General features: G+C 43.6%; 6 protein-coding genes across 12 annotated transcripts; 2 read left to right on the top strand and 4 right to left on the bottom strand.

The window, feature by feature from the left end:
- Positions 1–55586: 55586 nt before the first annotated feature.
- Positions 55587–170504, top strand: LOC141049426 (neurabin-2-like). Of its 4 annotated transcripts, none has more exons than XM_073545893.1 (19): positions 55587–56027; positions 58401–60123; positions 105134–105266; positions 105421–105541; positions 117229–117333; positions 119810–119939; positions 121259–121408; positions 123436–123489; positions 124849–125078; positions 125825–125921; positions 135320–135479; positions 136539–136690; positions 137342–137477; positions 139151–139229; positions 140068–140139; positions 140845–141025; positions 159230–159346; positions 164979–165167; positions 167356–170504. In XM_073545893.1, exons 2-19 carry the CDS (start codon positions 58582–58584, stop codon positions 167536–167538), a joined length of 3831 nt encoding a protein of 1276 aa, XP_073401994.1. In that variant the 5' UTR covers positions 55587–56027; positions 58401–58581; the 3' UTR covers positions 167539–170504. The 4 variants fall into 4 exon arrangements, with proteins under 4 accessions (XP_073401994.1, XP_073401990.1, XP_073401991.1 ...); XM_073545889.1 differs by having other exon boundaries at positions 55589–56027; positions 137342–137642; XM_073545890.1 differs by having other exon boundaries at positions 55589–56027; positions 58398–60123; positions 137342–137642.
- PDK1 (pyruvate dehydrogenase kinase 1) lies at positions 170314–246627 on the bottom strand. Of its 2 annotated transcripts, XM_073545895.1 has the most exons (12): positions 246293–246627; positions 240296–240437; positions 232494–232565; positions 225083–225267; positions 222485–222580; positions 212756–212833; positions 211924–212000; positions 202330–202428; positions 201512–201622; positions 199414–199527; positions 197366–197552; positions 170314–172956 (listed from the first exon to the last, which is right to left on the bottom strand). In XM_073545895.1, exons 1-11 carry the CDS (start codon positions 246414–246416, stop codon positions 197412–197414), a joined length of 1239 nt encoding a protein of 412 aa, XP_073401996.1. In that variant the 5' UTR covers positions 246417–246627; the 3' UTR covers positions 170314–172956; positions 197366–197411. The 2 variants fall into 2 exon arrangements, with proteins under 2 accessions (XP_073401996.1, XP_073401995.1); XM_073545894.1 differs by lacking the exon at positions 170314–172956 and having other exon boundaries at positions 197094–197552.
- Positions 183138–196343, bottom strand: LOC141049428 (uncharacterized). 2 transcript variants are annotated; one of them, XM_073545896.1, is made up of 2 exons: positions 192314–196343; positions 183138–191820 (listed from the first exon to the last, which is right to left on the bottom strand). In XM_073545896.1, exon 2 carries the CDS (start codon positions 191806–191808, stop codon positions 190735–190737), a length of 1074 nt encoding a protein of 357 aa, XP_073401997.1. In that variant the 5' UTR covers positions 191809–191820; positions 192314–196343; the 3' UTR covers positions 183138–190734. The 2 variants fall into 2 exon arrangements, with proteins under 2 accessions (XP_073401997.1, XP_073401998.1); XM_073545897.1 differs by having other exon boundaries at positions 192549–196343.
- Positions 246628–255345: 8718 nt separating the features above from the next.
- Positions 255346–330170, bottom strand: ITGA6 (integrin subunit alpha 6). Of its 2 annotated transcripts, XM_073545887.1 has the most exons (26): positions 329866–330170; positions 294453–294577; positions 293245–293324; positions 292707–292962; positions 289938–290069; positions 286432–286645; positions 281988–282184; positions 280988–281079; positions 279598–279725; positions 279416–279511; positions 279269–279330; positions 279032–279180; positions 277728–277874; positions 276352–276464; positions 274541–274730; positions 274372–274455; positions 273818–273897; positions 273412–273489; positions 272115–272217; positions 269906–270079; positions 269174–269275; positions 267710–267820; positions 267517–267615; positions 266514–266639; positions 265095–265225; positions 263550–263685 (listed from the first exon to the last, which is right to left on the bottom strand). In XM_073545887.1, the coding sequence occupies exons 1-25, from the start codon at positions 330051–330053 to the stop codon at positions 265118–265120; spliced, it is 3234 nt and encodes a 1077-aa protein (XP_073401988.1). In that variant the 5' UTR covers positions 330054–330170; the 3' UTR covers positions 263550–263685; positions 265095–265117. The 2 variants fall into 2 exon arrangements, with proteins under 2 accessions (XP_073401989.1, XP_073401988.1); XM_073545888.1 differs by lacking the exon at positions 265095–265225 and having other exon boundaries at positions 255346–263685; positions 329866–330152.
- A 67724-nt stretch (positions 330171–397894) lies between these two features.
- Positions 397895–400086, bottom strand: LOC141049082 (uncharacterized). The gene is made up of 3 exons (XM_073545230.1): positions 399387–400086; positions 399060–399219; positions 397895–398954 (listed from the first exon to the last, which is right to left on the bottom strand). Exons 1-3 carry the CDS (start codon positions 399430–399432, stop codon positions 397895–397897), a joined length of 1266 nt encoding a protein of 421 aa, XP_073401331.1. The 5' UTR covers positions 399433–400086.
- Positions 400087–415472: 15386 nt separating this feature from the next.
- LOC141049115 (uncharacterized) lies at positions 415473–418518 on the top strand. The gene is made up of 3 exons (XM_073545248.1): positions 415473–417253; positions 417364–417653; positions 418042–418518. The coding sequence occupies exon 1, from the start codon at positions 415768–415770 to the stop codon at positions 416989–416991; it is 1224 nt and encodes a 407-aa protein (XP_073401349.1). The 5' UTR covers positions 415473–415767; the 3' UTR covers positions 416992–417253; positions 417364–417653; positions 418042–418518.
- The last annotated feature ends 75619 nt before the right edge of the window (positions 418519–494137 follow it).

The raw sequence follows: 494137 nt of genomic DNA, 5'->3' as shown, positions 1-494137 counted from the left end.
CGATGGTGACATGTACATCATTTATGTGACTTCTGCAGACAAGTACAGAACAAAGAGAGGAGGTTTTGTGAGGATCGGGGATCACTTGTAGGGAGATAGCTGTAGATATAGAGATGTATGGTGGAAGTAGGTTGTGGATAACCTTTAAATCATTTTAAATACTGCTAAATGTAGCTGTTGGTATAATGGTCAAAACTTGGATGCCATTTGTTTGTCATCCAAGTGCTGTTGATTTTTTACTCTCTAATGGGTAGGAGAAGCTTGGAAGTTTTTTCACACAAAGGATAAAAAAAAAAAAGAATGAATATTGGATCTTGCAAACAGAGCAAAATCAATCCGTTTCTCTTCTACACAAAAAAGTAGTGCAAAGTCAAAGAAACTAGTTTCAAAATAAGTTTCTAGACATGCAATGTGTAGGAACACGTTCACACTGTAGCCATTTGAGACAAAACCCAAGCCAAAAAAAATGAGCATATACCCTGCAGTAAGTAAACAAATAGTAATAGTACACGTGAATAACATGGGATATTTGTATAACACTGCAGTCATGGCCGAAAGTGTTGGCACCTTTGAAATTGTTCCAGAAAATGAAGTGCTTCGCCCTAAAATTTATTGCAGTTACACATGTTTTGTTATTTACATGTTTATTTCCTTTGGGTGTATTGGAACAACACAAAAAAAAACAGAGGAAGAAAAACAAATTGGACATAATTTCACGCAAAAATGGGCCGGACAAAATTGTTAGCACCTTTCCAAAATTATGAGTAAAAAACTTTGTTTCAAGCATGTGATGCTCGTTCAAACTCACCTCTGGCAAATAACAGGTGTGGGCTATATGAAAATCACACCTGAATCCAGAGAAAAAGGGGAGAAGTTTATTCAATCTTTGCATTGTGTGTGTGTGCGCAACATTACTCTTGGAGAAGAGAAAGAGAACATAACTGTCTGAGGACTTGAGATCCAAAACTGTTGAGCAATATCAACAATCTTAAGGTTACAAGCGCATCTCCAGAGATCTTGATGTTCCTATGTCCACGGTGCTTAACATAATCAATAAGTTTACAACCCATGGTACTGTAGCTAGTCGGCAGAGGCAGAGGAATATTGATGAAAAGTTGCAACGCAGCATGGTCTGGATGGTGGATAAGCAGCCCCAATCATGTTCCAAAGAAATACAAGCTGTCCTGCTGGCTCATAGTGCATCAGTGTCAGCGCGAACTATCCGTCAATAGGAAAAATTAATTCTCTTTTCCATTAGGTCTATGACATCATGTAATTAAAAACAGTCTAGCTGAATCCTTCTAAGCTCTATGTAGAAACAAGAGGTCAATTTTCCCTGTATGAGTCATCAGTCACTGCAAAAGTCCCTGGCAGGAGGAGGAGGGAGCAGCTGGGTCAGGAGTTGAAAAGGGGAATGATAAATGCAGGGACAATAGACTTCCTATTTCTACAGAGCAGAGAAACGAGAAGAATTATCTTGGTAGAAAGGCAAAATGAGCAATTGTAAGTACATAGTGCTATATAATATCCTGATTACAATATAGTAAGAAGATAAAAACCTTGATGGGCGGAGGAGTGCTTTAATTACATCAACTGTATAGGATTTTCCCTGCTACAGAGGACCCCGGGCAGCTCTAAATCTGTAAATCGGAGGATTGGGTTATATATAAGCATACATATTCAGCGTTCTGGGGAGGTGCCATACCCGATATTGAAGTATTTTTCTGATTATACCCGGAATATGACAGTGGTATTTGCAAATAAAAAAAATCAATAGTTACAGAAGAATATGCATTGCCTGCATTCCCACAAGCCATTAGCCAAAATTTGTTGTAAATACATGGCATTAAGGAAACCACACCTAGGTAAAAGAACAGAGAACCTGGGAAATGTAAAGGGTGTGATCTGCTGTGTTGTGACACACAACCAAAAAAGTAAAACAAAATACATAGATTTTCTGGTGGGTGACAGGTATTTCGCTGCACTCAAGAGCTGAAACATTTCCGAAATAAGACAAATAGAGAATCTGAAACAACAATTGTGATAATAAAATAGCGATTGGACTTAAGCGGAGTTTAGCAAACTAGGAACTTAACTTTACAGTCATATTCTAAAGTCCACAGAGTGAAGTCTGTTAATGGATGTGGTTGTAACAAAGCGCTAAAATGCCCAACAGTTTTACACAACTAAATGCTCCACAAAAATTATTGACTCTGTTTAAAGGGAATCTGTCACCTATTTTTTGGCATATAAGCTGCCGGCACCGCCATCAGGGGCTTATCTACAGCATTCTGTAATTCTGTAGATAAGCCCCCGATGTAACCTGAAAGAGAAGAAAAACGAGTTATATTATACTCACCGGGGGGCAGTCCGGGTCCGATGGGTGTCGCAGTCCGGTCCAGCGCTTCCCATCTTCTAGCGATGACGTCCTCTTCTTTGCTTCCCTTTGCGGCTCCAGCGCAGGCGTACTGCTCTGCCCTGTTGAGGGCAGAACAGAGTAATGCAGTGCGCAGGTGCCGGACCAGGTCAGAGAGGTCCGGTGCCTACGCACTGCATTACCCTGCTCTGCCCTCAACAGGGCAGAGCAGTACGCCTGCGCCGGAGCAGCGACGGGAAGCAAAGATGAGGATGTCATCGCTAGGAGATGGGAGGTGCCGGATCCAGACCGCGACACCCATTGGACCAAAACTGGACCCGGACCGCCCCGGGTGAGTATAATATAACTTGTTTTTCTTCTCTTTCAGGTTACATCGGGGGCTTATCTACAGCATTACAGAATGCTGTAGAAAAAAAATAGGTGACAGATTCCCTTTAATGGCAAAACTGAATGATGAATTTGCCCTATGGATGTACAGACCCTAAATGATGGCACAGACTGTCTATATATTATAGGCTGCCAAGTCGGGCCTCAGCTAGCGCTTGCATTTTTCTAGAAAAATTTTCTCTGATAATCTGATTTCCTAGCAACTTTAAAGTTTGGTTAAAATTGATAAATCACAATCTTCGGCCTCGTGCACACGGACATATTATGTTTCCATACGGGCCATTAACAGAAAAATAAAAATATATCATCCTATCATCCCCTATCTCAGTAACGGGAAAGTCTGTATGCAATGAAGACAAATTTTACCCGTGAATTGAGAAATTGGAGAATGCATGATCAGTCCAGGAGGAGAAAGAAGCTGATACATTACAACTAGTGATGAGCGAGTATACTCATTGCTTGGGTTTTCCTGAGTATGCTCCGAGTATTTTGGCGTGCTCAGAGATTTCGTTTCTGTTGATGCAGCTGCTAGACAGCCTGAATATATGTGAGAATTCCCTAACAAACAGGCAATCCCCACATGTATTCAAGCTGTCCATCAGCCACAAATCATGCAGCTGCGTCAACAGAAACTAAATCTCCGAGCACGCCAAAATACTCGGAGGACACCCGAGCATGCTCAGGAAAACCCAAGCAATGAGCATACTCGCTCATCACTAATTACAACATCTCTTACTTTCATGTGAACTCTTGATTTATGGACAAACAAAGTGACAGTAACGGTTACTATTAAAAGAAGTGTGGCGTAATAAAAACTATTAAAAAGAAAACAAATATTATTAGTTGTTTATTTTTTCTTGTGTTCTGGAAATGAAGCCAGTCATCACCAGTCACCCGTTGCGAATATTGTGATTTAATTTTTGCACAGGACGACCAAAAGGAGGCATAATAAATAAACAATGGTAATGACTCGTCCGTCATAGTCCTGTAATCAGCCTCACAGCTGTCTGGGATTTCAGAAGAATATGCATGAAATTATTTAAACAGTCTCCGGGAAAAGAAAACGCTTTCACTGGTTGGAAGTGTCAATTCTAGTAAATATTTCCATTATGGGGGGAAATTTTCCACCAGGCAATTTGCATGAATAAACTGCACTGCTGAAGGACAGATAATAGTAATAATAAATTTTATTTCTATAGCGCCGACATATTCCGCAGCACTTTACATTTCAGAGGGGATTTGTACAGACAATCTACATTACAGCATAACAATAATCACATAGATTATAACAAATACCAAGAGGAATGAGGGCCCTGCTCGCAAGATTAGTCTATGAGGAAAAAAGGGGAGACACGAAAGGTGGGTGGTAACAGTTGCCCTGATTGTATGGACCAGCCATAATGTTAAGTGTGTAACAGTACAGACACAGAGGGCTAATGGATGCATAAAGCATGTGGGAACACGATGCGGGGAACCTGGTTATGGTAAAAAACTTTTGGCTGTGCCACATAGGGATAGATTAGGTTAATGTGTTGAGGCGTTAGGCCAGTCTGAATAAATGCGTTTTCAGGGCACGCTTAAAATTGTGGGGATTGGGGACTAATCGTATTGACCTGGGAAGTGCATTCCAAAGAATTGGCGCAGCACGTGTATAGTCTTGAAGACGGGAGTGGGAGGTTCTAATTATTGAGGATGCTAACCTCAGGTCATCAGCAGAACGGAGGGCACGGGTAGGATAGTATACTGAAACAAAGGAGGAGATGTAGGGTGGTGCTGAGCAATGAAGAGCTTTGTGGGTGAGGGTAATAAGTTTGTACTGGATTCTGGAGTGGATGGGTAGCCAGTGTAATGACTGGCACAAGGTAGAGGCATCGGTGTAACGATTGGTGAGGAATATGATCCTGGCAGCTGCATTCAAGACAGATTGGAGGGGGGAGAGTTTGGTAAGAGGGAGACCAATTAGAAGGGAGTTACAATAGTCGAGACGAGAATGAATAAGAGAAACAGTCAGAGTTTTTGCAGAGTCAAAAGTAAGAAAAGGCCGAATTCTAGAAATGTTTTTGAGGTGCAGATAACAAGAGCGAGCCAGTGATCGTATATGGGGGGCAAAGGAAAGCTCAGAGTCAAGTATGACCCCAAGACAGCGGGCATGTTGCTGGGGAGTAATAGTAGAACCACACACAGAAATGGCAATGTCGGGTATAGGTACATTAGTAGCGGGAGGAAACACCAGGAGTTCAGTCTTTGACAGGTTCAGTTTCAGATATAGTGAGGACATGATGTTAGACACAGCGTTTAGACAATTGCCGGTGTTCTAGAAAGGCTGGAGTGATGTCAGGAGAAGAAGCGTATAATTGGGTGTCGTCAGCATAGAGATGGTACTGGAAACCAAATCTCCTGATTGTTTGACCAATAGGGGCAGTATACAAAGAGAAGAGGAGGGGGCCTAGGACTGATCCTTGAGGGACCCCGACAGTAAGGGGAAGATGAGAGGAGGAGGATCCAGCAAAAGATACAGTAAAGGAGCGGTCAGAGAGATAGGAGGAGAACCAGGAGAGAACGGTGTCCTTGAGGCCAATGAAACGGAGCATAGTAAGGAGGAGCTGATGATCCACAGTGTCGAATGCTGCAGAGAGATCCAAGAGAATTAGCATGGAGTAATGACCATTTGATTTAGCTGTTAGTAGATCATTAGAGACTTTAGTGAGGGCAGTTTCAGTAGAATGTAAAGAGCGGAAACTGGATTGGAGAGGGTCGAGAAGAGAGTTTTCTGAGAGATAGCGGATAAGACGGGAGTGGACCAGGCGTTCCAGGAGTTTAGAGATGAAGGGAAGATTAGAGACAGGTCTATAGTTAGCGGCACAGTTTTGGTCGAGGGTTGTTTTTTTAAGTTGTGGATGTATGATGGCATGCTTAAATGAGGAGGGAAAGATACCAGAAGAGAGAGAGAGGTTAAATATTTTAGTTAGGTGAGGGGTGACAGCAGGGGAAAGGGTCTGGAGTAGATGTGACGGAAATGGGTCACTGGTGCAAGTGGTTGGGCGGGAAGATGCAAGGAGCCTGCTTACTTCTTCTTCTGTGACTGGTTCAAAGTCAGAGAGTGAGCTAGATGCAGTGGGGGAGGGAGGACAGTGCATGGTATGAGGTGATTGGGAGATAATTTCCTGTCGAATCTGGTCAATTTTTTCTTTGAAGTAATTGGCCAGATCGTCAGCTCGAAGCTCCGTGGTAGGGGCCTGCACTCTTGGGTTGAGTAGAGAATGAAAAGTGTCAAAGAGACGTTTAGGGTTATTGGACAGTGAAGTGATGAGGGTGTTGAAATAGGTTTGTTTTGAGAGGTGAAGGGCAGTGTTGTATGTTCGAAGCATAAACTTATAATGGATGAAATCTTCGGGTAGGTTGGATTTTCTCCACAGACGTTCGGCGCACCTGGAGCACCGCTGCAGGAAACGTGTTTGCAGGGTGTGCCAGGGTTGTCACCGTCTGTGTTGTGGTGTTCTATGTATAGGAGGAGCAAATTCATCCAGGGCACTTTGAAGTGTTTCAGTGTAATGCTTCAATGCAGAATCAGGACATGAAAGGGAGGAGATAGGGGCCAATGAAGACTGCAAGTTCTTCATAAGTTTCTGGGTGTTAATGGCCTGTATGTTTCTATAAATATGGACAGTGGGGGTGACCTGAGCAGCCTGGCAGTTCTTGATAGAGAATGAAAGAAGGTTGTGGTCAGAGAGCGGGAGAGGGGAGTTTGCAAAATCATCCACTGCACAAAGCCGAGAGAAGACCAAGTCGAGGGAGTTCCCGTCTTCATGCGTTGGAGAATTAGTAAGCTGCAAAAGGCCAAACGAGGAGGTTAGAGATAAAAAGTGAGTAGCAGATGGGGAGAGGGGAAGAGCAATGGGGATGTTGAAATCACCCATGATGAGGGTGGGGATGTCACAGGAGAGAAAATGTGGAAGCCAAGTGGCAAAATGATCCAGGAACTGATGGGAGGGCCCGGGAGGACGATACACCACTGCCACTCGCATGGAGAAGGGGGTGTAGAGTCTGATGGCATGGACCTCAAAAGAAGGAAAGACAAGTGAGGGTACTTGAGGGATAACCTGAAAGGTACATTTTGATGATAGGAGCAGACCAACACCTCCACCTGCTCTATTGTCTGATCTTGGGGTATGAGAGAATTGTAGTCCCCTGTATGAAAGAGCAGCAGCAGCGGTAGTGTCTGACTGCTGGATCCAGGTTTCAGTAAGTGCCAGGAGGTTAAGAGAATTAGAAAGGAAAAAGTCATGAGTGAAAGAGAGTTTGTTACACACTGAGCGAGAATTCCAAAGTGCACAATTAAGAGAGACAGATGGCATGCAGGGAATATTAATAAGATTAGAGGGGTTTCTGAGTGTAGCAGTCGGGGGGTTTGACTTTCTGTAACATGGGGGACCAGGGTTGGGAGCAATGTCTCCTGCAACTAGGAGAAGGAGGATAGAAAGAGTGAGCAGATGGTTAAGTGATTTGTGAGACAGATCCTCCCGTGTCCGTATTAACTGCTACAATAATAATGCTCAAAAAAACAACTTGATTTTCAGACTTTTATAGGATAGGAAATGGCTTATAGGAAGGGTTAACCATTGCAACTTACATTTTTGTTGACCCAAAGTATGAAAAATGAAAAATATACTTTCTAAACAATCCCTTAAAGTTTTGTGTCTACAGCTCCTATGCAGAGCGATATTTTTCCATAGTACCAGACTACAAAAAAAGCCTGTGTAGTCTAATCCTGCAACCAAACTCCTTTCTTATTGGTCTTACGGCTCATTCAGACATTAGTTTTCCACATACAAGTTTTATCTGTGCTCTTCATAGATAGCGTTCATACTTAGTGTAGTCTATGGGACTGCTCACATGTCCAATTTCTTTTCTTTTTGGCGGACCGGGTAGTCCGTGCAAAGTTGCGCAGACATGTTTGATATCATTCTAAGTGTCGAACCAAAATCGGCAATGCAAGTCTATGGGTCTGGGAGAAAATTGTGCTGCACTTAGATGCCAACCGAGTGATGACCGTTTTTCTCAGACTTTTAGATAGGAGAAAATAGATAAACCTTTTTTTTTGTTACTTATGAAACTGATGAAATTTGGACTAAACTTGGATGAAAATCTGATGAAACTCTGAACAAAATCACAGATAAAACTAGGAAAATGTTTCTCATAGAAAAAAAAATCCCAGACATCTGAATGAGCCCTTACATTCATTTGGTAAGGTAGAAAGAGGCCGGGGGCTACATATGCTCATCTTGATCCAGTTAATGCAAACATATCAATATTAAAACTATAAGGTAAAACCAGCTGTAGTAGTATCAGTAGTTAATGCTCACGCATTCACTAATTGTTGTTATGATTGTCATCATACTTATTATAGCTTTGTGCGGCACTGTTAGTTTAAGGAATACAATTAATTAGTATAATGCAAAGTTATTTGTTTGCCAAATTACAATTATGTGCATGAACACTTTTATTTTATATTCATGTAGGTTTTGTTAGTGCTGCCAAACTGTTCTTGCCATTGTTGAAAAGCTTCTGTGTGTGGGTGGTTATGCAAGAACACAGTATTTTTAGCATTTGATAGCAAATTCCTTTCATTTAGATGGATTAGATAAAGTTATAGCAATTAGTTTTATATGATTCTAGGATAACATTCTTACTTAATTTACTCCAAGTTTTTCCAATTTAGTACACTTATGAGCTACCTATTGGACATGCGAGGTGTGATTGCTGGGTATTTACCTGGAGGGTCTGCCACTAATCCAATGAAACCAGGTGTCTAGCCTCTATACTTGACACTGAAGAGCAGGCGCACATACATAATCTCTCTCCCTTGAAGGCGAGGAGTTCATATGAGAAGGAGAGTCGGAGGAGTCATCAGTGACTGTTGCTTGGTTTGCATGTGTGGTCGTTCTTTATCCTTCTCTGTTTTTGTTTATTCCCCTACCTTCACACCCCGGTGCATTCCTCTGTTACATGTGAGTGAATATTTTGTATGCATGAAGTTTTCTGTTAACTTTTGTTTGTGTTGCCTTGTTTGTCGGGTTGGTGTACTACGGTGCACAGTATCACCCCCTCTTCCCTAGGTGGGGGAAGAGAACAGACTGAGGGCTAACTTAGGAGATAAGGAAAGGGTGGAGGATCTACACAGTGCCGGTTAATGCACTGGGTGCAGAACTGTCCCGTTCAACGCTCTCAGTCAAAAAGCCACACCAGCTCTTATTAACGGTGCTCTTTTTTTGCACAGGTGAACAGGGAGTAACAGTTTAACATTTTTTGTCACTTCCCTCACAGTGCAGCGGCTCCAGTCTCGGAGTTACAGTTTGCAATTTGTTTCTGGCAACAGGTACGCCACAGTAATGAGGAGAGATCTTAAATGTCTGCTTTTTCCTTAGGGTTAGGGTCTTATGGGTTCAAGTGTGTGGCTATGCCCTGATATCCTTGCTTATATCAGTCCCAGGGGTCCCTCATAGAAGCGTGCTCCTTGTTTCAGTACCCACAGCAGGGCGATACCTCATCCTAAGTTCCTCTTCTCTCTGGACAGTACGCTTCCTGAACTTCTAGGCCTCGATTGCAGGGTTCCCCACTTGCCTGTGTCTTCCTGCTGCCTCTGTAACTAAATCCTTTTCCTCATGAGCCTTGTAGCTCCACATTAACGCTGTGTACCCACGTTGCGGATTTTATGCGTTTTTGCCACGTTTTTCGCCGCAAAAACGCTGCAAAAACACATACAAAATGCACCCTATGCATTCCTATGGCATTCTGCACATGCTGTGCTAATGCTGCGTTTTTTTCCGCGGCGGAATCGCATCACGAAAAAAAAAATGCAGCATGCTCATTGTTTTTGCAGAATCGTGGGGATTTTGCACCCAAAGGAATGCATTGGTCCACTTACTTTCCGCATGTGGCTATGCCCACCATGCGCAAAGTGAGCAGATCATGTGCGGATGGTACCCAGGATCTGGAGGAGAGGAGACTGTCCTCCAGGCCCTGGGTACCATATCCCTGTAAAAAAAAGGAATTAAAATAAAAAATCGGCTTATATTCACCTTCCGGCGTCCCGTGCAGCCTTCCCGCCCTCAGCGATGCTCCTGGCGAGTCCCGTTCCCAGTAATGCCCTGCAGCAAGGACCAGTGATGACATAGCGCTACAGTATCGCAAGACCGCTACAGTATCGCAAGACCGCTACGTCATCAAAGGTCTCACAAGGCATTGCTGGGAACGGGAGCATCGCGAGGATCGGGAACGCTGTGCGGGACGTCGGAAGGTGAGAATATCACGATTTTTTATTTTTTAAATTATTTTTAACATTCTAGCTTTTACGATTGAGGCAGCATAGGCGGCCTCAATAGTAAAAAGTTGGTCACACTCGTCAAACACTATGTTTGACATGTGTGACCAACCTGTCAATCACATTCCAAGCGATGCTTCAATATGCTTGAATGTGCTTGAATTCCGCACTTGAAAAACGCTTGTTTTTCGCGTGAAAACGCATGCAAATTCGCATGCATTTTCCCGCGGCGGGAGTTGCGGAAATGCTGCGGGAATCTCCGCAGCATCTCTGCAACATGGGTACATATCCTTAGAAAAACCTGATTTGTCTTTTTTTCATCCTCTTCTTGACTGACTAAAATGGAGTCCCCTCTCCCCTGAATTCACAGAACTCCCTCCCACTATGGGCCGTTCTTAACCATCACACTGTCCTTATGCCTGCTGTCTGTGTTACTGGGCAGATTTCACCTTTGACCTACATTCTATACAAGAGTGAAAAATAAGACTGTGACATCTTGAGCCCGTTGATTAGTACTGCAGCCCACGGATACATTATCATTACCTCAAGAAAATCTATCAGGAACAAAACATTATTCACATTCTACATAGTCCATACCACAGTAGCACTGATGTCTTCAGGGGGAACATATATTTTTATCATAACTGTGTGCTGCTTGTAACTTTCCTTTTCCAGGCTTTTACCTTCTATTTTGCATTTTACGTGCCTGAAGCAATGAACAGACATGTATAGGAATGTGTCGCTTCCTCTTTCCAGATTGTGAAGCGATGTAATATGTCCAACATACGCATCACGGCATTGCTTATTCAAACATGTTACATGCAGCAGCTTGCTTAGAAAAAAAAATAAATGAATAAAAGAGTCTTCATTTATTATGAATATTGCAAAGCAAACACCAGGAACAGACCTTTAAAGGCACAGTCATATAATTCCAGTGTTCTAAAAGTTATATACAGTAAATAGGATGTCAAAGATGATTGGTGTTCAACCAGTCTGGACATGTGGGGAAAAGCCCAAGAATAAAGGACTGATAGTCTGTGATGAGAAAATTATGGTATGCAGCAGTCTTGTCAGTTTACTGGAAAATATAGTGCAATCTTTATGCCCTCGGTGACATTTACAGTGGATATCTACACTTATTCTCAGGACACAGTGCAGGTGTCGGCTGCACTACACAGCCGGCGCCCAGAGAATAAGGCTGTGTGCACACGTAGCGTTTTTTTTGCGTTTTCGCTGCGTTTTTATACGTGCGATTTTGCCGCTAAAACTAAAAAAAAAAGCATCCCATGCAATCCTATGGCATTCCGCACATGCTGTGCTAATGCTGCATATTTTTCCGAGGCGGGATCGCATCGCGGAAAAATATGCAGCATGTTCATTCTTTGTGTGGAATCGCAGGAATTCCGCACACATAGGAATGCATTGTTCTCTTACTTTCCGCATGTGGCTATGCCCACCATGCGAAAAGTAAGCGGAAAATTTGCGGATGGTACGCAGGGTCTTGAGGAGAGGAGATTCTCCTCTAGGCTCTGGGTACCATATCCCTGTAAAAAAAGAATTTAAAATGAAAAATCGTGATATTCTCACCTTCCGGCATCCCAAGCAGTGTTCCCGATCGTCGCGATGCTCCCGCCAAGTCCCATTCCCAGCGATGCCTTGCGACAATTATCTTTGATGACGTCACGGTCTCTCGAGAACGCTATGGTATCGCAAGACCGTGCGGTATCGCAAGACCGTGACGTCATCAAAGGTCATTGTCGCAAGGCATCCCTGGGAACGGGACTTGCCGGGAGCATCGCGAGGATCGGGAACGCTGCGTGGTACGCCGGAAGGTGAGAGTATCACAAATTTTTTTTATTTTAAACTTTATATCTTTTTACTACTGATGCTGCATAGGCAACCTCAATGGTAAAAAGTTGGTCACACTCATCAAACACTATGTTTGACAAGTGTGACCAACCTGTCAATCAGTTTTCCAAGCGATGCTGCAGATCGCTTGGAAAACGCTAGCATTCTGCAAGCTAATTACGCTTGCAAAACGCTAGTTAAAACGCGGGAAGTACGCGGGAATTACAAATGCGGATTTCTCGCGCATTTCCCGCGGAATGGAATTGCGGAATTCCCGCTGAAATTTCCGGGGGAATTCCAGACGTGTGCACATAGCCTAACTCCTGCAATTGGAACTAACTCTGATTGCAACAATATAACCTCTGAGATACCACTATTGTCACTGCATCATTCAGGAGGTTAGTAAAGGAGATGTCCCTGATGATCCCCATCTGTCCCGCCCCACTTCATGACATTTTTTTAGGGTGTTGTTGGGCGATAACAGCAGCCAGCGATCTACTAATGGGCTTCATAACAGACTGGTAATTATGAAATAGACAGTGCATTGTGTAGGTGATTAAGTGGCCACAGGTTCCCTATGGGGACCAATAAAAAGTTTAAAAAAAAAACCTTGAAATAACATTTACTAAAAATATAAAAATGATTTTCCCCCTTTTCCCGTAATGTAGTGAAATTGAAGAAAAAAAATTTGGTATCGCCATTTGTGTAATTGTTTGCACTAATAAAATATAAAAATATTTATCTTATTTAACTGTAAATGGCAAACAATTGGAATAAAAAGAGATCAGAAAGTTGTTAAGATCCCAATATGGTACCAATAAAAGTGTCTTTCACTCTGGCAGATGTAGCCCATCACAGTATTACATGGTTAACAATTTATTTCAATGTAAGACTGCATTTCCAGTCAGCAGAAACAGTGTGAGCAGTTACAGAGGCCAGAGCCATGGCAATGCATTGATCACTTGCCCAATCTTGATGAGAGAGCCTCACAAACATCCAAGCAAAATGTAAAAAAGCACCATAAATCATACATTACATAAATAGCAAAAGATTGTTGAATATGATATGTCTTCATTACTTTATATTTCACTATATATTTACTCAGCTGTGGTGGCCACATACAGTCATGGCTGAAGGTGTTGGCACAATTGTTCCAGAAAATGAAGTATTTCTCCCAGAAAATTATTGCAATTACACATGTTTCGTTATATACATATATATCTCATTTGTGTGTATTGGAACAGCACAGAAAAACAGAGTAAAAAAAGGCAAATTGGCCATCATTTTACACAAAAACCCACAAATGGGCCAGGCAAAATTGTTGGTACCTTTCCAAAATTGTGGATAAACAACTTTGTTTCAAGCATGTGATGCTAGTTCTAACTCATCTTTTCAAGTAACAGGTGTTGGCAATTTGAAAATCACTCCTGAAACCAGAGAAACATTGGAGATGTTGACTCAATCTTTGCATTGTGTGTCTGTGTGTGCCACACTAATCATGGAGAACAGAAAGAGGAGAAGAGAACTGTCTGAGGACTTAAGAACCAAAGTTGTTGAAAAATATCAACAATTTCAAGGTTACAAATCCATTTCCAGAGATTATGATGTTTCTTTGTTCACAGTGCACAACATAATCAAGAAGTTTACAACCCATGACACTGCTGCTAATTAGCATGGACATGGACGGCAGAGAAAAATTGATGAAAGGTTTCAACACAGGATAGTCCGGATGATGGCAAAGCAGCTTCAATTGAGTTCCAAAGAAATTCAAGCTGTCTTGCAGGCTCAGGGTGCCTCGGTGTCAGCGCGAACTATCCGTCGACATATAAATGAAATTAAACGCTATGTGAGGAGACGCAGGAGGGCCCCACTGCTGACACAGAGACATAAAAAAGTTAGACTGCAGTTTGCCACAAGGCATGTGAGCAAGTTAAAATCTTTCTGGGAAAGCATCTTGTGGACAGATGAGACTAAGAAAGAGGTTTTAGGTAAAGCACTTCATTCTGTGCACCGAAAACAGAATGAGGCCTACAAGAAAAGAACACAGATCCTACTGTTAAATATGGTGGAGGTTAAAAGATGTTTTGGGGTTGTTTTCTGCCTCTGGCACTGGTTGCCTTGACTATGTGTAAGGCATAATAAAATCTAACGATTTCCAATGGATTTTTGGTTGCTATGTCAGAAAGCTGGGTTTGCTTCCTAGTTCATGGTTATTCCAGCAGTACAATGATCTCACACCTACTTCAATAAGCACCCAAAAGTGGATGGAAACAAAGTGCACAAGAGTTCTGAAGTGGCCAGCAATGAGCCCGGATCTAAATCCCATTGGACACCTGTGGAGAGATCTTAAAATTGCTTTTGGGAGAAGGTACCTTTAAATATGAGAGAACTGGAGCAGTTTACAAAAGAAGAGTGGTCCAAAATTCCAGAAAAATATTTAGAATTTAGAGTCCCCAGTGGTTGATACCTTTTAATGGTTAACTGAAAAGATGGTAACAAATTGCAAGCTTTCGAGACTACGCAGGTCTCTTTATCAGGCAAAGACTAATACAACATCTGAAGAATTACGTATTTATACACAAACAGCACAAAAATAATCAAATAGATAAGACAAGTGGCGTGACGCAGAACTATCATTATGTGAGAGGGAGAAACAGTTGTGGCCATAAATATTGGAACAGATCATAGATAAGGAGCCTGAAAGTTTTATTGTCCTCTGTTTGGGGTCTGGTTCTGTGTTGTGATGCCCCCAGAAGGTCTGAGGAGCAAATTCCTTAATTTATGTAAAAAGACATAAATCCATGTGACACATTCATTCCTACACTGAATGTCAATAATTGTCATGAGTTTGTACTCCCAGACTGTCCTCTCTCTCTCTCTGAGATTATTTCATGTCCATGGTGCTGTGATCCGGGACACAAAAATGTTTGGCCACAGGGAGATCCATTCTTTTTTCTCTTATTGTGTGGCGATGAGAATTCATCCTTGTTCTAAACTTTTGCCCGGTCTCCCCCACATACAGACCCCCAGATGGACATTTAGTACAAATAATTAAGTACACCACATTAGATGTGATGCAGCTGAAAGTACCTGGGATCTTGTAGTCCTGATGTGAGTTGGGGATCTTTATCTTGTCCGTGGTCATTATAAATGGACAGGTTTTACATTTTTTCTGGTTGCAGGGAAAGGTTCCTGTAGTTGTTGGAGATTTGGGGGCTGCCTAAAACACAATAGTGGGGGGTCTAAAAGTATGGATTGTAATCGGGCATCTTTTTGCAGTAAAGGTTGTAATTTCCGTGCAGCTCCCCTTAGCACCTCCAGAATTGGATTGTAGGTGACCACTAGAGGCACCCGGTTATTTTCTTCTTTAGCTTTGTAATGTAGCAGGTGATTCCTTGACATTCTGGTGGCTCTTGTAATCTGGTTTTCAATTGTTCTTGGATAGTAGCCCTGATTCAAAAATGCCAGTCGACCAAGGTGTTTGTCTCTATCCATGGGGTTGGAACATACACAACTGTATCTGATGGCTTGGCTGTAGGCGATAGAGTTTTTTTTTATGTATTTTGGGTGGAAACGGTCCCATTCAAGGTATGTTGGACGGTTGATTGGCTTCTTTTTTTTTTGAATCAGATCTTTTTTATTAAACATTCAGGAATCAATACAGAAAGAATATGACATCTTATATAGCTAGTAAAATTTACATTGAGAGCAAATATTATTTAAAGGGTAAAACTCTTCCTGTGTAAGAATAAATAAAAAGAAGAAATCTCAAAACACAGATATTTGCATAAAATTGAGCCTATAAACAACATGGCTCCACAAATAAACAAAAATCAAAATTATACATCAGTGCCTCATTTCAGCGGGAAAACCATCCCCGCCAGCCGCGCCACTCCGCATCATATTTCGCCCCCCCCCGCCCCCCACGGATATCAGGTCCAATCCACCCCAGCTCCCTCCCACCGCGCCACTCAAAATCTACTTCGCCACAAAGGGCACTAGACTTTATTTTCACCCCCCAAGCATCCCCTCATCGCAAGCACAACAGCAACTGGTCCAACATCGCATCCCGTACCAGTGCGCCCGAGGGGAGACCCGGTGACTCCATCCATGGCTGCCAAATTTTGTAAAACTTTCTTAATGCATTTCTTTTTAAATAAGCCCCCCTTTCCAATCTGATGACATTATTTAGTTTATTTTTAAGCTCTGACAATGTTGGTGGCATAGGATCCAACCAATGATATGCAAGTATCTTTCTTGCCTGATACAGGATGCGTGCTATTCCCAGGGCCACTGCAGAGTCCGGGTCAACCCCCTCCTCCCACAAATTCAACAAACATAGACGAGGTGACGGTCGTATTGTGATATGGTATACTTGGGCTATGAGTCCCAGGGTCTGCCTCCAGAAATCCCCAATGTGCCCGCACTCCCACATAACATGCATCAAGTGGGCATCATCCTGCCCACACCTAACACATTGTGTATTGGGCCTAAGTCCCATTTTAAATAATAAGCTGGGTGTTTTATATACCCTGTGAATGAGATATATTTGCGAAAGCCGCTGGCACTCAGAAACCGCCATTTTAGGGACCGTTGATTGGCTTCTGATACAGGAATATTCTCTGTTCTGTAGCTTAATGATGGTGCACGTCACTTGTCTTATGTATTGCATTATTTCTGTGCTGTGTTGTGTATAAATATGTGATTCTTCAGATGTTGTATTAGTCGAGCCTGATGAAGAGACCTGAGTAGTCTGGAAAGCTTGCAATGTGTTACCATCTTTTCAGTTGGCCATTAAAAGGTATCAACCACCGAGGACTCTCAATTCTAAATATTTTTCTATCTACTGGCTAACACGTAAGATGACAAGCAACAGAAAACAATTCAAACATATTTTCAGTAACTTTCACTACTGATCCATCAGATTTATTACACACCAGTCATGGCTAGTGAGTTGTCGTGCAATTACAACCATCATCACCATTCAAGCATTGGTCTCAAGCACAGTGTTAAAATAAAGTGAATATTCTTCTTTTGAACTTAACATCCACTGCAGTAAAAAGTGCGAGTCAATTATGGGTAATCATAAAAAAAAACACTTTGAAATTACGTACCGCACCCTGTACGTCAGAAAAAGACAGATCTGACTGAACACGCTCGACCTTTGTTGTCGATCCTTAACGATTACAGTGAAAAAAAAATCTCAACAGTAAATCTAGAAAATAAATGAAAATATAGCGTAGAGTGAATCCTACAATGAGAGGAAGTCAGCTTAAATAACCATACGTTACCTTAATATTATTCTTTTTACCTTCAGGGCAGATGCAGACTGGCCATAAGTTCTACATATGAGAAAAATGGTCTGATTATGCTAATCACACTCTTATCAGAGTTTGATCAGGGTGGGATCCGATTTTCTCGGATTTGGAGAATTTAAAAAAAAAAAAAAAGTTTCTCCATCCAGTCTGTCTGATGTTTTCCATGGATCCCTAGATATGAATGTGCCATCGGAGGCAAATCGTGCATGCTGCAATTCTTTTCCTTGGACCACTCATTGAATAACATTGGTCCTAGTGCGATCCGATGTTTTGACAGGTCACGCTCGAACCGCAACTATGGTCGTCTGCACGAGACATGACAATAGATCACAAAGTCCAACAATTCCAAACAATTACCGTAGAGTGCTTATCAAGACAAAGTCTTAAAACATATATAAAGTAATTGTCTCATATTAACCCTTTAAGGACCAGGACATTTTTATTTTTGCGCTTTCCTTTTTTTCTTGCCAGAACTTTTTTATTATTCTATTGACGTAGCAGTATGATAAATTGTCATTTGTGTGACGAGTTATAGTTTTGAATGACGACATTCTTTAAACCATACAATGTACTGAAAAACAGCAAAAAAATTTCCAATTGTGATGAAATGGTGAAAAAAGTGCAATTCCACCAATTTTGGGGGGATTTTGTTTTTACAGTGGAAAGATGATTGTCCATGTCAGTCCGATTATGGCGATACCAAATGTGCATCAATTTTTTTGTATTTACGGTAAGTGATAAAAAAATTCAGAATATTCTAAAAAAAAAATTGTTTTGCTTTGTGTCCCCATTTTCTAAGACATGTGACATTTTTTTTACATTTTTACGTTTCTGTTGATGGGGCTAAGTAAGGCTAGTTTCACACTAGCGTTTATGAGCACGGCCGCCGCTAAGCCCCGCCCCCTGCCGCACCCCGCCGGTAGCTCCGCCCACCGGCGCATGACGCTGCATGCGCCCTGCGTCCCCTATCTTTATCACAGGGGGCGCAGGCCGTGCGCAGTATGCGTTTGGCGGCGCATGCGTAATTTTGACGGTGCGCCGACCTGCGCCAAACGCAACCTGCTGCAGTTTGGTTGCGTCGGCGCACCGTCAAAAAGGCGCATGCGCCGCCAAACGCATACTGTGCACGGCCTGCGCCCCCTGTGATAAAGATAGGGGACGCAGGGCGCATGCAGCGTCATGCACCGGTAGGCGGAGCTACCGGCGGAGGCGCGGCAGGGGGCGGGGCTTAGCGGCGGCCGTGCGCAGGCCGTCGCTGCGCTTATAAACGCTAGTGTGAAACTAGCCTGAGAGCTTGTTTCTTGCATGGTGAGCTGACATTTTAATTGATACCAATTCTGTGTTCATATGATGCTTTGATTGCTTCTTCTTTATCATTTTTTTTAGAGAGGTGAGATGAGCAAAAAGCAATTCTGGCTTTCTGATTTTTGTTTTCTCTTTACAGTGTTTACCAATCGGGTTAATTAAATTTTTTTTTAACAATTTGGACTTTTATGAACATGGTGATACCTATTATGTTTAATAATTTTTCTTTATTTTTAATAATAGACGTCACTTTCAGGGCAGGACTTTTCTCTGCTTGCAGGGTTATATATTTACAATGTGTGCGCTCTGTTGCTGGCTAGTCACTTCTAATTAGAGCCGGCAAGGGAGCGCACTGTCACTGTGCACTGAGAAGAATTCTGCACAGTGAGAAGGGCGCTCATACTCAGCATACATTGGACTGACAGCCGGCGCATAATCAGTTGAGCACGGACTACACCAGCCTTTGAAAAGGAGTTCAATGATGACGCTTAGTTTCAGGGTAGGGACAGAGGCTGCAGCAGTGTCCCCTGCTGACATTTCATTTGAGTATCCCAGGATGCACTCGTAATCAAAATAGAAATAGGTAAAAAAACAAATATAGCAGTTCAATTAAAAAGAGGAGGGTAGGGACTTCTTAATTAAACTATATTAGAAAAACGATTATATTATTCAAATAAATAGAGAGACATTTAGGATGAACATCAATATTTATTTTGAACCACCCCTTTAAATTTCTATGGAGGAGAAAGAGAAGCTAGAGGCATACACATACATTCCGCTGCAAGTTCCGAAATGACAGTTACAGTCCTACATAGAACTTTATGAGCACCAACTGTCATCTCCTATCTCAGTGATGGAAATATATGTCTTCACTGAAGACAGATTTTATTAGTGAATTTAGACTTTTGAGAATAAAAGATCAGTCCAGGAAGAGAAAGAAGCAGATTTCTCCAAAAAAGATATATTACAAAGTTTCATACTTACAAGTGGACTTTTAATTTATGAAAAAATATTACAACAGAGGTTACTCTTTATCAGAGATTGGTGGGAGACTCTTGGACTAGCAGTGCTTGAGTGGTAAGGGATTTAAAAGGGTGATACATACAATAAATATTTGTAAAAAATATTTATATTTTAAGGAATATGAGAAATATTTTTGAAATATTATTTTGAAACAATATTCCAACAATATGCAGCTAAGAATAAAAGATCACTTGGTAGTACGCGCACAATGTAATTACAATAAAGTGAAATCTACAATGCCGTGCTGCATCAGAAGAGCCACTCAGATTGGCGTTACTCTGGAAAAAAAGATCTACAGCATTTGACAATGCATTTACCTAAAAATAGCTTCATGAATTGAAGGCATATTGCAAAGTGCTTAACTACAGCATCCCGTGTCCTTAGAGAGTGCATGAATTTTTAAAGAAACTCGGAGCTTTTGAAGGTGATGATGCAATTAACTACTGGGTGGTTTGTTATTCGGGTCTGGCCAAGAATTGCTTCTACTGTACCAATTTTAATAGTCAAAGAGCAATATAAAGCTGGCAGAAAATTCTGAAGTGGTAACAAAGCCTAAACGGGTCAGAAGCCCATACATTTGTCCTGTGAAAGACTTTCATATACAGCGTATGGAGGTCTTCAGGCTTCCGTCCTGTTGGGTATTTGCTTGCAGAAATTTCTGCAAGATTTCTGCATCTCTTGGTTTTGCAGTTTTATTTTTGTTGTTGTTGTGTTTTTGCACGCTTTTTTTTTGCATGCGTTTATGTACAGCGATGAATAATTTTTGGAGCTAAATAAAGATATTTGAAAAAAGGAAAAAAAAAGTTTTGCAGTGTATTTTCCTTGTTCAACATCTTCATTTTCATGCTCTTTTGCCCCCCCCCAGGCTAAAAATACTAGCCCTCAGCTGCCCCTATTTGAAATTCCAATTCTAGCACCTAGCCTAGGCTCTTCCCAATGCCCTGGTGCAGTCACAACGGGGTAATTGGATTAGGGTTGGTGTCAGCAGCTGTCACTGACACCAAGCCCTAGGTTTAGTAATGAGTGAATATATACAATAATCCACTGATATTAATCAAAGGATTAAATGAAGTAGACCCAAAAAATTTTTTTAAACCAAAGTATTTTTATTAGTGATACATTAAAAAATACAAACAACAATTAAAAGGCTAGAATGTCTCGAAAAAGGAAGCCGCCACCAAATAACATGGAAAATTCATAATAAATAGGTAAATCTCTACATTAAAAGAGGGATTGTAAAACTCATATAACAGATCCCTCTATGTATCTCCCAATAAAGAGTAGAAAAAATATTAAAGAAATATATATTTCAAAATTATATATAATGAATAAAATATATAATGAAAAAATACCCTAGATGCAGTCACAAAAATAATATATCCAAAGCACTGTATATGAATAAATGAAGCAAAAATAATAAAACTGAAATTAATACAGAGACATAGTGCACTTGAGATGTAAGATCTCCATAGCTATGGAAGACTGCAAGTTGATAGATGTGAACTACCAATAACACAGAGATCTTGTGCAAAGATATTGGAAAATCCTATTACATGGGGTTAATAACAGAGCCCAAAATTTCTATCAAGTGATAATTAATAGATCATAGTTAGACATCAGAAAATAAAACCCAAAAGAACATAAGGATAACTACCTGCAAAATGTACAAGTGATGGCTCCTCACCCGACGCGCGTTTCACCAGAAGAAGCCAGCGGTGAAACGCGTGTCGGGGGTGGAGCCGTCACTTGAACATTTTACAGGTAGTTATCCTTGTGTTCTTTTGGGTTTTATTTTCTGGCATTTAACTTTGACCTATTAAATATCACTTGATAGTAATTTTGGGCTCTGTTATTAACGCCATGTAATAGGATTTTCCCCGCATTGCTCTGACCGACGATTTCTGGATTCTCTAGTTCACCATCGAAGCACCATCGACTTTATGTAGTAACAGTTATGCTATATAGTATCTTGTTACATGTGTGCGAATTTAAAATCATTTTCGTAAATGGTAATATTTTGTTTATTTTATTTTTGTATATATGTTCTAGCTATCATCCATGAGAAAAACTTTCTGATGAAGGTCCATACTAAGGACCGAAAACGTTCAAGTTAATTGTTGTCTGGATGCACACAATAAAGGAACTGTCAAATTGCTCTATTTTGAGTGCCAAGTTTATTTAAGTTATTTATCAGTCGGTTGGATACCATACTTGGGCACCTAACTCTCGCTATCTGAGTGCCGTTTACTCTTTATTCTTAAAGGCGGTATTGTTACCACCGAATCGAACCACCCCGCCGGTGTTTCTCGCACTTTCACATTGATGACAGCATGGGAAACACCATAGTAAGTCTGGAATAAAGCAAGCAGAAATGATTTTTGCTGCGTATTTTACTGACTCGATTGAAGTCAGTGAGTGAAAAACGCACTATGTGCACACAGCCTTAGTATTTGCAGCAGATTTTTCTGCTGCAAAACCAAGAGTGTTGGCAGGAAAAATGCTCTGTAAAATACTTGTGTTCTTTTAGTGCATTTTTTCTACACTTGAATGGGTGAAAGATGCTGCAAAATGGATGAAAAAATATATGTTGCAGATTTGAAAAAACAGTTTGAAGATTTAAAAGTAAGCAAGATGTGCAGGAGATTTCAGAAAATTAACTTTACTGGTTCTGTAAAAACTGTGTTTTTTATGTGGCAAAAAAGCACAGAAAAAATGTGGCAAAAAAGCAACATGCGAACAAGCCCTCAGAGTACTTTGTCAAAACTGGAAGCTCAGAATGTTGGCTGTTGGATAGCTGGTCGGTAGGAAAGCACTGAGTGGTGCTTACAGCACAGAGGCATAAATTCTGCTGCCTTTCCTCATTATCACCCTGGGCATCTACCTATTTCACCTTTCCCTTTTTCCGATCCTATCAGAATGTGTTTTCCTGGTGCAAAGTACCTATGTTATTGGCATCACATTGCCCCCAAATTCTCCATAGCAAGTTACAATGTTGCATCCCATCTAGCCTGACACTATTAATTTATATAATAGGATTCCTTTAAAGGAAATGTATTGCGATCTTTATTAAAAAAAAAAAAAAATTAGTAATCTTGCAGTTTTCACAATGGCCACTGTGACAATTTTAGGCTCGTAATTCCTGATGTTTCAGTAAGCGTTTTCAGCAGGCTTCTTATCATCGGAGGCAGGATTCCTATTTCAAGTAACACCTTTACACACAGCTGATTAATAGGATCCAGCAGTCACAATCGGTGATGTCACAGCTGATCCCGCTCCTCCACCCATTACAAAGACATTTGCACATTAGATGATTCAATAAAATAGATTCACAGTCTGTAAATTGTGGCTAATGTACATGTGTTGTTTCCTGAAACTGGAAGTTAAAGTCTAAAAAAAAAGTCAGATAAAAGTTCAAACCACCTCCTTTACCCCCCATTAATATTAAAGATATTTAAAAAAATACACTCGTATGCGGTACCGCCACATTCGGACAAGTCCAATCTATCAAAATATATAAATATCTCAAACAGTGAACACCGTAAATGAAAAAAAAAATCAATTCTGCAAAAAATGTTGCACTAGCAATCAAATGTCACATATATCCGAAAATGGTCTCAATAAAAATGTTGTCTCATCGCGTAAAAAATAAGCCGTCACACAGCATCATCGGCTGAAAAATAAAAACGTTACGGGTCTCGGAAAATGGTGACATAAGCCCAATATAGTTTTTTTTGCAAACTTCTGATTTTTTTCACTACTAAAATAATAAAAATAAACTGGCCATGTTTGGTATCACTGTAATTTTTACCGAAAAAATCATAATCATATTGTGAGGTCATTTTTACAAAATGTATACTGTGACAACAATTCCCCAAAACAATGTTAGAATTGCATTTTTATTTTTATTTTTTTTACAATTTTCCAGACTTTGATTTTTTTTTTTTCCATTTTCCAGTACACTATATGATAAAATGAAAGGTGTTTTTCAAAAGTACAAAAAAAGTCCCTCAAAAAACAAGCCCTCATATGTCTATGTGGATGAAAAATAAAAGAGTTATGGTTCTGGGAAGAAGGGGAGAAAAAAACAAAAACACAAAAATGAAAATTGGCCCCGTCGTGAATGGGTTAATGGGTACATAAAAGTAAGCAAGGAGACATTGATATTACATGAAAATTCACATAATTATAATAATGCACAGTGGCATGGAATACACTTTATCAAAGAAAATGCACCCATCGGCGATGTCACAGCTCCCCCACCCATTATAATAACCTTTTCACATGCTCATCAGAGGTTTCAATGCAAAAGATAGCGTCACAGTCTGTTCATTGTGGCTAATGTACATGTGTTATTTCCTGAAACAGGAAGTTAGGGTCTAAAAAAGCCAAAACAACTATCTGCTCTACGAACGTAAGGCTATACACAGTGTCTATGTGTGCGGAGGATCCTGCCTGTCCATGCATTACAAAGGCAACCTATTAATTTTAATGAGAACTGCTCCGAGGGATGTGGGTGCAAGTAATTGTCACATGTTCCCGTTTCACAACTCATGTTAAATATTGTGTGTGGAGCGCTGGACATGTTATGAGTTTTATTTGACATTATGCCCGGATAGGTGCATCGCTTTATGGCGCCATATTCACAAACATCAAAGAGAACGCCTTTCTATACAGTGCCGTGCACGGATGACGAAGATGATGCAGAGATACAAGAATACATCATGAACTTTGCAACATAGTAGTATAAATGTGTATAGAGTAAGATGTATGCAACACTGGCAGCTCCACTATTCATGAACACTTGCAGCTAAATCACCATAGGTTTATAAAAGGGAAATATTTGTGGAATACGACTTGTGCCATAAATCTCTAGTAGAGCTCATTCTACAATACAAAGCTGTAAAAATGAAATGTATCATCATCACAGACATTCTGCACATATTCCAACTTCTAGTTTCCTTGCACTTCTGGTTGAAATAATGATAGAAGAAATGAACATGAGAATCAGAACCCAATGGAAAATTGTAATTATCATTTATTTTAACCCCTTACTGACATCGGGCGTAATAGTACGCTGATGTCAGTATCCCCCGCTTTGACGTGGGCTCCGGCGGTGAGCCCACATCAAAGCCAGGACATGTCAGCTGTTTTGAACAGCCGACATGTGCCCGCCATAGCCTCGGGTGGAATCGCGATCCACCCACAGCTATTAACTAGTTAAATGCCGCTGTCAAACTCTGACAGCGGCATTTAACAAACGCATCTGGCCGGAAATACACACACCGGTGACCTGCATCACGTGATCGCGGGTCACCGGTGTGTCGGCATGACAACCAGAGGTCTCCTTGAGACCTCCATGGTTGTTGGTGCCGGATTGCTATGACTGCCACCCCGTGGTCGGAGCTCATAGCAAGTCTGTAATTCTGCTACATACAGGTGATCTGAGCATCACCTATTTTTTCTCTCTACAGGGTTAATCTCTTATTTTACTATCTGTGTTTTTAAAGGTTAACTATATTGCATTTAAATCTTGAGGTGTAACTATATTCACAAGGGGTTAATTAAGGGTGGGAGTTCATAATTAAGGGTTTATAAGGGGCAGCTGGCTGGGGCTCAACTCCTTTTGGATGTGCATTGAGCAGCAGGGTGGTGTGCTGGTAAAAGGGGAAAAAAACTCTTTTAAATCTTCTGCCTGAGCGAGTGTGAACGAGCTGAGTGTGACCTGAGCATAAGTGCGAACTGTGGTAAGTGTGTGACTTGTGATTCAGTGACTTTGGATTCAGGGAGTATCCAAGGGAGGTGTTACTGAATTGCTGTTATATTTTATTAATACTTTTTATTTATTTTTGCTTATCTTTTCTGTCTGGTGCAATCTCCTTTAGGATGTGCTCCACTATTGCCAATGCCATCCAGTGCACGTCTTGCCGCATGTATGAAATCCTTGAACAGCCGTTCGAGGGTGCATACTGCTGTGCGAGATGTGAGCACATTGTGCATTTGGAAGCCCAGATTCTGGATCTAAATGTGCAGCTGGCAACACTGAGATCCATAGACAACATGGAAAGGAGTCTTCTGCTCACTGAGCAGACGCTCAATGGGATAGATGAGGGGGGGGATGCTAGGTTGGAGCTGCAGGACAATGAAGCAGCTAGCTGGGTGACAGTTAGAAGGCGGGGTAGAGGGAAGAGCACCAGGGAGGCTAGTCCTGATCTGGCACACCCCAATAAGTTTGCTAAGTTGGCAGATGAGGGGAGTGTTAGTGCAGGAGTAGCACTGCTGCAGCAAGGCATGTCCTCTGAAAGCCGGAGGAGTGTCTGCTCCAGTAAGGGGGGAAATAGGAGAGCAGAGCAGGCCAGACAGGTGCTGGTAGTGGGAGACTCAATTATTAGGGGAACAGATAGGGCAATCTGTCACAAAGACAGGGATCATCGAACGGTGTGCTGCCTACCTGGCGCTCGAGTCCGACACATCGCTGATCGGGTTGACAGATTACTGGGAGGGGCTGGTGAGGATCCAGCAGTCATGGTGCACATTGGCACAAATGACAAAGTTAGAGGTAGGTGGAAGGTCCTTAAAGATGATTTCAGGGAATTAGGCTGCAAGCTTAAAGCAAGGACCTCCAAGGTGGTATTTTCGGAAATCCTTCCTGTACCACGTGCCACGCCAGAGAGGCAACGGGAGATTAGGGAGGTTAATAAGTGGCTCAGGAATTGGTGTAGGAAGGAGGGGTTTGGGTTCCTGCAGAACTGGGCCGACTTCTCAGTTGGCTACAGGTTCTACGCTAGGGACGGGCTGCACCTCAATGGGGAGGGTGCAGCTGTGCTGGGGGAGAAATGGCTAGAAGGCTGGAGGAGTGTTTAAACTAGGGACGGGGGGAGGGTATTCCTTTTATAGGAGGGGAAGACAGTGCAGATAGAGACCTGGGCACAAATAATGACATTGGGGGTGGAGGTGGCATGGGGGGTCGGGTTAGAACAGTTAATAATTTAAGAAAGAATAGAGGTACAGAGAGATACATAAAGTGCATGTATACTAATGCCAGAAGTCTCGCCAACAAAATGGAGGAATTGAAGTTAATGTTGTTGGAACATAATTATGACATGGTAGGGATATCTGAGACAAGGCTGGACGAGAGCCATGACTGAGCAGTTAATTTACAGGGCTATAGTCTGTTCAGAAATGACCGTACAAATAAGCGAGGGGGAGGCGTGTGTTTATATGTAAAATCATCCTTAAAACCCATCCTTCGTGATAATATATATGAATCTAATGAAAATGTAGAGTCCCTGTGGGTAGAGATAAGGGGAGGGGGGAAAAATAATAAATTACTGATAGGGGTTTGTTATAAGTCTCCAAAAATAATGGAAGCAACAGAGAATATCCTCATAAAGCAAATAGATGAAGCAGCGACTCAAGGAGAAGTCATTATTATGGGGGACTTCACCTACCCTGAAATACATTGGGGAACCGAAACCTGCAGTTCCAGCAAAGGTAATAGGTTTCTGACAACTATGAGAGACAATTACCTTTCACAACTGGTTCAGGACCCAACAAGAGGTGGGGCACTGCTAGACCTAATATTAACCAACAGGCCAGACCGCATATCGAATGTAAGGGTTGGGGGTCACTTGGGTAATAGTGATCACAAATTAATAAGTTTTCATGTATCCTTTAATAAGATGTGTAGTAGAGGGGTTACAAGGACACTAAACTTCAGGAAAGCAAATTTCCAACGGATGAGAGATGATCTTGGTGCAATTAACTGGGACGATATCCTGAGACATAAAAATACACAAAGAAAATGGGAGACGTTTATTAGCATCCTGAATAGGACCCGTGCACAATATATACCGTATGGGAATAAACATGCTAGAAATAGGAGGAAACCACTATGGCTAAATAGAGCTGTAAGGGGCGCAATAAGAGATAAAAATAAAGCATTTAGAGAATTAAAGCAAGTAGGTAGTGATGAGGCATTAAATAAATACAGAAGATTAAATAAATTCTGTAAACAGCAAATCAAGACAGCAAAGATTGAGACAGAGAGACTCATTGCCAGAGAAAGTAAAAATAATCCCAAAATATTCTTTAACTACATAAATATCAAGAAGCTAAAAATCTATAGTGTTGGTCCCCTTAAAAATAGTCTGGGTAAAATGGTGGATGAGGGTGAGGAAAAAGCCAATATGCTAAATAACTTTTTTTCATCAGTATTTACACACGAAAATCCCATGACGGATAACAAGATCAGGGATAAAAATTCTCCATTAAATGTCACCTGCTTAACCCAGCAGGAAGTACGGTGGCGTCTAAAAATCTCTAAAATTGACAAATCCCCGGGCCCGGATGGGATACACCCCCGAGTACTGCAGGAATTAAGCACAGTCATGGATAGACCATTGTCATGCTCGCCATGTCTGTTATGTCCGCCATGTTTGTTTTGCCTCATGACCCCTGGAGCGGTGTGCACGCGCATCTCATGTCTGCTATCCTGCATGTTCCCTAGAGCAGTGTGCACACTCACCTCATGACTGTTGGGTTGCAAGATGCCTGCATTTTTTCTCTGCCTTCTGTGATCATCTCTGCATGTCTGAAACCCCTGATCATGTGACCTTTCCTGGGTTCCAGCATTGTCTGGTTCTGCAATCATCTCTGTATGTCTGAAATCCCAGATCATGTGACCCTTCCTAGGTTCCAGCATTGTCTGGTTCTGCAATCATCTCTGCATTTCTGAAACCCCTGATCATGTGACCGCTCTCTGTGAGCCTGGAGGATCTGAACTGGAAGTACTCCCCTGGTCCTGACCTGAAAGTGGAGGTGCTAATGCCCTATATCAGACCGCCCCTCCCTATGCTCAGGGCCTGAGTATTGTGTTGCTTCCCTGCATTGCTGCTTGGTCTGCTCGGGTGCTCTCTGTATTCTGTGCCCCTGCACTTTGCTCTGTCGTGCGTCTCTGCACACGCTCTGTGCTTGTACTCTGACTCTTGTCTCATGCCATGTCTTATGTTGTCTCTCGTGCCATGTTTCTCCTTGCCTTGCTTTGCCTTGTAGTACTTCTGCTGTTCTCTGTCTTAGCCTGTTTCGCCATGTCTGGTCTTTGCTATTCTGAGCCTTGTAGTACTTCTCATGTTTCTTGTCTCTGCCTAGTTTTACGCACTCTGCCTTTTAGTGCTCTCTTGCACATTTCTATGTCTAGTCCCAAGGCTCTGCCTTGGCCCGGCTCTGGGCTTCGGCCTATGCTCCGCTGCTAGACTCTGTCCTATCGTGCTCTCTTGCACATTTCCACGCTAGTCCCAAGGCTCTGCCTTGGCCCGGCTCTGGGCTTCGGCCTACGCTCCGCTGCTAGCTCTGTTCTAGCTCTGACCTGGCTCTGTTTCTGCCTATGTTCCGCTCCGTGTTCCGTACCCTGTCTTGCCTTGTTTCTCGCCTAGCCTTGCCTTGTTTCTCGCCTAGTCTTACCTTGTTTCTTGTTCTGCCTTGCCTTGTTTCTTCGTGTGCCCTTTGCATACGCCTGGCCTTCCTAGCCTCCTGCTTGTGCCTCAGCCGTGCCCGCCCTAGCCCTGCCCGCCTGCTTGTGCCTCAGCCGTGCTCGTCGGTCAGTGTCAGCTGTGTCACCTGCTATGCCCCAGTCGGGTTCGCTGGAGTCTTACCCGCCTGTTTGTGCTGCAGCCCATCCAGCTAGCCAGTGCCCCAGCCGTGCTCTCTGTGATCCCTTGCACCTCACGCTGTCTCTGCACTGCGCTCTATGTACTCTCTATAGCACGCGCAGGCCCTCGCCTGCTCTTTGGCATACCTCCCTGTGCTTCTGTAAAAGTACGCGCAGGTCTTGCCATGTACCATGTCGTGCCCTCTTGCACGCACAGGTCCTAACCCTGTCCTCGCCTGACCCTGGCGGGCCTCTCTGCACGCGCAGGTCTCTGCCTCGCCTGACCCTGGCGTGCCTCTCTGCACGCGAAGGACTCTGCCTCGCCTGACCCTGGCGTGCCTCTCTGCACGCGCAGGACTCTGCCTCGCCTGATCCTGGTGTGCCTCTCTGAACGTGCAGGACTCTGTCTCGCCTGACCCTGGCGTGTTGCTCAACACGCACAGTGTATCTAACTTGTCTCCATGCATGGAACCCTGGCTTGCCTGCTGGATGCCCGGAACCTGCCGATCGCTGCCAGAGATCGAAAGCCTGATGACTGCGGCCTGATGTCCGGAGCTGATGTCTGCAGCCTGATGCCCTGATCATGTCGATCGTTGCCAGATGTCCGGAGTCTGATGCCAGCGTGCCTTTGCCTACCATCTCGCACGTACCATGTCTTGGACCTTGGAGTGTCTCCTTGCACGCACTCTGCCTTGGACTCTGGCGTGTCTCCTAGCACGCACCTCGTCTTGGACTCTAGCGTGTCCTAGCACGCATCCTACCTAGGAACTCTGCTGTGAACCCTAACACGTACCCTGCCCTGGACCCTGGTATGATTTCTGCACGTGTTATGTCTGGAACATTTGGCGTGCTCTTGCACGCACCTTGCCGTGTTTCACCGTTTGTGCCCTGCACCTGATTCCCTGTTTATGCCTAGCACCTGAATAAAGTGTGTAACCACGTTTGCTGAAGAGACCCTGTGACTTCGCTTTATGTTTCGTATCCTGTCCATCCTGTTGCCAGACACTCAATAGTGTCTCCTGAGCCGGCCGTCTGGTCCAGCTGCTGTGGTGGCTCACCCCCTTGGTCTTGCCCCTGACACTCCCTGTATAAGGGGTGGGTTCTCACTAGGTCAGCTTGCCCTAGGTGGGTGGGTGCCACGGCCCAGAGGGTCCACTCTATAAAGGAAAACGACTCAGCGTAAGCTGACGCTCATCACAACCATTATTTTTAATCTTTAAAGATTCCATAGTAACAGGGTCTGTACCACAGGACTGGCGTATAGCAAACGTGGTGCCAATATTCAAAAAAGGGGACAAAAACGGAACTTGGAAATTATAAGCCAGTGAGTTTAACCTCAACTGTGGGTAAATTCCTGGAGGGTTTCCTAAGAGATACTATACTGGAGTATCTGAAGAATAACCTCATGACCCAATATCAACATGGGTTTACAAGGGACCATTCCTGACAGACTAATCTGATAAGCTTTTATGAAGAGGTAAGTTCCAGACTGGACCAAGGGAATGCAGTGGACGTGGTGTACATGGACTTTTCAAAAGCTTTTGATATGTTGCCAAACAAAAGGTTGATACATAAAATGAGAACAATGGGGATAGGGAAAAATATGTGTAGGTGGGTTAAGAGCTGGCTCAGGGATAGGAAACAAAGGGTGGTTATTAATGGAGCACACTCGGACTGGGTCACGGTTAGCAGTGGGGTACCACAGGGGTCAGTTTTGGGCCCGCTTCTTTTTAACATATTTATTAATGACCTTGTAGGGGGCATAGAGAGTAGAATTTCAATATTTGCAGATGACACGAAACTCTGCAGGGTAATCAATACAGAGGAGGACAATTTTATATTACAGGAGGATTTATGTAAACTAGAAGCTTGGGCTGATAAATGACAAATAAGCTTTAATGGGGATAAATGTAAGGTCATGCACTTGGGTAGAACGAACAAGATGTATAATTATGTGCTTAATTGTAAAACACTGGGAAAAACTGTCACTGAAAAAGACCTGGGTGTATGGGTGGAGGACAAACTCACATTTAGTGGCCAGTGTCAGGCAGCTGCTGCAAAGGCAAATAAAATAATAGGATGCATTAAAAGAGGCATAGATGCTCATGAGGAGAACATAATGTTACATCTATACAAGTCACCAGTGTGACCACACTTAGAATACTGCGTACAGTTCTGGTCTCCGGTGTATAAGAAAGACATAGCTGAACTGGAGCGGGTGCAGAGAAGAGCGACCAAGGTGATTAGGGAACTGGGGGGGTCTGCAATACCAAGACAGGTTATTACACTTGGGGTTATTTAGTTTGGAGAATCGAAGGCTTAGGGGTGATCTTATTACAATGTATAAATATATGCGGGGACAGTACAAAGACCTTTCTAATGATCTTTTTACTCTTAGACCTGTGACGGGGACAAGGGGGCATCCTCTACGTCTGGAGGAAAGAAGGTTTAATCGTTATCACAGACACAGATTCTTTACTGTAAGAGCAGTGAGACTATGGAACTCTCTGCCACATGATGTTGTATTTAGTGATTCCCTACTAAAATTTAAGAAGGGACTGGATGCCTTCATGAAAAGTATAATATTACAGGGGATATACACTAGTTACCTTAATATTGCGTTGATCCAGGGAGCTAATCTGATTAACGTATGTGGAATTAGTAACAAAATAGACACAACAGAAGGAAAATGATAACAAAATAAAAAGAAATATATAAAAAATTGCACCAATCTTCATATAATGAATCAATTAAATTAAATCAAATAGTGCATATATTCAAATTCTTGAAACCAACCAATCCTCCTTATATGTCACAAATTTGAATGGAGACCATTCGATTCTATCGTGAAAACAAACCACTATGTATGGACAATCCAATTATATAAAAACAATAGGACTAAAATTGTATATAAAAAATATATAATCTTTAATAAATCAGATTTAGGCAATCATAGAATTGTGCAAAAACAAGTGCCAAGGACATACCAAACATTAATATAGAAGCATATATATATACAATAATTTATGAGATCTGTCAGATAAATAATATATAACAATATGGTACATTAATAATCTATCTCAGCATCACACACATATATACCTAAAAAAATGTGCATAAGCTATAAACGGTAGTGTATATAAACATAAAAATCAATCCATTATCATATATCACAAAAAGTGATTCTACCCACAATTGGGTTGTAAAAAATAAAATAAATCCATGTCAATAACGTGCCATAGTGATAAGATCACATAACAAAGTGTGTAACTGTTTTAGTGATACTCACTGATGTGTGAGCCGATGAAAATATATATTACGTACCCGTGGTATAATGACAGCCTCAAAGTAATGCCCGGCACTCCCCGACGCGCGTTTCGGAACTGGCGTCCTTCGTCAGGGGGGTGACGTACTGCTTAATGCCCCAGTTTAAATAGGGAAATGCCAGGTGAACAATTGATGACCGGACGCTGCTGGCGCATGCGCGGCAGGAGCAACCCAGAAGACCATGCACAGACCGGCGTCATGTGACCTGACGCGTCAGGGAACCCCGCGCGTCATACACATAGAGACGCCCACTGTCATGGCACCGGGAGCACATACCGCGCATGCGCACACGTCCGATCATGAAAGCACCCGCAGTGATCACTCCGTAACCAGATATCTATACGGAGATACGCTCAATAATTTGAATACTAGTGTGAGTGGAATGAAAATGGAAAATAAGTGCGATGACAATAATATAAAAAGTGACACCAAAAGAAAATATGTAATATGTGAGAGTGAATGAAAAAGAAAATATATATTAAATTTATACAAAGTAAATACACAAAAAAATAATAATAATAATAACAAGAAAAGGGGGGGGGAAGGAGAAAAAGGGGGGAGAGGGGGGGGAAAGGAAGGGGTTTGAATATAGTTACAGTACATAATTATATACCACCTTAATGATCTAAGCATCACAATATATCAAAAATCATATATCAGACACAACAAACAAACTCACCACAATTATAAAAATCACAGACTTCAAATCAGTACATGATATATCTACATGGTATTCACAAAAAAATCATCATAATATAGATAACACTTCTGTTGGTCTTGGAAGTTCATCTTGATCCTTCTCAAACTCATTTTACGAATTTTCAAACAATACACCGACAGAATCTCGATCACATTATTCCTCTAAAACAAAGATAAAATATATTAAAACAATACGTAAAAAGCACAAAATAACACGTACACGGGCACCATTTAAGAAAATTCACTCCAATAGAGAGAGAATTCACACAAAAAGAGAGAAACCAGTTATAAGAATGGGACAAAAGACATATACTCATTAAGACCAAATGGGGACACAGAGTTTAATGTCCAAATCCACTTGGTCTCAAGTTTAGCTAGGGACACACTAACATTCCCTCCTCTCATTGTGGGTCTAATCATTTTCTGTGATATATGATAATGGATTGATTTTTATGTTTATATACACTACCGTTTATAGCTTATGCACATTTTTTTAGGTATATACTGTATGTGTGTGATGCTGAGATAGATTATTAATGTACCATATTGTTATATATTATTTATCTGACAGATCTCATAAATTATTGTATATATATATGCTTCTATATTAATGTTTGGTATGTCCTTGGCACTTGTTTTTGCACAATTCTATGATTGCCTAAATCTGATTTATTAAAGATTATATATTTTTTATATACAATTTTAGTCCTATTGTTTTTATATAATTGGATTGTCCATACATAGTGGCTTGTTTTCACGATAGAATCGAATGGTCTCCATTCAAATTTGTGACATATAAGGAGGATTGGTTGGTTTCAAGAATTTGAATATATGCACTATTTGATTTAATTTAATTGATTCATTATATGAAGATTGGTGCAATTTTTTATATATTTCTTTTTATTTTGTTATCATTTTCCTTCTGTTGTGTCTATTTTGTTACTAATTTCAACGTTACTGTGTTTTGCACAGGTCTTTTTCTTGCCATTGTGAATATGGACTTCAAATCCAGGGAATTGTCCTGGCAGGGACAGATTAATGAGGTTTTTGGCAATTTAGATACGATAACACCAGTTGCGGGTAGCTCTAATATAGAGAGTTATTCTAAGATTATTAAAACAAATATAATTAAAAGAACCAGACTTTGGTGGACGAAAGCGTTTCTGGAGAATTATGTCCAGAAACAATTAATACCAAGAGGATTGAGAGTACGAGTTACACCTACGTTTGTGATTGAAGATGAGGATTTCATTAGTGAATGGGAAAAGATATGCAATGAGACATCCAATAAATTAATGACCCTGCTGATTGGTTTCAATATAAAATCCATAGCATCCATTGACAAAGACTTAGAGGATATATATGCCAAAGCTAAAAGTGATCTATCTATTGAACAAGTCAATCTCATAAATATAAACTTGGATAAATAGGTTGAAACACTGGTGAAGGTTATTCAACAGAAACAATTCAATAAATTGAAGCGTGATCAGAATGACTTTGCTTTGGGTAGGATTTACAACTGGAGAAGGCATCATATGGGAGTATCGGGGAGGGACCGTTATTCATCACATACCTCCGAGGGATTAGCCAGCGATATTTCTGTGGCCTCCTCTTCCGTTTCTGCTATTTCAACGACTACACCTAAACGTAAAAGAGATCTTCGTTTTGTACCGAATAAACGGAATTTCAGAGATTCACCGGAGTCAACTAAAAACCAATTGAAGGTAATTAATCTAAGTAATCATATTTTTTCAGCAGATGAAATTAATGTGTTAAATAGAGGACTTATGTTTTGTCCTACTTCAAACTTTGATAGATTCATCGCAACAAAGGATTTACACTTGTTTGCGAGGAAACTATTATTTAAAAAATTTTTTCATGACAGAGATCTCTTGAAATATTTTCCAACAGAAACGGAACAGGAGGCGTTAGCGGATTTAGAACAGCTGGCAATTGAACATAATACACCAATTGGAGGTAGGATTCCACCAAATATTAAAAAGCGATCTAACAAATTTCCTCCATTATCCACGTGTCCTATAATTGATACTTTTGTGAAAATTGTCAGTGAAGAAATCGGTAAAATTCCTCAATTTCCTAGTGAGTATAATTTGAATAAGAAGGAAAAAGAAGGTTTGAAAAGGATTCAGGGGCTGGAGGATGTGATCTTTAAGCCTGCTGATAAGGGTGGGAATCTAGTAGTGTGGCCAAAGACAATGTATGAAATGGAAGCATTCCGTCAATTGGATGATTCAAGGTGTTATAAAAAATTAACATTTAATCCTCTGGTGAAATATCAAACTGAATTGAATGTAATCCTATTGAATGCGAGGGATAATGACATTATCTCAAATGAATTGTTTCTGGCATTACAAGTGAAAGAACCAACGATTCCCACCCTGTACTTATTACCGAAAGTGCACAAGAATATGGCAGTTCCACCTGGAAGACCAATAATATCAGGTCGCAATAACTATTTGGAAAATATTAATAAATATGTGGATTCGATCTTGCAACCTTTAGTTGTATCATTACCATCTTATACTAAGGACATGAATGATTTCTTGAGGAAAATAGATGGTATGTGTATTGATTCAAATTTGTTTCTTGTCACATGTGACATTGAATCATTATACACTAGTATACGTCATGTAGATGGCATGTCAGCAATGAAGTATTTCTTACGGCATTCTTCTCTAACACAAGATTATATTAAATTTATTATTGATTTGTTGGATTTTACTTTGACTCACAATTTTTTTATTTTTAAGGGGTCCTTCTACCTACAGCTCCAGGGAACAGCCATGGGGGCCTCTTTTGCACCCGCCTCTGCCAACCTGTTCCTGGGGCTGTGGGAGAGGGACCTCTTCCTGTCAGACCAGCTGCCGTCAATGGAGCGCGTTCCTTTTTGGGCGCGCTACATTGACGATATCTTTTTTGTCTGGCAGGATAATTCTGGAGCACTGTATAAGTTTATTAATGAGTTAAATTTGAATGATTTGAATATCAAGCTGACATTCCACCATAATCAGGATTCGGTGGAGTTCTTAGATGTTAAAGTAAAAAGAGACGAATATAATTGTCTCCAAACGGATCTATTTAGGAAATCCACAGCGGTTAATTCTGTACTGCAGGCTTCCTCATCACATCCACCAGCGTTGATTAATTCAATTCCAATAGGTCAGTTTTTACGCCTACGAAGGATATGTTCAGATGACCAAGATTTTGAAAGGCAGTCGGATGAATTAAAAATTCGATTTGTAGAGAGAGGATACAGTAGACGCTCTATTAAAAGAGCGTATAATAGGGCAAAACATACTACAAGACATAATGCCCTTTACAACAATCAGAGTCCAAAATCAAATAAAACTGTCCGTTTTATTACTCAGTATACTGGACAGGCAGATGCATTGCGAAACTGTCTTAAGAAATATTGGTCAATCTTACAAGCTGATCCTATTCTTTCTGAATATATTGGAACGACTCCAGGTATGACTTTTAGAAGGTCACAGAATCTAAGAGATGGTATTGTGAAGAGTCATTATGTTGGGGAGCAGAGTACAACATTTCTCTCTAGATTTAAATCTCCGTTGGGCTGTAGATCATGTGGACATTGCGTAGCATGTCCCAATATCATCAATACACAAAGCTTCAGTAATGCGAATGGATCTCAATGTTTTGAGATCAAACATTCTATTAATTGCTTGTCCAAAGCAGTAATATATTATGCAACATGTCCCTGTTCACTCATCTATGTGGGTATGACGACCCGGCAGCTTAAAGTTAGAGTACGTGAACATGTTCTTGGGATTCTGGCCGCAAGAGATATTCAGGATGTTTCATTGCTTAAGACTTTGCCCAAACACTTTAAGTTGCATCACAAGTGTGATGCTTCATTGTTGAAAGTAAGAGGGATTGATATGATTAGACCCACAATGAGAGGAGGGAATGTTAGTGTGTCCCTAGCTAAACTTGAGACCAAGTGGATTTGGACATTAAACTCTGTGTCCCCATTTGGTCTTAATGAGTATATGTCTTTTGTCCCATTCTTATAACTGGTTTCTCTCTTTTTGTGTGAATTCTCTCTCTATTGGAGTGAATTTTCTTAAATGGTGCCCGTGTACGTGTTATTTTGTGCTTTTTACGTATTGTTTTAATATATTTTATCTTTGTTTTAGAGGAATAATGTGATTGAGATTCTGTCGGTGTATTGTTTGAAAATTCGTAAAATGAGTTTGAGAAGGATCAAGATGAACTTCCAAGACCAACAGAAGTGTTATCTATATTATGATGATTTTTTTGTGAATACCATGTAGATATATCATGTACTGATTTGAAGTCTGTGATTTTTATAATTGTGGTGAGTTTGTTTGTTGTGTCTGATATATGATTTTTGATATATTGTGATGCTTAGATCATTAAGGTGGTATATAATTATGTACTGTAACTATATTCAAACCCCTTCCTTTCCCCCCCTCTCCCCCCTTTTTCTCCTTTCCCCCCCCCCCTTTTCTTGTTATTATTATTATTTTTTGGTGTATTTACTTTGTATAAATTTAATATATATTTTCTTTTTCATTCACTCTCACATATTACATATTTTCTTTTGGTGTCACTTTTTATATTATTGTCATCGCACTTATTTTCCATTTTCATTCCACTCACACTAGTATTCAAATTAGTGAGCGTACCTCCGTATAGATATCTGGTTACGGAGTGATCACTGCGGGTGCTTTCATGATCGGACGTGTGCGCATGCGCGGTATGTGCTCCCGGTGCCATGACAGTGGGCGTCTCTATGTGTATGACGCGCGGGGACGCCGGTCTGTGCATGGTCTTCCGGGTTGCTCCTGCCGCGCATGCGCCAGCAGTGTCCGGTCACCAATTGTTCACCTGGCATTGCCCTATTTAAACTGGGGCATTAAGCAGTACGTCACCCCCCTGACAGTTCCGAAACGCGCGCCGGGGAGTGCCGGGCATTACTTTGAGGCTGTCATTATACCACGGGTACGTAATATATATTTTCATCGGCTCACACATCAGTGAGTATCACTAAAACGGTTACAGACTTTGTTATGTGATCTTATCACTATGGCACGTTATTGACATGGATTTATTTTATTTTTTACAACCCAATTGTGGGTAGAATCACTTTTTGTGATATATGATAATGGATTGATTTTTATGTTTATATACACTACCGTTTATAGCTTATGCACATTTTTTAGGTATATATGTGTGTGATGCTGAGATAGATTATTAATGTACCATATTGTTATATATTATTTATCTGACAGATCTCATAAATTATTGTATATATATATGCTTCTATATTAATGTTTGGTATGTCCTTGGCACTTGTTTTTGCACAATTCTATGATTGCCTAAATCTGATTTATTAAAGATTATATATTTTTTATATACAATGTTAGTCCTATTGTTTTTATATAATTGGATTGTCCATACATAGTGGCTTGTTTTCACGATTGCCGTATGTGGAGTCAGGAAGGAATTTTTTTTCCCCAATGTGAAGCTTACTGTTTGCCACATGGGTTTTTTTTGCTTTCCTCTGGATGAACATGTTAGGGCAGGTTAGGATAGGATATGGGTTGAACTAGATGGACTTAAAGTCTCCCTTCAACCTTAATAACTATGATACTATGTTACCTCTATGCAGCAGTGCCGATGGGGCTATGACAGCTTCTAGTCTCCCTTGGAGGCTATTGAAGCATGCCAAAAGGTAAAGAAAAATAGTTTTAAAACTATAAAAAAAAAATAAAAGTTCAAATCACCTCCCTTTCACCCCATTCAAAATAAACCAATAATAAAAATCAACCACGCACATATCTGGTATTGCCGCGTTCAGAATTAAAAAAAAGGATTAGCCTGATTGCTAAACGACGTAGTGAGGGAAAAAAAAACAAAACACCAGAATTACAATTTTTTGGTCGCCGCAACATTGCATTAAAATGCAATAACGTGCGATCAAAAGAGCACATCTACACCAAATTGGTATAATTAAAAACATCAGCTCGGCACGCAAAAAATAAGCCCTCACCCAACCTAAGATCACAAAAAATGGAGACGCTACAGATCTTGGAAAATGTCTCTTTTTTTTTTTTTAGGAAAGTTTGGAACTTTTTTTCACCACTTAGATAAAAAAGAACCTAGATATATTTGGTGTCTATGAACTCGCAATGACCTGGAGAATCATAATGGCAGGTCAGTTTTAGCATTTAGTGAACCTGGCAAAAAAGCCAAACGAAAAACAAGTGTGGGATTGCATTTTTTTGCGATTTCACTGCACTTTGAATTTTTTTCCTGTTTTCTAGTACATGACATGGTAAAACCAATGGTGTTTTTCAAAAGTACAACTCGTCCCGCAAATAACAAGTCCTCACATGGCCATATTGACGGAAAAATAAAAAAGCTATGACTCTGGGAAGAAGTGGAGCGAAAAAAGAAAACGCAAAACCGAAAAAAGCTCCGGTCATGAAGGGGTTAACAGATTGTGAAAGAATTACAAAAATATGTATAATATTTGTGATTTGCACCATACAGATAGACCATGGGGCCCAAAAAGGGGTTGTCCAGATATATAGTAATGCAGATTATCGCCTGCTGCTCTGCAGTTCTACGCAGCAGCTGCTACATTTTGCATGCAGCTGTGCTGTTCAGCGCCATCTAATGTTTACATCCAGCCACTGCTGGAGCCAATAGTGACTGATCAATGGGGGTGCCAGGCGTCAGACCCCACTGTTTTGATTTTGATGACTTGTCATTAATATTATTTGCCCGGACAGTCACTTTAACATGAAGGGGTTTAACAGTGGTTGCTCGAATTCCCAATAATATTGAGCACTGAGAACCAGTGCAGGACTCTCTTGTACCAAGGGAGAGCACTGTTTGGCCCTTGGAACGAATGTGGATACATCCTTGAAGGGGTTGTCAGGGCTTGGGGATTAAGTCTGCAGTCACTCTATGTGATCGCAGACTTGTGAATCCTCACTGCACGCAGGGTGAGAGCTGTAAGGATTCTCTAGTGCCGGGGCCAGGAGCGTGACTGCAAGCTTGTGATTTGCATACATGCAGTCATGTCCTGACTAGACGTGCGCTGTCTCGTTCGATACAAGTGAACAGAAAGAAGCTGAACACGTCTAGTCAGAATGTGGCGTAAAGTATGCAAATCACATACAGTTGTGGCCAAAAGTATTGACACCCCTGCAATTTTGTCAGATAATACTCAGTTTCTTCCTGAAAATGATTGCAAACACAAATTCTTTGTTATTATTATCTTCATTTAATTTGCCTTAAATGAAAAAACACAAAAAGAATTGTCCTAAAGCCAAATTGGATATAATTCCACACCAAACATAAAAAAGAGGGTGGAAAAAAGTATTGGCACTGTTCGAAAAATCATGTGATGCTTCTCTAATTTGTGTAATTAACAGCACCTGTAAATTACCTGTGGCACCTAACAGGTGTTGGCAATAACTAAATCACACTTGCAGCCAGTTGACATGGATTAAAGTTGACTCAACCTCTGTCCTGTGTCCTTGTGTGTACCACATTGAGCATGGAGAAAAGAAAGAAGACCAAAGAACTGTCTGAGGACTTGAGAAACCAAATTGTGAGGAAGCATGAGCAATCTCAAGGCTACAAGTCCATCTCCAAAGACCTGAATGTTCCTGTGTCTACCGTGCGCAGTGTCATCAAGAAGTTTAAAGCACATGGCACTGTGGCTAACCTCCCTAGATGTGGACGGAAAAGAAAAATTGACAAGAGATTTCAATGCAAGATTGTGCGGATGTTGGATAAAGAATCTCGACTAACATCCAAACAAGTTCAAGCTGCCCTGCAGTCCAAGGGCACAACAGTGTCAACCCGTACTATCTGACGGCGTCTGAATGAAAAGGGACTGTATGGTAGGAGACCCAGGAAGACCCCACTTCTTACCCCGAGACATAAAAAAGCCAGGCTGAAGTTTGCCAAAACTTACCTGAAAAAGCCTAAAACGTTTTGGAAGAATGTTCTCTGGTCAGATGAGACAAAAGTAGAGCTTTTTGGGCAAAGGCATAAACATAGAGTTTACAGGAGAAAAAAAGAGGCATTACAAGAAAAAACACGGTCCCTACAGTCAAACATGGCGGAGGTTCCCTGATGTTTTGGGGTTGCTTTGCTGCCTCTGGCACTGGACTGCTTGACCGTGTGCATGGCATTATGAAGTCTGAAGACTACCAACAAATTTTGAAGCATAATGTAGGGCCCAGTGTGAGAAAGCTGGGTCTCCCTCAGAGGTCATGGGTCTTCCAGCAGGACAATGACCCAAAACACACTTCAAAAAGCACTAGAAAATGGTTTGAGAGAAAGCACTGGAGACTTCTAAGGTGGCCAGCAATGAGTCCAGACCTGAATCCCATAGAACACCTGTGGAGAGATCTAAAAATGGCAGTTTGGAGAAGGCACCCTTCTAATATCAGGGACCTAGAGCAGTTTGCCAAAGAAGAACGGTCTAAAATTCCAGCAGAGCATTGTAAGAAACTCATTGATGGTTGCCGGAAGCGTTTGGTTGCAGTTATTTTGGCTAAAGGTTGTGCAACCAAGTATTAGGCTGAGGGTGTCAATACTTTTGTCTGGCCCATTTTTGGAGTTTTGTGTGAAATGATCAATGTTTTGCTTTTTGCTTCATTCTCTTTTATGTTTTTTCATTTAAGACAAATTAAATGAAGATAATAGTACCAAAGAATTTGTGATTGCAATCATTTTCAGGAAGAAACTGAGTATTATCTGACAGAATTGCAGGGGTGTCAATACTTTTGGCCACAACTGTAGTTGTGGTCACATGCCTGTTGGCTGCTGGACAAATGTGCCAAAACAGATATAACTGACTGTGAAATCTCAAAAATTGTGAAAAGTCTTACAGAGGGATACAGGACTTTTGAAATTGCTCAGATATTGGGGAGTGATCAAAAAACCATCAAAATGCTGCAAATAACAGGGCTGTGAAGTCAGTGTTCATTTTGGTGGAGTTGGGATAAAATGGACTGACTCCGACTGCTAAAATATGTAATAAGTTGGGTTCAGCAGTTCAGTGCAGGATGTAAATGTTTTCATTATAATTTGGGAAAGTTATGAAATGTCCTATAAATATCAGTTCTGTTCCTGATCTAAGGATCTCGGCTTTTAGTGTAGATGAATCTGTACCGCACTTTATGCACATGCTGAGTAGTGACCAGTGCTGGGGAGTCGGAGTTGGGGAAATTGAGGAGTTGGAGGTTTGGCTTACCGCCTCCACAGCTGTGCCAAATAGTCAACAGGGACATAAAAAAGGAGGGGAAAAAAATATGCATTTTAACTGCCAAGGATTAGATGAAACATGAAGTGACCGGGAAGTTATTACCCTCCAGTGTTGTCATATTCCAGAACTGCAGCCTCCCTGAAGGCCCAGAAGCAGGGCTGCCACCAGGAATTTCAGGGCCCCATACTGTCAAAATTTTCGGTTCCAGTTGAGGGGCTTCACCCAGCTTCGCCTCCAAACCTCGAACCTTCCACAGTTCCAACGCCCTCTCTTGGAAAAACTCCACTTTGGCACCATGTCCTCACCAATCACACATTAAGAGTTCCCATCTAAGGCCATATCACATACATAGCCAGCAGCTTTTGTTTTGGCCAAAATATTTTTTAATCCGCCACCACAACAAGGTAGAGTCTTTTGGCTGGGCTTTACTCTACTCTATTAAAAATATCTTAAAATTTCCAATACCCTTTTTAGGTATATTTTTATACATTTTTCTTTAAGGCAATGTGTCACGTACCCTCTTATCAGCACGTGACTTAGGGTTGCCCCTGCAAGGGTTAATCTGTCTCCTCTCACTCAGTCCATCATTCAACCTCTGTTTTATGCTGCAATGGCAGCATAAATCACACCCCGACACAGACCACACACCCCGCTCATATACGCTGCCACCACTCACCGAACACACGGGCGATGAGTCCCGGAAGAACTACTATTACTATGTGCCAATCACAAGGAGCACACACTCTAAGACTATGGATTCTTTAGAGCAACAAGGTACAGACTTATTAAAGTTTTAAGCTTTAATATAAAAGGTACAGTGCTTACAATAAAAAGGATATAAAAATGGAAATAAAAAGTGACTTACAAATATGCAAAATAGCGATAAAATAAAAGGGAGAAAACTCACAGAATTATCGAACTTTACATCCTGATACTCTGTCCCCGAGGGAGGGGTGAATGTGAAATGGAGCACATCAGCTAGGCTGCCCCTCACTGTTAACCCTTTTTCTTTGTGTGTAGGCCTAATTTATAGAAATGACATGGAGATCCAATTTCTAGACCAGCCTCTCATGTTAATATTCTAATTGCTGGTTTATGACTGGACCATGGCTATTTTACCAATGAATACATTATTTATTTTCTGAAACTCTTTCTGTAACCTTTCTCATAGATAGATAGTGTCATTCTTCAATTGGCATCTCGTCTTCAAAAGAGCTGGAAGATGTGAAATGTTTCACTTTGTGGTTCTCAGTTAAGCCCCCTGGTGACACTGGAGACAGGAGACTGCCTTCTCAGGATAACATGAGGTCATGACCTGTGTGGAGAGCTGCAGTCTAAGGACAGATGTTAATTACTGCTGGTCATATATACATATATTTACATATTTCACTACAGAATGTGTCACACACATTTTTTTAAATGATCAATAATACCACATACAAGGGACAAATTCAACCCCACCTTGACCACACCACATATTACCACCACATAGTGACTGAGTAATACCACATATAAGTAACAAATACTGCCACACCATGACCAGAATACATATTACCACCACAATGACCGGATAATACTACATACAAGGGATCGGCGGTATTAATCTTACCGCCAATCAGAGGCAGTGTTTTCCGCGCTGTCATGCACATGACAGAATCAAACACACTAGATGTTCAAGCTCTGCATTCATGTGAATAGGGTCCGGGTTTAGATAAGGGTACTGTTCTGGTACCCAAACCAAACTTTTTTTTAACTGTTCGGCCGAACATCCAGGGGTTTGCCCATCACTAATCATTAATAAAAAAAAACACAACACTAGTATTACCATAAGTGTCATTATACACAGGAGCTCTGCACATAGTATACGGTGTATAGTGTCATTGTACAGATAATACAGTGATCACCAGTCACGTTATACACAGGAGCGCTGTATATAGTGTCAGTGTACAGATAATACAGTGATCACCAGTGACACTTTACACAGGAGCTCTGTATATAGTGTCAGTGTACAGGTAATACAGGAATCACCAGTGACATTCTACACAGGAGTTCTGAATATAGTGTCATTGTACAGGTAATACAGTGATCACCAGTGACATTATATACAGGAGCTCTGTACTTAGTATACAGTGTATAGTGTCATTGTACAGATAATACAGTGATCACCAGTGACATTACACACAGAAGCTCTGTATATAGTGTCAGTGCACAGGTAATACAGTGATCATCGGTGACATTATAAATAGGAGCTCTGTATCAGTGTACAGATAATACAGTCGAAGTGCTTCACCTTCACTTTTCTTCTTCATCCAGCACAAACTGTCATCGCTTCTTCCAGCCAGGACTCATCTCTGCAGAACATAACACACAGTTATCTAGAGCACCGCTTCCAGAGCACATTCCCCACTTTTTCCCCAACTTCTACACTATGCAGCTGAATACAGACATGTACCCACCATTAATAATTAATTTTTATGCAATCCACTATTCCAAATATAAAATGTAATCCACCACTGCGCCCCCCACTAACTATAAATAATCACTTTCAATGCCCAATAAATAAATTAATTAGCCCCTGTACTCTATCCCCCAATTCAACACCAGTCACTGTTATGATTGAGTCACCGTAGGAGGCAAAAACAGAAATGCTAGCTAAGTCCAGAAAACCAGAGAGGTTGGCAGCTATCGGATTGCAGACCCCTGAACCTATCAACACAACTAGCAGTAGCCGTGGGGGGTTCCTACGATGCCCTAGACCCCTCGATCACAGCCGGAGAATTAAATAGCCTAAAGACAGAAAGGGAAATCTAAACTGCCCCAGAGCAGACCCCAAAGCAAAAGGCAGCCCCCACATATAATGACGGTGAAGCAAGAAGAAAGAACACAACACAGACAGAAAGATAGACTGAGCAAAGACGGGGCCCAAGCTAACTAGATAGGAAAGGACAGGAAGGCTGCTGTCTGCAATCCGTGAAAAACCCTATGAAAATAAGAGCCAACAGACTGACAGTGAAAAAGGCCCTGAAGACGCTAGGCTTCAAAAAGACTATGTCAGTACTCAGGAATATTCTGAAGACAGAGCAACCGGCAAAAGGAGAATCAGCTCACCCCAGCAGGGAATGGCAGAATCCAGAAAAGCAAGGCAAACAAAAACAAAACACAAATGCTAAAAGGCAAAGCAGAAAACTTAGCTTTAGAGGAGCAGGAATCAGACTGGTTTCCTAGAAGTCCACAGAGAAATCACCCGCAGGGCAGAAGGGCGTCGGCAGCCTTATATCCAGTCCGTGACTCCACTCAGCCAGTCATCATCATTAGGCTCAGGTGCCTGATAATCAGGCTCATTACCTTCCTTTACCAGAATAGGGAGTTCACCAGACCTCAGTGACGAAGGGGAAAATGAACTCACAACAGTACCTCCCCCTTGAGGAGGGGTCACCGAACCCTCAACCACGCCACCAGGGCGATCAGGGTGAGCCCGATGAAAGGCACGCACCAATCTTTCGGCATGAATATCAGAGGCAGAGACCCAGGAATTATCCTCCTGACCATAACCCTTCCACTTAACCAAATACTGGAGTCTCTGTCTAGCCAGACGGGAATCCAGTATTTTCTCTACCTCATATTCCATGTTACCTTCAACCAATACAGGGTCCGGAGGTGCCACCCCAGGAACAACTGGTTCAACAAACCTCTTCAACAAGGACTTATGGAACACATTATGGATTTTAAATGTGACAGGGAGAGCCAAACGAAAAGAGACCGGATTAATAATCTCCAAAATCTTGTAAGGTCCAATAAATCTAGGCTTAAACGTAGGAGAAGCCACCTTCATAGCAATATTTTTTGATGATAACCACACCATATCACCAATCTTAAACTGGGGACCAATGGTCCTATGTCGATTGGAAAACCGCTGGGCCTTTTCCTGTGAGAGAGATAACTTATCCACCACTTGGTCCCAGATTTGGTGCATTCTCTCCACCACAGTGTCAACACCTGGGCAGGCAGAAGGCTCCACCTGCCCTGAAAAAAATCGAGGATGAAACCTAAAGTTACAAAAAAAAGGTGACATCAAAGTGGCAGAACTATCTCTATTATTTAAAGCAAATTCGGCCAAGGGCAAAAATGAAACCCAATCATCCTGATCAGCGGAAATAAAACATCTCAAATACGACTCCAAGGTCTGGTTTGTTCTCTCTGTCTGCCCATTGGTCTAAGGGTGAAAAGCAGAGGAGAAGGGCAACTGAATTCCCAGCTTGGAACAGAAAGTCCTCCAAAATCTAGACACAAACTGAACTCCTCTGTCAGATACAATGTTCTCAGGAATCCCGTGCAAGCGAACCACCTGTTGCAAAAACAGGGGCACCAACTCAGAGGAAGACGGCAACTTAGGGAGTGGTACAAGATGAACCATCTTAGAGAACCTATCACAAATCACCCAAATAACAGTCATTCTTTGAGAGACCGGCATATCAGAGATGAAATCCATTGAAATATGGGTCCATGGCCTCCTGGGGACCGGCAAAGGCATCAACAACCCACTAGAGCGAGAACAAGATTTAGACCGGGAGCAAGTCCCACAGGACTGCACAAAATTCCTGACATCATGAGACAAGGTGGGCCACCAAAAAGAGCGACTCACCAGATCTCTAGTACCAAAAATACCTGGATGACCAGCCAATGCAGAGCAATGAACTTCAGACATCACTCTCTTCTTCCACTGGTCAGGAACATACAACTTTCCACTGGGACAACGCTCAGGTTTGTCCTCCTGGAACCCTTGCAGAGCGAGTCTCAAATCAGGCGAGATGGCAGAAAGAACTACCCCTTCGCCTAAGATGGTAGCAGGCTTGGTCACCACAGGAGAATCAGCAAAGAAGCTCCTAGAGAGGGCGTCTGCCTTGACATTCTTAGTTCCAGGAAGAAAAGAGACCACAAAATCAAAACGTGTAAAAAACAAGGGCCACCTAGCCTGTCTAGGGTTCAAGCGTTTAGCCGACTCTAGGTAAATCAAATTCTTGTGGTCAGTGAAGACCACAACTTGATGTTTAGCTCCCTCCAACCAATGTCTCCACTCCTCAAATGCTCATTTCATGGCCAACAGTTCCCGATTCCCCACATCATAGTTACGTTCAGATGGAGAGACCTTTCGGGAATAGAAAGCACAGGGATTCATTTTAGATGTTACAGGATCCTTTTGGGACAAAACAGCTCCTGCACCAATCTCAGAAGCATCCACCTCTACCTGGAACGGGAGTGAGACATCAGGTTGCGCAAAACCGGGGCGGAGGTAAATCTTCGCTTCAGCTCCTGAAAGGAAGCAACAGCCTCCGGAGACCAATTCAACACATCAGCACCCTTCTTAGTCAGATCAGTCAATGGCTTGGCAATACTAGAAAATTTTGCTATAAATTTCCGATAAAAATTAGCAAAACCCAAATACTTCTGGAGGGCCTTCAAAGAAGTGGGCTGATCCCAATCATAAATGGCCTGTACCTTGGCTGGGTCCATTTCAATAGTTAATGGAGACAAAATAAATCCCAAAAATGAAATCCTCTGTACTCCAAAAAGGCATTTCGATCCTTTGACATACAGGGAATTCTCCCTCAAGATCTGGAACACAGTCCGAATATGTTCCACATGAGAATCCCAATCCTTGGAGAAGATCAAAATATCATCCAGATAGATAATCAAAAATTTATCGACAAAGTCTCGGAAAATATCGTTCATGAAGCACTGGAAGACAGAAGGGGCATTAGTGAGCCCAAAAGGCAACACCAGGTACTCAAAATGTCCCTCCGGAGTATTAAACGCCGTCTTCCATTCATCCCCCTGCTTAATGCGGATAAAATTATACACCCCAATGAGGTCAAGCTTGGTAAACCAGCAAGCACCTCTAACTCTAGAGAATAGATCCGAAATCAGGGGTAACGGATACTGTTATTTAGTAGTAATTTTGTTGAGGGCACGATAATCAATACAAGGCCTTAAAGAACCATCCTTTTTGGCCACAAAAAAAAACGGCACCTAAGGGTGAAGAGGATGGTCTAATATGACCCTTCTCCAATGCCTCCTTAATATAGGACCGCATAGCCTCGTGCTCGGGTACAGATAAATTGAAGAGCCGACCCTTGGGAAATTTACACCCCAGGCTCAGTTCAATTGCACAGTCATAACTCCTATGAGGAGGCAAGGACGCAGACTCATTCTCACTAAATACATCATAAAAGTCCGCCAAATAGTCAGGAACATCATGCGACTGAAGAGAGGTGGAAAAAAACGGAGCCTCACTACAGGCACACCGACAACCTCAATTCACCACAGACACAGATTTCCAATCCAAGACTGGATTATGAATTTGCAACCAGGGAAATCCCAGAACAACGGCATCATGCAGACCATGTAACACCAAAAATCTGCAATTTTCTTGATGGTCTGGGGCGACCCGCATGACCACCTGGGTCCAAAACTGAAGTTTATTTTTCGCCAAAGGAGTAGCATCAATCCCCCTCAAAGGGATAGGCGTCTGCAGAGGTGTCATCGGAAATCCACAACATTTAGCAAAATCCAAGTCCATTAGGTTTAGCGCTGCTCCCGAATCCACAAAAGCCTTGGCGGAAAATGTGGACAGGGAGCAGATCAGAGTAATTGCCAGAAGAAACTTAGGTTGAACACCACCAACAGAAAACGTGTGTGCAAAGCGTTTCTCTCGTTTAGGACAAACAGAAATAATATGCGAGGCATCTCCACAGAAAAAACACAGCTTATTACGCCTTCTGAACTCCTGATGTTGCGCCTTAGACAAAACTCTATCACATTGCATAGGTTCAGACGTCTGTTCTACCGGTGGCAACACCTCTCGTGCAATCCTGCGTTCACGTAAACGCCGATCAACCTGAATGGCTAATGACATAGAATCGTCCAGACCAGAGGGAACAGGAAATCCCACCATAGTATCTTTTACGGCTTCTGACAAACCCTTCCGAAAGAGAGCAGCCAAGGCATTATCATTCCAGGTAGTAAGGACCGCCCACTTTCGGAACTTTTGACAGTACAACTCTGCAGAATCTCGACCCTGGTTCAATGCCAACAGGGTCTTTTCAGCCTGATCAATAGCATTGGGTTCGTCGTACAACAACCCCAAGGCTTGAAAGAATGCGTTCACATTAGTCAGAATAGGATCATCTGGTTTCAAAGAAAACGCCCAATCCTGGGGATCGCCACGCAGCAAAGAGATGACAATTTTAACCTGCTGCGCGGAGCTCCCTGACGAGTTAGGCTTCAAGGCAAAAAATAATTTACAATTATTTTTGAAACTCAAAAATTTAAATCGATCCCGAAAAAATACATCAGGTGTAGGGGTCTTTGGTTCAACAGCATGCGAACGAGCAAGGTAGGCGGAAATTCCCCGCACTTCCGCAGCGAGCTGCTCCACACGATCAGACAATTGCTTTATCTCCATTGAGAGAAAAAAAAATTCCCCCTACGGCCTCAGAGATATAGAGGAAAGAATATACACACTTTTTTTTTTTTTTTAAACACAATTCTTTCCTGCTATTGAGTACCCTAGGATCTGCGGTATGGCGGGTGATTCTGTTATGACTGAGTCACCGTAGGAGACAAAAACAGAAATGCTAGCTAAGTCCAGAAAACCAGAGAGGTTGGCAGCTATCGGATTGCAGACCCCTGAACCTATCAACACAACTAGCAGTAGCCGTGGGGGGTTCCTACGATGCCCTAGACCCCTCGATCACAGCCGGAGAATTAAATAGCCTAAAGACAGAAAGGGAAATCTAAACTGCCCCAGAGCAGACCCCAAAGCAAAAGGCAGCCCCCCACATATAATGACGGTGAAGCAAGAAGAAAGAACACAACACAGACAGAAAGATAGACTGAGCAAAGACGGGGCCCAAGCTAACTAGATAGGAAAGGACAGGAAGGCTGCTGTCTGCAATCCGTGAAAAACCCTATGAAAATAAGAGCCAACAGACTGACAGTGAAAAAGGCCCTGAAGACGCTAGGCTTCAAAAAGACTATGTCAGTACTCAGGAATATTCTGAAGACAGAGCAACCGGCAAAAGGAGAATCAGCTCACCCCAGCAGGGAATGGCAGAATCCAGAAAAGCAAGACAAACAAAAACAAAACACAAATGCTAAAAGGCAAAGCAGAAAACTTAGCTTTAGAGGAGCAGGAATCAGACTGGTTTCCTAGAAGTCCACAGAGAAATCACCCGCAGGGCAGAAGGGCGTCGGCAGCCTTATATCCAGTCCGTGACTCCACTCAGCCAGTCATCATCATTAGGCTCAGGTGCCTGATAATCAGGCTCATTACCTTCCTTTACCAGAATAGGGAGTTCACCAGACCTCAGTGACGAAGGGGAAAATGAACTCACAACAAGTCACACTCCGTCATCCTCAACGCCCCCTACTATATACCTTCCACTCCCCCAATTCATTATTTTGTGACCTCTTGATGAGTTGTCGCTGCGCTCTTGGGGTAATCTTGGACGGCCAGCCTCTCCTGGGAAGGTTCACCACTGTAACATGCTTTCACCATTTGTGGATAACGGCTCCAGATGTGGTTTACTGGAATCCCACAACTTGTACCAGAATTTCTTTGGACCGCGGCATGTTGTCTAGCTTTTGAGGATCTTTTGGTTTATTTCACTTTGTCAGGCAGGTCCTATTTAAGTGATTTCTTGATTGAGAACAGGTGTGGCAGTAATCAGCCCGGCTCGTGGCTAGGGAATTTGAACTACGCTTCCCAAAAATGTGATACACTACAGTTAATTTATGTTTTAAGGAAGGGGGCAATAACTTTTTCACACAGGGCCCTGTATGTTTGGATTTCTTTTTCCCATAATAATAATAATAATGACCTTCATTTAAAAACTGCATTTTGTGATTACTTGTGTTATCTTTGTCTAATATTTTAATTTGTTCGGTGATCTTAAACATTTAAGTGTGACAAACATGCAAAAGAATAGGAATAAGGAAGGGGCAAACACTTTTTCACACAACTGTAACTGCTATATGGCGGTATTATATAAGTGCAATATAGCAGTATTATATAAGTGCTGCAAGGCAGTATTATATATCTCTGTATGGCTGCATTATATAAGTGCTGTATGGCAGTATTATATATCTATGTATGGCTGCATTATATAAGTGCTGTATGGCAGTATTATATATCTCTGTATGGCTACATTATATAAGTGCTGTATGGCAGTATTATATATCTCTGTATGGCTGCGTTATATAAGTGCTGTATGGCGGTATTATAGAAGTGCTGTATGGCGATATAACTGCTGTAAAAACCAGTCCTCAGAGTTGGGAACATTGCCTGAGCAGAAGGACTCAACTGTTTTTCTAGGATAACCTTGCATGCTTGATTCATACAGTACTGACCAAAAGTTTGGACACACCTTCTCATTCAAAGAGTTTTCTTTATTTTCATGACTATGAAAATTGTAGATTCACTCTGAAGGCATCAAAACTATGAATTAACACATGTGGAATTATATAATTAACAAAAAAGTGTGAAACAACTGAAAATATGTCTTATATTCTAGGTTCTTCAAAATAGCCACCTTTTGCTTTGATTACTGCTTCGCACACTCTTGGCATTCTCTTGATGAGCTTCAAGAGGTAGTCACCGGAAATGGTTTTCACTTCACAGGTGTGCCCTGTCAGGTTTAATAAGTGGGATTTCTTGCCTTATAAATGGGGTTGGGACCATCAGTTGTGTTGTGCAGAAGTCTGGTGGATACACAACTGATAGTCCTACTGAATAGACTGTTAGAATTTGTATTATGGCAAGAAAAAAGCAGCTAAGTAAAGAAAAACGAGAGGCCATCTTTACTGTTAGGGACGGCGGAACGCACTAAATAATAATAGTAAGTGCGTTCATCGCCCGGGGTCCACCGTGCAGAGGTGTTACGCTGCTGCTACGTAACGGCAGATGCCCAATATGGCGGTATAACGCAAGCGGGTTGAATGTCACCCGGTGTCCACTGGGCGCACTCTGTTCCTTCACAGAGGCGCCGTAGCGTTAAACACAAATGCCGAGCCTGTTGAACTCACAGGTCTCAGTGGATTGCAGCATGGCGACAGACACTGCCGCTGTACGACAATGCCCGGTAGCAGGCACACTGTCGGACGCTAGTCCGGTGGATGATATGCACTGTGGCCTGTAGCTTGCCACTGACTGGCATTGACTATCACTAGTTCCCTATTCACACACGTAATATCAGAGGGAGGGGAATCTTAATGAGTAATTTGCAAGTCCATGCATCCATCATCATTCACACAGGTAGCAACTACAGTCTATACTAGCGCATGGCCGAGCGGCCATGCGAACCTTTTATAGCCAGGACCTTCCGGAAGCTTCCAGATCCCTGAGATGGACCAATCAGATCTGGAGAAGGACCTGTGCATGTAACTCCCGATCTCCAATGGGAGATTGTCTCGTGAGCATGCTCAGTGGAGCGACGGAAGGACTTAGCCTCTGGAGTTGTTTGCTGCTGATCAGCCTGCGTTGCTATTGCTGGCCCAGAGGTGGCAGCAACAGCCAGACCCACAGAGCTGGTCAGAGCAGAGCGTAGGGAACGACGGGACTGCTGAGCAGGCTCCCCTGCGGTCAACGAAGAATGGGAGACCGCTGAATGCAAGGCTCTGGATTCCCAGCTGCAGGAACCCAACGCCTAACAATTACTTTAAGAAATGAAGGTCAGTCAGTCCGAAAAATTGGGAAAACTTTGAAAGTGTCCCCAAGTGCAGTGGCAAAAACCATCAAGTGCTACGAAGAAACTGGCTCACATGAGGACCGCACCAGGAAAGGAAGACCAAGAGTCACCTCTGCTGCGGAGGATAAGTTCATCCGAGTCACCAGCCTCAGAAATAGCAGGTTAACAGCAGCTCAGATTAGACACCAGGTCAATGCCACACAGAGTTCTAGCAGCAGACACATCTCTACAACAACTGTTAAGAGGAGACTTTGTGCAGCAGGCCTTCATGGTAAAATAGCTGCTAGGAAACCACTGCTAAGGACAGGCAACAAGCAGAAGAGACTTGTTTGGGCTAAAGAACACAAGGAATGGACATTAGACCAGTGGAAATCTGTGCTTTGGTCTGATGAGTCCAAATTTGAGATCTTTGGTTCAAACCACCGTGTCTTTGTGCGTAGCAGAAAAGGTGAACGGATGGACTCTACATGCCTGGTTTCCACTGTGAAGCATGGAGGAGGAGGTGTTGATGGTGTGGGGGTGCTTTGCTGGTGACACTGTTGGGTATTTATTCAAAATTGAAGGCATACTGAACCAGCATGGCTACCACAGCATCTTGCAGCGGCATGCTATTCCACCCGGTTTGTGTTTAGTTGGACCATTATTTATTCTTCAACAGGACAATGACCCCAAACACACCTCCAGGCTGTGTAAGGGCTATTTGACCAAGAAGGAGAGTGATGGGGCGCTACGCCAGATGACCTGGCCTCCACAGTCACCAGACCTGAACCCAATCAAGATGGTTTGGTGTGAGCTGGACCGCAGAGTGAAGGCAAAAGGACCAACAAGTGCTAAGCATCTCTGGGAACTCCTTCAAGACTGTTGGAAGACCATTTCCGGTGACTACCTCTTGAAGCTCATCAAGAGAATGCCAAGAGTGTGCAAAGCAGAAATCAAAGCAAAAGGTGGCTACTTTGAAGAACCTAGAATATAAGACATATTTCAGTTGTTTCACACTTTTTTGTTAATTATATAATTCCACGTGTTAATTCATAGTTTTGATGCCTTCAGAGTGAATCTACAATTTTCATAGTCATGAAAATAAAGAAAACTCTTTGAATGAAAAGGTGTGTCCAAACTTTTGGTCTGTACTGTATGTCCTTCGCAAAGATTAACTTGCCCAATTCTAGCCTTGCTGAAGCATCCCGAGATCATCACCGATCCTCCACCAAATTTCACAGTGGGTGCAAGACACTGTGGCTTGTATGCCTCTCCAGGTCTCCGTCTAACCATTAGACGACCAGGTGTTGGGCAAAGCTGAAAATTAGACTCATCAGAGAAGATTACCTTACTCCAGTCCTCTATGGTCCAATCCTTATGGTCCAATCCTTCAGCCTGGCTCTCCTTTGATTCTCATAGATGAAATGCTTTTTTCTAGCTTTACATGACTTGAGCCCTGCCTCTGGGAGCCTGTTACAAGCTGTTCTTGCCATGCACTTCACCCCAGCTACCATTTGCCATTCCTTTTTTAGGTCACTTGATGTCATCCTGCGGTTGCTGAGTGATATTCGAATATGACGGTCATCCCAGTCAGTGGAAAGTCATTTTCGCCCTCTGCCGGTCTGTAGCTTTGTTGTCCCCAATGTCTGCTGCTTGACCTTGTTGTAATGTACTGTCGTCTTAGAAATTTTAAGGAAGGAGGCAACATGATGCTCACTGTATCCCTCTGCTACTAAAGCTAGAATTGAGCCCTTCTTTTCAACTCCTTTGGCATGGGTAAAAGTTATTTTTTCATTCCTATTACTTTTGGGACATTACTTGCACTTGTTTTTCCATCCAGCTTGTCCTATTGCAAGAGGATTGTGAACACCACAGCAGGGTTTTTTTGTACTTTCCTTCATTAAATAAGATTTGGTTCAGGTGATCACCTAATCAGAAGCACATTAAGTAGAATGAGGTGTACTCTGGTTGGAATTCAACTGACACTGGAATGGAATGGCTGTCAGACATGTAGAGAAGATGATTTTTATACAACTGTGCAGTAGTCTCTTAATTTCTGCCAGAGCTGTATAAGCGCTTTATAGCGGTATCATACAAGCGCTGTATGGCAGAATTACGGTATATAACCGCTATATAGCGGTATTATAGAAGCACGTTATGGCGGTATTATCCATAGGGGTATATTAATTCCTGCAAATTGCCATAAACAAGTTGTAAATGGGTAATGATAACAATCAGTACTAATTGATCAGCAGTTAATTGCTCCCGATACGTGCTGTGCAGAAACTGTGATCGAGGCAAAGTCTTGAGACTTGTAGTTCCGGACGCCAGATGCACAGGTGGTCCGCTCTCAGCTGGGCATGCGCACTCGTCCCCGCGCCCTGTAGGTGGCGCAGCGGGCAGCACTCGGGGGCGCGCCTTGGGAAGTTTCTCAGTCGCCTCCTCCTCTCAGCCCTGAGTCACAGGACGGCGGGAGCGCGCGCAGCCTGGAGCCCTGGATTGGCTGAGTGTCGTGGACGCGCTCGGCTGGCATTTGGCAGTTAGTTATTTGGGAAGAACGAGGAGGAAGAAGGAGCCCGAGCCCGGGGGAAGAGGGAAAAGTGATGGCGGCGCAGCGGAGAGCGCCATAACAAGTCCACGGAACTGCTAAGTATTCCCCCCCCCTAATTCCCGGTTGGATTATTCCTTGGCTTCATATTACTACTTGGGACTGATCCATAGCACGCTTTCTGGCGGGGGATAACAGGAGTTCAGGTAACTTTGTAAAGTTTACCGCGAGGTCGCCTGGAGGCTGCAGATTGGGGGTCGGGAGCTGGGGTCGGCCCCGGAGGGTCGGGGGGCGCTGCCGGGGTCCAGTGTTTGCCGCAGTGTTGTGCTTCTTCTACTTCCCCATTTGCTCCTGTGCATCCACATCCATTGTGTGCTCCTCATTGTCTGCAGGCGCTCATCCTGAGATCCCCCAGCCGGGCTGCCGGCCAAAAAGACTTGGAAGCCCTTTGTATAACGCTTGAATGGAAGTCTGAGTCCTCCTCTAGTATCACAGCAAGTTCAAGAACACAGTGTCTTCAGTGGAGAATCTCTGGTGGCCTTCATGGCGATGATGTTTGTGCCATCACTGGAGTAGGACCTGTCCCCGGCCATTGTGCCCGACAGGGGTGGTAGTACCATGCCGCTGCTGCCAGTCTCCTCCGGGCCGCTGCCGCTCTCTGTAGACGTCCGTGGAAAGTCGCCGCTGTCACCTCAGTCTGTGACCAGAAAAACATTGTAGGTCCCAAATTGTAGAAGTAGCGTAATTTATAACAAATCCCAAACCTCACTCGATACGGCCGCAGCAGCTCCAGATCCTGCGACTGTACCTTTCTTTGTTTACTTTCCCAGATGTGACCGCTGCAGCCAATCGCTGGCCGCATAAGTCATCTGCCGTCCATGCCAGCATCACCAGTAAGGCCAGCGATTGTCTGCAGAGGTCACTCGTCCCGGGAATAGTAAGTAAATGTCATTAGAGCGTGAATAAACTCGCATTACTCTGTCACCACTCGTCTTCTGAGGTTTCCTCCGGTCAGGCCCGTCTTCTAGGGAGGCCGTCCACCTTCTGTAATGTGGCCAGCACCTCTGGCGGCAGGCTGTATCCCTTTTGAAGGAAGGATTGGGCATCTTGACGTTTAACACACCCTATCCTTTTGCCCCTTGAGGCCCCGTACCCATAAGATAACAGGCCAGTCCTGCTGGAATGGATGGGTATGTGAGTGGGGTCATCTAGGTAAGAGTGTCGCAGCAAGTCACTTTGCATATAGGCTGTTATAGATGTGCATATATCTAGGTCGGTATCTCGAATGTGCCGAGAAAATCTTCAGGAGAGGATCCTCGTTTTCCACCTTTTTCTGCACCTCTGATGCGTATGATGGGGGGTTTAAACTCGCGTTCAGTGGCTCTTTACAAAATGGCACCTAGCCTGCATTGTGCAGCACTGTGGAATATGTTGAAGCCTTTTAGATACTGCAATCCTGATATGATGCGTTGTCGCATTCTTAAAGGGATTTTGCCATAAGTAACATTTTATCGCTTATTCACTGTATAGAAGGAAAATATTTGACTTCTGGGGTTCACTGGTCATGAATGCAAAAGTCCCCTGTGTGAATGGGGCCGTAGTGCAGGCGTGACCATTGCTCCATCCACTGACAATCTAGGACTTTAGAAGAAGATCTACATCAGTCACATGAGCGGTGGTAGCTATATGCTTATCATGTGCATGGTTGCTAAATGATCTTACGGTAACCCCTCTAATGGAGAAAGATGCATCAGATAAAAATGTAATTTTACTTATGGATCTCTTAGGAGGGTCCCAAATTGTTGCGGTTCCTCAGAGCTTTCGTCTGAAGCAATGTGATGTATAAGTGAGTCTTAACGGGGTGGTCCAGGTCTTTAACACAGGATAAGTCATCAATACCTGACCTCACAAATCAATTAGCTGCTCAGTTATGGAGCAGCACCGTATGGCTGTCAATGGAATAGTGGCCGGGTACTGTACAACTCCCACCTATTCAAATCAATAAGGGGCGGATGTGCAGTACCCAACCTTGTTCACTATTCCATCGGCGGAGCTGTGCTGAGCAGTTTCGGCAGCTTCTGACACTGGGAACAGCTGATCCGGGGGTGGTGCCGGGTGTCATTCCCTTACCGATTGGACATTGATGACCTGTCCTGTTAAACTCCCCCCTGTACAACCCCTTTAAATGGCTAAAGCCATAAAAATGTTAATTGTAGGAAGAATGATTTAGGAAATGACACTTTATCAAGTTTTTGTTTGCAGAGGAGATAGTTTGTGCCTTTTACATTCTTGACCGTTTTGGAGTTACTCTTATTATTTGACTACTGGAGCCTGATGTAGTTGTTGACATTTGGAATGTGTTTATTTTCTTATTGTCATTGTTTTTCCCCAGATCTTGTATTAATGACCTTGGTTCCTCCTATTGTAAATATTATACAAGTACTTAGCGGCTCTTCCTTATAAGTTTTATGCTAATGTCTCTGTTATTTAATGCACTCCTGCTGCAAAGCTGATGACAAAACATCATGGATAAATGTCTCGTTCCTCCCGTATGATTCTGTTCTTCTTTCGTTCAGCAGATGGTTGTCTTGTGGCAATGAAATTAGACAGACAGCTGAGTGCGGAGGAAGTGATTCACTGCTTGGGATTTCCCATGAACCCAGCGCTGCATTAATTCCTGTGATCCTCGTTTGTCCATGTGGAGAGGGGAGTGACGCTGAACATTTTCTCAAGCAGGCCAATTTGTGACCAAAAAAAAAAATGATGAAAACAGAAGGCAAAGGGGAGAGGAACCTCCGGAGTGCTTCTCCACACAGGAACGCATATAAATCTGATTTTCAGGCAATCAAGTGCTCATTTGATGGTGTCAAACCTGAGATCTCTCCGAAGCCCACCACTTTGAAGCTAAATGCTAATGGAGCACAGGGGGACCTTACCCGAGGCCGTGCCTCCTATGGCAATCGGGTACACAAGATCAAAAATATGTTCATGCAGATGAGCTCATCTCCTCCTGATCCGGTGGAAAGCAAACTTATAAGGCCTGAGATTTCTTCTTCTTCTCCTTCTCCTCCTCCGACAAACACTTTTGTAAGTGTGCAAAAGAACAACGCCTTAAATATCAGCCCCGATGTGCCATGTCCTGATAAAGTTGTCAAGACAGTGGAAGAAGTCGATTTGGACAAAGTAGCCTTAGCGGAAAAATTTTCAGAAACCAGGAAACTCTTTGAAAGAAATCTCAACCGCCAGACTACTTTTGACAGGTCTTCTCCAACCAAGGAGGACAAGTTGACCAAGCTTGACCGCAGACATGGATCTATTGAAATGGAGAGTGACTCTTGCGATCGTAGCCCTAGTAGTGTTTCGGCAAAGTCCACCACATCTACATCGTCTGAAAGCAATCAGTTCAACAGCCACCGGTCAACATCTTCATCATCTTCCTCCTTAAATGCGGGACTTATAAGCAGGAGATTGGAAAGTTTTCTTGCTGATAGTGACGGAGAGGAACCTAAAGATTTGTCAAAGACTAATGAAATTGTAATAGAGTCTGGTTGTAGTTCTGTTGTAAACGTTAATCACTCCAATGCCTTGACGGATTCGGGGCTGAATAATAATGAAGGGACCAAAAACATTTCTGCTCAGGATCAAAAGGTAGAAGAAGACCAGAACCTAAAGGATGATCAGGCTTCAAAAAATGCTTTAGTCCTAGAGGGATCTACTTATCTTCAGAATAACAATACACTTCCAGGTACAAAAGAGAACGCTTCTCAGACTCCGGGATTGGCCAAAACACAGACTCAGATGGTGCGAGCGGAGCTAGTGGTGTTACAAAACGAGTCCTCCGAGAGTGAAGAGGATGCAAACTTAAAAGATGATGTCTTTGAGGACATAAAGCCTCTTGGTCCAAAGCCATGTCTAAATGACAGCTTCCAGATCGCCGAGCGAAAGGTCAAGGATGAACGAAAAAGTCAATTAGAAGATGTAACAAACACAAGCACGGAGGTCGTCACAAAACCAACAGGTGATGCCACCGAAGAGGCGGACACCGACGAGGAGGATGGAAGTGAATTTGAAGAACAGATTGATAACAACAAAAACGTAGTACGGTATTCTACTGAAGCTTTTGGGATTGAAAATGCAGCCTTCGATGATGATAAAGACCTTGAAGGGGAACACCCTGGAGATGTAGTAAAAGAAGATGTGGATTATGACTTCACCAGTGATTATGAGGAAGTACCTGGCCTGTCGGAGGAAGAAGACCTAATGCCTGCCAGGAAAGTGAAGTTCTCAACAGCTCCGATTAAGGTATATAATAGTATTTTTTTTCCTATTACAGGAACTAGTGTGTTTAATTTTATTTTTTTTACTGTTTAAGTTTGTTGGTTTTGTAGACACAACTGATACATGATGATTTTCTGAATCAATCACTGAAGATAAATACTTTTTGAGAAGTTCCAAGCATCAATCAATGGCTGTGTTCACACTCTCGTAGGCCTCTATTCACTTGCCGGCCAAAAAGTGTGCTTTTTGGCTGTTGGAATTGTAAACGTCTGTATAATTTATTTTTTTTTTGTGCCCAAAGAATAAAAGACCAACTTGTGGTTATCGGTGTGGGGGGAATGTCAAAAAACGGAATAATAAAAGTATAAAACCTGTATTAGCAAATAATGGTTAAATGCTGGCACTATAAAGACAGGCACCCACATAGTAATACAAACAGCGGTATAAAATATACATATGTAAATACAAGGATGCACAATAAGATGTTACACCGCAAACCACCCAGGACAGGAGTATATGCCACAAATCAGAAGCATCAAGGAGACAGTTTCAAATGCTAAATGGTGAATAAGATACATTAAATGAACACTGGACACAGATGATGGACTTAGACAGATGGTACTAGATAGATATTTGTCCAAAGAGCATAGATGGAAGAACTGTGTTGAGGAGACCGTGTTACCAGGACAGAAGAAGGGAAAATGTCTATCTAGTACCATCTGTCTATGTCCAAGGTCATCCTCTGTGTCCAGTGTTGATTTAATGTATCTTATTCACCATTTAGCATTTGCAATGGTCTTCTTTTTCTAATATTTGGGGTGTAATATCTTCTTGTGATCTCTTGTATGTACATACAGTGGGGAAAATAAGTATTTGGTACACTACCGATTTTGCAAGTTTTCTCACAAAGACCAGAGAGGTCTGTAATTTTTATCATAGGTACACTTCAACGGTGAGACAGAATCTTAAAAAAAAAAAAAAAAAAAACTTGATATTTGGTACCGGAACCTTAGTTTTCAATTACAGAGGTCAGACGTTTCCTGTAGTTCTTGACCAAGTTTGCACACACTGCAGCAGGGATTTTGGCCCCCTCCTCCATACAGATCTTCTCCAGATCTTTCAGGTTTCGGGGCTGTCACTGGGCAACATTGAGTTTCAGCTCCCTCCAAAGATTTTCTATTGGGTTCAGGTCTGGAGACTGGCTCGGTCAGTCTAAGACCTTGAAATGCTTCTACGGAGCCGCTCCTTAGTTGCTCTGGCGGTGTGTTTCGGGTCTTTCTTGATACAGGAAAGATGTATATCTTTGTACCGTGTTAGCCAGTAGATAGAAAACTATTCAGAATTGAGAGTCATCTGTGGTTGATACCTTTTAATGGCTAACTGAAAAGATGGTAACACATTGCAAGCTTTCCAGACTACTCAGGTCTCTTCATCAGGCTAGACTAATGCAAAATCTGAAGACTCACATTTATGCACACTACAGCACAGAAAAAATGCAATAGATGAGACAAGTGACGTGAAGCAGAATTATGATTATGGGAAAGGGAGGGCTGTGGAGTCGGTAAGCCAAACCTGCGACTCCGACTCCTTAATTTCCCTTACACCGACTCCACGACTCCGACTCCCACATATATTGCTTATATTTAAGTGAAAAATTTATTGTAGTACAATGTGAACATCAGACATTTAATCATTTCTATGATGCAATAATCAAGATATTTAGATAGAACATAATATCTATTTATTGGAATACAACTTTAGAACACAAACTGTAATAAATTGTAAATATGTAATACACTATGTAATATCGATTACATACATTCGGTACAGACCTAAGTTTGGACACACCTTTTCATTCAAAGAGTTTTCTTTATTTTCATGACTATGAAAATTGTAGATTCATTCTGAAGGCATCAAAACTATGAATTACCACATGTGAAATTATATAATTAACAAAAAAGTGTGAAACAACTGAAAATATGTCTTATATTCTAGGTTCTAGCCACCTTTTGCTTTGATTACTGCTTTGCACACTCTTGGCAGTCTCTTGATGAGTTTCAAGAGGTAGTCACTGGAAATGGTCTTCCAACAGTCTTGAAGGAGTTCCCAGAGATGCTTAGCACTTGTTGGCCCTTTTGCCTTCACTCTGCGGTCCAGCTCACACCAAACCATCTTGATTGGGTTCATCAATAAATGATGGTCCAACTAAACACAAACCGGATGGAATAGCATGCCGCTGCAAGATGCTGTGGTAGCCATGCTGGTTCAGTATGCCTTCAATCTTGAATAAATCCCCAACAGTGTCACCAGCAAAGCATCCTCACACCATCACACCACCTCCTCCATGCTTCACAGTGGGAACCAGGCATGTAGAGTCCATCCGTTCACCTTTTCTGCGTCGCACAAAGACACGGTGGTTGGAACCAAAGATCTCAAATTTGGACTCATCAGACCAAAGCACAGATTTCCACTGGTCTAATGTCCATTCCTTGTGTTCTTTAGCCCAAACAAGTCTCTTCTGCTTGTTACCTGTCCTTAGCAGTGGATTCCTAGCAGCTATTTTACCATGAAGGCCTGCTGCACAAAGTCTCCTCTTAACAGTTGTTGTAGAGATGTGTCTGCTGCTAGAACTCTGTGTGGCATTGACCTGGTCTCTAATCTGAGCTGCTGTTCACCTGCGATTTCTGAGGCTGGTGACTCGGATGAACTTATCCTCCGCAGCAGAGGTGACTCTTGGTCTTCCTTTCCTGGGGCGGTCCTCATGTGAGCCAGTTTCTTTGTAGCGCTTGATGGTTTTTGCCAATGCACTTGGGGACACTTTCAAAGTTTTCCCAATTTTTCGGACTGACTGACCTTCATTTCTTAAAGTAATGATGGCCACTCGTTTTTCTTTACTTAGCTGCTTTTTTCTTGCCATAATGCAAATTCTAACAGTCTATTCAGTAGGACTATCAGCTGTGTATCCACCAGACTTCTGCACAACACAACTGATGGTCCCAACCTCATTTATATGGCAAGAAATCCCACTTATTAAACCTGACAGGGCACACCTGTGAAGTGAAAGCCATTTCCGGTGACTCCTCTTGAAGCTCATCAAGAGAATGCTAAGAGTGTCCAAAGCAGAAATCAAAGCAAAAGGTGGCAACTTTGAAGAACCTAGAATATAAGACATACAGTATTTTCAGTTGTCTCACACTTTTTTGTTAATTATATAAGTCCACATGTGTTAATTCCTAGTTCTGATGCCTTCAGAGTGAATCTACAATTTTCATAGTCATGAAAATAAAGAAAACTCTTTGAGAAGGTGTGTCCAAACTTTTGGTCTGTACTGTGTGTATGTATGTGTGTGTATGTATATGTGTGTGTGTGTATATATATGTATATGTATATGTGTGTGTGTGTGTGTGTGTATATATATATATATATATATATATATATATATATACACACTATGACTTATCTCGGCTAAGACAAAGCCTAGATCCTCAGGCTACATTCACACCATGGGCGTAGCCAGGATCAAACCTGGGGGGGGGGGGGGGGCAGAACCTCATACTGTACACCCCTTCACTTGAAAAAAAAGCCTGCACCTTGAGAAGATGTGGTGGTGAATTTATTCCAACTATCAGTTGATGCTGATGTTACTGAAGACGAGCAATGCCTGTCCTGGGCGTCCTTTTGGGCAGCTATGAGGTGTACCTGACTGGTGCTAAAAAAAAGGAGTGTTAGTCTGTGTGCTATCCGGCTTTCATTCTTTTTGGGACAGATATGATATGGATAGACAGAAATGGATATATAGATAGAGCAGATTTCTAATCTGCTTTTGCTATTAAAAACATTATCTATGAGCTCAAAAACCTTTCAGGTGATGCAGTTTTTTAAAAAGCTGATCTGCTTTTGCAACTGAAAAACGTATCCTCAAACGCAGGAAAAACGCTGTGTGTGAATGTAGCCTTAGATCAGGAATAGAACAGCCATTTATAGGACATTTCATAACTTTCCCAAATTCCTATAAAAAAATATTCAGCACATTCTGCATTGAACTACTGTATCCAATTTATTATATATTTTAGGAGTCGGAGTCGGTCCATTTTATACCAACTCCGACTCCACCAAAATGAGCTCCGACTCCACGACTCCGACTTCACAGCCCTGAGAGGGAGAAACATAAATATTGAACCGGTTCATAGATAAGGAGTCCAGATGTGTTATTGTCCTCTGATTGTGGTCTCCTAATGTGTTGTGATGCCCCCACAAGGTCTTAGGAGCAAATTCCTTAATTGATGTAAAAAGACATAAATCCATGCGACACATTCATTCCAGCATTGAGAGTGTCAAAGGTCGTCATAAATTTATACTCAGACTCTTCTCTCTCTCTGAGATGTGAAGTTACCTTTCAATACCAGAAATTTCATATCCCTGGTGTTGTGGTCCTTCATACAAAAATATTTGGCCATAGGTAGATCCATTCTTTGTTCTCTTATTGTGTGACGATGAGCATTCTTCCTTGTTCTAAGCTTTTGACTTGTCTCCCCCACATACAGACCCCCAGTTGGACATTTAGTACAAATAATTAAGTACACCACATTAGATGTAATGCAGCTGAAAGTACCTGGTAAGTTCCTTATCTATGAACTGGTCCAATATTTGTTTCTCCCTCTCCCATAATCATAATTTTGCTTCACGTCACTTGTCTCATCTATTGCATTTTTTCTGTGCTGTATTGTGCATAAATGTGACTCTTCAGATGTTGTATTAGTCTAGCCTGATGAAGAGACCTGAGTAGTCTCGAAAGCTTGCAATGTGTTGCCATCTTTTCAGTTAGCCATTAAAAGGTATCAACCACTGAGGACTCTCAATTCTGGGTCTTTCTTGAGGATGTTTACAAAAGTGGATTTGCCTGCAGCGATGTTCCCCTCTATAGAGATCCGCTACACCTTGCTCCTTTTACCCGGGGATGATGTGGTGGAGGAGGGCGATGGCGGGAGCTCGGAGCAGCTTCTCTTCGGTGGGGTGGCCATGGCGGGATCATCATTACGCTGACAGGAGATGCGACGTCTGAATCTCCCGCTCGTTCTGAGTTTTGGCGCAAGCAGGCCACCACATCATCCCTGGGTAAAAGGAGCAAGGTGAAGTAGATCTCTATAGAGGGGAACATCGCTGCAGGCAAATCCACTTTTGTCAACATCCTCAAGAAATGAAGACTGGGAAGTTGTTCCTGAACCTATAGCAAGATGGTGCAATGTTCAGAGCAATCAGGATGAATTTCAGGAGCTCACAACCTCCCAGTAGAGTGGTGGCAATCTTCTTCAGATGATGTATGAAAAGCCTGAACGCTGGTCCTTCACCTTTCAGTCCTATGCTTGTTTCAGTCGTATTCGGGCCCAGGTGAAAGCTTTTACTAATGGTAATGTTTAAGATTGTGGTCCCAACTCTCTTCAGGTCATTGACCAGGTCCTCCCGTGTAGTTCTGGGCTGATTCCCTTACCTATCTGAGAATCATCCTTACTCCACCAGGCGAGATCTTGCATGGAGCCCCAGGACGAGGAAGATTGACAATCATCTTGTTTCTTCCATTTTCTAATAATAGTGGCAATAGTTATTGCCTTGTCACCAAGCTGTTTGCCTACTGTTCTGTAGCACATCCCAACCTTGTGCATGTCTATAATGTTGTCCCTGGTGTCCTTAGCTTTTTGGCCTTGTCCATGGTGGAGAGGATGGAGTGTTACTGAGTGTCTGGCAGGTGTCTTTTATACAGGTAATGAGTTTAAACAGGTGCAATTAATACAGGTAATGAGTGCAGAGTAGGAGACTTCTTACAAAAAGACTAACAGGTCTGTGAGAGCCAGAATTCTTGCTGGTTGGTCGGTGATCAAATACTTATTTAACGCAATAAAATTCAATTTCATTATTTACAAATCATACAATGTGATTTTCTCACTTTTATTTTTAGATTCTGTCTCTCACAGGTGAAGTGTACCTACGATAAAAATTCTAGACCTCTCCATTCTTTATAGGTGGGAAAACGTGCAAAATCGTCAGTGTATCAAATACTTATTTTCCTCACTGTATGTATATTTAATATTGCTGTTTTTATTAGTGTGGGCACCTGTCTTTTATAGTGCCACTATTTAACCATTGTCTGCTGCTAATAAAGGTTTTCTTTTTTTCTTACACTTTTTAATGTTCTAGTTCGGACTTTATCGATGACCACAAGTTCGGCTTTTAGTCTTTGGGCACATACTTCTTCCGGATGGTCTGCCATTCTATTTTCCTGCCTATGTATGTCAGTACATCTATCTGTTATGCAATCCACATATGTTTTATACATTATTGTTGCTTCTGTACTTTTCTGGAGTAATTTTCTCCTTTTTAGTGACATTAATATTTGCGCCTTATTCTTTGTATGTTACGTAGGTTGAAAAAAAGACCTCGGTCCATCATGTTCAACCGTTCTCTACTGATTGTTAATTTTGTCACTAAATTAACTATAACCCACAATGTCGTGTACTGAGGAAATCATCCAGCCATATTTTTTTTTTTTTTTTTTATAAGCTGCTATAGTGTCCACCATTACTACCTCTCGTGGTCGGACATTCCACATTCTGACTGCTCTACCTGTAAAGAACCCTTTCCCATTTAGATCCCGGAATCACCGTTCTTCCACCTGTAATGAGTTCCCCCTGACCTTGGTATAGTCATTGGAAGGAATAAGTCATGCGTCAGTCCTTTGTACTGACCACACATGTTATTGCGCCACTTTTTAAGTTGTTTTTTCTTTTGACAACTTTGTTGCTATTCTAGACAGAGTAATGGAATGTGATCTTTGCCAAATGTCACATTTTATTTGTAAGGTCAGTCCCTGTCTGAAGTTTTCAGTTTGGCAAATATTTTTGACTTTTGGTGCCCTGTATGCCATTTTGAAGAGTTTGGCGCCCCCCCCCCCCCCCCCAAAAAAAAAAAACAGCAAATTGAACAAGACTAATAAAAAGAAACTTAAAAAAAATTGCAAATTATGAATAAGAGCAGATTTGCAATACTTGGCATCGGCCAGAAACCAAGTTATGGGAGCTATGCTGGTCGTCTGCAACGGTTTACATCTGTCCGCCATAGCTGAGATCAGCTGATCGGCGAGGGGGCGGCGTTATAACCGATCGGTGGGGTGGGGGGCATTATGACCGGCGGGGGCAGGCGTCATTACCGATCGTGTGGATAGATCATCATCATGATTGCGGTGGATAGCCACTATCCGTAGCAGATGTGCAGGGTATTACAGCTATGTACTATTGACGTTAATGAGGGGGCTGTAGCACTTGCATGCGCACATTGGGCTCTTCAAACAGGTGCTCCGCAGTGGTCCCAAGTGACGCACCCCCCCCATGATCAGATATTGATGGCCTATTGACGTCCTGAATAAAATACTGATTGGGCACTTCTGGTTGCAGAAGTCCAGGTCCAGATGGAATACAAAGTGGATCCGACATGTTGTAGCCTAAATGAGTATTTTATTGATTAAAAAAAAAAAAAAAAAAGTACTCCAATATAAAAAAAGAAAAAAAAAACAGAAGACAAGCAAAGTGGGAGGTAAAAAGTTCATGCAACTCGTTTCAATGCCGGAAACTGCGTCTTCATCAGGCATGATGGAACCAAGTCCCTGGTTGCAATATAAACTCTAGGATGAAGGGAAATTTAAGTTTCTTGACCCCTGAGCTCATAAAAAATTGCAAAAACAAAAATACTATAAAAAGTCTAAAATACCAGCGTGTTCTGTAAAAGTGGACATAAATCAGTTATGCCACGCGACTGCTGCAGCCAGTCAGTGGCTGCTAATGGGCTACTTCGCCCACACTTCAGAGCGGCGCCATTGCTGGCAGCGAGTATTTTACACGGTGACTACAGCGTTTAACAAAGGGTTGTCTCTATAGTGGACAAGAATGGTAACACAAAAACATTGAAATACAGAACAAGATACCCGTACTATCCAAAATGCCAACCTTTGTGATAAAAGGAATTCTTGTAATAGCAAAGAACATTGCATTCTCTTAGCGCTCACGTTATTCTGACAGTTTCTATGGTGATCTAATTTTATTTGTTTTTTTTTTTTCTTTCTTTGTTTTCTTCAAGAAATGATTTTTATACATGTTTCTTTATACCTTTTTCGGTCCTCTACTACATCGGGTCCTTACCCAACATGCAGGGAGCACTGCAGCATTGCACACCTATGGCCATGAGAAATGTCAGTGTAGATACATCACATTCCCAGAGACTGACTGGTAATTCACGGTCTTAATCACTGGGAATGTCTGCTTGATCCAAGTCATAATTGGATTTGTTGTCATAGATGTGTTTTTGTAGTTCGGTAATGTCGTGATTTAATGAAGTGTTCTGAGCAAAGCTGGATGAAGATACAGTATGGAAAAGCAAATTTAGTGTTTTATTCATTTTCACATTATTCATTTTAAGAATTTAGCAAGAGTTACTAATATGTTTCGTGACGAATTTGTGATTGGCGCCACTGCCTCAGGTCCGATTAGGAAGGGACTTGCGGCTATGAGATGTACTCCACCATAGACCATCACGGGCATGTAAAGGTACACCACTGTATGTGGTCCCAGGGGGTATAGGCAGATGCGTAACCAGTTACGAACGACATATGCTATGTTATGGACATCTTGGACTTGATGGGGCTGCTGTACTTAAGCTGGTAATTCCTTTTTTTTTTTTTTTAAAGTTTTTTTTCTATGTACTTTAAAAGGAACAAGTTATGTCACATTCCGTTCCCCAGCCTCTGACTTCCTGCTTGGCGGGAGTGATTGGGGGGGGGGATGCTCTCATGATTGACAGTCCAGACCAGTGGTGTGACCAAGCCCAAATGTGTGCTCTCCAATGATGAAAGCAGATCCATCATTGAAGGAGCTCAGGGGCACTGAAGCTGGTCAGGTCCAGAGCATCGCATGCAGGATCTATAGCAAAGAGCTTGTAAGTGCTGCACAGCTCGCCCTAGGTAACTAGCCAACTCTGATAGACTTTACCGGAGGCTGGTAACCTAGACAACAAATAGACAACTATAGAATTATAAATCCCTCTGTTCTTAAGAATAGATCCTTTTTTTTGTAAGAAGTGAGTAGCAAAGTTGGTTGATTTTACAAAAGCCATTTAGGAAGAAGATGAGGCGAGAGAGGCTCCATATCATGCCAGGATTACACAGACATTACAGGGGTCGGGCATTAAATGACCCCTGGGTTTTGCAGGATTGGTTACCCTAGGAGAGGTATGAGTGATGGGAAAGTAAACAGGTGCAAAACTGTGTTGTTGTTTTTTTTTTTTTGTTTTTTTTTTGCTCGGAATACGTTTAGCGCCATCACTGCAAGGGAATAGAATTTTTTTTTTTTCTCTTTTTATGTATTTCTAAGCGTCCTCCCTCAGCCCTCACTCCCATACATACTTATGAATGGCCCTTTCATCCTTGTATTGCCATGTTTGTTTTGTGACTTTGTCCTCTACCAACAGTATTCCTTGTCTTTATCGTGGCTCTTGTATCAGTAGCTGATTTGCTGACTTGCAGCTGCGCTTGGCATACTGTACTTTTATTTCCCTGAGAAACATTACTCTAAAATTCCCATGATTGAAGAACACATCAGTCTCTGATAAAAACATATGAGAAATGTTTTTTCCAGGACGTCCACCTGACAGCACCATGGAAGACGTCCCCCTCCTCCTTACAGGGACAGGAAAAGCACATGAGAGGTTAAAAGGTCATGTCCCACCCCTTCTCCTTCAGTGTTTTTCCTGTCCCTGCACGGAGAGACACACGAGAGACTGCTATGAACTTACCGGATGGGCTCAGGGGATCGTGCGGCCAGTCCAATCCTTCCCCTGTTAAGAGGTCCTGGGGCCGAAACTCCCCGAGGGGGAGTCCCTGTGCTCCAAAGGCCAGGAGCAGGATGACGCTCTTGGAGGGAGCCGTTCCTCCCTGTGGGAGGCTCTCGGATCCAGGATTCACCGCCATAGCAGGCGATGGTCGGCTCCCTGTAGGCAGCTGGCCGAGTGGGCACCGACAGGAAATCAGCGCGGTCGGCGCAGGAAAGCGGAAGGCTGCCTTTTGGCTCCAGCAGTCCGCCATAGCAGGCGGTAGTCGGCTCCCCACAGGCAGCTGGCCGGGCGGGCACCGGCGGCAAGAGAACAGCGTGGTCGGGCGCGGGCGCAGCCCGCGCAGGAAGTGGAAGGAGGCGACCTATCGCGAGAATTCGCGCGTCATGTCTGGTGACGTCGCACGCCGGGGTTGAATTCCAGTGCGCGCTCCAGAGGCCCACATCGCTCTGGAAGCACAGATCGCGTAGGATGGAAGAAAACGCTCTGGCAGGTGGAGGGGTAAGTGCGCCTGGCGCAGATCACCCTCCCCACACCCATGTCCGTAGCCCGGGACTGAGACGGTTACCCCATCTTGTATTATTAGGATAAGGGAACCCCAGCAGAATCCCCCTCTGGGGTCATGGACCCGGCTAAAGCCACCTCCAAATCGGTCCGATGCCCCGTATGCAGGGTAAAGCTGCCAGACACCTATAACAAGACCCTATGCGGGAAATGTACCTCAAGGGTCATAGGCGAGGAGCAACCATCCCTCCTTTCCAAGATGAGATCATTGATAAGGAAGGAAGTCCAGGCCTCTAGAGCCAGCCTCGCACAGCGTCAGTCCCCCAGCCCAGGGCCGAGCCGCAAGCGCCCGAGGTGGGAGGCAGATCCAGTTTCGGAAGAAAGCCCTAGTGAGGAGTTCGATTTCCGTGATTCAGATCAGCAGGAAGAAGGTGAGATCCCGGGGGATAGACAGGATCAGGGCAGGAAGTACCTGTTCAGACTGGAGGACACGGACGAGTTGGTCCAGGCAGTCAGAAATACTATGCAAATGGAGGAAATCCCTAAACCGCAGTCCAGGCAGGACTTAATGTTCGTAGGACTGGTGGCTCGGAGACAGGTCATGTTCCCCGTAAGTGAGCACATCAAGACGATGGTCCAGGAGGAGTGGAAAGAGGCAGAACGTCGGTTGATACTCTCCCGAGACTTTAAGAATAGACTGCCTTTTGATCCCGAGGAAACACGGGCATGGGACGAAGTCCCTAAAATAAACGTTCCAGTAGCCAAGGTTACCAAGAAGACTGCCATCCCATTTGAGGACTCGTCAAGTCTCCGAGACCCGATGGATAGGAAGGCGGACGTCTTGTTAAAAAGAACATGGGAGACGTCGGCGGCTCTTATTAGGGCCAACATAGCAGCCACCTCGGTGGCCAGACCTATGTTTTTGTGGATGGCGCAGTTGGAAGAGCACCTAACCAACAAGACTCCTAGATCAGAGATCCTAGCATCACTTCCTCTTATGAAATCGGCCACGGCGTTCCTGTCGGATACGTCGGCGGAGTCAGTGAGGTTTGCAGCCAGAAACAGCTCCCCCTCTATTGCAGCCCGAAGAGCAGTCTGGCTTAAATCCTGGTCTGGAGATAACGCCTCTAAAACAAAGCTATGCGCCATCCCCTTCTCGGGACTGAGGGTATTTGGTCCAGCCCTAGATAACATTCTAGAGCTAGTGTTCGATAAAAATAAAGGGTTCCCAGAGGAAAAACCCAAGCGGCCCCAGTCCTTTCGGAGAGGCTCCTTCTCTAGGAGACAGACTGACTTCAGGGTTCAGGCTAGGTCCAATAGAGGCTCCTACAGCCAAGGGGGGAGGAACAAGGGTTCCCTATTCGCGTCAACGTCTAGTTCTAGGAGGCAATGACGCCATAGGTATTGGGGGGGAGACTGCGCCACTTCGCAGCAAACTGGTCCCGATTCACCCACAATCAGTGGGTTCTCAGAACCATCGCGGAGGGCTACAGTATAGAGCTCTACTCTCCTCCCCCCAACAGATATATTACCCTCACCGTTGTCCCGGCGGACTCTGCAATGTGGACGGATCTTCAGGATATGGTCAACTCAAAAGTTATAGTACCAGTTCCCCCGACTGAAAGAGGAAGAGGGCATTACTCTTCCCTGTTCTCGATCGCAAAACCATCCGGCGAGGCCCGCACCATCATAAACCTGAAGCCGCTAAATGCCTGGGTCAGGTACAAGAGATTCCGGATGGAATCAATCCGATCCACAATACTCATAATAGACAGGGACGCAGTCATGTGCACCCTAGACTTAAAGAAGGCATACTATCAGGTCCCTATCCATCCCTCATCCCAGAGGCTACTAAGGTTTGCGGTCAGTTTACCAGCCTGGACCTGCCACTTCCAGTTCCAGTGCCTTCCATTTGAGTTAGCTTCAGCTCCCAGAATCTTTGCAAAACTGGTGGTGGAGATGGTAGCCTACCTGAGGGATCAAGGTATCGTGATCATTCCATATCTAGACGACTTCCTACTGGTGGCAAGATCAGAAGAAGCGCTCGTTCGAGACAGAAACATAGCAACGACTGTAATGGAGTCCCTCGGCTGGGTGATCAGTTGGATGAAATCGGACCTCAGGCCAGAGACAAAGTATTCCTCGGAGTCCTTCTAGACTCGGCCAGCAGAATATCCCGGCTACCCGAGAAGAAGCAGAGAACTATTCAGGCCAGGGTTGGAGACCTGTTGGAGCGGCAAGGCTCCATAAGAGAGGCAATGGAAGTTTTGGGCCTCATGACGGCCTGCATCCCATGTGTCCGGTGGGTGCAGTTCCACTCGATCATTACAGAGGGAGATCCTTGCAAAATGGGACAGAAGGCAGACGTCGCTTGACAAACCCCTATGGCTACCAGAACGGGTGAAGGAGTCCTTACGGTGGTGGACACAGCCCAGAAACCTTCAGGTGGGCGTACTATGGACAACCTCTCCATACGTGGTAGTCACCACAGACGCCAGTACGTGGGGATGGGGAGCCCACATAGAAGGGAAGATCTTCTAGGGAAGATGGCCAGTAGACATCAGGACCAGATCCTCCAATTTCAGAGAGCTCTACGCGGCCTGGGAAGCGCTGCGGCAAAACCAGGCGGTACTAAGGAATCGTCACGTTCGCATATTATCCAACAACGAAACGGCAGTGGCATTCCTGAAGCACCAGGGAGGGCCCAGACATCAACCACTAAAGGCCTTGGCGGGAAGAATATTCGCTTTGGCAGAACGAACAGTCCGATCAGTGACCGCAGTACACTTAGAAGGTTCCCAGAACGAAGTAGCAGACTTCTTGAGCAGACAACAGATCCACCCGACGGAGTGGGAACTGAATGGGGAAATCTTCAACCATCTCTGTCAGCGTTGGGGGTTCCCCAGTATAAATCTATTCGCAAGCCGAAAGAACTCAAAGGTCCCCAGATTCTACTCCTTGAATCTGGCAGACAGTCCGGAGGCTGTAGACGCCCTGAGCCAAACTTGGGGAGAACCCCTCTCTTATGCGTTCCCACCACTGGCTGTCATACCGGCAGTGCTCAGGAAGATACGCGAGGACCACGCAAGAGTGATGTTGATCGTTCCATACTGGCCGAGGAGAAGCTGGTTTTCCCTGCTAGGAGCCATGGCAGTAGGAAATCCAGTCGAACTACCCCTGTGGAAGGACATTCACCAGGGCCCGATCCACCACCCGAACCCAGCAAGACTCCACCTATCGGCTTGGATCCTGAGAGGGACATCCTGAAGGCAAAGGGGTTGTCAGATCAGGTCATATCCACCCTACAGGCCAGTAGGAAGCCGGTGACATCCGCAATCTATCGAAAGATATGGAAAAGATTCTGTCTGGAGGGTGGCAGGTCCGATCTCGTGACAGGCACCCCTGACCTCCCTAGCATACTAAACTTTTTGCAGTCAGGGTTTAATAAAGGCCTTAAGCCCAGCACTCTAAAAGTCCAGATTTCGGCCTTAAGTGCCTTCTTCGATTACCAGTTAGCTTCCCATCCCTGGGTAATAAGATTCATACGAGCCACGCAGCGCCTGTGCCCCACGATTAGGCAGCTCACCCCGCCTTGGGACCTGGGCCTGGTACTCGGGTTTCTCTGTACAGACTCCTACGCCCCCAGCGAGAAAATAACCATTTCTTCTCTTACTCGTAAGACGGCCTTCCTGGTAGCCATTACTACGGCCAAAAGAATAGGGGAGATCCAGGCCCTGTCCACTAAGGACCCATATCTCCAGAGAAGAGATGACCGGATAATCTTAAGGTTGGACCCGGCATTTATCCCAAAGGTAGCCTCTTCTAAAAATATAAACCAGGAGATAGTGTTACCATCGTTCTGCGATAATTCCCAAAATAAAAAGGAACAGCGTCTTCACTCACTGGATGTGAGGCACGCAGTCCTAGACTATCTTAAGACCACCAATAGTTGGCGCATTGACCCAAATCTGTTCATCCTTTTTGGGGGTAAAAATAAGGGGAAAAAAGCCTCTAAGGCGTCCATCGCACGATGGATTACCTCAGTAATCTCTGACTCCTACCAAGCCAAAGGCGCCAGTCCACCAAATTCTGTAAAGGCCCACTCTACGTGGGCAGTATCGGCCTCATGGGCCGAACGGGCGGAGGCCTTGGTCGATCAGATCTGTAGAGCAGCAACCTGGGCCAATCTTAATACATTCTGTAAGCACTATAAGCTTGATGTGTTATCTGGTCAACAGACCGCATTTGGGAGAAAAGTTCTCCAGGCGGTAATCCCACCCTGAGGAGGTGCTTTGGTACTCTCCATGGTGCTGTCAGGTGGACGTCCTGGAAAAGAGGTATTAGACCTACCGGTAATGATGTTTCCAGGAGTCCATCCTGACAGCACGGGTAGTTCCCTCCCTATTTGTTATCTTATGTTTATTTCTTGTCATATGCTGTAATATGATTGTTTCATTAAAGTGTAACTTGCATTATCCACGTTGTGGTACTTGTTAAATCACTGAGGGAGAAGGGGTGGGACATGACCTTTTAACCTCTTGTGTGCTTTTCCTGTCCCTGTATGGAGGAGGGGGGCGTCCTCCATGGTGCTGTCAGGATTGACTCCTGGAAACAACATTATCGGTAGGTCTAATACCTATTTTTCCTCTTCGCCACGACAGCACCCACTGAGAGAGGGGATCCGCCCCTAGGAACAGGAAACCTACAGAGAGATAAATGGGGCGGTCCCCCTCGCTCCCTCAGTTTGGTTTCCTGTTCCTAGAAGGAACCCGCAGAAGAGGATGCCTGGTCTGGTAGCCGCCCGCATGCATGATATGACCAGCAGGGGCCCCAGGACTGGAAGCAGCGTCAGGCGGAGAGAAGGTTCCCCCCGTGGCTGGTAAGGAGTGGCGAGGCTCACTATTTTATTGGGCAGGTCGCCCCCCCCCTGGAGCGGGACAGACGCATTACAGGAGCGCGGCACCGGGGATGGTACCCCCCCCCGACGGAAAACCGGAGATCCTGAGCTCGCGCAGATGTGGTGGTGCCAGCAGCGCTAAGAGGGAGAACAACATACACTTCAGCAGGTATGTCCCGGCGAGGAACGGGCAGCGATCGAGCGGGCAGGAAGCCGGCACTCCCAGGCTGAGGCGACCCAGAAGTTCAGGAACAGCTTCCGGGGTCAGGTGAGGCAGAAAACAGCGGTATTGAGGGAGCAGGCGGCCACGCATGCGCTATGGGGGGGGGGGGAGGAAAAAAAACAAGGGGCGAAACCAGGAAGCTGCATAAAAAAACACCGGTAATACTACAGCGGTGCGCAGCTATGTCGTCCACAAACGACCCGGTTTCGCTCCAGTTGAGCCAGCCAGGGGAATCCCCACAGGGCAGCAGAAAGAGCAGTAGTACGAGAAGGAGCGGCAGCACCAGGAGAAGTGGCAGCTCCAGAAGAGAATCCAGCGGGCACTCTAGGCAGAATGAGCCCACGGAAAAGAAGCGGAAAGAGAAAAAGCCGTCCAACTCCTCACCTAAGCCTGAGTCGCGAACCCCGCAGCTGGTATTTTGCTGACGAGATTCACGGGTGAGTGTTTTTAGTCAGACTTACAGCTGATGGCGTTTCTCTGGTTCATACCCTTTAGGCCAAAGGAACAGAGAAGGCGAAAAATAGTGTGCCTTATGTTCTCAGCCCCTCCCAGACGGCCACTCTAAGAGACTGTGTGTATCGAGAAGACCTTACAGGAGGAATCCTCAGGGAAGAAAGAGGATATCCGAGCAATAATTAGAGAGGAGCTACAGGCCTTAGGCAGCTCCAGTAGTCTGGGGGGGTCACTCCTCTGTCAGAGGAATAGCTTCACCGGCGTCTGGATTGCCGTCAGAGACTGGGGAGCTAGACTCGGATAGATCCCAGGAATACTTGTCCTGAGATGAGGAGGAACAGGCATGTTTCCCTACGGACAGTGTTAATAACTTGGTGAAGTCCGTCCGAAATACCATGGGGCTACCTGAGACTAAGGACCCCAAAACTCCGCAGGAGATGATGTTCGCAGGTATTTCCCGGAAAAAGATCCGGGCCTTCCCAGTAGTTCCAGCTATAAAGGAGCCTGTGAGGAGGGAGTGGGAGAAACAGGGTCAGAGAACCTTCCTCCCCTTAACTCCAAAACTTAAATATCCATTTGATGGCGAGGAATTGACGTCTTGGTCGAGAGCCCCCAAAGTAGACGCGGCAGTGGCCTCCACTTCTCGCAGATCTTCCCTGCCGGTGGAAGATTCGGGGACGCTAGCTGATTCATTAGATTTTAAGACAGATACCTTCCTTAAACGATCTTGGGAGGCGTGCACGGCCGCTTTTAAGCCAGCAATAGCAGCCACATGCACAGCGAGGTCAATGTTGATATGGTTGGATGACTTAGAAGGAAAAATTAAAAGTGGAGCACCTAGAGACAAGCTCCTTTCCTCTCTTCCCCTGATTTAAGGGGGCAGCGGCCTTCCTGTCTGACTCCTCAGCTGACTCTCTCCGATTATCTGCTAGAGCAGCAGGGCTAACCAATTCATGCTGGCGGGCCTTATGGTTAAAAGGGTGGAGAGGAGATACGCAGACAAAGACCAAACTTTGCGCTATACCCTGCCAGGGTAAGTACCTATTTGGCACGGAGGTGGACGAGATCCTAACCAAGGCGGGTGAGGAAGAAAGGTTTCCCTAACCCGTATATTCCCTTCAACAGGAGAGCCTTCAGGAAGCCTCCGTTTGGGAAAAAGGATTTCAAACCTCAGGACCGCTGGGGCAGTAAGGATCCCAAACAGAGGGGCAGCCTATTTGGGAAACGTCTCTTCAGACCAGGGGACAGGTTCCGATAGCACCAGTTCACCGGTAGGTGGCAGGATACTGAAATTCAGCCGCCAATGGGAAAAAATTACATCCAACCCCTGGGCCTTTAATATCGTTTCATCAGGCCTAGAACTAGAATTTGTTCGGCACCCACCGAACGCCTTCCTATTGACTGCAATGAAGTCCCAAACACAGCAGGAAGCACTGGAGATGGAGATTACAGCGCTGTTAACCAAGCGCGTTCTGATAGAGGTCCCAGGTGACGAAAGGGGAAGGGGCTTCTATTCTCCCCTGTTTTTAGTCCCTAAGCCAGATGGTTTCTTTAGGACAATAATACATTTGAAAAAGCTTAATACATTCTTGAGGCTGTTTAAAATGGAGTCAATACATTCAGCAATAAAACTCTTGTTCCCCAGGTGCTATATGGCAGTCTTGAACCTAAAAGATGCCTATTACCATCTCCCCATACACCAAGGGCACCAGAAATTCCTGCGAGTAGCAGTCTTGTTCAGAGGTCGGATTCAACATTTCCAATTTACGGCGATGCCGTTCGGACTATCTGTGGCTCCTCGCGTATTTACCAAATTGATGCTGGAGGTGATGTCATATATGAGGCTGAATGACACCCTAGTGGTCCCCTACTTTGACGACCTGCTCATAGTAGGAAATTCTGTTTCCCAATGGGGAAAAAAGAATAGTTGATATTGTCTCATCCCTACAGACACTAGGCTGGCTGATCAACTGGGGAAAGTTCAGGCTGCAACCGGTAACCTGTCAGACGTTCCTGGGCCTTAAAGTAGACTCCGTAAGTCAGAAATGCTTTCTACCAGAAACTAAGGCGCAGGCCATAGTTAGCACAAAAAAAATGGGCTGAAAATCTCGTCTTATACACGAGTATATACGGTATGTGTGATATATATTGCTCAAAAAAAAATAAAGGTAACACTCAAATAACATATCCTAGATCTGAATGAATGACTTTCTCATTGAATACTTTGTTCTGTACAAAGTTGAATGTGCTGACAACAAAATCACACACGCAAAAATCATCAAAGGAAATCAGATTTATTAACCAATGGAGGCCTGGATTTGGAGTCCCACACAAAATTAGAGTGGAATGTAAAGTAGTTAAAACAAGTCAAAATGATGCTCAGTACTGTGTGTGACCTCCACCTGCCTGTATGACCTCCTTAAAACGCCTGGGCATGCTCTTGATGAGTATACACAAAGAGAAATGCTCCTGATGAGGCGGAGGATGATCTCCTGAAGGATCTCCTCCCAGATCTGGACTAAAGCATCCGCCAACTCCTGGACAGTATGTGGTGCAACGTGACGTTGGTGGATGGAGCGAGACATGATGTCCCAGATGTGCTCAATGGGATTCAGGTCTGGGGAATGGTCAGGCCAGTTCATAGCTTCAATGCCTTCATCTTGCAGGAACTGCTGACACATTCCAGCCACATGAGGTCTGGCACTGTCCTACATTAGGAGGAACCCAGGGCCAACCGCACCAGCATATGGTCTCACAAGGGGTCTGATGAACTCATCTCGGTACCTATTGTGGCAGTCAGGCTACCTCTGGCAAGCACATGGAGGGCTGTGCGGGTCTCCAAAGAAATACCACCCCCCACCATTACTGACCCACTGCCAAACCGGTCATGCTGAACCATGTAGTAGGCAGCAGATCGCTCTCCACGGCGTTTCCAGACTCTGTCACATTTGTCACATGTGCTCAGTGTGAACCTGCTTTCATCTGTGAAGAGCACAGGGTGCCAGTGGTGAATTTGCCAATCCTGGTGTTCTGTGGCAAATGCCAAGCGTCCTTCACGGTGTTGGGCTGTGAGCACAACACCCATCTGTGGACGTCGGGCACTCAGACCATCCTCATGGAGTCGGTTTCTAACCGTTTGTGCAGACACATGCACATTTGTGGCCTGCTGGAGGTCATTTTGCATGGCTCTGGCAGTGCTCCTCCTGTTCCTCCTTGCACAAAGGCGGAGGTAGCGGTCCTGCTGCTGGGTTGTTGCCCTCCTATGGCCCCCTCCACGTCTCCTGGTGTACTGACCTGTCTCCTGGTAGCGCCTCCAGCCTCTGGACACTACTCTGACAGACACAGCAAACCTTGCCACAGCTCGCACCGATGTGCCATCCTAGATGAGCTGCACTACCTGAGCCACTTGTGTGGGTTGTAGAGTCCGTCTCATGCTACCACGAGTGTGAAAGCACAACCAACATTCAAAAGTGACCAAAATATCAGCCAGAATGCATTGGTACTGAGATGTGGTCTGTGGTCCCCACCTGCAGAACCACTCCTTTATTGAGGATGTCTTGATAATTGCCAATAATTTCCATCTGTTGTCTATTCCATTTGCACAACAGCATGTGAAATTGATTATCAATCAGTGTTGCTTCCTAAGTGGACAGTTTGATTTCACAGAAGTTTGATTTACTTGGAGTTATATTCTGTTGTTTAAGGCTAAGTGCACACGTAGCAGAAAATTTCTGCTAGAAAACCTGACTCCCTTCCCAGAAACCGCGCTTTTTTTTGCTGCGCGTTTTTGCACGTTTTTTTTAAAATTCATTGAACTAGGCAGAAACGCGGAAAAATCAGCAAAATTAATGAGCATGCTGCGTTTTTTACTGCGATGCGGTTTTTTCACGGTAAAAAGCGCATCAATGTGCACAAAAAGTGCAAAATGCATAGAAATGACTGGGAAGCTTATTTTTAGCGGTTTTATAGGGAAAACCGCTGGAAAACCACTAAAAAACGCTGTGTGTGAACACAGCCTAAGTGTTCCCTTTATTTTTTTTGAGCAGTGTGTATGTATGTATGTACAGTTAGGTCCATATATATTTGGACAGACAACATTTTTCTAATTTTGGTTCTAGACATTACCACAATGGAATTTTAAACAAAACAATTCAGATGCAGTTGAAGTTCAGACTTTCAGCTTTCATTTGAGGGTATCCACATTAAAATTGGATGAAGGGTTTAGGAGTTTCAGGTCCTTAACATGTGCCACCCTGTTTTTAAAGGGACCAAAAGTAATTGGACAATTGACTCCAGGGCTATTTCATGGACAGGTGTGGGCAATTCCTTCGTTATGTCATTCTCAATTAAGCAGATAAAAGGCCTGGTGCTTGCATTTGGAAGGTTTTGCTGTGAAGGAAACACGCAGTCAAAGGAGCTCTCCATGCAAGTGGAACAAGCCATCTTTAAGCTGCAAAGGCAGAAAAAACCCATCCGAGAAATTGCTACAACATTAGGAGTGGCAAAATCTACAGTTTGGTACATCCTGAGAAAGAAAGAAAGCACTGGTGAACTCATCAATGTAAAAAGACCTGGGCGCCCACGGAAGACAACAGTGGTGGATGATCGCAGAATAGTCTCCATGGTGAAGAGAAACCCCTTCACAACAGTCAACCAAGTGAACAACACTCTCCAGCAGGTAGGCGTATCAATATCCAAATCTACCATAAAGAGAAGACTGCATGAAAGTAAATACAGAGGGTTCACTGCACGGTGCAAGCCACTCATAAGCATCAAGAATAAAAAGGCTAGACTGGACTTTGCTAAAAAAACATCTAAAAAAAGCCAGCACAGTTCTGGAAGAACATTCTTTGGACAGATGAAACCAAGATCAACCTCTACCAGAATGATGGAAAGAGAAAAGTATGGCGAAGGCGTGGTACAGCTCATGATCCAAAGCATACCACATCATCTGTAAAACATGGTGGAGGCAGTGTGATGGCTTGGGCATGCATGGCTGCCAGTGGCACTGGGTCACTAGTGTTTATTGATGTGACACAGGACAGAAGCAGCCAAATGAATTTTGAGGTATTCAGAACCATACTGTGTGCTCAGATCCAGCCAAAGTGATTGGTCGTTGTTTCATACTACAGATGGACAATGACCCAAAACATAAAGCCAAAGCAACCCAGGAGTTTATTAAAGCAAAGAAGTGGAATATTCTTGAATGGCGAAGTCAGTCACCTGATCTCAACCCAATTGAGCATGCATTTCACTTGTTAAAGACTAAACTTCAGACAGAAAGGCCCACAGACAAACAGCAACTGAAAACCACCGCAGAGAAGGCCTGGCAGAGCATCAAAAAGGAGGAAACACAGCGTCTGGTGATGTCCATGAGTTCAAGACTTCAGGCAGTCATTGCCAACAAAGGGTTTTCAACCAAGTACTAGAAATGAACATTTTATTTACAATTATTTAATCTGTCCAATTACTTTTGGTCCCTTTAAAAACAGGGTGGCACATGTTAAGGAGCTGAAACTCCTAAACCCTTCATCCAATTTTAAGTCTGAACTTCAACTGCATCTGAATTGTTTAAAATTCATTGTGGTAATGTCTAGAACCAAAATTAGAAAAATGTTGTCTCTGTCCAAATATATATGGACCGAACTGTGTGTGTGTGTGTGTGTGTGTGTGTATGTATATATAATATTCTCCTGTGAAGTTGATCAGGATGTAAAAATCTGTTCCTCATTTGGCAGTTCAGGATGTTCTGCTCGATGACGTACATGAGGAGCGTCAGTGTCTCCGGAGAATCGTTTGACAGTATGGAAAGTGGCCTGCACATGATTAATTGCTTGCAGACTGCTTTCTGTAGGGAAGGTAAAAGTGTTGCAACATGTCTGCTTTAAAGGGACGTTCCAAAATCAATCTCAACGGTAACTGCCGAGTCCTAATGTTAGGAAGTCCCTACTGATCCTACAGGACCTTCCAAGTAGTCGGAGTACAAATTTGCCACTGATGCCAGATATCGGACTTGGAACAGATAACGTGGCTCTGACCTTCATACATACATACATACATACATACATACATACATACGTATGTTGTCATTTTCCAGATTCCAGAATATTTATTTATTTTTTTCAATCCAAAACGCAGTTTAATTGAACTGAACTTTGCTCTCTGTAAAATCCTGACGGTGCCCAAAGATGAGCATAATAAAACCATTTGGATGCCCGGGGATGTTGCAGTGACGATACGATCTGGGACCACTTTAAAGTCGTATAGTAGGGGCACTACAAGTTAGCACTCTTTTCCAGATTTGGGGGGGGTGTTGGGGAATGATTTTTTTTTTTTTTTTTTTTTTTTGGCATTTTATATTGTTATTCGTGAACGGTTTTTACGTTGTTGTTCAGTGGTTATTTAGATGGTCATTAACCATAAATAGGGGTATATCCATGCAGATAAGTGATGGTACATCACTAGGATATCTCTGGACACCTGACCTCTGGGACTCCGACGGTCCTTAGGATGAAGGGACTGTAGTGTTGATGCCCCTACAATGTTTTCTTTGCATGGTGGAAGCGTCAGTCAAACGCACCGCTGGTCTGTTTCCACATCTTAATAAAAGCAATATTGTTTCCCCCTTAAAAAAAAAAAAAAAAGGCATGGCCAAGTTTTGATTTGTGGATCAAACTTGCTTATTAAAAAGATAAAATAAACAGCACTTGGATCATAAACGTACAAGCATACAATTTTTTTTTTTTTTTTTTTCTCTCCCTCGAACCCAGTAGCCTGCGGAAAATATCAATGACGTGTCCGATTTTGATCCAAGGGTCGGATCAAAAAAATCTTTTCATGGACTGTCCGAAAGACGAATGTGGAGAACTGTGTATGTATGTATGTATGTGTGTGTGTGTGTGTATATATATGTGTGTGTGTGTGTGTGTGTGTATATATATATATGTGTATGTATATATGTATGTGTGTATATATATATATGTATGTGTGTATATATATGTATGTGTGTATATATATATATATATATATATATATATATATATATATATATATATATATATATATATATATATATATATATATATATATATATATATATAAAAAAAAATTTTTTTTATATATATCACTTATGAGAACATCTGATAACACGTACCAAACTGATAGAATACCGTAATCTGTCCGATATTCCCGTACTGGTGGCTGTTAAACGTGTATTTGTCTTTTGCATCTGGAAGGTGCCCCTCTCTTCCTACCTCCTTGCTTGCCTGGATAAATATTTGTTGTTTTTCCCCACTTTCTTTGGCATTGCTTCACCTACAAGGATAATTTTTATTTGAGAAATCGGTGTCCTCTCGAGCCTTGAAGCTTGAGAACAAACATTTTAATTTGCTTGTAAATTGGGAACGGAGCGCCTAATTGTGTACTGGGAGGCTCGGTGCTGCCCTCGTCCTTTTGTAGGTCTTTCCAGTTTTGGGTGTATGTTAGGCTTCGGGTTTGTATGTTTAGCTTTGAAGTTTATAGAACGTTCTTGTAAAGTTTGTGTCGGAAGAACTTGTGAGCACGAGGGAGTTTAATTATTGCTCGTATGGTGTAATGGAGAGTGCAGGTAGCTATTATTATGGATCTGTGTTATACTTGTAATTGACTTTTCATATATCGGCGCTCTCGTGTGTGTGTGTGTGTGTGTGTGTGTATGTATGTATGTGTATATATATATATATATATATATATATATATATAATATATATTTTTTTTTTTTTTTTATTTTCTTATACTGTTGAGTTATGTAGTTTGTCAAAATGACCATTTCATTCCAAATTCCTGAGTTCTCGTTCTATTGACAGTCGCATGGACACATCTATTTATTGGGGGCATTTTGTATAAGATTGCCTAGAAAAATAATGATTCAGCATTGATCTTTTCACATTATTCCTTAGATATGAAACCTGCGGTGGGCATTGTGGTTACTAGTTCTGTTTGATGCCTGGATGCAGACTGCACTTGTGGTAATGGTTTGTGAGCGTCTGTTCACAGGCAGAAAATTACAGGGTCTTTGCTGGGAGCTTGCATGGAACATCACCCGACGTTTATAGTGAGGCCGTAGGTTGGTCCTGTTTGATCTCCAGCCGGGGATAATCTGTGTGAGAGTAACTGCCTTTTACTAGAGAGAGCTCACTTTAATGTCTTCTGCGTGTTACAAGTGCAAGTTTTGTATTATGTCCATTTTACGTAATAATGTTGTAAAACCTTTATTAGTTTAATTCTATTGATGTAGATCACTTTACATCTTGTAATTATCTGAGACTTCTATTGTTATGTTAATCTGTAATATTTTAAGGCTTGCTCATGAAGTCTTATCAAATCTGTACGGTCCCTGTGTGACCCAGCAGTAGACTTCAGAGAAGTGGATCGTCCTTTGGTGCCTTGGTGTGGACCGTCCTTTGGTACCTCGGGGTGGACCAATTACCATACAATTTTTTTTTATATAAAGGTCATCTGTCTACTAATCCCACAGATTTTAACAGGTCAGGCTGACCATGTGTATGGGGCATCACCTGACTGTACCCAGAGGCATATATGGATTTTAGACTTGCCTTTGTTACCTGTCACGCACAGTGTGGGAAGAAAAAGTGCAACACGAGGGGAAGGAAGCTCAAACACTAGTGAAAGGGGGGGGAGTGAAGACCGGTAGGCAGATCTAATAGCACCCTGCCTCTGGTAAAATGTACGATGCAGAGGCACCCCCCTAACTGCATGGGTTCCTCCACTTTCCCCAGAACTGGTTCACCGCTAGGGGCAATACCTGAAAAATGGCTCCGGAGAAGGTGGTCTTACCCACCTATCTCGAAGGCATCTGTCAAAAAGTATAGCCAACGACATAGCAGCCTTCAAGGACTCCGGGGTTTCATATACCGTGGAAGCATTTTTCAACCTTTCAGTAAGGCCCTGAAGAAATTGACTTCTGAGAGCCGGGTCATTCCATTTAGTATCAGTTGCCCATCTGCGGAATTCGGAGCTATACATCTCCACTGACTGATTCCCCTGCTGAAGGCGCCACAACCTGGACTCGGCCAAGGAGGCTCGGTCAGGGTCATCATAGATAAGTGATGGAGCACCTAATCATCCCTCCACAGACTGGAGACAAACCGAATCCTTCGGCAAAGAGCCCAGGATTGAAGATCTCCTTGCAGCAGAGATATCACAATACCAAGTCGTTGCTTCTCATTTCCGGAAGAGTGAGGATGAAGTTTAAAATACAGTTTGCAAGCTTCCTTGAACACAAACTTGTCTCTACCTCTGGAAAACCTGTCTGGGAGGGCAACCTTGGGTTGGCTGTTGCTGCTGCTGAACCTCATAGCGAAGGTCATTCACCTCTAGAGACAGACAGCGTAGCCGCTCTGCCAGCCCTGCAACCAGATCCATAACCAAGGGAGAAACGAAAAAAAAAACATACCCAAGGGAAAAAAAACACATAAGTAAAACCACGTGTCAGTTTTTGTTTTGTTTTTTTGCCCTAAATAGGGCGTTTAGGTTTAAAATGCATGAGAGGAAAGATCTTCCGGGCATGCGCATTTAAAAGTAGCGGTTCTGCCGCTGAAAAAAAGTTCCTTTGTCCGTCTACTCCAGACGGCAGATGCTAAAATTCAAACGGATGCAACGGACGACCATCAGTAATAATCCGCCGCTAATGCAAGTCTATGGGAAAAAAACTGATCCGCCAAAAAATGGCAGATCCGCTTTTTTCTAAAAACGATGGATTTTGACTTACATCAAACAACTGAAGTGTGAAAGAGGCCTTAGTTTGAGCAGACTGAGAGGTAACACCAAACATCCTCCAGCAGCACCAAAGATGAAATTAGCCGACTGCTATAGCTCCAAGGGAAAATGTGAATATCACTGGAGACTCCTTGAAGCAGACTGAGCGTGTATAAACACCCAGGTCCAGGTGTGTCAATTAGAGCCGGAAGGAGGTTGCCACTGGGTCCAAAAGTCAGAAGGATTAAGAAGGCGTCTGCAATTCCAAACGCAAAGACCTTCTGCAGCCAGATGCAGAGCGATTGTCTGTAGCATCTGACACACCCATGACATCACCCTTTCCCTTAACCCCCACTCCACTTCAAAACAGACCACCGAGAGATTAATCTATGCAAGTGCCGCCTGGAGGTGGATACAGACACCAAAAGCAGGTGGAGGGGCCGGGGCAGGAGCTGAAGACCACACCCATAGTCAGGTACTTCTGCACCTAAAGCTTATAACACCAAAACTTCAGATGCTGCGTAAATGACCACCTTGCAGATTTCTTCACTAAAGCTTTCTATTTAATCTCTATAACAGCGCCATTATGGCCATGCCTTTCATTTAACATCAAAATTGCAGTGATAGATTCACATTAAGCAGTAAATTATTTGGGAAAACGAGCTATTAAAAAAATAAATTAAATAGTATACATACATGGATGGATGTCTTCCATATGTACGTAGGACGGCCTATGGCACAATGTGCAGATGAATGAGTAGGTTAAAAATGTATGCAAGATATACAAATGTTAACGCATCTTAAATTTAGATTAAAAGTTGGCAAAATCTGTCAATTTTGGTGTGATGGGCAGCAGACTTCCCTCTGAGTGTAGCGGCCTACTGACTCTGCCTTGATAGATGACGTTATGGAAGACAAATGATCCTTAGATTTGGCGAGAAGATAAGTCGCTGCCATAGCTGTAGTGCTGTAGTGTTCGGCCGAGTTGATTTTTCCTGTGCATGGGGGAAGATAGTTTGGTCAAATGACAGCCATCTGACTGCTATCTAATATGTATGACAAGCTTATTGTGATTAACTACCTTTTTTATGTTTTAATCCTTAAATAGAATCCTCATTAATACTCAGTCTGAAGTCATTCTTGGTTGCTTCAAGCCTGCAGAGTCATGCAAGTCGCAATCTGTTCCTCGCCTATGACAGAAGTCTTGCTGCCCCTTTACAGATTCTTAATCACAAGATCTGAGTATGGGATAATAAATACCGTATACGCACCTACCTCCTGAGTAGTTTGCTTAAAAAGAAAAATAACTTGCGTTGTTTATTCTCAGTTCCCTTGTATACCTCTGTGCACTACAAAGTGGTGCCGGAGCTTTTAAGTGCCGACTGCGTAAGTCAATGGGTCCATTCTTCTCATCTTTCGGTCTTGTAGAGCTGCGCTTCTGTATTGGATGACAAACGACAGCGAGACCATTGTCTGATACTGTTTGCTTGTTACGTGCAGCCGGATGGGAGCCAAAGTCAAGTGCGCTAGGTCGTACAGTACTCTGTCCTCACGCTAATGTTCCTTCTAATCTGTAAGAGAAGAATAATGCTGCTGCATACCTACCGGGAACCATTGATGAGAAGGGATAAGATCCCATAACATACCGATGTCACTTATAGGGGCCTGTGGAACCTACACTTCATGCTTACACTACATATAAAATATTATAACCCTCGTTATACTAAACAAATGTAACCTCCCCTTCATAGATCAGTCCTCTGCTGCGTCTCTGATTATTGTCCCAATCCGTATGACATTGTCTCCATGTATAGGTTAAGTGCTTCTTATCATTATGTCTGTTTCAAATGTTTTTCTGGACATGGCACTTCTATTAGTAACGCACTAATCTTGCATTAAAATCACGATGACCCTACCAACGTGTTTCACCGGTGCATCGGCTCCATCAATTCCCCTAAAGAAGCCGGTGTGCAGGGATTTAGAAATGAAAACTTAATGCGATTTAAGATATGTTTTTATGGGTGGTACAGAAGAGGGTAGATTCATTATACCATTAATGGACCTAAAACGACAGGTTATTAGAATCGTATTCCACATCGGATTATTTTTTTTTCCCCGACAGCACGGACAAGATGTGGTGCAGCACATGGATGACCTCCGTGTAAGGTCCGTACTTAATATTGTAGAGTATAGGAGAAGATTTGTAACTTTACCAATCTGTTTTTCACAGATTGATAAAGTGACACACTTACCACACAATGACTGTCATCACGACAACCTTTTTCTTGAAAGAGACAGGTTATCAGGATGTGGTGACTTGGCTATCTTGAGGATGGACCATCCATATCAGATGGAAGCAGTTTGACACCAATTAAGCTGGAGTCACACATAGCGACTTACCAGCGATCCCAGCAACGATATCAACGTGTCAGGATCGCTGGTAAGTCGCTATGTGATCGCTGGGGAGCTGTCACACAGACAGCTTCACCAGCGATTAGCACAGCGATGCCGAGCGCCCGGCATTGCTGTGTTCGTTAGCGCTGATGCCATCCCTGTAAAAAAATAGAATTAAAATAAAAAATATTGTTGTTCTCACCTTCCGACGTCCCGCGCAGCATTCCTGCATTTCTCCACGCTCCCGGCCCCAGTAATCCTTTGCGAGAATGACCATGAGAATGTCACGTTATCGAGGGAGCGCGACGTCTCGCGGTCATTCGTGCAAAGGATCACTGGGACCGGGAGCGTGGAGAGAGGCAGGATGGCTGAACGGGACGTCGGAAGGTGAGAATAACTATATTTTTTTTAGTATTTTTTACAGCTGATCGCTGGTCTCCCACCTGTCACACGCAGCGATGCGTGCTGGCCAGTGGGAGACCAGCGACGAAAAAAATGTCCAGAGGTTTCTTGCAGCGATCAGCGATACCGGCAGGGGGGCCGCTCGCTGATCGCTGTCACACACAGCGATCTCGCTAGTGAGATTGCTATGTGTGACTCCCGCTTTAGCCTCACTAATCATCTGCTGTTAACTCTGGCACATCTCCATTCATTGTGTAGTGACTACTGCTGGGTCCTGCAGATTAGTTCTGTTTGAAGAGAATAAAGGTACTGTCACACTTAGCAATGTACAAGCGATCCCGACCAGCTATATGACGCGGTCAGGATCGCTGGTACATCGCTAAGTGGTCGCTAGTGAGCTGCCACACAGGCAGATCTCACCAGCGACATCGCAGGGTCGGGGGTCGCTACTTACGTGTCACACTAGGTGATCCTGACGTCCTCCCGCCCGCGTCCACGCGTCGCTCGTCGTCACAGCAGGAAGCTGATGACGAGAAACAGTCCTGGACGTTCTCGCGCGATCAGCGATAACCAGCGGGGGAGCGGTCGGAGGTATCAGACACAGCGATATCGCTAGCAATATCGCTGCTATGTCACAAAACCAGTGACGTTATAGCGATATTGCTAGCGATATCCCTTAGTGTGACAGGCCCTTAAGGGCTTTTCTGCAGTACTCTGCTGCGAACGCTACACAAATTGCATGGAGCTGCGCGTTGTAGCTCCCTTCAATGTGTTTGCAACTTTGCATCCAACCGGGTGGGGGTGCCTGGTGTCGGACTTTCACTGATGTAATGTTGATGACCCCCATCCATCTTGTGGCCAGACAACCCCTTTTTTTAAAATGTGGAGAAAAGGGGTATGCCATAACCATTGCAGAGATCCGTTGAATAGGTTGCGAGGCCGGCGTCCATTGAAGGACTCTGAAGCTGTCATGTATTCTTTCCAGTTGCTGGTCCATTCCTGTGATTAGCCGAGCAGCTGCCTGGAGATTCTAATAACTATTCACAGAGTAGGGGAAAGCAAGAGAGTAAAAAATGTCTTTTAGGTGGTGAAACTAAAATAATGGTTTCCAAGAAAAGGGGAAAAAAAACACTATTGCAATATTTACTTTTTTTTTTTTTTTAAATCTTAATTGGAAGACACTGAAAGTCATTTTACATATCCTTGGAACTATAGTGATCTGTACAATAAATGTATGATGCTATTTAAGATTAATAAAGGGAATCTGTCAAGCATGTTTTTTTTTGCTATGTAATCTAAGGGCAGCATGATGTAGGAGCAGGGAGCCTGATTCCAGGGATTTCACTTATTAGGCTGTGTGCTGTCATTTCAATGCAAACAGTGTTTTATTAGCAAGAGATTATCACTGCCTGACTAGGTCTCACATGCAGACAAGTCGGGCTAATCTGTGTAACCCCACCCCCACCTCTGGCGGCTTGTGACCATCGGGGTTGTGGGCGGTGTTGCACACGGCTCGGCATTCAGAGCTACGCTACATGCACAGCAGAGAAAACTGAATCTATCAAAAGTACACCAAGAAGCCCAGTAAGTGACACATCACTGGAATCAGGCTCTCTGACCGACATCACGCTGCTATTGGGTTAAATGGCAAAAACCTGCTGACGAATTCAATTTACTCAACACTGTAAAGCAAAAAAAAAGTTTTTTTTTTTTTTTTTTTTTTTTTCTTTTTCCTGTTTAATAAAGTAACCATTGCGGTAACCCCAAAAATGCTGACAAACGAACATTTAAGGGAAAAAAATCTGTAAAAATTGAGAGACCAATCCCTGATTTTATTTATTATTTGGTATATATTTAATTTTTTAAATATTTATATTTTTAAGTGAAACGTTGTAATAACTTGCATTGGTCACAGTTAAAAGGGGGGAAAAAAAATCCCACAATAAATAAAGCAATCCTTTTTACATCTGACTTTCAGTGTGCGCGATGTGTTGCAGTGACCCGCACTGGGTCGCGGGTACCTCCAGGCATCTGGTCGTCATGGAAACGGTAAATGTTTCCAGCATAACACATGAATGCTGTAAAGCATTACTCAGTCCGGGAGGTGGCCGGTGCCGATCCTGCCACAGACATGTGGAATTTCTTCTTGCAGTTAGTTTGTATTCTCCCCTTGTGTACTGTTCCCAGCACACAGTGACTGCAGAGGCCTCCGCCGACATCTGCGCTCCCAGCTCATTTACAATAAGGTCTCGTTCCTGTACTTGTAAAAGCACGCTGGCTACAACGAGAGCATTTGGGATTTTCTTGGCTTCCCTTTTCTCTAAGAGGCTTTTGGGGGAAGAAAGAGGCATTGTGCGCCATAGCTGAGGTATTCCTTAGCAACCACTCACATTCTTTCTGCATGTCGCTGGCAGCGCGGACTGTAGGTTGTAATGGCGTTACTTGTCCTTCTGGAGATCTGTCAGGGTCCTGTTCAGTAAAATATCCAGTGATTTCATTTTTTTTTTTTAAAGTTCAGATTGTTTGCATTTCTGTTTTATTTTAAGTTCAGATTGTTTGCATTTCTTTTTTATTTTATTTTTTTTAAATACACTATTTTTGCAGTTTATCCAGTGCTTAACATTGAAATTGCAGCACCAAGAAGGAAAAATCATGACGTTATAAAAAAATATCACCCTATAAATATATTAATCCTATGCAAATTATAAAAAAAAAAGATGGAAACCACATTTGCAAAATAACTTTTTTAGTCAGTTTAGAGTATGAGCCCCAATATACTGAAATCCCCTCATTTAGAGCCTTGGCTGCTGCCCTGAATGCACTTGGGTATGGAAGTCATCAAGATGCACTGCTGGCAGCTCCCTTTGCTGAAAAAAAAAAAAACTATTAGCAAGTCCACAAAAGAAGACTAAAAGCCTCCAAAAATTCAAATTAAACAGCAGAAAAAAAGCAGCACCACTTACCTGCGCAGACCTTAGAACAAATGCACTACAGCTCCCTTTGCAAATGCCGGCTGACCACATCTGGGACGCCATTATTGGGAGACAAGACCGGAGACTTTGCAGGCTGTGGTAGCACATTTAAGCCATGCAGGCTGCTCATAGTATCAGCAACATGCGGCCTGGTGGTGTCATGTTAAAAAAATGGCTCCTGCGACACTTTGGAGAAATGACCATACCACTGGGTCTACAAACAAATCAATGTAACGCCGAGCTGTTGTAACCGGAATGAAGACTAGAGGGGTCTAGTTACCATACCGTATACCACCCCACACCATAATCCTGGGAGTGGGACCGCTGCGATGTTCCCTCATGAAGTCTTTATTATTGACCTCTTGAATCCTATCATGTTGCAGAGTGAGGCTGGAATGGAGGTCTGTCCTCGTCATTGATGAGTCCCGCTTTTATTTTGAGCGCAATGAAAGCTGGAGATTGGTCTGAAGACCACGTAAGAGATGTCATGAAGAGGCCTTCAGAAGGGAACTTCACATGCTTTCCTGTGATCTCCATAATTCCATGACTTTTCCTTCTTGAGGTTGGAATTTTAATTTTGGGGAGCGTAGTAAAAGGGAAGATATTTCTATCTCCTGTTACGACATTCCCATATGATAGCCTCAGTGCTGCTTGAGAAATTGAGCTTTTTGTCCCTATCAGCTCTTCATGTCACATTTATGGGGAAGACACATTTGTAAAGTACGAAACGACTCATGCAAATGTGGAAAAGGCATAACGTTACACCGATTTTAAACAAAATTGGATCATTTTAAACAAAATAGGTCATCGATCAACTTTACGAAATGTTGCAGCGGGACCGGATGACCACTTTTTTTAAAAAAAATTAAAAAAAAGCCTGGCAAGTGAACTTAGAAACAAAGGTGCATGTTTCAGCCCAAATATTTGTATACACCAAAATTTGCCTTTTTTTCTTTTTTTTAGCAGTGTAGTGTTTTTAGGATTTGAAAATGTGAATTAGAGTTACTAGTGTATGATTTATGGAATCTTTGAAAGGTTTGGATTTGTTCTTAGGATAAGAGACCGAGGGGCTGGAATTGATCTGACAATTTACAGAAGAAAACTGGCACACGCAAATTCTACGGCTTTTGCCATTTTTACGCCAGCTCCTCAACTACTCTGAAAAGTTGGCGATTACTGGAAGGCGACGTAGCAGGAGAGACTAAAGCTAGACTTAGTTGTCTTAGTAGAGGAGGCAGGCAAAGTGCTGTCGAGAATACAACAAACTCATAAACTACAATTTTTTTTTTTGCAAGAATTCTGGTGTCTATATGAACTTTTGACAATATTTTCAAAACTCATTTTATGCCAGTCTTGGCCGGCTCCGCCACTTTTTTTAAAAAACATTTTTTTGAAACTACAACTGAAATGTACTTTAGTCTTTGACTGAACATCTTGCTCTGGGGCACAATAGTTGAAAGATGCAGCAAATTCCTTGAGATACAAGCTCAGTAATGTATTAAGTGCATCTTACTCCAACACTGAAATAGACAAAACTTGCCTTGATGAATCGGGGCCATTGCGTCCAGAGTATTCTTTCAGCACGCTGGCGCAAGAAAGGGAAAGAAGGTAAAAGGGAGCCCTGGCGATAGGGAAAGGGGAGAAGGGACACCCCTAAACACTCACCTGAGACTGAACCCAGAGCTTCCTTTCATCCCTAGATAGGTCTGTTCCCATGCGTGATCACATGCCTAAACCCTGGCTGGCTTTGAGCTATCACTAACTAGTGAGTAGGACCGCAAGCCGGTAGTCTCACTAATAAGGTAAGGAAACAAGAAGCCACACGGTACAAGAAGTATAACGCCCAGAAGTAAAATCAAATCATGTTTAATAGCATTAAAAAGATGTAAAAATGGAAAGTGTACAGAGAAATTACGTCACTTAGGTGTCCCAGAAAAAAGTCACAGTAATGTAATCACAATCCAAAAATACTACTTTCCAACAAGTAGTATCAAGTGCAGCTACACATTAATTGGATGGCAAAAAAACAGCTTCGTATTGATAGAATGACTCTGGATTGTATGGCCCTATATAAAAAAAAAAAAAAAAAAAAGTTTGGTGCCATTTTTGGCTGCTAAGATTCTAGAGTCAAGCAACCCCAATTTAGGAAGAGAGCTCCCCACGACCATCTCTATGGTTGTGCTTGGTAGGGTCTGGCCGCCTCACTCATTGTCAGCTTTCTTCTCTGTCTGTGCATCAGTGTTGACGGAGAAGGTGGCTGGCCAGCTTAACTTCTGAAAAGAGCCAGCACCCTTCATCCCGTGTGACACAGCGCATAGGTTTTGTTCCACTTTTTCCACTGTCGGGACGAACATGGAAGTGGAACTTATGGGGCTGAATCCAGGGTTTTCGCTGCAAGTTTAAATAAAAAAATGTAATAAGTTGAATAATATTACATTTTATACATGATAAAGCATATATTTCTTCTGCTGCCCTGGGCAGCTCTTTTAAGCTGCCAGATGCAATTTAATGAAAGTTGAAATATTGTTACTATCCTTTGTAATCTCATTAAAATAACTTTCTGATCGTCTTACTTTCATCACTGAACCTATAAACTTGTTGTGCTGACTTTCTGGTTCTGGCTCATATCTCGCAGGACGGACGCATGGTGCAAAGTGCAGTAAATGGTCTCTAGCCGCCTAGTAATGGACATACAATAGGTGCTTGTATGGAAGCCGGTGCTTGGCATGTCATACCTGAGGAATGTGCTCCTCCTCATATGTCTACATTCTTGCTTTCTAGATCATGTATTACACACACCCTTCAGCAATTGTTGGGCAGGTAAGAGCTTCCTATGGCAAAGTACATTCTTCCGGCCTTTGGTCCCTACTACTATGAACTTTATAGAGCTTAATAGACGTTATCGGCCTGCAACCTGTGCTGCTATGGCCCCCCAGGATCAACAGATTGTAGTTGCGGACCACTGATATTATAAGCCAGTGTAGTTGTGTTGTGTATGAAGTCCTGACCGATGGCTAGCTCTTGTTTCTCGCTGGATTTGAGTGTTGGCTTTGTTCAGAAGAAGGGCGTTCTACCCACTTTGGCAACGGCGCTCTTCACCCTTTGGCAGTGCAAATGTATCTTGGTTTTTTTCAACAGAAAAATCTGCTGCAAATACTAAACGTGTACACGTACTGTAAGGCACTACTGGAGTGGTTCCAATTTAAGGCTATGTGCCCACGTATGCCGAAAATTTCTGCATGAAAACGGGACTCCTTCCCAGAAAACGCACATTTTTTTTTCTGCGCGTCCCCAGACACACAGAAAATGGCTAAAAACGTGGACTTTTCCGCAAAATTAATGAGCATGCTACGCTTTTTTTTTTTTTTTTTAACCGTGAAGCATTTTTTTCGTGGGAAAAAAACGCATCAATATGCACAAACAGTGCAAATTGCATTAAAATGAATGGGATGCTTCTTTTGAGCGATTTTTAAGCGTTTTTGCCTGTAGAGACGCTTAAACGCGAAAAAAACCGCTTACGTGGGCACACAGCCTAAAACTGAAAAATGGTCAAAGACTTATTTCTATTGTAAAGTGACTTGTTGGTTATATGTTCAGGTTTTTGAGCATTTTTCCTTCCGCTTCAGATCTTGAAAAATTCCTAAGACAAGAAAAAGTAAAAAAAAAAAAAAATACATTTTTAGTGACGGGAAAAAAAAAAGAATAAAACCTTTCCGAAAACTCTTCAAAGTCCTCCAAAAACTCCACGAAGAGGGAGAGTTTCTAGAAACCGATTCCAGCTATAAAACTCAACATTTTTGACCTCTTTAAAAAAGAAAATCTGTTCACATAGCGTAATATTGTTTTCTGTGTAAGAAATTCTTTCTTAGACTTTTTATTCACTTAAAATCGTGGTTCTGGTAAAGGGAAATGGTGCAAAAAAAAGATGCAGAATGTTTTGCATCTTTTTCAGTGGCTTGTTCGGGTCACGTTCCAGTGTTGGGAGCTCGATCCCCTATGTCACAGAAGAGCATAGTATATAGAATAGTTAGGCATTCAGTATCCTTTGCACACATTTTTATTGTTCTAACATAGATACTTCTGCGTTACTAATTCAGCCTAAATATCTTCTCCATTGAAGCAGAAATGACTCAGTCTTGGGCCAGCACTCGGTGCCCTAACCATTCCTTGCATGCCAGTGGTAAGAGACTTCGAAAGCCATTCTTCCCACACCCGCCATTTACGGTAACGGGATCTGAAAAGCAGCTGCTTTAGAAATAAGTATCTGAATATAATTTTAAGTGAAGCAGAAAGTGTACCATGTATTATAACCAGGAATGCAGACACATTAAATGTTTGTGATTCTGTGGTCCCCGCTAGTATAATCCAGTTGTGTGCACCAGAAATAAGTGATCAGATTCTAGGAAACGCTCTGGCGTATGATATACGGCAGGCGCTGCTCACATTACTTGGGGTTTTCTTTTTAGCATACTTTATTTTAAGAGTTTTTTTTTCAATTTTTTTTTTTTTTTTCAATCTTCATTATTCTGATAATTTCAAATGATTTTTTTGTACTTAGTAAATGATCTATTAATACAGCTAAGAAAATTGGAGACAATGCCAAATGGAAACCTTTCACGGCCTGAATGACATATATATATATATATATATATATATATATATATATATATATATATATATATATATAATATCTACGACAAAGCAAAGTCCAGCAATAACGTGAGCAATCCAGGATGCTGTTAAAAATTTTTTTCTTTTTATTCATAAATCCATTAAAATGCAATAGTCCAAGCAGTTCAAAACAGCAATAACGCAGGAAAGTCGTGCAGATAGGACTACGCGTTTCAGCGGTAGAACCCGCCTTCTTCACGGTCCAGAATCTAATCTGCTTTCCAAACATGGAACCTTATATACATCCCACTCCCATCAGGGTAATTATAAACATATGTGAGAGACTTAAAAACATGTGCTATAAAAGCAGATCAAACATATAAACTATCCACATATTGATCAGTATACAACATGCATAAAGATTATAAGGAAAGAATTCAACATATTGGAGAAAAGTACATTAGGAATGTCCAATAACCTGACCATAAGATTTAAGGCCCTGTGCACACAGTGCAGACTCCGTGCAGTTCCGCAGCAGATTTGGCCCTGCAGAACCGCAGCAGAAAAGCAACAGAACAGCACGTGATGCACAGTACCATTTAAGGCTATGTAAAACAAAAAAGGCTGTGCACATGCTGCAGATTTTTCCGCGCAGATCTGGTGCAGAATAAAAGGAGCATATCGCTTTTCCTGTGCGGCTCTGCTGCAGCTCTCCACCTGCTCCATTATATATGCTGCTTCTTTTATTCTGCACCAGATCTGCACGGAAAAATCTGCAGCATGTGCACAGCCTTTTTTGTTTTACATAGCCTTAAATGGTACTGTGCATCACGTGCTGTTCTGTTGCTTTTCTGCTGCGGTTCTGCAGGGCCAAATCTGCTGCGGAACTGCACGGAGTCTGCACTGTGTGCACAGGGCCTTAAATCTTATGGTCAGGTTATTGGACATTCCTAATGTACTTTTCTCCAATATGTTGAATTCTTTCCTTATAGTCTTTATGCATGTTGTATATTGATCAATATGTGGATAGTTTATATGTTTGATCTGCTTTTATAGCACATGTTTTTAAGTCTCTCACATATGTTTATAATTACCCTGATGGGAGTGGGATGTATATAAGGTTCCATGTTTGGAAAGCAGATTAGATTCTGGACCGTGAAGAAGGCGGGTTTTACCGCTGAAACGCGTAGTCCTATCTGCACGACTTTCCTGCGTTATTGCTGTTTTGAACTGCTCGGACCATTGCATTTTAATGGATTTATGAATAAAAAGAAAAATTTTTTTAACAGCATCCTGGATCGCTCACGTTATTGCTGGACTTTGCTTTGTCGTTGTTCACATTTGTATGGATGGACTCCTACATCCAGATCCGGGCACAACGGAGTTAACCAGGTCAGCTGAGGTTCCAGGTGGTTCACAGGAGTGAGCTGGTCTACATTGTTGGATGGATGGATATATATATATATATATATATATATATATATATATATATATATATATATATATATATATATATATATATATATATATATATATATATACATATACATACACTCACTGGCCACTTTATTAGGTACACCTGTCCAACTGTGTGTTAAGACTTAATTTCTAATCAGCCAATCACATGGCGGCAACTCAGTGCATTTAGGCATGTAGACATGGTCAAGACAATCTCCTGCAGTTCAAACCGAGCATCAGTATGGGGAAGAAAGGTGATTTGAGTGCCTTTGAACGTGGCATGATTGTTGGTGCCAGAAGGGCTGGTCTGAGAATTTCAGAAACTGCTGATCTACTGGGATTTTCACGCACAACCATCTCTAGGGTTTACAGAGAATGGTCCGAAAAAGAAAAAAAAATCCAGTGAGCGGCAGTTCTGTGGCCGGAAATGCCATGTTGATGCCAGAGGTCAGAGGAGAATGGGCAGACTGGTTCGAGCTGATAGAAAGGCAACAGTGACTCAAATTGCCACCCGTTACAACCAAGGTAGGCAGAAGAGCATCTCTGAACGCACAGTGCGTCGAACTTTGAGGCAGATGGGCTACAGCAGCAGAAGACCACACTGGGTACCACTCCTCTCAGCTAAGAACAGGCATCTGATGGCTACTTTCAGCAGGATAATGCGCCATGTCATAAAGCTCGATTCATCTCAGATTGGTTTCTTGAACATGACAATGAGTTCACTGTACTCAAATGGCCTCCTCAGTCACCAGATCTCAATCCAATAGAGCATCTTTGGGATGTGGTGGAACGGGAGATTCGCATCAGGGATGTGCAGCCGACAAATCTGCGCCAACTGTGTGATGCCATCATGTCAATATGGTCCAAAATCTCTGAGGAATGCTTCCAGCACCTTGTTGAATCTCTGCCACGAAGAATTGAGGCAGTTCTGAAGGCAAAAGGGGGTCCAACCCGTTACTAGCATGGTGTACCTAATAAAGTGGCCAGTGAGTGTGTGTATGTATGTGTGTATATATATATATATATATATATATATATATATATATATATATATATATATATATATATATATATATATATATATATATATATATAGTTATATATATAGTTATAATATCGAGCAACTCTTCCGGTCTTTTAACGGTTTGTCAGGGGAAGATGCAACAAATGGTAATTGGACAACTTTTGCCATACTAAACTAAAAAGCCTAGTAAAAAACAAAGGTTGACATGTAATAAACTTTTAGATTTCATTCTTCGCCTCTTCCAAAGGTTTGGAAGCATCCAATGCATAATATGAACACTGTGTCTGGTCTCAAGTGCATTGGTATTCTCCCCTGTGTGCTGCCTCTGTAATTTGGTATCAATCGCATCATGTACAGTGCCTTGCAAAAGTATTCGGCCCCCTGGAACTTTTCAACCTTTTCCCACATATCATGCTTCAAACATAAAGATACCAAATGTAAATGTTTGGTGAAGAATCAACAAGTGGGACACAATAGTGAAGTTGAACGAAATTTATTGGTTATTTAAAATTTTAGTGGAAATTCAAAACCTGAAAAGTGGGGTGTGCAATATTATTCGGCCCCTTTACTTTCAGTGCAGCAAACTCCAGAAGTTCATTGTAGATCTCTGAATGATCCAATGTTGTCCTAAATGACTAATGATGATAAATATAATCCACCTGTGTGTAATCAAGTCTCTGTATAAATGCACCTGCTCTGTGATAGTCTCAGGAATCTGTTTGATGCACAGAGAGCACCATGAAGACCAAGGTTCACAACAGGCAGGTCCATGATACTGTTGTGGAGAAGTTTAAAGCCGGATTTGGATACAAAATGATTTCCAAAACTTTAAACATCCCAAGGAGCACAGTGCAAGCGATCATATTGAAATGGAAGAAATATCATACTACTGCAAATCTACCAAGACCCGGCCGTCCCTCTAGACTTTCATCTCAAACAAAGAGAAGACTGATCAGAGATGCAGCCAAGAGGCCCATGATCACTCTGGATGAACTGCAGAGATCTACAGCTGAGGTGGGACAGTATGTCCATAGGACAACAATCAGTCGTACACTGCACAAATCTGGTCTTTATGGAAGAGTGGCAAGAAGAAAGCCATTTCTCAAAGATATCCATAAAAAGTGTTGTTGAAAGTTTGCAACAAGCCAGCAGGGGGACACACCAAACATGTGGAAGAAGGTGCTCTGGTCAGATGAAACCAAAATCGAACTTTTTGGCAACAATGCCAAATGATATGTTTGGCGTAAGGGCAATACAGCTCATCACCCTGAATACACCATCCCCACTGTCAAACATGATGGTGGCAGCATCATGGTTTGGGCCTGCTTTTCTACAGCAGGGACAGAGAAGATGGTTAAAATTGATGGGAAGATGGATGGAGCAAAATACGAGACCATTCTTGAAGAAAACCTGTTGGAGTTTACAAAAGACCCGAGACTGGGACGAGATTTGTCTTCCAACAAGACAATGATCACAAACATAAAGCAAAATCTGCAATGGAATGGTTCACAAATAAACGTATCCAGGTGTTAGAATGGCCAAGTCAAAGTCCAGACCTGAATCCAATCGAAAATCTGTGGAAAGAGCTGAAAACTGCTGTTCACAAACGATCTCCATCAGACCTCACTGAGCTCGAGCTGTTTGCCAAGGAAGAATGGGCAAGAAATTCAGTCTCTCGATGTACAAAACTGATAGACATACCCCAAGCGACTTGCAGCTGTAATCGCAGCAAAAGGTGGCGCAACAAAGTATTAAGTTAAAGGGGCCGAATAATATTGCACGCCCCACTTTTCAGTTTCTGAATTTCCACAAAAATTTAAAATAACCAATACATTTCGTTCAATTTCACGATTGTGTCCCACTTGTTGTTGATTCTTCACCAAAAATTTACATTTGGCATCCTTATGTTTGAAGCATGATATGTGGGAAAAGGTTGAAAAGTTCCAGGGGGCTGAATACTTTCGCAAGGCACTGTATACGTGTATAAAATATATATATATTATAATATAATTTTTTTTTTTTCTCGCTCTGAATCCATTTAAGAAAAAAAAGTGCCTTCATATGAAATAAGGCGCACTTTCAGGTATATGGGGGATATGTTGTCACATTTCACAATGTAAACTACAAAAAAAAAAAGATCATTTAGACCTGAAGATTTTGGTGTGCTTGCTTTGAAAATCCTTGTCTGGGTGGATGTAGTTGCCCCTGAATCCTAAAATTTTAATTTGGCGTAAAATCCTACATTAATGAAAATTAGAACACATCTTTGAATTGAACAAGGACCACCTAAGCAGATTATTTTGAAGATTCCTTTGTAGACCCCATCACACGTCCTGCTATTTCCTGTACTGGAAAAACGGTACCGGTGCTGTTCATGTATCGTCCATATTCAACATCAATGTGACAAGTACTGGAATATGAAGCAGAATAGTGTTTTGCGCTTATAGTTTGTTTACTGTAATTGAATTACGCTAATAATTGAGAAAAAATGACGTGGTGTCCCTCCACCCCCTATTTTTGATAACCAGCCAAGGTACAGAAGACAGCAGTAGACCTCTGTTAGGCTAGGAAGATTCATGGATACTGGGCCCTACCCAACCCACAAAATTCCGGCCTGCAGCTGTCCCAGAATTGGTGCACCCAAGTCTGACAGATCCCTATAGGTGCGTTAATTCTGGTGCATTGCTATTGTGTGTTGGCAATCAGGGTAATATTATTTGGGGTTGATGTCAACTGTGTAATATCAGCTGGCATCAAGCCCAGGGGTTAGTAATGGAGAGGAGTCTGTCAGACGCCCCCCGGTTACTAACCCAGCAAGTTAAAAGAATAAAAACCACACAAATATTTTATTGTTTTAAAAAAAAACAAAAAACACCACAATTCACATTTTTATTATTATAGATATGCTGGTCCGAAGTAGTCCAAGGATTTTGATTTAGTCCACAAATGGCAACCTGAAAGACCTAAAAGAGAATTACTGTAAATGAAGAAAAGAGACAGTCCCTCATTCACCAATTTATTAGATCAATAAAAAAAAACCCCACACCTCCAGCGTGTAATCCATTGCGTTCCCACGACGCTCACCGTTTCTCTAGTAAAACCTATGGAGCCTCGTTCTGAGAGTGAAACTTAATAGGTCACTCCCGGTCAGGCTGCGCTCCACGAGAGCAGTGATGACTTTATTGGTACTTTTGTATAGTCACTTCTTTTATCCTTCATAGAACCTGTGATTTTTTTTTTTATTTGATAGATTTATAATTCTCTATATCGTGTGTAGCTACACTGTCACTCATATTTTTAATAAATGTTTATTTTTTTATTACACCAAATTTTTTTAATGTTTTAATTCCCTTTTGGTTGTTGTACTGTTGCTTGGCTCTTCTGCATGGGTGTACTCCTATCTAATATTCATGGGATATTGCAGGTTGGAATGAGCAGGCCCGTGAGTCTTTGGTGCTTTTGACTGGCCCCGGAAGCTTTGGCTCCCCCATTATTACAGCCTATGTGTAAACCGCAGCTCCCTGGCAGACCGGTAGGACATGGTGCCAAGATTTCACTTTAGACAGTGATTACGCCAAGCTTTGCCATGTTCCATCACCCACTCGCTTGTTTGTGGATGTTATCTGTAATCTTGAGCCTTACCTTGGCTCCACCATGACACGTGGGTGACCATAAACAAGACACTAGATGAGTCGGCGTACGTCATCTGGTGACCGATCCTCCTAAATACACGGGATACGTGCGGTGTAACCTTTTACATGACTGTAGGGTAATGTTTTATCGGATCCTGTGACTCCTATTGTCTGGAGATCAGGGGTTGTGGTTTGCACAGTACAAAGAGCTGTAAATGTTTGTTGTACAGCTGAGTAAATGAGAACATGTCTTGTGACCGGAATATGCCCCAATGTCTGATCAAAACCCTCATCTATCCATGTCCGGCATAAATTGCAAAAAAAAATCCCAAAAGGATTTCCGCATTCCGAATTGTTCCCTTGTACAAACATTCATCTTTGCCTGGATTTACTGTATTTGGAGAGAGACTCGTTCTCGCTGCTCTTTTTGCAGCTTTACATATTTGTTTGGTTTTGACTTGTTTGGTTATTGCTGTCATGTCAGAACAAACTTCAATTTCCTTTATTCTTTATCTCCAGGTAAAGTTGTAAATATCCCACCTCCCAAAGAAAAATATTAGGAGCACACTCACTTATTGTGCAGGAGACTCACTTGTGCCGGAATCTTGCGAAATCTCAGTTTAACCGCAAAATGTGCCGAATCTACTAAGTAAATCGAATTTTTTTTTATTTATTTATTTATTTTTGCCAGTATATGAAAATAATTTTTCTCATTTATAGGGAAACTATTCCTCTAGTAAGAAATACTATTAGGATTAGAGTTGGTGATGGGCAAACGTGCTCAGATAAGGCCTGGATCACACTTCCGTTTTTTTAAATCCGTCGTTTTCCGTTAAACGGATCCGCCATGTTTTTGGCGGATCCGTTTTTTTCCCATTGACTTGCATTAGCGGCTACCGCGGATCCGTAAAAAAAACGGATCCAAACGGATCCATTAGCGGCAAAAAACGGAAACGGATCCGTTTGGCGGACACAAAAAACGGATGTGTGAAACAGGGCTAAGGTGTTATCTATGCTCGGGTGCAAACCAAGTGACTTCGGCGTGCTTGAATACTATGATCGAGTCCCCACGGCTGTTCTACAGATGCAATACTTGCAGGGATTGCCTAACGAACAGCCGCGAGACATGCAGCCGCAGGGACTCGAACATATTTTTCGAGCTCAATGAAGACACTGTTGGCACCTGAGCATGCTCAGATAACACCTTATCCCAGCACTTTCGCTCATCACTAATTAGAATAAATCTGTGCCATCACCCCCTTCCCCACTTGGCACTGGTTATTAATCGCCAAGACAGACCTATAAAGCCCTCAGTTGGTGTTTGATTGGCTTGTGCTTTCTCGGTTCTTCCTTTTTTTTCGAGTGATTAGTTAATTATGGTTTCCAAAGCTTGTATGTCCAGTAATGGTCGTATGACGACCACGCAGATGTACCGCTCTTAACAAGGTCTGTAGAGCTCTGTGCTGCTACACTTTGTCAATCACAAGGAATATTTTTATCCCCCTGGGAATTAAACCATATTCAGCGTTTGCAAGAAATTGAGATAGAAAGTATATTTAAAAGAATCCCTTTTTTTTGCTGCAGCCACAATTGCCATTTAATTGTGTAAGATGCTTGTTTGACATGATTTGATTGCAGATACATCATGACTGGTAGAGGGGCGTTTTAACATGGGAAATGTGTGTTAATATTTGGAGGCCCTTCCTATTCCACGAACTACTCTGGAGCCCCCTATTTGAGTGGAGCGATGATCGAACATGTTCACGGTCAACGCAACTGACCGAGATAGCCATGTATCTGCTATGTGCGACATAATCTATGAACATGCTCAAACTTCGCTCCAATCAGAAGGGGGACTCCAGATCCTCCTTCTCAGGATCGACTGGTTGGATCAGGTGATAAGTTGTGATCTGGGACAAGCACTAGAAAATGTACAAAAAATTAGAAAACATCTCCGGACTCTCTGCTTCCTCACTCCTATTAATCACTTGTGATTATATTTTCTCTCTCAGGGTTTGGTAACACAAGCGAGTATATCAGACGAGTGCCATCCATGTTTTATCAGATGGCGTTCGGCCTAATGTTATACTATGGGGCAGTGCAGATCAGCGTTTTTCTTTCTTATGCCAATTTTAAGCATGAGAGACGAATTGCAGCGTGCTGCGAGTGGTTTCCCCTTTTTGTGCCTGGCTGTAAGACAACTGGCTGCAGCAAACATTTTGAGCGATTTATCTCTCGCTTTCCACGTATAATTTATTTTTAGGTGTAGTTCCCTTTTAATCATTCTATAAGGCTATGTGCACACGCTGCGGATTCACCTGCGGATTTGTATCTGCGGATCCGCAGGTAAAACCGCAGCTAAAATGACCTGCGGTTTTACCTGCAGATTGGCCACCAGTTTTCCCCTGCGGTTTGACACCTGGACAATGGATTAGGTGGCAAACCGCAGCGGAATCCGCAGAAAGAATTGACATGTTAATTCTTTCTGCGGATTCAAAACCGCAGCTTTTCCGCAGTTGAAAAACCGCAGCATGTGCACAGCGGATTGTAAATCCCATAGACTTACATTGTACCGTACACTGTCTGCAGAACTGCTGCGGATCCGCAGCAGAATCCGCAGCGTGTGCACATACCCTAAGTGTAATCATTGCAATTTTTGCACATGTAGAGCATCTCCAGTACCTGAAAATTTGCATTGAGATTGTTTGTTCTTGTAATTCTATGAATTCATACGGGAATCCCAAGAAAGTCTTGTAATATAACGCATCAGCTGATATTCTACCCCAAGTATTCTACTACTATACGAACTTTTTCATATGTTGTTTTTTTCCCTTCAAGGTATTTCCCACATTTTCCAATGAAGACTATGATCGACGTAATGAGGAGGTGGACCCGGTTGCTGCTTCTGCTGAGTACGAGTTGGAAAAAAGAGTGGAAAAGATGGACGTTTTCCCCGTCGAAATTGAAAAAGGTTTTATTTTTTTCCCATCTAAATGTGTCGGAACCTGGCAGACCCCAATGATTAAACAAGTCATCTGGGTCCACCGGTCGCCGCTGGTCATAAGTACCTTTTTATAATGGTGGTTCTGTTTTTTCTTGCTTACATGTGATTTCTCTCTGCCCAGGTGACAGCGGCCTTGGAATCAGCATTATTGGCATGGGGGTCGGCGCAGACCAGGGCTTGGAGAAGCTGGGAATATTTGTAAAAACGATTACAGAAGGGGGAGCTGCTCAACGGGATGGGCGGTAAGTAATCTTAAGTTGTTTTTCCCGGTAAACCCTTTTATTACCCATCTACTGCATAGGTGATGACTTATTGATTGGTAGGGGTCCAGTCACTGGGAGCTGCAAAGCTCTTCAGATTTGGCAACTTTCATCCCTGTTGGAATGGCGCCGAGTGCACACTTGACCGCCACTCAATTCAGCTTTTTCCGGTAGAAGTTCAGCATTGGCCTGCCGCATTATTCTAACTGGCATAAAAGTTCCCCGTTATGACGAGACCTGTGCATAAACCTTGTTCAATGTGCAAAAGTTCCTCCTCCTCCTCCATTTTTTTGGTACTTCTTAAAATTTTTTTGTTTTGCATGTTTTTTTATGTTTGTTGTGTTCACAGTAAAGTAGTTATTAATTTTTGCCATATTGGTATTCCATTTTTTTGTAAATACAGAATTTTTAGGCCCATATGTCTATTGAATGGACTGGCTTTTAGAGTATTTTGTCATCTTCCTATAATATTACGGTACTTAACCATGTATCTGCAGGAATAATTCAGCAACCTATGGAACGATGGAGGTTATAGGTTTCCTGGCCTTGCATTGCAGACCTCTCAGCAGATTAAGGCTCTCTTTCCCTATGGTAGTGCTTACTGCCTGTATTTGCCGTTTGGCAGGTCATTGTGTCCTCTGGGCACGGTGCGGCAACTCCTAATACCATTATATTAAGGAATGTAGCCCTTGGGTCAGAGCTAGACTCCCGTAGCTTGCTGTTATTATTAATAATAAAGTAATATTCAGAAATTCTAGACGAGCAGCATCATGTGAAGTTTTGCCAAAAGCGTTTTGAGTACCGTAACTTTGCATTGTAGATTTATTAGGAGCATAAAATACAAGAGAGATAAAGGATCTCACGCTCTGAAAATCTGACCTGTAATTGTTACTCATAATCCCAACATTTATTGTCCTTACTCATTTAGAATTATACAGAATTATCTGGCAATGATCAGAGCCTAATTCACTTAAATGGGGCTTAGCAGTAGTACCAGATTGAGACACACCGCCATGCCTGGAAAACCTTGACGGGGCCACGAGATTTCCAAGAATGGCGTTGGTTCCTAGCCATCAATGAAGCTACCTGGAAAACTTCTTAAGCAAAAGTCTTTCAACACTACATGACTGTTCAAACCAAGCTCAGGAACTTGCTGCATCCTTGTTGTGGCCGAGCACCTATGTTCTGTCACACTTTTTTGTCTCTTGTGCCAAGTGTATCCTGTACTACTCGTTTGGGAGATGACAGCACACAGTCATGAGTATTGTAAACATTTTCATATAGACACATGGGTATAAATATAGTTATTATTTTCAGTGCTGATAGTTGTGTGCAGTCATTTCCATATTTATATAAGCTTTGTGTATATATGAAAATATTTTGACGCCGCTGGTGACTGTGTGCAATGAACGGACTGAGGCCTCACAGCAGGATCTGCTCTTTTAGCTCCTGTTCCCATAGAGCTGATACCCTGACTGGACTGAGGCCTCACAGCAGGATCTGCTCTTTTAGCTCCTGTTCCCATAGAGCTGATACCCTGACTTGACTGAGGCCTCACAGCAGGATCTGCTCTTTTTACCTCATGTTCCCATAGAGCAGATACCCTGACTGGACTGAGGCCTCACAGCAGGATCTGCTCTTTTACCTCATGTTCCCATAGAGCAGATACCCTGACTTGACTGAGGCCTCACAGCAGGATCTGCTCTTTTTACCTCATGTTCCCATAGAGCAGATACCCTGACTGGACTGAGGCCTCACAGCAGGATCTGCTCTTTTTACCTCATGTTCCCATAGAGCTGATACCCTGACTGGACTGAGGCCTCACAGCAGGATCTGCTCTTTTACCTCATGTTCCCATAGAGCAGATACCCTGACTTGACTGAGGCCTCACAGCAGGATCTGCTCTTTTTACCTCATGTTCCCATAGAGCAGATACCCTGACTGGACTGAGGCCTCACAGCAGGATCTGCTCTTTTACCTCATGTTCCCATAGAGCTGATACCCTGACTGGACTGAGGCCTCACAGCAGGATCTGCTCTTTTAGCTCCTGTTCCCATAGAGCTGATACCCTGACTGGACTGAGGCCTCACAGCAGGATCTGCTCTTTTTAGCTCCTGTTCCCATAGAGCTGATACCCTGACCGGACTGAGGCCTCACAGCAGGACCTGCTCTTTTACCTCATGTTCCCATAGAGCTGATACCCTGACCGGACTGAGGCCTCACAGCAGGATCTGCTCTTTTAGCTCCTGTTCCCATAGAGCTGATACCCTGACTTGACTGAGGCCTCACAGCAGGATCTGCTCTTTTTACCTCATGTTCCCATAGAGCAGATACCCTGACTGGACTGAGGCCTCACAGCAGGATCTGCTCTTTTAGCTCCTGTTCCCATAGAGCTGATACCCTGACCGGACTGAGGCCTCACAGCAGGATCTGCTCTTTTTAGCTCCTGTTCCCATAGAGCTGATACCCTGACTGGACTGAGGCCTCACAGCAGGATCTGCTCTTTTTAGCTCCTGTTCCCATAGAGCTGATACCCTGACTGGACTGAGGCCTCACAGCAGGATCTGCTCTTTTAGCTCCTGTTCCCATAGAGCTGATACCCTGACCGGACTGAGGCCTCACAGCAGGATCTGCTCTTTTTAGCTCCTGTTCCCATAGAGCTGATACCCTGACCGGACTGAGGCCTCACAGCAGGATCTGCTCTTTTTAGCTCCTGTTCCCATAGAGCTGATACCCTGACCGGACTGAGGCCTCACAGCAGGATCTGCTCTTTTTAACTCATGTTCCCATAGAGCTGAATACCCTGACTGGACTGAGGCCTAACAGGGTCAGAATTCAGCTATACCTTCCTATAATTAAACTTCTCCTTCTCGCCTCTGATGGTCATCTCTGATCATCTCTTGAGGCATCATCGCAGGCAGAGGACCGGGCAGTGGAGTCAAGGAAGCAGAGTATTTGACGTTTTAGTTTTTTGTCCTACACACAACAGCAAATTCACCGCTAAATCTGCACAAAAAAGTACCCCTTTTAGTGCGACTGTCTGCAACTATTCCTGATATTTCTAAAGAAGAGAGGAGACACAAAGCGCAAACTAGGGTCTTATCCCAAGATTGAATAGAGGAATCGCCAAGAAAATTGTTCACCTGGTGATAACTGTAAGCAAGCTTACAAAGATGTCGGCTGCTGCGGGTCCACAGGCCGGTCACCGACCATATAGAACAGTTCACTTGATAGGAGATGTGGATTAAATCTGCGCTGCTGCGACAGTAAGGTTCCAGATGAAAGTAAATTTATACACTGGTTTATTCAACGCGTTTCAGGGTTCCAGTGACCCCTTCTTCAAGAATTACTTATTAGTTATTGTATGTGGTAATTCCTGAAGAAGGGGGTCACTGGAACCCTGAAACGCGTTGAATAAACCACTGTGTAAATTTACTTTCATCTGGAACCTTATTGTCGCGTCAGCGCGGATTTAATCCACATCTCCTATCAAGTGTACTGCAAATATTCCTGTGATTTTTAGCAGATTTTTTTCAACAGTCCCACTCCTAATAGGCTCTACCTCACATCTTTTCTTCTTTCATGTTCTATCTGTACCTACAATAGTCAATGAAGTAGTTCATATTTTAATTTTTATTTTCTCAGACTTGGTGGTCTGCTCAAATCATGAAGACTTGTCCAGTTGTCAGATCAAATTAGCTAATACAAGTTTATGGGTCTGGGTGCTTTTGATTCATCCAAGAAAAAAAACTTGAATCACTGACTAAACTTTGTTTTTTTGTCGGAAACAAAAAAAAAATCGCTGACGTTTGAATGAGCCCTTTAGAAGTGCGGCCAGTCACACTTCAGGAAATTGATCAGCAGTGTAAAGCATAGGGGACATAAATATAGTAGTGGTCAGAATAGAGTCATTCAGTCCTGCCATTATCCAGTAAAAAAATCTTGTCTTATGTGTTGACTAGGGATGAGCGAGCACTAAAATGCTCGGATGCTTTGAGAACCAATAGTTGAAAATTGCAGTGGAGTTAGGGATTAGGCTGGTTTGGTTCACCAGATATTGGTTGACCATCTTTAAATGCTTTTCCCTCCTTGTCAAAAATACCCGGTCAGCAGGCCTTGGACGCTGAAAGGGTGTCATGGAATTGGGCAAAGCCTTTGACAGTGTACCCCTGCCTCTACTGTACCTGGTATGTGTCTCACTCACCTCTCCCCCTTGATTGGGCGAGGAAGCTTACCCCTGGCCACTAGCATTGTCTCTGCCTCAGGAAGGAGAGATGCAAAGTTCTCCTTGTAGCATGGCTCTAGCAGGGTGAACAGTACTTTTTATATTGGTCAAGATGAATGTAACTCTAGGGCCACGGGAAAGGCAGCAGTACATAGTCGGCCATATGTGCCAATCTTACTAAAGACAGCACTTGCCTGTCGCCATCGTGATGACTACTCTTCATCTCCTTCTCCTTTACATCTTCCTACTCATTCCCCTCCTCAGCCTATCCATGTTGGAGAGATGAGACAAAGTTTGTGTGGGTACTAGCCTCTGTTACGCTACTAACTAGCTCCTGTTCCTCCACCTCGTTGCTTACTGAGCAGATTAGATGAGATGAGGCTGGGCTGGTTGGAATCTCCCTTTCTCTTGTCTTCCTCCATCTCCACCTGGTCCGCATTCAAAGCTTCAGCTTTAATTGTGAGCATCGACTGTTTTAAGCACAGAAGCTGGATCGTTGCGCTGAATATGGCATCATCGCTGCTCACTGTGAAGATACAGCATTGTATCTTAATTATCCAGACGACTATTGTTTCAGTAGGCCCAGGGACATGAGTGTGAGTTCATGTGAGAATGACTATTGACCCTTATTGTCATTGATTTAATGTTCAGTGGCTGACATCTGTTGACTTGCAGCTGATTAGCTATTGTATCTGTCCTTGCATTGCAGTCATGGTATTGTTCTACTATGTTTGGGAAACAAAGGCATAATGTTTGAATTTTTTGTTAATATGTTGATGTCTCATTCGTGCTTTGCAATATGAAGGACAATCTATGCATGTTTGAACACTCCAGCAGCTAGGGATGGCCCCCTTCTACCTTCCCCCAAGCCTGTGGTGGAATGCCTAAATGAAAAGTTGTGACTTGTAAAAAGAAGAGGATCTGTCTGTGTTAAGTGAGACTGAGAGCCAGAGATTCTGCCAAGACATCCAAACATCCAGGGGACCCTACAGTACTGCTGCCAATACATCATGGCTCCATCAAAGGGACAGAGATCTATCATTCTACAGGAAACAACCTATTGGCCCTCAGCACCGGTTGGAAGAATACAGATCTGCTCTATTGACAATCACTGAACCATGGATACGTTTGGATGAAAGCCAGGATTGGGACCTGCCGGTCAACTGGCTCCATGGAGATGTTCAGAGAAGTCAGGTTATGACCCTCGGGTCAACTGGCCTTTTACCTAAATGGAATGTCCTCTTCTCAAGCTTGGCGTTACCTCCTCTGTGTGTGTGTGTGTGTGTGTGTGTGTGTGTGTGTGTGTGTGTGTATCCCACATGTGAGGTAGTCGACCCTGGAAGATGAAGCCAGGTTATGACCCTCTGGTCAACTGACCTTGTGTCTGAATGGGCTGTCGTCATCCTACACTTGTCGTTAGGTCCTTTCTGTGTGCGTGCCACAGGTGGGGTAGTCAACCCTGGGAGCTCTGAAGTAACATCTGCCATTATCCCGGTGAGACTTTGTAATATGCACCATCATGGGGTATTTTGCTGGGACTGTTCTACATGTTATCCACCCATTTTGTGATTCAGTAAAGCATTGCCACACTGTTTTACCCTCACCCTGTGTTGTCTGAGTAGCGTTATGCCCATGTTAAAGGGAGAGTGGGTGTTCGGTGGAACAATCCCTGGTCCATGTGGTTTCGGCTAACAGATCGGGGCGCCGCCGACCCTTCCCATATCTCCACACTCGCCATCTTTGTGTAGTCCTCAAAGTCTTGGAGAACCGCACCAATGTCAGACATCCATGCCCACACTTAAGTTATGTGCAGTGGCTGACCAGAATACAGACAGGCATGTTTTAGCTGGTGTTCCACATCAGGCCTCTGATGCTCAAAAACCCTTGCCATCTTGTGCTATGTGGAATTCCAGTGTGTGGACACATTGCACATCAGTTGGTGAGCTTGACACTTGCATGCACTGCTGCAGCAGTGTCAGAGCTGTACCAACTTGCGTAAATGGGCGCTGATACAGCGTACCTTGACCAGAAGCTCTGGCAAATCTGGGTAGGTTTTCAGAAATAGCTGAACCACCAAGTTTAGCATGTGGGACAAGCATGGTACGTGTGTGATCTTGCCAAGCTTCACATCCACTTCCAGGTTATGGACATTTTCGCACACAAGACCGTGCCTGATTGTAGGTTCTGCGGTGAGAGACCAGATCTGTCTGGTCTGTTATTCCTTTCAATAACTCTACTGTGGTGTGCAGTTTGCCTCCTACACAAATTGGCTTCAGCAGATCCTGTTGACTCTTCGCTGAGGCAGTGTTGCAGAGCTTAAAGCTAATGTGAACAACGTGCTCTGAGATAATAAATCGGAGATAAAGGGTGAGGAGGAGCAGAAAGGGGTGCAGGAACTGGTGGAGGAAACCCTGATAGAAGTAGAGCCAGCAATCCTTGGCATAGGTAGCACATGTGCTGTGCCAGGGTGGGACAGCCCCAGCCTCCACAATGTTCACCCAGTGCGCCATCAGGGAAATGTAACGTCTCTGGCCACAAGTGCTTGTCCACATGTCAGTCGTTAAGTGTACAATCCCAGTAATTACATTCATTGGTAAGAGTACGGGCAATGTTCTTGGACACGTGCTGGTATAAGGCAGGGACGTCACATCCGGAGAAATAGCGGCGGGTGGGCACTGAATGACGGCTGCTGCCATGAGTCAGTGGAAATCCTCCGTGTCTACAAGCCTAAATGGCAACTTTTCCAGGGCAAGCAGCCTGGAAATGTGTCCAATTAGCATTTTGGCCTACGAGTGGCTAGCAACTTTCTTGAGTTCCAAGGCCTTGGGTAGGCACAGCTGAACGCTATGCAGAGACAAGTTTTTGGAAGTGCCTGATGATGGTGCCTCACAATGTGCAGGGCGGGAGGCATCTGCAACAGTGTCATGGACAAGGGATTGGGAAGCACCTAGCACAGGGGAATAGGCAGTGGTGTCCTCTATTGGCACCAATTGTGAGCTCATGTGTTCCACCCACCGAGTTTAATACCACCGAAATGTAACACAAAGCACATAAAACTGGGTGGATGAATAATTAATTGAATCAAAAAAATTTTTTTTTTTTTTGGAGTTTTATGTACCACTGTAATGTAAGTACGGTAAACTGTATGGATGAACTGATAGTCAATTTTTTTCACCCTCCCAAAAGAGAGAAAGTGGTCAAGTGCAGCAGCTGTTTATATAGCAATGGACTGCAAAGCCCTAAACCTTGCCTAGAGGCTGTATTCTGTCACTCCTGCTCCTGCAACTGTCCCTAGGCTAAATGAAGAATGTATCTGATACAAACAGCAAAGCACAAGATTAGCCCTTACAAGGACTGTTAGTATGATGGGTCCGCATCAGCACCAGTTATTGACACTAAAGGACTCTGATTAATTTGTGCACACACAGGCCTGGATACCTGTTCTCTCCATCCAATTAGAACTGTCCCTGAGCTGTGCAATGGCATCAGTGTGCCTAGCCAATCACAGTAATGTCACTACCAAGATGGCTACAGCATTACAGGGACTGTCATGCAATCCCCGTATGCTTATTGGTTGTGTAACAGGCGTCAAACATGCGGGGTTAGGATTTGAGCTTGAAAACCGAATGCTGAGAACATCCGAGCACCCACATACTCGAGTGATATCAGAGTAACACCAAGCGCGCTCGCTCATCCCTAGTGGTGACTCCTGGAGAATCCTTTTAGTCAGCCAGAAGTATGCAGTCACCATGGTATAGGACTATAGTGTATTAGATCCTGTCCTCCCCAGGTTGTGCACTGTATATGGGGAGCGGCATTACTGATGTAATGTTTACCATGTCACACATTATACACGCTCTATGTGTATAAATCATTCCCCACAGTCAGCAGGCAGGACGGTGTGTGCAGGTATTTCTCCCTGCAGGGTGTGTTTAATCCTGGTAGTTTTGCTTTAGTAAGACATATTTCTTAGTAATTATCACGTGTCACTCGTGCATATATTCTAGTGTTCTTTATCTACCCTGAAAATAAGGCCGGGGTCAGACATGCGAGTACGATGCGAGAAACTCGCGCATCAAGGCACTCGGGACCGGAGTGTGCGACTGCATGGAAATACATGCAGCTGAACGCTCCTGTCCTGAGTGCCCCCGGCCTAAAGCTGAGTTTGCTATAGGAAGCCACTATTAGAATATTCCCAGCAGAAGTCTCCTGTTTTTATGTCCAGCATATGGGGTGCCACCAGGTTTTCACTGGGGGGAGGATGGCAGCTCTGCTGTTCTCATTGAATCTGCCTTGAAAACCACTACTAAATGCCCACCACGCATGAGAGACTTAGAGGTTGTCTCCTTTCCAAAATGTTTTTCCTATAAGTAGTAAAAAAGGCCACAAACAAACTCAGCCTTACTCACTCTCCCCTGGTCCATCACTAAGTCTGCACCGCTGTTCCTGCTGATGTCAGGCTGAGAGCACTGCAGCCAGTATCCGAGCTAAGCTGCTTTTCCAGAGTTGACAGCACAAGCCGCTGAGGTCACTGGTTGGTTGCAGATCTACCAATGTGATGTAAGCGCTGCAGATAAGACACTGACAGGCGCGGCGGACACTGATGGGCCAGGGTAGCATGAGTAAAGCACAGTTTGTTTTGTTAGTAATGGCGTTTATGGAAAAAAAAATTTCTGAAAGGGGACAGCCCTTCTAAGTTGGAAAAACCTGCCAATATCTGCAGGATCCAGCTCCCATTCGAATGTGTCTGTGGGTCTCCCCAACTCTTTGTTTGCCTTGGAAATAAGCCGCTGCCAGAGGAGTCTGACCGCTCCCCTCTCATACAGAACACAGGACCGCTATGTACAGTGCATGGTGACCTTAGGGCCATGTTCACACATCCAGTATTGGCTCTGTATTTGTGGAGTGGATTCTGTACGGCAAATCTTTTGCAATTTAAAGTGTGAAACAAGCAAACAGAGCTTCTTTTAAACCTCATTTTTCGAAATCCCGATGAAATTTTTTTTAAAAAGTGGCGCGTGCTTATTCTTGTGCATATTTTCATTGAGGATTTCAGCTTGTTCACTGCTCTGTAATCAGACCGGTGTGCCAGCTTCATTATTAGGAGGGGTTAACGTAGTGAGACAATCCCTCAAAAAGGTGTTTGAATAATTTAATAATTTGGCACGAATGTATTCCACCTTTAGGCCGGGGTCACACTGGCGAGGAATACGGGAGAGTGAGAGGCGCTAAAAGCACGCATTAGACACGGACCAATGATTCTCTATGGGGTCACTCGCACCAGCCGTATATTTCTCATCCGTATTCTACGCTCCGTGCCACTCGCAGCATGCTGTGATTGTCAGCGTACTACGGCCGCAGTACGCCAATGCAAGTCTATAGGTGCGCAAAAAAATACGGATTACACACGGACCACACGTGTGACTTGCGAGAAATACGCACCAGGTGTCTTTTAGCAAAGCCGGCAATTCAGTGCGCGATACAGTAAACTCACACTGACAGGTTTAATAAAAAATATATATATGCATTCTATGTGTCTATATCTATTCTTTCGTTTCTGTTAGAAACCCTGTCATAGGGCTCCATTATATGTCCATTTTGCAAGCCTGCGAGAAAATCTCACCATACGGATTACATACGGATGCTGACATGCGCAAAATATGCGACCACACCTTGATTACGGATGACATACGGAGCACTGTTTAGGGGCCATTCATCCGTATTACGCATGTAAAATACTGACCGTGTTTTGCGTCGGTTAGTGTGACCCCCGGCCTAAGGCCTGTTTCAGACTTCAGTTCTTTGACGTCAGTCAAAATCTGCCGTTTTGCAAAAAAAACCAGAGCCGCCATTTTTTTGGCAGATCTGTTTTTTTTCCAATTGACTTGCATGAGCGGCGGATTTTGACGCCAACGGATCCGCCTTTTTATACAGAAACGGATCCGCCTTTTTATACTGTGAGAGTTTCTCACAGTGATCAAAATAAATGAATGAATCTGTAGCTGGCGCACTGCGCATGCGCCTGCCATTTTCCAAGATGGCGGCGCCCATGACGCAGGACACCGGGACAGCCAGAGGGACAGGAGGTACCGAAGCCTGTGGGGGGGGGATCGGAAGGCTGGGGGGAGTGGAGGGAAGGGGGAGGGGACCTGATGATGATTGCAGCGTCTGATCGCTGCCGTCAGTCGGCGGCGGCAGCCGATCGGCGCCATCAGTCGGTGGGTGAGGGGTCTGATTGTTGTCTCCAGCCATGGCCGATGATATTGCAGCATCGGCCATGGACCGATTGTAATTTTTCACCAAATTTAATTGGTGAAATATTACAATCGTACTGCGCATGCGCTCGCCATTTTCAAAGATGGCGGCGCCCATGCAGGAGGGACGGCGGGACACCGGGAGCCGGAGCGGGACGTGACAGGTCCCGGGAGGGTGACGGGGGGATCGGAGGGAAGGGGAGGGGGGGCAGATCGTGACAGCAGCGGCCCATCGCTGTTGTCAGTCCGTGGCGGGGGCCGATCGCCCCCGCCAGCCGGTGTGGGGGGGGGTTAAATTAGTGTCTCCAGCCATGTCCGATGCTACTGCAGCATCGGCCATGGCTGGATTGTAATATTTCATCAAATTTCATTGATGAAATATTACTATCGCTCTGATTTGGCTGTTTCACTTTCAACAGCCAATCAGAGCGATCGTAGCCATGTGGGGGCTAAGCCACCCCCCCTGTGGTGAAGCATAAAAGGGTCCTTTGTGTGCGGGTCGGGTGACCTTTCATTGACCCCGGTCACCCGACCCGCAGGAGCGCTATTTATAGCATGACGCCTACGGGGGCGTCATGGGTCGTTTGGGCACGACTTTTCATGATGCCTACGTAGGCGTCATGGACTGGGAAGGGGTTAACTACCATTGCAGCTCCCAAATGGGAAGTCACCCAGCTTTCCCAGAATCCTGAATTACATATCTGCTTGGTTATGCTGTGATACTTCAGAGTTGATTATTGTACAGCTTTCCATGAATCTGATATAACTTTTGTCACAGCCAAATTAAATAAACTATATATACCCACTAATTTCAACAGTGACACAAAAACAAGGATATGCATCACATATGAACAATCAGTCTACAATATTTTTTTCTTTTTCAGTGTTCTGAATTGTTCAGCTTGTGAGAATCACTGAATGTAAAACTAACTTTTTTTTTTTTTTTTTTTCCCCTTTTGCTTGTCATGCTCATCACATTTGACCTTCGGCGTAGAATTGATCACCGCGGGACACCATAGCCACGTGTCTATCTGTCAATATTGATTCATATTACCCAATTGTAATACGTCTGTTAATGATTGACCATCGCCGACGCTCCCGACAGACGGCTGAGCCGTTACATATTTTTTTTCGCCTTATTTTCATTTTAAGTCTTATATTTTTTTTTTTTTCTCTTTTTCTTTCTTTAGGATTGAAGTCAATGACCAAATTGTGGAAGTCGATGGTACAAGTCTAGTTGGGGTCACACAACTCTTTGCTGCTACAGTACTTAAAAACACCAAAGGTACAGTCAGGTGGGTACGTCCTCAAGTTATGGATGTGTAACTGTTGGCATATGATCGGGTCCACCACTCATTTTTAGGTTGTCTGTATATCTGTTTCTATACATAGAAGTTGTTTTTTTTTGTTGTTTTTGCTGCAGTTTTGTCACAATTCAACCACATTTGGCTGATGGTAGGGAATGACTGTGATAAGCGGCTGTAGCGGCGCCTATCTGGCATCTGTTTTCAGTCGGCACAAATGGTGCTTCATCCTCTTTTGTAAAAGTTACATGATTTAGGAAATTTGTCTTGAGCGGCTTAGTTTGCTAGAAGCACTTTTTAGCAGTCAGTTATTGGGCTCTGTGTCCGCGGTGTGGAAACTGGGAAGACCCAGGAATATTCATATTATTCATCACTTACTGCACTCAGTATAGTATTGCTTTCACGAAATTTGTATTTTTTTTTTCCCCCTAATTCTATGTCTGGCACCGTTCTACAGCATTAAATTGATCCATAGACTCCAATGTGGCGAACTGACAAGCCAGTGCAGCCATATTAGTTGCCCCCTTCTCAGGAGGGTAACCATTTTTCTGACCAGGCATCAAAAAGACAAATACGCTTTAGTTACGGATCAGCTGATATCCATGCAACAACCATTATCGATGTCATTCGTGAACTAACAAAAATCCTTTTTTTGTAATTGGATTTCATTAAAAAAAAAAATGTTCCACCATTTGGCTTTTTCCAGTCTTTTTGTTTCCCTGAACATTTAAATGTGGTCATAAATCAACTTGGAGGAGCTCATAAAAAGACAAAGAGAGTGACTATCTTTCCATCAGACAGAACTCACTGACTGATCCTCAGTCAACTCCTTTAGTCAGCAATAGACTGGACAACACAGAAGTTGAATTCAAACGCATGGGCCATGCACACAGCAAGCAAGTCGGTAGGACAGTGTTCACACCATCAAGAGATAGAAACACAGTATAACGAATGTGAAAAAATACTCAGCTGTAAAACAAAAAAAAACAAACAAACAGCAAGTGCTAGTAAAAAGATAACAAAACAGGGTATTTAGTTGATACGTTTTTTGCAAAAAATGTATACTAAGCCGCTCTACCAAACATTGTAGAAGGCAGTAAACACTTTTTAATGAAATAATAGAAAAAATATTTTGTAAGCCTCAAATGCATGCAATAAAAAAATTCCACTCCTTTAAAAAATTTTTTTTATATTTTTCGCCCCACATATATGCAAAAATGTATCGTAAAGACTTACCACCCCTTTAAGCAATTTTGCATAGCCTGACTGCTGTTTCTGGTCTCACGTCCTGCTTGACTTGTCAATAGCTGTTTATTTCTGGAGGCTGTAATGAAGAGCAGTGATTGCCCAGGGTGAGCAAGGGTTACAGCGCCCCCTGACCACCGCTGCACTGGATTCAGCCCCCGGTGATCTGATTAAGGGTGCTTTCACATTGCCTTCTGTGGCCCCATCAGGGCATATGTCTGAAATCCCCTGCAAGGCGGGGTCCGGACGCGTGCACTGACTGGGCCATACACTGTAATGGTGATGGTAGAGTGACTGCGCGCTCTGCATTGCAATTTTTTTTCGTGAGTGCACACCTACAGGACTGCGTCTGTGTCCGCCGTCAGTAGGCATTTATGCCTGAAAATTATGCATGGCAGGGTATATGTTATACATTACGGTCTGTGGCCCCGTCAGTGCTTACGTCCAAATCCCATTTTGGGGATTCGTACATAAGCCCCGATGGGACCACTGAAAATGCCCCTGAATGCAGTGTGAAGCACCCTAGATATCGGTGAAAATTAGGATACTCCCAAATATCACAGATCAGGACCCAGCCATCTGATAACTAATAGAATACACATTCACACAAAACACCTTACGTAAGACATACGCTCACACCGCAGGCTGATCCGCTGAAAGCTCAACATGTTTTACGTGTGATCAAAGGCAGAATTGTCACAGAATTGCCGCAGATTTCACGATTTCCATATAATTCCATAGCAGTTCCACAGAAAATCCGCCTCATCTTGGCGCCATTAATTCCACAGCGCTTTACAGACATTATCACTGTCCCCATTGGGGCTCCCAATTTAGATTCCTTATCGGTATGCCTATGGAGGAAACCCATGCAAACCCGGGGAGAACATACTCCTTGCAGACGTTGTCCTTGGCGGGATTTGAGCCCAGGACTCCAGCGCTGCAGTGCTAACCACAGATCCTCTGTATTATGTGAGCGTCCTCCTCCGCTTTACCCTCCTGTCCTTTTCTTATACATCTTGAAGAAGTGGCAATGGTCTGCTCACACTACTGATACTAGGTCATGTCCAGTTTTGCTAGAACGTAAAGTCGCTCTTTCCAGTGGTTCCTCACCCGGATTCATGAAGGCCATCTAAGAGGGGATAAGGACAAAGCGGCTCGGGCAAGGCGAAACTTTTTATTTATTTTTTAACACCTCTTACCCATCATTGTTTTTTAATTTTAGGTTCCTCATTGGGAGAGAGAAACCAGGGGCACAGAGTGAAGTGGCTCGCCTCATCAGCGAGACTCTGGAGCAGGAGAGATGTCAGCAGCAGATGTATGACCAGCAGTACTCGGAGGGCAGCACCGGGCAGGTAATGGAGGACATTGTGACCCCTTCCCATGATACATTATATGGACTAAAGTAGTGGGAAACCTCCACATTACACCTTACAGGAGCTTCTGCGACATCCATTTTACATCCGTAAATATTAATATGGAGTAGCTCCTCTTCCTCTTGCAGCTTCCACTCTTCTGAGTATATTTTCTACCAGATTTTGTGGGTGTCTTTGGAAATTTTTGCCCGTTCACCCAGAAGAGCATTTGTGAGGTCAGACACTGATGTTGGAGGCGAGGCCGGGCTTACAGTTTTCTGTTCCAGCTCATCCCCAATGGCTTGATTTGATTGACGCCCGAGCTTTGTTTGGCAGATCATGTTCTTCCATACCAAATTCACCCAACAATGCCCCTATGGACCTTGCTTTGTGCATTGGAGAGGGGCATGGGGAACAGGAAAAATTGGTTTGTGCATGGGGAACAGAAAAAATGCTTTCCTCAAAATGTTCCCACAAACCTGTAAACATCAGGTGGCCAAAATGTCTTGTGCTGAAAAATTTTAATTCACTGGAACTTAAGGAGCCATGGCTGACTCCTGGGGGATAAAAAAAAATATCCCTCCTGCACCAAACTGTACAGCAGGGCTCACTGCAGTCAGGCGGTAATGTTCTTGTTGCATTCACCAAACCCAGACTCATCCATCAGATGCCAGATAGAGAAGTGTGATCCGTCACTGCACAGAACACATTGCTACTGCTCAACAGTCCAGTGGTGGCTGCTCTACACCACTCCATCTGACGCTCTGCATTGTGCTTGGTGATGTAAGGCTGGCGTCATTGTACCTTTTGGCTAATAGTAGCAATTGTAATAAATCCTTGATACTCAGTTTGAGTTCAATGTATTCATGAGGGCGCCTCTCAAAATGCTGATTAGTAGAAGATGGCTGCTGTTTATTCACCCAAAGCTGCAAGTCGAACACTGTGTGGATAGCCCCCTATAAATATACTGTACTTCTGGTGTCCTGTGTATTTTGTGATTGCTTCTGTTAGTCAAATCGTATTAAAATATAGATAATATATATTTTTTTTTTCTTTGTACCATTTTGGCTAACAGGACAGAACTGTCCCCATACCATATATTCAGGTGACAGATCCACTTTAAGGTGATTTACGTGCATTTGGGAATAAGAATACAATAACTTCATTCTGTACCCTGTGGCCCTTAGTGTTGTAGTCCTGTATTCTTCTTCTGATGGTTTTTTACATGTGCAGGACATCTGTTTTATTCCATTTGTAAGTTTACAAATGTAGAATTCTTGGCAAGCCTGTGGAATTTCTTTTTTTTTTATTTTCGACAGGAAGAAGATTTCGACGAGGATGATGATGAGGATGATCTAGAGTCGCATCTACATGGAAATTCTGTGGAAGTGTTTGAGTTGCCAGAAAGTGACGATATAAGTTTTCCTTCAGATATGGACGCCTCTCAGCTGGCACTCAAATTTAAAGAGGTAGAGTGCTGCTGCTGTGATCAGCCCTTCCTTACTCAGTGTTTGTATGTCAGATGTGACAATAATGTTATGGGACCTGGGTGCATTTTATGTCATTTCCTTAAGATTGTTTACAACCTTGCAGAACAGTAGGATGTGTGAGAGTAGATTCCTAATGTCTCCCATAGATATAAGCTAGTACAATGTGATGCAACAATTTGGTGTTCTTTGCTCACAGATCTGTGGGATTTGGCTAAAAGCATGCAGGGATTGAAAAATACTTTATTACGCCCACGAGTCCTGTGTACAATCCCATAAAGGAATTTTTCCATGGGATAAATGCCATAAATGTATGACAGATGGGTGGGTTCCCACTACCAGAGCCATCCTTGTATCCTGAGAATGGGGCCTGCCATTCACTGTTGTCAGTGGAGAGGTATCCACTTATGCGTGGCTTTCTCTAATAAAGTTCCAAAATTCAACAAGTAGGTAGAGGAGACCAGCAGATACCATACATTTATTGCATATCCTTTAATTATGCCACTAATGTGCGAGAAATGAATAACAATTTTTTGACCGTTATGGTCTTAAAGGGGTTGTCCGGCCTTAGGCTACAAGTCTGCAGTCAATCCAGGTGACTTCAGACTTGAAAATCCTCGCATCACGCACACTGCAAGAGGATTCTCCAGTGCCTGCAACGGGCGCGTAACCACAAGTATGGGATTTGCATACATGCTGTGACATGCCGACTAGACGTGCACAGCCTTGCCCATTGCAAGTGTATTGAGTGAGGCTGGACACAGTCTAGTCTGATTGTGCCGGAAGTAAGTCAATCACATACTTTCTGTGAAAAATGAGGATGAATGAACTCACGGAGATCAACATCCAACACTGCGGAGACACATCACATGTTTCTCAACGCAGTGATTCTAGAGCAATGCCCCCATCCCTTATGAGAAATATGTAAAAACATGCAAAACACAAGCCGCGGAGACACCATCACATGTTTCTCAACGCAGTGATTCTAGAGCAATGCCCCCATCCCTTATGGGAAATATGTAAAAATATGCAAAACACAAGCCGCGGAGACACCATCACATGTTTCTCAACGCAAGCAATGGCTAGCCAGGTCTTTCCCCGGGAAGGAACAACCACGGGAAGGGCAGTCTCCAATGAAGGAAACCACCTATGCCAAAACATGGTATCCATCCACAGACAGCTGTTTCGGGGTATTGCCCCTCATCAGTGTGGAGTAGGAAACTGGCCAGTAGGAGCAATGCCTAGTAAAAAGACTGTGAAAAATGAGGATGAATGAAATCATGGAGATCAACATCCAACACTGCGGAGACACCATCACATGTTTCTCAATGCAGTGATTCTAGAGCAATGCCTGATGAGGGCATGAGCTGTCTGTGGATGGATACCATGTTTTGGCATAGGTGGTTTCCTTCATTGGAGACTGCCCTTCCTGTGGTTGTTCCTTCCCGGGGAAAGACCTGGCTAGTCATTGCTTGCGTTGAGAAACGTGATGGTGTCTCCGCGGCTTGTGTTTTGCATGTTTTTACATATTTCTCATAAGGGATGGGGGCACTGCTCTAGAATCACTGCTTTGAGAAACATGTGATGGTGTCTCTGCAGTGTTGGATGTTGATCTCCATGAAGTCATTCATCCTCATTGTTCACAGTCTTCTACTAGGCATTGCTCCTACTGGCCAGTTTCCTAATCACATACTTTCTGTCACATGTCCGCCCGCTCTCTGCGCTGACCGCAGACTTGTATCCCAAGGCCGGACAACCCCTTTTAAGTATTTTAAATACCGTACTTGTGTGTTTTTCACAACCTCATTCACTATCATTGTACTATAATATTCTTTGGGTTTTTGGAGCAGAATTCACCCCTAAAATGACAATAAATTTGCCATCTGAGTGTGACCTTTACACCAGCAGTTTTGTCACTTGGGGATACAAAAGCTAATGATGTAGTAGCACATTTGTCTTGTATTTTGTGTTTTACTAAATAGGATGTCCTTTTTTTTTTTTTTTCTTAGCTTCAGCTGAAGCACGCTGTCACTACTGCTGAAGTCAACCAGCTGAAAGACCGGGTGAGTCCGCAGAGCTGGGTTTTAGCATGCCTTCATGCAAGCTTCACAGATCTGCTCCAATTTTCTTGTCACTTCCTGCTTTCAAGATATCTATATTTTATTGGGATGTGTTCCTGGTGTATAACGCTTATATAAGAGTGGCACAGAAATGGGAAGCCTCAGTGTTTGCGGCGGTGACTGTCAGATGGCAGGTGTATTATACGATAATGCCGGCTGGGCATTTAACTTGTTCTTCCCAGTCTAGTTTGTCCTTTAACCACACTTTCCTTTAAAAAAAAAAAAAAAAATTAACCATATTATTATTTTTTTTTTTTTTTTCATTTTATCCGCATATAGGCTATTATTGAGCAATATCATAACATTGAGGCTATGTCTGTTTATGTGGTGCACCATATATGAGCTGTCTGACATGACGGCTCCTTCTTCTCCTCTGTTCCAGTTCCACCTAATGAACAAGGAATGCAGAGCTGGGATGAGTGTGGGGGGATCTAATAAATTGTCATTCTGTAGTTCACAGGAAGCCAGAGACTGACATTCCTATCTGATTCCAGGGTCAGAGACTCTTATTCCAGGGATGTGTCACTTATTGGGCTATGTGCTGTAGGTTAAATACAATCAGTGTTTTATCAACAGGAGATTATCAGTGCAGGACTAGGTGTCACGTGCTTGCTGGTCCAAAACACCACTGATTGGCAGCTTGCTGATATTGTGCACAGGAATCTGCAAATCAGTGGTGTAGTCGACTACCCCGAGGTTATGCAAAGCTCAGCATTCTGAGCAATGCTACATCTACAGCAGAGAAAACAGGATCTTGTCAAAATGTGACCAATCACTCCAGTAAATGACAGATGGCTAGAATCAGGGTTTCTGCCCCTGCATCATGCAGCTGTAGGATTCCATAGCAAAATCTGCTGACAGATTACACTTGTAAATATGTCCTAAAACAATTTTTCTGGAGCGCTACTTTCATGCTAGGGCTACATGGCAACTTAGGCTGTGGCACAGGTCACGTGCCCAAAGAACCCTGTGTCCCTGCTGCATCTGCAGCACAATACAAGTGAATGGAGTCCAATAGCGACCCCAAGAGTGCCGCGTCCACAACAGGCAAGTGACTAAAACATCGGGTCTGATTTCAATCCAACCTGTTTCATGGGCATAGACCGATGTGACTTGTCTTATTCCCTGCACATACATCTTTTCTTAGGCTACTTCCACAATGAGTTTTTGGGAGCCGGAAAAATCTGTTAAATTTTTAAAGTGGAGCCTGTGTTTTTTTTTTTTTTTTTTATTTCTTTAGAAAATCTACCTGATTTTAATACTAAAACTAAAATATCACAATTGATATCTATTCCTTTAAAGATCAAAGCTGCAGAAAATGAGAAGCTGGACTGGGAAACCAACCGGATAAAGTACCAACAGTCTGTTGAAGAAAACAAGGAGAAAATTAAGAAGCTGGAGACTTATTGGTTGGAGGCTCAGGCGCTGTGTAAGACCGTAAATGAACATCTGAAAGAAACCCAGGAACAGTATGACACCCTGGAGAAGAAATACACCAAGGCCAAGAAATTACTAAAGGATTATCAGATGAAGTAGGTTGTGTTCCTCCTTTTATTTTTTTTTTTTTTTAATACAATTTTATAAATAAGAGTAGACCCATCACTCTTTTTGTGTCCAGAGTTCAGTTTGGGTACCAAAGCATTACCCGAACTTGAACATGAACTTGAATAGCTCTTTTGCACTCTGCGCTCTCTTGCTCTTTTGTGCTCTCGCTCGCTCTCTTTTGTGCTCTCGCTCGCTCTCTTTTGTGCTCTCGCTCGCTCTCTTTTGTGCTCTCGCTCGCTCTCTTTTGTGCTCTCGCTCGCTCTCTTTTGTGCTCTCGCTCGCTCTCTTTTGTGCTCTCGCTCGCTCTCTTTTGTGCTCTCGCTCTCTTTTGCGCGCTCGCTCTCTTTTGCGCGCTCGCTCTCTTTTGCGCGCTCGCTCTCTTTTGCGCGCTCGCTCTCTTTTGCGCGCTCGCTCTCTTTTGCGCGCTCGCTCTCTTTTGCGCGCTCGCTCTCTTTTGCGCGCTCGCTCTCTTTTGCGCGCTCGCTCTCTTTTGCGCGCTCGCTCTCTTTTGCGCGCTCGCTCTCTTTTGCGCGCTCGCTCTCTCTGCACTCACTCCGCCCTCGCTCTCTTTTGCGTCCTCGCTCTCTTTTGCGTCCTCGCTCTCTTTTGCGTCCTCGCTCTCTTTTGCGTCCTCGCTCACTTTTTGCGCGTGCTTGCTCTCGACTTATAAGCTGTCTACTTTATGGTTCCCTTGTAACTGGAAACTGTAACATTATTTCCTTTTTATCTATAGGGAAATAGAATTTGAGAAGAAAGAGCTGGAACAGAAGGAGCTTTTAAAGCAAAAGGACAGAAAACATAATGAACAAATGGATCTTCTACGTGCACGGGTATGTATAACATGTATACTATTGGAGCTGAATACGAGTTTCCTAACGTTTAATATCCAACCTTCATAATTTTTTAATTTCTATGCTTGTTAAATTCTTAAAAGGTTTGCCCACCTTTTGGGTGCAATTTTTTTTTTCTTAAAGGGAATCTGTAGTGGGGTTAACACTCCAGAAACTGTATAAAATGATACCTTGATATCCGTGATCGGATTATTATTTCCAAGAAATCCACATTTTTCTTAATATGTAAAAGAGATGTTAAGATCTATGGGCCGGATCTAGATCTCCCTGAGAATCTGCCTCCAGAGATTATTTTAAATGAAAGGTGGCATCACCAGTGTAAGATCAGGAGACCAGACTGTCAGTCGTTACGTGTCACACACTGGTAATGCGATTTGTGAGGTAAATTAAGGTCTGGAGGCAGATTCTCGGGAAGATCTATGTCCGGTCCATAGATCTTAATAGCTCATTAACATATTAAGAAAAATGTGGATATCTTTAGAATAAAATACCTTGATCTCTGTGATACGATGTCGTTTTATTTAACTTTCTATGTCCTACTTGCCCGTAAAGACTGCTTAGAGGGAGCCCAGGCGGATGCTGCTGATGGCTGACATTACATAAGTATTATTTAACTCTGTGTGTGCTGAGGATTTGGAGCATTATATCAGGGAAAAAAGCAGCGCAATTCTGCTAAAAAAAAAATAAATAAAAGTTATTGTAAGAAACATGCTTATTAAAAGTTGACATTCACTTTAAGTGAATTACTGATTTCAGGAGAAAAAATGTGAAATCTTGAGCAATGTTTCCACATTGTGCACATATTTTTTCACCCAGAAGATAATGAATCTGCTCTGCAGTAAGGCTTAATTAAAAAAAAAAAAAATCCAATTATTTTGTTTCTATAGCTCCAATACAGACTGCGCGGTACGAGCGAACAAACCTGCGGTCATATTTCCTTCCATTTGTTCCCGCTTTATACTAGCGCACATTAGCTTAGCAAGAAGTAAAGGACAGATAGAAGGCAGCATATCTGTAGGGGCCAGACGGGAACAAGAGTAACAAAAGAGTTGGATTCTTTTTTTTTTTTTTTTTTTTTTCTCCTTTAGTCTGATTTATTGCAAAATTGCTTTATTTCTCATTTTAGATACATTTATGCAATATAGTGTCCAAAACTTGAGAGAGCTGCAAGTAACTGCACATTTTACCTCCAGCACCTGCAGCTTATTAATGGGTGAACATATTCAAAATATTTTATATTCATCCTGTTTATTATGAAAAAGAAAAGTTTTTCTTAATATGTCAATGAGCTATTAAGATCTATGGACCGGACATAGATCTTCCCGAGAATCTGCCTCCAGACCTTAAATTACCTGAAAAATAGTGTTACCAGTGTGAGACATGTAACGACTGACAGTCTGCTCTCCTGATCTCACAATGGTAATGCCTCCTTTCATTTAAAATAATCTCTGGAGGTAGATTCTCAGGGAGATCTACGTCCGGCCCATACATCTTAACAGCTCATTTACATATTAAGAAAAAAATGTGGATTTTTAGCAATCTTGAGTCACATTATTATTATTATTATTATTATTATTATTATTATTATTATTATTATTTATTTTTTTTAAATTTGTCAAAAAAAGACAATTATTCTAGGAGTGCTCCCTTTAGTTGCTAACCAGAAATACTTTATATTTGCAAGATTTTGGAGCACATGGACACCTTCATCAGGATTAGCCAATAAAGGTATCACTCCTACAATACTTACTTTTATGCCCCCCCGACAGAAAAATCTATATAAATAACATGGCACCACGTTAATTTTTTTTCTCTATCACTTCATTGGGGGACACAGGAACCATGGGGTTTATGCTGCTGCCACTAGGAGGCGGACACTATGCACATAACAAAATTAGCTCCTCCTCCGCAGTATACGCCCCACCGACTGGCGCTGAATTAGTCAGTTTAGCTTAGTGTCAGTAGGAGGTGGACACAGGTCTTTCATTAGACCCCTATCTACCTCAGCGTGTGTCGTTCCCTTGCAGGTTCCGGAGAGATACAGAATGAACAGTCACATCTGTACTCCCACAAAGAGACTGAGTACGGCGTGTACTGCCACCCCGTATCCTCATAGGTCTAGCCGGCAGGATCAAGAACTAAAAAGATCCTAGCTTCTGCCTCACACCCACTCGCCCACCAGAGCCTGTCGGTAGATGGAGGCACGGACGTCCACTGAAGGGTACGGACGTCTTATTTCCTCACTGGATGTAAGGTACAGCGCGGATCCATGGGTCCTAAAGCAGCAAACGCTGGCTCAGACATCGGACATTGCAGCGTCCACAACCCTGGGCTCTCCGAGTGCCGCGACAGAGCAACCTGGATTTGTGGTACCTTTCCTTCCAGGGGAAGCCTGGTGACAGCGCTGCTCCAGGGGTCCTAAGTCAGCAAGCGCTGGCTTAGGCATCGGATGGTGCGGTGTCTCCAGCCCCGTGCCCTCATAGCGCCGCGACAGTGCGGCTGGCGGGATACCTCCGTGCCGCACCGCGCCCCTCCGGCGGCCGCCGCTTCAAATTTAGGCCCCGGCTTCTGTTCGGGCCTTGTGCTGGCCGAGGCCACGTCCCCTCGCTCAGGCGGGCTTTCTCCCGCCCGTCCTGTACCTCCCTCCGCCACACTAAGGGGACTAGGGGCAGTGAATGGTTCCGCCCTCTCCCCCCAGCAGTCCTATGGGCTCCGAGCGGGTCTTTTACAGGGGGAGCGTCCAAGCGCGGTTGTTTCGCCCATCTTCTCCTCTGCAGAGCGCGTCTTCTCCCAGGCATCCGCCATTTTCTTCAGCCTGAGAGTCGGTCGCCTTCCCTGTCTACTGGAGCCGTTCCCAAGTGAGCCGAGCAATAGCTGAAAGTCGCTTCATAGGTGCCGTGAGTAGCTCTGCACTGCAGACTGACACCCTCCTCAGCTCTTGGTCCCCTAACCGTCTGGCGCCGCTTAGTGGGTTAGCTCACCATGTCTAATTCTAAGCCACTTCGCTCTCGCCCCCCCAACTTCCTCTTCTTCCTCAGCTGTGGTCAGTGACTTTGCATGTTCTGCTTGCAAACACAAATTTCCATCAGGCCAGTCCTCTCCCCTCTGTCAGGACTGCAGCAACCCCATTGATCCCACCGCTCAGGAGCCCCCGGCTGGCCCAAGTGAGAGTGAGACCCCTATTCCATTCCAGAGTGGGCTTCCTCTTTCTCAATCTGTGGCAGATCTCACCAAGGTGTCTCAGACCCTGGTTTCTGTACTTGATAAGTTGCCCCTGCAGACTTCCGCAAGGCCCAGCAGGCCACAGGAAGCTCCGGCTGAGCCTACCAACATTAGCCGCAAATGATCCAGACAGGGGCACCGCTCTGATTCGTCTTCTCGCTCCGTCTTGCCCCATAGCCCGTCACAGCGGCCCGGGTCGGCCAGATCCTCTTCTGAACCAGGCGAAACTTTCTCGGACACGCCCTCCGAGGATGTTTTGGAGCTGGACTCGGACCAAATCGCAGATATGAGGGATATGGCCCAGAGCCTCATTGGTGCGATCAATCAAACCTTTAAGATCAAGGACTCGCCCACGGAACTCACAGATCAGGGTGTTTCGTTCAGGCGGTCTAAACCGCCTACCAAGGTCTTCGCTCCTCATTCTGAGTTTCAGAAGATTCTGACTAGGGAAAGAGAATCAGACCAGGCGCTTTCAAAGAGGGAAATGCCTTGGCGTCTTATACCCTTTCTCGCCGGAGCTTACCGCAGAATGGTCAACTTCTCCTGTTGTAGACCCGCCGGTTTCCAGACTATCTAACAACACTGTCCTTCCGATCTCTGGGGGAGCGTCGCTAGGAGATCCTAACGACAGAATCATAGAATCTTTTGCTAAATCAGCCTTCGAAGCGGCAGCATCGGCCCTAAGTCCGGCCTTCGCTTCTACCTGGGTTTCTAAGGCCATAACCAACTGGGCTAAGGATCTCCAACAAGGCATTCTGGCCGGGGCTCGTCCAGAGCAACTGGCGGACCTCGCCGACCAGATTTCCCATGCGGGCGAATATTTGGTATCTGCCTTCCTAGATGCTGCGTCTTGCGCAGCCAAGGCATCTAGCAACGTTGTGGCTATTCGGCGCACAGTTTGGCTTAAGGCCTGGCAGGCAGACTTATCGTCAAAAAAGTCCCTCACCAGCCTACCATTTCAGGGTTTGAGCCTCTTCGGTCACAGACTAAACCAGATCATTAAGGACGCCACTGGGGGCACAAGCTCCCTTCTGCCCCAGTCCAAGCCTCATCGGCCTCCTAAAACGTCAGTTTTGGCCCTTTGTACCCTTTTGTCGTTTCGCGACCGCAGAGTCTCCTTCTAACCAGCGGAGGCCACAAGCGCACCAAGATAGGAAAACAGTTTCCTTTAGGCCCACTCCTTCCTGGCGCTCCCATTCCTCCCAAGGTAGATCCACCAGGTCTAGACCTGGAAGGTCTTCCTCAGCATGACTGGCGTCAAAACCCTGGCACATCCCACCGCTTGGGTGGCCGTCTTCTTGCTTACAGAGACGTCTGGCTCGCCTTGGTGGAAGACGCTTGGGTCAGGGAAATTGTATCCTCAGGATACAAAATAGAATTTGTTTCTCGTCCTCGGGATCGATTCTTCGAATCCCGACCCCCAAAAGATCTCTCTCTGATCCCGGGCTTCGTTATCGCCATTGCCTCTCTCCTCGATTCGGGGGTGATTATCCCCGTTCCAGAAGCAGAGCGCTTCACGGGTTTCTATTCAAACCTGTTTGTAGTACCAAAGAAAGGCGGTACGGTTCGGCCCATTCTGGATCTAAAGTTGCTAAACAAAAGGGTCCGCTTGCGACACTTCAGAATGGAGTCCCTTCGTTCAATAATCGCTTCCGTGGAGGCACAGGAGTTTCTGTGCTCCATAGACATTCAGGACGCTTATCTACGTGTTCCCATCTTCCAAGGACATCAGAAATTCCTGCGCTTCGTGATACATCAGGAGCATTTCCAATTTGTAGCTTTACCATTCGGTCTCGCCACCGCTTCCAGGGTTTTTACGAAAATCATGGCAGCGCTGATGGCCATTTTAAGGATCAGAGGTCTCAAGCTATTCCCATACCTCGAAGACATCCTCATCAAAGCTCCGTCCCTGCCCCAGGCTCACGAAAGTTTCGCCATCGTTTGTGACACCCTTTCCCGATTCGGGTGGATTATCAACAGGAAAAAGTCCTGCCTGATCCCAACGCAACGTCTTGTGTTTCTAGGCCTACTTTTCGACACCCATCAGGCGAAGGTTTTCCTTCCCGACGAGAGTGTAACTCTCCGGCGGGATGTTCGCTTGCTTCAGAGCCCTCCGTCCACTTCTCTCCGTTCAGCCATGAGAGTCTTAGGGAGGATGGTAGCAACGGCGGAAGCGATTACCTTCGCCCAGTTCCACTCGAGACCACTTCAGCTGGCCTTTCTGGCGCAGTGGAACAGATCAGTGTCCTCCCTGGATCGTCCAATCCGACTCTCGTTTCGAGTCAGACTGTCCCTCAATTGGTGGCTAACATCACCTCTCATCTCCCAGGGCCGGTCTTTTCTTCCGGTGCATTGGCAGGCGGTGACGACGGACGGGAGTCTCCTCGGCTGGGTGTCGGTATTTCGCCATCTGATCATCCAAGGGCGTTGGTCGTCGCAAGAGACAGCCCTCCCGATCAACGTCCTGGAGATTCGGGCAATTCTTCTGGCCCTCCTTCATTGGCACAGGCAACTCAGGGGTCTGCCAATTCAGATCCAGACGGACAATGCCACGGTGGTGGCATATGTCAACCATCAGGGAGGGACTCGGAGTGCCTTGGCCGAGGTATCCAAGATCCTTCGTTGGGCAGAGGCCTCAGTTCCAGTGATATCCGCGATACACATCCCGGCGTGGAAAACGAGGCCGCCGACTTTCTCAGCCGCAATGGCATCACGGCAGGGAAATGGTCTCTGCATCAGGAGGTCTTTCATCAAGTTTGTCGGCGATGGGGAAGCCCGGACGTGGACCTTATGGCGTCCCGTCTGAACAGGAAGGTGACTCGGTTCGTGTCCAGAGCACGCGATCCTCTCGCGGTAGGTGTCGATGCTCTGACCATTCCTTGGTCACAGTTCGCACTCCCCTATCTATTTCCTCCCCTTCCTCTTCTCCCCAAACTGTTGAAGAAGATCAAGGCAGAAAGGGTGCCAGTCATTCTCACTGCGCCGGATTGGCCTAGGCGGGCTTGGTTCGCAGACATCGTCAACCTTCTCGCGGATGCGCCTTGGAGACTTCCAGACAGACCGGATCTACTGTCTCAGGGTCCGATCTGCCACCCCAATTCTCGGACTCTCAATTTGACAGCGTGGCCGTTGAGACCGCGGTTCTGAAAAAATCGGGCCTGTCAGACCAAGTAATTCACACCATGATCCATGCTAGGAAACAGTCTTCTTCCAGAATATACTATAGAACGTGGAAGGCCTATTTTGGGTGGTGCGAATCCAATCGCATTTTGCCTCTTTTTCGCTCCCTTCTATTGTGGCTTTCCTCTAGGTGGGCCTTGTCGCTGGACTTGCCCTTAGTTCCCTAAAGGGCTACGTTTTGGCTCTTTCCGTGCTTTTCCAGAGGTCGTCATCTTCTCGTCAGCAGGTCAAGACCTTTCTGCAGGGGGCAGCTCACACAGCACCGCCATATCGAGCGCCCGTAGATTCTTGGGATCTAACTGTCCCCCCTTTGAACCTTTCAGGGAGGTCTCTCTATCTTTTCTCTCTTGGAAGGTGGCCTTTCTGGTGGCCATTACTTCCATCCGGCGTATCTCAGAATTGGCGGCCCTTTCTTGTCGCCCCCCTTTCTTGGTGATTCACCAGGATAAGGTGGTACTGCGACCTCAGCCTTCCTTCCTTCCTAAGATGGTATCTGTTTTCCACCTGAATGAAGACATCGTTATACCTTCTTTTTGCCCGGCTCCATCTCATCCCCGGGAAAGCTCCTTGAACCGACTGGACCTGGTCAGGGCCATGAGGGTCTATTTGGCTAGGACCGAGGTGTTCCGGAAGACAGACTCCCTTTTCGTCATACCAGATGGTGCACGAAAGGGCCTGCCGGCCTCCAAGGCCACTATTGCTCACTGGATTAGATCGGCAATCTTGGATCCTTACCGGGCCAAGAGCAGAGTACCTCCTCTAGGGGTTAGGGCTCACTCCACTCGGGCAGTGGGTGCCTCCTGGGCAGTGCACCACAGAGCTTCGGCACTGCAGCTTTGCAAAGCTGCAACCTGGTCATCTGTTCACACGTTTGTGAAATTCTACAGGGTCCACACCTACGCTTGGGCGGATGCCAGCCTAGGGAGAAGGATCTTGCAGGCAGCGGTGGTGAGTCCGCTGGCCTGATGGAAGTTTGCTTTCCCTCCCCAGGGACTGCTTTGGGACGTCCCATGGTTCCTGTGTCCCCCAATGAAGCGATGGAGAAAACAGGATTTTTGGTTGCTTACCGTAAAATCTTTTTCTCAGAGCCTTCATTGGGGGACACAGCACCCTCCCATTTTTCACAACTTCGGTCATTGGTTTTGTGTATTATAGTTACAGTTGAGTTGTGTTTGTTCTCTATTCTACTACTTCTACTGCTTTCTCACTAACTGACTAATTCAGCGCCAGTCGGTGGGGTGTATACTGCGGAGGAGTAACTAATTTTCTTATGTGCATAGTGTCAGCCTCCTAGTGGCAGCAGCATACATACACCCCATGTTCCTGTGTCCCCCAATGAATATACAATACTGGATTTTGAGTTAGATGGAAAATAAAGAATATCTCAGTGCGGAAAAGAATGAATAATGCTACACTTTGTTAGAACGTTATTTTGCTCCTATTTTGCTGTGCCATGTTAGAAAATGTGGTTTTTAAGATGTAGAAATTGGCCAAGTACAGCAGTTGTGTAGGCGGCAAATGTTATACTTCAAATTTCTTCACCAAGATGATGATTATGATACTTTCCAAACATATTTAAAAACACTCAAATCGTTGCCGGCGGTCTTAAAATAGCAATACAGTAATTGCATACGATCTAATGATCTAATGGGTAAGAATGAATTTGTACAGTTATTAAAATAGTGTCAAGAATATATCTTTATATGTGTGAAAGTGTTTGCCCCTTTCCTGATTTCCCATTCTTTTGCATGTTTGTCACACTTAAATGTTTCGAATCACCAAACAAATGTAAATAGACAAAGTAAACACAAAATTCCATTTTTAAATGAAGGTCTTTATTAAGGGGGAAAGAAATCCAAACCTACAGGGTCCTGTCTGGAAAAAAATGATTGCCCCATAAGCCTAATAACTGGATGGACTACCCTTAGCAGCAACAACTGCAATCAAGCCTTTGCGTAAACCGGCAATGAGTCTCTTACAACGCTCTGGAAGGATTTTGGCTCACTGATCTTGCAGAATTGTTGTAATTCAGCCACACTGGAGGGTTTCCGAGCTTTCTAAGGTCATGCCACAGCATCTCCATCAGATAAAGGTCAGGACTTTGACTAGGCCACTCCAAAGTCCTAATTTTGTTGAGGATCACCAAGATGTTTTCTAGCAAAACTGAGATGAGCCTTTATGTTCTTATTGTTCAGCAGTGGTTTTCGTCTTGGAATGCTGCCATGCAGGCCATATTTGCCCAGTCTTTCTTATGGTGCAGTCAAGTGAGGCCTGCAGTTCTTCGGATGTTGTGGGGTCTTTTGTGACCTCTTGTATGAGTCTTCGCTACGCTCTTGGGGTAATTTTGGTCGACCGACCACTCCTGGGAAGGTTCACCACTGTTCCATGTTTTCACCATTTGTGGATAATGGCTATTACTGTGGTTCCTTGGAGTACCAAAGCTTGAGAAATGGATGTATATCGTTTTCCAGACTGATAGATCTGAATTACGTTGTTTCTCATTTGTTCCATAATTTCTTTGTATTGCGGCATGATGTCTAGCTTTTGAGAACCTTTTGGTCTATTTCACTTTGTCAGGCAGGTCCTAACGAAGTCATTTCTTGATTAAGAACAGGTGTGGTAGTAATCAGGCCTGGGTGCGGTTTGGGAAATTGAACTCTGCTTCTGAAAGATGTGATAAACCACAGTTAATTTTGTTTTAAGTAGGATAATCACTTTTTGACACAGGGCCCTGTAGGTTTGGATTTATTTTTCCCTTAATAACAAATACCTTCATTTAAAAATTGCATTTTGTGTTTACTTGTGTTATCTTCGTCTAATATTTAAATTTGGTGATCTGATGCATTTAAGTGTGAAAAGCATGCAAAAGAATTGGAAATCAGGAAGAGGGGGCACACACTTTTTCACACCACTGTATATGTATATGAATCGTGTCTATAAGATCTAGGTAAAATAACATCTGCTTCCATTTTTAGATTACAGGTCTTGAGAATAAACTCTGTGCATATGAACAAAAGCTTCAAGTGATCCCAAGCGATGAACACAAAAATGAGGAATCCATGCTTCAAACTGAGACAGCACCTGCCGAGGTTCCTGGATCAGAAGCCTCTACTCTCCTGGAGTCTTCCATATCCGGTAATTGTAAAAAAAAAATAAATAATAGACTTAATTAGATTTGCAATAGTGAAACATTGAATTTCTATGAATTTATCAAGCAGTTTTCTTTGAATTTATCAAGCAGCGTAGTGTCGCCCTAAATTTAAAGGGCTCCGTTAATTAAGAATGGCGTTGTACTGGGATCAGACACTCCTGAATCATGAAGAGGCGTAAGCCTTTTCATGAATTGATAGCAGCGTACACCTTGAGGTGCACCACGCCACAAATCCTACCCAACTCCAGGTTGTCGCCTTTCTCCGTCCCACTCCAGGTCTGCCCATTTTGTAGGATCTGGGCGAAGATGTTGAGAGCGCCAAAAGTTGCATTATTTTAGCACAGCTGCCACTTGTGCCAACATTGCGTGACTTTTTTTTATGCAAGAATACTGACACAATTTTTCATGAATCAGCCCAAAGTTTCTAATCTCGGTGCTTCAGATGTGAGTTTATCAAGTAATTTTACTTATGCCTTGTTTTTTTTTTGTTTTTTTCCCTGCTTATTCATTCTTTTATTTACTTTCTTACGGATATATCATTTTTTTTTTATTAAAATCTTGAAATGTCACACTCCCCAATGCTTGTTATGATCTTATAAGGGGGTACAATGCGTAAATAAGGAATGAAAAACACAAGGCATAAGTAAAAGTGATCATACCATCTCTAAATGCCAGAAGAGAGCGAGGGCTTCTAGATTTTAGCATAGCTGAATGCACTCTGTAACTGGAGTTAGTACGTCAACCCTAGTTACAGGGATAATCAGTAATACGAGATTTTTAAATGCATACGTGTGTATGCATGGTATATATACACGTTTCTGTAATCAGCCAGTTCCGTACACGCGACTTTTTCAGTAGGTGCCATCCTCCTCTTAGAGATGCCGTAGACCAGACCGTTTAGTCTACAAATACTCTCATTAGAGCGGCATAATGAAGCAGTTTATCGTTCCTATTCCTAATTTCCATCAGTGAAGAGTCAATGACTTGTTTATTAGATACAGCCGACATCCTGACAATCTGTGAATGTTACTTTTTTTTTTTAGATTTTGATGCATGTGTGGGAGACATCCAGCGTTTGGACACCAGCGCCCACAAAGCCAAAGCACAGCTTGCTCTTCAAGTGAAACGCCAGCGACCGTCACGAAACAAAATAAAGGAACAAAAAGTTATCAAGGAACTAAAACTGCAGCCAGAGGTGAGACTATAAGAATGAGTTGTCTTCTCTTTCTGTTTTATAGCTGTTTTTAGGCTCATCTGGTTGCATAACATCAGCTGTTTATTTAGTAGCACATTTATGATGAAACTGATAAAACACATTACCTTCTTCACCAGTGCATACCCTAGGTACTATCTAACATACAGTAGATCGGTGCTGGTGGTCTGAGACCCCCACCAATCCCTTAAAAAGCTGCTCTTCAGCCTGGAGCCCTAAATAGTGTACAGAGCATATGGGCGCTCACAATCAACTCGGTAAGTTTAATCACTTGCATTGAAACAATTTTCTGCGTGGCTGGACAACCCCTGTAGAGGCATTTCTGACCACCTATGGCCGCTCCTGGGGAGAGAACACTGTATGCTCACTCCACGGCTCCCAAGTGGCTCCATCATAGATTAGTAAGATGTGAACCCCTGTGGTTCCTTAAGTGGTGGTTGCTGGTGGCTAGCATTTTAGCTTTTCCATCCGTGACTGTGATGGAAAACGGGGGATATGTAACCACTGCATCCAAAAATCTGAGCTCTGACACCAGATCTGAACAAGTTTTACACTGCAATAGTTTTAAACTTTTGAAAGTTCATCCAGTTTGGGAATTGTATCCTACTAATGTGTCCTAATAATACCGTACAGGAGGATGAAGCAGAGGAAACCCTACCACCCGAAACCGTAAGCCCTTGTGAGAAAACAGATGACTCTGAGGACCAGCTCAGCGGCTTTCAAGATGAAGATCAAAGGATTGAAAAGTCCCGAGCGGCAGAAAGTTTAGGTAGTCTCCTGGAGTCAAACCCTTCCATTTCCACTTCCTCCTCCCCAGCCCACAGGACTAACACTGAAACCATTCTAACCTCCAGTCATTCTCCCACTGGGGAAGGGCTAGCTAACAGGAATACCAAGCTGAGAGAATCTAAAGGCAAAGGAAAAGTCGCCAAAGGTAAGCTCAGGCAGAAGGTCCTCTATATGTGTAGAACAGACCCGGGTTTCACATGGTAACTATATCAAAATCTGAATTGCCCAAATTTTTACATGCCATTGTATAGTGACAGCTAGTGGTTGTAACCATGAATACCTAAACTACTGCTATGGCCTGCACATTGGGTAAGCGACAGAGGCTATCAGGAGAAATATACTACATTTCTATTTGAAGGTATTTGCGAATATTATTATTACACCTACTACATATTGGGATAGAATCTTGGAGATGGACATTTTTGATTCACCCTTCACCACTCAGACCTCCAGGCTTGTCCTCCATTGCAGCCGATGTTCACTCCAGTGCATGGCATCTTGGGCGCCCTTGACGCTAATTGGGCCTTGTGACATCATGATGTCAATCCACGACTCATGTCATGACTTCACAGGGTCTAGTAAACGCAAGAATGCCAAGGAGGTCGGGTTGAGGATGACTGGCACGGAAGTAATGTCCAGCTGGATCAGAGCAGTGCCACTCATATTGCCCATTTTTGTATAGACAAAACTTTACTATAGTGCAAAAAAAAAGTATACTGAGCAGCCTCATGGAGGCTGAAAAAACAGCCATCCCCCATTGGGTGGACGTAGCTCTATGCGTATATGATATATCGGGAGCTTTCTCGGTGTGTACAGCCAACTTTGGGCTCTATCTAAGCCTTGGGATGAGCTGATCTAAAGGTCTTTTATGTACTAATGGTTTTGTATTCATATTTTATAATTTAGCGATTTGAGGTTGATTGCATGCAGTATTACCATATTTGCAGAATGTGAGCATTCTGGTTCACGTTAATGTGATCCCTTCTAATTGTTACTCAGTTTTTGTTTTTTTTTACACCCCACCAACTTATTACACCTAACTGCAGCAGATCAGGGTTTTGTACCCTTAAATTCCAGAGGAGAAAAAGAAGAAAGCTGCAAAATTTGTGCAAATATTTACCATGTATAAGGCTTCATTTACATGTCCCTTCTTCTCTCGTACATGAAAAAAAACCGCATCTATCTTAATCAGGGTTTCAGTTCTTACCATCAGTCATTTTCTTGAATGCAGAAAAGAAAAATAAAATTGTAATTGGTGGAGAAGCTGTGCAATCTTAAAAATGGCATCCACGGGCTGAAGGAATTTCTCAGACCTATAGCCTTTTTTTTTTTTTTTTTTTGTGGCCACGCGCATTGTATAATAAAACTGGAAATGTAAACTCCAATGTAATGACTAGTTATCTATCCTTGAAAAACAGTCATCTGAATGAGGCCAATTTTCAATATAAAGATTGATTTGCCCTTTTCATAGGATTATTAAATATCTTCTTCCTTCTCTCCACTGGATGAACATGACCCGTTTTCATAACATTATATTCATGTTTGACCTAATGCATAGCACAGAAAATACACCTTATATTTGTTCCATGCTATAGGTAATATTGGTTTTATATTTCCTAACAATGTTTTGTGACTTGTATTTTGACTGCATAGATGACAAGAGGAGTGATGAGAAAGCTGCAGAATCCAGTGAAAACACAGGAAAGCACAAAAGAAGATTCCCTGATTTTGGGTACGAGCCATCAACACTTTATATTCCTGTCTTTTGGTAATTTGTAGTGTGCTTTTTTTCTGCATTGTTTAAAGGGAATTTGTCACCCCCTCCCCCCCTGGGACGTATATGACCTATTAATATGGAGATACAGGTAATAGAAATGTTACATTAGGCCTACTACTCCTACTAGTCCTACTGTATGCCTCATATTCATGGTCTTATCAGCGTGCGTAGCAGAGGTCACAATGACTCTCCAGTGCAGAAGATCCCTGAATGCAGTGCCCATAGAAGGGAGGAAGAGGTGCGTATTGTGGAGGGAGTGCAGGGCGCAGGCGCGAGATTCTGGGGGCCATACTGTCGTGTATGGGAGAGGGGGTAGTATTGTAATGGAGGAGGCAGGGATTTTTTCCAGGCACCGCACGCCCCAGAGCCTGGAAGAAATCATTAACATACAGAAAGAATATAACATTTCTCAACAACAAGACCGTTAATATGAGGCATACAGGTAGGACTAGTGTAACATTTCTATTACCCGTATGCCCATGTTAATAGGTCATATGTGTCTCAGCAGGGAGCGGTGTGTGCCTAATGCTGGATTGAGAAGACTGTTTTAAATCCTTGGTACTGAAATGTGATCATACCATTGATGTTCTCTTAAACTGAGAGTTTCCCCAGTAGTTGGGTGGGGGCTGCAGCTTGGAGATCTTACAGCGGCAGGATGTTGCTTGTAGTTACGGGCATGCGTGTACATCGGTCTCTGCAGAAGAACTGTGTGCATTGTCCTCTGCTGGTTGGTTTCAGTGCTGTACAATATTGTTGCAAAATGTTTTATAACGGCTTAATTGTTTTTCTTTAGGGGACTGAGAAAATCTGGAGGAAAAGGCAAAAAACAAGATCGGGAGAATCAGAGGGGATCATTGGATAGTCGGTAAATAACATATGAAGTAGTAGTTTCAAATCCCACCAAGGACAACATCTGCAAGGAGTCTGTATGTTCTCCCCGTGTTTGGGTGGGTTTCCTCTGGGTTCTTCGGTTTCCTCCCACACTCCAAAGACTGATGGGAAATGTAGATTGTGAGCCCCAATGGGGATAGTGATGTCTATACAGAGCTATAGAAGCAGAGCATAACAGTCTATTTTCATTTATGTACTATTGAATGCAAGTGGTTTCAGAAGGAAAATTTATTTTTTTGTTGCTAAAAATTCTAAAGCTTAGGCCTTTGACGTTTCTATAATTGTAGAAATCTTCTATTCTGTATTTAGTAAAATGCAGAAACCATCTCTGCACCCCCAGGCTAATTGTCTGTAGTCGCTTCTCTGCAGTTCGGTTTCCCGTCTGCTTCTGATCAGACACCGCCATTAATTTTAGAAGAGGTGAGGATGGTAAAAGACCGATTTATGGATTTCACTAATGGGGCATGCAGGAGACTTAAGTTGAGATTGGAATTGACCTTTAAATAAAACACATTACTCAAAATATAAAGGCAGATTTGAGCGATCGTTGAGATTGTGATTCGAGATCAGTTCAAAGGAGGTCACGTAGTGCAGCTTTCTATGTAGAATGTATGTCCACTGTCAAATGGTAGGAAACCTTGATGCATAGTTTCAACTTTTGACTAATTCTTATTTCCAGTGGATCCAGGGAGTTGCTGGATGACGCTGGAAACCTGTCCCTGTCGGATTCAGACTCTCCGGTTCCCACATGCATGCCCTTTTCTTGGTTCGGCGAGAGCCACAAAGAATCTGCCTACAGTGGTAGCTTGTCCTTTCCCAGCTCCGACCCTCTTGATGAGCAGGAGAGGGCGCGACTGAAGGTAATGACTGATCGGATCTTTAGATGATTACTAACATCTAAGTTTAGATGCTTGAACTTCAGTTTTTCTAGGAACTCGTTTGGGGTCAGTTGCACACGCCTAGGCCCATTTGACTTCTGGGTTTTGTGCAGTCAAAAGATTCATAAGACCACTTCAGTAGCCCATGGCTACCAGAACAGAGCCTCTACGAGCCTCTTTCTACCTTGCCAGCATCCCCAGTACTTCGTCTGATTGGTAGACTTGGTGTGATGTCATCATTGCAACGTGCCACACACACAACATCACACCAGGCTATTAATCAGAAGAAGCCCAACAGTTGCCGACAGGTTGGAGGAGGTGCGCAGGGCTCCTGTCCAGCAGCCGAGGACCACTAATGTGGCTGCAGAACAAGGGTCTTCAAATCAGTTTGATGATTTCTAAAATCCACACACCTCCCTTACACTCAAGCAACTAGTTAGAGAATCAAAAGGAGCGGGGTTTGATGCATAAAAGTGTAACGTTACCTGCAGTTCTTGAATGTACAAATACGGCACCACTTATCCAACCCTGTCCCCTTGTTCTCGGTTTGTGGTTTACGTTCTGCTGGAGAAGCGAAGATTTCAGAACACATCAGAAGAACCAGTTTGAGTCAGCCGCTTGTCCCTTGTGAAACTATGCTAGGAGAGGCTTTAAAAATTCATGTAGCCTCTACAGGCGGCATGAAAGGCTGTGAAAACATTTCTAATGGACACTGCTTGGAAATCGGGAAGCTATTTCAGGCAAATGCATTAGGCATCTTTTAAAGCAGAAATGTCATCTAAATAAGCTAACCTATGTAAGGAGAGCAATTCTGCTACAGGTCCTTAATCGGAGTATTCAAAACTGTGCTCTCTGTCCGGTGTAGCCATAGTTTGAGTCCGGTGTATTTATAAAGAGCACTCTACCCCTCGGGGGTGGGCCGTGATTTGACTATAGTTTGAGTCCGGTGTATTTATAAAGAGCACTCTGCCCCTCGGGGGTGGGCCGTGATTTGACTATAGTTTGAGTCCAGTGTATTTATAAAGAGCACTCTGCCCCTCGGGGGTGGGCCGTATGAAGAGTATTCCTCCCCTCTCTGCCCCTCGGGGGTGGGCCGTGATTTGACCACAGTTTGAATCCGGTGTATGTATGAAGAGTATTCCTCCCCGCCCCTCGGGGGTGGGCCGTGATTTGACCATAGTTTGAATCCGGTGTATGTATGAAGAGTACTCTGCCCCTCGGGGTGCACTGTGATTTAACAGGCTGCTGAGTATGGAGGTATAGTTTCTGTGATTTAGTTGTGAATCCGCTTAGATTGTACAGGAGAGAGGGGCAGACCATCTTACATGTCGGCAAGCTTTGACGGACTTATTCCAGATCGGCATCGTGAAGCTAGCCAAACGTGGACATCATTTTTAATATAACTTGATAAAATGAAAAACAGGATTTTTTGGGTTGCTTACCGTAAAATCTGTTTCTCGGAGCCTTCATTGGGGGACACAGAGACCATGGGTGTATGCTGCTGCCACTAGGAGGCTGACACTATGCACAAAAAAGGTTAGCTCCTCCTCCGCAGTGTACACCCCACCGACCAGCAGGAAGTTCCTCAGTTAGTGAGAAAGCAGTAGGAGAAGTAACAGAATAGATTGAAAACAGAACAAACAACTCAACTGTAACAAACCGACAAACATAACAGGAGTTGTAGAACATGGGAGGGTGCTGTGTCCCCCAATGAAGGCTCCGAGAAACAGATTTTACGGTAAGCAACCCAAAAAATCCTGTTTTCTCGTTCGCCTTATTGGGGGACACAGAGACCATGGGACGTCCCAAAGCAGTCCCTGGGGTGGGAAACAAACTTCCATCAGGCCAGTGGACTCGCCACCGCAGCCTGCAGAATCCTTTTACCTAGGCTGGCGTCCGCCGAAGCGTAGGTGTGGACCCTGTAGAATTTCACAAAGGTGTGAACCGATGACCACGTTGCAGCCTTGCAAAGCTGCAGCGCGGAAGCTCTGTGGCGCACCGCCCAGGAGGCACCCACCGCCCGGGTAGAGTGCGCTCTGATCCCTGGAGGGGCCACTCGATGCTTGACCCGGTATGCCTCCAAAATTGCCGATCTGATCCAGCGCGCAATAGTGGCCTTTGAGGCTGGGTGATGAACAGAGAGTCTGACTTCCGCAAGGAAGTCGTCCGGGCTAGATAGACTCTCAATGCCCTGACTAGGTCCAGCTTGTTCAAAGACCGCTCCCGAGGGTGAGCTGGGCTCGGGCAGAAGGATGGCAGAACAATGTCCTCATTGAGGTGAAACGAAGATACCACCTTCGGAAGAAAAGAGGGCGGAGGCTGCAGAACTACCTTGTCCTGATGAAGGACCAAAAAAGGAGAGCGGCAAGAAAGTGCTGCTAATTCCGACACGCGCCGGATGGAGGTAATGGCCACCAGAAAGGCCACTTTCCAAGAAAGGAGGGAAAGGGAAACGTCCCTGAGAGGTTCAAAAGGAGGACCCTGCAGAACCTGAAGAACCAAATTAAGATCCCAAGGATCCACGGGAGCTCGGTACGGAGGAACCGTGTGAGCCACACCCTGGAGGAAGGTTTTGACCTGGGGCCGGGAGGCCAGCGTTTTCTGAAATAAAATGGACAGTGCCGAAACTTGACCCTTCAAGGAACTGAGAGCAAGCCCCGCATCCAGCCCTGCCTGAAGAAACGCTAGAATAGAAGGGAGCGAAAAAACCAAGGGAGCGATGTCATTGGCCTCACACCAGGAGAAATAGGCTTTCCAAGTACGGTAATTGATCTTCGAAGAAGAAGGCTTTCTGGCGCGGATCATGGTATGAATTACCCGATCAGAGAATCCTGCCCATTTCAAAACCTCGGTCTCAACAGCCACGCCATTAAATTGAGCGACCGAGAATTGGGGTGGCAAATCGGGCCTTGAGACAGCAGATCTGCCCGTCGGGAAGCTTCCAGGGGGCGTCCGCGAGAAGGTTGACAATGTCTGCGAATCAAGACCTTCTGGGCCAATTCGGGGCGATGAGGATGACTGGAATCCCCTCTGCTTTGATTTTCTTCAACAACTTGGGAAGAAGAGGCAGAAGAGGGAACAGGTAGGGGAGCACGAACTGTGACCAAGGGATGGCCAGAGCGTCGGCACCCACTGCCAGAGGGTCCCGAGACCTGGACACGAATTGTGGGACTTTCCTGTTGAGGCGAGATGCCATGAGGTCTACATCCGGGGTTCCCCACCGACGGCAGAGCAGATGAAACACCTCCGGATGTAGGGACCATTCCCCTGCCGCGAGACCCTCGCGGCTGAGGAAATCGGCGGCCCAGTTGTCCACGCCGGGAATGTGAACCGCGGAAATCGTTGGAACAAAGGTCTCTGCCCATTGAAGAATTCTGGACACTTCCGCTAGGGCTGAGACACTCCGTGTCCCCCCTTGGCGGTTGATATACGCCACCGCTGTGGCATTGTCTGTCTGAATCCTGACAGGCAGGCCCTTGAGGCGCCTTTCCCAGTGGACGAGAGCTAGATGGATCGCCCGTATCTCTAGGACATTGACCTGCAGAGCTGATTCCTGAGTCGACCATCGACCCTGAACAGTGTGATTGCGGAACACTGCACCCCAGCCGATGAGGCTGGCGTCCGTAGTGACAATCTGCCAGTGAACGGGAAGAAAAGACCGCCCCAAGAGAATGAGGGGAGACTTCAACCACCAGTTGAGAGACCGCCTGATCCGGCAGGAAAGGCGAACCGGACGATCCAGAGACAGAGCTGACCTGTTCCACCTGGACAAAATGGCCTGCTGGAGTGGCCTGGCGTGAAATTGGGCAAAGGGAACTGCCTCTATCGCCGCCACCATCTTCCCCAGGACCCTCATGGCTGTCCTGAGGGATGGAAATCGTGTGATCTGTAATGATCGCACGCCCTGCTGCAGGGAAAGAATCTTGTCTTGTGGGAGAAATACCCTTGACCGACGAGTGTCGAACAGAAGGCCCAGAAACACAAGGCGTTGAGTAGGGACCAGACAGGACTTTTCCCGTTTGACGATCCACCCAAAACTGGACAGGGTGTCTAGAACGATCGCCACACTTAGGCGGGCCTGTTGAAAGGAGGGAGCCTTGATCAGGATATCGTCGAGGTACGGAAAAAGAACGAGACCTCTGATCCTCAACAAGGCCATCAACGCCGCCATAATCTTCGTGAAGACTCTGGGAGCGGTGGCGAGCCCGAAAGGAAGCGCGACGAACTGGTAATGTTCGTGAAGAATCGCAAACCGCAGGAACTTCTGATGTCCGGGAAATATGGGCACATGTAGATAGGCATCTTGGATGTCTATGGAACCCATGAATTCCTGCTCCTCCATGGAAGCAATTACAGAGCGAACTGACTCCATCCGGAAGTGGCGAAGGCGAACTCTCTTGTTGAGTAACTTGAGATCCAAGATGGGTCGAACTGTCCCGTCCTTTTTCGGCACCACAAACAGGTTTGAATAAAACCCTGTGAAGCGTTCCGATTCGGGAAAGGGCACAATCACCCCGGAACTGAGGAGAGGTGATGGCCGGACCGAACCCTGGGACCAAGGCCGGATCCCTCGGCGGACGGGATTGTAAGAAACGATCCCGTGGAAGAGAAATGAACTCTATTTTGTATCCTGTTGATACAACCTCTCTGACCCAAGCGTCCTCTACTGAGGCGAGCCAGACGTCGCTGAAGTAGAGAAGTCGACCTCCCAATTGGAAGGGACCCACGGGAGACCGATGGTAGTCATGCGGATGTAGACCGTCCAGATCTAGATCTGGACGGTCTTCCCTGGGAAGAGTGGGACCGCCAGGACAGAGTGGGCCTGAAGGAAACCTTCTTTCTTTCCTGACGTGCCTGTGGCCTTTGCTGGTTGGAAGGGTTTTCCGCCGTATTGAAACGGCGGAAAGTCCGAAAGGGACGAAACTGACGCCTTGGAGGAGGTCTGCGAGGCTTGGAGGGGAGAAGAGAACTCGTACCTCCGGTAGCGTCCTTAATAATCTGATCCAATTGTGATCCGAAGAGACGCACTCCCTGAAAAGGCAGATTGGTCAGAGACTTTTTAGAGGACAAGTCCGCCTGCCAGGCCTTGAGCCAAATTGTACGTCGGATTGCCACGATGTTACTTGACGCCTGAACTGCGCAAGATGCGGCATCCAAGGAGGCAGAAAGCAGATAATCCCCCGCATGGGAAATCTGATTGGCGAGATCGGCCAAATGCTCTGGTCGTGCCTTATCCAGAATGCCCTGCTGAAGGTCATCTGCCCAAGTGGATATGGCCTTTGCTGCCCAAGAAGAAACAAAGACTGGACATACCGCTGCTGATGCCGCTTCGAAGGCAGATTTTGCTAGAGATTCTATGATCCTATCATTAGAATCTTTTAGCGACGCCACACCTGACAGAGGAAGGACCGTATTATTAGAAAGTCTGGACACGGGAGGGTCCACCGAGGGAGAAGCAGCCCAGTTGTCCGTGAGCTCTTTAGCAAACGGGTACAGCACGCCGAGACGCTTTCCTCTTTGAAAGCGTCTGGTCGGATCTTCTCTCTCCTTTGTAAAAAATCTTTCCAAACTCAGAATGGAAGGGAAACACCCTGGATGGTGTTTCCGCCCGTTTGGACGAAACCTCCTGATCTGAGGATTTTGCAGGGGCGTCAGCGATGTCAAAGGTATGGTGAATCGCGGCAATGAGGTTTTGCACCGTAACCTTCATGTTCGCATCCTGGTCCGAATCCAGCTCCAAGACCCCTTCCGATTCCGAAAGCGCTTCGCCTGACTCGGGGGAGGAGGCCCGAGAGGGAGACTGCTGGGGACTATGGGGTGAGGTAGGACGAGGGGAGGACTCCGCCTGGAGGTCCTGCCTGGGCCTCTTGCGACTGCCGCTGGCTGGCTCAGATGGGACGTCCTGAGACGTGCTGGGTCCCGCCGAAGCTCCCAAGGGCAACTTGTCCAGAACGGCTACTAGGGACTGAGACACCTTGGTGAGGTCTGCCACTGACTGTGATTGAGAGGAGGCCCAACCCGGCATGGGGGGCTCACTCGCCCCTGGGGCTATGGATGGCTCCTGAGCGGCGTCGGGCTGGATTGGATTGCTACAGTCCAGGCAGAGGGGAGTGGACTGACCTGAAGGAAGTTTGCGATTGCAGGACGAACAGGCAAAGAACTTCACCAGAGCACTAGGGGGGGCCGCAGAGTGGGTACGATCAGACTTGGCGTTGGACATAGTGAAAAGAGAGGCAGTGCCGGCCGGTTGGGGGACAGAAGGCAGAGAAGGGTGTCAGTCTGCAGGTGCAGAGCTACTCACGGTCCGGTGTCCCCAAGGGCGACGCTCTCTGATCTGACTGCAGGATGAGGCCAGGCCAATCCGGCTGAAAAAAGGCCCAGCGACCGAAATCCGGCAGGGAATGAGGTCCGGCTGGCAGGCTGAGAAGATGGCGACCACCAGGGAAAGGACGCGCTGCCAGAAGGAGAAGGGCGGAGCTCGCCGCAGAGATCCCCTTAGCACCGCCCGCTGTCCAATAGCAGGCTGGTGTGAGGCAAGGGGGCTGGGAAGGCCTAGGACGGGCGGGAGAGAAGCCCGCTTAGAAGAAAGGGGCAGGGGGCGTGGCCGCGACGCAGCGGTAGGCCCGAGATGAAGCCGGGGCCTAAATTAATAGCGCCGGCCGCCTGTCAGCAGGGGGTCGGCGCGGAAGACGCGCCGCAAGACCGGGCCGCAACCCCGGGCCGCGTCCCTGCTTCCCACAGCCCGACCCCTGTATACCCCTGCCGGGATGAAGAAAAAACGGGGGGTGGGGGTGGGGGCGCAGAACAAGGCCCGAAAGAACAGGGGCCTTCATGGATGCGGCGACCGTGGGGAGAAGCAGGCGCGCAGGCCCTACCGTGGTCCCCTGGCGACCGCCTTAGGATGAAAACGCCGGGGGACCGCTAGACCGCATACTCACCCAGGCCGGGGGCCACAATAAAGGTACCTGAGAATCCCACGCTGTGTGTCGTCTTTATGGAATCCACGCCTCGTCCAACTGTCAGGCTCTGGTAGGCGAGATGGTGGGAGGCGGGGGCAAGGACCGTCCGTATAGCTGGCACGCACCTGTGCGAGGCTCTTGGTCCTGCCGCGGAGACCTATGAGGATACGGGGTGGCAGTACACGCCGTACTCATAGTCTCTTTGTGGGAGTACGGATGTGACTGTTCACTCCGTATCCCTCCGAAACCTGTAAAGGAACGACGCACGACGAGGTAGATAGGGGTCTAATAAAAGACCCGTGTCCACCTCCTACTTGACACTAAGCTAAACTGAAGCAAAATAAAGGATGGAATCTCCAGCGCTGGACTTCAGTTAAAAATACATCATTTATTGTAAATTCTTAAAATCGAACAGAAAAAAGTATGGATAAGGACATACAGGCAGATGGGGTCTCTGGTGGTCTCCAACCAATGCGTTTCGACCTAGAGGGTCTTACTCATGGTTCACAACTTCACACTAGACCAATACTGACGACTACAAATAGTACAAAAACTAGTAAATCACAGGTGTTGGACAAAAGAATTAATGAAAATAGGGAGTATCCCTACCAGTTAACTCTTGCAAACACTCAGCCTAATGTGGAGCTGAAACAAAAACTTGTCGGAAAAACAGGAAAAAAAAAAAAAAACTAATAAAAAGATATCATAAGAATATAATAACAATCACAAAAATTATCAGAATAACCAGAATTGAATAGGTCTAAGTAGAATGTAAATATACAGAAGAAAATATCAATCTAATTGCAATATTAAATCAAGTCGTTTGTTCAGACCTAATGGTACTCTTGTATTTAATTTAAAAATCCAAAAGGATTCACGATTTAATAATTTTCTCCTGAGATCACCTCCCCTAGTAGATCTATAGACTTTCTCTATTGCTATAATTTTGAGACTATCAGTTTTACCTCCATGAACAGTTTTACAATGATAAGAAACTGCTGAGATATTATAATTACTACTAGTAGCTTCTGACAAGTGTTTCCTAATTCTCTTTTTAAGAGGTCCTATTGTACAGCCTACATATTGTAGGTTACAAAAAACGCATTCAATAACATATATTACTCCTTCTGAGTTACAATTTATGTGAGACTGAATAGGGTATGACATGCCAGTAACACTAGAAGTGAATCTGCTGGTTTTAACCACATAGTTGCAGACTTTACAGGGATGATGTCCACATTTGGAAAAGCCTTTATATGACAACCAAGTATTATTTTTAGTTCTCCTATTGCTGATAAAAAGACTGGGGGATAAGATATCGCTCAAAGCAGGAGCTTTCCTGGCTATGTATCGTATCTGGGTATTGTCCAGAATTTGACCAAGTTTATTATCATTGTGTAAAATAGGTAAATATTTTTTGACAATGTCCGTTATCTTATTGAATTGTGGACTGTACATGGTAGAAAAACTAACTATAGGACGGTCATAATTATTACAGGGGGCCCGTGTGCGATTCTTTTTCTTGTTAGCAGTAACTCCAGTGTGTACAAGGCTCAAAGGAGATTCATTCAGCAGGGTGTGTCTATCGATCCTGCTGACAATATTATCAGCTTTCCTTAGCATCCAATTAGCATATCCTCTGTCCTTAAGTCTAGAGAGGGTTTTGTTTGATTCTTTAGCAAATGTTATAGGTGAACTACAATTTCTTTTTAACCTAATTAATTCTCCCACTGGAATGTTTTTAACCACGTGCTTGGGGTGACAAGAATAAGCTTGTAAAATTGAATTTGTATCTGTGGGTTTTCTGAAAGGAAAAACGCAGACCTTTTGGCTGTCAGAATTCACAGACAAAGTCACATCCAGATAACTGATAGAAAAATCCGACACTGTAAATGTAAATGAAAGATTAAACTCATTCATATTGATATAGCTAATGAAATCACTAATCCCTGAGATGTCTCCCTTCCAAATCAAAATCAGGTCATCTATAAAGCGGCCATATAGTTGTATATTTTGTGAAAAGGGATTATTGTTACATAAGATATATTTCTCTTCCCAAACAGCTACTGTAATATTAGCTAAATCTGGGGAACATTTACCCCCCATACTTACTCCTTGTTTTTGTAAGAAAAAAATTCCATCAAATGAAAAATAATTATGTGAGAGAAGAAAGGAAACTGCATCCACAATGAAGGATTGAATTTCTATCACATATGTGCTATATTTGTCCAAAAAGAATGTGAGACTAGAAATAATCACATTGTGTGGTATGGACGGGTATAAGCCCACCACATCACAAGTAATCCATGAATATTCTGGTGACCAATGATAATCATCCAGGGCAGAGATTAACATTTTGGTGTCTCTGATATATCCTGGAAGATCAATAGCCAAAGGTTGTAGGTAATGATCAACCCACTCTGCCAATTTCTCTGAAAAAGACCCTATCCCCGAAATTATAGTTCTAAAGGGGGGGGGGAACAAATCCTTGTGGATTTTAGGAAACGCATGATAAATGGGAATCACAGGGTTCTTGATATTAACATAATCATAAATTTTCTGTGTTATGGCCCCTGTGACTAAACCATCGTTTAATAATTTTGACAAATCACACTGAAATTTAGACGTGGGATCACTAGAAATCTTGGAATAGGTAGCAGAATCATTCAAAATGCGCAGATTTTCTGAATAATACAGACCAGCATTAAGCACGACTACTCCACCCCCTTTATCTGCCTGTCTCACCAGAATGTCAGCATTATCTTTTAACTCTTTCATAGCTGCTCTCTCTTGTGCTGTTAAATTGTCATATGTCATTTCTGTTATTTTATCAAGCTCCACTAAATCTTTCTCTATTAGTTCTTGGAATATATCTAGAATAGCAGGTCTGGACTGAACTGGATAAAACCCTGGATTGGGCATTTTAAAGAGATCATTTAAAGTCCTATTTTTTGGTAAGGAATGTGATTGTAAGTCTCTAAGAGTGGAATAGCCTATAAGATCTTTAAAAGAAAAATTTCCATAGGGAAAAATTAACTCCGGAATATTTGTAGATCCAGACAGTGACAAGGTCTCTGAAGAGGTGGACTGGTAGTCAAAATGACATTTCAAAGTTAAATTTCTGGCAAACTTATTCACATCTAGAAGAGTCTGATAAATATCAAATTTGTTGACTGGACTAAATCCCAAGCCTTTGCTCAAGAGAGTCATATGAGCTTCTGATAGGATATAGCTTGAAAGATTTATTACAGGGCATGTTGATATCTCCTCCTGTTTCTGAGGTGGTAGTTTCTTTTTATGTTTCCTCCCCGCTCTTCTCCGTCGTTTTTTGATCTCCTTACGATAATTCCATCACTACGGATATGCTCAGAATGATTAGTGTTGAAGGAAGCATCTAAGAACTCTTCTGACGTATTCAGATTAGAACTGGAAGACGCTGTTGAATCATGAGACCTGGTGAAGCTGACCCTGCGATCTCTATGGTGAAAGCCTGAAAAACCATGCTGATATCGTTTTTTACCTTCTTGAAAAGGACGGCTTTTCTTCCAGGAATAGACCTGGTTCAATTCAAAGTCGCGTTTGTCTCTTGTGAATTTACTACGTTTTATATCTGCAATATATTCTTCCAGTTTGGAAAGATTTTTTTCCATTCTTGAATTAAATTTGTCAAAGTCTTTCACATTATTGTGTTTGTTCAGAGAAGTCTGCATCTTAGTGATCTCTTCTTTAACACAAGTCATCTCCAGTTCCTCATATTTAATAATCAACTCCATTAATTTGAAAGAACTTTGTGTAAGAATCTGCTCCCACTCTAATCTGAAAGTGTCTGAGTAGATGAAGGTAGGTCTCTAATTCAGTCTCAATCCCCTAGGGATAAGTTTTTTCGTCAGATAAGATTTTAGAGAGGTCATATCCCACCATAATCTGGTTTCCTTATTTTTCCGATTTTCCAGTTTATTAAAAAGGTTTTCTAAAGACTCTACCTGAGAGACCCCACTGCTCACATTAGTAACATCATCTGTAGAGTCAAAAATGGCTGCAAAGATATGCTGCCTATTTCTGTCCAAATTCATGTCCATAGAATTAGTGTTTGCAAGCGTCCACAACAATTATAGAGTAAGGGAGCAGGACTAGATCATAAATATAATTATAGAAGGATAGGGAAAATGAATGGAGGTCAGCTCACCAGTCTCGTTTGCGATCGGTTGACTCTACAGATGATGTTACTAATGTGAGCAGTGGGGTCTCTCAGGTAGTGTCTTTAGAAAACCTTTTTAATAAACTGGAAAATCGGAAAAATAAGGAAACCAGATTATGGTGGGACATGACCTCTCTAAAATCTTATCTGACGAAAAAACTTATCCCTAGGGGATTGAGACTGAATTAGAGACCTACCTTCATCTACTCAGACACTTTCAGATTAGAGTGGGAGCAGATTCTTACACAAAGTTCTTTCAAATTAATGGAGTTGATTATTAAATATGAGGAACTGGAGATGACTTGTGTTAAAGAAGAGATCACTAAGATGCAGACTTCTCTGAACAAACACAATAATGTGAAAGACTTTGACAAATTTAATTCAAGAATGGAAAAAAATCTTTCCAAACTGGAAGAATATATTGCAGATATAAAACGTAGTAAATTCACAAGAGACAAACGCGACTTTGAATTGAACCAGGTTTATTCCTGGAAGAAAAGCCGTCCTTTTCAAGAAGGTAAAAAACGATATCAGCATGGTTTTTCAGGCTTTCACCATAGAGATCGCAGGGTCAGCTTCACCAGGTCTCATGATTCAACAGTGTCTTCCAGTTCTAATCTGAATACGTCAGAAGAGTTCTTAGATGCTTCCTTCAACACTAATCATTCTGAGCATATCCGTAGTGATGGAATTATCGTAAGGAGATCAAAAAACGACGGAGAAGAGCGGGGAGGAAACATAAAAAGAAACTACCACTTCAGAAACAGGAGGAGATATCAACATGCCCTGTAATAAATCTTTCAAGCTATATCCTATCAGAAGCTCATATGACTCTCTTGAGCAAAGGCTTGGGATTTAGTCCAGTCAACAAGTTTGATATTTATCAGACTCTTCTAGATGTGAATAAGTTTGCCAGAAATTTAACTTTGAAATGTCATTTTGACTACCAGTCCACCTCTTCAGAGACTTTGTCACTGTCTGGATCTACAAATATTCCGGAGTTAATTTTTCCCTATGGAAATTTTTCTTTTAAAGATCTTATAGGCTATTCCACTCTTAGAGACTTACAATCACATTCCTTACCAAAAAATAGGACTTTAAATGATCTCTTTAAAATGCCCAATCCAGGGTTTTATCCAGTTCAGTCCAGACCTGCTATTCTAGATATATTCCAAGAACTAATAGAGAAAGATTTAGTGGAGCTTGATAAAATAACAGAAATGACATATGACAATTTAACAGCACAAGAGAGAGCAGCTATGAAAGAGTTAAAAGATAATGCTGACATTCTGGTGAGACAGGCAGATAAAGGGGGTGGAGTAGTCGTGCTTAATGCTGGTCTGTATTATTCAGAAAATCTGCGCATTTTGAATGATTCTGCTACCTATTCCAAGATTTCTAGTGATCCCACGTCTAAATTTCAGTGTGATTTGTCAAAATTATTAAACGATGGTTTAGTCACAGGGGCCATAACACAGAAAATCTACGATTATATTAATATCAAGAACCCTGTGATTCCCATTTATCATGCGTTTCCTAAAATCCACAAGGATTTGTTCCCCCCCCCCTTTAGAACTATAATTTCGGGGATAGGGTCTTTTTCAGAGAAATTGGCAGAGTGGGTTGATCATTACCTACAACCTTTGGTTATTGATCTTCCAGGATATATCAGAGACACCAAAATGTTAATCTCTGCCCTGGATGATTATCATTGGTCACCAGAATATTCATGGATTACTTGTGATGTGGTGGGCTTATACCCGTCCATACCACACAATGTGATTATTTCTAGTCTCACATTCTTTTTGGACAAATATAGCACATATGTGATAGAAATTCAATCCTTCATTGTGGATGCAGTTTCTTTTCTTCTCTCACATAATTATTTTTCATTTGATGGAATTTTTTTCTTACAAAAACAAGGAGTAAGTATGGGGGGTAAATGTTCCCCAGCTTTAGCTAATATTACAGTAGCTGTTTGGGAAGAGAAATATATCTTATGTAACAATAATCCCTTTTCACAAAATATACAACTATATGGCCGCTTTATAGATGACCTGATTTTGATTTGGAAGGGAGACATCTCAGGGATTAGTGATTTCATTAGCTATATCAATATGAATGATTTTAATCTTTCATTTACATTTACAGTGTCGGATTTTTCTATCAGTTATCTGGATGTGACTTTGTCTGTGAATTCTGACAGCCAAAAGGTTTGCGTTTTTCCTTTCAGAAAACCCACAGATACAAATTCAATTTTACAAGCTTATTCTTGTCACCCCAAGCACGTGGTTAAAAACATTCCAGTGGGAGAATTAATTAGGTTAAAAAGAAATTGTAGTTCACCTATAACATTTGCTAAAGAATCAAACAAAACCCTCTCTAGACTTAAGGACAGAGGATATGCTAATTGGATGCTAAGGAAAGCTGATAATATTGTCAGCAGGATCGATAGACACACCCTGCTGAATGAATCTCCTTTGAGCCTTGTACACACTGGAGTTACTGCTAACAAGAAAAAGAATCGCACACGGGCCTCCTGCAATAATTATGACCGTCCTATAGTTAGTTTTTCTACCATGTACAGTCCACAATTCAATAAGATAACGGACATTGTCAAAAAATATTTACCTATTTTACACAATGATAATAAACTTGGTCAAATTCTGGACAATACCCAGATACGATACATAGCCAGGAAAGCTCCTGCTTTGAGCGATATCTTATCCCCCAGTCTTTTTATCAGCAATAGGAGAACTAAAAATAATACTTGGTTGTCATATAAAGGCTTTTCCAAATGTGGACATCATCCCTGTAAAGTCTGCAACTATGTGGTTAAAACCAGCAGATTCACTTCTAGTGTTACTGGCATGTCATACCCTATTCAGTCTCACATAAATTGTAACTCAGAAGGAGTAATATATGTTATTGAATGCGTTTTTTGTAACCTACAATATGTAGGCTGTACAATAGGACCTCTTAAAAAGAGAATTAGGAAACACTTGTCAGAAGCTACTAGTAGTAATTATAATATCTCAGCAGTTTCTTATCATTGTAAAACTGTTCATGGAGGTAAAACTGATAGTCTCAAAATTATAGCAATAGAGAAAGTCTATAGATCTACTAGGGGAGGTGATTTCAGGAGAAAATTATTAAATCGTGAATCCTTTTGGATTTTTAAATTAAATACAAGAGTACCATTAGGTCTGAACAAACGACTTGATTTAATATTGCAATTAGATTGATATTTTCTTCTGTATATTTACATTCTACTTAGTCCTATTCAATTCTGGTTATTCTGATAATTTTTGTGATTGTTATTATATTCTTATGATATCTTTTTATTAGTTTTTTTTTTTTTTTCCTGTTTTTCCGACAAGTTTTTGTTTCAGCTCCACATTAGGCTGAGTGTTTGCAAGCGTTAACTGGTAGGGATACTCCCTATTTTCATTAATTCTTTTGTCCAACACCTGTGATTTACCAGTCTTTGTATTATTTGTAGTCGTCAGTATTGGTCTAGTGTGAACCATGAGTAAGACCCTCTAGGTCGAAACGCTTTGGTTGGAGACCACCAGAGACCCCATCTGCCTGTATGTCCTTATCCATACTTTTTTCTGTTCGATTTTAAGAATTTACAATAAATGATGTATTTTTAACTGAAGTCCAGCGCTGGAGATTCCATCCTTTATTTTGCTTCAGTCAACACCCCTGATCAAGGTGACTCCGTGCGCAGGAGGATTATGGATCGCAACCGAGACTGGTGAGCTGACCTCCCTTCATTTTCCCTATCCTTCTATAATTATAATTAAGCTAAACTGAGGAAATCCCTGCCGGTCGGTGGGGTGTACACTGCGGAGGAGGAGCTAACCTTTTTTTGTGCATAGTGTCAGCCTCCTAGTGGCAGCAGCATACACCCACGGTCTGTGTCCCCCAATAAGGCGAACGAGAAAAGCAGTGCTTTTTATTAAAGAAAAAACATATATTGTGTGTTTTCTGTATTTAGAATACCCCCAAATGTGTTCCTATTCATTCCTGATTTCCATAAAAAAAGTAATACACCGCAACCGCCCCCACCAAAGGAAAATACCCCCAAATTGCGCACTACCTGCTTTTCCATTTGTTTTTGGGTGTTTTTTTCCCCAGTTCACTATATGGTACATTAAAGGAGTCACTAACCCTTTCCCAACTGACCGCTTTCCTTTGACAGCCGGCTGTACGGGTCTGAGTTTTGACATTGCGCTTACATTTCTGCTCCAGCAGTGTAACTGGAGCAGGATGGTGCCTTTACTGCCGGGGACCATGGGCAGAATACAGAAATGGTTTAACACCACTTCTCTTTTTGTCGGCTAGCAATGAAGATTGTTTCCAAATGACTGATAACCTGAGCAATTAATACAACAGGATTAGGGCAGAACATGAACAGTATTTCAGGCCCAGCCATTAAGGGAATTAAGTATATATAACTCATCTCACAAAAAAAACAAGAATTTTATGCTTTTGCTTAGAAGGCAGGATGAAAAGAACAAAATTGCTACCCTTCTACGACCTTTGGTATATTATTGCTGTCCACTAGATGTTTATCTCTTAGGCTGTGATGATGCCATGTGGTGGCTTCCATTCGTAAGTCACAGCAGTCTGACAGATCCAACCGCAGCCCCAGGGGGGACCCCATTTACCAATAATAATCCCTTTGGGGTTTGCTGTGGCGGAGGCTCGGACACAGATATGAGCAGTCTTGCATGAATACTGGATGAGTTCACTTAAAAATTTAACATCTCCCTTTGTAGAATGTTGAAATTCATACATAATTATATCTTTCCGGTCTGCAAACTTCTGTAATTTTACCAGTACAGCGCCTCACGCCGAGCGGACGCAGACTGACTTCTTAGTAACACGCTGCAATTTAATTCTAATTTCTCTGTGTTTGTTTCCTTCTCTGTTAATTATCTCAGTTTATATTTGGATCATCTGAAACCAAGCCAATTGCTGGAAAACAATAATTGGAGAAACCTCATGCTAAGCAGACATTTCTCCCAACTGTGACTTGAATTATCCGCCAAGATAAAAATTTAAGTCTGTCCCCTCTTTTATCAATTTTACAAATCCAGCAATGGGAGCGCTATGCCAGCACTGGGATACATTACTGGAATGTGCAACCATCACTGTGGACTGAAGAGCGAAGTCCCAACACAAGACGGCTCACATGCACTACCGGGGCTAACCCTATTTTATATGCCATGTTCTAGTAGATAACAAAAAGCTGCACTCTGAATTCAACATTGAATATATGAAATTGGAGTTGCATTACTGCTGTAGAAAACATGTTAACAAATAAGGATACTTGGCACACAAATTGGCCAATTCATGTCAGCCAAACAGCCAGCGACAAGGCGTACCCCTCTCATCAACCTAAGGCATTTTTAAAAAGGGCTTGATCCTACCTGCCCATATAATGGTAGGCTTTTAGCCCAGGACAGGCATCATGTTAGGTTTAGGGTCCCAACAAAGGGGTATGCCTTGTCTCTGGCTGTTGGGCTGACATGAATTGGCCAATTTGTGCGCTAAGTACCTTCATTTTTTAACTTATTTTCTGTTTGGAAGTGCAGGTCAGTTTTTTGATATCTGTTATAGTAGATAACCTCTACAAACCTGGACCCCTGAGATCCCATTAAAATAAGGTGCTACGTGTCCACTAGCTTGGATTTTTCTGAGTTTGGAAAAACAAGGGTTACTTTTTATATCGGTAGTATGTGGACGCCAGACCATAGCCCTGAGTATTTCCTTCTACCTGCAGCATCCTCAGCTCCTCTGCTGATTAGCATGCCACACAAAATCATTATGTTGCGGGTTGATGCAGGCTTGACATTACGTCTTGAGGCGACACACGCATGACCTTGTAAGGACCTACAAATTAGAAGTGGTGCTGGGGATCCCGCAGGTAGTTTGTAAGCCTATGTTCCGGCAAACATGGACTACTAACTTGGCTGCTAGACCAGAGATCTGCAATTTTTTATTTATTTTTTTGCTTCAATGGTATCATTGTAGGTGATCGCTTGTACACAGCATTTGTCACTCGGTGTGCCGCAAGGAATATGATCTTATTAGGTTTCACAGACAGTTTAGAAGAATCGCGTTGATTTGGTCTTTGACCTTGGATCTCCGCTGATTTTCTAGAATTGTATTCCTCTATAGACTGCATCAGCCTTTGTCACTGCGCAGAGATTTCATTTTCTGGCATAATAAACGTCATCTTAATGGAGCTTTGCTTACAACTTTTATGCGATTTTCAAGAACAACTATTCTGTCCAAGAGCAGACTTCATCTGTTTCATCTTCCTTCTCAAATGCATCTGTGACAAACCCAAAAATTTGCTTTGTGCAAATTTACCCTACAGATGCATTGTTGCCTGTTTTTGTATTTTTGTTATTACTGCAAAACTCTTGAGCTTTTACAGTGATATTTCTAATTAGTCACGTAATACTATCAGTCGGCACCTTCCGCTTTCTGTCACTTGGGGTTTTTTTTTTTAAGCCAGGGGGAAAACGTTTTGTGAACCTGGAAAATCACTTTAGCAATGTGCTCCTATAAGAACAAGTTATCCCTTACCCACAACATATTGATAACCTAATGACCTAAAATTGGGGCCTCCACCAGTTGTAAGAACTGGACTGGGCAGGGTTCAATGTGAGCGGAATATCTCTCAAGCATGTGCACCTCCGCTTCATTCATTGTCTATGAGAGTGCCAGAGGAAGCCGAGCGCTGCACCCAGCCATCTCCGGCATCCTGTAGACAATGATTGGAGAAAAGTGGCGCACATGCTCAGCGGGGGGACCCCCAGAAAGTGATCACTTATTCTAGGGAGCTAGTAATTTACGGTGCTGTAACGAATACTGCTTCTGTGACCTAAATCCCCATAATATTCGCCCCCTCTCCCCCATATAGTCCTCTTTGCACATGTCAAATATGGATGTTTTCTCTGTGATGGACGGGGGCTCGGATAATACAGTCTTATTTCTACTTGTTTTCAGAGTAGAGTTTTCATAGATGATTCATACAGTTACAGCCATCGCTCTGATCTATCAGGGTTGGTGGCAGAGCCCTCCCTTTCGGGACGGTCGCACACTTTCACCTTCTCGTCTAATGAGGTGAGTGGCCGAGTTGTGTCCGTGGTAGTTGTGTTCATGGTGTGGTGTTAGTGTTGTGTGTCACCGCATGTCTATTGTGCCGTCCTCATGTAGCAGTGGATAACAAGTCATCATCGCAACCTTTTCAGTGTCTGCTACCGTGAGATTCTGACACCAATAACTGGATCAAGGTAAACGGTAAAGGACCAAATTGGTTTCCATGCAAAAATTGGAAATAGGCACTGAAAATGTTAATAAATCGTTTCCTTCTTTTCATTAATTAACCTGAACATCAATAATTAAAAAAGCAAAACTGGGTACTCCATTAATGCTAAACTAACGCAACATGCCCCAAGGGGTGAACGTGGAGGATAATAGTAAGACGAGTGTCATGCGTGTGCGTTACAGCTTCCGCTACCTCTCACCTTCGGTCAGTCCCCAATATTGGGGGGTAGATATCATTGCTCAGAAATATCTTCTTTTGGGGCTTGTAGTGTGTCAGGTAAGTTCACTCACTAGACTGCCGGTTTCGTTCTCTCCCACAGATTAGCACTCTAAGGGTGTGCATTCGCTCTTTGTATGTAGTTAGATTTACCGTGGCATATTTGTGTGGATAGAATCGGCTGAGTAAATGCAATTTTTTTTAAAAAAAATCTCTTATTTTACACATTGCAGAAATTTTCACCTGCGGTTCTTATTTTGAAATCCACCGCGTCTCAGTTCCTTAATTACAGATTTCACAAGAGTTGCACACCGCTCTGGTTTGGCTCCTCTTTGTCAACCAGACCAGGGCAGTCTTATGTTCTGCAGCCGGCATCCTGTGCTCGACATCCGGTGACGTCACAACATGCATGGCGTCACAAAGTACATGCCAGAGCTGCCCGAGGATACCTACCACAGAGGTGAAAACTGCCCTGGTCCAGCTGCTAAGGAGGGCCGGGTTTGTACGCTTTCACCATATTCGTAGGGTGAAATCCATAACGCATAACAAATCTGAAACTCGGCAGAAAAGGAATAGGAAGTATAACTGAAGAAGGTGTATTTTATTTCCTGCAGCATTTGCTTCCTGACTTTGCCTAAAAAAAAACTGTTAAAAACAAGCACAAAAAAATCCACATGTAACTTGAGTCTGGGTAGAAATCTCAAAATGTTCACCCTTTTCTGTGGTCACTGAAGTCCTAGCATTTTGTTTTTTCTAACCTCAGCATGTGTTAGCCATTTGTAATGTATGTTCAATATGTGCACTAAATTCTTCCGTATCACTGTCTGCTGTTTCCAGCACTGCTCCGCTCCTCTCCTGCATCATGTGACCACAGCTTTTTTTTGTCGTCTCTCCCCATGGATCGCTAGTTCCTCTTAGGGCGCAGTCAGGCCTTATAAATCGGAGTGACACCAGAACGCAGTATGCAGACATGCCGGTGGCTCTCCCAATTTGAGTGTGAGCACTTCATGTATTCCTATGCAGCTGTCTGTCACACTCGGGTCGAGAGAACCACCCGTCAGTCCGTGCACTGCGTTCCGATCTCGCTCAGATTTATAAGGCCGTCTGACTGCCCCTTTAATGTAAGTCTGAGCGCCTCCTTCTGATTCTGGTAGACATTAAGAAGGCGACTGTGGCCACACAGAAAGCTCTGTATTGAACTAGCTAGTCACAACTGCAGTCACACGATGCAGGAGAGGACCGGAGCAGCGCTGGAAACGGCAGAAGACGCGGTAAATATTTTATTGCACATATTGAACAAACATTACTAATAGCTAAAGGATGGAGAAATTAAAAAAAAAAAAAAAAAAAACTCTGGAGGATCGTGCAAATGTAGTTCCCATAAAACTCAGCGCCTGTATTAAATTTATGTAAATTCTGATTGTTCTCTTTGCATCTTTAAGGGTACCGTTACACATAGCGACGCTCCAGCGATCCCGACAACGATGCGACCTTGTAAGGATCGCTGGTACGTCGCTGGTAAGCTGTCACAGGCAGATCTACTCAACGACGCAGCGGCGATCCGTATAATGACCTTGGCGGTCGTTGGGACCTTGTCACACAGCAGCTATTCTGACGACTCAGACCCCGATAGCGTGAGTTCTGAGTCGCCAACAAGGTCGCTCGTCATTGTTATGTCGTCAAACACAGCGATGCATGCTGGCCAGCGGGACACCAACAGTCAAAAAATGGCCTAGAACATTCGAGCACGATCAGCAATATCCAGCGGGGGGGCCGGTCGCCGCTATGTGTCACACGTAGCGAGATCGCTGGCGCGTCACAAAACCGGTTATGTTTCAGCGATCTCGCTAATGATCTCGCTATGTGTAACGGTACCCTAAGATTAGCAATAATTTACCATTTGTATGTGAATATAGTCCCTTTCTGTACAGGAAACCTTTGTTTTCTTTCCGTGCATGAAATGAGTCTGCATTAGTGAATGAAGTCCTTGTTCTGCACCGATTTGTATTCTGCAAAAACTCTTATGAGCAAACATTGAATGAAGCCGTTCTGCCTCGGCCGCAGCAGGAAATCCCGACAGATTTCTAAGGGTTTATAAGCCGTTGCATGCAGCCAGTAAGCTAGGATAGACTGTTACCTTCCACGCTTTGTAGAGGACAGCCTTGGTGAGAGAATTCTCAGGGTAAAGAATGAAGCATGACTTATAATTTTTTAGCAAAAAAAGTTAATTTTTGGACATGTTTTCACATTGCTGTCTGCCTCCTAATAACATCGCATGTTTGTGTATTGTGACTGTAAATACTCAGACAGTGATCTAAAGAAATTCCTTTAAAGTAGATCTGTCCCCAGATTTCACAATGAAAAGTGTGTTCATAAATAGATTTTAGACCTGATGAGACTCTCACAGTTACTTTGAGAATACATGTCATAATGGCTAAACAATACTTTCTGAAAGTGTAACATAATCTCCATCCGCCTAGCCTGATTGACAGCGCCTCAGTGTCCCTCCTCCCTGCTGAGATCTCACATTGCTCAGTACCAGCTGCAGCTGTCAGTCAGGCTCGGTGGGTAGAGACTGAATATGCGTGGACTTTTGAGATATTTCATTCTATATCTGGACGCATAAAATGCTCATCTTAGTATCAGGATCGTACAGCCATCCTGACATTGATCTTCAAGGTAAGTACACCAGTCTAATCAGTTCTACAAGTTCCATTTAATAATGTATGCAGTTTGTACAGTGAAATGTGATGATAGATCCGCTTTCAATGTTCCCACTGGCCTAACAGCATTTTGAATAGAGATGTAGGTGGCATAGCCTAGATTCTTTTGGCACATTTCTTTGGAAAATCAGATGCAAGTCTTGAAGATATTACTCAGGACTGTAAGTAAGGCAGCCTAATAAAATAGAGTAGGAAGAAATTCCCCGAGTTGTCAAGTTGCACAATAAAGACAGATTGTTGACCCATTCGGCTTTGTTTCACTTGTAAGACTGGCAGGACGTGTCTCAAGGGGGCAATGCCCTGCCCATTTTTTCTTTTTTGGGCAAGATAACTGTATTCTACAAAACAGATTATACTAAATAATATACGAATATCTTTAAATTGGGTCTCAAATGCTACTTTTTATTCTGGTTGTTGGATGTAGATGCTCAAGGAAAAATGTATACATTTTTTTCCTATAACAAATGGTAACTATTTAATCACGGTAGACAAGTTTAAAAGTTTTTTTTTTTTTTTTTTTTTTTATACATGGAAATCAATATAGCAATCACAACTGCAAGAAAAGACCGGACATTATCACCAAGCAATGAAATTATGATCATTGCCCTGGTCCCAATACAAATAATTTTGGAAAATGGCAATTTGACTGCCATCCAAATATTTATTTTTTCTCTAGTTACGACTGCAGGGAAAAATGTAATATATGGCGGCCATTCATAAGAATACACTCTTAAAGGGAACCTGTCACCCCTCCGGCGTTTTTAAGTAAAAGAGCCACCTTGTGCAGCACTAATGCTGCATTCTGTCAAGGTGGCTCTTTTATTTAGGGTACCTTCCACCGCAGAAATAAGCGTTTATAAAATTGGTCAGACATACCTGATATTTGACAGGGAAAGACCTGCCCCCCTATCTGACAGTGACGCCACACATCCATCACTCATGTCTTCCTACAGTAGTAGTAGTAGTAACTACTGTGCATGCCCGAGATTCCCAGCCCCGCAGTGTGAATAAACCATAAGCGACTGCGGGGCGAGATCTCTGGCCGAGCGTCCACGCAGGCGCGATAGGAAGGCCAGGAAGTCATGAGAGAGAACGGTCAGCAGTAACTGCGCATGCCCAAGAATAAATAGGACAGCGCAGGCGCCAGAATTTGAAAAGAGCGATGTGGAGGCGGATCCAAAAATGTAGGAAGACATGAGTGATGGATGTGTGGCGTCACTGTCAGATAGGGAAAGACCTGCCCCCCTGTCAAATATCAGGTATGTCTGACCAATTTTATAAACGCTTATTTCTGCGGTGGAAGGTACCCTAAATAAAAGAGCCACCTTGACAGAATGCAGCATTAGTGCTGCACAAGGTGGCTCTTACTTAAAAACGCCGGAGGGGTGACAGGTTCCCTTTAACGCTGCGCTTGTATTACAAGAATGGAAGACACTTCTATAGATTTATTTTTTGTTCTTCGGCATAAAAGGGGATCCTGAGCTGGGGATCCTCCTCTATGGTGATCATGTACCTTAATGGGGCATATATGGGTGATGTTTAGGAGACTATTCGTTTTATAAGAAAGTTCCGTGCCCGAGTTCCGTCCCTTTTTTCTTATACATAAGGGGGAAAAAAAGAGCTCTCTATTTCCATATAACAGTCCATGAAAACCGTACTGCACTTGGATGTTATCTGTGTGCTTCCAATGTTTTCCACGGCCCTATAAACACTCCCAAGGTCATGTGAATGACCCCTTTCAATATTGTCCGTACAAGTGAAAACGCAGCATACATCTGCAGAAAACTGACGCCAGTGTGTGCCAGTAAGGGCTCAATGTTGTCAGCTATTTTGTGTAGTATATATGGATATAAGTCTCTAAACCAATAACGACCCTATAGATAAGCCAGTGCGGACGACCATCAATACACATACGATCAGGCTGCGCACTACAAAGAATGGCTCCCACTCTGGACAACAGTAAAAAAGGATGATTAGCTACTGGACTTGTGAGAGTCGGACTTATTGTGCATAAAATTTGATTTAAGAAAAACCCATTTAATGGACACAGATAATTCTTATACACTGTAATTCTTATTTCTTATCTTTTAATGTAAATGGAGTCCCTTTCCCTTTAATAACTATCTAGAGATGTGAATTCATGGCGGTCTCATAGGTCTTTGCTGCAAATAGGAAAACTGTCAGTGACAGACACACGAAACGCGAGGAACTATTTTCTTTTGTATATTTTTGTCACTTAAAATACATTAATTCTGCCCCAATATCGGGAATCTGCTGTGAAGACAAGCGGCCGAATGACCAAATAAGCTGAATCACATCGAGCCCCAGGATCCGCGCCAGCGCTGACTGCATCGTAGACAAATGAGACGTCTCCTGCCAAAATGTGTTCTTCTTTCCACCAGTTTTAACATTTTGCCCTGGAGTCCTTCCATGTGTCTTTCCCCGGTGGACCCCCAGCTGCAGCATCTGAACATTTCTCTTGTTGCAGGCTTTGGACGATGACGCCACCCCAACCGGGAAACAAAACCAATGGCATAGCCGACCCGTGTCTGACTGGAGCGCCCATCAAGTGTGCCACTGGCTAATGGGAATGAACATGGAGCAATACATTGAGGAGTTCACGGCCAAGAATGTGGACGGGCAGCAGTTAATGCTGCTGGACAGTGACAGATTGAAGGTAAGGGTCAATGAAACTTCCAGCAGGCAGGGACATGCATTGCAGACGGCCAGCAGCACCGACAATATTACGCCATGGCAGGTTTCTTAGCAATGAAAATAAATAGCAACAAAACAGAGAACAATATTAGTGATTTGTAATATCGACGTGTCTCCATTTATCCTTCATCCAGGATTGTGCACTTAGCCTTAGTGATAGGGTGCCACCTGCTGGTGAAATGAAAATTGGCATTTTTTAAAATGAGGAAATTGTGTAAAATGAAAGTGTAATAAGAGATTCATGTGATCAGCGATGGGAATAACAACCTGCTGCCGCTCAGAATTTCTGATTCCAATTGTCTGTGACCGTTCTCGTTGCTTGGGCAACAATGCGTCTATTCAGCACAATCGCAACGGGACTGATGGGATTTTTCCAGACTTGGAAATGTTGAGTCCAAAATGGTGAACAAAATCCTTGATAGTGATCATCTCCCATTGAACACTATTTTAGTATTTTATATTTTTTTTTGTTAAATTTAATTATTAAAATAAATATATCCAACTTTCTGTTGCACCTGGAGGTCAATTTTTCCGATCCAAAGGTCTAAGCAGCGGGTTGGACATGATGACCCTGGAGGTCCCTCCCAACTCTAACATTCTATGAAATCCACTGCTTCCTTCCACACTGATTTGTTCCCTACACTTGTCTCATCCTGGTGATAATTTGTGGATGAGTGGGGTTCCAACCATTGGGGATCTCATCGTTTCCAAGAAGGGGGATTCTGAAAAACCGTATTGTAACGAAGGGGGTCGCCATTAGTCAAGCATGCGCTATTCTTTATAGGATTCCCGGAGATGGCAGAGTACAGCATTCTGCTTTATCCAGCAGTCCCAAAGACTGTAAATGTGTGTGCAGCCACCGCTCCAGTTATGGGCGGCATTTCAGAGCATCGGAGGGATGGTTTCCCAGTGATCGAGCCTTCACTGATCCAGCAGTCCTCACCCATCCTCTGGATAAATTGTTCATTTTAATGGGCGGATTTTACAACCATTATATCACGAGTTATCAAACCAAGTACACCAGTCTCATCTGGTCTAAGAGATCTAGTTGTTAATGTTTGCAGTTTGCACTGTGAAATCTATTGCCAGATCCCCTCTAGGTGCTGTAATGTAACACCAGTAAACCCCAGGCAGCCAGAATGAAACACAGTAATACTCTCTTCACTGTGATCACTGTGGCTTGTCCTGATGAAGTGTGACGCTATGAAACGCGTTGACTAATAAACCTCATTCCTGGTTTCCTGACTCCTTCTCATCACTCATCTACCGGCAGCGCAGCTTTAACTCATTTCACTCCAATCCTGGATCATTTTTCAGGTGTTTTCTGCTTTGAAGACGCTCTTTATTTTACAACTGAAGCCAATGGGAAGGCTCAGAAGACGCCTGGGTGTCTCTTTCCGCGTTTTTGTCAGTGTTTTTGCTAGGAAAAGTACTAGCAGTTTCTTCATTGTTGAATGGAGTTAAGGGAAAAAAAAAAGTCCTGAAAACACAAGTAAAAAAAAAAAAAAACCATAAAAAAACTACAAAAAAACTTCGGGTTTAGAAAAATGCCAGAGTGAATGAGTTTTTTAAAAAAAAAAAAAGTTTGTTTGAACAACTGATTTTTTTTTTTTTTTTTTTGCTTGGCTGAAAAATTAACGGGCCCCTGGTGCCTTACATGGCCATTAGAGTACCCATTCAAGTCAATGGTTTGTCTAACCTCCCCTGTGGTGGCGCTGCAGGTAAATTGAACACATGTGCCCCGATGCATTAAGATTGGGGCTTTTATATGCCAGTGTAAATGAGGGGCGTGCAGGCGTACCATGCGTCTGTCATTACGACGTCGACCTTAGGCGCATCTTTATCAGTGGTGTGCGCCTCACCAGAAATGCTCCTTTATTTGGGAACTAGAGTTCTTTCTTAAGTTACACCTCAACTTGTACTAAATTTATCAGGCAGGCTTCGTCCATTGTTTTTTTTTTTTTTCTTTCTTTCTTTCTTTTCCCAACACAGTGCCACTTTAGTACAAAGGCTGCCTGGGGGTATTGCAGCAGACTAAGTTCTGTACATTCTTTTAAAGAAACTACAGCCTGTAACAGTGGTCACTTTCTCGAGCAGAGCTGGATGTGTAGAGATGTTAAGTCACGTTAAACTTTTCTTTTACGTTAAAGGCGCTGGGTGTTTCAAGCCAGACGGACAGAGCCACAATCAAGAAGAAAATCAAGGAAATCCGAAAAGCACAAGAGAAACTGGAAAAGCAAAAGGAAAAATATTCAAAGAAGGATGCGCAAAGAAAGAGCGGTGGAGGCAGCGGCGGCGGTAAAGCGGTCACCACTGTAGAATCGAGCTGCTAAGATACCGCACCACAATCGTGTCCAATCCACATGTTGTATATGTATATATCTGTACAATTAAAATAAGAACGGCACATCTGTAACGTAATTAGATCCCTTTACGGCTCTCGTAGGGTCGTCTTCTGAAGGATCGTGATTTTTATCTAGCATTTTTATGAAAAGAAAGAATAGATGCTATATTTGTACTGATTTCATGAACTGTAATTTTTAAGAGGATGTGGATATTTTAGAGATGATCATTAATTTTTCCTTACCCTGAAACAACCACTTTAATATATATCTATCTATCTATCTCATGAACACATGTGGACCCTGTGTGAAAATCGGAGAAAAGGCTGTTTACGTCGTCTTCGACAGTACGTCGTCCTCGGCACTTGCTCTTATCTTTCCTGTGGTTACAAGACCGGTTGGTTAGTATGTCTGGCATTGGTGATAAGGATGTGTGAATGGCATTGATGTACGAGTGTCCTGCAGCCATTGATGTGAACTTTGAGGTAAAATATGTGACCAGAAAAGGCCTCTGGCAGCAGGAGGTGGATGTCTTTGTAGAAGACCGGTGACACTGAGGAGCATGACCACTGATAACTAGAGACAAGCAATTCGAACTGCGTTGCCTTGGTCCGGCATTTGGTCCTTCCAGGCCCGAGGTCCTGGACGTCTCATCACTAGGTCTCGTGACATTATGACATGAGCCACCTAGGATGCCAGATATAGAAATAAAGACTGTCTGCCGCTGGCGACCAGACTAACTAGGGCATCATCGCAAATCAAATTGCTCATCTCTACTGATAACCATATGAACCATAATTTCTTGTAAATTATATTACATAGTTTATAATCGTCTGCATTTAATATCTTCCTTTTTCTTGTTCGTTAAGCCTTGACTTCCTTCAAAATCCGTTCCATTCTTCCTTATCCTTATCCTTTTGCCCACTTGTTTGTCTCGCACATATTCTTCATATTTTCTAATGAATCCCGGATCTTTCTCCAACACAAACCACTAGTGCCCAACCTTGCTCACTTTATTTCTTTTCGTAGATGATTTCCTGACACAGCTCTATTATTGTCGGAGCTTCATTTTTATAATGCAGCACCCCCCCTCCAAACCCTGCACAGACCCAGGCCCAGTGATAAAACTCGGTATTCGGTGAGCTCCCTCCTTACAGAGGCCAGATATGGGGCACTGAGATACATGTCAGAAAAGCAGAGCTCCGTCCAAAATGAAGATACGGCTGGAAACGAATCGGCACAGATTAATAAAAAACCCATCTTTACACCAAGACGTTTCACGTGCGATATTCTTATCATCTCCCAATTTGATTATCATATACGAGGATGGGTGCCCCTTAGGTACTTTTGTGGCACAAAAATGAGCACCTATCTACTTGTGGTACTCTGTCACACTTTCCAAAGACCTTTATATGACTTGTCCCCCCCTCCCAAAAAAAAAACCCATTGCTTTGTACTGTGCTGCCAACCACATATATTACTTTATTCATATATATATAACAATATTGCCTTGTGTAGGAATTCTTCAGATAGCAAAAAAAAAAAGCCCAAAACATCAGGGCCGGAAAGTGTGACTGGCTGACTGTGCAAGGCGATTTTATACCGTAAATTTCGTCTGGATTACAGATTTTGTATGAAAATATAGATATATATTTTTTTGTGTACTGTTTCGTGGAGATTGGGAAAGGTAGTAAGATGTGTAATGGCCGATACAGCCCCTTTAGAGTCAGGACGTATTTCAGTTTTTGTGCCGAAGCATCCAAGCTGTATTATGGCGCCCGTAGTGTTTTATGGGGCCCTGCTGTGCCACCTACTACTCACTTCTGTATGAATCCAACAGACATAGTGTGGCAGGTGCCATCATATTATTGAGCTGTTCTGTACGGACCTTTAAAAATGGCGCACAGTCCCTACGGTTGCCTTAGGACTCAGTATACATAAGATTAGAGTTGAGCAAAAAATTAGTGCTGTCTTGGTCTGGGGTCCAGCCCGGTCCTACGTGTTGGCCAAGGCGGTCTTCATTTCTACATCTGGCATCTTGAGTGCATTCCTTAGGTCATTGGACCTAGTAAACGCTACAGACACCGGCCAGAGAAGTGAAGACTGTCCTGGGGAGCAGACTGGATCCCAGACCAGACGGCATAACAGAGGCACTTCCCCACTGTCCATTGTGGCAGTCAGTACGCCAACATGGTGGCAGTTGGGTTACTAACATAGCTTAGTTTCTTGGACCTGACCGATATGTAAACCCGAGGGGGGCGCCACAAGTACTTATTTATTTCTGAAAGTGTCCGAAGACGTCCAACAGTACCCCGCACACACAATGGGGTGGAGATGCGTCAAAACTGGTGCAGCCAATCCATTCGGCTGTGGATGATTTCCGCAATCATTATTTAGAGCCTTTTTGGAAATCCTACAGCGGCGACCTAACTGGTCGGTCCTGACTACACCACTTCCTGCACCAGTTTGCTACATCTCCCCCAATTTCATTTGTCTGAAGACATCTAATTTATTTTTCAGAAAATGAATGACACTAACCATTTTAAAGGGACAGTAAAAAAAAAAAAAAATAATTTGCATGTAAATAAATTGATTTTTTTTCTTGTTTAGGAAGAATTTATAAACTTTCTCCCAGTAATCGTAGGCAGCTATGCATTTACCTGCGTTCGCCTTTAGACGATGCTGTCCCTTTTATGAGATACTGTACAGTAGTTGCAATTTTTTTTGTTTAAGTACAAATGGATTCTTTACCACTACATGACTGTACTATAACTTCTGTTTTTTTTTTTTACAATACTGTACTAATTCTTTTTTTTTTTCCATCCAATAGTGGACCAATTTTTACTCTAAACTTTAATTTTCCAACAAAGGTAGCGCTTTAAAGAAAATCATGAGAAAATAGAAACATTTTTGTAAAAAAAAAAAGTTTTATATAATAAAACTGACCATTTTCTGCATGTTTGTGTGTGATTTTTGATAATTTAAAGGGATTGTCTGGCTTGATGTAAATGTAACTTGCATGTATACCTTGAATGAAGAAATCTGTCCTGGTGCCGAGATTTCTGCACAAGTCCCAATTCACTTCTGCGTTGGTTGGAGTGGGTTACACTGTCGCCATATTGTACGGACAAGCTGCATGAAGTTTACATGGGGTTTCCTATGGTGGTATATTCACATGTGATAACCTTTAAGACTTTTTTCGCAACTTAAACTTCGCAACTTTTTTTTTCTTTTTTTTCTTTTTTTTGGAAGTGCATTGAGCAGCAAGGTGGTGTGCTGGTAAAAGGGGAAAAAAAAAAAAACTCTTTTAAATCTTCTTCCTGAGCGAGTGTGAACGAGCTGAGTGTGACCTGAGCGTAAGTGCGAACTGTGGTAAGTGTGTGACTTGTGATTCAGTGACTTTAGATTCAGGGAGTTTCCAAGGGAGGTCTTACTGAATTGCTGTTATATTAATACTTTTTTTTTTTTTTTTTTTTTTTTTTAATTTATTTTTGCTTATCTTATTGTCTGGTGCAATCCTCTTTATGATGTGCTCCACTATTGCCAATGCCATCCAGTGCACGTCTTGCCGCATGTATGAAATCCTTGAACAGCCGGTGGAGGGTGCATACTGTTGTGCGAGATGTGAGCACGTTGTGCATTTGGAAGCCCAGATACTGGATCTAAATGTGCAGCTGGCAACACTGAGATCCATAGACAATATGGAAAGGAGTCTTCTGCTCACTGAGCAGACGCTCAATGGGATAGATGAGGGGGGGATGCTAGGTTGGAGCTGCAGGACAATGAAGCAGCTAGCTGGGTGACAGAAGGCGGGGTAGAGGGAAGAGCACCAGGGAGGCTAGTCCTGATCTGGCACACCCCAATAAGTTTGCTAAGTTGGCAGATGAGGGGAGTGTTAGTGCAGGAGTAGCACTGCTGCAGCAAGGCATGTCCTCTGAAAGCCGGAGGAGTGTCTGCTCCAGTAAGGGGGGAAATAGGAGAGCAGAGCAGGCCAGACAGGTTCTGGTAGTGGGAGACTCAATTATTAGGGGAACAGATAGGGCAATCTGTCACAAAGACAGGGATCGTCGAACGGTGTGCTGCCTACCTGGCGCTCGAGTCCGACACATCACTGATCGGGTTGACAGATTACTGGGAGGGGCTGGTGAGGATCCAGCAGTCATGGTGCACATTGGCACAAATGACACAGAGGTAGGTGGAAGGTCCTTAAAGATGATTTCAGGGAATTAGGCTGTAAGCTTAAAGCAAGGACCTCCAAGGTGGTATTTTTGGAAATACTTCCTGTACCACGTGCCACGCCAGAGAGGCAACGGGAGATTAGGGAGGTTAATAAGTGGCTCAGGAATTGGTGTAGGAAGGAGGGGTTTGGGTTCCTGCAGAACTGGGCCGACTTCTCAGTTGGCTACAGGTTCTAAGCTAGGGATGGGCTGCACCTCAATGGGGAGGGTGCAGCTGTGCTGGGGGAGAAATGGCTAGAAGGTTGGAGGAGTGTTTAAACTAGGGATGGGAGGAGGGTATTCCTTTTATAGGAGGGGAAGACAGTGCAGCTAGAGACCTGGGCACAAATAATGACATTGGGGGTGGGGGTGGCATGGGGGGTGGGGTTAGAACAGTTAATAATTTAAGAAAGAATAGAGGTACAGAGAGATACATAAAGTGCATGTATACTAATGCCAGAAGCCTCGCCAACAAAATGGAGGAATTGGAGTTAATGTTGTTGGAACATAATTATGACATGGTGGGGATATCTGAGACATGGCTGGACGAGAGCCACGACTGGGCTGTTAATTTACACGGCTATAGTCTGTTCAGAAATGACCGAACAAATAAGCGAGGGGGAGGCGTGTGTTTATATGTAAAATCATCCTTAAAACCCATCCTGCGTGATAATATATATGAATCTAATGAAAATGTAGAGTCCCTGTGGGTAGAGATAAGGGGAGGGGGGAAAAATAATAAATTACTGATAGGGGTTTGTTATAAATCTCCAAAAATAATGGAAGCAACATAGAATATCCTCATAAAGCAAATAGATGAAGCAGCGACTCAAGGAGAAGTCATTATTATGGGGGACTTCAACTACCCTGAAACACATTGGGGAACCGAAACCTGCAGTTCCAGCAAAGGTAATAGGTTTCTGACAACGATGAGAGACAATTACCTTTCACAACTGGTTCAGGACCCAACAAGAGGGGGGCACTGCTAGACCTAATATTAACCAACAGGCCAGACCGCATATCAAATGTAAGGGTTGGGGGTCACTTGGGTAATAGTGATCACAAATTAATAAGTTTTCATGTATCCTTTAATAAGATGTGTCGTAGAGGGGTTACAAGGACACTAAACTTCAGGAAGGCAAATTTCCAACGGATGAGAGATGATCTTGGTGCAATTAACTGGGACGATATCCTGAGACATAAAAATACACAAAGAAAATGGGAGACGTTTATTAGCATCCTGAATAGGAGCTGTGCACAATATATACCATATGGGAATAAACATGAGAGAAATAGGAGGAAACCACTATGGCTAAATAGAGCTGCAAGGGGAGCAATAAGAGATAAAAATAAAGCATTTAGAGAATTAAAGCAAGTAGGTAGTGATGAGGCATTAACTAAATACAGAAGATTAAATAAATTCTGTAAAAAGCAAATCAAGACAGCAAAGATTGAGACAGAGAGACTCATTGCCAGAGAAAGTAAAAATAATCCCAAAATATTCTTTAACTACATAAATAGTAAGAAGCTAAAAAATGATAGTGTTGGCCCCCTTAAAAATAGTCTGGGTGAAATGGTGGATGAGGATGAGGAAAAAGCCAATATGCTAAATAACTTTTTTTCAACAGTATTTACACAAGAAAATCCCATGACGGATAACATGATCAGGGATAAAAATTCTCCATTAAATGTCACCTGCTTAACCCAGCAGGAAGTACGGCGGCGTCTACAAATCACTAAAATTGACAAATCCCCGGGCCCGGATGGGATACACCCCCGAGTACTGCAGGAATTAAGCACAGTCATAGATAGACCACTATTTTTAATCTTTAAAGATTCCTTAATAACAGGGTCTGTACCACAGGACTGGCGTATAGCAAATGTGGTGCCAATATTCAAAAAGGGGACAAAAACTGAACTTGGAAATTATAGGCCAGTAAGTTTAACCTCAACTGTGGGTAAAATCCTGGAGGGTTTTCTAAGAGATACTATACTGGAGTATCTGGAGAATAACCTCATGACCCAATATCAACATGGGTTTACAAGAGACCGTTCCTGTCAGACTAATCTGATAAGCTTTTATGAAGAGGTAAGTTCCGGACTGGACCAAGGGAATGCAGTGGACGTGGTGTACATGGACTTTTCAAAAGCTTTTGATACGGTGCCACACAAAAGGTTGATACATAAAATGAGAACAATGGGGATAGGGGAAAATATGTGTAGGTGGGTTAAGAGCTGGCTCAGGGATAGGAAACAAAGGGTGGTTATTAATGGAGCACACTCGGACTGGGTCACGGTTAGCAGTGGGGTACCACAGGGGTCAGTTTTGGGCCCGCTTCTTTTTAACATTAATGACCTTGTAGGAGGCATAGAGAGTAGAATTTCAATATTTGCAGATGACACTAAACTCTGCAGGGTAATTAATACAGAGGAGGACAATTTTATATTACAGGAGGATTTATGTAAACTAGAAGCTTGGGCTGATAAATGGCAAATGAGCTTTAATGGGGATAAATGTAAGGTCATGCACTTGGGTAGAACGAACAAGTTGTATAATTATGTGCTTAATTGTAAAACACTGGGCAAAACAGTCACTGAAAAAGACCTGGGTGTATGGGTGGACAACAAACTCATATTTAGTGGCCAGAGTCAAGCAGCTGCTGCAAAGGCAAATAAAATAATGGGATGCATTAAAAGAGGCATAGATGCTCATGAGGAGAACATAATTTTACCTCTATATAAGTCACTAGTGCGACCACACTTAGAATACTGTGTACAGTTCTGGTCTCCGGTGTATAAGAAAGACATAGCTGAACTGGAGCGGGTGCAGAGAAGAGCGACCAAGGTTATTAGGGAACTAGGGGGTCTGCAATACCAAGACAGGTTATTACACTTGGGGTTATTTAGTTTGGAGAATCGAAGGCTTAGGGGTGATCTTATTACAATGTATAAATATATGTGGGGACAATACAAAGACCTTTCTAATGATCTTTTTACTCTTAGACCTGTGACGGGGACAAGGGGGCATCCTCTACGTCTGGAGGAAAGAAGGTTTAAGCATACTCACAGACGCGGATTCTTTACTGTAAGAGCAGTGAGACTATGGAACTCTCTGCCATATGATGTTGTAATGAGTGATTCACTACTAAAATTTAAGAAGGGACTGGATGCCTTTCTTGAAAAGTATAATATTACAGGGTATATACACTAGTCTCCTTAATATTGCGTTGATCCAGGGAGCTAGTCTGATTGCCGTATGTGGAGTCGGGAAGGAATTTTTTTCCCCAATGTGAAGCTTACTGTTGCCACATGGGTTTTTTTTGCCTTCCTCTGGATCAACATGTTAGGGCAAGTTAGGATAGGATATGGGTTGAACTAGATGGACTTAAAGTCTCCCTTCAACCTTAATAACTATGTTACTATGTTAAATGAACGTGGATTTCTGTATTTAAGATGTATAAAACAGTTGCAGAACTTTCTGCAGAAAATTTTACCTGAACACCTCACCTACTTACTTAGGCCGCTTGGCTCCCTATGAAATTACTTCAAATTTTCCACATCCCGAAGACACATTAGGATTGTGAGTAGCAAAGACTATGGGGACTGATGTGTGCAATTTGTGCTATTTAATAGTGATGAGTGCTCGATTAAGGTGTTATCTGGGCATGCTCGGGTGCTGAGCGTCTTTGGCATGCTCAAAGAATATGTTCGAGTCCCTGCATGTCTCGCCACTGTTCAACAGCCGCAACACGTGGGGATTGCCTAACTGTGGCGAGACGTGCAGACACGGGGACGTGAACATTTTTTTTCGAGTACGCCGGTCACTTATAGCACTCAAGCATGCTCAGATAACACCTAATCCCAGCACGTTTGCTCATCACTTATTTAAGCAACATAACTAAAAATCCAACCTTTTAGGCTAGGGCTAAACTTAGGCCTATTATGTTATTTTTATATCTTCCTACTTCTGCCTTCTGGCGATAAATTAACTGTGCATGTTGTAATGTTTGCGATGGTGTCATCCAGAAGTCAGTCCTCCATCTGTCAGCCAGTTATATTCTGTCTATGGCCTGGTTTTCATTTGTCTCTTTCAGTAGACTCGCTAACCTCTTGGCCGGTTCTAAACTTCCCATCTTGATTCTGTGCACATCACATTTGGAGCCTAGATCTCATTTAAGATTGTGTACCTAACAAAGAATACTAAATGTACTGTAATGTTCATCTTGGTTAGGGGAACGGATATGGCCAGATGATTGACAGTATAATCATAGAATGGTAGAGTTGGAAGGGGCCTCCAGGGTCATCGTGTCCAACCCCCTGCTCAATGCAGGAGTCACTAAACCATCTCAGACAGATGTCTGTCCAACCTCTTTTTAAAGACTTCCATTGAAGGAGAACTCACCACCTCTCGTGGCAGCCTGTTCCACTCATTGATGACCCTCACTGTCAAAAAGTTTTTTCTAATATCTAATCTGTTATGTCTGCATTCTGTTTTTGTTATAGTATTATTTGTTGTAGGTTAAGCTGTAATCTTCATTGCTTCCTTCATGTACAGTTTACGAGCAGCTCCTAGTTTGATATTTCCTGTGGGATTGTCTTTCAGTGGATATGTGGTCTGTGTCCAGCATGCTGCTGCCCTCTCTAGCTCTCATATACTAGGATATTTCCATTCCTGCATTTTGTTTTTCCATTCTAGCCTTTAACACGGATGTTGAAGAATGTCAATTTTCGATCTGCCCCCTCTGCGGGGTCTACTGCAGATTCTCTCCTCTCGCTCATCATGTCCTCTTGCAGACTGTCCAGAGAATATCTTTCTTTCTTATCAACACTCTGTACTGGATCTGTCTATGTGATCTGCCCTTCATGAAGGCTAGGATGCTTTCCACTCTGATCGACCAGGTATAACCTTAATCCCTGACAGCAGAACAGCCATCTATGTACAGAAGTTGCACAGACTATACCAACCAAATGGTAAGTAGATATTTAAGGCTATTTCGAAAACTGTTTGCGTTTAAAAAAGCAACCTGACAACTTTGAAGATTTTTTTTTTTTTTTTTTTTTTTATATCTATAGTTCCTAAGACTGCAGAATTATAACTTTGTCTCTGGTTTACAACAAGTGTAACTCGTGCATCAGCGTAAGATAAGTAATGAAGGTCTGCTGCATTCACGTCAACATTACATTGAAACAAATCCACGATGCCTGGTAGCAGTAGACGTTACGTCACCTGCACAAGACACCTAGGGATCCACAAACGGGACCCTCACTGATTCTGACAATGTGGATCCAGCATCCTCCATTTGAATAGCGTGGCAGTCACATGCATTGCCAACCCATTCCATGGATTTTGCCTGCGGTGGTAGTGAGCATGCTTCAAATTGTAAACTTCAGACATTTAAAGTACCAAGATTCTACCTGGATCGCTCCTGCTTGATCAGCTGTCTGGCGTCGCAGCTGCATGTCTCGTAACTGTGTGACAGTCACGACGCATGCATGGAGATCTCAACTAACATGTTTGTGATGTGACTGTCATGCAGCCGCGGCGCCGGACAGCTGATTATTAGGAGCGCTCCAGGTATCCGGGTTCCCTCTGCCGCTTATTCGGTAAGCACTATAGCTTGCAGAATGAGGGAGCAGAAGAAATTGGCTCCTCTGTAATCACTACCTGTTAGGATTGTGTGCACACGCTGAGGATTGTTCTGCGGAATTTTCTGCACGGATTTGTGTAAAACCGCAGGTCAAAAGATCTGCGGTTTAGCCTGCAGGTTTCCCCTGCGGTTTGACACCTGCCATGGAGCAGGTGCCAAACCGCAGCGGAATCCGCACAAAGAATGGACATGCTGCTGTTGTGAAACCGCAGCAAATCCGCCCTGAAAACTCCGCACAGTGTGCGCTGCGGATCCGCACGACCAAAACTGTTGCAGATCCGCAGCAGAATCTGCAGCGTGTGCACACACCCTTAGTGAGGATGGACTGCACAATTAGTGGCTCATCTAGGTGGATTGTGTGCGGCACAACTTTATTAAAGGTGAACTCGCCCAATGGTTGGAGGACAAGGTAAAATGTATCCCAGGCACTACCGCAAGTGATTCCAAGCCAGGAGAATAAAAAAAAAAAAAAAAACTAGATTATTACTTCAATGCCTTTGAGTTAACGCCTTCAGGCTCAGCAGAGGGGTGACAATGGTATATTAGAGTAGGAACGGGGGCAGTAATGATGACTATTCCAGAATGTGAGATGTTACAGAAAATCTGAGGTGTTCTAGGCACCTGCAACATTCCAAATACTGTATCTGCGTTCTGATCGACGCCATCCAGAGTCTACTCCTGGATTTTGTATAGAAGATATCTAAATACATCATAAACATGTAAACAGTAACAGAAGTATATACAATATATATTAATGAAAGAAAACACAGGCAAAAACAACTGAAGTGAGAATCCAAGTTTAATGAAAACGATGTGCAACAATTCTCTTCTGACAAGGACGAATGTGACAGGCAGCGGACTGGTGATGAGCAGCAGGCCGGCCTCTGAATTATACACGAGTCCGCCGTATACAGTGATGTACAGTTACCAAAGCTCCCTCCGCTAACAGTTCTAGACTATCAGCAGTCTGGTTACATGAACTAGTTTTATAGCAGATCTCTAGGGGACCAGTTAAGCCAGGATCACAAAGTAAGCAAAGGCTCTGTTCACACTAGCCTCTTATAATAATGAGCGTTTCACTAATGAAAACCTGTTTATATAGTATGTCCAAAACGATGTGCATATTAATTTCTGAACTGTTCCCTTTTATATAGCAGTGGCAGCCTAATTTCTCTTTACAGTCTTCCAAATTGAATGTTAATGCAGCCACTACTTGAGGAGCCCACCGCATGAAGCGAGCTCCCCCTTGTGGTAGCTGCACTGAGGGAACCCACCGCCTGAAGCAAGTTCCCTCTAGTGGTGGCTGCATTGGGGGAACCCACTGCCTGAAGCAAGTTCCCTCTAGTGGTGGCTGCATTGGGGGAACCCACTGCCTGAAGCAAGTTCCCTCTAGTGGTGGGCTGCACTTGGGTAGCCCACAGCATGAAGCGAGCTCCCTCTAGTGGTGGCTGAAGATTTTATCCTTTCAAATTGTTAGGGTATGTGCACACGGTGTGGATTTGGACGCATGGATTTTGTAAAATCCGCAGGTCAAAAGACCTGCGGATTGGCCTGCGGTTTTTCATCTCCACAATGGAGGAGATGGCAAACCGCAGAGGAATCCGCAGAAAGAATTGACATGTCAATTCTTTCTGCGGTTTCAAAACTGCGGAAAAATCCGCACTGTGGTTTTTCATTCCCATAGGGAATAATGGTATTGTACACCGCAGCAAAAACTGCTGCGGACCCGCAGCAGAATCCGCATCGTGTGCACACACCCTCATTGTCGTTTCAGGACAACTTGCAGCAGAATGTCTGTGTTCCGCTAGCTCTGACCCCTCTATAGAACTCTGAGCACCAACTGTCGTCTCCTTCATAGGAAAATCTATATTTGCTGAAGACATTTTACCCATGAATTGAAAGTGAAACATAAGTTCAGAAGGAGAACAAAGCAGAACGTGATAAGATATTCCAAAAAAAATTTTTATATTCAATTTTCTACTATTGATTTAGGAAATAAAAATTTCAACAAAGTTTACACTTTTTAAATCTGCCTGTGCAGGGGATTTGGAGCCGTGTAACAGAACCAGGGCTCTTATTGGCACAAAGATATAATGAAAATTGAATGTAAAATAGCTTCAAAACACTTTATTTAAAAGCAAAAACTGATAATAGCAGAAATGGACTTAAAGGGTTTTCCCCCACATTCAAATGTTTTTGTCAAACTCCAACCATGTTAATTAGAAGTGTTAGAAATATGCTTCCTATGTGTTCCCGAGTTACCACCACCTCCTTTCTGACTGCCTGCCGTTTCAGTGTTTTGTTTTTTTTTTTCTTTTTTTACAAGCTATGTATTAATGCATTGTGGGGAAACCCTTATACATAGTAGTGTGAACGGAGCCTTTTTGTTGCTACAGTGCTTTCAAGGAGTTGTCCAACTTTGGAAACTTTTTTTTTTGTAAACTTCAATGGATATATTTGGGGCTGAAAAATGTTGTTTTTTTTTTTTGTTTTTTTTCAATTGTTTCCGTAAAAAAAAAACAAAAACTTGCAGTTTGGTTTTTACAGGCCTTTTGCTTCCCTGCACATTACACTTTCATGTGGTCAGTGATCATAAATCAGCTGAGAGGAGCTCAGAGAAAGACAGACAGATTCTCCTCAGACTGGCAAAGTGGGCTGACTGACAGATTCTCAGTTAACTCATTCTGCAGCCGGCAATAGTACAACGGACTATAGAAGGCAGAATGTGCAAAATTTTTAATGAAACCCATCCACAAAAATGATTTTTAGCCTCAACTACAAGCATTTGAAGAAAGAAAATGTTCCAAAAGGTGAAAAAAAACCCTTTAACACAGCAGTCAAAAAAGCAACCTAAATTAATCTTTTTTTTCTATTGCAGTATCCACCCTGACTTATAAATACATAAGGCATACACACTGTATACTAGTAACGCAATCCCATAAGTGCAGCCACCTGTATAGTTTTTTTTTCTTGTGTGATAGTGATGCAGTTCTCTTTGTAATAACTCCCATGTGAACAGGGTCAATATCACAAAATGATCTGACAGATCTCCGACATCATAGACGCTTTTCCCCCCTTTTCACAGTTGCTAAAAGTAATACACAAAAAATAGCCCAGAAATATATGAAAAAAAAATTAAAATACAAATAAAACAAAGCCTATATTCACGGTCTAACAAAAGTAAAGAAAAGGCCAAAACAAAGGAAGGCACAATACTGAAAGAAATAAAAAGGAGTGTGAACGTTAGAAGGCCAAGATCAGAAATCCAACACTACAGCAACACAGTGATGGTTATTTAACATAAAACAAAAAATAATTTATCCCAAAGGTTGAGGGCTTGTTCACTCTTGCCATTTTGGGAGCCTTAAAGGGGTATTCCCATCTTTCACATTTATTGCATAAAAATATAGCAGATTAAAATCAAACCAATGGCCTGGCCTGTGGTACTACTCATCACTGAGAGGGAGTGGGAGATGGCATTCATTTATTTGGGAATTTCAACTACATATAATCTAAAGACAGAAGTGAACAGACCCGACAAATTGTTTATCAGTCTGTAATGTGAAATAAAATAGGTGCTGACCCCCCCCCCCCCAATGCAAATGTTACGTAAGCCTCGGCTCAGTCACCTAGACTCCCATATTTCATAGTGTATTTATGTAGAGTTCTGCACTATGGAGCCATCGCTTTAAAGGGGTATTCTCCTCTCCAAGATTTCTAGCCCAATATGTAGTAGATGTAATAATAGCTAATACCTCCAATGAGAAATGTAGTATAGTTCTTCTGATAAGCAATGTCGCTAACCTCACGTACAGGGCACTGCAGTAGCTTAGCTGATAGTGGTCGTAACCATTGATATCTATGCTGCTGCAATGGCCTGCACACAGGGTAAGTGACATAGCAAATCAGAAGAACTGTACTACATTTCAAATTGGAGGTATTTACTCTACTGGCAGATTATTTATATTATATATATACTGTACAGACCAAAAGTTTGCGCACACCTTCTCATTCAAAGAGTTTTCTTTATTTTCACTCTGAAGGCATCAAAACTATGAATTAACACACGTGAAATTAACAAAAAAGTGTGAAACAACTGAAAATGTCTTATATTCTAGGTTCTTCAAAGTAGCCACCTTTTGCTTTGATTACTGCTTTGCACACTCTTGGCATTCTCTTGATGAGCTTCAAGAGGTAGTCACCGGAAATGGTCTTCCAACAGTCTTGAAGGAGTTCCCAGAGATGCTTAGCACTTGTTGGCCCTTTTGCCTTCACTCTGCGGTCCAGCTCACCCCAAACCATCTCGATTGGGTTCAGGTCTGGTGACTGTGGAGGCCAGGTCATCTGGCGTAGCACCCCATCACGCTCCTTCTTGGTCAAATAGCCCTTAAACAGCCTGGAGGTGTGTTTGGGGTCATTGTCCTGTTGAAAAATAAATGATGGTCCAACTAATCGCAAACCGGATGGAAAAGCATGCCGCTGCAAGATGCTGTGGCAGCCATGCTGGTTCAGTATGCCTTCAATTTTGAATAAATCCCCAACAGTGTCACCAGCAAAGCACCCCCACACCATCACACCTCCTCCTCCATGCTTCACGGTGGGAACCAGGCATGTAGAGTCCATCCGTTCACCTTTTCTGCGTAGCACAAAGACATGGTGGTTGGAACCAAAGATCTCAAATTTGGACTCATCAGACCAAAGCACAGATTTCCACTGGTCTAATGTCCATTCCTTGTGTTCTTTAGCCCAAACAAGTCTCTTCTGCTTGTGGCCTGTCCTTAGCAGTGGTTTCCTAGCAGCTATTTTACCATGAAGGCCTGCTGCATAAAGTCTTCTCTTAACAGTTGTTGTAGAGATGTGTCTGCTGCTAGAACTCTGTGTGGCATTGACCTGGTCTCTAATCTGAGCTGCTGTTAACCTGCGATTTCTGAGGCTGGTGACTCGGATGAACTTATCCTCCACAGCAGAGGTGACTCTTGGTCTTCCTTTCCTGGGGCGGTCCTCACGTGAGCCAGTTTCTTTGTAGAGCTTGATGGTTTTTCCACTGCACTTGGGGACACTTTCAAAGTTTTCCCAATTTTTCAGACTGACCGACCTTCATTTCTTAAAGTAATGATGGCCACTCGTTTTTCTTTACTTAGCTGCTTTTTTCTTGGCATAATACAAATCCTAACAGTCTATTCAACAGGACTATCAGCTGTGTATCCACCAGACTTCTGCACAACACAACTGATGGTCCCAACCCCATTTATAAGGCAATAAATCCCACTTATTAAACCTGACAGGGCACACCTGTGAAGTGAAAACCATTTCCGGTGACTACCTCTTAAAGCTCATCAAGAGAATGCCAAGAGTGTGCAAAGCAGTAATCAAAGCAAAAGGTGGCTACTTTGGAGAACCTAGAATATAAGACATACAATATTTTCAGTTGTTTTACACTTTGTTAATTATATAACTCCACATGTGTTAATTCATAGTTTTGATGCCTTCAGAGTGAATCTACAATTTTCATAGTCATGAAAATAAAGAAAACTCTTTGAATTAGGTGTGTCCAAACTTTTGGTCTGTACTGTATATTTGACCACTGCAGCCAGTGACTGCAACGTGATCAGCCCATCACCGCTGTAAAAACTGACTGGCTGCAGTGGTCACATGGCCACCAAAAAACAAAGTGAGAAAACCAGCTTGAAACATAAGGAGCAGTACCAAGTCTCTGGTAGTCAAGTATGTGTGTGTATGTAGTTTTATTAGATCACTATAGCCCCAGATTTAGAATAAAATAGTAATGTTTGGAAAACCCCTTTAAAACAAACACTTAAAAAGAAAACCTCCCACACAGGCAGGGCTGAAGGATGAATCTGCACATACTGGAAAGTTTCATCAGAGACGAGTCAGGAAATCTGAAATTGAATGTGACACACACACTTTATATAAAGTGCTGGCTCCATTGAGTAGCAAGAAAATACAAAATTCAGGGCGAGTCTCGCCTTGTCCTGCACAAATGAAGCGTTTCTCCTTCACCTAATTAATTCACTTGATATTTCCTAAAATGAGATACATACAAAATGGCAGAAAAATATCTATAGGCAGAACAGGTTCTTTCAAAAACGACTGTATAGATATTTCCTAAACAAGAGTAGGATAAATTCTGCAGAAAGCCAGACGTATGAGATCACAAAGTACACGGGGGGACAAAAAAAAATGTGACCCCTAAAATTCAGCATCGTAGTCCATAAAAAGTATTGCTACTATTACACGTCACAGCACATCAGACACTAAAATACAGACAAAAAGAAATATAATGAAGGGGCGAAGGCAATAGTTAGCAAGTTGCTTCAACTTGAAATGCTGGTTTTTATCAAAGAGCATTTACCTAAATAAAATTAAAAAAAAAACACATCCTTAAAAGGGGTTGTCTGCATTAAACAATCTTTATTATAATTAAAAAAAACACTATCCCAGGGTGCCCCGGTTCTGGGATCCCAGTGATCACCTGTGTAGGATAACCTACAGTGCCCCCACAGGAGAAAAACAGGATTTTTTGGGTTGCTTACCGTAAAATCTGTTTCTCGGAGCCTTCATTGGGGGACACAGACACCATGGGTGTATGCTTTGCTGCCACTAGGAGGCTGACACTATGCACAAAAAAATGTTAGCTCCTCCTCCGCAGTATACACCCCACCGACCGGCACCAATTTCCTCAGTTAGTGAGAAAGCAGTAGGAGAAGTAACAAACAGAATGAAAACAGAACAGACAACTCAACTGTAACCAACCGACAAACATAAGAACAGGAGTTGTAAAACATGGGAGGGTGCTGTGTCCCCCAATGAAGGCTCCGAGAAACAGATTTTACGGTAAGCAACCCAAAAAATCCTGTTTTCTCGTTCGCCTTATTGGGGGACACAGAGACCATGGGACGTCCCAAAGCAGTCCCTGGGGTGGGAAACAAACTTCCATCAGGCCAGCGGACTCACCACCGCGGCCTGCAGAATCCGTCTACCTAGGCTGGCATCCGCCGAAGCGTAGGTGTGGACTCTGTAGAATTTCACAAACGTGTGAACCGATGACCATGTTGCAGCTTTGCAAAGCTGCAGCGTGGAAGCTCTGTGGCGCACCGCCCAGGAGGCACCCACTGCCCGAGTAGAGTGGGCCCTGATCCCCGGAGGGGCTCCGCGACGCTTAACTCGGTAGGCTTCCAAAATTGCCGATCTGATCCAGCGAGCAATAGTGGCCTTTGACGCCGAATGACCTTTCCGCGCCCCATCAGGGATAATGAAAAAGAGACTGTCTTTCGCAAGGAAGTCGTCCTAGACAGATAGACTCTTATCGCCCTAACCAGGTCCAGCTTGTTCAAGGACCGCTCTCGGGGATGAGTTGGATACGGACAAAAGGATGGTAGCACGATATCCTCGTTGAGGTGAAACGAGAATACCACCTTCGGCAGGAAAGGGGGCAGAGGCCGCAGAACTACCTTATCCTGGTGGAGCACCAGGAAAGGGGAGCGGCACGAAAGAGCTGCCAATTCCGACACGCGCCGGACGGAGGCGATGGCCACCAGAAAGGCTACCTTCCAAGAAAGGAGAGAAAGGGAAATATCCCTGAGGGGTTCAAAGGGAGGACCTTGCAGAACCTCAAGAACCAGATTAAGATCCCATGGATCCACGGGCGCCCGGTACGGCGGAACCGTGTGAGCCACGCCCTGAAGAAAGGTCTTAACCTGAGGACGGGAAGCCAATGTTTTCTGAAATAGAATGGACAGCGCCGAAACTTGACCCTTCAGGGAACTGAGGGCAAGGCTTGCATCCAATCCTGCCTGAAGAAACGCTAGGACTGAAGGGAGCGAAAAGGACATGGGCGCGATGTCATTGGTCTCACACCAAGTGAAATAGGCCTTCCAAGTACGGTAGTAGATCTTGGAAGATGATAGCTTTCTGGCTCGGATCATGGTCTGAACTACCTGGTCGGAAAATCCTGCCCATTTCAGAACCTCGGTCTCAACAGCCACGCCGTTAAATTGAATAGCCGAGAATTGGGGTGGCAAATCGGTCCCTGAGACAGCAGATCTGTTCTGTCTGGAAGCTTCCAGGGGGCGTCCGCGAGAAGGTTGACAATGTCCGCGAACCAAGACCTGGGCCAATTCGGGGCGATGAGAATGACTGGAATTCCTTCTGCCTTGATCTTTTTCAACAGGTTGGGAAGAAGAGGCAGAGGAGGGAACAGGTAGGGAAGGCCGATCTGGGACCAAGGAACGGCCAGGGCGTCGGCGCCCACTGCCAGAGGGTCCCGAGACCTGGACACGAATTGTGGGACTTTCCTGTTGAGGCGAGACGCCATGAGGTCTACATCCGGGGTTCCCCACCGAAGGCAGAGCAGATCAAACACCTCCGGATGGAGGAACCACTCTCCCGCCGCGAGACCCTTGCGGCTGAGAAAATCGTCGGCCCAGTTGTCTACGCCGGGAATGTGCACCGCGGAAATTGTCGGAACGGAAATCTCCGCCCAACGAAGAATCTTGTTTTAATGTTTTATTTATTGAAATCTGCAAGTTACATCCGAAAGAAAGCAATCAACAGGGTAGCTTACAAAATTATTATATAACCTACAAATTCCACTTTTCGGGAGTTAAACAGATAGTTTGAAATATCAATTCATGGCAAAAACTATTGATATATAGAGGTTTAAGAACACCAACAGCCTTAAAGGAACTTCCAGCAGCAGGATTATCTGGGTTCAAATCTGGGTTCTTCCCATCCACACGCCCCTGCTACATCACATATGCCATGATTTCAAACAAAGATGAAGAAGAACAAAAAAGAAGAAAAGAGAAGAGAAAAAAAAAAAAAAAAAACAGTATAGGGAGTAAAGGGACAGGAGGTCAAGTAATTAGAGGAAGAAGTTGGGATATAGGGGTGGAATATAAGGGAGATAAGGGGAGGGGGGGGGGGGGGGAACACTAGGCAACAAGGATTTCGTCCACTCTGATAAAGCCAAGCAAGGAGGCCACCATAGCCTTATCAACTTCTACTAATGGATCTGAATCGGGTCCATGGGTGCCATACTCTTTCAAAAGCTGAAAGTGAGCCATTCACCAAGGCAGCCAGTTTGGCTACTTGATATAGCATATCTACCTTCTCTTGCAATTGGGATATAGATGGAATGGTAGTTGACTTCCAGTTCATAGGTATCAAAAGTTTCGCTGCTGAAAGAATGTGTTGAGTCAACAGAGCAGTATTTTTATGTCCAGTCGGTGACAGAAAATTTAAAAGCACTATCTCCGGTGTCAATGTAAGCTTTTTGCCCACAATTTCCCCGATATAATCCTCTACTAGTCGCCAGAACTGCAGCAGGGGTGGACAGGACCACCACATATGTAAGTATGTTCCCTCCGAATCACAGCATCTCCAGCATCTAGCAGAAGACCCCGTCCGCCAATAAGTGTTCTGCTGTGGTGTAATATACCATCTGGCGACTATTTTAAAGGAATTCTCTTGTGCTCTAACACATTGTGATGGGCCATGAGATGAATTATAAATGTGTGATATTTGATTTGGGGTAAACTTGAATCCCAAATCCTTTTCCCAATGTGTTATATAAGCTCTTTTGAGACAACAGTCAGTTATATTTAAAATCTGGTAAATAGACGACATTATCTTTTTGGGTTTATCCTTTGTTGCACAGAGAGTCTCAAATGCAGTCAGTGGGCGGGTAACGTCTGCTCCTAAAAGATACCGTGCCAAGGAGTCTCTTATAGAGCCGAATTGTATAAAGGTCAAGTTGGAAAGCCCTGGTTGCTTCTTCAGTTCCTGAAAGGAGGGGAGTGCCCCGTCCGCCAAGAGGTCATCAACCGCTACATTTGCCAGGGAACCGGGTTTGATTACATCATTGTCTCGGGAATAAGATGCATGTGGCATTATATCTGCCAACTTGAGTAAGGGGGACAAAGGGGGAACTAGAGTTTTCACCAATCCCTTCCATAATTTTAAGGTAGCTTTGGTGTGTATATTAGGTAGATTTTTGTTTATGTTTTTACAAGGATATGCCAAAAGGATGGATCTCAGGGGATAAGGTGCTAGGGCTTCCTCCACCTCAATCCACTGCTTATTGTTAGGAGACCGCAACAGGTCTACCACTCTGGTAAGCATTGTCGCTTGGTAGTACCTCATTATGTCTGGTGCACCCATCCCACCCCTCGATTTGTTTAATGTTAATGTCCTGTATGCTAATCGGGGCTTTTGCTTTTTCCAAACATATCTGCGGAATAATGTATTAATTTTAAAAAGATACGATTTGGGGATGGTTATAGGGAGCATTTGGAAAATATATATGAACTTGGGTAAGATTAGGCTCTTCAGTAAATTTTTCCTTCCCATCCACGACACATACGAGTCCCTCCATGATTTCATGATGGTTTCTACTGAGGCAATTAGGGGGGGAATATTCTGTTGAAAAAGGTCTCTATCCGATCTTCCTATCTTTACACCTAAATATTTGATATATTGTTTTGGCCAGGTGAATGGGTATGTACTTTTTAGTTTAGCTAAGGTATTCGGGGATATATGTATGTCTAGCGCTTCCGACTTAGACATATTTACTTTAAAATTGGAAATTTTGCTATATTGATCTATAAGAGCCATCAATGTTGGGAGTCCCAGCAAAGGATTAGTCATCAAGACTAAGAGATCGTCCGCAAATGCCGCTATTTTATAGTGTGTCTTATTGATGCGAATACCCTCTATTCCCTCATGTACTTGTATGGCCTTTAAGAGAGGTTCCATTGCTAGCACAAATAACAACGGGGATAGGGGACAGCCCTGTCTTGTTCCGTTCTTTATAGTAAATGCATCTGTTGTAAAATCGTTAATCCTAATATGTGCTGTGGGCTTATCGTACATTGCCATTACGGCTGCTATAAACGCTTCGGGTATCTCAAACTTGATCAGCACTTCCCGTAGGTATACCCAGTCCACCCTGTCAAAGGCCTTCTCTGCATCTGTTCCAAGAAGCATCAATGGTAGTTTACGATTTTTTGCGTATTGAAGAAGGTGCAATACTTTATGGACATTATCCCTTCCCTCCCTTCCACCCACAAACCCGGTCTGATTTAAGGAAATCAAATTTGGCAATGACTTGGCCATTCTTTTTGCCATCAGCCCTGCTAGGATTTTTAGGTCCACATTAAGGAGAGAGATTGGCCTATAGCTACTACATTGTTCAGGATCCTTCCCCTCTTTGTGTATTAGGGATATTCTGGCTGTAAGCATTTGGTTTGGCAATGGGTGGCCTTGTAAAACTGCGTTGCAAACGTTCAATAAATGTGGGAGTAGGAGGCCAGAGAAGGATTTATAGTAAAGTGCTGAGAATCCATCTGGACCGGGCGCTTTCCCCTTCGGGCACTTTGACAGGGCGGACTGCAACTCCCCCAGTGAAAAAGGTCTAGTAAGATATTGTTTTTGGGAATCAGACAAGACAGGCAGATCTAAAGTGCTTAGGAAGGACCTAGTGTCCATGCTTCTTTTAAGTGCGGAATCGGCGTTATCTTCCGGACGGAGATTATATAATTTCTTATAGTAGTCAAGGAATGCCCGCTCCATGTGCTCAGGAGCTTGCGAGCTGAACCCTTGTTCATTCTTAATTGAGTTAATCAGCGTACGTGACTGCCGCTTCCTTAGTTGCGATAACATTAATTTGGATGCTTTGTCTCCATGGACGTACATTCTGTTTTTCCATGTTGCATATAGCTTAGCAGATCTCGAGTTTAATATGTCTTTAAGTTGCTGTCTTTTTTGTTGCAGCTTCTCTAAGCTATGTTGATCTATTTTATGTTTATGTGTAAGCTCCAGCTGTGATATACTATCATAAAGATCCTGGATTTCTTTTTGTTGCAGTTTATTTAGAAAGGAAGTGATAGATATCAACTCCCCTCTGACAACTGACTTATGTGCTTCCCATAGTATCTGTGAGGAAATTTCTGGTGAAGCATTTTGCTCAAAATATTGGGAAAGCACTTTGTTTATACGTGTCTGTACCTCGGTACTTCCAAGTACTGACTCATTGAGCCGCCATACTCTATGTCGGGGAAAGGCTTTAGATAATGAGAATTTTAACAAAACCGAAGAGTGATCGGAATAAATATTCGGAATTATTTTCGCCTGTTGTATATTGGCAAGCATTTTACTGGATATAAAAATATAGTCTAAACGGTGGTAAGATTTATGAGGGTGGGAGTAGAAGGTGTAGTCTCGGTCAGAGGGGTTTAGATATCTCCATGTGTCAATCAATTGTAGAGATCCCAGTTGTGACTTTATTCTGTAAAGATCTTTAGGTGAGAGCGAACTTTTCTGTTTAGTCGTGTCTAGCAAAGGCTCTAATGCAACATTCAAGTCCCCACCCACTATCAATGCACCCTCTCTAAAGCCATCAATTTTTTTCAGTGTTGAGAGTACCCATCTCAATAGTTTTTTATTTGGTGCGTATAAACTGCACAATGTTACCAGGGCACCGTTTAGTAGACCTTTGACAAAGATGTAACGACCCTGAGGGTCCGCCATAGTTTCTCTTAGCTGGAAGGGCACTCCCCTTGCCACTGCTATTGACACTCCTCTGGAACCGGACTGGGTGGTTGTCGCATGAAACCATTTATCATAAATCGAGCTTTCAAAGGAGGGCAATTTATCCGGTTTGAAGTGCGTTTCCTGAATAAGCAATACTGCTGCCTGCTGTTTTTTGAATAGTTGTAATGTGTGGCGTCTAGTGTTTGGAGAGTTCAGCCCATGTGCGTTAAAAGAGATGAATGTGTGTACCTTATCCGAATCCATCATGTTTCTGTACACAGCAGCATCCTTGCAGCTCACGACGGAGACGAATCCTTGTGCCTATAGGTGTGGGGAGGGGGTCTAGGACAAGTAGACCAGACGAAAGAAAGAAAAGGGTAGAGAAAACAAAAAGGTAAAGAGGGGGAGAACACAATATTAACATTATCCATGTTATTAAGTTGCACAATATCATTGACCAATATGCCAACGTACCATAGTTACCTACTGACATTGTTTCATAGAATGCCAGCTTGAGGAAAATTCCAATCAACCTTATAAACTAAATATGAAATATGAAATGCTCCATTCTAGGAGAATGCCCAGTTTGGGCTGTAACTAAATCTAGGTTGAAACCTTACAACGAATTATTGGATAGATGTGGCAGCAGTGCTTACCCATATTTGGAAAAGCACGCCAACCCCATCAGATTTGCTTCAACCACATTCAATACCCCAACTGGGGTAGACACCAAGAAAACTTAACTGCAAAATCTGGGTCTAACCCAAAGATCAAGTATTGTCTCTGGAGTCCTTAGGAAGCGAGGTCTTTGTCAGCTTCCTTTTCAGCCTTTGTGATTTTGGCGTCAGGGCTATCTGCCACGCCGGGTCATCTGGCAGCGGATGCAATAGGGTCGCCGAATGGAAGGACTCCAGGTCCGGGTAGGCCTCCAGCTCAATCCCCAAGGACTCACATGCCTCTTTGATGTCTTGTGATGTTCTTGCTGAGATACCTTTGTCTCCATTTGTGATATGTACTCCAAACGGGAACAACCATCTAAAACGGACGCCTTTTTTTATCAATGCTTCAGTGAACGGTTTCAAGATCCTCCGCTTCCTGAGAGTGCTAGCCGATAAATCCTGGAAAAGTTTAATTTGTGAGCCTTCATACGAGATCTCCTGCGCCTCCCGCGCTCTGCGAAGAACTAAGTCTTTTGCTCGATAATCGAGGAAGCGACAGATCACATCTCGTGGAGTTTCCCCTTGAGAAGGCCTCGGACGCAATGCTCTGTGTACTCTCACCAGTTCGATTTCCTGCGGATCTGATTCATTAAGTAGTTCTTTGAATATCTCTTGTGTTGCTTTCCATAACGCCTCAAAGGCCACCGTTTCAGAAAGGCCTTTAACTCTTATGTTGTTACGACGTTCTCTGTTCTCATGATCTTCTAGCACCGTGTGAATTGTATGTAGTTGGATTTCATGGACTTTTAAAGAGTCTAGTACAGCGTTCGAACTTTGCGTCATGGCAACTTGCGAATTTTCCAATGTCTCAAGTCTGTGGCCTTGAAGTTTTAGGTCGTGTTTTATCTCTGCAAGTTCTTGTCCTATTGGCTCAAGAGCTTTAGACAATATACGTTTGATGAACGAACGAGTGACTAAGGCCTCTCTCGCTGTGCTGCCCGTGTCAGAGTCACTCTCCGGTTCAGAATCTGAATCTCCTAATGAGGTCAAATCACGAAGCTTGGATGGTTTAAGAGAATCTGACGGAACCGTTTGTTTTGTAAGAAAGTCATCCATGTCTGTTTGCGTAGTGGACTTTGTAGGTTTGGGCATGCTCTTTTGCGTTTTTACGCTGGATCTCCCCATTTTTGCAGTTATCTAAAGCAGAGAAGAATAGAGCAGTTTGAAGATTAGAATTCCTCTCGCTGGCTATGAATTTAGCTAATGTTCCATTTTATGCCCAATCTTATAAGTGATAAACAATGGAAAGAGATGTCGTTCTGGCTCTGGTCACTAGATGGCAGTCTATAACCACTTTCTGCTGGTTTTCCAGAGAATCCTCTCTTATATTCGTTCAGCTAGGTATAACATGGGTTAATTAGAAAGCAAATAAGGGGGGGATGAAAGATGTAGGGACAGCACTGGTGGGGGGGGAGCGCTTAATACAGATCTAAGGCTCCTTATATTACTCCCTTCTCTCCTCGCACCCCTCGGGTCAGACAGTCTCAGGCCCCCACTTGATTAATTGATTATCTCCTTTATTGCTACGGAGTTAGGGAGAATGACCATGCTCTCCTGGTCCTCTGTCCCCTGAATCAGACCCCTCTGCTTAAGACACTCCGTCACCTTGCTTCTGTTATTTCAATGTTACCTCAGCTCCAGGAGACGCTTGAATTCCTCAGATCTCTCTCACTGATTGCAGAGAGGGGAGGAGGCTGAAGCGTGCCGCTGCACGTCTATTCTAGGTCCCGGGCCGCGTGTCTTCTGCAAGCCCGACGGGACTATTTTCAATGCTGCGGCGTGATACACACTCTCTGTAGCCGTCCCCCAGCTATGAGAATAGTAGCGATTTTATGTGTCCTGGTCAGGGGGTTTCGCAATGGTACCTTATTTGCAGGGGAGGGTTAGCTCCGGGGTCTCTCTTATCTGACAGCCTTGGGTCAGGGGTGAAGTCCTCTACCCGAGGCGATGGTGCTTTTAGCAGTATATCCTTCCGCCACTCCGGCAATCTCCCGCCTGCAGGGCCACAGTTATATGAATCCCTTCTTTATCCCGAACGTGACTTGCCACCCAGGGTCTATGCGATCCAGTGGGGTCCTGGTTTGGGTTGTAATGCGGGGATGGTATAAAAAGAAGGCTCTGGTGATATTAGAGCCCCTTTTGGTGCATTTGTCCGGGAGCTCAGGTTTCCTGCTTCTTGCTCCACCAACGTTCAGGCTCCGCCCCCCCAACGAAGAATCTTGGACCCCTCCGCCAGGGCTGAGGCACTCCGCCCTGGGAAGAGTGGGATCGCCAGGAAGGAGTGGGTCTGAAGGAAACTCTCTTTCTCTCTTGGCGAGCCTGCGGTCTCTGTTGGCTGGAGGAGTTGTCCGCCGTATTGAAACGGCGGAAAGTCCGAAAGGGTCGAAACTGGCGCCTTAGTGGAGGTCTGCGAGGATTGGACTGAGGGAGGAGTGAACTCGTGCCTCCGGTGGCGTCCTTAATAATCTGGTCCAATTGGGACCCAAAGAGGCGCACCCCCTGAAAAGGCAGGTTAGTGAGGGATTTTTTAGAAGACAAGTCCGCTTGCCAGGCCTTTAGCCAAACTGTACGTCAAATTGCAACTACGTTGCTTGACGCCTGAACTGCACAGGATGCGGCATCCAAGGAAGCTGAAAGAAGATAGTCCCCAGCATGGGAGATCTGATTGGCGAGATCGGCCAAACGCTCCGGTTGCGCCTTATCTAAGACGCCTTGACGAAGGTCGTCTGCCCACGTGGCTATGGCCTTTGCTGCCCAGGATGAAGCAAAGATTGGGCACATAGCCACTGAAGCCGCTTCAAAGGCAGACTTCGCCAGGGATTCCATAATCCTGTCATTAGAATCCTTTAGGGACGCCACGCCTGAAAGCGGGAGAACCGTGTTATTGGAAAGCCTGGACACGGGCGGATCCACCGAGGGAGAGGCCGACCAGTTATCCGTGAGCTCCTTAGCAAATGGGTAGAGTACGCCTAGACTTTTTCCTCTTTGAAAGTGTCTGGTCGGATCCTCTCTTTCCTTGGTAAAAATCTTCCCAAACTTGGAATGGAAAGGAAAAACCCTGGAGGGAGCTTCTGCCCGTCTGAACGAAATCTCCTGATCTGAGGATTTCGCAGGGGAGTCAGCAATATCGAAAGTATGATGGATCGCTGCAATGAGGTTCTGCACTGTGACCTTCATGTTTGCATCCTGGTCTGAATCCAGCTCTAAAATCCCCTCAGATGACCTGTCCGAAAGCGCTTCACCTGACTCGGGAGAGGAGGCCAGAGAGGGAGGCTGCTGAGAAGGGCTATGCGGTGAGATGGGACTAGGAGAGGATTCCGGCTGGGAATCTTGCCTGGGTCTTTTGCGACTACCGCTGGCTGATTCAGATGGAACAAATTTGGGACCTGCTTGGCCCTGCTGAAGAGTCCAGGGGCAACTTATCAAGAACGGCCACCAGGGACAGACACCTTGGTGAGGTCTGCCACTGATTGAGATAGCGAGGAGGCCCAGCCAGGCATGGGGGGTTCACTCTCACCTGGAGCCGTAGATGGCTCCTGGACGGCGTCAGGCTGAATTGGGTTGCTACAATCCAGGCAGAGGGGAGTGGACTGGCCTGAGGGAAGTTTGCGATTGCACGAAGAACATGCAAAGAACTTGACTAAAGTGCAGGGGGGGGCAGTAGAGCGGGTATGATCAGACTTCGAGGTAGACATAGTGAAAAGCTGAGGTAATGCCGGAAGGTTGGGGGACAGAGGGCGGAGAAGGGTCAGTCTGCAGTGCAGAGCTACTCACGGTCCGGTGTCCCCAGAAGTGATGCTCTGCGACCTGTCAGTGGATGCAGGTCAGAGCGAAATCCGGCCGATAGACCTCCTGAACGAAAAAAAACAGCTGGCAGAAGATGATCCGGTGACGAGCTGGTGTCCGGCTAACAGGCTGGTAAAATGGCGCCTGCCTGAGAGAGAGCGCGCGTCCAGGAGAGGAGGGAGGGCGGAGCACATCGCAGGGTTAAAATTCACCGCCCTCTAGCCAATAGCAGGCTGGGCAGGTGAAAGACAGGCGGTGGGAGGGCCTGGGAAGAGCAGGAGAGAAGCCCGCTTAGAAGAAAGGGGCGGGGGGCGTGGCCGCGACGCAGCGGTAGGTCCGAACTGAAGCCGGGGCCTAAATTAGTTGCGGCGGCTGCCTGTCAGCAGGGGGTCGGCGCGGAGGTCGGAAGAAGGGGACGCCGCAGCCGCAAGCCGCTCTCAAGGGGAGTAAAGGAAAAAGGCCCTGTGCTCCCTGTCCCCAGAAAGGGGGGGGGGAGAAGATCTATACTCACCCATCCCCGATCCGTTACCTGGGTCTGAAGAAGTCCTGCGTCTCATCCAACCGACAGGCTCTGGTAGGCGAGTGGGAGGGAGACTGGCGACAAGGACCCCTGGAGTCGCTGGCACGTCTTGGTGTCGGCGTCCGTCTGGCTGGTCCTGCCGCGGAGAACTGCAAGGATACGGGGTGGCAGTACACGCCGTACTCGCAGACTCCATGTGGGAGTACAGATGTGACTTTTCACTCTGTATCCCTCCGTAGAACCTGTAAAGGAACGACGCACGACGAGGTAGATATGGGTCTAATGAAAGACCAGTGTCCACCTCCTACTGACACTAAGCTAAACTGAGGAAATTCCTGCCGGTTGGTGGGGTGTATACTGCGGAGGAGGAGCTAACATTTTTTTGTGCATAGTGTCAGCCTCCTAGTGGCAGCAAAGCATACACCCATGGTCTCTGTGTCCCCCAATAAGGCGAACGAGAAAAAGGAATTACATGGTGCTCTTCTAAATCAATTTTCTGCCTGTGAAATGGAAGGATTTGCCAGGTCCTCCAGAAAGGATGCATAGACAACGATTCAGCAAGACCGACTTGCATAACGGAGGGGGAGTGTTGGAGTCGGATGCGTCTGAGAAGTTGCGAGCGCCGCCGTGCGGGACTGAAGTAAGATTCCTGGTGTAAGTTGCAACGCCGCTTCTTGTTATTAATTAGATGAGCTGTGGTGTTACTCCCCCGTCTGGCATCAGCTATGCTCATTTTGGCAAAACTGGCGTCAAAAAACACCAAAAGTTGCAAAACATTTGCGCAATCTCGAGTTGCGTAAAACTTCAAGACTTAGTGTTTTGTGCCAGCTTTCTGCTGAAAACCCCAATGAATCTGGAACGAACTCTTTATATCTACTTGAGGTTCCGTTGCAGTCAGTGTCGTGGAAATTGTTGAGTCGGAGGTTTGGCGGACCGACTCCACAGCCCTGATTGCAAATCGATTTGCTCTGCATACGTTACTTATTTTAATGGCTCTGAAAGCCGGGAAGTGGGGAAAAGTAGTAGCACGTTCACTCTTCGGGTAGATTCTGCTCTTCATGATCTTGTCAGTGACTAATCATCTCAGTTTGCATTTAGCACTGTAGTAGTGATGAGCGATTGTGCTGGGATAAGGTGTTATCTGGCCATGTCAGAGTGCTAATAGAGTGTCTTCGACGTGCTCAAATAATATGTTCGAGTCCCCGTGGCTGCATGTCTCATGGCTGTTCGACAGCTGCAACACATGTAGGGATTGTCTACGTGTGTTGTGACTGACGAACGGCCGTAAGACATGCAGCTGTACGGACATGAAGATACTCTTAGCACTCGAGCATGCTCAGATAAGGCCGGTTTCACATTTGCGTTTAGGGCCGCAGCATCAGGCTGCGCACGGCCGCCGCTAAGCCCCGCCCTCTGCCGCGCCTCCGCCGGTAGTTCCGCCTACGGACGCATAACGCTGCATGCGTCCCCTATCTTTCGCACTGGGGACGCAGGCCGTGCACAGTATGCGTTTGGTGGCGTATGCGTCCTTTTGACGCTGCACCGACCAGCGCCAAACGCAACAGGCTGCAATTTAGTGCGCTCGGCGCAGCGTCAAAAGGACGCATGCGCCGCCAAACACATACTGCGCACGGCCTGCGTCCCCAGTGCTAAAGATAGGGGACGCATGCAGCGTCATGCATCCGTAGGCGGAGCTACCGGCGGAGGCGGGGCTTAGAGGCGGCCGTGCGCAGCCCAACGCTGCGGCCCTAAACGCAAATGTGAAACCGGCCTAACACCTTATCCCAGCACGCTCGCTCATCACTACACTGCAGTGATTAGTAGGAAGACAGCTTTGGGGGTCTCTAAGTATTTATAGAGTTTTGCAGCCACTTTGCAAACTCCGAGATGCCCTAATGTTTCCAGATAATGAGCAATGGCTGCATAAAAATTCATATTAAAATAGATCAAATATTTCATTGGTGAGAAAATGACCACGCTTGTCTGTCTGACCCAGAAGGGAATCAGGACATCATAGAGAGAAGGGACCAGAATCGAATCCTGCTCCTTATATATTGGATGATTGCAAGGGCATAACACTGATTGAAGAGAGTTGCAGCTGCTGTTCCTGACCCAAAAAAAAAAATTTAATGATTTTTTTTATTGTGGGGGATGCTCTTTAAGATCAGTCACAGTCTGACACTGCCTTGCTATACGATCAGACAATACCTTATGTGTATACATTTTCTGTGAAATGTGGATCCAACTCCTCCTCCATTGATCAGCCTGATACAGTGTGTTTTTCCTATATACCTGACAAGGGTTAAGCTTGTACAATACATTTCATCACAGAATGCACACTTTATACCCAGTGAAAAATATATGAAAGGTGCAAACCAGACAATGCGACTGTGGGACAAGCCGCGCTGGAGCCGAGGGCCGCTCAGCTGCTGCGGAATGTGGTCATGTCTTTAGGCTCGCTGCTCGGCACGCACCAATCGTCCGCTTCATGGTTGGTTTTATAATGTTTCCATGCTGACTTATTATATACAGGGAGCCTCTCTACCGATTCTGTAGATAAAGCCTGGATATGGAGGGGAAATGCATTATTTACAACTGCGGCCACTGAAGAGAGACACTACATGGACAAGTATTGGGACAATTCCACATTTACCCTACAGATTTTGTGACATCCCAATCTAAATCCATTAGACATTAACAAGACTTGGTGGACCCCCCTTTGCATCTATACCAGCTCCCGCTACTTTGGGGAAGGATTTCTATAATGTTTTGGCTGTGTCTATGGCACTTCTTGCCCCTTTATCCACAAGAGCATTTGTGAGGACAGACCCCAATGTTGGAGGAGACAAAGTCACAATCTCCATTCTAGTTCATCGCAAAGGTGTTGGATTAAGTTGAGGTCTGGGGTCTGTGTGGCTTGGTCATGTTCTTCCATACCAAACTCCCCCATCCATTCCTTTATGGACCATGTGTGCAGGAGCACAGTGATTGGGAACAGAAAAGGGCTTTCCTCAAACTGTTCCCCCCAAAGTTGGAAGCTAGGGTGGCACGGTGGCTCAGTGGGTAGCACTGCAGCCTTGCAGCGCTGGGGTCAAATCCCACCAAGAACAACATCTGCTAGGAGTTTGTATGTTCTCCACAGGTGTGCGTGGGTTTCCTCCCATATTCCAAAGATATACTGATAGGGAATTTAGATTATTGGCACTGTCCCCGATGGAGCCCACAATGTGTGTAAAGCGCTGTGGAATTAATGGCGCTATATAAATGAGTTAAATAAATAAAAGCTACAAGCCACTTCTCCAGAGTCTGGTGGTGGTGGCTTTACCCCATTTCATCCAACACCTGTCATTTTGCTTGGTGATGTAAGGCTGCATGCAGCTGCTCAGCCCTGAGTACAATGTTTGTGCTGATGTTAGTACCAAAGTAGGTTTAGAGCAGTGTTTCCCAAACTCCAGTCCTCACGGGTCATGTTTTCAGGATCTCATTATTGCACAGATGGTGGAAGTATCATCAAGGCATCAGGAATTCTCTCACCTGTGCAACTCTATGGAAATCCTGAAAATGACCCGTGGGGTCCGTGAGGACTGGAGTTTGGGAAACACTGGTTTAGGGTATGTGCACACATAGTTTTTCGTCTCTGCGGATTTTGTAGAGAAAACCGCAGGAAATCCGCAGGACAAAGTGCTGCGGTTTATCTGCGTTTTTTCTGCGTTTTTGCCCTGCGTTTTTACACCTCATAATGGATGAGGTGTAAAACTGCAGCGTTTCCGCACCAAACAATTGACATGCTGCGTTTTGAAAACCGCAGCAAAACCGCGCGGAAAAAAATGCAGCATGTGCACAGCTTTTTTTTATTTCCATAGGAAATAAAGGTATTGTACAACGCAGCAGAATCTGCTGCGTTTCTGCAGAGCCAAAAACGCTGTGGAAACGCAGCAGAAACCGCAAAGTGTGCACATACCCTTAGAGTGTGCAGTTATGGAGTCTTTTCTGCCCTCTGCTCCTCAGCACTCCGATCCCCCGCTCTGTAACTTTACATGGTTGTGGCTGGGTTGCTGCAGTTACTTCCACTTCTCTATAATAATATCACTCAGAGGTGATTGGGAATATTTAGGAGTGAAGAATGACCTGACATGTTACATCGGTGGCTCCTATTACAGTACCACCCAGTTTGTTGTGTTAGTAAATGCAGATGGCCGCAAGGGGCCGAAAGATATACACCGGGGCTGAGGGGCTGGATGTTATCCACTGGCAATGAGATTGATTTTCACGGTTTTCATTCAATGATTAGGAAGTGTGTCCCTGTACTGATGTCCATATAATACACATTGATATAGTAAGTAATATTCAGATTATACGTGACAACCTTGGGACTACCAGAGATAAAATGCTAATATACTATTTATATCCACATCTTACCATACCTTGATATATATGACGGCATCAGTTCCATATCCTTCTAAAGAATACAACTTCAGGTCTCCCTGGAAGTATCGGGCATACAGCTTGGATATAGGCAAGCCATAGCCGAACCCCGCCTGCACCAAGACATGAACGGAACAAAGATGATACGACTTAACGGATTTAAAACAAATCACCGTGAGCACAACTAGAGGGTGGTGCTAAAGTTAGGTTCCCAAACCATATAGATAATAGGTATAAACTGAGCACTCAACTTAAGTGTAATCAAAGGAGACATATTGTAGTATGAAGGTAAAACGTTTCGGTCAATAGATGACCTTCTTCCGTTACGTGTTTGTAATAGATTTCTTACAATAGGATGTGAACCTATTGAGTAGCTCGCTATGCTCAGTATAGGGAAAGATTGTCCTCAGGCTGGGCTGGTAAACTTAGTATGGTGTGGAACAGGGGCAAAGATGATACGACTGTTAACGGATTTAGACTGGACGTTTTGCAGCCTCCTCTTGCTGCTATTGTAAATGCCCATGTCACCATTATGGATCTGGCACAGTGCTGGGACTTCCATCATAAATAAAAGCATCAACACCGATGTGAACAGAGCCTAACCTACACTAGCTCAAACAACCTCCAATAGATCTATTTTTTTTTAGTGCATATCTACAGTATGTATGACAAGTTTTACCATGAAATAATCAAATAAAAACCCAGCTCTTCCAAACCTCCAGAACAAGTTCCTGAGTGTTTTTTTCTGCACAGATCAGTATCGTCATTGGTCCTAATGACAATTTACCATATTTTTCGGACCATAAGACGCACTTTTTTCCCCAAAAATTTTTGGGGAAAGTGGGGGGTGCGTCTTATGGTCGCAATACACGGTACTAACCTGGTGGCTGGTGGCAGCGGGCGGGGCTCTGCGATGCGGTGGTGGCAGCGGGCTGTGCTCCCGTGCAGGGGCGGCGGCTCCGCCTGCATTTCTTCGCAGTCCGCAGGCCTCCGCACTTCCCTTGCTGGCCGCCGCCATGTTGCGGTGGCCTCCGGGAGTATGGACCCCGGGAATATGGCCGCCGGTCCGGGGACGGTGCATGCGCAGCTTCAGATCTCGTCCCGAGATCTCAGGGGACGAGATCTCGTTGCCGAGATTTGAATCTCGTCGCCCGAGATCTCGGGACGAGGTCTGATCCCGTGCCTGTGCCATCCCCGGACCGGCGGCCATCTTTCCGGCGTCCATGCTCCCGGAGGCCACTACAACATGTCGGCGGCCAGCAAGGGAAGTGCGGGGGCCCTCGGGCTGCAAAGAAATGCCGGCGGAGCCGCCTCCCCTGCACCGGAGCACAGCCCGCTGCCACCACCTGCCCCAGCATTGCTGCCCCTGCCCCAGCACAGCTGCCCCTGCCCCAGCGCAGCTGCCCCAGCACAACCAACCTGCCCCAGCACAGAGCCGCCACCGCACGAGTCTGGACCATTGAATGACCCCTGTGACTACTTCTCCACCTGTGCCGGATCCCTTCCCAGGTAAGCTGAATTCGGACTGTAAGACGGACCCCCATTTGACACATTTTTTTTTTCCCTATTTTCCTACTGTAAATTGGGGTGCGTCTTATAGTCCGAAAAATACGGTAATTTCCAAATGAAAGGGAGAATCTGGCAAACAAACTGTAAGTCTATATCTGCATCACAAGGCCACTGGGTTTACATCTTGCTTTGGGTCACATATTCATTGATTCCATCCGAATCTCTGATAATTGAGGTCTGTTATCTGAATCCTGTTTTTTTCAGACTCCAAAATAAGCAACTTTGGACTAAGCTTGAGCTTTTCTGGGCGGGATGTGTCTTTGAAGTGGGAAACAATAGATGGATCCGGTGGGGGAAAAAAAAAACAAAGCTCAAATGGAGTCCAAGGTCGTATGTTTTCAACTCTGTTTGGAAGTCTTTGCTGCTATCAACTTCAAATCCCGTGTTTTGGGGATTTATGGGTTCCTTTGCAATATATTCATTGACGTTTGGCCAAAACAACATGTGATCCCAACCGAACGCATATAAAGTATAATAAAAGATCCTAAGATTGACATCTCCATGTTGGTTGGGACGTCCTGGACTCACCAGCGGTGTGGCACGAGAGGTCTCCATTCTTGGAAGTGGTGCAGTCGAATACATGTAGTTAAACAGTCTATCAATCTTCCTGAGCGGCACTCCACCCCCGCGATCACTGAGCTGCAATTGTAAACCATCGCTTATTACAGTACAATGTATACACAGAGAGGATCTACTGTAGTGTTTATTGTAGAAACAAATGTGATCATCTAATATACATTCTGTATCAATTCTATCACGAAGGATAATTTTGCATTTTTGTCTAATTTTGGAGCTCCACAGACCACGTCAAAAGTTGAGTGTGCCAGGAAACAAAGCCTGTAAAAGCCAAAATGATTCATTTTTCAATTAAACCCAATTGCAAAATATTTTTTTTTAGCTCCAAATACATGTACTTAAATGAAAAATAAAAATGGTCCTTAAAAAGGTGGACAAATCCCTTCAGAGACCATGGGCCCTGCTTGGAGCCATTCCATGACTTGGACAGACAGTAAATAATGATGGTTATATACAAGCTAGTTTCTGCCTTTCCACAGTGGAATAATGCACTCATTTGAACAAAATTAAAGCATTACGGCACCCACTTTTTTTTTTTTTTTTTTTTTTATTTAGGATACAGGTGTTTCTATTTTATCACTGGGTGGAATATTGTAGCAGACTAGGTTTCCTGTCCACTAAAAACAACCATAACCTGACAGATTGGAAGCAACTTATTGCAATTGCCATTACAAATTAAAAAAAAAAAAAGTCACCTTGAAATCTACCTGGTCACTAATGGAAATGCTTCTCTACAGTTTCTGTTTGCAGTATGGTTACGGAGGACTTACCTTGACTGTTAAGTCTTCACTTCCCAAAGCTACTCTCACTTTCACAGGAGGATAGACGCCTTTGTCTGCATGGAATTCCATGGTAGCGCGCATTGCATTCTAAGAAGAAAAAGAACACAAAGTCTACGGTCATCTATTCCTTTACGAAAAGTGATATGTATCAGCAATAAAGAACATACTGAAATAAAAAGGAGATTTTTGTGTACTCACCGTAAAATCTCTTTCTCTTAGCCTTTAATTGGGGGACACAGAACCTTGGGTGTTATGCTGCTGTCCACTAGGAGGCGACACTATGCATAATCTGAAAAAGATTAACTTTGGCTCCTCCTCTGCAGTATACACCCCTGGACGGCGTCAGCCTTCTCCAGTTTTGTGCCAAAGCATAAGGAGGAACGTAACCAAATAACATAACCATGCCTGTAAGAAGGCTACTATGTACGAGCTCAAGAACAATATGAGAACTCAACAGGAAACAACGGCCCGTAAGGGCAACAGGGTGGGAGCGGTGTCCCCCAATTAAAGGCTAAGAGAAAGAGATTTTACGGTGAGTACACAAAAATCTCCTTTACTCTGTCGCCTAATTGGGGGACACAGAACCTTGGGACGTCCCAAAGCAGTCCCTGGGTGGGAAGCAGTGGACGAATATTGTGCTGACAGTCCCCTAGACTTGGGGTACTGCCGCCTGCAGAACCAGTCTACCCAGGCTCGCATCCGCTGAGGACTGGGTATGAACACTGTAGTGTTTCGTAAACGTGTGTAGGCTAGTCCAAGTGGCCGCCTTGCGCACTTGTTGTGCCGAAGCCTGATGCCGAATGGCCCAGGAGGCCCCTACTGCCCGTGTAGAGTGTGCCGTGATACCGGCCGGAAGAGGGGAACTGTTAAGTCGGTAGGCCTCATGTATGGTGGACTTGATCCACCTGGCAAGGGTAGCCTTGGAAGCCGGCAACCCCTTGCGACTACCTTCCGGAAGAATGAAGAGGGAATCGGATTTCCGGAAAGGTGCAGTCCTGGACACGTAAATCCGCAATGCTCTGACTAGGTCAAGCGTATGCAGAGCCTTCTCCACTCTATGAACCGGAACCGGGCAAAGGGAAGGCAGTGAAATCTGTTCGTTAAGGTGAAAGTTGGACACAACCTTCGGAAGGAAGGATGGTACCGTGCGGAGAACCACCTTGTCCTGGTGAAAGGCTAGGAAAGGTCGTCTGCAGGAAAGTGCTGACAATTCCGACACTCTGCGTAACGAGGTGATAGCCACTAGAAAAACCACTTTCTGAGACAGAATGGAGATTGGAACTCCTCTAAGAGGTTCGAAGGGTGGAGCTTGCAATGCTGTCAGGACCAGATTGAGGTCCCACGTATCCATCGGACGTTTGTAGGGAGGAACCAATCGGGAAACTCCCTGGATGAAAGTCCTTACTTGCGGTTTAATAGCAATGCGCTTTTGAAAAAGGACTGAAAGCACCGACACCTGACTCTTAAGCGAACTTAAGGATAGCTTGGCATCTAGGCCCGATTGAAGAAAACCTAGTACCTTCGGGAGGGAATAAGGGAGTGGGACTTGTCCATGAGATTCGCACCAAGAAAAGAAGGCTCTCCAGGTACGATAATAGAGCTTGGCGGAGGCAGGCTTCCTTGCCCTGATCATAGTTGCAATGACTGCCGGTGAAAAACCTGCCTGGGTTAGAATCCAGGTTTCAAGGGCCATGCCGTCAAATTGAGGGCCCCTGAATTCTGGTGGAAGAACGGACCTTGAGACAGAAGGTCGTGGCGGTCGGGTAGACGCCAGGGGGCGTCTGCCGTAAGTTGGACGATGTCGGCGTACCAAGTACGTCTGGGCCAGTCTGGCGCGATGAGGATGGTCGGAACTCCCTCTTGCTTGATCTTCCTCACGACCCTGGCGATTAGGGGGAGGGGTGGAAAAATGTACAGGAGTCGGAACTGGGACCAGTCCTGGACCAGGGCATCCGCTCCGAGCGACCGCGGGTCGTGTGTCCTGGCCATGAAATTGGGAACCTTGGTATTGAGATGGGATGCCATTAGGTCCACATCCGGGGTTCCCCAGCGTTGACAGATCTGGTAAAAAATCTCGGGATGGAGAGACCACTCCCCCGAGTCCATTCCTTACCTGCTGAGGAAGTTGGCTTCCCAGTTTTCTACACCCGGAATGTGTACCGCAGAAAGTACCGACCTTGTGTCTTCCGCCCAGCGGAGGATATGAGCCACTTCTCTCATCGCCTGGGCGCTGCGGGTCCCGCCTTGGTGATTCACGTATGCCACAGCCGTGGCATTGTCCGACTGTATCCGTATGTGCGAGGCTGCAAGCAAGTGATGAAAGGCTCTCAGTGCCAAGAGGATGGCCCTGATTTCCAGAACATTGATGGGCAATGTCACTTCCCTCGGTGACCACTTGCCCTGTGCCCTGTGATGTAGGTGCACCGCCCCCCAGCCTGTCAGGCTTGCATCAGTAGTCAGGATCTTCCATTGTCCTGAGAGGAATGGCTTCCCTCGTGTAAGCGAGGTTGGTTTGAGCCACCAATGCAGGGACCTCCTGGTTGATGACGTCAACCTGAACACCCTGTCGAGGGAGAAGGGGTTCCTGTCCCAAGATCTGAGTATGGCTAGTTGAAGGACCCTGAGGTGAAACTGGGCAAATGGCACTGCCTCTATTGCTGCTGCCATCCTGCCGAGGATTCTCATGGCAAACCGGAGAGATCGAGGAGGACTGCGAAGGAGTGTGCGAACTCCCAGACGGATGGCCAGTGTCTTGACCTTGGGAAGGAGCACCAGGCCCCTGGTGGTGTCGAATACCATTCCCAGGAATGTTAGAGTCCGAGTTCGGATGGTCGAAGATTTCTGTAGGTTGACTAGCCATCCCAGGCGACTCAGAGTGTCTAGAGTGATTGAGACACTGACCTCGCAGTCTTTGAAAGTGGGAGACTTGACGAGGAGGTCGTCCAGGTACGGGACGACTAGAATGCCTCTTGAGTGCAGGACGTCCATGGTGGCCACCATGACTTTGGTGAACGTTCTTGGAGCCGTGGCGAGTCCGAACGGAAGGGCGACAAACTGGTAGTGGTTATGGTTGACCGCGAACCTGAGAAACCTTTGGTGGGCGGGAGCAATTGGTATGTGGAGATACGCATCCTGTATGTCTATGGAGGCGAGGTATTCTCCCTGCTCCATGGATGCAATGATGGACCGGAGGGACTCCATGCGGAAATGACGGACCCGTACGTAATTGTTGAGCTGTTTTAGGTCCAGTATGGGTCGGACGCCGCCTCCTTTCTTGGGGACTACGAACAAATTTGAGTAGAATCCTCGGAATCTCTCGTTCGCGGGAACCGGCACCACAACTCCTGATTGAAGGAGAGAGGAAACCGCTTGGTGGAAAACACAAGCCTTTTCTGGTGGTGTTGGAGGAACAGAAAGGAAGAACCGGTTCGGTGGAACGGAAGTGAACTCTATCTTGTATCCGGAAGACACTAATTCCCTGACCCACCTGTCTTCTGTAATAGGCAGCCAGACTTGCTGAAAGAGTAAAAGTCGGCCGCCTACTGGTGGGGTGTCTTCCGGAGGTCTCGAGTCATGATGAAGTGAAGTTCTGAGGTTTTCCTCCCTTGGGTTTCGCTTGGCCCGCTTTCGACTGCCAAGCCCTGTCCGGTCGCTGCTGCGTCCGTGGGTTGTCTCTGCGTGGAGAACGGTTGCGGTTTTGCACTGGGCGTGAAACGGACCAGCCCGAGGAATTTCGAAAGGATCGGAATCGCGTCTGGTTTCTTCGTTTAAACGTGCGTTTTGGTTTTAGTTGAGGGAGAGAGGTACTCTTACCCCCGGTGGCATTGGCTATCATGGTGTCCAACTTTTCGCTGAAAAGTCTACCAGTAGAATACGGAAGTCGCGTGAGGGACTTTGAGGCCGCATCCGCTTTCCATTCTCGCAGCCAGAGGATGCGTCGGATCGTGATGGCGTTTGATGCTATTCCCGCTACACCTCTGGCGGAATCCAGGGCTGCATGAATCATGTAGTCTGCTACCACTGCCATCTGGACCGCTTGGTCCGAGAGTTCAGGATTTGAAGCCTGAAGACCCTCCTGTAGTCTTTTGGCCCAAGCTAGGATGGCCTTGGCTGCCCAAACTGAAGCAAACGCAGGGCCCAGAGAGGCGCCTGCCGCTTCGAAAATAGAACGAGCCATGCGTTCTACTTGCCGGTCTGCTGCGTCCCTGAGGGTTGAGCTATCCGGCAGAGAGAGTAAAGTCTGCGCTGCTAGCCTAGAAACCGGAGGGTCCACTTCAGGTGGATCTGCCCATTGTTTGGTGTCTTCCTGTGGGAAGGGGTACTTCGCTTCCAGATATTTGCGATTAGCGAATTTTTTGTCAGGCTGTGCAAACTGTTTGGTAAGTATTTTCTCAAACTCATCGTGATTAGGGAAGACCTTAGGTGGTTTTTGAACACTTTCGAAGCAAATCCTATGTTTTGGGACTTCCGGGGGCGACTCTGGAATTTTTAGCACCCGATGAATAGAAGAAATTATGTCCTCAACTAGCGCTGTATTGCTAGGGGGAGAAGGTACCACGGAGACCGTTTCATTATCTGAGTCGGAGTCACAGATGCCCTCAGAATCCTGTGCCTCGCTAAGGTGATCCCTGGAGGGCGACCTGGGGCGGGGGTCTTCTGTGGTGGGGGATCCCTGTGGTAAATTGCACTGTCTGTCTGTGGCAGGGGACTGCCCAGGAGACCTGGAATGACGCTGTCTCTCCCTAGAGGGGGACGACCTTGTGCTATAGTGCGACTCAGGTGATCGAGAACTGTGAGTCCGCTTACGTCTGAGAGTCGGAAGCAGCATGTTCCTGAGACAAGCTGTCCGTTTGCTGTGTACCGTCCATAGCCGGGGCCCGACTCTGCAGAGCTTGCAGCAATGTAGCAGTTAGGTTGTCTATGGACTGTGACAGACTGAGACATCTGAGTTGCCCATTCCGGCGTGGCCTGTGACACTGAAGCGTCAGTAGGGACTCCCTGGGGTTCTGACCCAGAGTTCTGGATGCAGTCCTGGCAGTGCGGATACGTGCTGCCACTAGGGAGCGTGGCTTTGCAGGCTGTGCAGAATGCATAGAAACATTCCTGCCTGGTTCTCTTCCTTGAGCCCGGCATAGTGCACAGAGGCTGGCTATAAGGGATCGTACAGGGGTGGCTACGCAGAGGGAACCCACAGAAAGCCTTATAGGAAGTATAGATTCACAGCTGAGTAATGAGAACCCAGCTGTGAGCTTACCCCACCGGTGTGCCCCTAGGTCCAGCGCCGACAGATCCAAGTTCTGTGCCCCCCGGAGACCGCTGTGATGCTTCTCTCCTGGATCTCATCCAGAAAAAATGGCCACCGGGGCTCTGAGGAGAGGGAGGAGGGGGCGGAGAGCTGAAAAGGGCGCGCTGGGCTGTGTAAAAACGCCCCCTTTCTGCCTCAATCCGCCCCTTCTATGACACTCCAGTGTGTCATTTTGGTCATCCGGGGGGGCGGGGAAAAGGCGGTGGCTTCAGCTAGGCCGAAACCGTGGTCTAAATTTGAAGCCTGATGCCCAGGAGGGCTCCAGAGTGGCGCGGTAGTCCGGGGGGGGGGTGGGGGGGTGGGGCGGATTTGTACCAGACCCCCCAGAACGGTCGACTGGATAGCGGTGGGGGTAGCAGGGGTAGCGGTTTTTGTATGGGGGGCCCCTGAAGGGCTATGGAGCCGCTGCTGCTGCAGAGACAGGGACGCAGCAAAAGCCCTGTTTCTGCTGTGCTATCCAGTCCGCACCCTCCCCCGGCCCCCACAGGATCCCTCAGCCGGCCTGGGGTCCCTGGAAGCTGCGGAATGCTGCCTGATCTCCGACCCTACCTGAGGCGTCTCAACCTAATACCCCCTGCGGGGGATTAGGGAGGGTGCGTCTGTCACCGTCAGGGGGTCTTCATCCTCGCCTCAACCTCAACCCAGACCCCTTAAAGGGGTTGGGGAAGGAGGGGGGTCTCGACCTCGAACCAGGACCCGAGGGACTGGGGAGGGAGCGACATGGGGAAAAAAACCACCTCAACCGGGTACCCCTAATAGGGGACCGAGGAGGGAGCCATGCCGGGAGTCTCGCTGGAGACCCACTTTTCTTCATCTGTATTTCCGTGAAAAAAAGGAAAAAAAAAAAAAACGGAAGAAAAAAGGTGTGCCTCCTTGCGACACTAAGCAAAAACTGGAGAAGGCTGACGCCGTCCAGGGGTGTATACTGCAGAGGAGGAGCCAAAGTTAATCTTTTTCAGATTATGCATAGTGTCGCCTCCTAGTGGACAGCAGCATAACACCCAAGGTTCTGTGTCCCCCAATTAGGCGACAGAGTAAAATGAACTAGCTCCAATCTTCAGCACATATACATATATACATACACACATACAAATTATATACGTGTGTGCACTTTAAGGGAAGATATTAAGGGAAGATATTAGCGAAGGGAATGAGGATGTCGAGTCCATATGGGTCGAAATACATGGAGGGAAAATTAGTAACAAAATTCTCTTTGGAGTCTGTTACAAACCCCCAAATATAACAGAAATCATGGAAAGTTTACTACTAAGGCAGATAGATGAAGCTGCAATCCATAATGAGGTCCTTGTTATGGGGGACTTTAACTACCCGGATATTAACTGGGAAACTGAGACCTGCGAAACCCACAAAGGCAACAGGTTTCTGCTAATAGCCAAGAATAATTATCTTTCACAATTGGTGCAGAATCCAACCAGAGGAGCAGCACTTTTACACCTAATACTATCTAACAGACCTGACAGAATAACAAATCTGCAGGTTGTTGGGCATCTAGGAAATAGCGACCACAATATTGTACAGTTTCACCTGTCTTTTGCTAGGGGGACATGTCAGGGAGTCACAAAAACACTGAACTTTAGGAAGGCAAAGTTTGACCGGCTTAGAGATGCCCTTAATCTGGTGACTGGGACAATGTCCTCAGAAATAAGAATACAGAAAATAAATGGGAAATGTTTAAGAACATCCTTAATAAGCACTGTAAGCGGTTTATACCTTGTGGGAATAAAAAGGACAAGAAATAGGAAAAACCCAATGTGGCTAAACAAAGAAGTAAGAGGGGCAATTAACAGTAAAAAGAAAGCATTTAAACTACTAAAAGCAGGATGGCACCGCTGAAGCTCTAAAAAACTATAAAGGAGAAAAATTCTTTATCTAAAAAAATAATTAAAGCTGCCAAACAGGAAACAGAGAAGCACATTGCTAAGGAGAGTAAAACTAATCCCAAGCTGTTCTTCAACTATATCAATAGTAAAAGAATCAAAAGAGAAAGTGTAGGCCCATTAAAAAATTGTGAGGAAAGTATGGTTGTAGATGATGAGGAAAAAGCTAATATATTAAACACCTTCTTCGCCACGGTATTCACGGTGGAAAATGAAATGCTAGGCGAAATGCTGAGAGACAAAGAAAACCCTATATTAAGGGTCACCAATCTAACCCAAGAAGAGGTGCAAAACCGGCTAAATAAGATTAAAATAGATAAATCTCCGGGTCCGGATGGCATACACCCACGAGTACTAAGAGAACTAAGTAATGTAATAGACAAACCATTATTTCTTATATTTAGAGACTCTATAGTGACGGGATCTGTTCCACAGGACTGGCGCATAGCAAATGTGGTACCAATATTCAAAAAGGGCTCTAAAAGTCAACCTGGAAATTATAGGCCAGTAAGTCTAATCTCTATTGTTTCTGAGGGATGTTATTCTGGATTATGTCAATGAGAATAATTTTAACGCCATATCAGCATGGGTTTATGAGGAGTCACTCCTGTCAAACCAATCTAATCAGTTTTTATGAAGAGGTAAGCTATAGACTGGACCAAGGTGAGTCATTGGATGTGGTATATCTTGATTTTTCCAAAGCGTTTGATACCGTGCCACACAAGAGGTTGGTACACAAAATGAGAATGCTGGCTCTGGGGGAAAATGTGTGTAAATGGGTAAGTAACTGGCTTAGTGATAGAAAGCAGAGGGTGGTTATAAATGGTATATTCTCTAACTGGGTCGCTGTGACCAGTGGGGTACCGTAGGGGTCGGTGTTGGGACCTATTCTCTTCAACATATTTATTAACGATCTGGTAGAAGGTTTGCACAGTAAAATATCGATATTTGCAGATGATACAAAACTATGTAAAGCAGTCAATACAAGAGAAGATACCCAACTTGGGCCGAAAGGTGGCAGATACAGTTTAACAATGATAAATGTAAGGTTATACACATGGGAAGAAGGAATCAATATCACCATTACACACTGAACGGTAAACCACTGGGTAAATCTGACATGTAGAAGGACTTGGGGATCCTAGTTAATGATAAACTTACCTGGAGCAGCCAGTGCCAGGCAGCGGCTGTCAAGGCAAACAAGATCATGGGGTGCATTAAAAGAGGTCTGGATACACATGATGAGAGCATTATACTGCCTCTGTACAAATCTCTGGTTAGACCGCACATGGAGTACTGTGTACAGTTTTGGGCACCGGTGCTCAGGAAGGATATAATGGAACTAGAGGGAGTACAAAGGAGGGCAACAAAATTAATAAAGGGGATGGGGGAACTACAATACCCAGAGAGATTAGCAAAATTAGGATTATTTAGTCTAGAAAAAAGAAGACTGAGGGGCGATCTAATAACCATGTATAAGTATATAAGGGGACAATACAAATATCTCTCCGAGGATCTGTTTATACCAAGGAAGGTGACGGTCACAAGGGGGCATTCTCTGCGCCTGGAGGAGAAAAGGTTTTTCCACCAACATAGAAGAGGATTCTTTACTGTTGGGGCAGTGAGAATCTGGAATTCCCTGCCTGAGGAGGTGGTGATGGCGAACTCAGTCGAAGGGTTCAAGAGAGGCCTGGATGTCTTCCTAGAGCGTAACAATATTGTATCTGACAGTTATTGTTAGGTTCTTTAGAAGGGCGTAGATCTGGGGATTTATTCTGACAGAATTTTTTAGGCTGAACTGGATGCACTAATGTCTTTTTTCGGCCCTACTATGTTACTATATGTGCTGAGGATTGGAGCTAGTGTGTGTGTATATATATATATATATATATATATATATATATATATATATATATATATATATACACACATACACACATACACACACACACACACTCCAGTTCTCAGCACGTATACATACGTATATAGTGCGTGTGTGTGTATATATATATATATATATATATATATATATATATATACACACACACACACACACACACACACACATTATTGAGGAATGGAGCTAGTTCATATATTATATATATATAATATAGCAGCGGGAGAGAGTCAGAGAGTGCAAGCGAGAAGGCGTGGCAAAACCCTTTCAAGGATTTTGAATTTTACGTTTCCTGCTACAATCCAGCCTTCGCTTGTCCCCGAGGCCATCATATGAGTGAAGTTATATGTTATCAAGAGGAGCCGTTTCACGCACACAAAAAAATAAACAAATGAAATATAATGAAAAACATAAAATATAGAATGGACGATAGGAAGTTAAACGTCCTCCTATCGGTAGGATTGTGAGAGTAGATCACACACCTTGAAAAGCTCAAACACCATATGGTACAGATGGGAGGGCACGTAAACCACCTGAATCGGCTGTCCTGGATTCTGCGCTGGAAGTAAAAAGAATATTAGTACACAAAATTTCCTGCAATTACCAGTTTCAAACAAATAGACAGTCCAGGACAAGAGGCCATTGACACTTAGTAGATCACCAGGTGGTGCCTCAGCTGGGAACCACATCGATTGGCTGCAATCATTGGGTGAATACTGCAGAAAGTGTTCAGTTTTCTTAAAGGGTAAATGATACATTTCATAGAACTCACTAAAACCAGTGATCAGTTTGTGTCATACTACTTTACACTGATGAGGGGTAAAAAAAAAAAAAAAAAAAAAAAAAAAAAAAAGAAACATCTGTCTGCAAAAGGAGATTGTGGTCTGGCTTTACATCCCAAGTCACATGGCAAGGCTCTTTATGGGGAGGATATTGACTTCGGATTAACAAAAGATGGTGCTATAAACCATTCGCTTCCTCTGTGAAGAGGCCATTTAATGGATACCGTACTTCATTGTAGCTGATCTCTACTTTTGCCAACAGGAGACTTTCCCCTTGGACCCTAAAAATTCGCTATCAGGGTATTGAGAAAAAAAAAAAAACAGTTTCAAAATGAATAAGTCACTACAGTATAATTTATGTGTGTATATAACACTACGGGGTAAATGGATCGAGAAAATATTGTACCATTTTGGTGGCAACAAGTGAGGAGAGCGAGAGTAAGATTTATGAAATGTAGAGAACCAGCAAATGTGCCAGAACGCAAGTCAGAAAATAAGAAATCAGGGAGACGATGCATACAATGATACGCACCATTGAATTCTGCAAGCTCCAGCTCGGGAGAGCTCATGTAATACAAGTCACACAGGGATTTTGCATTCTCATATCCATCTAGAAAACAAAACAGGTTAATAGACCGGGATCTACACAGAAGATTTACATCAGAAAGTGTCCAACATATTACTGCAATATGGATCTAGTGCTCACCACTCACTGATCTGTGCGCCGGCTGTTTGGAGGCTCTGCTTACATCCACGTTCTTCATTTACGTTGGTCATAAGAGAATGAAAAGGTTGGTAGTGCCGAATCTGTCTCATGACACCAACAGGGCACAATGTACCCCATTGACTAGAATGGGGTCTGCCTAGATTCCATTATGTGTCAGCCCCATGACTGTACCATCCGTGTCAAGGTGAGGATCAGTGCTGATGGTTGGGAGGAATGGTAAAGTTTACTTCCATTTTATTATTTTTCCAGATAAATAAATAATCTTTATTTTTATATAGCGCTAACAAATTCCGCAGCGCTTTACAGTTTTCACACATTATCATCACTGTCCCCAATGGGGCTCACAATCTAAATTCCCTATCAGTATGTCTTTGGAATGTGGGAGGAAACCGGAGTACCCGGAGGAAACCCACGCAAACACGGGGAGAACATACAAACTCCTTGCAGATGTTGTCCTTGGTGGGATTTGAACCCAGGACCCCAGCGCTAACCACTGAGCCACCGTGCCGCCCAGGTCATAAATTGTGTTATTATTAAATGGTTATTCCCATTTCTACAAGTTATCCCCTATCGCATCTATAGGGGATCATTTTCTGATCTGGTCTCGAGGGGGTGGGATTTGACGGTTAGGTCCCCCACCTATCCAAAGAACAGGGCTTGCGCACAACTGCTACAATCATTCTCTACGGGACTACTTGATAAAGCAGCGCGCTCTACTCCGCTATATCCTGCAGTCTCATACAAAATAATTGAAGCTCTGGTGTATAAGTCCGGCCACCTTTCTATTCAGTTGGGGGTCTGCAGAATTCCCCCAACTCTGTTTAGGTGAGGTGATGGACCCGAAGATATCAGCAAGTTATAACCTATCATAGAAATTCCCGGACCGCGGCTCCATTCATTCTCTATAGGGATTGTCCGGTGAAAACAAATTTATTTTTCCAAATGAAAATGTACCCTGGTGGGTTCGGGTGCAATATTTTTATGATATAAATCAGATGTATAGATACTTTATATAAAGATAAAATGTTTGATGCATCAGTCACCTAAAGGGGGCGCTAAAGCTCTTATCGCATACGGTTGTATAATAAATATAACAGTATGACGTTAAATCAATAGACCTTCACTTTAGTGCAATGAGGATTTAAATTATGTAGATAAAATCCCTTATATGATCAGAAGCGATAATTTCCTGGACAAAGAAGGCTGTCAATGAACATTTCATATTCCAGATAAATAGACACTGTGGAACTGAATTATACATGAGTGTTTGGTAAGGTGCTGTAGTTCATTTCTATGTCTGGCAGTGGCTCCTGCTGGAAAATCTCAGTGACTTTGACCATAGCCTAGATCTTCTCCAGCACATTAACCTAAGGTGCCCTGTCTAGTAGGAAAGAAAGTCACAACCTTACAAATGGCTGGGGAACTCGCTATCAAAAATACACTTTTTGCCGTAATGAAAATGTTTTCCGCTGCCTATGAGATATTAAATACCCTGTTCACGGGGGCGTGGCCTAGCACCTGATGTGAGCGGTCGGCTTCTGGAGCTCCTCCGCTGAGACCGGCAATTATCCTGACGATAGGACCCCTCTGGAGGCTGGTGAATCTCTGGGCGGCTGAGGAGAGACTCAGGAGGTCGGCCCCGACGGGTGAAGTGGTGCGGAGCTGCAGCGATGGTCCGGAGAAGGCAGCAGGACGCTAAGGCAGGAGCGGGGATCCGCACCCAAGATGGCGCCGACAGCGTGGAGGCGGCTGAGAGAGCGGACGCGGCAAATGCCTCTTATGCAAAGAGGCTAGAAGTGGCGGCCAAGCTGGAGATATATGCCTGGGTGGAGGGAGCACGGGAGGAGGTGGCTGAGGAGAAGGAGGAACAGGCTGGAGAACGGAGGAATGAGCAAGGAGAAGGCTCTGAGCATGATACGGTACAGGGGGGGCCGGAGGGGGAAGAAGATGGAAGGGGGAATGATGGTGTGGAACAAGAGAATGTGGAGGAGCTGGTTATAGGGGAGCCCACTTTGCGGGACATTTATGAGCTGATCAGATCATGCAAAATTGCGATAACAACGTTAACTCACAGAGTGGATGGAACTATAGCAGAAGTTACTACAATAAAGGCAGACATGGGCAAAATGGATAAGAGAGTGGGAGAGGTGGAGGAGAGAGTGAGTGTGTTGGAAGACCATATCTCTAAAATGCAAAAGGCCCACACTCAGTGTTTGCAAAAATGTGCTGCTCTGATTAATAAGACTGATGATCTGGAGAATCGTTCACGGAGGAACAATGTAAGATTAGTGGGTATCCCTGAGAAGACTGAAGGAAATGACACTACAAAATTTATTGAAAAATGGCTCCAGGACAAGATAGGTGGTGATAACCTGTCTAAGATGTTTGTGGTGGAAAGGGCTAATCGAGTTCCTATGAAACCCCTTCCGATGGAATCCCCCCCTCGTACGGTCCTTGCCAGGATCCTGAACTATAGAGATAGAGATGCCATATTGAGGTGTGCTCGTACGGCTGAAGACATGTGTATTAATGGCCAGAAGATCTCTATTTACCCAGACTATTCGGCTGAGGTACAAAAACAGAGGATGAGCTATGGAGGGGTTAAAAGGAGACAGATTTGAAATTGGTGTATTCTACTCTCTACCCAGCGAAATTGAGAGTTGTAGCACTGGGGACGGTTCATTTTTTTCCAACACCAGAAGACGCCACTAAGTGGCTGGACTTAAATCAGCAGAAGCTCTCAGCTAATAAAGAAAGAGGGAAGTGAAGGGATGAGGCCGGAAGTGAAGAAGTTGCTGCCATATTGCTGCCTTTGGACTTTGAGTTCACAATTTTTTGTGGTTTTCGGAGGACTTATTGTCAAAATGTTGTTTTATATGCGGAGGGGTTGGGGAGGTGTTTTAGTAACAGCGGATTAAGGTACTATGGAAGAGGTAGCTAGACGCTGGACTACCTACTCTCTGATGAGAGGTGAACAACAACAGCGGATTAGTTATGGGTTACTGTGTTAAAGAATATGGGGGGGGGGGGGGGAGATGGGAGGGTAGGGTTGGGGATTGTTACGGGGAAGTGAGACTTACAATTTGCTGGGAACAGTGTCCTATCTTAAGGGGTCGGGAATTGGTACTTGGGAGGTATCATGGTGAGAGACACAATTAAAGTCGTTAGCTGGAATATAAGAGGACTGTCGGAGGGGAACCGGAGAGCGGCAATAATGGAGTATGTGAGAAAACGGGGCCCGGATGTCATCTGTCTCCAAGAGACACATTTGCTTGCAGAAAAAGTAGATGTGCTAAAAAGAAGGTGGATAGGGAGGTCTTACCATTCTACGTATTCCTCGTATGCTAGGGGGGTATCGGTGTTGATTGGGGCGTCCACGCCCTTTGAAGAAATTGAATGCCATGTAGATAGGGATGGGCAATATGTTCTATTATTCTGTAAACTCTATGGGCAGTCACTATGTCTTGCGGCTGTTTACTTCCCACCCCATACTCGGGGGGAAAAAGGTACAAGAAATATTTGAATTGTATAAAAGAGGTATGGGGTTTCCCATGTTAATCATTGGAGATGTTAATAATGTGATGGATGAAGGATGGGATAGACATAAGAAAGATTCAAGCAAAGGTATTAAAAAACTGTCGAAGTTTGGGAATTATATGACGGAGATGGGGATGGTGGACCTTTGGAGGGTGAGGAATGAGAGCGTAGTGTGCTACTCCTGCTATTCGGCAACTTATGGCTCCCTCTCCAGGATTGACCTGGCACTGGGAAATGATTTAATGACGCGTATGGTCTGTGGAATTGAATATCTGCCGAGGGTGATTTCAGACCATAAGCCTATAGAGCTCTTGATTAGACGGGTAGGTGGGAGGCATGGATGGGGAGTGGGATGGAAATTGCACCCCTTGTGGCTTGAACATATTGATATGGATATCATTAAGAAGGAAATCACAGAGTACTGGCAGTTTAATGAGGAAAGTGCGGAGAGGCGGGTGGTGTGGGATGCAATGAAAGCTTTTCTGAGGGGTCTTCTTTTAAGGGAAATTTCTAGATGTAAATCCAGGACTAGGTTGGAAGATAAGGAGATCATAGAGGATTTGGAAAGAGCAGAAAGGGATATGGTGTCAGACCCATCAGAGATAACTAAATGTAGTTTAAAAGAAGCTCAGGAAGCGGTTAATAAGCTATATATAAAAAAGGCGGAGAGAAGAAGAGCTTTTCAGAAAGTACAGTTTTTTGAGGATGGGGAAAGAGTTGGACACTTACTTTCGGTGGTAGCTGCTGCACAGAGGGAATCGGGGTACGTATACAAACTAAGAACGGGAGAGGGGACTGTATTGACGGAAGTAGAGGATATTTTAGGGGAGTTTAAAAGTTTTTATGAGCAGCTGTATGTGTCAGGGGTGGGAGATATAATGGGGAATATTGAAAGTTTCCTGGGTGAGGCGAAACTGCCTAGGATTGGGGACGATGATAGGGGAAGGTTGGAGGAACCTATAAACGGAGGAGGAGATTAGATCTGCTATTATGTCAATGGCTAATAACAAGGCTCCTGGGGCTGATGGACTCCCGGTTGAGATATATAAGAATTTAATGGACATCTCAGTGGCCAAATTAAAAAAAGTTTTTGAGGAGGCGTTAAGGGTGGGAGAGCTCCCGGCGTCCATGAGAGAGGCGATAATAGTAGTTATTTTAAAGGAAGGAAAGGACCCGGAATTGGCGGAATCGTATAGGCCAGTTTCATTGTTGACGGCGGACGTTAAGATTTTGGCTAAAGTTTTGGCCGGCCGGTTGGCAAGTGTGGTTCAGGGTTTGGTACATTCGGATCAGTCTGGCTTTATGCCAAATAAGTCTACAGCGATAAATCTACGTAGATTATTCTTGAACTTGCAGGTGCCGTCGGATAATGAAGGGAATAGAATTGTAGTCTCCTTGGATGCGCATAAGGCATTTGATAGTGTTGAATGGTGCTATCTTTGGGAAGTGTTGAGATCTTTTGGTTTTGGACCAATTTTTGTATCGTGGGTGAGGTTATTGTATTTTTCTCCGACTGCTAGGGTGAGAGTTAATGGGGAGGTTTCTGGAAGTTTTGGTTTACATAGGGGGACTAGGCAGGGGTGTCCGCTGTCGCCGCTGCTTTTTGCGTTGGCAGTGGAGCCCCTGGCGCAGACAATCAGGAACACGACTTTGGTTAAGGGGTTCCGGTATGGTATGATAGAGGAGAAAATGGCCTTATACGCAGATGACATACTTATATTTTTAGAAAATTCTGGAGGGGCCTTGGAGGGGGCGATGAACATTCTTGGGGCATTTGGGGAGGTTTCGGGTCTGGAGATCAATTGAGCGAAGTCAAATATTTTGCTGGTAGATGAGGGGGGTGGGGAGATTCCGACGGCACTGGAGGGTAGTAGGTTGCCGGTGATTCAGCGGTTCAAATATCTGGGAGTTCAGGTGTCCCTTCCTCTTTCTTGTTATATTGATTTAAATCTGTCCCCATTACTGGACAAATTTAGGAAGAAAGTAGGGGTGTGGTGCAGGTTGTGCCTCTCTGTGGTGGGTAGGATAAACCTGACTAAAATGATTCTTATGCCCCAATTGTTATATATATTGCATAACTCCCCCGTTTGGTTGCCCCGAAGGTGGTTTCGTACCATTAACTCTATATTTCGAGACCTGGTATGGGGGAAAAAACAGCCAAGAATCAGGCTGGAACTCATGCAGAGGCCTAAGGATGGGGGGGGGATTGGCTCTTCCGAATCCCTGGATTTATTTTTTGGCGGCACAGGGTCAGCAGTTAAGAGGATGGAGTGAGGAGAAAGGACTCGGTTCGGTTCAAAGGATTATGGTTTGGTTGGTGGGAAGGGACCCATTGGTTCAAGGTCTGGAGGCAGGGAATTTTGGGAAGCTGGGTGGGACCTATCCTACTTTGATGCTAATTCACAGAGTTTGGGAGGCAATTAAATGGACAAGAGAAGTGGGAGCATTAACAAATCTCTCCCCAATTTGGAACGATGAAGTACTGCCTGAATTTGTTAAAATGGGGGAATTTAAAAATTGGATATCACTAGGTATACTATATGTGGATCAGATACAGGACGAACGAGGGTTATTGTCCTTTGAGACACTGCGGGGGAGGTATGGGTTGCGGGAGACCAGTAGGTTTCAATATGGACAACTGAGACATGCCTATCAGGCGCAGAGTAAAATGGTTGATATGAAAATTTGTAGAGATATTCTGGTGGACTATGTATGTGCGGTGGGTGGAACGAAGGGGGTAATTTCAAATATTTACAGGGATTTGTTACATACCTTTCTTGATAGATTTCCCATTAAAGCAAAAGAGAAATGGGAGGAAGAGGTGGGAAGGATAGAGGAGGATATATGGGAAGATATCATGGCATATATTCCTCAGTTATCATTAAGTGAGCCGGGTAGACTTTCACAATATTATGTACTTCACAGAGTATATAGAACTCCAGATAGGCTTTATAGGGCAGGGTTGAGACAGACTTCTGAATGTCCTAGGTGTCGGTCTGAGGGAGCGGGGATTCTGCATATGTTATGGCAATGTACGAGACTGAATGCATACTGGTCGGAGGTGGGAGAAGCAATTGGGAAATCGTATGGATGTACAATCACATGGGATCCTGTGGTATGCATTTTGGGTTATGTAGAGGAGATCCAAGTTCAAAATCATCATAAACTGGCCATAGCTAGATTATTGTATGTTGCACGTAAATTGATTGCCAGACATTGGTTGAGTGGAGAGCCGCCGACTCTGCGGGAATTCTATAGACAGTCTGATGTAGTTGTTAAAATGGAAAAGGATATTTATAAGAAAAGGAAAAAAGTGTGAAATCTTTTGAATCACTTTGGAAACCATGGGTGGAGAGAAACTGATTCCGGAGGGATGCTGTTTACACGTGTAAGCAATGGATGCTAATGTCTCATTATTGGCTATGGAGGATTTAAGGGAGGGGGGGTGGAGGGAGGGAAATGGGGGATTGGTTTTATAATGTTGTAAATATGTCTATGCTCCTTTTTTGGGCACAATTGTGTGCAATGTCATTTTGAATCTTGTTAATAAAAATTATCTGATTTAAAAAAAAAAAAAATACCCTGTTCACCTGCATTGCATGCATTATGGCAGGGGATTTAAAGGGACTCCATCAGCACAGAATGCCTGTTCAGACAAAGTCCTGCTGCTCCCTGCTTCACGGCAGAGGCAAACATTTAAATACACCTTCCCACCTGCTTGTTTCCATCCCCCTCTTTGATTGACAGCTCTGACTTCATAGAGCCACAGAAGGGTGGAGATAGATGGATGGAAAACAAGCAGGTGGGAAGGAAGATGTATATAGAAGATTGGCCCCATCATGAAGCACCGAGCGCCTGTACTTGGTTTGAACAGTCATTCTGTACGGACACTGTCCCTTTAATAGGGACCATCAAATTGTGAACGTAGCCTAACAGAGGCACTTACAGAAAAGTCATCTACTAACTGCTGCTGTTTTGCAACGGTCAGTGTCCATGGAAATACATACAGTGGGTAAAATAAGTATTTCATTCGCTGCCGCCGATTTTGCAAGTTTTCCCACCTGCAAAGAATGTAGAGGTCTGTAATCTTTATCGTAGGTACACTTCACCTGTGAGACAATCTAAAAAATAAAAAACAGAAAATAATATTGTGTGGGGTGTATACTGCAGAGGAGGAGCTAACTTTTTTGTGCATAGTGTCAGCCTCCTAGTGGCAGCAGCATACACCCATGGTTCCTGTGTCCCCCCCCAATGAAGTGATAGAGAAATAACTGTGATCACCTACTAACCAGCAAGAATTCTGGCTCTTACAGACATGTTAATTTTTCTTTAAGGAGCCTCCTACTCTGCACTCATTACCTGTATTAATTGCATCTGTTTGAACTTGTTACTTGTATAAAAGACACCTGTCCACACACTCAAATCACACTCCAACCTCTACACCATGGTCAAGACCAAAGAGCTGTCTAAGGACACCAGAGACAATGCTGTAGACCTGCACAAGCTTGGATGGGCTACAGGACAATAAGCAAACAGTTTGGTGAGAAGGCAACAACTGTTGGTGCAATTATTAGAAGATGGAAGAAACATAAGATGACTGTAAATCTTCCTTGGTCTGGGGCTCCATGCAAGATCTCGCCTTGTGGGGGTAAAGATGATTATGAGAAAGGTCAGGAATCAACCTAGAACTACACGGGAGAGCTGGGGCCACAGTCTCAAACATTACCGTTAGTAACACTCTACGCCGTCATGGACTAAAATCCTGCAGGGCACGCAAGGTTCCGCTGCTCACATCAGCACATGTCCAGGCCCGTTTGAAGTTCAACAGTGACCATCTGGAGGCATGGGAGAAGGTCATGTGATCAGATGAAACCAAAATAGAACTTTTTGGTTTCAACTCCAATTACCACGTTTGAAGGAAGAAGAAGGAGGATTACAACTCCCAAGAACACCGTTCCAACCGTGAAGCATGGTGGGGAAAACATCATACTTTTGGGATGCTATTCCGCGAAGGGGACAGGACGACTGCACTGTATTGAAAGAATACATGGGGCCATGTATCGCTAGATTTTGGCCAACATCCTCCTTCCCTCAGTAAAAGCATTGAAGATGGGACGTGGCTGGGTCTCCTAGCATGACAATGACCCAAAACACACAACCAAGGCAACTAAAGAGTGGCACCGTAAGAAGTATTTCAAGATCCGGGAGTGGCCTAGCCAGTCTCCAGACCTGAACCGAATAGAAGATCTTTGGAGGGAGCTGAAACAATATTGCACAGTGACAGCCCCAAAACCTGAAAGATCTGCAGAAGACCTGTATGGAGGAGTGGTCCAAAAGCCAAGCTACAGTGTGTGCAAACTTGGCCAAGAACTACAGGAAATGTCAGATCTCTGAAATTGGAAACAAAAAAGGTTTATGTACCAAATTATGTTTTTCTATTGTATCAAATACTTATTTCATGTAAGAAATGCAAATTAATTATGTAACAATCATACAATTATTTTCTGGATTTTTTTTTTTAGATTCTGTCTCACAGTTGAAGTGTACCTATGATAAAAAAAAAAATACAGATCTCTCCATTTTGTAAATTCGGCAGTGTACAAAATAATTACTTATTACGTGCAACTTTCATGAGGTTTAAGTGCATATCCAGCATAAAAACAGAGTACAATGGAATCACACAAAAGTGTCATGACATGACTGTTCAAACAAGGCACAGGCGCCCGATGCATATTTGGGGTACTTGTTTTCTAATTATCCCTTACTCCTGTAAAGCCAGAAATGTCATCAAGGCTAAAACACAAAGTGAACTCTGCCTTATACACCTGGCACAGGTTATGTATGGAGTGGGCTCAGGTCCTGCGTAAAGTAATGCTAAATATCCAATTTCACTTACCAGACAAATGACAAATACAACCTGTAATGCACCACGAATGAATAGTGACAATAGAGGCGAGGGTCTGTGTGTCCGACCAAAGTCTGCAGAAGAGAGCTTACCTCTCACAACGTCAACCACATTGCTTGCTGGGTCTATGCTGCCGATGTGTTTCGGATGAGCCGGATTCACCTTCACTTTTCCACCAAAAAGAAGCGCTACAACGCAAAGACAAGATTTACAGCGGTGTTAACAAGAGCAAATGTACCAACTATGTATCATTAAAAACACTTTTTTTTTTAAATTATTTAATAATAAAATCAAGGTGACGCAAGGAATTCATGGAGCTGGTTACAGAGATGAATGGAACAAACTTACACATAATAATAATAATAATAATCTTTATTTTTATATAATAATAATCTTTATTTTTATATAGCGCTAACATATTCCGCAGCGCTTTACAGTTTGCACACATCATCATCACTGTCCCCCCGATGGGGCTCACAATCTAAATTCCCTATCAGTATGTCTTTGGAGTGTGGGAGGAAACCGGAGTGCCCGGAGGAAACCCACGCAAACACGGGGAGAACATACAAACTCATACAAACTCCTTGCAGATGTTGTCCTTGGTGGGATTCGAACCCAGGACCCCAGCGCTGCAAGGCTGCAGCGCTAACCACTGAGCCACCGTGCCGCCCAAGTACAATGAACAGAAAAACAAATAGGAGAACAGATGTGCTAAGATTTAGATAGCGGATGGTGACGTTATCCTAAAGGAATAGGTTAAAAAGAAGGGTAAGAAAATAGGAACCATCTGATGGGTGGAGAATGGATGGACAAGGGGTGCTTATGAATATGAAATAGGGTCAACATTTAAGGTGGAAATGTCAGGGAGTGAGGTGCTTTTGTCAAAAATGTTGGGTCCTCTCTATGTGCAGGCAAGCCATATGTTACCAAACGAGGATGGGTACGAGTCTCCCGGCTGGAAGGTGGAAAGGTCTTAGAAGTGATCGGTTCATTAAGTTTAGGACAGCTGTTTGCATCATTAGAATATTTTAATAGCATGTCCAAATACACTGAACAAAAAAAGTTGACCTGTCACCGTAAATGCTGTCATTTCAGAAATGAAGAGAAAAAGTATATTACATAGACAGGATTAAAGGTACGCTAACCTAATATATGGCTGCACAACCATTGGCAACGATGACTGCTACGAAAAAGGTTTACAAGCCATCTGTAAACTTCGTGCACATGTCCGCTGATAGAATTGCAGTGGAAGAAACTTTCAAATTTTTGAATGTTTGCAGGTTTCCTTTTCCAATAACATTTCAGCGATTGGGTGACATCAGGACCAACTTACAGCAGTTCTGCAGTAGGACCCATTTTGTTAGACTAAAACTTAGTTTTCTTGCATTTGGGAGCATGTGTCGCTCTACGATGCTGGTAATCAGGGCTGTGGAGTCGGTAAGCCAAACCTCCGACTCCTCAATTTCCATGACACTGACTCTGATTCCACCAAAATGGGCTCCTACTCCACGACTCCGACTCCACAGCCCTTCCAGGGCTGTGGAGTCGGTAAGCCAAACCTCCAACTCCGACTCCACAGCCCTGCTGGTAATCCTACGATTTCATTGTTCCTGTAACCCATTCAAGGCCTCCAGTCTCAGAGGTATCACTGCAGCTCCATAACATTATGAATCCACCACCATGTGTCACTGTAGGCAGGGTGCACCTTTCTTTGCACTATCTATAAACATATTGCCAGAGAGCTCAACCACCGTTCATAGGCTGATTAAAGTCATAGGAGCACTAACAAGATTAGGACAGGTGATCCTAATTTCTAATTAAACTCATATTAGTCTGATTGTGTCCAACTGATTCAAACTGAACAGCACGTGTCGTGGCAATATTTTCAAGTTTGCATGTTTTTTTCCTGCCTTTCTCTTGGGAACAGATGCCTTTCCCAGACTTTCTAGGGGTTTTTACCATAAACTATGTAAAAGGAAAACCAGCTATAGCGGCTTGTCGGGGCAGAACAGGATCATGGGCGCCTTCTGCTTTTCTCAGTACATACAATTAAACAAGAAATTCTGGTTGAGTGTGTGCCACAATGCCTATACAGCACTTCATCTCGGTTATTTTTAATTTCTTGGGTTAATAAGTACCAAGGAAAAAAACAGGAATCTTATTCATACAGTGGGCAAATGCCAACATCTGGCACACCTCAATGACTCAGGACATCTACCCACAGCAGGCACCCATGTACAAACAAGAACTGAAGATCTGAAAAAGTGATATATATCTCTCCCTGAGGATGGTATAGAATAGGGATAGCACATTCACAGTAAACAGGGATCATGGTGAAAGGAGGAGTAGCAGGGTCAGCTGTAATATTGCCTATTATGACTGTTGGATCCTGTGTTATCAGCTGTATATAGAGCCATTATTGTAATCATGCCTCTGCTGATACAGAGACTGCTGAAAAAGTCTTCTGTACAAGACTAAAAGTTCCAATGGACAAAATAAAAATTGCAAAACTATATATGTTTATTTTTTAAATAAGATTGTGATATGAAGAAAAGATAACTTTAAAACACAAAACCCTGACTTATTCAACATGTCATTCTCTGATGCTGTATTCCCTTTGAAGGGCTTCAGATCATGTTCGCAAGAATGAAACCCAATCGAAGCGTCCCAACATAGGCGTTCTTACTTACTGTGCTGGTTAAGAAGCATCCTTATTGATATTCGGTTCATGAAGAAACGATCTAAGAAATACTGCACATTCTGAGAGGTTACTGGATCCGCTCCAAAGCTGTCTTTATACTCCACAACGCCCTGCGCCATGGTTGGGATGACATCATTGTGCCGATTTCGGATTTTAATTACCGCATCTGTGAAACTTTAGACCCCCCCAAAAATAAATGACTTTTACCAACATTGAAGTTACACCATAAAAAAAACAATAATAAGGGAAGCACAAGAAATAGCATAGAAAAAGTATAAAGGAATACATTATATATATATTTTTTTTAACTTTCTCTTATTCCTACATTGGGACATTACTACTCGACGCTTTAGTCCAACTTTGAAGCTAGAGAAGGGTGACAGCAAGTCCTCAAGTCCGATTTGTCAGGTGCAGGTAGCACATATCTAAGTAGAGATCAGATCATCAATATTGCCGCCAGTGAATGACTGCAGCGGTTTACTACCCAACCTCTGTTAACTCCTTCATATCAGGATTTTTTAATTTTCTTCATTTTTGTGCTTTTATGTTTCCCTCCCCTTCTAATTTTCCATAAACATACCTGAATTATGGTTTCTCTTTTTGTTATTTTTTGCAGGATGAGATGTACCGTACTTTTTTTTTTTTTTTTTTAAATTCGTTTATTAAGCCATAAACAGATGTATAGTACACAATCTGGTATATAATGTTAAGCGTAATACAAAATATACATGTGCTTCATACGACATTAAAATGTAAAGCAAAATGTAGATACCAGCAAAACATAATGCCAATTAAATCACAATGGTCTTGCGTTATTATTCCAGTGATGAAACCTACCTAACTTCTAAACCATACCTACATCTACAAGAACAGAAGCTATTCCGCAGCCTACTTCCACATTATTAGCTGTTTATTATGTGACATCTCCACTCTACAAAGTGAGGTGAGAGGAGTTCCACCTCTCCCAAATCTTTTCGAATTTACCTGGGCACCCTCTGTTTTCATATAACATGTGTTCATATGGGATAACTGAATTCACTAAATTGATCCAGGACCCGAGAGAGGGAGATGAACTTCCCATCCATCGCAATGCCAATACCTTTCGTGCCATAAACAGTGTCTCCCGTAGGAAAATCCCAACATATTGACCCCATGTCTCCTCATCCCATACTCCAAATAGACAGACCAGAGGCTCAAGGGGAACAGGAGCTTGTACCAGAGATGTCAATAGTGATGTCACCTCCCTCCAATATTGTGCAACGATAGGACAACACCAGATCATATGAATAAAGTCTGCATCTATTGAATGACATCTCAAATATTCCGATGATTGGTATCGGCCCATCTTAAAGAGTCGAGTTGGAGTCAAATATGATTGATTTATAATATATAATTGCATCATCCTGTTATTAACTGATGTAGATACCTTAATTGATGACTCTAGAATTTCTTCCCACTCCTCTCCCCATGCAGCTGAGATGAGCCTTTCCCATTTCTTCTTAACGGAGTCTATGGTAGAGTCTGTCCCTACTGACAACATATGTGTATACAGAGAAGAGATGAGGCCCTGTGATTTAAGTATCCCTATCAAGGGTAGAGACGAAATAGCGTTATCTATACCTATACATCTCGTGCGATTGAGGAGCTGACCTTAATTGTAAATAACGAAAGAACTGGGACCTCGGGACATTGCGGTTAACTTGTAATTGTTCAAAAGAGATCAAAGTTCCATGATCATATAGATCACCTATCGTAGAGACAAAAACTCAGCAGATGGATGTTCAAGTAACGCCGGAAGATAACCATTATTCCATAGGGGCATCTCAGCTATAATATCCTCAAATCCAACCACCCTTTTAATCTGTTTCCATACTGATCATGCCAGACGAAGCAGGGGTATTTGTTTTCCTCATTTCCAAGAATCCCAACGGGCAACTAGTTTGTGCGGCATAGAGTAGATGATCTTCAGAATTAGGGAGGCGACCGCCGGGCATCCATGTGCTTATAGCTTTGGCCTGCCCAGACAAATAATACAAAAAGAAATCGGGTAACGCTGCCCCCCTCCCCTCTTGGGTCTCTGCAGAGTGGATAATTTAAATTTGGGTCTGGTTTTCCCCCATATAAAAGATGTGATCTGGGAGTTCAGATTAGCGAAAAAGGATCTGGGCACCACTACAGCACTATGTTCGAGAAAGTAGCTAAGCTTGGGGAGTAATATCATTTTAATTAAATTAATACGTCTGGCTATAGACAGTGGAAGTTTACCCCAGATCGCGAATTTGGCTTTGACCATCTCCTGTAGTGGATATACTGTATATTAAGTTGCAGATCATATTTACTGTCTTGAGAGATATGGACACCCAGGTATTTAAAACTGGTTACAAGGGGTAGCAGGGAGAGGGTCTCAAGTCGTGGCAATGGAGCATGGGAAGGAGGCATCAAAGCAGATTTCTCCCAGTTTATATATAGGCCAGAATAGTTATCGAATTTATTTATAGTAGTGATCACTCCTGTCAGGGTTTCCTTCGCTTCGTCCATAAATATCAGCATATAGGCCTATGGTGTCTGTCCGACCCGCTATTTCTATACCAGCAATATTAGGGGAAGATCTTATACGAAGAGCAAAAAGGGCCGGGGAAAGGGGCCACCCCTGACGAGTTCCCCTATGTAATGAAAATGGTTCAGATATGGAATTATTTACGATGACCCGGGCCTTAGGCTTCATGTATAAAATACTGACCCACTTTTGGAATCTATCACCGAATCCATACCTCTGCAAACATGCACGGAGAAAAGGCCATTCAAGAGAGTCAAAAGCCTTGGCCGCATCCAGCGATGCCAATGCCCATTCATTGTCCGGTACCAGAGAGCTATATTGAACCACTGACTGGACTCGTCTAATATTGATGGAGGTGCTCTTACCGGGCATAAAGCCAGTTTGGTCAGAGTGTATGAGGTCTAATATGACTGAATTCAACCTTTTGGCCAAAATTTTGGTAAAAATCTTATAATCCACATTTACCAATGATATGGGCCTATAAGATCCACAATCTAAAGGGTCTTTCCCCTCCTTTTTTAGAACTATTATATTAGCCTCATAGAAGGATTCCGGCATGCAACCCCCCTCCCAAATCCCACGAAACACCGTCAACAAAAGGGGTGCCAGTATCTCCTGGTATTTCCTATACAGTTTGACAGGGAATCCATCCGGCCCAGGGGCCTTTCCAGAGGCCATATCCTTTATGGCATCCTCCACCTCCTCCAGAGTAAATTCAGCAACCATAAAGGCCCGCTGGGAAGGACTCAGTGTGGGGAAACTCTGTATGACAGATAATTTAGGCACCCCGGGCCGTCAGCATCAGTCTTAGAATTATACAATGAACTATAATACTCAGAAAAACATTTCAGTATTTCCTCAGTGGAAGAAACCAGAGTACCATCCGAGTTGCGAACCTGTAGAATTGTGTTAGTTGTATTATGCTGTCGTACTAAGTAAGCCAAAAATTTACTTGCTTGATTCCCCATCATAAGATTGTCGGGTGAAAAATAGTTTACGTTTAGTTTTAGTGTCAATATATTGAGTATATAACCTTTGAGTAGTCAACCACTCCACCCTATTACTATTAGTTTGATCAGATATGTAGGCTGTCTCCACTCCATCTCGCCATCCTCCTCCAATGTCACTCGTTTAATATAAGAGATCGTAGAGGATAAACAACCCCTCAGATAAGCTTTAAGAGCGTCCCAAAATAAATTAACATTTCGGGGTTCAGGGTGGGACGAGACAAAGCAATGTAACTGATCTATCGTTCTATCAGGCGATGTTATCAACTTCAGCCAAAAGGGGTTAAATTTCCATGTTATCCTATTGGTCGATGGGCCATACTTAAGTTTAGGAACAACCGGACTATGGTCTGAAATCCCCCTACTGCCATGTTCAATGTCATCTACCCATACCGCCAGGCCGCTGGATCCAAAAATGTAGTCTATGCGAGACAGAGAGCGTTTAGTGGAGGAATGGAAAGTATACTCCCTCGTCTCAGGATGGCGTATTCTCCATAGATCCAGCCACCCGCCATAAATTGTGACAGCTGGGAAGTATCAGGGGGGTCCCACTCTGTACTCCATCGCCTAAGCCTCAATCTATCAAGATGATTATTCATAACCAAATTAAAATCTCCCATACAATTGACGTGTGCATCTGGTTAATTCAGGGCAAAACTCAGTGCCTTCTGGATAATTGACATATTGGCCGGGGGGGGGGGGGGGGTGTTGTAGATACAAAGAATAAGATTTCTGAGAGTTAATTAGCGCATGTACAAACACAAACCATCCCTCAGGATCTTTCCGGGCCTCCCTGGTTTCCCACCGAACTTCTTTATGTATGAATAACTAGTGTGAAAAGCATGTATAAACCACTGTACCCATGGTTTTTGCACCCACCAAACCGTATCCCTGGTCAGGTGTGTCTCAACCAAAGCCACAATGTGAGGGCGATATTGTCTAATTTGTGAGAACACCTTAATTTTCTTTCGGGGTGTTTTTATGCCTCTTACATTCCAGGTCATACAAATCAACTCAGAACCCATTCCCGCCCATCTGGATATGTTGCACAATGGTACCCAAACAGAATGCAGACATAGCACCTAGAGAACAAAGTTGGCATCGGCTGCGGCATTTACCTAAATAACTATAAAAACTAAAACCTTTGAAAAAGAAAAAACAAAGCAAGAACCTAGTGATATAGGAGCAAAGTCTTACGCCCCCATCAAAAAATAGGTAAGGGGATACCATCACTGAACACAGCGTCCGGTGTTGTTGGTAACTGGATACTCGCCGAGAGAGCTCCAATTAGCCCTTTAACTGAAAGGATCCAAATTAACAGCCGTCACATTAGGATTCCTTTGCAGGGGATCCCCCATGGGACTGTAGCCATTCCGTCGCCTCCACTGGATCCGTGAAAAACACAGAGGTACCTCAGTGAACAACCCGAAGCCGGGCCGGATATATCATCGAGTACACAATGTTTCTGTCCCTGAGCCGTTTCTTGACCTCGATGAATTGTGCCCGCTGCTTCTGCAGTTCCATGGAAAAGTCCGGTAAGATGGAGATTACAGCATTATTGAACTTGATGGGACTTTTTAGTCGTGCAAGACGCAGAATGGCGTCTCTGTCCTTACAATTAAGGGGTTTTGTAGGGACCCTATGAGCTCTTTCAATAGCAAACATTGACGAGAATTCATCTCCCAGGGAGGCTGTAAGCCAGCCTTCCAGAAACTGCTCAGGATGCTGACCTTCTGAGCGTTCAGGCAGACCAATGATGCGGATATTATTCTGACGCATTCTGTTTTCCAAGTCACCCGCCTTTTGCTTCCAAGCATTCATGGAGCCCGCCACCTTCGTTAATTTAGCCTCCATAGGTGTAATGGTATCCTCCACCTCTGTAATACGTCCCTTCATGGCCATGGCCTGCATATCCTGACGAAGTCTCCCCACCTCCGTGTAAACATCCTCAATTTTCTCGGTCAGGGATGTCCTGGTCAGAGAGATAGCCTGCATCAATTGCTCAGACGCCTGTTTAAGGGTCATTTCCTCCTTCTCCGTCTCTTCCTCCCCCCAGACGGACGATTTTTGCGTTGGACTTGAGAGGAAGTATTTCTGTGGGGTCGTGCACTATCGGAGGGATCGGGTCTTACAAACTCTTAGTTTTTCTGCCGCTCCTGACCCCTTAAATCGACTCATGACTGGTTACAGTGAGATCCAATGAGACAACCAGAAATGCGTGCCTCGGACACTTCCCACCACAGAGGACAATCACAGCAGGGATATTAATATATAATTATAGTTCCAGCTCAGGCTGCAGAAAGGAGGCCACATAAAATTGTGAGCACTATTCTAGGAGAGTTCCTTGCGGTCAGGGGAGGGAGAGGGGGCCCCACAGACAGCAGCAATGGGGGAGGGTGCTCAGAGCCTCCCTCAGTAATGGCGCCAGCGAGTGCAGTGAGGAGTTAACGGAGGGGAAATAACACACGAGGCCCAATCTTTCAGGGCACTCACCGCATGTCCCCTCTATCTGCCAGCCGATGTATTCACTGCCGGCGGTGCAGCGGTGTGAGCCGACGCCGCAGCTCTTAGTAGCAGAGCTGCACGTCCAAGATGGCCGCCGCTTCGTGGGGGAGCAGGATCAGCCGCCCGCTCCAGTCTCCCGGGCCACCCGCTTACAGCAGCCACCTCACGTCCTCCTGCGGGGCACCAGGGGGATCCCGACGTCTAGGGGGTCCAGATAGCCTCAGGTGAGCCGCGCAGAAAGGGTCCAGATTCCAGGATATATCAGGATTCTGAGGAGCGCCCCTAGCAAGCGTCCTCTCTTGCTCGTTACATAGCCACGCCCCCCAGGATGAGATGTACTTTTGAATGACACTATTTCTTTTACCACAGAACGCACTCAAAAAAAAAAAAAAAAAAAAAAAAAAAAAGGAAAAAAAAATCAAAATGAAGGGAAACAGTGGAAAACCACCTTGCAATTCTGCCTTTGTTTTTGACTGTCATTTTTATGGGCTTCTTTGTGCTGTAAATAATATGTAGCAGCATAATTATTCAGGTCAGTATGATTACAGTTATGCCAAACTTGTATTGCTTATTATTAATGGCTAAACAAAATTCAGTACTTCGTAAAAAAAAAAAAAATAATATTATATTTTCATAATACAGACTTTTATGGTCATGGCAAAATTAGAAAAGTGGTGATTACTTAAACTTTCATATTTTTTTTTAAAATAACATTTTTACTTATATTTTTTAGGGTACCCCCCCTATGGGACTTGAACCTGCAATTGTTTGATCGCTTATACGATATACTTCAATACCACATTAGTGCATTATGTAGTGAGGCTGAATCTCCTATAAATCCCACAGTGGCATCTAAATAGTTGAACAGTAGTAAATTGGCGCTCGCTCTGGTCGCTGCTTTCGGAGACAGATCATGGCTGTATAACAACTGAAATCAGCCTTGTATGGAGGGGACTCAGCCTTTAATCCCACCATATAAGCCCACGTGCTGACATGGACTAATTATATGTAATATATTATTACATAGTTACTGTTCAGATCAATAGCTACCTGTGTAATCTACTAGCGCATGCTCATAGAGCAGGTCACTGATTGGGAACTGCGCAGATGACCAAGAGGTGTTGCCTATCATTGTGATCCTGCCTCTGATGATAAGGAGGCTGCTGAAAAGTCTTCTGTACAGAACAGGATGTAGGAGTATAAAATAGCTCCACAGTGTAGTGTGAAAATTACAGGATTTCTTTACAGTTTTTGTCTTTTGTTTTTATTCCTCCTTATGCTGTACGTGGCTTGTGGTCGAACCCTCATTGTGTATAGTCCAGCATACTTACTGTCTGACTGTGTCCGGATCGTCTGTATTTCGGTCTTTAAAATCAACTATCTCCTGGAAGCTCTGAACATACCTGCAAAACAAACATGTCAGCTAAAGAATCGTCTATAGCGATGCAGAGTGCTACCTTAAATATTCTGACGAAACGCAATTTGTGACAGCATAAAACATTTAGATTTTACAATTTCTATTACACACAAGGAGAAATTCGTGATCCCAAATATCGCCGACTTCTCACCTGACCATTTAGGCAGCCCCGAATGTCGTCCAAGGCCATGTGTTCCTGGACATAGACTTCGGTAAAAAGCTAAAGAGTGGAAGAAGAGCCCGGACCCAGGAAAGCGGAGATGACCGGTTTCTATAATTACATGTGGCAATGGTGTATTTCTGAAGACTTAATTCTAGTTTTACTAACACAAATGACAATTTTGTGTCAGTATTATGGAAGCAGCTTTCTTATAGGACAAGTTCATTACAGTCAGTTTGCACGCTGCTCAGGGAATATTCTGCACCCTTGAAAATTTTTGAGCTGTAATGTAACAGTCACATAAATCAGTTTGGTGACAGGATAAATGGACAATATAATGGCCATGCAATCTGTAGGAAACGGCTCCTTTAACCCCCAAAATGTGCCTGTCATGACCCTGTTGTCGGGTATCCTGGGACCAGGGGACCCTTCTCTGTCCCTAAGGATAGAGATGCTCTAGCTCGCCCTGTTCTCTGGATTACTTCTGATGGTGGAGACACCGGTGGCCATGTACCTTGCCTTAGCTCCTGAATCTGACCTCAGTCTGTACCCTTCCCCCACTCAGGGAAGAGGAGAGTAGTAGTGTACCGTAATACACCAACCAGACTAATTAGGTAATACAAACAGGGATTAGTGATGATGAGTGAGCATACTCATTGCTCGGGTTTTCCCAAGCATGCTCGGGTGTCCTCCGAGTATTTTGGCGTGCTCGGAGATTTCTTTTTCGTCGTCTCAGCTGCATGATTTGCGACTTGTAGACAGGCTGAATACATGTAGGGAATTCCCCAACAAACAGGCATTCCACACATGTATTCAGGCTGTCTAGCAGTTGCAAATCATGCAGCTGAGACTACGAAAACTAAATCTCCGAGCACTCCAAAATACTCGGGAGGACACCCGAGCATGCTCAGGAAAATCCGAACAACGAGTATACTCGCTTATCACTAACAAGGATAAAAGGAAAATACCAATCATACAAATATAAACAGAGGTAAACACCGGGGAGTGGAGGATGGGGCAAAACCAAAGTAAGAGAAGGAGAGGAATTAGCACACACCCAAAACCTAGCAACAGTCTCATATAAATCTATCAAACAACAAACCACCATCTCCAACCATGCAGCAACTCTGACAATGAGTGCTTGCCATGGCCCAAAATATATAAATGAGGGGAGTGGCCAACAGCGAACAGCTGAAAGCCTTAATGCAGGAAAGCTTCCAGGAGCTCTCAGCGCAGCAGGTTAACGGCTAAAAGAAACCTGCATAGTTTAAGGCTATGTGCACACGCTGCGGATTCACCAGCGGATTTCTCCGTGCAGATCAGCAGGTAAAACCGCAGGTAAAGTGACCTGCAGATTGGCCAGCAGTTTTCCCCTGCGGTCTGACACCTGGACAATGGAATAGGTGTCAAACCGCAGCGGAATCCGCAGAAAGAATTGACATGTCAATTTTAGCTGCGGATTTAAAACCGCAGCTTTTCCGCAGTGAAAAAACTGCAGCATGTGCACTGCGGATTGTAAATCCCATAGACTTACATGGTACTGTTCATTGTCTGCAGAACTGCTGCGGATCCGCAGAGCCAAATCCGCTGCGGATCCGCAGCGTGTTGTGCACATACCCTAATATGAAGGCGAAGTGCTTCCAAACAGTGCAGGAGTAGGAGAAATCAGACCAGGGCTGTGGAGTCGGTAAGCCAAACCTGCGACTCCGACTCCTCAATTTCCCTTACACCCAGGGCTGTGGAGTCGGTGCTCATTTTGGTGGAGTCGGAGTCGGTATAAAATGGACAGACTCCTAAAATGTATAATAAATTGGGTACAGTAGTTCAATGCAGAATGTGCTAAATATTTTTTCATAGCAATTTGGGAAAGTTATGAAATGTCCTATAAATGGCTGTTCTATTCCTGATCTAAGGCTACATTCACACACAGCGTTTTTCCAGGATACATTTTTCAGCTGCAAAAGCAGATCAGCTTTTTAAAAAATTGCATCACCTGAAAGGATTTTGAGCTCATAATGTTTTCAATAGCAAAAGCAGATTAGAAATCTGCTCTATCCATTTATCCATATCTGCCTATCCATATCATATCTGTACCAAAAAGAATGAAAGCCGGGTAGCACACAGACTAACACTCCTTTTTTTTTTAGCACCAGTCAGGTACACCTCATAGCTGCCCAAAAGGACGCCCAGGACAGGCATTGCTCGTCTTCAGAACACATCAACATCAACTGATAGTTGGAATAAATAGATTGCATTCATCACCACATCGTCTTAAGGTGCAGGGTTTATTTTCAAGTGTAGGGGTGTGCAGTATGAGGTTCTGCAGCAGCTGAGGTGTGCAGTATGAGATTCTGCGGAACCGTATGAGGTTCTGCCCCCCCCCCAGGTTTGATCCTGGCTACGCCCATAGTGTGAATGTAGCCTGAGGATCTAGGCTTTGTCTTAGCTGAGATAAGTCATAGTGTGTATAATATATATATATATATATATATATATATATATATTATTATATATATATACACACACACACACAGTACAGACCAAAAGTTTGGACACACCTTCTCATTCAAAGAGTTTTCTTTATTTTCATGACTATGAAAATTGTAGATTCACTCTGAAGGCATCAAAACTAGGAATTAACACATGTGGAATCTAATATATAAAGCTCAAGTGTGTGTATGTCCGGGATAGGCATCCGCACCGTCGCAGCTACAGCCACAAAATTTGGCACAGTCACACGTCTGGACCCCGAGAGCGTCCTAAGCTATGTTGTGAGGCGAAATTTTAACCCCGCGCGTTCCAATTCACCAAACAATTTTGCCCCTATCTACATAATGGGGAAAAAGTGTGTGCGTATCAAGCCCAGCCCCTCATTATGATGTCACAATGGTTGCCATGGCGACGCTGATGTCATCGTAGTTTGCAAGCTCCTCCGCTCATTATGATGTCATAATGGTTGACTATGGGATGGAGGATGTGTGATGGGTATATGTGCACTGGACTATGGGATGGAGGATATGCATGATGGGTATATGGGCACTCGACTATGGGATGGAGGATATGTATGATGGGTATATGGGCATGGGACTATGGGATGGAGAATATGTATGATGGGTATATGGGCATGGGACTATGGGATGGAGGATAATTATAATTTGCTAAAACTATCCACAGTTAGTTACTATGCCCGGGCAGCGCCGGGCTCTTCAGCTAGTTATATAATAAACAAAAAAGTGTGAAACAACTGAAAATACTGTATGTCTTATATTCTAGGTTCTTCAAAGTAGCCACCTTTTGCTTTGATTACTGCTTTGCACACTCTTGGCAGTCTCTTGATGAGCTTCAAGAGGTAGTCACCGGAAATGGTCTTCCAACAGTCTTGAAGGAGTTCCCAGAGATGCTTAGCACTTGCTGGCCCTTTTGCCTTCACTCTGCGGTCCAGCACACCCCAAACCATCTCGATTGGGTTCAGGTCTGGTGACTGTGGAGGCCAGGTCATCTGGCGTAGCACCCCATCACTCTCCTTCTTGGTCAAATAGCCCTTACACAGCCTGGAGGTGTGTTTGGGGTCATTGTTCTGTTGAAAAATAAATGATGGTCCAACTAAACGCAAACCGGATGGAATAGCATGCCGCTGCAAGATGCTGTGGTAGCCATGCTGGTTCAGTATGCCTTCAATTTTGAATAAATCCCCAACAGTGTCACCAGCAAAGCACCCCCACACCATCACACCTCCTCCTCCATGCTTCACCGTGGGAACCAGGCAGGTAGAGTCCATCCGTTCACCTTTTCTGCGTCGCACAAAGACACGGTGGTTGGAACCAAAGATCTCAAATTTGGACTCATCAGACCAAAGCACAGATTTCCACTGGTCTAATGTCCATTCCTTGTGTTCTTTAGCCCAAACAAGTCTCTTCTGCTTGTTGCCTGTCCTTAGCAGTTGTTTCCTAGCAGCTATTTTACCATGAAGGCCTGCTGCACAAATTCTCCTCTTAACAGTTGTTGTAGAGATGCGTCTGCTGCTAGAACTCTGTGTGGCATTGACCTGGTCTCTAATCTGAGCTGCTGTTAACCTGCGATTTCTGAGGCTGGTGACTAGGATGAACTTATCCTCCGCAGCAGAGGTGACTCTTGGTCTTCCTTTCCTGGGGCGGTCTTCATGTGAGCCAGTTTCTTTGTAGCGCTTGATGGTTTTTGCCACTGCACTTGGGGACACTTTCAAAGCTTTCCCAAATTTTCGGACTGACTGACCTTCATTTGTTAAAGGGAATCTGTCACCCCTTTTTTGAGATATCATATAATGATATCAATCAATTGTGTGTCACATAAGGATTCTCTTAGTACTTTTGCTTCCCCCTGACCCCGCACCTTTCATGCATAAATACCTTTTTTATATCGGTTCAGATGTATGTAAACTGCCGCTGTCCGGTCCGCTGGGCGGGGCTTATTCAACTGCTCCCCCCCTCCCTATCTTGCTCTACATAAGAAGAAATGCGTGTTTCACACTTTCTTGCTAATTATATAATTCCACATGTGTTAATTCATAGTTCTGATGCCTCCAGAGTGAATGTACAATTTTCATAGTCATGAGTGAGGTGTGCCCAAACTTTTGGTCTGTACTGTGTATATATATATATATATATATATATATATATATATATATATATATATATACACACACTCACTGGCCACTTTATTAGGTACACCATGCTAGTAAGGGGTTGGACCCCCTTTTGCCTTCAGAACTGCCTCAATTCTTCGTGGCAGAGATTCAACAAGGTGCTGGAAGCATTCCTCAGAGATTTTGGACCATATTGACATGATGGCATCACACAGTTGGTGCAGATTTGTCGGCTGCACATCCCTGATGCGAATCTCCCGTTCCACCACATCCCAAAGATGCTCTATTGGATTGAGATCTGGTGACTGAGGAGGCCATTTGAGTACAGTAAACTCATTGTCATGTTCAAGAAACCAATCTGAGATGATTCGAGCTTTATGACATGGCGCATTATCCTACTGAAAGTAGCCATCAGATGTTGGGTACATTGTGGTCATAAAGGGATGGACATGGTCAGCAACAATACTCAGGTAGGCTGTGGCGTTGCAACGATGCTCAATTGGTACCAAGGGGCCCAAAGAGTGCCCAGAAAAAATTCCCCACACCATGACACCACCACCACCAGCCTGAACCGTTGATACAAGGCAGGATGGATCCATGCTTTCATGTTGTTTACGCCAAATTCTGACCCTACCATCCGAATGTCGCAGCAGAAATCGAGACTCATCAGACCAGGCAACGTTTTTCCAATCTTCTACTGTCCAATTTCGATGAGCTTGTGCAAATTGTAGCCTCAGTTTCCTGTTCTTAGCTGAGAGGAGTGGTACCCAGTGTGGTCTTCTGCTGCTGTAGCCCATCTGCCTCAAAGTTCGACGCACTGTGCGTTCAGAGATGCTCTTCTGCCTACCTTGGTTGTAACGGGTGGCAATTTGAGTCACTGTTGCCTTTCTATCAGCTCGAACCAGTCTTCCCATTCTCCTCTGACCTCTGGCATCAACATGGCATTTCCGGCCACAGAACTGCCGCTCACTGGATTTTTTTTCTTTTTCGGACCATTCTCTGTAAACCCTAGAGATGGTTGTGCGTGAAAATCCCAGTAGATCAGCAGTTTCTGAAATTCTCAGACCAGCCCTTCTGGCACCAACAATCATGCCACGTTCAAAGGCACTCAAATCACCTTTCTTCCCCATACTGATGCTCGGTTTGAACTGCAGGAGATTGTCTTGACCATGTCTACATGCCTAAATGCACTGAGTTGCCGCCATGTGATTGGCTGATTAGAAATTAAGTCTTAACACACAGTTGGACAGGTGTACCTAATAAAGTGGCCAGTGAGTGTATATATATATATATATATATATATATATATTTATTATACACACTATGACTTATCTCAGCTAAGACAAAGCCTAGATCCTCAGGCTACATTCACACTATGGGCGTAGCCAGGATCAAACCTAGGGGGGGGGGGGGGGGGGCAGAACCTCATACTGTTCCGCAGAACCTCATACTGCACACCTCATACTGCACACCCCTACATTTGAAAATAAGGCCTGCACCATAAGAAGATGTGGTGATGAATGCAGTCTATTTAACTATCAATTGATGTTGATGTGTTACTGAAGACGAGCAATGCCTGTCCTGGGCGTCCTTTTGGGCAGCGATGAGGTGTACATGACTGGTGCTTTAAAAAAAAAAAAAAAGAGTGTTAGTCTGTGTGCTACCCGGCTTTCATTCTTTTTGGTACAGATATGATATGGATACAGACATGGATATATAGATAGAGCAGATTTCTAATCTGCTTTTGCTATTGAAAACATTATCTATGAGCTCAAAAACCTTTCAGGTGATGTGTTTTTTTAAAAAGCTGATCTGCTCTTGCAGCTGAAAAACATATCCTCAAAAAACGCAGGAAAAATGCTGTGCGTGAATGTAGCCTTAGATCAGGACTAGAACAGCCATTTATAGGACATTTCATAACTTTCCCAAATTCCTATGAAAAAATATTCAGCACATTCTGCATTGAACTATTGTACTCAATTTATTATATATTTTAGGAGTCAGACTCGGTCCATTTTATACCGACTCCACCAAAATGAGCACCGACTCCACAGCCCTGAATCAGACGCTGTGATCTTTTGGCTCCTGTCGCCGTAAACCCGTGACAATGCCTGTACGGGAATGGCTCCCTGCCCCACCAAAACCTCTCTGCCCAGGAAAGGCTCTCAGCCCCACCAAAATCTGTCTGTATGGGAAATATGACCGCGTACACTATAAAATTCTGAATTGGAGAAATATAAATTATTGCTTTACACAAGCGTTTAATGACCCTGCAAATAAAGTAATTAAAAAATATTTTGGTCATAAACCACAAATCAAATGTACCCAAGTCATTCCCTGCAGCCTTTGAAGCCTGAAACAGTTAAAGGAAGTTAAAAGAGCTGGAACATGTGCACAGCTAGTCATTTTGACATTACTGAGTATACGTTCATTCTTTTTAACTTTTGCTGAGCACTTTTTTTTTCAGGCAGACTCAAGGCAGAATAAACCTGAAAAAGACGTTGTATGCACATACCCTTAAAGAGTGTTTTTCCTGAAGGGCTTCTAGCAGCCTTTGGATGGGGCAGTGCCTCATTTGGAGCGGACTCCATCAGAACCCATTTCAAAGAAGGGTTTTCCAAACCCAATTGAAAATAAAAAAAAAGTTAAATCATCAGTTCACAGTGATGTCATGAGTTTCATTTTTACATGATAGATTTTGGAATGGATCCCGAAAAATCGTATCCATGTACAAAACCATAAACCCAGGGACTAAAGAGCTTATCTGCAACTCCAAAGGCCACGTTGCTAATTTACAATATTTACCGGCCACTGATATTTTTCCCCCACTGCCAGATTATCAGTATATCCAGATTACCAGGTAAAAGTATAAAAGATCTTCACGTTTATAGAGCGGACGGGGGAAGACGTCAGACTGTGCCGTAGATAGTCTTACCAGCTCTGCACCAGTTTGATAGAAGGCATCTTCAGGAGGTTGTCAGGAAGCAAACTAATTTCTTTCATTATATTTGCCAACCGTACGGGCAGTTCTTGCCGGAGAAATATAAAGGACGTCTTTTCGCAGGCATTTACCGACCCTGCAGAGAAAGTCATTAACGAAATATTCAATATATAAACCAGAAATCAAATGTATCCAAGTCATTGCTTCAGCACATTCAGCTTTTACCAATGTGGAGATCAGGTTTTGTGGAAGACATAAAAGCGGTGTATCATGGGAACCACTATGTCCTCTCTATACATTATAGACGGGAAGTCTGACAGGTCCCCTCTCTACCAGCCAACATGGAGAGTCAAAGCAGAAAGTGTTCCATGTTATAGGAGGACTCAATGAAATAATATTTTCAGTTTATTGGACACCTTTTATTTACCCTCAAAGTTACAAGTAGAAGCCTCTGGATCCCCGTGATCAGGTCCTTTTAGGGTGTCCTTCTGAACAAGACCGTCCTGTTGGTACAAACCCCTTTAAAAAAGTCCAGCATATGCCGCTTATAAGAGGTATACAGTGAGGTCCATATATATTTGGACACAGACAGCATTTTTCTAATTTTGGTTCTAGACATTAACACAATGAATTTTAAACAAAACAATTCAGGTGCAGTTGAAGTTCAGACTTTCAGCTTTCATTTGAGGGTATCCACATTAAAATTGGATGAAGGGTTTAGGAGTTTCAGCTCCTTAAGGCCAAGTTCACACGTACCGGAACTCTCGCGGAAATTACCGCGAGAATTCCGGAATTCCAGTCCGCGGGAAAAATCGCATTTTAAATTCCCGCGGAAAAACTAGCATTTTGCAAGCGTATTTAGCTTGCAAAATGCTAGCGTTTTCCAAGCGATCTGTAGCATCGCTTGGAGAACTGATTGACAGGTTGGTCACACTCGTCAAACAGTGTTTGACAAGTGTGACCAACTTTTTACTACTGAGGCCGCCTATGCAACATCAGTAGTAAAAGATAGAATGTAAAAAAAAAAAAAAAAATACTGTTATTCTTACCTTCCCGACGTCCCGCGCATCTGTTCCCAGTAATCCTTTGCGAAAATGCCCGCGATGACGTCAGTTCTCGCGGGATCGCGACGTCTCGCGGTAATTCGCGATGACGTCGCGCGAATGACCGCGAGACTTCGCGATCCCGCGAGATCGGACGCCATCGCGGGCATTTTCGCAAAGGATTACTGGGACCGGAGCGTGGAGAGAAGCGAGAAGGCTGCGCGGGACGTCGGAGGGTAAGAATAACAATATTTTTTATTTTTAATTCTATTTTTTACAGGGATATGGTACCCAAAGCCCGGAGGACAGTCTCCTCTCCTCCGGACCGTGGGTATCATCCGCAAATGTTCTGCTTACTTTCTGCATGTTGTGCACAGCCACATGCGGGAAGTAAGCGGAACAATGCATTCCTATGGGTGCGGGATCGCCGCGATTCCGCAAAATAATGAGCATGCTGCGTTTTTTACCGCGAAGCGATTCCGCCGCGGTAAAAAACGCAGCATTAGCACAGCATTGCGGAATCCCATAGGAATGCATGGGATGCTTATTTTTCGCGTTTTCGCGGCAAAATCGTGCGGTTAAAACCGCCGCGGAAACGCAAAAAAAACGCCACGTGTGAACTCAGTCTAACATGTGCCACCCTGTTTTTAAAGGGACCAAAAGTAATTGAACGTATTAAATAATTGTAAATAAAATGTTCATTTCTAGTACTTGGTTGAAAACCCTTTGTTGGCAATGACTGCCTGAAGTCTTGAACTCATGGACATCACCAGATGATGTGTTTCCTCTTTTTTGATGCTCTGCCAGGCCTTCACTGCGGTGGTTTTCAGTTGCTGTTTGTTTGTGGGCCTCTCTGTCTGAAGTTTAGTCTTTAACAAGTGAAATGCATGCTCAATTGGGTTGAGATCAGGTGACTGACTTGGCCATTCAAGAATATTCCACTTCTTTGCTTTAATAAACTCCTGGGTTGCTTTGGCTTTATGTTTTGGGTCATTGTCCATCGGTAGTATGAAACGAAGACCAATCAGTTTGGCTGCATTTGGCTGGATCTGAGCAGACAGTATGGCTCTGAATACCTCAGAATTCATTTGGCTGCTTCTGTCCTGTGTCACATCATCAATAAACACTAGTGACCCAGTGCCACTGGCAGCCATGCATGCCCAAGCCATCACACTGCCTCCGCCGTGTTTTACAGATGATGTGGTATGCTTTGGGTCATGAGCTGTACCACGCCTTCACCATACTTTTCTCTTTCCATCATTCTGGTAGAGGTTGATCTTGGTTTCATCTGTCCAAAGAATGTTGTTCCAGAACTGTGCTGGCTTTTTTTGATGTTTTTTAGCAAAGTCCAGTCTAGCCTTTTTATTCTTGATGCTTATAAGTGGCTGCACCGTGCAGTGAACCCTCCTGTATTTACTTTCATGCAGTCTTCTCTTTATGGTAGATTTGGATATTGGTACGCCTACCTCCTGGAGAGTGTTGTTCACTTGGTTGGCTGTTGTGAAGGGGTTTCTCTTCACCATGGAGACTATTCTGCGATCATCCACCACTGTTGTCTTCCGTGGGCGCCCAGGTCTTTTTGCATTGATGAGTTCACCAGTGCTTTCTTTCTCAGAATGTACCAAACTGTAGATTTTGGCACTCCTAATGTTGTAGCAATTTCTCGGATGGGTTTTTCAGTTTTTGCAGCTTAAGGATGGCTTGTTTCACCTGCATGGAGAGCTCCTTTGACCGCAAGTTTCCTTCACAGCAAAACCTTCCAAATGCAAGCACCACACCTCAAATCAACTCCAGGCCTTTTATCTGCTTAATTGAGAATGACATAACAAAGGGATTGCCCACACCTGTCCATGAAATAGCCCTGGAGTCAATTGTCCAATTACTTTTGGTTCCTTTAAAAACAGGATAGCACATGTTAAGGAGCTGAAACTCCTAAACCCTTCATCCAATTTTAATGTGGATACCCTCAAATGAAAGCTGAAAGTCTGAAGTTCAACTGCATCTGAATTGTTTTGTTTAAAATTCATTGTGGTAATGTCTAGAACCAAAATTAGAAAAATGTTGTCTCTGTCCAAATATATATGGACCTAACTGTATTTGGCCACGTTTTATATTGCAGTGCCAAGTGATAACTATCGGTGCTTGCGTTGCAATATGAACGGTATCGCAGCCATCACATGAGCATCTCCAAAAATCCAGACCTCCTGCATTCACCGCGACCCACCAGCATTTAGCACTATAAAATGGGAATTTTAATGAGGCGTGGGCCAAGTTGGTGTGTAACCTAATCATGTAAATATACCCTAGTAGTCCAGAGCTGAAATCACAGTTCTGGTTATTGGAAACAGTCAGGAGGCTTGCAGTCAGAGACATCTCTAATGGGTTGACAGAGTCCTACATCATTACATCATTACTATACAATGTCTGGAGGAAAGAGGATGCTTCCCAGAAAGCAAATCACCAAAGCTATGAGAGCTGGGAGATTTCAGCTCTGAAGCTTTAAACTGTGAATGAAAGGGCTTCTGCGTCAAGATCCGGGCGACGTTACCTGATGTGGCATCTGTTGACTGCATGAAAAATCTCGCAGATGGCTGGCACGCATCATGCACATGTCCTAATAATTACAATAGGAACCGATAGCGATACTTTCCAGTGCCCGACAGACGACAGAGACGCCACATTGTGGCCACACTTCTCAACCCAAAAAATGAGAAGAGCTGAATAATGTCTTTAAAAAAAAAAACAAGTAGAGCCATGCATTTGCAGATTTCTCCACTTCTTGAGTAACGACCTAAATTCTCATTAATTGGCACTTTATACTAACATTGTGCCCAGCCCCCATTAGAGGAGAGCGGGCACACAGACACTGCTGGCTCCTTGCCCTTGAGGCATGAGATGAAGGTGACACATTGCTGGCTATTTATAAGCCCAGGACCTAGTCTGCTGTATTCTGACCACAGCGGCCATTCACAGCACAGAATAGGCGATCGCATGGCAGCTCATTATGTTACTGCAGCAATGAATCAGCACAACAGGATGGTCGGGGTGAAGGGCCAGAGAGCAGGTCAATGGTAACCAGCCATGCACGGAGCTGGAGGCAGGAATATAGGAACGGCCTAAATAGTGACTGCCAGCTCCAGTATACGACAATCCCCGGCTGTAATGTTAGACTCTGGGATAGCGATGCACAAGCAAAGGCTGGACAGTCATACAACAGTGACCGCCATATACAGCATGTCCCCCACATTACTACCTACCGGCTCTCATTCCTCAGTTGTATGAATAGAAACTTTCTCGCCCCATGAGCTTGGCTTGTCCCTCATTAAATACCATATGTTATTTTATAAGATACAATGTACCAGTCCTGTGAAGTACAGAGGACATATACAAATCAAGCCGGAAGTGCACTGGGGGCGTGGCAGTGCACTTGGAAGAAGCCGTTCTTGGGTACTGCAGAGCCAGTGAAATGGGAATTAAGCTGCAGTACTTGAGAATTAACACTACACCTTGAACGAGGCAGCCCGGGCGGCCAGCGATACTGATTGCTATACAGTGCAGTCCTAGCACCCAGACTGGAAGACGTGACGATTCTTCACAGAGCAGCATTAGCTGAAATCACATCATGCCCGAAAATGTATAAATGGTCAACTGGACAATGGTTTAGTGGATGAGGTCAGATTGCTTAAAAACTAAGAAGGGGGGAGCCTGGCCTCTAGATAAATCAGCAGTTGTCAGATGTCCAGCGATCACCTATGTGTCCACAGATTCACTGAGGAGCCGTCACCTCTTCTATCTGATACGATCATTCCCTATGAAATAGCAGCTCTGGAGCCTTGTCTTATTATAACTCTGTGTCTTACTATTAATCCCTCTGTTGTTCCTCCTGAAAATGTATAATCATGATAGCAGCTTGCTGCTACACTGCCCTTCTTGATAATGGTGGGCTGCCGCACAGATTCACACTGACGTCACATAGTTTAAAATTTAGTCTAATTGATGAAGAACAGAGATGATGCCGGAGCGACGGGCTCATTCTTATTATGAAGGATAAACAGCCTTTGCCCCATTTTTCCCTTTAAATAATAGGGATGATACAAGTAAAGTGGCCCCCCCACACACTAATTAAAGAATGCATCCCCCCTACTCTGGAACTCTCTACCACAACATATCAGACTCTCGCCTACCATGGAAAGCTTCAAAAAGAACCTGAAGACCCACCTCTTCCGACAAGCCTACAACCTGCAGTAACCACCGACCAAACCACTGCACGACCAGCTCTACCCTCACCTACTGTATCCTCACCCATCCCTTGTAGATTGTGAGCCCTCGTGGGCAGGGTCCTCTCTCCGCCTGGACCATTCAATGACTTATATTGTTCATGATTGCTGTACTTGTATGTATTATGTATACCCCTCCTCACATGTAAAGCGCCATGGAATAAATGGCGCTATAAAAATAAGACTCCAATTACATCAAGCATCGTAATCCTAGATTAGCGTTTCTCATATATCTGCATTGTCATGTTCCTCTGTTATGCCTCCTGGAAACGTAGGAGTAATCTGACAGCTGGGGGAGTGGGTGTAACTACACACAAAGCTACTGACCAATGAGCTGCTAGAATCGGAATATGTATGGGATACACCCCTTTGACATGACGAATAGTACCACCCAGTTGTTTATTTGCTTCCAGGAGGAATAAGAGAGGAGCAGAAATACGAGCGAAGAAGCTCTGGCATTACGTCCCGGCATTGAGTGACAGGCGCGTCGGGGGAGGCGACAGGCGCGTCGGGGGAGGCGACAGGCGCGTCGGGGGAGGTGACAGATCGCCCTTCTGCCCCCCCAGCCTGGAGCACAGCAGCGGTGACACTGCCCCCTGTGGACAAGAGCTGCACAGGCTGCACTCACCCTGCAGTCACACACTGGACTCCAGTGCAATGAATGAACTCACCAAAATCCAGGAACTGCTTCATGGACAGGGGGGACGGGGAGAACTTGGAGTAGTAGTCCACCAGAGTGGGGGTGCCGCTGCTGGTGAGGGGGGCACTTCTCATAAGGGCCCGGAGGAGCCGCATCTTGTGCTCCCGTAATATCACCTCTAGATGGCGCTGCGAAATCCAAATGCCACGCACCCAGTACAGTCACATCAATGCCCGTGCACCAGGACCGTATCCTCCCCCACCGAGCGCCCGCTGCGTCCTCTCTGGGTGAAGGATTCAGGTTCTCCCCTCTCACATACACGTTTCTCCAGCCCCAGCCAATCACACAGCCAAAACAGCAGCAGGAGGCGTGGTTCCGTGAATAAACAACCGGCGCCATCTTTGTCCTCTCAACCAATCAAAAAGAACAAAATAGGCTACGTGTGACTACGAACTACCAATCAAAATTCTCCAACCCCAGCCAATCAAAATGCCAAGAGAGGCATGGTTTCGTTGATTTAAACAGCCAGCGCCATCTTTGTCCTCTCAACCAATCAAAGCAATCGAAAGAGGCAACGTGAGACAGCGCAGCACCAATCAAAACGCTTCAATCCCGTCCAATCGGAGACATGGTTTCGTAATTTAACCTCCATCTTTGCCATCTCAGCCAATCAAAACGATCAAAACAGGTCACGTGGAGCGACGCACCTGCAAATCAAAACCCTGTATGTATCAAGTGATTTTGTATTTTAACAAATCATGGCGAACGGCAGGTGACCTATCAACGAGAGTGGGGGAATCTGGAAGAGAACGTCACACTCTCAACGCGTGCCAGAGGATAGCGATGGAGAGGGACAAGTGCAGTGGAAAAGATTAAGAGCGCCCTCTACTGTGTGTGGGGTGGAAGAGACTCAAAATACACACGCAAACCAAGCTGGCAGCTTTAGAGCGCCCTCTGCTGTACAGGAAAGGGAAAGCAACAACTTGTCTGGAAATTGTTTAGTTTTATTCACTAAGTAAATAAATGATTCTGTGTAATCTAATGGAGTTAAAACACTTCTAATGTAAATAATGGAAAAAAGTATCAATTTCACTATTTTTTAGAGCTTTTTGTTTTACGACAATCTGCTTTAAAAATGACCTGGCTAGACGATGCCAAATGAATGCGTTTTTTTTCCTATTTTTAGCAGCTAGTTTTATTTTTTTACGCTTTGAGGGGGTTTAAGGCATTCATTTTGCAGTAAAAAAATCACCTGTAAGCATCAGCCTCCAGGTCGGTACGGTTACGGTGATACCAAACATGTCGAGGTTTGTTTGGTTTTTTTACTGTTTCATTGACTTAAAAAATTCTTAACTTGTAAAGAAAAAATAGTGTGAGTTTTTTCATACCGTGTCTATTTTTTTGTCAATGACACTGTGTGAGGGCTTGGTTTTTGCACACCGAGCCAGTCCTTACACTGGCTACCCATCCACTCCAGAATCCAGTACAAACTTATTACCCTCACCCACAAAGCCCTCCATGGCTCAGCACCACCCTACATCTCCTCCCTTGTTTCAGTATACCACCCTACTCGCGCCCTCTGTTCTGCTGATGACCTGAGGTTAGTATCCTCAATAGTCAGAACCTCCCACTCCCGTCTCCAAGACTTTACACGTGCTGCGCCAATTCTTTGGAATGCACTTCCCAGGTCAATACAATTAGTCCCCAATCCCCACAATTTTAAGCGTGCACTGAAAACGCATTTATTCAGACTGGCCTATCGCCTCAACACATTAACCTAATCTATCCCTGTGTGGCACAGCCAAAAGTTTTACCATAACCAGGTTCCCCGTATCATGTTCCCACATGCTTTATGCATCCATTAGCCCTCTGTGTCTGTACTGTTACACACTTAACATTATGGCTGGTCCATACAATCAGGGCAATTGTTACCACCCACCTTTCGTGTCTACCTCTTTCCTCATAGACTGTAAGCTTGCGAGCAGGGCCCTCATTCCTCTTGGTATCTGTTATGATCTACGTGATTATTGTTATGCTGTAATGTCTATTGTCTGTACAAGTCCCCTCTGAAATGTAAAGTGCTGCGGAATATGTCGGCGCTATAGAAATAAAATGTATTATTATTATTAGATTTCATTGGGGTATATACCTCACTTGATAGCGTTTATCGCATTTTTCTTGGTGGTGCTGTGGCATCTTGGGTTTTTCGGGTTGTTTTTTGTTTGTTTTGCGACATTTCAACATAAAAAATTTCATATTTTGATACATTAGAATTTTACAGACGTGACAATATCAAATGTTTATTTTTTTAAAGAGCACCTGTCATTAAAGTCACGCAGCCCGAATCACCGCATGAATCAGAGCCTGATCACAGCCTTGTATGTTTTCCGCTCATACACTGCAGCATGTCCGATAAAACATAGTTTTAGGCTGCTTTTCCACAATGACTTCTCGGTGAGTATTTTACACTGCATATTTTCGAAAAATGCAAACAATCATGCAGAAACAACATCAAAAACTCACCAAAAATTCATGTTGGGAAAGGAGCCTTAAATAGTGATGGGCGAGTAGCATCGTTGCTCGGGTGGTCTCCCAGTATTTTGGTGTGCTCGGAGATTTAGTTTTCGTCGTCTCAGCTGCATGATTTGCGGCTGCTAGACAGCCTGAATACATGTGGAGATTCCCTAACAAACAGGCAATCCTCATATGTATTCAGGCTGTCCAGCAGCCACAAATCATGCAGCTGAGACGACGAAAACTAAATCTCCGAGCACTCCAAAATACTAGGAGGACACCCGAGCAACGAGTATACTTGCTCATCACTAGCCTTAAAGGCTGGGGACTATAGGGAGAGACCTGACTAGTTTGGCACGGCCCCCAGTTGGCTTCTCCACACCTTGCTGTAGTCGGGCTCATACGTGCGAGAAACTCTGATGAGTCTCGCACGTCAATACCCATCACTGCTGCCGGCACTCGGGAGTGGAGCCTGCAGCTGCATGTATTTCTATGTAGCTGAACGCTCCGCTCCCGAGTGCCAGGTATTGACGTGCGAGACTCGTCCGAGTTTCTCGCATGTGAGTGTGAGCCCTTCTGTGTACATCAGGAGAGAACTATTAATCACCTGGAGTATGGCAGATAGAAGCCAGCCGGGGGCTATACAGGACTAGTACTAGAACATTATATGACTTATACCTGCATTTGACATCATTATTTGTCTTTTTTCTGTGCTATGATGTTATATTGTATACTTTGACCTTCACGCAGAATTTTCTTTTTATTTAACCAATTACAAGCAAGAATGTTTATTTGCCTCCTAAATGTAAATAGTCTTCATTAAAATGATTCTACCGTTTTGCTGATTCTCTGTAAATTCTTAATGTGTTACAAGCTCTCTGCTCCGCCCTCCCTTAACTAAATATTAGAGATCGCAGCAGGTAGGGGGTTGTGCACAGATCTGTAAAAAGGTGGATGGGGGGAATAGCACATACAGTCTCAGGGAGGGTAGAGGAAGCAGGCATTACAAAAGGAAGAGCAAATAATTGCAAGATAGAAGCAGCGCTGATATATAGCTAATATTCTTACACCAACCTATATTATTGGCACAGAGACGCACAAGGAGAGAGGAATCTGAAACTTGGATCTGGCTGCAAACTGTGCACCAGGGTATGAAAATAAATGAATGAAGAATTCAGACTGATACATAGTTAATGAAATTTTAGTAATACATGTAAAAACAAACTTTCCACATCAAGGATGTCCATAATTTTTATCCAAAGCCATGTTGCAAGACTCGTTATAGGGTTGATTGTGCCTTGTAGGATCGCTGCTTCCAACAGGTGGCGGTATAGAGTTCAAGTCCTCATTCTCGCTGAAGAGGCAGTTTGCATAGTTCTTGTATGATGACATTGTATGATCCCCTCCCTGACAGCACCATCTTAGCCACCATGGATGTCGAATCCTTATATACCAACATCCCACACGAAGATGGACTAGCCGCCTGCCAAATGTTTCTTGAGGCCAATGGGAACCCCTCCAAGTCTGTAATAACACTTACCAGATTCATCCTCACACAACTTTTTCGATGAGGAGCTATACCTACAACGCACCGGCACCGCTATGTGAAGTAAAATGGCACCCCTGTACGCTAACCTCTTCATGGCTAAACTGGAAAATGACTTTTTAACATCTTGCTCCATCAAACCCTTTGCCTATTTCTGTTACATCGATGACATCATAATAATCTGGACTGAGCCTGAACAAGAACTTCTAAATTTCCATGACAAATTCAACAAATTTCATCCAACCATAAACTTGACATTGGACCACTCAAAAACAAAAATCAACTTCCTAGACACCACCATAAAAATCCAAAATGGTTCATTCCAAACATCAGTGTTTCGGAAACCAATTGACCATCCCACATACCTCAAATGGGACAGCTTCCATCCTAAACACATTAAAATGTCCATTGTCTACAGCCAGGCCCTCAGATATAACCGTATCTGTTCCAGTCCTAAGGACAGGGATGAACACCTAACCCAGCTTGAAATGTCATTTTTAAGTCAAGGTTACCATCCCACCTCCATTGATGATCAGGTCGTTAGGGCCACAAGGATCCCTAGAAGTCAAGTACTTCAATACAGAAAAAAAGAGGAAAATCATTGTGTACCTCTGGTAGTGACCTACAACCCACAGCTTGAAATACTGAGAAAAATGGCTAAGAAACTTCACCATATCCTACACAAGGATGACCGGTTAAAAATACTATTCAAAGACCCCCCCTTGCTATGTTACAGACAACCTCCCAATCTAAGAAACATCATTATCCGAAGTTCAATGCCCTCAGATTCACCAAGAGGAACATATCCTTGCAATGGGAGAAGTTGCAAAACCTGCATTCATATAGAGACCAAAGACAAAATCCAAATCCCCAACACACAGCAGGACTATAAGATCCCAGGGACAGTCACATGTTCCTCTTCCAATGTGGTGTAGTTAATTCTATGCAATATATGACCTGTGGGTGGCCTCTATGATGGAGAAACAGGACAGAGACTGAGAGCAAGGATGAGGTCTCATCGTCATACAATTACAGACAAAAAAAACATTTACCTGTGGACAAACATTTCTGTGGTCCAGGACACAACATAGACAATATGAAAGTTGTCATCTTAAAAGGCAATTTTAAATCACAAAACATCGCAGGGTGTGGAAATACAAATTCATTACAATCTTTGATTCTATTTACACAGGACTCAATTTGTCAGAAGGACTCATGACCCATTACCAAATCTGAGCTATTTCCTCCAAATAGCCCTTTGATCTCACAGAACTTTCACACCACTGATGTAATCTTGCCTAATTAAGGATTCTCTCTTCAAGCTAAGTGTTTGTTTATTGAAATGTTCATGTATCACACCATGCATGTGCTTTCTACTGTATATAAATGAGGTGTCTTCAAATATTTTGTTATAGCAGCCTGATGAAGAGAGGTAAGTTGTCTCGAAAGCTTGCTTTGTAACATCATTCACTATAATTTGTTAGCCATTAAAAGGTGTTACACCCACAAGATTCCTATTTTGTTTCTCTCACTGAGAGCACTCTATATATTTTTTTTCTACTGGCTAACACGGTACCAAACCACTTTTTTCGACATTACTGTGTGCATTCATTTTGTAGAGTATTGTGTTTGCAATGTTCTGTGACCTCACTGTTTCTATAATTTCTTTTCTATGTCTTCTCTGAGTAGACTATTCCTTATCTGTGACTTTACAATGCAGACTGCAGTAGTCCTAGTCTGTTACATCCCTATGTGCATTATGCCTGTGCTGCGACATCATTGTGTGCATGATACCTGTGCTGTAAATTCATTGATATTGCTATGAACTTACAATATTGCTATGTGGCAAAGTTATGCCCCTAGCAAAATCCTAAAGAGAGAAACTGGAATATAAATTGGTATACATGCAACGTATAGGCGCATGTTCATACTGGCCACTAAATAGGTTTTGTCTGTTTAGTGGCCAGTGTGAATGTGCGCCTACACGATGCATGCACACCATCTTATATTCCAGTTCATCTCTTTAGGTTTTTAGTTCAGCTATTTTCTACTCTGTGCAAATAAGGGTGCGGCCTTCCTTTTCCTTGATCTGCACATTACATTATGTAGCTCCCCATGTCTGGGTGTCCATTAGTCGGGGTCTTGGCACTGCCCAGCCCTTGTTCACATTTACATCATTTGACATATAGTAAGAATTTAATACTAGAGGTCAGGACCATCCCGAATAGGGTCACTGTGACGTGGTGGGATGGGGTTTTTTTCCCCGTTTTTTTTCTAATGAAAATTACGTTAATGAATACCCTATGTTATTTTCATGCACTGTTTCTATTTATTTACTGCAGGGTAATTTCTCATTTTGTTTTTTATTATATGCCCCTACATATTTACTGCCATGTTGAAAAGGACGTAGTTGCTATTACAATTATTAGGGTGCAGTCAGATGGCCATATTACTTGCGTAGCTCCGCAATCCTTGAGCTTTCCTGAACTGAGCATGACAGCAGCATAGAAATACATCACGCCGTCACGGTCAGGTCAGGAGAGGTTACTGTGCACAATCCCGCTGACAGGTTCCCTTTAATCACTGCTTGGAGAAGTGGATTTGAAATAGTTCAAAGACGATAGGTTCGAAGAGCCAGAATGGTTTCATATGTATGAAGATACTGATCCTCCTTGTGGAGATCCATCTGGGTAAGCAGTCAGCAATGCTCCTTCAGATAATGACATTTTGCGCTCCGGCAGAAGGAAGGGAACAGCATCTCTAGCACCACTTATTGGTAGCTACTGTACAGACTTTTCCATACTTGACAACAGTCTGTATTTTCCAGAGATGACCCACAAAAGGCCCCAGAGTGGGCGTTTTTTTTTATCTGGTGTTCCTGGACCTTTTCATGGAGTTCATGGTGGAATTTTCAGTATCTTGTTTTGAGAATTAAAATATTAGTAGGTATGCAATCTTCAAACTAAGGTTCCATTAAATGTATGAACAGTCCTAGTGCAAATGTACGTGTGCCACAAATAAAACCAGTATTTTGGATCTCCAGGTCCTTCACCCAGCTCTACCTTCAGTTTCACAGCTGCTTCTCTGGACCCCACCATCATAACTGCACTTCCCATTGCTTCACCATTGCCTACAACCCATTAGTGCAGGCCACAGTGACTGTGTTTGAGCCTAATCTTCTCACACACTGGATGGGCTCCTCTGGCAAATCTACAGTCCTACATTAGAGGAGTAGGAATGAGAGATGCATCCCTTTACAAAGGAGCCAACACAAATAAAGACTGTTCCTTTTTTCTCGGGATTAACTAATAGAACTGCAATAGGAACTGGACATTTGACTATGAAGGCACCTGATAGACTTTGCTCATTGGTTGGGACTATTAGGCATTTTATGCGATAATCTGGAATATACCAGGCATTTTTTTTTTTGCCAGTTCATTCACGTGAGTGTAACATATCCAAGTAACTTGGTATTTCAGTTATTTTTTCCATTAATGGGATATTTCCCATATTGCTGTCTGATGGATTTGCTACCATAGAGACGACCACCAGTTCCGAGAACTGGGATCTGAATTGTCCCATTGGGCTCAACTGGTGGTCGGGAATGCATGCCTCTGCTGCATTCATTTTTTACGGGACTGCAGGAGATAGCTGAGTTTTGCTCAGTCCCATACACAATAAATGATGTGATGGAAGTACGCATGCACGACCACCGCTGCATTCCATCAGGCATTTTAGACAGTCCTTCTCTGGATTGATGGAGGTCTAGGCACTCAAATTCCCATCGATCAACATCATAGGGAAGTGATAAAGTGTTATTCTCAATATTGCAAATTATAGGGAATCTGTCACCCCATTTTTGGACCCGGACCGCCCCTGGGTCAGTATGATATAACTCATTTTTCTTATCTTTCAGGTTACATCGGGGGCTTATCTACAACATTACAGAATACTGTAGATAAGCCCCTGATGGCGGTGCCGGCAGCTGATAGTCCAAAAATGGGGTGACAGATTTCCTTTAAGACCAACAATAAGCACAATACAAACCACTGAAGCATAGACTACGTAATCCAAGAAATATTCAAGGGACAATGATGACATGTGAATAAGTTGTATGTTGGTCATCACTATGAGATGGAGTTAACCTACCAATGATCCAATTTTGTAACACCACGTTACAATGTAAGGCCATGTGCACACGCTGCGGATTCACCTGTGGATTTTTATCTGCGGATCCGCAGGTAAAATGACCTGCGGTTTTCCTGCGGATTGGCCAGCGGTTTTCCCCTGCAGTTTGACACCTGGACAATGGAATAGGTGTCAAACCGCAGCGGAATCCGCAGAAAGAATTGACATGTCAATTCTTTCTGCGGATTCAAAACCGCAGCTTTTCCGCAGTGAAAAAACCGCAGCATGTGCACTGCGGATTGTAAATCACATATACTTACATTGTACTGTACACTGTCTGCAAAACTGCTGCGGATCCTCAGAGGCCAAATCCGCTGCGGATCCGCAGCAGAATCCGCAGCATTTGCACATACCCTAAGGGTGTGTGCACACGCTGCGGATTCTGCTGCGGTTCCGCAGCGGATTTGGCCGCTGCGGGTCCGCAGCAGTTTTTGCTGCGGTGTACAGTACCATTATTCCCTATGGGAATAAAAAACCGCTGTGCAGACGGTGCGGATTTTTCCGCGCGGTTTTGAAATCGCAGAAAGAATTGACATGTCAATTCTTTCTGCGGATTCTGCTGCGGTTTGCCATCTCCTCCATTGTGGAGATGGAAAACCGCAGGGCAAAACCGCAGAGCAATCCGCAGGTAAAACCGCAGGTCTTTTGACCTGCAGATTTACCTGCGGATTTTACAAAATCCGCGTGGCCAAATCCGCACCCCATTCCGCAGCGTGTGCACGTAGCCTAATTGTCTAGAAAAACTTTCTTCCGAAACCATCTCCATACCTTTTCATGACCCACTTTTACTTATCATTTCCTATATGTCTTTATTAAATGATACATTTAAAAATTACTCACTTTTCTTTTTTTTTTATTTATTAAAAAAAATCTTTATTTCACGTTTTATTTTACACATATCCACAGGTATGTATATTCACTGTATAGAATTGTTCAAAATTTCTAGTTAGTACAAAATGAATTGCAAATAGAAATAAAATGTGACACAAAAGCCTGGATTCAACACTGTACATCTCAGGGAAAAGTAACATGTGAATTTGGTACAAGTGCTGGAAAACAACATCTGTAGAAAATACAATGTTAAAAAAATGAATCAGAAAAATGCAATACTACAAGCCATGTAATGTACGGTATACTGCCCCACTGGACACTTCACAAGTGGATGAGTTATTAATTAACTTGCCAAAGCTGTAGTTCTGCAGTTAGAGCAATAGGTCACATTGTTTTCATCACTAAGTTTTTATTAGTTGGATTTTAGATCAGATATTACATTATGTCCTGATTAATTCTAAAATATTTACTCTTTATAGGTCTTTAAAAGTTTATACTAACTTTTAGTTGCCTGAAGCACTAAATTGAAAGTCAGCTTAGTAGCATTATTCAGCTCCATGTGTACATTATAAGCGCCCCCTAGTGGTGGACACAGACAGACAGAATTTTATCATTCAACTTTTTTTTTGTTAATTAAATTGTTGAAAGCTTTGAAAAAAGTTAATGCAAGGGTAAAAGCAGTACCTGCAGCCAACTTGCTTTTTCTCCAGAGTTTGGAAGGTGTTATAACTGTCTAAGTATAATTAGTGTTTTGTTTTTTTATAATCTTAGATCTGTTACTGTCTTTTATTGTAAAATACTATGAATGCAGCTGTGAAAATAAGTAAAAAAAATACTTTAAAAGTTTGTGTCTGTTCACCAAATTGACTAAAATAAAAAAAACAAATAATAAAGCATAAGTATCATAATAAAAACAAGCTTCCTTACAGTAGGGATATAAACAATACTGTACACTTTAGACACTTTTCACCACTCCTGACTGCTTTATTGTCACCACAATAGAATCTTCCATAGTCATCAGTTGGAAACAGCCTAAAAAGTAGTAAATGCGACGGTGCCAGAATTTAGGCAGCACTTGAAGCTAAAGGGGTATTTTAGCTGTTAACATTTATCACCCAACCATTAGGATGGCAAAAATACAGGTACTTTGGTAGAAGCAAGTCAGCTGCTTCCATACCTTGCAAAAAGTTATACAAAGTATATCATCCCCACTGCAGCCATGATGGAGGGGAGAGAAGGGTAACTGTCCCCTACCCCCTAGTTTAACCCTTTTAATTCAAAATATCTGGAACTATATATTTCCTAATTGTTTCATTCATTTATCATCACATCCCACCGCTTGCTACAGAAATCTGGCATATATAGCACAAGTAAGGAAACTAACATAAATCTCATAGTTTCCAAATTCCTATATATACACACGTCGAGATAGTTAAAAATAATTCCTTTATCCAGTGTTTACTCAGTCACCCAAAGCAGAAAAAAAACTGCTCATAGCGAGACATTGCACTTGTTTTCTTTACACTATAGTACAGTATTAAAGGTTTTGTTTGTTTGTTTTTTTTACTTTAAGTAATATACAGTATAATTAGGCAAAAAAAAAACCTACATTTAAAACATACTCACTCTGAAGTTGGTTCTACGCCATTCACATACTACATAACTTCTACTGCTACGGTGCAAGACTACAAACCTCTGATAAGATACATATTCATAGTGAATGCAAAAACTAAAAGTGTAAATCTCTTCCTTTATACTTTTCACCTTGTTAATAATTTCTCCTGACTTTGGCTGAACAAAAAAAGCTGCACTAATCTGCACTGTGTGAATCAGGTCTTATGCCCGTACAATTCTTTAGTAGCTAAAGCGGTAAGTTTCTGAAACTGTATCAATGTGAATCAAATTTATTCCAGGTCCGGAACAACTTGTCTCACACAAATTTAGGCCTCATTGACACGTCAGTATTTGGTATTTTTCATCAGTGTTTGCATGCCAAAACTAGGAATGGAAGATACAGAGAAAAACGATCATTGAGGGTGTGTGCACATGTTGCGGATTGTCGCGCGGATTTGTCAAAAACCGCAGGTAAATCCGCAGGTTAAAAGACCTGCGGTTTATCTGCAGTTTTTCTGCGGTTTTCCCCTGCGGTTTGACATCTGCCATGGAGCAGGTGCCAAACCGCAGTGGAATCCGCACAAAGAATTGACATGCTGCGGATTTGAATCCGCAGCAAATACGCGCGGAAAAATCTGCACTGTCTGCACTGCGGTTTTCATTTTTCATTGATTATAATGGTACTGTACACTGTGGCGCAGAAACTGCTGCGGATCCGCAGGACCAAAACCGCTGCGGATCCGCAGCAGAATCCGCAGCGCGTGCACACACCCTGAAAGACTGACATCTGTTCTGTGGTTTGGAGACACTCCTGGTTTTGACAAATACTGATGAAATACTGATCAAAAATACTGATGTTGTTTGCTGCAAAGCATCAGCTTCTTTAGAACGTGTCAGCTCTATGTAATGGGGTCTAATCACTGGTCACCAAAAAAAGGTGACTTTTGAATGGATGTGGGAGCATTAGAGCTGCAGTGTGCATGTTACCACCGCTCCACTCAAATGGGTGCAAAAAGTCAGACCTCACAGATTTGGTAGTTGCAGTTTTATTTTTTAAATTTTCCTTTAAATAATATCAACAAAAGTATTTTCAGTGCCTATTGCAAATATACAGTGTGTGCTACCCTTTTTTTTTTATAAAATACTTCGGAAACAACATCTGGCTTGCACTGCTTCTTCTCTAGTGCACTCCTAGTCAGTATAGATAGCAAAATAATGCAAGATAATTGTTGCAGTCTTGCAATATTTGCTCTACCTTAAGGTCTTAGGGTGAGTACACACAGTGCAGATTCATCTGCGGATTTTTCTGCGCGGATTTGCAGGTAAAACCACAGGTAAAGTGACCTGCGGTTTTCCTGCGGATTTCCCCTGCGGTTTGACACCTGGACAATGGAACAGGTATAAAACTGCTGCGGAATCCGCAGAAAGAATTGACATGCTGCGGATTTAAAACTGCAGCAAATCCGCGCTGAAAAATCCACAGCATGTGCACTGCGGTTTCTAAAACCCATTGAATAACATTATACTGTACATTGCTTGCGGATCTGCAGCGGATCCGCAGAGGCAAATCCGCTGTGTATTCGCAGCAGAATCCGCAGCGTGTGCACATATCCTTAGGCTTGGGCTCACATGTCTGCAGATAGACTGCAATGCCCGGACTGTTGGAGGGTCTCTCGGCCATCTATCTATCTAATCTATATATATATATATATATATATATATATATATATATATATATATATATATATATATATATATATATATATATATATATTGTTTAGGTACACAAGGTCTCCGGATATATGTAAAAAAAAAAAAAAATATATATATAATTAATTTTAGATGCCCTACTATGCAGTTGTTCTTGCCCAGATGTATTGCTTCATAATATGGTGCCATATGGATACAATATATCTGTGTGTGTGTGTATATATATATATATATATTTATTTTTTTTTGTACACGAGGCCTCTGGATATTTGTGAAAAAAGAAAAATCATAAAAAAAATCCCTCTATTTTAGTAACATAGCACCTTGACTTTGCCATAGAACTAATTAGATATATTTTCAGCTCTGCTACATCCGAATATTTTAGACCTCAAAAGAAGAGCACAATATGCTTGAAAACTGCTTATCAACGTCATAGGGTTTTCACTGTTATTTTCCACTTTGCAGTCACATCAATATGCTATATCTATATATAAGGAGATTTTTAGAAAATACTCTCATATACGGTACATTTTTTTTGTTGTTGGTCAAAATAACCAATAAAGACTTTTCTCCTGGGTTTCTATAGAGTATAATCTAGGACTTTGCTACTCAATTAATCAATCAGGATATAGGCACAGATAATGAGTTTTGTAAACCCAAATTTCAGAAAAGTGAGTGGCCTTGTTGGTATAAGTATAAATAGAAGTTATTTTTATTGTATTGTATTTTTATTGTAAAAATGGGATTCTGGTTACTATGTACAACTAGCACAATCTTTTATTGGCGCGGTTTACAGAAGGGTCTCGTGCATCACTGGTCCCATTCTGCTTGGTGCGACCTTTCATTCGTCACCAGGATGATCAAAGGCACCAAAAAGTAGAGATAAAAAAAAATGACTGTTTTATTTTGTTATAGGAAATGCATTTTTTAATTATAGGATAAAATGGTGTTTTGTTTTTTTTAATCTTCCGTTTCCTTGCATCATCCTTGTTCCTGGAGCTATAGTTTTAGTGCAGCGCATATTAAGTGTAAGTATGCTAGGACTACTCTATTTTATTTGCTGTATATACTAGGTTTCATAACATGGATACAAAGCTAAGGCCTAGATCCAAATTTCCTCCGTGAATACCTCCATAATATCTCATCCGATGGAGCATAACAATATATGATGAGAAACTGGAAATCGTAACAGTATGGCCCCATAGAAGTCTATACGTGATATATCATAGCTAATATGACCATGTTCACAAGAACTAGCTAGTTTCTCAGGAGAGAGAAATATGTATAAGACATTTTGGGGGCAGATTTATCAAACTTGTCTAAAAGAAAGACTGTGTTGCCCATAGCAACCAATCTCAGAGCGGTTTTCATTTTACCAAAGCTGTTTTAAAAATGAAAGCTGCTCTCTGATTGGTTGCTATGGGCATCAACATCAGTCTCTCTTGTAGACGATTTGAAATGAGGCCTAGTGATTCTCTCAGAAAAACTAAACCATGTATAAAAAAAAAAGTGCTAGAGAACCTTTATAAATTATAGACCTAGCCCCCTAAAGACATAGTCAACAGCAACATGTCGGGCATGTGTCCCCCTTTAAAAATACAATTTTTAACGTGTACACATTACATTATTTACATACATACATTGTCAAGCTACTAAAAAAGTAATGAGATGCCTTTAGCAGTTAGGAAATTTCCGAGGCATGATGCGGAAAGATCTATTCACACACTGAACACAACATAAAATGTAGTACTGCATTATAACAGAAAAAATGCATTAGAATAGTGTTGACCATTAGTTACACCCAAAATAAGAAAATTAAAACACAAAAAAAATAAATCTTTGGCCTTATAGTGTATTTCTAAACTGAGCGCAGTGGAGTCGGCCATTTTTATGGGCATCTGGAATATCGCTGACACAAAATGGCTGCTGCCCTCAGTGTGCACACATGGTATGCGTACTTTACAATTAAAGGCAAAAGGAAGCAATAAATACCTCACGGGTCACTATATACAAAGAGGACGTCGAAGAGTTGCTGCTAGGTTTGGAATCTGATTGACAAAGAACCATATTGCACAATTTTAGTTTTTACATTTTCGCATTTTGCAGCCTTAAAAGAGAACCAGCCATTTGCTATAAATATACATATCTGGTGTAAATGCTGCTGGCTTCCTGAATTTTTTTTTGCTTGTTCCGGCACTTCTTCGTTCCAGATATATGATGCTCACTTCCCTGTATATAACCTTAGTATTGTTATCCAACAGGGCGTGGTCCTCTCATTCATTGCAAGAAAATCTGATGATCACGCCCACTTGGCTAAATGTCAGATTGGAAAAAGAGGGCCATATCTCTGCGCTGAAAAACAACTCCAGATTCAGGTTAAAAAAATGACATATTTATAGTAAGTGACAGGTCCTCATTAAACCATCAGGAATGTGTATTGAAAACAGAAGCAAAACAGTGACATATTGTTTCACCAGGGCCGGCCCGAACGTATAGGCGAACTAGGCGGCCGCCTAGGGCGCCGACCCAAAGGGGGCGCCAGAGAAAAAACAGAAAAAATTATAAAAAATCTTTTCAAAAGGCAAAAAGTTTTAGGGATGGAAAGAAAAGTGTACATATTTAAGGGCAAATATGACGCAAGAGAGGTTGGTTGGGTTGGCAACAATTTCGATAGAATCTGAAGTTGCTGAACAAATTAATCTCGGTGACTTAGTGTCATCCTTTTCAAAAAAAAAGGCAAAGAAACAAAAATTTTAATTAGCTATGGTCGTTTTTGTTTAGTGTTATTGATTACTTTGTATATATTTGTCCTATACAACTTCTCAGAAGATTAAAGAGTTAGGAGAGAGTTAATTAATCATTGCTGTTGTGGTTTATTTTGCTCCTAAAATTAAATCCCAAGTTTTCATCTACTGCCAAGAATAGTAGGGGCGCAACAAAATAGTTTCGCCTAGGGCGCCGTAATCTCTCGGGCCGACCCTGTGTTTCACTATGGCTAGGTGTTTCACATTGAAAAAAAAGAAAAAAAATGTATATGGTGCAGTTGCTAGATTCACATCTAAAAAATCATACACCAGGTGGTCCTTAGGTTTACATATAAAAGAAATATATACTTTGCGTTCAACTACATTGTCCAGTACAGCTGACGCAATGATATACCGGCAAACATTTTTTGTGATGTTTGGATAATAAAAGTCTATGGGCACATTAAATATAGTAATGTAAGCGTATTTTTACAAAGTAGATGTGATGTGAACTAAGTCACTCAGCATTAAAGGGGTTGTCCACTACTTTAGCACTGATGACCTATCGTTAGGATGGGTCATCAATATCTGATCAGTTGGGGGGTCCGATACCTGGCACCCCACAGATCAGCTGTTATCAGTGGCGGCGGCGGCCGCCGGCTGGAAATTCTCACTTGCGGAGCTGGCCGTCCTTGATAGAGGCCGCGGCTGGTACTACACATCCGCCTCCTATTTAAAGCAATTGGCGGCTGTGTAGTGCCCAGCTGCAGCCAGAATCACAAGACAGATCCGCTACTGAGTATTTCTGGCTAGTGGTGCCGGGTGTCAGACCACGACCGATCAGACATTGATGACCTATCCTAAGAAGAGGTAATCAATGCTAAATTAGTGGACAACCTCTTTAGGCAACAACTATTTATTAGGTTTTCCTTGCAATTAAAGGTTTAAAGGCACGCTGCACCAATCTTGTTAGGCACTCAAATGCCTTCAAAGCTATGTGCCAATAAAATGGCGGCTTAGTTTGCATAGGCAATAGACGTATCATAAGGTATATGGCACAGATGCAAGTGTTTTAAGGCAAACAGATCACAGATCTCATCAGAGTGTGTAAGAAGGTCTTATAGCAGCTATAAAATCTTCTTTGCATTATTAATGCACTTAACGCGTTGTCCACCTTTGGGGACATTTTTTTTTTTACTTAAATGCATGTACTTGGGACTAAAAATCAATTTCATAATTGGGTTTTTATTAAAAATTTTGCTCTGGCTTTTACAGGTTTTCCTTTGGATTCAGCTGTGATGCGGTCTGTAGTCACAAGTCAGCTGAGAGGAGCTCAGAAAAAGAATTACACACTCCCCGTCAGATAGTCATAGAAGGATCACTGACAGATTCTCAGTTAGCTCATTTTTGATCCATCAATAGACAGGATATCTGAAAGACTATAGAATGCAAACAATGCAAAATTATTAATAAAACCTAAATGGAAAAGTGATTTTTAGCCCTAAATTAATTCATTTAATAAATAAAAAAAATATTGCCCCCAAAGGTGGGCAAGTAATTCAGTGGCTGATTCCTCATTATTGCATAATAACATCAGATCAGCACTAAATAAAACATAGCACCCCTTCTTTCCAATACTTTGTACCAGTAGAAATGGAATCTACCAGGTAATGATTATTTTGTCAAATAAGATGACTTACCAAGACAACTCCCTTTTTTCGTAATGAACATGCCTGGCAGTCAGATTTTCCCTGCAATGGCCAATGCAGGTGAAATGTAGTATTGCATGGTGCCCAATCCAATAATGTCATATGTGAAAGGGTCAGGTCCACCAAAAGAGCTCTCAACTCTGGTTTATAGAGGTGGGCTTATAAAAGGGGGTTAGTCTAATGGGATGACACCCCTTTAATTCTATATTTCACTTGCAGCTCACAATTCATAAAAACATATATTTCATAGAGCAAGTCATATTTGTCTTGGAAATAATATCCAGACAGCAAACAAAGTCTATCATTTGGCACATACCCAATCCAATCAATGTGGTGCCATCCGCCTACTAAAGTAATCCTTTTTTTTTTTTTTTTTCGAAAATATACAAAACGTGAAATAACATTTCTAGGAATAACTTTCATTTTCATTCCAGTTGGTGACCCATTGCTTTTTCTCACTGCTTTGTTTTAATTTTCCTTCTTTGAACTGGCGTTCTTCTTTAGGGATTCGGATGGCGTGGTATCGCGGGACACTATCATCGTACCGGGAACGTTTAAAAAATCCAAACTGGAAAGAGAGACAAGATTTTGGTGATTAGAAGAAAAAGAAGAACAGTTTGTTCAGGTTCACTGCGGACAATTTGGACAGCAACATGAAGGGAGTTTAACAAACCCAAAGAGCTATTAGCAAAAGTCAGTAATGAGGCGAAATGAGAAAAAAAATTTGGATACAGGTTCATGGTAGAAAACGTTTAAAATCAAAAAAGGGTCCTCCATGATAATGTGTCAATAGTCAAAATAATATTGACACCTATAATATTTACTTATTTCTATTTCTAGGGTGTCCCTTTGACACAAGTTCTCAAATGTCCCAAATAGCTATATATAAAAAAAAAAACAATAGAACGGCAATTCCTGGCAAAATGAGTCAAATGTGAACAGATGCAAGCGGCAGTGACTGCAATAATATAAACTCAAACAAGTGCAGAAGCACACTGAGTGCACTAAGCTATATGAGAACAATTAATACATTCATTTTGAACTGCATTACTATCAAATGGACTATTTATAGAATGAAGGTACTTAGCGAAAAAAAATATTGATCTACGCGTGCCCATGTGCTTTGTCATGGCAGATGGGCACAAGTAATTGGCTAATTTGTACACTAAGTACCTTATTTCTATAAGTATAGTCTATATGAAGTTCAAACTGTATATATTTAGTGTTTGCGATCTATCTATCCTTCCTATCTATCTATCTATCTATCTATCTATCTATCTATCCAATATCTATCTATCTATCTATCTATCTATCCAATATCTATTTATCTATCTATCTATCCTTCCTATCTATCTATCTATCTATCCAATATCTATCTATCTATCTATCTATCTATCTATCTATCTATCTATCTATCCAATATCTATTTATCTATCTATCTATCTATCCTTTCTATCTATCTATCTATCTTTGGAAAAATGCAGCACACCAATTGAAAAAGTGAAAAAAGTGCTATTTTTAATAGCCCATAATGGTGACATTTCTGTTCCAAATGGCAACCTTTCTCAAGCCTTGGAGGAGAGGAAAAGGAGAACCAGTTATAGTTTTATATTAGTAAGATCTAGACAAGCATCTCCTTAACACATTTGTTAAAATGAAGAAAAAATGGGTAACCCCTTTAAATTGTTACAAAATATCCATCCATCTTTCTGAGGAAAAAATCATGAAAACTGATCAACAGTGACTCAACAGATACAGAACGGCATCCAGTCATTTTTTTTTAGTACTTTTTCCATGCATATATGTTACCTATAGGTGCTTTAAGAATTATGCTGCCAGAGCAGATAAAGCAAGAGGAAGGATAGTCAATTCAATAATTAATGAAAGTTATCTGCAGCAAAAGCGATGTGTTATGTTTTAAGGAAATCCTGCAGCCAATCCAACACCCAGAAAGCAGTGATTTAAATAGTGAATTACCAATCACAGAGCGCTGATCAATACTATGCATCAGATGTCAGCCTCTCTTTATCAGATGGCTGAGTATGGATTTCAGCCTTGTGATAAGCGGCATCAAATTCATCTTGTTTACTTCTCTTGAAAAAACCACACTACAAAGAATGAAGGTTACACATGGGATGATTTGTGATGATTGCAAAAAAAGCATTTGGAAAGCAAATCAAAAAATCAGTAAGGCATGTCATGGACAAGCAATGGTGACGGTCTGCTGCGACGACATCTCATATCAGCATCTTCAGATAGAGAAGATAACATTCCTTATTTCTGAATCACTCAATCTCTGAATTTTGCAGGGTCAAGGTACTCTAGAGTTTTAGATAGGGTTTACCTTCTCAACCCTACTAATAAAGTTTTCAAAGTAAGGCATAAATTACTGTCAAGAACCATAGTGGCCAAATTATCTGTAAGTCTATATCTAGTTGTAATACAAAATAGGAAGGGTTAAAGTACTTAGTATTTAGTGCAATTTGTTAAAGGGGTATTCTCATTTCAGATAATATTAACAGGATAAACCAAAAATGCCTGATGGAAGCTAGTATATATCCCTTCACCTCTGGGACCCACAGCTATTTCAAGAATGGGATTTCCTAGTTCACTGTGTTCACTTGCTGGTAATTATAAGGTTTCTGTGAATGCTCAGCTCTCTCCATCAACTTCTAGGAAAGTTATGAAATTGTCCGAACAAGCTTCAATCTCAGCATAAATATACGGTAACTTGTTAGCCTGTCTAATTTTGGTTTGGTAGGTCTCCTTTAATGTTGACCTGTCCAATATAACATCTAGTTGATTAGTAAGTTATCAACTATGATTAAGACTTGGGATAACTTACTGATTGCTGGAAATCTCTGGGAAAGGGGATAATGAGAATCTGGATCACTCTGCAGTCGGCGATTTCTGGTACTCCCATAGACAATAAATGGCGTAGAGGTCCAGAATATGCACTTCTACGCCATTCAAAACGAGACTTTGCCTGATTTCTGTGTTCCAGAGCACTGTTTCCCAGGATCACTAGAGGTCCCATTTGTCGGAACCAAAGCAATCAGTATGTTTTTAAACTAAGAAATGGATAGGAAATAATTTACTATTTGGAAATTACCTTTTACTGGTCAGCTTGATGAAAAATGATCAAATATCAATGGCTAATATAAAACGTATAGGATTATAACATTGCAGCTGTGCGTCTAAAGGCTTTTAGTAATTATGACGTAGGTTAGGTAGCAGTATCTATTGATCTGCTATTTGAGTCAGTAACCCCGCCAACCTACTTTATAACTGTTTGGTCATGTGTGTTATCAACTTATTTCTAAGGTGCTAGTGACCCTGGTCAGTGACACATATGTATAATATATACATACTGTGAATACTCATAAACATACTCACCTTCCATAATATAAACACTAAGAGCGCAAGCATTAAGATCCCTGCTAGTATAGCAACCAGGACAATCCACCATGGTACTCCAGTATACTGCAACGGCGTCTTCTCTGGGAAAACTGTAACACGCACCTATATGGAGATAAATATAGTAAGTGTTTAGAAATATTGCATGGATTTCACCTTCACGCATATTTGATAATAACTAGTGTTTCTGGGTTTCCTGAGCATGCTCGGGTGATCTCCGAGTATTTGGATGTGCTCGGAGATTTAGTTTCTGTCGCCGTAGCTACATGAATTGCGGCTACTAGACAGCCTGAATACAAGTGGGGATTTCCTAATAAACAGGCAATCAGTGATCAGTGGGAATTCCTATTACATGGCTGATCCTGCAAAATAGCTCTTCTCCAGAATACGACCTTGGGAGTCAATGACTGACCCCCTAAATCTCTGATTAAATTTCACATTACAAACTACATATATGATCAAAGAGATCTCTTGGACCATATGAGGCAGGTGTACTTACTTTGAATATGCATATCAGAATGGCTGTGTAATTATTATTATTTTTTTTTTTTAAGTTTTCCTGCCATATATTAAACCAAGCATTAAAATGATCACTCATAAAACGTTTGCTTAATATAAGGACTATAGAGTCTTTCTGAAATAGATTTTTTTAAATAGAAAGTTCACTAGCCTCATTTGGTTTATACAATAATATATACAGTTTCCGAAATGTGGTGACAAATCAGCTGTAAAGAGTCTTTGCTAGCTCACTATCTCCGCGGGAAAAATAAAAGTATCATATAATGTTTTGATGGATTCTACAGTCTAAGGGCACAAAATGCTGCTACATATATTAGTATATATACATAAGTGTGTATGTATGGATATATATATATATATATATATATATATATACAGAGAGAGAGAGGGAGAGATATCAATAGATAGCTATAGATATAGATATAGAATGTACCCTGGTATAGGATACAATCTGTTTCTTTACCTGATAATCTTCATTTGCCCATTTAATGTTTTCGGCAGCTGTATCAAGACTGAGCGAGGCTTTCACTAATATGTCCAAATAGCTCATTTTTGAATATTCCTGTTGACGAACGTAAAATAAATGAGAAAAGGTAAAAGTTTAAGTCAGTAAGTCTAGAGACATGGATTACGTAAGTACATCGCAGCGATAGTACCTCAATAAATGTGCTGTTCCATAACCTGGAGCGAATGGTAATGACAGCATTACTATCCAGACCTTGAAGGGGACATCTAATTTTCACACACTTTGCATGACTGTTACAATCCTGAAATCAATGAGAGACGGATTAACAATCATTCATATGTTTAAAATATATTTGAATGTTTTTTTTTTCCAACAAAAAATTATTGTGACAGAAGTCGGCTGTGAGTCAATAGGAAAATATGAATGTATGATAATGTATTTCTGACTTTTTTTTCACTGTTTTGGGGAGAGCTTCATCCAAAATGCAGCATGCTCCAGCTCTGGTTATTTCTTCACACAGGATAATAGAAATTGGACGCAAAAAAAAAAAATACACGTGTGTGTGACAAATAAAAGCCACAAAAAAATAACACATGTAAAATAGGAAATTTTTTCCAAGGTGGAAAAAATACTGATGAAAAAGTCTATAGGAACCCGTAAGAATTTATGTCAAAGTAAACTTATTGGCAGACTTAATAGGTACTGGTTCCTGCTATGTCTATGGTCAAGTACGTGAAACAGTGGGAAAAAGTACCTCCTCAGTAATTTAGCCATTTATGGGTTGCAGACAGGCAAAGAAGGTGCTCTTACCCACTACTCCAACTCTTTAATTAAAAAATTATTAAACAGATTTTAAATAGGTTTTTTGATTTTTTTTGTAGCTGATGCAAAAGCATGAATATTAAATCAATAGGGTGACTCTTTGCCGGCGTTCACACATTGCAACTGCGTAACTTTTATTTGATTTTTAAACCCAAGGACAAAAACAATGCTGTTTTTACCGTGATCACGACAATAAAAAAAAAAGAATGCACTGTAGCCACAACAAGTGAATGCAGCCCAAGAGAAAAGGTGTGAACGCAGCCTTGGAGTCACATCGGTTAGAAACCTACCAATATAAGGCTAAGTTCAGACAAGCGTATGTGAAATCATCTGTTTTTCAACCGTATAGTGTTCCGTATATCATCCGCATGTCCCATTTTTACATCTGTATGACATTTGTGCATGTCATTCTTTATATACATCCGCAATTTAAAAATAATAAAAGGCCAAATCCAGTTTTATGTTGATAATTGTAATGGATCCGTAAAAAAAAAATGGATCGTGTTCATAGGACATCATTGAATCTAATCCAAAAAAACCCAAATCTGTTTAGTGTATGCTGCAATTTTTTATGGGCAGACCACCGGTCCGTACGTAAAAATGTTTATGTGAACTACATCAACGACTTGCATTGGTCCGTGAGCTGTTTGTACGCTATTTATTTTGCGCCTACAGTACACAGATGTAAAATACGTTCGTCTGGACAAGCCCTAACGCTGAAGATATGTCATATATACAGGCTAAACTAAAGACAGAAAAAAACATGTATTTTTTTTTACAAACGTATATGTACAAAAGTCCAGACATTGGAGAACGGAAGAGTAAATCTTACCAGTGTCATGTACTTCCTATCCGAGAAAAATGAATAGGATTTGTCATCCGGATCAGTTTTCCTTTCCCCTATTTCTCGTCTGTTTCGACTTTTACTAGACTGCTGTGAATGAAAAAATTGTATAAACTTGTCACAATGTCACATGAAGAAAAGGAAAGAAAGTTTAAAGTTTGTATAATACTGAACATTCTGTACAGCCAAATCTGAACTGTCAGCAGCTACATATTCTTCTGCTTATGTAGAAAGAACGAAGGAGTAGATGTACTATATGTACATAGTGTGCACAGGTGCTCAATAAGAAAGGCAGCCTTCTGCCATATTAAAAGCAGCTTCCTTCTGGCTGTTACATTGCATCTAATGAGTTACATGTCACACAATTGCTGCTGATTGTCACAGATATAAGTTGCAAATGAGAAACTGGGTCTGAGCAGAAAAACTACATTATTTTGATCAAAATTATGTTAACTAAATACCCTTATTATTACTACCTTCATGCAATTTTTGCAATATACTTTTTTACTTTTTTATTCCAGGATATTTGTTTTGTGTTTTGTTTTTGGTTTCCCCAGATATAAGTTGCATAAACGGTGCTGTATACTCTATGCTGTCGGTGTCCAACCATGGATGGAAACATACTCTATGACGGAAACACATTAGCAACTAGTGTGAACAGAGCTTTAGTAAGTGAATTGTGTGGGTAACTGCCAACCAGATAGGATAGTGGTAACATACCAGCAATTTCAATTTGTTAATTTCATGAACTGGTGTACAAGAGACTTTGTCCAGCCCCTTGGAGTCTATTTTTACAATGTAGAGAAGCCATTTTCCATTGACGATTTCTTTTGGCCACTGAATTTCCAAAGATGCCGTACCCAGCGAAGTGAGAGGCCGTCCAAAATTAGTCACCTGAAATATAATATTCATATGAAAAGGGTTAAAATAGCAGGTAAAACTAAAAATATATTGTCCAGGCGTTTATATGGAAAGAATGATCACAAAAAACGTGTGGGGACATGGCGACGCCACGTCTGATTCCTCCTGACTACTCCTGTCATCTCACACTTATCCTTCTGTAAGATAATACTTCATGGATTCTTTGATTCTTCCTTATACGTGTGTCTCCACTGTATACCTTTTGGTCCATTATCATTCTATGCCAATACGTAGGATACACATTATGACCCTTCATCTTTAACCTGGCTTTATGATGCCAATATTTGGGACCACATGTATGTATTATTTCAGAGATATAAATTTCATGTCACACCCTTGAAAACCTAGGATAGGATTAAGGGTGGAAGTTTATACTGCTTGGTTTATATTCCAATTAATCTAGTACCTTTCATTTTCATTGCCAATAGGTATTATACTGTGCTCTAATATATTAGATATGTGGGATATAAAGGATTGGTGTTTCATGTGATTCACTGTATGGGGGAGTCACTTGACTTTATCAAAAATAGGGTACAATACAGATAGATAGATAGATAGATAGATAGATAGAGATAGAAAATCACTATCTTATTACGTTAGCAATAATATTTTTTTGGTAGGATACAGCAGCGTCCCCTACATGAGGCACTCTGATTTTTATTGACATTTGTTTTATTATTATTATTATTATTATTAATAAATAAAGATTTAACATATTTAAAATTATGGCGGATCTCTTCTTTACTTTGGACAGTAATTTATAACCAGAATATTGGTTTAATTTAAGGCCGACCAAGGAGCATTTGTCTCTCATAGTAAGACCCACTTTAACTTTATTCCATGCCATGTCATACATAAACTGCATTTTTTTTAGCGGTCATTGTAGGCTCTTGGTGATTGCCGCCAATAAGATGGAAACCTAAACTGACTACAGCCTCATGGCTATCGCTTGAAATAAAAGCCAAAAAAGCCATAGTACTGCCCTAGAATACTGACTGATTTGATTTGCCATAGTATATATATATATATACACATACACTTGTATAAGTAAATGTGGCACAGAATTTAGAAGGGTTGTCCATCTGGCTAATCGTTTCTCAGACGCGTCCGCTCTTCGCCAGTCGTTACACTGGCTGCCAATTCATTACAGGGTACAATTCAAAGTACTTGTTCTCGCCCACAAAGCTCTCCACAGTGCGGCACCCCCTTACATCTCCTCCCTCATTTCTGTCTATCGGCCTAACCGACCGCTGCGCTCTGCAAATGACTTTCGACTAACCTCTGCCCTAATCCGTACCTCCCACTCCCGACTCCAAGACTTCTCCCGTGCTGCGCCAATCCTCTGGAATGCTCTACCCCAAAATATTAGGACCATCCACAATTTGCATAGTTTTAGGCGCTCGCTCAAAACACATTTGTTCAGAGCGGCCTATCACATTCAGTAATCAAAGTCATGTTTGTGTGTGTGTAGCCCATTCACTATCTCCATCTAACCCCCACCCCCTGAAGATGGCTGGACCGTCATTGTAAATACATCATTGTAAATACAAACCTGTGCTTTGTATCCCCCCCACCTCATTGTAGATTGTAAGCTCCACGAGCAGGGTCGTCTTATTTCGCTTTAATTATTGTATTGTTAACGTTGTTACTTATGACTGTTGTGTTTGAAACTGTTCAACTGTAAAGCGCTGCGGAATATGTTGGCGCTATATAAATAAAGATTATTATTATTATTATTATTATTAGAAGAAAAATAATAATTTTCCATTTCTCTAAGAACAATTGATGCATTTATTCCAGTAGTTTTTAGTTAAAAAAAAAGATGGCAAAATAATAGAATTAGAATACTCAGTTGTGTTTTTATTTATTTTCTATTTAAACACCAGTGATTATTTTATTGCAAAGTAAATGACATAAACTGTAGGTTTTATCCTATTGTAGCTGCAAGGGGCGCTCTAACCTCAAAAAAATGAAAGTAGACATCTCTGACACCAAGCTGAATACTCACTCTAAAGTCAAAATTAACCAAACTTCCAACTTCATCTTCTGTTTTCATTGCACTTTCGCCAACGACTTTGCCTCCAAAGTACACCTGAGAAGGATCTGCAATCCTATAAAACAAAATGTACATTGTACAGGCAGCGGAGCTACGGAGTCACAGATGGCAGTGCGGGGAAATCATCTGACCTAGTAGACGTTTAGTTTTTAAGAAGCGTCTTTAACAATATTGAGGGGCTTCAGAGGGTTCTCCAACCTCTATAAAAATTTTAGGGATGGTTTTAAAATATAAACTACGGTAATACATCATACTCATCCGCTGTAACCACGGTGGATCCAGTGATGGCTGCTCCAGTGATCTTTGACGGGACAGGAAGAGATAAAGTGCCATTTTTTGGTCACCTGACAGCCAAAGCCTAAGATTGGCTGCAGCGATCAGGTGACTGGGGTGTCTTCCCTTTCAGTCATCTGACCACTGCAGCCAATCACAGGACTCAGCAGTCATTGACTGAAGAAAGAATGTAATTTTCTGTATCGGAACAGACCCCTGGAACAACGAATCCTGGATCTACAGTGGCTAAAGCAAGTGAATATACTTCATTTTACTATATGAAAAACCATCTGAGATGTTTGTTAGATATTTGAAGAGGTTGGAAAACCCCACTAATTAGGGGAAACTATGCATTAAAATCTGTCTAACCGTGACATATTCATCATCAATAATAGGCTACGGTCATTTGAAAGAACTAAGCCGATTCTGCAAATGACACTCCTGATCAGAGTTTGATCTGAGTGTCAGCATAGTGTGATCAGATTCTATGACTGTGAGGAGCACATGGAGAACAAAATTTCTCCATTACTCCATTCTATGAGTCCGTGAAAATCGGACTGCACTCCGATGTCATTCGAGTGCAGTCTAGTGTTTTCCACCAACCTAAAGACTTGAATGCGTGAGTGGCATTCAATTTCTCAGTGAAATTGCATCATGCTACAATTTATTTCTCTGTCAGTGAATGACAAGATTTGCTTTCTCACTTTTTGATCCCGTTTTTATATATGTGCTCCCATTCTCTTTTTTAGTTATTTATACAGACTTGAGGTTCCTCGTGTTTAGTGAAGATATGAAAAAAATATCAAACCAATATCCCAGGAATCGGTCATCATGAAAATGTGATCCAATCTACCAGGTAAAGTCTGGTTTCGGTTCGATTTTGCACTACCTATTTTTTTCAGGGATCTTCATGTCTTTTACGGTGACACTTACCATTTCACAAACTGGATGTTTAATTGGCGACACATAAACTTACCCAGATAAAGAAAGCAGAAGTTCAACCACAACTCGAGCCATAGCATTTACAGGTCTCAGATCTGCTTGAAAACTGGTTCTGTGAGGGTAATAGAGATGCAAATAGCATTTTCTCTAATAATAGTTTATCAGTCCATTATTAATTTTTATCATAATCAAAAGCACAACATTTATTAAAATCGTCGATACCAAGCTAGACATCGGGACAAACATTGCCTAAAACTTAACTAATAAAAGGACTGCAATTGAGCAAACTAGTGCCCATTATGTATCTCTGCCTTATTTTTATCAGTCCCTTATTAACATGGATTTAGTTCAGACCAAAACATGTTAGCAAACTCTAATTTGCTTTCTAACGTATCAATGATGGTCTTAGAATGAAAAAATGAGATTTTGAGATGACATACGTTTCCAAAGTGAGAGGGATCTTCAGCTCCTTGGTGTCAACTGTTATTTCACTCGTACTCAAAATCAGCAAGAATGTCACCTGGTGGAAAGTAAGGCATTGTTACACATGCACACACCTGAATACTCAAAGTATTGTACAATTTATGACTTTTGACCTCAACCTTTCACATCATATAAATCATAGAATGTTAGAGTTGGAAAGGACCTCAAGGTTCATCGGGTCATAATGAGATCTTAGAAGGTGATCTTATAGGGGGTTAAAAACAGAAAAACATCCAAACTCCCTTGTATATCTGAAACTGCGGTATATTTAATTCAAAATTTGTAATTGACAACCATCGCGTATGTATTCATATTAGACCCACAAAGGCAAAATTAGCCCATAAGTCAAAAGTCCATTTAAAGTGCAAAACAAAACAAAAAGTCTCCAGTGTGGAGATGTGCAAACACATGGGATCGCTGCAATGTAGCTGCTTTTAATTCAAGGGGGTACATGTGCAATGTGAGTAACAGCGATCCAAGTAAAGGTGTAATGAAATGATGAATTACTTACGTTGGAATCTCTCTTGAAAGGATTTCCAAGCTCACACTCCACTTTGGATCCATTTTGGTTGGATGAACAGAAGAAATTTCGCTCCTGTGTTACCGTAAGAAAATAGATTATCACTCCATACCCAAAAGCTCCAATGTACGATCTGCTGATTAATGGCTTTATTACTTACAGGACTTTTTGTTTGATCCTTAAATGACGAGAATGATAGGGTGTTAGGTAGATCTGCAATAAGTCTCGCTTCATGGGCATCATCACCATCTTTTTTTGGATTCTTTGGATCCGAGGGTTTATTTGTCACTGTAATTTCAAGGGCGATGGCTTTCTGATTTTGAAGTGCCAGAACTGGAACACCGTTCTCACTGGGTTGTCAAATAGATTAATAATTATTTTTACCATCACACTATTTTATACTATGAGCAAATATTCAATATTTACCTGGACATGTGACTTAAAAGCTGCATGTATGAGTTTTGTACATTACACTGACTCTTAAATTGTTACTTTAGTAAAAACAATATAAATTCCCAATGTTCTTAGTTCCTGATGAGTATTATCTAGGTAAAGCCTTTCACTTCAAAGTTCAGCTTTTTGTGCAACAGATCTCTAGTTTTTCCTAACAAAGTTGTTATAATTATCGTCCACGTTATAGATATTGTGGAGCTCCAGCCTGATCACTCTTTCTACATATAAGTTAGCTGTCACAGTTTCATCATTGATTGTGGTCTAAGGACGCTGTGAGTGACAGCTCAGCCATCATATGGGATGTGGAGTGTGCTGGACTGTCAGTTTTGTGAGAGACAGTCCGATCATCAAATCTGATCCTGATTCCCCAGGTGCCTCGGTCCTTAATGATTTACAAGCTATTTAGCTGGCTAGCTGTGAGCAGTCCAGTGTCAGTTGTAGCTTAGCTTTATTAGGTGTATGTGCTTAGCACTGTGTCTCAATTCTCTGATCTTGTTGCCAGACTTAGGATTTGTCATGACTATTCATGTGGATTATCCCTTCTGCTATTGATGCTCTCTGATTTCAGGTATCTAACCCTGGACTTGGCATCTGACTATCCATTTGTCTTACTTCCTTGTCTTGACGTAGCCTCCTGGTGTTTGATCCCGGACTGTTACCTGTCCACGCCTTTGTCTTGGTCCTCTGTACTATGAGCCCTCCTGGTATCTGACCACGGACCACCTGACTACCCCTGTCTCACGGCTTGTCCGTGAGTAGTCACTCAGCTTCACATTATGACACTTGCACCCCTCCACTGTTGGTACACTAATATATTACTTGACTCAGCGCCCAAACTGCTGTAATCACAGTACTTTATCAATGAGAATAGGTTACAATAGAATCCTGTCCTAATAACTTAATATATTTACAATTTTATTAAAATGTAGGACCTCTTCCCATAGTTAAGATTATAGTAAAGGGATTTTACAGGCAGTTTTTTGTTTTTTTTTAAATAGGCATTGGTACAGGTGGCTTTATAGAGGCACAGTGTCTTTAACTCTTCATGGTGTGTATATATATATATATATATATATATATTATTTATATAAACAAATTTGGGGATAAAACACATCCGTGAGCATCCCCTGAATATTAATGTAAGTGGAAACACTACATTAAAATATAGATTTGGTATTTTACTTCGATAGGTACAATATACTAACTTTTGAAACTTTGTGATAGATGATGTGCATTGATGGTATTGATAGTATTTAGTCTACATTTTTTCAGTTGCAGCATTATATGCTGAGCACAGTGATTGGCTCCAGTGGTCATGTGCAGTAGTCGTGAGGTCACACTCACGGCTGCAGTCGTGTCAACAAAAAACCGGGCGCATTGGCGGAAAGGTAATGCTGGTGTGGTATGGGGTAATTGGCAAATAATCATTTAGTGTTTTGTTTTTTTTTACTAAAGGGATGCATAAAAAAGTAAAATAAACATGAAAAACCCCTTTAATAAATTTAGAGTAAATTTTACCTCTTCAGTTCTTTGTAGGAGTCTGGTCCTTCCTTGGATAGAAACTTGTACGAGATTCGCATGTTACTATTACAGACGTTGTCTTCTCCACATCCTTCTTTCAAAAACTGAACCTGAAAAAGTGAAAATTAAAGATTGTCATTAATGCACATAACCCTATCACAAAAGTTCACGTTAGTATGATAAAACCCAAGGCAGAAACAAAATGAACAAATACCCTGATGTACGTAAATAAATAAAAGGAATAGTGCATATACGGTAAATAAATTGGGTACTTAGTAAACACCGTTTTTTATTTTAAAAAAAATAGTGTAAACGCCATTCCATTAACGTCAAGGTGTACCTAAATTCTGTGAGATGGCTTTTACGCTTTTTTTTTTTTTTTAAATCAAAAACAATGTTTAGTAAATACCTAATTTATTTATATGCACTATTGCTTTTATTTATTTACTTACGACAGGGTATTTGTTCATTTTGTTTCTGTCTTGGGTTTTGTCTGTTTTATGACCAGTGTGAACATGCTTACTAATAAGAACTATGTTAGCATTCTGGGAACGCTCACTTACATACAACTCATCCATATACTTGGTCTCTATAGGAAGCTATGGAGCTTTGCTTCTATGAAGCTGCCTGTACAGATGGATGACTTACATATAAATATTCCTTTTGTCTACCAACTCTTGGGAAATTAATTTTTATATGACTATGATGTAGTCTGTGATCAATACCTGCTTTTTTTAAACTCTATTAATGTCAATTTATTGGACATGCGGAGAAATCCTGTCTAATTCTCCTTCATGGCCACCGAAGAAATAATGAAACTTTACCCAGTTTTTATTTATATCAATGTAATAATTGGATGCTATATCTTCGACAGGTCGCCAGGACATTACAGGTTTCCATTTATGATGTGGGTCTTTAATGGGAATCCCCTTCCTCTACACAGAATTCCCTAACAGGGTATTTGAAAATACTTTTCTAAACCAGACAGCTCCATTATATTTACCCTGTGCAGTGGTGCAAAAGAAACCAACACCAGATGCCCACAAAGAATCCAGACGATAGCTATAAGATGGCATCCCTTTAAATGCTAAATCTAAATAATTATATTTGAAGTATCGCTATAAAAATCCAGTATAGCAGATTTCTGGAGCATGGTCTTTACTTTATATGACTAAATAGGGGACGTAATGTGTTTCACTTAGTAAATAAAAAGCAGAATAAAAAAATCCCTAAATATAAACTACGGGCTGTTTATAGACATTCCATTTTGGAGAAGATTGAAAAGCAAAAGTCTCTACACTTGTCAGGTAATATAATAGTCACACAATTTTATTTATGCAACTTTCACATAACAGATACCGTTAATACTGTACCTCTGCAGTCACTTTTTTTGGCTCATTTGCGTTCTGGATTGGTATAAGTTCTGGCATTGAGTCGATCTGCCTCTTCTTCCGGCGAACATTTTTAATGTCTACAGAAAGAGACACAGGAATCTGTCGCAATCTGTCCTTAATAGTTTCCTGTTAGAAGGAAATTAAGATATGGTCAGTTCTATGGGCATAGCATAAAGAAATCCAATATTTAAAAAATCCCTCTCAATATGAAATTTAATTAATATTCAAACTAAATATTAAAGGAGTTTGAAAATCTATTAAGGATATTAATAATACATTAGAATTACAACTGCTATTATTATTATTATTATTATTATTATTAATAATAATAATAATAATAATAATAATTATTATTATTATTATTATTATTACACTTTGAAATATTACTGCCCTGGAGAAATATTGTAGTTTTGTGCAAGATGAGGTTTTGACATAAGGAGGCTAAAGTCTTACCAAGGTTTTCCTTTACCTCGGGAAACTTATATCATTAACTTATATCATTATCATAACATAGCCCTGCATTTAAATGGGTTTTGAAGGCAAAAAAAGAACAATCTTACTATTCCTAGTCCCGAAAACACCGTCAAGTTTAATATTTTTTGTTTAGCTACCCTACTGCCCCCTGATGCCATTCTTGTGGTCTTTCATGACTACACTCTGAATATCCTGCCAGTTTTCCTTCTGTGCCTCTCTATTTCCCCCGGATTCGGTGCACTCTGGCTTCTCTTCCAGAGCTGTATCCACCCCACAACTCACACACTCCCAACATCAGTGTCCTCCATTCCACCAAAATAAGCACCATCCTGAGACTTTTATAATATAACAAGATGGATAAATCTCTGCCCACACTTTCTTTCTCCTATCGTTCCTCCCACCTTTTATGCACTGTTCTAAGACTCTCCTGCAGTCAAAGGGGTTGTCCGATAAAGAATAAAAAGTGTTCAAGCATTAATCAGATATTAAAATAAAAACTGTTTCATACTCACCTTCCAGCTCCCCCAAAGATCCAGCACAGGCCAATACAGAGGTCTGCGACAGCTTTAAAAGTGATACCTGCTCACTTCGGAAGTCAGAGGACCGCTACAGCGGTCATGTGACAAGAAGAGCGCGTCATCAGATGTTACAGCCATCCTCTGACTTTCAAATAGAGCAGGCATCCCTTCTGGAAACGACACAGACTTCCAGAAAAGATTTAATATGGTCGATAATTCGTTCCCCGACATCATGTGTCAAATGAGTCAGAGGCCCCCACACACATTAGATTGTTGGCCGGTCCCACTTACCTGTAGATGGAGAATGGTGTCAGAACATTTGATTTGGTTTTGTGCTCTAAGATCCATTGTGTTTGTCACCGGCCCTGGTAAATTGGCAATTCTGGAGGGCAGACCTAGGCTTTGTCTTACACTTTCAACTTCAAGTGTATAAGCGAGAGCTAAGAAAGAAAGTTGGACAAGATATGAGAATTTAATTAGCAGCTCTGAAAAATTTTGTAAATAAAAAAATCCTTGAAAAGTACTTACTTAATCTTGGATTGTAGTCTTTAGGTATTGCTGTATATGATAAGCAGACTTTTACTGTCAAACTGGAAAATAGAAACGTGTCTGAGATAAGGTCTTGTACAATTTCCTTATAAAATCCTATTATAAAGCCATTGTTATATATCCTACCAGATTCCACTGGGCACCGCACAATTTCTCTTATTATAATCTATCTTGTCTGGTGTCACTTCAATTGTTTTCTGGATGCTGACCACTGGACGTGACCTAAGAAGGAAAAAGGTCCACAAAATGACCAATTCATAATTCTGCGGGATGCACCCATACAGATCAAAAAGACAGATTTACCTTACCTGAATACACTTATAGAATCTGACAAAGAGCCCACTGCAATATCTGGATATGAATTCTTATCTATATCCATATTTCCGGCAACTGAGTAACCAAAGGATTTGGTGCTTGTGCTCCGACCATCAATGATCTACATGTGAGAAAGTTTGAGATCAGTTTTAATAAATATTGTCCATTGTTGTAAAGCAATGGAAGAAAATGGAAAAGTTGATTGTTTTCAGCTTCAGATACCAGTATACAGGCAAAGTCATCATCTAGCCCAGGCCTTATATTTCACAATAGTCTATTCATGGTGAAGATCAGTTTTCCTAGCAGGGACATGGAGTGGCATGTAGCAACGATCAGCTCATTGAAGGAACCTGGAGGCTCAATGCTTCCAGCTTGAAGAAGGGATGTAGCTATTGTGGTGCAGTCACTACCCGAGTCCTGATACCTGAAAGGACGAAAGGGCCCTCTGCTATACGAGGTAGAACATATTCCAGTGGTGAGCACTGTACAGATTTTGCTTTCGAGCCCAGGAACTTCAAGTTATTCCTTCTTTTAAAGACATTTTCCTAAAGCGGATAACTGCTTTATATGGTTGTTTCCAACTATGTAGATGGATATTGTTAGATAGCGCTTGTAAAGACAAGCACTTTTGTAATTTACTAAAACTTATAGCCGTTCTTGAGATATTAACATTTTTCTCTTGTTTGCAGCTCGTAGCCCAAGATACCGACCACCACTGCGGTGTAGCTTATAAGCACTGTGCTGAAGCTGGCCGGTATTAGGAGGTAACACTGCACGCCAGCGATCCTAGTTAACTTCAAAACAGTGTTTACAAGCTCAACAGAAAACAGCTTGTAAGCACTGCATGTGTTCTTCTGTGTCACAGCATTGGTCATTCTCCAAGACAACAAGTTCTAAAGAAAAGTAGTGTTAATATCTCAAGAACGGATGAAAATTTTTAACAAGAAATAAATTAAAAAACTGCTTGTATTTACAAGCACTATCCAACAATAACCCTTCATGAAGATGGTAATAACCAATTAACCCAGTGTTTCCCAAACTCAAGTCTTCACCGCCCCCTAACTGTTCATATTTTCATGATTTCCTTAGTATTGCACATTCGATGGAATTATCATCCATCAAGGCATTCATTAGAAATTGACACAGGTTCTCTTACCTGTGCAATACCAAGGAAATCTTGACAACATGACCTGTCAGGGGCCGTGAGGACTGGAGTTTGGGAAACACTGCTTTAATTGTTACAGTAAATGTGCAAACATTCACTGATTGAAAACAACCAAATATATTTTTTCTCAGTAGGCATGAGCGATGTCCATAACGAAGGCTGAATAAATCTGCACTAAAATCATGACAACAATTGGTGGAAAATTAAGATTTATTTACCTGTGCTGGTTCAAGGTTGATGCCATCCTTGGAGCCATGATATATATAAACTTTCCCATAACTGTCAGCGTATGGCGCTCCAACTGCAATGTCTAATGCAATCAAAAACAATCTGTCAAGTCCCAAAATAAATTAGTTTCTGTAATCCATTATTATTACTCAGTGTCCAAAGAAAACTAATTGAAAATACAGATTGTAACTCTGGTTGGTGTGGACCCACTGCGTCACAGGCCAGGCTTACCCTGGAGGGGTGTGACTATGTGTCTACCAGGTAGTCACTAGAGGCTCTGATAGTGAGTATAGGCTTTGCCGCTAGTAGACACCAGGTACCACTCCAGGGCAACTCCCGGGACTGCGGCAGCTGACAGGAGGGTCAGAGACTCGGGTATAGGGAAAAGCATAGTCAGATAGTCCGAGGTCGGGGAAGGCAACACAGGTGCAGAATTCATAGCCGAGGTCAGGAGCGGAGAGATCAGGATAAATGAAAAGGCAAGTCGGGTCAAAAACAGGCGAAACAAAAAAGGAATATGCCAATAGAGGAAGCTAAATTCTGAGGGTGCTTTCACATTGCGTTCAGGCACCCTTTCAGTGTCCCGTCGGGGCTTATGTCCGAACCCCCCACAAAATGGGATTTGAACGTATGCGCCAACAGGACCGTAGACAATAATGCATCATTTTTGCCTACTGGAAGTGGACACGCAGACGCATACATTAGAATACCGTTTTAAGGGAGTTTCGGACGTAAACCCCAAAGGGTCCATCAAACAGGTGCCTGAACGCAATGGAGCTTCTAGAACCTAAGTTTAGGAGAGGAATGGAGGGTGTAGTCGCCTGCGGCCAGGTGATAGGCCAAGGAAGCATATCCCTGCAGGACAGAATGGATACAAATTCCTGCACCAATGGTATCTTAGCCCCTGCCTAACCACTGTGGAGCCAATATTATGATTTGGTTTTGAGATACACTCACAAATTTTACACCAAAAATCACTGATTTTCTTACCAGGGTATCCATCTTGATTTACATCTCCCACGTTCTTCACAGAAATTCCAAACATAGAATCCTTGGGGCCTGTAATTCGGATTGGCTTAACGTCCTCCCATTTTCCTTCCTTATTTAGGTACACATACATAGCTCCTCCTATGTCTTTGTTATCCTTATCAAAATATTGAGGTGCGCCAACAACTATATCCTGCCACCTGGAGAAGACAAACCTGAGTCATCAGTAGCAGGCAATGCGTTGTCATGTTTTTCCATTTATCACAGATTATTTTTTTTGTTAAACTATGTCTGTGTAGATGTTCTTTTAGTTTACATTAAAAGGGTCATCCTTTTAATATCATTGCTGTATTCTTCCAAAAACAATGCCATAGTTGTTCACGTTCTGTGTTTGATATCACAGTTCATTTCCATTCTACCGATTGTTCTTTGAATTAATATTAAGGTCCCTGATTTATCAAACAGTTTTCTTGCCAGAATTGTGGCATAAAACTGCTGAAACTTTGCAAACTTTTTGAAAAACTTTTGGCGTTTTTACATCAGCCCCGGCAAGCTACACCAACTTTTTGAAAGGTGGGTGAAGCTTAGCCAGAAGGGGATGGGACAAAGCGCCACCAAAAAATTCATCCATAACTGGAGTACTGAGATAGCGCACAGAATCTGACAGTTGTGCCATAATCATAATCATAATAATCATAATCTTACGCCAACACATTATTAATGAAGACTGAAGTACACAAGGCCGGTCTTAATGAATCGGGGCCATAGATATAATATAGTGGTACCACAGATGACCATCAGGACTATTAAATCTTAATATGACTCAATAAAATGGTCTCTCATCAAAAAATATTTATGATCATCACTGCATCGTCAAAAATTATTGGAAGTTGGAGAATCGAATCCAGAAAGCACAAAGTCAACGCTTTTAAGCAGACAACTTATACCGTCAGGTGGACTGTCGATTATTTTATTTCCGTAGAATGTATTAAAACAATTTTTGCAGTTCATTTTTGGTTCAGTACTGAAAATCCTGCTTCCAGCTAGTATAAACTTCTACTACTTTACATGCAGTTTAGCTCAATTACGCAGTAGAGTAATTAGATTATGACTAACAGGAAGGATGTGATGTCTGCAGCTTTTAATATGAATATATCTCCAGCATTGTGTTAGACAGAGGGTCTCTGTTATCTGCTGCCAAGGTTCTTATCTGCTGCTGTCATCGGTGTGTGGTTGGTTCTCATTAGTACAGACTAGCCACAGACTCCCTAATGGCAAGGTTTAAAATCACCTCCTTTTAAAATAGAAAACAAATACACCAGAGGAAATTCCTAAAAGGGGTTTTCTGAGATCGTAAAAAAAAATGTGGCCAAGTTCAGGCAATGAGAGAAAATTAAAAAAAGAGCGTACATTCACTTGTTACTGTATATCTCCCTCCACTGCCTATCTCCCGGACCTCAGCGGTGTATAACACAAGACCCCTAATGCCAGTGATTGGCTGCAACGCTCACATATGTAGACAGTATGTCACTGCTGCAGACAGTCTTGCGATATAAATGCTGAGAAAAAGGTGAATTTTTATTCTGTTAACATTTTTTATATGGTCTCGGAAAAACCCTTTTAGCATAACTTGCCGCACACCGCTAGATCACAGGACATTGCATGGTAGTAACTAGCTTTAGGTTTTCCTAGTCCTATCTGGGTTCACCACTGTCTCATCACCACTGCTCTGGGGATTGTTTACAGGCTGAGCGGTATAGTCATGACTATAATGCACATGACCACTGCTGCCAATCATTGAGTTTGGCTGCTCATGCTATCTAGATTAGCTGCAGTGGTAATGTACACTGTAGTCTTGATATCACTGCTGTAGTCCAAGAGTCCTTCTCATGCACCACTGGCAACTCTGTGCTGACTCGTTTAGACCCCCCACAAGGTCCAAAGCCTTAGAAAAGACAAGATTCCATTGCACCAGAAAAAAATGAGGATAAAACATAACCTTTATTCCAATATTTGATCATTACAAATCAGTTGGTGAAGTACAATTGAGGTAGACAGGTGAAGCAATGTTTCGGCCCAAAAGAGCCTTTTTCAAGTCAGAAGTGGCCTGTACTTCACCATGTGATTTTTAAGGTGGAAACAATGGAATAAAAGTTATGTTTTATCCCCATTTTCTCTGGTGCCTCGGAATCTTGGACTTTCTATCACCGCAGCAGCCGGTAGACAATCACTGGAGCAGCAGAGAAGAGGCAGCGTTGCACCAAGGAAGACTCAGTAGTCTTATTTTTATTTTACCCTTCAATATAGTGATAATATTTCTGCAAGTTTTTGTCACTGTTAGACAATATCAGACATAAGGGTCTGTGCACACGTTGTGGATACTGCTGCGGATCCGCAGCAGATTTGGCCCTGCGGATCCACAGCAGATTCTCCTGCGGTGTACACTACCATTATATTCAATGTTAAATAAAAAAAACTGTGCACATGCTGCAGATTTTTCCGCGCAGATTTGCTGTGGTTTTGAATCCGCAGCATGTCAATTCTTTGTGCGGATTCCGCAGCGTTTTTACACCTCTTCCATTATAGGAATCCACAGGTGTAAAAACGCGGGTGAAATCCGCACAAAAACTGCAGAAAATCCTCAGTAAACCTGCACTAAATCCGCAGGTAAAACGCAGGTCATTTTACCTGCGGATTTAGCAAAATCCGCGCTGAAAAATCCGCAGCAGAATCCGCAACATGTGCACATACCCTAAAGGTTCTTCAACATATAAGTAGTTACTGCAGTGTTTGATGCACTTGGAAGATTTTTACAATAACATAGGCATGTCTACCTGAATACTTTTAGTGCAAAATCAGAGTAGCTTGATGCTATCGGAAATTTTAATGAAGCTTTTGTAAGTAAAACAGGAACTAGGAAAAGGAAGAAAAGAAGCTGCTGACGACAGATAAATCGGACACAGCAATAAAGTTGGCAAAGGGAAAAACAGTATAAATTAAAAATACACAATCATGAAATAGCTGAGATCGAAACGAAAGGTTTAGGAGTGTATACAAGTTTTTTTTTTGTTGGGGGAGAGTTGATGAGAAAATAGGCTTCTAACATAGGAAGGAGACAATAGGGGTCTAGATTAGCTAGAGAGAAAGGAAGGCTTTACATTGGGAGGAGGGGAATTAGAGCTGGACTAAGAGTCTTCAAGTTCATGAAAAGAGAGAAGAAAATAGGTGTATTCTGGTAAAGAACATACATTTTGAAGGTTATGGAAGAAGATATGTGGTTCTGCATTTATTAAAAGATAAGCATACTGAGGAAATGGAGAACCCACAAAAGCAGACATGAGAAGAATACCCAATGAACGGAACCAGGACAACAAACATTATAATGCATGAGGGGGTAGACAAATCAATAATGTAATAAAATGGTCTGTGTCACATAATTCAAATGGTAACCCATCCTACTCACATGTCAGGAAGGGCTGCAGTCAGCAGAAACACTGCTCCCGAGACCAGTGTCTCAACTGACAGAGGAGCTGTATCCTATACTCACATATTGGAGCTGCCAGAAAACTGTGTGACAGATTAAGAAATAAATCTGGTATTCAGCTGACTTAGCAAGAAGGACTGAGGCTAGAGAAGAAAATCTGTGCTCAATCAGCCAAGAAGATTTAATTCCTCTGATGTCACGTTCCTTCTCCCCGTCTCATGGAGGCACATGTGCTTAAGATACTGGTCTTCTGTCAGTTGAGAGGCTGGTCTTAGCAGCTGTGTTTCTTCAGACCTCAGCCCATTCCTGACACGTTACGAGGACGGGCTGCCATTTGAATCATGTGACGGAGGGCATGTTATTACATTCTTGTTGAACCCTTTTAAATGGTTCTCTTGATAACAGAAGACATTTAAATGGAAATTGTCATGTTAAATATTCAGTCTGAAATTCCAGAAGCTTGTTATAGTGCAGGAGAAACTGAATAGATTAATATATTTTCTATTATTAATATTTTTATGGGGGGGGTATTGAGCATATCTTTTGTGGAAGTTCCATGGGTGTCCTCAATCAATGACTGTCGACGATCTTTCTATTTTGTGCATTGAAGGGAAATCTGCCAATTATTCAGTCACCTCGCCCACTGGACTCCTAAGTCCCGAATAAGTAGGGATTTAAATCTATAGGTTACAAGTTATCCTGGATCTGTTATACATAAACTATATATAAATCTGTTCAGCTTCTCCTGTTCTACAATATGACTGGACAGCACTTTCATGGAGACAAGCTTCTTTCACTTCAGATAAATTTCAAGGAAAAGATTAGAGATCTGAGGTTTGACAGAGGTGAAGGATTCATCTATGATCCATTCAGACTTTGGTAGCCAACAACACAGCAAAAACAACAGGACACATTGCACTTTTAGGAGACTTATTTCAGAATCCCATTGACAAATGATCTTACTTGTCACCGTTGAGATCTGCTACCGCTACGTCATAACCAAATGAAGAAGCCAGTCCCTCCCCTTCAAAGATAAACTCGGAAGTCAGCATTCTCTCATTGGGTGGAAACTTCCTTAGAAGAACCACGGCTCCACTGTGATTGGCTCTTGGGGCACCTGATACAAATGTCATTTCATTCTGTGATGTAATTCCTTTACTAGAATCCAAAGAAAAACCTGCAAACAGGAGCAAAAAATTAAAATTGAGTAGGGTAACATGTCTGTGATAGTGCATACTGTATGTAATGTGGGTAAAATGTAAAAGGGTATTATTACATGCAGAAGGGTTGGAAGTACATACCTTCTCAATCACCTTCACGATTCACATAATTAACATTTATAATGTACAGATTAGATGATCTTGTATGAATGAGATCTATAATAAAATCTCTCCATTTACAGGACTCCATATAGTTTATTGTGGATGTGTGGCAAGAAATTGATCACAACGTGAGCAAACTCTTAAAGGAGTTTCACCATATTGCAATGGGCTAGGTGCTAGGAATAGCTGTGGCTATGTACATGCAGGGGAAAAGTGAGATTTGGTGTTTGTAGTGGCTCTCTGCTGTAGTTAATATAGGGGGTAACCAAGTGGGCTGCTCCTCGTAACATCAAAATTCCTTAATCAGGTATGTAAGCAGACAGTGGCATAACTTGAAGCACTTGGGCCCCAATGCAAAATCTACAAAAGAGTCCCAAATATCACAGATCTTTAAAAATATTGATCTTCTCGAGTTATGAGCGGCATGCTCGAAAAAAATGCCTGCTCGACAGCCACAATACAGGCAGGGATTTCCTAACAAACAGGCAATCCCTACATGTGTTGTGGCTGTCAAACAGGTGCGAGACTTACAGCGGTGGCAACTCGAGCATTTTTTTGGGAGAAAACCGAAAATACTCGATTAGGACATCAGTGTGCTTGGATAACATCTTAGCAGAGCACGCTCGCCCATCACTACTTTGCACCCACTATAGATACATCCTTTTGGACAGAGGTTGTTTTTCACAACCATTTTATTTAATTGGTTATTCACCATATCGTAAGTCATCTCCTATCCAATGGATAGAGAATAACTACTGATTGCTGTGGCCCCAATCACTGGTATCCACAGTGGTCCTGAGAACCAGGCTTTGGAGTTCAGGAACCGGTTCTACTTGATTCTGTGACACGTTATACGGCTCCATGTGCTTTGAAACGGTTAACTATAATTTCATTGAAAACATTAAGCATGCACACCATTTCAGATTAGCCATTGTTTGGTATATTGAATGGAGTGGATGTGCGTATGCTCGACCTTCGCTCCATTCACTGTCCGTGAGACGGCCCGGTTCTTACCATTTCCTATGTTTGCACTAGTGATGAGCGAGTATGCTGGTTACTCTAGTTTTCCGCGCATGCTCGGGTGTTCTCCGAGTATTTTGGGTGTGCTCGGAGATTTAGTTTGTCTCGCCGCAGCTGCATGATTTGCGGCTGCTAGACAGCCTGAATACATGTGGGGATGAATTGTTTGTTAGGAAATCCCCACATGTATTCAGGCTGTCTAGCAGCCGCACATCATGCAGCTGCGGCGACACAAACTAAATCTCCGAGCACGCCCAAAATACTCGGAGAACACCCGAGCATGCTCGGCAAACTCGAGTAACGAGTATACTCGCTCATCACTAGTTTGTACTAATATTCAAGCTTAAATTTAAAAAAAGTAACTGAATAAGGCCGGGGTCACACTTGCAACTGCAATACAGGAAACTCGCAAGAGTCTCTCGCATCAATACCCGGCGCTGCCGCCGGCACTCGGTACCAGAGCGCTCAGCTGCATAGAAGTACTACATGCAGCTGCACACTCCGGTCCCAAGTGCTGGCGGCAGCCCAGGGTATTGATACGAGAGACTTGCGCGAGTTTCTCGTATTGCAGTTGCAAGTGTGACCCCGGCCTAAGAGGGGTAAATGCAAATATTACGGTACTCACATCTCTGAACCTTGGGACTGAGATAATATTCATTACTATTATTAGCCACTGCAACTGCATTGCTGTAACTCCTCCTTCACACCTGCCTATATATATTCAGTCCTATGTGCAGCAGGTGCAAAATACTTGTGTGCTTGTGCGTCCTTATTTTCTCTATTGGTATAGTTGCACATGTAACGCATTTTTAAAGGGATTGTACACTCTATTTTAATAAATGTGTTGTGGGCATGATTTTGCGTCACATTCTAATATAAAAGTATTACATTTACGCCATTTGCTCATGTTATTGCAGCCTTCCTCATATACTGCACAGCTTTCCTGTTCTTAGAATGCCTGCTGATGGAGGAACATGTGACCAGACCCACCCATCTGACACCACCAATAGAAAAACAACTCTACCGCGTGCCGTACTTTTCAACTGGAGGAAGGTGATGGACAGATCTGGTCACATGCTCTTCCTTCAGCACAGCTGCGCAGTCTGTGAGGAAAGCTGGAATAAAAAGTTCAGGAGGAAAACCTATAAAACTAAACTATATGCACATCAGAAATTCTGATACAAGGTTTTTTCTACACCAGCTGAGAACAGCATGACGTAGAGACAGAGACCCTGATTGCAGCGATATATCACTCACTGGGCTGCTTTCTGTAGTTTTGCTAAAACCTCAATCTTATCTGCTGATGATCTAGCAGTTTTCTGAATACTGAGCCCTATATAACCCTGCCCACACCACTGCAGGTTTCTATGTAATGGGTAGATAGGCAAAAAATCTGCCAATCAGTGATGGGGTGCATGGTTGGACTTCGTTGCCACAGGCCAGATAGTCCTCTAGTGATAATCTTCTGCTGATAAAACAATGATTTTATAAAAAAAAAAAATTAAGATCAGTGTTACATCCCTGGAATCATGGTCTGTGCCCCTACATCATGGTGCTCTCAGATTAGGTTGTAAAAATCTGGTGACGGATTCCCTTTAATATAGTTCTGTATGGTTCTTCCAAAGTTTCATAAAATCATAAAATGAAACTTATATTGAGAGTGAAGAATGGGAATGAGAACGTTCCATTTCATGCACATGTTGGTGAGCTCATCAAGGTGCTGACATTTACTACATAGTGATGACTTCATGCTGTCCGCAGCAATGAACGGTGGGTGATTTCACAGAAACATAGCACATTCCACGATGAACCACAAACCTAAGTAGCTATTAGTTGACACATCAATCGATTTGTGACCCCTTGAATTTGGGGGTTCAGATTTATAAAGAAATTGATCTGGATCAGTATTGGACATTGTTGTCATAAAAAGGAGACCTGTGTGCGTACAACAGCAAGAAGACAGAAGAGGAAGAACATTCAGTGTGACATACAAGAAAGAAATATTTCATCATTCAACCCAACAGTTTACTAAGACAAGAGAAGAAAATGACGAGTCCTTTTTCCTAATAGATTCCTCAGTACACGTGTATGCACCATCAATACAATCTGGAGCGAATGGATAGTTACCTAAGTAACTGTTAGCTGGAACAGGCACTAAATCGGGATTTCGTTGTGTTTCACCACCAGTCTCATAAGGACCATCTTCCAAAAGGAACAGGTCATCATATGAACTATTTTTGTGCTCGGCTCGAACGAAACCTGAATGAATGAACGAATGAATGAATGAATGAGTGAAATGACAAATTAAAGTAGGCTAAAAATATGGTAAAGAACACAACAAAACAAATGGAATATATGTTTCAAATATACAAATAAAAATTATTCTTGGGTGTTTTTTGGGGGGACTACAATGTGAGATCAGCTGGGGGCCACCTTGAATCACTTTCAGCTGATTTGAATGGTACTGAGCTGAAGAACTGCCAAGAGTACGGCGCTGTGCATGGAGTGCTGCAGCCCCTTCACTCGGCTTAAAGTCAGCCCCACACCAGTCTGTTATTGCAGTCATAGAAAACCCCTTTAAAATGGTTTTGAAATTGAATTCATAAAGTGAAGATAATGTAATGTGGATATAATGAGCACTGGGTATTGTAGCATTCATATATCTGCCAACGTGCCCATGAAATTTTTCAAGTCCACTTTATTTAATCCATGTCAAATATTTAGTTTTGCACCCTGTATCTAAAAACATTTTCAGGGAGAAACTTGTTGACCCCTCTTTAATGCTCAACGAGCATCTTCCTCGCCATGACGGTAGATCTAACAAAAGTCATAGTATATTGCTATGATATACCATAACGATATATCAAGAAATTGCACTGAATTTGTTGGTTGTGAACCTCCGCTGACTCTAGAATGAATTAGCCACCTCAATTTTTTTTCCTTAGACATGGTAAAAGCCTACCAAACCCCACCAATCTGGGGGCAGGAGAACCCCTGGTTCCATTCATTCTATGGATTGACAGACATCTGCTAATGTCAATGACGTCTACTTCTATGATCAACCCAGGCCAGCTAAACTTGATGATTGCTGTATACATTAATGTTGGAAGGTGCCACGGAGTGCAACGACGGGGCTCAGGAGTCCCTGGCATCTAAGCTTTTATGCAGAGGAAGAGGTCTCCCTCTTTCATCCTGAGACATGATATAGAGGTACTGATGGATTTTTAAAGCCTTCAGGTCTAACATCTTAGTATCCTCCCTGGTAATGACAAGGCTTAATTGGAAAACATGAAATTAAACATTTAAAGCTTCCAAGTGTTACTGAAAAAAAGGGTTAAACATTGTAAAAAAGTCAAACATCAAAAGATACAATTATATATACAATATATAAAACTATATAAGAAAAAAAACAATCAATATGACAACTTCCATAACGGTTCAAACTGTTAAAGTATCACATTAATTCTCCAGGAGACTGAGGGCTTTATAAAATGAAAAAATAGTGGATGAATTTTGCTCACCTACCCAAAAATGGAATAAAAAGTCATAAAAATAATTGAAAGTCTTTACAATACGTTATATAGTACATTAAATAATGCAATAAAAAAATACAACTCATACTGCAAAAAAAAACAAGCCTTCAAATGTCTATTTTAAGAGAACAATGATTAGTCATGGCTCCTGGTAGGCAGGGTTAGAACAGCATAAATTAATAAAGCTAAACAGATAAATGTAACAAACTGTCCCATACAGTTTATGCATAGGTAAGCCAGTGTATGTCACATTTAGCTTGAAACTACAGTACTGAGGGATATAGAGCTTGAGGACCACACACTGCACTATAACCTTAATGGGGTTGTCCAACATCAAACATTTTACAGGTGGCATTGAGGGCTTAAGAATATAATAAAATCAGGCGTACACACCTGCTGTTATGCTCGTGAATACAGTGCAGGTGGTTTTCTGCGGGAGCAGAGGCCATAAAGGCACATTCTTCAATCACCTCACCTGGTCAGGTGACCTAATATAGCAACTCAGAGGTGACATGCTGTCCTGGTCAGCACCGGTACCACCAGACCATCCTGTGCTGGATCCTTGGGGGTAATATCCGGTGAATGTGTCTGATTTGAGTTTCTTTTTAAGACATCCATACTGCCTGTATAGTTTTTGTTGTGGCTGGCCAACCCCTTTAAAGGGAACCAGTCACCAGAAGGACCAGACCAAGACCAGCAACCCCAACCAGCTGGACAGCCCATAGGTGAGTATAATAAAAGGTCTTTTTTTGCCTTGCAGGGCAAATTGCTGTCACTTGGGGCTGAAAGATGGTGGTCGTAGGTTGTATCGGAATAAACTGGTGACAGGTTCCCTTTAATTTATCAGGATCTCTTGGTATCTAAACCTATTGCCATACTGCTGTCATTATACTCCCTGTAACTATCTCTCTCTCTATACAGTGGGCAAAATAAGCATTTGATACACTGCCGCCGATTTTGCAAGTTTTACCACCTACAAAGAATGTAGATGTTACATCAAATACTTATTTCCTGCAATAAAATGCAAATGAATTATGTAAAAATCATACAATGTTATTTTTCTGGTTTTTATTTTTAGATTATGTCTCTCACAGTTGAAGTGCACCTACGATAAAAATTACAGACCTCTCCATTCTTTATAGGCGGGAAAACTTGAAAAATCAGCAGTGTATCAAATATTTTACCAACTGTATACCAGGAAATTCTAAGTATAAAAGGATCATCATTTTGTAAGAACTCAATTGCAACATGTCACCATGTGTTAGTAGAATATTCAGAAGTATAAAAGACAATCTTCTGAGGCTTCTTAAAGAGCACAAGCTTGCACACGCAAAAGAGCTTAACAAGTGATGCGACTGCATACCTTTCCAGTTGTAGGTCCCAGGTGCGCCAAACACAACATAGTGATAATCCTTTGTAAATGTTGCAGCAACACCTTGCTGACAAGATCCAAATTTCTCATGACCCCTGAGTCGTCCATCACAAAAATTCCAGTCTCCTCCATCCATTTCATCTGAGATAGTGAGATCTTGGCTCAGCACATAACACCTTCCGGTGATATCACGAGTTTCTTGAGGTGTATTCACGAATCTCCTTCTTTCATATCGGTGAGCACAAGTCTATAGGTTTACATACCACATATTACAAATTGAGCAATACTCGAGAAGTTTTTTGCACAGGACCCCACCACCACCATCTCTCCCATTGCTTCGCACTTTCAATGACCTTTCATTCTTATGCAATATCTTGTGGATAAATACATTAGTAGATATGTGCTATGGCGTCAAAATAATCTGCGGTCCTAATGATATTACTAATAATAATGATGGGCTATTCCTAAATTGGAGCAATTTTTTACATAAAGTTTTTATTAAAAGGGAAATATTTTTGACAGTACTTACCACAACTTTGCCTCCCGGTCCTTGACTTTGAACACTAACACCCATCCATTGGTTTTCTTTACTCTCAGATGACAGGTCCACTGGAGAGGCAAGTATTCATTTTTTAATCAATAAAGTATTAATTTCTATACAGGTTTTTGTTTAGGTCAATTTTCTTGTGCCAGATTTATGGCATTATACGAAAAACAAACAAAAAACCCGCTGCATTTCTGCAGTGGTTTTGTATAAACACTGCATTTTAGTCCAAATTTTATGCAAATCACAGGATAACAAAAAAAAAAAACAACACATAACTGGCCCACGTTAATTAACCCTTTGCATCAATTAGCAATTATAGTAAAAAAGCCCTCAATGAATTTCTGGTAAAATCTGTATTATTTATGTCAATTTGTGCTATGGTTTGTGTATGCGCATCTCCGCTCTGTTCAAGATACGGCTCTTCAGAAGCTCTTCCCCAGGTCCAAGATCCCTGTTCTTAGGATCGCTGGGGGTCTCTGTGATTTGACCCCAAGTATCAGCAAGTTAGTATTCCAGTGACATAGATGAAGATAGAGTGCCTCATAGCCAAGACCAAAATGGGATCCAAGCACAGCACTAGGCTATTTCCAGTAGTCCCTTAGACAATGGATGCAATGTATTGTAGCAGAGGTAAACCCCCGCACTATTCAATATTCAACTCTGCAGAGCCTGGCTCCCGTGTTCAATAGCCCCTTTCTTGGGATGACTGGGAGTCCTAGAAGCCAGAACCCCAATGATCATTAACTTATCTCCTATTCATTGGATAGGGAAAAATGAGTGCTTCATAGCAAAGGCCAAAATATGACCCCATTATAGTGCCAAATTTTGTTAATCAGAACGATAGGCCATGGGGCTTATGTTTTGCTCCAAGCTCTTATGTTGAGCAAATTGCCCATCCCCTCCTTTGCATTTCCTTTGGACAGAGGAATCTTGTACAGTATCATTGTTGATGGGACCAACCAGAATGGGGCCACTAACTGGAAGGAGCATGAAGCAGTTGTAACATCTTTATCTATTGTGTGTTATCTTTTCCCTCAAAGTATTAGCCTCGTCCATTTACAAGGTCAATACCAATTTGAGATTTGAAATTGTGATTTCAGACAGATTGCTGTCATTGCAATTTACTGTAATTGGGCACAATGACTAATATACTTTAACACACAATTGAATGGAAATGGTCACTAATTTACCTGCATCGTCAAATTCAACCCTTTTGCATGCAGCAGTAGATGTAAGATCACAGGAAAACAATCCGCCTGATACATTAGCTTTCTGTGCAGGGAAGGCCTTTGTTCTAGGTGCACCAACCAGCAATCTATCAAAAAAAGAAAATTCTTGTTAATTTCAAGACTCCATAACTCCAAAACAGTAACAATGCAGTAACATGACAAGAATCTAAATACCTAATCATATGCTAAAAAGTTGCAAGTCAAAGTATGTATGTTATAGCCACGATGATTGTCACTTTAGAAGCAGTAGTGGATGGTGAAATATGGAGACTGAAAATCAAAAGTTGAACACATTTTACCCTTTTGCTAGTTAGTGTAAGCAGTGATTCCCAGCTGTGGTTTCTTGGAATTATGAGGGTAATTGTAACCTAGTTGGAAGGTCTACATAACACAGTAGCAACAAGCATTGTCATTTTTATACTATAATAGGAAACTTCCCAAGTTCATATGGAATGGATATTGGGAAGACTCGGCATGCACATAGGGAAAGCAGACAACAAATCCTGCCCAGAATATAGAACTAACCCAAGCTTCATTGATGGTGAAAAGGTAGCGGTAGTGTTTCTGCATGTTAAAATGGGGATTACTGACATACAGACTAGATCATGCATTTGTATTCATCTTGCTCACTTGGGTAAAACAGTCATCTAGACACTAACAATTTCTTGTTTGAACTATTGCAAATCATTAGGGGTGTAAGTTGAAGCTTGTGGGTCCCAATGCAAAATCTCAGATGGAACCCATAACGATCATTGGTCTTCTGATATAGAACAAAGGACCTTGACCTTATACGCCTACTTAGGCTCCAGGGCCCACGTACAAATGAAGCCCCTGCATCTAATAATTACACCCCTGTAAAATCACTATCACTTGGTATTTCAATGGTCTAGCAAAATACACAAACTCAAAACAGGCATTAGGATAGATTTGGGCTACTTCATCTTTGGTGAGTTCTCCAGGAGGCTAAGTAGACGACCATTGTATATAATGGGCTGAACTCTGATGAAGCATATCTTTCCCAGTGCCAATGCTACTTCCTTCCATCTACTGGCCAGTGGCGTACCACCAATGGCGGCAGGCCACAGCGGCTGCTATGGGTCCCATGAGCACCGCCACCGCCACTCCCCCTTCCTTCATCGCAAGTTTAACTGTATCTGCATTCAGGATGCCGATACAGTTGAAAGTAAATTGTAACTGTTTTTGTACAAACTAGTCTCATCCGGCTTCTCCTAATAGGAGAGAATTGAGGAAAGCTAGAAAAGACAAATCACAAAGATGTGGTCAAGTGCTGGCCACCTGAAAGAGGAATACAGGAAAATTTTGACTACAGACTTATTTTCTAAGATCAGACAACCCCTTTAAATAAATATGTGATTGCCATGACCTTTTATATATGTATAATTAATACAAAAAAAGGACATGTTTTCTTTTGTTATTGGACAATAACTGTAAGATTGTTACAACGCGGAAAGATTTCGACAAATATTCATTGTCATTACATTATGGCTGTACAAAGTTTATTAATGAGAAGGTCAGAGCAGCGGATCTGAAGTAATTCAATCTAAGACTCATACAATAAGCCTCTCAGTAGCTCAGACTTGGCAATGACACCTATGATGAGGATTTATTTACAGCTGGAAAGGGCTGAAACTTTTAGATCTGAGCGGAAACGCAATCATTAAATTAAGCTAAGTTAAAATAACACACACAAAAGTACACATAGACCCACAGACATAAATGGATATTTTCAGATCGTGCTTTAAAAAACAAGCCCTTTGGCAGTTTTCTATTTATTAATATTTGCAGCCATTCCTGAAATATTAACACTTTTTTTGTTTTTACACTTAGATAGCTGTGTAGCAGCGGTGGAAAAACATGTTCAGTGCTTACAAGCTCTTTTCTATTCAGCTTGTAAGCGCCTGCCTTGAAACTGACCAGGATCACCAGAGAGCTCATAATCCTGGCCAGCTTTAGTACAATGCTTATAAGCTAGTCAGCTTCAATGGTCAGTCTCTTAGGCAACAAACTGTAAACAAAATAAAATTGTTAATATCACACAAACAGCTGCAATTTTGAATAAACAGTAAAATTAAAAATTGCTTGTTGTTTTACAAACACTATCTGTGAAAAGGAGAATATTCTTTTAAAGAGAACCTGTTGGTTCAGATTAAAATCACAACCACTCCTTAGGAAGATGTATAAGTATATTAGCTATAGTGCAAAAGCGGTATATTTTGGTCTTTTTCCACCACCTTACAATTCTTCTCCTCTCTCAGAACATGTCGTTTCAAAGCCACAGAGAAAAACTAAAGTTACATCTACCGCTAAGTGTCTACTATGTTAAGTCGGCCCGACTTTCTCCCAAGAGCAGATATACAGGGGAAAGATAAATTGAGTTGTTGGATTCTTACATAGCCAATCTTTTTGTTCCTAAGGAAGATACGCGGTCATGAGTATGTATGCCATTTTAATTATTTTATTTCTGTAAAATTATAGGCACCATAATGGAAACCCGATTGACCCCATTAGAGTCCACTGGATCCTTCTAGTGTTGTTTAAACTATTACCAAACACATCCAATTTCCGCATTAATTCCATTTCCAGAACAGAAGCGCTGAATTTCAAAACACAGATATGAGCAGATAATTATAAACCCACGTAAAAACTGATCGTTTCGAGTCAAATCGGAGAGTGATCATTGCATGTCAAATTATAGAAGTATGATACATTCCTGAAGGTTTTCATTTGTAAATTTTGTCAGGACTTGTTTTGCTAATGTACAGAAGGATGAATATGTCTGCATGCTAGGATGTGTGTCTATTCAATTATGTAAATATAAGTAATGTATTATGAGTAGAAATGAGCGAATCCGAACTGTAAAGTTCAGGGTTTGCACTCTGAACTCCAACCTTCTCCTAGAAGTCCATTTTACAGTTTGGGAATAAGAGAGAAGAGAGATTTTCCAGCTCCAAATTTCTGGTTCTTGTTGATTTTTATGCAATTCCCTTGAACCAAAGTTCGGACAGACCATACGAAACCGAACTTCCACGGATCCACTCATGCCTAATCATGAGTTTTACTAAGATCATGATTTCATAAATTCAAAGTACAAGAAATGTTAGTCTTCTGGTGCTGAAAGATTTCACTTTAATGCGGCAAATAAGCATTTATTGGGGTATGCATGCATAAGAAGGAGTACTCTCCTTCCAAAACTAAAACTATCATGGCTAGAGGATTATAAAAAATAATACTCTGATGCAGGGGTGGACACAAACAAAAGAAAGCCCCTGTACAAGAACAATATGGGCCCTTTGTAGTCCAATAGCTGATCATAATGCACAATTCCACCTGCTTTAGATGTGGAAGTGATTCCAGCATACCTCTTGGGCCCTTGTGAGGTTGGATCAATGACATGTCCTCCCCCAGCTCTAATGCCCTGTTGAATAAAAGAGATGTAAGAGATTCACCCATATTTCAAGACTCTAGTTGTCACTCTAGTTGTCACGCTGTGAAGGTCTTCAGTAAGGAAGGGAGGTCTCAAACTGTGCGTGGAACACTAACTATCCCTGACCAGGGGGTACTCTTGAAGGTAGAGAGGACCAAGTCTCTGACCTTACTATGCTCCTGTTAAACCCTAATCTGTCCACTCCCCATCCCATGATGAATGGGACAGAAATGTAATTTAAACAAGACACAAGGGCAAAACAGGGATAACAGAAAACATCTATTATACAAAAGCACTAACCAACAATAGTGAGGAGGATATAGACCGGGAGGAATAAACTAAATGGGAAAAGGGGACAAGGAGATAAACAAATGTACTTCAGCAAACTACAGAACGCCTCTACAACAACTCTATGCCAACCACTAAGCTTTAGCACTCAGCACAGGAAGATGAATCTTTCACTGGCAGGGACAAGAAGTTCTGACCAGTTTATACAGGAAGAGTTAATGACCAGATCAAAAGCAGCTGAAATGGAGCTGCAGGTTTCTGACCAGCATAGAAAGGGTTGCTAACCTCTTCAGCACCAGAAGAAACTAAATCCATTTAATATAGGACACAAATCACACCATCTCTAAAGAAGACCTGCGATTCATTACTCGTTGTGACTGTCTAACTCCAGGTCTTCCAGGGGGTTGTGACATCGTCGTGACACTAGTTGCCCAGTAGTTGGTGACATGGATAGATATTGTCTACTGTTGACTAACGTTATTATAGTCCGATCTGTTCCTTCTACATTTGTGGTATTGGAATAACTGTTGCATAGGGCAGATGGTACTGAACAATAAATTTTGGACGTGGCCCCTTAGGCTGAAGCACTTACTATCAGCAATCAATGAACATCCTCTCTCTTGTGTGCCTGAAGGTGGAAACAAAATTGGTACTAATATTGGGTCAGATTTACAAATACACCACAAAAAAATTAAATATATGTTTTTTTTGGTGCCTTGTATTTGCTGCAAAATACCAAAAGCAGTGAAGAAAATATTCTGCTGGGTCTGAACAAACCATTAGGGTATGTGCACACGTAGTTTTTAGGTGCTGCGGATTTCTCCCCGCGGATTTTGTAAAATCCGCAGGTAAATTTCAGGTCAAAAGACCTGCGGTTTACCTGCGGATTAGGCTGCGGTTTTGCCCTGCGGTTTATCACCTCTACAATGGAGGAGATGGTAAACCGCAGCGGGATCCACAGAAAAGAATTGACATGTTATTTCTTTCTGCGGATTTAAAAACGCAGCAAAACCGCGCAGAAAATTCCGCAGCATGTGCACTGCGGTTTCCATTTTACATAGAGTAAAATGGTACTGTACGACGCAGCAGATTCTTCTGAGGGCCAGAAACGCTGCGGATCCACAGCAAAATCCGCAGTGTCTGCACACACCCTTACATGCTCTAACCTTCAGTAACTACACATTTGCAATTTACATGATACTATATGATATCTATCAAGGTACTACATGGATCGGGAGCATATGGGGAAGGGGAGGCAGTGTCAAACTAAGCCTCACCTGCACTCAGTGTCACTACTTGTCCCCTACTCAAGCTTAGTCATAAGCCTGGCTTATCAGTAAGTGCAGCAAACCAGTCTCCTGGCATTTTACCCGTCTCCACTTCTGGGCACTTGTCACCAGTAATGTGAAGGGTTCTGTGCTGCAGGGTTTAGTTTTTGATTTTGGCCTGCAGAATTTTGCAGTTAATATTAATTTTATCTCCAAAACTTAGAGGCTACTGACAAACTGCTGTAAAACCGTACATTCATTACCTATTATTAACTTCACGCCTCTTTGTGGTGAAACCATATTTTAGCACATTTTTTGGCTGAACTTGCAGTGTAGCCATAATCAAAAAATCCTAAAACTGAAATAAAATTTTTAACATTTCATAACATATCGAATTGTTAAGCGGCGGCCCATAACAGATCACAACTTTTGCTGAAATAATAATAATTGCAATCTGCTGCGGTAATTTGACCTTCACATATAAATGCTTCTGTCCGTGCAAATGCAATTAACTACAAAGAAAAAATAAACACATGGAGAAAAAAGACCGCAATTCTGTCATGGGTCTGATGAAACAGAGCACAGCTTTTCCAAATAACTGGCATTTCTCCACAATTCCATTATACATACAGTATTTTAAAGCAGGTTCTTAAAGGGGTATTCCCATCTCCATGATCCTATCCCAATATGTAGTAGGTGTAATAAAAATAATAGTAGCAAATATCTCCAATTGGAAATGTAGTATAGTTCTTCTGATTCGTTAAGTCTCTTTCCTAATGTTCAGGCATTGCAAGACCTTAGGTATTCATGGTTATGTCCACTGATGAAGTGACAGTTAGCTAGTTGCTAGTGGTCGTAACCATGGAAACATAAGGTCCTGCAATGCCTGCACATGAGGCCTGGTCCTGCAGGGAAGACGGTCTTCATTTCTGCCCATAACATCTTCTGACTGGCATCATGGAGACCTGGGTGCTTACTAAGCCATGCAAAGTTGGGACATAGAACTAGAGGAAACCACTATGCCGGACTGAGGATGTGAGGTGAAAACGAGAAGATCAGCTGTGCTGTGACACCGGATTGGACACTGGATGAGAGCAGTGCAAGTCAAATTGCTAATCTCTAAAATATAAGTAAAAAAAATGTCAGGTCAGTGTACGTATTATTAGTGCCAACTACTCACTATAATAATAATAATCTTTATATATCGCTAACATATTCCGCAGCGCTTTACAGTTTGCACACATTATCATCACTGTCCCTGATGGGGTTCACAATCTAAAATACCTATCAGTATGTCTTTGGAGTGTGGGAGGAAAGCGGAGGAAACCCATGCAAACACGGGGAGAACATACAAACTCCTTCCAGATGTTGTCCTTGGTGCCGGTGGGATTTGAACCCAGGACCCCAGCGCTGCAGTGCTATCCACTGAGCCACCGTGCTGCACTCGCTACAATACAGTTAGGGCTCGTTCATACAACCGTATTATTGGTCATGAAAAAAAAAAAAGTGCGTGTGAAAAAAAAAAAAAATCACAGCATGCACTAGTTTCTTCCATAAATTGGATCAGACACACCTATTGAAGTCTATGGGTGCGTGAAAAAAATTGGATGTAATACAGAGCCACAGTATACCGTCTGTTTTTTACAGATACATTGCAGTTCTGTAACTTAGGAGACTGTAAATGGTCTTGTAAATTAATAGCTGCTGCTATAAAAAAACGGATTGCACACGGATGACAAGTGAGAAAAAAAATCATCCCACATTTCTGGATAAAACTCTGAACTATTTGTTTTATGCTCTTGTGAACCTATCCTTGAAGAGCTTATCCTACAAAACACAAGATGCATAGGATAGGTGAAAAATGTAATAACACTGGGGGTCCTACTGCTAGAAATCCCCCTGTACCAGAGAACAGGGGTCTAATGCTTCCATTTGTATGGCGTTGAAGAGAGCATATATCACAAGTGCTTCATTCACTTCTATGGGGCCAGGGGATACATGTTCTCCTAACAGGACAAGCTACTTAAATACTAGTGATATATCAGTGAGAATAAACATCTTTATAAGGCTTTCTTTGTAGTAGAAAATTGCATAAATTACAGAATTGTGCTCAGTAGAGAGAGGGCCACTTTTTGATGTTGAGAAAAGGGAATACGTATCTGTTATTAGTGTGCAACAAACTTGATATACTTACTATGGTTCCTTCCATGGCTTGGTAGGTTGAGAGTGGTTGTTTCATCAGTATTGTTGCACCTGTGTTGCCATCTTTAATTGGGTCCACTGCACCCTGATAGTGTATTTGTTTGGAGGCCTGGGCAGGTAAGCATCTATGCCTCTTTCTGGTGTTTTTTTTTTAAATTTTTGAAGGATTTCTAAATCCTCTTTTTGTGTCGGTGAGCTCTGTTTTAATGTTTAGTGATAGGACTTGCAAATGTGGGGACCCTTGACGTGGATTGCGAGCTTCCATATTTTGGCCATAATATCAACTAATACCTCACATATATTGATGTCTTTTTTGCACTTTTTTTATTTTTCAGGGTGCAGTTGGGCCCAGATGGCTCTCTGTTGTGAATTCCCTTGCTCAGATTTCTGAGCCGAAGCTCCCTTTGCTCCCTCTGGTGGTTACTGAGAGTAGTGGAGTTGGCCAGGTTGATGGAAGTTCCCCACCTGACGACGATAATTATTGGGAACCTGGGAGTACTGACTGGGAGCATATAATTGAGCTGGCTGCTCTTGGAGGTTGCTGGTGATTTTCCTCCTTGTGCATTTGGAGTTCTTTTGTCCCCTGCCTGATCTACATGGTTCAGTTAAGTGATTCTTTTGCTAATCCTTTGCATCTAATCTGGTTATGCCTTTTTTTGCAGCTTTGTTGCTAGGGTTCAATGTACTCCCTGCTGGGGGCAGCGCTGGGCCCTGCTCCATATGTTACAGCTTGTGTCAGTTTGTTCAGTCCCCTGTTATGTTAGTATCTTTTGCTTTGCTTCCAGTTTACGCCAGAGTGCTGATCTAGCGGGGGTGAGGTCGTGTGGCCTCAGGCTTTTTGTATATCAGAAGTGTTGGATTTTTTTATGGTTTTGTGCGTGATTGCAGACAGTATCTTTTCTGTCCTGTCCTATCTAGACAGCTTGGGGCCCACCATTTGCTCAATCTGTTTTCTGCCTGTGTTTGTGTCTCCTCTTGTCTCACCGACAATATATGTTTGGGGGCTGTCTATTACTTTTGGGATCTGCTCCGGGGCAGTTTAGATTTTACCTTTCTGGCTTTAGGCTTAGTTAGTTCTCTGGCTGTGACGAAGCGTCTAGGGCATCGTAGGAATGCTCCACGGCTACTGCTAGTTGTGATGCTAGGATCAGGGGTCTGCAATCCGCCTATTTATCAACCTCTCTGGTTTTCTGGTGGCTTAGCCTCTTCCTGCCATCCTCCTCAGTGACCCATTCATAACAGCTCTGTAAACTGTGGCCTCTGTTCACACAGGATGCATTTTGGTTAGCACTGGGCAGCCCTCCTGATCTAAGAGTATGGGCATCACTAATAGGCTGTAAGCCAGATGCTCTGCATCCCCTGTATGTCAATAACGCCACATACAGATTATTATCTTTTGTGCACTAATATATCAAACAATCACCCGCCTCCATGAATTGGTAGGTTGATAGTGGTTGTTTCATTGGTAGTGCTGCACCTGTGTTGCTGCCATCTTTTATCAGGTCCACTGCATCCTAATGCATTTGTTTGGAGGCCTGGGAAGGTAAGCATCTCTGCCTTTTTTCTGGTGTTTTTTACTTACTACGGTTGTAAAAAAGTGGGCGTTTAGTATAACAGATAAGAGCTCTGTTACCTAACCTCAGATTTTTGCAAAATTAATATGCAGTTCCTGTTTTACCTATTGTTAACAAACTTTTGAGTGTTTCTGTAGTTTTGTTGAATGTTGGAAATATATTAATGTATTTTAAAGTGGTTATTCCTTAAACCAGTGGTCCCCAACCTTTTTTGCACCAGGGACCGGTTTCAAGCAAGACCATTCTTCCATGGCCCGGCAGGGCGGGGATGGAGGTGTGGCAGGGGCGGGGCTTTGGTCATAAGGGGGCGGGGCTATGGACACGGTTGTAGTGTAGCAGTGCATACTTAGAATTAAATAACATTTATAATGTGACTCAACTCACCATAGGTTTTGAATAAGTGCTCCATCACCCCCTTCTCCCCATCATTGCCTTCAGCCCATCACTCCCCTCTCCCCATCATTGCCTTCACCCCATCACTCCCTTCTCCCCATCATTGCCTTCAGCCCATCACTCCCCTCTCCCCATCATTTCCTTCACCCCATCACTCCCTTCTCCCCATCACTCCCCTCTCCCCATCATTACCTTCACCCCATCACTCCCTTCTCCCCATCATTGCCTTCACCCCATCACTCCCTTCTCCCCATCATTGCCTTCTCCCCCTTCTCCCCATCATTGCCTTCAGCCCATCACTCCCCTCTCCCCATCATTGCCTTCACCCCATCACTCCCCTCTCCCCATCATTGCCTTCACCCCATCACTGCTGTCTCTCCATCACTTCCCTCATGGCCTTCTCCTCATGTCCCCATCTCCTCCAGGGCCAGGCTACACAAACACAGACCAATACATACACACACACATACACACACACACACACACACACACATACACAAATACATACATACACACACACACATACATACACACACACACATACATCACACACACATACATACATACACATACATACACACATACATACACACACACACATACACATACGCACACATACATATTATACGTACACACACACACAGACACCACCTCTCCTCTCACCTGCCCGCCGCCCGCGCTTCCTCGCTCTGACACAGCAGCGGCCGCGCTCCTCTCTGTGTCAGAGACAGGAAGCGCGGGCGGCGGGCAGGAAGCTGGACGGGCCCTTGCAGCTCCGCTCCTGCTATTCCCTCTTGCAGGCAGCGGAGCTGCTTGGATCGCTCCCTGCCGCCGCTACACACGCCGCCCCAGCCCCCGCTACGCCACTGACCGCCCCTGGCTCCCCTTGTGTCCGCGGACCGGCAAGGGCACTGCAGCGGCCCGGTGCTGGGCCGCGGACCGGCAGTTGGGGACCCCTGCCTTAAACAACATTTATCACCTACCCACGTCCGCATTCACAGTGGGGTCTTTGAGGACCCTGGTATTAGTATGGATGGAGTCCCAGATTTCAGAAATCATACCGTTTCCCAGACATCATAAGAAAACAACTCAAAAGTTCAGGGACTAACAGCAAATGTTTATACATTTGTATCAGTGGCAGAATAAAGAAGCTCTCCTCATCCTCCCATCAACATTTGCATCCTCTTAATATACTGCAGTCATCATATTATATAGCACTGTGTACTTACAATTGCTCATTTTGCCTTTCTACTCAGTTAATTCTTCTATTTTCCATTAGGTCTATGACAACACATGATTAAAAACTGACTTGCTGAATGAATCTTTCTAAGCTCTATGTAGAAACAGGATGTCTATTTTCCCTGCATGAGTCATCACTGCAAAAGTCCCTGGCAGGGAGAGGAGGGAGCAGCTGGGTCAGTAGTTGAAGAGGGTGATGACTCATGCAGGGAAGAGAGACTTCCTGTTTCTACATTGTGCAAAGAGAAAAGAAAATTAACTGGGTAGAAAGGGAAAATGAGCAATTGTAAGTACAACGTGCCATATAATATGATGATTGGAATATATTAAGAGGATAAAAACTTTGATGGGAGGAGGGCTTCTTTAAGTGCACCATAAGCCCAGGTCTTTTTACACAACTTGGCTCCAGCTAGGAAGGGACAGGGACCAACAATGTCATTGGTAGCCAAGCCAGGAAGATGTTATCAATTGGGGCATAGAGGCAGTAAATGACTACAAATTGGCAGATAGTAGTTATTGTTATAAAAGGTTATCTTCTTAAGGTGCTGATATATTAGACTAATTGACTGGCAGTCTAATGTGTATGGGGACCCAAACGAAGAAGTGAAAAGGTGGCTCTCTGCTTTCCAGTAAAAAAAAATCTTGTTTATTTTAATTCATCAAGATTAAAATTGTGGAGGCGGAGGGAGATGGTTCTCTGGTGGACAATGGTGACACCTGGTCCCATTGAAGTGTAAGGAGGAACGTAAGGAGTATGCAAAACGGCCGTCATCCACCACAGAACCGCCACCACAATTTTAATCTTGAGTAATTAAAATAAACAAGATTTTTTTTTACCAGAAAGCAGAGTGCCACCTCTTCAATTCTTCATTTGATTCCTTATGACATTGCCTGTCTAATGTGCTGCACCTGCATCCGTGAAGCTAACACACTGCCAGCCCGCTATAGATCCATCAAGATATGCATAGTGTTTAGTGCCGGTGTCTCCATGCTTACTTGTTACTATCTATGGCGACTGCCCGACTCTCCCCTGCCATCATAACTATATTGAATATATACATTTTTATGTGTGTACTGTATATACATTGTGATTCTAAAAGGAATTGTCTACCATCTTGAAATGCTTGTTCGTTGGTTGAAATGATCTTTTGTGCTGCACAAAAGATCATCGCTCTCGGCAGAAGATCGTCCTGTGTAAGTGTGCTGCCAAGAACAATGGCATCCTAAGCACGCTGATTGGTCTATTACAGTGTGCATCCGAAGCCAGGTCGGCTTATGGGTAAACATATATGTAGAAAAGGGTAGAACAGCACTCCAGAGTCTTACAGGTTTGACTCAACCATAGATTTTTTCATTCTAGACCCAACAAAAACACAGCTTTTGTGATTCATACGCATTACATGCAACATTTCAGGTCAAGAGGCCCTTCATCAGACAGGGTGTGTCAAGAGTCAATATACACAATAGTCCACAATGTAAATTCGGACGGAGAACCCTTATTTAACTGATTAAACACAAGAGAACTTAAGAGTATAATCCAAAAAATGAATTTTATTCCAATACAAATAGTAGTAGCGTGTGCACGTACCCTTAGGCTGAGTGCAGACGGAGTTTTGAGCCCTGCGGAGTTTTCCGTGCAGAATGGAAGAAAACCGCAGGTCAAATGACCTGCATTTTTCCTGCGGTTTTCTTCCATTTTTCCTGCGGTTTTCTTCCATTTTTCCTGCGGTTTTCATGCGGTTTTTGTGCGGTTTTCCCCCTGCGGATTTGGTGACAGGGGAGATGGAAAACCGCACAAAAGAAGTAACATGCTGCGGATTTTGTACCGCGGGAAAACTGAGCGGAAAAATCCGCAGTGTCTGCACAGCGGTTTTTTTTTTACATTCATTTTAAAGTTACTGTACATCACAATGCGGATATGCAACGTTTCTGCGTGGTAAAATCTGCTGCGGAACCGCTGCAAATCTGCATCGTGTGCACATGGCCTTAAATGACCACCAACCAGCAAGCATTCCGCTGATCGCTTAACACCTCCATCATGCTGTGTAATTGCACCTTTAGTTTGCTTACTATGAAATTGACCCTAGAGACCCCCTTATACATTAGACTAATGTGTATGGGAGCCTTGGACAATGGATTGTTGGGGGGTTATGGATCCGGCATGTCCGATTTCGGACTGCCAATCCTTTTGTTCTCTCTGCGATAAACTGATGCCAGAGTTGTACAGGAGCTGCGCTCTCACCCGAGCAAAATGGCTGAAATTTTTGGACATACAAAAATGAAAAATTGCACTGATATAAAAAAAATAGTGTGGACTTTCCGATGAGTGCCACCGTAAGATAAAATGCATGCAATAGAAGTACCAAGCTGTAAATCTATGTGCTGAGAGAGATGGGCGACAATCCTGCCAGCTGAACGATTGCCCAAACCATCGTTCGGCTGACAGACATGGAGTATGAGGGTCTTTACATGTGCAGCTTGAAGCAGGGCAAATTGGATTCGGAGTGGAGTCTCATTATACCGCTGTGTAGCATTTAGGCACTATATACCCATTAACACATACATAGTTAACTGCTATTGTGATATGTCTTTTTAAATCTTGTTCACACCTGTACAATATAGTAGCACAATTGGTTTCCATGCACGAATCGTCTATGACGTGCTTGTCTTATATAAAGTGTAATGTTCGAAAAGAAAAGAACTCATACAAGAAATGAAAACCTGAAAAACAGTGAGACACAATGCTGTATTTCCTGTCACCAGTGGAGCGAGAAGATAAGATTTCATTAAGCCTCATATTTGAGGAGCACAGACTCTACAATGAGCACAAACCACCGTTGTCGTCTTGGCATCAGAGGTGTCCGGTTACATCAAAACAAGGTATGGACTGCACATTCACTGCTAGGAGTGATTTACAAACCCAGGGAAAGTAACAGATAAGTGATGGAAAGTCCAGACTTGCCAACGGTAGAAAAGAATTTGGAATAAAACTTTCATTTACTTCCCTAGTACTGGAGAGCTGAGGGAGGGCCAAGCGCCTGAACACTGAGATCGCACTCAAAACCCAGTCTCTAATGATTGGTGGTGTGCCAACACTGATCCTGCACTCTATCGTTATCTGGTAATTACCGCATCAGTCACTAATATACTGACGCAGAAATTTCTATTGAAGCTAAATTTTAAATTGAGGGATCAACAGTATAAGTAGGCCCAGATCATGCAGTGTCAAACTTAGTAATGCTGAAGGTCAAGAACAGTGATGGTTGAACCCAAACTCGGGTCCCAGTGTGGAAAAATAACTACTGTATAGTGCAAGTGTAACGTGGCATGGAGCAGTAGCCGTTGGTGAGGAACCCGTCTCTTAATCCTCGGCACGCTACATGGCTGGGTGTGTTGACTTGTGCTGTGAGGGCGCTATGCCTGTACAGGCTGCCTATAACCAATGTTGCTGGTTTGTCAGGACCAGATGTTGGACAATTCAATAAAGGAGAATACCATTCAAAAATAAACTTTTTACAGTGCAGTAGCCGTGGGCGAGGTACTCGTCTCTTAAACCGTGGCACGCTACATGGCTGGGTGTGTTGACTTGTGTTGTGTGTTACCTTCAAGAGATATAATCTCTGGACTTTACTGCTAGGCATCCTATTCCAGGTCACTTATGCTCCAGATCTCGCTATCCCTTTCCTTCATCTCCTCTCATTTTAGGGACACCCCAGAATGTGGCACCGCTCACAATGGACCTTAGATCCTCTTTCTATGCACCCCAGGCCCTATCTGACTTCCTAACAGGAAACTGTCAGTTTCCCTTCAATTCAGCCCCCCACTCTGGGCTAGCCCTAAACGTTAACCCTCGCTATCCCTATCGTCAAAATACACACATCAATATTACTAAGACCTTTAACACATATCACATCAGATACCATTGAACTTGTTTCTTCAAGGGGGAATGTGGCAAGTATGTCCATCTCCTTACATAAGCACCAGTCAAGGAGTGGACGGGAAAATCTGAATTTTAGGTAGGATAACTTTTACTTTAAATTGGCACAAACCTAATAAGATGCACAAAAATAATATTCAGTGTGTTATGCATGCCTGTTGAAGTACAGATGTAGCCACATTTAAGCTTGACAAACAATGACGATACTGTACCTTAAAATTGCACAAGTGATTGACAGATGTCATGTTAGGTGTCAAAGTACAGTTTTTTGTGCCTGATGTCCCAGTGCGGTGTTATCTCTAAGATAAACTTGGCTACATCTGTCCCCTGTATAGGCCAAATCCTACACCACTGCATTATAGAGCTGAATGTATTGATCACATTGATACAGAGGTTTGACTGGAAACATTCAATAGAAGGTATAACCATATCATTATCATATCATTTTAGACTTTGACGCCCCAATCATCTTAAAAATCTGCTGAACACTTAGTCCTCTTCTGAGAATGCTACGTGCCGTTAAGACTCCTGGTAAACCACCAAAAGTAAGACATAATGACTACTCTACTCGCCCCAAGATCCATGCTGCAACAAGGATTGTCTTTGCTTCAAAAGGTATTTCAAATTATCCCATCACAAAGTCATCTTAGCAATCTCAAGTCTATATTTACATAAACAAGGTAATGATCAAGCTCCTCTCTGGCCGTAGACTATTCTCATATTGGTGGTATGGATTGCATTCATAATGCCACATTTGTGGTACAACCGATACCAACGCCACTTGAGGGTCTGCTATACCTCATAATTGGGTCACGTCAGGGTTCCATCATGGCTCTTGGCATTTTGGAGGCAAGAACAGGTCTGACAAAAAGGTGACAAATCCTCCAATGCAGTTGTAAAAACAGCCTGATTTGCGTCTCCCTCCCTAGGGCCTTTATCATAACGCCGCATTTCCGTGAACTGTCTCAGTCAATAATGGATTACAGACACACAAACTATGAACCCCACGGTCGTTAATGGCCCAATTCACATGAATACGCAGTCCGTGCAGAAACATGCAACCTGCATCATTGTACTCCATTCTACAAATGGGAGTTGGATTATTTTAACTGTACCAAATGACACACTGTGGGCACGTTCTGTGGGCATTGCATCGCCGATGCTATGCACTAAAAAAAAATTGAAAATGAATTGAATACCATGAACAGTCAAAATTCTTTGAGATTATCATTCAAAACGTTCTACTAGAGGATAGTATAAATCATAGTACAATGGAAATAAAAATATTTCACCGAATTGATCATCCAGATAAGGGAGTGGTTTCCTTAAAAAAAAAATAGTATTCTCAATAAGTTTAACTGTAAATTTTTCGTTGTACTAAACTATTCATAATGAAATCTGTTACTAGCAGTTCCTCCCCATGCTACCAAATAGTCATAAGACAACTTTTGTGTACATAATATCAATATGCCATAAGACCCTGCACTCAAAATATGCAATCACAATTTACTCTTATTGCGTTTTTGATGCACTTTGTTTTATGGGTTTTTATTACCAAAAAGAATTGTGCTTTTTAAAACCACACTGTTTTTGCATGCGTTTGTTTCAGGCTCCCACCTCCCATATAAATCTATGGGGGGGAACAATGCACCAAAATAAAAAGTTGAACAGCATGTTTAAGTGCACAGTGGACACGAGTTTCACAAAATCACCTCCACTTTGCTTGAACTGATAAATGAAACGGATTTCCTGTGCAGAAAAATGTAGCATTTACCCTACATGGCCTAAAAGTGGTTATTGTCATGCTGACCCCCACTTTAATGTAAGACATCAGAACTATCACATCTTCTAAAACTGGCCGTGAGCATCTAGAGAAGTGCAGTTGAACAATACAGTGAATTTTCACTTATAACGTTTGTATGCGCTTTTGACCTCCATGATCTACGGTAATTTTCTACTTCCTTCCATATCCTCTCTGTCTGTTACAAAGTGTATTTCTTCAAGCAACAGCTGCAGAAAACCCAATGTCTCTCACCACAGGTACCACAACATAAGCAAACAAGGGTGAGAGGAACCTGACTAAAAGTGACTGCGCCCAATCATTCTCATGGGTACATCCCTGGCACAAGATAAGCCCAGACAAATGCATAGCCATCCAATGTATTTATTAAAATTGTCTGATCCAGATTCCGGCTTCCATATTAGTTAAATCCTAATGGATCCACATAGCAGAGATCAGTAGCTCAGCTTCAACTCTACACATCAAGAAATAACTCCAAATGGGACTAAAGCCCCCCCATACACACTAGATAGCCATTGGCCAACCATTTGTTGAGGTGATAAATATTCCCATGACTCCCCTATATACATTAGCTATCCCTCGGCTTATAGCAAACAAATCCAATATGTTGGATCCTTCATTCACCCGACATCATTTGTTAGTAGAGAGTTAGGAGACCCCCCAAACACATATGACTGCAAGCCGATTAAGGGCCTGTCACACTAAGCGATATCGCTAGCAATATCGCTATAACGTCACTGGTTTTGTGACGTTATAGCGATATTGCTAGCGATATCGCTATGTCTGATACTTACCTCCGACCGCTCCCCCGCTGGTTATCGCTGATCGCGCGAGAACGTCCTGGGTCGTTTCTCGTCGTCACCTTCTTGCTGAGCTTCCTGTGGCGCCGACGAGCGACGCGTGGACGCGGGCGGGAGGACGTCTTCATCGCCTCGTCTGACAGGTAAGTAGCGACCGCTGCTATGTCGCTGGTGAGATCTGCCTGTGTGGCAGCTCACTAGCGACCACTTAGTGATGCAACAGCGATCCTGACCGCGTCATATCGCTGGTCGGGATCGCTAGTGCATCGCTAAGTGTGACAGTACCTTTAGTCTATTGTTTATCAAAGCCTTAAAGGGAATCTGTCACCAGGTTATTAACACCTAATTTGAGAGCAGTATGATGTACTGTAGGTGCAGAGTCCCACATTCTAGCACTGTGTCACTTACTGGGCTGATTGCTGTAGTTTTGGTTAAATCATTGTTTTATCAGCAGGAGATTATCATTAGAGGACTAGTAAATTGGCTGCCAGGTAGTCCAACCCCGCCCCCACCACTGACTGGCAGCTTTCTGCCTGTGCGCATCATAGAATCATAGAATCATTCAGAAAGCTGTTGTGTGGGTGGCGGGGTTATATAGAGCTCAGCATTCAGTGAACGGGTAAATCTGCAGCAGAGAAAACTGTAAGTTTATCAAAACTGCAGAAAGCAGCTCAGTAAGTGACACATTGCTCTCATATGGGGTAGAAAAACTTAGTGGCAGATTCCCTATAGGAAGATAATAACATTCTACATCAATAGTAAAGTTGTCCACAACAGTCTCTGTAACAGAAGACATGATATCCACATGATAGTTACTACAGAACAGCAGTGTGTATTATTTTCAGATAAACCACTTTTGGAAAATTGTTTAAAAAGTGACAGGACTTTCAGAAGTAAATTTTCTTGCCATTGCCCCACAAATCTGTCAGGCAAACTCAATCATAGCAGCCTGCATTCTGCCTACAGTGTGAAGTTTTTTCAGTAAAACGAAAACACAACGATGGATTCCAGCGCCGTTGGTGTCCGTCATGTGAATTATCCGAAACTTTGTCATTTTCTGATAGTGTGACGGAACAGAAAGCGAGAAATGACAATGCAGATGTGAACTCAAAGTAATGTTGGAAATGTAGACTATAATTAGTGATTAGCGGACATGCTTGGGGTAAGGTGTTATCTGAACATGCTGGGGTGCTGAGCGCCTTCACTGTGCTCGAAAAATATGTTCAAGTCCCCGCGGTTGCATGTCTTGCTGGCTGTTCAACTGCCGCAACACATGCAGGGATTGGCAAACAAACAGGCAATCCCTGCATGTGTTGCAGCTATCGAACAGCCGTGAGACATGCAGCCGCGGGAACTCAAACATATTTTGAGCTCGCTGAAGACACTCGGTTTGCACACGAGTATGCTCAGATCACGCCTTGTCCGAGTACGTTCGCACATAACTAATTATAATCTATGTTTAAGAAGAAAATAAAATGTTTTTAAACATTGTGGTGTTTTTTTTTCCCATATAACAGCTGTTGCAATACAATAGAACAACCAAAAATCAGCTCAGATTACAAACCCTGCCGAAGTCTCTATATTCCAGAAGCAAAACACAGATGGCTTGTGTAACAGCCCTATCGCATCTTTGAAGCACACGGTCTTTATGACAATCAGCAATTTTTAAATGGGTTTCCCAAATAGTTCTCACTGGCTGACATGCCAAGGACCACAGTCAAGTGGCAATTTAGGAATACTAATAGATGAAATTGCTCATACCAATGTAACTAAATACAACCGCAGGCTGATCGGCTGGAAATGTAACACGGAAAACTCATGCATTGTTTTAACAGACCATTTACCATGAACCTGGCTTGATATTGAGATCAAGTAGGTAACAAGCATTAATCAGATGGACTAAAATGCACTAAAACAATTGCAATTACCAAACATTTCCCTTAATGAAAAGATGTAAAGGATCAGAGCCCTATTTTGTGGACCACAGCACAAAAGTGGTGAGATATCTGACCAGTTCTGGGTATATTCAAACTGGGCATTTACAATAGATGATCACTTTCGATGCAGCGAAGACACGGGAAGTCAATAGGAGACTAGCTATGGCCAAACCAACAAATCAAAGAACAATTCACCAGCGATGAAGACAAGACTCGTACATAGTTTGTTTTTTTTATTTCTGTTGTAACATACAGATGCGAACCTGGATGATAAAGAAAGGAGACAGAAAAACAATCAACGCCTTCAAAGTGTGATGCTGGAGAAGGAAGCTATCAACACCATGGATGGCAAGAAGAACAAACACATCAGAAACAAAGTAATTTAGATCTATCAGTCGGGAAAAGGTTATAAAGCCATTCCTAAAGCTTTGGGACGCCAGTGAACCACTGTGAGACCCATTATCCACAAATGGCAAAAACATGGAAAAATGGCAAATTTTCCCAGGAGTGGCCTGCCGACCAAAATTACCTCAAGTGCGCACTGACAACTCATCCAAGAGGTCACAAAAGACCCCACAATAACAGCCACAGAACTCCAGGCCTCACTTGCCTTAGTTAAGGACAGTGTTCATGACTCCACCATAAGAAAGAGACTGGGCAAAAATGGCCTGCATGGCAGAGTACCAAGACAAAAACCACGGCTGAGCAATAAGAACATAAAGGCTAATCTCAGTCGAGAAAACATCTTGATGATCGCCAAGACTTTTGGGTGAATACTCTGTGGACAGACGAGACAAAAGTTGGAAGGTGTACAGTATGTCCCATTACATCTGGCATAGAAGTAACAGCATTTCAGAAAAGGAACATCATACCAACAGTAAAATGTGGTGGTAGTATGATGGTTTATGGCTGTTTTGCTGCTTCAGGACCTAGAAGACTTGCTGTGGTAACAAGTACCATAAATTCTGCCGTCTACCAAAAAATCCTGAAGGAGAATGTCCGGCCACTTGTTCACACTTGGGTTATGCAGCAGGACAATGATCAAAAACACACCAGCAAGTACACCTCTGAATGGCTTAAGAAAAACAAAATTAGGACTTTGGCGTGGCCTAGTCAAAGTCCTGATGAGCTTAATGTGTTTGAAATGCTGTAGCATGACCTTAAAAAGGTGGTTCATGCTCGGAAAACCCTCCAATATGGCTGAATTACAACAATTCTGCAAAGATGAGTGAGCTAAAATTCCTCCAGTGCGTTGTAAAAAATTCATTGCCAGTTATTGCAAACATTTGATTGCAGTTGTTGCTGATAAGGGTGGCCCAATCAGTTATTAGGTTTAGGGGACAAGCACATTTTTACACAGGACCCTGTAGGTTTGGATTTCTTTTTCCCTTAATAATAAAGAACTTCATTTAAAAACTGCATTTTGTGATTACTTGTGTTGTCTTTTTCTAATATTTTAATTTGTTTGGTGATCTGAAACATTTAAGTGTGACAAAAATGCAAAAGAATAGGAAATTAGGAAGGGGGCAAACACTTTTTTACAACACTGTATGTTGAAGTCACTTGGACAAGTCTGTGTTACAGAGCTTGAAAGTTTTTGGATACGGTCGTAGGAGACCTCAGTGTCATACATGTCTTTTCAGGGCACTTAGAAGCTTTCAAGTTCTTTTGTTTCACAAAAAATTGATTTCTCACATATTGATTATTCTGGGGAAATTTGGCGATTCGCTCATCTCTAAACTGAACAGTGTATTTCTTATTACTCTATTTACATATGTTCTTCAATTAAATCGGAAATTCCTAAGGTGAGCTCTTTAGGACACTAGAGATAAGAATTCCCCTTAGGAGGAAACTTTCATATATTATACTAGAGAACTGGCGTAAACCACAAGGGTAATATGCCACGGTTAGGAATAGTCTCACTGTGAAGTCATATAGCGCATCACCTTGAATCTGTGCTCTCTGCAAGCTCTACGTATGGTGCAGAGTTTTATGAATTAACAGTAATATTTATAGCTATAATTAAACAATAGCAAAGTATGCAGTGACACGAGTTGTTTGCATTTTTTACATAGGATTCCATAAATGGTGGCATTGTACTAAAAACAATTACAGAAATGGAAAAAGGGAATTGTCAGTGCGGAGGACGGAGGGAATGCAATAAATAAAGACGAATCCACCGACACAAAAGAACTGAACCTGACATAGGAGATAATGCTATATCGCTATCGCTTGTGAAAACATTCCAGGCCTTGTCTTCATAGATAAGTTTCCTTCTATATAAACAGATTTGCAGCATTTTCCAGCACACACATCGTCTGAGGGGTTTTTAGCATACAGTCAGCAAAAAACGCAAATGTCAATTTACAGTAATTTAAGTCAACAGTCTGTTTTAGAACAATTACCCTAGTTTTACAGTAGATTAGCTGACAATGATATCATATGATTAGAGACAATTCAAAGGTTGGAAAATGTATCAAATCTTTAAAAAAAATGGCTTCTTTAGTATATAAAGTGTATATCCTACAGTGTAACAAGTCCCAATGCATTATTAATACAATTATACCTGATATATAAAGATGCAAGACCAATATTTATCAAAATATAAACCCAAATTTTATTCCAATGCAAATTAGAAACCGCCAAATAAGTCCAGAGGCACATTAGACACAAATGAGGAGAGAGCGCCAATTTGTTGTTAAAATTTAATTAAAAGTTCTACATTTTGTAATAAAGAAAGTCAACAATATAAGGGATAGTACAATCTAAAAAATAATCTGTTGAATACCTCCGAATAAAAGTTAATACCAAAGGTCAAAGACTAAGCGGTCATGACAAAGAGATTAGGATAATCAACCCAGAAATAACACATATGTGTGTTTCGCAACTGCTTCATCTGGGGTCAGAGGAAGCTATATCTGTCATGACTATTTAGTCTTTGACTTTTGGGTATTACCCTCTACTTATTGATCCATCAGATTCATTTTCTATTGTTCTTTACTTTGTATTGATTTTAATGAATGTTCCCCTGAATCTGAGATTACCCTTCTACATCAGCTAATTTTACTTGAGCTCTGAGGCTACTGTCATGCTAGACTGCAAAAGGAGCATAACATGCACAGCCTTTCTTTTCCCTGGCATCTGCCTTTTGGGAGCTGTCAGTACACCTCCATTACATTAGATCAGTGGTCCCCAACCTTTCTGACCTTGAGAGCCACATTCAGCTTAGAGAGAGGGTCGCGGGCCACATTCAGCTTAGAGAGAGGGTCGCGAACCACATCCAGCTCCTCCCCCTTCAAAGTACTGTCAGCCAAAGCCTCCATTACAGATATAATGATAACCAAAGCTTTTCCACAGAAATCACTCCAAAGCAGTACACTGAGATCCAGGGGATCCCACAATACCCTCATTCAGTATTCTCCCATCAAGCACTCCCAACACATTGTCACTTCCAGATTTGAGCACCTCCTCTAACAGGTAGTACCATCCTCCAGCGTACCATATCTAAAACATCTCTAAACCCCTAAGACCAGTAAATGTGCATCCAGATATTCTTTTCTGTACAGGGCTACTCACAAAATTCACCATTTTGAGATATGCTCTTCATACCTGTTTGCTAGACATGGAGCTAATGCACCAAGCCGGCAGACGGTCGTGAGCCACAATTCATGGGACCGCGAGCCACATGTGGCTTCCGAGCTACAGGTTGAGGATCCCTGCATTAGATAGTCAATGGCTGAGCCAAAATCAGTAGGTTCAGTGAACGTTCACCTAATGTGTATGGAAGAGTAGATATGTTTGTCACTCTTGTTTAGGTAGAGGTAATAGAGCGTTAATACAGAGAGAGAAGTCCCATCTATATTCCAAGAAAGAACCACGGCATTCAAAGACACAATAAAAAAAATGAAAATGAAGATTTATTGAGGTGTTAGCATAACTTGTTCCATACATTGCGGAATGTCCAAGAAATTATGTTTCGGTCCCTTATGGACTTTGAAAATGGCCTCTATGACAAAAGCAAGATACAACCAGTGATTGTCATTAAGTGTTAAATGAAACTTCTCAGCTTCTATAATTGTGGCCCAAATAGATGGTCAAATCTAATGATTGGTCATTAATCCGGCCATGTACAGGGGGAGTTGCAATTAAAGACTTGTTTAATTATGACATTCTTAGAATTGTTCTTTCCATTAAAAACACTTTATCAAGTAGAAAGTTGTGGTCAAACCACCACCAAAATAATGGAATGATAGAGACACTCATTTTCATTACACCACTATCAATTATATCAATTACCATGTGCCAATGCCTTGGAATGAGCAATAAGTGAATGTAAGTACACCAACCTTTGTATGTCTGGGGTTTTCTCAGTTTACAGTCTCTACTGAAAGAATGAAAAATTGATCACTCATGCCTAAATGGGGGTTCACAATGGCAGATGTCATCAATAATGAGGGACAATCCACAACATGCTTTAAATAATTAAATAGGTTTATGTCAGGAGGCCGTCATTGACACTTTACTAGCCCCAGTTACTGGAACTGTATTACGCATAGCTTCCTATGAGAAATATACGGCATTTACAATACCAGGCAATATTTGCAAGAAATAAATCAGCAGAGTTAATCGTTGTGGATTGTTAAAGCCCAGACTTCTAAAAGCTGTAACATAGAAAGAATCAATAATTATGGTTCTGGAATAATTTCCTCATGGATTTCTGAAACTGAAGGTATGGACTGTATGCCTACCGGCAGGATATATATTAAGTGTCTGAAAAGTTCAATTCTATGGCGTTACAGAAAGTGGCGAGATTCCCTTATAGATGGCACAATCGTGGGGAAGGAAATTCCCATCTGACATTAATATTTACTTGAGTAAATACAACATTGTTATCCACAAACCTTGAGGTGCCAATAAATATGACGTGAACGTGCCTGGGGAGGCAGGTCAAGAGTTCTCATGTCTGAAACTGAAAAAGATCCAAGTCATTATATCATCTGATAGCTATTGCTTATCCTATAATAAGCCAGGGACGCCTCACTGCCACCTGCATAATACCGCTCGCTCAGGTGATCTCACACTACAAGTTCAAGGAAAGAAGCCTCAAATCAAAGATCTTTCTACGGCTGGGACATCTGTCTGTTATACACCAGACATAGCTCATGGCAAATGGAGTATCTGGTAAACACTACCTTTATTCTTTGCAATGAGTGATCCCGCAGGATTCTCCACTTATGGCAGTTTCACCACTTACCTGTCCATGTACTACTTTTAGACAAAATACGCAGTCTGACTGCATGGACACACTAACCACCAGGCTTGGACTGCCCAGAAGGAGAACAGGGGAATCCTCCGGTGGGCCTCTGTGCAAGAGTGGACCAGCACCCTCTTATATGAGCAGTACTTGGCACAATATACTTGGATCACTATGTACATGCAAAGGCGGCATCTTATTCATTTATCCATCTATCCAGTCCATTGTGATATAGATTTGTAATTGAGGGTAATATTACATTCACATGTAAAAAAGTGGGGCCCTGGAGTTGGTTACTGGTGGGCCCTTGCCACCCCAGTCCGACACTGCTAACCACCACTTTGCACGTCTTCTTTTACTTTTTTCTCTAGAATCAGTATTTCTCATTCCATCTAATGTATGCCAGTTGTCACATTCTCCTTAAGTAGAAAATGGCTGATAACTTTTTTCACCAGAGAATCTCTTTAAGGTTCCCTTACATATCAAAGAACTGGTAAATTGGGCAGTTTAAAACCATACAAAACAATTGTCGGCCGATTAGGTGAAACTATTGTTTGTTTTAACCAATAGATGACTGACTATTAATGTTTAAAAGACCGATCAGCCATATTGGGAGTTTTTCAGCACTCGTAACCTCATCAGCTAAGAAACTGTGACCGATGTGGTCCCAGGTGCCTCTATCACGGCCAATAAACGACCATTCATACTCCCACCTTTGTCATATGTGTATGGGTGTCTTTACACACCTATTGCCATCTTCTCCGAGAACAGATAATGACAATTGCCACAATCGCATACTGTTCGTTACAATGAAGTAATAATCACTGTGTAAATTTGGTGGTGGAGAATCAGTCACAGATCATGCAAAAATAGAGGACAACCTGGCGCAACAACAGCATGCTGCATTATTTTCTCTGGTGAAACGGAGGACACCGGAGTCAATAGGGAGCATCAGTTGGGGATGGTGTCCGTCATATGGTGGACCTGGCTCTGCCATCACTTTTTACTGTCAGAAATAATGCAGATGTAAAGAGAGAGGGTAGTATCACTTGTTCCAAGATTCATTGTTTACTTTTGTGGGTTTCCATCTTTTTCCCAAAAGATCACCCTAATGGACAACTGAGCAAACTTTTCTGCACATCACCTTCAGTGGAATGTGTCAGGCATGGGCAGACTAGATTAGCCGCACTTCATTAATGTCCTGGCCGGATTATAGTCATCTTGCTACTGTGTTTTTTTAACCATAGACAAGAGAAGCCTTATCAGCCTCAATGTGCCAGTGATTTGTTAGAAAAATTGCCATTTAAGATCACAACAGTCTGATGAAAGTGACGTAATGGCACAAAACAAGATAAAAAAAAGTTATGAAACTTCCTACCAGACTCAGTGTGACAGCTACAAAAATAGTCACTTCCCATTATTCTGCAGTAGACCATCACCAGCCACAATATGTGCTTATAAATGCATTATTCACCATGTACAGTATTTATTCAATAAAGCATTAATCCGACCGTAGACATCAGAAAGGTAAAAGTGTGTCTGCCGTTTGTAGCTGGTGTTAAATGCACATCAACAGAACCTTATATAAAGGAGGAAAAAACATAACTAAAACTAATGAATCCCTAATGATCCTCTATTCTCTAGTGGGATTTGTCAAAAGACCCATCTTGTTTAGTCAATATAAAACTAATGTCTATAAACACCTATACATAAACAAAGCTATTAAAGGGATTTTTCAAATATTGACTGAAAAAAAGATATTAAAAAAAAAGAAAAAAGCATTATTTACTTACTCACTTTCTGAGGTGGGCAGAAAAACGCAGTCGTGTACGTTTTTTGTGCCCGCTTAAAAAAAGTCAGACATTGCTAGTGCATAAAGTGACTCAGTCTGCTTCATCAAAGTCAATGTCCCCGTAAGCGCATACACCCGAATACCATTTTTCAGGGCTTCAGACGGAGCCAGTGACGTGTGCTACAAACGGGATGTGAAACCGGTCTTATTCAGACATCACATGTTCTTATCTAGTACATTTCAAAAATGGGGTTTGCTTAAATAATATAAGTTTATTATGGGCAGAACCTTGATACAGGAAAGATATATATCTTTAGAATCATAGAATCATAGAATCGTAGAGTTGGATGGGACCTCCTGGGCCATCTGGTCCAACCCCCTGCTCAAAGCAGGATTCGCTAAATCATCCCAGTCAGATGTCTGTCCAGCCTCTGTTTGAAGACTTCCATTGAAGGAGAACTCACCACTTCTCGTGGCAGCTTGTTCCACTCATTGATCACTCTAACTGTCAAAAAGTTTTTTCTAATATCTAATCTGTGTCTCCTCCCATTCAGTTTCATCCCATTGCTTCTAGTCTTTCCTTGTGCAAATGAGAATAAAGTTGATCCTTCTACAATGTGACAGCCCTTTAGATATTTGTAGACAGCTATTAAGTCTCCTCTCAGTCTTCTCTTTTGCAAACTAAACATTCCCAAATCCTGCAACCTTTCCTCATAAGACAGGGTTTGCAGACCGGTCACCATTCTGGTCGCTCTTTTCTGAACTTGCTCCAGTTTGTTGATGTCTTTTTTAAAATGTGGTGCCGGTAGATAGAAGAATATTTAGAATTGAGAGTCCTCAGTAGTTGATACCTTTTAATGGCTAACTGAAAAGATGGTAACAAATTGCGAGCCTTCATCAGGCAAAGACACCTTGGACATTCTTCATAGACGATGCGCCAAAGCATCCGCCATCCGGCTACACCTAACACTGCACTCTATACAATGACCCAATCGTAACGGATATATTGGATCAATACAGCATAAATCAGGAGCCATAAAGGTTTTTTTGCCTGGGTAACTAGTAAATCACTGAACTCTGCAGGATGCACAAATATTTCCCCTCTGTCATACCTCCAAAGCCAATAGAAGTCACTCAGCTGTGTCAGATGGAATGTGAGATTGAAATTCATGAAAATTTACGACAGGTTAATTCTGAGCAGGGAGCGGCTCCTGTCACTGCCTCGGGAAAGATTCATCACAGCATTTTTTCCTGCAGGACTCAATCAATACTTGTTAAAATAACTTTGGGTTCTTAACATATTGTAGATACAACATATATATCTATGGTATCCGTATGATGGCATAAGAATCGACACACACATTAATCAATGACGTTTCTATTAATTTGGCTTTAGCGATTCCTTTATAAAAAGAAAGGGGTCTTGGGCAACAAACAAAGCATCTCCTCCTCCGCTCTCCATTCTACAGCACCATCCACTTGAATTTTGTGAGCACCATTAGGTGTAAGTGCGTGGGAAAGTTTCTCCGCTCCACTCTCAAGTTGATCCTTGGAGGACCCAATGGAAATAGAGGCCCTAGGTAGACCTTCCATTTTGCCGCCCCTTTAAAAGGAACCAGACAGAAGGTTTTCCCTTTGTAAATTGCTACCACCTTCTTTTATGCATCATGATGCATGTCCCTACGCCATTATATCCCCAGAGTTGCGCCACAGACATTTGAAGAATAGTTGAATAAAGGTCCCACAATGAACACAAATCTGTGCTGAATAGTCTGGTAGGTGTCTCCGGGATGCACTTGGCATCACCTCTTTGCTTGCAACTGCTGCAACTCCGCCTTTAAGTGGCATAGAGGATGGGGATGGCTCCATACCATCTATAGGAGACGTCACTCTGTCACTCAAAGGAGGAGGGTTGGCGATTGTGGGCAGAGAGGTGGTATCAAGCACGGTCTGGAGGCACCCATTGGACCACTTGACAAAGATTTGCATGCAGCATGACATTTCTGTATATGGTAACTATTTTTCAAGGGTATGCCGCCCGACTGTGGGGATCTAAAGAGGTGGTAGGGATGTGCATACAAGTAGTGGGAGCAGAATATCAGGGGAAAACCTGCTGATAGGTTCAATTCTTCTCTCATTTGAGTCAATGCTGGATAAAAGTGTCTTTTTTATAGGTCTCGATATAGAGCCAAAATCTTATATTTATTCCTAGCACTAAATGCAGACTTCCGACATTGGTCGGCAGATATTTCCGGGGTTCCAGAATTAGGGAACCCCAAAAATCATATTCTGATTATCATATTTCTGAAGTTCACTAATAATCTCATAATATAATGAATAAATAGTAAAATGTCTAGCAATATCGAAAAACCTTCATGCATATACTGTAAGGCTAAATTTCCTTTTCTGACCGCCCTTTCCCCGCTGTGCTGCCAGTGCAATGGAAACCCTATCTTCTCCGGCAAAAATTGGATGGATTGAACAGTTAGAATGAATTTTTCAACATGTTGGACCTTCTCATTAAAGGAGACTGAGTATTTATTGACAACTCGGCACTCTAATCCTCGCAATCCAGCCCATGGAGTCACAGTGTATACAGTCAGTTTCTCAGACCTATTAACAGGACATCTGGCTTTTTTTGTGCATACTGTTCTGGATATAGCTTCTATATGATCTTCTAATTAATAAAGCAAGATGCCCTTATTCCTCTTGGTATGTGTTATGATCTATGTGTTTATTATTATGCTGTAATGTCTATTGGCTGTAGAAGTTCCCTCTAAAACGTAAAGTGCTGCGGAATATCTTGGCGCTATAGAAATAAATTTATTATTATTATGCCAACATAGCTTCTAACGACATAAACCCTTTTATAAGAAAATCATGTCTATTATGTGTTTTCATGGGGGGGGGGGGAGTAGTAAACTTTTCAGTCCAATAGTTTGCATTTTCTCCTCCAACTTAAGCCTATTGAATAACAAAAGGCTGCCAGACCGAACACTAGGCCGAAGCATTCACAGCGCTGACCTTTTGTTGTCCTGGAATTCTCTACCAGCCGATGCAGCCAGTTGTATGTACACGTTGGTAAGAGTGACGCCGCACTGTGAAGAGAGCATGCCAGCGAGTCTCAATGCTCTGCAAACGCCTCATACACAAGACTGCTATTATTTAGTGTTCGTGAAAGTTACCTGGATACATTTGTAGAGATTAATCCATTCATTAATATGCCCTATGCTGTCTTCACACTATGGTCAGGGTTTATGTTATAACGGGAAATTACAACGTAGTGCTGGACCTGTGACATGATACCACGGACCCCCGATTAATAATGGGGTCTGTCGGGGTTCTATCAATGGGTTTCTCTCTTTAAAGCACCACTCTAGCATTTTTTTTATTTTTTATTTTAGTGCTGGAGTGGTGCTACTAATCTAAGGTGCCTGCCCCTAGTCTTATATTTACCAGCCACTGTCTTCTTCTGTTCTTGGCACCACTCCAGTTGTGTTCTGCAGATTGTGACCTGCCGAATCGTTTCAATGTTTCCCAGGCGAACCGGAAATCACTTGTTTACAGTATGTAAGTCTATGAAAGCAAGACGTAGGCTCTCCTAGACTTGCACTGATAGCTTGTGACCGATACCTCTGACTTCCAATCAGTCAGAACATGCGGTCATACGATGGCGGATAGGCATCGGAGAGGCGATGGGAAGAGCTGAAGACTGGTGAGTATAATACTAGGGTCAAGGCTCTTACATTAGTGGCACCACTCCAGTGATTAAATAAAGAAAACATCTAGAATGGTGCTTTAACTGAAAGGATAGTGCTGCACGCTGCACTATATTGCATGGCAAATCCGATGGGACTGCCAATGAAAGAGCCTGCAACAGCACTGCAAACACCCAACTCCTGGGACACCAACAAACTGATAGAACAGAGGACTGAAGCCCATCCACTCCACCAAATTACCAAAATGAGGGGGAAAGTCAAGCATGAATGGGACTTACAAAAACAAGAAATTAAAGGAATAATTAGGGGATAATTTATTGATCATTGGGAATCCGACCATTGAGAACTCCACCGGTTCCAAAACTGGAGCTCTGCAGAGACAAGTCTTAATGGTGAGGAGGTTGAGCATGTGTACCTCCGCCCAATTCATTGTTTATAGAACTTCCAGAGAAAGTCAAGTACAGAGCTCAGCTATCTCCAGCAGTCCCATGGCCAATGAACTGAGCAAAGGCACACCTGCACAACCTTCGGTTTATTCATACAGGGCCCTAAAGAGACCCGTTCTCGAGTTTGATTGAAGTTCTATCAATCAGACCCCCCAGTAATCAAAAAGTTTTCCCCTAACTTACTGATAGGCGATAACTTATATACTAGGAACAACCCCTATAATACAGATGTGTAAGTAAATAAACACTGTCACCCTGGACTAGTTTGTAAAAGTGGTTTTCCAAGAAATCTATTTTTAATCCATTAATGTCTGATCGGTGGAGTTCCATCCCCTGGAGCTCCCACTTATCTGCAGTATTAAGAACAAAGAGCTGCAGCACCAGGTACGATTACATGTACAGAGGTGTCATTGTGCTTGGGGCTGCAGTTACGTTAATATTGTTTGAGCTATATTTCAATAGGATAATCTGACGTATACTTCCAACAGAAGGCTGTAATTGATCCTAGTGTATAAAGTATATAGTGAGATTAATCGCTAATAGAAAATAAGCCTATATGTTTTTTACTGAACACCTTTCTATAAAATAGCTTAGTCTACTACCACAAAAAAGGCTATACCATGACCATTTGGTATATACACTAGGATATATCATGGCATATACCGCAAACATAGGGCTGAACATGGTGTGACCAGGGCCTTACCTTTGCAGGAGAGGAGTCCTGGGTTCAAATCTGACAATAAACAAATGACTAAATAAAATTCCGAGTAATTAATTGTCTTCAGAAGTCACATAATGGTCACATAGTAAGCTGAGTCCACCGGGGTGTAATTTATTCTGTATAACTACAGCTGGTCTGTGAAGGCCTCAAGAGATTTCTTTGAGAACCTTAGGGATCAAACAGCACAACAAAGAGCACACCAGACAGGTCAGGGATAAAGTTGTGGAAAAGAGTAAAGCAGGGGTAGGTTATACAAAAGTAGCCCAAGCTCTGGACATCTCACGGAGCACAGTTCAATCCATCATTCAGAAAAAAAAATGAAAAAAAAAAATCGAAGGAGTATCTCACAACTGCAAACCTACCAAGTCCGTTCACCGTAAACTGACATCCCAAGCAAGAAGTGCACTAATTAGAGAAGCAGCCAAGAGGTTCATGATCAGGATCAGGGTCTATATAGGAAGTCATCATTGCTACTAAGATTACATGGTGCAAATCTGATGCATGATTTGGGTGAAAGTAATACAACAGTAAGGGCTCATACTCACTTGCGAGAGACTCGCATTATTCTCGTGCGAGTCTCTCGCATGAAAACCTGGCACAGCCGCCAGCACTGGGACAGGAGCGTGCGGTTGCATAGAAATACATGTAGCCGCACGCTCTGGTCCCAGTGCCGGCGGCTGTGCCAGGTTTTCATGCGAGAGACTCGCACGAGAATCATGTGAGTCTCTCCCAAGTGAGTATGAGCCCTAAGGGTATTCAACAGTTCTATATTTTACAACATTGTGGAGTCCATCAGTGTGTAATCGATGGACATTTAAACACCAGACACCTACCGAGGGAATGAAGGGTCCACCACAGCCTCATATCAGACAGTGGGAGTCAGATCCTCACCGATGACTTATTATGTCCAATGTTAAACACATTATTGTTGAAAATAAATATTTACCAAAATACCACTAATAAAATAAAGCTGATACAATGTATATTGAAGCCACAGCACACAAAGTAATATGTTCTGTGGTTTCTGGTCAGTCCTCCGATTTCCATTCTAATCTTCCAGTGATGTTTTATTAGAGAGCTGACAGTCAGCACACAGAGAGAAGTCATTGGGGTGTGAAAAGCCAATGCAAGCACACTGAACAAAGCAAACATTAGTGGATGGGGGAGAGAGACTCTAAAGAATTCCCATGGGGACAAAGTACAAAGTGGGGGTAGGGTTTATAGGGAGCAATTAACCCTTCATATGAGATTATAATTACTGTGATTGGGAAGATAATCTACTTGTCCTTCTAATATTTAAAATTGCAAATATAGCTCATGTTTCCACCAGTTTTCCTACATATTTCAGGCTCGGAAAAAAAGATGGTGTAGGCTCAGGGTTCAATGGTATTTGTAGTGACTCACCCTGTCACCGTCACTCTTTTTTTTTTTTTTATAAAGCTGCTTCCTTTTTTAAGTTAAAAACCAAATCACCATTGTAATTGATTCACACCAGGTGATTGGGGCTTTTTTTTGTGAAGGTGAATTTTACATCCATATTTGAAAAACCAAACATTAGGTTATGAAAATATACAATACGTTACTGCACTCTTGTCCACAATGCAAAAAAAAAAAAATTAGCCGAAAAAAAGCATTACGTTTATTAATAGATAAGTATAATTAAGTATAAAAACACAGCGGCTTAAGAAAGCCATCATACGACTGAAATGACTGTTGGCTGAATAATTATTGCTTAGTTATTTCTCACGACTTCCCCATAAACATGCATGCTTCACTTGGTCTACCATCCATGTTTAGTCCAATGGGGAGAGAGGAATAAGGTGGTGCCAGAAACCTCAGGAGTTTGTGTTTTCTAGAAACTAAGTATCTAATTCAATCTGTTTGAACCTTCTGTCCCCCAAAATGTCCCCTTACTCATTAATCCCCAGCAACAGGCCCGCTGTCTTGGGGTTATACTTCACTCCGAGCTTTCATTTGCCCCCCCACATACGATCACTGGCTCGCTCTTGTTATCTGCACCTCAAAACATTTCTAGAATTCAACCTTTTCTTACTTTTGACTCTGCAAAAACTCTTACTGTTTCTCTTATTCATTCTCGTCTCGACTATTGTAACTCTCTTCTAATCGGTCTCCCTCTTACCAAACTCTCCCCTCTCCAATCTGTCTTGAATGCTGCAGCCAGGATCATATTCCTCGCCAATCGTTACACCGATGCCTCTACCTTGTACCAGTCATTACACTGGTTATCCATCCACTCCAGAATTCAGTATAAACTTATTACCCTCACCCACAAAGCCCTCCATAGCTCAGCACCACCTTACATCTCCTCCCTTGTTTCAGTATACCACCCTACCAGCGCCCTCCATTCTGCTGATGACCTGAGGTTAGCATCCTCAATAATCAGAACCTCCCACTCCTGTCTCCAAGACTTTACACGTGCTGCGCCAATTCTTTGGAATGCACATCCCAGGTCAGTACGGTTAGTCCCCAATCCCCACAATTTTTAGCGTGCCCTGAAAACGCATTTATTCAGACTGGCCTATCGCCTCAACATATTAACCTAATCTATCCCTGGGTGGCACAGCCAAAAGTTTTACCATAACCAGGTTCCTCGCATCATGTTCCCAAATGCTTTATGCATCCATTAGCCCTCTGTGTCTGTACTGTTACATACTTAACATTATGGCTGGTCCATACAATCAGGGCAACTGTTACCACCCACCTTTCATGTCTACCTTTTTCCTCATAGACTGTAAGCTTGCGAGCAGGGCCCTCATTCCTCTTGGTATCTATGATCTATGTGATTATTGTTATGCTGTAATGTCTATTGTCTGTACAAGTCCCCTCTGAAATGTAAAGTGCTGCGGAATATGTCGGCGCTATAGAAATAACATTTATTATTATTATTATTATATTGCTGAATTCAGCAGTTTCAGACAAGTTTTTTTCTCTATTTCCAAAAAGTTTTTAAAAAGTTTTTAAACCCCACAGAATATAAAATCATATTTGTATCATCACTGTTAAAGCAATTATTGGGAAACTGATTGATAATCAATATAATGGCTATTACAGTTCTCACTAGGTTTTCTCCGAGCTCACTGATGAGTATCTAGTTATGCAGTGATACATTCCTGCATTACTACATAACTAGCAAGGTTTACGGTACGGAAGTGGGAGAAAGCCGGGTGAGGGAGCTGAAAAGGTGACCATAAAGGTTTTCTCCTGAGCAACCCACAAATAGAACCAAAAATATAGTCTAGCAGAAATGGACAACTACATTTTTAGAAAATTAATATTGTGTATCACGCAACTGTGAGCTGCAGTAAGATGATGAGGCTTGTAGTCCTCAAAAATACCTTCTAGTGGCACAATTTAGCCCCGATGGTCCCGCCTGAGAGCCCCCCATTCATCGCACACTGTGGAGTCATTTAGCTTTGTAGTTTGCTTCTACCACATTTTTTTCAGCGTTCCTTGGAAGAACATGAAGAAGAGAGAAGTGAAAAACTTATAAAGGGCAACGTTACATATATTATTCACCGGTTTAATCATTTACTCCGCCGTTCCAAAGTCCACTACCTCTACCCTACCTAGGCAGATGTTCAAAGACGAAGGTGACGAGGCACCAATACCTTCAATACACTCCGAGCAAAAAAAGTGCAATAAATCAGTGATCTGAGCCTCTGCCCCAGGCACTAAACACAATGCAGGTGCTCATATCTGCCGGGGGTCACTGTATAGACTGTACAGACCCTCTGATCAGACAAGGCGCGATATTACAGCAGATCCAACCAAGATTCAGCCATGACACATTACATTCATTCCGGAAGCTCAGGAGGAGAACTCTTAAAGGGGATGTTCACTCCAGGCTTCCATATGCTCAGTTAGGACCCTGGTTAGTAGCCAGAGTGGCTCTTGGCCTGGTGGACAATCGTAGCCACGTATTATAAGATCACTCATTAATGAGTCTCTGTTCACACCTCAGCATTACTTCTGACGTGTATTCCTTCGCCGGAGATCTGTAGGTGACACTCATATTTCAGCGGCAGATCCGAAGGAGGATTAGCCCCTTTGTCACTCCGCTAATTATCTCCATGGGGAGGACAAAAAAAAAAACTTTTCTAAAGTTTTCTGTAGCTCGTAAACGATTTTGTGGAAACCCCATTCACATGACTGAGGGGCGGATTAACGTGGGGGTAAAATCCACATTGAAATCTGGGACAAATCCAAAAGGTGTGAACAGGGGCCAAACGCACCAATTAAATCACAACTCAGTGATCACGGGGGGCTTCAGTTCAGCAATCCTATAAAATATCCCCACAATCATTCCCTTGTTTGCCTGAAATGACTGACAACAGAAAATAATAGACTGCTTTCAACAGCAATGAAATGCACATAATACCGATTCTTGTGGCTATTGCAGCAGAACCAGTGATCATTGATCATGCCTCGATCACATCATCCAGGAGAGACCTCCATCCCTGGCATTACAAAGTAGCAAAAAAAAAAGCGTTTGCCCGATCCTGTCGCCCGATGCGATCGCATCCAATGTCGCACTTACAGCCTCTTGTCCTCAGGTTGCAGCTGCCAGTGCATGGCCAATGAGAAGCCGAAGAGACTCCCCTGCTCTCCCTGCTTCAGGATGGCATTGTCAGTATCCAGGTTGAAAGCTGTGATCACAGCGGGAAGCAGAAGCCCCGAGCAGAGCAGGTACAGCCCTGCTGCCATCCTACGCCGTGCCGCCGCCATGTGTGCCCAGTGTCCTCTGCTATGTCTCACCCTGCGACTTTTTATTCCTGCCCCCTCCCTGCGCCCTTTCCCCGTCCCACTCCGCGACTCAATGCTGTCGTTGTTCTCCGGAGAGATGGGCTCTTATATGAGCGCAGACCCCGCCCGTCCTGTCTGCAGCCCGGGGGTGAGGTCTCTTCTTCTCCAGGGCTCCCCTGCCCTGCCCACTTCTCGCAGACTCGCCCCAGTTTCCGGGCTTTACAGCAGGTGCTTTCACTGGGAGCTCTGCCTGGTAGTGTGCGGAGCTGGGGAGGGGCAGACACCATGCACCGGCACAGCCAGAAGTGGCGGCAGCCAGCCCCTCCACTCATGCCCATGTGCTCCAGCTGGGCAATCAGCCTAGATATTCTCTGTCTCTGGGCATTCTCCCATCTATGGGCACTGCACTGGGCATTCTCTCATCTATGGGCACTCTGCACTGGGCATTCTCTCATCTATGGGCACTCTGCACTGGGCATTCTCTCATCTATGGGCACTCTGCACTGGGCATTCTCTCATCTATGGGCACTCTGCACTGGGCATTCTCTCACCTATTGACACTCTGCACTGGGCATTCTCTCACCTATTGACACTCTGCACTGGGCATTCTCCCATCTATGGGCACTCTGCACTGGGCATTCTCTCATCTATGGACACTCTGCACTGGGCATTCTCTCATCTATGGACACTCTGCACTGGGCATTCTCCCATCTATGGGCACTGCACTGGGCATTCTCTCATCTATGGGCACTCTGCACTGGACATTCTCTCATCTATGGGCACTCTGCACTGGACATTCTCTCATCTATGGGCACTCTGCACTGGGCATTCTCTCATCTATGGGCACTCTGCACTGGACATTCTCTCATCTATGGGCACTCTGCACTGGGCATTCTCTCATCTATGGACACTCTGCACTGGGCATTCTCTCATCTATGGGCACTGCACTGGGCATTCTCTCATCTATGGGCACTCTGCACTGGACATTCTCTCATCTATGGGCACTCTGCACTGGGCATTCTCTCATCTATGGGCACTCTGCACTGGGCATTCTCTCACCTATTGACACTCTGCACTGGGCATTCTCTCATCTATGGACACTCTGCACTGGGCATTCTCTCATCTATGGACACTCTGCACTGGGCATTCTCCCATCTATGGGCACTGCACTGGGCATTCTCTCATCTATGGGCACTCTGCACTGTACATTCTCTCATCTATGGGCACTCTGCACTGGACATTCTCTCATCTATGGGCACTCTGCACTGGGCATTCTCTCATCTATGGGCACTCTGCACTGGACATTCTCTCACCTATGGACACTCTGCACTGGGCATTCTCTCATCTATGGGCACTCTGCACTGGGCATTCTCTCATCTATGGGCACTCTGCACTGGGCATTCTCATCTATGGGCACTCTGCACTGGACATTCTCTCATCTATGGGCACTCTGCACTGGACATTCTCTCATCTATGGGCACTCTGCACTGGACATTCTCTCACCTATGGGCACTCTCCACTGGGCATTCTCTCATCTATGGGCACTCTGCACTGGGCATTCTCTCATCTATGGGCACTCTGCACTGGGCATTCTCTCATCTATGGGCACGCTGAGCTGGGCATTCTCTCATCTATGGACACTGCACTGGGCATTCTCTCATCTATGGACACTGCACTGGACATTCTCTCATCTATGGGCACTGCACTGGACATTCTCTCATCTATGGACACTCTGCACTGAGCATTCTCTCATCTATGGGCACTCTGCACTGGGCATTCTCTCATCTATGGACACTCTGCACTGAGCATTCTCTCATCTATGGGCACTCTGCGCTGGGCATTCTCTCATCTATGGGCACGCTGAGCTGGGCATTCTCTCATCTATGGGCACTCTGCACTGGGCATTCTCTCATCTATGGACACTCTGCACTGGGCATTCTCTCATCTATGGGCACTCTGCACTGGACATTCTCTCATCTATGGACACTCTGCACTGGGCATTCTCTCATCTATGGGCACTCTGCACTGGGCATTCTCTCATCTATGGGCACTCTGCACTGGACATTCTCTCATCTATGGACACTGCACTGGGCATTCTCTCATCTATGGGCACTCTGCACTGGGCATTCTCTCATCTATGGACACTCTGCACTGAGCATTCTCTCATCTATGGGCACTCTGCACTGGGCATTCTCTCATCTATGGGCACGCTGAGCTGGGCATTCTCTCATCTATGGGCACTCTGCACTGGGCATTCTCTCATCTATGGGCACTCTGCACTGGGCATTCTCTCATCTATGGGCACTCTGCACTGGGCATTCTCTCATCTATGAGCACTCTGCACTGGGCATTCTCTCATCTATGGGCACTCTGCACTGGACATTCTCTCATCTATGGACACTCTGAACTGAGCATTCTCTCATCTATGGGCACTCTGCACTGGGCATTCTCTCATCTATGGGCACGCTGAGCTGGGCATTCTCTCATCTATGGGCACTCTGCACTGGGCATTCTCTCATCTATGGGCACTCTGCACTGGGCATTCTCTCATCTATGGACACTCTGCACTGGGCATTCTCTCATCTATGGGCACTCTGCACTGGGCATTCTCTCATCTATGGGCACTCTGCACTGGGCATTCTCTCATCTATGGGCACTCTGCACTGGGCATTCTCTCATCTATGGACACTGCACTGGGCATTCTCTCATCTATGGGCACTATGCACTGGGCATTCTCTCATCTATGGACACTCTGCACTGGACATTCTCTCACCTATGGGCACTCTGCACTAGGCATTCTCTCATCTATGGGCACTCTGCACTGGACATTCTCTCACCTATGGGCACTCTGCACTGGGCATTCTCTCATCTATGGGCACTCTGCACTGGGCATTCTCTCATCTATGGGCACTCTGCACTGGGCATTCTCTCATCTATGGACACTGCACTGGACATTCTCTCATCTATTGACACTCTGCACTGGGCATTCTCTCATCTATGGGCACTCTGCAGTGGGCATTCTCTCATCTATGGGCACTCTGCACTGGGCATTCTCTCATCTATGGGCACTCTGCACTAGGCATTCTCTCATCTATGGGCACTCTGCACTGGACATTCTCTCACCTATGGGCACTCTGCACTGGGCATTCTCTCATCTATGGGCACTCTGCACTGGACATTCTCTCACCTATGGGCACTCTGCACTGGGCATTCTCTCATCTATGGGCACTCTGCACTGGGCATTCTCTCATCTATGGGCACTCTGCACTGGGCATTCTCTCATCTATGGACACTGCACTGGACATTCTCTCATCTATTGACACTCTGCACTGGGCATTCTCTCATCTATGGGCACTCTGCGCTGGGCATTCTCTCATCTATGGACACTCTGCACTAGACATTCTCTCATCTATGGGCACTCTGCACTGGGCATTCTCTCATCTATGGGCACTCTGCACTGGGCATTCTCTCATCTATGGGCACTCTGCACTAGGCATTCTCTCATCTATGGGCACTCTGCACTGGGCATTCTCTCATCTATGGGCACTCTGCGCTGGGCATTCTCTCATCTATGGGCACTCTGCACTAGGCATTCTCTCATCTATGGACACTGCACTAGACATTCATCTATGGACACTCTGCACTAGACATTCTCTCATCTATGGACACTCTGCACTGGGCATTCTCTCATCTATGGACACTGCGCTGGGCATTCTCTCATGTATGGGCACTCTGCACTAGACATTCTCTCATCTATGGGCACTCTGCACTGGGCATTCTCCCATCTATGGGCACTCTGCACTAGACATTCTCTCATCTATGGACACTCTGCGCTCGGCATTCTCTCATCTATGGGCACTCTGCACTAGACATTCTCATCTATGGACACTCTGCACTAGACATTCTCTCATCTATGGGCACTCTGCACTGGGCATTCTCTCATCTATGGGCACTCTGCACAAGGCATTCTCTCATCTATGGGCACTCTGCACTGGGCATTCTCTCATCTATGGACACTGCACTGGACATTCTCTCATCTATTGACACTCTGCACTGGACATTCTCTCATCTATGGGCACTGCACTGGACATTCATCTATGGACACTCTGCACTGGGCATTCTCTCATCTATGGACACTCTGCACTAGACATTCTCTCATCTATGGGCACTCTGCACTGGGCATTCTCTCATCTATGGGCACTCTGCACTGGGCATTCTCTCATCTATGGGCACTCTGCACTAGGCATTCTCTCATCTATGGGCACTCTGCACTGGGCATTCTCTCATCTATGGGCACTCTGCGCTGGGCATTCTCTCATCTATGGGCACTCTGCACTGGGCATTCTCTCATCTATGGGCACTCTGCACTGGACATTCTCTCACCTATGGGCACTCTGCACTGGGCATTCTCTCATCTATGGGCACTCTGCACTGGACATTCTCTCACCTATGGGCACTCTGCACTGGGCATTCTCTCATCTATGGACCCTGCACTGGACATTCTCTCATCTATTGACACTCTGCACTGGGCATTCTCTCATCTATAGGCACTCTGCACTGGGCATTCTCTCATCTATGGGCACTCTGCACTGGGCATTCTCTCATCTATGGGCACTCTGCACTGGGCATTCTCTCATCTATGGGCACTCTGCACTGGACATTCTCTCACCTATGGGCACTCTGCACTGGGCATTCTCTCATCTATGGGCACTCTGCACTGGACATTCTCTCACCTATGGGCACTCTGCACTGGGCATTCTCTCATCTATGGGCACACTGCACTGGGCATTCTCTCATCTATGAGCACTCTGCACTGGGCATTCTCTCATCTATGGACACTGCACTGGACATTCTCTCATCTATTGACACTCTGCACTGGGCATTCTCTCATCTATGGGCACTCTGCACTGGGCATTCTCTCATCTATGGGCACTCTGCACTGGGCATTCTCTCATCTATGGGCACTCTGCACTGGGCATTCTCTCATCTATGGGCACTCTGCACTGGGCATTCTCTCATCTATGGACACTGCACTGGACATTCTCTCATCTATTGACACTCTGCACTGGGCATTCTCTCATCTATGGGCACTGCACTGGACATTCTCTCATCTATGGACACTCTGCACTGAGCATTCTCTCATCTATGGGCACTCTGCACTGGGCATTCTCTCATCTATGGGCACGCTGAGCTGGGCATTCTCTCATCTATGGGCACTCTGCACTGGGCATTCTCTCATCTATGGGCACTCTGCACTGGGCATTCTCTCATCTATGGACACTCTGCACTGGGCATTCTCTCATCTATGGGCACTCTGCACTGGGCATTCTCTCATCTATGGGCACTCTGCACTGGGCATTCTCTCATCTATGGGCACTCTGCACTGGGCATTCTCTCATCTATGGACACTGCACTGGGCATTCTCTCATCTATGGGCACTCTGCACTGGGCATTCTCTCATCTATGGACACTGCACTGGACATTCTCTCACCTATGGGCACTCTGCACTAGGCATTCTCTCATCTATGGGCACTCTGCACTGGACATTCTCTCACCTATGGGCACTCTGCACTGGGCATTCTCTCATCTATGGGCACTCTGCACTGGGCATTCTCTCATCTATGGGCACTCTGCACTGGGCATTCTCTCATCTATGGACACTGCACTGGACATTCTTTCATCTATTGACACTCTGCACTGGGCATTCTCTCATCTATGGGCACTCTGCAGTGGGCATTCTCTCATCTATGGGCACTCTGCACTGGGCATTCTCTCATCTATGGGCACTCTGCACTGGGCATTCTCTCATCTATGGGCACTCTGCACTGGACATTCTCTCACCTATGGGCACTCTGCACTGGGCATTCTCTCATCTATGGGCACTCTGCACTGGACATTCTCTCACCTATGGGCACTCTGCACTGGGCATTCTCTCATCTATGGGCACTCTGCACTGGGCATTCTCTCACCTATTGACACTCTGCACTGGGCATTCTCTCATCTATGGACACTCTGCACTGGGCATTCTCTCATCTATGGACACTCTGCACTGGGCATTCTCCCATCTATGGGCACTGCACTGGGCATTCTCTCATCTATGGGCACTCTGCACTGTACATTCTCTCATCTATGGGCACTCTGCACTGGACATTCTCTCATCTATGGGCACTCTGCACTGGGCATTCTCTCATCTATGGGCACTCTGCACTGGGCATTCTCTCATCTATGGGCACTCTGCACTGGGCATTCTCTCATCTATGGGCACTCTGCACTGGACATTCTCTCATCTATGGGCACTCTGCACTGGACATTCTCTCACCTATGGGCACTCTCCACTGGGCATTCTCTCATCTATGGGCACTCTGCACTGGGCATTCTCTCATCTATGGGCACTCTGCACTGGGCATTCTCTCATCTATGGGCACGCTGAGCTGGGCATTCTCTCATCTATGGACACTGCACTGGGCATTCTCTCATCTATGGACACTTCACTGGACATTCTCTCATCTATGGGCACTGCACTGGACATTCTCTCATCTATGGACACTCTGCACTGAGCATTCTCTCATCTATGGGCACTCTGCACTGGGCATTCTCTCATCTATGGACACTCTGCACTGAGCATTCTCTCATCTATGGGCACTCTGCGCTGGGCATTCTCTCATCTATGGGCACGCTGAGCTGGGCATTCTCTCATCTATGGGCACTCTGCACTGGGCATTCTCTCATCTATGGACACTCTGCACTGGGCATTCTCTCATCTATGGGCACTCTGCACTGGACATTCTCTCATCTATGGACACTCTGCACTGGGCATTCTCTCATCTATGGGCACTCTGCACTGGGCATTCTCTCATCTATGGGCACTCTGCACTGGACATTCTCTCATCTATGGACACTGCACTGGGCATTCTCTCATCTATGGGAACTCTGCACTGGGCATTCTCTCATCTATGGACACTCTGCACTGAGCATTCTCTCATCTATGGGCACTCTGCACTGGGCATTCTCTCATCTATGGGCACGCTGAGCTGGGCATTCTCTCATCTATGGGCACTCTGCACTGGGCATTCTCTCATCTATGGGCACTCTGCACTGGGCATTCTCTCATCTATGGGCACTCTGCACTGGGCATTCTCTCATCTATGGGCACTCTGCACTGGGCATTCTCTCATCTATGGGCACTCTGCACTGGACATTCTCTCATCTATGGACACTCTGAACTGAGCATTCTCTCATCTATGGGCACTCTGCACTGGGCATTCTCTCATCTATGGGCACGCTGAGCTGGGCATTCTCTCATCTATGGGCACTCTGCACTGGGCATTCTCTCATCTATGGGCACTCTGCACTGGGCATTCTCTCATCTATGGACACTCTGCACTGGGCATTCTCTCATCTATGGGCACTCTGCACTGGGCATTCTCTCATCTATGGGCACTCTGCACTGGGCATTCTCTCATCTATGGGCACTCTGCACTGGGCATTCTCTCATCTATGGACACTGCACTGGGCATTCTCTCATCTATGGGCACTCTGCACTGGGCATTCTCTCATCTATGGACACTCTGCACTGGACATTCTCTCACCTATGGGCACTCTGCACTAGGCATTCTCTCATCTATGGGCACTCTGCACTGGACATTCTCTCACCTATGGGCACTCTGCACTGGGCATTCTCTCATCTATGGGCACTCTGCACTGGGCATTCTCTCATCTATGGGCACTCTGCACTGGGCATTCTCTCATCTATGGACACTGCACTGGACATTCTCTCATCTATTGACACTCTGCACTGGGCATTCTCTCATCTATGGGCACTCTGCAGTGGGCATTCTCTCATCTATGGGCACTCTGCACTGGGCATTCTCTCATCTATGGGCACTCTGCACTGGGCATTCTCTCATCTATGGGCACTCTGCACTGGACATTCTCTCACCTATGGGCACTCTGCACTGGGCATTCTCTCATCTATGGGCACTCTGCACTGGACATTCTCTCACCTATGGGCACTCTGCATTGGGCATTCTCTCATCTATGGGCACTCTGCACTGGGCATTCTTTCATCTATGGGCACTCTGCACTGGGCATTCTCTCATCTATGGACACTGCACTGGACATTCTCTCATCTATTGACACTCTGCACTGGGCATTCTCTCATCTATGGGCACTCTGCGCTGGGCATTCTCTCATCTATGGACACTCTGCACTAGACATTCTCTCATCTATGGGCACTCTGCACTGGGCATTCTCTCATCTATGGGCACTCTGCACTGGGCATTCTCTCATCTATGGGCACTCTGCACTAGGCATTCTCTCATCTATGGGCACTCTGCACTGGGCATTCTCTCATCTATGGGCACTCTGCGCTGGGCATTCTCTCATCTATGGGCACTCTGCACTAGGCATTCTCTCATCTATGGACACTGCACTAGACATTCATCTATGGACACTCTGCACTAGACATTCTCTCATCTATGGACACTCTGCACTGGGCATTCTCTCATCTATGGACACTGCGCTGGGCATTCTCTCATGTATGGGCGCTCTGCACTAGACATTCTCTCATCTATGGGCACTCTGCACTGGGCATTCTCCCATCTATGGGCACTCTGCACTAGACATTCTCTCATCTATGGACACTCTGCGCTCGGCATTCTCTCATCTATGGGCACTCTGCACTAGACATTCTCATCTATGGACACTCTGCACTAGACATTCTCTCATCTATGGGCACTCTGCACTGGGCATTCTCTCATCTATGGGCACTCTGCACAAGGCATTCTCTCATCTATGGGCACTCTGCACTAGGCATTCTCTCATCTATGGACACTGCACTGGACATTCTCTCATCTATTGACACTCTGCACTGGACATTCTCTCATCTATGGGCACTGCACTGGACATTCATCTATGGACACTCTGCACTGGGCATTCTCTCATCTATGGACACTCTGCACTAGACATTCTCTCATCTATGGGCACTCTGCACTGGGCATTCTCTCATCTATGGGTACTCTGCACTGGGCATTCTCTCATCTATGGGCACTCTGCACTAGGCATTCTCTCATCTATGGGCACTCTGCACTGGGCATTCTCTCATCTATGGGCACTCTGCGCTGGGCATTCTCTCATCTATGGGCACTCTGCACTGGGCATTCTCTCATCTATGGGCACTCTGCACTGGACATTCTCTCACCTATGGGCACTCTGCACTGGGCATTCTCTCATCTATGGGCACTCTGCACTGGACATTCTCTCACCTATGGGCACTCTGCACTGGGCATTCTCTCATCTATGGACACTGCACTGGACATTCTCTCATCTATTGACACTCTGCACTGGGCATTCTCTCATCTATAGGCACTCTGCACTGGGCATTCTCTCATCTATGGGCACTCTGCACTGGGCATTCTCTCATCTATGGGCACTCTGCACTGGGCATTCTCTCATCTATGGGCACTCTGCACTGGACATTCTCTCACCTATGGGCACTCTGCACTGGGCATTCTCTCATCTATGGGCACTCTGCACTGGACATTCTCTCACCTATGGGCACTCTGCACTGGGCATTCTCTCATCTATGGGCACACTGCACTGGGCATTCTCTCATCTATGGGCACTCTGCACTGGGCATTCTCTCATCTATGGACACTGCACTGGACATTCTCTCATCTATTGACACTCTGCACTGGGCATTCTCTCATCTATGGGCACTCTGCACTGGGCATTCTCTCATCTATGGGCACTCTGCACTGGGCATTCTCTCATCTATGGGCACTCTGCACTGGGCATTCTCTCATCTATGGGCACTCTGCACTGGGCATTCTCTCATCTATGGACACTGCACTGGACATTCTCTCATCTATTGACACTCTGCACTGGGCATTCTCTCATCTATGGGCACTGCACTGGACATTCTCTCATCTATGGACACTCTGCACTGAGCATTCTCTCATCTATGGGCACTCTGCACTGGGCATTCTCTCATCTATGGGCACGCTGAGCTGGGCATTCTCTCATCTATGGGCACTCTGCACTGGGCATTCTCTCATCTATGGGCACTCTGCACTGGGCATTCTCTCATCTATGGACACTCTGCACTGGGCATTCTCTCATCTATGGGCACTCTGCACTGGGCATTCTCTCATCTATGGGCACTGCACTGGGCATTCTCTCATCTATGGGCACTCTGCACTGGGCATTCTCTCATCTATGGACACTGCACTGGGCATTCTCTCATCTATGGGCACTCTGCACTGGGCATTCTCTTATCTATGGACACTGCACTGGACATTCTCTCACCTATGGGCACTCTGCACTAGGCATTCTCTCATCTATGGGCACTCTGCACTGGACATTCTCTCACCTATGGGCACTCTGCACTGGGCATTCTCTCATCTATGGGCACTCTGCACTGGGCATTCTCTCATCTATGGGCACTCTGCACTGGGCATTCTCTCATCTATGGACACTGCACTGGACATTCTTTCATCTATTGACACTCTGCACTGGGCATTCTCTCATCTATGGGCACTCTGCAGTGGGCATTCGCTCATCTATGGGCACTCTGCACTGGGCATTCTCTCATCTATGGGCACTCTGCACTGGGCATTCTCTCATCTATGGGCACTCTGCACTGGACATTCTCTCACCTATGGGCACTCTGCACTGGGCATTCTCTCATCTATGGGCACTCTGCACTGGACATTCTCTCACCTATGGGCACTCTGCACTGGGCATTCTCTCATCTATGGGCACTCTGCACTGGGCATTCTCTCATCTATGGGCACTCTGCACTGGGCATTCTCTCATCTATTGACACTCTGCACTGGGCATTCTCTCATCTATGGGCACTCTGCACTGGGCATTCTCTCATCTATGGGCACTCTGCACTGGGCATTCTCTCATCTATGGGCACTCTGCACTGGGCATTCTCTCATCTATGGACACTGCACTGGACATTCTCTCATCTATTGACACTCTGCACTGGGCATTCTCTCATCTATGGGCACTGCACTGGACATTCTCTCATCTATGGACACTCTGCACTGAGCATTCTCTCATCTATGGGCACTCTGCACTTGGCATTCTCTCATCTATGGGCACTCTGAGCTGGGCATTCTCTCATCTATGGGCACTCTGCGCTGGGCATTCTCTCATCTATGGACACTCTGCACTAGACATTCTCTCATCTATGGGCACTCTGCACTGGGCATTCTCTCATCTATGGGCACTCTGCACTGGGCATTCTCTCTATGGGCACTCTGCACTAGGCATTCTCTCATCTATGGGCACTCTGCACTGGGCATTCTCTCATCTATGGGCACTCTGCGCTGGGCATTCTCTCATCTATGGGCACTCTGCACTAGGCATTCTCTCATCTATGGACACTGCACTAGACATTCATCTATGGACACTCTGCACTAGACATTCTCTCATCTATGGACACTCTGCACTGGGCATTCTCTCATCTATGGACACTGCGCTGGGCATTCTCTCATGTTTAGGCACTCTGCACTAGACATTCTCTCATCTATGGGCACTCTGCACTGGGCATTCTCTCATCTATGGGCACTCTGCACTAGACATTCTCTCATCTATGGACACTCTGCGCTGGGCATTCTCTCATCTATGGGCACTCTGCACTAGACATTCTCATCTATGAAAACTCTGCACTAGACATTCTCTCATCTATGGGCACTCTGCACTGGGCATTCTCTAATCTATGGACACTCTGCACTGGGCATTCTCTCATCTATGGGCACTCTGCACTAGGCATTCTCTCATCTATGGGCACTCTGCACTGGGCATTCTCTCATCTATGGACACTGCACTGGACATTCTCTCATCTATTGACACTCTGCACTGGACATTCTCTCATCTATGGGCACTGCACTGGACATTCATCTATGGACACTCTGCACTGGGCATTCTCTCATCTATGGACACTCTGCACTAGACATTCTCTCATCTATGGGCACTCTGCACTGGGCATTCTCTCATCTATGGGCACTCTGCACTGTGCATTCTCTCATATATGGGCACTCTGCACTAGGCATTCTCTCATCTATGGGCACTCTGCACTGGGCATTCTCTCATCTATGGGCACTCTGCGCTGGGCATTCTCTCATCTATGGGCACTCTGCACTGGGCATTCTCTCATCTATGGGCACTCTGCACTGGACATTCTCTCACCTATGGGCACTCTGCACTGGGCATTCTCTCATCTATGGGCACTCTGCACTGGACATTCTCTCACCTATGGGCACTCTGCACTGGGCATTCTCTCATCTATGGACACTGCACTGGACATTCTCTCATCTATTGACACTCTGCACTGGGCATTCTCTCATCTATAGGCACTCTGCACTGGGCATTCTCTCATCTATGGGCACTCTGCACTGGGCATTCTCTCATCTATGGGCACTCTGCACTGGGCATTCTCTCATCTATGGGCACTCTGCACTGGACATTCTCTCACCTATGGGCACTCTGCACTGGGCATTCTCTCATCTATGGGCACTCTGCACTGGACATTCTCTCACCTATGGGCACTCTGCACTGGGCATTCTCTCATCTATGGGCACTCTGCACTGGGCATTCTCTCATCAATGGGCACTCTGCACTGGGCATTCTCTCATCTATGGACACTGCACTGGACATTCTCTCATCTATTGACACTCTGCACTGGGCATTCTCTCATCTATGGGCACTCTGCACTGGGCATTCTCTCATCTATGGGCACTCTGCACTGGGCATTCTCTCATCTATGGGCACTCTGCACTGGGCATTCTCTCATCTATGGACACTGCACTGGACATTCTCTCATCTATTGACACTCTGCACTGGGCATTCTCTCATCTATGGGCACTGCACTGGACATTCTCTCATCTATGGACACTCTGCACTGAGCATTCTCTCATCTATGGGCACTCTGCACTGGGCATTCTCTCATCTATGGGCACTCTGAGCTGGGCATTCTCTCATCTATGGGCACTCTGCGCTGGGCATTCTCTCATCTATGGACACTCTGCACTAGACATTCTCTCATCTATGGGCACTCTGCACTGGGCATTCTCTCATCTATGGGCACTCTGCACTGGGCATTCTCTCATCTATGGGCACTCTGCACTAGGCATTCTCTCATCTATGGGCACTCTGCACTGGGCATTCTCTCATCTATGGGCACTCTGCGCTGGGCATTCTCTCATCTATGGGCACTCTGCACTAGGCATTCTCTCATCTATGGGCACTCTGCACTAGACATTCTCTCATCTATGGGCACTCTGCACTGGGCATTCTCTCATCTATGGGCACTCTGCACTAGACATTCTCTCATCTATGGACACTCTGCGCTGGGCATTCTCTCATCTATGGGCACTCTGCACTAGACATTCTCTCATCTATGGACACTCTGCACTAGACATTCTCTCATCTATGGGCACTCTGCACTGGGCATTCTCTCATCTATGGACACTCTGCACTGGGCATTCTCTCATCTATGGGAACTCTGCACTAGGCATTCTCTCATCTATGGGCACTCTGCACTGGGCATTCTCTCATCTATGGACACTGCACTGGACATTCTCTCATCTATTGACACTCTGCACTGGACATTCTCTCATTTATGGGCACTGCACTGGACATTCTCTCATCTATGGACACTCTGCACTGGGCATTCTCTCATCTATGGACACTGCACTAGACATTCTCTCATCTATGGGCACTCTGCACTGGGCATTCTCTCATCTATGGGCACTCTGCACTGGGCATTCTCTCATCTATGGACACTGCACTAGACATTCTCTCATCTATGGGCACTCTGCACTGGGCATTCTCTCATCTATGGGCACTCTGCACTAGACATTCTCTCATCTATGGGCACTCTGCACTGGGCATTCTCCCATCTATGGGCACTCTGCACTAGACATTCTCTCATCTATGGACACTCTGCGCTCGGCATTCTCTCATCTATGGGCACTCTGCACTAGACATTCTCATCTATGGACACTCTGCACTAGACATTCTCTCATCTATGGGCACTCTGCACTGGGCATTCTCTCATCTATGGGCACTCTGCACAAGGCATTCTCTCATCTATGGGCACTCTGCACTGGGCATTCTCTCATCTATGGACACTGCACTGGACATTCTCTCATCTATTGACACTCTGCACTGGACATTCTCTCATCTATGGGCACTGCACTGGACATTCATCTATGGACACTCTGCACTGGGCATTCTCTCATCTATGGACACTCTGCACTAGACATTCTCTCATCTATGGGCACTCTGCACTGGGCATTCTCTCATCTATGGGCACTCTGCACTGGGCATTCTCTCATCTATGGGCACTCTGCACTAGGCATTCTCTCATCTATGGGCACTCTGCACTGGGCATTCTCTCATCTATGGGCACTCTGCGCTGTTCATTCTCTCATCTATGGGCACTCTGCACTGGGCATTCTCTCATCTATGGGCACTCTGCACTGGACATTCTCTCACCTATGGGCACTCTGCACTGGGCATTCTCTCATCTATGGGCACTCTGCACTGGACATTCTCTCACCTATGGGCACTCTGCACTGGGCATTCTCTCATCTATGGACACTGCACTGGACATTCTCTCATCTATTGACACTCTGCACTGGGCATTCTCTCATCTATAGGCACTCTGCACTGGGCATTCTCTCATCTATGGGCACTCTGCACTGGGCATTCTCTCATCTATGGGCACTCTGCACTGGGCATTCTCTCATCTATGGGCACTCTGCACTGGACATTCTCTCACCTATGGGCACTCTGCACTGGGCATTCTCTCATCTATGGGCACTCTGCACTGGACATTCTCTCACCTATGGGCACTCTGCACTGGGCATTCTCTCATCTATGGGCACACTGCACTGGGCATTCTCTCATCTATGGGCACTCTGCACTGGGCATTCTCTCATCTATGGACACTGCACTGGACATTCTCTCATCTATTGACACTCTGCACTGGGCATTCTCTCATCTATGGGCACTCTGCACTGGGCATTCTCTCATCTATGGGCACTCTGCACTGGGCATTCTCTCATCTATGGGCACTCTGCACTGGGCATTCTCTCATCTATGGGCACTCTGCACTGGGCATTCTCTCATCTATGGGCACTCTGCACTGGGCATTCTCTCATCTATGGACACTGCACTGGACATTCTCTCATCTATTGACACTGCACTGGGCATTCTCTCATCTATGGGCACTGCACTGGACATTCTCTCATCTATGGACACTCTGCACTGAGCATTCTCTCATCTATGGGCACTCTGCACTGGGCATTCTCTCATCTATGGGCACGCTGAGCTGGGCATTCTCTCATCTATGGGCACTCTGCACTGGGCATTCTCTCATCTATGGGCACTCTGCACTGGGCATTCTCTCATCTATGGACACTCTGCACTGGGCATTCTCTCATCTATGGGCACTCTGCACTGGACATTCTCTCATCTATGGGCACTCTGCACTGGGCATTCTCTCATCTATGGGCACTCTGCACTGGGCATTCTCTCATCTATGGACACTGCACTGGGCATTCTCTCATCTATGGGCACTCTGCACTGGGCATTCTCTCATCTATGGACACTGCACTGGACATTCTCTCACCTATGGGCACTCTGCACTAGGCATTCTCTCATCTATGGGCACTCTGCACTGGACATTCTCTCACCTATGGGCACTCTGCACTGGGCATTCTCTCATCTATGGGCACTCTGCACTGGGCATTCTCTCATCTATGGGCACTCTGCACTGGGCATTCTCTCATCTATGGACACTGCACTGGACATTCTTTCATCTATTGACACTCTGCACTGGGCATTCTCTCATCTATGGGCACTCTGCAGTGGGCATTCTCTCATCTATGGGCACTCTGCACTGGGCTTTCTCTCATCTATGGGCACTCTGCACTGGGCATTCTCTCATCTATGGGCACTCTGCACTGGACATTCTCTCACCTATGGGCACTCTGCACTGGGCATTCTCTCATCTATGGGCACTCTGCACTGGACATTCTCTCACCTATGGGCACTCTGCACTGGACATTCTCTCATCTATGGACACTCTGCACTGAGCATTCTCTCATCTATGGGCACTCTGCACTTGGCATTCTCTCATCTATGGGCACTCTGAGCTGGGCATTCTCTCATCTATGGGCACTCTGCACTGGGCATTCTCTCATCTATGGGCACTCTGCACTGGGCATTCTCTCATCTATGGGCACTCTGCACTGGGCATTCTCTCATCTATGGACACTGCACTGGACATTCTCTCATCTATTGACACTCTGCACTGGGCATTCTCTCATCTATGGGCTCTGCACTGGACATTCTCTCATCTATGGACACTCTGCACTGAGCATTCTCTCATCTATGGGCACTCTGCACTTGGCATTCTCTCATCTATGGGCACTCTGAGCTGGGCATTCTCTCATCTATGGGCACTCTGCGCTGGGCATTCTCTCATCTATGGACACTCTGCACTAGACATTCTCTCATCTATGGGCACTCTGCACTGGGCATTCTCTCATCTATGGGCACTCTGCACTGGGCATTCTCTCTATGGGCACTCTGCACTAGGCATTCTCTCATCTATGGGCACTCTGCACTGGGCATTCTCTCATCTATGGGCACTCTGCGCTGGGCATTCTCTCATCTATGGGCACTCTGCACTAGACATTCTCTCATCTATGGACACTCTGCGCTGGGCATTCTCTCATCTATGTACACTCTGCACTGGGCATTCTCTCATCTATGGACACTGCGCTGGGCATTCTCTCATGTATGGGCACTCTGCACTAGACATTCTCTCATCTATGGGCACTCTGCACTGGGCATTCTCTCATCTATGGGCACTCTGCACTAGACATTCTCTCATCTATGGACACTCTGCGCTGGGCATTCTCTCATCTATGGGCACTCTGCACTAGACATTCTCATCTATGGAAACTCTGCACTAGACATTCTCTCATCTATGGGCACTCTGCACTGGGCATTCTCTCATCTATGGGCACTCTGCGCTGGGCATTCTCTCATCTATGGACACTCTGCTCTAGACATTCTCTCATCTATGGGCACTCTGCACTGGGCATTCTCTCATCTATGGGCACTCTGCACTGGGCATTCTCTCATCTATGGGCACTCTGCACTAGGCATTCTCTCATCTATGGGCACTCTGCACTGGGCATTCTCTCATCTATGGGCACTCTGCGCTGGGCATTCTCTCATCTATGGGCACTCTGCACTAGGCATTCTCTCATCTATGGGCACTCTGCACTAGACATTCTCTCATCTATGGGCACTCTGCACTGGGCATTCTCTCATCTATGGGCACTCTGCACTAGACATTCTCTCATCTATGGACACTCTGCGCTGGGCATTCTCTCATCTATGGGCACTCTGCACTGGGCATTCTCTCATCTATGGACACTCTGCACTAGACATTCTCTCATCTATGGGCACTCTGCACTGGGCATTCTCTCATCTATGGACACTCTGCACTGGGCATTCTCTCATCTATGGGAACTCTGCACTAGGCATTCTCTCATCTATGGGCACTCTGCACTGGGCATTCTCTCATCTATGGACACTGCACTGGACATTCTCTCATCTATTGACACTCTGCACTGGACATTCTCTCATTTATGGGCACTGCACTGGACATTCTCTCATCTATGGACACTCTGCACTGGGCATTCTCTCATCTATGGGCACTCTGCACTGGGCATTCTCTCATCTATGGACACTGCACTGGACATTCTCTCATCTATTGACACTCTGCACTGGGCATTCTCTCATCTATGGGCACTGCACTGGACATTCTCTCATCTATGGACACTCTGCACTGAGCATTCTCTCATCTATGGGCACTCTGCACTGGGCATTCTCTCATCTATGGGCACTCTGAGCTGGGCATTCTCTCATCTATGGGCACTCTGCGCTGGGCATTCTCTCATCTATGGACACTCTGCACTAGACATTCTCTCATCTATGGGCACTCTGCACTGGGCATTCTCTCATCTATGGGCACTCTGCACTGGGCATTCTCTCATCTATGGGCACTCTGCACTAGGCATTCTCTCATCTATGGGCACTCTGCACTGGGCATTCTCTCATCTAAGGGCACTCTGCGCTGGGCATTCTCTCATCTATGGGCACTCTGCACTAGGCATTCTCTCATCTATGGGCACTCTGCACTAGACATTCTCTCATCTATGGGCACTCTGCACTGGGCATTCTCTCATCTATGGGCACTCTGCACTAGACATTCTCTCATCTATGGACACTCTGCGCTGGGCATTCTCTCATCTATGGGCACTCTGCACTAGACATTCTCTCATCTATGGACACTGCACTAGACATTCTCTCATCTATGGGCACTCTGCACTGGGCATTCTCTCATCTATGGACACTCTGCACTGGGCATTCTCTCATCTATGGGAACTCTGCACTAGGCATTCTCTCATCTATGGGCACTCTGCACTGGGCATTCTCTCATCTATGGACACTGCACTGGACATTCTCTCATCTATTGACACTCTGCACTGGACATTCTCTCATTTATGGGCACTGCACTGGACATTCTCTCATCTATGGACACTCTGCACTGGGCATTCTCTCATCTATGGACACTGCACTAGACATTCTCTCATCTATGGGCACTCTGCACTGGACATTCTCTCATCTATTGACACTCTGCACTGGACATTCTCTCATTTATGGGCACTGCACTGGACATTCTCTCATCTATGGACACTCTGCACTGGGCATTCTCTCATCTATGGGCACTCTGCACTGGGCATTCTCTCATCTATGGACACTGCACTGGACATTCTCTCATCTATTGACACTCTGCACTGGGCATTCTCTCATCTATGGGCACTGCACTGGACATTCTCTCATCTATGGACACTCTGCACTGAGCATTCTCTCATCTATGGGCACTCTGCACTGGGCATTCTCTCATCTATGGGCACTCTGAGCTGGGCATTCTCTCATCTATGGGCACTCTGCGCTGGGCATTCTCTCATCTATGGACACTCTGCACTAGACATTCTCTCATCTATGGGCACTCTGCACTGGGCATTCTCTCATCTATGGGCACTCTGCACTGGGCATTCTCTCATCTATGGGCACTCTGCACTAGGCATTCTCTCATCTATGGGCACTCTGCACTGGGCATTCTCTCATCTATGGGCACTCTGCGCTGGGCATTCTCTCATCTATGGGCACTCTGCACTAGGCATTCTCTCATCTATGGGCACTCTGCACTAGACATTCTCTCATCTATGGGCACTCTGCACTGGGCATTCTCTCATCTATGGGCACTCTGCACTAGACATTCTCTCATCTATGGACACTCTGCGCTGGGCATTCTCTCATCTATGGGCACTCTGCACTAGACATTCTCTCATCTATGGACACTCTGCACTAGACATTCTCTCATCTATGGGCACTCTGCACTGGGCATTCTCTCATCTATGGACACTCTGCACTGGGCATTCTCTCATCTATGGGAACTCTGCACTAGGCATTCTCTCATCTATGGGCACTCTGCACTGGGCATTCTCTCATCTATGGACACTGCACTGGACATTCTCTCATCTATTGACACTCTGCACTGGACATTCTCTCATTTATGGGCACTGCACTGGACATTCTCTCATCTATGGACACTCTGCACTGGGCATTCTCTCATCTATGGACACTGCACTAGACATTCTCTCATCTATGGGCACTCTGCACTGGGCATTCTCTCATCTATGGGCACTCTGCACTGGGCATTCTCTCATCTATGGGCACTCTGCACTAGGCATTCTCTCATCTATGGGCACTCTGCACTGGGCATTCTCTCATCTATGGGCACTCTGCGCTGGGCATTCTCTCATCTATGGGCACTCTGCACTAGGCATTCTCTCATCTATGGACACTGCACTAGACATTCTCTCATCTATGGACACTCTGCACTAGACATTCTCTCATCTATGGACACTGCACTGGGCATTCTCTCATCTATGGACACTGCGCTGGGCATTCTCTCATCTATGGGCACTCTGCACTAGACATTCTCTCATCTATGGGCACTCTGCACTGGGCATTCTCTCATCTATGGGCACTCTGCACTAGACATTCTCTCATCTATGGACACTCTACGCTGGGCATTCTCTCATCTATGGGCACTCTGCACTAGACATTCTCTCATCTATGGACACTCTGCACTAGACATTCTCTCATCTATGGGCACTCTGCACTGGGCATTCTCTCATCTATGGACACTCTGCACTGGGCATTCTCTCATCTATGGGCACTCTGCACTAGGCATTCTCTCATCTATGGGCACTCTGCACTGGGCATTCTCTCATCTATGGGCACTCTGCACTGGGCATTCTCTCATCTATGGGCACTGCAATAGGCATTCTCTCATCTATGGACACTCTGCGCTGGGCATTCTCTCATCTATGGGCACTCTGCGCTGGGCATTCTCTCATCTATGGGCACTCTGCACTAGGCATTCTCTCATCTATGGGCACTCTGCACTGGGCATTCTCTCATCTATGGGCACTCTGCGCTGGGAATTCTCTCATCTATGGGCACTCTGCACTAGGCATTCTCTCATCTATGGACACTCTGCGCTGGGCATTCTCTCATCTATGGACACTGCACTAGACATTCTCTCATCTATGGACACTCTGCACTAGACATTCTCTCATCTATGGACACTCTGCACTGGGCATTCTCTCATCTATGGACACTGCGCTGGGCATTCTCTCATCTACGGGCATTCTGCACTAGACATTCTCTCATCTATGGGCACTCTGCACTGGGCATTCTCTCATCTATGGGCACTCTGCACTGGGCATTCTCTCATCTATGGGCACTCTGCACTAGACATTCTCTCATCTATGGACACTCTGCGCTGGGCATTCTCTCATCTATGGGCACTCTGCACTAGACATTCTCTCATCTATGGACACTCTGCACTAGACATTCTCTCATCTATGGACACTCTGCACTGGGCATTCTCTCATCTATGGACACTGCACTGGGCATTCTCTCATCTATGGGCACTCTGCACTAGACATTCTCTCATCTATGGACACTCTGCACTGGGCATTCTCTCATCTATGGGCACTCTGCACTAGACATTCTCTCATCTATGGACACTGAACTGGGCATTCTCTCATCTATGGACACTCTGCGCTGGGCATTCTCTCATCTATGGGCACTCTGCACTAGACATTCTCTCATCTATGGACACTCTGCACTAGACATTCTCTCATCTATGGACACTCTGCACTGGGCATTCTCTCATCTATGGGCACTCTGCACTAGACATTCTCTCATCTATGGACATTCTGCGCTGGGCATTCTCTCATCAATGGGCACTCTGCACTAGACATTCTCTCATCTATGGACACTCTGCACTAGACATTCTCTCATCTATGGGCACTCTGCACTGGGCATTCTCTCATCTATGGACACTCTGCACTGGGCATTCTCTCATCTATGGGCACTCTGCACTAGACATTCTCTCATCTATGGACACTCTGCGCTGGGCATTCTCTCATCTATGGGCACTCTGCACTAGACATTCTCTCATCTATGGACACTCTGCACTAGACATTCTCTCATCTATGGGCACTCTGCACTGGGCATTCTCTCATCTATGGACACTCTGCACTGGGCATTCTCTCATCTATGGGCACTCTGCACTAGGCATTCTCTCATCTATGGGCACTCTGCACTGGGCATTCTCTCATCTATGGGCACTCTGCACTGGGCATTCTCTCATCTATGGGCACTGCAATAGGCATTCTCTCATCTATGGACACTCTGCGCTGGGCATTCTCTCATCTATGGGCACTCTGCGCTGGGCATTCTCTCATCTATGGGCACTCTGCACTAGGCATTCTCTCATCTATGGGCACTCTGCACTGGGCATTCTCTCATCTATGGGCACTCTGCGCTGGGAATTCTCTCATCTATGGGCACTCTGCACTAGGCATTCTCTCATCTATGGACACTCTGCGCTGGGCATTCTCTCATCTATGGACACTGCACTAGACATTCTCTCATCTATGGACACTCTGCACTAGACATTCTCTCATCTATGGACACTCTGCACTGGGCATTCTCTCATCTATGGACACTGCGCTGGGCATTCTCTCATCTACGGGCATTCTGCACTAGACATTCTCTCATCTATGGGCACTCTGCACTGGGCATTCTCTCATCTATGGGCACTCTGCACTGGGCATTCTCTCATCTATGGGCACTCTGCACTAGACATTCTCTCATCTATGGACACTCTGCGCTGGGCATTCTCTCATCTATGGGCACTCTGCACTAGACATTCTCTCATCTATGGACACTCTGCACTAGACATTCTCTCATCTATGGACACTCTGCACTGGGCATTCTCTCATCTATGGACACTGCACTGGGCATTCTCTCATCTATGGGCACTCTGCACTAGACATTCTCTCATCTATGGACACTCTGCACTGGGCATTCTCTCATCTATGGGCACTCTGCACTAGACATTCTCTCATCTATGGACACTGAACTGGGCATTCTCTCATCTATGGACACTCTGCGCTGGGCATTCTCTCATCTATGGGCACTCTGCACTAGACATTCTCTCATCTATGGACACTCTGCACTAGACATTCTCTCATCTATGGACACTCTGCACTGGGCATTCTCTCATCTATGGACACTGCGCTGGGCATTCTCTCATCTATGGGCACTCTGCACTAGACATTCTCTCATCTATGGACACTCTGCACTGGGCATTCTCTCATCTATGGGCACTCTGCACTAGACATTCTCTCATCTATGGACACTGCACTGGGCATTCTCTCATCTATGGACACTCTGCGCTGGGCATTCTCTCATCTATGGGCACTCTGCACTAGACATTCTCTCATCTATGGACACTCTGCACTGGGCATTCTCTCATCTATGGGCACTCTGCGCTGGGCATTCTCTCATCTATGGGCACTGCACTAGACATTCTCTCATCTATGGGCACTCTGCACTGGGCATTCACTCATCTACGTGCACTCTGCGCTGGGCATTCACTCATCTATGGGCACTTGTGCTGGGCATTCACTCATCTATGGACACTCTGCACTAGGCATTCACTTATCCAGGGGCACTCTGCACTGGGCATTCTCTCATCTATGGCCACTCTGCACTGGGCATTCTCTCATCTATGGACACTCTGCACTGGGCATTCTCTCATCTATGGGCACTGCACTAGACATTCTCTCATCTATGGGCACTCTGCACTGGGCATTCACTCATCTACGTGCACTCTGCGCTGGGCATTCACTCATCTATGGGCACTTGTGCTGGGCATTCACTCATCTATGGGCACTCTGCACTGGGCTTTCACTTATCCAGGGGCACTCTGCACTGGGCATTCTCTCATCCATGGGCACTCTGCACTGGGCATTCTCTCATCCATGGGCACTCTGCGCTGGGCATTCTCTCATCTATGGGCACTCTGCGCTTGGCATTCTCTCATCTATGGGCACTGCACTGGGTATTCTCTCATCTATGAGCACTCTACTCTGGGCATTCTCTCATCTATGGGCACTCTGCGCTGGGCAATCTCTCATCTATGGACATTGCCCTGGGCATTCTCTCATTTATGGACACTCTGCACTGGGCATTCTCTCATCTATGGTCACTCTGCACTAGACATTCTCTCATCTATGGGCACTCTGCACTGGGAATTCTCTCATCTATGGGCACTCTGCGCTGGGCATTCTCTCATCTATGGGCACTCTGCACTAGGCATTCTCTCATCTATGGACACTCTGCGCTGGGCATTCTCTCATCTATGGACACTCTGCACTAGACATTCTCTCATCTATGGACACTCTGCACTAGACATTCTCTCATCTATGGACACTCTGCACTGGGCATTCTCTCATCTATAGACACTGCGCTGGGCATTCTCTCATCTATGGGCACTCTACACTAGACATTCTCTCATCTATGGGCACTCTGCACTGGGCATTCTCTCATCTATGGGCACTCTGCACTAGACATTCTCTCATCTATGGACACTCTGCGCTGGGCATTCTCTCATCTATGGGCACTCTGCACTAGACATTCTCTCATCTATGGACACTCTGCACTAGACATTCTCTCATCTATGGACACTCTGCACTGGGCATTCTTTCATCTATGGACACTGCGCTGGGCATTCTCTCATCTATGGGCACTCTGCACTAGACATTCTCTCATCTATGGACACTCTGCACTGGGCATTCTCTCATCTATGGGCACTTTGCACTAGACATTCTCTCATCTATGGACACTGCACTGGGCATTCTCTCATCTATGGACACTCTGCGCTGGGCATTCTCTCATCTATGTGCACTCTGCACTAGACATTCTCTCATCTATGGACACTCTGCACTGGGCATTCTCTCATCTATGGGCACTCTACGCTGGGCATTCTCTCATCTATGGGCACTGCACTAGACATTCTCTCATCTATGGGCACTCTGCACTGGGCATTCACTCATCTACGTGTACTCTGCGCTGGGCATTCACTCATCTATGGGCACTTGTGCTGGGCATTCACTCATCTATGGACACTCTGCACTGGGCATTCACTTATCCAGGGGCACTCTGCACTGGGCATTCTCTCATCTATGGGCACTGCACTAGACATTCTCTCATCTATGGGCACTCTGCACTGGGCATTCACTCATCTATGTGCACTCTGCGCTGGGCATTCACTCATCTATGGGCACTTGTGCTGGGCATTCACTCATCTATGGGCACTCTGCACTGGGCATTCACTTATCCAGGGGCACTCTGCACTGGGCATTCTCTCATCTATGGGCACTCTGCACTGGGCATTCTCTCATCTATGGACACTGCACTGGGCATTCTCTCATCTATGTGCACTCTGCGCTGGGCATTCACTCATCTATGGGCACTTGTGCTGGGCATTCACTCATCTATGGGCACTCTGCACTGGGCATTCACTTATCCAGGGGCACTCTGCACTGGGCATTCTCTCATCTATGGGCACTCTGCACTGGGCATTCTCTCATCTATGGACACTGCACTGGGCATTCTCTCATCTATTGGCACTCTGCACTGGGCATTCTCTCATCTATGGGCACTCTGCACTGGGCATTCTCTCATCTATGGACACTCTGCACTGGGCATTCTCTCATCTATGGGCACTGCAATAGGCATTCTCTCATCTATGGACACTCTGCGCTGGGCATTCTCTCATCTATGGGCACTCTGCACTAGACATTCTCTCATCTATGGACACTCTGCACTGGGCATTCTCTCATCTATGGGCACTGCAATAGGCATTCTCTCATCTATGGACACTCTGCGCTGGGCATTCTCTCATCTATGGGTACTCTGCACTGGGCATTCACTCATCTACGTGCTCTCTGCGCTGGGCATTCACTCATCTATGGGCACTTGTGCTGGGCATTCACTCATCTATGGGCACTCTGCACTAGGCATTCTCTCATCTATGGGCACTCTGCACTGGGCATTCACTTATCCAGGGGCACTCTGCACTGGGCATTCTCTCATCTATGGGCACTCTGCACTGGGCATTCTCTCATCTATGGACACTCTGCACTGGGCATTCTCTCATCTATGGGCACTCTGCACTGGGCATTCTCTCATCTATGGGCACTCTGCAATGGGCATTCTCTCATCTATGGGCACTCTGCACTGGGCATTCTCTCATCTATGGGCACTGCAATAGGCATTCTCTCATCTATGGACACTCTGCACTGGGCATTCTCTCATCTATGGGCACTCTGGGCATTCACTCATCTACGTGCACTCTGCGCTGGGCATTCACTCATCTATGGGCACTTGTGCTGGGCATTCACTCATCTATGGGCACTCTGCACTAGGCATTCTCTCATCTATGGGCACTCTGCACTAGGCATTCACTTATCCTGGGGCACTCTGCACTGGGCATTCTCTCATCCATGGGCACTCTGCACTGGGCATTCTCTCATCCATGGGCACTGTGCGCTGGGCATTCTCTCATCTATGGGCACTCTGCGCTTGGCATTCTCTCATCTATGGGCACTGCACTGGGTATTCTCTCATCTATGAGCACTCTACTCTGGGCATTCTCTATCTATGAGCACTCTGCACTGGGAATTGTCTCTTCTATGGGAACTCTGCACTAGGCATTTTCTAATCTATGGGCACTCTGCACTGGGCATTCTCGCATACATGGGCACACTGTACTGGGCATTCTCTCATCTATGGGCACTCTGCACTAGGCATTCTCTCATCTATAGGCACTCTGCACTGGGCATTCTCATCTATGGGCACTCTGCAATGGACATTCTTTCATCTATGGACACTGCACTGGGCATTCTCTCATCTATGGGCACTCTGCACTGGGCATTCTCTCATCTATGGGCACTCTGCACTGGGTATTCTCTCATCTACGGGCACTCTGCAATGGGCATTCTCTCATCTATGGGCACTCTGCACTGGGCATTCTCTCATCTATGGGCACTGCAATAGGCATTCTCTCATCTATGGACACTCTGCGCTGGGCATTCTCTCATCTATGGGCACTCTGCACTGGGCATTCACTCATCTACGTGCACTCTGCGCTGGGCATTCACTCATCTATGGGCACTTGTGCTGGGCATTCACTCATCTATGGGCACTCTGCACTGGGCATTCTCTCATCTATGGGCACTCTGCACTGGGCATTCTCTCATCTATGGGCACTCTGCAATGGGCATTCTCTCATCTATGGGCACTCTGCACTGGGCATTCTCTCATCTATGGGCACTGCAATATGCATTCTCTCATCTATGGACACTCTGCGCTGGGCATTCTCTCATCTATGGGCACTCTGCACTGGGCATTCACTCATCTACGTGCACTCTGCGCTGGGCATTCACTCATCTATGGGCACTTGCACTGGGCATTCTCTTATCTATGGGCACTCTGCACTGGGCATTCTCTCATCTATGGGCACTCTGCACTGGGCATTCTCTCATCTATGAGCACTCTGCACTGGGCATTCTCGCATGCATGGGCACACTGTACTGGGCATTCTCTCATCTATGGGCACTCTGCACTAGGCATTCTCTCATCCATAGGCATTCTGCACTGGGCATTCTCATCTATTGGCACTCTGCAATGGGCATTCTCTCATCTATGGGCACTCTGCACTGGGCATTCTCTCATCTATGGGCACTCTGCACTGGGCATTCTCTCATCTATGGGCACTCTGCACTGGGCATTCTCTCATCTATGTGCACTCTGCACTGGGCATTCTCTCATCTATGGGCACTCTGCACTGGGCATTCTCGCATGCATGGGCACACTGTACTGGGCATTCTCTCATCTATGGGCACTCTGCACTAGGCATTCTCTCATCTATAGGCACTCTGCACTGGGCATTCTCATCTATGGGCACTCTGCAATGGGCATTCTATCATCTATGGGCACTGCACTGGGCATTCTCTCATCTATGGGCACTGCACTAGACATTCTCTCATCTATGGGCACTGCACTGCGCATTCTCTCATCTATGGGCACTCTGCACTGGGCATTCTCTAATCTATGGGCACTCTGCACTGGGCATTCTCTCATCTATGGGCACTCTGCAATGGGCATTCTCTCATCTCTGGGCACACTGCACTGGTCATTCTCTCATCTCTGGGCACTGCACTGGGCATTCTCTCATCTCTGGGCACTCTGCACCGGGCATTCTCTCATCTATGGACACTGCACTAGGCATTCTCTCATCTATGGGCACTCTGCACTGGGCATTCTCTCATCTATGGGCACTCTGCACTGGGCATTCTCTCATCTATGGACACTGCACTAGGCATTCTCTCATCTATGGACACTCTGCACTGGGCATTCCCTCATCTATGGACACTCTGCACTGGGCATTCTCTCATCTATGGGCACTCTGCACTGGGCATTCTCTCATCTATGGACACTGCACTAGGCATTCTCTCATCTATGGACACTCTGCACTGGGCATTCTCTCATCTATGGACACTCTGCACTGGGCATTCTCTCATCTATGGGCACTCTGCACTGGGCATTCTCATCTATGGGCACTCTGCGCTTGACATTCACTCATCTGTTGGCTCTCTGCATCGGGCATTCATCAATGGGCATTCTCTCATCTATGAGCACTCTGCACTGGGCATTCTCTCTTCTATGGGCACTCTGCACTGGACATTCACTCATCTATGGGCACTCTGCGCTGTGCTTTCACTCATCTATGGGCACTGCGCTAGGCATTCTCTCATCTATGGGCACTCTGCACTGGGCATTCTCTATGAGCACTCTGCGCTGGGCATTCTCTCATCTATGGGCACTCTGCACCAGACATTTTCTAATCTATGGGCACTCTGCACTGGGCATTCTCTCATCTATGGGCACTCTGCACTGGGCATTCTCTCATCTATGGGCACTCTGTACTGGGCATTCTCACATCTATGTGCACTCTGCACTGGGCATTCTCTCATCTATGGGCACTGCACTGGGCATTCTCTCATGCATGGGCACACTGTACTGGGCATTCTCACATCTATGGGCACTCTGCACTGGGCATTTTCTCATCTATGGGCACTCTGCACTGGGCATTCTCTCATCTATGGGCACTCTGCACTGGGCTTTCTCTCATCTATGGGCACTCTGCAATGGGCATTCTCTCTTCTCTGGGCACACTGTACTGGGCATTCTCTCATCTATGGGCACTCTGCACTGGGCATTCTCTCATCTCTGGGCACTGCACTGGGCATTCTCTCATCTCTAGGCACTCTGCACTGGGCATTCTCTCATCTATGGACACTGCACTAGGCATTCTCTCATCTATGGGCACTCTGCACTGGGCATTCTCTCATCTATGGGCACTCTGCACTGGGCATTCTCTCATCTATGGACACTGCACTAGGCATTCTCTCATCTATGGACACTCTGCACTGGGCATTCTCTCATCTCTGGGCACACTGCACTGGGCATTCTCTCATCTCTGGGCACTGCACTGGGCATTCTCTCATCTCTGGGCACTCTGCACTGGGCATTCTCTCATCTATGGGCACTCTGCACTGAGCATTCTGTCATCAATGGGCACTCTGCACTGAGCATTCTGTCATCTATGGGCACTCTGCTCTGGACAATCACTCATCTATGGGCAATCTGCACTGGGCATTCTCATCTATGGGCACTCTGCACTGGGCATTCTCTCATCTATGGGCACTCTGCGCTGGACATTCTCTCATCTATGGGCACTCTGCGCTGGGCATTCTCTCACCTATTGACAGTCTGCACTAGGCATTCTCTCATCTATGGGCACTCTGCGCTGGACATTCTCTCATCTATGGGCACTCTGCGCTGGGCATTCTCTCATCTATGGACACTCTGCACTAGGCATTCTCTCAATTATGGGCACTCTGCACTGGGCATTCTCTCATCTATGGACACTCTGCACTGGGCATTCTCTCATCTATGGGCACTCTGCACTGGGCATTCTCTCATCTATGTGCACTCTGCACTGGGCATTCTCTCATCTGTGGGCACTCTGCACTGAGCATTCTGTCATCTATGGGCACTCTGCACTGAGCATTCTGTCATCTATGGGCACTCTGAGCTGAGCATTCTCTCATCTATGGACACTCTGCATTGGACATTCTCTCATCTATGGGCACACTGCGCTGGGCATTGTCTCATCTATGGACACTGCACTAGGCATTCTCTCAATTATGGGCACTCTGCACTGGGCATTCTCTCATGCATGGGCACACTGTACTGAGCATTCTCACATCTATGGGCACTCTGAACTGGGCATTCTCTCATATATGGGCACTCTGCAATGGGCATTCTCTCTTCTCTGGGCACACTGTACTGGACATTCTCTCATCTATGGGCACTCTGCACTGGGCGTTCTCTCATCTATGGGCACTCTGCACTGGGCATTCTCTCATCTATGGACACTGCAATGGGCATTCTCTCATCTCTGGGCACTCTGCACTGGGCATTCTCTCATCTATGGGCACTCGGAACTGAGCAGTCTGTAATCTATGGGCACTCTGCACTGAGCATTCTCTCATCTATGGGCACTCTGCGCTGGACATTCACTCTATGGGCACTCTGCACTGGGCATTCTCATCTATGGGCACTCTGCATTAGGCATTTTCTCATCTCTGGGCACTCTGAACTGGGCATTCTCTCATCTATGGGCACTCTGCACTGAGCATTGTCTCATCTATGGGCACTCTGCGCTGGATATTCACTCATCCATGGGCACTCGGCACTGGGCATTCTTATCTATGGGCACTCTGCACTGGGCATTCTCTCATCTATGGGCACTCTGCGCTGGGCATTCTCTCATCTATGGACACTCTGCGCTGGGCATTCTTTCATCTATGGGCACTCTGCACTGGGCATTCTCTCATCTATGGGCACTCTGCACTATGCATTCTCTCATCTATGGGCACTCTATGGGCACTCTGAGCTGGACATTCACACATCTATGGGCACTCTGCACTGGGCATTCTCTCATCTATGAGCACTCTGCGCTGGGTATTCTCTCACCTATGGGCACTCTCCACTGGACATTCTCATGTATGGGCACTGCACTGGGCATTCTCTTATCTATGAGCACTCTGCGCTGGGTATTCTCTCACCTATGGGCACTCTGCACTGGGCATTCTCTCATCTATGGGTACTCTTCGCTGGGCATTCTCATCTATGGGCACTCTGCGCTGTGCATTATCTCTTCTATGGGCACTCTGCATTCTCTCATCTATGGGCACTCTGCACTGGGCATTCTCATCTATGGGCACTCTGCACTAGGCATTCTCTCATCTATGAGCACTCTGCGCTGGGCATTCTCTCATCTATGGGCACTCTGCACTGGGCGTTCTCTCATCTATGGGCACTCTGCGCTGGACATTCACTAATCTATGGACACTCTGCACTGGGCATTCTCTCATCTATGGGCACTCTGCACTAGGCATTCACTCATCTATGGGCACTCTGCACTGGGCATTCTCTCATCTATGGGCACTCTGCACTGGGCGTTCTCTCATCTATGGGCACTCTGCGCTGGACATTCACTAATGTATGGACACACTGCACTGGGCATTCTCTCATCTATGGGCACTCTGCGCTAGGCATTCACTCATCTATGGGCACTCTGCGCTGGACATTCTCTCATCTATGGGCACTCCGCTGGGCATTCTCTCATCTATGGACACTCTGCAGTAGGCATTCTCTCATCTATGGACACTCTGCTCTGGGCATTCTCTCATCTATGGGCACTCTGCACTTGGCATTCTCTCATCTATGGGCACTCTGCGCTTGGCATTCTCTCATCTATGGACACGCTGCACTAGGCATTCTCTCATCTATGGACACTGCGCTGGGCATTCTCTCATCTATGGGCACTCTGCGCTGGGCATTCTCTCATCTATGGGCACTCTGCGCTGGGCATTCTCTCATCTATGGGCACTCTGCGCTGGGCATTCTCTCATCTACGTGCACTCTGCGCTGGGCATTCATTCATCTATGGGCACTCTGCGCTGGGCATTCTCTCATCTATGGCCACTCTGCGCTGTGCTTTCACTCATCTATGGGCACTGCGCTAGGCATTCTCTCATCTATGGGCACCCTGCACTGGGCATTCTCTATGAGCACTCTGCGCTGGGCATTCTCTCATCTATGGGCACTCTGCACTAGACATTTTCTAATCTATGGGCACTCTGCACTGGGCATTCTCTCATCTATGGGCACTCTGCACTGGGCATTCTCTCATCTATGGGCACTCTGTACTGGGCATTCTCTCATCTATGGGCACTCTGCACTGGGCATTCTCTCATCTATGGGCACTCTGCACTGGGCATTCTCTCATGCATGGGCACACTGTACTGGGCATTCTCACATCTATGGGCACTCTGCACTGGGCATTTTCTCATCTATGGGCACTCTGCACTGGGCATTCTCTCATCTATGGGCACTCTGCACTGGGATTTCTCTCATCTATGGGCACTCTGCAATGGGCATTCTCTCTTCTCTGGGCACACTGTACTGGGCATTCTCTCATCTATGGGCACTCTGCACTGGGCGTTCTCTCATCTATGGGGACTCTGCACTGGGCATTCTCTCATCTATGGGCACTCTGCAATGAGCATTGTCTCATCTCTGGGCACTCTGCACTGGGCATTCTCTCATCTATGGGCACTCAGCACTGAGCAGTCTGTCATCTATGTGCACTCTGCACTGAGCATTCTGTCATCTATGGGCACTCTGCGCGGGACATTCACTCTATGGGCACTCTGCACTGGGCATTCTCATCTATGGGCACTCTGCATTAGGCATTCTCTCGTCTATGGGCACTCTGCAATGGGCATTCTCTCATCTCTGGGCACTCTGCACTGGGCATTCTCTCATCTATGGGCACTCTGCACTGAGCATTCTGTCATCAATGGGCACTCTGCACTGAGCATTCTGTCATCTATGGGCACTCTGCGCTGGACATTCACTCATCTATGGGCAATCTGCACTGGGCATTGTCATCTATGGGCACTCTGCACTGGGCATTCTCTCATCTATGGGCACTCTGCGATGGACATTCTCTCATCTATGGGCACTCTGCGCTGGGCATTCTCTCATCTATGGACACTCTACACTAGGCATTCTCTCATCTATGGGCACTCTGCGCTTGACATTCTCTCATCTATGGGCACTCTGCGCTGGGCATTCTCTCATCTATGGGCACTCTGCGCTTGGCATTCTCTCATCTATGGGCACTGCACTGGGTATTCTCTCATCTATGAGCACTCTACTCTGGGCATTCTCTCATCTATGGGCACTATGCGCTGGGCAATCTCTCATCTATGGACATTGCCCTGGGCATTCTCTCATTTATGGGCACTCTGCGCTGGGCATTCTCTCATCTATGGGCACTTTACGCAGGGCATTCTCTCATATATGGGCACTCTGCACTAGGCATTCTCTCATCTTTGGGCACTCTTCTCTAGGCATTCTCTCATCTATGGGCACACTGCACTGGGCATTCTCTCATCTATCGGTTCTCTGCACTAGGCATTCTCTTATCTATGGACACTCTGCACTAGGCATTCTCTCATCTATGGACACTGCACTGGGCATTCTCTCATCTATGGGCACTCTGCACTAGGCATTTTCTAATATATGGGCACTCTGCACTGGGCATTCTCTCATGCATGGGCACACTGTACTGGCCATTCTCTCATCTATGGGTACTCTGCACTTGGCATTCTCTCATCTACGGGCACTCTACACTGGGCATTCTCTCATCTTTGGGCACTCTGCACTGGGCATTCTCTCATCTATGGGCACTTTGCACTGGGAATTCTCTCAACTATGGGCACTCTGCAATAGGTATTCTCTCAACTATGGGCACTGCGCTAGGCATTCTCTCATCTATGGGCACTCTGCACTGGGCATTCTCTATCTATGAGCACTCTGCACTGGGAATTCTCTCATCTATGGGAACTCTGCACTAGGCATTTTCTAATCTATGGGCACTCTGCACTGGGCATTCTCTCATCTATGGGCACTCTGCACTGGGCATTCTCTCATCTATGGGCACTCTGCACTGGGCATTCTCTCATCTCTGGGCACACTGCACTGGGCATTCTCTCATCTCTGGGCACTGCACTGAGCATTCTCTCATCTCTGGGCACTCTGCACTGGGCATTCTCTCATCTATGGACACTGCACTAGGCATTCTCTCATCCATGGGCACTCTGCACTGGGCATTCTCTCATCTATGGGCTCTCTGCACTGGGCATTCTCTCATCTATGGACACTGCACTAGGCATTCTCTCATCTATGGACACTCTGCACTGGGCATTCTCTCATCTATGGACACTCTGCACTGGGCATTCTCTCATCTATGGGCACTCTGCACTGGGCATTCTCTCATCTATGGACACTGCACTAGGCATTCTCTCATCTATGGACACTGCACTGGGCATTCTCTCATCTATGGACACTCTGCACTGGGCATTCTCTCATTTATGGGCACTCTGCACTGGGCATTCTCATCTATGGGCACTCTGCGCTTCACATTCACTCATCTGTTGGCTCTCTGCATCGGGCATTCATCAATGGGCATTCTCTCATCTATGAGCACTCTGCACTGGGCATTCTCTCTTCTATGGGCACTCTGCACTGGACATTCACTCATCTATGGGCACTCTGCGCTGTGCTTTCACTCATCTATGGGCACTGCGCTAGGCATTCTCATCTATGGGCACTCTGCACTGGGCATTCTCTATGAGCACTCTGCGCTGGGCATTCTCTCATCTATGGGCACTCTGCACCAGACATTTTCTGATCTATGGGCACTCTGCACTGGGCATTCTCTCATCTATGGGCACTCTGCACTGGGCATTCTCTCATCTATGGGAACTCTATACTGAGCATTCTCTCATCTATGTGCACTCTGCACTGGGCATTCTCATCTATGGGCACTGCACTGGGCATTCTCTCATGCATGGGCACACTGTACTGGGCATTCTCAAATCTATGGGCACTCTGCACTGGGCATTTTCTCATCTATGGGCACTCTGCACTGGGCATTCTCTCATCTATGGGCACTCTGCACTGGGCTTTCTCTCATCTATGGGCACTCTGCAATGGGCATTCTCTCTTCTCTGGGCACACTGTGCTGGGCATTCTCTCATCTATGGGCACTCTGCACTGGGTGTTCTCTCATCTATGGGGACTCTGCACTGGGCATTCTCTCATCTATGGGCACTCTGCAATGAGCATTCTCTCATCTCTGGGCACTCTGCACTGGGCATTCTCTCATCTATGGGCACTTAGCACTGAGCAGTCTGTCTCATCTATGGGCACTCTGCACTGAGCATTCTGTCATCTATGGGCACTCTGAGCTGGACATTCACTCTATGGGCACTCTGCACTGGGCATTCTCATCTATGGGCACTCTGCATTAGGCATTCTCTCATCTATCGGCACTCAGCAATGGGCATTCTCTCATCTCGGCACTCTGCACTGGGCATTCTCTCATCTATGGTCACTCTGCACTGAGCATTCTGTCATCAATGGGCACTCTGCACTGAGCATTCTGTCATCTATGGGCACTCTGCTCTGGACAATCACTCATCTATGGGCAATCTGCACTGGGCATTCTCATCTATGGGCACTCTGCACTGGGCATTCTCTCATCTATGGGCACTCTGCGCTGGACATTCTCTCATCTATGTGCACTCTGCACTGGGCATTCTCTCATCTATGTGCACTCTGCACTGGGCATTCTCTCATCTATGGGCACTCTGCACTGAGCATTCTGTCATCTATGGGCACTCTGCACTGAGCATTCTGTCATCTATGGGCACTCTGAGCTGGGCATTCTCTCATCTATGGACACTCTGCACTGGACATTCTCTCATCTATGGGCACTCTGCGCTGGGCATTGTCTCATCTATGGACACTGCACTAGGCATTCTCTCAATTATGGGCACTCTGCACTGGGCATTCTCTCATGCATGGGCACACTGTACTGAGCATTCTCACATCTATGGGCACTCTGAACTGGGCATTCTCTCATATATGGGCACTCTGCAATGGGCATTCTCTCTTCTCTGGGCACACTGTACTGGACATTCTCTCATCTATGGGCACTCTGCACTGGGCGTTCTCTCATCTATGGGCACTCTGCACTGGGCATTCTCTCATCTATGGAGACTCTGCAATGGGCATTCTCTCATCTCTGGGCACTCTGCACTGGGCATTCTCTCATCTTTGGGCACTCGGAACTGAGCAGTCTGTCATCTATGGGCACTCTGCACTGAGCATTCTCTCATCTATGGGCACTCTGCGCTGGACATTCACTCTATGGGCACTCTGCACTGGGCATTCTGATCTATGGGCACTCTGCATTAGGCATTTTCTCATCTCTGGGCACTCTGCACTGGACATTCACTCATCCATGGGCACTCTGCACTGGGCATTCTTATCTATGGGCACTCTGCACTGGGCATTCTCTCATCTATGGGCACTCTGCGCTGGGCATTCTCTCATCTATGGACACTCTGCGCTGGGCATTCTTTCATCTATGGGCACTCTGCACTGGGCATTCTCTCATCTATGGGCACTCTGCACTATGCATTCTCTCATCTATGGGCACTCTATGGGCACTCTGAGCTGGACATTCACTCATCTATGGGCACTCTGCACTGCGCATTCTCTTATCTATGAGCACTCTGCGCTGGGTATTCTCTCACCTATGGGCACTCTCCACTGGACATTCTCATGTATGGGCACTGCACTGGGCATTCTCTTATCTATGAGCACTCTGCGCTGGGTATTCTCTCACCTATGGGCACTCTGCACTGGGCATTCTCTCATCTATGGGTACTCTTCGCTGGGCATTCTCATCTATGGGCACTATGCGCTTGGCATTCTCTCTTCTATGGGCACTCTGCATTCTCTCATCTATGGGCACTCTGCACTGGGCATTCTCTCATCTATGGGCACTCTGCACTGAGCATTCTGTCATCTATGGGCACTCTGCACTGAGCATTCTGTCATCTATGGGCACTCTGCGCTGGACATTCACTCATCTATGGGCACTCTGCACTGGGCATTCTCATCTATGGGCACTCTGCACTAGGCATTCTCTCATCTATGAGCACTCTGCGCTGGGCATTCTCTCATCTATGGGCACTCTGCACTGGGCGGTCTCTCATCTATGGGCACTCTGCGCTGGACATTCACTAATCTATGGACACTCTGCACTGGGTATTCTCTCATCTATGGGCACTCTGCGCTAGGCATTCACTCATCTATGGGCACTCTGCGCTGGACATTCTCTCATCTATGGGCACTCCGCTGGGCATTCTCTCATCTATGGACACTCTGCAGTAGGCATTCTCTCATCTATGGACACTCTGCGCTGGGCATTCTCTCATCTATGGGCACTCTGCACTTGGCATTCTCTCATCTATGGGCACTCTGCGCTTGGCATTCTCTCATCTATGGACACGCTGCACTAGTCATTCTCTCATCTATGGACACTCTGCGCTGGGCATTCTCTCATCTATGGGCACTCTGCGCTGGGCATTCTCTCATCTATGGGCACTCTGCGCTGGGCATTCTCTCATCTATGGGCACTCTGCGCTGTGCATTCTCTCATCTACGTGCACTCTGCGCTGGGCATTCATTCATCTATGGGCACTCTGCACTGGGCATTCTCTCATCTATGGGCACTCTGCACTAGACATTTTCTAATCTATGGGCACTCTGCACTGGGCATTCTCTCATCTATGGGCACTCTGCACTGGGCATTCTCTCATCTATGGGCACTCTGTACTGGGCATTCTCTCATCTATGTGCACTCTGCACTGGGCATTCTCTCATCTATGGGCACTCTGCACTGGGCATTCTCTCATGCATGGGCACACTGTACTGGGCATTCTCACATCTATGGGCACTCTGCACTGGGCATTTTCTCATCTATGGGCACTCTGCACTGGGCATTCTCTCATCTATGGGCACTCTGCACTGGGATTTCTCTCATCTATGGGCACTCTGCAATGGGCATTCTCTCTTCTCTGGGCACACTGTACTGGGCATTCTCTCATCTATGGTCACTCTGCACTGGGCGTTCTCTCATCTATGGGGACTCTGCACTGGGCATTCTCTCATCTATGGGCACTCTGCAATGAGCATTCTCTCATCTCTGGGCACTCTGCACTGGGCATTCTCTCATCTATGGGCACTCAGCACTGAGCAGTCTGTCATCTATGTGCACTCTGCACTGAGCATTCTGTCATCTATGGGCACTCTGCGCTGGACATTCACTCTATGGGCACTCTGCACTTGGCATTCTCATCTATGGGCACTCTGCATTAGGCATTCTCTCATCTATGGGCACTCTGCAATGGGCATTCTCTCATCTCTGGGCACTCTGCACTGGGCATTCTCTCATCTATGGGCACTCTGCACTGAGCATTCTGTCATCAATGGGCACTCTGCACTGAGCATTCTGTCATCTATGGGCACTCTGTGCTGGACATTCACTCATCTATGGGCAATCTGCACTGGGCATTGTCATCTATGGGCACTCTGCACTGGGCATTCTCTCATCTATGGGCACTCTGCGCTGGACATTCTCTCATCTATGGGCACTCTGCGCTGGGCATTCTCTCATTTATGGACACTCTGCACTAGGCATTCTCTCATCTATGGGCACTCTGCGCTTGACATTCTCTCATCTATGGGCACTCTGCGCTGGGCATTCTCTCATCTATGAACACTGCACTAGGCATTCTCTCAATTCTGGGCACTCTGCACTGGGCATTCTCTCATCTATGGGCACTCTGCACTGGTCATTCTCTCATCTATGGGCACTCTGCACTGGGCATTCTCTCATCTATGTGCACTCTGCACTGGGCATTCTCTCATCTATGGGCACTCTGCACTGAGCATTCTGTCATCTATGGGTACTCTGCACTGAGCATTCTGTCATCTATGGGCACTCTGCACTGGACATTCACTCATGTATGGGCACTCTGCAGGGCATTCTCATCTATGGGCACTCTGCACTAGGCATTCTCTCATCTATGGTCCCTCTGCGCTGGGCATTCTCTCATCTATGGACACTTTGCGCTGGGCATTCTCTCATCTATGGGCACTCTGCACTGGGCATTCTCTCATCTATGGGCACTCTGCACTATGCATTCTCTCATCTATGGGCACTCTGAGCTGGACATTCACTCACCTATGGGCACTCTGCACTGGACATTCTCTCATGTATGGGCACTCTGCACTGGGCATTCTCTCATCTATGGGCACTCAGCACTGGGCATTCTCTCATCTATGGGCAGTCTGCGCTGGACATTCACTAATCTATGGACACTCTGCACTGGGCATTCTCTCATCTATGGGCACTCTGCACTGGGCATTTTCTCATCTATGGACATTGCTCTGGTCATTCTCTCATCTATGGGCACTTTGCGCTGGGCATTCTCTCATCTATGGGCACTCTGCGCTGGGGATTCTCTCATCTATGGGCACTCTGCGCTGGGCATTCTCTCATTTACGTGCACTCTGCGCTGGGCATTCTCTCATCTATGGGCACTCTGCAATGGGCATTCTCTCATCTCTGGGCACACTGCACTGGGCATTCTCTCATCTATGGGCACTCTGCACTGGGCATTCACTCATCTATGGGCACTCTGCGCTGGGCATTCTCTCATCTATGGGCACTCTGCGCTGGGCATTCTCTCATCTATGGGCACTCTGCGCTGGGCATTCTCTCATCTATGGGCACTCTGAGCTGGACATTCACTCATCTATGGGCACTCTGCACTGGACATTCTCTCATCTATGGGCACTCAGCACTGGGCATTCTCTCATCTATGGGCTGTCTGCGCTGGACATTCACTAATCTATGGACACTGCACTGGGCATTCACTCATCTATGGGCACTCTGCGCTGGGCATTCTCTCATCTATGGGCACTCTGCGCTGGGCATTCTCTCATCTATGGGCCCTCTGCACTGGGCGTTCTCTCATCTATGGGCACTCTGAGCTGGACATTCACTCATCTATGGGCACTCTGCACTGGACATTCTCTCATCTATGGGCACTCAGCACTGGGCATTCTCTCATCTATGGGCTGTCTGCGCTGGACATTCACTAATCTATAGACACTGCACTGGGCATTCTCTCATCTATGGGGACTCTGCACTGGGCATTCACTCATCTATGGGCACTCTGCGCTGGGCATTCTCTCATCTATGGGCACTCTGCGCTGGGCATTCTCTCATCTATGGGCCCTCTGCACTGGGCGTTCTCTCATCTATGGGCACTCTGCACTGGGCATTTTCTCATCTATGGACATTGCTCTGGTCATTCTCTCATCTATGGGCACTTTGCGCTGGGCATTCTCTCATCTGTGGGCACTCTGCTCTGGGGATTCTCTCATCTATAGGCACTCTGCGCTGGGCATTCTTTCATTTATGTGCACTCTGCGCTGGGCATTCTCATCTATGGGCACTCTGCAATGGGCAGTCTCTCATCTCTGGGCACACTGCACTGGGCATTCTCTCATCTATGGGCACTCTGCACTGGGCATTCACTCATGTATGGGCACTCTGCTCTGGGCATTCTCTCATCTATGGGCACTCTGCGCTTGGCATTCTCTCATCTATGGGCACTCTGCGCTGGGCATTCACTCATCTATGGGCACTCTGCGCTGGGCATTCTCTCATCTATGGGCACTCTGCACTGGGCATTCTCTATCTATGAGCACTGCACTGGGCATTCTCTCATCTATGGGCACTCTGCACTAGGCATTTTCTAATCTTTGGGCACTCTGCACTGGGCATTCTCTCATCTATGGGCACTCTGCACTGGGCATTCTCTCATCTATGGGCACTGCGCTAGGCATTCTCTCATCTATGGGCACTCTGCTCTGGGCATTCTCTATCTATGAGCACTCTGCACTGGGCATTCTCTCATCTATGTTCACTCTGCACTTGGCATTCTCTCATCTATGGGCACTCTGCACTGGTCATTCTCTCATGCATGGGCACACTGTACTGGGCATTCTCTCATCTATAGGCACTCTACACTAGGCATTCTCTCATCTATAGGCACTCTGAACTGGGCATTCTCTCATCTAAGGGCACTCTGCAATGGGCATTCTCTCATCTATGGGCACTCTGCACTGGGCATTCTCTTATCTATGGGCACTGCACTAGACATTCTCTCATCTATGGGCACTCTGCACTGGGCATTCTCTCATCTATGGGCACTCTGCACTGGGCATTTTCTCATCTATGGGCACTCTGCACTGGGCGTTCTCTCATCTATGGACACTCTGCACTGGGCATTCTCTCTTCTCTGGGCACACTGTACTGGGCATTCTCTCATCTATGGGCACTTTGCACTTGGCGTTCTCTCATCTATGGGCACTCTGCAATGGGCATTCTCTCTTCTCTTGGCACACTGTACTGGGCATTCTCTCATCTATGGGCACTCTGCACTGGGCGTTCTCTCATCTATGGGCACTCTGCATCGGGCATTCTCTCATCTATGGGCTCTCTGCAATGGGCATGCTCTCATCTCTGGGCACTCTGCACTGGGCATTCTTTAATCTCTGCGCACTCTGCACTGGGCATTCTCTCATCTCTGGGCACTCTGCACTGGGCATTCTCTCATCTATGGGCACTCTGCACTATGCATTCTCTCATCTATGGGCACTCTGAGCTGGACATTCACTCACCTATGGGCACTCTGCACTGGACTTTCTCTCATGTATGGGCACTCTGCACTGGGCATTCTCTCATCTATGGGCACTCAGCACTGGGCATTCTCTCATCTATGGGCAGTCTGCGCTGGACATTCACTAATCTATGGACACTCTGCACTGGGCATTCTCTCATCTATGGGCACTCTGCACTGGGCATTCACTCATCTATGGGCACTCTGCGCTTGGCATTCTCTCTTCTATGGGCACTCTGCGCTGGGCATTCTCTCATCTATGGGCCCTCTACACTGGGCATTCTCTCATCTATGGGCACTCTGCACTGGGCATTTTCTCATCTATGGACATTGCTCTGGTCATTCTCTCATCTATGGGCACTTTGCGCTGGGCATTCTCTCATCTATGGGCACTCTGCGCTGGGGATTCTCTCATCTATGGGCACTCTGCGCTGGGCATTTTCTCATTTACGTGCACTCTGCGCTGGGCATTCTCTCATCTATGGGCACTCTGCAATGGGCATTCTCTCATCTCTGGGCACACTGCACTGGGCATTCTCTCATCTATGGGCACTCTGCACTGGGCATTCACTCATCTATGGGCACTCTGCGCTGGGCATTCTCTCATCTATGGGCACTTTGCGCTGGGCATTCTCTCATCTATGGGCACTCTGCGCTGGGCATTCTCTCATCTATGGGCACTCTGAGCTGGACATTCACTCATCTATGGGCACTCTGCACTGGACATTCTCTCATCTATGGGCACTCAGCACTGGGCATTCTCTCATCGATGGGCTGTCTGCTTTGGACATTCACTAATCTATGGACACTGCACTGGGCATTCTCTCATCTATGGGGACTCTGCACTGGGCATTCACTCATCTATGGGCACTCTGCGCTGGGCATTCTCTCATCTATGGGCACTCTGCGCTGGGCATTCTCTCATCTATGGGCCCTCTGCACTGGGCGTTCTCTCATCTATGGGCACTCTGCACTGGGCATTTTCTCATCTATGGACATTGCTCTGGTCATTCTCTCATCTATGGGCACTTTGCGCTGGGCATTCTCTCATCTGTGGGCACTCTGCGCTGGGGATTCTCTCATCTATGGGCACTCTGCGCTGGGCATTCTTTCATTTATGTGCACTCTGCGCTGGGCATTCTCATCTATGGGCACTCTGCAATGGGCAGTCTCTCATCTCTGGGCACACTGCACTGGGCATTCTCTCATCTATGGGCACTCTGCACTGGGCATTCACTCATCTATGGGCACTCTGCGCTGGGCATTCTCTCATCTATGGGCACTCTGCGCTTGGCATTCTCTCATCTATGGGCACTCTGCGCTGGGCATTCACTCATCTATGGGCACTCTGCGCTGGGCATTCTCTCATCTATGGGCACTCTGCGCTGGGCATTCAGTCATCTATGGGCACTGCGCTAGGCATTCTCTCATCTATGGGCACTCTGCACTGGGCATTCTCTATCTATGAGCACTGCACTGGGCATTCTCTCATCTATGGGCACTCTGCACTAGGCATTTTCTAATCTTTGGGCACTCTGCACTGGGCATTCTCTCATCTATGGGCACTCTGCACTGGGCATTCTCTCATCTATGGGCACTGCGCTAGGCATTCTCTCATCTATGGGCACTCTGCTCTGGGCATTCTCTATGAGCACTCTGCACTGGGCATTCTCTCATCTATGTGCACTCTGCACTTGGCATTCTCTCATCTATGGGCACTCTGCACTGGGCATTCTCTCATGCATGGGCACACTGTATTGGGCATTCTCTCATCTATAGGCACTCTACACTAGGCATTCTCTCATCTATAGGCACTCTGAACTGGGCATTCTCTCATCTAAGGGCACTCTGCAATGGGCATTCTCTCATCTATGGGCACTCTGCACTGGGCATTCTCTTATCTATGGGCACTGCACTAGACATTCTCTCATCTATGGGCACTCTGCACTGGGCATTCTCTCATCTATGGGCACTCTGCACTGGGCATTTTCTCATCTATGGGCACTCTGCACTGGGCGTTCTCTCATCTATGGACACTCTGCACTGGGCATTCTCTCTTCTCTGGGCACACTGTACTGGGCATTCTCTCATCTATGGGCACTTTGCACTTGGCGTTCTCTCATCTATGGGCACTCTGCAATGGGCATTCTCTCTTCTCTTGGCACACTGTACTGGGCATTCTCTCATCTATGGGCACTCTGCACTGGGCGTTCTCTCATCTATGGGCACTCTGCATCGGGCATTCTCTCATCTATGGGCTCTCTGCAATGGGCATTCTCTCATCTCTGGGCACTCTGCACTGGGCATTCTTTAATCTCTGCGCACTCTGCACTGGGCATTCTCTCATCTCTGGGCACTCTGCACTGGGCATTCTCTCATCTATGGGCACAGCACTAGGCATTTTTTCATCTATGGACACTCTGCACTGGGCATTCTCTCATCTATGGGCACTCTGCACTGGGCATTCTCTCATCTATGGGCACTCTGCACTGGGCATTCTCTCATCTATGGGCACTGCGCTAGGCATTCTCTCATCTATATGCACTCTGCTCTGGGCATTCTCTATCTATGAGCACTCTGCACTGGGCATTCTCTCATCTATGTGCACTCTGCACTTGGCATTCTCTCATCTATGGGCACTCTGCACTGGGCATTCTCTCATGCATGGGCACACTGTACTGGGCATTCTCTCATCTATAGGCACTCTACACTAGGCTTTCTCTCATCTATAGGCACTCTGAACTGGGCATTCTCTCATCTAAGGGCACTCTGCAATGGGCATTCTCTCATCTATGGACACTCTGCACTGGGCATTCTCTTATCTATGGGCACTGCACTAGACATTCTCTCATCTATGGGCACTCTGCACTGGGCATTCTCTCATCTATGGGCACTCTGCACTGGGCATTTTCTCATCTATGGGCACTCTGCACTGGGCGTTCTCTCATCTATGGACACTCTGCACTGGGCATTCTCTCTTCTCTGGGCACACTGTACTGGGCATTCTCTCATCTATGGGCACTTTGCACTTGGCGTTCTCTCATCTATGGGCACTCTGCAATGGGCATTCTCTCTTCTCTTGGCACACTGTACTGGGCATTCTCTCATCTATGGGCACTCTGCACTGGGCGTTCTCTCATCTATGGGCACTCTGCATCGGGCATTCTCTCATCTATGGGCTCTCTGCAATGGGCATTCTCTCATCTCTGGGCACTCTGCACTGGGCATTCTTTAATCTCTGCGCACTCTGCACTGGGCATTCTCTCATCTCTGGGCACTCTGCACTGGGCATTCTCTCATCTATGGGCACAGCACTAGGCATTTTTTCATCTATGGACACTCTGCACTGGGCATTCTCTCATCTATGGGCACTCTGCACTGGGCATTTTCTCATCTCTGGGCACTCTGCACTGGGCATTCTCTTACCTATGGGCACTGTGCACTAGGCATTCACTGAAATGTACAGTTTGTTGCAAAAACAAACAAACTGGGTTTTCCTTCCTCTGATGAGTTTCAAAGTGTTTGTTATTTTCTGAGGCGCTGACACCAGTGCAACCAATCACTGAGCTCAAGGCAGTGTAAAGAGCATGAGCTATTCAGAGCCACTGTGCTTCGTGATTGTCTGCAGTGACCTTGAATTGAGCAGCGTTGGAGACTCAAAGCTGGACCTGGGGAGGGAGAATAAGAACAGTTTTTTTTATAACATACTGTATATACAAGGAAAACATTTCTGAAAGGAGACAACCCCTTTAAGGGCGCAAACAGTTTTTCATTTTTGCATTTTCTTTTTTCCGCCTCTTATTCCAAGAGACATAACTTTTTTATTCCTTCACCAATACAACCATATGACAGCTTGTTTTTTTTTGTGCTACAAGTTGTAGAATTGAATGTCAAAATTCATTTTTATCATATCATGTACTGAAAAACAGGAAAACATTTAAACTGTGGGAAAATGGTGAAAAAAAAACAATTCTGCGTTCATTGTTTTTTGGAGTTTTGTTTTTAGGGTGTTCATTGTGCAGTAAAAATGACCTGGTAGGTTGATTATTTAGGTCACTATAATAACAGCGGTATAGAACTTGTATAGATGTTTTTTTATACTCTTTTAGGCTGGTTTCACATTTGCGTTTTTTTTCGCGGTATTTTAGCGCTAAATAGCGCATGCGTTTTTTTTCCTATACTTTGCATGGGATGCGCTTATGTGCGCATACACATGCGTTTGTACGCGTTTTTCCGCGCATGCGTTTTTTTGCGGTATGCGCTCGGGCGCACAAAATGCATCCTGTTGCATTTTTTGGGCGTCCGACTTGCCTCAAAAAAACCCATTATAAGTCTATGGGTGCGCATATGTGCGCATTGGCATGCTTATGTATGCGTTTTTTTGCACATGCGTTTTTTTTTGTTAACCATGGAATTTAGGGGTTTGGGTTAGAGTTAGGGTTAGTTAAGGGGGTTTAGGGTCAGGGTCAGGGTTAGGGTCAGGGTTAGGGTCAGGGTTAGGGTCAGGGATAGGGTCAGGGTCAGGGTTAGTTAGGGTTTAGGGTTTGGGTTAGGGTTAAGTATGGTTTGGTTAAGGGTTAGGGTCAGGGTTAGGGTTAGGGTCAGGGTTAGGGTCAGGGTCAGGGTTAGTTAGGGTTTAGGGTTTGGGTTAGGGTTAAGTATGGTTTGGTTAAGGGTTAGGGTCAGGGTTAGGGTCAGGGTCAGGGTTAGTTAGGGTTTAGGGTTTGGGTTAGGGTTAAGTATGGTTTGGTTAAGGGTTAGGGTCAGGGTTAGGGTCAGGGTTAGGGTTAGTAAAGTCATGGTTTGGGTTAGTGTGAGGGGCCACCTAATGTTTGGAAAAAACGCAAACGCGGTAAAAACGCACTAAAAACGCATACAAACGCATAAAAACGCTGCGTTTTTTTCATGCATGCTCATAAAAATGCTTGAAAAAAACGCAGCAGTTGTATGCTTTTGTATGCGTTTTTCAATGCGTTTTTTTGCGGGAAAAACGCGCTGCAAAAAAAAGCAAGTGTGAAATTAGCCTTATTGGCTTAAAAATTGTGAACTTGGTAAAAAGAAAAATTACTTTTGTGTCCTTTAATTGTTTTATTTTGCCCCTCAATGGAGCTGTATAGGACTTGTTTTCTGATGAAGATGCTTGAAAAAATGCCAAGAGGGTGTAGAGCTGTCATCAGAGTAAAAAGGGGGTACTTTGAGGAACCTATGGTTTAACACACATTCTGATTTATTTCATATGTGTTCTTTTGCTCATTGTTTCTATATATGATCCTTAGTGGTTTTGCTGCTTTCAGTCTAAATCTACTCTGTGCACGCTCCAAAAAGAGCAAAACAAACATTTGCATGAACAGGTGTGTCCAAACTTTTGACTGGTATTTGTACTTTGATATTGCATAATATAGGACAAATCACGGTCTTTTCACAGTAGCACCAAGATGGCAGCATGGGGTCTTCAACAGGCCACCCTCTGCCCTTTAATCCCGGCGGCACCTGACAGTCATGTTGCATTGGAGCCAATGGTCCTCCTGATCAGAATTGGGCAACATAATCACATCTGTCAGTAATTCACCACAGCGATCAGAGCTAGTTCCAGTTGCTGCTGTTAAAAGCAGATGCCAGCTGTATAACACAGCTGGCTCCTGCCCGGTATGGAGCAGGCTCACCTGCTTAGGGGATTTGTCAAGATATTGATACATTAGTATCATCTTAAAAAGTGGAAAAAACATCTGTAGAAAAAAACTCATACCACAAGATAAGGCCTTCCCAAAACCCTGTCTGATGACAAATGCACATATAGCAGGATGCAGCAGGCATCCACTAATAAAGGCAAGGGGCAGCTCTTGTTAGCTGAAAAAACATCTGTAGACTGAAGTGTTGTATCTATAAAATGGCACCAAATTTAGCAAACATTGGGTGACACATAGACAAACTTGGCGCTAATAAAGGCAACAAACCCTCAAGGAAAACTGACTTAAATAATTCCACCCGTGATAAATATCCCCTTTTAGAATAGGCAGTTTATTAAAATGACAGCTTTTACCAATGGCTCCTGCTAAATGATACATTTGACATTTCTAGAGAAACTATCTAATTTTACAGCACTTCTATGTTCGCTCACTTTTAAATCTCCTTCACATGTCTGATTTTTTCTCATATGAGAAGAACAGACTGATTTTCCTGATCAGACTTTGTGTAATGCATGTCGTTGTGAAACCACTGTGCCGCGGTCTGGGTAGATCCTGGAGGAGCGTACTAAGTGAACAACTGGTTCTTCACTAGAGCCCCTGATGATGTGGTTAGACTAGAACCCAGGTGGACACCAGGTGCTACTTCAGGACAGACCCTCGGAGCCGCGGCAGCTGATCCTCAAGGGGACAGGGAACAGGATGTATGCGGCAGATGCAGTATCAGGCAAAAACAGGACAGGTACAGGAGCACGGGACGGCCACAAGAGTGTGATCACTGGTGCAGGTACAAAGGAGCAGGACCAAATGGATCAGGAACAGGACTAGGCACAGGCAGGACAGGTATAGGTACAGCGGGGTGGACAGAATCAAATTAGGTTTGCAGAAGGGACAGGGTCAGATACTCAGAGCACAGGAACGGGGACCTTACAATTAGGTAGCAGGGTATAAACACTGATAACTAATGTTGCTAAGGCAGCTCCCAATAGAGGAGAGTGCCTTAAACATTAGATGTCTCCCAGCAGTTAGTTGGGAACATATTTAGCAGCGCGCTGGGCCTTTAAGAGGCCAGCAGCACACGCACTCTGAGCACACTCCCAGGAGATCTGCGTGCCGTGCACAATTCTGGGAGGAAGCACAGAGGGAGCTTGGACGGGTATGTAAACACGCCGGCGTCCCTGCAGGGGGAAGGATGAAAACGCGTGCAAGGAGGCTGGCGTTGTGCTAACACTTTGATAAGAGTGTGATCCGAGTGTGATCCGTTTTTTTTGTACGTGGTGAAAGAAAAATTTCTTCAACCTTTCCAGTCTGACTATCCATGAAAATCGGACCATACGCTGATGTCATCCAAGTGCGATACAGTTTTTTTTACTGTGTTATAGAGTTGAATTTGCTGATTTTGATCCAACCCTCAGATTAAAATCGGACCTGTCGTCGCAATTTTTTGCGAAATGAAAAATCTGAGAAAACACGAATCGCATTCGTTCATGAAAATCGGACGGCTGAATAAACCCTTAGACCAATTTTATTTTCTTTGATAGCATTTTGGTGCACACTGCACCCTCTTAAACTATGCCCCGTTTTCAGTAAAATCATATTCTGTGGACAAAATCATGCCCCCTCTTCTATGATACAGTTTTAATCCCATTTTATCATGTCCAAGATTTCAGAATATAGTTTGCTAGAGGAAAAAGTTGCCATTATATTCCTAAAACTTGATCAAGATGTTGCAGGAAGCGGGATAAATTTGTCACATCATTAAACACACAATATTGACAAAAGTATTGGCGCACTTACCCATTGCACCTACAGTTTTTATGACATCCCATTGTAAATCCATAGGCATTAGTATGATGATGGTTACCCTTTTGCAGACATTACAGCTTCTAGTTATCTGAGAAGACTTTTTACAAGATTTTATAGGTGTCTGTGAAAATTTTTGCCTTTCATCCAGAAGGACATTTGTGAGGTTCGTTAATGATGTTGGACGAGACGGCCGGGCTCTCAATCTCCATTTTAGCTCATCTCAAAGGTGTTTGATGGGGTTGAGGTTCTGCGTGGCCGGTAATGTTATTCCACACCAATCTCCCACAACAATGTCTTTATGGACCTTGCTTTGTGCATTGGTTCAGTCATGCTGGACTAGAAAAGGGCCTTCCCCAAATGGTTCCACAATGTTGGAAGCTACAATTCTCCAAAATATATTGCTATTCTGAAGCATTAACATTTCTGTTCATTAGCACAATGCAGTTATGTAGGTAATGCTCTTGTAACATTCACCAAGCCTAGACTCGTCCATAACACTTCCAGATAGAATTGTCACTGGCACTGCACAGAACACGTTTCCACTGCTTCAGAGTCTGTTGGTGGTAGCTTTATACCACTCTGCCCAATGCTTGGCATTGTGCTTTGTGATTGAGCTCAACTATGGAATCTCATACCATGAAACATGCTGTGCACAGTGTTTGTACCGATGTTAATATCAGAGTAGGTTAGGTTATGGAGTCAGCAGGGCATCAACTCCAGCAGAGCTGCCTGCACTTAAAATCGTAGGTTTTCAGCACAGGAGAGTCATATAAGTTTAGGGTCCCAACAAAGGGGAATGCCTTGTCGCTGGATGTTGGGCTCTCATGAATTGGTCACTTGGTCTGCTCCATTCAAAATGCAGCTCTGCAGATCCTGGTTCCCAGGATCACTGGGGGTCTTGATGGTTTACCTCCCACTGATCAGTAAGTTATCCCCTATCCTGTGGATATGGTGTAACTTCATATTTTCGAAATAAGCCTTTAAAACAAACCTGTCAGCTGTTTTGGCCGCTTTAAGATGCGGCCACTGCCTTTCAGGGCTTATCTACAGCATTCTATAATGCTGTAGATAAGCCCCCGATCCGACATGAAAGATAAGAAAAATAAGGTTTATTATACTCACCCGGGGGGAGGTGGTCCGGTGCGTTCGGGTCCGATGGGTGTCGCAGGTCCGGGTCCAGTGCCACCCATCTTCTTGCGAAATTGCCCTCCTGCTTGCTTCCTGGCTCCCGGCATCACGCTCCTGCGCAGGCGTACTTATTTGTCCTGTTGAGGGCAGAGTAAAGTACTGCAGTGCGCAGGTGCTGGGACTCTCTGACCTTTCCCGGCGCCTGCGCACTGCAGGAATTTGCTCTGCCCTTAATAGGGCAGAGAAGTACGCCTGCACAGAAGTGCGATGCCGGGGAGCGATGAAGCAAGCAGGAGGGCGGCATTGCAAGAAGATGGGAGGCGCCGGACCTGCGACACCCATTGGACCCGACCGCACCCCCGGGTGAGTATAATAAAGCTTATTTTTCTTATCTTGCAGGTCGGACCGGGGGCTTATCTACAGCATTATAGAATGCTGTAGATAAGCCCTGAAAGGCGGTGGCCGCAGCTTATAGTGGCCAAAACGGCTGACAGGTTCCCTTTAAGGTGAGTGACAAGTTAATCTTGTGGGGAAATACAGGGCTGTGAAGAAAAGTGAGTTCGTTTTGGGGCCATTATGTGTTCACTTTTTAGTTTCACCAAAATGTTTCAATATCTGATTTGACAGTTAACCCTTATAATGCCTCCCATTGGGATAGTCCAGAAAGATAATGTCCTCCACCGTAGTAATGCTAAATCACTTAGGTCACCATTAATCTTTTCCAGCAGCTTTATAGAAAATACATCATTGCAGACAACAAAATAAAACCTTCTTTTGAGAAGATGCAAATTAGAAAAAAAAAAAAACTACACAAACGAGTCACGTGACTTTTCCTAGTTTACTCGTGTGGAGACCTTAGGGGGCGTAGGATGCAAACATAAAGGCATTGTGACCAATCTGAGGAGCGACAACGAGGGTTGTTATTGAAAAAGCTCATATTTGGTGAAGAGATTTAGAAGTAAAGAGAAGATCCAGCTCTATCTATACACTGCATTCTCATTCATTAGTCTTTGTTGCCACTTGTATTTTACATTGAATATCTAGAATCTGGTAATAGTAAGGATATAGCTATAGGGGGATGTGGAAAAAGTGGTCACAGTCCCAGATGACTACGGACACCCAAAGGTTCCCCTGCCAGGTAAGGGACCAATATTATAAATGGTACTTGCTATATGGAGTTTTCTACTACAGATTTTGCACTAGGTACCAGGAACTTCAAAATGTACACTATATGGACAAAGTATTGGGGTGCACCTCTTAATAATTGAATTCAGGTCTTTCAATCAGTCCCATCTATACAGGTCTATAATATACAGACCCTCGACTGCCATTTGCCTTTAGTAACATTTGTGTTTGAGCTGTAGAGCTCACTGGTTCCAGTGTGGTGCTTTAATAGGAGCCATTAGTGTAACGAATCAGTTCATTACATTTTTATGTCCAAAAAATTCTACCATCACCTGTGATTGGCTTTATTGAAAAGCGGAAGCGTTTAGGAGCCACAGTCACTTAGTCATGAAGTGGCCAAGCAGCTATGTGCAAGCCTTACATCACCAAGAACACAAGCCTTACATCAGTAAGCACAATGCTAGTTGTCAGATGGAGTAGCGCAAAGCAAAGTCTATAAAGACATGGTTGGGGAAGTTTGGTGTGAACTTGATCAGCTGCACAGAGTGCCAATCTCAACCCCATCCAACACCTTTATAACGAACTAGAAGAGAGATTGTGAGCCCGGCATCTCCTCCATCATCTGTATGTAACCTCACAAATTTTTTTTGCATTAATGGGCAAAAATTCCGACAATCTCCAAAAAGCCTTTCCATAAAAGTGGAACCTGTTGACACTGCAAAGGGGGAAGGAACTCGGATTCAGAATGGGAGGTCGTGGAAGCTCAAATAGGTGTAATGTGTAAAAGTCCCAATGGTTTTCTCTGTATAGTGTATTTACGTAGAGCGAGATACATCAACTTCATATTCATTGTCCTCAGTTTTCTGTGATATTCCAAGGTTAGGAGCATGTGGAAGCCCGTGACAAATTAATACAGTGACTTGGCTGCTCAATTATGAGATGATTTACTCCGGTGTAACGTTAGCTGCAATATAATTTGTTAAAAGCTTTATGTCAGGGGTTAACAGACGTACCGATCTAGACTGCTAAGGAACTAACGGATGCGTCTCGTAGGAGTATGATGTACTAATTATCACCATTTACACCATCAGACCTCTCCATCCAATTGCATCTAAAAGGAATTCATACAAGTGTAGAAAGCTAAGATTTCCATTTCTTAGTCAGTATTAATTAATGTGGAACCATCAGGATTATTAGGATCTAATGTCTCCATCAGAAGTATGTTAATACTAGTTGGAGGCCCGATGCTATTGCATCGGGAGGGCGGTAATGTCACGATGGGGGCAGACTTTGCAGCGTTGAGAATCTCTCCCCCCATGTGCTCACCCACCTATCCACTCTCTCTTTCCCCATGTGCTGACTTCTCCCATCTGTCCTCTCTTCTTTGACCTGTCTACCCCATGTGCTTTCCCCCTTGTCTGCTGTCTCTCTTTCCTGTGCTGTGTTCTCCCCTCATGTGCTGTCCCGTTTGAGCAGTCTCCCCCCCTGTGCTCTATCTCTCCCCGTGCTCTCTCTCCCCCATCTGCTGTCTTCTCGTCATCTCTTCTTTGACCTGTGTACCCCATGTGCTCTCCCCCTAGATAGCGGCAGTCACATTAAAACTGCGCATGCGCTCCTGTACGAAGTTGGCGGCGGTCAGTGAATCATTCAGCTGATCCCGGCAGCGGCGTGTTTGCGACGGTGTTCCGCTGGTGGTACTGCGTAAGAGGCTGCGTACGGCGTATACAGTGTGTGTGTGGTGCAACCGTGTTCTGCTGGTGGTACCGCGTAAGAGCCTGGTACCACCAGCAGTTTCCATATTGAGACACCCATCACTCGGGTGTCCCAATATGGCGGTCAGTGAACTTCCGCTGCTTGGAATTCTGTGATCCGGACACATCTGGACGGAACAGTATGTGAAGACATTACAAGGTAAGTATATATTAGATATCTCGGAAAAAAAGTCAGAAAAATGTATCTAAGAACCATTATTTTATTATTCAAAGATTACTGGTACTGGGTGTGTTGGCATCTGTCCTTCAATACTGTCTTTTCAGAATATGGACACCTTTGGGGGTATTTTTTTAACCTAAATGGATGTATTTTTTCTTTTGGATTTCATAAAATATTCTGTACCTTTTGCCATTCATAGCCTCTTTGTTGCACTGTGTATTGCAGGCTCCTGAATGAATGAACTGAAAATCCCACATGAAGATTTGAGAAGAGCTCAGAAGAAAGAAGATAAGATTTACAAACCCTTGATCAAGCTCACTGATGGACCCTCAGTCACAATGGTGCAAGGAACTCTTTGATGGTAGAGTTTATAACTCTAAAGGGCCTGTCACACTAATCGATATCGCTAGCAATATCGCTATAACTTGTGACGTTATAGCGATATTGCTAGCGATATCGCTGTGTCTGATACTTACCTACGACCGCTCCCCCGCTGGTTATCGCTGATCGTGCGAGAATGTCCTGAACCGTTTCTCGTCGTCAGCTTCCTGCGGCGCTTCCTGTGGAGAGACGAGCGACGCGTGGAGCCGGGCGGGAGGATGCAGGATCGCCTAGTGTGGCAGGTAAGTAGCGACCCCCGTCCCCTGCGATGTCGCTGGTGAGATCTGCCTGTGTGGCAGCTCACTAGCGATGTACCAGCGATCCTAACCGCGTCATATCGCTGGTCGGGATCGCTGGTACATCGCTAAGTGTGACAGTACCTTTATCTTTTGTCCTTTGAACTCCTCTCAGCTGATTTATAGCCGAAAAGTTGAACCAAAAGTTTGTGTTGCCATAAATGAACTATTCTGTCACACACCACCATCTTGACTTCACTGTCTCTGGAGCGGGAGGCTGAGCAAGCTGAGCTATAACCTTTTCCGCAATATTATCCTGTCCAGGTAAAGAATTTTAGGATGAGAGTGGTCCCTGTTTTTGTTTTTTTTGCATTACAGTATTAAAGGGAATCTTCACACCCCAAACTATTTACAGCATGTGCTCATGTAGCTCTTTCAATGACAAGTATAGCAATACCTTTACATGACCAGGCCGTTCCAACATTACTGAGAAATCAGTGATTGAATTGAAAGACAAATGAGACCGAAGAGCTATTTGTAGATCTGAAGCCTCTGTCACTCCAGCTCTATTCCCCGCCTCCTGCTTGACTGACAGCCTCTATGCTGTGTGTCCTCAGGAAAGCAGCAGGATGTGGAGGTGCTAGGTGGAGAATACAGCTGGAGTGAGAGAGGCTTCAGATCTGTTTGCATATCCATTCAAACACTGATTTCTCAGTAACAGAGGAACAGACTGGCCATGTATTACTGGATTTGTCTTTGAAAGAACTCCATGTACATAAAAATAGTTTGGGAGGTGAAACCCTGCTGACAGGTTCCCTTTAAAGAAATCGAGCGAGATTGCTGATTTTGTGACTCCACAGTGATCTCACCAGCGAGATCGCTGTGTGTGACGGGGATCAGCGACCGGCCTCCCCGCCGGGTATCGCTGATCGTGCATGGCCGTTTTTTGATAGTTGGTCTCCCGCTGGTCAGCGCGCATTGCTGCGTGTGGCAGTGGGAGCCAACGATCAGCGATGCTCCCAGCGCTCTAAGCAGGCGCTGGTCTCTATGGTAAATATCGGGCTACTAAGCGGCGCGCGTCACTTAGTTACCCGATGTGTTATGATGAGTCACCGAAGGAGGAAAAAAAAAACAAAATACCAGCTAAGTCCAGAAAAACCAGAGAGGTTGGCAGCTATCGGATTGCAGACCCCTGAACCTATCCACAACAACTAGCAGTAGCCGTGGGGGGTTCCTACGGTGCCCTAGACCCCTCGATCACAGCCGGAGAACTATATAGCCTAAAGACAGAAAGGGGAAAAACTAAACTGCCCCAGAGCAGACCCCAAAGCAAAAGGCAGCCCCCAACATATAATGACGGTGAAGCAAGATGAAAACACTAACACAGATAGAAAGATAGGTTGAGCAAATGTTGGGGCCCAAGCTAACTACATAGGACAGGATAGGAAAGCTGCTGTCTGCCATCCGCAAAAACCCTATCAAAATGGGCCAACCGACTGATAGGAAAAACAGGCCCTGAAGTCGCTAGGCTTCAAAAGACTATATCAGCACTCAGGTATATTCTGAAGACAGAGCAAAATATCAACAGATCAGAGACAAAAATGGAATTCAGCTCACCCCCGGCCGGGGATGGCAGAACTCCCAAAAAAACAAGGCAAAACAAAACTGAAGAGTACAAATGTCACGTCACAGCCAGACTCAGGGCCTGCAGTTCCGGTCTCGGCCACGCGGGGGCGCCGGACCGTCACGTCGCCGTCGGACTCAGGGACGGCTATTCCTGCCTCAGCCACTGGGAGGCGCCGTGGTTCGCTCCAGGGTGAGGGTGGTGGCAGAGAGGGGGCTCCCGCGCAGGCATCTGGTGGGCGCAGGCTCCGCCCCTCTGTCAGTCATGTAGGGCTTACTGCATGTCCATCTGGCCTGGTCTGGGGGCAGTCCTGGTTACATCATAGGGCCGGGAACCTCTGAGGGAGGACCTGATCCCTCAAATACCTGGGGACTGGTCTTGCAAGCCGCTGGATATATTCTTGGTTCCCCTGCGTGTTACTGTGTGAATTGCTATAGTGTATACTCTGACCTCAGCCTGGATTCTTGACCATTCTATTGCCTGCCGTTTTTGTACCTCCGCCTCTCTTCCGACTTTTTGACGCTGACCTTTGCTTGGATTCCTGACTCTCCTTCTGCCTGTTGATTCTGTACCTCGCTGCCCTCCTGGTTTTACTGACCCTGGCTTGGACTTTTGACTCTCCTTCTGTCTGCTGATTTCGTGCCTCTGCGGCGCCCTGGTCTCAGACTCCTGCATCCTGACCTTGATTACGGGTTTTAGTTTTGACCCCTTGGTGGCCGTCCTGCTCTGGTCCACTGCTAATCTAGACAGCTACCTCCTGGGCCTTGCTACAATTCCAGATCCCTGTATAGGGGTTAAGGGTCTCGGGGTTACTCGGGGTGCTGTCCCCACTGCAGCCCAGATTCGCAGACGGCCGTCACAACAAAGCAGAGCAGAAAAACTTAGCTTTGAGATGCAGGAATCAGACTGGTCTCCAAGAATCCAGCAGGAAAATCACCAGCCAGGAAGGAGGGGGTCGGCAGCCTTATATCCAGTCCTCAATTCCAGCCACCCAGTCATCATCTAGCTGCCCAGGTGTTTGGTAATCAGTATCACTACCTTCCTTCACTAGAGGAGGGAGTTCATCAGACCTCAATGGTGAAGGGAAAAATGAACTCACAACAGTACCTCCCCCTTGAGGAGGGGTCACTGAACCCTCATCCATGCCACCAGGGCGATCCGGGTGAGCCCGATGAAAGGCACGCACCAATCTTTCGGCATGAATATCAGAGGCAGAGACCCAGAAATTATCCTCCTGACCATAACCCTTCCACTTAACCAAATACTGGAGTCTCCGTCTAGCCAGACGGGAATCCAGTATCTTCTCTACCTCATATTCCATGTTACCTTCAACCATTATAGGGTCAGGAGGTGCCACCACAGGAACTACTGGTTCAACAAACCTCTTCAACAAGGACTTATGAAACACATTATGAATTTTAAATGTGACAGAAAGAGCCAACCGAAAAGAGACCGGATTAATAATCTCCAAAATCTTGTAAGGTCCAATAAATCTAGGCTTAAACTTAGGAGAAGCCACCTTCATAGCGATATTTTTTGATGACAACCAAACCATATCACCCACCTTAAACTGGGGACCAACGGTCCTACGCCGGTTGGAAAACCGCTGGGCCTTTTCCTGGGAGAGAGACAACTTATCCACTACTTGGTCCCAGATCTGGTGCATTCTCTCCACCACAGTGTCAACACCTGGGCAGGCAGAAGGCTCCTCCTGCCCTGAAGAAAATCGAGGGTGAAAACCAAAGTTACAAAAAAAAGATGACATCAAAGTGGCAGAACTAGCTCTATTATTTAAAGCAAATTCGGCCAAGGGCAAAAATGAAACCCAATCATCCTGATCGGCAGAAATAAAACATCTCAAATACGACTCCAAAGTCTGGTTTGTTCTCTCCGTCTGCCCATTGGTCTGAGGGTGAAACGCAGAGGAGAAGGACAACTGAATTCCCAGCTTGGAACAGAAAGTCCTCCAAAATCTAGACACAAACTGAACTCCTCTGTCAGATACAATATTCTCAGGAATCCCGTGCAGGCGAACCACCTGTTGCAAAAACAAGGGCACCAACTCGGAGGAAGATGGCAACTTAGAGAGTGGTACAAGATGGACCATCTTAGAGAATCTATCACAAATCACCCAAATAACAGTCATTCTCTGAGAGACAGGCATATCAGAGATAAAATCCATTGAAATATGGGTCCATGGCCTCCTGGGCACCGGCAAAGGCATTAACAAGCCACTAGAGCGAGAACAAGGTTTAGACCGGGAGCAAGTCCCACAGGACTGCACAAAATTCCTGACATCACGAGACAAGGCGGGCCACCAAAAAGATCGACTCACCAGATCTCTAGTACCAAAAATACCTGGATGACCAGCCAATGCAGAGCAATGAACTTCAGACATCACTCTCTTCCTCCACTGGTCAGGAACATACAACTTTCCACTGGGACAACGCTCAGGTTTGTCCTCCTGAAACTCTTCCAGAGCACGTCGCAAATCGGGCGAGATGGCAGAAAGAACCACCCCCTCGCCTAAGATGGTAGCAGGCTTAGTCACAACAGGAGAATCAGCAAGGAAACTCCTAGAGCGGGCGTCTGCCTTGACATTCTTAGTGCCCGGAAGAAAAGAGACCACAAAATCAAAACTTGTGAAAAACAAGGCCCACCTAGCCTGTCTAGGATTCAAGCGCTTGGCCGACTCCAGGTAAATCAAATTCTTGTGGTCAGTAAGGACCACGACTTGGTGTTTGGCTCCCTCCAACCAATGTCTCCACTCCTCAAATGCCCATTTCATGGCCAACAGTTCCCGATTCCCCACATCATAGTTACGTTCGGATGGGGAGAACTTTCGGGAAAAGAAAGCACAAGGATTCATTTTAGATGTCACAGGATCTTTTTGGGACAACACCGCTCCTGCACCAATCTCAGAAGCGTCCACCTCCACCTGAAACGGGAGTGAGACATCAGGTTGCCGCAAAACCGGAGCAGAAGTGAATCTTCGCTTCAGCTCCTGAAAGGAAGAAACAGCCTCCGGAGACCAATTCAGCACATCAGCACCCTTCCTAGTCAAATCCGTCAATGGCTTGGCAATACCAGAAAAATTAGCTATAAATTTCCGATAAAAATGAGCAAAACCCAAAAACGTCTGGAGGGCCTTCATAGAAGTGGGCTGAACCCAATCATAAATGGCCTGTACCTTGGCCGGGTCCATTTCAATAGTTGACGGAGACAAAATAAATCCCAAAAATGAAATCCTCTGTACCCCAAAAAGGCATTTCGATCCCTTGACATACAGGGAATTCTCCCTCAAAATCCGGAACACAGTCCGAACATGTTCCACATGAGAGTCCCAATTCTTGGAGAAGATCAAAATATCATCCAGATAGATAATCAAAAATTTATCCACAAAGTCTCGGAATATATCATTCATGAAGCACTGGAAGACAGAAGGGGCATTAGTGAGCCCAAAAGGCATCACCAGGTACTCAAAATGTCCCTCCGGAGTATTAAACGCCGTCTTCCATTCATCCCCATGCTTAATGCGAATAAGATTATACGCCCCCCTGAGGTCAAGCTTGGTAAACCAGCCAGCACCTTTTAACTCTGGAGAATAGATCAGAAATCAGGGGTAACGGATACTGATATTTAACAGTAATTTTGTTGAGGGCACGATAGTCAATACAAGGCCTTAATGAATCATCCTTTTTAGCCACGAAAAAAAACCCAGCACCTAAGGGTGAAGAGGATGGTCTAATATGACCCTTCTCCAATGCCTCCTTAATATAGGATCGCATAGCCTCGTGCTCAGGTACAGATAAATTGAAAAGCCGACCCTTGTGGAATTTACACCCCGGGTTCAGTTCAATAGCACAGTCATAACTCCTATGAGGAGGCAAAGGCGCAGACTCATTCTCACTAAATACATCATAAAAGTCAGCCAAATAGTCAGGAACATCATGTGACTGGGGAGAGGTGGAGAAAACAGGAGCATCACTAAGGGCACACCGACAACCCCAACTCACTACAGACAAAGATTTCCAATCCAGAACTGGATTATGGATTTGCAACCAGGGAAACCCCAGAACAATGGTATCATGCAAATTATGCAACACCAAAAATCTGCAATTTTCTTGATGGTCTGGGGCGACCCGCATTACCACCTGGGTCCAAAACTGAGGTTTATTCTTCGCCAAAGGAGTAGCATCAATACCCCTCAAAGGGATAGGCGTCCGCAGAGGTCTCATAGGAAATCCACAACGTTTAGCAAAATCCAAGTCCATCAGGTTCAGAGCTGCTCCTGAATCCACAAAAGCCTTGGCGGAAAATGTGGACAGGGAGCAGATCAGAGTAATTGCCAGAAGAAACTTAGGTTGAACACCACCCACAGAAAACGTGTGTGCACAACGTTTCTCTCGTTTAGGGCAGACAGAAATAATATGCGAGGCATCTCCACAAAAAAAACACAGCTTATTACGCCTTCTGAACTCCTGACGTTGCGCCCTAGACAAAACTCTATCAACAGGTGGTAACATCTCTCGTGTAGTTTTGCGTTCACGTAAACGACGATCCACCTGAATGGCTAATGACATAGAATCGTCAAGACCAGAGGGAACAGGAAATCCCACCATAGTATCTTTTACAGTTTCTGACAAACCCTTCCGAAAGAGGGCTGCCAAGGCACCATCATTCCAGGTAGTAAGGACCGCCCACTTTCGGAATTTTTGACAGTACAACTCTGCCGAATCCCGACCCTGGCTTAATGCCAACAGGGTCTTTTCAGCCTGATCAATAGCATTAGGTTCATCATACAACAACCCCAAGGCTTGAAAAAAATGCTTTCACATTATTCAGAATAGGATCATCAGGTTTCAAAGAAAACGCCCAATCCTGGGGATCGCCGCGCAGCAAAGAGATGACCATTTTAACCTGCTGCGCGGAGTTCCCCGACGAGTTAGGCTTCAAGGCAAAAAATAATTTACAATTATTCTTGAAATTCAAGAATTTAGACCGATCCCCCAAAAATACATCAGGAGTAGGAATCTTTGGTTCAGCAGCATGTGAATGAGCAAGATAGGCGGAAATTCCCCGCACTTCAGCAGTGAGCTGCTCCACACGATCAGACAATTGCTTCATCTCCATTGAGAGAAAAATTCCCCCTACGGCCTCAGAGATATAGAGGAAAAAATATGCACACAAAAAAACTAAAAAAAAAATTCTGACACTTTTTTCTTTTTTTTTTTTTCTTCACAATTCTCTCCTGCTATTGAGTACCCTAGGATCTGCGGTATGGCTGGTGATTCTGTTATGATGAGTCACCGAAGGAGGAAAAAACAAACAAAATACCAGCTAAGTCCAGAAAAACCAGAGAGGTTGGCAGCTATCGGATTGCAGACCCCTGAACCTATCCACAACAACTAGCAGTAGCCGTGGGGGGTTCCTACGGTGCCCTAGACCCCTCGATCACAGCCGGAGAACTATATAGCCTAAAGACAGAAAGGGGAAAAACTAAACTGCCCCAGAGCAGACCCCAAAGCAAAAGGCAGCCCCCAACATATAATGACGGTGAAGCAAGATGAAAACACTAACACAGATAGAAAGATAGGTTGAGCAAATGATGGGGCCCAAGCTAACTACATAGGACAGGATAGGAAAGCTGCTGTCTGCCATCCGCAAAAACCCTATCAAAATGGGCCAACCGACTGATAGGAAAAACAGGCCCTGAAGTCGCTAGGCTTCAAAAGACTATATCAGCACTCAGGTATATTCAGAAGACAGAGCAAAATATCAACAGATCAGAGACAAAAATGGAATTCAGCTCACCCCCGGCCGGGGATGGCAGAACTCCCAAAAAAACAAGGCAAAACAAAAACAAAACTGAAGAGTACAAAGCAGAGCAGAAAAACTTAGCTTTGAGATGCAGGAATCAGACTGGTCTCCAAGAATCCAGCAGGAAAATCACCAGCCAGGAAGAAGGGCGTCGGCAGCCTTATATCCAGTCCTCAAGTCCAGCCACCCAGTCATCATCTAGCTGCCCAGGTGTTTGGTAATCAGTCTCACTACCTTCCTTCACTAGAGGAGGGAGTTCATCAGACCTCAATGGTGAAGGGAAAAATGAACTCACAACACCGATGTGTACCTTAGAAACCTGCGTGCTCGCAGCTCCCGGCACGAGCACGCAGGTTTCTAAGGTACACATCAGGTAACTAAGTGACGCGCGCCGCTTAGTAACCCAATATTTACCTTAGAAACCAGCGTCCTTGCTGGTGCTGATCGCAGGTGAAGCTGCCTGTTTGGCAGCTCACCAGCAATCATGTAGCAATGCACCAGCGATCCTGACAAGGTCATATCGTTGTCAGGATCGCTAGTGCATCGTTTAGTGTAACGGGGCCTTTAGGTTCTACACTGGCTCCAATGAGAGTGCTTTGATGGAAACAGTATCAGTATGGAAATTTACAAAACGAGGCAAAAAATGTACCTTTAAGCACAAATGTGAACCAGGTTGGATTCCTTATGATAAAAAAAACAATAATATAGCAATGATATACAGTGATAAATAAAAAGGAAAGAAAATCAAACATTTCAGAAATTTCTATCACAGCAGAACAAAGTGATGACCTCAAACTTTCTCCATGTTGGATGTTTCCTAATTTTGATTTCAAGCTTCTATTCATCTCCGGGATATATCTGTACGCTCCTGCTGCAGGAACAACCCTTCTGATAATCACTCGGCATTAGTCACATCCTGTATAACAATAATCTCATACATATTACACAATTCTATGACTACTCACATTATATAGCTACATATTTCGCTTTCACCTGAATATACAGTATATCAGTCTCTTTTATTCACCAGGTAAAGCATTTCTCCTTATGTTACTAAGGAGCATTTCTAAAGAATAGTTTGCATCAAGTTTATAATATACAATATGCCTTTACTCTTTTATTGCTCGTCTCCTTACAAGTTTTTTTTTGTTTATCTTGGATTTAATATGAACAGAAAATATTTGTGTTTCGCATTTAATGGCATAGTACGAAGCTATTCCTCCTTAAGACCCCATGAAGACCTGCCACCATAGGATGTTTTCGTAGAGCATTGTGTTACCTACAAGCTCTGGGAAAAATTAAGAGACCACTTTCAAATGTTCAGTTTGTCTGATTTTTCTCTTGATAGGTATATTTTTGAGTAAAATGTAAATTGTTCTTTTAGTCTAAAAACTTCTGACAACATGTCTCTGAATTTCCAAGCAATAAATTTTGTTTTGTTTTTTTTCTGAAAAGGAGAAATGGTCAAAATTAAAAAAAAAACAACAAACAAACAGTGCTTTCAGACCTCAAATAATGCAAAGAAAACACGGTCATAATAATTTAGAAACAACACTTATGTTTTAACTCAGGAAGAGTTCAGAAATCAATATTTTTTGGAATAACCATGATTTTTAAAAACAGCTTTCATGCATCTTGGCATGCTTTCCACCAGTTTTTCACACTGCTTCTGGTGCAAAAATGTAAGCAGCTCTTCTTTGTTTGATGACAGGTGACTATACATCTTCCTCTTGATTACATTCCAGAGGTTTTCAATGTCATTCAGGTCTGGAGAATGGGCTGCCCATGACAGGGTTTTGATGTGGTGGTCTCTTAATTTTTGCCAGAGCTGTAGATAGTCACTTTGGAGAAATGTCCGTAACACTGGTTCCACCAACAAATTAATTTAACGTCAAGCTGTTAGTGTACCTGGACTGAAGAGTAGAGGGATCCGGCTACTGTGTATTATGCAACTGCACCTCATAATCCTGGGAGTAGGACCAGTGTGACATTCCCTTGTGAAGGCCTTTTCATGGCGTTGTCCACGTTGTTTCCAGACCAATCTCTAGCTTTCACTGCGGCAAGGACAAAAGCGGGACTGATCACTGAAGAGGATAGACCTTCATTCCAGTCTTCAATTCTGTATTCTAGTATCCATTTTCCATCTGGAGTTTACATTGGCAATACTATGAAGAGGCCTTCATGAATGATTGGTGTTGGGTGGAATAATGGATTGTAGCTAGACCCCTCTATTCCTCATTCCAGGTACCCTAGCAGCTTGACGATACATTGATTTATTAGTGGAGCAAGTAGTACTACCATCTCTCCAAAGTGTTTCAGGAGACATTTTTAAACACGACTACTCCTGGCAGCATGTTGCTGGTGAGACTGTTGGCAGCCTGCGTGCTCTAAATGTCCGACCATGGCCCACAGCATCTCCGAACTTGACTCCCATCAAGAAAGTCATAGAATCACAGAACGTTAGAGTTGGAAGGCACCTCCAGGGTCATCGTGTCCAACCCCCTGCTCAATGCAGGATTCACTAAACCATCTCAGACAGATCTCTGTTCAGCCTCTGTTTGAAGACTTCCATTGAAGGAGAACTCACCACCTCTCACGGCAGCCTGCTAAAGCAATGGTTCACAATCGTAAAGGAGCTGCCAGCAGCTGATTTGTCCAAAGTGTTACCCGCACTATCCTGCAACCAGTTTTTAATATGTTTGGAATAAAGGAATGATTTTATGGAATGGTGAGTGTGGCAGAACATTCCTCAGATAGCCATTAATAACCTCATTGAGGGCAGTCGAGGCTATAAGTGCGGGGATTTTGTGGCATATTCGATACTGAATAAATGAAGTTGTTTTGAAAATTTTGTTTCCATTTTTTCATTTTCATATATTTGCACATCAGTAGCATATCTATAGAACCTGTGATTTCCATAATTCCATGATTTTTTTGAAATTCTTGGCATTGCAGTTTCATTGCTGAGGAGAGTATATGTATGTGGGGAGGTTGAGCTGACGGACGGGTCTGTCTGTGGTGGGAGACTGAGAGATAGCGCAGTGTAGCCTGAGATAAAGAGAAAAGGGTGTCATGTGGTAGTTTGACTATTAGAGGGCAGTGGGGAGTATAGGAGAGTGACTGTGTAACTGCCATGGGTCAAGGTAACTGCCATTGGTCAAAGGTTACTGTCAGGTGATAGTGGGTGGAGCGACTGGGAGTATAAGAGGTCAGGGAAGGTTCTGGAAGTTCCAGTCAGCCAAGGGAGCTCACTAGAGAGGAGAGTTTGCTGTAGGAAGAAAGACGGAAAAGGCCTATAGAGAGCTACTGACAGTGGAGACGGTCACGGGGGGGGGGGTGACCCAAAAGGACAGTGGTTGCGGACAGAGACAGACTGAGTGTCAGGTGGACGGCGTACTCTAAGGCTAAGTGCACACGTACCGGAACTCTCGCGGAAATTACCGCGAGAATTCCGGAATTCCATTCCGCGGGAAAATCGCATTTTAAATTCCCGCGATTTTCCCGCGGAAAAACTAGCATTTTGCAAGCGTATTTAGCTTGCAAAATTCTAGTGTTTTCCAAGCGATCTGTAGCAACCTGATTGACAGGTTGGTCACACTCGTCAAACATAGTGTTTGACGAGTGTGACCAACTTTTTACTATTGAGGCTGCCTATGCAGCATCAGTAGTAAAAGATAAAATGCAAAAAAAAATAAAAAATGGTTTTATTCTTACCCTCCGACGTCCCGCGCAGCCGTTCCCAGTAATCCTTTGCGAAAATGCCCGCGATGACGTCCGTTCTCGTGGGATCGCGATGTCTCGCGGTGATTCGCAATGACCGCGAGACTTCGCGATCCCGCGAGAACGGACGCCATCGCGGGCATTTTCGCAAAGGATTACTGGGAACGGGAGCGTGGAGAGAAGCGGGAAGGCTGCGCGGGACGTCGGAGGGTGAGAATAACAATATTTTTTATTTTTAAATTCTTTTTTTTTACAGGGATATGGTACCCAAAGCCCGGAGGACAGTCTCCTCTCCTCCGGACCGTGGGTACCATCCGCAATTGTTCTGCTTACTTTCCGCATGGTGTGCACAGCCACATGCGGGAAGTAAGCGGAACAATGCATTCCTATGGGTGCGGGATCACCGCGATTCCGCAAATTAATGAGCATGCTACGGTTTTTACCGCGAAGCGATTCCGCCGCGGTAAAAACCGCAGCATTAGCACAGCATTGCGGAATCCCATAGGAATGCATGGGATGCTTATTTTTCGCGTTTTCGCGGCAAAATCGCGCGATTAAAACCGCCGCGGAAACGCGAAAAAAACGCCACGTGTGAACTCAGCCTAAAGGGTGAAACGCTGTGGTGAAAGTGCTTAGGGCAGCCACAGCGGAGAAGAGCCATAGAGGACGCCACAAACGGTGACAAACTACTATAAGAAGAGAAGGTACCCGGGTCTGTGTGTAAAAGTGAACTGTGGACTCATCCTGTGATGAAGTACGGTGGTCGTCCAAAAAGCGGCCAATAAATTCTGAACTGTTGGACACAACCCTTTTCACAGTCTCATGTCTGCCGGCGCCACGAAGTGGGTCACCCCCCAGTCCTGTTGGATCAGCACCACCTTATCGCCTCCCTCAGCCCGACCCTACATGTATATAGTGTGCATGTATGTTATTTATACTGTATATATGGAATTGTATACATGGAGATATGTCTACACATGGTTTGCAGATCTTGCTTGTCTCATTTTAGTCAGCACTTACCTCCAACAGTCCCTTTTGTGTTTTTTTTCTTTTCTGTGTGCTTTGTCTTGCTTAGGCTAGTTTCACATTAGCGTTTTTTTGCGCAGCGCATCGTGCGCATAAAAAACGCAAAGAAAAACGCAAAACAAACGTGCGTTTTTTTTCGTCATGCGCACGCTGATGCGTCAAAATAGCGCAGCGTTACTTGCGTTTTACATGCGTTTTTGCATGCGGTTGCGTTTTTTATGCGCATGCGTTTTTAGGTGTGACATTTCACAATAGAAAAATCCTTGAACACCAATGGGTCACCAGTGGGCGTGTGTCATTGGAATGTTTTATAGACCCTGTACTGCTGAATTCATCAGATTTTGCTGCTGTTTCCGGTGTCAAGATGGACCTGCGTCTGGATAATTTCCGCTTCAAGCTGGATCTTGACATCGCGCTGTCTCAGGCGTATGCCTTTTGTTGCCAGCAAGAAAGGGAGAGGGAGAGACAGCAGAGATGGCAGCGGCGTCGGTTTTGGAGGCATCCAATCATCGAACTCCGGCCAAGCCGTGGAGCATATCACACGCTGTACAGCGAGCTCCAGGAAAACCCGGAGAAATTTGTTGACTATACACGGATGTCCCAGGAAAGCTTCCTTGACTTGCTGGGTATGGTTGAAGGAAACATCCGGAGACGGGACACTCAGCTCCGGCGTGCCATTCCTCCCGAAGAAAGGCTCCTTGTCACCTTACGGTATGTATGTTGTTATGTTTGCATAATTTTTTTGGCTTTTTCCATTTTTTTTTTTTTTTTTTTTTTGGTCCAAAAAATTAGGTTTTTTTTTGGCTATTGAATTTTAACATTATTTTTGGGAAATTGCTTTTTTGCATAATGGTTTTTCTTCTGTCATGTACTAATCCCAAGCCTTTATAAAATGTTTTTTTGCTATGTTGTATTAAAAAAAATGCAAAATAGTTAGGCCATGTACTTTTTTATTTTCAGTGTTTTTAGTAATACCCAAGACAGAAATATAATTATTTTTTCTTTTTATGTTTGGCAGGTTCCTGGCAACTGGAGAGAGTCTTTCATCCCTGCATTTCCAGTACCGGCTGGGAATCTCTACTTTATCCGGGATTGTTGCCGACACCTGCAGGGCTCTGTGGGATGTTCTGTGTCCGGAGTTTCTGCCATTGCCCACTGCTGAAAAGTGGCTTCAAATATCGGAGAAATTCTGGGCAGTCTGCAGTTTCCCGAACTGCCTAGGAGCGGTGGACGGGAAGCACATCCGCATCACAAAACCCGCAAGAAGTGGCTCCGAGTACTACAACTACAAGAAGTACTTTTCCACAGTCCTAATGGCCATTGCGGATGCAGACTGCCGGTTTGTGGCGGTGGACATAGGGGCATTCGGACGGGGCAACGATTCACAGACTTTTAAGAACTCTGATATGGGCTGGAGGTTGTACGGCAACCATTTCAATTTTCCACTGGCACGGCCTCTTCCCCAAACCCAAACTCCACCACTGCCATTTGTAGTGGTTGGGGATGAGGCATTTCAGATGTGCCCAAACCTGCTGAAGCCGTACTCCAGCCGTGACTTGGACCACCGCAAGAAAATTTTCAACTACAGGCTTACGAGGGCTCGCAGGACTGTAGAGTGCGCCTTTGGCATTCTAGTGTCCAGATGGCGAATTCTCAGCACCGCCATCAATCTCAAAATGGAAACAGTGGATGAGGTGGTGAAGGCATGCGTGGTTCTGCACAATTTTGTTATGGCAAAGGAGCGGCCGAACTTTGACATGGATGAGCCTGCTGCCAACCCTTTGCCAGATTTTACTCAGCACCCTCTTCGGTCCTCAGTCGAAGTTGCCCAAATGAGGGACCAATTTGCAGACTTCTTTTTATCCGATGTTGGTCGTGTAGCATGGCAGGATCAAATGGTTTAATAGTTTTGTTGTTTGTTAAAAATAAAATACATGGTTTTTTATACCTGTACCCAGTGTACTGTGTCTTAATAAACTCCACTACTCACCTGCCCAGGTTAAAGTGAAGAAAGGGAAACCACCATACAAAAAAAAATATATATATTTATATATGTCCTGGAGGCTGTGGACTGGCTGGAGCTGGGGGACCGCCTGGCGCTTGTGGACCGCCTGCCAGGATCTTGTTCCTGCTGTGGCATGCTGGTGGTGGTGGATGTCCTGGCAGGGGCCGTAAATATTGAATGCGGGTCCCCCAGCTGATGCTGCTCCGAGGTGGTGGTGCTGGTGGTGGTGGCGGTCCATGCAGGCATGGTGGCTGTGGCGGTCCATACCGGGGTGGTCCTCCCGCTGGTGGTGGTGGTGGCGGCGCTACAGGCAGGGGTGGTGACGACGGGCCATCCAGTGGTGGTGGCGGCAGCAGTGGTGGGCCAGGCAGGAGCAGCGCTTGGCATGGTGTTGGCGGGTAAGTGTCCAGCTGCACTCGGACTTGGGGCGGTATATTGGTGTCCGGCGAGGCTTGGAAGTGTGGTGGCTGTGCAGTGATATGCAGCAGAAGTAGGTAATGCTGTAAAACGAGTCAGGGGTGGCACCGGTGGAAATGCCACCGCTGACTGCTGCATAATCCTACTCTGCTGCATAGCCTGCATAAAAGCATTGTTGCAGGCCTGCATGACAGTCAACTGGAGGTCAGGGGTAAGGTGTTCCGCCGTGTCCCGAGCTATTTGGGTATAAAAATGATGCGCTGGTCTGGCGAGGTCGACTTCCAGGCGCTCAAGGCGACCCTCGATAGACTTGTAGCGTTGGTCCAAAAGGAGGAAACCACTCTCAAGTCTATCGGAGAGTGCCTTGAGGCTACTCTGAAAGACTGAGCTCAATTCAACGAACTCGGGCATGAGAGGCCTGTCCGAGGTCCTCTGCCGCTGCTGGCGGAAAGTGCCCGCAAAACCAGTGGCAGAGACCTGGGACAGGGGAACACCTGAGCGACCAGCTTCCTGGTCTCCAGATGACTGTGGTGCAGACCTGCAAGGTGCTTCCTCGCTGATGGATGGCTGGGAGGGGTCCGGGGCAGCTTGATGAAGGACCGCTTCGGGCCCAGGTTGCAGGGTGCTGCTCCAGGTGCTGTGAAAAGAAAAGAAAGAAATTACTACCATAAATTAACAATCGCCAACTCCTGTGGAATAGAAAAGCACAGAATAAAACACAATACAACTAGAAAATACTTACGTTCGGGAGGCAAGGACCGGTCTTAAAAATGCCAAGGCACGATGGTATCTGTACTTCGTGCCGGTCCTTGCCGCAGCACCACTGCGAACCTGATTCTCCTGACGGATATCCCTGTTGAAGCGGTCCTTCATCGAGCGCCAACGGGTTCTGACTTTGTTCACTGTGGTGGAAAAAAAAAAAAAAGAAAAAATGTAAGACTATGCACTGGAGGCTGTGATCATCCAACTGTGTGTGATGATAGAAACTCCATGGAGTTAATAGCATCACACACAGTTGGGTGATCCCGGCCAAGATCACTGCTGCATCACACTGCATTTAAATACTTACGAAAATCCTTGCGGACCCGGGGAGAGGCGTGGTCCCAGCCATCCATCAGCGATGCGGCCACCTCGTTCCAGAGCCGCCGGATCACCACGTTGTCCGAGTGCAGTTGGTGACGGGTGTCCCACAACGGGACTCGCTCCTGGACTAGACGAATGAGCTCGTCGTTGTCCAGGGCGAGGTCCTCCCCCCGCTGTGGAGCCTAGAAAAGAAAGACAAACATTAATCTTTGAAAGATTTTAAAATAAAAAATCTCGAAAACTAGCTGAAGAGCCCGGCGCTGCCCGGGCATAGTAACTAACTGTGGTTAGTTATAGAAAATTATAATTATCCTCCATCCCATAGTCCCGTGCCCATATACCATCATACATATCCTCCATCCCATAGTCCTGTGCCCATATACCCATCATACATATTCGCCATCCCATAGTCCTGTGCCCATATAACCATCATACATATTCGCCATCCCATAGTCCTGTGCCCATATACCCATCATACATATTCGCCATCCCATAGTCCTGTGCCCATATACCCGTCATACATATCCTCCATCCCATAGTCCCGTGCCCATATACCATCATACATATCCTCCATCCCATAGTCCCATGCCCATATACCCATCATATATATCCTCCATCCCATAGTCCCGTGCCCATATACCATCATACATATCCGCCATCCCATAGTCCCGTGCCCATATACCCAAACAAACATACACACACACACACACACACACACACACACATATACACATACACACATACATACTTTGAGCTTTAGATATTGATACACAAGCCATGAAAAAAATTTTTGTTTTAAATGCAAAAAAAAGCAACAAACATCGAAAAAAACAACCATGAAAATTTAAAAAAAAAACTTTAAAAAATACCAAAAAAAAAAAAATAAAGATAAACCAGCCTAGAAAATAAGTAAAAAAAAAAAAAACAGTCCGTCTGTACTTACATCACGTCTTCCCGCCCGCACTTGGCCTTGCTGCTCCTGCCGTTCCTCCGGTGGTGGTGGCGTGATGGAGGATGAGGTCTGAAAATTAAACCAAAAAAATTAACCACATGTGTTTATTTTTTCCAATCCATACGGAAGCATGGTACTCACTTCTTCTGCCTCTTGCCCTGTCCCGGGGACATATTCCTCACCAGATGAAGACATGCTGCAATAAAAAAAAAAAGAGACATAAGTACTATAGAAATGTATTGAAAGTTTTTCATACTTACATTGGTGCAGCTTGTGCTGTGTGTCCACTCGTGAGCAATCCTTAAAGTATTGTGGAATCCCAGTGCCCACACCATTTTATCACCTTGGCTTAATTTTTTTTTTTTACTGTCTAGACCACATTTCAGTCGTGTTTATCTTAAAAACGCATGTGCATAAAAACGCAAGCGTGCGCAAGACCATGCGCACGTATGCGCTCCCATAGGCTCCAATGTGGAGTTTTTGCGCATTCCGTGCGCAAGCGTGCGCATGCGTTTTTTTGACGAGACAGGGCGGAACCAAAAATGCAACATGTTGCGTCTGACGCGCCTGGCGCGAAAGACAAAAAAACGCATGCGCACGAAAGCGCAAGTATGCGCAAGACCATGCGCACATCATGTTAAATATAGGTGCGCAGTGCGCATGCGCACTGGTGCGCACGATGCGCTGCGCACAAAAGCGCAAATGTGAAACCAGCCTTACATAGACCGCGTCTCTTCTCGGATTGCCATCTTTTGTACCTGCCTCCAGTATAGCCCCGTAGACCTTTGTTATACACTCAGAGTATTTTTCTTTAATTACAGGGTTTTGTTCCTTGGACTTTATGCCCTTTCATATGGCTAATTCTATATTCTAGATTTTCTTTTACTGCCGGATTAATGTTTTGCTTTGGTGATTCTCCCGCTCTGATGGAATAGTGAAGTCTGCAGCTGATCAGCAGCCGCTGACTGCTTGCAGACCTGTAGTAGTCTCCTGATCGCTAACTAGCAGGGTACAAGGGGTCCAGAGCAAAGCAACGGCACTAGTCCAAGGAGAAAAGTATAGATTTTTTTTTTTCTTGTTGTGTGCGCCCTTGGGAAAACAGTCGTGGGCAGTTGCCCAGTTTACCACTTCCTAACGCCCCCCATGCTTTTTATTGCTGGGTCAGATGAGCCATATTCATGCAGCACTGGAGATACCTATTTCATGTTTTCCACAAGACATGATGGCTGTAACGCAATGACTAATACATTTTTATTATGTTCCTCAAAGACAAGGACAACACTGCTGTGTTTAAGATGTTAGGAGTCTGTGTGCTGAAGAAAACTTACTGTGTGGTGCGATCCTGCAGATAGCAGGTTTGCTCCAGACCTGGCCCTTTCACACAGAGGCTCGATTGCTGTACTCATGACCTACAGCTGTGAAAAGGACAGTGTGCGCCTGCTGGAGGGTAGCCACATATCTGACCAGAAATACTCATTTTTAGAGGCTTTTATACTTCGTGCACATACATAATAATGAGATACCGGAGTCAGTAAACATGTACTGCAGTCTGGTTTGTACAAATCTGATACTGTCTCACGTGTATACAATCTATATAGTAACATACTGAAAATCAGGTAGCTCAGCCTTGGAAATGGTCGTTAAGAAAATAAAAGCAGGAGTAGAAAAGCTTAAATACATTCATGGCCAAAAGTGTTGACACCCTTCAAATTGTTCTACAAAATGAAGCGTTTCTCCTAGAAAATTATTGTAATTACACTTATGTTATACACATGTTTATTTCCTTTGTGTGTATTGGAACAAAACAAAAAAAAACAGGAAAAAAGGCAAATTGGACATAATTTCACACAAAACTCTCAAATTTTTTTGCCCCTATCCAAAATTGTGGGTAAACAACTTTGTTTCAGTGATGTGATGCTCGCTCAAACTCACCTGTGGCAAGTAACAGGTGTGGGAAATATGAAAATCACACCTGAAACCAGATAAAAGAGAGAAGGTGATTCTGTCTTTGCATTGTGTGTCTGTGTGTGCCACACTAAGGCCAGTGTTACACTAAACGTATGGAAAATCGGTCCGAGTCTCCCTGTCGAGAGTTGCACAAATGTTCTCTGTATGGTCATCTGTGTATAATACGTTTGCTATGCGATGATGTGATTTTCTCGCACCTATGTATCAGTGTGACATGCGTATGGCTTTACATTTCTCACTGATTTTCCCCATTGAATGTAATGGCTCAATGGGCTGAAATGAGGAAAATGTCTGCGTATTTGTCGCAAACTAGATGGATGGTCCATGTGGTGTCCGAGTTTTTCTCGCACCTATAGGCTTGCATTGAAGAGTCTTGGACGATATATGCGCACAATTGCAGCATGCTGCGATTTTACACACACGTCGAATACGCCTGAGAAAAATACGGTGATGTGATCTGCCCCATAGAATAACACTGGTCCAAGTGCTAAGCGATTTGGCAATACCAAATCTGTTTTTTTATATGGTTTACATTTTCCTGAGGAATATAAAAAGGGGGTGATTTAGATTTTTATATAAGCCCCGCTGGGGGACTTGAACCTAAAATCACTTAAAAGCAAATAGAATTGACTGCAGTGTATTGTCATTTTAGCACAGGCAGCTATGTCGGTACACAGCGTCGGACTGGCCCACCGGAGAACCGGTGGATTCTCCGGTGGGCCCTGGCATCTGGTGGGCCCTGGCACCTGCTGGCATACAGGGCCAGCAGTTGCCTAGGGCCCCCGCTGCTCCAGGGGCCCCCAGCCAGTGGTGTGTCGCACACCATGCAGCTGCTATGGGGGCCCCTGCCAGCGGAGCAGCAGCGGGTGTCAGGAGGCAGGAGCCACTGTCCCCGCTGCTAAAGAGAAATGAATATTCACTGCGAAGCAGTGAATATCATTTCAGGTCTCCACACCCCCAGAGGCCCCGCCACAGCCCAGTAAGCCGCTCTGCAGACTACAGCTGTAAATCAGGGCCGGCGCCGCCCTCAGTCCTCTCTGCTCCTGGCTCACAGCCAGTGCGCGATGACGTCACTACATCACGCACCCGCTGTGTGTCTGGCAGAGGGGGCAGCTCCTGACACTGAGGCCGGGATCAGCGTGGGAGCGAGGAGGAGAGGTGAGTATTGTGGTTTGTTTTTTTTTTTTTTTTATATCTCTCTCGCTCTCTCTATCTGTCTCTCTGTCTATCTATCTCTCTATATATCTCTCTATCTCTCTTATATCTATCTATCTTTCTATCTATCTCTATCTATTATCTATATCTATTTCTATATCTCTATATCTATCTTACTCTATCTCTATATCTATTATCTCTATATTTATTATCTATCTAGCTGCCATCTATATCTATCTATCTTTATCTATATATATCTCTATCTAATATCTATATCTATCTCTATACCTATCTATCTATTTATCTATCCGTTATCTATCTCTATATCTTTTCTCTGTATCTATCTATCTCTATATCTATATCTCTCGCTATCTATCGCTCTATCTCTAGATCTATCTTTATATCTATATATCTATCTCTATCTATCTCTATATCTATATCTATTTCTCTCTATATCTATCTCTATATATCTCTATCTATCTCTATATCTATCTCTCTGTATATCTATCTTTCTATCTCTATATCTATCTTTCTCTATCTATTTATCTCTATATCTTTTCTCTGTATCTATCTCTCTCTATATCTATATCTCTCTCTATATCTATATCTATCTATTTATCTCTATCTCTATATCTATCTCTCTGTATATCTATCTATCTTTCTATCTCTATATCTATCTTTCTCTATCTATCTATTTATCTCTATCTATATCTATCTTTCTATCTCTACATCTATCTCTATATCTATCTTTCTATCTATCTCTATATCTATATCTATCTATATCTATTATGTCTATCTAGCTATCTCTATTATCTATATCTACCTATCTCTATATCTTTCTATCTTACTCTCTCTATATCTATCTGTTATCTCTATATTTATTATCTAATATCTATATCTATCTATCTATTTATCGATCTCTGTATCTATCTCTCTCTATATCTATCTCTCTCTCTATCTACCGCTCTCTCTATCTTTATATCTATATCTATCTATCTCTATATCTATCTATTATCTCTATATCTACCTATCTATCTCTATATCTCTATATCTATATCTGTTTCTCTCTATATCTATCTCTATATCTCTCTCTATAGCTATCTATATATTCTCTCTATATTTATCTATCTCTATATTTATCTATCTCTATCTCTATCTATCTCTATCTCTATCTATCTATCTCTATATCTATCTATCTCTATATCTATCTATCTCTATATCCATATCTATCTCTATATCTATCTATCTCTATATCTATCTTTCTATCTAACACTATATCTCTATAGCTATCTCTATATCTCATTATCTATCTATCTCTATCTCTATATCTATCTATCCATCTATCTCTATATCTATCTCTATATCTATCTATTATCTCTATATCTACCTATCTATCTCTATATCTCTATATCTATATCTGTTTCTCTCTATATCTATCTTTATATCTCTCTCTATAGCTATCTATATATTATCTCTATATCTATCTATCTCTCTATATCTATCTCTATCTATCTCTATCTATCTCTATATCTATCTATCTCTATATCTATCTGTTATCTCTATATCCATATCTATCTCTATATCTATCTATCTCTATATCTATCTTTCTATCTAACACTATATCTCTATAGCTATCTCTATATCTCATTATCTATCTATCTCTATCTCTATATCTATCTATCTCTATATCTATCTCTATATCTATCTATAATCTCTATTATCTATATCTATCTATCTATCCATCTATCTAGCTATCTCTATCTATCTCTATATCTCTCTCTATATCTATCTATCTTTCTAACTCTATATCTATCTATCTCTATACATATCTCTATATCTAGCTATTATCTCTATCTATCTCTATATCTATCTTTCTATATCTATCTGTCTCTATATCTATCTCTATATCTATCTATCTATCTATTATCTCTATATCTATCTATCTCTATATATATCTCTATATCTATTTTTATTTATAGCCATCTATCTATATATATTTATCTCTATATCTATATATGTCTATATTTATTATTATTATTATTATTATTATTTCTGTATATCTCTATCTATTTATCTCTATCTATCTCTATATCTATCTATCTATCTATCCATTATCTATTTTCTATCTCTATATCTATCTACCTATCTATCTATCTATATTTCTTTCTATATCTATCTTTATATCTATCTCTATCTATCTCTATGAATCTTTCTATCTATATCTATCCATTATCTACTTTCTATCCATTATCTACTATCTATATCTATCTATTTCTACATCTATCTTTCTATCTATATCTATCTAACTCTATATCTATATAGCATTATACCCTATGAGGGGGTGCATTATTCCCTATGAGGGGGGCAGTATTATACCCTATGAGGGGGCAGTATTATACCCTATGAGGAGGCAGCATTATACCCTATGAGGAGGCAGCATTATTCCCTATGAGGGGGGCAGCATTATACCCTATGAGGGGGGCAGTATTATACCCTATGAGGGGGGCAGTATTATACCCTATGAGGGGGGCAGTATTATACCCTATGAGGGGGGCAGTATTATACCCTATGAGGGGGGCAGTATTATACCCTATGAGGGGGGCAGTATTATACCCTATGAGGGGGTGAATTATTCCCTATTAGGGGGTGCATTATTCCCTATGAGGGGGGCAGTATTATACCCTATGAGGGGGGCAGTATTATACCCTATGAGGGGGTGCATTATACCCTATGAGGGGGGCAGTATTATATTCTATGAGATGGCTGCATTATATTCTATGAGGGGGCTACATTATATTCTATGAGGGGGCTGCTTTATATTCTATGAGGGGGCTACCCCAACTCCTGCTACATAATTAAGACATGTACAACCTTATATTATACCCGGATATTAGCGTGTTTTACCGCACAATTGGTGGTCTGGTATTTAACTCTATGCAGCTACATAGTGGGCCCCAAGAATGATTTTCTCTGGTGGGCCCAAGGTGTTCCAGTCCGACGCTGACGGTACATGCCTTGCATGGAGCAGGTTCAGCTTTGGATCCTGTCGTATCAGCTCATGTGCTCATCTGACGTACATAGAATCATAGATTCTATACTTACAGATATACGCATATACTTACAGATGTCAAATAACACGAATGAGGCATAGAGCTGAGTAAACATATCTGCAGGACCTTGATACTCCATGGTAGCTGGACTAGAGCAGTGCTAACTTCCTTGTTCGGCACTCAACTGTCAACTTCCTGATGTCACAGGTGTGTCTCGTCCTCCTGCGAGATCTTGGGTTAGAAGATCACTATGTATTGTGACTCACGATCTTCCATTGAACCTGTGTGTTTATGTCCCATATTAAATGGATTTTGTTTCCTTTGGTGCTGAAGAGGTTAACGACCCTTTCTATGCTGGTCAGAAACTTGCAGTTCCATTTTCAGCTGCTTCTGATCTGGTCATTACCTCTCCATGTAAAACCTGGCCAGTCCTTCTCTGTTTTGCCAATGAACTCTTTGCTTCCTAGCTCCTTGGAGATGCTGTACTGGCTAGGAGATCATTGTTGCTACTGGAGACTGTTGCATGCTGTTTTTGGGCGTATGTTTTCCTCATTGTCCAATTCCTGTTTTTTTAGTACATTCCTATCCTTCCCTATATGCCTCTTTACCTTTGGTCATTGTTGTTTGTATGTTTGTTGCTTTCGGTTAGCCCTGTTTTGTCTTTGTGTCTGGTTTACCTTACATTTATGTCCCATGTCTCATGGGGTGGGTGAAGGAACAGATCAGGGTTTAACAGGAGCATAGTAAGGTCGGAGACTCGTACCTCTCTACCTTCAAGAGTACCCCTGGGACAGGGATAGTTAGGGTCCCAGTTCCAGGGACAGCTATTTTTCTATGCCCAACCGTTCTCCTTTAAATCCTTTAAAGCTTTAAGATGCATTTCTTGTTAATTTGCCAATTTCCATTTGGATGACCCCTCAATAACATACGAGCAAAAGAGAAAACATTAATTTGACTGTTAAGTCATAAAGCCGACAACTAGCCTCTGAATGCTGCTAATTATGCAGGAACGACATTGCTCCTTTGAGGTCAACCATGTATTGAGAATGGAGCAATTATATTAAGAGGTGTGTGTGTGTGTGTGTGTGTGTGTGTGTGTGTATATATACTGTATATATATATACTGTGTATATACACTCACTGGCCACTTTATTAGGTACACCTGTCCAACTGTGTGTTAAGACTTAATTTCTAATCAGCCAATCACATGGCGGCAACTCAGTGCATTTAGGCATGTAGACATGGTCAAGACAATCTCCTGCAGTTCAAACCGAGCATCAGTATGGGGAAGAAAGGTGATTTGAGTGCCTTTGAACGTGGCATGATTGTTGGTGCCAGAAGGGCTGGTCTGAGTATTTCAGAAACTGCTGATCTACTGGGATTTTCACGCACAACCATCTCTAGGGTTTACAGAGAATGGTCCGAAAAAGAAAAAAAATCCAGTGAGCGGCAGTTCTGTGGCCGGAAATGCCTTGTTGATGCCAGAGGTCAGAGGAGAATGGGCAGACTGGTTCGAGCTGATAGAAAGGCAACAGTGACTCAAATTGCCACCCGTTACAACCAAGGTAGGCAGAAGAGCATCTCTGAACGCACAGTGCGTCGAACTTTGAGGCAGATGGGCTACAGCAGCAGAAGACCACACTGGGTACCACTCCTCTCAGCTAAGAACAGGAAACTGAGGCTACAATTTGCACAAGCTCATCGAAATTGGACAGTAGAAGATTGGAAAAACGTTGCCTGGTCTGATGAGTCTCGATTTCTGCTGCGACATTCGGATGGTAGGGTCAGAATTTGGCGTAAACAACATGAAAGCATGGATCCATCCTGCCTTGTATCAACGGTTCAGGCTGGTGGTGGTGGTGTCATGGTGTGGGGAATTTTTTCTTTGGCACTCTTTGGGCCCCTTGGTACCAATTGAGCATCGTTGCAACGCCACAGCCTACCTGAGTATTGTTGCTGACCATGTCCATCCCTTTATGACCACAATGTACCCAACATCTGATGGCTACTTTCAGCAGGATAATGCGCCATGTCATAAAGCTCGAATCATCTCAGATTGGTTTCTTGAACATGACAATGAGTTCACTGTACTCAAATGGCCTCCTCAGTCACCAGATCTCAATCCAATAGAGCATCTTTGGGATGTGGTGGAACGGGAGATTCGCATCAGGGATGTGCAGCCGACAAATCTGCGCCAACTGTGTGATGCCATCATGTCAATATGGTCCAAAATCTCTGAGGAATGCTTCCAGCACCTTGTTGAATCTCTGCCACGAAGAATTGAGGCAGTTCTGAAGGCAAAAGGGGGTCCAACCCGTTACTAGCATGGTGTACCTAATAAAGTGGCCAGTGAGTGTATATACACTGCTTTTAACACACATACTTCTGTGGTGTCAAAGGAAGCTTAGCACTCGTGCCTAAAACAAAGTTTACCTTTGATGAATACTTATTTGGTGGACGTTAGTTGCAGGAATGTGAGCTGTAAATACAACATGGGAAGTGAATTGTTTGGCCGACAGTTTCACGTAGCTTCTAGGTTTCTTTTACAAGTGCTTGAAATCCTAAATGTGCCAACACTTAATGTAGTTTTTCACATTCTCATAAACATGAACATTTATTTGCTAAAACAACTAAATTTATGGATGTTAGAAGCATAGTACCCATCTTGTCCTCTAAGCTCTGTCCTCCTGGTGACATCTGTCTCCTGGACCATTCAGCCTGGCTCAGGCAGCAAGACACCACCTGAGAATTCAGGTAGTTAATCTCTAATGCTCCCAAGGACTGCTTCCCAAGGTTAGCCTCATAGAAAAACTGTTATAACCATACCACTGTGAGTTCTTCATCAGTCTCTGTAACACACAGCTCTGATAACGCTAAGTCATCTTTTACTGCTGCCAGTTTGCAGCTGGGTTCAGCAGCTGCAGTACAGGGGACTACTTAGGAGTGGTACCTGATGGCCATCCGCAGCTCAAGTCTGACTTCACCATGAGGAGCTCAAGTGAACACCAGGTAGCTGCTAAGCTATGCCCCTTCCTAGATAATCCACTATATGTCCACCAATACTGTAGAATGGCACTTCCCTACCAACATGCAAAAACCAATGGCGGCAGTATATAAACTGACACCAAAAGAAGAGAACCATAAATGTTGACAAAAGTATTGTTTATTAAACTATTAAAAATACATTAAAATAGTTACTGTGATTTCTTACAGATAAACATATACCCCAAGGGGGCAGCATCAACTACCGCTCAGAAAAATGTCATAGTAGTATTAAGGTATTATACTTGTGTTATGAAACAATAAATATAGCTCAAAGACATAGATTCTAAATAAACACAATTTCCTAAGCACACATCTTATTGATTAATTACAAAAGGAACATAAGGGGAAATAAGTGCACCTTCAGAGTGTGACACAACGGAATTCCATTGAACTAAGCCACAAAGGCATACTTTTTAAATTACCATAGCGTCCTGAATCTCTAGTTACACAAATCCCCAGTGATGTACCAATGCCAATCGCATAATTATCAACTTGTCCACAAGGGTGTACTTACTAAGGAATGAGTGCCGCTTGTGATGCTATCGCCGCGCCCCGACGCGCGTTTCGCCTGCTTGCTTCTTCCGGGGGCGTGACCCAGTGAGTTGGGGAGGTGATTTTATACCGTGAAGAACCAATGGGAAAGCCAATACAATGATGAGTCAGCCCTGAGATTTAATCGGCGCATGCGTCGGTCATACTACTCCATTGCCGTGAATATACACTTCCTGACATGTGCTTAGGTAAATAGCGTGGTGTGACTCACGCATATTACCATGGCAGCGCTGTCGGAAGTGCTTTAGAGCGATGACATCAGCGCATGCGCACAATCTCCGGGCTCCATTAGAAAAGGTATAACCCGCTCCTTGATAAACTCCAATGCGCCTGCGCATCAGTATTAAACTATAAACTTTAAAGAAGATGAAAAGGAATCACCGAAAGTGCTTGTGCAAAAGTGATTATTTAATTAAATGGTGGTAAATGCACCAGAAATAAGAATTTAGTGCAATAATGAAAGTGCAAAATAAAATATAAAGTGACTTGTGCTGTACTAATCATAATATATTAATAAATATATAATAATACCATATTAAAGAAGACCAATAATAACTCTAATGCGGTTAATATGTGACTATGTGCAATACAGTGACAAATGCTTTGCAATAATCGTATCATAAAAAAGAACTACCATACTTATCATGTAGTAATATCAATGTGTAACGTGACCTTTTTTCCAAGGGAACCATAATGACAAATAACAATGACACAAAATAATTATACAAAAAATGACAAAAAATATATAAGAAAAATAAAAAATAATAAATAAATAAAAACAATGATGGCGCAATAACACAAAAAAAATAAATTAATAAATACATAAAAAGAAAAAAAAGAAAAAAATGAAAAATAATGAAAAAATCAAAAATAAATAAATGAGATTATTATGAAAATAATAATGATAATAGTCCATCAAAATGGTTCACTCTGGATGAATCCCCACACGAATATTTCTTGATACTCCTTATCATCTTCCCTCATATGGAACGATTGGCAAGCCTCCATTGCTCTTCAAATAGACTTAGGCCATCAGAAAGTTGAAGTGTAAACTGTAACTAATTGCAGAAAATAAATTAAAACCAACACTTATACTTATTAAAATCCTAAAAAATACTTTTATTACACTGTACATACTACCCAACCCATAAAAATACCTCATATGAAACTGACTCATAAAAATGCTGAAAAACCTAAAGTTTCGTTGAGACCATTAGGATGAAACTTTAGGTTTTTCAGCATTTTTATGAGTCAGTTTCATATGAGGTATTTTTATGGGTTGGGTAGTATGTACAGTGCAATAAAAGTATTTTTAAAGATTTTAATAAGTATAAGTGTTGGTTTTAATTTATTTTCTGCAATTAGTTACAGTTTATGGGTCGCCCCTCACACCCAGGGCAGCAGGGTACCCGGTACCGGGCCGGCGTCAGGGGGAATGTGTCACAACAGCAGTGACCCGGTCCGTGGCCCTGGGCACCCAATAACAATGGCGGTGATGTCAATAGTGTTATAGCTTAGTTGAATAGTTCGTGACGCCACCCGTGGTGTTTGGCAAGTAAGATGTTGAGCCAACGCTGCATGCAGATCCACTGGGACTGATGGTGTGGTGCAGCAAAGATGGAGTAGCTCCCCACAGGTGGAGCTGTAGTCCCAGGGCAGTGTGGGTGCAATGGATGAGGAGAGGCGCAGAATGGTATAGATGCTGGTACCCAGATGTAGCGGTGCTGAAGGTGTTAGCGACGAATGAATGGAGGACACCAGGGCTTGTAGTTTCAAAGCTTTACTCACAGTTCGTGGTACCCACTGGTGCCCGCCTCCGTGCCGTGTCCTCCGGGGTAGAGACTCAATCAACCTCCCGGCAAGTCAGGGTTCTCCTCTCCAACACTCCGCCAACATGTGCCTTTCCTGAACGACTCCTCTATTGCGCCTTTTAATGTGAAGAGCTCCAGTACCGTAGTTCTCTGGAATTCCTCCTGTCAGATGTTCCTAGAACATTACTTGTTTGACAGACAGCTGTAGCCTCTATCGGGACTCCTCTCAGAGTCCTGGCTCGCAAATCGGTTGCTGTTGTGTCCCAAGTCATGGATGGGAGTAGTGCATTTACAGCCAACTACTCCACCGGTGTCTGCTGCAGAACCATAAGTGTCCATACAACCTCGGGGACCGGGCCCCGGCCTTGCGCTGAGAATAGGCAGGGTTCCTCTTCCAACCCACAACTCTCTGTTCTCCTACTCCTTCGTTCCGTGCTGTTCCTTCTCCCTCTTATGGAAGCTAAGGTTGCAGGTCTACGTCTTTCTCCTTCTCTTCTCTTTCCCGTGCCAGCTGGTTCAGATCACTGAGGCAGCTGCAGCACTCTTTCTAAACTGAACTCAAACTGAACTTAAAACTAACTTCAGAACTGAACTCCTCTCGCTTGACCTCCCGTCAGACTGACATACATTCTCCACTTTCCCCCTCTTTTATACTAACTCCACCCACCTCCCAGCACATCTCGTGTTACGAAGCAGGGTTCCACGAAGGGTGCTCTGCTACCCCCAGCCTGAAGCTGCTGGCGGACCTACTGAACTATCCTGTGTGTGGGATGCAGGTGTTGGAGTGTGGAAAGGAGTTCCCAACTTACCTAGGCAGGTGGGGCACTACACCTTAGGAGAAGGTGCAGTACCTCTGTGGCAACTAAGCCTCAGGGGCGCCACATTTACACTTCAACTTTCTGATGGCCTAAGTCTATTTGAAGAGTAATGGAGGCTTGCAAATCGTTCCATATGAGGGAAGATGATAAGGAGTATCAAGAAATATTCGTGTGGGAATTCATCCAGAGTGAACCATTTTGATGGACTATTAACATTATTATTTTCATAATAATCTCATTTATTTATTTTTTAGTTTTTCATTATTTTTTCTTTTTTCTTTTTTTTTCTTTTTATTTATTTATTTGTTTTATTATTGCATCATCATTGTTTTTATTTTTATTTATTATTATTTTTTTTTTTCTTATATATTTTTCGTCATTTTTTGTATAATTATTTTGTGTCATTGTTATTTGTCATTATGATTCCCTTGGAAAAAAGGTCATGTTACACATTGATATTACTATATGATAAGTATGGTAGTTCTTTTTTATGATACTAATATGATACGATTATTGCAAAGCATTTGTCACTGTATTGCACATAGTCACATATTAACCGTATTAGAGTTATTATTGGTCTTCTTTAATATGGTATTATTATATATTAATATATTATGATTAGTACAGCACAAGTCACTTTATATTTTATTTTGCACTTTCATTATTGCACTAAATTCTTATTTCTGATGCATTTATCACCATTTAATTAAACCATCACTTTTGCACAAGCACTTTCGGTGATTCCTTTTCATCTTCTTTAAAGTTTATAGTTTAATGCTGATGCGCAGGCGCATTGGAGTTTATCAAGGAGCGGGTTATACCTTTTCTAATGGAGCCCGGAGATTGTGCGCATGCGCTGATGTCATAGCTCTAAAGCACTTCCGATAGCGCTGCCATGGTAATATGCATGAGTCACACCACGCTATTTACCTAAGCGCATGTCAGGAAGTGTATATTCACGGCAATGGAGTAGTATGACTGACGCATGCGCCGATTAAATCTCAGGGCTGACTCATCATTGTATTGGCTTTCCCATTGGTTCTTCACGGTATAAAATCACCTCCCCAACTCACTGGGTCACGCCCCCGGAAGAAGCAAGCAGGCGAAACGCGTGTTGGGGCGCGGGGATAGCATCACAAGCGGCACTCATTCCTTAGTAAGTACACCCTTGTGGACAAGTTGATAATTATGCGATTGGCATTGGTACATCACTGGGGATTTGTGTAACCAGAGATTCAGGATACTATGGTAATTTAAAAAGTATGCCTTTGTGGCTTAGTTCAATGGGATTCCGTTGTGTCACACTCTGAAGGTGCACTTATTTCCCCTTATGTTCCTTTTGTAATTAATCAATAAGATGTGTGCTTAGGAAATTGTGTTTATTTAGAATCTATGCCTTTGAGCTATATTTATTGTTTCATAACACAAGTATAATACCTTAATACTACTATGACATTTTTCGGAGCGGTAGTTGATGCTGCCCCCTTGGGGTATATGTTTATTTGTAAGAAATCACAGTAGCTATTTTAATGTATTTTTAATAGTTTAATAAACAATATTTTTGCCAACATTTATGGTTCTCTTCTTATAGTGTCAGTTTATATACTGCCGCCATTGGTTTTTGCATGTTGGTAGGGAAGTGCCATTCTACAGTATTGGTGGACATATAGTGGATTAATTCAGTTTGTTACTGTTTTCATAACAGGTGGTCCTTATTATGGATTTAAAGGCCAGGGAAAGCGCCTGGCGTTTCAAAGCTACTGACATTTTTTCAAAAAACACCCTCATTGTTTCGCAAGATACCTCTCATGAAACTAAGGATCTCATGCATAAGTATAGAAGTGTTTTACAAAAGAAAACCAGGTTGTGGTGGAATAGATCCTCTTTAGAGAATTATTTGGATAAGAAAATAGTTCCTAGAGGATTAAGAGTGCAATTGTATCCTATCTATGAACTTGGTGAGCAGGATTTAGCTAAAAAATGGATGATGGCTGCAGCTAAATGTTCTTTTGATTTTATCCAGATTTTAATTGATAGCAATACAGCAGCTTTATTAGAAATGGATAGAGAACTTGATTCCATATCTAAATCTATTGCTAAGGATATGCCCAGTGACCAGTACAGTAAATGGTGTAAAGACCTGGAAACTGATGCTTTGAAATGGGAAGAAAAAGTATGTCAAGAAAAGTTGAAAAAATATCAACGTGATGTGGATGACTTTGATTCTAATAAAATCTATAGATGGCAACTCGGAAAAACAACAGGCATTAGGAAAGCCAAAATAAGAAAACATTCTGATATCTCCAGTACTTCGGAATTGGACAGTAATGCGTCCATTGGGGATGCGGAAGTATCATGGGATTCTCACTTTAAAGGTAGTGTTAGAGAAAGGAAGTTTCCTGAGATGTTCCATAAAGCTCAGAAAGGAAAACACATCAGAGATCAGTATCAGGTAATTAATTTATCTGATCGGATTTTGACAGATGCACAACTATCAGTACTGAAACGAGGATTAACTTTTTCCCTTTCTAATAAATTAGACGCGTTCACATCGGTGAAAGACACCCATTTGTTTGCTAGAAAGCTTGTGTTGAAAAGACTTCATACTACTAAGTCTTAAGGGCATGTCACACTAAGCGATATCGCTAGCAATATCGCTATAACTTGTGACGTTATAGCGATATTGCTAGCGATATCACTGTGTCTGATACTTACCTACGACCGGCTCCCCCGCTGGTTATCGCTGATCGCGCGAGAACGTCCAGGACTGTTTCTCGTCGTCAGCTTCCTGCTGTGACGACGAGCGACGCGTAGAGCCGGGCGGGAGGACGCAGGATCGCCTGGTGTGACAGGTAAGTAGCGATCCCCATCCCCAGCGATGTCGCTAGTGAGATCTGCCTGGGTGGCAGCTCACTAGCGACCACTTAGCGATGTACAAGCGATCCTGACCGGGTCATATCGCTGGTCGGGATCGCTGGTACATCGCTAAGTGTGACAGGGCCTTAAGGATTCTACAATGACCATGATGGAGAAAGAAGCTCTAGAGGCTCTTATCTCTTTGGAGGAAGAAAACGAAATGTCATCAGAGGTGAGTATGATTCCTACACATCCATTTGTGAAATCTAAAACATTCCCCTCTTTGGGATTATGTCCCGTGGTGGACATTTTTACAAAATTAGTGTCACAAGATATTGAATCATTAGCCAAAGAACATGATAGTGGTTCTAATTTTACAAGACTTGAAAGGGAAGCCATTGAAGAAATGAAATTATGGAGAGATGTGGTTTTTAAGCCCTCCGATAAGGGGGGCAATATAGTTATTTGGCCAACGGCACAATATGAAGCTCAAGCTATCAAACTACTAGATGATCCGGAGTGTTATTGTAGGTTGTCATTTAATCCCCTTTCCTCTTTTCAAACTTTGTTGGTGAACATTCTAGACAAAGCTTTTATGCAAGGAATTATATCAAAGAAATTACTGGACCAAATTCGCAATAATAAACCCAAATTGCCTGCACTATATTTAATACCTAAAATACACAAAAATCCGACGGACCCCCCTGGCAGGCCTATTGTCTCAGGTAACAACGGACCTTGTGAATTGATTGGACATATTATTGATCATTTTCTCAAGCCATTGGTTGCAGAGTTACCGTCATATATTAGGGACACCACGTCGGCATTACAGAGATTAGATCAATTGTGTTTGGATGATAATACTCTGATTGTAACGGCCGACGTGGAGTCCATGCATACATTGATTCGTCACTCGGATGGCTTGAGTGCTGTGCAGTTCTTTTTACAGACAAGTTCATTGGATATTTCGGTGATAGAACTGATTATGATTCTGCTTGAGTTTTTATTAACACATAATGGGTTTATTTTTAATGGTAAGCATTATCTACAAAAACAAGGCACAGCTATGGGGGCCTCTTGTGCCCCCTCTTATGCAAATTTGTTTTTAGGCGCATGGGAAAGGGAGATATTCCAGGGTGGCCTCATCCAGGAAATGGACCATGTCCATAACTGGATGAGGTACATAGATGATGTACTCTTCTTTTGGGATGGTCCTTTGGATGGTTTGAAAAATTTGTTCCATCATCTTAATAACAATAATAAAAATATTAAATTGAGTTTTCAATATGGTAGAGAGAGAGATTTTTTTTTTGGATATAAAATTAAAAATCGGTCCAGATGGTCTACTAAATATGGACATTTTTCGAAAGATCAGGGCCACTAATTCATTTTTATCTGCAGATTCATTTCATCAGATTTCTACCATTCGTGGGATACCTGTGGGACAATTTCTCCAGGCAAAAAGAATATGTTCAAATGAAAATAATTTTGAAAAACAGGCCATGGATGATTTAACCAGGCGTTTCACTGAAAGAGGCTACAGCAAAAGAATTATCAAAAAAGGCTATCTTAGAGCATTAAGAACTCCAAGAGACAAACTTCTATATGGACCTCCTCATCCTAAAAAATGTGAGGGGATGAATCAAGTACGTTTCATCAGTACATATAGTAATAAGTGGAATTAATTAAAAGGTATCATTCGCAAACATTGGGATGTTCTTTTGGTTGATCGAATTTTGTCTCACATTCTACCTAGGCAACCGTCTTTTGTTGCTAAAAGATCAAAAAATCTTAAAGATTCCTTGGTTCACAGCCATTTTGAACCATCTAGGAAAGGATCAGAGATTGGAATGCCAGGTTTCTTTCCTTGCGGCCTCTGCAAGGGTTGTCTTAATCATGTTAAAACTACTACTTTTTGTAACTCGGAGGGATCCCGTGATTTTGTGATAAGAAAACATCTCAGCTGCAATTCAGTGGGAGTGGTTTACCATGCACAATGCCAGTGCGGAAAAATCTATGTGTGTCTTACCACAAGAGAGCTAAAAGGTAAGAACTAGAGAGCACCTGAGGGATATAGAAAAAGCGAAAAAGGTAGATGAGATTACATCCTTGAAACCTCTTCCCTGACATTTTAAATCACATCACAATTGCAACGCTACGAGCTTAAAAGTTAAAGCCATAGACCAGGTCAACTTAGGGTCTAGGGGAGGAGACTTATCCAAAATCCTAGCACAATGTGAGAGTTGGTGGATATTTCGTTTGGGTACTTTAAGTCCTAATGGTCTCAACGAAACTTTAGGTTTTTCAGCATTTTTATGAGTCAGTTTCATATGAGGTATTTTTATGGGTTGGGTAGTATGTGCAGTGTAATAAAAGTATTTATTAGGATTTTAATAAGTATAAATGTTGGTTTTAATTTATTTTCTGCAATTAGTTACAGTTTACACTTCAACTTTCTGATGGCCTAAGTCTATTTGAAGAGGAATGGAGGCTTGCCAATCGTTCCATATGAGGGAAGATGATAAGGAGTATCAAGAAATATTCGTGTGGGAATTCATGCAGAATGAACCATTTTGATGGACTATTAACATTATTATTTTCATAAAAATCTCATTTATTTATTTTTTTCATTATTTTTTCTTTTTTCTTTCTTTTTCTTTTTTTTTGTATTATTGCCTCATCATTGTTTTTATTTTTATTTATTTATTATTTTTTATTTTTATTTTTCTTATATATTTTTCGTCATTTTTTTGTATAAATATTTTGTGTCATTGTTATTTGTCATTATGGTTCCCTTGGAAAAAAGGTCACGTTACACATTGATATTACTACATGATAAGTATGGTAGTTCTTTTTTATGATACTAATAAGATACGATTATTGCAAAGCATTTGTCACTGTATTGCACATAGTCACATATTAACCGTATTAGAGTTATTATTGGTCTTCTTTAATATGGTATTATATATTTATTAATATATTATGATTAGTACAGCACAAGTCACTTTATATTTTATTTTGCACTTTCATTATTGCACTAAATTCTTATTTCTGATGCATTTATCACCATTTAATTAAACCATCACTTTTGCACAAGCACTTTCGGTGATTCCTTTTCATCTTCTTTAAAGTTTATAGTTTAATGCTGATGTGCAGGTGCATTGGAGTTTATCAAGGAGGGGTTATACCTTTTCTAATGGATCCCAGAGTGTTATAATAATCTTTAATAATAATCTTTATTTTTATATAGCGCTAACATATTCCGCAGCGCTTTACAGTTTTTGCACACATTATCATCACTGTCCCCGATGAGGCTCACAATCTAAATTCCCTATCAGTATGTCTTTAGAGTGTGGGAGGAAACCGGAGTACCCGGAGGAAACCCACGCAAACACGGGGAGAACATACAAACTCCTTATGATTATGTTATGATTGAGTTATGTTATGTTATGATATGTGTTATGATTGAGTCACCGTAGGAGGCAAAAACAGGAATGCTAGCTAAGTCCAGAAAACCAGAGAAGTTGGCAACTATCAGATTGCAGACCCCTGAACCTATCAACACAACTAGCAGTAGCCGTGGGGGGTTCCTACGATGACCTAGACCCCTCGATCACAGCCGGAGAGATACATAGGCCTAAAGAAGGAAAGGGGAAAATCTAACTGCCCCAGAGCAGACCCCAAAGCAATAGGCAGCCCCCCACATATAATGACGGTGAAGCAAGATGAAAACACTTACACAGACAGAAAGACAGGCTGAGCAAAGACGGGGCCCAAAAACTACCTAGATAGGAACGGATAGGAAGGCTGCTGTCTGCAATCTACCAAAACCCTATCAGAGACAAAAGCCAACAAGCTGATATAAAAATGGCCCTGAAGCAACTAAGCTTCAAAAACTAAATCAGCACTCAGGTACTTTCAGAAGACAGAGCTAACGGAACACTGCACACTCCAGCAGGGAATGGCAGAATCCAAAAAGCAAGAAAAACAAAAACAAATCTTAAATGCAAAAAGGCAAAACAGAAACTTAGCTTTAGGAGAGCAGGAATCAGACTGGAGTCCAAGAGTCCACAGAGAAAATCACCCGCAGGGCAGAAAGGCGTAGGCTGCCTTAAATCCAGTCAGTGACTCCACTCAGCCAATCGTCTTCATTAGTCCCAGGTGCCTGATAATCAGGCTCACTACCTTCCTTCACTAGAATAGGGAGTTCACCAGGTCTCAGTGACGGAGGGGAGAATGAACTCACAACACCAGAGATTGTGCGCATACGCTGATGTCATCGCTCTAAAGCACTTCCGACAGCGCTGCCATGGTAATGTGCATGAGTCACACCACGCTATTTACCTAAGCGCATGTCAGGAAGTGTATATTCACGGCAATGGAGTAGTATGACCGACGCATGGCCGATTAAATCTCAGGGCTGACTCATCATTGTATTGGCTTTCCCATTGGTTCTTCACGGTATAAAATCACCTCCCCAACTCACTGGGTCACGCCCACAGAAGAAGCAAGCGGGCGAAACGCGTGTCGGGGCGCGGGGATAGCATCACAAGCGGCACTCATTCCTTAGTAAGTACACCCTTGTGGACAAGTTGATAATTATGCGATTGGCATTTGTACATCACTGGGGATTTGTGTAACCAGAGATTCAGGACGCTATGGTAATTTAAAAAGTATGCCTTTGTGGCTTAGTTCAATGGGATTCCGTTGTGTCACACTCTGAAGGTGCACTTATTTCCCATTATGTTCCTTTTGTAATTAATCAATAAGATGTGTGCTTAGGAAATTGTGTTTATTTAGAATCTATGCCTTTGAGCTATATTTATTGTTTCATAACACAAGTATAATACCTTAATACTACTATGACATTTTTCTGAGCGGTAGTTGATGCTGCCCCCTTGGGGTATATGTTTATTTGTAAGAAATCACAGTAGCTATTTTAATGTATTTTTAATAGTTTAATAAACAATATTTTTGTCAACATTTATGGTTCTCTTCTTTTGGTGTCAGTTTATATACTGCCGCCAATGTTTTTTTCCCTTCCTAGATAAGCCTTGTGGCACAGTGATTCCAGGAACCATGTGCGCCACCTGCAGGCGTGACAGTTTGCGCAAGCCATGGACCCCCGCTGATCTCCATGACCCTTCACACTTGGAATTATTGCAGTTGATCCATTAGCGAGAGCAACAGGAAGACATTTTTTTCAATCGACAGGCAGTGGATGCCCGATTGGATGCCCTGATGTCAGCTTCTCCAGCCCTATTTACAGTACCTCCAGTTGTGTCTAGTCAGCCTGCAACCTACGCTCCTGAAGAAGAGCTCACAATCTAGATTCACTATCAGTGTGTCTTTGGAGTGTGGGAGAAAACCAGAGAACCCGGAGGAAACCAACGCAAACATGGGGAGAACATAAAAACTCCTTGCAGATGTTGTCCTTAGTGAGATTTGAGCGACACATTTATGTGTCCGTGTTCTACATGCTCCATCTGGCTGCTGCACAAATGCCTGTCACCCGTGTGCCCACCCAGACCTTGGGATTAGAGGATCCATCTCGGCATCTGAGCCTGCTGTACGCAACAGAACAGTTGAACAGTGTGGAATAGAGTTCGGCACTGGATGGAACTGTGTACCAGCACTGCCTCTGAAAAATACACCTGTTGGTCACAAACATTTTCTGAAGCCCTGTGATTCAACAAATGAAATCTTGGCGAGGCCTAGCTCTTCATTAGAAGCCATTCCAGGTGACTTCACGATGAAGCTTCGTGAGAGAAGGCCAAGAATGCGTAAAGCTCTCATCAGAGTTTAAGGTGGCGGTGGGTTAGTAGTTTGAGGAATCAAGCTTTAACCCATATAATCTGGTTTGTTTCACGTGTGCGTCTTTACTTCTGATTTCCATATGTGTTCTTTCATGGTTTTGCTGCCTTCAGTCTGAATCTACAATGTGCATTTTCCAATAAGAACAAGGAAAACCTTTACATGACGAGGTGTGCACAAGCATTTGACATGTGCTGTTGGGTCGCCCTCCCAGGGCTGTGGGGTACTCGGTACCGGGCCCGACGAGCTTCAGTGGGAGATGTTACGGCAGCTGGGACCCGGCCCGTGGCCCTGGGCGCCCATTGTAAAATGGGGAATGTTCAGTGTGCTTATGACGATTAAAGTTTACGAATGAATGAGTCGTGACGCCACCTGTGGTGTTCGGCAATGAAGATGTTAAGCCGACGCTGCAGACAGATCCTCTGGGACAGATGGTGGGGAGCAGCAATGATGTTATAGCCCTCCACAGGCAGGGCTGTAGTCCCCGGGCAGTGAGATGAAGTGACACGTAGATGGTGTACTGTCTGGCGCAGGGGATGTAGCAGTGCCGGGCAGGTTGAGGCAAGAATACGTGGAGGACACCAGGGCATGTAGTTCCAAAGCTTTACTCAGTCTGTTGTGGCACAAGAGCCCGCATCCGTGCCGTGTCCTCCGGGTCAGGAGCTCAGCCAACTTCCAGGCAAGATGAAGGACTCCTTTCCAACACTCCGCCAACTTATGTGCCTTTTCTGAATGTCTCCCTCTTAGCGCCTTTAGTGAAGTACTCACAGTACTGAGTTACACTGGAGTTCCTCCTGTCAGATGTTCCTATGAACTCTACTTGTACGGCAGACAGCTGTAGCCTACTTCGGGGACTCCTTACTACCTAGTCCCACTATCGATGCTGTTGTGCCCCCAAGTCTGGTGTGGGAATAAAGTGGTGACAACTTGTATACCTCCGTTGTCTGCTGCAGGACCATTAGTATCCATACAACCTCGGGGACCGAACCCCGGCCTTGCGCTTAGAACTTGGGAAGGGTTCTCCTCTAACCCTAATCCTTAGTTCTCTTCTTCTCCTCACGTTCTGTACTAATCCTTTCCTTCTTATGGAGAGTCAGGCTTTCTATCCAAGTTCCTTTCCTGTGCCAGCGGACCCAGGTCACTGAGGTCGGCTGCAGCACTTCCTTCATCCATCCCACTCAGGAGATCTTCTCTCTTCCTCTGACTGTGTCAGACTGACCGACTGACCTCGTCAGACTCCTGTGACAAACTGACTGAATCCTAAACTCTTCCCGCTCTTTTGATGCAAAACTAAACTCCACCCACCTCCCAGCACTCTTCGTGTTCCAAGCAGGGAGCCACCAAAGGTGCTTTGCTACACTACTATGTTATGTGGGATGCAGGTGTTGGAGTGTGGTCAGGTGTCTCCAGCTTACCTGGATGGTGGGGTACCACACCTCAGGAGGAGGTGCAGTACCTCTGTGGCGACTGAACCCTCAGGGGCGCCACACTGTATATATTTCAAAGGTCATGACTGTTGTTTAAGGACATGTTATAGTTTTGTTTCTGTTCCACATTAACTTCCAAATTATTGTATACATTAAACACAAGCGAGTGAATGACTTACATGCGTCACTGACCCTCACATTTCATCTAATTCCGCTTACCTTAGTAAATAAGTGACAGAAAGTCCTATACACATGAATTAGAATGAGGTACTTGTATTTATACATGTTGCTCTTGTATATTCCTTAGGCCCTTTTTACATTATTTCTGCATTGATTCCAGGAATTCAATCTAAACCCTGTTTTTAGGGGAAACTGACAAATTCAACTCTACGTGACAATATATCTTTTGTATAAAGTTATATAAAAGCAGTAATACCAAGTAAGGATCAAGAATAACAGTATGTAGTATCTGGTTTAAGTACCAGCATGCATCACCACTGATAACGTACCCATCTACACATACACTGTGTTCCAAATTATTATGCAAAAAATATTTCCTCATATTTTCTCTAAATTAGCTATATGAATTGCAGTCATTGTTATTTTCCAGTCATCTAATATTCTAGTATAATTGCAATGTTTTTGAACAAACTGCCTATGAAAACAGTATATTTTTAAAAATAAGAAACACTCAAAATGCATGTTCCAAATTATTATGCACAGCAGAGTTTTCAACCTTTTTTATTTTTATTTTGAACAAAAAAATGGTCAATTGTGAAATTATACGCATTATCAGCTTATTACAAAATGAAATCAAACAGTTTTCAAGTCAAAACTTTATTCTAGGTGATGTTACATTTGCACATAGGACCCCTTGTTCGAAAGAAGCTTCTGAACTCTCTCGTCCATTGAATTTGTCAGTTTTTGGATGGGTTGTGCTTCAATTGTTTTGCATGTGGACTGAATACCCTCCCAGAGCTGTTGCTTAGATGTGAACTGCCTCCCGCCATCATAGACACTCCTTTTGATGATGCTCCAGAGGTTCTCAATGGGGTTGAGGTCAGGGGAAGATGGTGGCCACACCATAAGTTTGTCCTCCCATAGCAGCCAGAGATGCAGATGTGTTATTTGCAGCATGAGACGCATGAAAATGATCTTGCTGCGGAAAGCACGGTTCTTCCTCTTGAACCATGGCAGAAAGTGCTGTTTTAGAAACTCCACATAGATTATGGAGTTCATCTTTACCCCTTCAGGGATCCTAAAGGGGCCGACACACTCTCTTCCCATGATTCCAGCCCAAAACATTACTCCACCTCCTCCTTGTTGGCGCCTTAGCCGTGTTTTCATGGGGTGTCCATCAACCAGCCATCCTCCACTCCATCCATCTGGACCATCAAGCGTTGCACGGCACTCATCGATGAACAAAACAGTTTGGAAAAGTCATTCTTCATGTATCGTTTGGTCCACTGGAGCCGTTTCTGCTTGTGTGCAGTGGATAGAGGTGGTCGACAGGATGGCTTACGCACAGCTGCAAACCTCTGAAGGACCCTGCATCTTATTGTTCAGGGGACGTTGGAGGCATCAGCAGCTTCAAAAACTTGTCTGCTGCTATGACAAGGCATTTTTGCAGCTGCTCTTTTAACCTGACGCAATTGCCTGTTGGAAAGAGTCCTCAATTTTTCCTTATCAGCACGCACACGTGTGTGCTGGGAATCAGCTACATACTTCTTGATTGTGCGATGATCACGATGAGGTGTCTTGGCAATGTTGATTGTGGTCATGCCTTGACCTAAATACTCCACAATTTGTTACTTCTCAGCAGCCGACACATCCTTTTTCTTTCCCATTTTGGCAAATAAAATGTAGGCTGCTTAATAATGTGGAACAGCCTTCTTAATAATAATCTTTATTTTTATATAGCGCTAACATATTCCGCAGCGCTTTACAGTTTGCACACATCATCATCACTGTCCCCGATGGGGCTCACAATCTAAATTCCCTATTAGTATGTCTTTAGAATGTGGGAGGAAGCCGGAGTGCCCGGAAGAAACCCACGGAGAACATACAAACTCCTTGCAGATGTTGTCCTTGGTGGGATTTGAACCCAGGACCCCAGCTCTGCAAGGCTGCAGTGCTAACCACTGAGCCACCGTGCGACCCGTAGTCTTGCCTTTATTTGGACACACCTGCCAAAATAATTTGCACAGGTATCTGCAATTGCTTTCAGTGATATAAAGAGCCCTGACACACATCACCATCAATGAGTTTAAATGACAAATTCTAACCTTATCACTCCTAAACTCTTTTTGCATAATAATTTGGAACACAGTGTATACGACTGATGTCTATGTGGTCAGTGAATTACCGCAACAGTCACGTGTGTAGATGGGACACCATCGCAGCAGTAAACATATACGAACAAAATCTAAGATAAAAACAAAATAAGCAAATACCCTGCAGTAAATAAATACACAAATAGCAATAGTGCATGAAGATAATATGAAGTACTTAGATAACATCATTTTGATTAAAAAAAAAAAAATTAAAAGTCATCCCACCATGTCAAGTACCCTATATTGTTTTCATGCGTTATTGCTATTTACTTATTCACTGCCGGGTATTTGCTTATTTTGTTTTTATCTTAGGTTTTGTCTATTGTAGCATTCCACCATGTGAGTGGACGGGGACTACCCACTTTGCAGGTCTTGGAGGTAAACACTGGCACATTCAGAGTTAAAATGATTCCTTTCGGTTTATTTGCTCCACAAACCTCACAGTAACAAAACATGGTTTCCAGCCTTCACAGCAGTCAAAAGCAACATAAACAGTCCTTAGCTGGGCTGTGTTCCCTCAGGCCCTGTTCACACACAGGCCAGGGCAATGTCCATAGCAGAGCTCTATCTGCAGCCAGACACAGGAATAGCCTTTAGCTCAGGCGGAAGCAAGCATAACAATGTCCATTACTTCAGGCTCAGTCCTGGAGCCTCAGTAAAACACAGGAGGCTTATCCCTCCTCACATACAGCCAGCATACATGGGCCTCACCGGGTCAGCAGCCTCAGCACGCGGTCTTCAGGAAGGTAGCCCACCTTCCTCCACCTAGGCCTGCCGGGACCTTCCACATGTCCCAATCAGATCCATGCTCTTTCTCTCATGTGACGAGACCTCAGGTACCTTATATGGCCCATAACCACACCCACAGGTGATCACATGGCTATGACCTCACTAAAGGTCCTATTACACACATCCACACACAGGCTTCCCTGACACATTGTAACGGAAACGTCAGCAGTACCTCTGCTGATCAATACTCGAGCCTGCATCTCAAGGCCACCTACCTTGGGATACATAGCGGTCATTCAGCATCCTATACCCATTACCACAATGGATATGCCTGTAGGCCCGTCCTGTGACACCCACACAGCGCCCCCTAGCGGACATAGTGGACACTACACCACACACCTCCCCCCTCTGTTCAAACTTGTGGGATTGAACACATGATATCACCCAGGGATCTCGAGACCGGGCACTCATGTCACCTTGCCCTACAAGTCGAGAGGACCATCTCCGTCTGTTGCGGTAGTCATACTGCATCATATTTACGTTAGGCCTCCCCCGCCCCCAGCAGTCAGTATCTCGGCCTTGGGCTTTGGCCTTCCCGTCAACGTCCGTTAGGGTGACCAAGCACTCTTTAGTCTCCACCTGTCTGCGGTGCGCTCCGTCACCCGACCTTTCTCTCACTGGCTGGCTCTCCCGGTTCGTACGGTCATGAGTCCCACGTCCAGTTGGGCTAACTGGCTGGTCTGAGTTTGACCCTCTGTCGCTACGTCCACCACCGGGTCTCGTGCCAATGATTAGAACTGCCAGTTGCGGACTCTCGACGTTCTTGCCTTCGACTACGTGTCCTTTCATTCCTTGGAGGATCCCTTCGGGTCCTTACACCTTGGGTTGGAGGTGGATGCCACCTGACATTCTGTATCTGCTTGTTCATCTGCAGTCAATCCTGTCTTAGCTGCTCAACCTCCTTCAGGTACACTACCCGATATTCCAGGAGCATGCAAAGCTTCCTAATGCTTTCCATCGAGCCAACCACAATGACTGGAACCATGTCATCTTCAACAGCAACTTGGATTTCCCCAGCAGGTGGGATCCTCACTCTCTTCACACTGGATTGATTTACCATCTCCTGCATCACCTTTCCAAGTCTGCCAACGACTTTCCCCACCAGATTTCTGGGTAACGGAATTATGTCTTCCACAAAGCCCAGCCGACTTTGAGCTTCCCTCGCAAGCTCCTGACGTCAAGCGGCTTTCCTATTACGCACCACGAGCATCTGTTTCGTGCGGAGACATTGTAGGTGCATCTCATTCAGGACAGCCACCCTTCTCTCTGTGTCTTCCGTTTCTGCCAGTATCCCCAACTGGTCTGTCTCTGGTGCCCAGTTCACACTATAGGCCTTTACTGCCTTTTTAAAGGTCTCATGCACACCCTCACTGGCACATGCTTCTCGCACGTCTTCAGGTATCTCCATCACACACTTGAAGGTCGTGGACTTGCTCTCATCCTGGACAGATGGCTCTGGGTTCCCCGCGGACACTTCCCTCAAGATATCTGCCACGACCCGGTGACTGTCTTGTGCGGCTCTTGGCTCACCATCTTCCTGAGATTTATAGTCTTCAGGACCCTTTTCCAAGATGGGCTTTGGCAGTTCTGCCTTGTTATCGGGCAACCGGGATAACTGCAGCCTTCAAAGGATTATTAAGAAAAGGCCATTCAAAAATTTGAGGGAGATTCACAAGGAGTGGACTGCTGGTGGAGTCATTGCTTCAAGAGCCACCACACACAGAGGTATCCAGGACATGGGCTACAAGTGTCACATTCCTTGTGTCAAACCACTCATGACTAATGGACAACGCCAGAAGCGTCTTACTTAGGCCAAGGAAAAAAAAGAACTGGACTGTTGCTCAGTGGACCAAGGTGTTGTTTTCAGATGAAAGTAAACTTTGCATTTAATTTGGAAATCAAGGTCCCAGAGTCTGGAGGAAGAGTGGAGAGGCCACAATCCAAGCTGCTTGAGGTCTAGTGTGAAGTTTCCACAATCAGTGATGATTTGGGGAGCCATGTTATCTGCTGGTCTAGGTCCACTGTGTTTTATCAAGACCAAAGTCAGCGCCGCCGTCTACCAGGAAATTTTAGAGCACTTCATGCTTCCCTCTGCCAACAAGCTTTTTGGAGATGGAAATTTCATTCTCCAGTAGGACTTGGCACCTGTCCACACTGCCAAAAGTACCAATACCTGGTTTAAAAACAACAGTATCACTGTGCTTGATTGGCCAGCAACCTCACCTGACCTTAACCCCATAGAGAATCTATGGGGTATTGTCAAGAGGAAGATGAGACACCAGACCCAACAATGCAGACGAGATGAAGGCTGCTATCAAAGCAACTTGGGCTTCCATACCACCTCAGCAGTGCCACAGGCTGATCGCCTCCATGCCACGCCACACTGATGCAGTAATTTATGCAAAAGGAGCCCCGACCAAGCATTGAGTGCATTTACTGAATATAAATTTCAGTAGGCCAACATTTCGGATTTTAAAATAATTTTTCAAGCTGGTGTTATTAAGTTTTCTAATTTACTGAGATGATGACTTTTGGGTTTTCATTGGCTGTAAGCCATAATCATCAACATTAACAGAAATAAACACTTGAAATAGATCACTCTGTGTGTAATAACTCTATATAATATATGAGTTTCACTTTTTGCATTGAAGAACTGAAATAAATTACCGTAACTTTTTGATGATATTCTAATTTTGTGAGAAGCACATGTAGTTCTCCATGGCTAGGTGTTCATTAGCAAGATCTCAGTCCTTCTCAGCCCTTATTCACATTCCATCTCTTGCTATACGGTAAGGATTTAATACTAGAGGTTAGGACCGTCCCAAATAAGGTCACCTTGACGTGGTGAGAGGGCTTGCTAATTAAGCACCCTATATTATTTTTCATGCACTATTGCTATTTGTTTGCTTATTTAACTTTAGGATATTTGCATATTTTGTTTTTATCTTAGGTTTTATTTGTTTAGTGGCCAGTGTGATCATGCGCCTACACACTGCATGCACACCAACTTATATTCCAGTTCATCTCTTTAGATTTTAGTAAACATAGACTGTTGGGGTTTTCTAGTGTGGCACGGCTGGAGAAATAGTAGTAATAAAACAAGGGCATAAGTTTGAGAGCTTATTTTTTATGGCCTCAAAAAACCTTTTAGGAAAGATGACATTGTGAAATCTTTGCGCCTGGTGCTGTTCTTCTTTTCTCTAAGTACTAGCCCTGTAGGCACATATAAAATTCATTTTATCAGTCCCTTACGTGCAACTACAAGGCTGCTATTATTGCAGAGAGTTACTGTACTTTAATTAATTATTTATATATAATAAATAAAGACTGCTACACCAAGTCCCAGTACATGAGCTATGGAGCTGTCCTGACTTGTAACTTGTCTGCAGGCTGACTACAAGGTACAGTCCTCTTGTGTCTAATGGAAAAACTGTCTTTGACAACATGTTTGTATTTCTATTTACTTATCTTGTGTTATTATAATTGAAAAAAAAAATCACAAAATACTAATTAAAAAGTATTGACTGCAGAGTATCCCAGCTAAATAGCAATGCTCAGCAGCATGGTGGCTCAGTGGTTAGCAGCACTGTTGCCTTACACTTGAGTTTGAATCCAACTTAGGATTTATTTTGCAGTGAGCTTGTATGTTCTCCTGTTTGCATTGCTTTCCACTGGCCAATCCAGTAACCAAAATATGTACAGTTTAGATTGTTAAGCTGGAGTCACACATAGCGACTTACCAGCGATCCCGACAACGATATCAACGTGTCAGGATCGCTGGTAAGTTGCTGTGTGATCGCTGGTGAGCTGTCAAACAGACAGCTTCACCAGCAATTAGCACAGCGATGCCGAGCGCCCGGCATCGCTGTGTTCGTTAGCGCTGATGCCATATTCATGTCAAAAATAGAATTATCGAACGTATGAAATGTATATCTCATGGGAATCAAAAATAGTGCGAACATATAAATCCCCTAAAACGAATTTTTTATTTAATACATTAAAAAACACCTTATCCCAGTGAAAAATGGTCAATGCCAAAAATAACCAGACCTAAACTGGGATGCTAAATAGCCCTACATTAAGGCTCACTGATACCTTCCTAGCCGTGGAGGTTGGCACCCTACAAACGAGAATTGGCGCCCCCACTCAACGAGGACTGTCCCTCACTCCCCTACCAGTCCCTATTCAGACAGGAGGGAAAACAATCATGCATTATCTGGGTATCGTACATGGATATAACGTTTATTGATTGATCCTCCTGATGAACCGCTACAGGCGGGGAAACACGTCGGGGTTGACCTGCACATGATAAGTGACTTTGTTTATTATACTATGATTCATAATATACCCTTGAGAGGGGTGAATCTGTATTATCTGTCTGTCTGACATATTAGTCTGTCACATATGATCATGATGTGGAGGTATTAGATTTTTTATCTTTAATTTTATCCTGGGGTCCTATTTTAGCCTAAGGCAATTTGAATGTTCACTGCTATAATATCAGAGGGGCATACCCGTATATGACAAGCAATTTATTGGTTAATATACCCCTGTGTGGGGGTTTTATCAGGACAATATCAATTGTTTGAGGTTTTGCTCGAGCTTAGGGCATTCTGAAGTTTCATTACTGCACTATCGGATTATTGTTTTCCCTCCTGTCTGAATAGGGACTGGTAGGGGAGTGAGGGACAGTCCTCGTTGAGTGGGGGCGCCAATTCTCATTTGTAGGGTGCCAAACTCCACGGCTAGGAAGGTATCAGTGAGCCTTAATGTAGGGCTATTTAGCATCCCAGTTTAGGTCTGATTATTTTTGGCATTGACCATTTTTCACTGGGATAAGGTGTTTTTTAATGTATTAAATAAAAAATTCGTTTTAGGGGATTTATATGTTCGCAAAAATAGAATTAAAATAAAAAATATTGTTATTCTCACCTTCCGACGTCCCGCGCAGCATTCCCGCCTCTCTCCACGCTCCAGTCCCAGTAATCCTTTGCGAGAATTACCGCAATGACATCCGTTCTCGCGGGATCGCGAAGTCTCGCAGTCATTCTTGCAAAGGATTACTGGGACCGGGAGCGTGGAGAGAGGCGGGAATGCTGCACGGGGTGCCGGAAGGTGAGAATATAACATATATATATATATATATATATATATATATATATATATATATATATATTTTTTAAAATTATTTTACAGCTGATCGCTGGTCTCCCGCCTGTCACACGCATCGATGCGTGCTGGCCAGCGGGAGATCAGCGACGAAAAAAATGTCCAGAGGTTTCTTGCAGCGATCAGCGATACCGGCAGGGGGGCCGGTCGCTGATCGCTGTCACACACAGCGAACTCGCTGGTGAGATCGCTGTTGTGTCACAAAAGTTGTGACTCAGCAGCGATCTCGCTAGTGAGATTGCTATGTGTGACGGGGCCCTTAGCCTCAGTGGTGAAACAGATGACAAACCCTCTAGGTGCTGTGGATAAAAAAAAAGAAAAAACTAATGCCATCTAGTTCCTGTGTAATAGTATGCATACAGTGGTGCCAATATAATGTTAGATTGTGTCAATTTAATTGTTCACTCACATTAGCATATAAATCGTATTATTGCAATGCTATAAAACATCACATTGGATCTGCATAATGTTATTCAATAAGTCAGTGCTGATCTGTGAGTTTTTCCTTAGCTGTAATCGAACTGAGAAAAAACCTCGCAGCTTGTTGTGAGTGGCCGCGTATGTCGGACAAGACTCGCCAATGCTGTCTATGGGTCCGAGAAGAACAGACGGGCCTAAAAATACCAGCTCTCAGCCGACCCAGAAGTAGTGCATCACTTGCCTTCGCTATTCCCGAATGCCCTTGTGCGGTGGTACGTTGCCCTCTATGAGACTCGGCTACTCCAATGAGCGTTATCGTTACTGACGTCACCGCTGATCAGAGCCGCTGGGTCTCGCGGAGGCTGAGCGCAGTGTGAATGGCTGCTGCTAAAATCCTATGGATACTTAAAACAAGTCTGGAGAAAAGTCCTCTGTTGGATCGAAACGTTGCCATCACCATGGGCCATTAAACTTTTCATATTTCTATTTTCGGTGTGTTGCCTCCATTTTTGTGTATATCTTTCTATCTATTTATTATCTATCTATTATATATCTAATATATTTCTGTTATCTAACTATATCTTTATGTAAGATTGCTTTATTATCTTTGCCAACTAGCCTTAAGTTACATAGAGTATTATAGTATGTAAAAGATGATGTTAAAAACGCATTGCATATGGTGCTAGGTGTGAAAAAGATAGTGCACTCCCATAACTAAAGGTAAACCATACGGATTCCAGTCGTCCAAATTTTCAGGATGAACATGGGAGCGATTTTTAATATGCTAATGTGAGCAAACACTAAAAGTTACATGTTTAAGTCAGTATTACATAAAGTGCAACAAGCCCCAAGCAGCATGTACTTTACAGGTACAGTATCACCAGGGCCGGACTGGCCATCTGGCATTTCTGGCACATGTCAAAAGGGCCTGTCTGGTCATGGGCCGCCTTGTCTGCTATGCTGTTTACAGAATCGGTGTTCTCAAGACACTCATACTGTTAAGAGTTGTGACGGAGCATAAAGTCGCTGACTCCGTCACTTACCCCAGCCTTCCACGGGTATCATTAGACATATTGGTGTTGTAGTAAATCTTTCTTTCCTCCATCCAGGGTAATATTAGTAATATATCCCATCTCGTGCTTGGGGACGGGAACAACATGGGCTTTTGTGATTTCAAATGCCAGGGCTGAATTCCAACCCCAGTCCATACCTGAGTATCACTATTCCTAGGCTTCACCTCTCACATTAGACCATCTTTGGCTGTGAGTATGAACATAATATAGTCTTAAGGGCCACAGAGCTTTACATTGTGAGAATTTTACAGAGGATGTAAAACCCCATAGGACTAGAAGACAGAAGGCAAGGATATCATTACTATCCCATCTGTCAGCAAACAGTGGTCCGGTGGGAGTCAAATGTCTTCTAAATGTCATGTCCTCAGAATGCACTTACACTATATAATGAACTGTACGATGACTGTGACATTTACACCAAAAGTAAAGAAAGAGAGTCTACAACTGAGTTCTACTCCTCGTATTTTAAGGGGAGCCTCATTAGTATGATGACCGCATACCTAAAGTGGGCACAATGCCCTCTCCAGTCAGTCATCTACCAGTACCCTTTTGACTACTCTTGTGAACACACTAGTTTCAATCATGGAGACCTAACAGGTGGCGAACGTCTGATGTAGGCAAAGCAGGAATGTTAGTATTTAGGACTACAGTTAATATTTCAGTAATTATTAAAGGGTTTTCTAAGATTTGGCCAAAGTCAGGCAATGTGGTATAATAATAATAATAGGTCCTAATTATTCCTTATATCCCCTATCTCTCAAGGTCCCGGCGCTCGCCACCATACTTTATTTGGTGTTTTCTTTTATTTCAGTTATGATGTAGACATCTTTATGTGTGATAGCCCAAGAAACGAACAACTGAGTTTCTATAGTCTCTAAAAAAAAATTGAAAACTTTATTGAAAACATCAATGTAAAAGCAATATCAATTTAACAGAGTAACGCAATTGTGGACCACATGATACATAAGCATAATTGAATCACATGTCATTAGCGTTGAATCAAAAACAGTCTAGAAAATAGTTTATACAATTGAAGACGCCAAAAAACAAAGCCCAGATGGCTCAATGTGCATACTGCAGAGTGCAGGTCGATGGTCCATCTACCAATTGTATAGAAAAATTTGAAGATGTCTAAAAAACGACTTAAATGTCCTAAAGACTTATGTGAAATGTGATCCTGGTGCCCCGACGTACGTTTCACCCTCACTTCCTCAGGGGGCGTATGTGGTATGCCGTACACTGCTAAGGACAGCGCTTAGCTGCAGTAGTCGCCTGTGAAAGCCACACTTCAATGCTGCAGTCAACAAAAAACTGTTAGGGACTATCACAGTGAAAGGGAAATAACTTAAAAGTATCTGCTTTTATCACAATCCTCTTCTACATTTTGATCTCTAAAAGGGTATGTCCACATGTAGAGTATTTGCATCAAATTATTTCTCTGCCGCAAAAAGAAGAGTGTTGACAGGAAAAATGCTGCTTAAATTATGCTTGTTTTTAGACGCATTTTTTTGCGTGGGTTTTTACTTTTTTTTTCCCCCCGTTTATTTGAATGGGTGAAAATTCTGCAAAACCGCTGAAAGTATTGGCATGCTGCAGATATGGAAAAAAAAAAAAAAACACTTTGAGGGCTCAAGTCAGCAAGGAAAAAATAAACAGCGTGTGCATGAGACTTCAGAGACAGAGACTTTGCTGGTGTGTCTCCCCGTGTTTGCGTGGGTTTCCTCTGGGTACTCCGGTCTCCTCCCACATTCCAAAGACATACTGACAGAGAATCTAGATTGTGAGCCCCATCGGGGACAATGACGATAATGTCTGTAAAGCGTCGTGGAATTAATGGCGCTATATAAGTGAGTAAAATAAATAAATAAAAAATAAATACTGTAAAACACGTTTTTTTTCTGTGTCAGAAACGTATGGAAGAAGTGCTGCAAAAACAAGCCCTAAATTTGTATTACAAAGACTACGAGGGTAGCTGCAAGTGTATTCAAGCCAGTAGTCAGTTCATGAGCTTCTACCGTTAGTCATTAAAGCGGTTTTCCAGCAGGAATATATCAATGATCTATTGTTTGGCTAGGTCATTAATATCAGATTGGTGGGGGTACGACACCTGGCACACCCACAGATCAGCTTTCTTGGCAGCCGGATGTTAGCACATTGAACATAGTTGACCGTACAGCTCCATTTAATATGTAGTATGCAATGCTGGGTACTGCAGATCAGCACCTATTTTTTGCATAAGAAATGTTCTCCAGTACTTAGCAGCAGCCACTACACATTGAATGTACTCGTGAAATGTCACTTGAACTCCTACAGCTGATCGATGGGAGTGTCAGGTATTGGACCCCTACCCATCTGATGTTAAGAACTACCCTTAAAATAGAGATAAGGAACTAGGCACTCAACAAAAGTATGTAGATGACATAATTTATTCATGGGCAATCCAAAACAGAACATACGTGACTTTTCAGTTCACAATCCGGAAATGTATCTTACCGTGGAATAAGAGAAGAGATAGTTGTACAACAAAGCTCTACGGATAGAGAGACTGCTTCTCTTATACTGCTATCTGTTGGGTAAGATCTGAAAGTCCAGATTGTAGACCAAAATGTAACGCATGTTCTCTTTTGGATAAAATATGAATAAATAATCTCATCTACTTCCTATAGGGGAGTACTGAGTTCCTTATTTTTGTTTTGTTTTGTATATGTTGTGGAACCCTACTCGACTCCCAAATACCCAGAGTGCTGTGTAACTGCCAGATCTACTAGCTTTAAAATACGTCACAATGTGCACTGCACTCCAAATTATCATGCAAATATTTGCTTTCTTTTTCTACCCTACCATGGAAGAAACTGGTTAGTCAGAAACTCTATATGCTTTACCGAGTCCATTTTCACACCTTCAAGAATAATAAAGTGGTCTATCAGATCTCTCCGTGGTTCTGGACGAAAACATGACTCAGCCACCTCCTTGCTGGCCTCGTAGTCTTGTTGGGACATGTCGCCATTCTCCAACCATCCACTACTCGATCCATCTGGACCATCCAGGGATGCACAACACTCATCAGTAAACAAAACTGTTTTAAAATCAGTCTTGATGTATCTTTGGTTCCACGTCAATGGTTTCTACTTGTGAGCACTGTTTAGGGGTGGCCGAATACTAGGTTTATGCACAATTGCAAGCCTCTGGAGGATCCTACACCTTGAGGTTTGCAGGGTTCCAGCGGCAGCAACATCCTTAAATACCTGTTTGGTGCTTTGTAATGATATTTTAGCAGCTTCTGTCTTAATCCAATTAATGTGACTAATAGAAACCTTCCTCATTATGCCTTTATCTGCACAAATCTATATGTGCTCTGTATCAGTAACAAATCTCTTCACAGTACATTGATCATGCTTAAGTTTTCATGAAATATCTAATATTTGTATACCTTGTCCAAGGCATTGCACTATTTGGTGCTTTTTAGCAGCAAATATATCCTTTTTCTTTCCCATATTGCTTGAAACCTGTGGCCTGATAAGTAATGTGGAATGTCTTTCTTAAGAAGTTTTCCTTTATTTGGGCTCATATGGCAAACTAATTATCACAGGTGTTTTAGATTGATTTAATTGATTTAAAGAACCCTGACACACAATAGCATCCATGAGTTTATTTGAAAAACAAAAAATTACGTTTTTACGAGACTCAAATCCAATTTGTATATTAATTTGGAACACAGAGTATTCTGCCTGAACAGCTTTTTAACTATATTGAGTAGGAGCTGTTCTGCAGTACCCTGCAGTGGCCACTACACATTGAATGAAGCTGCACAATGCAGCTCTGTTCAACGTACTTCTACTGCCCACAGCTGGAAACTTTATCAGCTGATTGTCGAGAAGCCCCCATCGATCTGATATTGGTGACCTATCTAAAACATAGTTCATGAATATATTCTGCACAAACAGCCCCTATAAAGAGACTATATTGGGTCAGAGGCATTCTGTAGGGGCAGAGGAGTGGCCGACTATCTACTTCACACATTCTTAGTATTACTGCAATATTCTTCTGTGAATACCAATAATAAATACCATTAATAGTGTATATACCATAAAGGTAGATCTAGTAGCTCTTATGGTAGACAGAGGAAAGAATAGAGGATTGACCAAGGGTATTGGTTAGGATGTGCCTTCTGTTTGAGTGGTAAAACCATAATGGCGGAGGCATTTTCATTTTGCTCTTTTCTATAAAGCCCCCTCTTTTCTATGTACATCAGTACCATTGACATGAACATTCCTGCAGATCACTACTGTAAGGTGGATACTTTTTGGCAAGAGCTTTCATTATGATTTCTCACTCCATGTATGTACATTAGTGATGAGCGAACGTGCACTGGTAAGGTGTTATCTAAGCAGGCTCGAGTGCTAACCGAGTGTCTTCGGCGTGCTCGGAAAATATGTTCGAGTCCCTGCAGCTGCAACACATGTGGGGATTGTCTAACAAGGAGGCAATCCCTGCATGTGTTGTGGATGTTGACATGCAACCGCTGGGGCTTGAACATATTTTTCGAGCACGCCGAAGATACTCAGCACCCGACCATGCTCAGATAACACCTTATCCGAGCGCATTCGCTCATCACTAATGCACATAAAACAACCTTTTTATGGGATGAGAAATACATTAAGTGCGTGGGATCTTAGCAAAGAATCCAAAATGGGACATTGTTCTGATGAATAGCGAATTCACAGACATTTGTCACTGCAGTGTCTGACATATGTAAGTTATTCATACCATACATTGCTCCGGAATACCACAGTGTAAAAGACAGATGGAATCAGGGGAATAAAACTAGAACAAGATTGTATTGTGTCACACGTGTAACAAAATGATATATTATATAAGTCAATTAATTATATGACATATTAACTTATTATAGCCTTGAACATAAATGCATTGCGACTGATGACCACCATTTATTTTATGCAGCTGTGTTATTGATAAATATCGGCATCGAATAAACCAAAGGTACAGAATTTGCTCTGGGGCCCAAAGACTTTAGGCTATACCTCTGATGTCACAATTAAAATCTCTTGACTAGAGAAGGTCATCCCATTAAACAGCAGAGAACCTCTCAGGTTTCATATACCTGGAACGGCACAAGAACACCTGCGGCCATTGTATGCATCAGTTGATCCAGTGTTTTTTCACCAAGGAGACCCATTGTGTGCACATGAAAACTTTCAAGCAGCACTTTTTTTTATGTAAGGGATATATTGCACGCGCAGAAATACTTGTTTAAACTGATGGCCTCAAGAACGACATAAGTAATTGACTTAAAGGAAAATTTCTCTTCCATGACTTGTTCGGAGCCAACACCCAGATTTTTTGTGGTTTGTCTCTACATGCAAAGACATAGCCCCAAGTAGTGTGTTCTGTATGATGATGTGTGCTGTGTGAAGAAGGCACAGACTGTGCTGTCTCGGCTACACCTGTCAGGCAGGCATGTTAAAAGGCTGGTGTAGCAGCACACACTCATTCATCCATCATACCTTGCATCAATCAATGCTTATTGGGTAGTAAAGGCCTTTCTTCTTACATCTCATATATTTGCAGTCTGCAGTAAATTATTACCACTAAATAATACCAATCAATAGAATCAATTTAATCTAGTACAGGGTGGGCCATTTCAATGGATACACCTGGATGGGCCATTTATAAAGTTGGATCCAAAATGGCCGACTTTAAAATGGCCACCATGGTCACCACCCATCTTGAAAAGTTTTCCCCCTCCCATATACTAATGTGCCACAAACAGGAAGTTGATATCACCAACCATTCCCATTTTATTTAGGTGTACCCATATGCATGGCCCACCCAGGTGTATCCATATAAATGGCCCACGATGTACAATAAAGCATGCCCCTTTTATACCTACTAAACCTGAAAATAATTAAAGAAGTGGTCTGAAGTCCAACTTAATTTTCATCCTAAATTCCTATCTATTTTAACTATTTTCTAATACACTTCCATTAAATATCCCCTATGCTTCCCTAACTGCACTACTTACGGTAACTGCTTTTCTTCTTTTTCCCACTTGTTTTTTGATGACGCTTCACTCGAGAATCCCTGGGTGTGCTGGAAAACACAATGAAAGCCTCATCAAGGGGCAGAGGCTGCCATCACTGTGGCTGCACCTACCCCCTTCCTGAAATTAAGCACCATCAGAGACATGCATTTCAGGGGCTGGGCTAGTCACTGCGCAATGTGCACAATGACAGCGCGCTATCTGATGTTAGCTCAGATTAGCAGTAATGAGCCGAGGCGGTGTCACAATACCTGGCATGTAGAGACCAATGATGTCACTTGCGGACGCAGTGCTGATCTCTGATATTTTGTCAATGCACTCTGTTGCCAGCTAGTTACTGCTGATTTGAGCCAGCAACAGATAGTGTGCTGTCATTGTGCACGTCTCGCAAGGACTAGCACAGCTTCTGAAACAAGCGTCACTGATGACGCATCTTTTCAGGGAAGAGGCACGTGCTGCGCCACTGATGTCAGCCTTTGCCCCTGATGACGCTACATTTGAGTATCCCAGTATGCACAGGGATTCCCTAAAAGGAAATGCAAAAAAAAGAAAAGCAGTTAGGAAAGGATAGGGAATTTTAATTCAAGTATCCTATATTAGAAAATAGTTTAGATTATGACACTAAACAGATGGACATTTAGGATGAAAATTAATTTGGACTTCTGATCACCTTTTTAATGCATTAATAAAATAGCTTTACGGAGCTCATTTATGAACATTTGCCAAGTCATTAATAGAACTGGTGTAAACAGAGGTTCCCACACCACGTTCCACCATTTTTAAAAACACAGGGCAGAATATCATTTTATTTGCCAGTCTAAACAAAAAAAAAAGGAACAGTAAAGTAAATTGCATCAAATTTATTAATGTTAGTATAGTTGGCGCACTCCTAGATTATCTTAAACTCAGAAAATAGAGGAGGAATTCCTCAGGTCCTCTCGAAAACATAATCAAAAAGACACAAAGTTTGTTGCAATGGTATTTTGCGCTAAAATTATGGTCATTTTGCCATTTTTGAGCCGTCCTGGTATTTTTAAAAAAGTGAACAGGGTTTAGCAAAAGGAGGCATGGCCAACCACGGTGCGAGAGATTCATTATAATATCAGTTTAGATAAGTCGAAATACGGTATTTTAGCTCATGTTCCCTCTTGGCAAACCACACCGACTTTTACTGCTTTTGGCAATGTGTTTTTGCAAGGTTTTTTTGTGCAAATTGTTATTTTATGCCAAGGGTTGGTGTTGCTGTTCACTAAATTTTAGCCATAGACACCATTTTTGTCCTAAAGTACACTTGGCTCAGGTTACCTGCCTGAAGACATGGATGAAAATAAGGCAGGTGTGCACCTGTAGAACCTGTGCACTTTCTTTGCTTTCAGCCATCATTCATTCTGTATGATTTCTAATATCATGTACACCCACTGGCGGACACAGACAGACGAGAACCACTGTGCAAGAACATTATACGGGCTCTGCGTAGTCCAATAGCTCATCATAATCCACAATTCCACCTGCTTTAGAGGTTGAAATGGACCCCATTACCTATTGGGCCCCTGTGCAGCTGTACTGATTGTACCAATGATATACTTTACATCAGAGGCAGACATAGGTACACTATGTTAACCCATAAAAAATTCCACAGGGCGCAGTGAAGCATACCCCTAACATATAACCAAATGAAGGATGTCTCTATCTGAGTCCAGCCCAGTAAGACACTTAATAGTATCACAAAAATATAAATATACTGTATATCATATCCCCATTCGGGGATGATAGAGATACCAAAAACACAAGGGGCTTGACGAAGCCAAGCAGGTGAAACACGCGTCGAGGCTATTGCATTATCCCCTGTGTGCTCCTGTACTGCCTAGTATTGTGTGTCAAGGTAATCCCTGCTATATACTTGACCTGATCTATAGGGTTTGTGATACCATTACCTGTCTTTGCTGGGTTGGACTCAGATAGAGACTTCCTTCTTTTGGTTATAAGTACACTATGTGTGTTAGGCGTCTGGTTTCTGCATCTGCTCTGCAGGAATCCAGAGCCTTACATTCTGCGGTCTCCTGCTTCCCATCTACTGCAGAGAAGATTACATTGCAGCAGACCGCTCCAGAGACTAAGTTCCTCTGTGCTCCTTCTGGGCATGCTCACGAGACGATCTCCCATTGGAGATCGGGAGTCATGTGCCCAGGTCCTGTTCCAGATCTCATTGGTCCATCTCGGAGATCTGGAAGGTCCCGCACGACTATAAAAAGCGCGCATGGCCGTTCCGCCATGCGCTAGTATAGATTATACGTGCTATGTGTGAATGATGACGGATGCATGATTCTGGTGACTGACTCATTTGAATCCCCTTCCCTCTGATAATACCCATGTGGATAGGGAATTAGTTTAGCAGTCAGCGCCAGTCAGTGGCAAGCCTTAAGCCACTGTGCTCACCGCACCGCTACGCTAGCGACCGATATCACACTTGCTTTCTGGCTTTGTCGTTGAGCGGCAGTGCTTCTCGCGCCGTGCTGCAGTTGCAGCCCTCCTTGGCATCCGCAGAAGCGACGCCGCACACACGGTAGGTCTAGAGGGACGCAGCTCCTCTGTCTTGGGTCCTGCTCCTGTGACCAGATACCGTGTGTGCATCTACCTTAAGCCTGTGTCACTAACAGGTTCAGCGTTTTGTATGTTTTTTATTGCGGCACCTCTGTGTGTGAACAGAGGCCGCTCTGTGCACTCCGGGTGAAGTTTAACCCGTGTGCATCATACCGCCATATTGCTTGTCTGCCACCACTTAGCAGCAGTTATACCAACTACTGCACAGTGGACCCCGAGCGGCGAACGTTCTTTATTATTATTTTATTTAGTGCGTTCCGCCGTTCCTAACATTGTGTTTATGGCTCTGGTATGTCTCAATAGAACAATTTTTTAACATGCCGTAAAAGGGGCCGATTTGCATTTCACTGCACAAGGGGTAGGTGGGGCACCACTATATGGAAGAAAACAAAGGGGAAGCAGTGATAAACTGGCACCATGTTTCCATCATTTTTAAGAGTTAGTTTACAATTTAGCCTAATATATATATATATAGAGAGAGAGTATATATATATATATATATGTACAGTATATAGCACACAAAAAAAGTTGGGTCCTGGTGAGGATCTGTTTGCTGAAAGTAAGGTATTTGGTTGTGTAGCTCTATTTGTGCTGCTGTTGGGGATGTGATCATTAAGCACCATCTCAGCGTTGTGTACACCTGCCAGATTCATCGTTGCAGCCTTTGAATCCCTGATAGAAACTGAGCAAATTTCTAGGAATGGAAGATCCATTTGATTGATCTTTGTTTGCAGATTATCAGCACTGCAGCGATATAGGTGATGAACGCAAGTCTGCTTTTAAACTTCTCTGCAAAACTGTCTAGCTACTCTACCCAAGTGGCAGTAAGTGCTGAAGTCCCAGTGTGGGGTAGAGTTTAAAAATGAAGGGTGTCAGGTGAAAGCAAATTATCTCTAAACCACAAAGAAATGTGAATAGCAGCACCGGTGCCAAAACATATAATCCTTTGTACAGAGGAGTTGAGCCGGATTATAGAGCCTTTATCAGCACAAATATTCAATTTGGAGGTGCACAGCATATATCAACATGTAGAAATGAATGATTCAGAAAAAAGTATGCGGCACCCACCATGGCAGATTGAATGAAAAGTCCTTTATTTTGTGACTGTCATCTTAGATGGTAAGCTTACGTGCTTACGGTACTTGCAGAGCTTTGGCTGTCTACTTGTAGTGGCCGCTTCGGGATACTACACATCCGCCTCCTATTCAATTCAATAGGAAGCGGATGAGCAGTAACAAGCCTTAACCACTATAACTAGATGGCCAAACTCCGCAAGTAAGTTCATCCGCCAGTATCAGTTACGGCTGATTGTCGGGGATGCCAAGTGCCAGAACAGACATTGATGCCCTATCCTAAGAATAGGGCATCAATGTAAAAGTAGTGAACAACTTCTTTATTAATAATTGTATTAGCAGCAGAAAAAGGTGTCCACATTGTACACATTGTAGCACTCTGGGTACCCAATGCAGGGGCTTAAAGGGGTTGTCCAATTAAAGCAAGTTATATCCTAGTAGTAGTAGTAACTTATTTAAGCCCATTTTGGGAAGAATAAGTAATAACTGTTTCTCTATTTAGTTTCCTGTCCATTTCTGTAAATCCTCTTGTAATGTCACAGACAGAGCACAGATGAGTCACCGTGCGTTTCATGTAAAATCTAATATTTTTCTTCTGGTGCCGGATAACTTATTTCTGAAGATTAGTAATTAAATGACTTTCCCTTTCATTTCATTTAGATGTTACTTTATAAAAGCCTCTAGTTCTTATCCCACAACACTAAGGTCTTAGAGAAGCAAGCGAGCCATTATCTTCAATTAGAAAGTTGCGGAGGAGTCTGGCATTATGCACAATAGAGGTCTGTGCAAAACTGATACTGCACGTCTCCTTTCATTCTGCTGATGCTTTAAAAGCATAAATGTAAAGGAAGACAGAATGGCTCTAGATATGACATAAAGCTACTTGGTAAATTAGAATATGACTATGTAACAAGACTACTCATCATGTATCTGTATTTATATTTCTCCATCATCCTCAACAACACTTTACAAGCAGGGATAATCGTATACATAAATGTGTAGAAATGCAAGTTAACAAATTCTCTCTACACCATGGTCTAAAATTAACTTGTAGTACTCACAATTAACAGTCAAGGCACCCAGTGCCAGGGGCAGCAAAGCAATCCCAAAACATCTTTGAACTTCCACCATATTTGGCTGTAGGTACTGTGTTCTTTTCTTTGGAGGCCTCATTCTGTTTTCGGTAAACAGTAGAATTATGTGCTTTACAGAAAAAAAGCTCTACCCTGGTCTCAACTGTCCACAAGATTTTGGCTTGCTCACATACATTTTGACAAATTGTAGTCCTAGCTTTTTTATGCCCCTGTGTCAGGGTCCTCCTTGGTCTCCTGCCATAGCATTTTATTTCATTCAAATGTCGACGGATACTTCAAGCTGACACTATTGCACTCGGAACCTGCAAGACAGCTTGAATTTCTTTGGAACTTGATTGGGATTGTTTATCCGCCATCCTGATTATCCTACATTGCAACCTTTCACCAATTTTTCTCTGCCACCATGTCCAGGGAGATTAGCTGCAGTGCTATGGGTTGTAAACTTCTTGATTATGTTGTGCATTATGGATTAATAACCTTGAGATTGTTAATATTTTTCAACAGTTTTGGTTCTCAAGTCCTCAGACAGTTCTCTTCTCCTCCTTCTGTTCTCTATGCTTAGTGTGGCACACACAATGCAAAGATCGGGTCCTCAAGTTCTCCCCTTTTTATCTGATTTCAGGTGTGATTTTCATAACAATTTTGCCTGGCCCATTTTTGAGTTTTGTGTGAAATTATGTCCAATTTGCCTTTTTTTTCCTCTGTTTTTTTGTGTTGTTACAATACACACAAAGGAAATAAACATGTATATAACAAACCATTTGTAATTGCAATAATTTTCTTGGAGAAATACTTCATTTTCTTGAACAATTTCAAGGGTGCCAACACATTCGGCGATGACTGTAATTACTAAGGTTTTAAGACGTCAGAGGTCCATTGACAACTTTTCTTGATCAATATTACATTATCTATTAGGAGATTATGTATTACACTCAATACCATTTGTTAGTATAAAAACATCTGGCCCTTTTTTAAATTCTGATATAATATCTGCTATTACTACTAATTGATGTCAGGCATTACGCAATCTGACTACTCTAACAGTAAAGAACCCTTTCCAATATAGATGTCAAAATTGCTTTTTTCACCAAATGTCATGAATGACTCCTAGCCCTTTGTAAGGTTTCGGTAAGAATAAAACCTATTTCTGAGATGTAGTGTAAAAGGACGAGACGAGTCTTACATGTTCTACTGGAATATAGTTGACAAAAACGTGTCTCCTCTTAGAAGCCGAATGCCAGGAGATGCACCCACTGTAGATCTCGGCTCTGGAAGACTGAAGGTATCAAATGAAAATAATTCTTGACTTATATGTTATGTCTCAGGTGATTTTCAACATTGAAAGCCATGTTAGATGACGCTCTTTAAATGTCTCTCACATCAAGAGAAAAGGACTCAGAATTGTTTCACCTTGTAAAGCATCAGTGGTCCAAAAATCTAGCTTTTATGCACATAATATAGAACAGTCATTAAAACACTGTTAGAATATTACATTACAGATGAGTGAGTCGATTTGCAGGACCTTGGACCAGTGGCCAGGTCAATATTCCGTGGCCGCTGGACACCTGCGAACCACCTCCTACCGGAGGACATCCTTTTTTGATTAGATGACCTGGTGAGATGTCATCACTGCGGCATGACACACATATAGTGTTGTGCCAGAAGGTAGGAGGTGGTTCTCAGGGTTTCCATCCAGTGGCTATGGAATACCGACCTGGCCACTGTATCAGGGTCCTGTGAATGTATTCATTATTCTCTAGCTTACATCTAAGACACATTTCAACTTCTATGAAAATAATTCTAGCAGAAGAAGAGCCGCGCCTGCTGAATAGAGCGGAGGTCATGGATCTGGAACTCCACTCCATTCATTCTGTATGGGACTGCCCTTGGAAATTTCCAGCAGTCCAATAAACAAAAAAAGAATGAAGCTGTAGTGCTTATGCTTAGCCTCTGCTCCTTTCAGACTGGGATCTCTGAATTGCTGGGGTCCCAGCAGTCAACAAAGATCACTCACTCTATGTGACTGCAGATTACTGAATCCCCAGAGCGTGCACAGAGATCGCCGTCAGGATACTGCTATGCCGACACTAAGAGAGAGCGGACATGTGACTGCAAGTATGCGGCTTGCATACTCGTGGCCACATTCTGACTAGACGTGTCTGGCCTCACTCAATTCACTTGTATCGAGCGAGTCTAGTCGGCATGTGACCATGTTTCAAATCACATACTTGCCGTCACATGACCACTCACTCTTAGTGCCAGCACTGGAGACGCCTGCTAGTGATGTTTCACAAGTTTGCAGTCACATAGAGTGACTACAGACTTGAACCCCGAGCCTGGACAACCCCTTTAAGTAGGAGCTTGCTAGCTTATAATGAACTTGCCTGAATTCTTCTAATATTAGGGGCTTTTTTTGTTACATATCAACCTGTTCAAAGCAATAGCTACAGTATATTTTATCTCCAGTCCTTTACCATAACATGAAAGCTGAAGGCAAATATAAGGGGAATCCTGTACACTTCGGTAAGCGGAGTCTAAAAGTGAGATAAAAGTATTAATAAAAATCCAGAGGATGCTGTGTACACTAGATAAGGAATTAAAACATGCTTTCAGATCTTAATAAAGAATAAGGAAGCAGTTGTTTCCTTTGCACAAGTGACTGTTTCTGCACCAGTTTCATAGAACATGATCGGCTGAAAATAAAAAGAACCGACTGCCTGTATTACAAAAGTGAACGCTTCACTGAAATGTGTTCAACATCCATGCTTGTATAATAAATGCAATTATTGCATGCAATATTCTAGTTTAATTATTGCCTTGGGTCTTCTTTTTCTGATATTTTATCACAGAACAACCTTTACTTATGAAAAAGGTATTTTGCATGTGGCACAGCATTCCTATCACCAGCACTAGCCCTTTGTTAGATAATCTGACCTCTAGACCGGTCCTGCAGGGGGGCGGCTTTCTCAGTGCCTGCTGAGAGCAGGCGCTGAGAAGCCTTCTCAGTGCCTGTCAGATCGCTGATCTGATACAGTGTACTGCAAAAGTGTCAGATCAGCGATCGTTATAACACTTTATAGTAATGTCCCCCATTGGGACAATGTAAAAAAGTAAAAAAAAAAAAATCACATATAAAAATAATTTATAAAAAAATCCCTAAATAAATGAAAAAAAAAAACTCTAATAAATTATTTTTTTTGTAAATAAAAAAAAACAATAAAAATACACATATTTAGTATCGGCGCGCCCTATAAAACTGTCCCATTAGTTAACCCCTTTAGTGAACCTCTTTACAAAAAAAACAAGGCAAAAAACAATGCTTTAACATCATACCGCCAAACAAAAAGTGCAATAGCGCGCGATCAAAAAGACGGATATAAATAACCATGGTACCGTGAAAACGTCATCTTGTCCCACAAAAAACGAGCCACCACACAACATAATAGTAAAAAATAAAAAAGTTATAGCTCGCAGAATAAAGCGATGCAAAAATAATTATTTTTTATATGAAATTGTTTTTATTGTATAAAAGCGCCAAAACATAAAAAAAATATAAATGAGGTATCGCTGTAATCATACCGACCCGAAGAATAAAACCGCTTTATCAATTTTACCGCACGCGGAGCGGTGTAAACACCTCCCTCCATAAGAAATTCATGAAACGCTGGTTTTTGTTCATTCTGCGTCGCAAAAATCGGAATAAAAAGCGATCAAAAATGTCACATGCCCGAAAATGGTACCAATAAAAACGTCAACTCGTCACGCAAAAAATAAGACCTCACATGACTCGGTGGGTCAAAATATGGAAAAATTATAGCTCTCAATATGTGGTGATTAGTGTTGAGCATTCCGATACCGCAAGTATCGGGTATCGGCCGATACTTGCTGTATCGGAATTCCGATACCGACTTCCGATATTTTTTCAATATCGGAATTCGGCATCGGAATCGGAAGTTCAAAGTTGATTGACAGACTGACGTCATCATGATGCGCGGTGTGTGCGCATCATGATGCGCCGTCATTTCGGGCCTTCCGGGGGTCTCTGCCGGCCTGCCGGGGGGCTGTGCCGGCCTGCCGGGGGGCTGTGTGGACTGCCCGGGGTCTGTACCGGCCTGCCGGGGGGCTGTGCCGGCCTGCCGGTGGTCTGTGCACCCTGTGGGGGTCTGTACCGGCCTGCCGGGGGGCTGTGCCGGCCTGCCGGTGGTCTGTGCACCCTGTGGGGGTCTGTACCGGCCTGCCGGGGGGCTGTGCTGATGTCCGGGGGTCTGTGCAAGCATCGTCCGATGGGACTACAAGTCCCATCGGGCGATGCCTGCTACCATGACAGTGATTGACACATTAGCCAATGATGGGACAGTAGTAGTCCCATCATCCGGCTAATGTGTTAAATGTTAAAAAAAAAATAAAAAATACTACATACATACTACATGCATGCTACATACATACTACATGCTACATACATACTACATATATACTACATACATACTACATACATGCTACATACATACTACATGCATGCTACATACATACTACATGCTACATACATACTACATGCATGCTACATACATACTACATGCTACATACATACTACATATATACTACATACATACTACATATATACTACATACATACTACATACATGCTACATACATACTGCATGCTACATACATACTACATACATACTACATACATACTACATGCATGCTACATACATACTACATGCATGCTACATACATACTACATGCATGCTACATGCATGCTACATACATACTACATGCTACATACATACCACATACATACTACATACATACTACATACTACATATATACTACATGCATGCTACATACATACTACATGCTACATACATACCACATACATACTACATACATACTACATACATACTACATGCTACATACATACTACATGTATACTACATGCATGCTACATACATACTACATGCTACATACATACCACATACATACTACATACATGCTACATATATACTACATGCATGCTACATACATACTACATATATACTACATGCATGCTACATACATACTACATGCTACATGCATGCTACATACATACTACATATATACTACATGCATGCTACATACATACTACATATATACTACATGCATGCTACATACATACTGCATGCTACATGCATGCTACATACATACTACATACATACTACATGCTACATACATACCACATATATACTACATACATACAATACATCCATACAATACATACATAGACATACAGTACATATAACATAGAGTAACATACTTACCAATACTTGTCACATTGTTCCCCGAAGCCATTGTCTTTTCCGGAATAAATATTAACATAACAAACCACAAAAATACTCACCCACGATCCGAAGCAGTCCACGAGTGTGTCCCACGATGATCTTGGGTAGAGAACTGCAGCATCAGATGATGCTGCCGTTCTCTACGGGTTGCAGGAATCCAATGACGGAAGGTAGGTATCCTTCCGCACTGTATTCCTCCGCCACTTAAAAAAAAAAAAAGTCCCTAGTCTCACTTTATGCCATTGCTGCGTGGGAATTTCCCACACAGCAATGGCATAAAGTGAGACTAGGGACTTTTTTTTTTTTTAAGTGGCGGAGGAATACAGTGCGGAAGGATACCTACCTTCCGTCATTGGATTCCTGCAGCCCGTAGAGAACGGCAGCAACAGCTGATGCTGCAGTTCTCTACCCAAGATCGTCGTGGGACACACTCGTGGACTGCTTCGGATCGTGGGTGAGTATTTTTGTGGTTTGTTATGTTAATATTTATTCCGGAAAAGACAATGGCTTCGGGGAACAATGTGACAAGTATTGGTAAGTATGTTACTCTATGTTATATGTACTGTATGTCTATGTATGTATTGTATGAATGTATTGTATATATGTAGTATATATGTGGTATGTATGTAGCATGTAGTATGTATGTAGTATGTATGTAGCATGCATGTAGCATGCAGTATGTATGTAGCATGCATGTAGTATATATGTAGTATGTATGTGGTATGTATGTAGCATGTAGTATGTATGTAGCATTCATGTAGTATATATGTAGTATGTATGTAGCATGTAGTATGTAGCATGCATGTAGTATATATGTAGTATGTATGTAGCATGTAGTATGTATGTAGCATGCATGTAGTATATATGTAGTATGTATGTAGCATGTAGTATGTATGTAGCATGCATGTAGTATGTATGTAGCATGCATGTAGTATGTATATGGTATGTATGTAGCATGTAGTATGTATGTAGCATGCATGTAGTATATATGTGTTATGTATGTGGTATGTATGTAGCATGCATGTAGCATGCATGTAGTATGTATGTAGTATGTATGTAGTATATATGTAGTATGTATGTAGCATGTAGTATGTATGTAGTATGTATGTAGCATGCATGTAGCATGCAGTATGTATGTAGCATGCATGTAGTATATATGTAGTATGTATGTAGCATGTAGTATGTAGCATGCATGTAGTATATATGTAGTATGTAGCATGTAGTATGTATGTAGCATGCATGTAGTATATATGTGTTATGTATGTAGCATGTAGCATGCATGTAGCATGCATGTAGTATGTATGTAGTATATATGTGGTATGTATGTAGCATGCAGTATGTATGTAGCATGCATGTAGTATATATGTAGTATGTATGTTGCATGTAGTATTTATGTAGTATGAATGTAGCATGTATGTAGTATGTAGTATGAATGTAGCATGTATGTAGTATGCATGTTGTATGTATGTAGCATGTAATTTTTTTATTTTTTTTTACATTTAACACATTAGCCGGATGATGGGACTACTACTGTCCCATCATTGGCTAATGTGTCAATCACTGTCATGGTAGCAGGCATCGCCCGATGGGACTTGTAGTCCCATCGGACGATGCCTGCACAGACCCCCGGAGCCTGCACAGACCACCGGCAGGCCGGCACAGCCCCCCGGCAGGCCGGCACAGCCCCCCGGAGCCTGCACAGCCCCCCGGCAGGCCGGCACAGCCCCCCGGCAGGCCGGCACAGCCCCCCGGAGCCTGCACAGACCACCGGCAGGCCGGCACAGACCACCGGAGCCTGCACAGACCCCCTGGCAGGCCGGCACAGCCCCCCGAAAGGCCCGTACAGACCCCAGAGAGGCTGTACAAGGGCAGGAAAGGGTTTTTCTTATTCCGATCCCGGAAGTCCCATAGACTTGAATGGGACTTCCGGTATCGGAATCGGCGATACCGATACTTTTTTAAAGATCGGCCGATACCATCCGATACGATACTTTGAAGTATCGGACGGTATCGCTCAACTCTAGTGGTGATGCAAAACTATTTTTACAATAAAAAGCGTCTTTTAGTGTATGATAGCTGCCAAATATAAAAACCGCCATAAATAGTAAATCAAACCCCCCGTTATCACCCCGTTAGGGAAAAATAATAAAATTTAAAAAAAATGTATTTATTTCCATTTTCCCATTAGGGTTAGGGCTAGGGTTAGGGCTAGGGTTAGGGTTAGGGGTGTGTTGGGGTTTGGATTGGAATTGTGGGGTTTCCACTGTTTAGGCACATCAGGGGCTCTCCAAATGCAACATGGCATCTGATCTCAATTCCAGCCAATTCTGCGTTGAAAAAGTCAATCGGTGCTCCTTCCCTTCCAAGCTCTGCCATGCACACAAACAGTGGTTTACCCCCACATATGGGATATCTGCCTACTCAGGACAAATTCCACAACAACTTTTGGGGTCCAATTCTCCTGTTACCCTTGGGAAAATAAAAAATTGGGGGCACAAATATCATTTTTGTGGAAAAAAAAATATTTTTTTATTTTTATGGCTCTACGTTATAAACTTCTCTGAAGCACCTGGGGGTTCAAAGTGCTCACCACACATCTAGATAAGTTCCTTGGGGGGTCTAGTTTCCGAAATCGGGTCACTTGTGGGGAGTTTCCACAGTTTAGGCATATCAAGGGCTCTCCAAACGCGACATGACACCCGCAGACCATTCCATCAAAGTGTTCATTCTAAAACGTCACTACTTCCCTTCTGAGCCCCGACGTGTGCCCATATAATAGTTTTCTCCCACATATGGGGTATCAGCATACTCAGGACAAATTGGACGACAACAACATTTGGAGTCCAATTTCTCATGTTACCCTTGGGAAAATAAAAAAATGAGGGACTAAAAGATCATGTTTGTAGAAAAAAGCAATTTTGACATCTATATTGGAAAGGGTTCTTTACTGTTAGAGTAGTCAGACTGCGTAATGCCTGACATCAATTAGTAGTAATAGCAGATACTATATCAGAATTTAAAAAAGGGCCAGATGTGCAGAAGGAGGCTGTTAGTAGGACAGGTGCCAGCGAGCATGTGCAGTAGGAGGCTGTTAGTAGGACAGGTGCGAGTGAGCATGTGCAGAAGGAGGCTGTTAGTAGGACAGGTGACAGTGAGCATGTGCAGTAGGAGGCTGTTAGTAGGACAGGTGCCAGTGAGCATGTGCAGTAGGAGGCTGTTAGTAGGACAGGTGTCGGTGAGCATGTGCAGAAGGAGGCTGTTAGTAGGACAGGTGTCGGTGAGCATGTGCAGTAGGAGGCTGTTAGTAGGACAGGTGCCAGTGAGCATGTGCAGTAGGAGGCTGTTAGTAGGACAGGTGCCAGTGAGCATGTGCAGTAGGAGGCTGTTAGTAGGACAGGTGTCGGTGAGCATGTGCAGAAGGAGGCTGTTAGTAGGACAGGTGTCGGTGAGCATGTGCAGTAGGAGGCTGTTAGTAGGACAGGTGTCGGTGAGCATGTGCAGTAGGAGGCTGTTAGTAGGACAGGTGCGAGTGAGCATGTGCAGAAGGAGGCTGTTAGTAGGACAGGTGCCGGTGAGCATGTGCAGAAGGAGGCTGTTAGTAGGACAGGTGCCAGTGAGCATGTGCAGTAGGAGGCTGTTTGTAGGACAGGTGCCAGTGAGCATATGCAGTAGGAGGCTGTTAGTAGGACAGGTGCCTGTGAGCATGTGCAGTAGGAGGCTGTTAGTAGGACAGGTGCCTGTGAGCATGTGCAGTAAGAGGCTTCGCTGCTATGACCTGGAAATAGCCAGACAATACATGGTATAGGTTATCTACAGGTCACAAAAACTGATCACACATTCAGAAAGACAGGGTGAACAACAGTGTGAATAGATGTTTAGAAATTTATTTAGACATTATTTGTTCTTTTTCTCTATTCCCCTTTTAGCTTGTGAAAAGGTTAAGGGGTGCAAAGCTGGTAACCACAGCACGTACTGTCAGCATAAACATTATCTATTCTTGTGAGTTTCTGGGAGGTCACAGGAAATGAAGTATTTCAATTATAAGTTAATCTTGCATGATGCACAAAACTATCTCTGGCGTCTTCTTTTTTCCTGCTTTCCATTACCGCATCATGGTTTTCTCAACCTGTGGTACCTGTACTCTATGTTGCAGGCTTCTTTCTTCCTTGTCTACGCTTTTGTCTGCCTTTTATGGGGTACTGTTGCAGACTGGCTCTGCTATGGGGATACTATTACAGACTGCCACTGTATTGGAGGCTATGTAATTAGTCCTGTTGGGGTGATGTGGTGCACCCTTCTATGGGAGCATTACGGCTGGCAATATACCAAAACACTGTGGCACCTAAAACATTTTCCACCTGCCAAGGAGTTCAACCATGTGCTTCAATTTTTTTTTATAAATAATTCAAGTGAAGAAAACTTCCTAATATATTTTATTAAATAGAAATTACTCTTTTCCCAAATACTAGATTCCTCTTCTCTGAATTTAGTGCTCAGACTTGCCTTGAGTGAAAACAGGTGTTCAGCTCACTGAGAGATCAGATGACAGTTGCTGTTTATTGACGTCTATGAAGGAGGGAATGGCGCTAGAGACAAAGGAAGAGAATACAGTTTAATAAGTCACATCATAGTCAGATAAAGTGTAATTCTTCATGTACACACATGACAGCATATTCTGAAAAGTCATCTGAAACACCAAGTATATTTTATGGCAACTACATCAGGTACATGTGCAGCAATGAGTATATCTAGCATAATTCAGGTTCAGTGGTGTCCTAATTCCAAGGAAAGAACTCCTTTGCTCACTCTCACTCCTCTGCTCACTCTCACTCCTCTGCTCACTCTCTCACTCCTTTGCTCATTCTCACTCCTCTGCTCACTCTCACTCCATCTCCTCTGCTCACTCTCACTCCTCTGCTCACTCTCACTCCCCTGCTTACTCTCACTCCTGTGCTCACTCTCACTCCTCTGCTTACTCTCACTCCTCTGCTCACTCTCAATCCTCTGCTCACTCTCACTCCTCTGCTCTCGCTATCTCCTCTGCTCACTTTCACTCCTCTGCTCACTCTCACTCCTCTGCTCACTCTCACTCCTCTGCTTACTCTCTCTCCTCTGCTCACTCTCACTCCTTTGCTCACTCTCTCACTCCTTTGCTCACTCTCTCACTCCTTTGCTCACTCTCACTCCTTTGCTCACTCTCACTCCATCTCTTCTGCTCACTCTCACTCCTCTGCTCACTCTCACTCCCCTGCTCACTCTCACTCCCCTGCTCTCTCTCACTTCTCTGCTTACTCTCACTCCTCTGCTCACTATCAATCCTCTAATCACTCTCACTCCTCTGCTCATGCCATCTCCTCTGCTCACTCTCCCTCCTCTGCTCACTCTCACTCCTCTGCTTACTCTCACTCCTCTGGTTACTCTCAATACTCTGCTCACTCTCACTCCTCTGCTCATTCTGCTCATTCTCACTTCTCTGCTCACTCTCACTCCTCTGCTCACTCTCACTTCTCTGTTCACTCTCACTCCTCTGCTTACTCTCACTCCTCTGCTCATTCTATCTCCTCTTCTCACTCTCACGCCTCTGCTCACTCTCACTCCTCTGCTCATTACTTGAATAAGAGAACGACACTGTTCTTTGTCTTACTTTATAGACTGGATTGATGACCTCAGTGTGGGAAAATTGACTTCTGAGAAGTTGGGTTTTTCTAATACCAACAAGCAGTTCATTTCTTAATCATAAATTAAAGCTGATTACATTGTTATCATCCCTCTTGGCTCTCTTTGATTTTCACATTTGATCTTATAAGGCTAAAAAGAAGTCTCATGTTCATTCTTTGGTCGGCTGCTGTTAAGAAGTCATGCTGTAGTTTTAGTTTAAGCCTGGCAGAGCACTCAGTTCGGACCAGTAGTGCGACCATGTACAAAGCCGGTGACTGGGAGCAGTGCTCTCCTGAAAATTCATCTTGAGATAACCCCTATAAATATCATATGTCCTGTGCCGTACCTTAAAATTGAATCACAATATTTAAGTCTACCATAGAATATGTAGTGAAAATATTTTTTATTAGTTCTTCAGTAACTCTCATTACTTTTTATTACATATTTTTCAATCAATGAGATGGAAATTTTAATTTGTTGAAATGGGGTTAAATGGGGCTAAAATGCAATACCTGTCACAGCCTATGGGCAATTGTGGCACAGTTTGTGGAATATATCAGGTACTTTCTTTGCAATCCTGGATAACCCTTATAAAGTCTAAGGCTACATTCCCACAAGGAGCTTTTTGGGGCAGTATTGAGGTTGCACAATTTCTGCACCTACTATTTAAATTAAGTTAATATTGTTGCGTTTTTGTTCGTGCACTTTTAGCATGTGTTTTTATTAAATTTTTTATGCTTTTGTTTTTGTCTCTTTTGGTGTGTTATACTATAAATACTTCCTGGTATTTGGCTTAAAAAAATCATTGAAAAGATTTACTCAAGGGTGGATAAAGATGAAAAATACCACAAGATCAGAGCAGAATGTGCAGCATGAATGATGATACAATGATAAAATAATAAAGATAATAATAAAAAATGGCAAAGTTTTTGTGGAAAAAATGCCTTTATTAAAATATATTGGCACAACAATTAAGTGCATTAAAATTATATATATATATATATAATCATAAAAAAGAAAAAATAATAAAATATAAAACCACATATGCGTATCTATCCCCCTGACGAAGGAGATTTTATTTCCGAAACGCGCGTCGGGGCGCGTCACTATATTATCCACATTGCGGTCATTGGCTTACAGGTATTTTTCTATTTATTATTTTTTTGTTTCAATAGCACACGCCTAAGGGCGTTTTTTATTCACTTGCACAGCTGCACTTTTGGCACATTTATTAATGGATATTTTTCTTTTTTTGTGTCACTATAATTATGCACTTTTCTACCTGTATTATTAATTCAGCCTTTTTTGTTATGGAACGGGTTTTCCAGTATACATAAGTACACCGCATATGTGGTTTTATATTTTATTATTTTTTCTTTTTTATGATTATATATATATATAATTTTAATGCACTTAATTGTTGTGCCAATATATTTTAATAAAGGCATTTTTTCCACAAAAACTTTGCCATTTTTTATTATTATCTTTATTATTTTATCATTGTATCATCATTCATGCTGCACATTCTGCTCTGATCTTGTGGTATTTTTCATCTTTATCCACCCTTGAGTAAATCTTTTCATACACACCGGATGGTCTGCCATCCTTTTCTTGGGAGATTGGTTCAATCACACTTTTTTATATATTTATATCTTCATTTATATTAATGTGATTATTACACTTTATATTAGTATTTTGTGTGTTTGTATTTTTTTCCTTGTTCATTTTCATTTAAAAAAATCATTATAGACACACTTAAGTGCAGAGTACATGCGTTTTTGATGCGTTTCCACCTCGGAGACTCATTTAAGACGGACGTGCATGTTTTACCATCTAATATAAGTCTATTGTGAAAATCCGCACAAAAAGCTCAGCCTACCAGCAAGAGAAATTGACATGCTGCGGATTTGAAACACACACTGCAGGTCAGTTTACGCTGATTTAAAAAAAGCAGAGAGGTCATGAGATTTCTATAAATCCAATCCACTTTGCTGGAATATCGCAAAAAAACGCATCAAAACTCATCGCGAGAATGTAGCAAGCTTAAAAATCATAATTCTAGGCAGCACAATGTCCTGTGTAAAGGCCCCATCACACACAGCGAGATTGCTAGCGAGATTACCGATTTTGTGATGCCACTGCGATCTCGCCAGCGATCTCGCTGTGTGTGACACACATCAGCGACCGCCCCCCCCCCCCCCGTCGGGTATCGCTGATCATGCTGTAATGTCCTGGGCCATTTTTTGATCGTTGGTCTCCCCCTGGCCAGCGCGCATCACTGGGTGTGGCAGCGGGAGACAAACGATCAGCGACGCTGGGAGCTGGTTTCCAAGGTAAACAGCGGGTAACTAAGAGCCGCACGGCACCCGCTGTTTACCTTGGATACCAGCTTGCTCGCTGGTCATGATCGCTGGTGGGTCTGTCTATGTGACAGCTCACCAGCGATCAGCTATGTCCCAGCGATCCCATCCACGTCGGATCGTTGGTGGGATCGCTGGGACATTGAAGTGTGTAACAGGGCCCTTAATGCGATCAGCCTGCCTAAAGAGGCTATTAAAGCTGATCGACAGTCATTTAAAGCTGCGGATTGTTTAGGGTAACTGAGCTCTTAAGAAAAGAAAAAGTGAAAGATCGTGACTTGGACACAAGTAATTTAGCATGATTGCCAGTATTTTCAGAGGATCAGACGCTTCTTGGCACTTTCACAAGTATGGACTGATTCCATTAAGTTGGCGCTGACTCACATAGGGGTGTGTATGATTTGTGTTCCTGTAGGTGACCAATTCCTGAGTAGGCAAAAGAAAGTATTAGTCAAGCCTGGGGCTAAACATTTGGAGGTTTATGGTAGTTGCCAAAGGAGTGTACTAGTTAATGGTTGCACAAGTATATTTCCGGAATGTTTAATAAGCCATGGGCAAATAAAATTTTTTCTTTCGAGTCACCGATAGACTCTGGTGGAGTAAAACATGACAGATATCTGGCGTGTAGCAACCTGTACACTTTATAGAGGATTTACAGTCTGTTCGTGCTATGTATTTTACTTTCACGCCCGTCATTTCCATCCTATATGTCAGGACTTTGTGATCCATCCTATCTGCAGTTATGTTACAGGTAAAATGTGACCTATGAACTGGACAAATTCTTTTTCTAACCTCGTCATAGCCACGACGTAGAAGAACGAACCTTGAAAGCAAACTTCCGACATAAGGCGGTATTAGAATAGTTTCCAGTTATTACATAACACAAAGCCAAGGGGAAATATTATAGGAAGACCTGTCCTTGGTGAAGAACCGCACCCATGGAAAAGGACAAACAACCTGGATATTGCACCCGTGTGCTTCAATGACCTACTTACAGCATACAAAGGAACAGTCATAGCTCGGGCTGTAGGTCCCCTTGCGTCTGTTTTCCACCAATGCTGCTAATGTGCATTTTTCTAAATAATTTTTTAGGCAAGAGGCAATAAATAAAAAAATTGGATTGTAATTAGAGATGAGTAGGCCCATGGAACTTCAGGTTCTGGTACCTGAACTTTATTCCAAAGTTCAGTTCGGATACTAGAACTGTACTTGAACTTGAGCCCGAACACCATTGAAAACAATGGATTCCCGAACTTTGGGTCTGGGTAAGGAAAAGGAAATCTTTCTCTCTCTGCAATGGGCTTTCTCTGGAACTCCGAACATTGGGGGAAAGTCCATGTTCGTCGTCTAGCCCCAGACACTGTCAGGTATAAACGCCGAACTTTGAAGATCAGGTTCGCTCATATCTTATTGTTATCTGTACAAAAAAAAAGGAACTACGGTAATTTCCAGGGAGTAAAGATATAACCTCTGCAGATAGGAATACATTTCCACTTCTGAATAGTATTTTCCATGTGTGTTATTTTTATGGCAAGAAAAAAAACAGAATCCAAATGCAGAAATAAATATTCTGCTTATTTCCTTCATACACCGGCAATTCTCACGATCCTGGCTGGAATTCGTCTGCAGACTGTTTTCACACGTGTTGTCTTATCTGTCTGCACATTTGTGATATGCCAGGATGAGCTCCGAGGTCAAATACTGATTCTGCTGAAGTCATTTTTTCCTGGCAATGCTTTTAAGTTATAAAATAGAAGTGATAAAAAATTAATTCCACCGTGGCCGGTGATCATAGAGCTAGAGTATAACTGACCGTGGATTTACAGGTGGTTGGAGTGAAGGAGAAAGATGTGCAGCATTAATGGGTCATAAACCCTGCGCATGCCAGAAGTCAGAAGTTCACTGTTCTGTAGATCAGTGGATCCTAGTGGTTGGACACCCACTGATCTAGACCACCCGGTTCACCCGTTATATATCAAAAATAGAGAAAATGGGTGTGCGAAGCTTCCCAGGCATAAGCCTAAGGCTATGGTCAGACTGTCTTGTGTTCTTTCATGTGTGAGAATCACGCTGATTATGTTAATGACACTCAACTCAAACTCGTTCAAAGTTTGAGCTGAGTGTCATTTTGGTGTGATCCGATTCTCTAACATGCGAGAATCAGAGCACAGGTGTGGAGAAGATGGAGAACTTTCTCAATCTTCTCCATTGTTCATTCATGTCAGATGAAATCCGAGTGCAGTTCGATGTTTCACACACTCCTATAGACTTATATGGGTCGGCATGGTCTGATTAATATCGGATATACTCATGCTGAATCGGCACGAGAAAAAAGTAGCAAACCTGCACTGCCCTATTGTTTAACATTGGTCCAAGTGCTATCCGATGAAACACTGCATAGCACTCAGCAGTAGAGTTGAGCGACTTTGGTCGGATCGGGTTTCATGAAACAAAATTTGTTTCAGATGAAACTGGTCCGACTAGGGCAAAAAAAGTCGGAGTTTCGTCCGAAACCCGACCCCAATGTAAGTCAATGGGGAATAAAAGTCGGCATTGAGCGGATAACATTCATCCACTCAATGCCGACTTTTATTCCCCATTGACTTGAATTGGGGTCGGGTTTCGGACGAAACTCCGACTTTTTTTGCCCTAGTCGGACCAGTTTCATCTGAAACAAATTTTGTTTCATGAAACCCGATCCGACCAAAGTCGCTCAACTCTACTCGGCAGTGTTAGACGGTTCTGTGAGCGAGCCCTAACCTGGATATTAGAAACAAAAAATGAAAGCAACTCTCCAAAATATAGTTCATATTATAAGAATTTACTGGCCCAAGGTTTGAGAAAAGTTCACACTATGAACCGAAACGTCACCACATGGGCCCAGTTGCACTATTTTTATTGTGCTGCCAATTTTTTGTTTCTGCCTTTTGACATACAAGTGTTTCTCACAAAATTAGAATATCATCAAAAAGTTAATTTCAGTTCTTAAAAAAAAGTGAAACTCATATTATATAGAATCATTACAGAGTGATCTATTTCACGTGTTTATTTCTGTTAATGTTGATGATTATGGCTTACAGCCAATGAAAACCCAAAATTCATTATCTCAGTAAATTAGAATACTTTATAACACCAGCTTGAAAAATGATTTTCAGGCTATGTGCCCACGCTAGCGTTTTTAAACGCTCAGGAAAAGGATCCCCTTTCCCTGAAAATGCGCAGTTTTTGACGCGTTTTTGACACGTTTTTTGACACGCGATTTCTGGGAACATTGGGGATGGCTAAAAACGCTGAGCAATGCAGGAATTAATGAGCATGCTGCGTTTTTAGCCGCTAAGCGATTCCTGAGCGGTTAAAAACGCATGCATTGGCACAAAAAGCCAAAAACGCATGCTAATTAATTTGATGCATCTTTTAAGCATTTCTGCAGTGTCTGATCCGGCACAAACACTGCGGAAACGCTTAACAAAACGCATCGTGGGCACACAGCCTCAAATCTGAAATGTTGGCCTACTGAAATGTATGTTCAGTAAATGCACTCAATACTTGGTCAGGGATCCTTCTGCATAAAATACTGCATCAATGGGGCGTGGCATGGAGGCGATCAGCCTGTGGCACTGCTGAGGTGTTATGGAAGCCCAGGTTGCTTTGATAGCAGCCTTCAGCTCGTCTGCATTGTTGGGTCTGGTGTCTCTCATCTTCCTCTTGACAATACTCCATAGATTCTCTATGGGGTTAAGGTCAGGCGAGTTTGCTGGCCAATCAAGCACAATGATACTGTTGTTTGTAAACCGGGTATTAGTACTTTTGGCAGTGTGGACAGGTGCCAAGTCCTGCTGGAGAATGACATTTCCATCTCCTAAAAGCTTGCCGGCAGAGGGAAGAATGAAGTGCGCTAAAATTTTCCTGGTAGACAGCTGCGCTGACTTTGGTCTTGATAAAACACAGTGGACCTACACCAGCAGATGACATGGCTCCCCAAACCATCACTAATTATGGAAACTGCACACTAGACCTCAAGCAGCTTGGATTGTGGCCTCTCCACTCTTCTTCCAGACTCTGGGACCTTGATTTCCAAATGAAATGCAAAATTTACTTTCATCTGAAAACAACACCTTGGACCACTGAGCAACAGTCCAGATCTTTTTCTCCTTCGCCCAGGTAAGATGCTTCTGGCGTTGTCTATTGGTCATGAGTGGCTTGACACAAGGAATGCGACACTTGTAGCCCGTGTCCTGGATACGTCTGTTTGTAGTGGCTCTTGAAGCAATGACTCCAATAGCAGTCTTCTCCTTGTGAATCTCCCCCCAAATTTTTGAATGGCCTTTTCTTAACAATCCTTTCATGGCTTGCGGTTATCCCGGTTGCATGTGCACCTTTTTCTACCACACTTTTTCCTTCCACTCAACTTTCCCATTAATATTCTTGGATACAGCACTCTGTGAACAGCCAGCTTCTTTAGCAATGACCTTTTGTGGCTTACCTTCCTTGTGGACTGTGTCAGTGACTGCCTTCTGGACATCTGTCAAGTCAGCAGTCTTCCCCATGATTGTGGAACCTACTTAAACAGACTGAGGGACCTTTTTAAACACTTAGGAAGCCTTTGCAGGTGTTTTTTGTTAATTATTCTAATTTACTGAGATAATGACTTTTGGGTTTTCATTGGCTGTAAGCCATACTCATCAACATTAACAGAAATAAACACTTGAAATAGATCGTTCTGTAATGACTATATAATATATGAGTTTCGCTTTTTGTACTGAAGAACTGATGGGGTATTTTTTGGTATTTTATGCCACATTAACAAATGTGTAGAAGAAAATCTGTATGAAATCTGCAGTGTATGTGTAATTAGAGGACAGCACTCCAATATATGGCTTTTTATTATTTAAACCAAATACAGTATATGCATCAGATAAATAACTCACGTTTGGGGATATTTTCGACATTTCAGTATACATGCTGCATATTCTACAAGGAAAAACTGCAGATTAACTATCTAAATAACAACAGAATGCGGGAACATAGCCTAAAAAGTCAGACAGGTCATGCAATGTCCAGTTCATGAGTGCAGACAGGTGTCCATGGAAATTCTGCATAAATACCATGGAATTGCTGAGACATACAAGCCGCTGTGTTGCCTTTTCTGTTTCACATGTGCATTGTTCACTTGCATCAGCGTTTTCGCTTGGTCTAGCCTTTCTTCTTTTACATTTACATGTTTTCTGGCTTTTTCACAAGACAACAGTCTTCAGATGTATCTCATATTGTGGTTTGTTCTCTGCTTACTTAGAGCTATTTCTTGTCGTTTCTCCCTTTAATGTTTGATTACGGTGCGGTGGGTCACTATTTCTGTGATCATGTGTTTATTGTTTAGTCTTAGTTCTGCTTTTGTCAGCATCATTATCATTTGTGGCTTTCCGCTAAACACAACAATATATTTGCATAAAATGTGCACAATATAAAAATTTTAACATCTAAAATATATTCCACGAGATAAGTGGAATCTGATAAGTGTTCTGGGTAAATAATAAATTTATGAAATATACTAAAAATCGACCACATAGCCGCTATAGGGCCCAAAGATGAACTGCATCCCCACTTGTCTGTCTGGCGTTTTGATTGATCCACATTTTCAGGATGCACATACAGTTGACTACAATGGTGCAACACAGCTTCCCCTTTATCCTGCATGTCTGAGTCTTAATACATCTTAGGAGCCTTAGTCCACACCAGTGTCAGACTGAAGAACATTGGGCTCACCGGAGAATGTGATTAAGAGGGCCCACCTTTCTCCCCCACTCAAGAGCCCCAAAGCAACTGCAAGGTTTGCACTATGAACTCTCCTGGAGGAGAAGCCAGGGCCCACCGGAGGATTCTCCGGTTTTCTGATGGGCCAGTCCGATCCTGGTCCACACACAGCCCAGACTGGAGCAGCACATCACGGGTACCGGGCTTGGTGAGTATTTTTTTTTGTCAGTCAGTACTTGTGTGGGGGAATTGTGAGGACATCAATCTATGTGAAGGGTTGTCATACGGTATTGGGGGGTTATAAGGGCATTATACTGCTTTGGAGGACACTTGGTGGACAACATATTGTGTTGGGACATTTTGGGGGCATCATGTGTGAAGGGCACTATATTTTGTTGGTGGCACTGTGGAGACATCATACCTTGCTGGAGGCACTGTGCAAGCATCATACTGTCCATGCGGGGGTACTATGGTGAAAAATTGTATGGGAAACTTACTGTGGGGATATCAAACTGTGTACAGTGGGTTATTTTTGTATCTGAGTGGGTAATAGCACTAAGGCGCTTCAGTAGGGGTGATATTTAAATATATGTCCAGCAATATACATGGGACTGCGCCTATGCGCTATAATCCAGCCTGATGATACTGATGTACTTACCTTGAATATGTCAGAAAAGCTACATAATCCTCATATTAGAATAAGAAATATTTAAGTCCAACTATAACTGGACTACTAAAACATCCATTTTAATATTAAATAGGACTATTCAGCCATTCTTGCATGAATTTTCAAAGTAATTACATCATCATCATCAGGTCTAAAAGATCTATGTTTTAATGGGTGCCATTTGTATTGTGAAATCTGGTGACAGATCTACTTTAAAGAAGCACTCCTCCTCCTCTCATCAAAGTTTTTATCCTCTTAATATATTGCAGTCATCATATTATACAGCACTGTGTACTTACAATTGCTCATTTCGCCTTTCTATCCAGCAAATTCTTCTCTTGACACTTTGTTTCAGGGAGGGCGCATGGGCTGCAGCAGTGATCGCAGCCTCGGCCTCCTGATGACACTTCATTTGCGTATCCCAGCATGCACTAGGATTCTCAGACGAAAAGTAATCAAAAAGACGCAGGAAAAAAAAGAAAAGAAAAGCAGTTAGTGTAGTTAGGGAAGGATAGGGAATTTTTAATAAAAGTATATTAGAAAATAGTTTGGATTATGGCATTAAATTGATAGGGATTTAGGATGAAAATTAATTTGTATTTTGGACCAACCCTTTAAGTTACTTATGTTTTCCTAAGAGTTTTTGAGTGCATTTTTTACATGCCTTTTTATTGCATTTTTTTCTCATTTTTTGTGTATGTCATGTTTTAGAAAAAACTGCTTTGTTTTTGATCCTTCCTGATATTCCAAGAGAATGATTTGGGGTCGTACGATCCAAAGTAATTTTTTATGCAGTACAGTATAGGCATGAGATACACTATATTGTTTTAGAGCCAAGCGCTTCCTTCTCTCGTACATTCAATGCTGACATTTGTCGATTGAACATTACTTCTATAGCGGAATGATTGTGGGATTATTGTATTACTTTTTCTATGGAATTATTCAGATGTCATGACTGTGACTGTTCACATGCGGCACTAACTAATGAAATTGAACAGGCGCATCTCTCCTCCGTACTGTACATCTGTATATCAATGCTGACACTGAGATAATGGAACATCCATTGTACAAGGAGTCCGCTGTGTGGTTTTTGCTTTCTGACCTGGTGACCCCGTCTGTAACAAGATCACCTTAATTACAGCATGGAAACTGTATCAGATGCTCCATGAGATGGGAAAGCTACTCACATGACAGCGGCATGAAAGGAGTGTTTTATGACAACCTACAGATTATGCATCAAAACAGAAACATTGTAATGTCCCTTTCCACAAGAATTTAAAGAGGTCATCAGAGCATAGAAAAAAGAATCTGTGTCCTGCAGCCTGCATGTACTGCGTTCAAGCCTTTTTCTATGCCAAATCCTCTATAAAGTTTGCAATTTTTTTTATTTTTTTTATGTACTATATATGTAATAAGTTGTCCATGATTAGAAAAATGTCATTTTTCTTCCCAAAAAAACTCAGGTTGTGCAGCTCAGTCCCATTAACTTCAAAAAGCCTGAGCTCTAAAGATGAAGATTTCTTTTTTGGCAGATTTGCTACTCACAAAGTGGCTCCTCACTGTGTGTACTGCATCCGGTTTGTTCCCATCATATACGCTGCAGTGAAGCCATTATGGATTTAATTGTGAAATGGCTACGGATTTGCCACACATTTCACCATTTCTATTGCATGCAAATTCATGCTGCGGATTTCAAATCCACGTCCCTGGTCAATTCATGCCTTAGGTTTAAGGCCCTTTTACATTTAGCGATGCACCAGCGATCCGACCAGCGATCCGACCCGATCAGGATCACTGGTGCATCGCTAAATGATCGCTAGTGAGCTGTCACACAGGCAGACCTCACAGCAATGCAGCAGCGACGCAGCGCACGATACTCACCTTTCACACACAGCGATCCTGGCGTCCTCCCGCCCGCCTCCACGCGTCGCTCGTCGTCACAGCAGGAAGCCCAGCAGGAAGCTGACAACAAGAAATGGAGCCAGACATTCTTGCGCGATCAGCGATGGACAGCGGGGGAGCCGGTCGGAGGTAAGTATCACACAAAATCGGTGACGTTATAGCGATATCGCTATGTGTAAAACCCCCTTTACTCCACAATGTGCAGATTAAATATCGTAAAATGAGAGAATCATCTATGTACACACCTTGTGGGAACATTCCCCTAAAAGTCAGTACGCAAGCACTTTCACTTATTGGAAGCAAACAGTACCCCTAAAATTCAGATTGGGTGTAGTGCTCACAGTATTATTATAGATGCCCATATTTAATGTGGGACCTTTGCGGGGCTCTGAAATACCCCTTTGGAATGGAGCAGTGGATGTACTCATGCACTACGGGACTGCCACATACAGCGGACACCGCTCAATTTAAAAGGGGCATTTCTGATCCCGAATCTCAAGATCTGTGTGAGACCCCCACCTATGAGAAAGTTATCACCTATCCTGGTGATAGGTGATATCTTTCCAGGTTGGGAATAGGAATTAAGGTGTCGGTAAGACTTTTCACTCTGTATGAAAGATTTCTGCATAATTCAAGTCTCAATCACACATAAATTAGTCACATTGAATGGGGCTAATTCTCTTGTAGATCTGACGAACATCAAGCTGCACCTCCTTGACAGAAGTCTGCAAGTCAGGCCGGGGTCAGATGTGCAAGAAACTCGCAGGAGTCTCACGCGTCAATACCCGGCACTGCCACCGGCACTCGGGACAGGAGCGTTCAGCTGCATAGAAATACATGTAGCTGAACACTCCTGTCCCGAGTGCCGGCGGCAGTGCCGGGTATTGACGCGTGAGACTCATGCGAGTTTCTCACACATCGGACCCCGGCCTCAGCCTCAGATTTCTGACACAGATCCTATAGTAAATTGGTGCTGTATTTGCAATATTCAAATCCAACATGTGTGAACACACCCTTGTGCAGTCACTTACCACCGCCATTAATGCTAGTAACAGTATGTTGGCAATACTGGTGCAATGTATGTTATAGAAGGAGAAAAGCTGCTGGGAATCTTGTGACAGAGATTTGTCCGTGTATATTATATACATATATGGACTGATATATAGTGTAGGCACTTCAATTCATAATAAACTCATTTTTCACCACGTCAGTGGAATGCTCTTCCTTTACTGTAATGCAGTTTTTCCTGTTTAAATAAGCCTCAAACAAGGGGAAATGAGTTTTTTAGGAATTGTACCTAAAGTTCAAGCATAATGTTCAGTTTGTTCCTTTGTAATGGTTCCTGTGGACACTTTGTATTTACTCAACCTCACAGGACGCTATCTTTGTTCTACTTAACTTAAGGAAGTGTCCAAATGTGTGAACTGTCAGCTAAAGCCCCCTTCACACATAGCGAGATCTCTAGCGATATCGCTAAAGCGTCACCGATTTTGTGACGCAACAGCGATATCGCTAGCAATCTCGCTACATGTGACACTTACCTCCGACCCGGCCTCCCGCTGGATATTGTTGATTGCGCAAGATCGTCCTGGTCCATCTCTCGTCGTCAGCTTCCTGCTCGCGCCGACGAGCGACTCCATGGACGCGGGAGGAAGTCGTCACCAGAGCTGCCGTCTGACAGGTAAGTAACGACCGCCGACCGCTGCTGCATCGCTGGTGAGATCTGCCTGTTTGGCAGCTCACTAGCGACCATTTAGCGATGTACCAGCGATCCTGACCGGGTCGTATCATTGTCAGGATCGCTGGTGCATCGCGAAATGTAATGGGACCTTAATAAGAGAGAAGCAATGCAATAAGTAGGATCCTAAAGGCACCAAACACATTAAAGAGGTTGTCCAATGTCCACTATTTTTTGATTGATAACCTATGCTTAGGAAAGGTCCTCAATATCTGATGGGCCGTGGTCCGACACCCGGCACCCCCGCCAATCAGCTGTTATCGGTGTCGTCAGTGGTGGCCACGAGCCAGAAGTGCTCACTTGAGGAGCTTCTCTGTCTTCTGGTTGTGACCGAGGCTATTCATATCAATAGGAGGAGAATGTGTAGTAGCCTGCGGTGGCCACTATCTAAAGACGGCCAGCTCTGAAAGTGAGCACTTTGATTACATCTGATTGGTGGGGGTGTCGGACCCGCCCAATCAGACATTGATGACCTATCCTAAGGATAGGTCATCAATCAAAAAGTAGTGGACAACCTCTTTAAAATAATGTTGGCTGAACCGGACGATATCGACTGGTTCAGCCAACGGTCTCTTGCATATGGGGACGCTGGGTGATTGTTAATCTAGAGAGATATCGATCGGACATATTTGATTTCTGACTGCCGACCGCTTTGTTCTCCCTGCCGGCTGACTTGTCAGTCAATAGCTATCTCATACAGATCACAGGAGTGCTCAGCCAAGCAAGAGCGCTCCTTTGTATGGGAGAGTTGGCTGAGATGGCTGTCGCTAGCTGAAGCATCGTTCGGTCAGCAGCCATGTAATGTGTATGGCCAGGTTAAAGCAGTTAACAGATGAGCAGTTTACACCCAAACGGTATCTGGAGTATTTTTTATTGTCTCACAGCTGACTGATAAAAGGAGATAAATTGTTAGATATTTGCTAGATATAGGGATGAATTTTCTTAAACAATGCCAATATGAAAGTGGATCAGTCACAATAAATACTGCAGAAATTAATAACTAGATCTCTTAGACCTAATGAGGCTTGTGTATTTACTTTGAAAACCCATGTCAAAATGGATGAAAAATTTTGATATGAAGATGAGCATTTTAGGAGTCCAACAATAGAATGAGTCCAAGTGTATTCACTTTCCACCCACCCAACCTGAGTGACAACTGCAGCTTCTACTGAGCAGCATGAGATCTCAGCAGGGAGGAGGGATAATGAAGGGGCTAACAATCAGCCTACTTCGGTGAGTAATACATTCATCTTTCCTAAAGGATCATACAGCCATTCTGACAATGTTTATAAAAAGTAAATACAACATCCTTATGTTTAAGAAATGTATTTAGTTATGTCTTGTGAAATCTGATGACTAATCCACTTTGACCGCATGCATTGCTGTACATACATATGATGTGGGTCATGAGATATGAAAGGTTTTGTCAGTATCTCAGGGTAGGTTCACATTAGTGTTCGGGGGCTTTGCGAAGGACTGCGTACTTCCTCTGTTAAACCCTGCTTACTACCGCATACTTTTGCATGCGCCCTGCGTACCTACCTTTAACATTTAGTATGCAGGACGTGCGGATGTATGCGGATGTATGCCGATGCATTGTTTTGACGTGCCTGCCGACCGCACAGGAACGCAACAAGTTGGGTTTTGCGCAGTCGACAGGCGCTTCAAAACAAACACATCCGCATACATCTGCATACATCCACATGTCCTGCGTACTAAATATTAAAGGTGGGTACGCAGGACGCATGCAGAAGTATGCGGAAGTAGGCGGGGCTTAACGGAGGAAGTATGCAGCCCTCCGCAAAGCCCCTGAACGCTAATGTGAACCTAGCCTAATTCAGTAGCTTCTCTTATATTGATGAAGTAGAACAGTAAATCTGATGAATGAATGTAACATTTGGATACAAATTATACTAAGAAAATATACAAACATACTAAGGATTGTGTTAGACACCATTCACTTAAAGGGGCTGGTCCACAAAAAAACATGTATTACCCCGTCACAGTATAAGTGAAAATGCATAATTGTTTAAGGTCACATTGATGGAACCCGCAGAGATTACTAGAACATTGGTCCAGGTTCCTCTACTTGCACAGAGTGGTGGTCACATATATACAATACAGCTACTTTCAAAGTTTTTGGGACTGGAGGAAGTAGATGAAGCACTGTACTGGGACATCTCCAGGGATACCCCAGTCATATATTATTCACCTATCTGGTTAGAATGTAATAAATGTTGTTTATGGGCCAACTGATTTAGATCATACAACTTCCAGTGGAGAAAGGATCATTTAAAGCATTGCAGACAGCATGGCCTTTAAATCTACCTATGTCAGTTTGGTGGTCTCCATACAGAAAAACTTTACCCCTTTGCCTCATTGACAAGACTGGCTCTGAATTATACTGTAGAACAAAAAAAGATTTTGAAGATTAATATGGGATAAAATTCCGACATCTATCTAGAAATGTAGGCATAAGGCGTGCAGAGGTGGCCGTCATACTCATACCTTGCTACCTGAGGCATCCAAATGGCTCTTTGACAAGAAAGGAGAAAACAGTTTTATCTATTGTACTTTAGGACCTGATACAGGTTTTGCATTTGGACCCTTTGTTTCAAGTTACTCCGCTGTGTAGATGATTTGTTATCTATTATGCGTCCACATAAAAGCAACGTAGAAGATCTGCTCCACTTTCAACAGCGCTACAGAGACTAATACAAAACTGGAAAATCCTCAACAAATCATAAAGGAAATCCTTTACTTTTTGCTTTGGGCTCTTTGTGCCTGACCCTTCTACATTCCTTTTACAAGGTGAAGGAAATACAATCTCTTGTTAAAATTGATAAATAGCCCCAAATGTGAGCTTTGTTGTGTCAGAGTCACTGGCGTATCTTTCACCCTCAGCTTTAAAGGGGTATTCCTATCTCCAAGATCCTATCCCAATATGTAGTATATGTAATAATAATATTAGCAAATACCTCCAATTAGAAGTGTGGTACAGTTCTTCTGATTACCTATGTCGCTTACCACATGTGCAGAGCATTGCAGTAGCTTATGTATCCATGGCTTGTACATTCAATGGGACTAATTTGAATGTGGACCCACAGCAGTGAAAACTGCAAATAAACATTAGGAATCTGAGAGTCATTGCAAATCCACACTGGATTTTCTGTCATAGGCACACAAAAATGGAAGTCAAGAAGGGACACCAAAGAATGCTGATGGTACCCATAGGAGTTTCTGTCAGTTGATGATAGGTAGATAGATAGATAGATAGATAGATAGATAGATAGATAGATAGATAGGTAGATAGATAGATAGTGGCAGTACAAGTGGTCGGGCATTGCTATATTCCCAAAGAGTCCCTTCATATGATTGCTTGGCTTCAGAAGTTATATATCATATCCCGGAAAATCCAGGTGCGCTATAAGGAATCCAGGAATTCTGGACGGTCCTCGCAAAGTAACGTTTCCTAAAGGGTTTGGTAAAGGCTTCTTTTACACTTGCCGTGTTTTAGAGGGCCGTTTTTGCAGCCCCAATAGATTTCTATGGGGCCGCAAAAATTCGTCGGAGCGCCGTACGCCGTATGGCCGTGAGGGCCGTATTTACGGCCGTGAAAAAATATCGAGCTTGCTCGATATTTTTCACGGCTTACGGACACGGCCCCCATTGATATCAATGGTGCCACAAAAACAACGGAAGCTTGTTTTTGCGGTACACTGTATTTGCAGAACGCCATATTTTTTTCCCCCAACTTTTCCAAACCTAATCCAAAACAGAAAAATGGCGATCTGAGAAGATTTTTGGGGCCCGTTCTTGTAGCAGACCGTGAAAATTGCGTCAATACGGCCCGCAAAAAAACACGGGAAGTGTAAAAGAACCCTTACTCCTGTTTTTGGGCCCACATTTTTCTGGACTGATAGACAGGTTTGGATAACAGGTCTGTCCTTACCTTCCAGGTCTGGTTTTCCTTGTAGCCCTCGGTCAGTTTAGCTGTTGGACTGATTCATTACTCATGTAAGAAATGTGTGCTCTTTAGTTAGCGGAAAACTGTCTGAAGACACAGAAAGTGTCCATCCAAGAGACCCTGTTACTGAGGACTGCTGGTCTCCAGTGAGTGTCATTAGTGAGAGGTAACACAACCTTTTGGTTTCTTTCTCAGGTAGTTGGGAGTTTGCCACCTGTATAGTCAGAAAAGCTGATAATTAGTTAGAGAACAGCCGAGCAGGAGTTAATTTGCTTTGTGCCTGAGCGTAAAGGCTTTACTTATATTTTGCACACCAACAATAAAAAAAAGGAGAAGCCTTGTATGAGCAGAGCTTCTGTGTCCCTTACCTCATTATGCACCTTCCGCTAAGCAGCTAATCTTCCACAATGTATCTATAGTCCTCAACATTGAAATTGTAATACAAATAGGGTAAAGTTGTGATATTATGGAAACCACAGGATGGATAAACATGCATGTTAATTATATGCAAATGATGAAAAAGTGGAAACGAAATTTTCAAAACATCTCGATTTATTCAATATCGAGTATGAACTCCATGTGCAGAAATCTCTGCACTTACAGCCTCGCCTGCTGTCAATGGTTGTCTGAGGAATGTTCTGTGCCGCTGAATGCACTTGGTCACAGAAATCATCATGATCCACTGCTGGCAGCTCCCTTTACAATTGCTGTCCAATGATGTTACCAGAGAAAAAACGGACATTTTTTTTATATTACAGACTACCTATTCTATAAAAAAAAATTCCCTTAGCAATAATGCATTTTTTTTTTTTTATTGGGGGGGGAAGCTGCTGACAGCCACTGTGAAACAATGACAGTGATATTCCATAGCACCTATTCAAATTGTCGGGAGTCCTTCACAGTAGATATTCTTTCCGATGCCTTATTGCTCAAATGAAGGGCAAATTAAAGAGAATCCTAAGCAAGGGAAATCATGAACCTATAATACCACCTTACTTAAGGAGGTAAGCACGCAGCTCCTAGGTCCATGTGCAAAATTTCTAACTAGTCCTACCATCTGACCGCTATTAATGAAGATGGAGCCATATATGCTGACAACATGATATCATTCTAGATAGGATCTTTATACACATAAAGGGGTTGTCCATTTTTGGCACAAAAGTCTGCACTGTATGTATCTGCAGACTTGTGAATCCTCACAGAGCGCACTGTCAGGATTCACCAACTAGGCGTGCATACAAGCATATTGAGCCAGGCTGTGCACGTCTAGGTGGAACGTGGCCGAGAGCATGCATATCACATACTTGCAGTCACATGACCACCCAGTCTCGTCGTCAGAACTGGAGATTCCTGACCGTGCACGGTGTGAGGGTTCACAAGTCTGCAGTCACATAGAGTAATAATTACATCATCCAAGTTCTTTTTCAAAGTAAAGATGTCAGCAGGGGCCTCCAGGATAGTGTTTTCTTTCTCAACTGCAATTGCAACTTTCACAATTCCTTTGTGCTATACCATTGCTATACTCCACAGAAACCTCTATCTTCAGATTACCCAGTGCAATAAATATAGGATTCATTTCCATGGTAGGAAATGGTGTTATGTCAGCTTTACAGGCAGGTGACAAGTCTTTTCTAATGAAATAAACTTTGTAATAAAAACAAGTGTGTATTTCTCACTAGTTGGAAAAAGAAGGCGACTTGCTGAAAGGCTACAATTTTATGGGCCATAACTCACATGATGTGCTGACACGGGATTCTTTACTGACCTTTAAGAGGCTAATACAGTTAATGCACCGGTCACAAAGCTTTAGAAATAGAGTTACTAGTAAACCAGTGAGAAGAAGAAGCCTGTAACTGAAATGTATTATTCTATAGTATTTGACCTTCCATAACGTCTAAGGTTTTATTAATATTATTAGGCCACAAATCAACATTACAATTCTTGTAACTTCTCAGCTTTTATAAACCACAAGAAAAGGAATGTCACATTAATCAATAGAATAGTTTAGAAGAATGATTCTTATTACTCTTCAAAGAGTGATTTATTGTCAAAAGAAAAGTAATACATTTTCAGTGATTTATATGAAATTGTAGTTTAATATAAATATAAAACACATATAAAACATACACTATATGGTCAAAAGTAATGGGACACCTACACATTATACCGACAGGAGTTTTCTGATCTCCAATTCTACAGTACATCCATAGACATTAATATGGAGTTGATCCCCCCCCTTTGCAGCTATAAGGGCATGTTTCCACGGTCAGGAAACATTCAGTATTTGCTGCGGATTTGATGCTGCATCCTGCCGCAGCGTTTACTCCGCAGCATCCAGATGTTCCAGCATAGTGCAGGGGATTTTATGAAATCCCGTCTCCACAAGCGTCCGATTACGCGGGTGACACACCCGTTAAACCGGATATGCGGTGCGTCTTTTTAGACCGCAGCATGTCGGTTTACCTTGCGGAGATGCTCAGTCTCTGCAAGGTAAACAGCCTACTATATGGCTACGATGTGGGGATTCCGGATGTGTTCAATGAGCACATCCGGAATCACCGCATGGACAGAAGGGGCGGGGCTTTGGGCGGAGCAGGTTTGCCGCTCCGTCCAAAGCGCTGCGATTACGGTATGTAGAAACGTACCCTAACAGCTTTCACTCTTCTGGGAACATTTTTACAATATTTTCTTTTTGTTTCTGTAGGAATTTTTGCACATTCATCCAGAAGAGCATTGTGAGGTCAGACACTGATGTTATACGAGAGGACTCACAATATTTATTCTAGTTCATCCCAAAGTTGTTAGATGGGGTTAAGGTCATGGTTCTGTGCGGCCAGTCATGTTCTTCATCCAAAACTCCACCATCCATGCCTTTATGGACCTTGTGCACTGGGGTACTTTGTGATGGAGAACAGAAAAGGGCCTTCCCCAAACTGTTCCAACAAAGTTGGAAGCTACAATTGTCCAAAATGTCAGCAATAAATGGAACGTGACATCAGAAAACTGCCTATTAAACTAATCCCAAGCCCCTACAAGCAATTACATGTTAATTACAATGATGTTTGTAGCTAAATTATATGTGCAATGGTTTTCCTATAGTTATATAATAAAAACTTGCCTCCATGAGTGGAAAACCGTTATCCTGAATTATCGGGGCTCTACAGTCCACTGGCAAGTCACTAAGTCATGGTTTAAAAAAATGTCCTTTCCCTTTTGTTTGATCGCTCCTGCCAGGTGATGTCAGTCCTGTTGTCTCTGAAATACATAGCATACACTTGTATGACCTGGGCCCAGAATGCCTCTATCATGTGCAGTAAGCTTGGCAAAGCTTAGTCATATACACTATGACTTATTGCACATGACAGAGGGACTCAGAGCCCGGATCATGGACATGTATGCTCTGGATTTCAAAGACTTCGGCACTCATTTATCTCTGTTCTACAGTGCCAGTTATTAAGTTCAGCCTAACCTGGTCCACATCCCTGCTGTCTCTGATCCTGTAGTGCTATTTTGATTATCCTATTTTCTGACCTCGGCTCACATGATAACCACCCGTTTGCTTTCCGATTCTGTCCCCGACATAGAACATCTGGTAACAACCCCGCACAACAACCCATCTTGCGACAAGCTTGTTCCACTTGCCAGCAGCCTAATCTATGGCCCCAACCCAGGGGCTCTGGCATAAGTCCAGATACCTGTACTTGATTGTACAAAATCAACCATAAGTCTATAGCAGCCACTCCCTCCAGATCTGACATGTTTGGCTGTGTGCATACGATGCGTCTTTGATGCATTTTTCCTTTCAGTATTTGCTGTGCGTCTAAATCCGCAGCATGTCAATTCTTCGTGCATTTTTGCATGCATTTTTGACACATTGAATGCACAGGGAAAAAAAACACATGCAAAAATTCACTAAAAACGCAGCGGAATTTTCCGCTGCCTTTTTGCTGCCAAGAGATGCAGAAACCTTGCAGAAATTTTTGCAAAAAATTACTCAAATTGCGTACAAAGCCTTAGAAGGCTGCATGTTAGCGTACAACTGAAAGACATAATAGATTGTAGCACAGAAGTGTTACAATTCATTATTACAATATATTACATTATTACAATATATTATATGAGCAATCACAGGATTACCTGTAACCCAGACTGTATGTTCTATAAAAAAAAAAAGTTTTTTTTCTCTTAATAATAAATAACACAATGCATTATATGTGCCCCTTTAAAAACACAACCGGCTAAACTGATGGTATGAACACGTGACCACTGCAGCCAATCCAACCGCCATCAACAAAAATACATTTCTCCATTAATTTGTGATAAACGGATACCTGCAGACACCTGATTGGGTGGAGCAGTTGTGGCAGGGATGTATAATAGGTGTAAAAAGCATAATGCTAATTAACAGAAATTGTAGCAATGTGTTTATTTCTCTAGAGGACAAACAGAATGCTTCATATCTTTGAAACTCCCACTCATGCTACACCACATCACTAACATGCTTAGGGCGTATACACTGTAACAAAAGCGGCTGTTATAGCCCTCATATTGTTAAATAATATTGTAATTTACTCTTTTCATTCATGTCTGTTATGGTACGCTATCACGCTAATGGGAGTGCCTCTAGAGTCACGTTATCCTGGTAACATTCATTAGTATTTAGATCGATATAATGCCTAAAATAATAATAATGCAGAATATTATAATTTTTTATCATATTTTACCATCTGTTTTCTATGTTTTGCAAAAGCCTATTGCTAAGAGAACGCAGTCTTGGTCTTGTGAGTTTTAACCCCTTAATGACCAGAGCTTTTTTTGGTTTTGTGTTTTCGTTTTTCGCTCCCCTTCTTCCCAGAGCCATAACTTTTTTATTTTTCCATCAATATGGCCGTGTGAGGGCTTGTTTTTTTTGCGGGACGAGTTGTGCTTTTGAACTTTTGAATGACACCATTGGTTTTACCATGTTATGTACTAGAAAAAAATTCTAAGTGCGGTGAAATTGCAAAAAAAAAATTCAACCCCATACTTGTTTTTTGTTTGGCTTTTTTGCTAGGTTCACTAAATGCTAAAACTGACCTGCCATTACGATTCTCCAGGTCATTACGAGTTCATAAACACCAAACATGTCTAGGTTCTTTTTTATCTAAGTGGTGAAAAAAAAAATCCAATGTTTGTAAAAAAAAAAAAAAAAAAAAAAAAGTTGCCATTTTCTGAGACCCGTAGCGTCTCCATTTTTCGGGATCTGGGGCCGGGTGAGGGCTTATTTTTTGCGCGGCGAGCAGGCGTGTTTATCGATACCATTTTGGTGCAGATATATTCTTTTGATCGCCCATTACTGCATTTTAATACACTGTTGCGGCAACCAAAAAAAACATAATTCTGGCGTTTTGATTTTTTTTTCTCGCTAACTGCCAGAGCCCACATCAAAGGAAAGGAGTCCAACATCGGCGTACTATTATGCCCGATGTCAGAAGGGGTTAAAGCTAATGTGTCATCGGAAAATGATCTGTTGTTTAAATTAGGTTTTTTGTTATATATCTATATATACTGTATATATATATATATCTCTACAGTATATATTTTTTATTTAGATTTTTTTATTTTACATATTATTCCCTATATACAAAAAATCAGACATCTTGCCACTTTCACACAAGTCACTAGGCCTAACACTGGACTCATACTTCCTATTCTGTAGAGAACACTTTTCAGCAGTTTCATTATCAGGATAGACAAGATTATAATGAAGGATAATACCTTCATATAGTTGATGTCACAGCTCACCTCCTCCCTCTCCCTTTAATAGAATCTTTTACCAGGTCAAAAGTGGCCAGTGTTTGCGCTTATATATTCCCAGTGCTTTCCTGAGAATTCAATAGAAAAAAAATTATATCCGCCATATGGTCCTACAGATACAGTCTTTTTTATTTAGTGAAAATGTTTATAGTTTTTACCAAGTGTTGGCTGAACATTAGTTTGGTCAAAAACTGTACCTCATGATGGCGGTCCTGCCATATACATGCATGCTTGGCTCGGATACGCATGCATGTGTTCTCAATAGGAAGAGGGAGATACTTATGGCAGCAGATTATCCCCCTTTAGAACAGAGGATGGAGTATGTTGAAATTTAATTTGTTCAACCCTCCTTTTTCCAATATCTGCCATTGCAGGAGAATCACAGCAACCCCATACACATGAATGAACTTTAAAAAAAACCCAAAACATTCCCAATCTATGGACACATCAAACACCAATGAATGAGTAACACAAACAATTCTCGTGTGCCCTCATATATACGAGGGGTTATTGATATATACTTGGCCTAGCCTAGAAAAAAACTTGGTCAGATTTACCAATTGTCTTTGTTACCTATAGCAACCAATCACAGAACAGCTTTCATTTTACAAGGTCAGTTTATGAAATTAAAGCTGCTCTGTGATTGGTTGCTATAGGTAACAAGGCCTATTTTTCCTTTTAGACACTTTTGATAAATGAGGCCAGTCGGTGACATGAAATGCGAAGTAAAACTAGTTTCTTCACCATGCTTCAAAAAATAATTTTAATCTTTTAGAGAAACAAACATATACATTATTTATATATATATATATATTTATATATATATATATATATATATATATATATATATATATAGTCCTCAAGATGAAAGCAGCACACCAGGAAAATTCCAGTCAAAGTGCTATTTATTAGCCCATCTGGCTAGTTTCCCATACAGCGACGTTTCGGTCCTGGGATTTGTGGACCTTTCTCGAGCCATATATAATATCTCCTGTTTGGCAAATCACGACTCTACAGCATCAATTACCGTCCCATTTCTCATTAATTTTAATCCTTTCAATGATTTTTTGAGATTTGGAAAGAGATAATAATCAGATGAGGCCAAATCAGGAGAATATGAAGGATGATGGACAATTTTGAAGCCAATTTCAGTTGCGTTTTTGACAGGCAATATGAGATTTGTGGGTAGGAACGTCATCCTGCCAAAACAAAGTTTTTGCTGAAGTTCCAATCTACATCTGACATGGCTACCCTTTCTTCATCACAATTTCAAAATGACATCACCTTTTCTGCTAAAACTTAGCACTGAAATAGTTAACACTTGTTTCCATAGCAACATGATTTATTTTTCTCTGCTAAAATTATTCAAGGTCAACTATTTCTCAATACCTCCTCGTGCTGGTGTACATGTAGACAGCATAACAATTGGCCCAATTTACCACAATATTTACTATGAAATGTTTTTTCCAGTCCACCAGCTGACAAATGACACAGAACTCCTTCCCTTTGCAGTGAATCTTGGCTGGGATGCATTATTTTAGAATAACTTTTCAGTTAGGTTAAATATATGCACTAAAAAAAGCCTTCTAGATGAATACAATGTAGTAATGTCCTTAGCAAGCAGGCTGGCTGGTCTAGAAGACATCAAGCGTTAAAGGGAGTCCATCACTCCAAAAGTGCATATTAAATGGGGTATACTGTGTTTTGGGGAGTCAGCCCCCTATAACAGCTGTCCGAGCACTGTACTTGTTATTGGTATATTGCCCGGGAAAATAACTTTTATTTTATATGCATAGTTCATATCGGTGGTGTTGCTCCTCGACTGTTGACCAGAGTGGTCTAAGTCAAAAAACCTTGACAGGCGTCGTTTAGGTCTTCGGTGCTTGGCTGTCGATGAGTGGAGCCTGGACCTTCACCGGTGTAGCTCTGGTCTTCAGTGCTTGACCGTCATCATCTAGGTCCGGGCTGGACTGGTGCTCGCGCCTGTGGCCTATTACCCTGGCTGCTGGAGTTGCAGCGAGAGTGTCTACAACCTCTCTTGGTGCCAATCTCCTCCCATTTTGGCGCCCTGACCTTTTATGTCGAAGACTGGTTTCCTCACTATCACATGATCTGGGCCGCTGCTTAATTCTCTCCCCTCTGCAACTCTTCTTGAGCATAGTTCCGCAGGGTTTTATTCAAGTCTGGAGGTCGCACCGCTTTGCAACACTTTGTCTCCTGTGCTCTCTTCTTCTACATTCGCTACACTTCCAGGTGTATTAGTGCAGTGAGTCTCATCAGAAGGAAGGAGACAGGAAGGAGAACGCATGCGGCCACTGCGTGAGCGTGGCCGCAAGCAAGCACGCCGACAGCATTCACACAGCGATCGCTCTGTCAAGCGAGCACTTGTAAATCAGAAGCAGAAGAAGGGTACCAATATGTAAATGAGGAGGAATAACACTCTGCCAAACTCTTGGCCAAGTCAAGCCTCCTCATTTGCATATGAATTAAGATATAAAGTACAGTGCTAGTAAGGCCATAATAGGGACTAAGTACCCTACAACACAGTACAGTCCATTTAAAATGCATTTTGGGGGTGACAGACTCCTTTTATAAGGGAATGTTTCATCCTATTAAAAACAAAGTTTATAAGTTTATATATCTATTCTATTATTTCTAAACACTGTTTTTCGGTGATTACTTTGTACCTCCATTCATACTGCACCCACACACACAAATGATATACCATTTGAAAGGTAAACTTGCCCCCTTCAGCAAGAAAATAGCGAAACAAACCACACATCCACGATTTGATCATAAAATACAGTTGAAACATTAATTTTTGTAAACCTGCAGTAAGGAAAAATGACCTGCAGGTGGCACCACAGTACCCCAAAGCACACTACCACAAAGCTGCTTACAGACATCACAAACAAATCCAAACAATTGCCTTGGGGGCTTTCCAGCTTGCTTTCCAGCTTGCTCAGCTTACTTTAGCCAAATTGGAGGATTGCACACTTCACTGCAGGTGAGGCCCATATGCAAACACATTTGTGTACATGCACTGCTTTTTCGGTGATTACTTCACCCCACACACACAAATGGTGAGTCACATATACAAACATATTTGTAAGCATGCACTGCTTTTTCGCTGATTACTTCGCCCCACCACAAATGGTGAGTCGCATATGCAAACACATTTGTAAACATGCACTGCTTTTTCGCTGATTACTCCTCCCCACCCACACACATAATACACCATTTGAAAGGTAAACTTGCTCCCTTCAGCAAGAAAACAGCCAAACAAACCACACATTCACAATTTTATCACTAAATACAGTTTAAACATTCATTTTCATAAACCTGTAGAAAGACACAATGACTTGCAGGTGGCACCTCAACCGGAAGACATTTTTTCGCCTCTACTTATCAAATCAATTTATTGTATTACTAATCTACATCTATAAATACCTGTCTGTCTACATCTATAAATACCTCATGAAATACATTTGCATGCAAACAGCTTGCTTTTTCTGAAATTGTCTGCGCCCCAGTCGACCAATGTGTGAAAAATTTGCACAGGCCAAGCTAGTATATATATAATGCTCCATATAACTAACCTGTTTTGTACAAATGACTTTCAGCAATCTCATTATCATCACAGGCAGGATTACAATGAAGGTAATACCGTTCACAATAGGTGAGGGTCGCAACTCATCTCCTCCCTTCCCACCCCTCACAATGATCTTCACCCTGATTAGAGCATGCTCAGGAAATGTTTTAATACAGTTCATAATGGGTCTTAGTCAAGTCGGTTGCTGCTAATGTCCAAGTCAAACTATGCGCTTTTGCCAGATGTGTTTTTTAACAGCATTACAAAAATTATTTGAAATACATTTTCATAAGTCAGTGTTAAAAAACAGACACAATCTGACATAGTAGAGCTGATTAGTTACACTTTCCTAGTTGTAATCATGCCCATTGTGATGTGATTAGCATGATAAAGAGCATTCCCACGCCATCTCTGTTTTTTGCACTGTGTCTTTACAGAAAGGGTGGATGTAAAGGAAAGAGTAACCTGGTGGCGGTGGTTTAGTGAGGCAAATCATGGGGAAAAAAATAAAAACAAGATAAAAATCTATCTATAATATTTACATCTTTAAGCTATAAAATTCTGAAATATATAAAAAAAACCTTTTTATTGAGAAATAGCTTCAGAATTTTTAAGTTTCTATTTTGCTTATTTTGTATCTGAACCAAGAACTATAGTAATAATGACTGGCACTCTCAAAGCAAATAATCGAAGGTGACTGCTTGGAGAAGGCATTGAGCGCTGCTCCTTAAAAACACAATGGATATTAAACATGTTTCCTCTACAGGTCTACACTGAAAAACAAGTGTGATTCTAGCTTCCTGGCTGCATGGCCGGGCAGGGCATCCTGCCGTAGGGTGGAGTATTAGTTTGTTAAGAGAAAACACTGGATGGATGCCAGGCCATGTTTCCTTACTCTCAACCTTCTCATTCTTTAGGGATTCGTCAGATAGAACAGTGCAGGGTAATGGGTAAGAACAGATGGCAGAGGAATGTTACTTTTTCCTCTGCAGGTATTCATGATGATTATACTTTTCATCTTTTTCTCCTGAAACATTTTGGAATAAACTACTACTATTTGATTACTTTCTGTTTTTTTCTGGATCATTGATCAATATGACAGCTTGGGCAATGTTATTGTACTACTGCCAACTAGGAAATAGTTTCTACTTGGCTTGTACTGAAACATAGTTGCATAATCAGTGATATGTATCAGAGGCAAACAAGACATTGATTTCCATCATCTGTAGGATACTAGATTCTGCTGGTTCGGGAAGAGTCAGACGGCCGTATAACTCGGACGGGGAACGCAACGCAATGCTCAGACTGGTCAGATGTTCTCCTGACCTGAGCGTAAAATTGCAGGAGAGCCGCCAGCCAGTCTGAGCATCGCATTGTGATCCCTGTCCACGTTATATGGCGTCTCATCCTTTTCTCTTAGATAGGTAATGAATACTGACCTATGGATTCCTAAAGGCTGCTATATATACACATTACATAGTTGTAAGCCGAACAATCTATGTAGCAACCAAAAACTCTCCTATTCCCCCATCCTCATGATTTCTCAGCCAAGTGCTCCAATGTTTCCATGGTGCAGCACTTTCTTTGCTCCAAACAAATGGATCGCCGTTCTGTTGGGAGGCTCCATACACATTAGACTGATCCAGCCAAGATCACAGGGTTTGTCCGACTTTAATGTGTTTGGCCCCTGTATAAGAAGCTATTTGCTGCCCAATAACTAATTTCTTAACCCTTCGGAACTCCTCTGACAATTCCTTTCTCTTGGTTGGCGTTCAGCAGTTAATAATCGCTTCTGTTGAAGGCCTTCATCTGTATCCCCCAAAAATTGGAATCACACATGACCTTAGAAGAGCTATTCATTACAATGAGACACAGTTCAAATGAGCTCCATTTGTGCTCCCTTGTGTCGGCGTTCATCTTTTCAAAGGGGCATGAGAGAGAAGTAGACTACTTTCTTGGGCCCATCTGGAAGATAAGACTCTTCAGCAAAGGATCACAAACCTGGATCGGCAACAGTAAAGAAATGTCTGCAAATGCAACATCTTGAAATTCTTGCAAAAATAAAAAAAAGTAAGAAGTTACTAACATTCATATCTAGAAATACATATCAAGGCATATACTGTAGATGTATTATTGGGCACCATTTAATTTTTAAATATTTAATTATTTTTTACATCCCATATCTGTCTATGCTGAGATGACAACTTTTGCGAGGTCGCATAATTTATCTGCTCCACACGACCCTCCCGACCATTTAGGTATGAAAATAACACATACATAATATATTATGCTGCAATGTAACCTCCTTTGCATTGATTCATGAATGCATTTCAAACCCACATTAACATTTTATAGGCTATTTATAACTGTCCATTTATTACTAGTATCTACTTCTTCTAAAACACATTAGTTGTTTGATATGCAATTCATTAAAACCATTTGTAAGTTTATGCCAAACTGCAATAGTACTGATCCCGGGGAGCGTAATGGTGACATCAAGTGTGATCTAAAATGTATGTAAGTTACTTTTACATACATGTAATGCAGGTAAGAGTACAATATACCCAAAACTTTAGGAAGAGACAAATCCTACTTTTATTTAAACACAGTGATTAGTATGGCGTGAATAAATAAATATAATGCCTAATGTGTACGTAGGAGAGGTCAGGGGCTAATGCTTTTGAGCCTCGCCTGTAGACACCTCCTCATCCAGAACAGAAGTGTACTTCCTAATAATGGGGTAAGGACTCAAGGAAATCTCTCAGCTTCCTCGGCTTCCTTCGGGGACCCCCCAGGAGACTCCATAAGTTCAATTGTGTTGGAAGCTGCTAGATCTGTAAGCTGTTAAAAATCTCCTGACGTCATTGTCATCAGGTAAAGTACTGTACTGACTTCGCCAAACCGGAGCACAACTAAATATGCTCTGTCTATCCTTAATCAGGTGGAAGAGATATGACATTGCAAACATGAAATTACATCTAATCTCTCCATAAGCACATTAGACTCATGTCTGGTCTCATAACACTAATGTCCCTAAAAGTACGATACTTAAAACACCGCAGTTACTAGAGTAACTTCCAGTCCAATACATCATCTAACAGAATCCAGCTGAACTTTCCATAAACTGAAACTTTTCCTACTTATGGTGATAATGCTGCCTATATCCAGTCAGGCCTGTTTCACACTTCAGTTTTTTATGTCAGTTAAAATCCGCCAAAAAGGCGGAAAGCGGATCCGTTCCTAACTGATCTTTTGACGGATCCGCCGAATGAAGAATTTTAAAGGAACCGCTGCCCGGGAAGGGGGGAGAGAGAGAGAGAGAGAATTTTTTCTCTGTCCACCAGAAATGATTTCAGGGTTAAATTTCCTCCTGACTTCATTCCTCCGGGCATGCGCTGTATAAAAATGCAGATCCTGCAGTACAAAAAACGTTATATGGTTCGTCCAGGCATCTCGCCGGTAATGCAAGTCAATGGGGAAAAAAACGGATCCGCCAAAAAAAATGGCGGATCCGTTTTTTTTTGCAAAAACGGCGGATTTTGACTGATGGTCAAAAACGGAAGTGTGAAACAGTGGCTCATTAAGACTCCAAATAATAGCTGCATCATACATTATTGGGTTTTCAAATGTAAAATAAAATGTGGTTTAGTCCTACACATGGGACTAGATTTATAAAAAATAAAGGCAAGGCCAGATTACCCTAAACTCACTATTTATTTTCATAATTTCCTAAGACTAAATATCAAATAAAACTTCCATACAATGTTTGCACAATACAACCAGTACTCAAAAATGCAATGTACTTTAATGCCTAAATATTATTTCCGTACAGTATCCTAATATTACCACATAGTGGCCACATCACTGGTATATATTGCCATTCATTGCCTGAATAAAACTGCCATACTATATCCTAATAAAAGTGCTATACGATGCTTAAATATATTCAAGTGAAAATAAGTCCTCTGCTTGAGCGCTGGACCTGACCGTGCGGAACAACTTGTTGCTCCTTCGGAAACAAGGGTCCAATGCAATTGCACAATTTGCAGATCCTTTTGCCTGAGTTGACATTGGTCGTAAATTCAGGAAAAATAGCGCATCATGCAGCACTATTTTCCCACACATTATTATTCTCTATATGTTTCTACCACTTGTTGTCCTCTTATACAGTATGATGTCCTCACACACACAACATGAAGCCACCATAGCGGTGACTTGAACTTTTCCATATTTTTTATTTTTTTAATATTTTTTAAAACTTTTTTTTACTTTTTGCATGCTTCAATAGTCTCCATGGGAGGCTAGAAGCTGCTGTTGTCTGATCGGCTCTGCTACATACAAGTGATAATCAGATCTCCTATATGTAGCAGAAAAGCTCACTGCTCTGAGCAATCTGGCTATGACAACCATACAAGTCTGCTGGAGACCTCTGGTTGCCATGCTGACCCATCGGTGAGCCGCAATCATGTGATGTGGTCACCGATGGGCGGGTTTAGTGACGCGCTTCTGGTAAGCGTGAGTTAAAAGCCAATGTCAGAGATTGACAGCTGCATTTAACTAGTTAACATAGTCCAAAAAAGAAAACAGATTCTGCACCGCTGCACCACCGTGGTCTCTTAAACAAATCTAAAGAGACCCTTCACACACTATATGAACGCCACATACCCCAAGGAACGGTGCTCAATCCTGAAGAAATATAACAAAATCCAATAGCACAATGAAAGAAAAAAGGATGGCACTCACCGTTACCAAAAATAGAAGTCTTTATTTCATGGATAAAAATGCATGGGCTCGGGAGCAATGCAGAGAGTGCGGACAACGGCCATTTCGCACTCCTGCGCTTCAACGGATCCCGTTGATTAGGACCCGTTGAAGTGCAGGAGTGCGAAATGGCCGTTGTCCGCACTCTCTGCAGTGCTTCCGAGCCCATGCATTTTTATCCATGAAATAAAGTCTTCTACTTTTGGTAACGTTGAGTGCCATCCTTTTTTCTTTCATTGTGCTATTTAACTAGTTAACACCCGTGGCTGTTGCGGGCACATGTCAGCTGTATATTTCAGCTGTCATGTGCCCAGAAAGGTGCGGGCTCCGAAGCTGAGGGGGAGTCCGACATCAGCGTACTATTACGCCCGATGACGGAAAGGGGTTAATACAGTATAATGGCCACAAAAGGGGCTCCATATAGGATAATGGCCCCACATAGTGCTCCATACAGTATAATGGACCACAAAATGTGCTCCATACAGTATAATGGCCCCTAATAGTGCTCCATAGAGTATAGTAGCCCCACATAGTGTTCCATACAGAGAGCTGCATACAGTATAGAGGCTCCCACCTAGTGTACCATACAGTATAATGAGCCACACATAGTGCACCATGCAGTATAATAGGCCCCACATAAAAAATACCTCTGCCCATTCCCCCCACTGCTCTGGTCTCTTCAGATCCTCTGCACACCTCGGTACAGCGGGAGCATTGTAATAATGTTAACACAACCGCTGCACTCAAACAGCAGACACCGAGGAGGAATGATGGGAGAGGGAGTGTTAAGCTGCACTGAAAGCTGAATGTGCGATCCCCAGCGTCAGAACCAAATATACTCACCCTGAAGGTGAAATCTGGCCCACGGGCCAAAGTTTGACATATGTGGTTTAGAGGCATGCAAGCTACATAATTACTCGATGACATAGATGTACACGTATTTAGCTGTAGATATGTCTATCCTTTCCACGGCTCGCTGTGCTGTATTACTATTACACTGAGTGCAGTCACTAATTGCCTGAGATAACTAATGAAACCAAAAGTGATCATTCTGCTTTTACTGACAAAAATCCAGTAATGTCGGTCTCAACAGCGAGCGGCATGCATCACTAAATGCCACATAAACAGAATTCTGTTGACATTGCAGGGCATTCGTCCATTAATTATCCACAAGAAGAGGGGTGAGGCAGCGCCTGTTGTCTTTAATTACTTTCCATTGATGACATTGACTGTATTTTCAATGCTACTTGTTATATTTAAGGAGAAAACTCCATCAGAATCACTTTTCTGAATTTTCTTCCTCTTTGGCTCTGAGACCAATGCATTTGCAAATAATTCTGACTAGTCAGACCAGTAGTGATAATGGTGCATGTAATAATGCACGTGCAGCCATTATAGTAAATATATGCTATAATCTGGATCTGCACATGGAGAACTGATTTTTAGTAGTGTTTCATGCAGAAACTAATGCTGGTCATGCAAATGTGTATTCAACTGACAGCTACATCTCCCGACTCACCCATACACATCAACATTCATGTGTTTTCTTCCAGCGACATATCGCCCAAAAATGGCCCTCACAGTCCCCAGATCTGGACATCATAGAAAATCTGTGGCTAGACCTCAAAATAGCAGTGCATGCAAGATGACCCAGGAATCTCACAGGACTGGGAGAATTTTCCAAGGAAGAATGGATGAAAATCCCTCCATCAAGAATTGAAAGACACTTGTCTGGCTACAAAAAGCATTTACAAGCTGTGATACTTGCAATATAGACCCTGTGTACAGTAGACTATGGGGGGGATTTACTAAGATTGGTCTTATGTTTATATTGGTCTGCTCTTTGTTTTATTGAGACCTGGTTGAATGAGACCATCCCTGATTGTAGTCTGGATCTACCTGGTTTTGTTATCTACAGAGCTGACCGTGATTGTGTAGCTTCAGGTAACCAAAGGGGGGTGGGGTATGTCTCTACATCAACACTAGCTGGTGCTGTGATGATAACATACTGGGAAAAGGTTGCTCTCCAGATCTAGAGTACCTTGCACTCAATTGTAGACCATTTTACTCTCCAAGAGAGTTTTCATCTATGGTTCTGGTTGCAGTATATATTCCCCCTCAAGCATCTGTTAAAGCTGCTATTGGTGAATTAGCTTGCAAAATATCAGAATGGGAGAAAGGATCTCCAGAAGCATTTGTGATCGTAATGGGGGACTTTAACAAAGGAAAACTCAACCTGGATCTCCCCAAATTTACTCAACATATAAACTGCTTCACGAGAGAGAACAATACGCTTGATCACTGCTATACAGTCATAAAAGGGGCCTACAGGGCAGTGAGGAGAGCAGCAGTGGGCTTTTCAGATCATTGTCTAATTCATTTAATTCCAGCCTACAGGCAAAGGTTGAAAACATCCAAACCTACAGTTTATACAAAGAAGACATGGTCTGAGGAGGCAAAATTGCAACTACAAGCATGCTTTGAATGCACGGACTGGGAGGTATTCCAGGAAACATGCTCGGGTCTGGATGAATGGGTTGATGCAGTGTCCTCATATATCCGTTTTTGTGAAGACACGTTTATTCCATCCAAATCTGTCCACTTTCGGGGAAACAACAAGCCGTGGTTTACAAATAAAGTCATGTTGATCCGTAAGAGAAAAGAGGAGGCTTATAAAGCAGGCGATAGTACTGAATTCAAGAAACTTAGGAACTCGCTATCTAAAGAGATCAAGTTAGCCAAACACGAGTATGCAAAGATTCTGGAGGAAAGGTTCTCATCAAAAGATACTAGATCTGCATGGAGAGGATTAAGAGAGGTCACCAATTATAAAAGCCACCCCACTATAGTGAACCCCAGCAGAAGTCTGGCAGCAGAGTTAAATGAATTCTACTGCAGATTTGAGGCAAGCTCTACACACAGTGGCTATTCATCTCTAAGCTCCTCAGTCTGTTCATATAAAGATCATTCATTGTGCAACACCCAAGTAGTGATCTCCGAGGCAGAGGTGATACGCATCCTGAAGGGACTTAAGGTCAAAAAGGCACCTGGCCCTGATGGTGTATCTCCAATGTGTCTGAAAGTATGTGCTACCCAGCTTGCCCCTATACTGACAAATATATACAATGTGTCACTGAAAGAGTGCGTTGTACCTCAGTGTTGGAAAAGTTCCACAATTATCCCTGTCCCCAAGAAAGTGGGATCCTCTGAGTTGAACGACTATAGACCAGTAGCACTCACATCTGTAGCTATGAAAGTCTTCGAAAGAATTATGATGTCCCACCTGATAAAATTCACGCAGAAGCTATGGGACCCGCTTCAGTTTGCCTATAAGGAGAATCGTTCGGCAAACGACACTGTCAATCTGGCACTGAAGTACATTTTGGATCATACAGATGAACTGCACTCATATGTCCGGATTCTTTTCATGAACTTTAGCTCAGCGTTCAATACCATTGATCCGAATTTACTTCATAAGAAAATGGTAGCTCTTGGAGTCCCTCTCAACTTATGCTTGTGGATTTATAACTTCCTGACAGCCAGGATACAGAGTGTAAAAGTTGGACCATTCACTTCGGACACCTTGGTCACAAACATCGGGGCACCTCAGGGGTGTGTTTTGTCCCCGTTACTGTTTTCTCTCTATACGAATGATTGCATCTCTTCAGCAGACTCAGTAAAAATCTTGAAATTTGCCGATGATATGACAATGATTGGTCTCATCAGGGAAATGCTGAAGACTTGTATCGGAGTGAGGTGGAAAGAATATGTGACTGGTGTAAAGCCAATAATCTTGTACTCAACACTAAAAAAACTGCTGAGATGGTTGTGGATTTTAGGAAAGATCAACATGAGATACTTCCAATCTACATCCATGACGAAGTGGTTCTTAGGGTCACAGAGACCAAATTCCTTGGTGTTATCATCTCTCATGATCTTAAATGGGGGAAAAACGTGGATGCTGTTATAAGAAAAGCACAACAGAGGATGTTCTTCCTGCGTCAGCTGAAAAGATATGGTTTGTCTAAGAATCTGCTGATCTTATTCTTTAATGCTGTCATCAGATCTGTGATTTGTTCCTCTCTGATAGTCTGGTAAGGGGGAGCCACTGCTCATGACAAACTCCGCTTACAAAGGACTTTCAGAACAGCAGAGAGAATTATAGGTTCCCCCCTGCCTAAAATCCAGGATCTTCATGATAAGAGTATTCGATCCCACGCATTGAAAATTTCATCCGATCCCTCTCACCCGGGACACTCCTCATTCCAACTACTCCCTTCAGGACGTCGCTTCAGAGTCCCCAAATGCAGTACCAACCGCCATATGAACAGCTTCTATCCACTCTCTGTTCAACAATTAAATCGTCATGTGTAGACTATATACTGTATCTGTCTTGTTAGATGTTACTTGTTGTATCTGTTGTTATATATTATGTTGCCTCTTTGCCACAAAGAATTTCTTGTATATATGTAATATGTACTTGGCGATAATAAATTTGATTGATTGATTGATGTATGTGTGAGCATGCCTTTACAGTCCCACATCTTCTGTGTACATTCTGTGTAATGGTGCATGGCTCTTTAGGTTTTCCTTCTTCTAATGTATTTGGCTTCAGTAATTTCATTTTAATGGCATGTTTATCCTCTATGACGGGGAGCGTCCTTTCATTCTGAGCATGACAACCATTCTCTACATAGTGCTGTAGATGTGGATAGGCAAATGTTCAGCTGGGACAGCTGCGAAATAAATACTGCATACAGCTGTCAGCCAACATAGCCTGGCAGAGAATCACAGGGACGTGTCATAGACAATATCAGAATCGGCCACATATTTTTGAGCCATTGCGCAGCAAAACAGGACAGAAACTACCAAACAATCTCAGGTAGAGCGAGCAATAATGAACAACAAAAAGGAAGCCATATTAAGAAGTCACTCTGTTTCCCCAGGGTATTTAGGCACAAGACTACTGCAGTGAACTGAATATTTTTCCTGGGAGGAGGAAAGTCGAGATGCGACTCCAGCAGTCATCATGAACATAAATTGGTAAATATGTAGAAAATGAGAGTAAGATTGGTGTTGGGAAGACTGGAATAATGGTGAACTTCTAGGCCTCGATTCATCAAGACCAGCGATTGTCATGCCGGTCTTGATGAGGGGGTGTGCTGAGGTCAGACGCTCCTGATTCATCAGAAGGCACAAGGCTCTGAAAGAAGTCCTCCCATGGCATTGTTTGCTCCTAAATCTGTGTATGTGTATGTACTCTAATGTCAGTGTGTTAATATACTCACCTACCGCCATCTTCTCCGGGATCCTGCGCCACTCCACTCCTCTTCCAAGTCACATGATGACAATTTAGACTCTCCAGATCACAGTGTGCTCTATGTGTGAATCGGAAGTCTCTTTTACAATGTAAATCTATGGAGCCTCATCTGACGCACCATAGACTTACATTGTAACAGCCACTTGTGGGTCACACAAAGCGCTGTATGACCCGGAGAGTATGAATAGTGGGGACGGTACTCTGAAGTGGAGCAGAATGGCATTGGATGTGGAAGAAGATGGCAATAGGTGAGTACACAAAAAAAATACATATATAATGTTATTAGGCAAGCAGGTAAGAAATAGCAGAGATTGGCCACTAACAATATTTTATTTATTACTCTTAGACAGGCAACATAGTATCTGAAGGACTCAGGTATTTGCTTGGCACAATAAATGAATGGGACTTCCTTCCTCCCAATACGTTGGTGTCCCAAAGATGAAAGTACAATGTATAGAGACATATAACAGTGCTAGAATGGGATAACAACCTGGTAGATGAGAAGAACTCAAGGACCTATGTTTACCAGTATTTTAGAGGGACGCTAGTCTTGTACAAGCTTGAATACCTTCCTTGGTGGAGAACTGCTTTATTCTATACGTCATACCCATCCATAGTTACACTTTGGTTGAACTCTAGAAGCAAATATAAAAGAACTTTCACTACTTAATTATAACTCTAAATTTCTCCAAAGTCTAAAGCTGAGGGACACACACAGACTATTACTTCCTAACTCTGCCTCATCTACATCACAATTTATGCGACGTGTCAAGTTTTTACAAATGGTAATTAGTTCCCTTACTGGGAACACTGGAACAGAGGACAAATTGAGGACACAATCTTCTTATAAAATGGTAGAGCGTGGGAATTAGTGTTTCCTGGGAAGTCACGTCCAGCTAATGGGCTGCTTTCAGCATCCCAGGATTACGGCAGGCTGTGTTCCATCCTATTGCTGACTTGTCTGTAACATATTATATTGTACCTTTTTGCTATTGTCAGTCACTCTCGGGCAGCAAATATTAAGCATTTGCAGCCCTCCATTCGTCCTCTGCATCTCAAGGGGCTTGTAGATAATTTCAAAAGCAGACATATGTGAATGGGAAAAATAAGTGCATCCTTGCAGGATGTGGTCGGCTCTTTTACTTATCAAAGATGTGTCATAATGATTGGCAAGGAAATTGCTCAGCTGCTTAAATAGTTTAGTTGTAGCTTTGTTTAAATCTAAAAACAAACAATGAATCACCAGTAATTCTTGTATTTTTTCCAAACAAAAATATAAATAGAATATAAAGGATTTGCAATGGGAAAAAATACTGCAGGTTTGCTTCTTCCACTTCTGTGGTCTCCACTGATGTTTGTTTTGCTGCCATGATTACACTCATGTAACGTCTGCAGCCAATCACTAGCCTCAGCAGCCTCAGCAGCCTCATCGTGTAGTTTTAAAGCGGACATTTTGGTTATGAGAAATACATAAAAAGTGGCAGTAGCTGAAATGTTAAGATGTCACATGATTTACAAGGACACAGATTTTGCTTGTCTCTACCAGAGTAAGTACAGCATTTGATATTTTCTTCTATAATTTTTTTTTCTTAATTTGTTTGTTTTTTCCCATGATAAAGACGCCAGTATGACATTGAAACGTGTTGTGAATAAAAAAAAACATTTTTATCGTACTCGTTGTTGAAGAATCTATTTATTTCAGCAGCATAGACCACCTTACATGTCTCATCCAACTGGATACAACATTGTCTTCTCTAAGAGATACCAAATGGAGTTATTTTATACAGTAAATGGCACATTTACTCAGACCTGAAAATATTTGACACATTTTGTCTGATTAGTTCAAAGAATAGAATAAGATAATCAGTTTAACTATTTTTTTTCATAATTTCGACAAAATAAAAAGTCACAAACCTGATTAATTCAGAAATGCATCACAATGGGCATTGATCAGCAAAATGCAAATCAGATGAAAATGTATCTCCCCTCCATCTAGGAAGGTGGACTTTACTTCATACAGAATATAGTTATTTATCAGCCATGTAATAAAATGCTTCTGTATATTATGCAGCCCAGATAAAAGAGGAGGCTACAGCTGCTTCTAAAAGGTTAACAGTCAAGAGGAGGACACAGCTGCTTGTAAAGAGTTAATCAGCAAATGAAGGAATCGGCTGCCTGTAAAGGGTAACTCCGAGTTTTTCACTGTATACTGTACACAGAACTCACAACTACTACACAATGAGTAGAAAGCTATGGAAGAACTTACCTCAGTTGTATCCCTGGTGCAACATCATTGTTGCAGCGCGATGCACACATGATGTTGCACTGTTGCTACTAATAAGAAGAGCCATCTGAAATGTTGGAAGGTAGAAGGTGGTTTTCAGGGCTCATGTCTGGAAGTCATGGAATATTGACATACCCACAAAACCAGGGTCCTGCGATCCAAATGGCTTATTTCTAATATATACCTAACATTAAAAAAAGAATATCTTCAAGACATACAGGGACCTCAGATATCTGCTCCTGCAAAGTTGGTAAAGATATAGTTATTCCTTAGTCAGCTCCATAGAAATTGTAATAGTGGCCATATTGATTTAGTCACAATACCTTTTTTAATAACTTTACCTTGAAAGACTTGACTAGAAAGAGTAAAGCTGTTTTATGGACCAAAGACAGAAATTAATCAAGGAGTGAGGCGAAATATACATCTTGTTAGGCGCCGAGTTCTCCCTAATGCACAGGGGGAATCTCAAGCCATGTCTTCTGCAGTCTCCCATTCTTCTGCGGCTGCAGAGGATCCTTCTCAGCAAAGACGTCGGTCCTGGTGTCTTGCCCAGGATAATGCTATGCGTCTGGTTGCTACTGCTGCTCAAGGCTCAGCTATAGCATCAGACATTAGTCAGCAGCGAGCAGACGATCCTGGGACTAAGTCCTGCTTTTCCTCATCTGAGCATGCCCGAGAGACGACCGCTCATTGGTGGTCAGAGGTCACATGCTCAGGTCCTCAAGCAGCCCAGATTGGACCATCAGGAAGGTCCCAGAAGGCTGTGCCTGTAAAAGGATTGCATGGCCGCACGGCCATGCGCTAGTATAGACCATGTGGAGTGAGAGTTGCATGCACGTATGAATGTCTCTGGTGAATGACTCATTATGAAACCCTTACCCTTGGTACGCATGTGTTGAGTAGCCTTGCCTGTCAGCGCCCAGGCTGGGGTGTAGGTAAGAGGCGAAGTCAGAGACCGGCATCAGCGCCAAGTGGTGGCTTTGTCTATACGCCATGGTGCACTTGGTCGCCACTCCACTGTAGCCAGCGTCAATTAGTGGCGTCTGCAGGTGCGACACCGTGCGCTTAGTAGGTCTAGAGGGACTGTGACCCAGTGGCCTTGGGGCAGAGTTCTGTGACCGCATACTGAGTGCTCCCTTTGCTGAGCTCTGTGAGCTTCAACAGGCTCTGGCATTCATGTTCCACGGTAGTGCGGCTCTGTTAGGAAACAGAGTCCGCCTCTGTACACACTGGGTGACGTTAACCCGCGTGTGTTCTTCTTTTATACTGCCTAATAGCATCCGCCATTAAAGAGCAGCACGTTACCATCTCTGCACGGTGGACCCCGGGCTGCGAACGCACCTCATTATCATCTTTTATTATTTGGTGCGTTCCGCCTGCCTAACACATCTCCTTATATTTCATATTCGTTCTTCATTCACTTATAGCTATGGATTAAAAAGCTGTCCAAATAACTGCCTTTGGGTATGTGCACACAAGTTCATATAGATGCCAGCACAGCAGCCGTATTTTACAATGAAAAGCTGCTTCAGAAAAATACCAGCGGTCGTTTTTCTGACGCAG

Source organism: Dendrobates tinctorius, unplaced genomic scaffold (genome assembly GCF_039654945.1).
Source record: "Dendrobates tinctorius isolate UK_male_01 unplaced genomic scaffold, ASM3965494v1 ptg000143l, whole genome shotgun sequence".
Taxonomy (NCBI): domain Eukaryota; kingdom Metazoa; phylum Chordata; class Amphibia; order Anura; family Dendrobatidae; genus Dendrobates; species Dendrobates tinctorius.
The sequence above is the reverse complement of the archived record's forward strand: the minus strand, read 5'-3'. Positions and strand labels throughout refer to the sequence as shown.

Bases quoted from the DNA above. Each gene is read 5' to 3' on its own strand.
- LOC141049426 (XM_073545889.1), top strand. From the start codon at position 58,582: ATGATGAAAACAGAAGGCAAAGGGGAGAGGAACCTCCGGAGTGCTTCT. The intron at 136,691-137,341 runs GTGAGACTATAA...AATACCGTACAG, and splicing joins AACTAAAACTGCAGCCAGAG to GAGGATGAAGCAGAGGAAAC. The intron at 139,230-140,067 runs GTACGAGCCATC...GTTTTTCTTTAG, and splicing joins AGAAGATTCCCTGATTTTGG to GGGACTGAGAAAATCTGGAG.
- LOC141049428 (XM_073545896.1), bottom strand. From the start codon at position 191,808: ATGGGGAGATCCAGCGTAAAAACGCAAAAGAGCATGCCCAAACCTACA.
- PDK1 (XM_073545895.1), bottom strand. From the start codon at position 246,416: ATGCGGCTCCTCCGGGCCCTTATGAGAAGTGCCCCCCTCACCAGCAGC. The intron at 232,566-240,295 runs GTAAGACTATCT...TTTGTTTTGCAG, and splicing joins ATCAAACTGGTGCAGAGCTG to GTATGTTCAGAGCTTCCAGG. The intron at 202,429-211,923 runs GTGTGTGATCTA...TTTTCTTCTTAG, and splicing joins TGGTGTTTGAGCTTTTCAAG to AATGCAATGCGCGCTACCAT.
- ITGA6 (XM_073545888.1), bottom strand. From the start codon at position 330,053: ATGGCGGCGGCACGGCGTAGGATGGCAGCAGGGCTGTACCTGCTCTGC. The intron at 274,456-274,540 runs GTAAGTAATAAA...ACGGTAACACAG, and splicing joins AGGATCAAACAAAAAGTCCT to GAGCGAAATTTCTTCTGTTC. The intron at 270,080-272,114 runs GTGAGTATTCAG...ATTATATTTCAG, and splicing joins TGGTTAATTTTGACTTTAGA to GTGACTAATTTTGGACGGCC.
- LOC141049082 (XM_073545230.1), bottom strand. From the start codon at position 399,432: ATGGATGGCTGGGACCACGCCTCTCCCCGGGTCCGCAAGGATTTTC. The intron at 399,220-399,386 runs GTAAGTATTTAA...TTTCCACCACAG, and splicing joins CCGGGTCCGCAAGGATTTTC to TGAACAAAGTCAGAACCCGT. The intron at 398,955-399,059 runs GTAAGTATTTTC...TTCTTTTCACAG, and splicing joins CCGGTCCTTGCCTCCCGAAC to CACCTGGAGCAGCACCCTGC.
- LOC141049115 (XM_073545248.1), top strand. From the start codon at position 415,768: ATGACCATGATGGAGAAAGAAGCTCTAGAGGCTCTTATCTCTTTGGAG.